We start from the raw sequence: 487,799 nt of genomic DNA, 5'->3' as shown, positions 1-487,799 counted from the left end.
AGCCCCAAAGCTTAGAGCAACTAGTTCACCCCACAGCTGTCCCTATATGAAGCGTTTGGCGCTTCGAGGACCGGATATGGCAGGATTCAAGGATTTATCCACATTTAATGAATGGATTTAATTTTTTTAAAAGAATCATTGTAATTAGAGACACACAAACCAGGCCATCTTTATCTCTAGACAATTTTGCTTTCCCCAGGTATTTCAAGTCTCTTTGTAGTGATCACAGCAGATCCACCTACCTATCTGATGACCTTTTTTTCACTTCAGTTTTATACCTAGAAAATCTGTAGATAGCTCAGCAAAGAGTGTCCTCTTGACGGGTGATGGGAATTTAGTAAGCTTTATTTTGTTGTGGAAGTTGGACAATTCTAGGGACTTCTTTTCCCAATGAGCAAAGCATTCAAATGAGGCTTTCTTGTGTGGACTTCACATTTTTTGCCTACGCAGCTCTCACTTGGACTGCTGAATTCCTGCAAATGGCCAAATGGCACATCCCAGACATTTTAATGCGGAGAAGGCAATGGCACCCCACTCCAGCACTCCTGCCTGGAAAATCCCATGGACGGAGGAGCCTGGAAGGCTGCAGTCCATGGGGTCGCTGAGGGTCGGACACGACTGAGCGACTTCACTTTCACTTTTCACTTTCATGCATTGGAGAAGGAAATGGCAACGCACTCCAGTATTCTCGCCTGGAGAATCCCAGGGACAGGGGAGCCTAGTGGGCTGCAGTCTATGGGGTCGCACAGAGTCGGACACGACTGAAGTGACTTAGCAGCAGCAGCAGACATTTTAATGAGACTGCCTCTGCACCTGTTGATTTCCTAGTCCGTGGGCTCTCAAGAAGCGGAAGTCTCTCTTTAGGTTATCACATTGACTGACCTGCCTCTTTAGGAAGCATTTAGATTGCTAGACATTTGTGAGAATGTCATACTTTTAACATAGACTCAAAAATGTCATTTGGCACCTCTGGTCAAGGTATGGTGACTTCAGTCATAAAAATTGATTCCAAATTTTTAAAAAACCAATCAGATTGGAAGTCATACATGTGTAAAATTGTATTAATCTTATATTTATATAATATCAATATTTTGAAGTGCTTCCATAGATATTCTTTTATTTAAAATCAGCGATTTTAAAACTCAACTAAGTGCTTTCATGGGCTTCCCTGGTGGCTCAGTGGTGAAGAATCCGCCTGCCAATGTAGGACACACGGGTTCAGTCCCTGGGTCAGGAAGATCCCTTGGAGTAGGAAATGGTAACCCACTCCAGTCTTCGTGCCTAGAAAATCCCACAGAGGGGGAAGCCTGGCAGGCTACAATCCATGGGGTCCCAAAAGAGTCAGACAGGACTTGTAGACTTAAAAACACCAACAAGTGCCTTCATTGTATTAGTTGTTTCATGTGGGATCTAGTTCAACAACCAGGGCTTGAACCCAGGCTTCCTGCATTGGAAGCATGGAGTCTTAGCCACTGGCCCACCAGGGAAGTCCCAGTGCAGTCATACCATTTTTTAGAGTGTCCTTATCATACTGCTCAAAGTTGTAGCTTGACGTCTCTACCCTAGACCTACAGTGTGATCTTAGCTTAGCACTTTTTAATCTATTGGTACTAAAGTGGTATTTACTTATATAATTCTTGTGTTCATTCACTGATTCATTCAAAGTGTAATTACTGAGTGTCTTCTCAACTCTAGGCACTAGGGATAACAAGTGAACAAAACATACCAAAATCTCTGTCATCACAAAGCTTAAGATGTAAAGTTAATAATTAAAAAAAAAAAAAAACTTTAAAAATTTGCTTTGACAACAAGATTGAACACCAAGAGGAAGGAAGAAAAACAGTTAAGTCCTTAGCTATTTTCTGGCTTTTTTCTTTTCTTTTTTTTTTTTTTTGATGACTTAGAGCACATTTTGTCCAGGAAATCAGGGCTTCCGTTTCCCAGCTGGTTCAATGTAAAGAATCTGCCTGCCAACGCTGGAGACACAGGTTAGATTCCTGGGTCAGGAGGATCCCCTGGAGGAGGAAATGGCAACTCACTCCAGTATTTTTGCCTGGAAAATTCCATGGACAGAAGAGACTAGGAGGCTACAGTCCATGGGGTTGCAGAGTCAGATACAACTGAGCATGCACGCACATAGTAAAAGAACATTGCAAAGAACCAAAGAAATTACAGGGAGTTTATGGCAGCTTGCTGGTCTCAGGCTGTTAACTGCTCACTTATTAAAATGTAGCTTCGTTTAAAAAAAAAAAATCAAATACCCCTGAACTAGAAATGACAGATAGAGAACCTAATTAATCCAACCAGTTCCTCAGAAAAATAGGTGAGTATTTTTAGCTTTCAACTCATTTTCATTGGTTTTAAGACCAAGGATTGTCTCAAACCACTTAAAGAAGCATTCAACAGACACCTAGATAAGATAGGGGTAAATGACTTCACAGTCTTTGTATCAGCTATCTCCCCCCTCCTCCTTCCCCACTCCCATGGAAAAATTCTACTCCAATAGAGTTCTGATGGGCCCATTGCAGCAATCAGTGGGTTTACCACTTAGTGGACAAATCTGATTGAAGCAAAACTGTGAGGATGGTAAATTTGTCTTTGACATCTCTCATCCTGATTCCTACATGTTTCCATCTTTCTGTCTTTTTCACCTTCACAGTGGTGTATTTGCCTCCCTATCCTCACGCTTTGCCCAATAAATCCTCTACTTTGTCTGCTAGGGACTTGCCTACCATTGAAAATACCATGGAGTCTTAAATACTTTATTTCTGCCCTTCCCCACCTCTCAACTATAGTGCCCATGCCTTCATAGCCCAGTTCTCTGGGAAGTAAGGCGGTAAGAGCTGCAAAACACTAGTCTTACTAACTATTCCATCACCCAGTAGTCCCAGGGGTGGTCAGGTCAGTAGACAATTCAGTTCTAATTTCAGCAAAGAGAATTCACTCAAGAGATTCAGTTCAGTTCAGTCACTCAGTCATGTCCGACTCTTTGGGACCCCATGAATCACAGCACGCTAGACCTCCCTGTCCATCACCAACTCCCGGAGTTCACTCAAACTCATGTCCATCGAGTCAGTGATGCCATCCAGCCATCTCATCCTCTGTCATCCCCTTCTCCTCCTGCCCCCAATCCCTCCCAGCATCAGAGTCTTTTCCAATGAGTCAACTCTTCGCATGCGGTGGCCAAAGTATTGGAGTTTCAGCTTTAGCATCATTCCTTCTGAAGAAATCCCAGGGCTGATCTCCTTCAGAATGGACTGGTTGGATCTCCTTGCAGTCCAAGGGACTCGCAAGAGTCTTCTCCAGCACTACAGTTCAAAAGCATCAATTCTTCAGCGCTCAGCTTTCTTCAGAGTCCAACTCTCACATCCATACATGACACTGGAAAAACCATAGCCTTGACTAGACGGACCTTTGCTGGCAAAGTAATATCTCTGCTTTTGAATATGCTATCTAGGTTGGTCATAACTTTCCTTCCAAGGAGTAAGCGTCTTTTGATTTCATGGCTGCAATCACCATTTACAGTGATTTTGGAGCCCCCCAAAATAAAGTCTGACACTGTTTCCACTGTTTCCCCATCTATTTCCCATGAAGTGATGGGACCAGATGCCATGATCTTCATTTTCTGAATGTTGAGCTTTAAGCCAACTTTTTCACTCTCCTCTTTCACTTTCATCAAGAGGCTTTTGAGTTCCTCAGTAGGTGCCCAATATGTTACTGGAGATCAGTGGAGAAATAACTCCAGAAAGAATGAAGGGATGGAGCCAAAGCAAAAACAATACCCAGCTGTGGATGTGACTGGTGATAGAAGCAAGGTCCAATGCTGTAAAGAGCAATATTGCATAGGAACCTGGAATGTCAGGTCCATGAATCAAGGCAAATTGGAAGTGGTCAAACAAGAGATGGCAAGAGTGAATGTCCACATTCTAGGAATCAGTGAACTGAAATGGACTGGAATGGGTGAATATAACTCAGATGACCATTATATCTACTACTGCGGGCAGGAATCCCTCAGAAGAAATGGAGTGGCCATCATGGTCAACAAAAGAGTCCGAAATGTGGTACTTGGATGCAATCTCAAAAACGACAGAATGATCTCTGTTCGTTTCCAAGGCAAACCATTCAATATCACAGTAATCCAAGTCTATGCCCCAACCAGTAATGCTGAAGAAGCTGAAGTTGAACGGTTCTATGAAGACCTACAAGACCTTTTAGAACTAACACCCAAAAAAGATGTCCTTTTCATTCTAGGGGACTGGAATGCAAAAGTAGGAAGTCAAGAAACACCTGAAGTAACAGGCAAATTTGGCCTTGGAATACGGAATGAAGCAGGGCAAAGACTAATAGAGTTTTGCCAAGAAAATGCACTGGTCAAAACAAACACCCTCTTCCAACAACACAAGAGAAGACTCTATACATGGACATCACCAGATGGTCAACACCGAAATCAGATTGATTATATTCTTTGCAGCCAAAGATGGAGAAGCTCTATACAGTCAGCAAAAACAAGACCAGGAGCTGACTGTGGGTCAGACCATGAACTCCTTATTGCCAAATTCAGACTTAAATTGAAGGAAGTAGGGAAAACCACTAGACCATTCAGGTATGACCTAAATAAAATCCCTTATGATTATACAGTGGAAGTGAGAAATAGATTTAAGGGCCTAGATCTGATAGATAGAGTGCCTGATGAACTATGGAATGAGGTTCGTGACATTGTACAGGAGACAGGGATCAAGACCATTCCCATAGAAAAGAAATGCAAAAAAGCAAAATGGCTGTCTGGGGAGGCCTTACAAACAGCTGTGAAAAGAAGAGAAGCGAAAAGCAAAGGAGAAAAGGAAAGATATAAGCATCTGAATGCAGAGTTCCAAAGAATAGCAAGAAGAGATAAGAAAGCCTTCTTCAGCAATCAATGCAAAGAAATAGAGGAAAACAACAGAATGGGAAAGACTAAGGATCTCTTCAAGAAAATCAGAGATACCAAAGGAACATTTCATGCAAAGATGAACTCGATAAAGGACAGAAATGGTATGGACCTAACAGAAGCAGAAGATATTAAGAAGAGATGGCAAGAATACACAGAAGAACTGTATAAAAAAGATCTTCAGGACCCAGATAATCACGATGGTGTGATCACGGACCTAGATCCAGACATCCTGGAATGTGAAGTCAAGTGGGCCTTAGAAAGCATCACTATGAACAAAGCTAGTGGAGGTGATGGAATTCCAGTTGAGCTATTCCAAATCCTGAAAGATGATGCTGTGAAAGTGCTGCACTCAATATGACAGCAAATTTGGAAAACTCAGCAGTGGCCACAGGACTGGAAAAGGTCAGTTTTCATTCCAATCCCAAAGAAAGGCAATGCCAAAGAATGCTCAAACTACTGCACAATTGCACTCATCTCACACGCTAGTAAAGTAATGCTCAAAATTCTCCAGCCCAGGCTTCAGCAGTACGTGAACCTTGAACTTCCTGATGTTCAAGCTGGTTTTAGAAAAGGCAGAAACCAGAGATCAAATTGCCAACATTCGCTGGATCACGGAAAAAGCAAGAGAGTTCCAGAAAAACATCTATTTCTGCTTTATTGACTATGCCAAAGCCTTTGACTGTGTGGATCACAATAAACTGTGGAAAATTCGGAAAGAGATGGGAGTACCAGACCACCTGACCTGCCTCTTGAGAAACCTATCTGCAGGTCAGGAAGCAACAGTTAGAACTGGACATGGAACAACAGACTGGTACAAAATAGGAAAAGGAGTTCGTCAAGGCTGTATATTGTCACCCTGCCTATTTAACTTCTATGCAGAGTACATCATGAGAAACACTGGACTGGAAGAAACACAAGCTGGAATCAAGATTGCCGGGAGAAATATCAATCACCTCAGATATGGAGATGACACCGCCCTTATGGCAGAAAGTGAAGAGGAACTAAAAAGCCTCTTGATGAAAGTGAAAGTGGAGAGTGAAAAAGTTCAAAATTCAGAAAACGAAGATCATGGCATCCTGTCCCACCACTGCATGGGAAATAGATGGGGAAACAGTGGAAACAGTGTCAGACTTTATTTTTCTGGGCTCCAAAATCACTGCAGATGGTGACTGCAGCCATGAAATTAAAAGACGCTTACTCCTTGGAAGGAAAGTTATGACCAACCTAGATAGCATATTCAAAAGCAGAGACATTACTTTGCCAACAAAGGTTCGTCTAGTCAAGGCTATGGTTTTTCCTGTGGTCATGTGTGGATGTGAGAGTTGGACTGTGAAGAAGGCTGAGCGCCGAAGAATTGATGCTTTTGAACTGTGGTGTTGGAGAAAACTCTTGAGAGTCCCTTGGACTGCAAGGAGATCCAACCAGTTCATTCTGAAGGAGATCAGCCCTGGGATTTCTTTGGAAGGAATAATGCTAAAGCTGAAACTCCAGTACTTTGGCCACCTCATGTGAAGAGTTGACTCATTGGAAAAGACTCTGATGCTGGGAGGGATTGGGGGCAGGAGGAGAAGGGGATGACAGAGGATGAGATGGCTGGATGGCATCACTGACTCGATGGACATGAGTCTGGGTGAACTCCGGGAGTTGGTGATGGACAGGGAGGCCTGGCGTGCTGCGATTCATGGGGTTGCAAAGAGTCGGACACGACTGAGTGACTGATCTGATCTGATCACTTTCTGCCATAAGGGTGGTGTCATCTGCATATCTGAGGTTATTGATATTTCTCCTGGCAATCTGGATTCCAGCCTGTGCTTCTTCCAGCCTAGTGTTTCTCATGATGTACTCTGCATAGAAGTTAAATAGGCAGGGTGACAATATACAGCCTTGACGAACTCCTTTTCCTATTTTGTACCAGTCTGTTGTTCCATGTCCAGTTCTAACTGTTGCTTCCTGACCTGCAGATAGGTTTCTCAAGAGGCAGGTCAGGTGGTCTGGTACTCCCATCTCTTTCCGAATTTTCCACAGTTTATTGTGATCCACACAGTCAAAGGCTTTGGCATAGTCAATAAAGCAGAAATAGATGTTTTTCTGGAACTCTCTTGCTTTTTCCGTGATCCAGCGAATGTTGGCAATTTGATCTCTGGTTTCTGCCTTTTCTAAAACCAGCTTGAACATCAGGAAGTTCACGGTTCACATACTGCTGAAGCCTGGGCTGGAGAATTTTGAGCATTACTTTACTAGCGTGTGAGATGAGTGCAATTGTGCAGTAGTTTGAGCATTCTTTGGCATTGCCTTTCTTTGGGATTGGAATGAAAACTGACCTTTTCCAGTCCTGTGGCCACTGCTGAGTTTTCCAAATTTGCTGTCATATTGAGTGCAGCACTTTCACAGCATCATCTTTCAGGATTTGAAATGCCCATGAGATTAATAAAATGCTAAAGAAACCAACTCCTTTCCTTGTCTTCTAGCTGACGGTAACCTGTCAACAAGGTTTTTTTTTTTTTTTTTTTTTTTAATGCCTGGACCTACTCTGTCCAACTTGGAAGGGCAGTAGTTCTAGGAGAGTATTTGTAATTTCTAGTATCCAGTGAGGTAGAAGAAGAATGGTGACCAGTTGGAATGGGGAAGAGTAATATTGTGTCAAAGATCCAAGCCTTTGCAGTAGCTTTGGTATCTGATACAGAGACCTTCACAGTGGATCTGAGTTGCTCATCCAACTGGAAAAACTAGACCAAGCAGTCACCACAACAGTCTCCTCTGCACGTAATGAAGCTAATTGATGATACCAAAGCCACAGTTTGGTTCTGTCAGCTGTAAGTGGCTGAACAGATCTGCAGCCAGGACCATCCTTCTGTATAGTGGGATTTGCAGGGAAAGATTCTTCAAACTACCTTTGATATCTAATAGTCCTACCTTGCCTCCATTCAGTGAATCACTCTGCCTTTTGAGTTCTGAGATGCTCTGGAAATCAAAACTGACTGAAATATTATCTCTCTTCATGTCAGAGAAGCTGTGGCCAGCTGACCTCTGTCAAATGCATCTGTGTTCCTGGAGTGAGAGAAGGGAAGAAGACAGCAACCTCTCCAGGGAAGAAAAATGAAGAAATGTATTAGCAGAGAGCTGATTAACTGTCATTTAAGAGGGCACGTGTTAATGGCTGGGGAAGAATGACGAGGTAAAGAGCTTAGACCACATGGAAAAGTGAATACATACTCACCCCATCTCACACTCATCTGCTGCAAGTTCCTTGAGGCCAAGACTGTGGTGAGATCATTCCTGTATCCCCGGTTTAACACTGGAATCTCTGTAAATGTCCAACTGGGAAATGCTTATAAGACTCCTGAATTTCTAAACTTCAGAAAGGTTTAGTGATTTAGAAAGGAAAGGACCTGTAAGAGACCCTGAGAGCAGTTGTCTTGACCTCATTTTATATACAAGAAAACTGAAGTTCAGAAAAGGGAAAGGACTTGACTTAAAAACTGGTCTGATTATTTAGGAGACTATTATGACCTCCAAACTTAACAGCAAATTTTCCTTTTTTCTGCACTCATTATTTGTCACATTCTTCTCAAGCATTAAAATGCTATATGTTTATAAAATGTTTTCATGGCCATTATCTATCACTGTGGCCTGGGTGTTAGGATCCACTGATTGGCTAGAACTGAGTCACATCGTTATCCTGAAGAGGTGGTGGCAGAGGGTAGGGGTCAGTGGGTGTGGGGTAGAGCCTAAAAGAATATCAGAGGGACTTCCCTGATAAAGAATCTTCCTGCCAATACAGAAGACACAGGTCTGATCCCTGATTCGGGAAGATTCCACATCCTGCAGAGCAGCTAAATCTGTGTACCACGACTACCGAAGCCCATGCTCTGCAACCAGAAAAGGCACTGCAGTGAGAAGCCCATACACCACAACTAGGGAGTAGGCCCCACGTGCCTCAACTGGAGAAAAGCCCAAGCAGCAGCAAAGACCCAACACAGCCAACATAAATAAAGAAAAATTTAAAAAAGAATATCAGAGAACTGTTATCAGACAGGTGAAGGACAGTGAGCAAGCCTACCCAAGAGCTCTACTAGAAAACCTACTTTTGACAATTTCTTTTTTCTTTTTCACAGTTTGTATTTTAATGACTATATCTTCTTGGTTGTAATTTTATATTGCATAAATATAGCATATTTGGTTTAATGCTAAGAAACCTAGTGGTCTGATCCTTTTGTTAATTAAGGTCAGAGGTCATTTAAGTTACCTTAAAAAAAAGAGAGAGAGGTTACCGTAAGGCTTAATTAGACTAAATTAGGCGTGGAGACCTTCAGAAAGTTCTGAGACCAGTTTCTGTCCTTGTTTCTGTCTCTCTCACTCTCTGAATCTCTGCTTCTTTGCATGTTATACATTTGCTCTAGTATCTTTTCTCCACCAGCCAACCTCCTTTCCTTACCCATAGTTTCTGCTCCCTCATAACTCATGAGATCCCCTCTGGATCTTTCTGTTGTTGCTTCCAAGCTATAGCTCTTATCACTAATTAAATAATTTATCTAGATATTTCATGGCCATAACTCATGAGAAAGAAAGTGATGGGCTTACCTGATCTTTTCATCCAAGGACCAGATTGTTGCCCAGCTTATGACTGGCCGCTGTTTGGTCAGATCACCAAAGCATGGCAGCCATGACTGTATGCATTTTTTGTATGACTGAAATTTCACAAATCTTTGCTTAAAGATTATTTTTATTATAAAATGAGTCATTCTGAGAGTTGACTTGGCCTTCAAATATTCTACCGGCTGGGAAATGTCTGAAGTCTCCCCTGTTTTACATAAGCCAAGCAGCCATAGAAATAAAGGCAAAAGCTCTTTAATGTGGTATATTATTGTGGACTCTAGAGATTCTAAAATAGCCTCCTTATTCCTTTTGGGAAAAAGGTTTGTTTTTCTTCCATGGTTATGCTGCTCTTTTGCCTGTGACTCATTTGTCCATTTTATCTCTCATAAAACAACACAGACACAAAAAATCCACTGTGGATAGTATTGGGTTGGCCAAAATTTTCATTTGGGTTTTTCTGTAAAATGGTAAAGAAAAACTCAGATGAGCTTTGTGGCCAATCCAGTATTTCTTCAATCACTACGAGTACTAGTACCAAACATGCAAATATGGGTAAAAAGCAGATTGGGACATTAATCTGTATTAATGATAGTGTGTTTTGTTTTGTTTTTGTTAATTTGGCTGTGCCAGGTCTTTGTTGCAGCATACAGGATCTAGTTCCCTGTAAGTAAGTAAGTAAGTCAGTAAGTTAGAGTTAGTCGCTCAGTCGTGCCCAACTCTTTTTGACCCCATGGACTGCAGCCCACCAGGCTCCTCTGTCCATGAGATTTTCCAGACAAGGATACTGGAGTGGGTCTCCATTTCCTTCTCTAAGGGATCTTCCCAACCCAGGGATCGAACCCAGGTCTCCTGTACTGCAGGCAGATTTTTTACCAACTGAGCTACATGGGAAACCTGCAAGTTGTTATATGTAAGCCTCATGGTAAACACAAAGCAAAAACCTATAGCAAATACACAAAAGATAAAGAGAAAGGAATGTAAGTATACCACTAAAGAAAATCATCAAATTACAAAGCAAGAGAGAAAGACAATAAAGTAACAGTAGAGAACTAACCAAAAGTAGCTAGAGAGCAATTCCCAAAATAGCAACAAGCACGTAACCTATCAATAATTACTTCAAATGTAAATGGATTAAATGCTCTAATAAAAAGACATAAAGTGGCCAAATGGATTAAAAGAAAACAAAAACCAAGAACCATACACTTGCTGCCTAAAAGAGATACACGTTAGACATAAGAACACACAAAGACTGAAAGACAAGATATGGAAAGAAATATTCCTTGTGAATGGAAATCAAAAGAAAGCTGGAGTAGCTATACTAATATCAGACAAAATAGACTTTAAAGAGAAAAAAGAAGGGTATTACATATTGATAAAGTGGTCAATTCAACAAGACGACATAACATTTGTAAGTAAGCACTAAATTTAGAAGTACCTAGATATGTAGTGAAGTGAAGTGAAGTCTCTCAGTCGTGTCCGACTCTTTGTGACCCCATGCACTGTAGCCTACCAGGCTTCTCTGTCCATGGGATTTTCCAGGCAAGAGTACTGGAGTGGGTTGCCATTTCCTTCTCCAGGGGATCTTCCCAACCCAGGGATTGAACCCAGGTTTCCTGCACTGTAGACAGACACTTTACCGTCTAAGCCACCAGGGAAAGTAAATATTAATAAACCTACAAGGAGAAATATACAGCAATGCAATAACAGGATTTTTAATACCCCACTTCCATCAATGAATAGAATATCCAGATAGAAAATCAATAGGGAAACTTTGGAATCAAACCACATGTTAGACCAGATGGACTTCGATATTTATGAGACATTCTATCTCACAGCAGCAGAATACACATTCTTTTCAAGTATACAAGGACCATTCCCAAGCCAGTTCAACCACAGAACAAATCTTAATTAAATCTAAGAAGATTGAAATCATATCAAGCATCTTTTCTGACTGCAATGGTAGGAAACTAGAAATTAATCACACAAAGAAAACTGGAAAATTTGCAAATATATGAAGATTAAATGGGGTTTCCCAGGTGGTACATGTGGTAAAGAATCCACCTGTCAATACAGGAGGTGTGGGTTTGATCCTAGGGTCGAGACGATCCTCTGGAATAGGAAATTGCAACCCACTCCAGTATTCTTGCTAGGAAAATTCCATGGCCAGAGGAGCCTGAAGAGCTGCAGGCTATGGGGTCACAAAGGGTCAGACACGATTGAGCGACTGAGCGTGAAAGATTAAATAATTTGTTGTTGCTGCTGCTGCTGCTAAGTCACTTGAGTTGCTTCAGTCGTGTCTGACTCTGTGCGACCCCATAGACAGCAGCCTACCAGGCTCCCCCATCCCTACTGACCAACTAATGGGTCAAAAAATAAATTAAAGAGGTAATTTTTTAAAATGCCTTAAGACAAATGAAAACTGTAATGTAGCACACCAAAATTTGTGGGATACAGCAAAAGCAATCCTAAGAAGGAAGTATAGGTAATCAATTCCCACCTCAAGAAATAAGAAAAGTCTCAAATAAAGAACCCAACTTTATACCTCAAGAGCATTGTGCTAAGTGAAATAAGTTAGAGAAATGCCATATGATCTCTCTTATATGTGGAATTCAGAAAACAAACCAAAACCCAAGCTTATGATACAGAGAACAGATTGGTAGTTCCTAAGGGTGGGAGTTAGCAGGTAGGAGAAATAGGTGAAATGTTTTTTTTTTCTTCAGTTTAAGTTAATTGAATTTTAAAAATTAAAAAAAAAAAACTTAAGGGGAGAATGGCAGTTTCCTTTTCAGAATAATACAACTCAGCTGTCTTTCTATTATAGTGACAGCATTCTCATTAGAGAAATACTATAATCTATCTTGAATTTCAAATCTTCAAACTTTTTTCTAAGTGTTTGACTAAATGATTCAAAAGAAAGAATATCTAGGCACCAATACTAACACAAAGGAACAGCTTACTATCAAAGCTGTCTAATTGATCAATTATATTTAAACCCCTTACCTTTTTCTTTCTTTCTTTCTATTTTTTGGCGGTGGAAAGGGGCACTGGGGATCTTAGCCTCGACTAGGAATGGAACCCGTGCCCTCTGCAGTGGAAACATGGTGTCTTAACCACTGCACCACCAGGAAAATCCCAACCCCCTTACCTTTTAAATTCCAGCCTCCCAGAGCTTTCAAACAGGGTTACAGATCATAAAATTTATATGATTTGAAAGTCAAAAGTCTTTGAAAAATTTTAGGTATAAAACAATAAGTGAGAAAATGAACTTATTCACCACACCAAAGGAGAAATAACAGAGTTCTGATCACTTAATTCCCAGCAAATAAGAATGAGAGTTAGTAGTCAAGCTACCTTTATCTGAATTGAGGAAAAGGCAAAAAAAGACTCTATTTGTCCCAAGGCATTCTCTTTAGGCATTTATCACTGAGGTTTCTTTTACAGAAGGTACAGCCCTTCTATGATGTCTTTTATTCCTTCTATAAAATACAGACCTTAATAGGAATTTTCATCATAAAATTGTACTGGTGAGAATTTTTTTTTTTTTTGTCACTTGCAATCCTCTTATAGGCTGTGAATTGCAATCTTCCATAAAAAGAGATGCGTTAAGTCGCACTAATTTCTATTCCAATGAAAATTACAGTTTGCTTTTAATGGGAATGACTCAGTCAATCAAACTGAAAGCTGAGACATGCTGTCCCTGAATGGAAGTTTTAAAAACATAATTTCTTCTCTCTGCCCTTACACAGAGCCACTCCTCACTCACCCAAAGAACACTGAGGTGAAAGGCACATATTGAAAACAGAAAGGAAGACCCACCAAATGCAGCTTTGTCTACAAACTGTGGCCTTGGATTCTAACACAAAATCTAAATTTAAAATCTGTCTCGGATGTGCCAATAGAAAATAACAGAATTCTAAATAAAGATATCTGGTTGGTGGTTAAATGAAACTACTATTTAGAGATTAGATTTGATCAAATCAACTCTATGTGGCTATCTTTATGGCTGTATTGGGGCTCCCTGGAGCTGGTGCCACATCATATATAGGTTTTATCAGAATACGGGGCAGGTAACTATCTGTATTACAAGATGTGTGTCGTGGGGTTTGTGTGTGGGGGAGGGGTGTCACATGAGCTATTTTACAAATATAAACATCTCCAACTAATATTCCTTCTGATGTTTAATTTTTAATCACACAAGTGAATCATACTGATTGTAGAAAAGTTGGAAAATACAGATATGCAAAAAGTTTTAAAAGTTGAAATCTACAATATGTAGTGTGATTTTCTTTCCAATCAGATGTGAATTGACACCACACATAAACACGTGTAACTTGATGCATGAATATATTGTGAGCACATCCCCAGATTATTTTAAATGAACGTCTATATCATTACTTTTATTGCCTGAATACTATTTAATTATTTAATGGATCTTCATGTATTTAACTTGTCTGCCTTAATTATTTGCATGTTTAAAATATCGTAAGGGAATGTTAATGAACTTGTTTGACTTTGCCTCTTTGCCTAATTCTCTCCTTTTTTTTTTTTCTTTTATAAAATAGGCTTTTGTCTTTGGGCAGAAAAAAACACACACTGATTTTAAGACTGGAATTTTAAGAACAGACACAACTAGTGACATTATCAGAAGAAAGAAATATCACTGCAGGCAGCTTTTCATTTGAAACAGCTTAAACTGTTGCAACTCGGTATTGCTGACTTGTCAGTTATGTAGGCAGCTTCACAGGAGGAAGCCTGACGAAAAGTGCAGGGGATTCTATTTTATGTATCTATCAGAGAGAAACAAGTTTAAAACCATGCCAAAATTAATCATTAGAAAGAATGTCAATAGGCACTGCCCTGTTGTAGATTAATAATACCTTATACTAGAGTTATCAAAAGAATCTAATAATTTTCTTAATATAGACTCATAGAAGTAGAATTTCTGGGCCATATAGAATGCATCTTTTCTTAGATGTAAAATTATACTGTATTTTATTTTTTTATTGAAGTACAGTTGATTTACAATATTGTGTTAGTTTCAAGTGTACAGAAAAATGATTCAGTTATTTATATGTGTATATATTTTTTGATTATTTTCCATTATAAGTTACAAGATACTGAATATTATTCCCTGTGTTAAACAGTAAATCCTTGTTGCTTATCTATTTTATACATAGTAGCATGTGTATGTTAATCCCATAATCCTAATTTATACCCCCTTTTCCCTTTGGTAACAAAAAGTTTGTTTTCTATATCTATTAACCTTTTTTTTTTTTTCACTTAATTGTAAGTAGATTCAGGTCTTCGCTTGTAGCTCAGTTGGTAAAAAATCTGCCTGCAGTGTAGGAGACCTGAGCTCGATCCCTGGGTTGCGAAGATCCCCTGGAGAAGGAAATGGCACCCCACTCCAGTATTCTTGCCTAGAAAATCTCATGGACAGAGGAGCCTGGTGGGCTGCAGTCCATGGGGTCGCAAAGAGTCGGGCACGACTGAGCGACTAACACTTACTTACTTACTAAGTATAGTCATTTGTATTATTTTTTAAATTTCACATATAAGTGATAGAATATTTGTCTTTCTCTGTCTGACTTATTTCACTGAGTATAATATTCATAACTGAGCTACTGAGCACGCACACATAATATTCTCCAGATCCATCCATGTTGCTGCCAGTGACAATATTTCATTCTTTTTATGGCTGAGTAATAGTCCATTATTCCCTTCACAGATCACTGCCTTGTAGTGGTGAAGGAGCTTGCATAACTCAATGAAGCTATGAGTCATGCTGGGTAGGGCCACCCAAGACAGATGTGTCATAGTGGACAGTTCTGAAAAATGTGATCCACTGGAGGAAGCAATGGAAACCACCCCAGTATACTCGCCATGAGAACCTCATGAAATGTTTAAAAAGACAAAGAGATATGACACCAAAAGATGAATCCCCCAGTTCGGAAGGTGTCCAATGTGCTACTGGGGAAGAGCAGAGGAGAACAACTAATGTTCAGTTGCTCAGTTGTGTCCCAACTTTTTGCAGTCCCATGGACTGCAGCACACCAGCTTCCCTGTCCTTCACCACCTCCCAGAGCTTGCTCAAACTCATGTCCAATGAGTCAGCCATCCAACTATCTTGTCCTCTGTCGTCCCCTTCTCCTCCTGCCTTCAATCTAAGTAGTCTTAGAACTTCTAATAGCCCCAGAAAGAAGGAAGTGGCTGGACCAAAGCAGAAATGCTACTCAGTCATGAATGTGCCTGTTGATGAAAGTAAAACCGGATGCTGTAAAGTAAAATCATATTTCAATTCCAGTGTTTTGGTCACCTGATGTGAACAGCTGACTTATTGGAAAAGTCTCGGATGTTGGGAAAGATTGAGGACAGAAGGAGAAGAGGGCATCAGAGGATGAAATGGCTGAATGGCATCCTCAACTCAATGGACATGAGTTTGAGCAAATTCTGGGAGATAGCGAAGGACAAGGGAGGCCTGGCGTCCTGCAGTGCATAGGGTCACAGAGTGGGACATGACCGGGTGACTGAACAGCAACAGCAGCAATATTCCATTATAAATACACCACATCGTCTTTATCCACTCATCTTGATGGACACATAAGTAGTTGCCATGTCTTGGCTTTTGTTAATAGCTCTGCTATGAACACTGAGAGTGTACCATTTTAATACTCTCAACATACATTGGCAAATAATAATCCCAGAAAGATTGTATGTAATCCTTTCCCCAGAAGCATGGGACAGCAGCTCACAACCTCATCTGATATTTTGTATGAATGTATCTCTGCTTTTTTGGATGGGACGTACTAATGTGACTTTGAATTTTTGTTACATTTCAGGATTTTCAACAGATATAATAATACTTTCTTTCCCCTCAAGAGTAAAATAGTTTAATGTTTCAGATTATAAAAATAACAAATGTTTATTATTTTAAAAAATGAACATGATAGAAAAGTATAAGAGAAGAAAGAAAATCTCCCCAAACACCAGAGATAATAATTGGTTCCCTGGTAGCTCAGACAATAAATAATCTGCCTGCAATTCAGGAGCCCCAGGTTGGATCCCTGGGTTGGGAAGATCCCCTGGAGAAGGAAATGGTAGTATTATTGCCTGGGAAATTCCATGGACGAGGAGTCTGGCAGGCTACAGTCCATGGGGTCACAAAAGAGTCAGAGACAACTGAGTGACTAACACTGATCATTGGTTTTTTGGTAAATATCTTTCCAAATAGCAATAGCTATCTATCAACATATATGAACAAAGAGACAACCTTTATTCCCATAGTTAAGTGCTGTTTTGAGGTAACGTGGCTTTGTGTCTGTATCCCAAAGATTTCTTTGATGCTTCTTTAGTCTGTAGAGTTAACTGAAGGTCTGGACAGCAGTTATGGCCTCCTTCTCTCCAAGTATACAAAGGCAGGTTTGTTTATAGTCCACGTTCTTATATGTGTGTAGAAATGGCCCTGAAAAGAGTTGTGTGAGTATATGAAAAGGTCACTGGTTACCCTAGCACCTGCTCAGACTTGAAGAAACAGAGGATCATGCAAACCACTCTGAACTCCCCTCTTTAAAAGAGACCCAGGGCTCCTATGTAAAATTTGTGGTAACCTCCCCTCTGCAGCTGCCAGAGCAGACACAGTGTTTCCTAAACAGTGAGGCCCAGGTTCCTGCATGCAGGAGGCCCACCTCTTAGCACAGCTGCCTCACAGTGCTTTGATGAATCTAACATGGTTTGAAAACTGAGGCCTCCTCAAACTGCCTTTCAGTTCAGTTCAGTTCAGTTGCTCAGTCACGTCCGACTCTTTGCGACGCCATGAAGCGCAGCACGCCAGGCCTCCCTGTCCATCACCAACTCCCGGAGTCCACCCAAACCCATGTCCACTGTGTCGGTGATGCCATCCAACCATCTCATCCTCTGTCGTCCCCTTCTCCTCCTGCCCTCAATCTTTCCCAGCATCAGGGTCTTTTCAAATGAGTCAGCTCTCTGCATCAGGTGGCCAAAGTATTGGAGTTTGAGCTTCAACATCAGTCCCTCCAATGAACACCCAGGACTGATCTCCTTTAGGATGGACTGGTTGGATAGCAGTTAAAAATATAAGCATTTAATGTCATTTTAAATGTCTCTTTCCTAACCTATTTGTTATGATATGTTTTTCTTGGCAAATGGGGTTTTGCTGACGTGGTGTTTTCAAGAGTATCCGTCTTTCTCCATGAGGAGGAATTCCTATGCATGGATTCAGGGTGGACATGTATCTCTTTGGCTGCTCATAAGCTGAATGTTCTTCGGCTTGTCAGGGGAGCCCCTCCAATGGCAGCCAGACTTTCTCAGCCAGGACTGGCTCAGCTCACACATGGCTCCTCCGCAGAGTTGTAGCTGGATCCACAGCCCTGGAGTCGCCACACCACACCCTTCTGGTACCACTAACCTTCCTCTCAGGCATGGTAACCCTTTCAGGCCTGCTGGCCACTGTTACTGCTTCCCGGTGATGAGTGGGGTGGACAAAGAGGAGATGGACATTTTTGGATCCTTCTCTGCCTCTCCTTGGGCTTCCCTGCTGGCTTAGACGGTAAAGAATCTGCCTGCAAGGCAGGAGACCTGGGTTCAGTCCCTGGGTCAGGAAGATGCCCCTGGAGAAGGAAATGACTACCCACTCCAGTATTCTTGTCTATAGAATTCCATGGGCAGAGGAGCCTGGCAGGCTATAGTCCATGGGGTCCCAAAGAGTTGGACACAACTGAATGACTAGCATTTTCATCTTCACTTTATGCCTCTCCACACAGACATAGCTCTTCCACCACACCTAGCCCAACTCCATCCCATTACAGCTAGCTCAGCATGGTAGGCTGTGTGTGGGTGAGGGGATTGGGGGGAACCAGGATGGGATATCTTCTCACTGAGGCACATTGGTTTGCTTGTATGAGAGGCTAACATACTCCTGTTACCTTAGACTTAAAGCAGAAACTCTGCTGTCACAATACCACCTGGGATTTAACCTGAGGAGGCTGTAGGGGCAAGACTTTGTGTGTGTGTGTGTGTGTGAATATACAGACACTCTGCATGTTGTGTGGTTTGTATTAATGAACTATATGCCCGAGTCATATATATTATTTCATTTAATCCTCATCAGATCAGATCAGTCGCTCAGTCGTGTCCAACTCTTTGCGACCCCATGAATCGCAGCACGCCAGGCCTCCCTGTCCAACACCAACTCCTGGAGTTCACTGAGACTCATGTCCATTGAGTCAGTGATGCCATCCAGTCATCTCATCCTCTGTCGTCCCCTTCTCCTCATAGCAACCCCATAAGATAGGACCTGCATGTACTATGAACTCCACGTTATAGAAGAGGAAACCAAATCACAAAAAGCTAAAGTAACTTGACCAGCATCACACAGCTAGGAAGTGGTTGAGTCCAATTTCAAAACCAGGCAGCCTCAACCTAGCCTGCACTCTTCATCATAACCTACTTCTTTCCTATAAATATTGTCTATTAGCACCCCTATTTTATATTATAGTTGTCTCAGAACTACCTCAATAAATGTTGTAAAGTGATGGAATCACTCTCACATCATCTTTGGTGTACGAGGGGCTTTTACGTGCTTTGTGTGCAGGTGGGCAAGGCTCTGCATGAGGTTGTACAGGAACTGAAAGGACAGTGAAGAAACAGTGGGAATTCCCTCTCCAAGGTGCTTTCAGCAGGGGACCGTTTTCTTGGTTTGGTTTTGTTTTTTTCATATCTTCTTTCCTTTTATTGAAAAAATTTTTTTTTCAATAATTTTATTTATTTATTTTCAGTTATGCTGGGTCTTTGTTTCTGTTTGAGCTTTTCCCTAGTTGTGGGCGAGCAGGGGCTGCTCTTCACTGCTGTGCACGGATTTCTCATTGTGGTGGCCTCCCTTGTTATGAAGCGTGGGCTGTAGGGTGCGAGGGCTTCAGTAGGTGCAGCTCCCGAGCTCTAGAGCACGGGCTCAGCAGTTGTGGCACACGGGCTTAGTTGCTCCACAGCATGGGAGATCTTCCGGGACCAGGGATCAAACCCCTGTCTCCTGCATTGGCAGGCAGATTTCTTCACCACTGAATCACCAGGGAAGCCTGAAAAACAAAATGTTAATGACAATTAATAAAGGGAACAAACAAACGAACAGGGATGTACTAGTGGAAAACATAGATAAGATGAAACTAAAAATGCCATTGGCTTCTTTAATTGATTAAGAGCACAAAATGAAACAGGCAGAAAGTCTCTTTTAAACAATTAAAAAGCTGTGTTTTTTTCCCCAATTATCTCCAAGTCAGATATATACATGCCCAAGAAAATAGTGTGTAAAGGAAAACTGTCACACACAACAAGTTGTACCCTGAATTAAGGGAAACAGCTGTTGAAATACAACACAATTAATATAATAAAGTCAGCAACAGGTTAACACTTTAAAAACTGAGGCTTCAAATGCCAACAGGGAGCTGTTGAACAGCTCAAAATCTTGTATAGGCTCTGGTCTCCATTTCTTCCCTCCATTTTTCTTCACATTTCCACCAAGAAACTCAGATTCCAATATTTTTATTGGTTTTCTTTTTTTCCCTATCATTTGAAAGAGATAAGATTTGTGTATCTCAGGGGTATCTCTTAAATTTTAGTGTGTCTAAACCCCCTGGAGGGCTTGTTAAAAGACCCCTGCCCCCAGAATTTCTGACTGAGTCCTGAGATTGTGCATTTCCAACGAGTTCCCAGGTGCTGATGATGCTGTTGCTCCAGGAGCAAAACTTGCATGAACCACTGGTATAATTCTAAGGGTGCTGCGACTGGAGGCTCTCTCTCTTAGATAAGCCTTGGGTCTATTTAAAGATACTTGCGGGATTTAGGTATTGCACCTTCTGCCTTGGAATAATTTATCCCTTGTCATCAGACTCCAATTTATGAAATGATCTAAACTCACTCTCAGTTGTATATCAGGCCCCATATTACCATGCGATCCTGTATTCATGTGTTGGATTCTATTTATAACCTAACACATTAATCCACTAATGGTTGGTGAACACATATTCAATGCCTGGTCCTGTGGAAGATGCTGGAAATGCCAACACCATTTGTACCCTCAAGAAGCTTTTACCAGGTGTGTGTGCTTAGCATGTGCTTAGTCCCTCAGTCGTGGCGATCCCATGGACTCTAGCCCCCCAGATTCTTCTGTCCATGGAATTCTCCAGGCAAGAAAACTGGAATGAGTTGACATTTCTTTCTCCAAGGGATCTTCTTGACCTGGGGATCAAACCCAGGTCTCCTGCATTGCAGGAGGATTCTTTACCATCTGAGCTACCAGGGAAGCCCACTTTATAGCAGGTAGGAAACAAATAGGAACAAATATATGTAAAATTCAACTGTGTAATTGCTAAGGAGAAGGCCAGTGCTCCATGATCTCAAAGTTACAGTTCTTAGATTCAACTCTTAATTTTGATTCTCTTTCTCTTCTGTTACTAGGTGGAAACTAAGAAGAATCTGAAAAGTTGAGTTAATACAATGCCCACAGCAGCGTGGTGAAAGTGTAAGAGTCCCACAGGTGTGTGTAGCAACAGAGAGAAGTCTGGCTTGTTCAGCAGATCAGGTGACTTTCCTGGTGACCCAGCCTTCTAGGATTATTCCCTAAGTCAAGTTCAAGAGGAGGTCAGTCATATGACATTTAAATGAATGGAGGTTGTTCAGGAAAGACCTTTGATGATGATGTCGTAGAGAGGTATAGCTAGGTAGCCAACTAAAAAAGGCCTCCTGCTGTCTCTAAACGTTAGATGAATAGCTACTTTTGACAATTTTTTTTTCTCCAATTTTTGAATTTATTTCTAAGTTAAACACAAGACACATTGACTTCATAGGAAATCCACCGAGAAATGTTTTTGTAGGCTGAACACCTGTTTTCCCTAAATCTCCCTCAGCAGAGCATGTACACGTTAATCGCTTTCATTCTATGATCATTGCTGTCCCACCGCTATACCGCAATCACCTAAACTGTGGCTGTGATATTCTGAACGTTCTTCGTTCTACCCTAATTTCATTAACTGTGAAAAATTTACTCGGATGAACTGTCACTTGAATTCTTTCACTCATATATTTATGAAATAAAATATTCCAAACTGCAAACATCTTCTGAATCAGAATCTTATTTACAAGCATATATCTCACACATATACTTGTACCTGTGCCAAAGATAAATGTACATTTATTTCATTGTGGCATCATTTGTATTGAAGCACAAAGACTGAAAAAACCTAAAAGATCTTTCAACACAAGAGAGCTTATACAGTTTGTACAATATCCTTATAGATAATAGAAATAAAAACATTAAAATATGTATATGTAGGTCCCTCTACATGTACATCTTCTATGAAATGAGTTTGTAAGTTGATAAGTTTTAAGAAAAGCAAGATTCAGTATAGTATACATGGAATGTTCTCATTCATATAAAAAGAGAAGTTATATAACCATAAAGTGAAAGTGAAGTCCCTCAGTCGTGTCGACTCTTTGCGACCCTGTTGACTATAGCCTACCAGGCTCCTCCGTCCATGGGATTTTCCAGGCAAGAGTACTGGAGTGGGTTGCCATTGCCTTCTCCAGGATATCTTCCCAACCCAGGGATCGAACCCAGGTCTCCCTCATTGTAGGCAGATGCTTTACCATCTGAGCCACCAGGGAAGTGCATAGATCTATATATATTCTAATATGTTGATAGAAACATTTTCCTCTAGAAATGGAAGATGGCAGGGGTGAGGGTCTGGGGTGAGAGGAAGAAGTTAAGCTTTCTCAAACCCCATGTGTACATATGAACATTTTACTATGCCCATGTGTGTTCCCTGTACAACTAATAAGAAATGTTTTTTTGGTTTTGTTTGTTTTAGGAAAACGGGCTTGCGTGTCCTCCTGGTCTACTCCAGCATGGGTTGGATTCTTTGAATTTCACAAAGCAGAGGTTACATTATATGTATAATAACTTGGTGTGTTAATCTGCTCAGGCTGCCATAACAACATGCCACAGACTGGGTGGCTTAAACAACATTCATTTACTTTTCTGGAGGCTAGAAGTCCAAGATCAGGCTGCTGGCGGAGCTGGTTTCTGATGAGGCTCCTCTTCTTGGCTTGCGGGCAGCTTCTCGCTGTGTCCTCACATGGCCTGTTCTCTGCACATGTGAGGAGGAGGGAGGGAAGGAGAGGAAGATAGAAATCTTCGGTGTCTATTCCTCTTCTTCTAAGGACATTGGTCTTATTAAAATAGGCCCCATCCTTATGTCTTCTTACCCTAATGACCTCATTTAAAGCCCTGTCACCAAATACAATCACTTTGGGTGTTGTTTTTCAGTCGCTAAGTCTTTTCCGACTCTTTGAGACCCCATGGACTGCAGCACACCAGACCTCCCTGTCCTTCACTATCTCCTGGAGCTTGCTCAAACTCATGTCCATTGATTCAGTGATGCCATCCCATTATCTTATCCTCTGTTGCCTCCTTCTCCTCTTGCCCTCAACCTTTCCCAGCATCAGGGTCTTTTCCAATGAGTCAGCTCTTTGGGGGCTAGGGCTTCAGTATATGAGTTGGAGGAGGGCACCATTCAGTCCATAACACCTGTTCCGTGAATTTCAGAGCACTGATGTATTTCCTAATCAGCCTGGCCTTTCAGACATCCAAGAGCCTTTGGTTTGTGTTGCTTTTAGCACCAATAGGAGCAGGTGAGGAGGTAAGAACTGGAGCTCTTGGGGAAGAAGCTGTGTTTAAGCTGGAATTGATACTGATTGTGGCTTTTATGTTCTACCACACCCTGACTCCCACCATTCTAGGGCCCAAAGCCAACAACTGAGGACACATGACCACAGACTACTCTGATTTCACCACATCCAGAATATCCAAGATCTGGGACTTCCCTGGTGGTCCAGTGATGAAGAATTTGTTGCCAATGCAAGGCAACATGGGTTTGGTCACTGCTCCAGGAAGATTCCACGTGCCACATGACAACTACGCACCGCAACCAGAGGGTAGCTCCACTTGCTGCAGCTAGAGAAAGCCTGCTTGAAGCACGCAAGACCCAGGGCAGCCAAAAGTGAATGAATGAATAAGTGAAATTTTTAAAGATTTGGGTTAGCAGATACAAACTGTTATATATAGGATGGATAAATACCAAGGTCCTACGGTATAGTACAGGAAACTCTATTCAATATGGTATGATGACCCATAATAGAAAAGAATATGAAAAAGAATATATCTGTATAACTGCATCTTTTGCTGTACAGCAGAAATTAACGCATTGTAAATCAACTATACTTCAATAAAGTTTTTAAAAAGAAAAAAGGAATATGCAAATTATCTACAACAAAGTCATTGATGAAATAAAATGGTATCCTGAATGAGTTCATTGTCTCAGTTTTGGAATGAGCTTCTTTTTTCTCCACTTTGGAGCTTAATGGGATGAAGTCAGTTGCTAAGCAAGAAGTTTGAGGCCTTCCGCATCTTCCATGTGAAGGTCCTTGGTTTTATCAGTGCATTCTAGCCTGTGAACCACAAGGCATTATACGTTGTCTTGTCCCCTGTGATAATTCACAAAGTCTCTGAGGGAGAGAACTTAATTGTCTAAGCAGGCCATGTTTTTGCTTCCAGTGATTTTCAAAGCGTGGGAGGGACAGCTGGTATATATAAGAAATATACACTTCACGGAGGTGAAGGATGAGGGTAAAGAGAGGTCCAAGGGTCAGTCAGAAGTCCCATGGCAACTCAGACGGATGCATTTGGCTCTACTCGGGATCCTGAAGTGTTTTGCCACAGCTTTCCAAATCAAGTCTCAGCCTGGTCCACAAGGGCAAGCACCGCTCTCTCAGCCTCACCCTCCACAGTCCTGCCTCAGGTGCTATGCTCTGGCAATACGAACCTGTGTTGGTTATTGACAGGTTCGTCTAGTCAAGGCTATGGTTTTTCCTGTGGTCATGTATGGATGTGAGAGTTGGACTGTGAAGAAGGCTGAGCACCGAAGAATTGATGCTTTTGAACTGTGGTGTTGGAGAAGACTCTTGAGAGTCCCTTGGACTGCAAGGAGATCCAACCAGTCCATTCTGAAGGAGATCAGCCCTGGGATTTCTTTGGAAGGAATGATGCTAAAGCTGAAACTCCAGTACTTTGGCCACCTCATGCGAAGAGTTGACTCATTGGAAAAGACTTTGATGCTGGGAGGGATTGGGGGCAGGAGGAGAAGGGGACGACAGAGGATGAGATGGCTGGATGGCATCACTGACTCGATGGACGTGAGTCTGGGTGAACTCCGGGAGTTGGTGATGGACAGGGAGGCCTGGCGTGCTTCAATTCATGAGGTCGCAAAGAGTCGGACACGACTGAGCGACTGAACTGAACTGAACTGAACCCCTTCACACTGACTCTAGATTCTTTGCCTCTGCTCAAGCTGTATCCCCAGGCTGAAATCTCCTTTCTACATGTCTCTGCTTTGATAATTAGATCTCATCTCCCAGCATTCAGCACACAAGTCATCACCTGCAGGAAGCTTCTTTTAGGTTCACAGGCTGAGTGCCTTCCTCCTGTGCTTCTTCTGCTCTGATCACTTACTGTCTCTCCTCATTCCGCCCTTCTTTTCTGTCTTTCTCATGACTTACTTTTATATTTTAACCAGCTATCATAGTGCCTGCACACAGTAGGTATTTTTATAAAGCATATTTTGAATTAAACACTTTAAATTTAATTTATCTAATGAATCTCATATATGTTCACAGCGATCAGAACTTTTTCCTAGTTAAACTGGTGATTGAAGATTAAAGTTGGGACTGGAGGTAAAATTTCTATACATAACATTATCACTAACTAGGAGTTCAAAGCACAAAAGTGCCTGCCTGCTTATCTGGAAGTAAAACTAGAGAAACAGTTCACAACATGAGCGATAAGAGAACAGCTGGAAGGTCAAAAGCTCTTTACTTTAGGGTCTGGGTAAATACTCACTCAATCATTCATTCATTACGCCCTCACCTTAAGACCGGCCTGGCACTGCCTGCCCCAAACAAGACTCAGGCCCTGCTCTCCAGAAATTCACTGTCTTGTTTGGCTGATCAATGTGTAAACAAACACAGCTGATCCTTCCTCAAGCATGTAAAGTTCACTGCTTTGATGGAAAGCATCAGACAAGCAGTGATTCATCGTTGAGCCCATGCCCAAGTATCAGAGAAAATCAGCTCTTAGTTAATAAGTAAACAACAATCCAACAACTCAGCCTATATTGGCTTTAACCTTCTTTATTAGTCTTTTCTCATAATGCAGACCACAGTAGCTCTTTTTTATATGTTGTCTTAGTTTTATTTATTTATTTAATTTAAATTCTTACTGAAGCATAGTTGCTTTACAACGCTGTGTTAGTTTTAGGTGTACAGCAAAGTTTGTATGGAAGCGTTAGTCGCTCAGTCGTGTCCCTCTCTTTGGGACCCCATGGACTGCAGCCCTCCAGGCTCCTCTGTCCATGGGATTTCCTAGGCAAGAATACTCTAAAGGGTTACCATTACCTTCTACAGGGAATCTTCCAGACCCGGGGATCGAACCCATTTCTCCTGTATTGCAAGCAGATTCTTTACAGTCTGACCCACTAGGGAAGCCAGGAAAGTGACTTATATATATATATATTCCTTTTCAGAGTCTTTTCCATTAGAGGTTATTACAAGATATTGAGTATAGCTCCCTGTGCTATACAGTAGGTCCTTGTTGGTTGCAATAGCTTTTAATATGTCCCTGAGATTAGAAAATTAAAATTCTCACTCTCCTGCATGTTGTAAGGAAAATATGCTCTATCAAAGTTTTTGAGAACTTAAGACATTTGCAAAGGAGATTTGGAGCATCTCTGTGTAATCACTGTGCACTACGAGTATGTATTTAATACCTTAGGTGATCCTAGGGATGGGGGAGAGACCGTTAGATAGGCCTGGTGAAGAAAGTAACAAATAGACAAAGATCCCATTTTCAGCATGAAAAGTATTTCTCTGTGAAGTCCAAAAAGATCAGACTCGTAAGAAGACTAAGTAACGTGAAGACTGGCTCCTAAAGTGGAGAATTTTCCCCCAGAGTGTGATTTAGGATTAACTCTATAGTCCAGGGCATATCTTCTTTCAAGGGACACATTCGTGATTCTAAAGAAAATAAATGTAATCCAACCTGATTCTTCTAGCAGCTCTGGTCCCTGGAAAGCTCATGGTGCAGCTGGAGGGAAAAAAAAAATAGGCTAGTTGGTAGCCAGGACTAAGTTTAGTGAGATAAGGGGAAAGGAAACTGGACCAAGTCTCTGGGTCCTTCCTCCGTTTAAAACAGTTCCTCATGCCAAGGGCTGACCAGTGACCTTCCATGTCTTGCCTTACTTTAAGCAAAGCATCTATGAGAATGTTATATTGAAATAAAGCCCAGATAAGAAGAACATTGCTCTGTACCCTACAAAAAATGCCACTTGACCTACTGTACCACAGGAGTATAATGAAAGTATTTTGTTTTGAATGGTTTCAACTTGGCAATCTGTGAGTGTATTGCAAGTTGAATATTGAGTGTGAGTTGTGCAAATTTGGAAAAATCTTATGTAAGTTTGTGGAAGTTAGCTTTCTTTCCCTTGGCAAATGTAATTTTATGTGTGGCAGCATGTGTAACATGTTTAGCATTTAATAACTGACATACTTGCATACTTTAAGAAAAGGAAGTACTAACTTTGGTAAATTCTGCTTTTGTTTTCTTGTTTCCTTTTATTGTTTTATTCATTAGTTATTATATATACTTTTTTTTTAAGATTTCACATATAAGTGATATCACACAGTACTTGTTTTTCTCTGTTTGACTTATTTTAATTCTTCTTTTAACAGTTAAATCAGTCATAGCTGTTTTCCCTCTAGGACATCCTGTAAACTTGAACAATACTGAATTCAGTCTAATTTGGTCTCCTGGCTTAAAAAATTATCAGTTAATTATCACTGCTTTCAACAGAATCCAAAGGTTAAACAGATCAAATGGAATGTAGCCTTGATACCATGAGTAACTCAAATGGTAAATTCGGTTTTCTTTTGAAATTTAATACTTTATAATATAAAATTTTGTTACTAAAATGAGTGGGGTCAACCTCATGCCTTTTAATGACACTTAAAAGGTACATCTTAGTAAAACCTGTATTTACCCTGAAAATATGTCAACAACATGTGAAGTGATATTTGCAGTGAATAAATTTATCTTTTTCAAACAATTTTTAAGTTGGCTTGTGGATTAGCTACTTTGACTGATAAACTCATTCTTGTTAATCTAAGAACAAATTAATTGAAATAAATATCTGGCTTAATTGATTTTTTGACTAAGTTGACTGATTGTTTAAAACATTTAGCCAAACTGACTTTTTTTTTTTTGGTATTTAGTAGTCATAACCACTATAATTAAGGTTTGATTTGCAGTCTAGATAAGCCAAGAAGCCAGGAGGGATCTCCTCATGATTTTAAAGATGACTACATCATAGGGAGAAAATCAGAAGTCAGAGCTGGAAGAATGTCTTCTATAATATCTAGAGTACAGGATTTCTTAAGGAGAAAAATCTAGACGTGTACTATTAGATTGCCAAAGGCATATCAGGTGATTGCTAACTTCCTTCAAAACTGAAACTTGAGTGTTCATACTTACGGCATGAATGAATGTCCTTTATTGCACAACAAAATATGCCTGTGCCTCACATAAGCTGGCTGTAAGCATGTGATTAATCTAAGCATCCTCTGAGGTGAGGCAGATGATGCATCATGACTAACTAGGGATCCGTTCTTTCCTGGTAGGTTTTATACAGTGGGGCAAGATGACAACAGGGAGGTAAAAGAGGAAGCCAAGTACACAACATATTTTGTAAAATTGTGCCTTCTGTTTCGTGAGCTGTACGTTTGGTCTCATATCTAAGCACGAGAAAGGAAGTATGAGGTGGAGTTTGAGTCAGCTTCTCTTTTTAATGTTGGTCATTACCTTAAATTAGACCGTTTCTGTGTCTTGGTTCATCCCCCAGCAAGAAGCGGGGAGATGGAGATGGGAGACAGAAGCGTGACTGGGATTTCCTGAATGTTTGTTTTGTGCCAGCCCTGATTCTGGGCACGTTCCCTATGACCTCACTGACTCAGAGCATCAGGACCAGTAATGTTAAGGGTGGACTCTGGCAGCAGGCTTCCTGGCTGACGTCTTGGGTTGGCCCCTGAAACCTGTGACCTTAGGCAATTCCTAGCAACTCACACTCATTGAGGTTTCCCCCTGTACTAGACACTGTGTCAAGTGTTTTTTTTGTTTGTTTGTTTATTTGAATCCTCACAACATCCTTATTGTAAGGTACTATTATTGTTATTTTTAAAGACACTGAGGTAAAGATAAGATAAGGGTGAGAGACTGGTGTCAAGATTAAAAGCATCTGGTGGTAGAGTGAATAGGAATCTGCCTGCCGATGCAGGATACATGGGTTCAATCCTTAGTTCAGGAAGATGCCACATGCTGCAGAGCAACTATAGCCTGTGGGCTCCAACTAGTGAAACCTGCACGCCCTAGAACCTGCGCTCCTGAGCAAGTGAAGTCACTGCATTGAGAAGCCTGGCACCACGACTAGAGGGTAGCCCCCATGAAGAGCAGCCCCAGCTCACTGCACACAGAGAAAACCTCATCCAGAGCAACCAAAAAGAAATACATAAATAAACAAGTAATGTAAATTATATATATACTCATATATACATATATATATACACGTATATATATATATGCTGCTGCTGCTGCTAAGTCGCTTCAGTCGTGTCCGACTCTGTGCAACCCCATAGATGGCAGCCCACCAGGCTCCCCTGTCCCTGGGATTCTCCAGGCAAGAACACTGGAGTGGGTTGCCATTTCCTTCTCCAATGCGTGAAAGTAAAAAGTCAAAGTGAAGTTGCTCAGTCGTGTCTGACTCTTAGCGACCCCATGGACTGCAGCCTACCAGGCTCCTCTGTCTATGGGATTTTCCAGGCAAGAGTACTGGAGTGGGGTGCCATTGCCTTCTCCGAGATAGATATCAGATCAGATCAGATCAGTCGCTCAGTCGTGTCCGACTCTTTGTGACCCCATGAACTGCAGCATGCCAGGCCTCCCTGTCCATCACCAACTCCCAGAGTTCACCCAGACTCACGTCCATCGAGTCAGTGATGCCATCCAGCCATCTCATCCTCTGTCATCCCCTTCTTCTTCTGCCCCCAATCCCTCCCAGCATCAGAGTCTTTTCCAATGAGTCAACTCTTCACATGAGGTGGCCAAAGTACTGGAGTTTCAGCTTTAGCATCATTCTCTCCAAAGAAATCCCAGGGCTGATCTCCTTCAGAATGGACTGGTTGCATCTCCTTGCAGTCCAAGGAACTCTCAAGAGTCTTCTCCAACACCACAGTTCAAAAGCATCAATTCTTCGGTGCTCAGCTTTCTTCACAGTCCAACTCTCACATCCATACATGACCACTGGAAAAACCATAGCCTTGACTAGACAAACTTTTGTTGGCAAAGTAATGTCTCTGCTTTTGAATATGCTATCTAGGTTGGTCATAACTTTCCTTCCAAGGAGTAAGCGTCTTTTAATTTCATGGCCGCAGTCACCATCTGTAGTGATTTTAGAGCCCAGAAAAATAAAGTCTGACACTGTTTCCACTGTTTCCCTATCTATTTCCCATGAAGTGATGGGACTGGATGTCATGATCTTCGTTTTCTGAATGTTGAGCTTTAAGCCAACTTTTTCACTCTCCACTTTCACTTTCATCAACAGATGAAATACATATATATATCTATTATATATCTATTATATTTATTACATATATATTATATATATAATATATATATTAGACATATATATCTAAAAAGAGATATATATATATAATCTGCTTCTAGAGCAATACTGCCCGGGTTCACATTCAGCTAGACCACTTATTAGCTGTGTCAGTTAGGCGAATTATTTGATCTCTCTGGAGACACATAGAACATACTTTGAGCAGTGCTGGGTGATAGGAGAACCTTAGTGTGATTTGATGAAATAGTAGGCATCCCTGTTTGCAAGTATATTTACTGCTAGTATCCAAGGGAAGGGGCAGACATCTGGTCTGTAGGACTGTGATATGGGGCCAGTCGGTGTACAGCACACATGGGTATGTGTACGTGAGTATTTAGGGCTGTGTGTAGCTCCCTGGCCTGTCCACTCCACCAGGGTCTGTGGTGCTCTTTTGGTTCCTCTTCTGAGGTGGGGTGGAGATAAGTGGGAAGGGGATGGCACCATCCCTTGTGATGTCTCTGAAGAGCCCATCAAGGCTGCAGTAAGGAACGTCATAGAGTGTTCAGTGGGTGGTACCCACATCCAAGACCACCATCATCCTGACAAGGGCTGTGCCTGTGACGTGTAACATGCCCAACAGAAAAAAACCTAATCAACTCAGAATTCTGTTTGGCTTTCTCTTTATTTGTGCTCAAAACTTTGAAGCACAATGGTGAGAACCATAAAATAAATGAAGACATCTCTATTATAGTACTTAGAGGATCCTTTAACTCTAGATTTTTGAACATGGCAAAAAGACTAGTTTAAAAAGATGGACACTTACTCTTACAATGACAAATTTATGAAACATTTATTAATCACAATAAAGTGATGAACTGAGTTAGTGTTTAAGCTCATTTTCAATACTAGTACTTTGGCTTTTAAAAATTATCTTTCATTATGAAGCCAATTAAAACTTATAAGAGAAGACAGTCAATAAAGGGCCGTTATCTTTTTTAATAGAGCATAAAGATACTCATTCATGCTTCTCCTCATGAATTGCTGCTCATCCGAAGACTCTTTCATTTTGAAGGAGCTATCAGCTATGATGGCTATGGATGCAGAGAAATCCTTCAGAACCAGAGAGGTCCCCTGCCACTTTGACAAATATGAAGCATGGCGTCCTTGGCTTGGCAGCCCCAAAGCCAACAAACTGCTAGAGACCCATGATCAAGAATACATGTCCCCATTTCTGTCTGATGTAGTACTTCATTGTTTTTCTCAGTCCACCTCTTCTCTGGGGCTGACTCCCAGCCTATTATGACATGGGTTTGGCCCGACTACATAGAAGAATCTTCAGATGGAGATGATAATCTTGGAAGGAAAATGGCAACATCATTTGAATGGTTTCCATGGATCTTCTTTGGGGATACTTGAATGAGAATCTCCTAAGCAACCTGCATGGTTCAAAAGGTAGCTTTCTGTGTTTCCTATCTGACTAGGGTTAAGTCTTCACTGAGATCACCATGGCAATTTGTTTTGAAACATGAAAAGGGCCTGTTGAAGGGCAGTTAATAAAGAGAAGGCATGTCCCCAGGTTTGGTACATAGACTGCTATCTGCTCCTTTCTAAAGACAACACTTTCTGTTTTCGAAGTGAAAACAGACACATTTTAAATGAACTGGTACGGATAATCAAATAGGGTATGTAACAGTTAGAGCATGCCTACTCCCCAGTAAGTTAAGCTATAAATAATAACTAAGATTACTTTCATTGAATTTCCTAATACAAAAACTTAGCTTAAAGAAAACTGTAAATATAAAAGTAGTAAAATAAAATTATGTAAAAATAGGGTGAGATTATTCCCTAAAGATCAGGAAAAATAGGAAGGATTAAAGTAAACTGCCTCTGGACACAGCTGGCAATGACTAGTTTCTTTCTAGTACATGGGTGCTCTGAAAGGGATGGAGCATAAAGTAGGCTCTGGAACTGGCTCTCCCCCGTCTCATCTCAATATTCTTGCATTCTGCCCTCTCTCCCCTACTCCGCCATGCAACAGACAGCATGGATTTGTGGAGCATCACTTTGGCTGGTGACCCAGGGTGGGGTGGGAGAGAGAGACCTCTTGTTTTGTATGAATAGCAGCTGCAGAGGAGGTGCCCCTGATGCCCCTTTTCCTCCCACCAGGCTGGTGGAGGCTCAAGAGATGACAGGCAGGGAGTGACCTTTCCCTTCCTGGGTTAAGGCCATTATGTGTGTGTAGCAGGGGGAAGGGAGGAGAGAGAGTGGGGAGGGGGCACCTGAGACCCTTTCCCCACACTTCTTTCTGCATCGCAGGGCCTCAACGAGCAGTTGATAAGACCTGGAAAAAGCTTACCTCTGTCTCTGCCTTGGGCATTTGCAGAAGCTCCATTAATATCTGTGGTACAGTAACAGGAGGAAAAGTGTCAGGACACAACTTTCAAAAGAATGACTTAGCCCAAGGATAGAACATAAGCCCATTAGAATCAAATGGGGCCAAGATGGCAGACAAGTCTAGATCTTGATCCTCAATCATCAAGTGAATTTGACAGTTCCAGTTCAGTTCAGTTCAGTCCCTCAGTCCTGTAAGGCACTGTCAAAAGGAGTGGAAGCAGTGGCAGACTTTGTTTTGGGGAGCTCCAAAATCACTGCAGATGGTGACTGCAGCCATGAAATTAAAAGATGCTTGCTCCTTGGAAGAAAAGTTATGACTAACCTAGACAGCACATTAAAAAGCAGAGACATTACTTTACCCACAAAGGTCCATCTAGTCAAAGCTATGGTTTTTCCAGTAGTCATGTATGGATGCAAGAGTTGGACTCTAAAGAAAGCTGAGCACCGAAGAATTGATGCTTTTTAACTGTAGTGTTGGAGAAGACTCTTGAGAGTCCATTGGACTGCAAGGAGATTGAACCAGTTAATCCTAAAGGAAATCAGGAGGAGAAGGGGATGACAGAGGATGAGATGGCTCAATAGCATCACCGACTCAATGGACATGAGTTTGAGTTAACTGCGGGAGTTGGAGATGGATAGGGAGGCCCGGCGTGCTGCAGTCCATGGGGTCACAAAGAGTCAGACGCGACTGAGTGAATGAACTGAACTGAACTGAACTGAGCATACTCCACAAACAAGGTATGGGCCATCTCAGAAAGCAAGTCCCTGAAATATGGCATGGTTAGTTTTTACAGGACTGGGTAATTTCATTTACAAAATGAAGCAAGGCAGAAGCTAACAGAGTGTTGCCAAGAGAACACACTGGTCACAGCAAACACCTTTTCCAACAACACAAGAGAAGACTCTACACATGGACATCACCAGATAGTCAATACTGAATTCAGATTGATTATATTCTTTGCAGACAAAGATGAGAAGCTCTTTACAGTCAGCAAAATTAAGACCAGGAGCTGACTGTGGCTCAGATAATGAACTCCTTATTGCAAAGTGGAGAAAACCACTAGACCATTCAGGTATGACCTAAATCAAATCCATTATGATTAAACAGTGGAAGTGACAAATAGATTCAAGGGATTAGATTCGATAGACAGAGTGCCTAAAGAACTATGGACAGAGGTTCATGACATTGTACAGGAGGCAAAGACCATCCCCAAGAAAAAGAAATGCAAAAAAGCAAAATGGTTGTCTGAGGAGGCCTTATAAATAGCTGAGAAAAGAAGAGAAGTGAAAGGCAAAGGAGATAAGGAAAGACATACCCATTTGAATGCAGAATTCCAAAGAATAGCAAAGAGAGAAAAGAAAGTCTTCCTCACTGATCAATGCAAAGAAATAAAGGAAAACAATAGAATAGGAAAGGCTAGAGATCTTTTCAAGAAAATTAGAGAAACCAAGGGAACATTTCAGGCAAAGATGGGCTCAATAAAGGACAGAAATGATATGGACCTAACAGAAGCAGAAGATATTAAGAAGAGGTGGCAAGAATACACAGAAGAGCTATACAAAAAAGATCTTCATGACCCAGATAACCATGATGATGTGATCACTCACCTAGAGCCAGACATCCTGGAGTGCAAGGTCATGTGGGCCTTAGGGATCATCACTATGAACAAAGCTAGTGGAGGTGATGGAATTCCAGTTGAGCTATTCCAAATCCTGAAAGATGATGCTGTGAAAGTGCTGCCTTCAATATGCTACCAAATTTGGAGAACTCAGCAGTGGCCACAGGACTGAAAAAGGTCAGTTTTCATTCCAATCCCAAAGAAAGGCAATGCCAAAGAATGCTCAAACTACCACACAATTGAACTCATCTCACACACTAACAAAGTAATGCTCAAAATTCTCCAAGCCAGGCTTCAACAGTACATGAATCATGAACTTCCAGATGTTTAAGTTATATTTAGAAAAGGCAGAGGAACCAGAGATCAAATTGCCAACATCCGCTGGATCAACAAAAAGCGAGAGAGTTCCAGAAAAACACCTACTTCTGCTTTATTGACTATACCAAATTCTTTGACTGAGTAGATCACAACAAACTGTGGAAAATTCTTAAAGAGATGGGAATACCAGACCACCTGACCTGCTTCCTGGAGATCTGTATGCAGGTCAAGAAGCAACAGTTAGAACCGGACATGGACAACAGACTGGTTCCAAATTGGAAAAGGAGTACATCAAGGCTGTATGTTGTCACCCTGCTTATTTAACTTATATGCAGAGTACATCATGCGAAATGCTGGGCTGGGTGAAGCACAAACTGGAATCAAGATTGTCAGGAGATAAATCAATAACCTCAGATATGCAGATGACACTACCCTTATGGCAGAAAGTGAAAAGGAACTAAAAAGCCTCTTAATGAAAATGAAAGAGGAGAGTGAAAAAGTTGGCTTAAAGCTCAACATTCAGAAAACCAAGATCATGGCATCTGGTCCCATCAGTTCATGGCAAATAGATGGGGAAATAATGGAAACAGTGACAGACTTTATTTTGCGGGGCTCCAAAATCACTGCAGATGGTGATTGCAGCCATGAAATTAAAAAACGCTTGCTCCTTGGAAGAAAATTGTGACTAACATAGACAGCTTATTAAAAAGCAGAGACATTACTTTGCCAACAAAAGTCCGTCTAGTCAAGGCTACGGTTTTCCAGTAGTCATGTATGGATATGCGAGTGGACTATAAAGAAAGCTGAGTACTGAAGAATTGATGTTTTTGAACTGTGGTGTTGGAGAAGACCGCTTGAGAGTCCTTTGGACTGTGAGGAGATCAAATCAGTTAATCCTAAAGGAAATCAGTCCTGAATATTCATTGGAAGGACTGATGCTAAAGCTGAGATGCCAATACTTTGGCCACCTGATGCGAAGAACTGATTCATTGGAAAAGACCCTGATGCTGAGAAAGATTGAAGACAGGAGGAAAAGGGGACAACAGAGGATGAGATGGTTGGATGGCATCACTAACTTGAGCAAGCTCTGGGAGTTGGTGATAGACATGGAAGCCTGATGTGCTACAGTCCATGGGGTCACAGAGTTGGACACAACTGAGCAACTGAACTGAACTAAAGTGAATGAGTGGGAGGATTATCCCAACTATTTCAGGGAAAGTGGTGGGGATTTGCAGGAACTGGGCCTGCCTACTTTTTGATCTTTGATGGTCAGCCTTGCAAGCATTTTGGTGCTGGTTGGTGCGTCAGTTAGCTTATGCTAATGTATTACAATGAGCATTTAATGAGACTCAAGGTCTATTGGAAGTCAAGTCTTCTACCATCTTGGATCTAGTTGGTTTTTACCAGCTTTTGTCATGTCATATGGTTTCCCAGGTGGCTCAGCGTGTAAAGAATTAGCCTGCAATTCAGGAAACACAGGAGACATGGGATCTTTGGGTCAGGAAAATCCTCTGGAGTAGGAAATAGCAACCCACTCCAGTATTCTTGCCTGGACAATCCCACGGACAGAGGAGCCTGGGGGACTACAGTCTACAGGACCACAAAGAGTCAGACATGCCTGAAGCTACTGAGCACGCATGTGGCCACATCATTCTTTTAAAGGCTGTGTCCTGCCTCCTTCCTTCCTGTTTCATTATTTTGGCCTCAGGCCAACTCCAATCCACTGTGGCACTCTGCCCTGGCTTCTGCTGCCTCAGGGTGGACTGTGGCAGGCTCTTTGAGATTATGGAAGGAATTTGAGATTCACTGAAGTCCCCGAGCTGTGAGAAGGAAGCAGTAACAGAAGTGTTGACTAAAAAGATGCACACCTTGAAAGTTGCAAGCTAAATTTTATTGGGTGAAAAATGAGGACTGCAGCCTGGGAAGCAGCACCTCAGATAGCTCTGAGAGACTGCTCCAAAGAGGCAGCAGGGGGGAAGGTCAATATATACAATTTTGGTGGAGTTCAGTGCAATCAAGCACTTACTTTACAACAGATTTTCTACTAGTTAGGAAGATCTGATGTTGTCATGAAGGGATTTAGTGATTTTTCTAGATATGAAGAGATGCAAGGACTGGGATCATGAAATCAGTTCCAGAAAATATCTACCTGTCTAAAGACCTGTTTCACCAGATTCCCTGGAGCACAAAGTGCCTCACTCCACCCTGAACTCCCTCAGGGGTGTCGAAGGGCAGCAGCTACAGCAGTACAAGGTTCAGGCTCCGCAGCGGCACGTGGCAAATACCCTTGTTCAGTCCCTGGCAGTGATCTTGGCAAGTGCTGATTTGTAGTTGACAGAAGGAACTAAAGCTATCTCAGAGAAACATTGCTGAACATTCAGATAGGTCAGGCGGGAGACAGATGGGTGCCAGGCTAGCCATTTACAACTGGCCTCCTGTTTGCATTTCTTGGGGCAAGAAAAAGATGGGCTTTGGGCTGCTGGGCACTTAAAACTAGCCTCCTGTTTGTATTTCCTAAAACGGATGATAGACGGGCTCCAGGTTAGATATTTACAACCAGCTTCTTGTGGAAGTAACAACTGAAATGGTAAATAGCCAAGCCTTGTCTGCTATGGACAGCTTAAGATAACAGCCATGCAAGGAACAGTTTGGTTCAGTCGCTCATTTGTGTCTGACTCTTTGTGACCCCATGGACTGCAGCATGCCAGGCCTCCCTGTCGGTCACCAACACCCAGAGTTTACTCAAACTCATGTCCATTGAGTCAGGAATGCTATCCAACCATCTCATCTTCTGTCGTCCCCTTCTCCTCCTGCCTTCAATCTTTCCCAGCATCAGGGTCTTTTCAAATGAGTCAGTTCTTCACATCAGGTGGCCAAAGTATTGGAGTTTCAGCTTCACCATCAGTCTTTCCAGTGAATATTCAGGACTGATCTCCTTTAGGATGGACTGGTTGGATCTCCTTGCAGTCCCAGGGACTCTCAAGAGTCTTCTCCAACACCACAGTTCAAAAGCATCAATTCTTCGGCACTCAGCTTTCTTTATAGTTCAACTCACACATCCATACATGACTACTGGATGGACCTTTGTTGGCAAAGTAATGTCTCTGCTTTTTAATAAGCTGTTTAGGTTGGTCATAACTTTTCTTCCAAGCAGCAAGCGTCTTTTAATTGGAGAAGGGAATGGCACACCACTTCAGGATTCTTGCCTTGAGAATCCCATGTAAGGAACAGAGAAGGACTAAACCTTGTTTGACTAAAGGATTAGGAGGTCATATATTTCCTACACTTGGGGCAAGGGAGACTTTTCACATGAGCAGAAAGTCTCCTTGGAGCCAAAATGGAGGGGGAGCAAATCATAATATGTGATGCTAATATGTGATCCCATAGGCCTCTGGGCTGAAGTCCATCTTAGAAAAATCGCACACCCATGTTGGGGAGGATCCCAAGGTAGGTCAGATATCTTGTCAGAAAAAGAAACTATATAATTGGCTAAAGGTAAACAAAGACCTGGAGGAACCACCCTATATGAATGACTTCAGGTCTCTCAATTGCACTCCTTCTCCCCTTCATTACGTGGTGGTTTAGTCATTAAGTCGTGTCTGACTCTTGGGACCCCATGGCCTGTAGCCCCCCAGGCTTCTCTGTCCATGGGATTCTCCAGGCAAGAATCCTGGAGTGGGTTGCCATTCCCTTCTCCAGGGGCTCTTTCCCGCCAGGAACTGAACCCAGGTGTTCTACATTGAAGATGGATTCTTTACCAACTGAGCTACAAGGGAATCCCCCTCATTACAGATGACACACACACCATTTCTCTCCCGGTGCCCATCTCTGCCTTGGTTCCCTCTTAACTAAACAAAACTGTTTATCTTTATGCTCTCCCACTTGTTGCTGTGCTGTGTCTCTAATAATGAACTTTGTTCCTGCCTTTATAGTTTAGCCTCTGTGAGAAATGCATTTCTTACTGGGGACAAAGATCCAGGGAAAAACAGCTTCTAGCCTGTAGCCCTTGCTGATCTGGTGGCTAGGTTTCCTGGTTTTCATCCAGGGTACCCAGGTTCAATTCCTGGGCAGGGAATTATGATCTGGCTTCATGCCAATGCTCACTGCTGCCTCTCCAAGATCAGGTCAACTGGGTCTGTGGATCACAGTCTGCGTCAACGTGAGAGCACTGGAGTCACCTTACTTTCTGAAATACCCTCTGTACCCTTGCAGAATAGAAACCATTCACCTTGGATTGGGACTTGAACTCATGTGGCTGTACCGGGGTCCAGCCCCAGCAGGATCCAGGGGTACCCTCAGGATGACGGCTTAGGCGATAAGGATAGCTAAGCGGAGAGATCAGAGGCTTGATCTTCCTTGATTAACACAGAAAGCCAATAAAGCTCCTGTGTCCCAAGGAGTCATCCTGAAAGAAGAACAGAGAGAGAAAAGGAGGGAAAAGGAAAAAAAGAATGACACGGGAAGACCAAGCTTCGGTGAGCGAGGCCCATAACTTTATTTTCAAAAGGAACTTTTATTTATTTATTTTTTTGTTGTTGTTTTAATTTTATTTTATTTTTAAACTTTACAATATTGTATTAGTTTTGCCAAATATCAAAATGAATCCGCCACAGGTATACCTGTGTTCCCCATCCTGAACCCTCCTCCCTCCTCCCTCCCCATACCCTCCCTCTGGGTCGTCCCAGTGCACCAGCCCCAAGCATCCAGTATCGTGCATTGAACCTGGACTGGCGACTCGTTTCATACATGATATTATACATGTTTCAATGCCGTTCTCCCAAATCTCCCCACCCTCTCCCTCTCCCACAGAGTCCAAAAGAGTGTTCTATACATCAGTGTCTCTTTTGCTGTCTCCTACACAGGGTTATTGTTACCATCTTTCTAAATTCCATATATATGTGTTAGTATACTGTATTGGTGTTTTTCTTTCTGGCTTACTTCACTCTGTATAATAGGTTCCGGTTTCATCCACCTCATTAGAACTGATTCAAATGTATTCTTTTTAATGGCTGAGTAATACTCCATTGTGTATATGTACCACAGCTTTCTTATCCATTCATCTGCTGATGGGCATCTAGGTTGCTTCCATGTCCTGGCTATTATAAACAGTGCTGCGATGAACATTGGGGTACACGTGTCTCTTTCCCTTCTGGTTTCCTCAGTGTGTATGCCCAGCAGTGGGATTGCTGGATCATAAGGCAGTTCTATTTCCAGTTTTTTAAGGAATCTCCACACTGTTCTCCATAGTGGCTGTACTAGTTTGCATTCCCACCAACAGTGTAAGAGGGTTCCCTTTTCTCCACACCCTCTCCAGCATTTATTACTTGTAGACTTTTGGATCGCAGCCATTCTGATTGGTGTGAAATGGTACCTCATAGTGGTTTTGATTTGCGTTTCTCTGATAATGAGTGATGTTGAGCATCTTTTCATGTGTTTGTTAGCCATCTGTATGTCTTCTTTGGAGAAATGTCTATTTAGTTCTTTGGCCCATTTTTTGATTGGGTCATTTATTTTTCTGGAGTTGAGCTGTAGGAGTTGCTTGTATATTTTTGAGATTAGTTGTTTGTCAGTTGCTTCATTTGCTATTATTTTCTCCCATTCTGAAGGCTGCCTTTTCACTTTGCTAATAGTTTCCTTTGTTGTGCAGAAGCTTTTAAGGTTAATTAGGTCCCATTTGTTTATTTTTGCTTTTATTTCCAATATTCTGGGAGGTGGGTCATAGAGGATCCTGCTGTGATTTATGTCGGAGAGTGTTTTGCCTATGTTCTCCTCTAGGAGTTTTATAGTTTCTGGTCTTACGTTGAGATCTTTAATCCATTTTGAGTTTATTTTTGTGTATGGTGTTAGAAAGTGTTCTAGTTTCATTCTTTTACAAGTGGTTGACCAGTTTTCTCAGCACCACTTGTTAAAGAGATTGTCTTTAATCCATTGTATATTCTTGCCTCCTATTTTCAAAAGGAACTTTTATACCTTGACTTGTACATAGAGGGAAATGAAAGATGCAAAGTCATATAGAGTCAGGCCAAACATTATATCTGTTTTGTCTTTATCAAAACCAGGATTTTTTCTGCATACCTTTTCCATAAACAATGTTGTGTACATTATCTTCTGGCCTTGGAGGCCTGTGGACATTTTATGACCCTTTTTTGATAAAGGCTGCTCAACCAGAAAACTTATTTTCTCTTGAAGTGTTTTTTCTCTATTTTTCCCAGCCTCAGAAAATACTAAATAAAGTTACATTCTCATGGAGCAAAGGTGCAGTGGGTCACAACAAAGAAAGAACCAATTAGCTCAAAGGTCTGATGTGGTTAATTCCAAGGCTGCTACTTGTTTTTCTTACATTCCAACTATGTTAACTAATGCACTCCCAGGTGCACAATGGATAAGGGATATGGGAACTTGGCAGCAAGCATTGGCCCAATAATGAAGCCCTTTACCAGTACTATCTAGTCTAATAACTTTTCATCCCTTAAAGGACTCTATGCTTATTAGGACTTTTAGAATGTTTTGGCTTCCCGTGCCTTTCAAGGTTGGGGAGTTGTGAACAATCATGTGTGTTAATTGCAAGAGTATGGATAAACATGTCAGGCAAGCTAGAAAGCCATCAGAGGGGTTTGAATTGAAATACTCCTATCATGCCCAAGAGACTTATTAACTAAAGCCCTAAGTTGACTTTTCCAGAGAAAGGTGGTCCGGGATAGCCCCCGTTAATGACAGAAGAGTTGGTGAAAGGCATAATATAGTAAGACAGACAGATTCTGGGTTGGGGGTAGATGCTCGAGCAGGTTCAGGGGGTCCCTCGAGGCCTGATCCGCCTTTGCCTGTCAGGTCTCTTCCGCACGACTTTTGTTATGGGTAGGATCTCCTGTCGTGGCTCCCAGCATGGCTGGACCAGAATCTGGCCCAAATTCTGCTTGGGACTGTAACCCATGTGGCTGGGACTTGAAGCAGCCAAAACATACAATCTTCCAACTAACATCACATGCCTGGTTTCAGGACCTAATGAAGCTCAGGTACTTGATGTCTCATCTCAGAAAGGATTCAAAGTGAGACAAAGTGGTAGATAAGAAACACCTACCCAGACAGAAACACACTCAGAGAGAAACACACTCCACAGACAGGCCATCAATTTGGTGTGGTTAGCTTTTATGGGCTGGGTAGTTGCACAGACTAATGAGTGGGAGGATTATTCCAACTATTTTGGGGAAGGGGTGGAGATTTCCAGGCATTGGGCCACAGCCCACTCTTTGGTCTTTGCTGATCAGCCTTGGAGTTGTAATGGTGCCTCTGGGTGTGTCATTTAGTTGCTGTGTTACAGTGAGTGTTTACTGCGGATCAAGGTCTAGCTGAAGTTGACTTGTCTGTTGTCATGGACCCATGTGATTCTAATCAGTTTGTGTTGTATCCTCGGGCCATGTCATTCTTTCAAAGGTTGTGCCCTGACCCCTTCCCTCCTGTTTCAGAACGAAAGACTGAAACTGCTGCCAGGGAGGAGGCTTCCCAGGTGGCTAGTGATAAAGAACTTGCCTGACAATGCAGGAGACATAACAGACGCATAACATTCCTGGGTCGGGAAGATGCCCTGGAGGAGGGTATGGCAAGCCTCTCCAGTATTCTGGCCTGGAGAATCTCATGGACAGAGGAGCCTGGTAGGCTACAGTCCACAGTGTTGTACAGAGTCGGACACTACTGAAGCGCTTTCGCATGCATGCTGGGGAGTCTCAGACCTGGAAAGGCTGAAGGGCGGAGTCAAAGATTCATAAGTTAGAACAGAATTCACATTCACCACAGAGCAAACCAGTTATTCAAAGGTGATTTTCCGAGTTCCTCGTAGTCCTACTTCTCATTTTCCCCTTTTGATTATGCCCTTCCTTGTGCTTAATATCCATTTAAATCTTCCTCACAAGACCCCTGAGTAAAAGTATAGGTTTAGAGTTGGACACGACTGAGTGACTTCACTTTCACTTTTCACTTTCATGCATTGGACAAGGAAATGGCAAGCCACTCTGGTGTTCTTGCCTGGAGAATCCCAAGGACGGGGGAGCCTGGTGGGCTGCCGTCTATGGGGTCACACAGAGTCGGACACGACTGAACTGACTTAGCAGCAGCAAGCAGAGAAAAATCAAAGCTTTCGGAAACCCTCTGTTGCTAGGTCACAACAAAGACACTCTTTGAGCAAATTCTAGTCAGGCTCCTCTGAGCCAGCCGGCTTCTCAATCCAGCCTCAGAAAAATGGTTGATAAAAATGCAGACCCACCCCGAGGAGGACTCCAGCACCCCGTTAAAATGCCTGCTTGAAAAAGCTCAGTGCTGCCAGGAGAATTCACTGTTTGTTCCAGCCCAAACCTGAAATAGGCAGATAGGCTGTTGAACCCTCCCACAGAGCAGATACTTTAGAAAAGTTGCAAATATAAATGTATTCTCTGCCCCTTTGAGACACGAATTTTCTACCACCCTGATCTATCTTTTCAAGGACCTGAGGGCTGTCTCTTTGAAATGCAAACATTCCAGGAGAAAAGGTCACTGTCTGTTCCCAGCTTCGTGGGCATCTTTTCTAACTGATACCACAGCCTCCTGAAGAAGTTTATTTCTTTTCTGAAAGTGAAGTTGCACAGTTGTGTCCGACTCTTTGCGACCCCGTGGGCTGTAGCCCCCCCCCCCCCCCAGACTCCTCCGTCCATGGGATTCTCCAGGCAAGAATACTGGAGTGGGTTGTCATTTCCTTCTCCAGGGGATCTTCCCGACCCAGGGATTGAACCCAGGTCTCCTACATTGCAGGCATATGCTTTAACCTCTGAGCCACCAAGGAAGCCACCTGCATGAGTACAAATGAACAGCCCTAGATGGCCTAGTTATATGGACCACCCCCCTTCCCATTCTGCAGTGCCTTTCCTGAGCACACCTCAGCTGGAAAGGTCTCCAGCCTTTTGTTTCAGCCAGGGTGAGGTCAGTTCACACTGGACTCTTCTCCCTATTGCAATGCATTAGCAATGCATGTGCAATCAGTCACCCAGACTCTTTACGACCCCATGGACTGTAGCTCACCAGGGTCCTCTGTCCATGGGATTCTCCAGGCAAAAATACTGGAGTGGGTTGCCATTTCCTGATCCAGGGGATCTCCCTGACCCAGGAATTGAACCCACATCTCTTACGTCTCCTTCATCGGCAGGTGGATCCTTTATCACTGAGCCACCTGGGAAGCCCTCTCTATTGCAATAGTTACTGTTGAATAAAGTCGACTGCAGCTATGAAATTAAAAGACACTCGCTCCTTGGAAGAAAACTATGACCAACCTAGATAGCATATTAGAAAGCAGAGACATTACTTTGCCAACAAATGTCCGTCGAGTCAAAGCTACGGTTTTTCCAGTAGTCATGTATGGATGTGTGAATCGGACTATAAAGAAAGCTGAATTGATGCTTTTGAACTGTGGTGTTGGAGAAGACTCTTGAGAGTCCTTTGGACTGCAAGGAGATCAAGCCAGTCCATCCTAAAGGAAATCAGTCCTGAATATTCTTTGGAAGGACTGATGCTGAAGCTGAAACTCCAATACTTTGGCCACCTTTTATGAAGGACTGACTCATTTAAAAAGACCCTGATGCTGGGAAAGATTGAGGGCAGGAGGAGAAGGGGACAACAGAGGATGAGATGGCTGGATGGCATCACCGACTCAATGGACATGAGTTTGAGCAAGCTCCGGGAGTTGGTGATGGACAGGGAGGCCTGGCGAGCTGCAGTCCATGGGGTCACAAAGAGTCAGACACGACTGAGCGACTGAACTGAACAAAGTCTACCTTTTCTCCTCTAGCTAGAGTCCAGCTTTGTTTATCTTTGACATCAAGGTGTTAATGCATTCAGCTTCTCCTGACCTCCATGTGCCCTTGACTTGTTCTCATTCCTCCCAGGTTTTCATCTTTCTTTTTCCCTGAATATAGGGAGAGCAATGGTCAGATTCTCCTAGCAAAGGATAAAGCCGGTTCAGACTGAAACACAACAGAGGACATGTGACAGACCTTGGCTAGATTATAATCATTAGCATATTGTCTGATTTTTTTTGAATGATTGACTCAAGTGTTGGATAAGACTTAATAAAAATCCATTTTCTCTTTGCTCATTCTTTTCTCTTTTCCACAACCTTTTTCTGTTCTTCCTGCTTATCCTTTTTGTAGAAGAGTTTAAACAAAATATTACACTGGCAGTCTTAAATTATATTTGATGTATGAAATAAAAGGCATTTTCCCAATGTAACTCTGCTACCTGAAAAACTGCGTTTATCTTTTGGTGACATAACCAGACCAAAGATTGGGAGAAGGAGGCATTTATTATCTGTAGCAAGTAAGGAGAACACCGGGATCCTTTACAAAGCAGTATCCCCCTAAATAGCAGAACTGGGGAGGTTTTAAGCTAAAGGTACATGCATATTCATAAAGGGGCTTTGCAGTTAACAGAGCCTTAGCATTAGCTGATTGGAGATCCCGAGGATCAGAAAAGATCAATGTCATCTTCTCTTAAGTTCCAGCTAATCCTGATAGTTGAGCTCTTCAGACTAATCTTTACAATTAAAACAGAACTGGGAGTCTTTATAATTGATATCTTTACTATTGTTACTTCTTTTGTCTGACAACAGTCCTTTGTTTATGGATGCTTTTGTTCCCTTAAGGTCATTCGTTCCTGAGACCTTTTCAAGGGCAATCCTTGTTCCCAGACTGAGATCACAAAGTGACTTAGGCTGAAAAAGCCATGCCTGTTTCTCTTTCTCTAGGGACCCCCTACCCTATCTGCTTACAGCTCTGCTTAACTAGGGTAAACCTTCTGAGCTCCATCCATCTGCTTTCCATGCCAGTTCAGGAGAATTGAAGGAAGGCTCAGGGTAGGAACTTCCAGGGACACTGCTTCACTTGAAAGCCAGGGTGAAGGTTGACCTTGTCAACTGAGGCCATAGGTGGCTTGGTGAGACCTAGAGTGGGGGTTGGGATGGTTTGACTGGACGTCTTGCCTGCCCTAGTATAGCCCTTTGCAGAAGGGAAACCGTAGAGTTAACACTGAGAAGCTGGTGTGGTTGGGTGAGTATCCAGTCACCCATCTGCCATTCAAATCAGCGATTGTGGGTCTTCCACATCTCTGTCCACACCAAAACACACATGCACGGCTGTGGCTGTCAAGGACAAGCTTCCAGATGGGCATTTCCACCAACCAGACCAGCAAAGCAGAGACTGAGGAGTGTAACACCAGTGGCCAAAATCCAAACTTCCATGTGGGTGAAAATTCTTCATCCAGAAGCCCTGAGTATTGATACTTCCAGGAAATACTCTAGGATGTTTTTTAAAAGTGTATAGTAAACACTTGATAATGGCTCAGATGGTAAAGCACTGCCTGCAAAATGCTGGAGACCCAGGTTTGATCGCTGGGTCAGTAAGATCCCCTGGAGAAGGAAATGGCAATCCACTCCAGTATTCTTGCCTGGAGAATCCCATGGACAGAGGAGCCTGGAGGGCTATGGTCCATGGGCTCTCAGAGAGTCGGACACGACTAACACACACAAACTATGCTGCAGGCACTGTGTTAAGTGCTTTATAAACATCTCATTTAGTCCTCTCAAGATCCTCTGTGTTGTTTAGTCCTTAAGTTTTGTTCGCCTCTTTGTGACCCCATGGACTGCAGCACACCAAGCTTCCCAGTCCTTCACTATCTCGTGGAGCTTGCTCAAACTCATGTCCATTGAGTCAATGATGCCATCCAACCATCTCATCCTCTGTCGCCCCCGTCTTCTCCTTCCCTCAATCTTTCCCAGCATGAGGGTCTTTTCCAATGAGTCAGCTCTTCGCATCAGGTGGCCAAATTATTGGAGCTTCAGCTTCAGTCTTTCCAATGAATATTCAGGGTTTATTTCCTTCATGATTGACTGCTTTGATCTCCTTGCTGTCCAAGGGACTGTCAAGAGTCTTCTCCAGCACCACAATCAAAAGCATCAATATGTGTAGTTTCTATTTCATGCGTGTGTGCTCAGTTGCTCATATCTAACTCTTTGCAACCCTGTGGACTGTAGCCCACCAGGTTCCTCTGTCCATGGAATTTTCCAAGCAAGAATACTGGAGTGGGTTGCTATTTCCTACTCCAAGGCATCTTCCCGACCCAAGGATCGAACCCATGTCTCTTGTGACTCCTGCATTGGCAGCTGGATTCTTTACCACTGTGCCACCTGGGAAGCATATTCTATTACTACTCTTTTTTATAAAGAAAACAGAGATGAGAGAAGGTAAGTAATTTGTTCAAGGGCAAACTCTTAATGGCAGAGCAAGAACTAGAACTCATGATGTGATCCCTCCCACCTCTCTGATTTTATACCCTTACCAGGAGATCTCTCTCTCTCTCTCTCTTTTTGTGTTTCAGACCCAGGTGGCCTCTTGGTCACCCCAATGAGCTTCTGGCTCTTGTTCCTCAAGACAAGCACACTCTTCTCTAAGACCTGAGCACATGCTGGTCCACTGGCCTGGACTCCTCTTTCCTCAGATACATGTGGACTTCTTGCTCCTTTCATCCAGCTCTCAGTTCAAATATCACCTTCTTGGTAAGGTCTTTTTTAAACTCTCCTATGTAGAATGGACGGAGAAGACAATGGCACCCCACTCCAGTACTCTTGCCTGGAAAATCCCATGGATGGAGGAGCCTGGAAGGCTGCAGTCCATGGGGTCGCTGAGGGTCGAACATGACTGAATGACTTCACTTTCACTTTTCACTTTCATGCATTGGAGAAGGAAATGGCAACCCACTCCAGTGTTCTTGCCTGGAGAATCCCAGGGATGGGGAAACCTGGTGGGCTGCCGTCTATGGGGTCACACAGAGTTGGACACGGCTGAAGTGACTTAGCAATAGCAATAGCAATGTAGAATGGATCCCCAACCTTCACCAATACTCATCAATACTTCATCAATACTCTGCCTTATGCTTTCTTCTAGCAATTATTTTTTCATCCAGGAGATCTGTCCCCAACTCCAGGATGTGATTGCCAACCTAACATCCCTACTTGGCTGTCAGTCAGCTTCCTCAAACTCCCGAGAGGGAGCTCAGATTCCCTTCCTGCCTTCCCCTAACCTGCTATTCCTGCAATCTTCCTCATTTCAATTGATAGCAACTCTATTCTTCCAATCTTTTGGAGCAAAACCTTAGAGTCACTTCTCATGACTTTCCTTTTCTCACACCTCCTACCCAAACTGTCAGCAAATCCTCTTCTCTACCTGCAACATATACACTAATTTCAGCTACTTCTCACTTTCTCTCCCGCTGCCTGCTGCCTGGTCACTTTTGCTTCTCATCTGAATTATTTCAAGAATCTCCTAATTGATTTCCCTGCTTCTGACCCAGGTCTCTTCAGTTTGTTCCCCACACAGCAGCCAAAGTGGTCCTCTTAAAATATTAGTCAGACCACATCATTCGTCTGCTTGAAACCCACCAATAGGCTCCTATCTCACTCGATGAGAGCCAAAGCCCGCCTAATGGGCTAGTATCTTTGCATTCTCTGTGGTTCCTTAGCTTTTGATCTTCTTTCCTAAAAACTGGAATACATAACTGCAGTATCTATTGGAATAATGATGAATTGATAGTAGGACCTCCTTGTTCATCTGTTTGTTACCTGTCTTTCTCCACCTGAATGTAAATGTCATGAAGGCAGAGACTGGTGCACAGTAGATGTGGGTTCAATCCTTGTGTTGGGAAGATCCCCTGAGAAGGAAATGGCAACCCACTTTAGTATTCTTGCCTGGAGAATCCTATGGACAGAGGAGCCTGAAGGGCTACCGTCTGTAGGGTTGCAAAGAGTCGGACGTAACTGAAGTGACTTAGCACGCACATAGTAGGTATTCAATAAATATTGATAAGATGAGTGAACATCTAGGTAGATTCAGTCTATCTGAATATGAAAACATGTGCTTACCCCACTATACACCACCCTGTAAAACAGCTGAACTTCCGGACTCTCTAGTTTGTTTTGTTATTGTTTTTTTACGTTTATTTTACATTGTAGTATAGTTGACTTTACAATGATGTGTTAGTTTCAGGTGTACAGCAAAGTGACTCAGTTATACAAATACATGTATCCTTATTCAAATTCTTTTCCCATTTAGGTTATCACAGAATAGTCACCAGCATTCCTTGTGCTATACACTAGGTCTTTGTAGGTTATCTATTTTATTTATTTATTTCTTAATTGGAGGAAAATTGCTTTACAGTGTTATTGGTTTCTGCCATGCAGCACAGCAAATCAGTCATCATTATACACATCATCTATTTTAAATGCAGCAGCCTGTATACTTCAAACCCAAACTCCTATTCAGGATTCTCTGGTTTTATGATACACTAGGAACCTTTCTCCCAACATTATCTTCACTTCTCTGCAGCAATTTGACATTATAATCTTCTGCTTTCCCCTCTTAAAAGAGATTTCATGTGTGATGCTTTCCTTCTATGCTAACGGTTACCAAACCCAGTATTCCAAGTTCCAGATCTGAATTTGAGAATAGCTGCCACGATGAAGCCCGATCCTTGAGAACAAAGTAAAAAAAGTCACGCCCAGTATCAGCACAGAGTGCACAGCCAATCAATGTTAGTATGTGTTCTCAGGATATTGAATAAGCGCGTATTAGTTCCACTTTATGCTGGGATGCAGCTGGGGGAGGTGGGGACTCAGAAGTAGGGTTGCTCTTTGGCCAGCAGAAAATCTCCATTTTATGTTATGCCTGCCCTGTAGGCTTTGCCTCACTTGCATCAACTGGCAGAACATGGAAGTGAAAATCTGTTTCTGGCCACTCTGCCCCCACTCAGGCACCCCTACTTCCTTCCTCTTTACTATAACATTAAGTGCTCTTCTTCCCTAGACAGGAGCCACAGCTTGCCATCTGTCTTGCATATTTCATCAGAAACTGACTTCCAGCCATGCTCCTAGCTACCTCCCTGATGCATGTCACATCATTTTTTTCTTTTCGGTAAGGAGTTTCTCATCTGTAGAATGGGTACACTATTTGCTCTGTCTAGTGTTGTGATGTTCAAATTAAATAACAGGATACAATGGAACTCTTTGGTTTCTTGTTTTTGTATTTTTTTCTCTTTATTGTTTTTTGATTTTATTTTTTGATTTTTATCCATTTTTTTGAGGTGGATTACAACATGTGAAAATATTTTTTATATTGAAGTTAGTTGATTTACAATATTATGTTAGTTTCAAGTGTATAGCAAAGTGATTCAGTTATACATATAAATGTATTTAATTTTTTCAAATTCTTTGGCTGCAATAGTACTTTAAAGATATTAATACTATGTGTATATAAGCTTCTTTTATATTGAAATAAACATATTATATGGGAAGACAGAAAAGTGATTGTCAGGGGTGCAGGGTGGGGGAAATAGGGAGAAGTTGGTAAAAGGGTATAAACTTTCAGTTGTTAGATGAATAAGGCCTTAGAATCTAATATAAAGCCTGGTGGCTATAGTTGATAAAACTATATCATATAATTGCAGTTTGCTGAGAGAAGAGAACTGAAATGTTCTCACCAAAGGTAAAAAAGATAAATATGTGAGGTGATGGATATGCTAGTTAATAGATTGAAGCATTCTTTCACAACATATCCATATATCAAGTCACCACAAGGTACACTTGAATTGTCTTAGATTTTTTTTTTTCCTTACCAGATTGCTGCAGGTTTAATAGTGGCCCCCAAAAGTATGTCCAAGTTGTAACCCCAAGAACTTGCAAAGATGACCTTATTTGCAAAACAATCTTTATGTATGTAATTGTGGATTTTGAGATGAGATCAACCTGGATTTAAGGTGGGCCTTTGTTTGTTTGTTTTTTTGATGTTCAATCATGTCAGATTTTTTGTGATTCTGTGGACTGCAGCCTGCCAGGCTTCTCTGTCCTTAGAATTTTTCAGGCAAGAATACTGGAGTGGATTGCCCTTTCTTACTCCATGGACTATCTTACAATTTTATATGTCAATTATACCTCAATAAAGCTGAAATTTCAGAGAAGGCAATGGCATCCCACTCCAGTACTCTTGCCTGGAAAACCCCATGGACAGAGGAGCCTGGTGGGCTGCAGTCCATGGGGTCGCGAAGAGTCGGACACGACTGAGCGACTTCACTTTCAATTTTCACTTTCCACTTTCATGCATTGGAGAAGGAAATGGCAACCCACTCCAGTGTTCTTGCCTGGAGAATCCCAGGGACGGGGGAGCCTGGTGGGCTTCCGTCTATGGGGTCACACAGAGTTGGACACGACTGAAGCGACTTAGCAGCAGCAGCAGCAAAGCTGAAATTTAAAACATAGTAAGAAAGTGTATAGTCTATTAAATTCTTCCATAGTATGTAAACTTGCCTTATCTCAAAAACACAAGGACATGCCTCTTGAGTAAGAAGCTGAATTGCGCCCTCCATCTTGAACTCTCCAAAGAGCAGTGACCATAATTTGAGATTTCCCTTTATAGAGAATGAAAAAAAGGTAGACTTTTTTCCATTTTGAGGCTTCTTCTGAATTTTCTTCTCACCCCCTCAATCTTTGCTTCCATTAATTTTTAAAAGTTTTGTGGTTGTCACTGGTAAGGTATAATAAAACACAATAAAATATTTTTAGAAGATTTAATTTAAAGAAAGAAAATGACATTATTAGTTTCCTATGGCTGCTATAACAAATGATCACAAACTGGTGGCTTAACACTTTGACACATGTATTCTCTGCTGGTTCTGGAGGCCAGAGGTTCAGAATCAGTTTTTCTGGGCTCAAGGGAAGGTGTCACAGGGCTGTGCTCCTTCTGAAGTCTCTGGGGAAGAAAAAAGTTTCCTTGCCTTTTGTAGCTTTTGGTGGCTGCTGACATTTCTTGGTCCATGGCCCTCTTCCTCGTTCTTCAAAGCCAACAATTTAACATCTTCACATCTTGTTTTTATCATCATCACATCTCCTACTTTCTCTCCTCTGTCACATCTTCCTCTGCCTGCCTCTCAGAAGGACGTTTGTGATTAATCAGCCCACCTGAATGTTCCAGGATAATCTCTCCATCGAAAAGTCTTTAATCACATCTACTAAACCCCCTTTCTCTATAATGGGCTTCGCTGGTGGCTCAGTTGGTAAAGAATCCGCCTGCAACGCGAGAGACCCAGGTTTGATCTCTGGGTTGGGAAGATCCCCTGGAGAAGGGAATGGCAATCCACTCCAGTATTCTTGCCTGGAAAATCCCATGGATGGGACAGCAAAGAGTCCAACGTGACTACACGACTAACATTTTCATTTTCACTTTTTCTCTGTACTATTCACTGGCTCCAAGGATTGGGACTTGGGTTATCTTTGGGGTCATTATTCAGACTCTACCACAGAAAGGGTACCACTGCTTATTTGTTTTTAAAGTTCAAAACTTTGACATCAACTATGAAACTTTGGTAAATCAATTATAATTCAATTGAGAAAACAGTTCAAATTTTTTTTTGCTAAATAATAATAGTAATGGTAATACTTATATAGTGCATTCCATGTGTTAGACATGTTCCGAGTGTGTGTGTGTGTGTTTAACCATTTGCTTCTCACCTTGAAGATTTTTGACTCAGTTCTATTTAGAAAGTACAAGAGATCCTTTGGCCCACCTGCATCACACACTTCAATTTTCTACTAGTAAAAGAATTTAGTTATTCCAGTAATAGCAATGAAATGTTATTATTAGAGCAACTGAGAGGGAAAGGGGAAGTGGAAGGATTGTCTATCCGTTTGTGTTTACAACAGAAGTAGAATCGTTTAAACTTGAAGTACCCTGTCTATCTTAAAGTATAATTGCAGGGAAGTTATAAGTCCAAAAAAAAAAAATGTTGATGCAGTTGTTTAACAAAACCTAAGCTAGTTAGATAACCAACAATAAACTATATGGATAGCAATGAAGCTAAATTAGTGGGAATTGATAGCTACATGAACAAAAAAGAGTCGTAATAGAAAATACAACCATCTCAGAATAACACTGATGACAAGATGAGCTTTATGAAAGCATCAGGAATGCCAATACACACCTGTGGGGTGTACGGGCAATAGTAACTTTGATACATTAACAATTGTTACCTAGCAACCAGGCTACTGAATTACAGTCCTTAGTATATTGTAGACTATGCTAGATTTCATTACAAATACTGACTTTTATTAACATTATATTCAGGGGCTTACTGTAACTAGCAAGTCTTGATAATAATGATGATGAAGACACATTTTTTTAGCCCTTTCTATGTGCAAGCACTGTGCTAAATACTATAGTGTATTAATAGGAATTAAGAGTCTGAAGCACAGAGAAGTTAAACAACTTACTTCAAGCTACACAGCTGAAAAATAGTAGAACTGGAGGAGGAATGTTGGTAGCCCTTAAGAATTAAAATGGAAGGCTATGGAATAATTTGGAGCAATCTTCAAGAATTGTTGTTTTAGACATTTAGACCATGGCTTCTTCCAGAGCTGATGTTCAAACTCCAAGCACTTTTTCTGACCTTCACTCAAGCCACTTTAGAATTGGATTGTCATTACTCATTTACTCATAGAATTCCTCCATAAAATTGTCAGCTCCTGGATATCAGAAAACTCATTTTATTAGTTTATTTTGTAAAGCCCTAGCAAAATGTCTCACACAGAGTAAAGGCTCAATACCTGTCACACTCTTACTTTAATTGTTTCACGTTGTAGAGCTGACCACCATGTTTTACTTCTTTGCTGCTCAAAAGACTTTATCTTAGTAAATATGTATGCAACATTCTAGCCATGGGTCAACCTCAGACACGGGGACAGAGTGGTGATAAACTCACAAATGATGCCTGCCCTCAGTGAGTTTGCATCTACTCGGGGAGGCAGACACTGAAGGAGCCCTTAAGACGATACATTGATAAGAAAAGTAGAGATGCCATCTCAGCACATGGTAAATGGGCTGATTCTAAAGAAAGGTCAAGAGGGACTTGCAGGCAAGTTTTTAAGGTCCAATGCTAAAAGCTGAGTGGTGGTGAAGTCAGATGAAAGAGGGAGGGAGCGGTGGAGAGGTTGAAGAGTGTGTCCTAGATGGGGGACAGTGTGTTGAAGGTGCAGAGATGAGAACCACGAAACTAATACAGATTCAAGTTCTTGAGCTACAGCACAAGAGGGAGAAAGGCCACTAAGAGGATTAGGAAAGGGCCAGCTCGTGTGTTAAGAGTATGGACTTTATCCCAGGGCACTGGGATAGGGGGTTTTTAAAAGGTTAGTGTCTTGCTAGGATTTACATTCAGAATGATTTCACTTGCTGCCTTGCAGGGAATGACTTGTAAGAAGAAAAATGGAAGGCAGGAAGACCAGTTAGAGGTTATGGAAGTGGTCTAGGTGATGGAACATGGTGGTGGCTGGATGGAGAGGAGTTTCAGAAGCAAAGGTCTAGTCAACTGAGAAGGTCAACCAAGTTCCCAATCAAAGTATTGGAACAAGACTTTTTTCAGCTGTGTGTATCATTATTCTCACCCTCTGTGAGCTTTGGGAGGGAAGAGTATGTGGCTTTTTCTTGTTCTGATTCTAACCTCCATCCTGAAGGTCATGGGAGCAGTCTCCACAGTGAAGAGGAATGGTCACCTCTGGATGGGAGGACAATTGAGGGCTGAAAATGATGATTTTCAACTAGAGCTGTGCATCCCAGTCATCTGTAGAGCCTAGGGCCCCATCTCAGGCCCACTGACTCATACTCTCTAGAGGTGTCTTTTTTTTTTTTTCTTAAAGTAGTATGGTTGATTTATAATATTATATTCATTTCAGAGGTGCTTTTGATACCTTTTGATTAAGAATTTTGTGTCTAGGGCAGGAAGTACTGAAGGCCTGAATAGAGCTTTTAAGAGAATATTGATGTGGAAATTAACAGGAAGGTATAATTTCCAGGACATGCAACCCACAGGATGTGACCCACAAAAAAGGCATGCTTCATTCATAAAGATATTTGCAGTTGTTCTCCAGGCCTATTGCAACCTGGGCAGTGCTGTTATGAGAATGAAATAGAGCCACCCCTCTGGGCAGCAGACTTCCCTTCTGCCCCCACAGAATACCCTCTTGTTCAGTCATCAATCGTGCGTGGAAGTCTTGGTTTCCCACCTACAGACTGGAGACCTAGGTGTCACAGGAGGTGAACTGGTGAGCAAAGAGGCTGAGAGGTTTGGTTTGGGTCGTGGTATGTCTGAGAGGTAGTAGAATATCCATCTACCTGCAGGTATCGCTGGTAAGCAAAGTGGCATGTGTGTATGCTAAGTCGTTCAGTTGTGTCCTATTCTTTGTGACACTGTGGACTGTAGCCCACCAGGCTCTTCTGCCCATGGAATTTTCCAGACAAGAATACTGGAGTGAGTTGCCGTGCCCTCCTCCAGGGGATCTTCCTGACCCAGGGATGGAACCCATGTCTCTTATGTCTCCTGCATTGGCAGCCAGGTTCTTTACCACTGGTGCCACCTGGGAAGCTCAGTAAATGAAGTGAGGGCTGCTGCTGCTGCTAAGTCACTTCAGTCATGTCCGACTCTGTGCGACCCCAGAGACGGCAGCCCGCCAGGCTCCCCCGTCCCTGGGATTCTCCAGGCAAGAACACTGGAGTGGGTTGCCATTTCCTTCTCCAATGCATGAAAGTGAAAAGTCAAAGTGAAGTCGCTCAGTCGTGTCCAACCCTCAGCGACCCCATGGACTGCAGCCTACCAGGCTCCTCCGTCCATGGGATTTTCCAGGCAGGAGTACTGCAGTGGGGTGCCATTGCCTTGAAGTGAGGGCTACTGTTTATTTAAAACCAAAGGTAAAGCCCAGAGCTATCAGCATAGCACAAAGGCCAGGGACTCCCTGGTGGTCCAGTGGTTAGCTCTGCACTTCCAGGGGGAGCTGGTTCGATTCCTGGTCAGAGAGCTAAGAGCCCTGTGGCATGGCCAAAAAATTTTCTTTTAAAAGGCCAAAGGTCAGACATTCATATTGCCAAAGGGAAGATACAGATAGAAAACAGGTTCCTTGTTACTCCAGCATAACTGGTGGTAGTTACATGTACTGGGAATAAACAATCACTTAGGTAGTACTCAATAACAGAACAGAATTCCCTCCCCAAAACTTAAAAGTTAACTTCCTGAAACTTGGTATAAAAAATGGTACAGAAAAAAATTTTATGTTTGCGTAACTTAAAGGCCTTAGGGGAAAACAAGCACAGAGGAACTGACCTTGTGGGAAGTTACAAATGTCACATTTTCTAAACTCAGACAATGGAGGGCACACTTAAAGAGTCCACTGCTGACATGAAACGCGGCCTGAATTAAAGGGCGCAGGACGATTAACTGTCATGTAGCACCTCTGGCTTGCTAGACATTTCTCGGGATCTCTCCATTTCATGGAGATAGTTACAAATTCACTTTATATTATTGGGTGCAAGTGTAAGTGCTTAGTTGCTCAGTCATGTCTGACTCTTTGTAACCCCATGGACTGTAGCTCACCAGGTTCTTCTACGGGAAATCCATGGAACTTCCCAGACAAAAATACTGGAATGGGTAGCTATTCCATTCTCCAGGGGATCTTCCCAATTTAGGGATCAGACCTGGGTCTCCTGCATTGCAGGTGGGTTCTTTACTGTCTGAACCACCAGTGAAGCCCTATATCATTGCAGATGCTGCTTATTTACACTTTAAGACATATTTGCTTTTTTTCTGTGTCTGGTTTCCTGCTCAAGTGTATAGGCCTTACTGATCTGGAGTTGTTTCATCTTGCTTCCTAGGATAACTCGGATGCTTGTGAAGGAACACTTGCATAACTCAAACTCCTCTACTTAGACACAAGGTTTATGAAGACTTCATCCGAAGAGAGCAGAACCTTGCAACCTGGCTTTGTCAGTTCCTCTTAGAGGTTTCAGTTCTTTTCCTCTGTAGACACCAGCTAATAACAATCGCCATTTGTTGAACATTTCTCTGTGATGAGTGTTTTACATATGTTGTGCTATTTACCCTTACAATAACATCGTGAGGCGGCTATTTGGTAAAGAACCAGCCTGCTAATTGTCGATGCAGGAGACTTAAGAGACGTCGGTTTGTCCTTGCGTTGGGAAGATCCCCTAGAAGAGGGCATGGCAATCCACTCCAATGTTCTTGCCTGGAGAATTCCATGCACAGAGGAGCCTGGTGGGCTACAGTCCATGGGGTCACACAGAGTGAGCATGACTGAAGCAGCTTAGCACACACTTAGTGGATTTATAGTGTTGTGTTAGTTCCTGCTGTACAGCTAAGTGACTCACTTATACATATATGTCTTCTTTTTCATATTCTTCTCCATTATGGTTTATCACAGACTGTTGAATATTGTTTGCTGTACTATACAGTAGGATTGAGGCAGGTGTTATTACCATCATTTTAGAGATAGGGAAACCTAACCTAAAACATTTGGTCAAAGTGATATCACTCATCAGTGCTAGATGTTAATTTGAACTTGAGGGAAGCTGACCGTAAAGCTCTAAATGTTTTTTTTTTTTTCATTATTATAGAAAAATATTCATAACACAAATTAACCATGTTAGCTATTTTTAAGTGTACAGTTCAGGGGCATTAAGTATATTTACAGTGCTGTTCAACCATCACCCCAGAGCTTTTTCACCTTTCCAAATTGATGATCTATACCCACTCAACTACAACTCCCCTTTCCCCCTCTCCCTCACTTTCTGGAAACCATCATTCTACTTTCTGTCTCTATGAATTTGACTATCCTAGTTACTTCATATGATTGGAGTCATACAGCATTTTTCCTATTTTATCTGGCTTATTTCACTTAACATAATGTTTTCACAGTTCACCCACGTTGTACCATGTGTCAGAATTCCTTTTTTTTTTTTTTATGGCTGAATAACATTCTATTGACAGTATATGTGTTGTGCGGTGCTATGCCGCTCAGTCATGTCCAACTCTTTGCAGCCCCATGAACTGTATCATATACCATGCTTTATTTATCTGTTCACTTGTTGATGGACATTTGAGTTGTTTTTACCTTTTGGCAATTGTGAATAATGTTGCCATGAACAAAATCTCTGCTTTTAATGTTAAGTCCCAACTCTGAAGTAGGGCTCCACAGAGCAGCAATTTTGCAGCTCTGACAACTGATGAGATGAGCCTGCAGTTGCTATTATATAATCCAGAACACCCCAAACATCACAGGAGAGGAAAGGAAGGCATGGAGGCACTATGCTGCCCTCTCCATCAATCTCTCAGCAGAAAAACAGATTCCACTATGGTTGACCTGATTCTTCCTGGAATCAGTTGCAGAGGTTGGAAACACAGTCACAGTTCTGTTTCTTCTCTTTCACAATTAAAAAAAAAAAAATCACCACGATAGAAAATACTTGTTTCTAAAGCTACTCTTCGGTATACTTTACATGACCATTCCATTTCAACCACACCCGTTCACCTGTCTGCTTTTCTCCCGGTCCATCCATGGGAGCTTTTGTTCATGCTGATCTTTGCACAGGTCTGTCTCACCGGAAACACAATCCTCACTCTCCTTCAATCATTTTCTGTCTTGACAGATAAGGTGGAGTTTATTTCTTGGCGATTAATCAGAAAAAGGTAAAAATAAAACTTTCTCTTCTTATTCTCCTTGGTATTTCACTTCAGTTCAGTTCAGTTGCTCAGTCGTGTCTGACTCTTTGTGACCCCATGAACCGCAGCACGCCAGGCCTCCCTGTCCATCATCAAGTCCTGGAGTCCACCCAAACCCATGTCCATCGAGTCGGTAATGCCATCCAGCCATCACATCCTCTGTCGTCCCCTTCTCCTCCTGCCCCCAATCCCTCCCAGCATCAGACTCTTTTCAGTGCCAAGCATTTTCAACATCCCTTGTCTGTCTGTCTGTCTCTCCCTTTCTCACTCCTTCCTTCAGTTTCCCCGGATGCCACTGGTTCAGAATCCCTGGAAGAAATTAGGGAAGAGTTAGCAATGTGTCAGGTTTGGAGAAACCCCAGGGTTTCAGGAGAAGGACCCACCAGCCTTTGCTGACATCCTGTCTCCTAAAGCTGCCCTCGGATACCATTTATTTTGCCTCTTCATTCTCTCCCCAGCACCCAGAGCCACATTTTTTCCCCAGTGAACCCTCCACAAGATGTGAACCTAAATTCTAAAAGTTGAAGGAAAGGTATGAGAACTAAATCTGAGCCCTAGAAGTTTCCAGCTGCCATCTGTCAGCAAGGAGGTAGCTATCCCTTCTTCAGAGCTGCAGGGGCAAGAAAACTAGTAACCAAACCCTCCAACTGACCTGGGGAAAAGTCAGGGCTTGCAGTCAGAAGGCCAGAAATAAAGAGCATGAGGCTTTTATTGTCAGGAATCAGAGAATGAAGCCAGGCTGAGGAGGAATCCTGTAGGGCAGGTCACCCGATAAAGGGAGACCGAACTGTGGGTTGAGGGTTGGGGCCAGAGCCCTTAATATGACTCCTCAAGTTTGGACAGGCAGGTGTGAGAACCTATTAGGATGCTCCTGAAGATCTTTCAGGCTCTATCTCTCTATTTCAATCTCTCTGTCTTCTAAAAATAATTTTTAGTAATTAAAAAATGCATTTCTTTATTTGGCTGCGCTGGGTTTTAGTTTCAACATGTGAACTCTTAGTCGCTACGTGTGGGATCTAGTTCCCTGAGCAGGGGTCTAACCCAGGCCCCCTGCATTGGGAGCGTGGATTCTTTAGTCACTGGACCACCAGGGAAGTTCCAAGAAGATTTCTCTTTTGGTAGTTTTCTATGGTTGCTCATTTTTAAGCCTAAATTGCTTATGAAGGAAAAGCCATCTTAGAAGGGTTGGTAATATTTTTATTCAGTCACTTTCATTCTTAAGGTTCTACTATGGTGAGACTTTATATATCTATGCACTAAGAAATCCACATTTTGGTACTAAGATCAAGTTCCCTCTGAATTTTTTAGGCAGCAGGTGGAATACCTTGTAATGGGGTTCACAGAATAAGAAATTAGAATCCATTATTAATTTTGGCCTCAAAACTAATTTTGATATTCATTTTGCAATCAAAAGTTAAAGCTCGGCTTTCCTGACACTCTGGTGCCTGGTAGTCAGCATTTGCAAAGCTCTTGCCATCCCCAATCTCTTCCCTCCCCAACCGAGGCAAGTCCTCTCCTGGCTCTTCTCACATTCAAACACAACCCCGTGTTCAAGGTCTGGGAGACTGCCTTTCCTCTCCTGTCACACCTCCATGCCTCAGTTAGGAGAGCCATTCTAAGGGAGGACATTAGCTTGGCTCAGCAGACTTTGTTTTCCAATTTTTCAATTAGGTCCCTCTATGTCAATTTTCTTTTCTTTTTTTTTATTGCTTGTGATTTTGAGTTTTCTTTCTTTTTCTTATTTTATTCTCTATTTTATTTTTAAAAATTTAATCTATTATATAGCACATAGATTATCATATTGTTGGATCTTTGTTAAGAATTTTACCCTTTGGGGAATTCCCTACCAGTCCAATGCTTCCATGCTTCCACTGTTGGGGGGGACTAAAATCCCACATGCCATATGGCACAGTCAAAAAACTGAAGACTAATTTCTTTTTAAATTTAAAAAGAAAAATATTTCTCCCTTTATCTTACAAAGCATCCCACTTTTTTTGTGTGTATGCCTATTTTAATGTTCTTTTTTTTTTTTTTTTTAATTTTTGCCCTAAGTTAGACATGAATGGTGATTTTCTAAATCTTATAACTAGAAGAAGAACATTTGGAACAGGGAAAGATGGGGGATTATTCAAGGTTTTACAGAGAGACAGAACTAACAGGATCTGTTTTTATCTATCTAAATCTATATATGAGAGAGGAGGAAACAGAGAGATGGATCTTGAGGAATTGGCTCGTACAATTGTGGAGGCTTGGAAGGACCAAAATCCTTCCAAGGGGAGGCTGGCAGGTTGGAGTCTCAGGGAAGAGTTCCAGTCCAAGTTCAAAGGCAGTCTGCTAGCAGAATTCTTCAGTCTTTGTTTTGTTGAGGCCTTCAACTGATCTGTTGAGGCCCACCCACACAAAGCAGGATTATCTGCTTTATTCAGATTCTATGAATTTAAATGTTAATCGCATTAAAAAAAAATGATAATAACAGAACTCCAAAAAACAAAACAAAAAGTAAAACAAACCCAAAAAGTCACCCTGACAGAAATATCCAGAGTTACATTTGACCAAATATCTGGGCTCCACGGCCCAGCCAAGTTGACCCATAAAATTAGCTGTCACAGTTGGGGAAAGAGAAGAGGGTAAGACATTGGATTTTAGACACAGAGCTTCACCACCTGCTGGATTGAGTGACAGAGGCCTTACGGAACAGGCTTCTTAGAAATCTTTTCTAATGAAACTAGAAAACAAATAAGCTAAGCTCCCTAAATGGGAAAAGGTCAAAAGGGAGAGATGCCATTCAGATCCAGGCTGTTGGTTTTTACAAGGAGATGGACAGATGGGAAGACTTCCTGCTAAGAGCATAAGGCACCTCTCTTTGGGAGGCTGGAGACAGCTTTTGAGGGAGCCTCAGAGCTGCAGCCTGGCTGGAGTCTCCTTCTAGACCCCAGTGACCCGAGACTCAGCTGGTGGGCTCTTCTGCAGCTGACAGCTGCCCCCAGGAGTTCCCTTGTGGGCCTCTGCCCTCTGGGCCTCCAGCCAGAGAAGCAGGTGGGGGCCAAGAGTGCCTTGCCCCCTGCGGAGCCCCAGCTGCCCCGCCCAGGCTGCTGAGAGGCCGTCCTTATCTTTCCTCCACCCAGGCAGCTCCTCCTCTGACGCATTGTGGCTAGTTGCTTTCCTAAATACTGGGACTTGGTTGTGTGCATCAGACAGCATGACTCTAACACAGTCATAGTTCAAAGTCAGGTATCCCTTAATTGTTGAAAATAATATCTTCTAACCATAATTGTCTTCAAAGTAAAGAACATTTTTCTAGTTTACTTCCATCACAGACACTTAAGAGGTGTTCCCGAGAGAATAAACCAAACTCTGATTAGTACAGAAAAACTAAGACCTATGAAACACTTTGGAAAAGAATGCTATGTAAGAATTATAAATTCCTTGGTTGAGAACAGGTAAGAATTTAAAAATTGATATTTTATATACAATTATATAAAAACAGTCCAACAATAAAATTCAGCAAGTATTCCCCTTTGCTCCTGTCACAGTGCTGGTATTTTCCTTAGGTTTACGTGCCTCTTGTATTCGTCTATATCTCTGACTGCAATTTTTCAATTCCTTCAACTCTTATTTTCCTGTCCTCTTCCACCCAAAATTTTTTCATAGTCCCTAAGAACTTAACCATTCATTTTTTTCTTTTTCTTACTCTCCTCAAGTCATTTTACTCATTCTCATAAATTTTCTATACCCATACACAAGTTTTGAGTAGAATTCCACTTAAAATTTCCAAGTACTTATTAGACATCTGCATTTGAACATCCACACAGCTGGCTCTGAAACAACATATCTAAACTTGTCCTCTGACCTGTCAGTGATCTTCTTCTACTGTATTATCAACCTCTGCCTGGAATATATAGAAAATCTGTAAGGCCTATAAGCAATAGGGAAACAGGAGTGATCACCACTGTCTGCTATTACCAGCAGACATCTCCTTGATGAGACGGATCTGCACGGGGGTATCACGGGGCGTATAACATTGATGCTCATGGTGGGGAGAGATATAGAAGACACTACATATCAGGAGGGGGTTACAAATCTGTTCTTTACCATTTCTAACCATTTAACTTTGGGCCAACTCCTCTATCTCACAGAACCTCAGTTTCGCCAATAATTAATAAAACAGGGGAACTGAGAGCATCATTTCAGCTAACAATAATAATAACACCCTTCTAGGAGAGAGGCAACCTGAAGGTTGCTGCTAAGTGGAAGACAACAGAGCACAAAATCAAACAAAACCCTTGTCCCCTACTGTATAGCACAAGAAACTCTGCTCAGTATTTTCTAACATTCTAAATGGGAGAATTTGAAAAAGGATACATGTATATGTATAACTGAATCACTTTGCTGTACACTGGAAACTAACACATTGTTAATCAACTGTACTCCAAGATAGAATAAAAAATTTTAAAAAAGCAAAACAAAATAAACCCTTGTCCCTGCCATTAAAGAGATGGTAGCATTGGAAACAGGCAGAACTGGTGCTGAGCACGCTCGTGACTGCAGGGAATGGCAATATGTCCAAGGAGAAATTGGGAACCAGGCAACTCTTCTGTGCTAATTCCTGGAGAAGGGAACGGCACCCCATTCCAGTATTCTTGCCTGGAGAATTCCATGGACAGAGGATATTGGCGGGCTACAGTCCATGCGGTCGCATAGAGTCTGACACAACAGAGCGGCTAACACTTCGTGCTAATTCATCTTCTGGGTATATCTCCCGTCTCCTTGACAGTAACCAGTTCTTCTGGAAGGTGGCAGAGTCAGCGTTTCCTTGGGTGTAGATGGCTCCCACAGAGCCTTCGTACTGCTGATAAGCAGCATGGGATGTGATGATGAGGTGCTTCGCAAACGTCCAGTGAGCGATGAACATAGCTTCTGTTGCACACTCAATATCCTTTAGACATCTGGATGTGATGGGATGGGCTGTAGGGTCCATGAGGTATTTCCTTATATGAGCGCATCTCCCTAACACTTAGCTTGTCATTTGGTTGTAATGAAATAGGTGCTCGACAGTAGAGACGCAGACATGGATAACAGACCTATGGACACTACAGGGGAAGGAGTGGGTAGGACAAATTGAGAGAGAGACGCACTGAAACGTGTACATTACCACGTGTAAAATAAAGAGCCAGTGGGAATTTGCTGTACAACACAGAGAGCTCAACCTCGCACTCTGTGGAAACGTAGAGGGGTGGGATGGGATGAGAAGGGGAAGGTGGGTTCAAGGGGGAGAGAACACACGCACGCCTAAGGCTGATTCGCGTTGATGCACGGCAGAAACCAGCACGACACTGCGTGGCAATTATCCTCCAGTTAAAATAATTTATGAAGAAGACATGTGAGCTCGAAATTGTCACGAAAGACTTTACTCACATCCTTCAGAGTGTTATTCTACCGCCAGGGGTATTTAATCAGCCTGATTTACAGAACTTAGCATTTTTGATTGGGGAAAGAGAGGAAATTGGAATCAGCTCTGGCTAAGTGCGAAGAACTATTTTCAGAACATCAGTGAACTGAGGCTCATGGGCATGGTTCATATTTCAGCACCAGGAGAAGAAAATTTAAAAGAAAATCCTACAAATGATGGAAATCGTACAGTCATGCTGCAGCTGTCCCAGTTTCGCTGGAACCCAAGCTGATGCTTCCTCTGCTGCTCACCACTGGCTCTGGTAACCCATACTCCACATCAGGCTGCTGGCTAAATGTACCAGGTATGGGATGCTCTTGATGAAAGAGTGACTAAATGTTTACAACAGCTATCACTTAATGAAAGCTTCATAGTGAAACAAAAAACTGCATTAAGGTGAGCTGATCATGGAGCAGTGATGGAAACAACTCTTTGGTGTCGTAGCGGGTCAGAAGGTGTGAGAAATCAATCAGGATAGAAGTATGGGGATGAGAATTTGGAGGGCAGTACTGGCTCTATTCTGAGAGTTTCTTTCTCCTGCTAATCTCATCACTTGTGCCAGATGGAAGGGTGTGTATGTGCTCATTCAGTCGTGTTCAACTCTTTGCGACCCTATGGGCTGTGGCCCGGCAGGCTTCTCTGTCCATGGGATTCTCCAGGCAAGAATACTGGAGTGGGTTGCCATTTCCTCCTCCAGAGGATCATCCTGATCCAGGGATTGAACTTGCGTCTCTTATGTCTCCTGCATTTGTAGATGGGATCTTTACCACTTAGCACCACCCAGGAAGCTCAGGTGGAAGGGACGATGAATGAAAATTCAAAGAATGGTTTTCACACACAGGTAGGGCATTGGGAATCCAAGGCAGGTCTCCTCGGGGGGTCGGGGTGACAGAGGGTGGCAGATGAAGGCACTTTGGTGGTGTCTCTGCAGGCTCAGTTGTAACTTGTACAGCCAGCCCTAGTGACAGAGGAAAGGCATCCCTGTTTGGGTTTGCCAGCAAAATTGTGGAAGAGAGCCAGGGCAGAAGAGAAGGAAAGCACAGATGTCTGGTGGTGGCATAAGGTATTTGTTTGGGGGTTTCCCTCTTTCCCAGAGAGACTTGAGGGGAGGGAGCAAGAGGCCCCACCCAAGTGGAAGGGAGTGAACCAAATAAATGTGTTCAATCAAATCACCGAGGAACTTCCCTGGTGGTCCAGTGGTTACGACTTCACCTTCCAATGCGGAGGGTGCAGGTTCCGTCCCTGGTCAGGGACTTAAGATCCCACATGCCTCCTGGCCAAAAGAACCAACACACACACACACAAAAACAGAAACAATATTGTAACAAGTTCAATAAAGACTTAAAAAAATGGTCCACATCAAAAAGAATCTTAAAAAAAAAGCAGATCACCAAAGTAAAGTATCCCAAATGCCTATCAGTTTACGCCCAATCTCAAGCCATGACATCTCTAAAGAGACTGTTTATTGTTCTTTCCCCAGTTTAACTTGGTGACTTAGAGATTTCACATGGCACGGTCTTGTTAGATATCAACAAAGCTTCCAGAAGCCTCTGTAAGTTTGCTCTTCTGAGAAAAGACTGTGAGGATGCATATGGTTTATCTCCTGGATGTCCTTCTAAAGATAAAGTTACTGAAAGATGAAAGCATTTCTAGGATTCTACAGTAGATACTTGGCCTAATTAGGAAAGATGTTTTCAAACCTTGAATCAGCTAAGTGTGTATTATCTATGCATCTTTTCTTGCATGAACTTCTCAGGGGTTGCTGTCCCCAATTTCTAAGCATCCTTCCCTGCTCCTACTAATAAATATACATTTTTTTTTTTGTGATGCTCTTAAGCTCACAGAGCACAGTGACCTAACTTCCTAATGGATTTCCTTCCCACAAGAAGGTATGGACCATGCTCTGTGAATGAAGGAACTAAGACTTGAGTATTGTGTTCAAGGACCAGCTGCTAATGAAACAGATGCTACCCAAACCCAGATCTCCTTCCTGCCACCAAGCCTGTATTCTCTTTTCTATGCAGAGGAATATGATACTACCATGAGTGTTGTTCATGAGTCATTCATTTCTAAAATGTCATTTTATCCAGAACTTATCAACCAAGTTGTTGAGCTAGGAAAACAGACAGACTTCCCTCTCTCTGATTTAATGGAGAAAAGCAACCCACATGCAGCCAGCAGGAAGAAAAAGTATTCTGAGAAAGCTCAGGCTGTAATGTGGGTGTTGGTATATGTTTCTCAGAGAGAAGTTTGCTAAGACACCATTGGCTGCGTGCAATGCTGCTCTTTGTTAGTGGCCTGGCGCCCACGTAGAGTGCATGCAGAGGGCTGACTCTGTCCTTCTGTGAACTAGATGTCTTCTTTGCTGTCTGACTTCCTCATCTGAAGGCTGGGCATGGTATAAGCAGTTCACCTTCCCTGTTGCTAAAACAGCAGCAGGCATTACATTGTTAAACCTACCAGCCATCACTCTTAAAACACCGCACGGCAAAGTGGGCCTGGCCCATCCCTCCTGCTAGGTGACCCCCCAAACTCTGGCTTTTCTGATTTCTTTTCCCCTTCAACACCATTTTTTGGTGTTCCCTTGAACTTTAGAAATCCACTTTTTAAAAAATTTTTTATGTTTTGGCTGTGCTAGGTCTTTGTTGCTGCTTGTGGGCTTTCTCTAGCTGCAAAGAGCAGGGGCTACTCTCTAGCTGCTGTGCGGCTCATTTTTGTAGCTTCTCTTGTTGCAGAGCAAAGGCTCTAGGTGTGCAGGCTTCAGCAGTTGCAGCATGCAGGCTCAAGGACCCTAGGGCGCACGGCTTTCAGAAGTTGTGACACGTGGGCTTAGCTGTTCCGAGGCGTGTGGGATCTTCCCAGACCAGGGATCAAAACCGTGTCCACCTCTGCATTGGCAGGCGGATTCTTCTACAATGTGCTAAAGGGGAAGTCCGTGTTCACTTGAAATTGATGACCATCCTTTGAAAACTAGAGGCAGCCCCATGATTTCATTTGCCCCAGTCAAAATCCCTTTTCTCTTGTTGAATGACAGATTTTGTATATTCCTCCAGGCATCTATTGTCTTAAAAATAACCCACTTGACTTCCATGTCATCTTAAAATATAAAAGCTCATAGGATTAACGTGAGTAAGAGTTTGAAACCATGGCGCCTGGTCATAGATGATTTGTGGACATCTGCAAGCTAGCTTCTTCCTTTGCTGTATTTGGAGCAAAGACTCACTGTCAGTTCGGTAATACAGGAGAACTTAAGCGCCAACCACAAGGCACAGGACACAGAGCAGGAGAATTTCCTACCAGTTGGGTGATTACCAAGGATAATTCAAGACACTCGCTATGCAAGGCAGGCGCCATCTTCCTGGACCTGTCATTTCAATTATCAGCTGTTTCAGTTTCTAACATACAAAAGCAGCGGTTATGTATGAAACACACACTTTTGTTTAGTCGTTAGAGCCCTTTTGTTTCTCTGACTGTGGTTGGCTCAGTTCCCCTAATTTGGTTCCATTTGTGCAGACTATGCCTCATAGCAAAGTGGAGGCCCTGCCCTCGCAGAGGTCTCCCCCGTGGCTTTGTCTTCATGGTGGAACCTGGGCTTGTCTTCACCCTGAAGCTGCTGCCCACTGGTGAAAAGTCACAGGTTCCTTCACAGGGAGCTGGTGCTATGGAGAGCCACATTTAGACGTAGGAAGTGGGGGAGGGGGTCCCAGACCATTTTTTTTGTTAGTTTGTTTTTGATATTTATTCATTTGGTTGTGCCGGGTCTTCATTGCATCATGCAGGATTTCTAGTTGGGGCATGCAGGCTCTAGGTTACAGCATGTGGGATCTAGTTACCTAACCAGGGATCAGACCTGGGCCCCCTGAATTGGGCACATGGAGTCTTAGCCACTGGACCACTAGAGAAGTCCCCACAGGACCTTTTAATTGCTTGCTTTGTATCAATAACATCTTTACATTTGTATCTGAAATAAATGTTTAAAAGCACTTCCAAGTTGTGCAAACTGTCTGATCTCCCCAAGAATCGTGTTAACAGCAAGGATGATTATCCAGAGTCCACAAATGGAGAGACGTTTGGCAAAAGCTGCAGATGCAGAGCTCAGACTGTACTTGTAGTTTACGTATTCTCTTTGTGCTAAGGCAGTTCAGTCGTGTCTGACTCTTTGTGACCCCATGGACTATAGCCCGCCAGGCTCCTCTGTCCATGGGATTCTCCAGGCAAGAATACTGGAGTGGGTTGCCCTGCCCTCCTCCAGGGGATCTTCCTGACCCAGGGATTGAAACTGTGTCTCTTGTCTCCTGCACTGGCAGGTGGGTTCTTTACCAGTAGCACCTTACTCTCTACTGTCAATCTCCCCTCTGCTTAAATTTAACTTCCACAGGGTGGGGACCTTTATTTTTTCTCTGCTCCGACCCCAAAGCCTAGAACAGCGCCTAGCCCATGGTTGGCGCTCAATAAATATTGGTTGAATGGATGAACTGAGTCTCTCCAGGTCCAGGCTTCCTTTTTAGGCGTTTTAGTTTAGGAAATTTTCACGAAGGAGTAGAGATGCAGAGAAAACCAGTGATGCTCTTGGCTGTGACTATTGGTTCCCCCAAAGGGAATGGGACGTAATCTGTTCTTCGGGCTAAGAAATGAGATGTGAGTAGTAAATGGAAAATTGGTCAACGATGGATTTGTCGCTGTCATCTTCTCCTCGTTCTTTCTTCCGTGCAGTTGGTCCCAGAGTTGCCTGGTTTTCTCTCTGTCTCCTAGAGGCTTTCCAGATTGAGCAGGCGGGGGAGTGAGAGTCTGGGGTTGCCTGGTGATTTGGAGTGAGTTTTGTCTAATTAGAACAGAATCAGCAGCCCTTACCCTTCATCCCCCAAAGGATGAGGAGATGCTGGGAAGCAACAATTGCATTCCCCAAGCAGCTCAGGAAGTTTAATGCTGCTATTTTTTCCCAAAGCCTTGTAGATAATAGGAAGTGATTAAGGGAAGTGAAGTTCCTCTGGCTGACCTCAACTATTTTGGTTTAACTTTGTTCTCACTTGTCTAATTCACTGTGCTCTTCAAGCTTAATGATTTTGAATTAAGCATAATTCTTTAGCTAGGCCCTTACCACTGTAATGGGTGGGGAGCGTGTTACAGTTTTACTTCGTTATCAAACTAGGTTAACATGCGAATATATCCAGAGGATGATGGGGAAAGAAAAAACAAAACAAAAAATCACACCAGCTTTCTGCCTCTCTCCTGGAGCAGCTTTAGTCTACAGAGTCCACTTTAGAAGGAGATAAAGCATCGTCCACTCTTGTTTCCTCATCTTTTCTCTGTCTACCCTCAAAGTCTCAATTCTGCTTCTTCCTCTCTGGCCTGGGGTGCCCTTCATTTTTATCCCCTAAAGCATCTGGTTCTCCCTTGGAAGTAGTGTCAAGTTGTTATCAAACCAGGTTCGTTTGTCCAATGCGCAGCAACTCAAAATGCCAAGATGCCAAGGTTTACAGCAAAGGAAGAGTATTCAAAAGGCAACCAAGTGGGAAGATGGAAGGGCAAGTCTCAGATGCAGGTAAGGGGCTTGAGATATTTATGGGATAAAGAAGCAGGGTGGGGGACTTCCCTGGTGGTCCAGTGGTTAAGAACCCACCTTCTGATGCTGAAGACAAAGATTCGATCCCTGGTCAGGGAAGTAAGATTCCAAATACCTCGGGGCAACTAAAGCCACGCACCACAGCTAGAGAAGCCCACACACTGCAAAGAAGACCCAGAGAGTCCAAAAAAAAAAAAAAAAGAAGAAGAGGAAGAAGAAACAGGGTGGTCTTAAGCATGGGGAAAGATAATGGGAAAAGTGAGGTAATTAGTATACTATACAGTGAAGTGAAGTGAAGTCGCTCAGTCGTGCCCGACTCTTTGGGACCCCATGGATAGTAGCCTGCACCAAGCTCCTCCGTCCATGGGATTTTCAAGGCAAGAAGTACTGGAGTGGGTTGCCATTTCCTTCTCCAGGGAATCTTCCCAACCCAGGGATCGAACCCAGGTCTCCTGCATTGTAGACAGACGCTTTACCGTCTGAGCCCCCAGGGAAGTCCAGTATACTATACAGGCATATCTGAATTACCTGCTTCTTCATGGGATGGATGCTCATAAATGGGGGTGCTGAGCAGGATTTGAGGGTGGAGTTTTTGACCCTCTGAAGTCAAAAGGTCATTCATCGGACACCTGAGCTGGTCCAGTTTTACGGTGAGTGGTCCCAACCAGTGTTGACCAGCTCCAGATCACTAGACACAGCTGACTCCAAAATCCTGGAAAACAACTTAAGCAAACATCTTATTGTTTTGGCGACATGAGCCTTGGAGGACATGCAAGTGGCAACAAAATAATTAAAGCGGGCTAGCTCCGTGAAGGCAGAGGATACGCAGAGGGGTTTTTAATAAGCTGTAAGAAAAGCTCAAGAATTTCTGTTACTCAGGAGTTTTTGTAGCTTTTATTAACCCTAATGGGCAAGGTTTCAAAGTCACAAGCAGATAATAAAGGAATGAAGGGAAGGGATCTTTTGAGATTCAGATTCTTCCTGGTAAGACTTACCATATTGTAGCTGAATTCTTAAGTGTTTTCCTTTGTCTTGTAGAGAATTCCCTTCTTTCATTTATTTATTTTTAGAATGAGGCAAGACCCCCAGATGAGGTAGACTTGTATCCTCCCACAGGGAGAGGATGAAAAAGGAGAAAATCTCCTCCATGGGTATCTGAATAAATGTAAAATCTTTAATTCTAGCAGGTAGGAGATTTCTTCAGGTAGCCAGATGTACTTGAAAAAGACAAAGTCATGTTTCAGAAGATAAACTGCCAAGTGCGAAAAATAAAATATGCTAAAAAGTGTGAGGACAACAATTACAAATTGATCATGAATAAAAAAAAACCTTTGTCATTTTGATGAGCAGAAAAATTAAATTTTGTTATTGTTTTAAACTACATTTCTTGGAGGCTGATCATTTTTCCACTCGTCTGTTGCATTTCCTCTTTTGTGGTGTGTCTGTTCATGACTTTTCTCACTTAGAGTCTATATGTATGTGGCTGTTCCACTTAACTGTGTTAGTAAGTTTTAAAGGAGACATTTGAAACTGCCTAAGGACACATATTGTCACCCTGCTTATTTAACTTATATGCAGAGTACATCATGAGAAACGCTGGGCTGGAAGAAGCACAAGCTGGAATCAAAATTGCAGGGAGAAATATCAATAACCTCAGAGATGCAGATGACACCACCCTTATGGCAGAAAGTGAAGAGGAACTAAAAAGCCTCTTGATGAAAGTGAAAGAGGAGAGTGAAAAAGTTGGCTTAAAGCTCAACATTCAGAAAACGAAGATCATGGCATCTGGTTCCCATCACTTTATGGAAAATAGATGGGGAAACAGTGGAAACAGTGTCAGACTTTATTTTTCTGGGCTCCAAAATCACTGCAGATGCTGACTGCAGCCATGAAATTAAAAGACGCTTACTCCTTGGAAGGAAAGTTATGTCCAACCTAGGTAGCATATTCAAAAGCAGAGACATTACTTTGCCCACAAAGGTCCGTCTAGTTAAGGTTATGGTTTTTCCTGTGGTCACGTATGGATGTGAGAGTTGGACTGTGAAGAAGGCTGAGCGCCGAAGAATTGATGCTTTTGAACTGTGGTGCTGGAGAAGACTCTTGAGAGTCCCTTGGACTGCAAGGAGATCCAACCAGTCCATCCTAAAGGAGATCAGTCCTGGGTGTTCATTGGAAGGACTGATGCTGAGGCTGAAACTCCAGTACTTTGGCCACCTCATGTGAAGAGTTGACTCATTGGAAAAGACTCTGATGCTGGGAGGGATTGGGGGCAGGAGGAGAAGGGGACGACAGAGGATGAGATGGCTGGACACAACCAAGTGACTAACACATACAAGGATATCTTCAGAGGAATGTTTAAATAAATCTTGGTATATAATTAACAGTGGCATTTTGTGTGACCATTACTGATTTTGTGTTTGTTTTGTTATCCTTTTAAGACTGTAGATAAACAGAATTTAGTGGCCTTTGTGCATGAGACATAAGAGACTCAGGTTTGATTCCTGGGTCAGGAAGATTCCCTAGAGGAGGGCATGGCAAACTACTCCAGTATTCGTGCCTGGAGAATCTCATGGACAGAGGAGCTTGGAGGTCTACAGTCTGCTGCTGCTGCTGCTAAGTCGCTTCAGTTATATCCGACTCTGTGAGACCCCATAGACAGCAGCCCACCAGGCTCCCCCATCCCTGGGTTTCTCCAGGTAAGAACATTGGAGTGGGTTGCCATTTCTTTCTCCAATGCATGAAAGTGAAAAGTGAAAGTGAAGCTGTTCAGTTGTGCCAACTCTTAGCGACCCCATGAGCTGCAGCCTACCAGGTTTCTCTGTCCATGGGATTTTCCAGGCAAGAGTGCTGGAGTGGGGTGCCATTGCCTTCTCCGGTCTACAGTCTATAGGGTTGTAAAGAGCAGGACATGACTGAAGTGACTTAGCACACATGCACAGTTAATTTACAATGTTGTGTTAGTTTCAAGGGTACAGCAAAGTGATCCAGTTACACACACACACACATATTCCTTTTCAGATTATTTTCCATTATAAGATATTGAGTATATTTCCCTGTGCTATGCCATAGTAGGTCCTTGTTTTTTTTATTTTATATTTAAATAAAACATTTAAATATTAATATTTAAATATTTAAACATTAATATTTAAACATTTTATATTTAATAATGTATATATGTTAATCTCAAACTCCAAATTTATCTCCCCAACTCCTCCTGGGGTAATACAGTCTGGGAAAGATTGAAGGCAGGAGGAGAAGAAGACTGCAGAGAATGAGATGGTTGGATCACATCACTGACTTGATGGACATGAGTTTGAGCAAGCTCCGGGAGTTGGTGATGGACAGGGAAGCTTGGTGTGCTACAGTCCATGGGGTTGCAAAAAGTCGGACATAACTGAGTGACTGAACTGAACTGAATAACACATCAGTGTGTGTGTGTGTATGTGTGTGTCTGTGTAATCACATCTTCTTTATTCTTCATCTGTCCATGGATATTTACATTGCTGCAGCACATTTTTTGAACCCTGCAAATCTGGCTGGGGGCAAGAAATTATAGTAATTAGCAGCATGGCAATAATTTAGTTTTGAGAAGAACATAGGCCCTTCTAATGTTAAGGAAAAAGTGGAGTCAAAACAGAGCATTGCCTTCTAAAATTAAGGGAAAATCACTGAAAAGTCATCAGTGTATAATGAATGAGAAGTTGACCAAGAGAGGCTATCTGAATTTTAAAAAGAGAGCTTGTGCTTATTGAAATCTTGAAGCCAGGCCTAACTGAGCAGTAGGTACCCTCTCCTAATCTCATTAACTGCTCTCGAGTCATGATTGGGGGTAGCTGGCATTCCCTGATGTTTGGGGAATATGACCAGTTTATTCTAATTCCGTCCTATGGGAGATTCTCTACAAACAAGTTCTGAAAAACTTCAATTTCCTCCTTCCAGTGAACAGTTTACAATCTGTGCTTTGATGTGTATATGAGACAACCCATGCTGTCAGCTGAACAGAGTTTGTGGGAAGGACAAGAGTTTGTAAAACTTGACATTGACCTGTGTTCAGAAAATAACAAATCTTCTAGGAAGAAGAGATTGCTTTCCTCTTCAGTGAAAGTCATCACGCCTGCCTCTAAGCATCTCTACCTCAGCTTGCAAAGCTGTCATAGCCTCTAAAAACACAGTTACCCGGCCTGAGACCTGGTGCAGGTCAAGAGAGATACAGAATCCAATCATAAAATAGGAACATAATTCAGAAAAAAATCAGGTGGGAAATGAGGTGAGTGGTAGAATCCATGGGGCTTCCCAGGTGGTGCTAGTGGTAAAGAACCTGCTTGCCAATGCAGGAGACGTAAGCGATGAGGGTTTGATCCCTGGATTGGGAAGATCCCCTGAGGATGGCATGGCAACCCACTCCAGTATTCTTGCCTAGACAGTCCCATAGACAGAGGAGCCTGGTGGTCTATGGTCCATAGGGGCACAAAGAGTTGGACATGACTAAAGTGATTTAGCACACGCACATAGTAGAAACCAGGTCAAGAGGTGGAAAATCCCGAGCGGTGCAAATTTCCATCTCCTCAAAGAAGGAGGCAGTAATAAGTATGGGAGGACTTGAATCCAAGGAAGTGGACTGCAGAGGATGAGTCCCTGTTGCAGCAGTGACTTTGAAAGGAGCTGGGTCATCCACTGGAGACATCGACGGGTTTGCCTCCAGCCCTAGATCTAGTGTCCTGCTTAAACTTTCTGGCCAATGAGCAACCCCGCAGTGCGTAGACATTGTTCTCTTTTCTTTCATCATGGCAGCTCCAGCAGGGTCTGCACAGAAGGGTACCAAACTCAAGTCACCATCATATCTGTCAGCTTTTTACCTGTCATAATTAATTTATTCCCACCCCAAACAGCTGCTCTGGATTCCACTTCATACTCCTGTTCCCCACCTGCTGTCTCTCTGCTTCCCAAAGGTATTCTTTTAAATAAGCATGAGACTATATTTGTTATCAGCTCCTGTGTAACAAACCACCCCCGGACACGGTTCACATGAATGACATTATTTTGCTCACAAGCCTGCAAGCTCACAGTGTTTGCCAAGAACAGGTCATCTTCGCTAAGACGCTTGATGCTTCGCTAAGATGCTTCGCTAAGCAGCTTGAAGACTGTGAGCTGGAAGTGAAAGTGAAAGGGTTAGTCGCTCAGTCGTGTCCAACTCTTTGCAACCCCATGGACTGTAGCCTGTTAGGTTCCTCTGTTCATGGAATTTTTCCAAGCTAGAAGACTGGAGTGGGTTGCCATTTCCTTCTCCAGGTGATCTTCCCGACCCAGGGATCAAACCTTGGTCTCCCATATTGCAGGCAGGTTCTTTACCATCTGATCCATCGAAATCTTTCTCAGTTAGATGTCTGGTGCCTGGGCTGGGGAGATAAGAACAGCTCATCTGAGGCTCCCCGGGCATTGCCTCCTCCATGTCTGTTCAGTCTTTCTACACTATGGCTTCAGACAGCTCCCCTTCAAACATGTCAGCTCAGGGCTTCCAAGTTGTATGTCCTCAAGGGGAGAGCCCAGCGGAGGCTGTATTGCTTTTATGACTTAGTCTTGGAAGTCACATAACATCACTTCCTATGCATCCAATCAGAGGTCCCAAAGTATCAAAGATCACATTGTAATTAGGATTGTAGATTGTTGCAGCCATCTCTGGAAAATACACTCTGCTGCAAAAAATTAAGGTAGGTTACTGGAATGGCCCAGATGTAGCTTTATGAAGGCTTGCTTCCTCACCCCGGCATGTTCAAGAAAGGCTTCACTGTGCATTGTTGAAGCTTAGTCCCTAGATCATGTCAGACTCTTTGAGACCCAATGGACTATAGCCTGCCAGGCTCCTCTCCCCGTGGGGTTTTTAATTATATGCCACCAGATCAGCTAATTAGGGGCTTGTAATCAGTGTGTGATGCTCCAGGTAATTTTGCCTTCCTTCTTCTTCCTTTTTCGCTTGTCTGGACTGTCCACACTGTCTGACAAGGAAGGCCAAGTTACCAGGTTGTGGGCAATGTTCTGCCTGGACTGGTCTATGTGGGAATACAGCCCTTTGCAGCCTAGCTGATTACAGGCTGAACCTCCTATTAGACTTCCTATTTTATGTGGTCACGGGGGCTTTCGCTTTTCTCTTCCTCTCTCCAGAAGGTCCCCAAAATGAAAATTTAATATTTTTAAGATGAATAACTGTTCTTGGATCAAAAGAAGCTTCTGTCTTTATGTGTACCCCTGGGATCCTGATTTCCCTTCATTGTAGGCTTGGTAATTCCTTACTGTCTTGTCCATTATTTGATTATTTTAAGATGTATTATCAAAATTCTCCAAGCCAGGCTTCAGCAATATGTGAACCGTGAACTTCCTGATGTTCAAGCTGGTTTTAGAAAAGGCAGAGGAACCAGAGATCAAATTGCCAACATCTGCTGGATCATCGAAAAAGCAAGACAGTTACAGAAAAACATCTATTTCTGCTTTATTGACTATGCCAAAGCCTTTGACTGTGTGGATCACAATAAACTGTGGAAAAGTCTTCAAGAGATGGGAATACCAGACCACCTGACCTGCCTCTTGAGAAATCTGTATGCAGGTCAGGAAGCAACAGTTAGGACTGGACATGGAACAACGGACTGGTTCCAAATAGGAAAATGAGTATGTCAAGGCTGTATATTGTCACCCTGCTTATTTAACTTTTATGCAGAGTACATCATGAGAAATGCTGGGCTGGAAGAAGCACAAGCTGGAATCAAGATTTCCAGGAGAAATATCAATAACCTCAGAGATGCAGATGACACCACCCTTATGGCAGAAAGTGAAGAGGAACTAAAAAGCCTCTTGATGAAAGTGAAGGTGGAGAGTGAAAAAGTTGGCTTAAAGCTCAACATTCAGAAAATGAAGATCATGGCATCCAGTCCCATCACTTCATGGGAAATAGATGGGGAAACAGTGGAAACAGTGTCAGACTTAATTTTTGGGGGCTCCAAAATCACTGCAGATGGTGACTGCAGCCATGAAATTAAAAGACGCTTACTCCTTGGAAGGAAAGTTATGTCCAACCTAGGTAGCATATTCAAAAGCAGAGACATTACTTTGCCCACAAAGGTCCGTCTAGTCAAGGCTATGGTTTTTCCTGTGGTCATGTGTGGATGTGAGAGTTGGACTGTGAAGAAGGCTGAGCACCAAAGAATTGATGCTTTTGAACTGTGGTGTTGGAGAATACTCTTGAGAGTCCCTTGGACTGCAAGGAGATCCAACCAGTCCATTCTGAAGGAGATCAGCCCTGGGATTTCTTTGGAAGGAATGATGCTAAAGCTGAAACTCCAGTACTTTGGCCACCTCATGTGAAGAGTTGACTCATTGGAAAAGACTGATGCTGGGAGGGATTGGGGGCAGGAGGAGAAGGGGACGACAGAGGATGAGATGGCTGGATGGCATCACTGACTCGATGGACGTGAGTCTGAATGAACTCCGGGAGTTGGTGATGGACAGGGAGGCCTGGCGTGCTTCGATTCATGGGGTCGCAAAGAGTCGGACACGACTGAGTGACTGAACTGAACTGAACTGAACTGAAGATGTATTATATATATATATTAGGACTTCCTAGGTGGTACTAGTGGTAAAAAAAAAAAAAACCTACCTGCCAATGCAGGAGATTTAAGAGACATGGGTTCGATCCCTGAGTCGAGAAGTTCCCCTGGAGGAGGGCATGGCAACCCACTCTAGTATTCTTGCCTGGAGAATCTCCTGGACAGAAAAGTTTGGTGGGCTACCATCCAGTTCAGTTCAGTTCAGTCACTCAGTCATGTCCAATTCTTTGCGACCCCATGGACGGCAGCATGCCAGGCTTCCCGATCCATCATCAACTCCCGGAGCTTGCTCAAACTCATGTCCATTGAGGCGATGATGCCATCCAATCATCTCATCCTCTGTTGTCCCCTTCTCCTCCTGCCTTCAATCTTTCCCAGCATCAGGGTCTTTTCAAATGAGTCAGTTCTTCGCATCAGGTGGCCAAAATATTGGAGTTTCAGCTTCAGCATCAGTCCTTCCAATGAATATTCAAGGCTGATTTCCTGATTTCCTTTAGGATTGACTGGTTGGATCTGCTTGTAGCCCAAGGGACTCTCAAGAGTCTTCTCCAACATGACAGTTCAAAAGCTTCAATTCTTCAATGCTTAGCTTTTTTTATAGTCCAACTCTCACATCCATACATGACTACTGGAAAAACCATAGACTTGACTAGACAGACCTTTGTTGGTAAAGTGATGTCTCTGCTTTTTAATATGCTGTCTAGGTTGGTCATAACTTCCAAGGAGCAAGCATCTTTTAATTTCATGATTGCAGTCACCACCTGCAGTGATTTTGGAGCCCCCCAAAATAAAGTCTGTCACTGCTTCCACTGTTTCCCCATCTATTTCCCATGAAGTGATAGGACCAGATGCCATAATCTTGGTTTTCTGAATGTTGAGTTTTAAGTCAACTTTTTCACTCTCCTCTTTCACTTTCATCAAGAGTCTTTTTAGTTCTTCGCTTTCTTCCATAAGGATGGTGTCATCTGCATATCTGAGGTTATTGATATTTCTCCCGGAAATCTTGATTCTAGCTTGTGCTTCATCCAGCCCAGCATTTCTCATGATGTACTCTGCATATAAGTTAAATAAGCAGGGTGACAATATATAGCCTTGACGTACTCCATTACCAATTTGGAACCAGTCCGTTGTTCCATGTCCAGTCCTAACTCTTGCTTCTTGAGCTGCATACAGATTTCTCAAGAGGCAGGTCAGGTGGTCTGCTATTCCCATCTTTTTCAGAATTTTCCACAGTTTTTTGTGCTCCACACAGTCAAAGGCTTTGGCATAGTCAATAAAGCAGAAGTAGATGTTTTTCTGGAACTCTCTTGCTTTTTCTATGATCCAGTGGATGCTGGCAATTTGATCTCTGGTTCCTCTGCCTCTTCTAAATCCAGCTTGAACATCAGGAAGTTCACAGTTCACATATTGCTGAAGCCTAGCTTGGAGAATTTTAAGCATTACTTTACTAGCATGTGAGATGAGTGCAATTATGCGGTAGTTTGAGCATTCTTTGGCATTGCCTTTCTTAGGGATTGGAATGAAAACTGACCTTTTCCAGTCCTGTGGCCACTTATGAGTTTTCCAAATTTGCTGGCATATTGAGTGCAGAACTTTCACAGCATCATCTGTCAGGATTTGAAATAGCTCAACTGGAATTCCATCACCTCCACTAGCTTTGTTCTCAGTAATGCTTCCTAAGGCTCACTTGACTTTGCATTCCAGGTTGTCTGGCTCTAGGTGAGTGATCACACCATTGTAGTTATCTGGGTCATGAAGATCTTTTTGGTACAGTTCTTCTGTGTATTCTTGCCACCTCTTCTTAATATCTTCTGCTTCTGTTAGGTCCATACCATTTCTGTCCTTTATCAAGCCCATCTTTGCATGAAATGTACCTTTGGTATCTCTAATTTTCTTGAAGAGATCTCTAGTCGTTCCCATTCTATTGTTTTCCTCTATTTCTTTGCATTGATCACTGAGGAAGGCTTTCTTATCTCTCCTTGCTATTCTTTGGAACTCTGCATTCAAATGGGTATATCTTTCCTTTTCTCCTTTGCCTTTTACTTCTCTTCTTTTCTCAGCTATTTGTAAGGCCTCCTCAGACAACCATTTTGCTCTTTTGCTACCATCCATGGAGTTGCAAAAGAGTCAGACAGGACTTAGCAACTGAACAACAAATATACATATTATCTATATTTGTTTCTATTTTATCCCATAAAAAAATAAGTTTTTACAAGGGTCTTTGGCCTGAGTAACTTAACTCAGCATTTCAGAAAATGGGCTAAGCTTTGTTAAGAGAGTAGATGTCATGGAACCTACACACTGTGGACAAAGAGAATCTGTTTATTATTTATCTCTCTGGCTTTACTTCCTCTGAGGTCAGCAGGAATGGATTTTAATCTCATCAGAAGTAGTAAATTCAGAAATATGAACATTGTTTTTCTGAGTCTGTGTGTGCGGTATAGGATAACTGAATAATTAATAGATATTGTCATTCTTTCATTACTTGTGTCCTTGAGATTTAGATTTCTCATTACAGGATAAAGAAGATGCATACAGATGTAACAGAGAAGTGGTTAAAAGCTTTGCAGGACTAAACTTGAAGTGAAAGTGTCACTGTGAACTCAGGAGGTATTTTTTCTCCCCCCCCCCCCTTTTTTTTTAATTGTATATATCTCTGAAGAGGCATAGAAACAATAATAACCAAGCCAGTAGCAAAGAGGATTGTTAGTGCCCATTGATATAATTTCTTAGAGCTATGAAGAATTCCATCTTTGTGGCAGGAAATGTACAAGGTAACTCTGAAACATTCATTACACCAAGACAGCGGCAATGCTCTTTAAGAGTAGCAATATCATCAGGACTTAGGGGACTTTCTTGGTGGTGCAGTGGTAAAGAATCTGCCTTGTGATGCAGGAGACACAGGTTCTATCCTTGGTCAGGGAACTAAGATCCCATATACTGCATCTAAGTCCTGATGCAGCCATAAATAAAGAAATATTAAAAAAAATTTAATGAGAAAGACTTAGGAGTCAACTCAAAGAAAAGCCCATTGGCTGAAGATAGGACAACTTGAACTTCTCATAGCAAAGCCTCAGCTAATGGAGTATCTTAATTGGTGTAGACCAGCTTAGCAGAGTCCTGCATGGAGTACGGCTTTCCCTGGCATTTTTCTAGCTTTCTTTCTCTCAGTACAGCCTCGCTTTGCTAGGGGAGGCTGATCTGAGTCTGGGACTGAGTTTCCCAGGTCCCTGGTTTGATAATAATAGCCTGCCCCACCTGAATTAATACCAATACTTCATCTGCTCCCCATCAACACTGGTATCCCAAGAGATACTTCTCTAGAAGAAATGCCCCTCTGATGACTTGTCTCAAGTATGATACAATTTTTGCTCTATGCCATCTAATCTCTTACTCTTGTCTATTCTTTTCCCACATATTTTGCAGCTAACACTGAAGTGCTCTGCTTACATTATTTTCCCTCAATTTCCCAAACAGCTTGATATACAACACTCAGATATTACTAATTCTAATTCCTGGGTAAATTTTTTTTTTTGTTTTTGTATGAAAAGAATAAAACAGGTAGTTGGGAGCTGGACTGCTGGCAGGGACTCAGTCTATCCTTGGGTTATTTATTGTACAATGACATATAGAAAACTTACTCTGAGCCAGATCCTGCTCTGGGCACTGGGATCTATGGAGAATAAAAACCTGAACCCCAATCTTAAGGAACATGTGATTTAGAGAGGAAAACGGATACCAACCTACCGATCACAGAAGTGAATTATTAACGCTGGACATTGTCTAGTGCTACCTTTAGTATATGCTGTTGATCTGTCATTAGAGCTATGAGGGCAAAGTATAAAGTGCTATGTAAGCGTTTAACAGGGCCATCTGACCTAGGGGTGAGAGAAGCTTCCTCCAAGAGGTAGTGGCTGAGGTGAGATCCAAAGGGCAGATGGACATGAGCTCGAAGAAAGGGAGTGGGTCTGGAGCCCTGGGAGTGAGTGGAGAGTGTTATGAAATAATTCTGGAGGGTGTTAAGGGCCAGATTACACAGAACTAAGGAAATCATGTTAAGGATTATGTGTTGGACTTGGACTTAATAGAAAGAGAAGGACATTGGGTCAGTATGTGTGTGTGTGTGTGTGTGTGCACGCGCATGTGTAAGGGCTGCTCTTGCAACTATGTTTAAGGTAAAGAATAAATGCATGAGCTATCTTGTGAAATGCTATATGGAGTAAGACATTTGTGGCCAATTAGTGAAGAGATGCTACTGTAAGAATATTCCTTCCACAAGACTTTTCAGGAACACGGGTCTGGCTGGGGAGAAGGCACTTTTAGTTTTGACATTTCTAACCTGCTTTTCATCATGGGACACATCGTTTCAGTAATAGTGACTTGGCCAAAAAGTTCGTTTGGGTTTTTCTGTACTTACATAGGGTTTTCTGGTTTAGTCCAATACACTTGCTTCCTTCTCCGAAACATCTGTTACTGCAACCATGTTGGTTGGTGTTGTATGGCCTCCCTTTCCTACTGTACAAGTATTCCTGGAGAAGATTTCTGAGTAATTAGTCGTTCTCAAAGTTAGCCTGCAAATTCTGTTCCAAGTGGCATCTGCTAAGTTGCTTCAGTCGTGTCGGACTCTGTGCGACCCCATAGACGGCAGCCCACCAGGCTCCTCCGTCCATGGGATTTTCCAGGCAAGAACACTGGAGTGGGGTGCCATTTCCTTCTCCAATGCAGGAAAGTGAAAAGTGAAAGTGAAGTCGCTCAGTCGTGTCCGACTCTTAGCGACCCCATGGACTGCAGCCCACCAGGCTCCTCCGCAGCCCACCAGGCTCCTCCGTCCATGGGATTTTCCAGGCAAGAGTACTGGAGTGGGGTGCCATTGCCTTCTCCGCAAGTGGCATCTAGTACCTCTATTCTCCAAAGCCAGGTCACCTTTTCCATTTGATGGTCAAGAGCGCCCCCTACTGGAAGAAACAGGTCAACGACACAAAGGCCCCACAAAGGGCAAGTGTTTCTAACATTCAGTGCTTTTGTGTGTATGTGGTTTACCATCCAACATTAAATGTAATTTCTGTGTACCAGCTAAGAAACCTACTCATTACCTTCGCAATCACTCTGACATATAATTACAAATGATTAGCTTCTAATTCGGTGCATTTTCCAACGACTCTGAATTGAAGAGTCATTGTAACAATACAAATCACAAATTTATACAATTGATTTACACAATTCATTAACAATTCTTCCAAATCACTGAGGAGCCTGGTGTGCTGCAGTCCTTGGGGGGTCACAAAGAGTCAGACATGACCTAGTGACTGAACAACAATAACAGACTTATATAGTGTTGGAAAATCTGGAATTAATGTCCAGAAATGATTTGTTCCAGTCTCCTGCTTCAAGAACATCTGAACTCTTCAGGATACTGAGTACTCTGTTCTGTTCTAAAAATTTCTGGAGAAGGACAAATCTCAATGGCATCAAATACCAATTTCTGTGTTTTTAGCAATTTACTGGGTTCATACATTTGATAAAGAACATCTCTTTTAAAATAATCTTAATTTAGAATGGTAGGCAGTTAGGTGGCTCAGTCGGTAAAGAATCCATCTGCAATGCACGAGTCCTGGGTTCAGTACCTGGGCTAAGAAGGTCCCCTGGAGAAGGAAATGGCAACCCACTCCAGTATTCTTGCCTGGAGAATTGCAAGGACAGAGGAGCCAGGCGGGTTGCAATCCACGCAGTCACAAAGAGACACAGCTGTGCGACTAAACCACCGAAACCACCACCACCACCAGACTTGGAGGAAAGTTAGATAGTATGGAGAGTGCCTGTTGCCTCTCACTTCGTTTTCCCTGTTGTTAAGATCTGACATCACCCTGGTACATTTGTCACAGTTAAAGTCAACACTGGTATATTGCTATGAACTAAACTCCAGCCTGTATTTTTTTTTTTTTTCTTTAGGAGTTTTTCCCTAATGTCTTTTTTTGCCCCAGGATCCCATCCCAGATACTACATGTCATCATCATGTCTTCTTAGGCCCCTCTGATCTCTGAGAGTTTTTGTGACTTAGTTTTTGATGATCTTGACAGCTTTTAAAATCATTTTATTTACTTAACTTTTGGCTCTGCTGGGTCTTCATTGCTTTGTGTGGGCTTTCTCTAGTTGCAATGAGTGGCGGCTCTTCTTCCTTGCAGCCTGTGGGCTTCTCGTCGTGGTGGCTTCTTTTGTGGAACACAGACTCTAGGTCCCCAGGCTTCTGCAGTTGAAGCTCATGGGCTTAGAGTGCAGGCTCAGTAGCTGTGGTACACGGGCTTAGTTGCTCTGAGGCATGTGGAATCTTTCTGGACCAGGGATCGAAGTTGTGTCCCCTGCATTGGCAGGTGGATTCTTTACCACGGAGCTACCAGGGAAGTCTGATTTTGATAGTATCGGTCATTGATTTGGAAGGAGGGTTTTGGGAGGAAGATCACAGAGGTGAAGTAACACTCACATCACATCTTACACGGGGACACACTAGCAATATGACTTATCACTGTGGAAGTCAGATTTGACACAGTGACATCTCTCCACTGAAAAACAAAGTTACCTTGTTTAAGTCTCTTCTCTTGTGTGTTGTAGAGCTAGAGAAACTTGCCAGGCTCTCCATTCAGAAGAGGGGAGGCAATGTAATGTGGTGAAGAACAGCTTTTATGAGCCAGAAAGACTTGGGTGTGTGAGCAGTTTTTCTACTTAGCACCTGAGTGATCCTGGATAGATCCAACCAGTCCATCCTAAAGGAAATCAGTCCTGAGTATTTATTGGAAGGACTGATGCTGATGCTGAAACTCCAGTACTTTGGCCACCTGATGTGAAGAGCTGACTCATTTGGAAAAGACCCTGATGCTGGGAAAGATTGAGGGAAGGAGGAGAAGGGGACGATGGAGGATGAGATGGTTGGATGGCATCACCGACTCAATTGACATGGGTTTGGGTGAACTCTAGGAGTTGGTGATGGACAGGGAGGCCTGGCGTGCTGCGGTACATAGGGTTGCAAAGAGTCGGACATGACTGAGTGACTGAACTGAACTGATCCTGGATATGTTACCTCCTAAGCTTCACTATTAGAACTTATAAAATGGGCATAATGACAGCACTTTCTTCACTCACTAGGTGTAGGACACACCATATGGTGTCTGTAGGCCCTGACACTAGCTGAATGCCTGGTGCAGGAACATGCAACCGAGTCTGACACTCAAGTCCTTACCATTGATCGTAAACATTATGTATTCCTTGAAGGTCATTGTGGGCTTAGTTTTTCGGAGTCAGAAGCAGCAATTTCTCACATGCTATGTGTTGCATTAATAATGCTGGCCTGGACTAGGGTCTTTGGGCTAAAGGGTTGTGCTCTGTGGGTACAGCACCCTCTAGTTGGGAGACGTGGTACTTCTGCTTTGGGCCTTTACTGCGAGGCCAGGACAGACCAGTCGTTAGTAACTGTGCCTTGAACTCCTCCTGGGTCCTGAGGCTACATGGTTGAGCCAGGGACATATGCAGTGTGGCTGTGGCCCTGCCAGTCAGGTGGAGATTGTCCATATTCCTTTGGAACTTGGTTTGTTAGGATTTCTTTGCAGCCTGAACTTAAGACTGTTTCTCCAGGGACAATGTGAGTTTGATTCTACCAAATACTTTAGTGCAACTATCAGTCTGGGCCAATTTATTTTATTATTTTTAAGATTTTCACTTATGTATTTTTTGGCCCCACTGGGTCTTCGTTCGCTGCCCACAGGCTTTCTCTAGCTGTGGTGAGCTCTCTTGGTCGCTCTGTACGGGTTTCTCATTGCGGTGGCTCCTCTTGCTGCAGAGCACAGGCTCCATCTAGGCATGCAGACTTCCAGAGCCGTGGCACACCAGCTCAGTAGTTTTGGCTCACTGGCTTAGTTGTTCCACGGCAGGTGGAATCTTCCTAGATCAGGGATTGAACCCTGTCCTCTGCATTCGTAGGCAGATTCTTATCCACTCCACCACTAGATAGGTCCCTTTATTTTTATTTTATTATTTTAAAATTGAAGTAGAGTTGATTTACAATATTATATAAGTTTCAGATGTATAGCACAGTGATCCAATATTTTTGCAGATTGTATTCCATTATAGGTTATTACAAGATAATGGGTATAATTCCCTGTGCTATACAGTACATTCTTGTTGCTTATCTATTTTATATGTAGCAGTTTGTATTTCTTAATCCCATAGTCCTAATTTGTCCCTTCCTGCCGAGTCGGACACGACTGAAGTGATTTACCAGCAGCAGCAGCAGCAGCAGCCTTCCCTCTCCCCTTTGGTAACCAACAGCTTATTTTCTATATTCATGAGTCTGTTTCTATTTGTATATACCTTTATTTGTATATATCCAGAAAAAGTGAGAATGCTAATTTGAAAAGATATATGCAGCCCAGTGTTCATAGCAGCACTATTTACTATAGCTTACTCAAGTGAACAATCCAAGTGTCCTTCAACGGACGAATGGATAAAGAAGATGTGGGGTGTATATACACACACACATATACACACCACATCTTCTTTATCCATTGTATATATATACATACATACATATATACATTTATAACATAAAATATATATAATGGAATATTACTCAGCTGTAAAAAATGAAATACTACCATTTGAAGCAACATGGACAGATCTAGAGAATATTATGCCTAGTGAAATAAATCAGGCAGAGAAAGAAAAATACTACATATCACTTATATGTGTAATTTTCAGTTCAGTTCAGTTCAGTTTAGTCGCTCAGTCGTGTCTGACTCTTTGCGACCCCATGAATTGCAGCACACCAGGCCTCCCTGTCCATCACCAACTCCCAGAGTTCACTCAGACTCATGTCCATCGAGTCAGTGATGCCATCCAGCCATCTCATCCTCTGTCATCCCCTTCTCCTCCTGCCCCCAATCCCTCCCAGCATCAGAGTCTTTTCCAATGAGTCAACTCTTCACACGAGGTGGCCAAAGTACTGGAGTTTCAGCCTTAGCATCATTCCTTCAGAAGAAATCCCAGGGCTGATCTCCTTCAGAATGGACTGGTGGGATCTTCTTGCAGTCCAAGGGACTCCCAAGAGTCTTCTCCAACACCACAGTTCAAAAGCATCAATTCTTTGGTGCTCAGCTTTCTTCACAGTCCAATTCTCACATCCATACATGACATAGCCTTGACTATAGACAGACCTTTTTTGGCAAAGTAATGTCTCTGCTTTTCAGTATGCTATCTAGATTGGTCATAACTTTTCTTTCAAGGAGTAAGCGTCTTTTAATTTCATGGCTGCAGTCACCATCTGCAGTGATTTTGGAGCCCCCCAAAATAAAGTCTGACACTGTTTCCACTGTTTCCCCATCTATTTCCCATGAAGTGATGGGACCAGATGCCATGATCTTCGTTTTCTGGATGTTGAGCTTTAAGCCAACTTTTTCACTCTCCACTTTCACTTTCATCAAGAGGCTCTTTAGTTCCTCTTCACTTTCTGCCATAAGGGTGGTGTCATCTGCATATCTGCTGCTGTTGCTAAGTCACTTCAGTCGTGTCCAACTCTGTGCGACCCCATAGACGGCAGCCCACCAGGCTCCCCCGTCCCTGAGATTCTCCAGGAAAGAACACTGGAGTGGGTTGCCATTTCCTTCTCCAATGCATGAAAGTGAAAAGTGAAAGTGAAGTCTCTCAGTTGTGTCCGACTCCTAGCGACTCCATGGACTGCAGCCCACCAGGCTCCTGAAGTTATTGATATTTCTCCCAGCAATCTTGATTCCAGCTTGTGTTTCTTGCAGTCCAGCTTTTCTCACGAAGTACTCTGCATATAAGTTAAATAAGCAGGATAACAATATACAGCCTTGACGTACTCCTTTTCCAATTTGAACCAGTCTGTTGTTCCATGTCCAGTTCTAACTGTTGCTTCCTGACCTGCATATAGGTTTCTCAAGAGGCAGATCAGGTGGTCTGGTATTCCTATCTCTTTCAGAATTTTCCACAGTTTATTGTGATCCACACAGTCAAAGGCTTTGGCATAGTCAATAAAGCAGAAATATATGTTTTTCTGGAACTCTTTTGTGTAATTTTAAAATAGCATAAATGAATATATATATTCATACCTGGATTCTGGTCCTGGGCTCACTAGAGGGCTTGCCTGTGGTTGGGGCATCTGAGGTGACAAGTGGGGTGGGAGGAACCACCCCACTTTATCTGGAACCAAGTCCTTCACTGGTAAACACCTGTCCCGACTCCTTCTGCAGGCATGTTTTTCCAGTTTACCCACTGAGGTTTTCCTAGTGTATCTGCCACTGCGGGTGCTGATTTGGGGACATGGTCTCTGATTCTGAACTTTGTCCCTGTTCCCTTCAGGAGAAACACAAACCCTTCCTGTGGACTGCTTTTGTGTCCTTGAGCTAAGGACAGTTTTACCTTTTAAAAGGGTTGTTAAAACAACAATGAAAGAAAGTGACAAAAATCATATGTGACTCACAAAGCCTGAAATATTGACCTGGCCCTTCACAGAAGAGAATTTGTGGATCCCTGGACCAACAGGGGTCAGCACATTGCCCAGGGGAACCTCTGGGTCTGGAGTTCCAGTTTCCTCTCTGGGTAGTATTTTCTTATAAATTCTGGCTTTCAAGAAGTTTTCTTACTTTCCCACCAATTTAGCTACTCATCAAAGAAGGGCTCCCCTTGTGGCTCAGCTGGTAAAGAATCCCCCTGCAATGCAGGAGACCTGGGTTTGATCCCTGGGTGGGGAAGATCCCCTGGAGAAGGGAACGGCTACCCACTCCAGTATCCTGGCCTGGAGAAATCCATGGACTGTATAGTCCATGGGGTCGCAAAGTGTCGGACATGACTGAGCAACTTTCACTTCACTTCAAAGAAGATTTTTAAATATTTTGTCCAATGTTTTTAAGTATTCTGTAGTTTGGAGATTTTCTTTGGCTATCTGATTCCTCATAATATATGGGAAAGACAATCCACTCCTCTGCTTCCTGTTAAGCAAGTCTCAGTGTTGTAGAACTACAAGAATGGGACGTTGCTGACTATGAGTCAGTTTTGGAAGGTACAACATCATAACAAATTTCACTTTTTAATTTTTTAAAAATAATTTTAGTTTATTTTTGCCTGCACTGGGTCTTTTTTTTATATACATTTATTTATTTTAATTGGAGGCTAATTACTTTACAATAGTGTAGTGGTTTTGCCATACTTTGACATGAATCCACCATGGGTGTACATGTGTTCCCCATCCTGAGCCCCCCTCCCACCTCCCTCCCCATCCCATCTTTGCATGAGTTTTCTCTAGTTGGGATGCTCAGGCTTCTCTTTGCCATGGCTTCAGTTGCTATGGAGCACGGGCTCTGGTCCATGGGCTGCAGTAGCTGCAGCTCATAGGCTCTAGAGCGTCTGCTCGATAGTTGGTGCGCAGGCTTAGTTGCTCCGTGGCATGTGGAATCTTCCTGGTCCAGGGATTGAACCCACGTTCTCTGCATTGGCAGGCAGATTCTTCTTATCCATTGTGCCATCAGCAAAGTCTGTAACTAATTTTATTTTGAAAGAATGAGTGTAGAGCCTAATACCTCACATTGGGATCTTAAGGCAAAGTGCTTTCTTTCACAACTAAAATTAGGCAACATTCCCTGGGACCCACCTTGTGGATGGTGTGTGTGTGTTTGCACATGTTCCTGCTTGGAGACTATGGTTGCATCCATCCTATTTCTGTCTCCGGATTAGAACTGTTCCTGTTCAGGGAGTGTTCCCTGACTAAACAGCGATCTTCCTATCAATCTAATAATATTCAACTTTCAGGGGTTTTTTGCTTTCCATTCCTGAGATTTTTGAGCAGTCTGGAGATGCCTGCCCATTTATGGAAGCAGCCCCAGGGTCTCTGGCAAAGGGGTTGGGAAACCCAACATTGTCAGCCCAAACTCTGGCCCTAAATAACATCCTCCCTTTTCTCCTCCTCCTCATTCCAAAAAAGACAGAAAAAGAAAGTAATATGAGGCAAATGGACCACTTCTGATTTTCTCGATTGTTCGGGAAAGGCTATGTGTTGTTAGGTGCACAGGGGTTTTGCTGGTGTGACACCAGGCCTGGGCCCAATCTTATTCCCGGGTCTAACTGTTGTGTTCTTGTATTCTGTAATTAACTTCTCTGAGCTCACATTTATTTATAGATATTGATGTTATTCCAAAGTCCTGAAATTTTTTTTTTTTTCCCTTAGAGATTTGAGACCCTTGGCTCCCGTTAGATCTATAATACCAATGACAGCTGTGTTGTGTGTACAGCGCTCATAGCAACCAAGGGCTGTGCCCGCCAATGAAAACTGGCTCTGGTTTCTCCCCTATTTAGTGAATGATCCTTAAGAACAAAGAAGGCAGGAACGTTGGAGCGAGGCACAGAATGAGGGCCTAGGTTGTGGGGGGAGGGGCATCATGACTACGATCTGACCTTCTGGATGTTTCCACAGGGGACAGAGTGGGAATGTCTTCCACAAAAGAAAGGTCTGAGGGCTTGGGCGAGTCTCATTGTTAACTTCTACACGTGTGTGCTTAGTCCCTCAGTTGTGCCTGACTCTTTGCAACCCTGTGGACTACAGCCCACCAGGCTCCACTGACCGTGGAATCTCCAGGCAAGAATACTGGAGTGGGCTGCCATGCCCTCCTCCAAGGGCTCTTCCCAACCCAGGGATCGAACCCAGGTCTCCTGCATAGCAGGCAGATTCTGTATCGACTGAGCCACCAGGGACCTGCCAGCAAATACCGGCTCCCCTCATACGCACGCCCCTCCCCGCCCCCCACCCACCGTTGGAGACTTTGGTGGTATTCTACCTGTGCCAGGGTATGCGACTGCAGATGGATGAAGGGACGTCTAAGCATGGTTTTTTTTTTAAGTCTTTATTGAATTTGTTGCAATACTACTTCTGCTTTGTGTTTTGTTTTTTTTGGCCCCAAGGCATGTGGGATCGAACCATCTCCTGATCTTTGATGGAGCGGAAAAGTCTCTTAATTTTTTTTGGTTGGTTGACCACCACTAAGTATGCATCTCTAGGAGATGTGTTCTGAAGTCTGAAAGTGGTCGTAGGCTTATGGGGGGGAGAGGCGCGGAGGGAAGGGAGACAGTTTAAAAGATATTTTTATTTATTTGACTGCACCACCTCATTGTTGCATCTAGTTCCCTGACCAGGAATCAACCCAGGGCCCCCTGTGTTGGGAGCGAGGAGTTTTAGCCACTGGATCACCAGGGAAGTCCCTCCCTGTTCCTTATGCTTACTGCCAAGAGCAGAGAGTCACTGTGAGACCTGAGGGTGACTCTACCAACCAGCGGGATGAAATACTGTGCAAACTAATTTCTGTTGTTGGATCCCTAAGAATGATGGAACCATGGTTCTAAAACATCTCAGAAATAACGAAACCTGTCTAGGTACTGAATTTCTTGTCAGTTGGTACCCTCACTCTATGTATAGTAATTATCACAGAGCCAAAATAACCCACTTCTTCCCCTATCAGGCCTGTTTCCCCAATCTGGTGGAACGAATCATTCAACCAAGGCGAGGAGATGAGTGGGAATGCTGACATTGGCGTAGAAAGGATTGTGAGACTTAGAAAAGAACTCAACACTTTTTCTTTCTTATTTGTTTGGCTGCACCGGGTCTTGTGTGGCATGCAAACTCAGTTGCAGCATGTGGGATCTAGTTCCCTGACCAGGGATCGAACCATAGCCCCCTGTATTGGGACCTACTGGACCACGAGGGAAGTCCCTAAACACATTTTCCTATGTTTTGAATAGCGATTTAGCAGCTAGTACTCCAAATATGGGCGCTAACAGTCTAGGAAACTGGGTGGTCAAGTTGGCCCAGCTGGCTTATTACAAAGCACTGCGGAGTTTTGCCTTCTCCATTCTTGAAACAATGAGTATACTGCATGGCTTCTTAAAAGCCCACGAAGTGGAGTGTCTAAAAGGGCAGCGCCTCTACTTCCTGAATGAATGGTAAATAAGCCATGTGGTCACCACTGTCTGCTACTTGACAGACAGGTGACTCTGAGGGCCCCTGGTGACTCTGTCACCCCGGTGACATCTCTGCTCCAGGGGACGTGGGCACCAGGCTGGCGGAGCAGGCTGTGCATGCGGCCCTTTTCCTGTTACAGCTGGAGCAGGGACAACACTCTGAAGTGGGAAACAAGGTCCAGCAGGTTTATTCTACCTCAAAGACCTACACATTCTCTGCAAGTGGTCTCATCCAGCACAGTGTTGAAAACTACAGCCCTTGACAGAGAGGAACAGTGATGACTTAGTGAAGACCTGCTTGGAAGTTGTTAATAGTTACCGTGTTTTGTACGAAGCCTTGTTCCAGCGGAGTTGCCCCTGGGACTTGGCTGCTGAAGTTCCTAACATGGTGAGAATGGGTCCCACTGAACACATTTCTCAGTCCAGGAGCCCCTGCTCTAGTGGAAGGACCATGGATGACGGAGTCAGGAGGGATGGCTTCCAGATCTTGGGTAATAGCTTCCACCCCAGATGGCAGCTTTGTTGGTGATCACAGGTGCTTGGGGAGATCAACCTTGTGATCGTGGAGGCATGAGCAAAATGGAGAGTGGCTCCCAATGTGGCACAGGCACAGTTCCCAACGATCTCCTTCAAATGTCCTCTGACCTAGGAATGAAGCATGGATTGGCCCCTGATGCTTTCCAGCCATTCACACAGCAGTGGTCACTTGGGCAGGAAGCAGCTCTGGGAGGCCAGGGCATCCAACATGGCTTGCTTGGCTTTTGCCAGCAAATAGTGTAGTGTTCACAGCCTCTGGAGGTGGGCCAGGCCAGGTGGAAGGCTTCCGTCATAAGTTGAACCACACCAGGCACGTACGACTTACCTGCCTCGAGGTGACACATTGGCATCTTGGATGGGCCGGACCCAGAGGCTCTGAGCCACACCAGGGCCTGCCTGGTGGGTGAAAACAACAAATAGGGTACCTCTCCCCTTTTTCATCTTCCTTTCCTACTTCCATAGGCTGGCATTCCCACCTTGCTAATGTGAACAAATTGCTGTTTAAAACCTGTTAGACGTGTACAAGTACGTATAAATGAGGACTTGCTGCCCCAGCCCATCTGGTGGGCTCCGCAGTGTAACCTTCTTTAGGGTGATCTGCCCACTGGTAGCTCAGATCAAGTGTTCGGTTCCTACCCAACAACATTTCAAGAGACTTCAGCAGCCATTCTTCTGCTGAGCTGCTCGAAATCTATATTGTTTTCAATTTTTAATTTTCAGCATGTGGGACCTTAGTTCTCCAACCAGGGATTGAACCCGCACCCTCTGCATTGGAAGCACAGAGTCTTAACCATTGGACCTCCAGGGAACTCCCTCAAAATCTTTTTAATTACTTCACTTAGAGGCACAGAGCTAAGAGGAGGTCTACCTGGCATTTGACTTACCCGAGAGAGATAAAGAAGTTATTAAAATCTCTTGTTCTTTGAACACAATCATGACAGCGATAAATATGGATGTTTTCTCACCCACAGTTCCACCGTGGAATCCCAGATGAGGTTACAGTTAGGTAAAGGATGACACAAACATACGCCTCAGGTTCCATTTTATTAAAAAACAAAACCAAACAAAATTTTGCAATGGAATTTCCTGGAATTCACAATCCTTTTCAAATTTTCATAACTGCATGTTTTTTGAACTTTACAGAAGAACACGATTGCACTTATTTACATGATAGTCTTCTATATAATAAAAAGAGCCATGTTGTATGATTGAATGATTCCAATTATTATCCTTAATATCTTATCATTAGCCTGTATGAGACAACAGCTTCTGCTCTCCAAGCACATAGAGAATAGAAAAAATCAAAATAAAAGTTGTGTCTCCTAATAGAAGACAATTCCTGTTAAAGATGGTTTCTTTTAAACTTCTGTGTATTTCAAGAGGGATATAAAGTGCTTTAGAAGGAGTAAGGTAGGTGCCTGAGGTGGGGAAGAAGAAAAAGAGATTTATACAGAAAAAAACAAAATGAAACTCAATAACTACACCATCTGAACTAATCATTTAAATATGCCTGTGACTTGTATAGAAGATAATGTTTGGGTAGAACAGCTACATAATTCACTACTAAAATTTTTTTTTTTAACAATTAAGAACAAACCAAAGTCCAAATAAGAAGTTACTGGTGAAAATGCCGTGGGGAGTAACTTTGGTGATTTTGAGTCATGTGGCAAATAAAACAAGGAACAGTCTCATAATCTGAGTATTGTGAGAATGAGTTAGGGACCATTATACGTGGGATCTTCAGACCTCAAGGGGCCGCTGAGTAAAATTCTAACAGTGATGTCATTCGTTTTACAATGAAAGCGCTTAATCTGTGTTGGCAGGGGGTGGGGGGTGGGTAATAAATCCACTGAATTTTTTTCTTGTTAGTAGGAAGGGACTAGACATTGACTTAAGATGTCATGTCTGAACTATTTCTGAATGGTAAATTCATTCTTTGTAGGAGATTTTTTTCCCCCCAACGGAAATAATAATATCCTACCTAAAGAGGTTAAAATAAGTTGGTTTTTCTTTCCTTTTCACATTGCTGAGCTGTCAGTTGCTGGTCTTGATCTGCAGTCCACAGAATCAGTGTCTTGTATATACTGCTTGGGAGGCTCTTCCCAGAAACTAGAACAATCATCCTTCCAGCTTGTGAACATTTAGAAGAATAACACCCATTATTTTTTCAAGAAATGAATGGAATGTAACTTTTCACAAGTACAAAATTACTTCAAGTTTTCTAAATATAAGGGACATCTCACTATAAAAATAACAACCCCTCCCTCCCCTCCCCCACCTCGACATCTCTTTCTAATTATAAAATGGTACAACCATTTCAGATTACTAATGTGAAAGCAGGAAGTAAATATATTATGTACACGTACAAACACGTCAGTATCTCACACCATTTACATTCATGTGAAAGAAATCTGTTTATTGATCTTCCTTTGCAATTTGACAAGAAAAAAGTTGAGATACTGTTACAAAACAATGAGGCCCTTGTCTTAGAACTCTGTACAAACATTCCAGCCAGAGGCATCTCCTTTGCAAACAGAGCAAACAATATTCTTTCAACATTTTGTGGAAGAAGGGGGCTGCTGACAGAGAGATGTTCCATGGGACCCTCCTCCAGTTTTCAGAGTTTGTGACGTTCCTCCCTATTTTGACAAAAGTGGACCAAATTCTCAACTACTGAGGAAACTACAATAAAAGGCAAATCACTACTAGTTGTTGAGGAAATGGTGACTCTCGTCAGATGAGCTGGCTGAAAGGATAATGGTGAGGATTCCAGCAGAGGGCACCCTGCTCCCTTGCAATAACATCCCGTTTAACACTAAGTACCGTAGACGCCAACGCAAACACAGACTGAAGAGTCCTTAAGTTAATAGTCCTGCCATTGCTTCACGATCCATTACCACAGGCAAAGTTTGGTATTTTCTTCAAAAGAGCAGGATATGCTATAATTAACTAGCTCTTATACACGAAAATTCTTTGGCTATTTAAAATCTTCACATTCTCAAAGAGAACAATATTCTGAGTTCAATAAAGCGCTCAATTTGTCTGAAACTTCTGAGGGAAAAGGAGCCTAAGCACTCGACTGTCAAGATGGTGCAGTAGTAAGGCCATGATGCTTTTTTTTTTTTTCAGATTTCTGGATTTCATAAGAGAAATCCAGCCTGCAAGAGAAAACCCCCTCAGATTTCATTCACAGTTTCATTCGACCAAGTGAACCAACTTCACTTTTATTTATGAGCACATTGGGAAAAAGTTACACTAGCCACTGGAAGAAACATGTGTCCATTGGGATGGTGGACACATGTTTGGATGGTCTTTGGTTTATACAGTACACATGGTCCCCATCTGATGTTCTCTGCTTCTCCAAGTCTTTCACTTCAGTAAGGATGACAAGACCACCGATGTCCTGCCAAGCAACGACTTTAGGTGACTCAGAATGAGCTACCTTCTCCATGGGTTTTCTCCCTCCCTCTCTTCAGACCTACAGAGCCTCTGGAGAGATACATGTTTTTGACTTATTATTATCCTCAACAAATATTTGTCCAGTGGCCAGAGACAGAATGGCTTGGTGGTAAATGCAAATGTTAACAGTAGCACAAGGATAAGAAGGTCTTTAATCACGGAGATTTCTGGAGAAGCCACTTGATCATGAAGCACTCAAGACAGGCATCATTTAGAGGACAGTAAAGAGAGATGTAAATAACCTCAGCAGCTCCTTTGCAGAATGAGAGGGGTTTGCAATTAAAGGACTTGATAATGAAGAGTCTACATCCAGGATCTGGATGCACTGCTTGAGTTTTGGGATGATTAATTTAGTGACACCCAAAGGTCAAAGAGCACAGTGTGGCTACTCATCTGTGGGTCTTTATAAATTACAAGGGGCCTGGAGTCATGAGATGGGGGGGGAGGGCAGGAAGGTAAGAGGTAAGTGATGAGAAATGCACAACTGCTTCTCAGAATTAATTTATTTTTCAGATAATCCCAACCTTCTTTGCAATCAGGAGTGTTTAACTCACAAGTGTTAAACTCCTTAAGACGAACACAAGCCCCCAAAGAGGTCAGCTCTAAAACTGGAGGATTTTAGTTTTAAATCCTCTGATTTAAAAGTGATTCAGGAAGAGCATCCATGTACTTTCCCTGCCATCTTCTTTTCTAACTCCCTGTGGGTAAAAGCATCCCTGTGCATGAGCGCTTAGTTACTCAGTCGTGTCAGACTCTTTGCGACCCTCTAAACTATAGCCCAGCAGGGTCCTCTGTCCATGGGATTTTTCAGGCAAGAATACTGGAGTGGGTTGCCATTTCCTCCTCCAGGGAATCTTCCCGACCCAGGAATCGAACTGGCATCTCCTGCATCTCCTGCATTGCAGGAGGATTCTTTACCCGCTGAGTCATCAGGAAGCCGTATCCTCACCACCTTTTAATTGCCCTCATCAAAAGTACTGTTTAGTTCTGGCCATGCAAATAACACAGAGGGAGTTCTGTGATGCAGGGCACCTCACAAGGAACTACGCGTCCCTCACTTTGGGGGAATGGTTTCTTTTTGCTTCTTTTTCAGTCTCGAGGAAGAAGTGGCCTCTCAGATCACTTACAAAGAGCAAGTTCTTGTGCCGAGATGTTAAGAAGCAGGAGTGGACATCGGATACGGTACAGCCCATGTGTTTTTCCAAGAAATCCAAACCCTGGGGGCCTGTGGTGGACTGAGAAGGTCGCACATGCTGGGGGTGGAAGATAACAGATTAGACAGCATTCTGGAATTGTTACCTTGCCATTATTTGCCTCGGAGACTTTTCTGGAAAGGAAGTCTTTTTTTTTTTTTTTTTAAGGCAAAGCTAGAGGTGGTCTGTGATAAAATTAGTGACATGAGAAGTGAAAATGAGGCAAACTCCACTACAGAGGAAGTTAATTTGCTTTTATAGTCAACTGGTTTTCCTCATCAGAAGTGCAGAGATAGATTCTGCCACACAATAAAAAGAAGAAAAACGTCAACAACAGGAGGGACGGTAATCACAATAACAACACCTCCTCAGATCCACTAAGGGTTTTCTGTCCTGAAAGATGGGAAAAGGATGCATGTGGGGGTGTGCAGACAAAGAAAGAGATAGGCAGTCAGAGAGGCAGAGAGAGACACACCCAGACAAAAAAGGAAAGAAATCTAAATGAAAGTATTATTAAAAAATGCTACCAGAAATGGCCTCAGAGGCTCTATTACCACAGAGAGTTGGAGCCTCCCTCCACAGAGGGTGTGACTCTCTCTGTGGTTTTCTGAAAGGGTTTTGCTTTGATGAGGTTTCTTTGTTTTCAGTCCAGGTGATGCCTTCAACAGACAACTAAATGCTCTGCAAGAATTTTCATCTCGACTTGATGAACGTGATGGTAGTAAGAATCCAAGACAGGCTGTCTGTCATCGTTTTTGGTTCTGAAAGGATGTCAGCTTCAGGAATGTCAGAGCACTAGCAGAAGTAGCCTGGGTACCATGGGTTGGGATGACCGAATCCAGACCCAGGAGCATGCAGGATGTTTCCAGCAGAATGAGGGAAAACAAAACAGAGAAACCTCTTTGACCTATGACTGATTCATGTTGCTGTATGGCAGAGGCTAACACAATATTGTAAAGCAATTATCCCCCAATTAAAAACAAAACAAAAAAACACCCTCTTTGCCTCCATGGTCATGATTATTACTCAGTGACGTCAGAAAAGGTAGATGCCTTTGCTACTTTTAACTTTCTACCTTCTCCAAGCTCTCCATCACTCCCTGCCAGGATGACAGAGTTGACACTTTAGGGGTGATCCAAACCTAGAGATGAAATCAAAATATCGATACTCTATTCATGATCGAAGCTCAGTTCTGCCCAAAGGGACCAGCCACACAGGATGCAGCAATTCCTAGAGGGGGCTCTAAATTACTCTGAGGGAATGGGGATGCTCGTTTTCTTGCCCACCTCCTTGGGGCTGAAGGGGGATGTTTACTTCTGAGTTGAGAGCTGGTTTCTGAGTTTCAGGGCATCATAATTCACCAACTTGAGGCTGGAAAGTCACAAGCTCCTAAGACTTCTCCTGTATTGAGAAGGCCACACAGAGTCTCGTGTTTGGAGTCAGTATGTACCTTGCCACTTTTTCCTCCCAAATCCATGCATTTTAGCCAAAGTGATGGGGCTAGGGGCCACTGGGACTAGGAAAAGACCATCTGCAGGGGGACCAGGGGTGGAAGTAAATCTGCAGTACTAGAATATGGAATTCTGTTTGGCTCCTGAATGCCACACATCCGTCCAAGGGTGGATGTGAAGGATATAATTTTGTCTCAGCACCAAACCAACATGCTTTGGGTGACTTCTTTAAAAAACAAACAAACAAAAAAACTGGTCAAGGAAGTAACAGCAAATGGTCATGGACAATTGTGGTAAGGTTAAACAGACCCAGTAAAAATTTCAGGAAGGATGTTCTGAATATTTATCCGTTATAAGACAAGTGGGTCTCTGGGCCTCTCATTAGGCGACCTGGGTGGGATCCAGTTCTCTCTAGTGGTAATTAGGTTTTAACCCCTTTTATTTGTAAGGGTCAGAGAATCTTGGGAGAACATTGGAGAAGCTCTAGCCCTGTGTTCTCCAAGATGACAATGAACCACGTGTGGCTGCTGAGGACTGGAGCATTAGCCAGTCCAAATGGACAGCTGAGTGACTGTCAAACACACGCTGCCTTTAGTAGACTTAGTATGAAAAAGAATGCCAAGTATTTCATGAATACTTTTTATACTAATTACCTGTGGAAACAGTAACGTTGGAACAAAGAAGTATATTATGGAAATTACTCTTACCTGTTTTCTTTCGCTTTTTAAAAATGTGGCCAGTAGGAAATTTGCAATTACATGTGGGACTTCTACTATATTTCTATTGGAGAGTGCTGGTCTAGACCCTACGGAAAAATGCACATCAAGTCTGCAGATGCTTCAAGAGGGTTCCCACGTCCTTTGATACTTTCTATGAGCCACGGGGGGCCCAGGTCAGGGTTTATTCTTTGGGAGGATGATCTGTGTGGGAATGGCTCTTTCCATTTTTTTTTTAACCCTTCCATGCCAGTTAATTATTATTCTTTTTTCTTAAAATTAACAAAGTCATGGGAAAATTCTTCAGAAATACGTCTTTGGTAAAGGAGAACCTTCTAGACTCACGGAGCTTGCAGCAGAACCTTCCTAGGGTCAGGTCCATGGACTCAGCTCTGCCACCTGGGCTCGTCATCACCTAGGCAGCATCTTTTTGGGGCTGCTGGGCTATGGCACACATAAGCAACCAATTCCTGATCTACCTGGTCACTAGCAGGAAGAGAGAACACCCACCAATCCTAAAGGCATTTTCTCTCTGGGCATGGGATCCAATTTATATAATTATCCTCTTCATTCCCTTTGACTTAATACCAAACTTTGTTTTGGACAAAGTGGACTGAAGGAGGGGTAGGTGGTACAGGCCTTTGCTGACCTAGAAAAAGAAATACCTTGAGATGAAGAATTCCACACTGAGAACGAGGATTTGAAGGTATCCAGAGACTGCAGACTCTGTGACTAAGTGTGGCTTTTTAAAGCAAGGCAAAACAAAGCAACTCCTCCTTGGCCTTAGAACTTCCATTATTTAGACAGTCAGTCTCAGCCACACAGGCGTGCTGAGTCTCAAAAAGCTGTTGTTATATGTTACATGTCAAGTAACTCTGCCTGCCCAAGGTAGAAAGTCTGCTGCGTGTCATCACTCACCGCTAAAAATGGGTCCCCCTGGCAAAATGCTCATTAGTGGTCCTAAGACTGGCAGGAGCCTCGGGCATCATCTTGTTAAACACCTTCTCTTTACAGATGCTGAAGCCGAGGCCCAGCAAGCACGCGGCTCATCTCCGCCTCCTGACTCCGGATTCAGCACTGCCTTTATTCTTCCCTGCCTTGGACACTCTGGATTTCACGACAGGAAGTGTTGGACTCCTACAGAGATGTGACATTTCTGAAGGTGGTGACCATTTTCTCTGCCTTTGCTGCCTACTTAGAAAGTATCAAATAGGAAATCGTTAAAGGCAGAGAAAAAAGCGCCTTCAGGGGTCTCCCTTGACATCTACACCGTGTTCCAGCAGGCAGCACAGTTTTACAGCAGAACCAAACTCTGTTTTTGCACGAGGATGAGTGTGGCAAGGCAGAAGGGCCTCATCACATACGTAAATAACTCAACGAGAGAAGCGTTCTTTCCCAGGTAACCCATGCCCAGCAGCCTGGCCTTTCACAGATGTCGAGGTGATCCATCTAATGGTCCAGAGAAACAATGTACAACTGCCTTAGTCATCCACGCATCTGGAGAGTCTCGAATGTATTACAAAATCGCCCACTGAAAAAATAGCACATCTCTGTCATAGTTACAAAAAAAGAATAAAAACATAAAGAGTTTAAAAACACCAGGTGGATTTTCAGAATTCATTTTGATACCTCGTTTCCTCTCCCTCTGACTTTGTCTCTCAGTCAGGAGAAACTTGATTTTAACAATTCCCACGCTGTACTTTTAAGATCGAGTCTTCTATTACACTCCACCTCCCACCTCCCACTTGGTATCTGGACGCACTCGGGGGAGCCCTGGGAAGCAGTTTCCTAAGGATTCACCTAAATCCTTCCTCGAGGTCTGGTGAGGTTGAACAGAAGTGTACTGGAATTAAAGTAAGACCTGGATGCTCTGTGTTGGATCCAAAGATGCTTGGATCTTTTCCAAAGCTTCCATCTCCTGCAGGACCCACTTGTGGAGGTAACAAGAGATTGTCGTAGCCTTGGGGAAACCAATGCAACAGACGGTTCACTTTCAGGAAGGGTATGTGGTATCTGGTTTGAAAATTAGGCTTGTCGTCCCAGTGACGGACAAGCCCTACAGCCACTTGGAATGGCGCTAATGCTCCAAGAGGGAAATTGTGATTTCAGCATTTCAGTCAAAGACTGCTAAGACCCAGAAGGATTGACGTGCCTCCCTAGAGCTTCCTCCTCAAGTCACGTGAGTCCTTAACAGAGCTGGGCAAGTGGAAGCCAGGGTGTGTAGTGAAAAACATGAGCAGTGGCCTCCGCAGATTCAGAGCTTGGTGTTGGGCTCTCTGGCAGCTGGGAGTTTTAAGACCCACTTAAAAGAACTTAGATTCTAAACGAAAGCTGGCCTTAGACTGTTTCAAGGTGCCAAGGCACTTCCCAAAGCCATGCACACTTCATGCTGAGAGGTCAAGGCCATTAATCTCAGAGATGGAATACAAACTGGTCAGAGCAGGAACTGATGCTTCTAAACAGAACTCCGCACGAAAGCTGGAGTGAATCAAAGGAAACACAAAGGAGTGAACATAAAGTAAACTACACATAGTCCTTAAAAAGAAACCGACGAAGAAATCAACCACATTCCCCAAACAGGAAAACAAGACCCCAGGAAAAACTGAAATGAAACCAAGAAGCCCTAAGAGTGTCCTTTCAGTCTGTTTCGGGAACTTCTGAAGTGTGTGTCTACAAGGACATGAGAGAGAAAATCAGCTTTCAGCTTCCCAGGTGCCAAGGCCAGGGCCTGCTGCAGAGACGGAGAAATTGCATCCTGATGAACGTGACTTTGGATATTGCTTTGCGGTACCATTCTTGAGTGGAGCGCCCTGGAGTTGCCAAGGTGTTCTGGAGATGTTGAGTGCCGGGTCCAATCTTGGGGCACTCCTCCCTCCCTTCCCCTCGCATCCTACCATCCCTCTTCTCTCTATTTGCCGTTTCAAGATTTCACCTCTTCGCAGTCTTGGTCAGTGGAAAGTTCTACATCAGACAGTCCAACCTCCATCGCCATGATCAGTGAGATATCAGAATCACTGCTTATAGCTGGCTCCTGCTCACCTGAGGGGGAAACAAAGTTCATGGTGAACACTGAGCTACGTCTTCAGAGGCTTAATATGGTTGCCTTTAATAAATAACATTTCATTGGTGCCAAAGTCATGGTGGTACAGTGGCTAGCATAGCTGCCTTCCATTTCACTGAAGCTCAAGAGAAGGTATCAGGAAAATCGCCTAGTTTGTAAAAAATAAATACATAAGAAAAAAGTCTAGCTATCTTATGCTAAGGGCATGTGTGGTAAGTCACATCAATTTGTGATCCCACAGACTGTAGCCCACGAGGCTCCTCTGTCCATGGGATTCTCCAGGCAAGAATACTGGTGTGGGTTGCCATGCGCTCCTCCAGGGGATCTTTCTGACCTAGGGATCAAACCTGCATCTCTTATGTCTCCTGCAGGGGCAGGTGGGTTCTTTACTGCCAGTGCCAACTGGGAAGCCCTTCTCACACTATGAAAAGATGTATCTTATAAGTATATATCTAAGGAGGAAAAAATACACTGAATATCTCTAAGTAGGGAAACAAATTCTATATGGAAAAGCAGTTGAACAATTCACAGATGAAACGACCGATAAATGTGTATAAAATTTTTCAGAATATTAAAAACATGAATAAGATCAAAGGTATATGTCACCCTGGGGAACTTCCCTGGTGGTCTAGTGGTTAAGACTTTGCACTTCCATTACAGGGGGCACTGGTTTGATCCCTAGTCAGGGAACTAAGATCCTGCATGCTGCATGGTGGTCAGAAAAAAAAAGTATTATGTCATGCTGGGAATATTTGTAAAAAATTCACTGAGGGTTGTATTCTTAACGTACAGAGAACTTTTAAATAAGAAAAACTAAGAGTCCAACAGAAAAAATGGGTAAAGCTTACTGTTACACAATTCACAAAAGAATGCAATACAATTGACCAATAAATATCAGGTAAAAAGGAGCTACTCCTTTTTGTTTTGAAATCTTCACTCTTTAAAAAAGACTGTATTACACTCGTTGCGGTAGATATTTTGATCAACTGCATTCAGAACTGTGAAATTTTCACCCTGTAATTTCATTTCCATAGTATATTACAGAGAAATAATCAGAGATGCAAAAATATCCATTTAAGCATTATTTATAGCAGCAAAACATTGCAAGTAACAAAGCCTAACAATAAAAAATATCTCAGTAAACTATGTTACTTCTAAAAGACAATCTTCTTGTTATAATTATTAAAGTGATATTTCCAAAGAGTCTGTATTTACAGAAGAAAATGCTCCCAGTAAATGAAAACAGAAGTATTCAAAGCTTTATGTGCAGTGAAGTCAACAGAGAAAGTCAACTGGAAGTAAGAAAGCCAACAATATTAATAAGAGTTGTCTCAAATTTGGGGATTTATAATTATTTTCTTTTCTTTAAAAAATTTAGCTTTACTCCTAAACATGCTTCAGTGAACATATATCATTCATTCACTCAACATATAATTGAGTCCCTATTATATGTTAAGAATTGTGCTAGCTGTAGGGATATAGGGGTGAAAATGAGGCAATTTCAGTCCTCAAGGAGCTTACTGTCCAGTAGGCAGGCAGACCATTGACTTGTCAATTACACCCCAACATGATAAGCTCTTTGTTGTAAGATGTACCTGGTGTTATAGGAGGTAAGGGCGCTACATAACCATTTGCTGAGTCTAAGAAAGCTTTCCACTGGCTGCCATGTCTAAACTGAGTCCTATAGGGTAACTTGTATTTCAGCCAGACGAATGAGAAGGATGAATCTTTTAAGCACTAGCAATAGCACGTACAGACGGTTGGAGTTGATAGACAGCTTTGTGCAGACATCAGACTGTATTTAAACATGACTGGGATGCAAAGGCAAGCTAGGGAGTATGAACAGGGGAGGCTGGGGAGCTCAGCTGCCTATAATAGAAAGTGTTAGTTGCTCACTTGCGTCTGACTCTTTGTGACCCAATGGACTATAGCCCACCAGGCTCCTCTGTTCGTGGGATTCTCCCAGGCAAGAATACTGGAGTGGGTTGCCATTCCCTCTCCAGGGGATCTTCCTGATCCAGGGATCAAACCTTGGTCTCCTGCATTGCAGGCAGATTCTTCACCATCTGAACCACCAGGGAAGCCTATCAGTTCAGTTCAGTTCAGTTGCTCAGTCGTGTCCGACTCTTTGCGACCCCATGAATCGCAGCCTATAAGGCAGCTTTAAAACCAGAAGATCTTGTATGTTCCATTACCCTACAGAAGAAACATGCAATTAAAAGACCAACAAAATATCTAAGTACTAAAGAATGCAGATGGTTATAATACTTTTGCTCTCATAATCACTGATATAATTTCTTCATGTTGAGGTACAGTTAAGAAAAAATAAATATGAGTTTCATGAAGGGTAGTGAATTTTCAAATGTTTACAAGGAGACAAACAGAGAACTGACACAGAGTTATGGTCTTAAGAATCAGTTTTAGAGAAATAAAGTATCTCACAGGGGTGTAGCCAACCTAAAGACTGAGATCTAAAATGTTTCTTAGACCCAAAAGTGCATGAGGTTCACATAACTATAGACACATCAATGGGTAGAATAAAGCTTTGGAGACAGATCTTGGGTAGAAGTATTTAGCTTTGTCAATGGTGGCATTCAACAAATTTTCAGGGGACTTCTCTGGTGGTCCACTGGTTAACAATCTGCCTTGCAATGCAGGGGACACAGGCTTGATCCTTTGTTGCGGAACTAGGATCCCACATGCCAGGGAGCAACTCAGTCTGAGCGCTGCAACTAGAGAGTCCGTGAGCTTCAATGAAAGATCCCACGTGCCACAACTAAGACCTGACTCAGCCATATAAATAAGTAAACATAAAAAAACACACTCACACAAATATTCAATAAAATTATTCATGCAGAAAAAAGATGAAATTGGATTCTTGCCTCACATATACATTCTAGGCTGGCTAAATATCTATATCTACATCTATTGATATATCTGTATCTACATCTATATCTATACCTATGCTGTGCTGTGCTTAGTCGCTCTGTTGTGTCCAACTCTTTGTGACCCTCTGGACTGCAGCCCGCCAGGTTCCTCTGTCCATGGGATTCTCCAGGCAAGAATACTGGAGTGGATTGCCATGCCCTCCTCCAGGGGATTTTCCCAACCCAGGGATCTAACCTGTGTTTCCTGCATTGCAGGTGGATTCTTTACCAGCTGACCTACCAGGGAAGCCCATCTATACCTATACCTGTACCTATGGTCCATCTTTATTTTGCATGTGTGTACTTCCTTCTCATTTATCCTCTTCTCCAGAGCTATCTGGTACCTTGCATCCCTGACCTTTGGGGAATTCTTTGATGCAAACTGGGGTGGTCCTCCTCTTCCTCACGTCTGCTTAGCACTTGTTTTCTCCGCATGGTTATGCGCTCGGCACCAGCTGGTGGAAGCTTTCACTCTGCAATGGTAGTGAGCAGCGGGCAATGGATTTGGGCAGACGCAATCTGCACAGCCAGAGACAGAGGATTGCTCTGACTTTTAGGTCCACTAAGTCACTGATGCTTTATTCATTTCTTCCCAGTTGCCCAAATTTTGCCAGGGTTTCTTCTTACATTTTCCCTGTCCATGTTGGAAAATCCCTTTGCTATAGCTTTTGTGGGGTTTTAGGAGTGCCTAGAAGTAATTTCACGTGTTCAATGCATACTTTTTACTCAGTGTTCTCCACAAACATCACTTTTACAATGAGAAAATTATATGGGTTTCCCTAGTGGTTCAGACAGTAAAGAATCTGTCTGCAATGCGGGAGACCTGCGTTCAATCCCAGGGTTAGGAAGATCCCTTGGGAAAGGGAATGGTTACCCACTCCAGCATTCTTGCCTGGAGAATTCCATGGACAGAGGAGCCTGGCAGGTTACAGTCCAAGGGTCACAAAGAGTTGGACTTGACCGAACAACTAACACTTAAAATTATATTTATGAGAGTTAGGATCCTATCTTACTTTAGGAGACTGTAGTCTCAGCTATAAGTAATTATACATGTTATTCTGTATAAGTCACTTTCTCCTCTGGGGCTAAAGCTTTAAAATCTATAAAATGAGAGTTTGTACTAGGTATATTAGATGTCTTTCCAGTTGTTACAGTTTACTTATGTATATGTTGATGCAAGTCTAGCACAGTGCCTCAGACACGGTGGGTGCTCAATAAATAATTATTTAATAAAATTACCAGTGATAAAGAGTTGTAAGTTTTTCTTTTTTGCCATAACTCTTCAGTATGTTGTTTTCCACTAAAAACTTTTCTCTTAACAAAGAAGAAAGCCTGCAATTGTATGTTTAGTACAAGTACGCACTAAATGGGTGAGTTCACTGCTCTGAGGCACAAAGAAAACGGGAATATTCTTATTCCGGGAGATAAAAAATGAGGGCTAAGGATATGGAAGCAATGTAAGTGTCCAAGATAGATGGACGGATAAAGAAGATGTGGTATGCACAGACAATGGACTTCTGCTCGGTCATAAAAAAGAACACGTTATTGCCATATGCAGCAACATAGATAGACTGGGAGCGTGTTATGCTAAGTGAAATAAGTCAGATGGAAAAAGGCAAATACTGTATAATAACACTTATATGTGGAATCTAGAAAACACAACAAACTAGTAAATACAAGAGAAAAGAAGCAAACTCACAGATACAGAGAACAAACTATGGTTACCAGTGGGATGAGGGGCAAGATAGGGCCGGGGGACTGGGAGGCACAAACTACCCTAAGACAGGCTACAAGGATGTGGTACAATACAGGGAATAGAGCCAATATTTTGTAATAACTGTGAATGGAGTGTAACCATTAAAGATTGTATAAAAATTAAAAAAAATTAAAATGAGGTCTACGTTGTAGAGATATATCCTCGCCCCTCCCACCGCTTCCCCTTTTGCATCCATCTCCTCCTCCTCCTCGTTCTTTTGGGCAATAGTCCATGAATCAACTCAGCTCATAAGAAGCCACATATTGTAGCTCACAAGTAAACTACAAGTCAACCAAAGAGCTCATCACTGAGTGATTCTATGGCTTTCAATAGAGCAGGGACAAAAACAAAGCACAGATAAGAGCTGACTGGTACACAGAGAGCTCACTGTTCCTGTAGCTTCCCACCTTCACTCCTGTCTTCTCAGCCACTGGCCTCTGCGAATTTCATGGCTTCATTCTCACTATGGTGCTTTCTAAGTTGGAATGTGTGAATTGAAAGAAAAAAGGGCCATGTGGACTGCTGTAACTATTGGCTGTTGAATTTATGATGCTATTTTGGAAACTGACTGTCCTGCACGGCTCTAGGCAAAGATAAATTCAAATCAAGACAAACAGAGATTTGCCAAAAGATGGTTCAATTTTCATGATGGGACATTTCATCAACCACAGTATCTAATCATTTTTCATTCCAAAACTGTAAAAAATGACCTGAAGACATCTGAAATTATTTTTTAGTCTGTGCTATGTTTTTAATTGAACTTGGTTTGTTCCATAATTTTTAAAAACAGAATTTTTTTCTTGAATCGAAAGAAGAAAGAAAATATTAGTCACTCAGTCATGTCTGACTCTGTGACCCCATGGACTGTATCCTGCCAGGCTCCTCTCCCATGGGATTTCCCAGGCAAGAATACTGAAGTGGGTTGCCATTTCCTTCTCCAGGGGATCTTTTCCCCCAGGGATCAAACCTGGGTCTCCTGAAATCCAGGCAGATTCCTTACTATCTGAGCCTCCAGGGAAGGCTCTCTTTAATCAAAGCAGATGTTTTAATTTGAGACTATAATAGTACAAATAAAAATGTTGACACTAAAACATTTAGAAAGTTCTCTGTAGGTGGAACTAATTGAGGAGAATAAAATAACTGTTAACAATAAAAATGTTCACTGAATTTTACCTTCTCTTTTGTGAAAGTTAATATAAAATGAATACAAAAATAGCATTGGTCTTTATTGATTTCTCACAACCCTTTGATGTGTGGGTATTATTATTTCTATTTCACAGATGAAAAAATATTTAGTCCATTTGACACAGTTGCCCCATACTACTAGACACTCTTCCTTTCTTCTCTTTGTTTCATTCATTTTAAGTACATTGAGAGAATTTAAACAGGGAGTAATATGACCTGCTTAATATTTTACAAGATCACTCTTGCAGTTAAGTGAAGAATAGATTGGTAGGTCAAGGGTGGAGGTAATCCAGCAAAAACCATTGCAGCAAAACAGATGAAACACGGGGATGGTTTGTTATAATAGGAACAGAGGTCAGATGTTATATTAAAGTAATATTTTATTTTTTTACTACTTTTAAGTTTTTATACAACTTTAAAGGTTGTATAATTTCCATTATAGTTATTACAAAATATTAGCTATATTCCCTATGTTGTACAATTCATCCTTGAGCCAGTCTTATACCCAATAGTTTGTGTCTTTTAATTTCCCACCCCTAAATTACCTCTTACCCCATCCCCACTGGTAACCCCTAGTGTGCTCTCTGAGTCTGCTTCTTTTATGTTATAGTCACTTCAGCACAGAGAAAGTATTTTGGTGGATTTAAAGATTGATCCCAAGTATCTAACACTCCATCTTGAATCTCTTTATCATAATGTTAAAAAGCATCTGCTTAGACGGTAAGCAGAAAACACTGCTGTAAACGGAGCTCTCTGACCTATTTTGTTGACTCATAACTACTACTTTCATATATTAGCACATTTAATTCTAAGTAAAATCCATCAGTAGGCTAACTGTGGTTAACCAAAACATTCTTAGTGGTGGGATTTGTTTTTATTAATTCCATTTAGTCCATAAATTATTCATATGGACTTTGGTTTCTTTCTTTCGTCTTTAATACAAAGAATGTTACCTAAAGAGTTCAGTTCAGTTCAGTCGTTCAGTCGTGTCCGACTCTTTGTGACCCCATGAACCGCAGTATGCCAAGCCTCCCTATCCATCACCAACTCCTGGAGTTTACCCAAACTCATGTCCATTGAGTCAGTGATGCCATCTAACCATCTCATCCTCTGTCGTCCCCTTCTCCTCCTGCCTTCAAACTTTCCCAACAGCAGGGTCTTTTCAAATGAGTCAGGTCTTCACATCAGGTGGCCAAAATATTGGGAGTTTCAGCTTCACCATCAGTCCTTCCAATGAACACCCAGGACTCATTTCCTTTAGAATGGACTGGTTGGATCTCCTTGCAGTCCAAGGGACTCTCAAGAGTCTTGTCCAACACCACAGTTCAAAAGCATCAATTCTTCGGTGCTCAGCTTTCTTTATAGTCCAACTCTCACAGGTTTCCTTTTGGGAAACGGACATGGCAGCTGTAGTTTTGCTGTGGGTTTGCTATAACTATCTCTATAACAGTGGGCCTGGATGACATAACGTTCCTCCCAACCTGAGATGTAGCCTGTCCTGTCTTGGGCAGGATGGGGTCTGTCTCACTGAACAGGCCCTGGCCCATCCATTGTCAACATTCCCAACTCTCCATAAATAGGAGGCACTTGGTACATGTTTGAAGCAGTGAAACTGAATTTCCTCTCTGGACATAGGGTGTCATAGGGTGATGCATAGGGTGTCAAGTTTTATGTTTTATTAACTAACAACCATAGAGTGCTTATTGACTACTTAGCATTAATATATGCCAGGGACTATCTATCTAAGTACTTTAGATTGTCCAATTGAATATTCACAATTAACCTGTGACAAAGGAAAAATTATTATTTCTATTTTCAAGTGTTAAAACTAAGGCTCAGAAAAGTAAAAAACTTCCTGGGTTTACACAACAGTAAGAGTCAGGTTCAGAATTCACACCGAGGCCTCTCTGACACCAGAGTTCATGAACGTGACTGCATCTATACTTCCGAGTTCAGAGTCTTAGTCTGAGGATGTCCCAGGCAAGAAGACTGGGTTGGGTAGCCATTTCCTTCTCTAGGGGATCTTCTTGACTCAAGAATTGAACCCATGTCTCCTGCATTGGCAGGCGGATTCTTCACCACTGAGCCACCAGTGAAGGCCTAAGCACCAGTAGCAATGGCCAGAAGATGTTGACTTTCAGGGGAGTCCACGTATCCACAGTTACATACACGCCTATATGGTTATGTGCATGTATGCATTTTTCTGGGGAAAGGGTTGCTTTTACTAGAGTCTCACAGAAATGATAAAAGTCTCAGAAGCATGCACCTAAGAGGTTTTGTGCCTAGCATAAGTTGTTCTTTTTTTTAGGCTGTGTCACGCATCATGTGTGATCTTAGTTTCCTGACCAGGGATTGAATTTGTACTCGCTGCAGTGGAAGTGCAGAGTGTTAATCTCTGGACCACCAGGGAAGTTACCAGGGTAAGTTGAAGAAAACACTGTTGTCTATAACCAAGAATGGCTTGGCTTTTTATTTTTTTTTAAATGCATTTTTTGGTTTACATTTCACTAACTGTGTGTTTCATTAACTTGACGGGACACTTTTCATCTGAAATCTCTGCTTTCCTACTTGATTGTTTCTAAATGATGGTTATTCAAAGCTCGAGCAGAAAAGGAGCCATCCTAGAATGCGTTTGATATTTACTCCACTGCCTGAGCTATGAAAGGAGGCACAGAGCAGCAGTGGCTGGAATAAATCCTCCTCTGTTGGGAATTAACAAACGTTGCCCGCATAATGTGGTCTCTGTGTTGAGAGAAAGTAAGGGGTTGACGAATATCAACCCCCAGGTATTTTGATTCTCCAGTAAGTTTGATGTTCACGTGTTCTGCACCACATAAAAGCTTATTTCCCCCCACCATGTACTTGAAAAATAAGTTTTCAAAGAAATTAGCATCCTTCTGGACATTAATTTGGATGCTGAGGCCTTCCCAGGTGGCTCTGTGGTCAAGAACCTGCCTGCCAGTGCAGGAGACATGGGTTTGATCCCTAGGTCAAGAAGATGCCCTGGAGAAGGAAATGGCAAGCCACTCAAGTATTCTTGCCTGGGAAATCCCATGGACAGAGGAGCCTGGCAGGCTACAGTTAACGGGGTCACAAAAGAGCTGGACACGACTTAACAACTAAACAACAAACACTGCTTATATATATATTCCCTGTTGTAATCTTAGTGGGAAAGTTGCTTCAATTCCAAATGCAGAGTATTTTCAGTAAGGAAATGTGTCTCTTTCACGTGTATTCCTTGCTTTTTTCTCTTTTGCTCAATAAGAATTTTTGAGAAGATAAACTTCTGATTTGATTTAAATTTTCTGTGTTATGAATAGATTCTGCTGTGGGGATGGTGAATCTTTGGGTCACTTTCTTCAGAGGCTGTGCAACAATATTAACAATAATTCCAGGCATTGCTCTAAGCAATTACATGTTACGTATGTCATCCTGACAAAGATGCTCTGGAGCAGACGAATGATTACCCCAATGACTGCTTCACATTTTACAGGTGAAGTCAACTTGTCTAAGGTCAAGAACAGAAAGAGGCAGAAATGGAATCCCAACCCAAGGGCCAGTGGTGTCGACGGCTATGCTATTGTGCAATGGCAGTGGCATGGCTGCTAGATTTCTATCTGGCTGCTGTGGTTTAGTCGCTCAGTCATATCTGACTCTTCACGACCCCATGGACTGTAGCCCACCAGGCTCCTCTGTCCATGGGATCTCCCAGGCAACAATACTGGAGTGGGTTGCCATTCCCTTCTCTAAGGGATCTTCCAGACCCAGGGATCAAACTCACGTCTCCTGCATTGGCAGGTGGATTCTTTCCCAACGAGCCACCTGGGAAGCCCTAGGTTATTCCCAAAGATTATACTTGGCCACCTTGGAGAACCAAACATTCCAGGCTTACAATATAAATTCACCCATTTTAGCCAAGTGACTCCTAAAAATTGTTCAGATAGAACAGGGGAACTTTTGCCTTTTTAAATGTTTGCTCTATAATCATAAATGTAAACATGGTGAGCTCAAATCAGGAAAATTCTTTCTCACCTGGGGACATTTACAGCATTGTTTTTTATTCTGACTTAGTATAGGAGAACTCCCTGAAGTTTGGATATCAAATTAGATCACAAGTTAGGATTTAATTCTTTGCTTTTATCTCTTTGTCATTGGTTTTCTTTCCCTGTGACCCTTCACCTAGCAGAGGAAGGTTTTCTCCAATTGCTCAAATTCCTTTTGATTTCATTAAAAATTCATTCATTGAGTAATTCCTTACTGAGTGCCAAGAGAAGGCAGAACGTGACTTTTGCACTAGTTGTACATTAGTTTTTACAGGAAAGAAAGCAAAATCTAGTGAACATTTATGCTGTTAATAGCTATTTTACAATTCCTAATTAGTACTACCTACAGGAAACCTTCAGCATTAAGCATAATATCTGGTATACGGAATGCTCTTGGTAATTGTGACTATGATTGGAATGAAAAAAGAGTAAAAGAGGGAAGGCTAGCAGATAGGTTTAGAGAGACAGGTAGATATCATGCAGATATTCACTTCTTCCATTATAAAACTATATTTTATAATAAAATCATAAATTACATTAATTTATATTGCAAGTAGAAAATTATCTACAGGCTTCATGTATTCATTCATCAATCTATCATTTATTCATCCAATAGGAATTTATTGAACACTTCTTAGGTACACAGCACTGTTGATGACCTTTGGAGGAAATAAAGATGAACTAAACACAGGCTCTGCTTTTAACTTGAAAGCAATCTAGTAAAAGAAATCAACTTATTTGTGTCTATATACATCTAATACTGGAGAAGGAAATGGCAACCCACTCCAGTATTCTTGCCTAGAGAATTCCATGGACATAGGAGCCTGGCAGGCTACAGTCCGTAGGGTCACAAAGAGTTGGACACAGCTGAAGCAACTTAGCACGCATGTATGCACATCAAATATAAGATGATATATGTTAAAAGAGAGGTATAAATAAATTCTAGAGAAACAGAAAGGTAAGGAAAACTTCATCTCCAGCTGGGTAACTAACCCTCATGAAGTAGGTTACATGTAAACCAGTGGTGAAAGCTGACTAGTGCTGGGAAGTATGGAGATGAGGAAGATGGCATTTCTTTTAAGAGATCTAAGTATCTGTTATATCTGAACAATTTTAGGAGGCACTTGTCTAAATGGATGAATTTACACTGTAAGCCTGGAATGGTTGGTTCTCTAAGGTAGCCAAGTATTGTCTACAGGAAGATGGCTTTTCTTTTAGGAGAACCTACCTGACTAATCATCATCAGAGCAAATGTCAAGGCATGCGGATGGTTTGATTCGGCTGTAGCTTAGGATATGGAGAACCATAGCAAAGCACCAGATCAAGCCCATAGACACTCTGCCCTCTTCTTGCCCTCTGTGCTTTCCTGTTCCACAGGGAGCCAGAAGACGGAACTACATTTCCCAGTTCCCTTTGGCAGTTGGCTTTCTCTTAGGTCCTGCCAAGGAGATTGGAAGGTGGGAGGAAGCCCCTGTGCTTCTAGTTCAGGCTGGTCCCTGTGGGCTCCAGAAGTGTTGGCCATGCCTTCAACAGAATCAGAGAGAGAAGGATCCTGACCGCCTACTCAGAGCTGGTGGTCTCCCCAGCAGAAGCCAGACAGTTCTGGCAACATCAGAATAGTGTGTGTTCAGGATCTTGGGATATCTTGCTCCTCCAGTCTTCCAAACTGGTTTTGTTTTTGATAAATCTACTCTAATGAAGCATGATTTTGATGAGTTTTGATGGATGTGATGGATGTAAGTACTCGATTTCTATTTCCCCCAGAGTTTTGTCTCCTCTCTTTATGGTCATTTCCTCCCTCTGTCCCTGGTCTCAGCTTATATCTGATCTGCTTTTTTTAAAATTTAAATTTATTTATTTTAATTGGAGGCTAATTACTTTACAGTATTGTATTGGTTTTGCCATACATTAACATGAATCCGCCATGGGTGTACACGTGCTCACCATCCTGAACCCCTCTTCCACCTCCTTCCCAGTACCATCCCTCTGGGTCATCCCAGTGCACCAGCCCCGAGCATCCTGTATCCTGCATTGAACCTGGACTGGCGATTAGTTTCTTATATGATATTATACATGTTTCAATGCATTTCTCCCAAATCATCCCACCCTCTCCCTCTCCCGCAGAGTCCAAAAGACTGTTCTATACATCTGTGTCTCTTTTGCTGTCTCACATACAGGGTTATCATTACCATCTTTCTAAATTCCATATATATGTGTTAGTATACTGTATTGGTGTTTTTCTTTCTGGCTTACTTCACTCTGTATAATAGGCTCCAGTTTCATCCACCTCATCAGAACTGATTCAAATGTATTCTTTTTAATGGCTGAGTAATACTCCATTGTGTATATGTACTGATATGCTTTCTTTTTTATAATTCTTTTTCAGGGTTTGTCAACACTGGCACAACTGATACTTGGGGCTGGAGAATTCTTTGTTGTCATGGGAATGTGCTGGGAATTGCAGGATATTTTATAGCATTCTTGGTCTCTACCCACTGATGCCATTAGCACCACCCCCTCCCCAGTTATGACAATCAAAAACTCTCCAGTCATTGCCAAATGCTCTCTGAGAGACAAAACCACCCCTAGTGGGTAACCATGGCTCAAGATAAATATATATTTTCTGTAATTTTACATACCTGCAATGTTATAGTATGCACTCTTGTGTCTGGTTTCTTTCACTCATTATACTCATTGTGAAATCCACTAATAATGTCACATATATCAATAGTTCACACCTTTTTATTGCTGAATAGCGATTCATTGTATGGATAGATCACATTTTGCTTATCCATTCATAAACTGATGAATCTTTGAATTATTTCCAGTTGTTTGGCTATTGTAAACAAAGCTTCTCTGAACATTTATATGCAAGTCTTTTTGAGGGCATGCATTTTCATTTCTCTTGAGTAAATACCCAGAAGCACATTGCTGGGTCCATCTGGTTGGGTCTATGTAACTACATGAGAAACTGCCAAGTTTTTGTGTGTGTGTGTGGCAAAAAATCACAATGCATTAAATTTACTCTCAAAACAACTTCCAAGTATACAGTACAATACTGTCGACCACATGCACATTGTTGTACAACAGATGTCCAGGACACCACCATCCTGCATGATTCTTGCAAGATAAGGGTCCAACTTCTTTCTTTCGCTCATGCATTTCCAGTTTTCCCAGCACCGTTTGTTGAGAAGATTATCCTTCCCCACTGTGTAGTCTTGGCATCCTCGTCACAGAGAATTTGACCATATATGTGAGGGTTTATTTTTGGGTTCTTTCTTTGCTTTCCTTGGCCCATATGTTTTTATGCCAGTTCTACACTGTTTTGATTATGGTAGCTTTGTAAGATACTTTGAAATCAGGAAGTGTGAGGCCTCTAGCTTTGTTCTCAGAGAATCATTTTGGCTACTCAGGGTCTTTTGAGATTCCATATAAATTTAAGGATTTTTTTTAACTTCTGCAAAACATGACATTGGGATTTTGATAGAGGTTGCATTGAATCCGTAGATTGCTCTGCCTAGTATGAACAGTTCAACAATATTAAGTCTCCCAATCCACAAATAGGGGATGGCTTTCTATTTATTTGCATCTTTTATATTTTTTCAGCAATGTTTTCCAGTTTTTAGTGTACAAGTCTTTCATCTCCTTAGTTAAGTTTACTCCTAAATACTTTATTCTTTTTGATGCTACTGTATGATATTGTTTCCTTAATTTTCTTTTCAGGTTTTTCATCCTTAGTGTATGGAAAAGCAACTGGTTTCTGTGTGTTTTGTCAAATGCTTTTTATGAATCAATTGAGATGACCTTGTTATTTCTATCCTTTTTTCTACTAAATTGGTGTATCACATGCAGAGATCTATAACACATTTCAAGTTAATTTTGTGTATGGTGGAAGATAAAGGCTGGCGTTCAGTTCTCCTGACACTTTTGAAATCAATTTCTTGTATTGCATTCCCCTATTTTGAAATACCTAGAGCATTTTCCACTTTCCTGACTGGTCTCACTGAATACAGCAAAGGGGTTGGAAAGATAGGCTGTGCTAAAACTGAAGAGTGATTTGAATGCCAGGCTGAAGTGTCATGACATTAACATACCTGGATTATATCATGTTTGTGCATAAAAGTACTTGCTTAAATTGGTGAAAATAAACAACCTCAGTTTCCTTATCAGTGAAATAGTGACAATAATATTTTTGTAGTCTATAACAAGATCTGGTCTCTGTGTGTGTGTGTGTGTGTGTGTGTGTGTGTGTGTAAACACACCGACATAGGGCTTCACTTCACAGTGTCTGGCACATGCTGTGCCAGATAAGAGGCAGCTATTATTGTATTTAGTACATGTACTGAGAACCTGCTTTATTCCTGTCCCATTAAGCCTCTTGGCTTCCTTCTTTGTCTATCAAAGTCCTGATGGACAAAGGGTGCCCTTTCTTTCTCTGGCCACTACCCCAGTGTTTCTGTAATGCTCTATTTCTTCAGTGTGATCAGATGTAGGTTAATGCATCAACATTTCATAAAGAGCTCATTTGCCATGTGACAGCCTTATCCCTCTTGCTGGTACAAGTGTTGCTCTGTTACAAGATAGTCCAACATAAGAGCCAGAAGAAACTAGAGAACAGGCTCTGATGGAAATACAAGATCTAGTTTAAAGGTCAAGCTGCAGAACACAGCAAAGTAGGGGATCCTTCACATCTCTCTAGAAGGGGCTGGGGAGGGGAGGACAGACTCAGGAGCACAGTTTCTGACATGTATTTTTTTTTTTTTAAAGAATGAAGCAATTTAAATAGTGAAACTGTTGAGATCAAGTCCTCAAAAAAAGCTTAAGCAAAGTATAGGCAGATAAATAGCCAAGTTTCCCTGATGGCTTAGATGGTAAAAAATCTGTCTGCAATGCAGGAGACCTGGGTTTGATCCCTGGGTCAGGAAGATCCCCTGGAGAAGACAATAGCTACCCACTCCAGGGTTCTTGCCTGAAGAATTCCATGGACAGAGGAGCCTGATGGGCTTTTTCCCAAACAGCTCAGCATTAAACTAGAGATGCAACACTGCCATGAGCACAGTGGAGTCTCCCTAACAGGCATCATTTTACATCAACCTGTTTTACTATCACAATTGATTTAAGGTTTTTTTTTTTTTTAAATAATTATTAATTTGGCTACACTGGGTCTTAGTTGTGGTATGCAGCATCTAGTTCCCTGACCATGGATTGAACTCAGGCCCCTTGCATTGGGAGTATGGAGTCTTAGTCTCTGGACCACCAGGGAAGTCCCCTTGATTTAAGGTTTTTAATATAGTTGTTGTTTCTGACCTTTCTGACCACATACTTCTCTATAAAACACATGGAGAAGCCTGTTTAGAAAATGTCAAGACTGCAAGTCATTTGTTTAGAAGAACTCAGACTGCCTCCTCCTCCGATAAATACAACATAATTCACCTTTGGCTGGTTTGAGAACAGTTTACAACCTGGTGTTTGGGGGCAGGAGGGGTGGGCTCAAACTGGTGACAATACTAAGCCCTCAAGAGCTGATAGACACAGTTAGAAAAAGGGGCCCGATGTTTTGGCCCAGAGCCTGAGTTAGTATTGCAGCAATAAATGACTGAGATTCACCTAGTTGGATGTGTTTACACACCTTCCTGGAAATCCTAATGGATTCTATCTTCAGCTTCTAATCGCAAGAGCAGTGGGCCAGTCATGCATAAAATCTGATCACAACCAAACCCATTCCTCTGGCTCACAGGATGCAATTTCTAGCTCTTTGTATCTAGAACAAAACCCAGACTTTTAAGCAATATTTGGCCATGCAGTGGGAATCCCTTGGCATGAGTTTAGGGTGAGAATAAAGGTGATACAAATGAGGAAAGCTGTTCAACAAGGACAAGTAAAAGGGCAGAGGGCATAAGGGGAACATTAAGCTGACCAGACATTCATATGGCAGGGGACAACAAAGCGGGGGAGTGTGGGTGGGTAACAGCACTGTTAGGAAATAGCTGGGAAACGGCTGAACCTGGGACTTGAACTCAGCTCTTCGGTTCCTGTTCTGAAGGTGTTCATGGTGCTCCGTGACACCCTAGGGTTCTGCAGTGAGGGAACTGGGGAGACTGAACAGCAGTGGAAGATGGCGGTGACGACCCCAAAGGTGACGACAGCAGCTAGGGCAAGGACAGCTGAGGCAGGTCCCCCCAAACCCACCACTCCCTGCTCCTCCCCTAGTATTCAGTGTAGCAATATTCAGAGGCAGACGACTAATCAGCACTGCAATGAATCTTGACTGAAATCACTTCATTAATCTGATCTTCATTGCCTTTGCTCATCTGATCTTTATTTCCTGGGAAGCCAAAACAAATCTGGTAGTTACAATTCACTTCACCAAAATGCCTCTTCTTAAGATGATCCAACGAGGGAGGGGAAAGGGCCTAAACTTCACTCGACTCTGTGCTGGGCACTTTTCACTTATTTGCTTGAAAAACCAAAGATTTTAAACTTCCATGTTTACTGCATCTGAATTGTACACCCATACTGAATTATACATATGAAAGGGTTTGGCTACTAAAAACCCAAGTAAAAAGAAGGGTGTGGCTAAGTTCAGCCTTCCCCACAATGGCATTTGCATCCTAACTTGGTCTCTCATAGGTGGAGTAGAAGCTCTGGATGACTCTGCTTCTGGTCCCCACTGATTCCTTCCCATCAGGGAGGGGTGTGGTCAGAGGTTGGAGGGCACCGTTGCCCACTGCAATCCCCCTTTCTTCTGAAGAACACCTGCAATCCCTTTTTTCTGAAGAACACCTGTAACCCACAACATGCCTGATACCTGATTAACAGCATTGTTGTATGTCACTGTTTAAATAAATATTCCACCCATGGATGATTTTCTCTTACCTAGAGCAGACTGTTTGCTCTAAGAGGGCTGGAGCTTATTTTGCATAGCCACTACCAAACCTCTATCTCCTACACTATCCAAATAAAAGAAACACAATGGTTATCAACTAAATGAACTGAAAAAATGAATGGGAAGCTCTGAAGAAATCATATTAGTTTTTTAAAGGCTAAAAACATTGGGGAGGGAGATTCCTATTCTTCTGATTTAATTGCGAAGTTGAATACATTACACCAAGGCATCAGGCGAGCCCATAGAATAGGCTAAGGAAAACTCGAGATTAACATACACATACTACTATATATAAACGAGATAACAAGGACCTACTGTATAGCACAGGGAACTCTACTCAATATTCTGTAATAACCTATATGGGAAAAAAATCTGAAAAAGAATAAATATATGTATGTGCATACTAAGTCACTTCAGTTGCATCTCTTTACAATCCTATGGACTGTAGCCTGCCAGGCTCCTTTGTCCATGGGATTTTCCAGTCAAGAATACTGGAGTGGGTTTCCATGGCTTCCTCTGGGAGATCTTCCCAACCCAGGGATGGAACCCTTGTCTCTTACATCTCTTGCATTGGCAGGTAGGTTTTTTTTACCACTAGTGCTACCTGGAAAGCCTCAATATATATAACTGAATCACTTTGCTGTACGCCTGAAACTAACACACCATTGTAAATCAACTATACTCCAATAAAATTTAAAAGAATAAAAATACAAAAAACTCCCCCAGATCTACACCTCACAGTAAGTGGCTTATTTGTATGTATGAGCCAGGAATTTTACTTTTGCTCTTTCCAAGTCCCGCACCTTAGTAGGTATCTTCTATCTTCTATTTCTGGCTTATTTCTTTAATGATTTCAGAATTATTCTCAGCACCTCCTTGAGAAAAGGTGCCCCCTGTGTGGAATTCTGTCCCTGGAATAGGTGTGGGTGTGGCCAAGCCAGGTGTGGGTGTGGCCAACCAGGTGGGGGTGTGGCCAAGCCAGGTGTGGGTGTGACCAAGTCAGTAGCTTGTTAAGCTTGAAAATGTGAATTGGAAAGGTACCACTTATAATTGGATGACCATGACTGGGGAAACATATCAACGATAAACACAGAATTGAAAATGACTATAAACCCAGCAATGTTTCAGTAGAAGGATGAAAAAAATCTGAGGCAGAAGTATTTCAGCCTAATATTCTTGAATATGTGTTCGAAGGCCAAGTGCCCTGAACAAGCCTGATGGGAGTTTCTGGAATTTAATGTGGGGGTTAAGGTCTTAGTGTTTTCTGCACCAGCCCAAGAGCGATCATTCTTCCTTCTCTTTTGTAAACTAACGAAAGCTATACAAATCCCTTATGTAGACAAAGCCTTTAGCAGATCTGGCAAATGATACCTATTTTTTAAAAAGAGCACTTGGCAAAGTAACTTCTACTTTGTACACATCTGTTTTACATCTGTTAGAATCTAAATTTTTTAGAGAAGGGGCAATTTTATCCAAGCTCAAAATAGGCATTAATAAATACTATACTAAATCACTACCATCGTTGGCAAATGGTTTCATTTAATTAATAAAGCAGACTTTGAGATTAACCTCTGGTGAGGTCTTCAAGATATTTTAAGAATATTTTACAATGTCTTTTCTCCCTAGTTATTCTTAATATTTGTGATTTTGGATAATTGAAAGTCATTCCAACATGTGGCCCATGTAGAGTCTGAATTTTTAAGAAATGAATCATGCTGCTGCTTTTTGGAATGATTATTGATGTTTATAGTATATGTCCAGTCCCTCTCTCTCTCTCTTTTTTTTACTCCATGGTTGATTTACAAATTTTGTCTGGGACAGTGCTCCTGCCTAACTTTGATTGCTCCATACTGTGTTTATCATTTTGCCAATGTTTTCCAGTAGCACATGACCAATGAACATTTTGAACTTGCATTTTCAAAGAATCTGCAGCCAGATCACAAATAGGAGGTGCTATATTGCTGGAGAGATCTTACCATGTTCATTTCAATGTCTATTTTTTTTTCCGTGCTTTTCCTCCTTGAAAATATTTTATATTTCTTTGTCATAGAAGACCAGCTGCCTGAGACTATTTGTAAAGTCTCCTGCAATGTGGGATGCTTTGTCAATAATGGTAAATATGGTGTTAAAAATTAATAAATCTTCAAATAACATGCAACATACTCATCTGATGCTAAGTCTCCATGGATACCATGGAAGCATCTTCAATTCCAGCGAGGTCCCAGGGAGAGCAGATTACCCCTGGGATCTGCAAGCCCTGGGATCTGGCAAAAGCAGTGAGGGTCCTTGAGAACTTTATCTTTGCTGGTTCTGTTTCTGAACCTACTAGGCTGCCTTCAATTTTCCTCCATTCTCTCTAAGGAAAATAAAACTCATGGAGAGGGACCAGGAGGTGCGAACAGAGTGAGAGCTGATTGGGATTTCTGAGACTCCTTGAACATTCTCCCTCAAAAAGTTGACTGTAATTCCAGTATGGGGGCAAATACATTTTTCCTTTTTACGGCTGCATTTTTAGAGACGGGGTGTCTCTAGGAGGAAGGATACATATGTAAGCACCGAGAGAACCCTGGAGGTAGAAGATGGACAGATGATAAGCACAGACATGCATCACCATAAAAGCAAGTCCCATCAAACTGTCTTGGAGGATAAAAACTCTAAGAAATGAGCTATATACATGATGAGGATTAAGCCATGATTCTATACATCCCATAACTGCCACTGTCATCAAGACAGAAAAATAAAAGCAAAGAAAGACAGTTCCTACCATTATTACCTCTTTCCAAGTGTTGTGTGTATGTGTGTGTGCATGTGCGTGCGTGTGTGTGTGTGTGTGTGTGTGTGTGTGTGCTGTCACTCAGTCGTGTCTGACTCTTGGCAACCCCATGGACTGTAGCCTGCCAGGCTCCTCGGTCCATGGGATTTTCCAGGCAAGAGTACTGGAGAAATGGGTAGCCATTTCCTCCTCCAGCGGCTCTTCTCGACCCAGGGATTCATCTCAAGTCTCTTGCGTCTCCTGCATTGGCAGGCAGATTCTTTACCACCGAGCCACTTGAGAAGCCCCCTTCCAAGTGTTGCTGCTGCTGCTGCGTCGCTTCAGTCGTGTCCAGCTCTGTACGACCCCATAGACGGCAGCCTCCCAGGCTCCCGTCCCTGGGATTCTCCAGGCAAGAACACTGGAGTGGGTTGCCATTTCTTTCTCCAGTGCATAAAAGTGAAAAGTGAAAGTGAAGTCGCTCAGTCGTGTCCGACTCTTCACGACCCCATGGACTGCAGCCTACCAGGCTCCTCCATCCATGGGATTTTCCAGGCAAGAGTACTGGAGTGGGGTGCCATTGCCTTCTCTGTCCAAGTGTTAAGTTCCTTAAATATATTTTCAACACTATATCTTTGGTAGAAATTAATGCTGTGCAACCACTACCAACTAATTAGAACAATTTTGCAGGTCTGAGCTGCCAAGAACCCAAAGGAAGTATAAGATGTAACGCTGTTACCTTATCCTTTTCTATTTAGCAGTTAATTTGATGACACTGAAGACCTCTTTTCTCAGCAAAATTACATATTTGAGAAAAATCAACTGCGATTCTTTTCCAAATTCATCTTTTGCTCTGTTGGATCAAGGGCTTGCTTTAGTGTCTCAGATTGTTACAGGCATCTTCTCTACAGAAAGCAATTCCTTTTACCCTAGGTGATTCTGGAGTTACTGGTTCTGCTCACAATGTAAGTGAATGCCTGCATCAGCACATAGGTTATACATCAGGTGCGCAGTGTTTCATGAGCAAAGGAGCAATTATAATAATAAAAAGACAGTGTCCTCTGCCCCAAAGAGCAATGTTGGCTGCCAGGATTAAGCCTCCATCAAGATCATAATCAAGGCAGGCTGAATAAAAATGTACTTGTATTTTCCATGGAGTTTCCATTGGCATTGGGATCAGTATCACAGGGACCAGTGATGGTCTTCATCACAGGCATGGATAGATGGGGAGGGGGGTGTCTATGAAGAAGGATCCACCCAAGGACCAATCACACAAAACCACACTATTGTGGCCCGTTGGAAAATTTACAAAGCTGAGTCGACAAAGAAGGAGGTAACCTTAGTTGGGTTGAAGAGAATGTTCCAACTCCAGTGCCCCTGAATGCAATTACTATGGGAGTAGATACAGACCACATTTAAATGGGCCCTAAGGATAAGATGGGCTTCCCTGATGGCTCAGCAGGTAAAGAATATGCCTGTAATGCAGGAGATGCAGAAGACCTGAGTTCGATCCTTGGGTTGGTAAGATACCCTGGAGAAGGCAACCTACCCCAGCTCTCTTGCCAGGAAAATCCCTGGACAGAGGCGTGCAGCAGGCTGCTGTTTGTGCGGTCGAAAACAGTTGGACCCAACTTAGCGACTGAGCAGCACACAAGGATAAGACTATGAATGTGAGTCATCCAGGTTCTGTCCTCCTTGGGCGCACATTCTGGGGTAGAGGCATACATTTCCAAACTCTGGTTTTAGAAAGAATCACATGGGAAGTCTGGTAAGAATGACCGTTCTCAGCTCATCCATGGAAATTGTGATTTAGCAGATCTGGAGTGGAAGCTGGGGTCTGCACTCTAATTATAGCCCAGGCAGGTATTCAGACCACACTTGAGAAGCTCCAGTGTGAGACGAGACCCTGGGGTGTGGAGAAGGACAAGAGCTCCCATGCCAGCCTTCCACCTACTCAACGTAGGACTTCTGGTGAGGTTCCCAACTGCTCTCCACTTCAGTATCTTGTATGTAAAGGAGTGGCAGCAATTGTGAAGGTTAACTAAAATACGTAAAAACATTCTCTACAAGATCCTTGGCACATAGTATATGCTTAATAATGTCTGAGTTCCTTCTACTTCTTCTCTGACTGAGAGATAATACGAACATTGTTTTTTGCTTTTTAACTTTGTATTGGCTTCCCTGGTGGCTCAAATGGTAAGAATCTGCCTGCAATGCAGGAGACAGGGGTTCGATCCCCGGGCTGGGAAGATCCCCTGGAGAAGGGAAAGGCTACCCACTTCAGTATTCTGGCCTGGAGAATCCTCATGGATAGAGGAACCTGGAGGACTACAGTCCATGGGGTTGCAAAGAGTCGGACACAACTGAGCAACTAAACACATATTGTATGGGGTATAGCCAACCAACGATGTTGTGATAGCTTCAGGTGGACAGCAAAGGGACTCAACCATACATACGCATGTATCCATTCTCCCCAAACTTTCCTCCCATCCAGGCTGCCACATAACACCAAGCAGAGTTCCATGTGCTATGCAGTAGGCTCTTGCAGAGAACACATTTTGAACACCCTTAATGCACCAAGTGCTTTTCTAACGCATTTTCATTACACTTAATCCCATGAGGTAGATGTTTTTCTTACTCTATTTTACAGGTGAGAAACAAAGATGCAGAAAAGTTAAGCAATTAACCCCCAGTTGCCCAATCAGCAGGTGACAGGGCCGGCCTTGACTTAGCTCTACTGCTGAGAACTTAAATTATCTGCAGAGGTGTCAATTAGGGATGGGAAATGTTAAAACCTCTTCATGCTGTCTCATAAAGGCCCACCCTCTGCTTCCCAGAAGCTTTGCCATCTGGCCATGTCCCCGATGCCTCACCAGCTGAAGATGACACGCTCGGTGTGGACACGAGCATATACAGTTATGATCTGGCTGTAAAGTCTATCATAGGGCACAGGTGCTGGGAATCACTGTACCTTAAGCTAGGAACTGTCTTACTTGTAGGGCTGTCTTGCCTTTGTTCAGATATTGGACAGCCTTTAGATCTATTTATGGTCTTTCCTGATGGCTCAGATGGTAAAGAATCTGCCTGCAATGCAGGTGGCCTGGGTTTGATCCCTGGGTCAGGAAGATCCCCTGGAGAAGAGAATGGCAACCCACTCCAGTATTCTTGCCTGGAGAATCCCATGGACAGAGAAGCCTGGTGGGCTACAGTCCACGGGATTGCAAAGAGTTGGGACATGACTGAGTGACTAACACACAGAGATCTATTAAAGAAACAAAATCCTAATATAAATTTGGAGAGCTGTTCCCTTTCTAACTAGCTAAACTGGAAGCACAGTTTCACTCCTAGGAGGAGCAAATTGACAGTCATGACCAGAAACCCCAATTACCCCTGCTGAGATGTAGTTAGCTACTGGGACGCAAAGTTGTTGATCTTGGGTTGTATTTATGTCCACCTGTATGCCATCTAAACACAGAGACTGCAGGTGTGTGTAAGCACTGTTTGAGGCACTCCGAAAACTACATATAATATGCAGTTATGAACGTGTGTATACACATGTGATTGTGTGTATAAATAGGTGTAGCTGTGTTCCTGCTATACACATGTGCCTACACGTGAATGTTTCTACATATAACATGTATGCGCCCACACGTGTGAGGGCTTATTTATCCTCCTGCATAGATTTTCTTCATCTCCATGACAGGGAAGACTTGCCTTTGAATCCATTGTGTTTCTGCTTGGTTTGACTTCCAGATCCAATTTTCTAATTGATGACTTATTTAAATAACAGTTGAGGTATTATGCTGGCATTATTTTTTCTGAAAAAATTCATTCTACTGTTCTCGTTGCACAGCAGGAGTTTAATGCAGCCAATACTTTCTGGTGCTGGCAGCTCTGATTAAGGCAGAAGTATTTAGATAAATAAGAATGATTGGTTTGACAAAGAAACAAAGTCAATGGCACTTGAGTACAAATCTAGTAATCGCTCCTCCCTGCTGGGAACACTAGTTAGCAGTGAGTTTTAACTGTGTACATGGTTGCTGAAGTGACATACACAGTGGCCCTGCGTGGTTTTACCAGTAGGTATTACTTTAAGAAGACCCGATAGGACAGTTCAAAACACTGACTGTCCCCAAGACGTCAGTGCATATGGAGGAAGTATTCTGACCCTGGGACAATCCCTACATTTGGGGTTCAGAGGCGTGGTGAACTGCAGAGCACACGCCCTGTCTTGGGGCTGCTGCAACTCAGATCCAGCCAGTTGCCACCATTAGGGAATGAGACCCAGGACTGCTGTTGCTTCCAACGTTTTCAGGTTGCCAATTCTGATCGGCACAGAAAGCTCTGCTGTATTTAAATGTTGGCTACTCACTGAACATAGGGCTTCTCAGGAGGCCTAAGTGGTAAAGAGCCCACCTGCCAATGCAGGAGACATAAGAGATATGCATAGATCCCTGGGTTGGGAAGATCCCCTGGAGGAGGGCATGGCTCCCACGCCCGTATTCTTGCCTTGAGAATCCCATGGATGGAGATGCCTGGTGGGTTACAGTCCATGGGGGATGCAAAGATCCCCATGAACTGATCATGTTCAGTGAATGCGACTTAGCATGCATGCACTCACTGAACGTGATCAGAAATTCTCAGGGATAAGTCCAGCCCATCTGCAGGCAGGAGGAGTCAGATGGGACTTTGCTTTGCTCCCTCTGCCTGGAACATCTGGGAACCTCTAGAGATCTATTTCCTCATGGTTTGGGATGATGAGCGAACACCTGGTGATCAGTGGTGGTGGTGGTGTGTGAAGTGCACATGCATGCACGCCTGTGTGAGCGCACGTGTATACCTGTGTGTATATGTCTGTGTGCATGGAACCTGGCTTGATTCTCACCCTGGGGCCCTGGTGTGTGTGCCACTGGAAACCTCTGGAGGAAGGAGGAAGGACAGTTTCCCACCAACCTGGCATCCTAACTTATCCACACCTAATTGATCACCAGCTGTGTCTTGGATAGAGCTGGGGAAAAGAGTTTGGCTCAATCCCTTAACCACAATGTATTTTCTTTTCTTCAGAAGTTTCCCAGCAAATTTTTTCCCCAAAGGGAGGAAGTGCAGTAAGGACCACCCCTGCTGAAGCAAATGAGTTCAAGATACTTCTATATTTTAACAGATCTCCTACTGGACTTTCTCGGTGATGGTGTGGGGCCCAAGTGCTGACAACTTGCAGGCTTATATCAATGGGTACATCCAAAATTTTTGCTCTGAGTCATTCCCTGAGATTTCACTTACAAATGCAAAAAGGGCATTGTGTATGTGTGTGCATTCAGTTGTGTCCAACTTTGGCCCCATGGACTGTAGCCCGCCAGGCTCCTATGCCCATGGAATTTTCCAGAAAGAATACTGGAGCAGGTTGCCATTTCCTTCTCCAAAGGCTCTTCCCGACCCAGAGATGGCACCTGTGTCTCTTGCGTCTCCTGCATTGGCAGGGGGATTCTTTAGCACTAGTGCCACCTGGGAAGCCCAAAAAGAACATCAAGCCTTGGCAAATCTAAAATTACTAGTTTATCTTTCATTTAAGGCATCTGAATGATTTAGATCTGTTCTATAAAATATGTGACTTAAGAAAATAAAATAAACCAGTATAATGAAAAAAAAAAAAAACTACTGGTTTATCTACACGTCATTCCTCTGTCAGTCTGTATGCTCAAAACACTCTCTAAGATTAGTGGGAGGGCTGCTGTCTGTTGAATATAACCAAACACAGAGTCATACATAGAAACACATAATTATGACTTTCTAGGAATGACACTAATGGGTTGTTGATTGATAGATGGGCTGCCTAGTGATGTTGCTGATAACCTGAGAGGTTTCTCTGTAAATGGTATTATAAGGACAGTCATTATTTTATATGAGATCATGGTAATAAAGATTGCTGTTTATAATTCAGTAGTCCTCAAGTGATCAATTAATGGAAACGATAAATAACTAAAAGAGAGCGTGCAGTTCTGGCTCGGGAAGTAAAGTAATTCTGTTAATTGAAGAAGAACAAGGTGATTTTTTTTTCCATCTTCACAGGCAAATGATTAAGGATACAACCTAGAGCTATTGGGCCTTGGAATCTATCTGAGAAAGGTGGTTTATAGATATTTGTATCAGGACATTTCTATTGTGTTAATAGGTACCTGTGATGTGTCTGTCGAACGTGTGTCCTCGTGGGGAGGTGATGTGGAGGGTGGGGGGCAGAGGTAATGTTTATGATTGGTTGAGTGCCAGGCACTGAGTCAGCAGCTGTCTATACACTGATTCATTTCATGCTCACAACATACTTGCAGGGTGGATTTTATTTGAACAATTATTTTTGGCTAAGCCATTGTAGCAAGTGGGATCTTAGTTCCCTGACCAGGGATCAAACCTGCACCCCCTGCATTGAGAGGTGAAGTCTTAACGACTGGACTGCTAGGACATTCCCTGGTCAGTTTTAAAGATGAGGACATTGAGGCCCGGGGAGGTTATTTGTTGACCATAGCTATTTAGTCAGAGGCCAGCCAGGGTTTGGGCCCAGAACTGCCCAGTGCCAAAGATAACTGATTTCTCCAAGTCTATATTACTCTGGGTAGGGTCATCTCCACTCATCGTTGTTGTTGTTGTTCAGTCGCTAAGTCATATCCAACTCTTTGTGACCCCATGGACTGCACCACGCCAGGCTCTCCTGTCCTTCACTATCTCCTGGAGTTTGCTCAAACTCATGTCCATTGATTCTATGATGCTGTCTAACCATCTCTTCCTCTGTTGCCCACTTCTCCTCCTGCCCTCAGTCTTTCCCAGCATCAGAGTCTTTCCCAAACATCAGCTCTTCACATCAGGTGGCCAAAGTACTGGAGCTTCAGTTTCAGCATCAGTCCTTCCAAAGAATATTCAGGGTTGATTTCCTTTAGGATTGACTGGTTTAATCTCCTTGCAGTCACTCATCATGGGTTAATAGGAAGTAAGAAGAGGGGTGTTGATGGTGCAAAACAAAAGATGAAGAGCATTTGAGCTGCACTGGCCCCTGGGCTCTTGGTTTGAATGACATTCTCAGGGCATTTGCAGAAAGGGAGGCACAGCCAGGCAGGAGAGTCTTTGCCATCACATTTTCTTTTGCCGCATTTTCTGCCACTTTGTCTCTCTCCACTGCTTTCAATCCCTCATTTCTGCTGTGTAGTCCCATATCAATAATGATTAATAATAAGTCATTAACCCATTTCTACAAGGCATTAATCGCCCTCCTTCCTTGTGATGGGGGACTAGTTTAGCATCTGTGCTCCTGTCACAGGGGTCTAGGGTCCCAGTGTTGTCCTAGAGGAACAGGCTATAGGCAGGCTCATTTGCTGGTGTCTTGGTCCAGTTTTGAATGTCCTTGGAAGACTATACACCTATTCTTTTCAAACACCAATATGTGTTGCAACATAGACTCTTCCAGTTCAAACTACTGCTATCGTTGCTTTCCTTTAACATTCAACACATCCATTCATTTATCTACTAATGTTATTGAGTCTGTGTGCGTGCTTAGTCCCTTCAGTCATGTCCAACTTTTTGCAACCCCACAGACTGTAGCCCACCAGGCTCCTCTGTCTATGGGACTTTCCCGGCAAGAATCCTGGAGTGGATTGCCATGCCCTCCTCCAGGGGATCTTCCTGACCCAGTGATTGAACCCACGTCTCCTGCATCTCCAGCATTGCAAGCAGATTCTTCACCACTGGGCCACCGGGGAAGGCTGTTATTGAATCTAACCGTAGACATAACTTGTGCTGGGTTTCAGAACATGATGGTGTAAAGCCAGAGTCCAAGCTCTGCAACCTGCAAGTTCAGTGGGGCAACAGATGATTCCTGAAGAAATAATAACAGAGATGATGGTTTGAAAGGAGACATTCTAGCAGGATCATTAGATTCTTCTCAGAGTCACAGAGAAGGCATCTCAGAGAATACAGCAGATTAGACGTGCCTGAAGGATATGCAAGACTTAGCACCTACAGGGAGAAGAGTTGGGGCAGCCAGTCTGGAACCACTTACGTATGCTTCCCTGTAAAGCTCACCAGCTGGGAATGGCAAAAAAAATCATGGAGAGATATGCAGAAGCCAAATGCTTAATGATTTGTTTAGATTAGCCAGCTTGAGATCTTAACCCAGAGGGGATAAACATGTCTTGAAGATTTCTATAGATGATTATTTAGGCAGTGCAGGAACGCAGACAGACTTGGAGGACGGTAAGACTAGAAACAGGGAGAGTGAAACGGCAGCCATGGAAAAAACCAAGGTTAGATATGCTAAGGTCTCTAATTATAGCCATGAGGAAGAAAACGGGACATGGAGAGAGATCTAAAAGGCACAATGAACATGGTTGGTGATTATTTGACTATGGAAGGCAGTAGAGTGAGAGAAACAGAGATGATCCAAACTTTACTGGCTTGAACACTGGAGAATAATTTCACTGTAAAAACTGAAGTCACTAATTTGCAAAATAAACCTATACACTTAAATCTTGAAAAGATAACACACATGTAGCATGCTAAAAGGAAATGCTCTTAAAAATTTGCTACCAAACATATTTTCTGAAGCCAAGGAGGCCAGCCAAGAAGCCGTGATTCTTCACTGTAGTAAAAAGACATTATCAGGGAGGAATGCTAACTCAAAACATGTGTTGAAAAAGTGGATGAATTCTTCAATGGCATGTCAACTGACCCTTTTTGTTTTTCCTTAGTTTTATACTTAATTTTTAAATCAAATTAACTTTTTTCCAATTTTTATTTCATATCAAGAACATAGTTTAACAAGACAAATGTTATTTCATCTTTCAATTATTCTGTGAGAATTTTCACTCGGATATATATGATTTAAAATTATTTTTTAATTTTCAAGATCTCCTTCTCATTCTCAAAGAAATTCCTATCATCTGCTTCTTTTCCATAAATGCAATATTATCCCATATCTCTAGGATACAAATAATAGTTTATAGAATTTTGTGATCTGAATTATCTTGGTTTCCTTTGAGTTTATTTTCATTTGTTACATCTCTCTCTCTCTTAGATTTCATGACTTTTTGCAATTCTCGAGCCATACTTGCCCTCCATTCATATTTGCAATGAGGCACTATGATTAAGTGTGATGGGTGGGACATGCCAACTAGGGAAGGGACTTCATTAAGAGTCCGAGGCAACGACCAGGCAGCTCAGAATGGGAGACACAATCTGGGAGACATAAATGCTCTTTACACAGTATTTCACCTAATTTTATTTTGAGCATCACTGCATACCACAGTCCTCCTGGGTATCTGGTGCCCTATACCCTGAGCTAGCTGCAAAACTCCTAGCTTCTCACTGGCTTCTCCCTTAGACGACACTAAGAATTCAACCTTCCCCACTTCACTAAGTGAGTTTCCACTTATTTGTCTTCCAAAATTTGTTGTAATCTTTGCTCTAGCAGGTTTATACCTTTTACAAATGCTTTGGTGGGACTCTGGGGGGTAGCAGAAATAAACCTGTGGGCTCAGTCTGCCATGTACAGCCAGAAATCTCGAGCTGATTCTAGATGATTCATTTACCAAGAAGACCAGCCCTGATGCCTTGATTTAAAACTCACTCTCTGGGACTTCCTTGCTGGCTCAGTGGTAAAGAGTCCATCTGCCAATGCAGGAGACTCGAGTTTGATCCCGGATCTGTGAAGATCCCACAAGCCATGGAGCAGCTAAGCCTGGGTACCACAGCTGCTGAGCCTGTGCTCTAGAGCCTGGGAGCTCCAACTGCTGAGCCTCTGTGCCACATCTACCGAAGCCTGCATGCCTAGAGCCATGCTCTGCAGCAAGAGAAGACGCTGCAGTGAGGAGTCTGCACATCCCAACTAGAGAGTAGTTCCCGCTAGCCACAATTCGAGAGAAAGCCTGCAAAGTAACGAAGACCCAACACAGCTACAAATAAACAAGCACAAGTTATATTAAAAATCTTAAAAAAATGAAAATCATTCTCGGGACTTCCCTGGCCATCTAGTAGTTATCACTTTACCTTCCAATGAGAGGGTGTGGGTTCTATCCTTGATCAAGGAGCAAAGATCCCACAGGTCTCTTGGCCAAAAAGCGAAACATAAAAAACGGAAACAATATTGTAAAAATTCAATAAAGATTTTAAAAAATGGTCCACATCAAAAAGCCTGCAAAAAAATAAATAAAAATCATTCTCATGTGGGCATGCTTTGATTTAGTTTCTAACTCTATACTATGAACATGGAAAAAGTGAGCTTTCTTTATAGGGAACCACTTAAACCATGTGGTGGAATATTGGAAAAATAATTAGGCTGGGGCCAGAACTCGATTTAGCCCCTCTCCTTCTGTTTTTCTTCCTGGGATAGATGTTACTGTTTGTTTCTACTGTGCAGGAATGTTAGGAAGACAGAACAAGATATTTGGGTGAAGCACACTTTGAGATGGTAGGAAGAATGATCAGTCAGTGAATTTAAGGTATTTCTTGGACTTCCCTGGTGGTCCAGGGGCTAAGGATTCCGAGCTCCCAATGCAGGGGGCCCTGGTTTGATCCCTGGTCAGGGAACTAGATCCCACATGCTGCAACTAAGACCTACTGCAGTAAAATAAATAAATGTTTTTTGAAAAAAGTTTTTTCTTTCTACCAGAAGAGAGCAAGTCTCAAATCCCTGAAAGATGATATTAAGATTTTTTATTCTTGCAGCTTTAAGGATGGATGGACATGAATTATTAACACTTTTCTGCATCATAATTTCAGAGGCACAAAGAAAGAGAGAAATTCACTTTTTAGTATTCAACTTGTTAAACAGTTCAACTAAATCCTTAATAAAGCATCTGGAGCTTAAATATTTTAGTGACATGTAAAACAGTTAAGTTATAAAATATTTAGATGGATTGGAGCTATTCTTAGATGATTGCTAGTTTCCTTTAAAATTATGGGACAGATACATGAATGGATTCACACATAGTATAGACTACCCTGGAAATGGAGTCCAGGGAGAGAGGTTTTCTTCCTTAATTTCAGCAGCAATGACTCTTTGCCACTCCATGGACTGTCCATGTAAATTGCCAGCCCAAAATACTGGAGTGGGTAGCCTTTCCCTTCTCCAGGGGATCTTCCCAATCCAGGGATCTAACCCAAGTCTCCTGCATTGCAGGTGGATTCTTTACCAGCTGAGCCACAAGGGAAGCCCAAGAATACTGGAGTGGGTAGCCTATCCCTTCTCCAGCAGATATTCCTGACCCAGGAATTGAATCAGGGTCTCCTGCATTACAGGTGGATTTTTTACCAACTGAGATATCAGGGAAGCCCCCTGAATGGGATACTTGTGCCTTAATATCCTCATTTGTGAAGTGGAAATAATATCCATTCCAAACGATGTCTTTTTTTTTTTTTAACTAATTCCCTGAGAAAAGAAAATGAGACAACATATGTGGTATTTACTGTTAAAAAAAAGCACTATAAACATGCAAAAAAAAATTCTATGTGTAGATGTGGGAGTAAATATCAAACTGTGTATTTGCATACATATGAATACATAAACAGACAAACACTGAAACCACTATCTATTGAAAAAAATAAATGATTTTTTTCTAAATATTGCTTGCCCATTGTCTAGCATTACTATTAAAACAGAAATAAGACAGTTGCTCTGTATACTCTTTTGGTTTATATGACTTGCCATTTACTTGCTGATGTCATCCTGATAGCTGTTTTTGCTAAAATCAACACTAAAGACTGTGTGTGTGTGTGTGTGTGTGTGTGTATACACGTGTGTTAATTGCTCAGTTCAGTTCAGTAGTTCAGTTGTGTCCAACTCTTTGTGACCCCATGAATCGCAGCACACCAGGCCTCCCTGTCCATCACCAACTCCCTGAGTTCACTCAGACTCATGTCCATCGAGTCAGTGATGCCATCCAGCCATCTCATCCTCTGTCGTCCCCTTCTCCTCCTGCCCCCAATCCCTCCCAGCATCAGAGTCTTTTCCAATGAGTCAACTCTTCACATGAGGTGGCCAAAGTATTGGAGTTTCAGCTTCAGCATCAGTCCTTCCAATGAACACCCAGGACCGATCTCCTTTCCAATGGACTGGTTGGATTTACTTGCAGTCCAAGGGACTCTCAAGAGTCTTCTCCAACACCGCAGTTCAAAAGCATCAATTCTTCGGTGCTCAGCTTTCTTCACAGTCCAACTCTCACATCCATACATGACCACTGGAAAAACCATAGCCTTGACTAGACGGACCTTTGTTGGCAAAGTAATGTCTCTGCTTTTGAACATGCTATCAGGTTGGTCATAACTTTTCTTCCAAGGAGTAAGTGTCTTTTAATTTCATGGCTGCAATCACCATCTGCAGTGATTTTGGAGCCCCCAAAATAAAGTCTGATACTGTCTCCACTGTTTCCCTATCTATTTCCCATGAAGTGATGGGACCAGATGCCATGATCTTCGTTTTCTGAATGTTGAGCTTTAAGCCAACTTTTTCACTCTCCTCTTTCACTTTTATCAAGAGGCTTTTTAGTTCCTCTTCACTTTCTGCCATAAGGGTGGTATCATCTGCATATCTGAGATTATTGATATTTCTCCTGGCAAATCTTGATTCCAGCTTATGCTTCTTCCAGCCCAGCATTTCTCATGATGTACTCTGCATAGAAGTTAAATAAGCAGGGTGAGAATATACAGCCTTGACGTACTCCTTTTCCTATTTGGAACCAGTCTGTTATTCCATGTCCAGTTCTAACTGTTGCTTCCTGACCTGCATACAGATTTCTCAAGAAGCAGATCAGGTGGTCTGGTATTCCTATCTCTTGAAGAATTTTCCACAGTTTATTGTGATCCACACAGTCAAAGGCTTTGGCATAGTCAATAAAGCAGAAATAGATGTTTTTCTGGATCTCTCTTCCTTTTTCCATGATCCAGTGGATGTTGGCAATTTGATCTCTGGTTCCTCTGCCTTTTCTAAAAGCAGCTCGAACATCTGGAAGTTCACGGTTCACATATTGCTGAAGCCTAGCTTGGAGAATTGCTCAGTCATGTCCAACTCTTTGAGACCCCATGAACTGTAGCCTGCCAGGCTCCTCTGTCCATGGAATTTTCGAGGCAAGAATACTGGAATGGGCACCCATTCCCTTCTGCAGGTAATTTCCTGACCCAGGGATGGAACCCGAGTCTCCTGCATTGCAGGCAGATTCTTTACTGTCTGAACCACCAGGGAAGCCCATATATATATATATATATATATATATATATATATATATATACACATACACACACATATATATATATACATACATATATATATTATATATATATATAATACTGGTTCAGAGTTACTAGATTGATTTAATGACCCACAATTTGAAAAACAATTGATCTAGGCATATGATTTTGGAATCTATAAAATGGGGATGACACTCTCATAAGATTGTTATGATGGTCAAATAAGACATTCTATGTAGAGGACACAGAGCTTGTGTTCAATGAAAGGTAACAGTTAATAACTGTCTTTAAAAACAAAGAAAATGAACACTGTCTGAGTCTGGGCATAGCCAGCATCTCAGTGGCCCAGGTAAGTGCTGCTTGAGAGTCTTTTTTGAGCAGAAGGCTGTGACGGTCTAAGTACAGGGTTTATGGCGCCAGGGGATCCTAAGAGGAATCCAGGTTAGAGTCATGTTGCTCTTCCAGTCCCTGACACTCGTCTGTCTTCTCTCCCATTCATTTTACAGGAAGATATACAGAAAATGTGATGTATAAAAGACTGGGCAGAAACTGCCATCTCATAGCGACCCTCTAAAGTTTCACAGGATGCTGCAGCGGGGAGAGCACCGAGCACACAGCTCCTTGCTAGGATGACTTGATGGGACTGGAAGGAGAGAGGGATCAGGAAGGGCTTGTTAGTGATGATGCAAGGTCTTGATTGAGCCTCTCCTGGCAAAACTTGGAGGGACATCAAGAGAGGGAGTCTAATGTTAATCATAGAATTATGGAACTGGTCTTAGGAGTCAAGGGCTGGTAAAAGTGCCTCATTCGACAACAGAGGAAACGAAAGCACAGAAAGGGTAGGTGACTCACACAAGGTCACACAGCTAACTGGAGGCCAAATCACACCTAAGGCCCCACTTTTTTGTTTCTGACTAGTGGTGTTTCCATTATAACATCTGACTTCAAGTAGCTCCAGTGATGTTCTGATAGTTACACTTTTTTTTTGGTCCTGAACCACTGAATTTCATTTCCAAAATATTTTGAGTTGTGGAACCCTGACTCTGAATTTTGAGAGCCAGTTCTTATGTCAGCTAAAGGACATTTTCAGCACTTCCCTGCCTTCTTAATCTCTGAATGGTGGAACGTCCCCCCTCTGCCACGTGCTTTAGAATTGAAAAGCAAAGAGAAACGTTATCTTATTTACACTTGATGCTGCTTCACCACTGAAAAGGGGCTTGACCTGCTAATTATGTTTCTTGCCATTGGATGCCACGTCCCTGCTGCAATCCATGCTCAGTGTCTCAATATCTGGTAGAATTCAGGTCTGCTCAACAGCCTTTTCCTAGCTCACTTTTGGAGTGTGTACCGAAAAGGAGACAGCACTGGGAGAAATTAATCAAACTGGAGATGGTGCTGCTGCTTAGTCGCTTCAGTCATGTCCAACTCTGTGTGACCCCATGGACTATAGCCCGTGAGGCTCCTCTGTCCATGGAATTCTCCAGGCAAGAGTTCTGGAGTGGGTTTGCCATGCCCTCCTCCAGGGAATCTTCCCAACCCAGGGATCGAACCTGGGTCTCCTGCAGTGCAGGCAGATTCTTTACCGTCTGCGCCACCAGGGAAGCCTGGATATGGTGCTATCAATAACTCAGAATATCTGAGACACTCTCCAAGCAATGGAAGGATTTTGCCTGCTTGCTGGGCCATTTCATTTTAAGAGGGCAGTGTCTCCCAAGTCAATGGCGTGTATCATACCTAGGCTGAATGCTCCCAGCAGCAATGTATCTGTGGTCCAAACTGATGAACTCTCTCACAGGGAGCTTGTACATCTCCAGATCCTCCACACACTCGTGGCCAAGGCACCAGACACAGGACAGAAAAGTCCTGGGAGTCTGGCCCTGAGTGGGCTTTCTTAGGTTGGCAAATGCTTTCAATCGCGGAGGAATGTTGTTATAAAAAAAATCTAGTGGTTTGTGGATTGTCTGGTTGTCATTTGGGAAACTTGATGAATGCACGTGCGTATCACAAAGATCTCTGCTCTTCAGAACAGTTGCTCCTCTCTGGAAGCCTTGATTGAGCTGGTGAGCTGGAGGGCTCAGAAACAAGGCGGGGACGAGACTCCATGGACCTGGCACAATCTGAGCTATCGAGATGAGTGGGGAGAGCAGTATCACTGTCTGCAAATGCTTCATTTTGTATAGAAGTAATTCACCATGGCTGAAATATTTCCTGAAGGGCAGAGAATCGTGAGGTCTAAAATCTTACCCGGTTGGCTGATTCTGTTGTCTGCCACAATGGAAGAGGCTCACAAATCAAAGCAGTCATCTTTCCAGGGCTAATGGGAATCTTATGGGTACCAAGGGACATCATTCTCGTTGCTCATTCCAGCCGGCATATTTATCCACAGTCAAGGGGAGCTACTTTGACAGTTCAGGCCTATCTGATGCAAGTCAAAAGAGCAGAGGTGGCTATTCAGTCTTGTCCTTTCTAATCAACCCTGGAATGCTTTCTCTAGAGGTGTTTATTTCTGGATGCATTGGCATATTTTGCAGTCACATTAAAACCTGGAGATTGCAGCTTTGCAAATGTAGCAAAATGTAGTTGCCCATTTCGAACAGAAAAGGGATGTTCATGCCAAGCCTCCCTTTTGCTCTCAGTTGCCTTGACCCAGAGGTTCAAAATGGAGTTCTTTGGAAAAGTCAGGAATACTCTCTCTTTAAATTTTTACTAAAGGATAGTTGATTAACAATGTTGTGTTAGTTTCAGTATATAGCAAAGTGACTTGGTTATACAAATATTTACTCTTTTTTAGATCCTTTTCTCATATAGGCCATTACAGAGCACTGAGTAGAGTTCTCCCTGGTGGTCTGGTGGTTAAGACTGCACTTTCACAGCAAGGGCGCATGGGTCTGATCCCTGGTTGGGGAACTAAGGTGGTACTAGAGGTAAAGAACAGCCTACCAAAGCAGGAGACATGGGTTTGATCCCTGGGTTGAGAAGATCCCCTGAAGGAGGGCATGGCAACCCACTCCAGTATTCTTGTCTGGAGAATCTAGAGGAGCCTGGCAGTCTATATTCCACAGGGTCGCAAAGAGCTGGACATGACTGAAATGACCTGGCATGCACATGGGGGACTACGATCCTCAAACTGTGGCCTAAAAATAAATAAATAAATAAAAGTCACTCTTGTGTTTGTATTGAGCTTGTGGTTGGAGCAAGTCTAGGGGCATTTACAACTTTTGAATGTAGATATTCTGATGCTTCCTCTATGGCTCCCAAAATAATAAACATAAAACTTAAAAAAAGTTAAGAACGAATGTCTTTTCTGGCCTCATTTTAAGAGAATGTGTTTTTAGGAATGAAGACTCCCTAGAGAGGTTCCTATTGAGTTCCTCAAAGAAGAGAAAGCGGACCCTTCCAGAGATTACGAAGCACAAGTCTCTGAATGAACTCTTTGGGAGTTCTTTCCATAATGAGTCTGTCATCTGTGTTCCTGCGGAGCCCTCAGCACTTACAGTGATAGCTGTTAAACACGTTTGCTGAAAATGACTTTTTGCTGGGCTGCAGTTTCAGCTTTGCTGTAACAATTGCTTTTTGTATCATGAGTATATTTTGAAGAGTGTGTGTGGTTTTTTTTTTTTTCTCTGCAAAAGAACTGCAGTTCAGTTCCTGTGTGTGTGTGTGCATATGCATGTGTGTGTTTGTTAGTCGCTCAGTCGTGTCTGACTCTTTGCAACCCCATGGACTGTAGCTCACCAGGTTCCTCTGTCCATGGGATTCTCCAGGCAAGAATACTGGAGTGGGTTGCCATGCCCTCCTCCAGGAAATCTTTCAGATTCAGAGATCAAACCCGGGTCTCCCATATCAGCTAGAAAGGTGCCCTCTGGTGAAGCCCATGGAGACATTTAGGGATTAACTCTTCTGCACCTGTGGGACTCCTCCTGCCTCAGTTCTTACTGAAGAGCTACCGGCAACAAAGAACTCTGAGACAGCCTTTCCCACCTACCCCAGCCTCTGGACCCCCCATACCACTGCTGGATGGAGTAGATGTGAAGGGCACCTGTTTGATGACTCTGGACCTCATCACCCAGTTAATGACAGTAACAAGGGGAGGGAGGGAGAGAAATGTGGGTAAATTGGAAAAGAGCTTGTCCAAGGAGCGAGCATTGACTTGCTGAATCCCACTCCTCTAGAAGGGGGGGGAGGGGCCGCTGCCCAGGACCACGCCCACTGAGGGGTTCCTGTAAGAGAAACTCCATCCCCTCTACCACAAGGAGATTCTGAACTCTGCTTCATGTAGGTGGGACTCAGGGAGAACAAACTCAGGCCTTAGAGAAGCTAAAGCTTCTCTTCTTCAGGGACTTCCCTGGTGGTCCAGTGGTTAAGACTCTGAGCTTCCAATGTAGGGGACTTGGGTTCAATCCCTGGTCAGGGAACTAAGATCCCACATGCCTTGTTGCACAGCCAAAAAGTTAAAAAATGAAACAAAACAGAGTGTGGACTCAGGTCTCCTGCCTGCCTGGAGTCTGGAGGGAGGAGGCTGATGGCCTGTGTGGGGTCAAAGGCTGGGAACAGCGCTGTACTGGAGAGGGCTGTCAGGACAGATGATGTGTGAGGTCCCAGAGGTGACCACATGGGGAGTGAGAGGACTGGGCTCAGCTTGGGCAGTCAGAGACTGAGCAGACAGAGGCCGGACGTGCAGGCGTTGCAGGAGGCCTTATGGGTAAGCAGTGGAGGCCCATCTGTCCACAGTGATGGGTCTCACAAGGGGAAAGGCCCACAGATTAAAAAAAAAAATCCTTTTGTCCATGTTTGCGACATAAAGGGACTCTTGAAACTGTCGGTTACCTACAGGTGAGCAGAAAATTCCTGCTGGAACTTTCCTCCCCGAGCAGGGTCTATTATACCAGCTCCATATAGCAGGAAGTTTCCCAGAGGAAACCCACACCACGTTTCAATTCAGCTGGTCGAGTCTGAACCTGTTAGCCTGTATAAGGATTCATGTGGACTGCTTCCTTCTGTGAAGTCTGAAGACCAGGTCTCCTGACCAAACTCACTATGTCATGTGCTCATCAGAACATACAGGGGCAAATCTGGGAGAAATGGACACTGTCTATCTCCTCCCTTTCTAGCTCCCAGCTCCCTCCACCCCTCCACCCTCCACCTGCCACCCCAGGGCTGACTGCTGATTCCTTCTAGCTTGAGTTGGAAGGAGTGGCAAGTGGGTAATGATCTGGAGGCAGCTAGAAGACGCCGGTAGTGACTCAATACAAGAAATGGATGGTGGTGTCAGCAACTTCGTTGAAAAACAAAGGGAGGGTCTCAGACCTTCTTGAGAAGTGTGGAGTGATGTGGGATGTTTTGGAGGAGTGATAGTGTCTTCTTTTCTGTGTGTCTTTCTCTAGCTTCTGTCTGGAGTCTCTAAACACACCAGGTCATTTGTTTAGCTGTGTTTTCCTTTGGTCCTAAGGAACTTTTTCCTCTGATGAAGCCAATCCAAGAAGCTACAGGCTGGGCTTGGAGAGTCAGAAGGCAGAGTACGGTGCAAACAGGAAAGCAGATAAAGACTGGTGAGTGGGGACTTTCCTGGTGGTCCAGTGGTTAAGAATCCGCCTGCTAATGCAGGGGGCACCGGTTCGATCCCTAGTTCAGGAAGATTCCACATGCCACGGAGCAACTAAGTCCGTGTGCCACATCTACTGAGCCTGTGCTCTAGAGCCAGGGAACCGCAACTACTGAAGCCTGGGTGCCCTAAAGCCCATGCTTCCGGACAAGAGAAGCCACCACAAAGAGAAGCCCGCGCATAGCAACGAAGACCCAGCACAGCCAAAAATAAATGTGAATCAATTAATTAATTAAAAAAAAGATTGGTGAGTGACATTTGTGCATGCATACAAATGACTCGCTGCACCAAAGTGGAAGAGAAACTGTGATTTGGTGCTGCCGTGTGAGGGATAAAAGCTGAAATGTCAGAAACATTAACAAGATGCATACGAGAATGTCCTTCTCTCAAATGTCAGACTGGCAACCAGTCTGGATTTCCTTTCCTTTGTAAATGTTTTTCTTCTTTTTCTTTTCCTGGGAACTGAAGGTGATCCTTTACTGCCACATTTTCCCATTTTCACTCTAAAGGCAATCTGTTCTACGCTGTCCCCCCCGAGGGCTGAAATGACTTCTATGTATATTTGATTGACTCTACACCAACACTGTTTGTCAGGAAAGGAAGAATGGAGGTAGGGATGAGAAGGCAAGTTGAAACTAAACGCATTTTTGAACTCTCAGAGATTTAGAAAAATGGAGGAAGAGAGTAAAAAAAAAAAAAAGAAGTGAGCACCGTGTTCATTTTCTCCCCTTTCTCATCCTGCGAACATAGCTAGGCATGCTTCTCAAGAGTCAGCTGGTCCTGAGAATTCCAGCTCCATCTGTCCCTAGCTTATGACCTCAGGCCAGTTACTTTAATCTCTTGGTGCTGCTATTTCTGCATCAGTAAAATGAGGTTAAAAATAATATTTACCTCATAGAGTTGTTGTAAGCTAATACACATAGATAACATGAAAGGATGCCTGGTACAGAGTTGGTGTTAGGTATTTGTTAGCAACTGTTACTTCTTCATTTTCTGTAATTTTCTAGTAAGTTTCTGGATCTTTAGCGATGTGAGGTAGGAAAGGATAGGGAGAAAAAAAAGGTCAGGTCCAACCTCCAGTGGGTTATTTGTGGTCTGTAGCAATATCACACCCCCACATCCCCTCCTTTCATCATCTGTGTTTTTTTGATAGCATTAGGGAGTTGGTTACGTGGATGAGAGCTTGAATCTTTCTGCTCATTTATTCATGTATCTGTGTTTGGTCCTTTATTGATTATGCGACTTAGGGCACTATGCAATGTGCAATCTGTACAGAGGAGAGAATTTTCCCTTAAGGAGTCTACAGCCATTTAGTTAGTGGTATAAATCATTAACATCTAATCAGGCTCACAAGGGAGGGGATATATGTATACCTATAGCTGATTCACACTGTTGTATACCAGAAACCAACCCATCATTGTAAAGCAATTGTCCTCCAATTAAAAAGTCTAATCAGAAAAACTATGTTTGGAATATTCTGTTAAATCCCAATAAATAAAACTAATCAGAAATGGTCTAAAATATCACATGACATCACCTATATGTGGGATCTAAAAAATGACACACACACAAATAAACAAACGACACAAATGAACTTATTTACAAAAGAGAAATAGACTCAAAGAGATAGAATACAAACTTATAGCTACCAAAGGGGAAAATGGGGATAAATTAGGATTAACAGATACACATTGTGTGTATCTGTGTGACTCTTTGCGACTCCATGGACTGTAGCCCATCAGGGAATTCTCCAGGCAAGAATACTGGAGAGGATTGCCATTTCCTTCTCCAGGGGACCTACCCAACCCAGAGATCAAACCCATGTCTCTTGCATTAGCAGGAAGATTCTTTACCACTGCACTGCCTAGGAAGCCCAACAGATTACACATTAGCATGTATAAAACAGATAAACAACAAGGAATTAATATATAGCATTTATATATTATGCTATATATTAATATATATATTAATATGTAATATAATTAATATATTGAATATAGGGAACTATATTCAATATCTTGTAATACTCTATAATGGAAAAGAATCTGAAAAAGAATATATATATAATAATAAAACTAAATCACTTTGCTGTATACCTAAAGTATTATAACATTATAAATCAGCTATACCTCAATTAAGAAAAGAAATGGCCTAGGAAAAGTATTTTGTGAGAACAATTCAGTTTCTGCACTAAGAGGCTGTATCTTTAGCCATATTGACATATGGCATTGGTCTTCAGGCTACAGATGTGGTCTCTTGTCTCTTCATCTTTACCAAGACCTTCCTTTGAAATTACCTGGCATTTTTCCTTATGTTGTGAACATAAGCTCCCTGTTCAAGCTTAGATCAAACATTTTTCACTTCGAGTCATTCAGTGAATAGCTACTGAATGCCTGGTATGAACCTAAACACTCTGAGTCTGTTTTAGCCAAAACCGTTGGAGATTATGAATTATCTGGATACAGACTTTAATTTCCTATTTCATTTTCGGTTGTATTTTCACTCATAAACTATGCCTTTTCATTTGTCATCTGGGCTTTACTGAGATGAAGTATGTGGCCACTTTTCCAAATCAGGAATCTAACAGACGACACACTTTCTCTTGAAAGTCGATCAATCATTTCACTGCAAGAAATAGAATCCATTTTTAATTTGATTCTTTTTATAGGCTCAAAAGGGATTCCCAGTTGGTATAGTGGTAAAGAATCTGCCTGCCAATGCAGGAGAGACAGGAGACACGGGTTTGATTCCTGGGCTGGGAAGATTCCCTGGAAGAGGAAATGGTAACCCACTCCAGTATTCCTGCCTGGAGAATTCCAAGGACAGAGGAGCCTGGAGGGCTATAGTCCATGGGGTCCCAGAGTCGGACACGACTGAGTGCAGCACAGCCTCAGCATGGGCTCAAAAAAGGTTCATGTGTTAAGTGTTTTTGAACTGCTAGCAAAATTTTATCAGGTCTTCCAATATATTATACTTCACTTAGACCACTAATGGTGATAAGCTTGATGGTAATTAAGCATGTCCAATAAATGGAAAATTATGGGGTAATGTTGTACTTTGCAAAGAGAACTTAATGTTTGATCTGAGTCAGTCACTTACTCCTCTGTTCAATTTTCCTATGGTGAAAACCAGAAGTTTATCACGGTTAAGATTAAATGACCTTTAAAGTTCTTAGATCCCTAAATTACTAGGATTCTATATCTGTGTTCTCCAATATGGTAGCCGGTGGCCACACATGGCTTCTGAGCACTTGAAATGGAGCTAGTCTAAACTGAGATGTGCTCTAAGTATAAAATACACACCAGGTTTTAAAGAGTTAGTATAAAATGAAGTATGTAAAACAGTTTGGCTACATTGGGTTAAATAAAATATTTTATTAAAATCAACCCTACCAACGTGTTTTTATTTAGTATGGTTACAAAAAATTCAAAACTGCTTTTGTACCATTTTAGACCTTCAGAACAAAGGGATCATAATCTATCTTTAGGGACTTCTTAATGTGTAATGGTTAGTGCTTCAGTATTGAGATCCTCATGCCTCTAAAAGTCAAGTCAAAACTCATATCTATCCAAAACTAATACACCCTGCATGGGCAGATATTTAGCACCTAGTAACTCTTTTTAAAAAAAAATTATTTGTGTGCATCAGGTCTTGGTTGAAACGTACAGCATACAGGATCTTTTGTTGTGGCGTGGGAACTCTTACTTGCGGCATGTGGGATCTAGTTCCCTGACCAGGGATGGAACCGGGGCCCCTGCATTAGGAGTGCAGAGTCTTAGCCACTGGACTACCAGGGGAGTCCCATCACCCAGGAACTCTTAGTTACTCTCCATGGGGTCCATGCAGTCCATGGGGTTGCAAAGAGTCAGACACGACTGAGCGACTGAACTGAACTCTCCGTTGAGGTCTTGTGAAAGTTCTGTGGTTACAATAATGAACGTTCACCCCTATGCTTATTGTCTCAACTATATCAAAAGATTATCAGGAAAGACACCAAAATGTTAACAGTGATCATTTCTGGCTAGTGGGGTATTGATTCATTTTTTGATTTTTTTTGTTATCTTTCAGGCTTTCAACAAACAATGAGGGCTGTTATGCTTCTTCATCAGAAAAATTTATCTTTAAATTTCAGTGTGAATGAGCTCTAGAAGTGTATAAACATCCTGAATATGTAAACAAGAGATCAACTTAAGAGGAAATATTTCAACATGCTTTCATCTGCTTTGTTCCATTTCCAAATTTTCTATAGTGAATAGGCTGCTTCTACTAAGGGAAAAAGTACACCTCATTTAAAAACTGCACTATCCACCTACCCTTTTAACCTTAAACCTAAGTTAATTTGAATGATGTTTTCCTTAGAACTGACACTTCTATCTCTGCTGTATTAGACTGTAGAAGAAATACTTGAGGTTTTAGCTTCAGTCATATGCCAGAATAGCTATTTAAATATTTTTATACTGTCCACCAGAACAGCATTTAGTTTGAGTCTATGCAGGAGATGGGGAGGAAGCTCCAGGGATATTTGAATATGTCATCATGTAAGTGGTTTAGGTTTTACTGCAACAACGTTCATGCAAAGGAGTGCCATTTGCATGAGTCTTGCAGCCAGAACAAGGATAACACTCCTATGTGCTGTCCAGACCAGCTCAGACTGCCACGGACATGCACACCCAGGAGGGCTCTAGCTTCGGTACACACACACACACACACACACACACACACACACGCGCGCGCGTGGTGCGTCCCATCCCAGTCCCACTACCCATCCCCTGCAGTTGCTTTTCTCCCTTGCCTTCCACTCTCAGAGGTCAGACCCACTGCCCAGCTTGCTTCCAGTACCACGGGGTGTGTGCAGGGCTGTGGCATCCGTGTGTGGGTGAGCGAGACCCATGCCAGCTCTGCTGTTTGCCCTGCTGCCTCAGGAGTGAGCTGGGCTTCTCAAGGACTGCCAGGTGTGACAGGTTAGCCTGGCAACGTTCTACTCATTTAATTTCTTTTCTTTCTTCTTGAAGACAAGTGCCTCTTTCCAGTTCTCACGAGGCGACAGCCTTTGGGAATAAGGGCACTCGGTGTGTGCATGGCAGAACTTACTGTTGGTGGTGAAGATGATCTCTCCCTCCTGAGGGGCGGGATCTGGGTCCTGGACGACCTGCAGGGCTCCCACAGTCCGGACAGCAGGGTCCAAAGTGACCGAGCTTTCGTTTACGGTCGTGTCACTTGCGCCTGTGATCTGGTTGGTGGGCGGACCTCCCAGAGATCCCTCGTAGTCGGTGGGCAAGTCGTCCAGGCAGTCGGCGTTGGGCTGACAGGAGCAGAAAAGGACCTGTTCTTAGTGGGCATCATCAAGTTAGGGATGAGATGTCTACAGCCTCAATATTTTGTCCTGCTGGAGACTAAGTCTTTTACTGTTTCTTCCTGAATCACTATATTTAAAGACATTCCACAATATAGTTTCTGTAATTAACATGAAAACATCTTCCAAAATTTTCTTTCCAAAGTCTCTGTTTAGATCTAGAGACCAGGTTTTAATTCCAGGAGTAATAATATCCATACATTAATAAAATTAGTTAAGGGGAATAATATGACATTTATTTATAATAATAGCTCTTCCTTATATATAGTGTTTACTTCTCATAATACGAAGTAGATGACAGCCTGATAATTTGCCCCAAAGACCCATATGTTGTTTGCAAATGAACTAATGGCAAGAGAGGAGAGACAGAATAAGACTCATTGTGAATTGTTCACCAGAGATATACACATACATACACACACACACACACACACAAGCATAAGCATTTGTTGTTAGCATAAGCCAAAAAACCAGCTGGAGAAAAAAGTCCTATTTGTAGAATATACAACTGATCACATATTTATCAAATTCTCTAAATTAAAATCTTAAAAAATTATAAAAAATTACAAAATTATAAAACACTGGTGGTCTCACCCAGTGTAATTACCTACTCACTACAGGACTCTTGCCTCCCCTAATCCTTCACAGCTCCACTTGAAACACATAGAAATGGGGGGCTTCCTATTTGGTAAGGCAGCCTGTGTCACCAGCCTTGTAAACTATTTTCTTACTGGACTATCTTACAGTCTCACTCTGGTTATAGTTCTGCTGGCTGAAGTGGTATTGAATATATGACTATCTCCTCCATATGGCTATGACTATATGAATATATATATATATTCAATTATATTTGAATATATGACTATGCTCCTCCATGAGCAGCTTTTTAAAAATGATTTTCAATTGTTCTGCCCCTGCCCAAACTCATAAAAATTATTTTTAAAAGTTGGGGGGGGTAGAGAGAGATGATCTTGAGAAGTAGTAGGAATAACTACTTATTAATTTTTTTGCACAGTACTTTGGCCACCTCATGCGAAGAGTTGACTCATTGGAAAAGACTCTGATGCTGGGAGGGATTGGAGGCAGGAGGAGAAGGGGACAACAGAGGATGAGATGGCTGGATGGCATCACAGACTCGATGGACCTGAGTCTGAGTGAACTCCGGGAGTTGGTGATGGACAGGGAGGCCTGGCGTGCTGCGATTCATGGGGTCACAAAGAGTCGGACACCTGAGCGACTGAACTGAACTGAACTGAACCGAACAGCAACATTGCCTTGAGTGATGACAATGACATGGCTTTGTATCCTTAAAGGTTTAAAAGGAGAACCCTGCGTTGACACTGATTGAATTAACATCACAAAGACCAGATTGGGTGCAACGTTCAAAGAGAAAATCTACAACTCATGGACTCACTGGGAGCACAAAGCAAGGAATTCAACCTACTAGACTTCTGTGCTGGATTTCCATTTTGAGTCTCCTGAGCTCCATACCTGCATTTCCAGCAGTTGGCTGGAAATCTCCATCATCCCACAAAACCCTCAAATTCAGCTCCATTCCCTCTCCCCTGTGTTCTCTTTTCTTTCTGCTTTCTCCATCTCCATTGCCAGTGAGTCAATTCATTGAAATTCGAGTGGTCAAAAGTCAACTCACAGAATTGACCTACTGAGAGGACTGGACACGAGCAGGAATGTTCTGAACACTTTTCACCCCATTACCAGTCTCCTCATCTCCCTACAGTTTCTTCCGCAGTATGCTCCATTCTCCACTTTCTCACCAGAGTACTTAAAAAAAACCATAGGTATGATTTTTTGTTTTAATCCCCTAAAGAATGAATGATAAGCTCCTTACTATAGCAAACAGGCAGTCTGGCTCCAGCCTACTTTTCTGACCTTACCTTCAGCCTTTGGAATATCTCCACTATTTCAGTGCCCTAGCATGTGCTGTTCCTCTACTCAGGATGATGTTTGTCCCAACCATCCCCTTGCCCTCGCCCAGGCCAGGGGTCAAGCTTACCCTGGTGAACTTCTACTCACCCCTCAGATCCCAGGCCAAAATGCCTCTTTACTGAGTGGTGCTCCCTCCCAAGGAGTCACCTTTGTAACTGTAACTTTTCACACTTCTCCAACTCTGCTGAACTCATTTGTTACTGGGTTTGTCTCACTCCACTAGTCTACAAGCGTTTTGTTTTTTAATTCCAATTTTATGGAGATATAATTGGCATGGAATATTGTATTAAAATTGTACAACGATGTGATACACGTACATATTGCAAAATGATCGCCACAATAAGTTTAGTTAATATCCACTGCCTCACACGGTTATAAATTTTTTATTCTTCTGATGAGAACTTTTAGGATCTACTCTCTTAGCAACTTTAAAAAATACAACACAGTGTTGTGAACTAGGGTCACCAAGCTGAACATTATATCCCCAGGTACTATTTAACAACTGGAGGTTTGTACATCCTGACCCCCTCACCCAATTTCACCTCTCCCCCCACCCACCCCCCCGCCCCACCTCTGGCAATCACCAATCTGTTTTCTGTTTTTATTCCATGTGCATTCCATATACAAGTGAGACATAAGCTTCTTAAAGTGAATCAACTACACTGATCTTGAATTCTAAGCCCTCACATAGTGCCTGACAATTATTAAGTGCTTGATAAATGTCAATTGGGAAATTTTATGTAAGTCTCAGTTTATTGCTCTGAAAACTTGGGAATATTAGTATCTTCCCAGATTTTAGATCAATGAAGGGAAGATTTGAGAAAATACTTAAAAAATTCAATTTTTGTGCAAAGCTAAAGTATACCTTTGAAGGGTAGCAGAATGTGCAACCCCAAAATATGCTACTTTGGCAAAAGGATTGTTTTTCATAGAAACAATTGAGAAGTAGGTAAAGAAAGGCTCTCCCCACCTCTTGCCTAAAAGTAGAACATAAATTTGTAAGGGTGTCTCTCTCTTCTACTAGGAGGAGGACATGCTCATCGTCAGCTGCTGGGTGATTTTGACACCAAAATGGAACGTACAACAAACCTGACTGACATGCCCTTATCTGCCATTGGTTCCCCCGTTTACTTAACTTTCCACTGTCCTAGAAACTCAAAGTCCTTTCCTTTTGTCTCCTCACTTCTCTAAAAATTTCTTGCTCTTTTTTTTTTTTGGCTGTGTGGCATGGCATGTGGGATCTTAGTTCCCTGAGCAGGGATGGAATCCATGCCCTGTGTGTTGGAAGGGTGGAGTCTTAATCACAGGACTGCAGGGAAGTCCCTGTTGCTGCTTTTTGAAAATGCTATATAAGCTGAAGTTCTAACCAGCTCTGGGAGTCACTCATCACCAAGTGCTGCTGTGCCTACTCATGGCTCATATATTCATATACTGTTTGATTTTCTCTTGCTAATCTGTCATTTATAAGTCTCATTTATAGGGACCAGTTGGCGAACCTAGAAGAAAAAAATGACTTTTCCCCCTCCCCTATTCTATGTAAAGATGCTCGTGAGCATGTCCATTTGTGTGGGGGTAGCAGGGAGGAGTTCCCGGTAAGGATACTGTGCTGGTTGGTCTTCCAGTCATAAACGTCTGAATGTGACCACAGATGCAATAACAACTGATATATTTTTCAAAATGTTGACTTTGCTTGTTGATCACGTTCCTGCTTTCTTTCTTTTTTTCTTTGTATGAAATTATTTTTATTAATTTTGATGTAGCATGTTCACTTTTACTTCGTGGACTAGGAGGAACAGTGTTATGTTTTTAAGAGAAGGGAGTAGAGGAAAAGAGAAACAGTGGATTAGCTCAGGGAAACTGTTAGCAAGAGCAGGCATGAATAATTTGGCTTAGCTATAGGATTAATATTTAACAGACCAACCTTACAGAACCTCACGGTTTATATCCACTCAAAATGGTTCATCAAAATAGAGTAATATTTTGAAAAGAAAACCACTTTATACACCACTAAGAGAAATTACAGTCATAATGTTTAGTAAGAGATGTCAAAAGCCATCTGTAAGTGAACAGCGTATAGGTATTCAAATTCAGGTTAGCAGGGAAACTCCTCAAATTAACCAACTGCTAAATAGTTAGGGACTAGTGAATACACCAACTCCATGGGATTTTCTATTCATTAACAATCATCCTATTCATACCAGGGTAATAGTGACCGGAGACCGTGCTTGCTAGGATAAAAAAGGCCTGTGATATATGGTGCCTTACAAGAGTGCTTAGTGATGTGTTCTGTCATTCTGCAAAGATACCCCTCAACCTGACTGGAGAGAAAGGAGGATGAAGCTCCTGAATGTAGATAAAGGGATGAAAATGCTCTGACAATAAAGGACTCCCCCACCCACCCCTTTCAGTTCAGTCTTTTATTTCTCTTGGCAAAATATAATGGGAAAAGATACCATTGTGATAGGAATTTCGCAATCCATGAGCCTCACTCTCGTTCTTTAGCTCGTTTTAGAGAAACCTCTTTCAAAAATGAAAATGTCCCCAGCCCTAAGCTTTCCACTTACATTTATTTGCCTTAGCGCACATGCAGACACAAGACTACTCAGTTAAAAACAACAGAAGAAAGACCAAAATCAAACACAAAACCCTATATTTGGACGATCTAGTGGATCAGGATTATAGCCAAGTCTTTGGTGAATGGACATTCCTCAAAGGAGAATCAGGGTGAATTTCATAAACACCCCTCTGTGACTGGCAGCCTTCCCACTCTGAAGGCCTACAAAGCCACAAACATTTACTGAGCTCTAAGCACGTGTAAGGGATCCAGAGATGAAGGACCAACAGGCACCAATTATCAGAGAGGCTGACAGGCTCTTTTCAATTTTCTTTGATGAGGAAGAAATGGCGCACAAGGAGTTTAAAAAAAATTATAAAACAACTTCTTTGAGCTGCATGAAAAGGGTTTCAGTTAGCTATAGGAAGTTTTTCCTAATTGAGAAGGCTGTGAGCCTGTCCATTTACACGGGGGGTTCTAAGAATGGAGTGAAAACATCTTCTCTTTGGTATAATGTAAGCATGGTGCTACCATGCTTAAAGGTTTGGAGAACAGCATCCCAAATTGGTCCCTGATCCAGACTTCAGTACCATCCTCCAGGACAAAGCACCAGGGAGGCATGGGGGCAGCCATATGCCTCTGTGCTGCATGAGAGGCAGCCTGCATGCCTGCCTTCTTCTTCATAGAGGACGTTCTGTTCTCTGGGGCCAGCTTGGGTGGTGTCATGTTCCTGTTTGACTGGCCTTTAAGAATCCTTGGCAAAATCCAAAGATGCTACTGACTTTTACTTTTTCGCAAGTGGGCTGAGTAAAATCCTATCCAGACTGGACAAGAAACAAACTGTGGCCAGGATGCCCGACTGCTAAAAGTTAAAATGTTATTCGTTTCTGGAAAGAGGCCCACAGGCCACCCAATAATTCCCTTTTAAAAACAATGATTAGCTGTATTCTTGAGGCATGTACAATTCTCAGATATTTACAAGGCCTGCAGAAGTTATACTTTCCCAGAAAAAAGTCTGGAGTGGAATGCTATTTAGTATAAACTGTAACCACTGGGGGTGGTTTGGTTTCATTGTCCTGACCAAGAAGCTCTGGGGTTGAAAACTGGGAGCTTTGGAGATATTCTTAAGCAACAAGGCCTAGGTTAAACGATGTGACTGTCTACCTTTAACTGCAAACATGTTAAAGATTTTAGAACCCAGATACACACATACACACATGTAAATACACACATACATACATTTCCCTCCTCCCTGGTAAAAACCAGTTAGAGCCAGATATGTGAAACATGCAAACAGCGAGTTAAATTTTCTAAGTCATTAGTATCTGATAGAGATGCTGGGGCTTTTGCTCATAGTTCATGTTCACTCTCATTGATTTTCACCTTGAATTTACTATGCATTGACAACACTGGTCTGAAAATTTAACACATTGCCTTTTAAAATCTAGCTCAAAGCTACAGTCACACAAGTTGATTTGTGTTTGGTGTACTGAGTGTAAGAAAAAAAAATCAGCATACAGCTGGCAGAGGCAGCTGGTACAGGGCAGAAAATTCAGCCAGTCCGTGACCTCATGATGCTTCAGGTATACTCTGTGCCAACAGTCACTCTGATCTTCCTGGGATAATTAGCCTTTTGGCATTAAATAAAGCCTTTGATATCTGAGCTGATCCTTTCTTCTTCAGTGACATCTTGGGACTTTAAAAATTCTATTTCTTCTCTGCCATGAGTAGTGAGGAGTGACAAGACGGAGGCTGCAGCAAAGCGGCGGGGGTGAGGGGGAAGAGGGTCTCTGTACCCTGCTGGTCTAGCTTCTCTTAGACGGCACCTATGCCGTTCTCACATCTCTCCACAGCCCTTAGGTCTGGTGGCCTGGCTTGCTTCCTGCCCTCGTGACAGCAGCTGGTGTCTCACAGCCACCAGCCCGTGGCCTTCACTCGATATGAGCCCGGGAAAGTCCTTCCCTGGAGCATCAAGCCAGCCTGCTGGGGGATGTTGTGTGCACGGGGTGAGAGACTGAGTTTGCTAAAACATGTAACTGAGGGAGCCAGCTTGATGGGAGTGGGGGAATGTAGGGCTTCTGGCTCTGGTTTCCTGCTCTCTCAAGCTCTTGCAGAGATGTGAGTTTAGCAGAGGCCGCCGAGCCAGATGCCCAGAGGCTGACCTCTCTGCCCCTCGTCCGGAAGAGCTTGTCTCCTCTGGAAGCTGGGCGATGGAGGGGGAAGCGTGGCGGCTGGGTCTGCCTGACGACGGTGCAGGTAAATGACAAGAGAGTGTCATCAGCGTAGCCCTGGCCTCTGCTGGGGTCCGACCCGCCGTCACCCACTGCAGCCCAGAGGAGGAGCCCGTGAGCTGCTCAGGCGACATCTCAACTCACAGACAAAACAACAAACACGGTGGGAGGGTCACAATGTTCTCAGATAGAGACAAAGGGAGAGGAGAAATGTGTCCAGATGGGAGAGTGCTCCCAGGGCCTCATCACGTGATGCCACTGCTCTGGGGTCGAGGGGACACAGACAACCCGGGGTGCTGTTTTCTCCCTGTTGAGTGGGAAATGTGGAGACAGACACGACGAGGCTGTAGGCTGAACTGTGCTTACCGGGATCCCTAGGGCTTTAAGAATGTTCATCTTGCACATAGGACAGGTGCGATGGTCTAGGAGCCAGGGGTCAACACAGGACTTGTGGAAAAGATGCCTGCAATGAGAACCATACATCTTAGCGTGGCGGTAACTGCGGAGAGCACCGCGTCCACTCCAGCCCGGACACTTGTCCAGAGTCATGCACCGCTCAGCGGCAGAGCCGAGACTCCAGGATCTCCATCTCCGAACACCCGGGCCGATAATGCTTTATGTTACATCTGTGGTCATACAGTCAGCATCTGTCTGGCTCCCGGGAGGGTCATCTACGAATTGCAGTCAAGACTTCCAAGTTTCAGAAACGACAGAGAACGTAGAAACAGAGAGATGTTTCTGGATAGAAAGACCCTTGAATGGAAAGAAGGCAAATGGGAGAAACTTGCACAGACCCTTCTGGGATAACTTGACAGTGGCCACTTTTAAATCAATCCCAAATGTCTTGTCCCACCATCAGAAGAAAACCACAAAACAGAGCCTCATTTCCATTGATATTCGGGTGACTCACAAAGGGCAGAAGAGCTCTTGGAAGCAACTCACAGCACAGGTGAGATTTTAAGCTGTTATGACTGGTGGCTGTTAGGTCAGAAACCAGGTGAGTGGTACCATAAGCTTTCCTGTTCAGCCTCACGTGCCCACCCTCAGGAGCCTTCCTCTGTGTGGCAGGATAAGGGGGTGGCATTTAGTAGGTATGGGGGTATAGGCTCCTAACTTCCTCTCAACTTGGCTCTCAGGAGCCCACTCAGAGATATCAGGGGCTGCTTGAGTCAGAAGCTTGTCTTCTTATGGAAGTCTCAAGGGACTCCAGACCACAGGCAGAAGTAGTCAGAATTTCCTGCCTGGGGCAAGAAGAGAGAGAACCATCTGTGTTAAGTATGCGGGCATCCTTAGGACACGCCACCCATGCCTGACTCCTCAACCTTGCACCATTCCTGGAATCCTTCCAGATGCTTCCCTCACTCTTGTGAGCTATTGTTCTAACGATCCTAAGAGTTTTGTGTCGGAAGGCTTTAGGCTCAAATGCTTACAAAGGACCTCTCAAATCAGAGAAGAAGCACCGCTTCTGAAAGTGACATGGAGAAGAACCCATGTACCACGGCTGGGACTGGCAGTGTACAGGAAATGATCAAACTGGGGATTAGGAAACAGAGAGGAGCCTCCTGGACGCACCCTGTGTTTCCAGGTGATTGTTTAGATGCCCTACAGATTCCCTGATTAGAAGAAAACACATCACATTCATTCATTCCTTTATCCGTGCATCCATCTGACAAGTAACATCTGCTAAGAACTGTGTCCTCGCTGGGAAATCTGCACAATAGTGATTTGGTTCCTTTTCTTTTGAGAGTGTAACAGGAGAGGCAGACACTAGTAAGATAGAAATAAGCTACTTCTTGATGAAGTAGCATATTAATCTAATATTAATATCATTAGATGAAGTAGCATATTAATCTAGAACATTAGAAGAACATGGTGTTAGCAGGGGGTGGGGGGAGCTTGTAACTGGAGATGGTGGATGCACAGAGAAAGTTTCCCTGATGACGTGCTGAAGCTCAGACCTGAAGGTTTACACAGACATGGTCCACGTGAAGGGGAGGGGGGAGGAAAGGGTCTTCTAGGCAAAACGAATGGCTTGTACAGAAGCCCCGACCTGGGCACAGGAAGACTGCCTGTCCCAGTGCAGCAGTGGGATGAAGGGGGTGATGCTGGACAAAGCATCCTGTCCCCCCGACCCCTGGGTTTGATCCCTGGGTTGGGAAGATCCTGTGGAGAAGGGCATGGCTACCCACTCCAGTATTCTGGCCTGGAGAATTCCATGGACAGAGGAGCCTGGCAGGCTACAGTCCATGGGGTTGCAAAGAGTCAGACACGACTGAGCGACTAACACACTCACACTTTGTGTACCCCTCACCCCAAAGCAACGATCAGCCTCTCTACGTGCAAGCTCTATAGTCAGAAAACAAGTTCCTAATCTAAATCACTCACTGGTGGTGTTCCTGGTAAAATGGCAAATATTCTGGTCTCTTTGACTGTCCCTGGGAGGACAGGCTCTGTGGTGTTTCCTGCACATATGCTGGAGACAGAAAGACAGCAGGGCCAGTTAGCTGTTTTAGTCTAAATAAGTCCCCAAGTCTCATCTGCCTCGTCTGTAAGATGAAAATACCTCTATTCCTCCCTGAGTCTGCCAGACACAGGAGCCAGTACTTACCATCCTAGGTGATTTCTCGCTCTGCACTGGTCATTCTTCCATCTCCTCGGGGAGGGTCAGTTTTATGTGTCAGCTTGGTTTGGCTATAGTATCAGTTATTCAGTCAAACCCTAACTGAGGGTATTCTGCAGACGGGATTCATGTCTACAATCTGACTTTATATACAGTAAGTCCCCTACATACGAGCCTTCCAGCTGCAAACTTTCAAAGATGAGGAAGTGCATTCCATCCACGTCAGGGGTGAGTGAAATTGCAGACTACCCTCCATTTGCATTAGTTGAGTACCTAGGCTAGCTTCGTTGGACTTACGAACAAATTGGACTTAACAAACGGGCTCTTGGAACAGAACTCGTTTGTATGTAGAGGACTGACTTACTGTAAAGGAGATTATTCTAAATAATCCAGGTGGGCCTGAGCAATCAGTTGAAGAGCCTTAAGACCAAACAAAACTGGTTTCCCCGAGGAGGAAAAAACTGCCTCAAGATGGCAGCATCAGCCCCTGCTCAGCGTTTCCAGCCAGTAGACCTGGCCTTCAGATTTCAGGCTTACCAGCCCTATAATCAGAAAAGCCAATTCCTTGAGAATATACAGTGGGGTATAGTGGTCATCTGGAGAACTCTGACTGGTACATCCTAAAATGAGACTGTAAGCTCTCTGAGAGCAAAAACTTTCATTTGCCGAATTCACTGTTAGATCCCCAGCAACTAGACTAGATTTTGGCACACAGATGATGCTCCCGAAATATTTCCTACATGAATGGATATTTATCAAAAGGCTGGCACTGCTCACTGCCTGCTCACAGCCATCAAGTCCATGAATGCATTCTTTCTAAACCTTTTCCACCTTCATTGCCTCTTTTCTTCTCGCTATGCTGCCCCCTCATTCATGATCTCATTAACTCTCTTTCTGGACTGTTGTAATAACATCAGAACCGCTCGCCATGCCACCAGTCTTTCCCTGTTCTTTTCATCCCACTCATCCTTGCCAGATTTATCTTCCTAAAATAAAGTGTTAGCAACGTCACCTCTTGTTCATTCTGTTCTGGGCTAGGAGCTGGGTACCGAGATGAATAAGACAAGGTCTCTTCCTTCAAGGCAGTACCACAGTGCTTCAGAGGTTCCCTGGGTGCAACAGAAAAGGTCATTGAAAGGCCACTCTCTGGCATCCACTGTTTTCTGGCTGTTTGATCTTAGGCAAGCCTTAGCTCTCCAAGACTTTAATCCTTTTCCCAATCAAATTTTATTTTATAGGTATGGAGTTTGTGAGTGATCGAGTCTGTGTGTGTGTATGAGAGAGAGAAGAAATAAATAACGCCCATGAAGCTTAAACCGTAAGTCCTGGCCCTCCTTAATTGTAAGCTACCATTCATCCTATTAATACCACTATTACATCTTGTTTTTAGATATTATGTTATCACTCTGATTTCTACTTTAAACTTTCTAATGCTAAAAGCAAATAACTGCAAATTTAAAAAAAAAATCAAAGGGAGAACTAAGGGCAACAAAAACAGTGTTGAAATGATACATAGGGTGATCATGGTGGTTATTAATGAATACTCATTAACTAACATTCATTTATTCCTGGTACCATATTTCTTGGGTTGGCCAGATAGGAAGACTATATTCTTATAATTGGGATTGCAAAACAATCTTTTTTTCCCTCTCATATGGAAAGAAAAATAGAAGTCACTAGACTAAATAAATAAAGGAATAGGGAGAAAATCTGGAGTTTAGCGAAATGCAGCAACAGTTTAATAAACATCTCTAAGGCAAAGTCTATCTCAGCTCATCCTGTCTGTAAGATTCACAGCAGGGCGCTGTCCCTTCCCATGCTTTAACAAAGACTGCATGAGAAAGTACACAGAAAGGAACAACAGGATGATAATCTGTCTCCTAACAATCCTGACAAATGAGAAGTACAACTGACAGTTGACCAAAACACCTCTCCTTCCTTATTCACCAAAGAGAAATGCACACTTTATAAGGAGGGTTTCAAAGCCCTGACGAAAGGCGATGGCAACTGCATCAGAATGCTGAGACGATCATGAATAGGACAATCATGTAAGTTCTCAATCTGGGGGCCAGTAATGACAAACCTTTGCTTAACTTGTTTCCACATCTATTGATTCTCTTTTAACTAATTTTTTTTATTAAAAATTGTTTTTATGGAGTATAGTTGATTTACAATATTGTGTTAGTTTTGGGTGTACAGCAAGGGTAATCGGTTAGACATACCCATATATCCACTCTTTTTTTAGATCCTGGGGCTTTCCTTTTGGCACCAAGGCAAGCTGTTTCGTTCCCCTTGATGAAATAGTGCTCAAAGAATGCGAGTCACTCAGGGACCACAGAATCCCATTCTTCTAGGCAATGTGTTTAAATAAGATCTATCCAGTGCTTCTGTTGTTGCTGTTCAGTCACTAAGTCATGTCCGACTCTTTTGCAACCCCATGGACTGTAACCGGCAGGGTTCCTCTGCCCATGAAATTTCACAGGCAAGAATACTGGAGCGGGTTGCCATTTCCTTCTCCAGAGGATCTTCCCCACCCATGATTCTATGGGGAGTCAAAATGTTTCTTCAGAGCTTCTGAATCTTCTTTGCAAAGTTGTTAATGAGTGAAGAGTCAGTGTTTAATTAAGAAATATGAATTTAATTAATAAACAATATCTACTGGTTACTGAAAGCTACCTAGCATATTATATATATTAATTCACAACAGCCCTATGAGGTAGAAATTCCTATTCCCATTTTATGGAGGAGGAAGCTGAATCTGCTTCAAGTAAATTCTCCAAAGAGCTAATAAACTGCAGCTGCTGTTGCTGTTGAGTCACTCAGTCGTGTCCGACTCTTTGCGACCCCGTGGACTGTAGCCCGCCAGGCTCCTCTGTCCCTGGGATTCTCCAGGCAAGAATACTGGAGTGGGCTGCCATTCCTTTCTGCAGGATAAACTGCAGCACCAGGACTCAAACCCAGTCCTACTCTCCGTATATGGACCCAAATCTACACTCTATTATCCTTCCTCGTGGCACTGAATTGTCATGAGCAAGACAGTGGAGTTGGAGGAATTCAAAGTTTTATCCTTTCTCAGTGTATGTTTTATGCTCCAGCTTCAAGAGGGCAGTAGCCCAGTTACAGACTATTAGGGACTGAGCAAAAACAGTGGAAAAGTCATCTGCCTTACGTGTATTCACTTGGCTATAGCAGAGAAACGCTGTCAAATATTGGCTTCATCAGATCTACACTCAGCTATCAGTCTGCTCGAGTGTATTCAGGAAGATGGTAAAACTGGTCTCGAAATGTTCTGTTTTCCCTCATTCTCCACTGCCCAATAAATCTGGTAAATGTTATTTGGCAGCTCTGCACAAATTTTCAGATTCTTATCATGAAGCTCCATAGAAAGAAAGATCTACTTTTCCCGAGGCTCTTCCCAATGTGGTCTGGTTTCTCTTTCCAGCCTGAGGTTTCTAAAATACAAATATATCACTCCCCACACTGGAAATGCTTCAGCTGCTCCACTGCCTACAACACAAAGTCACAGCATAGAAAGAAGGCTCACTCCGTCTGGTCCTTGTCACATCTTCTGCTCCACCCCCATGTTTATCCCACATTTTCACCGTAACTCAGGAATGTCCTTCTCAATTAAAAATTTTTATTCTGGTATGGCAAACCTTGCTCATAATTCAAGCAAGTCACAGCTCAGATGTCCCTTCTCTTCCTTGAACATCCCACCCTTTTCCTCCAAACTCTGCCAAGGAGAGTTGGTTTCTTTTCTTTTTCTGCCTACTCTGTTTTCTTACATATGCTGCAGCAGCTGAGTATATGTTCCAGTTTCAGGGACTGAAGAACCCTCCTTAGCTTTGTGATCTCTGGGAAGTAATTTAAGTTGCCTGTTATTCAGTTTCCTATGTTTTACGACAATGTCCTTTAACTGACAACACTCTGAAGTAATAGTTCGCTATAACCCAACAGAGGGTTTTTACTATGAGAGAAGGACAAAGAACACAAACAGTAAATGAAGCTCAAAAGTTAGTAGAAGGAAAGAAATAATAAAGATTAAAGCGGAAACAAATGTTAAAAAGACAACAGAGAAGATCAATGAAACTAAGAGCTGGTTCTTCAAAAAGATAAACTAAATTCACAAGTTCTTAGCTAGATTCACCAAGCAACAATGAGAGAGAATCCAAAGAAATAAAATTAAAAAATGTAGGAGGTGATGTTACCATTGATAATCACAGAAGTATAAGTGATTATAAGAAAATATCGTAAACATTATATCCCAACAAATTGAATAACCTAGAAGAAATGAATAAATTTCTAGAAATGCAGTAACAGAATGAAGGATAAAAGTCAAATAATTGTCTCAATAAATGCAGAAAAAGCATCTGACAAAATACAACATTTATGAGAAAAACTCTTAACAACGCAGTTAAGGAGGGAAAGTATCTCAACATAATGAAGGCCAGACATTACAAATGCACAGCTAACATTATACGCAACAGTGAAAGCTGAAAGAATGTCCTCTAGCCACTTTTATTCAACATAGTATTGAAAGTATTAACCAGAGCATTTAGACAAGAAAAAGAAGACATCTAAATTGGAAAGGAAGAAATGTACTATTTGCAGATGACATGATATTATATATAAAGCACCATAAAGACTCCTTCAAAAACTGTTAGAATGCATGAATTCAGTGAAGTTGCAGGATACAAACTCAATGCTCAAAAATATATTGCATTTCTATACATGAATAACAAACTGTTGGATACAGAAATTAAGAAAATGATACCATCTACAACTGCATCAAAGAGAATAAAATATTTAGGAATAAATTTAACCAAGGAGATGAAAGACTGCATATTGAGAACCATAGGACACTACTGAAAGACCTGAAGAAGACACAAATAAACAGAAAGATATTCCTTGCTTATGGACTGGAAGAGTCAGTGTTGTTCAAATGTCCGTATTACCCAGAGCAAGTTACAGATTTAGTGCAATCTCTATCAAAATTCCAATGAAATTTTTCAAAGAAATAGAACAAACAATCCTAAAATCTTTATGGAGCCACCACTCCCCCTCAATTAGCCAAAAGAAGCACCGAGAAAGAACAAAGCTGGAGGCATCACATTGCCTGATTTCAAACTATATTACAAAGATACAGTAATTAGAAAAGTATGGTGTTGGCATAAAAATAGACACATAGGTCAATATAACAGAACAGAGAGCTCAGAATAAATCCACATATATATGGCCAATTAACTTATGACAAAGGAGTCAAGAACATACAGTTGAAAAAGGACAGTTTCTTCAATAAATGCTGTTGGGAAGACTGGACAGTCACATGTAAAAGAATGAAACTCCAACTATCTTATACCAGATACAAAAATGAACTCAAAGGAATTAAACCTGAATGTAAGACCTGAAATCCTGAAACTCGTAGAAGAAAATGTAAGTGATAAGCTCCTTAACAGGTCTTAGAGATAAGTTTTTAAAACCTGACAGCAAAGCCAAAAGCAACAAAAGCCAAAATAAACAAGTGGAACTACAACAAATAAAAAAGCTTCTGTATAGCAAAGGAAACCATCAAAAAAAATAAATAAAAAGAAAACTTTCTGAATAGGGGAAAATATTTGCAAATCAGGTATCCGATAAAGAGCTAATATCCAAAGTATATAAAGAGCTCATACAACTCAATAGTAAAAAGCTCCCAAATGGTCCAACTAAAGAATGGACAGAAGATCTGAATAGACATTTTTCCAAAGAAGACATCCAGATTGCCAATAGGCATATGAAAATATATTCAGCACTTTTAATCATCAGGAAAGTGCAAATCAATACAAAAATGAGACATCATCTCATACCTATCAGAATGGCTATTATCAAAAAGACAACAAATAATAACTATCACTGAAGATGTAGAGAAAGGGAACCCTCATGCACTGCTGGTGGGAATGGAAATTAGTATAGCTGCTATGGAGAACAGTATGGAGGTTCCTCAAAAAATTAAAAATAGAACTACCATAAGATGCAGCAATTCTGCTGTGTATTTGTCCAAAGAAAATGTAGATACTAACTCTAAAAGATATATGCATCCCCATGGTCGCTGCAGCATTATTTACAATAGTCAAACATGGAGACAACCATTGATAGATAAATGGATAATGAAATTGTGGTGTATATATACACAATGAAATATTATTTGACCATAAAAAAGGATGAAATCTTGCCATTTGTGAAGAAACCTTGAAGTCATTTTGTTAAATGGATAAGTCAGATAGGGAAAGACAAATACCACATGACCTCTCTCTATGTGAAATCTAAAAACAAACAAACAAACACAAGCTCATAGATATAGGGAACAGATTGGTGGTTGCCAGAGGTGTGGGATGAGGAGTCAGAGAAATGGGCGAAGGGGGTCAAAAGGGAAAGAGAGAGACAAGTTTTGTTACTGATTAGCTAATGTCATTCCAGTGAATTGATAACTGTTGACTGCATGCTGATCTTATATCCAGAAAACCTGAAAATTATTTTGCCTGTTCCAATACATTTTTAATAGCAATTATTGTGTTGGTAAAAAATATTTCTTGCTAATTTTTTTGCCCAAACTCATTTTAAGACTTCAGATAAATGTGTTAAAACACTTGTAAAAACACTTCCTAACTAAAATCAGAAAAACGAAAATTATGCAAGATCATTCTTATTCATTCATAACTGGCATTTACTTTTAAATTCAATAATAGCTCACATTGGCAATGGTGTACACAGTCTTATATACTTCGGTGGGAATGTAAATTGATCAAACCTTTTGTGAGGGCAATATGCAGAGTGAAATCAATTCTGAAATGCATAACCTTCTTAATCTAGTTTAAAAAAAGGTTTCATTTTAGATTTATGTCTTCTAAGTGAAAATAAATATAAGTTGTTAAACAGAAAAGAGGACAAAAACACATTACCTGGCAATTAAGAAGCTGAAGTGTCATTATTTAATGAACAGTGATTGAATTCTTATTCCTTGCCAGTGAGTTATCTATAGTAGAGCTTACAAAGCACTTTCCTTAATTTTTATGGACTCTTAAAATATGAAAGAATCCTGCCTTCTTCTGGGGGCCTGATGAGGACATTATGGGGTTGGTGAGCCCATATTCTGCTCAGACTGTCAGGTCGACATCACACCAGGCCATTTCCCCCATGCAAATCTCATTTCAAGATCATCGATTTATGGATCTCGGCGCAGGCATTACCGAGGTCACTCAGTTAGAAAGACCAAATTGCACTGGTGAGGACACTTATAGAATGTCAACTGAGCCCAGACAGTGTAATAAATATTGCTTAGGAGAAATGTCCCTGATTCCTACCCAGAGGAAGAAAATTTAAAGTGCCCTCATTGATTTTCTAAAGTAGGATTTCACTCCAACCATGCTCTTAAAATCATGTCAATTCAATGAGAACTTCAGCAGAATCTTGACTGCCATGGCTTTGAAAAACTCAGGGAAATCACTGACTACTTCTATGCATTATCTTTGGCCCAAATGCCATGCCTGTGTTCCAGGGACCAGTAACCCGAGCATTCAGTGTATCATGAAATTTCTCTGTGTTTTCTACTGTGCTGTACTATGCAAACCAGTGGGTTTAATCTCCAACCTTGTTACGGAGAAAAGAGCCTTTCTGACGTGGTGGCACTTTAGCACAGTGTAGTATGGAATGTGGATTTCTTCATTACACATGAGAGAGTCTGAAAAAGAGAGCTTTTGCATATTGTTAAAGAGATTCTAAAACTGATACTAGAACTCACTACTGGGAATGCTAAGTTCTGGAAAAAAAGTAGGAAAATCAACACAGAATGACAATTCATTAATGTGTACCAGTTATGTGGTAGTACTTCCTGCAGAACATGGTGCTAGATGAATCAGGCATGCCTGATATTGGTAAGGTGTTTCATTTATTTTTTAAGCCTTTTAAAAATTTTATTTATTTATTTATGACTATGCTGGGTCTTTGTTGCTGCAGGGGCTTTTCTCTAGTTGCAGTGAGTGAGCTTCTCACTGTGCTGGCTTCTCTTGCTGAGGAGCACAGGCTCTAGGGCACGGGGGCTTCAACAGCTGTGGCATGTGGGTTTAGCAGATGCAGCTCCTGAGCTCTAGAACACAGGCTCAATAGCAGTGGTGCGCAGGTGGGCTTAGTTGCTCCGCGGCATGTGGGATCTTCCTGGATCAGGGATCAAATCCGTGTCTCTTGCATTGGCAGGTGTATTCTTTACTGCTGAGCCACCAGGGAAGCCCTGGTGAAGTATTTTAAATACAGAGTTGACAGGCTGATAGGAAGATGTACAACTGATACTGTGTAGAGCTTACAAACTCAGGCCTGGGGGCAAAGCAGATTTCATTTTTAATCTTGGTTGACTATGTTGGAATAACCCTTTAACGTCTCCTAGCCTTAGCTTCTTCATTTACAAAATGAGGGTGATAATAGTACCTCTCTGAGGCACTCACGAACACTGTTCATCCCATCTGCTGGTTCTCCATCTTTAGGGACACAAGACGAGTACAGGCTCTCACGGGCTATGGCCATGTGACTAATTCTGGTCAATAAATTATGATGAGAAATAGCAGATTTCACTTCAGGCGATGGCATTTAATTACTGAGCTGTCAATGCACATTGTTCAAGATGGAAACAGCTTTGTTTTAGCCTAGATCAGCAGACTCTCCTTTCTGACATACATAAAACATAAGAAAGATATCTTCATTGTATTAAGCCACTGAGAGTTTGGAGGTTTTGTCGTAATCATTACTGCAGCAGATCCTAGCCTGTCCTGACTAGTACCTTATGGGATTGTCCTAAGGATTCTACACTTGTTTGTGAAATGCTTAGTGTTCAATGGATAATAGTGACAGTATTTTAAATGATGTTAGTATAACATGCAAAGTGACAGATCATAAACACGTACAAGCCAAAGTGCCACAGAATTCAAGGAAGGGAGAATTCTTGAATTCTGGGAAGAACTCTGAAGATTGGAGGAAAAAAATCCAAGGAGAAAGAATTTCCATGAGGAAAGGCACAGCGGTGGTATCGTGATATGTGTGAGAAACGCAGCAGGATGGAAAGCTACACACACAGCCGATTCACTTTGTTGAAAAGCAGAAACTAACACAGCATTGCAAAATAATTATACTCCAGTAAAAAAAGAGAAGAAAAAGTAGGAACAGAAAATAAAGTTGAAAAGTAAGTAAGTAAGGTCGCTCAGTCATGCCTGACTCTTTGAGACCCCATGGACTGTAGCCCACCAGGCTCCTCTGTCCATGGGATTCTCCAGGCAAGAATACTGGAGTGGGTTGCCATTCCTTTCTCCAGGGGAACTTCCCAACCCAGGGATCGAACCCAGGTCTCCCGCATTGCAGGCAGAGACTTTAACCTCCCAGCCACCAGGTTGAGTTCAAATCAGTGCTCTGAAATCATCTAGATGGGCTGAGCAGAAGGAGGCATGAACAACGAGGAAAATAATCATGGACTTGAGCCAGACTTGCCCTTATTCCTTATGATCATGCACCTCTTGTCATCAAGTGACTTTCTTCAGTGGTGTCTCGAGAATCTTTCTATGTCTCCTATACAGAAAGTCCTTGCTGTGGTGACCATGCAGCATTACGGGGCCAGCTAAGTAGACACCAGCCTCTCCCTATGATAAATTCCACCCAACCAGCCCAGTGCCTCTCTGTGGGGGTGATTCCACTATTAGACTTGGTCTGAAATGTTTGGACCAATTTTGAGAAAATTCATTTCCCTGATTCCCCCTATTTAGGTTACATAAAAATCATTTTAAAAAGCGGGGAGGGCAGAAAAAACAAAAGGAAAGGACTTAAGACTTTTGACTCTCTGAGTTAAGGTTTTCCTTAAATTACAGCCTTAATGGTCCCTGTGTGTGTGTGTGTGTGTGTGTGCTCAGTTGTGTATGACCCTTTGCGATGCCACGGACTGTAGCCCACCAGGATCCTCCTTCCACAGAATTTTTTCAGGCAAGAATACTGGAGTGGGTTGCCATGCCCTCCTCCAGGGGATCTTCCAGACCCAGGGGTCAAAACTGCACCCGAGTCTCTTGTGTCTCCTGTGTTGGTAGGCAGATTCTTTACTACTACACCATTTGGGAAGCTCCAGTGGTCTCTACCCTAACTCTATTATAGGCTGTTGTAAGATGCAAAGTAGATAATATATGCAAAAGACCTTTGTAACCAGTAGCATGCTTTTCAAAGTCACATAGAACCAGTAGTAGCCATATTATGGCTGTTATAAACGGAATTGCTTTGTTTTGGCAAGCTCATCTGCTATGCTAGCAGTTTTACCTGGTGGAGAGGGAAAAAAAAAATAAAGTAAATTATGCAACAAAGTAAATAAAGCAATAAAGTAAATTATGGCTCACCTCACTAGCACAAACACTGCCCTTCTGTGAAAAAGCGCTGCTCTGTTTTTAGGCCCACAATAACAAGCTTGGAATCACTGTGGAGAAAGCAAATTCCTTAAAGCTGGGCTAGATTTGATCTGGATTCCTTAGGGTTCTCAGACATTTGGCTTACTCAGAGTGAGATGGGGCTTCCTGGGGCAGACTTTCAGCCAAAACCATAGCCCCAGAGAGTTGAATGCATGGGAGAGTTACCTGGGGGCAGGGCGAGGAGGGGTTAAGGTGTCTATAGCATTGCAGTGGTATCAGTACATTGGAAAGAGTACTGGCCCAGAAGTCAAAAACCTAGTTGCACTCTGGACCCTATGATCCCATGAGTAAAGATTTTCTTTTAGTCAAATAAAGCAGTGTTAACGGGCCCTGCCCTAACTCTATTATAGGCTGTTGTGAGATGTAAAATAGACATTATATGTAAAAGACCTTTGTAAACAGTAGAATGTTTTCCAAAGTATTATAATAAATGGACACTTATTTCAGCCATTTGTCCATAGTTTGGAGTTTAAACAGCGTTAAAGAAAAACCAACAAAATTTGAAGAACTAAGAAGCCACATCAGATCCTCCTGCTACTGAAGAAACCAGTCCTTTGGGAATGCAATTTCAGAGGGAATTGCAGGATTGGCCTCTTACACTGTGTCTCATTGCTTTGGGTTCTGGCAGAGGGAGGCTCTGAGCTTAAAACTTGACCCTGGTCTAATTATATTGTTTGGCTGGGGCAGCAGAGCTGGTTGGCATTCGTCCCGAGTGTCTAGTTGATGAATATAACTGGGGACCAGGACATTTGAAGTCAGAATGCCATATTTAACAAGGTTATTATGGTTCAAGACTGCTTTCTGAAGCATTTGCTCTGTTGAAAATAACAACAGAAAATAACACATCAGACACTTACCAATGTTGCTATTTCTTTCATGTTTCCCTCTTTTAATCCCCTAGATGAAGTGATGGCTAATTTTTGGCAGTTTATACACAAAAATCCAAAGTAATCAAAGAAAAATGATAAGAAAGCAACATTAGCAAACTCTGAATTTAAATTTTATGTAATTTTGGCTAATGTACAAAGTTAATTTTTTTAAGTCCACAGCCTAGTTTCTTTGGTACTGTAAAATCTCTTTTATTTTATTTTATTTCATCTTATTATGGCTGCGCTGTGTGGCTTTTTTCCTGACCAGGGACTGAACCCATGCCCTCTACAGTGGAAGTGTAGTCCTAACCACTGGACAGCCAGGGATTCCCCTTTCATTCTTTTAAATGAAGGCCTGCTGCTGCTGCTGCTGCTGCTTAGTCGCTTCAGTCGTGTCCGACTCTGTGCGACCCCACAGACGGCAGCCCACCAGGCTCCCCCGTCCCTGGGATTCTCCAGGCAAGAACAGTGGAGTGGGTTGCCCTTTCCTTCTCCAATGCATGAAAGGGAAAAGTGAAAGGGAAGTCGCTCAGTCATGTCCAACTCTGTGCGACCCCATAGACGGCAGCCCACCAGGCTCCTCCGCCCATGGGATTTTCAAGGCAAGAGTACTGGAGTGGGGTGCCATCGCCTTCTCCAAAATGAAGGCTTAATATACAGTAAAATGTGTAAATCTTAAGTACGCTGGATGATTTCTTAAGTAGGTATACATTTATGTACACACTACCCAGATGAAGATAAAGACTGTTTCTGTCACCTCAGAGTCCCCTCCTTCTCCTGACCAGACAATACCTACTCCCTGCCATGAATCTATCATTAGAATTTTTGTTACTGAAGATTAGCTTTGCCTGTGATTGAATTTCATTTAAATGGAATCATAAGTATAATAATTATTATTTTAAGTATCTATTTTTTTTGCTTGGCTTTTTTTGGTTCAACATAATGCTTTCAGATTCATCTGTGCTTTGATGTACATCCAACTGTTTGTTTCTTTTTACTGCTAAGTAATATTTCACTTTATGAATGTACCTTGATTGAACCACAGATTTTTCTGTTGTTCGACCTTGGGGTTATTTTTTGGTTATTATGATGAAATTTGCTATGACGACCACTCTTGTACAAGTCTTTCTGTGAAGGTATGCATTCATTTCTCTAGGGTATTATATCCACCAGTGAAATTGCTAGGTTAGAGAACAGTGTATATTTAACTTCAGTAGAAACGGACAAATTCCCAAAGCACTTGGACCATTTTAAACTCCCACCGCTCTATATAACTTTTAATTTGGCAGAGTATGTAAAATTATGTTCTTGAAAGAATGAGGTTTTTTTTTTTCTAGTTTTTTTCTCCAGTTTTATTGAGAAATAACTGACATACATCACTGTATAAGTTTGGGGTATACAGCATGATCTTTTGACTTATATATATTGTGAAACAGTAAGTTTAGTTAACATCCATTATCTAACTTTGATACAAGAAGAAGAAAAGAGAAAAAAATTTGTCTTGTGAAGAGAACTCCTATAATCTACTCTCTTAACAGCCTTCCTATGTATCATCCAGCAGTGTTTTTTAAATAATGTTTTTCATAAATAATGAGTATGAGTGGGATGCCTACACCAACATAAATTTCAGAGAAATCTGAAAAATGTACTTAACTGCTCAGTTGTTTTACTGTATTTTGTTTTGGTAAAGAAAGACTAAAAGAAGGGGAGATAAAATTCATAAATTTTATAACTTTTTTCTATTAATCTAAAAGCATAAGACCAAAAATATTTAAATGAGAAAAAGCACTATTTTCCAAAATATGAAAACAAAGTGTTAAAAATAGTTAATATCACATTTTATCAGTTCTGTGTCATATCATTTTCCTCTTCCACTTTAACATCTCTAAAACTAGAAACATCTTACCACCAACAACGATTTATATTTACATTAGACATGCCAACTAAAAACTGTCTCTTGCTATCTGGTTCCACAAGAATGAAGTCAGTAGCCACTTGCTAACCTTCGACACTCCCCCAAAAGAAGTTCGAGGTTAAAGATCAGGAATGAAGTACTCTGTGTTCTGGGAAAAACTGGCAAAACAAGTCATCAGATAGTCTGATATTTTCAGGAGAAGATTTTATGAGCCCAATTCCTTGCATCTTCTCATATATAGCAAAGCACTAAAATCATTAATGGAGACATCTGCTCTTCGTGGCTAGCATCAAACTTCTGCCAGAAGGTGTGCTTGTTGCATGTATCCCCTTCACCAAAATCACATGTACACTGACCCCTCCCTCCCCAAGCTCTTCAGCATAGTTCCCTAGAGCCTTCTGTCTCCTGGGCTATGGTCTTCATTAAGCCCCAAATAAAGCTGAACTCACAACTCTCACACCGTGAAAACTCTTTCAGTTGACAGATATCATACATGAAGAGCTCTGTTTATTCAAGGGTAATATCTCAGAGAAATCAAAGGCATAGGAATTAAAGCTAAGTGCTACTTTGTATTTGGTTATTAGATGAGAAAGAGGGTTAAAAATGGTACCACTTCTTGGTTCCAAAAGAACATTAATGCAAGCACATCCTGCTGGTGTGGGGTGTAAATCATAACCACTTTTCAGGAAAGCAGTTAGACAAAACTTATCAAGATCCTTTGTTAAGTACTTTTGACCCAGGAAGTTAACTTTTAGGAGTATATACTAAGGGATGAATATAGGAAAAAAAGATAAGTAAGGTCATGATTTTACAATGATGAACACTGGAGGCAGTTTAAATGGTGAACAATGTGGGGAGGGCAGTTAAATACACCCCAACAATGGACTATTATGCAACCACTAAATATTTTAAGATAATTTCTAAAGTTATAGGAAAATGCTTACTTTATAACTTTATTTACTTATTTACTTTATTTACTTACACTTTCTCAAAAGTAGAGAAAGTAGAATAAAAGCTGTATTAATGGCCTGACTTTATGTTTAATAACATACGTGGGATGTTTATATAGGCACATACATTATAAAAATTAAATATAGTCATATTAACAATGATTATTTCTGGACGGTGAGATTATTATTTTTCTTCTTTTTACTTTTCACCCTTTTCAAAATTTCTTACAATTAGCAAAGAAATGAATGTTTTCTCTGCTGTTTCATATTTAAAAAAAAACTTTCAAGGTTGTAACATGGGCATGAAAGGGTAAGTGAAATCTTATTAAAATCAGCCAGCATACATCACTTTTTTAGAAAAACGAACATGGAAAAAGAAAATCTGTTTCTAGTCAAGCATATGGAACAGGCATGGCAGGGTAAAGTCAGGACAGGCCATTTCTGCCTGGCTAGAAAGCATCCCTTTGTTTTCCACTTCACGAGTTATAAGGCTCAGAGTCGGAATCCTAATCACATTACAGTGTTTTGTAAATTGTTTTTTACCCATAAAGAGTTTGGAATCTCCTGTTCACACAGACATTCAGTTCTTTGACTCATTCTTAAAATTAGATGGGTGGCTGGGGTTAGAAATCTTAAGGGGCCAGTGTTTATTTTTAATGCTTTGGAAAAACTTGTGATTTTTGAAGTTTTCAAATATTAAAATGATATTCATGTCTCAGTTCAGTCGCTCAGTCATGTCTGACACTTTGTGACCTCATGGATTGCAGCACGCCAGGCTTCCCTGTCCATCACCAACTCCTGGAGCTTGCTCAAATTCATGTCTATTGAGTTGGTGATGCCATCAACCATCTCATCCTCTATCATCCCCTTCTTCTCCTGCCTTCAATCTTGCCCAGCATTGGTGATGCCATCCAACCATCGCACCCTCTGTCATCGCCTTTTCCTGCCTCCAATCTTGCCTGGCATCAGGGTCTTTTCCAATGAGCCAGTTCTTTGCATCAGGTGGCCAAAGTAGTGTAGCTTCAGCTTCAGCATCAGTCCTTCCAATGAATATTCAGGCCTGATTTCCTCTAGAGTTGACTGGTTTGATCTCCTTGCTGTCCCAAGGACTCTCAAGAGCTTTATTCAACACCAGAGTTCAAAAGAATCAATTCTTCAGTGTTCAGCTTTCTTTATGGTCCAACTCTCACATCCATACATGACTACTGGAAAAACCATAGCTTTGACTAGACAGACCTTTGTCGGTAAAGGAATGTCTCTGCTTTTTAATATGTTATCTAGGTTGGTCATAGTTTTTCTTCCAAGGAGTATCTTTTAATTTTATGGCTGCAGTGACCATCTGCACTGATTCTGGTGCCCAAGAAAATAAAGTCTGTCACTGTTTCCATTGTTTCCCCATCTATTTGCCATGAAGTGATGGGACAGATGCCATGATCTTCGTTTTTTGAATGTTGAGTTTTAAGCCAACTTTTTCACTCTCCTTTATCACCTTCATCAAGAGGCTCTTCAGTTCCTCTTTGCTTTCTGCCATAAGGGTGGTGTCATCTGCATATCTCAGGTTATTGATATTTCTCCCGGCAATCTTGATTCCAGCTTGTGCTTCCTCCAGCCCAGCATTTCTCACGATGTACTCTGCACAGAAGTTAAATAAACAGGGTGACAATATACAGCCTTGACGTACTCCTTTTCCTATTTGGAACCAGTCTGTTGTTCCATGTCCAGTTCTAACTGTTGCTTCCTGACCTGCATACAGATTTCTCAGGAGGCAGGTCAGGTGGTCTGGTATTCCCATCTCTTTCAGAATTTTCCACAGTTGATTGTGATCCACACAAGTCAAAGGCTTTGGCGTAGTCAATAAAGCAGAAATAGATGTTTTTCTGGAACTCTCTTGCTTTTTCTATGATCCAACAGATGTTGGCAATTTGATCTCTGGTTCCTCTGCCTTTTCTAAGCTTGAACATCTGGCAGTTCTTTGTTCATGTACTGTTGAAGCCTCACTTGGAGAATTTGAGCATTACTTTGCTAGCATGTGAGATGAGTACCTTCGTGCAATAGTTTGAGCATTCTTTGGCATTGCCTTTCTTTAGGACTGGAATGAAAACTGACCTTTTCCAGTCCTGTGGCCACTGGTGAATTTTTCAAATTTGCTGGCATATCGAGTGCAGCACTTTCACAGCATCATCTTTTAGGATTTATAATAGTTCAGCTGGAATTCCATCACTTCCACTAGCTTTGTTCATAGTAATGCTTCCTAATGCCCAATTGACTTTGCACTCCAGGATGTCTGGCTCTAGGTGAGTGATCACACCATGGTGGTTATCTGGGTCGTGAAGATCTTTTTTTCATAGTTCTTCTGTGTATTCTTGCCACCTCTTCTTAGTATCTTCTGCTTCTGTTAGCTCCATACTGTTTCTGTCTTTTATTATGCCCATCTGTGCATGAAATGTTCCCTTGGTATCTTTACTTTTCTTGAAGAGATCTCTAGTCTTTCCCATTCTATTGTTTTCCTCTGTTTCTTTGCATTGGTCACTTAGGAAGACTTTCTTATCTCTCCTTGCTATTCTTTGGTACTCTGCGTTCAGAGGGATATATCTTTCCTTTTCTCCTTTGCCTTTCACTTCTCTTCTTTTCTCAGCTATTTTCAAGGCCTCCTCTGACAACCATTTTGCCTTTTTTACATTTCTTCTTCTTGGGGATGGCTTTGATCACTGCTTCCTATACAATGTTATGAACCTCCATTCATAGTTCTTCAGGTACTCTATCAGATCTAATCCCTTGAATCTATTTGTTACTCTACTGTATAATTGTAAGGGATTTAATTTAGGTCATACCTGAATGTTCTAGTGGTTTTCCATACTTTCTTTGATTTAAGTCTGAAGTTTTCAATTAAGGAGTTCATGATCTGAGCCACAGTCAGCTCCTGGTCTTGTTTTTGCTGACTGTATAGAAATTCTCCATCTTTGGCTGCAAAGAATATAATCAATCTGATTTTGGTATTGACCATCTGGTGATGTCCATGTGTAGAGTCTTCTCTTGTTTTGTTGGAAGAGGGTGTTTGCTATGACCAGTGCGTTCTCTTGGCAAAATTCTGTTAGCCTTTGCCCTGCTTCATTTTGTACTCCAAAGTCATATTTGCCTATTTCTACAGGTATCTCTTGACTTCCTACTTTTGCATTCCAGTCCCCTCTGATGAAAAAGACATCTTTTTTTTGGGGGGGGGTTAGTTCTAGAAGGTCTTGTACGTCTTCATAGAACTGTTCAACTTTAGCTTCTTTGGCATTAGTGGTTGAGGCCTAGACTTGGATTACTGTGATATTGAATGGTTTGCCTTGGACACAAACAGAGATCATTCTGTTGTTTTTGAGATTGGACCCAAGTACTGCATTTCAAACTCTTGTTGACTATAAGGGCCACTCTATTTATTCTAAGGGATTCTTGCCCACAGTAGTAGATATTATGGTCTTCTGAATTAAATTTGTCCATTCCAGTCCATTTTAGTTCACTGATTCCTAAAATGTCAATGTTCACTCTTGCCATCTCCTGTTTGACCACTTCCAATTTACCTTGATTCATGGGCCTAACATTCCAGGCTTCTATGCAATATTGCTCTTTGCAGCATTGGACTTTACGTCCATCACCAGTCTCATCCACAACTCCGTGTTGTTTTCACTTTGGCTCCACTTCTTCTCTTTCTGGAGCTATTTCTCCATTCTTCTCTAGTAGCATATTGGGTACCTACTGACCTGGGGAGTTCATTTTTCAGTATCCTATCTTTTTGCCTTTTCATACTGTTCATGGGGTTCTCAAGGCAAGAATACTGAAGTGGTTTGCCATTCCCTTCTCCAGTGGACCACGTTTTGTCAGAACTCTCCACCATGACCCATCTGTCTTGGGTGGCCCTACATGGCATGGCTCATAGTTTCATTGAGTTAAACAAGGCTGTGTTCCAAGTGATCAGTTTGGTTAGTTTTCTGTAACTATGGTTTCCACTCATGTCTACATCAAGTTATAATTCTTCTTTATATTATGTTCTGTGTTATGACCATGTTGTGTCTGGCAGGGAGACTGAATGAGAGCCCTAAGTTCAGAGATGAATATCAGAGTCCCAGCTGTTCTGTTGCCTTAGGCTGTCATTAAAGAACCCAAGATCTGAGTCCCACATGAAAATTTCAGGGGAAGCAGGGGAGGCTATGAGCTGTCCAGGTGCGTTTGATTGGAAGAATCCAACAAGAACAAGGAAACTCTCTGGGACACAGTAAAAAAGCAGAGAGAGAGGCCCAGCAGATGCAAGCCACTGTTAGTCACACACTCGGCAGGCAGGCATGGCGCTTTCACGTACGTTAGTTCTGTAAATCTTACTAATTTGAACTTAAGGATGGTGGTCCTTTAGCCGGCAAGTCACTCTGGGAGCCTTAGGATTCACGTTTGTTCAGAAAGCTTTACAAGTGGATCCCTCTTCTGTTTGTCATGCATCTTTTTAAAAAAAATTATTTATTTATTTACTTGGCTGTGCCGGGTCTTATTGTGTGGCATGTGGGATCTAGTTCCCCTACCAGGAACTGAACCTGGGCCCTTTAGTGGTAAAGCTTGAAGTCTTAGCCACTGGACCACCAGGGGAGTCCGTGCCATATACCTTTTTACTAGATCTCTCCCAGAGCTGTTTCTCTTGTAAAGGAAAATACCACATGTCCTTAGGGACAAAAGTTAATGCATTTACTATCTGAGGAGTCAATGATTAAATCCATGTTAAAAATATACATATGTCAGTCACATTAACTGAGAAAGGAAAGCAGTTGGTTGTTTAGGTAGACGGACAAAAATGAAGTATAAGCCTCTTGCTGATTCTAGACATGTGGTATGTAACAGACCTTCCGAGAATTCACTGCGTTAGAAGACCAAATCTAGGCCTTGACTTTTTAACAGCCTTCAGAAATTCTTTTTCCAAATCTCCAGGCTTACCCCTTTCAGTATTTCTCTGACTCAGAGGCTGGAATGTCATGAGAAATTCCTTTGCACATTGTGAATCTATTGCCCTGATTTGCGCATGTAAGCTTTATTGCTCCTTCTCTATTAATTTGTTTTCTACTTTAACAATAACCATTTATTCTGTTTGCGCCTTTTAGCCTGGTATATTATTGTGTTTAAATCTCCATTTCATCTCTTTCAACACCAGCGCTGTTAGTCATGTTCTGATCTTTGTAAAACTGTAGACTTAAGTTTCAAAGAAAAAGAAAAAAAGGAAATGGTATGATATATTCTTTGTTCTGAATTACTTAAGAGATCTCTTACACAGATACAATAGAAAATTAGGCTCATTTCTAAAGCAAAGAAATGAGAAAGAGAAAGGGTAGTGCAGCATTTACACACAGAATCTAACGACTGTCTATCCAAAATGGAACTTTGCTTAAAAGGCCCAGTTATGGGATTGTTGCGGGATGAATAACTCAAAAGAAAATTTTAAAAAGATAAGCCAATGCTGGTCCTCAAGTGTTTTTTGTTTTGTTTTTGAGTGAGAAACAAAATCTGTTTAAACCTGTTTTGGTTCTTAAATGTTTCTTCTGTTACAGTATTTGAGTAGTAGTGAGCTAGCTGTTGGATTTTTTTCTATTGTTTAGAATCCAAATGGAAAGATATGAGCAGGTTTTAAATGAAAACAAATACAGATGTATCTATCAGTCACCATCTGACAGGGGCAGCTATTTTCAAGTATTCCAAATGGCTGACTCAGGCTAGGTTTATCTCCTGAATCTCCTCTGACTAGACTAGATCCTTCTCCCTACACGTCCAAATCCAACACTCCAGTCAGGCCTCCAGCACTTCTTGCTTTGACTTTGCCATAGTCTTCTAACTGGTTCCTCTGACCCCAGTCAGATCCCTTTAAGCCTCACTCCACATGCTGCCAGTGTGCTGTTTATGAAACACAAATTGGACTCCTCAGCAGGTACCTCAGAAGTTGGCTTTAACCCTGGCTCCTCAGCATTCAGGTCCCAAGTGATCTGGACTGGCCTATCTCTCCACCATTATCTTGACATGGGTGTTGTATGTGTGTATGTGTGTGTCTGTATGTGCTTAGTTGCTCAGTCATTCACGTCCAGGTCTTTGTGACGCCAAGGACTGTAGCCCACTAGGCCTCTCTGTTCATGGAATTTTGAGGCAAGAATATCGAAGTGGGTTCCATTGCCTACTCCAGGGGATATTCCCGACCCAGGGATTGAACCCGTGTCTCCTGCATTGGCAGGCGAGTTCTTTACCACTGAGCCACGTGGCAAGTCTGACATGTGCATCATATTCTGACAATTCTAGGATATTACTTGGAGTAGTCTTTTTATCTTTGACTGACTGGAACATTCCTTCAGTACCACTTTCTGGAAAGCAACCAGGCAATTTGAATTTGTAACCTTAGAAACAAAGAAATGATCTGAAATGTAACTAAGGTCCACACACACATAGCTATTTATCACAGCCTTATTTGTAACAGCAAAAGAAGTACATGGGTATGGAGGAGGAAATGACATAACTGTCCCAAAACAAATTACGGCACAGGGGATATTATATATCAATTAAAAATGACACTGAGAAAGTTTTAAACACATGGAAAATGTTTATTGTAGAAAGGACTTAAGGTGACTGGAGAGATGCAGATATCCAAAGGGATGCCGAAAAAAAAAAAAAAAAAAGGCAGAAGAAGAAAAATAAGAATAGAAACATAAAACAGAGTCAGGGATGAAGCTAAAAAATCCCTTTTGGCTATGGGCTGGACTACAGATTTGGCTGTTGGCTTTCTATCAACAAAACATTGGAAAAAATCTGGAAAACAGCACAATTTTGTATCCACAGCATAAAAACATTCTCCCATTCAGGAGAAAGGTAGGTATTATATGTGTGAACTGCTCTGGTGAGTCCTCACAATGAAATCAGAGTAGAAAATCCTAACAAGAGCTACAATGGCAAAATTCCTAAGATTGCTTCTTACAGTAATTCCTGAAAAAATCAGTGGCAATTGCCCTAGTTAACTCTCCTGTAAAAAGCGAATATGAGATAGTGTACCTTCTTAATTTTCTGTGAATTTACTTTGTTATAGAAATCCTTTTGAGAGAAACAGAAGACAGAATTATACTTCAGTGTAATTTTAAAGTCATACTTCTGATACACTTAATGAGTTTAAATTTGTACTCACTAAAAAAGTACCCAAGGTCCAGTTAATCTAGCTGGATAATCAAAAACAGACATCAGAATGAATGATTAAGGGGCAGGAGTAGAAGTAGGGAGATCAGGGAGAAGGCTATTGCAGAAAGCCAGAGAAGAATAGATGGTGGTAACGATGTCAGTAATAGTAAGAGGAACAGTAACAGTTCTAATAATAAGAGTAGCATCGTATTAGTATTGTAATAATAGTAAAAACGGGGCTTCCCAGGTGGTTCAGTGGTAAAGAACTTGCCTGCCAATGCAGGAGATACAAATTCAATCCCTGGGTTGGGAAGATCCTCTGGAGAAGGAAATAGCAACCCACCCCAGTATTCTTGCCTGGAGAATCCCATGGAGAGAGGAGCCTGGCGGGCTACATTCCATGGGGTCACAAAGAGTCAGGCACAATTGAGCAACCAAACCACAACAAATAGCACTAATAACAAAACCAGAAATATGCAGAATTACCATTCACCATCCATTTTTGAATTGAATATATAAAAACCAATTTTTAGCTAAGCAACTTAAATTAGATTCTTGAGTCAAAATCTAATTCGTCCATTGACATTGTCTTCTGTTAATAAAAATCAAGCCTAAATTAAAACACACACACACACACACACACACACACAACTCCAGACTGGGGGAATGGAGAGTTAATAATATTATTAATGTTTAACGGCTACAGACTTTCAGTTTGGAAAGATGAAGTTCTTGTGGAGATGAATGTGCTGAGGACTGTGCTGTAATCCACTGAAATATAAACTTAAAAATGGTTAAAATGGTGGGGGAGGTTCAAGAGGGAGGTGACATAGGTGTACCTATGGCTGATTCATGTTGATATGTGGCAGAAAGGAACATAACACTGTAAAACAATTATCCTCCAAATATCCTCCTTTTAATTTATATCCACAATTATCCTCCTTTTTATTTATTTAAAAATAAATAAATCTCATTAAAAAAGGGCTAAAATGATCAACTGTATGCTACATATATTTTACCACATGCACACATACACACTCCCTTCCAGAAATCTCTAACGGGTGAGCTTGTTCAGGACAAAACAATCCTATTGTGAAGGCTGAGGAGTCCAACAAGCCATGGACCTGCAGAGCCGCTCGCTGACCTCGTTCCCTGGCTCCAAAATACAAAGACCCTAGAAAAAGTGCTGGGAGTATTGACAACAGCGCCACCTACAGAAGCCTCCAGGAAGCACCATCTACAAATCGTAACTACAGAAGGCAATCGGTAAGTACATTTTGTGTACGAACTGGTTAAATGCTTGAGGCGCAGCTATCTAAGATATTAACTTGGGTTTTAGAGGATTTTATTTGTAATCCAACTGTGACAATAATAAGCCAGCAAGACACACAGCCTCCACGGGCCATTATTATCCAGACAAACTCTATTGTCTGTCTAGGCTAAACTGCTTTTCTCTCTCAGGGGCTGGGATGACGAGACATGAATAGCTCATCGATGGGTTACTAAGGAATGAGATAAAGGGAGTTAGGACACACTCAGGTTTTACCTTAGTGGACAATTCTGATGGGCCCACAAAAGTGGCCCTGATTCTTGAGGAGTAAGAGCCAACATTCAGGGTGTTTGGTTGATTTATTCAACTCAGATTTTGATCAGCTTCTGCCTAAGGAGTTGGAAGGTCAAAATGAGCCACAGATAACTTAGTACTATTTCTAGCAAATTCTTTCAATGCTAAGTGAAAACAGCAGGATATTAAAAGAGAAAGTGAAAGTGAATGTCGCTCAGTCTTGTCCGACAAAAATTTTTGCAACCCCACAGACTATACAGCCCATGGAATTCTCCAGGCCAGGATGCTGGAGTGGGTAGCCTTTCCCTTCTCCAGGGGATCTTCCCAACCCAGGGATCAAACCCAGGTCTCCCACATTGCAGGTGGATTCTTTACCAGCTGAGCCACAAGGGAAGCACTGAAAGAGCAGGATATTAATTGCTGTTGACAGCAGTATGTCAAACTTATACAAAACAGGCACAGCAAATAAAAGGAAATGATAAAAGTGTCAGCAGTGGATCCCTGTATGAGGAAGTTACACAGATGATTAAATATTTATCCTTTGACAAATTTTCTAAAATGAGGATGTAAAGGGCAAAACAATCATGGTTAGAAAATATGAGGACATCTCATTTGTTTCTGTGCTGTGTTTGCTCAGTCGTGTCTGACTCTGTGCGACCCCATGGACTATATAGCCCACCAGTCTCCTCTGTCCATGGGATTCTTCAGGCAAGAATACTGGAGTGGGTTGCCGTTTCCTCCTCTAGGGGATCTTCCTAAGCCAGGGACTGAACCCATGTCTCCTGCATTGCAGGTGGATTCTTTACTGACTGAGCCATCAGGGAAGCCCCTTTAAATCTACAGAGCCTTTCTTAACTTCCTGTGCCTGGTACTAGTTCCTCCAGATTTCTAATTTGTTTTGTTATTACTGTTGTGTATATGACCCTCTGTGCTGTGACCAGTTAGTTAAATCCCCACCTCTCTCTCACTAGCCTGACTCCCTTTCAAGCAGGGACCATGCCATCTATCTTTTCATTTCTCGTACTTCACACTATTCCTGGTAAACAGTTGCTACAAAAGAAATGTTTGTGGTTTCAAATAAAGCATTTAGGTACTAAAAAGAATATGGCAAGGGTCTGCTTATTGCCAAGGAGCTTTATAATTTTTCCTGAATTGTAGGGCAGAGTTTGCAAACAAAGGGAAAGACAGTAGATGAAACTAATATCTTCCCAAATTAGTGACAATGCTTTTAGCAGTAAAATAGCAATAGGAAAGGACTGTATAGGCAACTTAGAGAAAGCATGTGTACATTGCTTTGTTTTTATTTTTTATTTTTAATCTTTTTTTTTTTTTGCCTTGCCTTGTGTGGGATCTTAGTTCCATCACCAGGGCTTTAACCCTGCATTGGAAGGGTGGAGTCTTTACCACTGGACCACAAGGGAAATTCTGCTTTGTTTTTTAAAAAAATGGCAAACAGGGCCTTTTGCTCTGCCCAAGGAGATCATGCTCTTTCTGAAACACTGCATTTGAAATTGGGTAGTTAAATAGATTGAGATGAATAACCATTGAAGGACAGTTCAGACACCATAGGATAAAAGCCACGGAAGACTCAGAAAGCCCAGCTTATTCTCTGGACAAGAGAAGGCAACAGAACTTCAGGAAGATCTCTTTTGTGGCTAAAAATCATAACTGCAAGTTCAAACCTGAGTCACAAAAGCCAGCCTAAAAATACAGTGAATTGTATGCTTTGGCATAGGTATGCTACAGCAAAACCGGAGTTCCTTGGAAAATATCTTAGTGGTATATTAGGATCAACTCCAAACCTCAAAAGTTAGACCTGAGGTGTTCTGTGTGCGACTGTGGGTCCCTCCCTCACATTAAATGTGTGTGTCTAGGCTCACCCCACGGATAGGCTTGCCTTCAAGCGCTAGAGAAGGACCCGACTTAGAAAGAACAAAGGGGAAGAAGTAGTCCATGAAGATGTGCACAATTTAACTTGAACAATTACCATGAATACAAAGAGGAAGAATCATTTATTAATTCATCCTAATTGTGCAAGTGCCTTTAAAAGAGACACAGTCAAGAGGATGATCTTGCAAAAGTCACGGTGCAAGTGATGCGTGATTTGGAAAGACTCTGTGAATGGTAACCATAGGGAAGAGGCGCCCAGCATGTCAGGAATTAAGAGGCCACAATAAAGAGGGGGAGAGAAGAGAGACAATATACTGGAACATTTTTTAAAACAGTTTTCATTCCAAGGAGATGCAAAGAATTCTGTGGATGAGTCAGCCTGGAAATAATGGGAAAGAGAGTCTACGAGGTTCATAGGAGCAAAGGCTTAATAATGCCCCAGAGGAAATTATCTAGCAAAAAGCAAATGCCAGTGCATTTGTTTGATAACATCCATTAGTGCAAACTGTCTGGCAGAGACCAGCAACAGGCATAAAAATATCTTGATTTTAAAAGCTGCATGGAAAAATTGGAGGAGCGCTTCAAAGAGTAGGACTGGGTGGCTCCTCTAAGATCAAACACTAACTATAACCTGAGTTTTTTTTTTTTTTGTTATTTAAAGCAGGGCCCACAGGAAGGAATAAAGACAGATGGACAGTGAGGAACTTGAAGCAGAAAGAATGAAGGAATGAACGGAGAAACAAATGATGACTCAATAAAGAGGAGCCTGAGGCCAAACTGAACTGACCTGGGGCAAGAACGTGAAAGAAAGAAAGTGAAGTCGCTCAGTCCTGTGTGACTCTTTGCGACCCCGTGGACTGTAGCCCACCAAGCTCCTCCATCCATGGAATTTTCTAGGCAAGAGTACTGAGTGGGCTGCCATTTCCTTCTCCAGGGGATCTTCCCGACCGAGGGATTGAACCCTGATCTCCTGCATTGCAGGCGGATTCTTTACCCTGTGAGCCACCATGAATGTGCTGGGGCAAGAGCTAGCATAAATAAAATGAAAGTTCCTAAAGATTTGTGTGTGTGTGACAAATATTAAAGTGCTATTTTTGTCTTGGTTAATATTTCCACAAAAATACTATAAAAGGAGATCTGGAAAAATATACTACAGCCATCTAAATACTGCAAAAGCAATGTAATTTGTCATAATTAAAAACTGAAATCAGCCAAATGGTTCACAACAGGAGGATGGTAAATTACACTGTGGTACATTTATGACCTGGATATTATGTAGCCTCTAGCAATTATATGCAGTCACATGAAATATACTCATGAAAGAGCCCTCAGTGAATAAGCTGTTTTATAAAATATGAATGACGGAGCTAAAGTAAGCCTAAAGATGTCCTTAAAACAGATTTTCTTAATTACATTTGTAAAGTTCTTTTGATATTCAGGGAAAAGATGACACTGACCTTTAATTTTAGCTTTGGCTATTTTTTATTAGTAGGAGCCTCACAAGGCGCTAAGCCATCTCCAAAGGAAAGTAAAAGCAAGTACTTTCCTTGCCTATAGCTAGGAGGCTTTATAAAACTCCTAATAAAATACGGCAGAGAGGAACGATACTATCTGGAGAGGCTCTCTGCAGTTCACTTATCACCATTCTTGGCCAGCGTTTCAGAAATCACCAAGCAAATACCAAGTATAATGTCTAGGGAGAGAACTTATTTATAGTACCCTCATATGAAGGACGCTGCCAAGTATTGATGTATCCCAGTTTATGACTTGTTCTAGAGATGGTCAAGCATCTCTAAGGAAAGCGAATCCCGCTTGAAGGCTTCAGCTGGGGCCACCAGAGTGCACTTTCCACAGGCCTGTTTTCCTACCGATCAATTTGCGTGAAAGCATTTCAAGCCCATTCACTCCCCTTGGAGTGCGTGCATCTATTTGAGTATCTTGTTCCTTTTTGTCACTTCTCTGTCATTTTGGGATTATTAAACTCATTCCTCTAAGGCATGATTTCTTCTGTGTTTCTAATAAATAGTTCTTAGCATTGCATTGTTTTATGACCAAATGAATTGTTTTATATCTTGGCGGTATCTGTTTTCTACTTTAGTTACTTAAATACTCTGAGAATTTTTAAAGGCAGGATTTCTAAGAGAAGAATATTTCTCTAAGGCAGAATTTAATTTGTATTTTTAGGACACTTGCATAGATGCAAAAACACTAAAGAAGCTTTAAGCAACTTTAAGATATTTTATCGAAGTATTTAAGTTTATTTAATTTGAATTGTATAAAAAGAATCTATAGACGGACTAGAGTTCTATGAGAATCACCCAGGCAGTTTTCCAACTACATCTGTTGACATTCTTCTACTCTAGATCCTAGAAGTGTGGGGGTTACTGTCACATTCTCTTTTTGTCAACAAAAAATAAAGGAAAAGGAAATCTGCCTTTGGCTTCCTGCCCACTCCTGACTATAGTCTGGTTGCTGATCCCTTCATGATCACCCAGAAGACATTTTTAAGAGTTTATTATTTTAATAAAATAGCACTTGTAAAAGCGGGGATGATTTTGAGTATTACAGGTCTGCTGTTAAGAAAAACTTGAACTTGGAGCTACATGGTCCAACTGTGCATCATGAGGTTCTAGGTCACAGAGCCTTAGTTTGGTATGAAGAGGATGGGAAAACAGTGCTAATTTCACAGGACAGAATGTTTCCAAGGAGAAAGGTTATACGAAACGAATCAAGAGTGCTGGTTGTTTCTTCCTGAACCCCAGCCGTGTTTGGGCAGACTGACCTTGCAGGGCTAGGCCAAGCAGGTCGGAACCAGAGAGGCCAGCAGACACTCTCCACACAGGCCCCAGTCAGAAGCAGGCAGCTAGCCACTCACCGGCAGGGCAAGATCCGGACGATATCGTTGGGCTTGTACCCCTCAATACAAACGGCACAGTTGTCAAAATCCGGCTCCATTTCCTGCAACACAGAAAGCACAGATGAGCCTGCTTTGCGAGCTTCAACTTCTGTAAACACACAAGCAACAAGCCAAAGGAGAGCTTGCCTGGAGCAGAGCTTTCAATTCTCTCGAAGCTGGCTGTCTTAATCCATAATTTATTATGCACTGGTTTAGTTTCTAGTCCTTCCAACCTCCATTTTTTGTTTCCTGGTTCCACGCCAAGAGCTTTGACAAGGAAATCGTTTTTTAATGTACCATTACTAATCATGCTACTTATTATAATCAGAGGTGACATAGCAAAGTCTCAAGGATGAGAGAAATGCTATTCATGGGGACTCATCAAAATGATATTTAATCTATCATTCCTCGGAAATCTAATGTATACAACTCTAAAATAGTGGTTCCAGCTTTCTTTTCAAATACTTAAATCTCTTTCAACACCCTGTAATACGTTACTTATGTAACAGTCCTTGTTCTTTTATTATTCTGTTTGAGGAGGAAAAAAGTACTGAAAAAACATGCTTTAAATTTAGTGATGCTTTTAAAATGAATTTTATCCTATTAAGCTCAAAGGTATTTTTATATACTGAAAACCAGTAGCACCTAATTAGTGAGACAAATCAATTATTCACACTAGAGACAACACCTCAAATACAAGTAGAGCTGTGAATCTCTCACAGTGGCTCAAGGAGCCCCACATTCATGGACTGCAATCCACTGCTCTAAAGTTTCTCCTGGGGGAAAAATTCTCCTGGGGAGAACGGAGGTCTTTAGAGGTCTGCGGGCCCTGACCAGCTTGCATCGTGGTCCTTCCTTAGGCTATGCTTCTGCTTTTGGCTTTATGTCATCATCCTACAGCTAGAGAGTTCTAGAATGACTGTCCTGGAATGAGTTCTGCTGTCATAACTTTGGGGTTCTGGAAACTCGGTTTCAGGGGGACTAACTATGCTTCTTGCACTTTTTAAATTGTTGTTTAGTTAGAGTCGGACACGACTGAAGCGACTTAGCAGCAGCAGCAGCAGCAGTTGCTAAATCATGTCCGACTCTTTGTGACCCCAAGGACTGTAGCCTGCCAGGCTCCTCTGTTCATGGAATTCTCCAGGCAAGAATACTGAAGTGAGTTGCCATTTCCTTCTCCAGTGGATCTTCCTGACCCAGGGACTGAGCCCACGTCTCCTGCATTGCGTTAGATTCTTTACCACTGAGCCATCAGCATTAACTGCAGACTTAAGTGGAATACATCACTTAGCACCTAAAAATGCTTTTCGTGCAAGGATTCATGGAAAAGTTTTCTTAAGTCATAATTCCAGGAACAGGCATTTCATTTTTATCTAGTGGGACACTGGAATAAGGTACTCAGATTCGTTTGAATATTGAATATTTTCTCCTTTGCACTGGCTGCCAGAAAGCCCCAACCTAAATTTTGGACCCATGTCTGCTTTTCATTTCAGGTAATGAATCTGTGTACTATTTCATCCTGGTTTTATCTACTTTTCCTAAATTTACTTTTTAATTTCTCATATTTTTTCTCCAATGACTTTACGGTCCCATTGCATGCATTTTACAAACTGCCTTAAATTATATTTAATAACAGTGGGCATAATAACAGATGCTTATAGGAAAACTATTAGCATGTATTTCCCTCCCTCATCTTCTTATCTACATTGGTTGCTAGGAAACTCAGAAGCTTTAAATAGCTCCTCATCAAAAAGAAAAGACTTTGCCAACAAAGGTCCATATAGCCAAAGCTATGGTTTTTCCAGCAGTCATATACAGATGTGAGAGTTGGACCATAAAGAAGGCTGAGTACCAAAGAATTGATGCTTCTGAACTGTGGGGTTGGGGAACACTCTTGAGAGTCCCTTGGACTGCAAGAAGATCAAACCTATCAGTCCCAAAGGAAATCAACTCTGAATATTCATTGGAAGAACTGATGCTGAAACTGAAGCTCCAATACTTTGGCCACCTGATGCAAAGAGCCAACTCATTGGAAAAGACCCTGATGCTGGGAAAGATTGAGGGCAGGAGGTAAAGGGGGTGACAGAGGATGATTTGGTTGGACAGCATCACCATCAACTCAGTGGTCGAGTTTGAGCAAACTCCGGGAGACAGTGAAGGACAGGGAAGCCTGGCATGCTGCAGTCCACTGGGTCGCAAACAGTCAGACATGACTTTAGCAACTGAACAACAGCAACAACAAAAAGAAAAGAGGCTGTTACCTTGTCACCCTTCTTGATGGTCCTGACCTGGAGCTTGCTGATTGCTTTCTTTGCTGCATCTCCCAGTCGACGCTGAAAAACCAAAAGCTGCTTGTTAGTAATAAAGACTTCTCATTCTTAACTTCGTGTCTGATAGCATTCAGTAAACCATGGCAGCTATCTCTGAAATCATGCACAAGTGGCAGGAATGTTAACGAAGATGGCTGGAGGAGATGGGGCAGTGACCTCTGTGCAAAGTGGCTTGGCTCACTGTGGTCTATTAAAGAGTTCAGTCATAGAGAGAAGCTCTTCATGCCTGATGTTAAGCAAACGGAAGATGACATGGGAAGATTCTGTCCCACAGCGACTCCAGTGCAGGTTGTATCCATGCAGAGAAGAAGAAAAGTTCCATAATTTGCCCTACTCTAGCCATTCAGTTTGTGACATGGAGATAGCCAGTCTGGAGTAGTTGGAATAGTTTTCATCTTTTGTTCAAAATCAGGGTTTATTGCTTTCATATTCCTTTCAATTTGGAATTTTACGCAGTTTGCTTTGCTATATATATATATATATCCAACCTAGACTTATATTTGGTTTGTACTATTCTATCTAGCATCATCGACTCAACGGACACAAGTCTGAGCAAACTTCGGGAGATAGTGAAAGACAGGGAAGCCTGGCGTGCTGCAGTCCATGGGGTCACAGAGTCAGACACAACTTAGTGACTGAACAACAACAAATTCTATCCCATCACTTTCTTATATGCCAATTTCATCTCCATTGTGTGTGTGAGTATACACATAGGAAGATACATAAAGTATACATACTCAGTTAGCTAATAATTATAAAGTGAACACCTGAGTAACTACCATCACTCATGTTAAGAAACAATGTATTATGTACTCTTTTTTTTTTAATAGAGAAAGTTACTATCCTAATGACTCCTGCAGTAATGCAACAATAGAGCAATTTGGAAGAGTGGGAGAGGGAGAAGATGGGGAGAGAATTATATTTTAATCTTTCAAGGAAAAAAATCAGTTTGCTTGTGTGCTTGTGAATTTTCCACATGTTGTTATCTTCTAGTTTGTGACAGATGTGCGTTTGCAGCAGTGAAACATACTTGAAGGACTAAGATAAATGGGGCAAACATTTAAACAGAATAAGTACTTGTTTTCACTAACTTTGTTCCTTTTGAAATAACACTCAAGCTTCTCTCTCTTCTTTAAAATAGCACATACTACCCTGGTGACTCAGTGGTACAGAATCTGCCTGCCAAAGCAGGAAACATGGGTTCAATCCCTGGGTCAGGAAGATCCCCTGGAGGAGGAAATGGCTACCCACTCCAGGACTCTTGCCTGGGAAATCCTATGGACAGAGGAGCCCAGCAGGCTACAGTCTTTGGGGTTGCAAAGAGCCAGACATGACTGAGCAACTGAGCATGTGATGAACAGTTAACATATCCTAAGTACCATGCTAAAACTTTATATACAATATCAGCTTTCCCTTACAACAACCCCATGAGAAAAATATTATTTTATAGAATGAACTGGGACTTAAGTAAACTGTTTAATATCACAGAGTTAGGACAGGTAAGCAAAACTTACATATATGTCTTTTGAGGAGAAAAAGGATCATATTTCGGCAGAGATTGATGAAGGATATAAAGTCTGCACTTCCAAGGGGAAGAAGAGATGATCTAGACAGCTGGAAAATATGGAAAACCAGCTTCTGAGATATAGATGATAACTAAGGGACCTGGTAGAACTAGGTTTTGTGTTGTTTTTTTTTTTCTATAGGAGTTCTGGACTGACAAAATAAAAGGAAAAGCGCTGTAAAGTTTTAAAAAAAATGCTATGACCATTTGCAGGCAGCCAAACCTTGTCAATATAAGCATGTTTCCATTTCTTCTCAAGTGACATGAAAATCAGGAATACTGACTTCTGGATAAAACCATTGTCTCATTTTCAACAATTTTCAAACAACTAGTTTGGATTTCTAAAATGCAAACTAATCAGAGAAAGACATAAACATTCTTAATAAAATGGCCCAAATAAGGTAGTTGTTACTTCCACAGTTGATCTCTTAAATCTTTGGGTTTTTAACTGCACTGTGTATCAGTGAGTGGGAAGTCTATAGGCTGTGCTCAAAACAAGTCTTACACATAGTCTGAAGAGAGAATCTAGAGACTGGAACCCAAAGTCCATCACAAAACAGACTCTGTCCTTTGTGGTGCTCAGAAATGCAGTGATGTGATGCCAATAGACGGCGTGGGGACCACCTCAGGCAGACGCAGGGACCACCTCAGGTCTGTGTGGGCCTTTTGTTTCAAGTAAGGATTACTCTCCCTTCTCCAGGGGGCTCCTACAGATTTTCTCTAACCCAGCCAGATTCAAATCATATTACACCTTTCATTAAAAACTGTCAGGAGTTGAGACATCTTGATAATTAGACGCACTCATCATTTGATTGAAAATGGTAAAAGAAAATATTTACCAAGGTTATTAGTTCCTTGACAACAATGAAGATAAACAACTTTATGGAAAATAAACACAGAACCATTTATTAGAAAACTAAAGTCTGACATAAATACCAAGGATGGGAAATAATGACAGACTCCAATTCAACTCAAGATGTATAATTTAGCTAGCTCCTAAGTACTTAAGAAATCGAGAAAAATAAAGACATTCCTCTCTTGTCCTTCTCTGGATTATAAAGAGAAATGCAGTCAAGGTGAGAAAAAACTAGGAATAAGTATGCCAAAACACAGCATCAAGTCGCGCTTTTGTTCCTCCTAGTTCATTAGGTTGAATAAATCTATCGTGTGCTTAGCCACTCAGTCATGTCTGACTTTGCAATCCCATGGACTGTAGCCCTCCAGGATCCTCTGTCCATGGAATTCCACAAGCAAGAATACTGGAGTGGGTTGCCATTCCCTTCTCCAGGAGATCTTCCTGACCTAGGGCTCAAATCCAGGTTTCCTGCATTGCAGGCAGATTCTTTACATCTGAGCCACGAGGGAAATGCTAATTCTGTAATGTAACTGCCCCCCTTTTCTTCCCCGACAGCTATATTTTATAGTCATTGATTATTATCATCACCATCATAACCAAGCAGAAAAATAACTAGGTGTTTTCATGTTCTAGGTGAAGAGAGGGCATTATAGACGTAAACAGAATTGTCCCAGCCGTGTGAAGGCTCACGTGGCCACGGCTGACTCGGACACTTCCTCACTTGCTCTCCTACATAATAATGATCCTCCCAGGTCTGCTGGATGGGACAGAGATCATTGCACAGCCAGTCTAATCAATTTCTATGACGCAGATCATCCCTCCATCCGTCTAGAAAGATGGATAAAAGATGCAGACTATTTTGGTGGCCATGGTGACCCCACAAGGTGATGGCTTACAGTTGCTTATGCACACATGGCATGGGGTAAAATCACCATCACTTTTTAAAGTGAATTACTTAATTTTGGCTGTGCTGGGTCTTCATTGCTGCATGTGGGCTTTCTCTAGTTGTGGCCAGCGGGGGCTGCTCTTCACTGTGGTGTGTGGGCTTCTTTCTGCGGTGGCTTCTCTTCTTGCAGAGCATGGACTCTAGAGCGCGAGGGCTTCAGTAGTTGTGGTGCATGGGCTTAGATGCCCCATCGGCATGTGGAATCTTCCTGGACCAGGGATCGCACTGTGTCCCCTGCATTGGCATGAGGATTCTTAACCACTGGACGACCAGGGAAGTCCCAGGGTTCTTCTTTCTGGGAAGAGTTGTAGAGGAAATGGCAATGGTTGGGAGTTAGGAAACTCAGCTTTTGCTCCTGTTTCTGTTACTCACTGTGTGACTTAGGCCAAGTCACTTAAATAGTCTATGCCTTAGTTCCCCTTATTAGTAACCTTCGGTATGTAAACTTATGCTGTTTCCAGCTTTATCAGCTCATCACTGTCATCCATACAGAACAGAACTGGGAGGCAAAGATCCCTTGAGACCTGAATTATGGAAACAGAGCAAACCAATGGCTAATGACCTCACCAAATACTCTGCGAATTGCTCTGTGTCCCCTGAGGGCTCTGAGCTTCCTCCAGCCAACATCAATCAGAGACCGTTTTGGTTCCTGTTCTTTGGTTCCTGTTTCTTTATGAGACAGAAGCATCACCACCTACAGACCCTCCTTTGATGGCAGACAGCTCGCCCACTTCTATCCCCTCCCCTTTCTCTTTCCTTGTGAAATCCAAGTTTGTTTTAAATTCCACTACTTCTTTGGTTCCAACAAAACTTCAGCACCAATATATGCAAAAGAAACCCAAGGGGCATGGACCATGCATATGCAAATAATAGAAGAAGCCATTCTCAGGGAGAGGGAGCTCTTTCAAGAAAGTTTGGCTGAATGCCATTACCTGACCTCAGGTAAAACAATACAACACAGGTCTGGTTTCCTTGGATTGGCCTCAGTGGCAATACTGCTTATAAAAAAACAAAAAAAGAACCTGATTCACTTTATCTGATCTGCCCATATCTGAAGAAGCTGCTATCTACTAGAAGTCCCTTGGTTCTCAGAATGCAGATCCAGTTCTTGTGTCCAAGGTGGGATATCCTCAGAGACAGTGAGACAAAGTCCCGGCACATGGCCCAAGGCAGGCTCACTGGCCACAAAGATGGCAGGAATGCTACCCACTGGCTTTGCTTTACCACCAGAGGGTTTCTATAAGGGGCTTCCCAGGTGGCGCTAGCAATAAAGAACCTGCCTGCCAATGCAGAAGATGTAAGAGACGTGGGTTCCATCTCTGGGTCGGGAAGATTCCTTGGAGGAGGGTATGGCAACCCACTCCAGCATTCTTGCCTGGAGAATCGCATGGACAGAGGCAGGCTACAGTCCACGGGGTTGCAAAAGAGTCGGACACGACTGAAGCAACTTAGCACACAGCACTCAGGATTTCTATTAGCAGGGTAAGAATCAGTGGATAGCAGCCAAAGTGGCGCACCTGGGAAATGAGGTACCCAGGGCTTCTTAACATCCTGGTGGAAGGGGAGGGTGGCCCATGGTGCATATTGGTGCTCATGATCAAGAGTATCGGATCTGGCTCCCCAGCTCAAGGTTAAAATAGAGGTCCCCGGACACAGAGGTCATTAGTGGGTAGAATGAAGAAGACCCCTTAGCATCCTCTGGGAAGCTCCCTGAGGTGGAGAATCTCAAAATAGATATGACAAAGGGCCTAGCAACTAATCTTTATTTCCAAAGCCCCAAAGGGCCAATCTTCACATAGTAGCATGGTCGGGCGTTCCTCATGTTTCTGCTGTGACAGATGGAGGGGCTGGTGATCCTCCTCGTGGTTCAGGGCTCCTCAGGACCTATACTGAGAAGGGAGCTTGGTCATTGGAAGCCACCCTGCCTTGAAATAAAAAACCTGCTTGTGTGCCCTTGGGGAAAACAAAATCACTTAACATCTCTATTTCTCAAATTCATTACATCTAGTGTCCCCTTAAAATTCTAAATACTATGATTGGGAGTTTTGGATTGATATAGACACGTTGCTATATTTAAAATGGATAATCAATAAGGCCATAAGTATAGCACAGAGAACTCTGCTCAGTGTCATGTGGCAGCCTGGGTGGGAGGGGAGTCTGGGGGAGAATGGATCATGTATACATATGGCTGAGTCACTTCTCTGTTCACCTGAAACTATCACAACATTGTTGATCAGCTATCAGTTCAGTTCAGTTGCTCAGTCGTGTCCGACTCCTTGCGACCCCATGAATTGCAGCATGCCAGGCCTCCCTGTCCATCACCAACTCCCGGAGTTCACCCAAACTCATGTCCATCGAGCTGGTGATGCCATCCAGCCATCTCATCCTCTGTCGCCCCCTTCTCCTCCTGCCTCCAATCCCTCCCAGCATCAGGGTCTTTTCCAATGAGTCAGCTCTTCGCATGAGGGGGCCAAAGTATTGTAGTTTCAGCTTTAGCATCAGTCCTTCCAATGAACATCCAGGACTGATCTCCTTCAGAATGGACTGGTTGGATCTCCTTGCAGTCCAAGGGACCCTCAAGAGTCTTCTCCAACACCACAGTTCAAAAGCATCAATTCTTCAGTGCTCAGCTTTCTTCACAGTCCAACTCTCACATCCATACATGACCACAGGAAAAACCATAGCCTTGACTAGACGGACCTATGTTGGCAAAGTAATGTCTCTGCTTTTGAATATGCTATCTAGTTTGGTCATAACTTTCCTTCCAAGGAGTAAATGTCTTTTAGTTTCATGGCTGTAATCACCATCTGCAGTGATTTTGGAGCCCAGAAAAATAAAGTCTGACACTGTTTCCACTGTTTCCCCATCTATTTCCCATGAACTGATGGGACCAGATGCCATGATCTTCGTTTTCTGAATGTTGAGCTTTAAGCCAACTTTTTCACTCTCCTCTTTCACTTTCATCAAGAGGCTTTTCACTTCCTCTTCACTTTCTGCCATAAGGGTGGTCATCTGCATATCTGAGGTGATTGATATTTCTCCCAGCAATCTTGATTCCAGCTCGTGCTTCTTCCAGCCCAGCGTTTCTCATGATGTACTCTGCATATAAGTTAAATAAGCAGGGTGACAATATACAGCCTTGACGTACTCCTTTTCCTATTTGGAACCAGTCTGTTGTTCCATGTCCAGTTCTAGCTGTTGCTTCCTGACCTGCATATAGGTTTCTCAAGAGGCAGGTCACATGGTCTGGTGTTCCCATCTCTTTCAGAATTTTCCACTATACCCCAATGCAAAATAAAAAGGTTTTAAAAAATAAAATGGATAACCAACAAGGACCTACCACATAGCACCAGGTACTCTGTTCAGTATTGTATAATAACCTAAATGGGAAAGGAACTTGAAAAATAATAGATAACTGAGCCATGTTGCTGTATACCTACAACCAACACAACGTTGTTAATCAACTATATTCCAATATAAAATAAAAATAGAAACCATGATCCTGATATCAGGCAGTCAATTCTCAAATAGATGAGTAGAATGGCCAGGTATTCAATGCCTCCAGTCCTTATACGTGTGGTTTCTCACATGCAGCCCTTGTGGGAACCCGGGCTCTCAGGGCTGATCTGAGAGGTATCTGTGCAACGCCGGGTACGAGTCCACCCTGGTGACATCAGGGCACTACTTCCTTACAGTGCTGACCCAGGGCCATCATGAGGACTCGTGAGGAGATGGAGACGCATGGCCTAGCATGTAAAAGTAGCCTTGGCATGTGCTAGACAGTAAGCAGATGTTTTTCTTAATCATATAGAACCTTTCATGCTGTTCATGGGGTTCTCCATGTGTGAGAGTGGGCAGTGGGCTGCACCTCCCCTTCCCACACCATCGTGCCACCTTTACTCGAGTGTCTTTGCACACTTTATAGGTGAGAGTGTGATGGAAAAGGCTTTGTGTGCCTCTGCACCATTTCCTCACTTCCTCTCACCTCATTCCGCCCGGCAGGCTGGACCACTGTTCCTGTATCTGTGATTTAGATCCAGTTCCTGACTCCCAAGATTCCTAAGCTCTGCCTACACTGGACTGTCCTTCTGTTTCATGACCCTGCCCTGCCCAAGTCTCTGATTCTACTTTGCTCCAAAACCAGAGTTAGATAGCAAACACACTATTGATCCTTACAAGGTTCCAGCTCCTAACACATCAGCCTTGGTAGTATCCTAGATCCTCACTTAGCTGTCTGAGAGGGTCCCATGTATGTCTGGGTCTATGTTTGATTACGTAGCAGAGAGGTCTGGGCTTGGTCGGAGCCGAGACTCTGTTGGCTGGAATATGACATTATGAAAAGCAGCCCACCTAAGGGTCCCGTGTGTGCTCCGAGCCAACCTATACCCTAACACTTTCATGGGCTGCTTTCATGGGCTCTTCCGGGCCACAGGGTTTGTTCAGGAATGGAGTACAGGGGTCCAGCCACCTCTGTGAGCTCTGTGGATAGGGAGCCTGAAATAGACACTGGACTCAGGCATCCACAGGCTGGCTGACGGCAAGATCCCCAAGCAGCCTGGCCCTGGAGAAAAGAGGACAGAGCTTCATCAACGATAAAAATGAGTGAAAGCCACAGCAGAGCAGAGACCCTGAGCCAAGGAGAACTGGATTCAGAGGGAGCATGAGGCTGCGCGTGGTGTCTGCTAACCAGCACCCTTGCTTCAACTCCATAAGAGAGCCTGCAGGCCAGGGGAAGGTACAGGGCAAGGAGGAAATGGTTTCAAACAGTGACAAGAACTGGGAAGAAAATAAAGCAAATACATAAAGTAATATGATGGAGGAAGAAAGACTGGGGCACAAGTGTATACCCGGCTGTCTTCAGGCCTCTTCTCTGGATGCCCATTTCCAGGAGGCACTCACCTTGTCCTGACCATTTAAATGGCATCTCTACATAGATAACTCTTACATTGCCACCTCCACCTCTTCTCTCCTAAATTCTCAGCTTGTATATCGAATACCTACCAGGCATCTCCATCTAACAGGCTTCTTTTTTTCAATGTTTATTTAGTATCTGCTTGTTTTTAAAAATTAAAGTATAGCTGATTTACAACATTGTGTTGGCTTCTACAGTTTATTATCTCCATATCCCATTTCTGGCTTCTCTGGCCCTTCTGGACCTCTTTTTCTGCTTTTGCTGTTTCAGTTAATGTTATAGGAACTGACCTAATTGTACCCTTGATTCTTTGGTTTCCCTCACACATAAGATAACCATATGATTATTATCTAAACTGGAACACTTGTGAGAATAAAATGGGTGGGTTATTAATAATTAGGTTAGTACGTGCGTATGTGCCAAGTCACTTCAGTCCTGTCTGACTCTTTACAACCCTACGGACTGTCGCTCACCAGGCTCCTCTGTCCATGGGGTTCTCCAGGCAAGAATACTGGAGTGGTTGCCATGTCCTCCTCCAGGGGCTCTTCCCCACCCAGGGCCTAAACCTATGTCTCTTCTGTATCCTGCATTGGCAGGTGGGATTTTTATCACTAGCGCCATCTGGGAAGCACAAGGCTAGTATAGCAGGTATAAACTAGGATAACTGGTTTATATGCTACATCAAATCCATGGAATTTCAAAATATTGCCCTAATTTGATGCCCATCTGGCTTCTCCATCTCGCTCACTCTAGTCCGAACCCATCACCTGTTATCCTGATTCCTGCTGTCCTCCAAGTGGGCTCACATCTGTTTTTATGTGTATTTCCTGTGATGTCCCTATAATATATTGCCATGTGAAGGCAGAGTCCTTGTGTATGTATAATAATAAATGTGGAAAGGAACTTTTCTTATTTATAGACACAGAAACTTCTGGAAGCATAGAAATGGAAGTGCTAAGGCTTGTTTCCTCTGGGAAGAGCTAGAGGGAGGGAAGTTGACAAAGAGTCTGAAGCGGGGGTGGCAAACACTTACTTTTAAATGAACACTTTTATTTTTGCCTTTTTCTAAAAACAGTGTGCACACTGTTATTGTGAATTAAAACACACTGTTGCATGGGAAGGTATTTTCCAAGAACGCCAGGTTTTTTTCTCTGTAGTCTATTGATATGTCCTACTTTCCCCATAACTCCAGAAAAATAATTCCATTTTATTTCAAACTGTGTCACCTGGGACACCAAGCCCCTATCCAGACTTAACTATATGTGAGTTATGTAAGAACTTGCCTATTTAAATTTGGGAGGGAAATACTGTTTTCTAAGAGATGGTTTACCCATTAAAGACAACCCAGGTTGGGGTTTTTTTTGAGCATGAGCCACCCATTCTCCTTGACCAGCCCTGCAATAAACCTTTCTATATTCCAAAAAATGCAATCTTGTTAACAACTCTCTGATAACCTACATGCATTTTTTCATTGGGTCCTTGCATCAAGCCTGTGGGGATGACCTATGATCATTCCCAGCTTACACGTGAGGAAATCTAGGGACAGAAAGGTAAGGATCCAAACAAGATCACACAACTAGAAACTGCCAAAGATTGCCGTCCAGATCCATCTGACTACAAAGCTGTGTCTTTAACTATCACCACACACTAGCACCATCTTGGTACAGTTTCTTTAGGAAACATGCCACACCAGTCAAGTCTCCCTCTCCATTTCAAGTCGTGGCCCTAATCCTCCATGTCATCATCTTAAAGACGCTGCAGTGACGTTACTACCATAAAGAACATCTCGCAAATCTTACTCCATGGGAAGCTACAGTGAAATGATCTGAAAGGGCTAATGATCATGTAAGACGATGGTGACTTTCCTCTAAGTGTGACCTGCACCAAGCCAGGCAGAGACTGAGGTGTGCTGCTGGCTACTTCAAGTTCAGTCTCTCAATTACATACCGGAATGGCTAGATACTTCACCAATGTAACATTAATGCCTTTGATAGTCCATTTTAGACTGTGAGTCAACATCTAACCTGAGAGTTCCTCTTTTTGGAAAGGCCAATAATGCTTCTGTAAAAATAAATGACTTCAGTTTACCTGATGCTTACTAAAGCTATAGCTCAAACAGCTGTAACTTTCTGTTGACTGGAACGAAGCACTCCCCATCAAAAGAGAAATATTTGTCTAAGGGAAATAATAGATCCTTATTTCATTCGTAAAAGGGCTAAAGTATGATGTCTATTTTGATCAAGAAATACTGTTTTCAGCATGATCCAAATTCACTTAGTGAACCAAAGGTAGCATCCTGTAATTCAAGGAAAGTTAATAAACAGGGAGCAGAGTAAAAACTTAAACCTCATCCACTTCATGCCATCCATTCTAATTTCCTTTTCACATACGTCACAGAGTTGCACATGTCAAGACAGAAATGCAATCTATATCTACCTGCACAAAGAGAACTAGCATTGGAAACAGTTACTCAACTAATTCAAGACTAAAAGTTTCATCCTTGCCTCAATTTCCCAGAGACTGCTTGGATTATCTCTAGACTCAAAAAGATAGGGGCACCATCTCTATCACTGTTGGATCAGCTGGTAAGTATCTTTGTGATAACTGATTTATATTTGTACAGGTTCTTCAAATGTAACCTTTAGGAACCAGTGGAACTGAACTTATTTTTTGTTCCATATCTAGTTTCACTGCCTTGTGTCTAACTGGTAATGTATCCACTTAAATTCAAGAATATTCAGTAAAAGTATCAAAGTTGGAACTGTATGTAATGGTTATGGAATTTATATGATGGTAATAATGATACCATTCATTGAGAGCTCTGTAAGTGAGTAGTTATGCTCAGGGATCTTAAAATATAAGACACATTAAGCCATTTAATCCTCACTATAACTAAAAAAAGAAGCATATTCCTTTTTAGTTTAGAAAACTAAAGCATAAAATAACTTGCCCACTTTTGTTAAGAGGTAGAACCTGACTACTATGTAGCTACTAAAAATCATCTTTTAACTATTACTTAATGATGGAGGAAATGCTCACCATTTAATAAAAAAACCACACAAATGTATATGTCTAACGTGTGTCTGTATCTCATGCATCTATAACACACATATGACAACAATTTACTGAATATATGTATACATATGGAATTAAAAGTCTGGAAGGTAATGTTCTTAAGTGTTAACAAGTCAGTAGGGTGATGAGTGATTTGTTTTCTTTTAGTATTTTTCTGCTTGCCAAATTTTTAGAATAAACATGCATCATTTTGAAAGTCAAAAAAAGCAATAAAAATGTTTAAAAAATTGTTCCAGATTCTATAGAAAATTTAAACAGATGAGTTTTCATAAAATAAATAGAAAGTCAAAAGAGTTGTCCTCCTAAAACAACTTTGAATTTATTGGCTTACCAAAAAATCTAAAACACGTTAGTGAAGTGAAAGTCGCTCAGTTGTGTCCGACTCTTTGTGACCCCGTGGCCTATACAGTTAATGGAATTCTCCAGGCCAGAATACTGGAGTGAGTAGCTCTTCCCTTTTCCAGTTGGACCTTCCCAACCCAGGGATCAAACCCAGGTCTCCTGCATTGCAGGTGGATTCTTTACCAGTTGAGCCACAAGGGAAGCCCAAGAATACTGGAGTGGGTAGTCTATCTCTTCTCCAGGGGATTTCTCCATCCAGGAATCGAACTGGGGTCTCCTGCATTGCAGGCGGATTCTTTACCAACTATCATGGAAGCCCTATAATACATTAAGTGAAGTGAAGTGATGTCACTCAGTCGTGTCCGACTCTTTGCGACCTCATGGACTGTAGCCCACCAGGCTCCTCCATCCATGGGATTCTCCAGGCAAGAATACTGGAGTGGGTTGCCATTTCCTTCTCCAGGGGATCTTCCTGACCCAGGGATCAAATCCGGGTCTCCCGCATTGCAGGCAGATGCTTTTAACCTAATTCTAACACTCTTTAAAAGGTTCTAGAATTAGGCCATCCTACAGGACTTGCCATGATGATGAAAATGTCCTATCTATGCCCTGCCATCCAGAAGCAACTGGAAATGTAGCTAGTATGACTGAGGAACACAATTTTAAATTTAATTTTATTACAATTAATTTAAATAGTCACACATGATTAGTGACTGCCATGTTGGACACTACAACCCAACTAAAGAAAATGGAACAAAATCTCCAAATTCTTCTTAATAAATCAGTAGCACTATTGCCTAAACATGACAAAATGTAAATCGTGACTTCTCTGGTGGCGCAGTGGATAAGAATCCACCTGCCAATGCAGGGCACATGGGTTCGATCCCTGGTCCGGAAAGATCCCTTATGCCACGAAGCAACTAAGCCTGGACATCACAAATACTGAGCCAGCGCTCTAGAGCCCATGAGTTGCAGCTATTGAGCTTGCCTGCTGAAGCTGGTGCTCCTAGAGCTGTGCTCCACGACAAGAGAAGCCACCACAATGAGAAGCCTGTAATGAGAGTAATGCAACAAAGAAAGAGGAGTGCCCAACTAACTGCAACTAGACGAAGTCCACACAGAGCAACGAAGACCCGACAGTCTCAAAAATACATACATAAATACAAATTTAAAAGGTAAGCTACAGGCAAATCTCACATGCAAATATCAAGGTAAAAAGTAAATAATGCACTAAATAAGGTATGAACAAAACAATTCAGCACACATTAGAAGATTAGTTATGTACTGAAAATTCAAGACAGCTCAATATTAGGAAATCCGTTAATTTAAACTACTATTAATAGATCAAAAGAGAAAAGTCAGAACTATCGCTGTTGAAAGGCATTTGTTAAAATTAAAAATACATTCCTGATTAAAACTCTGAATAAAATAGGACTATGTCTACATTTGCATAACATGGTAAATATATATCTCGACCTAGAAGACTGCATGGGGAAATAATAAAATTGAGAAATGATAAAAACAATCCATTAAACTCAGAATGCTCCCATAAATACTGAATGAAGAGTAGTATGCTCACTATTACCACTATTACTTTAGTTGGTTCTAGAGACACAAGTCAGTGAAGTTAGGCAACAGAAGAAAAAAGGAGGTTGAAAATTTGAAAGAAGTAATATATTACCATTGACTGCATATTATTAGTGTAGTCCTGGTAGACTAATTCAAACCATTACAAACACTATAATGCACTGGTTAAGAGCATATGCTCTGAAGCTGTGATATTGGTTCAACTGCTGTCTCTATTAAATTATAACTAGCTGTGTGACCTTGGGCTAGTTATTTAAACTTTCTGTTTCCTTCTCTGTAAAATGGGGACAATAAAATTATCTACTATAAGGTTATTAAGAAGATTATATATATAAATATATCGAGAGCTCATATAACATGCCTGTATTTAATATATACTACATAATATCACTTTTAAGACAATAAAATTTTAAATAATAAATTACTGAATAAATAAATTACTAAATTATAGTAATATGCAAAATAAACAAAAATCGAAAGCCTTCCCATATTAAAAAGATTTCATTTATAATTGCAACACACTGAACTAGGAATAAACATTTCTTATGTACAAGATTAAATGAGGATATTTAAAATGCTATTAGGGAATAAAAAGAATAGTTAGATAAAGGGAAAACATATCATTCTTAGATAGGAAGATTCAACATCATTACATTATAGATTCCTAAATTATTCTATAAATTAAAAAAACTAGCTTAAAGTGATTCTAAATTCATACAAAGATACACATGAAAAAAGCGAAGACAGAGCAATAAAAGAAGATGAGCATGAACAGATACGAGGCATAGTTTGGTGCTAAAATATTCAAAAGAGTATGGTATCAGAATGTGAAAAGACAGATTAAAGCTACATTTTATAGAGCGTAGAAACAGAACCACATATGGAGCTTTAATATATGCTAAATGGGGGAGGTTCTGCATATGAGAAGGAAAAGATTAATTATTCAATAAACACCAGTTACAAAAACCAGTAGGCAATCTGAAAAAAAAATAACATTGGCTCTGTACTTGATTCTTTAAGTCAAAATAAGTTCTCTGTAGATTAGAGTTTTAATCGTGAAAGTGAAAAAAAAGCAGTGGATGAAATACTGTTTTTCTATAATCTTGGACTATGGAAGATCTTATGATATTAAACTTGGGAGCTATAAAAAATTGGTAGATTCAGTTATGTAATACCCCCAAATTTCTGCATGGCCCCAAACCCCAAATATACATCGGAGACAATGATAAGTTTAGAGGAAAAACATGGAATCTGTAGCAGTTCCACAAAGAATTAACTACTCTGACCAGTAAAGAGCTTATACACATCAGTCAATGTGACCAATAACTCAACTGAAAAGTGGTCTAATAATATAAGCAGATACTTCATAGAAAAAAAAATAACTTTTTCTATTTAATGGAACTTGTGATCAGCAACATGTGATGCCATTTTTATCTTATTAAATCATAAACAACGAAAAAAGCCATAACATTTATATGGTGAGGATACTGGAAACAGTGCTTGTTATTAGTATATTGTTGTATAATTTGGTATTTGTTGTTTACTCACTAAGTAGTGTTCAACTCTTTGTGACCCCACGCACTATAGCTTGCCAGGCTCCTTGTCCATGGGATTTTTCAGGCAAGAATATTGAAATGGCTTGTCATTTCCTCTCCAGGGGGTCTTCCTGACCCTAGGATCAAACCCGCGTCTCCTTCATTGGCAGGCGGATTCTTCATCTCTAGCCACCAGGGAAGCCCCAGATGTTAGTATAAGCAGTATTAATATCCTACTGCACGAATGTTGTTTATATTAGTATCAGTATTACTATATTGCTGGTTCATGTATAAATTGGTTCAACCTTTCTGGCAGACAATTTGGCAGTATCCATTATAGTTTAAAGGCTTTCCTGGTGGCTCAGATGGTAAAGAATCCTTCTACAATGTGGGAGACCTGAATTTGATCCCTGGGTTGGGAAGATCCCCTGGAGAAGGGAATGGCAACCCAGCCCAGTATTCTTGCCTGGAGAATCCCATGGACAGAGGAGCCCTATGGGCTACAGTCCATGGAGTTACAAAGAGTTGGACATGACTGAGCGACTAAGCACAGCACATTATAATGTAAAATACACATACCATTGCCCTAGCTATAAAACTTTCAGAATTTACCATACAGATACACTCACAAATGCACTGTGTCACATGTACATTTGTGTGTGTGTGTGCTCGGTTTTGCTTTTTGGTAAGGGAAAACACATTCATTGATAGGAGCTGGCTAAGTAAATGTAATTGGAGAAGGAAATGGCAACCCACTCCAGTGTGTTTGCCTGGAGAATCCCATGGATGGGGGAGCTTGGTGGGCTGTAGTCCATGCGGTCGCTAAGACTCAGGCACGACTGAGCGACTTCACTTTCACTTTTCACTTTCATGCATTGGAGAAGGAAATGGCAACCCACTCCAGTGTTCTTGCCTGGAGAATCCCAGGGACGGGGGAGCCTGGTGGGCTGCCGTCCATGGGGTCGCACAGAGTTGGCCACGACTGAAGCGACTTAGCAGCAGCAGCAGCAACAAATAAATGTAGTATATGCAGAAAATAAAACATTATACAGGCATACGTCATTTTACTGTGCTTCACAGATGTTGTATATTTTATAAATTGAGGGCTTGTGGCAATCCTGCATTGAGCAAGTCCATCGGTGCCATTTTTCTGACAGCATTTGCTCTTCGTATCTCTGTGTCATATTTTGGAAATTCTCACAATACTGCAAATGTTTATTATTACTATTTTGTCATGGTGATATGTGGTCAGTGATCTTTGATGTTATTATTGCAAAAAAATTATGATGCTGAAGATTCAGATAACGGTTAGCATTTTAGGTAGTATTTTAAATTAAGGTATGTACACTTTTTTGGATATAATGACATGACTACTGTATAAACATAATTTTATGTGCATTGGGAAACCAAAAAATTCCTGTCGACTTGCTTTACTGAGATATTTGCTTCATCGCAGCAGTCAGGGATCAAACCCACTGGATCTCCAAAGTCTGCCTATACAGTCATTAGAAATGAGAAGACAGCTTGGATTGAGTGTTGATAGGAATTCATCTCTAGGATGACGTGACAAATATTGGTACAGATTTATATGTGCTCTTATTGGCTTAAACACACACACACACACAGGTGTTTGTAAGCACATAAAAAAAATTCCTTGGGTGAGAAGATATTCCAGAGAGAAAAACTGCATAACTGAGGGGCAGCCATGGGAATATAACTACTTTTCATTGTATACCATGTTGGGCTTCCCAGGTAGCTCAAATGTCAAAGAATCTATCTGCCAGTGATGTGGGGGACCTGGGTTATACCTTTTGCATTTTATCCTAAGAGTATGCTTTACCTGTTCCAAAATTTATTGCTTTAAAAGTATCTTTTACTTATTTATTTTTGTTTCTTTCTGTTCTCAAGGAGGAAATTCTGGCTCTTACCACATTATACTGATACAATTAGCATAATCTTAGCTCTTGTCCTCTTCTCCCCTTTATTTGTGTCTGGTGGTTTAATCGCTAAATCATGTCTGATTCTTGCAACCCCATAGACTACAGCGAGCTGGGCTCCTCTGTGCATGGGATTTCCCAGGCAAGAATACTGGAGTGGGTTGCCATTTCCTTCTCCAGGGGTCTTCCCGACTGAGGGACTGAACCCGGGTCTTCTGCATCATAGGCTGATTCTTCATCAACTGAGCCACTGTCTAAATAGTAAACTGTCCTACAAATGAGCAATAGGAATGTGGGACAAAGTATCTCCGTGTTACAGAACAATGTTAGCAAGACATTAAAATACGTATACCTGGAAAAGACCTGAAAACCTCTGCAGCAAATGTTAACAGTGTTGATCTTGAGTAGGGGCATTGTAGGGTAAGTTTGGTTTTGGTCATGGCATTTTCTGTGATCTCCAAAGTTTACACAATCATGTCTTACTTTGGTAATAATTTTTAAGTTTTTTTTTTTTTTTTCTTGTGTAACTTTCTGCTACTCACCTGGTTCCTGTCCCTGGCATTTGCATATCGAAACCTCTGGATATAGTAGAAGACCAGCCAGGCAAGGGAAATGATCATGAGCACGATGAAGGAGATGGACACAAACACGACCGAGGTGCGGCTCACATATTTCTGCAAGTTCCGGGTCCCGATGGTGATGTACATGGTCACAGTGATGTTTCTCTCCAGCAGGCTTACTATCTCCTTCCCCTTGGGCTCAGGGATCATGATTGCCACGATGTCCTCGACACCTGTTGTGAGAGGACAAGTGTAAGGGGATGAAAGAGAAGATCACCGGAAAGTGTCTGAACAGAATAACATGCATCAAATAATGGTACTTCTTTCAATGAGTCTGTGCCGGACCAGATAGCCAGGTCTAATTCCCAGCCAGAAATGGAGGTGAATTTTCCTTTCTTCAGCTACTGTGGGATGCTGCTGTCTTACAGATGAGAAAAGAACCTAAAACAAATGCTGTTTTTGGTACCAGCAAGGTCATGATCCTGCTCCTTTCTAGCTCCCCAACGTGGTGTTGGCCCTGGTCCAGGAAAGATGGACCCTCCCAACCAGCCCAGTTTACAGTTCTACGTTGCATTTCACAGTCACTCCACAGAGGGGAAAAGGTACTTTGTGCCCCATGGCAAAGGATAAAATACCCAGTTTTAAACCATCTGTCTGTGAGTTCTCTCCTTCCCCTTCACAGACACTAGGAGCACTCAGTCATAGACTTCTATTAATCATTTCCAAGACAGGCTTCTCCTACAATATCCAAAGCAATCACAAAGCAGATTTTTCTTTTTATTAAAGTATAGTTGATTTATAATATTGTTAATTTTAGGTACATAGCATCGTGAGTCAGAATTTTTGTAGCTTACATTCCATTGTGAGTTATTAAGATAACGGCTATAATTCCCTGTGTTACACTATATGTCTTTGCTGTTTATCTGCTTTATACATAATAATTAGTTAATACCATACCCCTAATTTGTCCCTGCCCACTTCTGTCTCCCCTTTGATAACCACAAGTGTGTTTTCTATATCTGTGAATCTGTTTCTGCTAAACAAGTTTTCTTAACAAGCTCTAATATGACCTGCCAACATAAAATAACAGTCTCAGGATTATCTTCTGCTTATTTTACCTAATTCAATGTAAACAGTTTGTGTATCCTCATGCCAAGCAAAGACAGGAGAGAAACTGTACAGATCATTCCAGGGTGGTTTCATCTCCACTCTCAAATACTCTTACTGCGGAGCCCCGGTTTATTGGACAGTTTGAAGCAAAAGTGGTACCCTTCTTCAGTCTGAGATATCTGGGTCATTTTCCCTTCTCCTCATGACACTCTGAGGCACAGCCTCTTGGTGAGGAGTTCAGAGGCTTCTGTAAGGGGTCTTTGGTAAAGATAATGATATCAACTCCAAATGAGCCAACTCAACATGTCACTAGTGGCTGACGCTCAGATGAGAATAACAATCCCTAGGTTAGTTTTCAGGGAGTACCTCAACTCCAATCCATCCTACAATGTTCTTCATGGGCCCCGTTTCCACACGGAAATGCCCTATTACTTGAGGTCACTACAAATTAAACTGCAAACTTGCAATTAGGATGTAGGTTCTGGAGAGAATTAAACACCCCTTCAGCTGCTTAAAGCTGGCCTTATCCATGCACTGAGGTCAGTCAGTGAGACAGAATTACCAGATTATATTTGTTCAGGGTGTTGCAAGTTTCTTAGAAGCTATTTAGGGCTTTCTCTTGACCTTGATCTCTAGGCGGTTTTTCCATCCTAAATTCCTTGATGGTATTTCACTTAGGCCAAATGAATATTTTTAAAAGCTAGCTAGATACAAAGGTGTCTATGTATGAGACATCAGTTATATGATTTTTTAAATTCCTGAAACCTTTGCACTGGCTCAACTGTAAAAATCACAGAATTACACAGTGTTTAGATTTGGCCGTTCTTTCTGGGAATTACTGAAACCGATGGCTTAGATTTCAACTTTGCAGAATTTACTGACAATCCTGATGCTCGTTCTCTCGTCATGTTTACTTTGGCTAATGGCTGTATGTGGTCTGAGGTTCTGTGAGGAATCAGAGCTTCTGGCAGGTTTTGGCTCTATAGAAATATGATCTTCTCTGCATACTGGACTAATCTGGCCTGGTGAAGTTCACCCCAGTACTGGAGCCACACTGTAGATATTTACTCAGTGATAGATCATAAGTTTTCACTTGATTTTTTTTTTTTTTTACTTTATATATTTTTCAAGTGAGTCTATTCAAGGTTCCAGAATGAGACTGTTCTTCTTTTTGGAGATGAGGTCTTGGGGTTATTTATGTAAGACTTTGTATGCTCAGACTTTGGAGAATCCCATGGACAGAGGAGCCTGGCAGGCTACAGTCCATCGGGTCACACAGAATCGGACATGACTGAAGCAACTTAGCACTCACGCACGGTCATATTTAGACCAATTTCACTCTTTTTAGTAGTCAAATTTCATCAATATATTCCTTTATGACTTCTACTTTTGATTCTCTGTGAAGGAAGCTCTTCTTCACCAAAGATGATAGAAATATTCATCTAAAATTTCTTTCAGCTATACATTAAATGTAGTTCTACTTTTTACATTTAAATCTTGAGCAATCTGAGTGTGGCTCAATAACACCACCGCATTTAATGTGATGGGCAGAGAGGAGACAGACAGGATGCAATTTGTTTTTTTCCTAAATTCTCAGACATACTGGGGTCTATTTTTGGATTTTTTTTTTTTTATTGTAAGGTGGATCTATCTTTTGGCTCTTTTAGCTGTGGTGCTTTTAACATATTTACTATTTGGTAGCCTCTTAGTAATTTCCCTCCTTACAATATTCCTATTATCTATTTATATTAAGAGATCATTTATAAAAAAGAGAGATCACAGAGCCTGATAGTGAAGGATTGGGCTTTGAAACTGGACAGGTTTTTTCCAAACTTCAGTTCAGCATGTTAAAAATAGGTAACCAAATTTTGGATATCTGAAAAGTTTTAAATTACCCATCACCCACTTTCAGGACACAAGGAAACATCTTTTTTTCCTGTAAGGTATAATTTGCTATTTTAAGGCACTTATTTTAAACTTAAGTGCTCAGTTGCACTACCTGTGTTGTTTATCCACTGCCGCACTTTCATGATATATGATATCTGCTCGAAAAGACTGAAAATGGAAACAGAGCAGTTCTTTTCATGTGGACCTCAACCTTATTCATTTTCAATGTTCATAATGAATTTCTAGGGCTAATGTTGATAGAAAATAGATGGGATTCTGAGATATTTCTCCCTGTACTTTAGGCTACTTATTGTGCATGGTAAAAAGAGACACTGAAAAGCAGAGACATTACTTTGCCAACAAAGGTCTGTCTAGTCATGGCTATGGTTTTTCCTGTGGTCATGTATGGATGTGAGAGTTGGACTGTGAAGGAGGCTGAGTGCCAAAGAATTGATGCTTATGAACTGTAGTGTTGGAGAAGACTCTTGAGAGTCCCTTGGACTGCAAGGAGATCCAACCAGTCCATTCTGAAGGAGATCAGCCCTGGGATTTCTTTGGAAGGAATGATGCTAAAGCTGAAACTCCAGTACTTCGGCCACCTCATGCGAAGCATTGATTCATTGGAAAAGATTCTGATGCTGGGAGGGATTGGGAGCAGGAGGAGAAGGGGACAACAGAGGATGAGATGGCTGGATGGCATCACTGACTCGATGGACATGAGTCTGGATGAACTCTGGGAGTTGGTGATGGACAGGGAGGCCTGGCATGCTGTGATTCATGGGGTCACAAAGAGTCGGACACGACTGAGTGACTGAACTGAACTGAAGTGAAAAAGAGACAGTGAAGGTATCCATTTATACCAACAGAAATAGTCTTTAAGAATTTTGGCATTTAGGGTGTCTAAAAATGGTACAAAGCAGACTTTTGAATTATTTGAGCAGTCTGATCGATGCACAAAATCCTCTATAGGACCTAATCTGTTCAAATGAGATGTGTGCACCAATATGGGTTTCCAGAAAATTCCCAGATCTTTGCTTCATTTTGGAAGATGCAGCCAGTGTTTCAGAGAAGCTGGAAGATTCTCTCCAGGTAGCTTGGAGTGTAATTGCTTCTGAGGGTATGTATGTATGTGTGTGTGTGTGGAGGGGGTGGGTGCGGGGAGAAAGGGAGAAGCAGGGGTGATGGGGGAGACCGTGCTGAAAGCCCAGCTGAGTTCTCCTCAGAGGTAAGTGCTGCCCTAAGTATCAAATCTATGACACCCAGGAGGCTCTGAGTCTCAGGAGAGAGAAGTTAACAAAGCATATTTTATATGGGTAAAATCTACAAAGAGACCCTGCTACTGGGGCAATTTTATGTTTACTCTGGGGCTTTCCAGGTGGCTCAGTGGTAAAGAATCCAACTGCCAAGCAGGAGATGGGAGTTCATCCCCTGGAGGAGGGCATGGCAATCCACTCCACTATTCTTGCCAGGAGAATCCCATGGAGAGAGGAGCCTGGAAGGGTACAGTCCGTGGGGTCTCAAAGAGTCAGACACAACTGCAGCGACTAAATAACAACAACAAATGTATACTCTGATGCCCAGTCATTGTCATATAGAACTCCTCTTTTTGCAAATGATGTCAGCCTACCATCTATTTCCCTCCCAAAGGCACTCTACTTTTGAGCGATCACTGCTGTGTAATTATCGTGTATCCTGGAGAAGCTCTTCAGCCCTGTCCCGTGACCAGGACACAGATGACCAAGCTGCCAGACAAACAGCAGAAGCGGCCCAGGGTTTTAGTGCTTCCTTTTCCTGGGCGTGGGCTCAACTGTCATCATCTAATTTGGAGAAGGAAATAGCGACGCATTCCAGTATTTTTGCCTGGAGAATCCGATGGACAGAGGAGCCTGGCAGGCTGCAGTCCATAGGGTTGCACAGAGTTGGACACAACCGAAGCAACTTAGCACAATTTGGTACATGCAGATGAGTAAGGAATCCAAAGTTCAAAAAGTCAAAGAATGTTGAATGCCAGGGAAATTCTTTACTTATGGATTCAAAACCAGGTTGTTTAAACTCTCTCAACAGAATGCTTAGAAAACCAGCAGAGGGCTAGATAGTTTACAGAGCTGGCAGTCCCATTCTTCCTCGTACATCTTGGAGAGTGATAAAATCCCTCCTAAGTCATGCAAGCAAAAATCCTTTTTCAATTCTCTGTATCCTCTCTCCTCTAATTCTCATTTTAGTTTCATGGATTGTCCTTTAGAATTTAGTCAATACTAAAAGAAACCTGAGGTTTCCATTTATAGATATTTTCTAACACTTCAGTTCAGTTCAGTCGCTCAGTCGTGTCTGACTCTTTGCGACCCCATGAATCGCAGCACACCAGGCCTCCCTGTCTATCACCAACTCCCAGAGTTTACTAAAACTCACATCCATGGAGTCGGTGATGCCATCCAGCCATCTCATCCTCTGTTGTCCTCTTCTCCTCCTGCCCCCAATCCCTCCCAGCATCAGAGTCTTTTCCAATGAGTCAACTCTTCACATCAGGTGGCCAAAGTATTGGAGTTTCAGCTTCAGCATCAGTCCTTCCAAAGAACACCCAGGACTGATCTCCTTTAGGATGGTCTGGTTGGATCTTCTTGCAGTCCAAGCGACTCTTAAGAGTCTTCTCCAACACCACAGTTCAAAAGCATCAATTCCTCGGTGCTCAGCTTTCTTCACAGTCCAACTCTCACATCCATACATGACCACTGGAAAAACCATAGCCTTGACTAGACGAACCTTTGTTGGCAAAGTAATATCTCTGCTTTTGAATATGCTATCTAGGTTGGTCATAACTTTCCTTCCAAGGAGTAAGTGTCTTTTAATTTCATGGCTGCAGTCACCATCTGCAGTGATTTTGGAGCCCCAAAAATAAAGTCTGACAGTTTCCACTGTTTCCCCATCTATTTCTCATGAAGTGATGGGACCAGATGCCATGATCTTCATTTTCTGAATGATGAGCTTTAAGCCAACTTTTTCACTCTCCTCTTTTACTTTCATCAAGAGGCTTTTGAGTTCCTCTTCACTTTCTGCCATAAGGGTGGTGTCATCTGCATATCTGAGGTGATTGATATTTCTCCCGGCAATCTTGATTCCAGCTTGTGCTTCCTCCAGCCCAGCATTTCTCATGATGTACTCTGCATAGAAGTTAAATAAGCAGGGTGACAATATACAGCCTTGGCGTACTCCTTTTCCTATTTGGAACCAGTCTGTTGTTCCATGTCCAGTTCTAACTGTTGCTTCCTGACCTGCATACAAATTTCTCAAGAGGCAGATCAGGTGGTCTGGTATTCCCATCTCTTTCAGAATTTTCCACAGTTTATTGTGATCCACACAGTTAAAGGCTTTGGCATAGTCAATAAAGCAGAAATAGATGTTTTTCTGGAACTCTCTTGCTTTTTCCATGATCCAGCGGATGTAGGCAATTGATCTCTGGTTCCTCTGCCTTTTCTAAAACCAGCTTGAACATCAGGAAGTTCACAGTTCACATATTGCTGAAGCCTGGCTTGGAGAATTTTGAGCATTACTAGGAGAGGGCAATGGCATCCCACTCCAGTACTCTTGCCTGGCAAATCCCATGGACAGAGGAGCCTGGAAGGCTGCAGTCCATGGGGTCGCTGAGGGGTGGACACGACTGAGGGACTTCACTTTCACTTTTCACTTTCCTGCATTGGAGAAGGAAATGGCAACCCACTCCAGTGTTCTTGCCTGGAGAATCCCAGGGACGGCTGAGCCTGGTGGGCTGCCGTCTATGGGGTCGCACAGAGTCGGATACGACTGAACTGACTTAGCAGCAGTGTGTGAGATGAGTGCAATTATGCGGTAGTTTGAGCATTCTTTGGCATTGCCTTTCTTTGGGACTGGAATGAAAACTGACCTTTTCCAGTCCTGTGGCCACTGCTGAGTTTTCCAAATTTGCTGGCATATTGAGTGCAGCACTTTCACAGCATCATCTTCCAGGATTTGAAATAGCTCAACTGGAATTCCATCAACTCCACTAGCTTTGTTTGTAGTGATGCTTTTTAAGGCCCACTTGACTTCACATTCCAGGATGTCTGGCTCTTGGTCAATGATCACACCATCATGATTATCTTGGTCATGAAGATCTTTTTTGTACAGTTCTTCTGTGTATTCTTGCCACCTCTTCTTAATGTCTTCTGCTTCTGTTAGGTCCATACCATTTCTGTCCTTTATCGAGCCCATCTTTGCATGAAATGTTCCGTTGGTATCTCTAATTTTCTTGAAGAGATCTCTAGTCTTTCCCATTCTGTTGTTTTCCTCTATTTCTTTGCATTGATCACTGAGGAAGGCTTTCATATCTCTCCTTGCTATTCTTTGGAACCCTGCATTCAGATGCTTATATCTTCCTTTTCTCCTTTGCTTTTTGCTTCTCTTCTTTTCACAGCTATTTGTAAAGCCTCCTCAGACAGCCATTTTGCTTTTTTGCATTTCTTTTCCATGGGGATGGTCTTGATCCCTGTCTCCTGTACAATGTCACGAACCTCCATCCATAGTTCATCAGGCACTCTGTCTATCAGATCTAGTCCCTTAAATCTATTTCTCACTTCCACTGTATAATCATAAGGGGTTTGATTTAGGTCATTCTACTTCATAATTATTTTTAAAAGAGTCAGCTCCGATTATCATGTATTCTCAACTGAGATAATATATGTGAAAGGACTTACAAAAACTGCAGTGAACCACAGAAATGTGAAGCATTACTACCTTCTGCACTGACGTTTGTTATCTGTTTGGCTGCATTGGGTCTTAGGGCAGTGTTCATTGTGTCAGGTAGGATCTTTTGTTGCATGGATTCTCTGGTTGCCGCTTAGCTGCTTCGCAGCATGTGGCATCTTAGTTTTCAGACCAGGGATTAAACCTGCGTCACTTGCATTGTAAAGGCAGACTCTTAACCACTGGACCACTTTGCATTAATTTAAATATTATTTTTAACAAATACAGATGCAAAAAAAAAAGCATTCACAAATGGATTCCAATCATATAGTAAAAAAATATTCATGCTCCAAGAGGTTTATCCTAGGAAGGTGAGGGTGATGTAATACTGGAGAATGTGTTAATGCATTTCAGTACATTAACAAATCAAAGAAAAGCAGCACATGGTTATGTGGTGTAGCTATCTGTCCTCCAGCATCTGCTGTCTTGCACTTCTAACGGTGTTAAGAGTCTCAGATGGGCACAGGCTGTTGAGTGAAAAGCATTAATCATCAGCAGCCTTCCTTGAGGCTAGCTAGTAGATGTGGCCACGTGATGAATATTTGGCCTTTGAGATGTTGAGTAGAGATGGTGTTGGCTGCTCCAAGGTCATATCCATAAATGGCTGAGTATGTGCATTCCAGATCTTATCTCCCCTTTTCTCTGACTTCACATGGAGAGATGTCAAGCAGCCACCTTCTTACAGAAGGAAGCCATATGTCGAGAATGGCACCCATTTCTCATTCTTATTAAGAGAAATACAAGGAAATTTACTTAATGTGATACAAAGCATTTCCTTGAAATAGTGCATTAAATGGAAGAAACAACATTAGAAGTTTTCAATTCAAATCATGAATAAGACAAGGCTGAGCCAATGTTTAGGGCTTCCCAGGTGGCGCTGGTGGTAAAGAACCACCTGCCAGTGCAGGAGACTTGAGACATGGTTTCCATTCCTAGGTTGGGAAGATCCCCTGGAGGAGGGCATGACAAGCCACTCCAGTATTCTGGCCTGGAGAATCCCATGGACAGAGGAGCCTGGTGGGCTACAGTCCATAAGGGCACAAAGAGTCAGACTCAACTGAAGCAACTTAATACACACACATGCACAAGCCAATGTTTAAAGTAGGTGTTTGGCACAAGGAAACAGGAATTAGAGTGGTAAGTTTAGGAAAGGAAGAGTACAGTTCAGCTCAGTTCGGTCACTCAGTTGTGTCTGACTCTTTGCGACCCCATGAATTGCAGCACGCCAGGCCTCCCTGTCCATCACCAACTCCCGGAGTTCACTCAAACTCACATCTATCAAGTGGGTGATGCCATCCAGCCATCTCATCCTCTGTTGTCCCCTTTTCCTCCTGCCCCCAATCCCTCCCAGCATCAGGGTCTTTTCCAATGATTCAATTCTTTGCATGAGGTGGCCAAAGTACTGGAGTTTCAGCTTTAGCGTCACTCTTTCCAAAAAACACCCAGGGCTGATCTTTAGAATGGACTGGTTGGATCTCCTTGCAGTCCAAGGGACTCTCAAGAGTCTTCTCCAACACCACGGTTCAAAAGCATCAATTCTTTGGCACAAGGAAGAGTACAAATTGTCATTATTTGGGGGAATCACAAGAGCACCTAAAATGTCAAGATAATTTAGCTTTTAAAATTAGAAGAATGTTCAGTAAAAGACAAGATTTGAGATCCACATACAAAAATTAGGAGGTTCCTATACACCAGTAATACCTAACCAGAATATGTAATGGAAAATGTGATCTAGACATATAACAAGAGAAATTCATAAAATATCGAAGGATAAGCCTAATAAACACTAGCCTTATATGAAGAAAACTATACAATAAAGTTTATTTGTATGACTTTGAAATCTGAAGAAGCAGATTTCATGCCAATGGAAAAGGTTATTTAGTACTATGCATTTAGTTTCCAAACATATGTGACCTTTAAAGTTACCCATTTGTAATCATTATTATTGTTATTGTTGCATTATGGTCAAGGAACATGGTCTCCTCTTTTTTTAACTTTTTATTTTGTACTGGGTTATAGCCAATTATCTCTCTTTGAGATTAAAGCTGATTTCAAAGATGCCACTTTCTTACTACCCATCAACTTCCTCCTGGCTTCCCTTCTGTTCTCACTACCTAGATCACATGGCCTATAATTATAAAAACTCCTCTAAAAATACTCTTAACCCCCTTGCTCTTCCATTTCTCCAAAGAAAGTGCCCTACAAAATTTGCTTTTTTCTATGTCCCCACTTCATCATGGGAACACAGCTAAGAGAAAAACCTCACCAGTCATCTGTTTTCACTTTAAATTTACGATCCCTTTTTTCAAATGAACCCCTCCCCTTCGCCTTCCCCTTCCCAAACCCCTGATGTCCACTTATCTGTTCTCCATCTCTGTAATTTTGTCATTTCTAGAATGTTATATAAATGGAATCATGCAGTATGTAACCATTTTGAGATTGGCTTTTGGCTTAGTTTTTTCACTCAGCATAATGCAGACCATCCATTCTACTCTATTCTGGATCTGCTTTCCCTTTGTCTAAGTGATGACCTCATGTCTTCATGTTTACATGCTCATATCTTTATGAGCTCAGATCTTTATATGCTTCAGTCGTGTCCGACTCTTTGAGATCCTGTGGACTGTAGCCAGCCAGGCTCCTCTGCCCTAGGGATTCTTCAGGCAAGAATACTGGAGTGGGTTGCCATGCCCTCCTCTCATATCTTTAATATCTCTCCTCATGCCTCCTATATGCTCTTTTCCACCCTCATTCTCTATTAGCAATCTTACTGTAGGATCACTGAGAAACAATACACAGGGAAATATCCTGTCTGATTATTAAAGGAGGTAATTTGTAGTGAAGACTGTTAGCACAGGGGCTGCCATATAAAACCACAATACAGACGGCAGGTTTTATCAGTGTCATTATTGTCTTTCTCATTGGAAAAGACCCTGATGCTGGGAAAGATTGAAGGCGGGAGGAGAAGGGGATGACAGAGGATGAGATGGTTGGATGGCATTACCAACTCGATGGACATGAGTTTGAGCAAGTTCAGGGAGGTGGTGATGGACAGGGAAGCCTGGCATGCTGCAGTCCATGGGTTGCAAAGAGTCGGACATGACTGAGCGACTGAACTGAACTGATTGTCTTACCACTGCCAAATATATCCTCAAACCCATGTATCCTTCCTGAAACCTGTGTATTTCTACACTTGCTGCGAATGGGAAAGATGTTGTCTGGACCACAGTCTTAATCTGGACAATAAAAATTAGTTTTCAGGGGATAAAAACAAATTCACAGTAGGACAACTTTAGGAGTATAGAAATTGATTATTCAGGAACCAGAGTGATAACCTATAGTGCAAACTAGCTGATATGATTTCTCCAGAAGCCCTCTCAGTTAAAAATAGTAAAGGTTCATCCAAGTAGTTGAGTAGAAACTGGTCATTTGTGGTTCCTAATGCTTTGCTAACAACTTGAAATATGTCAAATGCTGGGAGTTACTAAAATGCACTTTATTTTTTTAAATGAAGCCAAAATCATAATTTATGAATTAACATAGGCCAGTCATATGGACTAGGTAATCTTTCTTTTTTGAATGATTCTTTAATTTTATACACCTTAATAATTTTTGGAAGTTTCACACACATGATTTCATATAATCACATAGTAACACTCTCCGCACCAACTCCCCCATCCCCGTACTTGCCCCTCCTTCCTTGCCTCTCCCCATGGGTAATCACTAATTTGTTCTCTTTGTGAGTCTGCTTTTTTTTTTTTCATTTAATTCTAAACTGCACTTTAATTATGCACCAGATACCCTAAGTGGAGATTTGTCATTACACTTAGAGGGACTCCATAACAACTAATTTTATGAAGTAAAAAAGAAATCTTTAAAGGAGATGCTAACGACAGCCAACTTCATTTTCTCTGGAAAAGCTCTAGTAATGAACTCACTGATGTTAGTTCCTCAGCTACAGCTGAGATGATCAATGACTCTCATTTTTAAAATATTCATATTTTCCCCTAATTTAAAAGTGTGCAGAATTTTCTGTGAATTTGTAATAATTGTTGGGGGAGTGATGAATATAAAATAAGGTATTTTATTTATAGCCCACGTGTAAGTATTTTCGTAGGACAGTCAGCACATCAGACTCAAAAATAACTTACTTCTAGTTTTTGTGAGAATTTTAAACAGTTAAAAATACCAGAGTCCACGCTGACATAAAATAAATTGTAGAATACCAAATTGACTTATACAATAATTCAATTTTTATTGGAACCAGTAATAATGCTGAGAGAACCTGCTGTTTACATATAAAATGCTTTAAGTTCTAATTTTAGTTTGGACAAAAACCAATATACATATAAGTCTCATTAAGGAGCAGAATAATGGAATTGCAGGAGAGGAGATTACAAGAGGAGAAAACTCCCTAGCATTATCTCTTCCTAGCAATCTAATCAATGAAATTAACTGGCAGAATCATTTACTGTAACTCCTAGCTTGAAGATTTACTAAATCTTCAAGCTTCAGGTTTTCTCCAAGACTCTAGTAGTAAATGTACCGAATCCAAATGGCTGAGTGAGAATTAAATGAGATAATGCATATAAAGAACCCAGAGTATAGTGTTTAATAAATATTAATAGCTATTATTATCATGAATACCATCTATCAAATAATTATTTTAAACATTTCAGATAGTTGCACTCAGACCAGAGGCGCTAAGTAGGCATTAGCGCCAACCTTGGTTCGAGGTCCAGAAACAAAGGATGAGCTTTTGGACAACCTGGAGCACCTGAATGCTACAGGGACCCCTCGACACAGCTGAGGGCCATGAGGCCCATGCTGAGCAAAGTCCCATTTATGCAGCATGAAAGGATGAACTTTCCACCTCACATTGGTCAATGAAAGGAAACTACAGCATTTAAATAAAAAAATTAATCTTTGAAGGAAAAAATGAACATACCTGGGTTAACAATTAGCAATTAATGGCCCAACTCATGTTGCTCTCTTAAAGTAGTGAAAAATAAAAATTGGATAATTTTTAGTTTGAAACTGTCATATAATCAACACAAACATGGATTTGTGTTTTGTTCTGGTGTGAACTACTGGGAAAAGTCACATCAATTATACCTCACTAGATATGTACTCTTGCCTGGAAAATTCCATGGACAGAGGAGCCTGGTAGGCTGCAGTCCATGAGGTCGCTAAGAGTCGGACATGACTGAACGACTTCACTTTCACTTTTCACTTTCATGCATTGGAGAAAGAAATGGCAACCCACTCCAGTGTTCTTGCCTGGAGAATCCCAGGGACGGGGGAGCCTGCTGGGCTACCGTCTATGGGGTCGCACAGTCGGACACGGCTGAAGTGACTTAGCAGCAGCAGATAGCATATTAAAAAGCATAGACATTACTTTGCCAACAAAGGTCCGTAGTCAAGGCTATGGTTTTTCCTGTGGTCATGTATGGATGTGAGAGTTGGACTGTGAAGAAGGCTGAGCACCGAAGAATTGATGCTTTTGAACTGTGGTGTTGGAGAAGACTCTTGAGGGTCCCTTGGACTGCAAGGAGATCCAATCAGTCCATTCTGAAGGAGATCAGCCCTGGGTGTTCTTTGGAAGGACTGATGCTAAAGCTGAAACTCCAGTACTTTGGCCACCTCATGCGAAGAGTTGACTCATTGGAAAAGACTCTGATGATGGGAGGGATTGGGGGCAGGAGGAGAAGGGGACGACAGAGGATGAGATGGCTGGATGGCATCACTGACTCAATGGCCGTGAGTCTGAGTGAACTCCAGGAGTTGGTGATGGACAGGGAGGCCTGGCGTGCTGTGACTGATGGGGTCGCAAAGAGTTGGACATGACTGAGCGACTGAACTGAACTGAACTGAGACTATTTTTAAAAATGCACGGCCAGAACTTACAGTTGAAAAAGTATCATATTATCTTGGATCTATTGAACTTCTAGATATTTATTTTCTGAACTGTAACACAGAATAGAGAAATATACATGAATCATATCTTTTCATAATTTTTCATGTTTGGTAGAAATGACCTGGAATTCTCAATTCATTGCATAATTATTAAATCCCTCATTACTTTACTCAATTCATCTCTAGTTCCTTTTTAGTATCCTCCAAAGTTGTTTTCAGTAGTTTCTGAAAATTAGAAATGAAAGTTTCCTTTATTAAAAGTTCATATTGGAAAATCCCTTGTGTAAGGGCAATTAAAGTTTATTAGTTTTGGTTTCTAGAAGCTGGGAGTCCCCACAGAGCTTTCCCTATGGTAAGATGACATGGACTATGAATTCAACAAATAATATTAATGCCAGTTAAAAGACCAATTATTAATATATTGAGAAAACATAAAAAATGACAGAACTTGATGATATACCTTGGTGGATAGTAAACAGCTTCTCATAGCCCAAGCTCCAAAATGGAAAACCCTGCATATCCTTTGGCTGGACCCATAAATTCGAGCAACTTGCTATGACAGACACTGGTATGAAATGATTCTAGACTAAAAGGAAAGTCAATCAAGTTTATAAGGCTCCTTGGTCTTCATGGCTCTATCAGTAGATCTCAGGACAGGGGGAACTGGGTACATTTAACATGATCTCAGGTCTAGGAAGGGGAAAGAGTTGGGAAATTCAGTATGAATTTTGAGACAGCTCCACAGATCTGAAATACATTCTACATTATAAGTCAGAATGTCTACAGCAGATGTTATCCATTACCCACCTGTATCCCCAGCCCGTATCATTTTAGTATACACTGTCCTGATTTTCAACTGCCAGATTCAGGATTTCTTTGCATAAATGGCTTTCCTTGACCATTAGAGTCACTTGGACTGTGTGGGTAAGGAGAAGTACTATCTGTGGAGGGCAGTCTTGAACTAGTCACGGAGGATGCCGGTGCATAAATACCTCAGCTCCCTCCTTCCTATACTGGTAGAAGTCTGTGGCATATTTCCAAGCCATTTCCCAGAGCTCCTCAGTGCGATCAGATTTCAGTGACTCAGGGTGGTAACTTGCTTAATAGCATACTATACTGGCTTCTTTCCCTTCCTCTCGCATTTCTCCATTCCCCAACTGGTATTTCCTGGAATCACCTCTCAAATAAATGGCTTGTACTTGAATACTTGTGTTAGGTCTGCTTCTGGGGAAACACAAACTAAGACTGTCCCCAAATTATTTCTCTTCTTCTTTTCTTTATAGTTCTCTGATATCCTAAATACTGTCTCTACTGGCTTGTACTTTAGTGACATATACTGCTTCATAAATACCCCTCTTCAGTAGGTTTACAGATAGAAAAACAATCCAAAGCAAAAACCTGAACTCCTCCCCACTTATTGTTTATTAAAAAAGTCATTTAGCAGAAGCAGCTCTTTCATGCCTTCTCATGCCTACTTGCCCTCTTATAGTTGTAGTCAATGAATAGCTACTGAAGACTACCACTCAAACTACATATCTGAAGGGAGAATCAAGCATTCTTCTTTCCTATCTCTACCCTTAGGGAAAAAGAATATTCTTTGGATACTGAGTATCCGCTGAAATCATTTGAACACATACCAATCATTCTATAAGGCTCGTTGTCCAACATGGGAGCCACTAGCCACATGCTGCCATTGAGCACTTGTAATGTACCTAGTATGGTTGAATTTCTAATGTTCATTAGTTTAAATTTTAATTTAAAACCATTACTCAGCTCAATTCCTGGAAAACTAAGTATGTCTGAGATAACTTGTGTAGGACAATCTATTTTTTCAAGTGTTAAGTTTTATAAAAATCTAAATACAGATCAAGTATGTCTGGTGAAGATGTAGCATCCAAATTGAAATGTGCTTAAGTGTAGAATACACACTGGAATTTGAAGAACTGGCATTAAAAATATCATTAGAAGTTATTAATATTTGATATTAATAATGGGATACTTTATGGTGGAAACAGTGTCAGACTTTATTTTTTTGGGCTCCAAAATCACTACAGATGGTGACTGCAGCCATGAAATTAAAAGATGCTTACTCCTTGGAAGAAAAGTTATGACCAACCTAGATAGCATATTCAAAAGCAGAGACATTACTTTGCCAACAAAGGTCAAGGCTATGGTTTTTCTTATGGTCATGTATGGGTGTGAGAGTTGGACTGTGAAGAAGGCTGAGCGCCGAAGAATTGATGCTTTTGAACTGTGGTGTTGGAGAAGACTCTTGAGAGTCCCTTGACTGCAGGGAGATCCAACCAGTCCATTCTGAAGGAGATCAGCCCTGGGATTTCTTGGGAAGGAATGATGCTAAAGCTGAAACTCCAGTACTTCGGCCACCTCATGCGAAGAGTTGACTCATTGGAAAAGACTCTGATGCTGGGAGGGATTGGGGGCAGGAGGAGAAGGGGACGACAGAGGATGAGATGGCTGGATGGCATCACTGACTCGATGGACGTGAGTCTGAGTGAACTCCGGGAGTTGGTGATGGACAGGGAGGCCTGGCATGCTGCGATTCATGGGGTCGCAAAGAGTCGGACACGACTGAGTGACTGAATTGAACTGGACTTATGGTGATTAGATATTGAAAACATAGTTTAGACATATTGTTACATAAAATATATTAAATTTAATTTCTTCTGTTTTTCTTTTCTGATTTTCAAAATGTGGCTACTAGAAAGTTAAATTACATATGTGGTTCGCATTATTTCTCTATTGGACAGCACTTCTTGGTCACCTTTACCCACAACTTACATTTGCTAGCCTAGTGGGTAAAATCACTGCTAAATAAAAAGATTAAGGCAAAAGAATAACATTCCCTTTTCTTAAGAGGTTGATATTTCAAAAGCAATGTCACAAGTTTGCTAATAATATTGAGGCCAAACTTAACAGCAAAATAAAAAATAAAGATATATAAAACTTTCTCATTGACAGTAGCTGCTTTCAGACATGAATAGATTACTGATATTAAACTACAGAAAGCGATTTAAGGAACAATGTTATCCTCGTTAAAAGCCTGCAAAGCTTACTCTGCCTGAACAACGAAGTAAAGGCTTTGCCAATGTCAGCTTTTTACACTTGAATTGGATAAAATAATCAGGCAACAGGTCTGAGAAGGAAACTCATTGTCCACCCTGACATCATCATCTCCTTCATTTTACAAATAAGGGAAATATGATCTAACCAAGGTTAGGTGACTTTTTTAAAAGTTAGAAATGATTTTGCTCTTTCTCAAAGGAAAAGAAAGACATTCATTCTCAGATATAATTTAAGTTCCTATAAGTAAAACACTTTCCATCACTGCAAAGTTTACACATTGAAACCAGTGGTTCTCAGATGGGCCAACTCTTCTTGACACTTCTGCTCATACTTCCTTCCATATTTCTAAATATGTTGATACTAGTATTTCTTGGGTGATCAATTTTGGACATTTTCTGTTGACATTCTGCCCAGGTAGATGACTTAACTCACACTCACTCTGCCATCTTTGTGTCTCCACTCAAGCCCTTGCGTGTGTGTGCATGTGTGTGTGTGCATGTGAATGCATACGCTTCAGTTGTGTCTGACTCTTTGCGACCCAAAGGACTAGAGCCCGCCAGGCTCCTCTGTCCACGGGATTCTCCAGGCAAGAATACTGGAGTGGCTTGCCATGCCCTCCTCCAGGGGATCTTGCCAACCCAGGGATGGAACCTGCGTCTCTTACATCTCCTGCACTAGTAGGTGGGTTCTGTATCACTAGTGCCACCTGGGAAGCCCCAGGTCCCCAGAGAGTGAATCACTATTACTCAATGTAAATACTGTTCATTGTGCAGCCAGGTAGTATATCAAAACTATTTTCGTCATTTCTCCTGAAGTTAATGATTACATCGTTCTTCCATTTGCCTGGTTTCCATATTTTTATTGCTCCTCCTACCCCCAACACTACTATCTCTGTCACATTTTCTAAAATCCTCAAACACATTAGTTCTACTTGTCTTTTAAAGACTTTTTTTGATATGGATAAGTTTAAAATCATTTTTGAATTAGTTACAATATTGCTTTTGTTCTGGTTTGGTTTTTTGGCTGTGGTTCATGTGGGATGTTAACTCCCCCACCAGGGATCAAATCCACTGGAAGGTGAACCCATTGGAACACCTGCATTGGAAGCTGAACCACTGGACCACCAGGAAGTCCCACTACTTTCTTTTAGACTGGGGCAATTCCCTTATGGAACTCTCTGTTCTCCTGCTCCAATATGGCCTGAATGCTTTGAAGCTTGATCTGCAGCAATTACCTTATCTTATCTTACCCGACAATCTAACGATGGGAAAATTTTACTTGATTTTTCACTTTTCAAGTCAACTGTAAAACTGTCTCTTATTTGTATTTTGTAGACATACATTAAATAAGAGCAAAACCGTACTACCACCACCACAGACAGCCCAACACTGCACACATTCAAAACAGTGACTGCGAGTTCTCATGAATATGTACAATGCAAAAGAGTGCCCTTATTTTAAGCACTTTGGTTTTTTGCTCCTCTAGCAAATGCTATCGCAAGCCATAGAAGTTTAGCCTCACTGCCGCCCGGAGCTGGATGTTTCCAAAGTGGCACTAAGGTCTGGAGTACACAGGTGCTGGTATCAGCGAGGTTTCCAGGCTGACTATCTATCACATCACTTTTGCAAAACAGCACCAAGAGGCTTTTACGCTAAGGTAACGTGGATTCAGCTGGAATTTCAAGACAGGGCTTTATTATTGCGGTGGTGGTGGCATCTGGTTCCTGCTTATTTAATTTCATCCAAAGAAAGTGCCGATTTTAAGCTAGCCACCAAGGAGATGCTGATGTGGGCAGAGCTATGGAAAAGTGTTGTAGAACCACAGAGCTCTACTTCAGGGAGCCATCCAGAGACCACCTACAAGTTCAATCTCCGTATTTTGCAGGACAGAAAACGGAGGGCTAGGAGGCTTACCCAGACAAAAATGAGGCTGATGGCAGCTTCTAAGTAGGCTTTAAAAAAATTCAGAAAGATGAAAGTAACTGACTGGTAACAGGTTAATTATGATCTTGCAGATGGAGCTTGTCATTTTGCATAAGCTAAGCTTTTTCAAAGAAGCAAAATCATATAAATATTCATATCAATACTTCTAACTCTTGAACATTAACTTGCAATATTAACAAATTAAAATGTTAAACTGAAGCACAAATTAAAAATGTGTAAACTGAAGCAACGACTCACAATCTTTCTATCTTGTTGTTTTTTTCTAAACCACATGAAACACAAATCTTAAAGATATTATTTATCACCTGACTTTGGAGAAGACAATAGTTGAAGCAAGTTATAGATAAATCCTGACAGTTGGGCTGATTCTAGAAAGACCCAGATAGATAGTCATAGGTTACCAAACAGAGAAATTAAGAGTCTTTCACTTCTTGTTCAGAGAGAGCTTTGCCAAAATCCTTAGACATGGGAGTGAATTCATTAACTTACTTGCATTAAGAGACAGTGGCCAGTAGCCATAAAAGAAAAAATGTTAAGAACTATGAACAAAATGAAAAAATAACTATTTTTGTTTTCTTCTGGATCTGTTTTTTATTTGAATTTTCCAAATTATAGCTAGATTATTCTAGACCAACCTATGAATGCACAGCAATTCTGGCATTTATAGTCACTTAAATTCACGGCTTACACATGCCCACAGACTGTATTCTAAACATCAAGGAAGTGGGACTTCCCTGGTGGTCCAGTGGTTAAGACTTTGCCTTCCAATGCAGGGGGTGCAGGTTTGATCCCTGGTCAGGGACTTAAGATCCTACACGTCTCACAGCCAAAAAACCAAAACATAAAACAGAAACAATATAATAACAAATTCAATAAAGACTCTAAACATGGTCTACATAAAAAAGATTCTTAACAAAATAAACATCAAGGAACCAAAGGCCTCTTTGGATACACATCACAAGCCTTCCATATGCTGCCTCCATGGTCAATACAGAGTGTTCATAATCTGGAGCTAATCGTTTCCTTTTGCTTATTCTAGAAATTACTACTTGTTTCTCTCTTGCAAACAACTCTGAAGTGAACAAAATGATAGCTTTCTTCACCGTATGAACAACTTTCATTTGGAAAATCATTTGCAAATATTAGTTTCTGGAGCCTGAGAATCACTCTAACATTATAACTGTAAAACTTCATTTCCTCACTAGAAACATACCATTCTGAATGTCAAGACTTCAACCTTAAGTAAGATTCTAACTAAGGCAAAAGATAATTACATATTTGAGTTGCTGAGCAACCGATAAAGCATCTTTCCAAATCTGAAGCAAATAAATATATTTTAGGTGAAATTTAAGAACAATACATTACATGGGAATCATACTAACTAAAGGATAAATTTAGAGGGCAAAGATAAACATGGCTGACTGCCATGAATTTAGGGGACTCAGATTCTCTTTTCCCCTAACTGTAACCCTCTTCAATCTGAACTGGTCTTGGTGGCTCACTTGCAACAATCCTATTGAAGCAGAATGGCTGCTGCTTCTCTTCTGGGGCTGGTTCCGAAGAAGAGTCACAGCCTCAGTCTTGGTCTCTTTGAGAATCTTCTCTTGAAATCCAGCTCCTATTCAGAGGGAACCCCAAGCCATATGAAAATTTCAGGCACTTTCGTAGACAGTTGCATAAGAGTACCCACCCCTTTGAGTGATCCAAGAGTAAGTGCCAGTCTTTAAAACATTTTTTATTTTATTTTTGACTGTGTTAGGTCTTTGCTGCTGTGCAGGCTTTTCCCTAGTTGCAGCGAGTAGGGGCCACTCTCCAGTTGTGGTGCGTGGGCTTCTCATTGTGGTGGCTTCTCTTGTTGTGAAACACAGACTCTACAGCACGGGGGCTTCAGTAGTTGTGGCTCCCAGGCTCTAGGGCACAGGTTCAATCACTGTGCCCGGGTTTAGTTGCTCTGTGGCATGTGGGATCTTCCCGGACCAGGGATCAGACCCGAGTCTCCTGCACTGGCAGGTGGATTCTTGACCACTGAGCCTTCAGGAAAGCCCACGGATGCCAGTCTTGAGAGCACAGACACCTTCCAACTTTTCTAGCCCCAGACATTTGAGTCTCCCTGAGATATTGGATACTGTGGTTTATCTGAATTCTTAAACCATATTTCTTGAAAGCATAAAAATGAAATTCATTTTATGCTATCAAGTTTAGAGTGGGTTTATTTCAAAGTAATAAATGACCAAACCCTTCATAGTGCTCTGAAGGCAGGCGCTATTACCAATGGGCTTTAGGTAAATTGAGGCTCTTAAAGCTTGGTGAAAATAATAATGACCAGAAATATTTATTGAGCCCTTCGATGTGTCAGGAACTTTGTGCAGATCTCATTTAACCCAAATAAAGCTCCATATAATCCACATAAATCACTTACAAAGTAAGTAATTTTTTTAAACCCAGCAAAATGAGAGAAAAATTGTATCAACTGTAGAAAGACTGGAATCATGCTAATACTCTCATCTTCAGAGAGGTAAAATCTTCAGAGAGGGATCACCCTGAGAACTAAAATTCTTAAAATAATGCACAATGTTTTCTGTGGAGAGAAGGAAGAAGGAGAAGAGCATGGGATTAAACTGCTAGGTATAAAATAAGTAAACAACAGGATATATTGTATAACACAGGGAAATATAACTATTATTTTGTAATAACTTTAAATGGAGTACAATCTATAAGAGTATAGAATCACTGTGCTGTACACCTAAAACTCATATTGTAAGTCAACTACAGTTGAATAAAAAAAGAATTAAGGAAAAAGATGACAAAGATATTCACTGGAGAAAAACTTATAAAGACCAAAAACTGGAAACAACTGAAATGCTTAACAACAAAAGAATGGGTAAATCATTTGTGGAATATACTTATCATGAAATACTAATAGAAATAAAATATATGAACTACAGATTTTTCAACAAAAGATGAATTCACAAACAAAATATGGATGGTGATATTGCCTTTTTTTCCGGCTGGTTTGGCTGTCACTTTTCCTGGCTTTATTGGAGTATAACTAACAAATAAAAATTACATATATTTTTAAACACACACACACACAAAATGAAAAAACATAATGTTTTCTGAAAGTATACTTAGTATAGTATACCTGGTTTGCTCCCAAGAGGAAGGGATTTTATTCATATGAAAAAATTTTCAAGGTCTTAGATTCCTTGGCCCAAAGGAATGCACATAAAATAAATAAGCAATAAGGATATACTGTACAACACAGGGAACTACAGCTGTTATTTTGTAATAACTTTCAACGGCACATAATCTATAAAGATACTGAATCACTGTGTTGTCCACTTGAAACTAAGCAGAGCGACAGGTGACCAGGCACTGTGGCATCCACTGTCCTCCCCAGAATCCATCAAAGGCAGAGAGGCTTCAGAGATGACGCCCCGGGGAGTGATCATCTTCCCTGCGGGTGTCAGAATCTCTCTTGGGGGTGTATTCATTTCCTATCACTGCTGTGGCACATTACCACAGACGAAGCAGCTTAAAAAGAGTAAGTCATTAACTTAACGGTTTTAGGCATCAGAAGTCTGGGATGGGTGCCACTGGGCTAATGTCAAGCTGTCTGCAGGGCTGTGCTTCCTTGGAGGCTCTTGGGGGAAGCCTATTTCCTTGGCTTTTCTGGCTTCTAGAGGTGGCTTGCATTCCTTGGCTTGTGGCCACATCACCCCAACCTTTGTTTCCCTTGTTACATCTCTCCCTCTCTCTGACCCTCATGCCTCCCTTTTATAAGATCCTTGTAGTTACAGTGGATAAGCCAGGATTATTTCCCTATCTCAAGTTCCTTAGTCACATCTTCATGGTCCCTTCTGCCATGTAAGACAATGTATTCACAGGTTCTGGAGACTAGAACATGGACCTCTTTGTTGGGGGAGCCAATAATTCCTGTCCGCCACAGGGAGAGGCAGTAAAACGTAGTTTTGGAATAGGTTTCCCAGGGCATGCAGGTCTTCCCTATTCATAGTGGGAGCTCCTGATTTTTTCAGGGGTTTATGTGGCCTGGAGAAATTGTTTATAATTTCTCTAAGATCTTTATATTGCTTGAATAGATTGAATTCAGCCTGGTGCTGACTTCAATAAACATTGAAGTCATTATCTCTGAGTTGAGAAAGATAGTTATTCCCTCTCTGCTTTCTTTCCCCTCCCTCCCTACTAGCTCCTACACTGCCCCCCACTTCAATGCCCCACTTCTCAAGTCCAAATTCCAGCCCCCCGGCAGGCATGTAGTCATGACCAAGAACTTGGGGGACAGAATTCGAAGTAAGGCAGTGACAGTCACTTATCATAAAACACTGGCCCAGGAGGGATGACAGGCCTGGTCCATCCTGGCATGAATAAAAGTTGCCTGTGTGAGTGTTGCTGGCATAACAGTAGTGACTTGCCTCTTAGGGTCTAAATATAGCTGCCACCAGCATCTGAGAATGGAAGAGCTTTCTAAATCATTACCCACTCCATCTCAGTTCCTCCAGACCTTTGGAAACCACATGGAGACATGCATGCCTCTAGTTCCTCCAGGAGAACAGCTCGTGGAAAGGATCAAAACAAAAGCCGGCAGATTAACCATGTTTAGAGTGGAAATCCAAGGTCATGCAAGCTCCAAAATAGCCCTGCCAAATCCGGAAAGATTTTTAAGAGGGTAAAGTGTTGAAAGCTGCAGCCAGATTAATGTCCCCCCTCCCTCAGTCCCCACAATTAGTTACCAAGTTGTCTTGAAGACAAAGACCCAAAGGATCCCATAGAGGCTACTCTAGAACCTAGTCGACCTGCGTGCGTATCAGACCAATGGTGCAAGCCAGAGGTCAGACTAAGACTCATTGGGAAGTTTATTTATCCTAAATACCAGTATTGGTTGTGGAGTTGGTGCTCACACACTTAATCCACTGCCTGTGCAACCAGCCTTCACAAACTCAGGCCAGAGGCTAATACTGAACAGTGAGTGACCTCATTGTGGTGCCGGGCACCACCACAACAAAAACCACATTGAAAAAGCATCAAGACCAAAGCAAGGCCTGGGAGTGAGGAAATCCAGGCTATGCAAAAATGAAAAAAAGGTGTTCTCTGAAGACTGGTTGCCTTGAAGAGCAAAATGATCCATTCGCTAGGTTCCCTGGAGTAAGAGAGCAGGGTGTATTTCCTCTCAAGTCTGTCACTCACTTGGTGTTCACTGGGATCATCTGGAGGGAAGTTTATGTTCAGTCAATCTATAGCTTACAAGAGATAACAAGGGGTCATCTTTGAAGGGAAGCATCCTAATGGAGGGGCTTCCTTGCTCTGTAGTAAAGAATCCGCTTGCCAATGCAGGAGCCTCGGGTTTGTTCAATCCATGGGTCTGGAATTTCCCCTGGAGAAGGGAATAGCATTCTTGATTGGGAAATCCCATGGGGAGAGGAGCCTGGAGGGCTACAGTCCATGGGGTCAAAGAAGACTTGCACACGACTTAGCAACTAAACAACCATCTATAGCTCTTTATTATTATGTGCTCAGCACTATTAAATGTTAAAAGAAAACATGAGTCAGTGGAAAGAAAATGTGATTTAGAATAGTTAACACTGGATTAAAGTTCTGCCTTTACCATTTCATAGCTAGGTGACTTGGGCACTTAATCTCACTATATCTCAAATTCTTCACCTCTATGATGAAATAATAATAATTATATATTAACTATATATCATACTAATACATTATTAAAATTTATGTAAATATGAACATCTTTTATCATTATTATTGCTATGGCTACTTCAAAACATAGAGGAAAGAATAAAATACAAAAGCAAAAATTCTTTTCTATCCTATTAAGTGTTATAAAAATTATATACTACTATTATAAAAGCAAAGTAAATGTTGGTATTTTGCTAGGGAATCTAGTTAGGGAAATAGTAAACATACAAGAAATATTTGAAGAGAAAAATTATATTTAGCAAAGTATTAGAGAGTCCTGTCTGTAGGTAGAGTTCATGATTCCATGTACAGAGGATCACTGCGTGGAATGAACCAAGAAAAAAAGTAAGAAAATGGTCATCAGGGAAAACTTCATGAAACAGAAGAGTCTGAGGTGGGGATAATGAAACAAAAAGAACCTGGGAGAACATTTCAGAGTACGAGATTTGTGAGTTAAATACACACAGATAACACAAAGCAAATCTGTGTAGTTTCTCTGCTTCCAGGAAACTGTCACATTTGAGATCCACTTACTTTGGCCACCTGATGCAAAGAAACTGACGCATTAGTAAAGACCCTGATACTGGGCAAGACTGAAGTCAAGAGAAGGGGAAGACAGAGGATGAGATGGTTGGATGGCATCACTGATTCAATGGACATGGGTTTGAGCAAGCTCCAGGAGTTGGACAGGGAAGCCTGGAGTGCTGCAATCCATGGGGTCACAAAGAGTCGGACACGACTGGGTGACTGAACTGACTGACTGACATACACTACCATTAATTAAAAGAGCAAGTGGCTGCTGTATAGCACAGGGAGCTCAATTCGGTGCTCTGTGATGACCCAGAGGGGTAGGGTAGCAGTGGGTTGGAGGGAGGGGATATATGAATATATATAGCTGATTCATGTTGTTGTACAGCAGAAACTAACACAACATTGTAAAACAAATACACTATAATTAAAAAGAAAAAAACAGGATAGGGAGCAATATGGTCATCTCCACCAAACCATAGATGTACATACCTTTAACAAAGCAATTCCACTTTTAGGAACTTACCTAAGGAGGTATGTACGTGAGTATATATATGTGAATAATATTTATAATCACTGCAGCCTCGTTTGTATATTTGATAGAGTTACAATTTAAAATCGAGAAATATAATCAAAGAGGTTGACAATAGAAGGAGATTGGTTAGGAAATTATGATATATCTACAATGAAGTATTTCACAGATTTTATGTGCTTCCTAGGCACTAACCCATCTGCCAATGCAGGAGACATAAGAGATGTGGGTTCGTTCCCTGGGTCGGGAAGATCCCCTGGAGGAGGGCATGGCAATCCATTCCAGTTATTCTTGCCTGGAGAATCCCATGGACAGAGGAGCCTGGCGGGCTACAGTCCTTAGGACTGCAAAGAGTTGGACACGACTGAAGTGACTCAGCATGCACACATGCACATATTTTATATTAATAGAAGGCAAACTATATAAATGTATTATTTGCACATGCACTATGTTAAATAATTGTCATGATCTATTGTTTAGTGAAAAAAGTCAAGTCTAAAACTGTGAGTTCAATGTGCTAACATTTGTGTAAAAAAAAGTGACTACGTACAGATTGCCTGTCAGTGCACAGACCACCTTATAAAAGTAAAGAAGTCACTATTAACAGATTAGGGTAGAGGAGTGAGAGAGACATACTTTTCACCACGTACCTTTTTGAATTCCATACTACCGGATGTATCACTTGTTCAAATACTACTTTCAGAGTATATGGTGCAGTGGTCCACTGCTGTCAGAGACTCCAGATAAATCTGTACTCTGACTTCAGTTTAGGAAGCCCAGATAATAAATGTTCCCTAAAGAGCCTCTAATAGAGAAATTGCTTCCAGGTAGATAACAAGGTGAAATAAAGTTATCCAACCAAGAGTCTAGTCCAGTTCCCTGTGGATTTTATTTAATGGCTGAGTACTGTTATGGACTCAGTTGTACCCCCCAATTCATCGTTAGGGCCCTCACCCCCAAAGTGACTGTATTTGGAGATGGAGCTCTTAAGGAGGTAATTCGGGTTCACTGAGTTCATAAGCGTGGGGCCCTGATCCTCTAAGACAGTTGTCCTTACAGGAAGAGACATCAGACCTCTCTCTCTCTCTCCACCATGTCAGGACACTGCAAGAAGACAGCCATCTACAAGCCAGGGAGAGAGTTCTCACCAGAAACCAGCCCTACTGGCATCTTGATCTTGGATTCCCAGCCCCCAGAACTGTAAGAAAATAAAATTCTGTTGTTTAAGCTACTTGTGCTCAGTTGCTCAGCCATGTCTGACTCTTTGCGACCCCATGGACTGTAGCCCGCCAGGCTCCTCTGTCCATGGCAGTTCCCAGGCAAGGATACTGGAGTGGGTTACCATTTCCTTCTCCAGGGGATTTTTCTGACCGAGGGATCAAACATGAGTCTCCTGTATCTCCTGCATCGGCAGGCAGATTCTTTACCACTGAGCCACCTGGGAAGCCCACTTGGGCTGTGGTATTTTGATATGGCGGCCCCAGCTGGCTAAGACAGGTAGCATCATGGACTCTTGGGGTGAGATCAGTGCTCAGGCCTTTAAGCCAGTGCTTATCCTCCAGCCAGAGAGAGCCAAGCTCAAGCGCTCACTGCAATGCCTGGCCTGCAGAGGAGCACCTCAGAAACACATCAGGGTGGTACTAGGTCAAACTGAGTGAAGGTGTGTAACAGCCCAGAGTCCTGGTTTCTGGAGGGCCCTCCTGTCTGTGACCTTGAACTATTAGCCTCTACAAGATTTGTCTCAAGAATCTCTTAAGTTCCTTCCAACCTGCGGGTTCCAAGATCTGTGACACACAGCAAAAATATGCTGCTGCCAAGAGTCAAGTTCGCTTCTAAAAATAGTGCAGTTTCATATTTGTGAGAGATAAATAGCAGCCCGTAAGCTCGGAGTTCCCCATCAGTTAAGACAGATCTACTGGAGATGGCAAAGCCTTATGAAGCTGTAGCAGCTGCAGACACAGAATCTACCTACCCCCTTCCAGTGCCCCCCACACCCACCCTGAGTATTATGGGCCTCCTTAAAGGTACGGAAGGTGGTGCAGATTCTACTCTGGGAATTAACTAGTCTGAAAATCCACCTTTTCTGAAACCCTGACACTTCGCGGGACTTTCCTGGTGATCCAGTGGTTAAGACTCCCTGCTCCCAACACAGGGGGCATGGGTTCGATCCCTGGTAGGGGAACTAAGGTACCACATGCCGTGTGGTGTGGGCAAAAATAAATTAAATTTAAAAATAAACTAAACAAGTCTAGAAAGCCTCAGATATCTAAAAATGTAGGAAATTTGAGCTTTTTTAAAAAATTGAAAAAAGAAGAACTCTGACTTTTCAAAAAAAGGGCAGTAAAGAGGGCATTCTATTGCAAAAGCAGGCAAAAACTCTGACGATTCTTATTGTTATTAAAGTGATAAAGGTGGTATTGACTGAAACTCACATGGCTCAGCTATCAATAAGGAATTGACTCTGTTGATGTGTTGATTCAAATTCTGGAAAGAGAAAGATCCAGAAATACTCCTGTGGTTGAAACATACATCACAGTGAAACAGTAATATTGGAAAGTCTAACTGAAATGCTGATACTTTTTTTTTCAGTTTAAGGTTTAAATTCTTATTATCAAGGGTATACATGATGTAGCAACACCTAGGAATGGATATCCTCCTAGTGAGGACATAGATAACTTTTTTGCTGACAGTAAAGTTAGGGGAATAGCGTTGTTTGTGACAAACACTGAAGCGTGTGGTTTCAAGAGAAAATGCAACTCAGAATTGTGGGTAACAATTTCAAGACTATTGAACTCATACTTAACTCTGAACAGAACACATGTCCACTGTATTCATCCCAAGCAAAGCTGAAGGAAGAGCTCTATCAGAAGAGGACCTGAAATGGACTCGAAAATCAGTCCTGGAAGGCAAGTAAGCCTCTTAAAGGAAATCAATATAGAGAAATTCTGCCTCCAAATCTCTTCTAGTAGATAGTCCTGAATGTATGCCAAATTTTACTCACTTAAGTAGTTCAAAAGTAAGAATGATAAGCTATTTAAACACATTCTTGATTTCTCAAGTCAGTATACGTAAGGAAGAATCCTGGTTATAGTTCTTAATTTCTTAATCCTGGAAAATCTTTACAGCTCTAGATGAGATATGTTTACCTCTTGAATCCTTATTACAAACTGTAAGTATGCAAGATATTAATATATTGGTTTATCAACAAATATATTCAATTTTGAGAAACATCAAATTGCCAGGCAGCTATTAGACTAATAACTGTCAAAGTATTAAAAGTAAATGAAATTAAATTTTTATGCACAAATCAAAGGATGTTCAAATGATATCAACTTCAAGACAGATACAACCGCCTATGTGGATTTAAAATTTTTGACTTTGTTCTCACCACACACGTAGGTCAAGACAAAGGTAATAGGATTTGTTAAAAATTGGCTGCCCCACAGCCCTAATGAGATGTTGTCTAAAATTTTATATTTTAATTTAATTTTGTTTGGGAGGCTTCATAAATGTTAAATTCTCAAGATAGTCATCCTTATTCAAAAGTCATTTTAACTAGCAACAATTACAAATGGCACTGAATATAAATAACTATAACAATATGGAAACTTCTCAGTTGAGTTTTTCAAGTCTTATGTCATAATAACTACCAGAGTGACTCATTCAGTACTAATTTATCTGTGGCCTTTTGAAAATTGCAACACAAAAAAGGAATTAGAAAAATTAGTCTGACTTTGCTTATAATTGAATAACTATGTTGGAAAATGTTGGAAATGCACAGACCTAAGATATAGAGCTAGAAAATTTCCTCTATCTACATTTGATCAGGTTTATGGAGAATTTTCAAGAGCTCATATTTCCACATTGCCTCTAGTCATAAAACGTAACCTACCTTTAAAAGTTAATTGAAAATCCTTCAAAATGAATTAAATTCTGTGTTATTTCACAAAAGCATAACTCTGGGAGTATATTCTGCCTCTTCTCTATAGATACTGCTTTATTGACTCTTCTCTTTTTCACCAGCTTCTCTCTTTTTCCCATTTCTCCAATTCTTGCTCATTCTTGTAATACTTCCTCTTTATTTGTCTTCTCTACTCCCTTCTCTCCTGTTTTTTCAGTTTCAATGATTATTTAATAAAGATTTGTGCTTCCTACTCTTAACTGTAAAAGATGGAAGTAGGTTTAAAAGTACGTTTTGCCCAGTTGTGATGTTTAAGCTCTTCAAAGACTGTGCTCTCAGTTCCATGGGGGATGGAAGTAAAGCGGCAGGTCGACCACTGCAGGAGGACAGGAAGCAGCCCCACAAGGCCTTCTGCGCCATCATGCAGCCTCCACAGCTAAGGACACTTGCCCCACTTGTGCCCAGCACTCTAAGGAGGATTAAAAGTAAAACCAAATTTAATTTTTTTTTTTTACTTTTCTTTTTATAATTTTCCATCAGTTTGTCTTCTGTTCTTTATAGAACTTCTTTTCCTACTTTTGGTTTAAAACAATATCCAAACTAACTCAATACATTTTTGTATTAAATATATGCAAAAGAGTAAATATATTTAATGAAGGAGGGTTACAGGAATTAAGAGTATTCTTTTTTTTTATTGGAAAAGACTTTCTTGAAAAACCAGGGTTTTCTTTTTTACAGGCATGGTCCAAAATTCTAAAGATAGTATCAGTAATTGAAATCTATTTAAATTTTGTTCAATGATTTACACATATTTGTTATCGGAAAAAAAATTTTAAGCCATTTACAATACAACACACTTCATTTTCATTTTTATTTAAACTCACTCACTTGAGCTTTTGCTTTCATACAGATGAATAACATTTGTGAAATGATGGGTTTGATGTGGTTAATATATAAGTGTGGGTATGTTTCTATGCTATTGATGCCCATATCACCTGAGATCATTTCATGGTATAAGTTCCTACTTCAGTTAGAGGATCATCTCAGGTCTACTTAGAGAGAGTAAATGATTTTATTACAGATTATTACACAAAGCAAAGATTATTAATCAAAGCTGCAGTAATTGAAGAGTTACAGTTCTAAGAATTAGTAATGCTTCTCATCAGAGGGTTTCTTGAACTTTTGTACTGTAAAAGCTGCCTGCACAACACAGCCTTTATTGTGTTTCATTAAGCTCATACCAGGACAGGTTATCTGACTCCTATCTTAGTTCTATCAACAGCCTCTCATTCTAAGAACAGATCTATGATGTCAGCCCTTAATCCACCTCCTTCGCCGAGCTCCTTCCTCTCCTCACTATCTTCAACTATGCCACACTGAATGATAAAGAGCTTGGGTCAAGATGCTGTGCTTACATAAACACCCACTATTTTTGTCTTAGGGAAATGCTTCCCCTGCGAGTTACTCAATATGTTTCTCAGCTCAGAGAATGCCTCTCCTCCCTCGACTTGCGTTGAAAATAATATGGCTTAGCTTAATCCCACTGACAAATTGCTAAACCTTTGAAGGAGGACTAATGCATGCACCAAGTGACATAACTAAGATCTGAACAGGGCTAGCAGCTCAGAACCAAGCCAGAGGTAGCGCAGAGTGAAAAGCTGCAGAGGTAGGGCAGACAGACCTGAGTTCTTGGTCTAATTTCAGCTCTGCCACCTTGGGCCATTCTCCTTCCCCATCCAGCCAGCGTTTCCTCAATGAGGAAGTCAGCTTTCATCATTTCCAAGGTTTTGCCCAGTTGTGATGTTTAAGCTCTTCAAAGACTGTGCTCTCAATTCCACGGGGGATGGAAGTAAAGGGGCAGGTTGACCACTGCAGGAGGACAGGAAGCAGCCCCACAAGGCCTTCTGCGCCATCATGCAGCCTCCACAGCTAAGGACACTTGCCCGACTTGTGCCCAGCACTCTATTTCCATTTAGTTCCCCTTGCAGGTCTTTTCTCATTCTCACCTTTCTTCCTTTCCAGCCCAGGTCTGAGTGGGCCTTTGATTTGTATACATTTTAAGTCGCTGCTAAGTTGTGCCCAGCTCTTTTGCGATCTCATGAACTACAGCCCATCGGGCTCCTCTGTCCATGATCTCCAGGTAAGAATACTGGAGTGGATAGTCATTTCCTTCTCCAGGGGATCTTCCCAACCCAGGGATTGAACCCGTGTCTCCTGCAGTGGCAGGCGGATTCTTAACCACTGAGCCACCTGGGAAGCTCCTGAGCTCTTGATTTATGCCATTAGAACACCACTCACTGGTTAAATCCCAGAATAGTTTGCAGATAGGGAAAGCCCATCAAGATCAGGGGTAAAAGGGCAGGTCTTTGAGTAAGGGGAAGGAATGGGGTTGTGTCCCAGAAACGAATTAGAATTCTGAATTCAGTTTCTCAAATACATGTTCTAGCTACAGTGGTTTGGTAGTTTCAGCCCATCCCTTCCATAGCATTCCACGAACATCTCTGAGCATTTACAAGATGTCACACTGAGATCAGGTAGTGCTACTGGTCAAGTACTTGCTTGCCAATACAGAAGACACAAGAGATGTGAGTTCGACCCCTGGGCCGGGAAGATCACTGGAGAAGGGAATGGCAACCCACTTTAGTATTCTAGCCTGAAGAGTCCCATGGACAGAGGAGCCTGGTGGTCTGGATCCATGGGTCCTACAGTCCATGGGGTCAAAAAGAGTCGGACGTGACTGAGCACACACAAACAACAAAACAAAACAAAACACTGAGATCTGGGGCTGTCGTGATGGGGAACACAAAAAAACATGTGTTCTGTATTTTCATGAGTTTAAAGTTTAGTTGAAGAGACAGATAAGAATTCGTAAAAATCTCCAACCATACATGTTCAGTTACAAACTGAGATGACCTTCAAGAAGAAAGGGAATGAGATTCTCTGGGAATGTTCTACAAAGGAGCCTGCCATAAGGGTAGGTAGGAGTCAGGACATGCTTTCTGGAGGCCTGACATTAAAGCTGAACTCTGGATAATGAGTTGGAAATTTTTCAGAACAGGTGGGAGAAGAAAAATGAGGAGGCATGAAATTATAACCTCCTTGGACTTTAAAGTCAAGACTATAATTTTCTACATGATTTTGTACCGATATGGCTAATAGCATCATGTCTGAAAATTTTCTAAAAGACAGTTGTTCGTGAGAATACTCATGAGGTAAGAGGTTACAGACCCAAGGAATTACGGAGACAGGGTTCTTATTAATGACTCTTGTGTCATCAATTCTATGTCTTTTAATCACCCTTTTTTTTGTATTTTGTAACTACACAGTTGTCCTTGTTGGATTGTTTTTTTTTACGAAGCTGTCTTGAGACTTATGGACTTCAAAAGCGCTTGCCTTTGTAATAGAACCATTAATCCTGGTTGTCATAAGAAATTGCCGTCTACCTTGTATTTTACAGAAGAGCTTCAAAATTCTACCCTCTATGCTTCTTTCCTCCAGGCCTGAATGAGTCCACAGATAAGCAACTACTGCAGATGACTTCCTTCTTTAAAAAAATAAATGCTCAAGTGAGGGGACTCTGTTCTAACAGTACAAGCAAAGACCCTGTGGAAACAAAGAACACAGAATGTTCAAAGAGTAATGGAGAGAAATGGATAAATTAGGAGGCAAAACCCGGCACATCATGTAGGGACATGAATGTTGAGGGAGGGGTTAGTGCTAAGAATGACCCTGAGATTTCTGATCTCCACACCTGGACAGATGGGACAGATGGGAGAAGGCAATGGCACCCCACTCCAATACTCTTGCCTGGAAAATCCCATGGACGGAGGAGCCTGGTAGGCTGCAGTCCATGGGGTCGCTAAGAGTCGGACACGGCTGAGCAACTTCACTTTCACTTTTCACTTTCATGCATTGGAAAAGGAGATGGCAACCCACTCCAGTGTTCTTGCCTGGAGAATCCCAGGGACAGAGGAGCCTGGTGGGCTTCCATCTACGGGGTCGCACAGAGTCGGACACAACTGACACGTCTTAGCAGTAGCAGCAGCAACACCTGGACAGATGGGAGAGCTAGCCATTCTTTGAGCTGGGGAGACATGGAAGAAACCCAAATCTGAGAGAGAAGGCATGTTTTTGGATGTGTTTAATCTGAGGTGACTTTGAGAATTCCAAATGGAGAAACTGTGGCTAGATCTTGGAGAAGTTCAGGAGGGAAGATAAAAATTCAGAAGCTGTCAAAATGGACATGGTACCTGAAGCATGGCTGTGGATGAGGCTGAACTGGCAGATAGTATAAAGAGAAAACAGCAGGCAGCCTAAGGTCAAGCATTGAGAATTCCACATTTAGTGCCGAGGAAAGGAGAAGAAGCTTGCAAAAGAGTCAGGAAAGAAGCACCCAGAGACAGAGGAGAGAACCAGGTATGACCAACACTGCAACCACGCCTGCTAAGAGAGGAAGTATTAATATTTTTTCAGAATCTGGAATTCTAGGATCAGTAGGCTTCTTTAACATGGTATGAGAGGGACTTCCCTGGTGGGCCAGTGGTTGAAACTCCAAACTTTCATTGCAGGGGCGTGGGGTCCAATCCCTGGAACTAAATTTCCACATGCTGAGTGGTGTGGCCGAAAGATAAAAAAGTTTTAAAATAATAAGTAAAATGGTATGTGAGCCTAAGCACTGTGCAAAATATTTTTACTGGAAACTTTACCCTGTATTGCAGGTGAGTGTATGAGAAAAGTAGCTACACCAAAATGAGTGTTAACCAAATAATATTATACATTAATTGTGGGATCACAACCCATTTGCAACTTGAGTACATCATACACTATGATAGAAGGACTCATTTTATTTTAGTTACATCTTAACTATTTTGAGTGAATAGAATTCTTTCTTTTTAAGATTTTTTAATTGAAGGATAATCGCTTTACAATATTGGTTTGATTTCTGCCTTACACCAACATGAATTAGCCATAGATGTACATATGTCCCCTCCCTCTTGAACCTTCTTCCCACTTCCCATCCTTTCCCATTCCATTTAGATTGTTTCAGAACCTCAGTTTGAGTTCCTTGAGTCATACAGCAAATTTCCATTAGCTATCTATTTTACATATGGTAGTATATAAGCTTTCATGCCACTCTCCATTCATCTCACTAGAATTCTTAAAAATAGCACTTTAACCTTGGAATTTGCTATAATTTAAACTTCTAATTTTAAGAACTAGAAAGAAGAATAAAGAGAAAGGAGACATACATACATTTCTCCCTTCTTTGTACATTTTGCTTTAGTCTCTGTATGCCAGTTTAGCCACCAGTTCTATAGTTTCCTATAAACGAAACCCCGCCTTCTGCGTGGTAGCAGGAAGAACTGACCAAGAAGATCCTTGGTAAAGTGATGTCTGACAACCAGGAACTACAGAAGGGAACACAGCTAAAACCAGAGACAAGTGTCAAGTTTCTTTATATTTAATCCTCTCAATAAAACTTGATTGAACTGGACACGGTTGATGACGCATAGGTGCTTGTTTGTTTCGGTCGACACGTGGAAATTTGAGGCTTTGGCTCTACTGAAATCTTTATCAGCTTTCCAGGGACAGGAAGGTACACTGATAAAGAGCAAGCTCTGGATTCCCAGCTGTGATGTGCATTCACACCCAGTAGTCTTTTCTAAATATCAATAAATACTTTTGAGGTTAACAAATCTTTTTTTTTTTTTCAGTTCTTATATCTGTATGTGTAAGTTTCAGAATGACTCTTCAAAGTGTAAAGCCTGGAGGAACCAACAGGATTTAGTTATTTCTTCCTAAAGCAAGTGCATATATACTTGAGTTTATACTGCACTGAGAATACATCTAGTCTAAAATATAGACATGTGTAAGAAAACTGCAGATGTCCGAGAAAGTTAGTTCTCAATGGAAACCAAGAGTTCTGTGCACAAGGCTAGTTCTTAATAGGCATCCCAAGGTTTCCAATTTTGTTTGTCAATCAGTATATTACTTTTTGACTCTCAATATAATACACATTTTCATTTCCAAAGGCTGGAAAGGAATTGAGGCACTAATCCACCCCACTTCCTCTTTTATAGTCTGTCTCCCAAATAGCCCACCGATTAATAACCATAGACCCAAAATACAGAAGAGCTGAAAGGCAGCTGGGGCCCATCCTTGGTTCAACGTAACAGAGATGTTCTGAACATTAAGCTGACCTACACGTGGGAGTGCGGTAGCGGCAATGACAGGCTCTCCGAAAACCCTCCTTCTGGAAAGTGAAAGGCCACCAGCAGAGATCCGGGGGACTTTAGGTTCAAGTCTTGCCTCTGCCCTTGTTAAACACATGATTTTGGCCTAGGAGTAGATGTCTCTAAAACACATCTTCTTCCTCTCTAACATACAGTGAGTGGCCAGCACATGTTAACTTTTAAGACTTCTGCAAGATCTACAATCATACTTTTCTTATGTTTCGGTTGATCTGGGGTACCCTGAGTGCTCCTAATCTTCTTGGGTACTTGAAAGGCAGTTTGATTTGTTCTTTGTGTATTTACATTTTCCTCTTGTTAAAAGTGAAATTGGATGTTGAATTAGAATTCCCCAATATTTCACCAACATAAAGATTGAAAGATTTTCTTTAACCAAAAGTAGATTCAAAAGTTGATCGAGTTACTTGGTGTAACAGGATGAATAGAAGTGGACTTTGTTTATAAACCTCTATTTCCTTTTGGGACTTAGAAAGAATAATGTGAGCTGAAACTCAGGTGAGGGTGTGAGGACGACCTTTTCATTTAGCTGCCAGAAGGCTGGCTTCATAGGTTTTAGTAGGTTTGGTACAAAATTAGGTTTGGCTAATTCCAAACCCCATCTTCCTTCTAATATATCACTTTGCCTCCAAGAAAGCCAGTTAAAGACTGGAAATTCCTTCAGTTATTAAAGGGAAAACAGCAGTCTATTACCTATTTATCCCCATTTCTTAACACAAAGCCGTGCTTTGTGTTGATGTTAGGTATACGATGATTAATTTGGGAAGAGTTGGGGGTAACAAATTCCCATCATCAAAGTCCTAGCTTTATGTCATTTAACTTGTGGACCGGGGTACTAGATCAATTATAGCTCTTCTTTTATGAATAGACATCTTTGTAGATGTGGACCAAAATGACTACATCTTCATCTTGGGAATTGGAATGCTTGATGTTCTGATTCTGTATATTTCCGTTGCACAGCCTTCAGGATTTTTGTGGTGTGCGTGTGCGTGCGTGCACGCCCACATGCTTGAGCACATCTGACTAATTCCAGCGAGATATACAATCACCATTTCCACTCCCACCTCCAAACAGTAAGCATCTTCACAAGAGGGCTTCTTCAAGTTTTGAGAGCACAAGTATATTTTCACTTGCCCAAGGGAAGTGAATGAAGGTCCTCTGTGAAGTAAAAACCCAAGAGCAAGGAAGCAGGTGAATAAGAATAGAGAGACGTGTAGCTCCAGTCCTTAACACAAATTCCAGCAGTACTCAGCGATCATGGCCAGATTCCAGATGCACTCAGAGGTTGCTACCTACTAAGCAAGTACTCCTATTAAAGATAAACATACTCTCTCTGTAGCTATGTGCCTTGGTGATTTAGATCCTTTGATTTTAGTACATAATTAAAGAACTGAATTTCAATGTTTGCTTGAAAACTCTTATTAGCATCATTTCAATTTTTTTTTGATATTTGTTATCCTCCTTCGTAAAGTGTTTAAACCATTTCCCAATTTTTAATTAGGTTGGCTGTCTTTTCCTTACTGATTGGTATGAGTTGTTTTTTTTTTTTACCTCTAACTATAAGTCTTTTTTATTATATACATGTAATGCAAATATCTTCTACTGTGTGGTTGTCTTTTTATTCCCTTCAGTTCAGTTCAGTTCAGTCGCTCAGTCGTGTCCGACTCTTTGAGACCCCATGAATTGCAGCACGCCAGGCCTCCCTGTCCATCACCAACTCCCAGAGTCCATCGAGTCGGTGATGCCATCCAGCCATCTCATCCTCTGTCGTCCCCTTCTCCTCTTGCCTCCCAATCCCTCCCAGCATCAGGGTCTTTTCCAGTGAGTCAACACTTCGCATGAAGTAGGCCAAGTATTGGAGTTTCAGCTTCAACATCAGACCTTGCAATGAACACCCAGGACTGATCTCCTTTAGGATGGACTGGTTGGACCTCCTTGCAGTCCAAGAGACTCTCAAGAGTCTTCTCCGACATCACAGTTCAAAAGCATTAATTCTTCAGTGCTCAGCTTTCTTCTCAGTCCAACTCTCACATCCAAACATGACCACTGGAAAAACCATAGCCTTGACTAGACGGACCTTTGTTGGCAAAGTAATGTCTCTGCTTTTTAATATGCTATCTAGGTTGGTCATAACTTTCCTTCCAAGGAGTAAGCATCTTTTAATTTCATGGCTGCAATCACCATCTGCAGTGATTTTGGAGCCCCCCAAAATAAAGTCTGACACTGTTTCCACTGTTTCCCCATATATTTCCCATGAAGTGATGGGACCAGATGCCATGATCTTAGTTTTCTGAGTTGAGCTTTAGGCCAACCTTTTCACTCTCCTCTTTCACTTTCATCAAGAAGCTCTTTAGCTCCTCTTCACTTTCTGCCATAAGGGTGGTGTCATCTGCATATCTGAGGTGATTGATATTTTCCCGGCAATCTTGATTCCAGCTTGTGCTTCTTCTAGCCCAGTGTTTCTCATGATGGGCTTTGCATATAAGTTAAATAAGCAGGGTGAAAATACACAGCTTTGGTGTACTCCTTTTCCTATTTGGAACCAGTCTGTTGTTCCATGTCCAGTTCTAACTGTTGCTTCCTGACCTGCATATAGGTTTCTCAAGAGGCAGGTCAGGTGGTCTGGTATTCCCATCTATTTCAGAATTTTCCACAGTTTATTGTGATCCACACAGTCAAAGGCATTGGCATAGTCAATAAAGCAGAAATAGATGTTTTTCTGGAACTCTCTTGCTTTTTCCATGATCCAGTGGATGTTGGCAATTTGATCTCTGGCTCCTCTGCCTTTTCTAAAACCAGCTTGAACATCTGGAAGTTCATGGTTCATGTACTGCTGAAGCCTGGCTTGGAGAATTTTGAGCATTATTTTACTAGCATGTGAGATGAGTGCAATTGTGCAGTAGTTTGAGCATTCTTTGGCATTGATGAATATATATGCTTAATAATGTCCAATTTATCCATCTTTTTATGGTTGGTGCTTTTTATTTCCTATCTAAGAAATCTTTGTTTAACCCAAAATTATAAAGATATTCACCCATGTTTCTTTTAAAAAGAGGAAATTGTTTTATAGACTTGTGATCTATCTTAATTTTTTATGTCATGAAGTAGGGTTCAAAGAACTTTTTCTTCTACACAGTTTTAACTGACTCGGAATCGTTTATTTAAAAGACCATCCTCTTTCCTCTATGTTGCAATGGAAACTGCTCAGATTAAGTGATCCTAAATACTCTGGTCTGATTCTGCACTTGCCTTTGCTAGGCTGTTGTCCAACCTGTCTATCCTGGAACCAATATCACACTGTCTTGTTTACTGCACTTTATTATAAGTTTTTACATCTACTAGTATAAGTTTCCCTACTTTGCTCTTCTTCAATACTGCTTTGGGTATGTCTAATCCCTTTGGATTTTTATATAAATTTAACATCAGTTTGTCAATTTATAGACACACACACACATACGTATATGTATGCATGATCTGCTTCAGATCTTAATTGTTTTACACTATCTACACACCCATTTGAGAGAATTATAGTTAATTAGAGAGACATTAAAATCACAATAGGATACCACTCCATATCCAACAAAATGGCCAAAATTTACAAAAGGGAAAAAAATGTGATAATGCCAAATGTTTTCAAAGATGTGGAACAACCAGAACTCTTTTACATGGCTGGTGTCATACAAATTGATCCAATCACTTTGGAAAAATGTTTAACAACCCCTTTCAAAACTAAACATATTCTTACATTTTATGCAGTGATTTCACGCCAACCTTTCAGGCTGTTCCATGTCTGGCACACCTTCCTTCTATTATGTGTGGGATACCTTTCTCTCTACAGTATGTGGTTTACCACACAAGTTCTACAGGCAGACTGATTGCATCATATTCTCCACCTTACTGGCTGTGTGATTCTGGGTGAGTTATTTCATGTATCTCCTGTGAACAAACTGGTTAGAGTGTTTATACATTGTTCATTATTTTAATCTTCAACTCAGGGAGGGAGTGAATACACTTACCTACCCCATAGGGCTGTTTGTGCTGGGAGGACTAAATGATACATATAATCCACATAGGAACAGTGCCTGGCAACTAGTAAGGGCTCAGTAAATGCTACCTATTATTATTATTTTCTCCCAATTATAAACCTATTTATTTTTCAATGCTTCTCTAGTTCAAACTGCACGTCCTCCATGAAATTATTTTTAGACAAAGAGAAAGGAAATACTAATTCTGACAGACATTTAGTCTCTCCCTACACTTTGATTCTTCTTTTTTCATTCTCAGATCTGGCTTTGATTATGAATTGTTTCATTGGTGCTTGCCCTTCCAGACTGCGAGCATTTTCAAGGGTGAAATCTCTGCTCACCTGAATGTCTCTCTAGATCTCTGCCTGTTGCTCTACTCTTAAATGTGCAACAGACGCTCGTTACATTGAATCGAACGAAACCAAGGAAGGGAGCCTGCTAGGTTCTTTTGAGTAATAATGATACTGGATGTGTTTGTTTGCTTCCCAAGAAGCTTGTCATTTGGAATTGTCCTTAAACAAATGGTTGAACTCAATGGACAGACAGTTTTTTAGTGATCTAAGAGCATGATAATGAGCCATCATGCTAATGTCCAAGAAAGTGTCTTGAATCCTGGCATGAAAATGTTTAGGCTGTCTAGAACAAATAATTGAGGTAAAATCTGTCTCTATTATGAAAATGTAAAGATGGTGGCAATTTCTCCTAATATAATCTCAAAAGTAATAATTGCCTAAGAGGATATTAAGATACCTGAGTTTTAAAAAGAGAACTGGATTTTTCATGAACTGGGCTGAGTCTTGAGTTTGTATCTGGAGAACCTTGGGTTTTCAGTCCTGGAGTTTTTATTTACTCAGGTTGATTCTTAAGGTCAGTCTGTGCCAAAGGCTTTGATTTATTTTGCATTGAGTTTTATTTACAAAAATCTCTGAAGCACTTCAGTGAAAGAAGTGGTAATTCTCAGGCTGCTCACTGTTGCGGGAAGAAGTACATATTTACACCTCACACCACATGTGTAAATATGTACAAGGTATACATTAAGGTTGTTACTGTTGAGTTGCTAAGTTGTGTCCAACTCTTTGCAACCCCATGGACTGTAGCCTGCCAGGCTCTTCGGTCCATAGGATTTCCCAGACAAGAATACTAAAGTGGGTTGCCATTTTCTTTTCCAGGGAATCTTCCTAATCCAGTGATCAAACCCACGTCTCCTGCATTGGTAGGCAGGTTCTTTACCACTGAGCCACCAGGGAAGCATACATTAAGGTAATGAATTGCTAACAAAATATATTCTACCCTCCCACCTTTATAATGACCTAAAAGCCACCCTCCAGAAGACGGAATTAGGGGAGAGTTGCTGGGTCCTGGTAGAGGGAGTTCTGGGATCCAGGAACTCTTGTCTGACACTGAGGGGAAAGAAAACTCTGTGTTTTCTCTGTGTTGTCCTCCCTTGTATGGTAGGGAGGGTATGGTTTAAAGAAGACCCATATTAAACAAGGGTTTCCAATATCAGCCCCATAGCTGGGGTCTAGTCTGTCTAGTCAAGGCTATGGTTTTTCCTGTGGTCATGTATGGATGTAAGAGTTGGACTGTGAAGAAAGCTGAGCAGGATTGATGCTTTTGAACTGTGGTGTTGGAGAAGACTCTTGAGAGTCCCTTGGACTGCAAGGAGATCCAACCAGTCCATTCTAAAGGAGATCAGCCCTGGGTGTTCTTTGGAAGGAATGATGTTAAAGCTGAAACTCCAATACTTTGGCCACCTCATGCGAAGAGTTGACTCATTGGAAAAGACTCTGATGCTGGGAGGGATTGGGGGCAGGAGGAAAAGGGGACAACAGAGGATGAGATGGCTGGATGGCATCACCAACTCAATGGACATGGGTTTGGGTGAACTCCGGGAGTTGGTGATGGACAGGGAGGCCTGGCGTGCTGTGATTCATGGGGTCGCAAAGAGTCAGACACGACTGAGCAACTGAACTGAACTGAAGAGCAGCACTGAAGCTACTTAAATAATACGCATCAGGATAACATATCTCAGAGCATTATTAAATGTTTACGTAGAGGCCCTCCTGCCATTCCTAATCACCAGTACTAGAGTGCTAAACAAAAATCTGTGTTACTCTTCTTTCCCCAACACTGAAAAGCCTTCAGCTTAAAAAAAAAATGCATAGAAATGCTGAAACATAAGTAGTTACGAGAGAGCAAGCAAGCAATTTTACTTGGGCTTTGTTACCATCGTAATTTTGAAAGCCATGGACTTGGTGCCATTTTGATAATACATCGTTCAGACTAACTAAAAAAAAAAGAAAAGAATGTGAGATTTTCCTATAAAACCATGCCATCATGGGCCATCTGGCCAACTGGAGGATGTTATTGGTGAAGGCTCATCAGAAACTCTCTTCTCTGGCAATTTGAATTGAGTGGTCTAACCTCACTCTACTTGGGCTTCCCTGGAGGCTCAGACGGTAAAGAATCTGTCTGTAATGCAGGAGACCTGGGTTCGATCCCTGGGTTGGGAAGATCCCCTGGAGAAGGAAATGGCAACATACTCTAGTATTCTTGTTTGGAGAATCCCATGGACAGAGGAGCCTGGTGGGATGCAGTCCATGGGGTCTCAAAGAGTCAGACACAACTTGAGTGACTAACACAAACACACACACACACAACCCACTCAAGTTTCTGCATCTATGGGGGTCTACTCTTCTCTTGGAAACACAGACATTTGAACTTCAGATTTATTTGCTTACTCATTCTGAGAAAAAAAAAAATGCTGTCATATAGTATTCGAGATGCCTTCCTGTCCAGGCAACATGTCTGAATAACTAAAAAAAAAAGCTTCCAGGCAACACAGATTTGATTTCCCTTTTAGCTCTGCTATTTTATCACTGCATGGCATGAGTGTGGGTAACACTACAAAGTTCACAAGCTATGAGGATTAGATGGAATCATTTATATAAAAGGACTTGGCCCAGTGCTATGACATTCAATGAATGTTCACTATCTTCTCCTTTTTTCTCTATTTCTCTCCACTGTATTCAACTCAAATTTTTAAATCACCACAAAAGTAGATCCTTAATGACAAATTAGAACAAGTCTTGTTCTAATTTCATGTGTTCACTCTATGATTATAAATTCTGTATTAGAACGTATAAAATCAAAAGTCAGATTCACATGTGCAAAAGTCTTCTTAGAGTGGAAGGAATTTTGAAAGCTTATCAAGCAAGGCACCTGGTGGTTCGGAAGAACAAAGAACATGCTTGATATTAAATTGAGCTCCAAGACTTCATATTCTGAGGTTGTAGCTGCACTCACATTAACCTCACTCTTTTATTGAAAGAGCTTACAGCTACCTTTTAAGAAATTTCTTTGTCACTAATCACTGCCAATCATATGGGAGCTATTGCAAAATAAAGGATCTTTTCTTTCAAAAAGCCACAATTCAAATCATAACATGCAGCCCTACAAAGAGTTAGGAAAGTTCCCGAGATGGCTGCTTCTCCTGGAGATGTGCCCAGAAGCTACCTGCAAACAAGCTCAGAGTCTCACCTGTCCTGGGCTGCCCGGAGGGGTGGGGTGGGGCTGCTGATGCTGACTGAATTCCTATGAAGCCATAGGATTTCAATTTCCCTGACCTGAAATGTAATTGTTGGTTGTGCTTAAGTCACTTCAGTCCTGCCCAACTCTTTGCAGCTCTATGGACTGTAGCCTGCCAGGCCCCTTTGTCCATGGGATTCTCCAGGCAAGAATACTGGAGTGGGTTGCCATGCCCTCCTCCAGGGGATCTTCCAGACCCAGGGATCAAACCCATGTGTCTTTTGTCTCCTGCAATGGCAGATGGTTCTCTACCACTAGCATCACTAATTGTTGGCATCGCATAGGTAAATATGGGCTTCCCTGGTAGCTCAGATGGTAAAGAATCTGCCTGCAATGTAGGAGACCCAGATCTTCCAGGTCTGGAAGATCCCCTGGAGAAGGGCATGGCAATCCACTCCAGTAATCTTGCCTGAAGAATCCCATGGACAGAGGAGCCTGGAAGGCTACAGTCCATGGGGTCACAAAGAATTGGACACGACTGAGCAACTAACTGTTTCACCTTCACTTTCATAGATAAATAAATAGGCTTTACTTCCCTCTCACCTTTTACTTTGCAATACTGCAGTATTTTGAGTCTGTGCATGTGTGTGTGCCATCCTGGAAAAATGCAAGTATTCACACGAAAAATGGAAAATATGTACCCATATATGTGTCTGTTGTAACATTCTTTTTATATGTAAAATATGCTCTAACTTCTCTACTTAAAAAAAAAATCAGATCAAAGCTGCTTGTGACAGACAGACAGATGTTATATTTAAAGGGAATTGTGTGGGGACATATATTAATAAATTTCTGGTGTTTCTGTCTGCAAACAATTCAGGGCAACGTCTAACTGAGGCACTACTCCCCAAGCAGCCCTGGAATGGAAGCTTCCATTGGGAAAAAAAAATCATCTTTTAAGAGAAAAAGTAGTTCTTGCTGTTAGAAATATGCTGCTGCTGCTGCTGCTAAGTCACTTCAGTCGTGTCCGACTCTGTGCGACCCCATAGACGGCAGCCCAGCAGGCTCTGCCGTCCCTGGGATTCTCCAGGCAAGAACACTGGGGTGGGTTGCCATTTCTTTCTCCAATGCAGGAAAGTGAAAAGTGAAAGGGAAGTCGCTCAGTCATGTCCGACTCTTAGCGACCCCATGGACTGCAGCCTACCAGGCTCCTCCATCCATAGGATTCACCAGGCAAGAGTACTGCAGTGGGGTGCCATTGCCCTCTCCAGAAATATGCTAAAACAGTTTAAAACAGTTCTAAGAATGTATGAACTATATCACAACGTCATCAGGGTTTCTAGGTTCTTTTTCTTTCACTGTAAAGAGTCTGAGCTACCAGTGAATGGAGGCAGCTGCTGGCAACCCACCAAGCTGTCAGTCACACATGTATAGAAGCAAACAACCAGGATAAGAGAGACCCTGATGGGCCTTCCAATCAGGAGCAAAGTTTATTTTTCCCCCCAAAATTTAAGGATATTAAAAAGTGAGACCTTCTGATAGTGTAAATGTTCTGGTGAACTAAAGAAAGAAACAAAAAACATTAAAAAAAAAAAAAAAAAAAAAAAGAAGGTGGATACCACACCTTCTTATCTTCCCATTATAAAACCACCTTCTGATGAGGCTCTCATCCCTTCAGTCCATTGCCTTCTGTTTGTGTTATTCCCTGACACCTGCTGTTTGCCCGGCTTTTGACAATGTTTGCTGACCCCACCACTCAAAATGATGAGCTTCTCAAAGGTAAAAGCAACCTAATTTCCAAACCAAATTTCTCAGTTTCCACCCGGCTTCTTTACCATCTCTGCAGCTGGCTGACCATCTACTGCTGCATGAAACTTTTTGCCATGCCCCTGTGCTGTTCTCCTCCATGTCCCAGCGGGCTTCTCCTCACCAGGTCTGATGGCTCCCCTGAATGTCTATCCTGCACCCAGTATATCCTGCTTCAGATTCTGTTTGGAGCCCAGATCTGTTCCCTTTGATAAGCTCCTCCACTGTCAAGGCCTCACATCACCTTGAGGTGACACTCGCCATCTCTATCTCACACCCAGTCTTTTCCTGAAGGTCACAAAATCTCACAGGTGAAAGAAATCTTTAGAAATCATCTCCCTGATCTCTTTATCCCATGCGTGGGAAACAAAATAAGACAAGTCAACACACGTAGACACACTTTGCAGTTGTAAGTGCCATAAGAATGTCAAGTATAATAGGACCTAGTCTTGCTTTCCAGTGACTTACTGAATGTCTCCACATGATTGCTATTCAAGTCCCCTGGACTTCAAATGTCTCGAGAATTTATCACCTTTCTCAGAAATCAGCTTATTTTCCTAATAGTTTTACTCCTGTGAGGAGCATTTTTATTGCTATTATTTTAGTTATAGGCTTAAGATTTGGGGATCATCTTAGACCTTTTTTCCCAATCAAATAGAATTTATTTTTCAGAACGGTTTTAAGTTCAAAGCAAACTGAGCAGCAAGTACAGTGTTCCCACAAGTGTCTCCCAACCCTTCCAGTCTCCACCACCAGCACCCCCTCACCACCGTGGCAACTTGGTACAACTAATCAATGAACTTACACTGAAACATCAAATATCACTCAAAGCCCTTCGTCTATATCAGGATTCATCTTCGTGTTACATATTCTCTGGGTTTTGACACTTGGATATTGACATGCATTGACCATTATAGTATCATACAGATACTAATAATCCTCTGTGCTCGCCTCTTCACCCCTCTCTCTCCATAAACCCATGGCAACATCTGATCTTTCTACTGTCTCCACTGTTGTGCCTTTTCCAGAATGTCATATAGTTGGAATCATACAGTCTGTAGCCCTTTGGGATTGACATCTCTCACTTAGTAACATGCATTTATGGTTCCTCCATGCCTTTTCCTGGCTTGGTGGTTCGTTTCTTGTTAGCACTGAACAACGTTCCATTGTCTGAAAGCACCACAGTTGACGTACCCACTCACTGACTGAATGGTTGCTTTCAAGTTTTATTATGAGTAAAGCTGCTATAAACATATGCATGCAGATTTTTAACTCTTTGTTTTACTCCTCTATAAACCTCCAATAATAAATCCAATATAATAATAAATATATAATAGCCAGGACTAGGAAGCAACCTAAGTGTCCCTCGACAGAGGTGTGGTATATATACACAATGGAATATTACTCAGCTATAAAAAGAATGAAATAATGCCATCTGCAGCAACATGGATGGGCCTACAGATCATCATACTAAGTGAAGCATGTCAGACAGGAAGTCAAATATTACATGATATCACTTACAGGTGGAATCTTAAAAACAGTACAAACGAGCTTATTTACAAAAGTGAAATGGACTCACAGACAGAAAACTTACAGTTACCAAAGAGGAAAGAGGGAGAGGGGTAAACTAGAAGTTTGGGATTAACATATATCCACCACTATACATAAAATAAACTGCAAGGTCCTACTGAATAGTACAGGGAACTATAGTCAATATCTTGTAATAACCTACAATGGAAAAGAATCTGAAAAAGAATTTATATATACATATAACTGAATAACATACATCTGAAACTAACACAGCATTATAAATCAACTATACTTCACTTAAAAAATAATAAATAATCTTTCATAACACACTGCCAATAATAAAACACTGTATACGTCTTAGAGAATGTAAACACATAAAACATACCATTTTGTGGGTTGCAGATACTATAATTTCCTAAAATATTCTGTTTTGTTGGATGCAGATATTATAATTTCCTAACTACCAACACAGGATGGGGGGTGAGCAGAGCAGATGAGAAGCATGCACTGAAGGTCACACCGCATGAAGGCGGACGCGTGTAAACTTGAGCACAGCCTTTTCTCCTTAAGTGTCAGTCTTGTCCTTCTAACTTGCCATGCCGTAATATTCTGCATCTTGAACCCTCCCTTTCCTTTTCACGTCAGCTCTCACCAGAGGGGTTCAGAAAGGGCCTCTTTGGCCTTTGCAAAGCCTCTCTCAGCGTTCTCCTATCCAGTTACACTCCTCTAGGTCCACCAGAGCCCTTCTCCACTTCACCGCCATGACCACATCATCCAGCATCTTAATACCCTGTACCATCTCCTCCCTGCTTGTGAGACCTCAGGGTCTCATCACTGTCGGCTGAATAAAGTTCAGAGGTCTCACTGTGGTACTCGGAGCCCTCCAGCCTGGGAGCCTGTGCCTCCCTCTGAACGTTAACATTCTATACATGAACAGGCATGGCAACACCCCTGGCCTTATCTAACTTCATCTAAGCCTTTGCCACTGAAATAAGCCTTCTGCCATGCAAACCCTCCCTACCTGGTTTTGGCACATGGCTTCCAGAGACAGCCAGCATGAGAAGAGCGGCCAGAAAGGGTTCAGAGCTGCCAACTGCCTGCCAGGCGATCACAACAAGGATGGTAGAGAAGATGCCACAAGTCACTTTCCCAGCATCCTACAGTTGTATCCATACATGATTTTTTTTTTTTAAGGGAAAATAAGGACTTCCTGTTTGGAGAGCTCAGATTCACACGCCTTGGGGCCAAAAAAAACCCCAAAACATAAAACAGAAGCATTAGAGTAACAAATTCAATAAAGACTTAAAAAAAAAAAAGGGAAAATAAAATTGCCCCCAGAACTACTGATCTATTTTTTTTGACCCCATATTTTTTGACCCAAAGAAATAAAGATGGAAAAGGCAGTAGCTTCACTGAATGTGGCACAGGACTTTTTCCTACGGGTTGTCCCAATTATACGACACTGCCAGGCTTTTTTCCTATTTAGCTGTAGAGTTATCAAAAAACATCCAATGAAAGCAACTTGACAGCAAAGAAATATAAATATAAATATATATATAAGGAACTTTACCCAAGAAATGTTAATAGAGCAAATAAAATGAGTTCAGGATTTCCCGAAACATAATTTTTGATTTTGTATAGACCACATCAACATTTTAATCTTATTTAACCAAAAGAGGCAAACACTTGGATTCAGAATGTAAATAAAAATCAACGGTCTAGAATGAAAAGATTCATGTCAAATGTAAAATACCTTATAATCATCAAGAAAATAATTTCAGGTATTTGTGGCTGGTGCCTCTTTAGTTCTATGTAATTGATCTACAGCTCTATTCTCTACGTATGAAAAGAGATTTTTTGAAATATCACTGTCATGCTTGGTAGGAGTCTTAGAAAGACTATATTTAGTTCTTATTAGATGAAGAAAATCGACAATCAGATTGCTTTCATTCTAATGGGAATTTTACTGTAAAAATGTCTCAGAATGAGGCACAGGGTTTTAAAGTGATTCCTCAAGTAAGCTGTACTCAGGATTAGAAATATGCACTAAATTTTAAATTTTCATAATTATTATCATCACCTCTCCCAGGGTCCATGCCACACCCCCTCCCACTGCCCCCTCCCCACCACCCTGTCAAATTTCTCAACATATGTTTATGAACTCAAGTAAGATTTAAATACCTTCCATCTGGAAATGCATATGAAAACCTTAACATATCTCCAAGTCTGTTTAAGAGCAAATGTCTCTTTCACGTGCATTTAATATTAACCAATTCAAATGGGTTTCTGAACAGCAGGTATTTAAAGTATAGAAGGTTCCCAACAGCAAGGTTATTTCCTTGGTCCTTTGATAGACCCTCTCAAGATAACACAGAAGAAAGCTTTCAATACACTAACTGACTAGGAGTTTATGGTTAGGCTCTAAATACAGCTTGTTAAGTCAAAATTAGCCTGGCAAACTCCTTGAATCACCCATGAAGTACAATATAAATGCTAATATGTATACACTGTACCACCTGGTTGTATCCCCTCCTTTAACCTTCTGAAAATCACTGCTTCTCTAGATGTCCCAGCATTCAGCTGACTCATCCACAAAGCAGTCTCTTCTCAGCTCCTTGGCCACTGGAGACTTTTGTTGGCATGTTGGCTTGTTTTCCTTTTATTTTGTTTCATTGGCCGATGGCAAGAACAATCCTTAAACTCTCTCACACAGATATTTTGTAGGTTTCTCTAGCTGTGTTGACTGGTCCACGGCCTCTGGTACTTTGGCTGACTCTTGTTTAGTGGGAATTCTGAGAGTGATTTTTTCATCTCCGTCTCTCCTCAACTCTCCGGTAGGCAAGAGTTTTATGGGTAATTTATATGCACAAGGGTTACAATTCTGTGCTGTAAGGTAAAGCCACTACAAAAGGCAGTACATGTTGGGCAACGGCTTTAGGCTGAGGAGCAAATGGGCTGGGATTCAGCCTAGCCTCTGTGGCCCAAGCCCTGTGCCTATGGAGTGGGGGCCTGCTCATGGAGATTTTCAGGTTTTCCCAGAGGCAATTTCTCAAGAGCTCTGGCTCTAAAAAAATACCCTTCGTCTGTCCTGTCTGCAATCCCTCTTTCTACTGCCCAGAGGACCAGAAGTTTGTGGGCATCTTTACGTCATTCTTTCAAAACAGGAGAACAAGACAAACTCTATAAACCGTGGCCAACCATCCAATTCCAAACTACTCAGCTCAGCTGACCAATTAGTCATTTGATGTATCATTTCATGCTGTGCCTTTTTTTTTCTCTTTTTCAGAAGCTCTTCATGATCCGAGACGTTTCATTTGATTAGATTACTGAGTAAGATCCATGGAGGGTTGAGGAGGAGGTTCTGGCTAGACTGGACCCTTCATACTGCCCATGAAAATAAAAAAACACTGTGGTTAATCTGCATTGAGCAAATAAAACATTTTCTCATCCTCTTTTTCTGTTGTTGGTGGGGCGGGGGGCAGTTGCTGCACACTGAGAAGCATCCCTGAGTAGCATCAGAAATCTTAGGGGTCAGGAGGTAACAGAAGAGGTGCATAATCATGAAATCTGGCTCTCCACGACTTTGGGGACTATTTTTTTCCCTTCAGCTAACAATGGAGGTAACTGGGCAATTCCACGCCTGCAAACTGGAATGCTAAACACATGGGTAACATGGGGAAGACATCTGATAAAAGTTACAAATAATTTCACTTCAAAGACAACTGAGTTTTCCACTTCCAAATGCTTTAATCATTTGGTCCATATGCCTGTTTCCCCAACATAGACCCTTGGGGTAACAGATGTGTCTCACCGTTACAGGTAAAATCCCAACACGTGGGAATCAGGTTTATCAGTAACACGCCCAAAGGGCATTGGTCTCTGGCGCCCTATACCCATACTCCACGCACGGAGAAACTGTGAATGAGATAGACTTCTGCGGCAGTGGGAGTCAAACAGGAAAGCATGAGACCTAGCTGAGTCACACAGCTTGTGAACTGCTCCTGTAACTCATAAACAGAGGAGAGTTTGCCCTGGAACTCATGCTGCATTCCTGATCTGAGCAGAATCCTGGGGCAGTGACTTACAGCAACTGGAGGCCCAGCAAACGTCCTAAAACATCGGTGTCCATTTCAGAGAATAAGGGTGGCAAGAAAGAAGGGCAAAAATGGTCTCTGGGGACAGTCCTCTGGTACACAACAGGCTCAGGATCCCTTGGCACTGGGGTTTATTCTGCAGGCTGGTGGAACAACAGCTCTCTGGAAGCCTCAGATATTTTAGACAAATATTTTATTTTACAATCCTCTTTCACAACTTTACTACTCTATCCTGCCCCTTAGAAAGAAAACATATGGACTTAGTTACAGCGGTAATGTGGGAGACCTGCATTCAATTCCTGGATTGGGAAGATCCCCTGGAGAAGGGAAAGGCTACCCACTCCAGTAATCTGGCCTGGAGAATTCCATGGACTGTATAGTCCATGGGGTCACAAAGAGTCAGACACAACTGAGTGACTACCGCTTTCAATGTTTTCACTAATACAAGGCTTAATGGCTATATATAGATGGAAGTGAGGTGGTGCCTTTGTACACTTTTTGTCTGACTGTCTGACTTGCCAGTTACAATTCATTTCTCAAGGTAAAGGCAAAATGCTATACAGTAATCAAGCAAGCTTCAAAATTCTGGAATGTAATAAATAATTTTTTCTACATCCCAGCAGAAGGCTAATTCAAGGAAGAGATTGGCTAAAATTTCAGAGAAGAAAATAATATCAAGTTGAGAAAGTTCTGATTGCATTCTTGAGATTCCTTAAGTCTTTTTCATGATATATTATGCCAAAACATTTCTACATCACCAAAACAAAGTGTGATGAAAATGTGGAAAACTATAGGTGTGTGTTATTCTCCTCAGGCGATTGTCAAAAGCATTTATCTAAATTCATTTCCCTCAGCTACTTTTCATCTAAATGTTCCACCTGGAGGGAACTGAATTCTATCCTCACCTCTTGCACTTCCTTCGACGGGTGAATCTGATCCACAGTAAATCCAATATGGGAAGTGGTTTGCTGATATTGTGGGACTCATCTTTACAGCTCCATTTACAGCTCCAAAATCACTGTGGATGGTGGCTGAAGCCATGACATTAAAAGACACTTGCTCCTTGGAAGAAAAGCTATGACAAACTTAGACAGTGGATTAAAAAGTGGGGCCATCACTTGGCCCACAAAAGTCCGTATAGTCAAAGCTATGGTTCTTCCAGTAGTCATGTACGGATATGAGAGCTGGACCATAAAGAAGACTGAGTGTCAAAGAATTGGTGCTTTCGAACTATGGTGCTGGAGAAGACTCTTGAGAGTCCCTTGGACAACAAGATCAGACCCAGTCAATCCCAAAGGAAATCAACCCTGAATATCCATTGGAAGGGTTGATACTGAAGCTGAAGCTCCAATACTTTGGCAACCTGATGCAAAGAGCTAACTCATTGGAAAAGACTCTGATGCTGGGAAAAATTGAGGGCAGGTTGAGAAGAGGACAACACAGGATGAGGTGGTTGGATGGCATCACTGACTCAATAGACATGAGTTGGAGCAAGCTCCCGGAGATAGTGAAGGACAGGGAAGCCTGGTGTGCTGCAGTCCCTGGTCATAGAGTCAGACATGACTTAGTGACTGAACAACAAGTGTCTTTTTTTGTTCAATTCATATTTATTGTGTATCTATAATGTACTCTAGTGTTGGTCAAGAGAAACAGGGGAGGCATAAATAAAATTTGAATGTGAAGGGGAAAGTGAAAGTTTCTCAGTCGTGTCCGCTTCTTTGCAACCCCATTGAATTCTCCAGGCCAGAATACTGGAGTGGGTAGCCTTTCCCTTCTCCAGGGGATCTTCCCAACTGAGGAATCGAACCCAAAAGTAGCCACATTAACAGAGGTGATATTTAATATGTTTTACTCAATATATCCCAAGTATTACTTTAATAGATTATTAATATAAAATTTTATTAGCATATTTTACTTCCTTTTTAAATATTAAGTCCTCAAAATCTAGTTTGTATTTTACAACTTCAGCATGTGTCCATCACTATCCACATTTCAAGTGCTCCAAGCCACAGACAGCTGTTGCTGCTGCTACTGCTAAGTCGCTTCAGCCACACAGAGCTAGCAACTAACAAAGTGGACAGCATTTCTCTAGACAAACTAAAAGATAACAAACCGCCTTTGTGCTTTCCTGTCTCCCTTACTTGTTTGCTCCATTTCTTTGTGCCAGAAAGTTTTTCTACTTTATCCATACATCCATTTACTCATTTTCCATGCAATAACCCTCAGTTTATGCCAGTGTATAGTTAACTGGTAAATGTATTTCTTATGAAACCCTAAGAAATGCTTGCTAAAACATAACAGATATTCTTTGAAAAGCATTGCTAGGATTTAAAGCCCAATGGGAAAATTTGCAGAACCAAAAATTAGATAGGGTGGAGGTGGCAGTACCTGAATGGCCAATGGATTGGTCACAGGCAACTGAAAAGTTAGACTTCTATTGTAACAAAAAACAAGATGTGCCAGATGCTCAAGACGTGAGTGGGAGTTGAGATCCATCTCTAGCAATGGAACTACAGAATGGAATTTGAAAACAATATAAAAAAAATAGACCTAAAGAAACAAGAATAGGGGCGGGAGATGACTGGAGTTAAAATGTTCTAAGTTTCTTCTGAGAACAGGATACTTATTAGCTTTACAAATCATATATGCATTAAAAATTTTAAGAGCAAAATAAAAAAACTTAAGTGTCTGTTTATCTTTAAAATATGTACAGAAAGAGGGGACAAAGGAAACCTGATCATAACATTATGTGTCAGGCACTTTACTAGACTCTGCAACTCCTTAGCATGAACGTACCAATCATCAAGGAAAGAAAACACACAGCTGATGACTAAGAAACATGGACAAATATTTATGACACATGGAGTAAAGCCACAAAGTGAGAGTATCCTGGAAGAAATTATTTGCTCTGCATAGAATGTTCATGGAAGAATTAACAAGGAATCCCACAGCTGCATAGAAATGTTGCTGGGAGCCGGCGAGAGACATTCCACTCGTGACAAAGGTCATGAGGAAGGAGGCTCGGCATACGCAAAGGCGGGATCGAGCCTCGGGAGTGCCCCCGGATATTCTCGAGCATCTACCCCCCAAAAACCAGAGTCTGCCTACTTTATTGCTTTGTGCTCTCACCTCTGACTTTACTGGGGGCTGTCCCCCACCACCATCTCACTCTCTCTGTCAAAGAGTTAACTTATAGCTCCAATTAATAAAGTTCCTGGGCAATTAGGAGTGTTTAAATCCAAACCCCTCAGATGGCTCTCTAACTCGCCTGACAAGTTTACCCGGACACCTACAGCTATGCATACGATTGTTTACAGTCTCCCAGCCTCCAGAGGCACGGGAAGCTTAAGATATTCAAATAGCTTAGAGCCTCTCAGAGAATTAGAAACTGTCAGAATAAAGCTAGTAAAAGATTTCATTGATGAGCCAATGTTTGTTGCCAAGTTTTCACATCCCTTGAATTGTATCCTTGAATGTGCATTAATTAATATAGTTGGTATGTAGAAAAAATAAGTAGTGGCCTTGGTGTTAGTAACTTTAGACCCTTAAGGTAGTAAATTCTTTCCTTTGTAAACCCATTACACATCCACCCTATAGGAACGTAATCTTATCTTCGGAGGATGGCGCCAAACCTTAAAATAATTACTCTTAGAGAAAATAAGTCTTTGTTGATAAGTCCTTGTCAAGAGTCATAAAATGTTAATAGGCCTCTGGCCAGAAGATGATGTAAATCACCTAAACCATTTGTATACGATAAATCTGCAGGAAAGAAACCCTGGTTTTTGATAAGCATCAAAGACTGCTGACTTTGCATCCCCTATTGTCCTCTATGTGTAACTTAGGGTATAAAAGCCCCTGTTGAAAATAAAGCTATGGGCCTTGCTCACCAACGCTTGGTCTCCCCATGTCATTCTTCCCTTTAACTTCTAGCTGAGTGTCCATCTGGAGCGTGGATGTCCTCTGCGACCATTTATTTGCCTGGGCTTCTAAGACCCACTCGAGAAGGTGTCTAAGGTGGGGCACCTTCCGCTATTCGAGAGGGCGCCTGCGGCCTCCGTGGTCAGAGCTAACCTGGTGTCACGGGTTATATTGATTTTCCGCGTAAACCAAGCCACTCAGCTTCTTTTCTCCACTGAATTTTCCTACTGAGCTATCCTCATTCTATTCCTCTTTATTATATCTAATTAACATTTGAATAGGCCGCCTAGCCGTCTCTCCTTCGAAGACCCTGGATCAGCCGGGGCTGGACCCCGGCAGGTGGCGCCCGAAACAGGTTTTTCGAAGGTAAGCTCCCCAAAGCAATTAGGGTCATCAGCCCTTTTGCTCCCCCGTTCTCGGAACAACTGGGTCATCAGCTCTCTTGTTCCCCCACGGAGCAGTTTGGGTCATCAGCTCTACTGCTCCCCCCTCGGAACAGTTTGGGTCACCAGCCTTCTGTTCCCCCCCCCCGGGACAATCTGGGTCATCAGCCCTGTTGTCCTTCCAGTGTTCGGGACGGCTAGGACCCCACTCAAGGGTGCCGCGGACCCCCCTGTAGGACAGACAGGGCGAGAGGAGTGGGAAGTGTTGAAAGTGTTAAAGTGTTAGACTTAGAGAGAGAAAACAGTTTCTGAAGTTAAAAGGCCAAAGAAAAGCCTGATCTTTTGATAGCTAAAAGCAAAATCTTTTACTATACTTAATTTTCTGACATGGGTAACACTGAATCAAATGAAAGACAGCTCTTTATAGGAGTAATCTTACAGTTATTAAATAAAAGAGGAATCAAAGTTAAAAAATCTGCCATTCAATCATTTTTTTCATTTGTACAAGAGCACTGTCCCTGGTTCCCAGACGAAGGCTCTGTTAACTTAGATGTCTGGGAAAAAGTAGGAAAACAGCTAAAAACTTACCATGCCGAACATGGCTCAGAAAATGTTCCTAATGACGCTTTTTCCTTATGGAACATCATTAGAGATGTCTTAGACCCTGCCCCCGATTCAGAAAAAGTACATCTTAAAGGGGATAGTGAAGAAAATGCTGTGGCTAAACCTGCCCCTGAATCTAAAAAAGTAACCTTTAAAGAGGAAAATGAGGTCGAAACTGTAGTTAAACCTCAGGAAAATGAGAAAAATGAAGACCCACCTGACTATAGGCAACTAAGAAAAATGTTAGCAGCCATGACTACTCAGGAACAACTTAAAGTTAGGGATGAGAAACAAGATCAGCCTTCCCCAAAAGAAAAAGAGAATTTAGGCGAGATAATAGCTAAATATCACTCTGATGGAGATCGGCATCTCTTAAACAATGATGCCCCAAAAGGCCTAAGAGAAACTTCCCCTGTCAGACCATCCGCTCCTAGGAGCTTGAGGGAAACATCCCTTATCAGACAGTCTGTAAGATTTAGTCACCAAACAGTTAAAAGATCTCCAGAACAGGAGAAGAGAAATACGGGACGCTCCCATCCCCCCATGCCTCCTCCTCCATGTGGGGGTAAAGGGCCTCCGCTAGGAGTTTCCCGGAAAGGGGTTTTCTCTAGTTCCGAGGATAAATTTGATCCTCACCTTGAGGCTTCTTTTCTAGTCCCCTCTGCAGTTTAGATAGGGTAAAGAGGGTACAAAATAAATAAAAATATTCTCAAAAAAAAAAAAAAAAATGGGTTTCTCTGCATCTAAGAATAGACAAATGTTTATTGGCTCTGTGTATTATGATTAGACATGTCCTGGACCTCCGTCATGAGGCTGTTAAATAGCCTATGGGAGAGGCTATAGCGGTAGATGGTGGTGAGTCTCCACTTTCTGCACAGATCATAATTTCTGCTATTGGAAAAAAAAAAAAAAAAAAGAGGGAGAAAGTGCTTTACCTCCCGAGGAGAGGGCTTACAGGACGCTGCGGCTGAGCGCCCTGGCGAGCTCCCTCCCTCTCTGCGCAAACCTTTAAAAAACTTATCCACCACTTTCTGATTTAAGGCGATTGCCACCGCCTCCGTTTGTGCCTCCCAGGACCCAGGAGTTCCCCACTTTGCCCCCAAAGCCTCTCAAAGAGTTGCCTAAGCCTGAGGAAGATAAAAAGTTTTTTAAACAAAGGAGCTTTTAGTACACAATATGCAGAGCGTGCTCCTTGGAGAAAACCCCCTCAGGGGGGGTCTCACCCAGGCTAGGAGAAAAGGCAAGCGGATTGAGCAACAATATTAACCCCTGACGTGCCACTTACTCCAATTCCAACGGGAGTGGCTGGCCCCCTACCCGAGGACTTTGGAAGATTTGTCCTGGGGCGTAGCTCGCTTTCTTTTCAAATAAAAAAAAAAAAAAAGAAATTTCGGTGGTGCGTGGTGTAGTAGATTCTGATTATATTGAGAAATTAAAGTCTTGATCTCACTGCCTACCAAAACTGTATAAATTAATAAAGGTCAAAGAGTAACATAGCTTTTGCTTTTACCTTATTATCAGAAAAGAAAAAACTTGACTTCTCAAGCTAAGAGCCGCAAAACATTTGAATCTAGTGATCTAGCCTTTTGGGTGCAGGAAATTACAGCTCCAAGGCCTTTAAAAGATCTTTTAATTCAAGGGAATAAAATGTCAAGACTGAGTTACAAGCAATTATTTAGGCCTTTCAACATTTAGGAGACCACACCTTTAATCTTTTGACTGACTCCTGATATATTGTAGGGTTGTTTCCTCATATTGAAACTGCTAATATTCCAAAAAATAAAACTACTATCTTCTCCTTGTTATCTGAGTTACAGAAAGATTAAACACAGAGATAAAAAATATTTTGTGGGACTTAGAGCCCATTCCAGCTTGCCCGGCCCTTTACATGAAGGAAATGCTTTGGCAGATGCATTGACTAAAGTAATTGTTTTAAACTTAAATAAAAAGATTGATAAAGCCAAAAATTCTCACAAAATTCACCATCAAAATGCAGCTGGTTCAAGGTATAAATTTCATATCTAGAAAAACAGCTAGACAAATAGTTATGTCCAAATTGTAATTAATCACTTAAACGTAAACACACAGGGGCAGACTACAATGATGAGACACTAGATGCCTGAATTACAGGCTACGACTCGGCCCTTGGTCAAGTAAAAAGACCTCCATACTGGAGAGTGAAAAAGGCCAGATGTGTTGCTAACTTGTGGGAGAGGGTATGCTTGTATATTTCTACAGAATGCAGATTCTTCGATTTGGATCTCAGACAAATTCGTCATGTCACGTTCCCCAAAGACCAGGTTCGCGGCGCGCACTCGCTCGCTCCCCCTCCCCCAGCCAGCTCTCGCCTCCGCGCCGCCAGCAGCGCCCGCTACCCTTCTCGCTGCACCCCGCGACCTAGAGCAAAGAAGTCTGTGCGGTGAGTGAGGGCCAGAGAGGAAAGCGCGCCCGCGGAATGCAGTCCAGACCAGCGCGCTCCCGCCGGCGAGAGGGGAACGCTGGGAGCCCAAGCCGCGGCGGCTAGCCCAAGGCTGCGAACCCCGCCCCTCCGCCCGCCGTAAGCGCCGAGGCCCACAGCCTGCCGCTGGCATTCTGCCTCCTGATGCTGGGGACACTGCTCCCCCGGGCCGACGCCTGCAGCTGCTTCCTGGCTCATCGTGTTTAAACCCTCAATATAATGTTTGCTCCTTTGTGGTAGTGGTGTTGTGAACAATGTATGCTTTCATCTTGTTTGACCCCCCAATATAATGTTTGTTCTTTTGTTGTGTTGAAACGCCCACCCTATCTCATGATACCTGTATCTGTGCATTCTTATTGGTATGATAATTACGGTTTGGCTGTATTACAACAACTGCAGGATTTAATGCGAACCCGACGGTTTGTGGGCTTACTTATCTTGGGAATAGCAGCTTTGATAAGTGCAATCACTTCTGTTACTGTGACAGCAATATCATTGACTCAACAAGTACATACTGCTCAGTATGTTGATTCTATGTCCAAAAATGTTTCTTTAGCATTGGCAACACAGGAAGCTATAGACAGGAAGTTAGAAATGAGGGTAGACGCCCTAGAGGAAGCAGTAATACATATTGGGACTGAATTGCAGGCTTTAAAGGTGAAAATGGCATTGTCCTGTCATGCTGACTATCGGTGGATATGTGTAACACCCCTGAAAGTAAATGAGACAGATTTTGAATGGGAAAAGATTAAAAACCATATTTCAGGTATCTGGAACAGCTCTGACATTGGTCTAGACTTAGGGAAACTTCGCAATCAAATAGCAACTATGGAACACTCCCGATTAGATTTTACTGCCGCTGGAACAGCAAATGATTTCTTCCATACTTTCTCTAACTACATTTCAGGAAAAAATATGCTGTCTACCTTCCTTAGCTATGTTACTGTGGCTGTTTTAATTCTGCTTCTCATATTCATTCTTCCTTGTATTGTCAGGATTCTTCGGCAGAGCATTCAGAGGCTCGCGACTGAGCTACATCTGGCTGTTTTAAGAAATAAAAAAGGGGGAGATGCTGGGAGCCGGCGAGAGACATTCCACTCGTGACAAAGGTCATGAGGAAGGGGGCTCGGCATACGCAAAGGCGGGATCGAGCCTCGGGAGTGCCCCCGGATATTCTCGAGCATCTACCCCCCAAAAACCAGAGTCTGCCTACTTTATTGCTTTGTGCTCTCACCTCTGACTTTACTGGGGGCTGTCCCCCACCACCATCTCACTCTCTCTGTCAAAGAGTTAACTTATAGCTCCAATTAATAAAGTTCCTGGGCAATTAGGAGTGTTTAAATCCAAACCCCTCAGATGGCTCTCTAACTCGCCTGACAAGTTTACCCGGACACCTACAGCTATGCATACGATTGTTTACAGTCTCCCAGCCTCCAGAGGCACGGGAAGCTTAAGATATTCAAATAGCTTAGAGCCTCTCAGAGAATTAGAAACTGTCAGAATAAAGCTAGTAAAAGATTTCATTGATGAGCCAATGTTTGTTGCCAAGTTTTCACATCCCTTGAATTGTATCCTTGAATGTGCATTAATTAATATAGTTGGTATGTAGAAAAAATAAGTAGTGGCCTTGGTGTTAGTAACTTTAGACCCTTAAGGTAGTAAATTCTTTCCTTTGTAAACCCATTACACATCCACCCTATAGGAACGTAATCTTATCTTCGGAGGATGGCGCCAAACCTTAAAATAATTACTCTTAGAGAAAATAAGTCTTTGTTGATAAGTCCTTGTCAAGAGTCATAAAATGTTAATAGGCCTCTGGCCAGAAGATGATGTAAATCACCTAAACCATTTGTATACGATAAATCTGCAGGAAAGAAACCCTGGTTTTTGATAAGCATCAAAGACTGCTGACTTTGCATCCCCTATTGTCCTCTATGTGTAACTTAGGGTATAAAAGCCCCTGTTGAAAATAAAGCTATGGGCCTTGCTCACCAACGCTTGGTCTCCCCATGTCATTCTTCCCTTTAACTTCTAGCTGAGTGTCCATCTGGAGCGTGGATGTCCTCTGCGACCATTTATTTGCCTGGGCTTCTAAGACCCACTCGAGAAGGTGTCTAAGGTGGGGCACCTTCCGCTATTCGAGAGGGCGCCTGCGGCCTCCGTGGTCAGAGCTAACCTGGTGTCACGGGTTATATTGATTTTCCGCGTAAACCAAGCCACTCAGCTTCTTTTCTCCACTGAATTTTCCTACTGAGCTATCCTCATTCTATTCCTCTTTATTATATCTAATTAACATTTGAATAGGCCGCCTAGCCGTCTCTCCTTCGAAGACCCTGGATCAGCCGGGGCTGGACCCCGGCAAAATGTAATATGAGACACGTGTCAAATGCATAGTAGTCCCGTGTGATCCGTGGTGACCACATTGGACCACACAAGTCAAAAGCAGCAGCTTCCAACTTGACGTTCTGTGTATCAGTGCCCAGGGACATTTAGGTGGGGTATGTGATACATTTTATGTGTTCCTAGGAGGAACACAATTAAACAAGAGTCTAAGCTGCAGAGCTTCTCAGAATCTTCAGAACATATATTCTCCCAAGAGGCGATATAGGATGCAGCATATAATCTTTCCCAAATGTATTTGCTCATGTACTACTTTTTTGTCTGCCTCACAGCTGATAATGCCTTCCAGAAAAATCTGCCATGGAATATCAGTGTGAGAAACTCTGGTTTCAGTCATAGGGAAAACTCAAAGGACTTGGCAAGATGGAAAGTTGGAAATACACAGGCAAACAGATCAGAACCTCATGCATTAGGCGAAGAAGTCAAGGTCTCACAATGATAAAGAGTATGGGACTTCCCTGGCAGTCTAGTGGTTCAGACTCTGAGCTCCCAATGCAGCGGGCATAGGTTTGATCCTTCGTTGGGGAAGATCCTGTATGCCATGTGGCACAACCACAAACAAACAATAAACAAAAAGTACGCAATCCTCAAGAAAAGAAAAAAGAATCATAAGGAGTGTGAAGACCCGTAGGCATTTGAGCAGGGGAGTGCGATGGAACACCTCTGGGTCTCAAATGTGACCTGTAGAGCTATGATGCGCTGTGGCTGCCATTCTCCAGACCAGATTTGAGGTATGGGGGAGTCCTTACAGTGACTTTTAGGGGCATGATTAGATGCGTTCCCCTAGTTCAACACAGACAAGGCTAACTCCTCTCTTATCACCTAATCACACAATCATTCCTTATTGGTGGGCCATCCAACTGAGACAAGGGAAGGAAAAAAAGTCCCCAAATTGAGGAATCCAGGTCATGGAGAGGTTTCCCCTGATTCTGGAACCAGTCTGGTTCAAAAGGAATTAGAGCCTGTGTATAAGCCATGATAAATGACAAAAACCATCTGGAATACATGGTGTATAATTGAGGATAAGGGCCCTAAATGTTATATAGACAATGACTTTACTTCTTCTGGAAAGTGTCTTTTATTTTTGGAATAGGTTACATATTTACATTGTTCAAATGACACACAGAGACATACTCGGTTATATATTAAAGATGCCTCAGTTCTGCTCTTCTTCTTCTACCTGGCTTCCATCACTTCTACAACAGAGGCTGGGTAGCTAGCATCTAAACTTGCTTCTTCTGCACCTTGGCACACAAACTCCAATTCCCAGTCTCCCTCACAATTAGATACAGCCATGGGATTAAGTCCTGGTCAGGGGCATATGAATCACCTCCCTGCCTGGATCACAACCACCTTCCACTTCCTTCTCTTTTCCCAAATGCTGGCTGAGCGTGGACACCCAGAGAAACCTTGGAAGCCATAGAAGGTGAGCTTCCATCAGCCTTGGTCCCCGAGTGACGGAATGGGGCAGAGCACACCTCCTGGCCCCACTGTTTAGATTGTATGGACATATTCCAATTGTTTTAACAAGTATTGTTCAAGGACATTGGCTTAGACATGCCTTTTTTTTTCTTATTTTAAAAAAATTATTTATTTTAATTGGAGGAGAGTTACTCTATGAAATTGTAATGGTTTCTGCCACATGTCAATATGAATTGGCCATAGGTATACAGGTGTGGCCTCCATCCTGAAGCCCCTCCACTATTCCTGCAGGTTGTCACAGAGCAGCTTTGGGTCCCTACATCATACATCAAACTCGCACTGGCCATCCACTTTACATATGGTGATGCATATGTTTCAATGCTATTCTCTCAAATCATCCCACCCTCTCCTTCTCCCAATGAGTCCAGAAGTCTCTTCTTTACGTCTGTGTCTCCCTTGCTGCCCTGTATGTAGCATCGTTGGTACCATCCTTCTAAATTCCATATATATGTGTTAATACATGGTATTTTTAGACATTGCTTTTTAATATTTCCTGCACTGGCATTCTTCTCTCTTTTTTTTTTAATGGTAGTCTCTGTTTATTGATGTCTTCCTACCAAGTCATAAGCAAGCTTGAGTCTGAAGAGGTAATTGCTGTTCCCACAGAGTGAGTTGAAATTAGTATGATAGCTCTTCTTTCAAAAGAAAACCAGTACTCTTTTAAGCATTTACTAATTATTTCATTTTAGTTCTTCATCCTTGCCCTAGTAATAGGAGCTTAATTTAGAATTTTTTCTTCTTTTTATAAAAACTCCCAATCTACAATACTTTTTAACTTTTCTATATACCTGGACAAGAACCAGAACCATGACAAGTTCTTATCCAATAGAATGCAAGTCACCAGTTCTTTAAGAGTGCATTCTTAAAGATCATCAGCTAGTTCATGAGCTTAGCGTATTTTTTGGTCCACTCTTGCCTAATCAAGATGCATATCTAGTGCAGAGTCACTCTGACAGGAACTGAAAGCTAGAGTAGAACAGATGATGGTGGCAGGGCTGAGCATGCTCTGCTACTGATGGACACCCTGTGGAAATCTCACTCTGCATACTGCATGCACAGTGTTGGGACCAGCTGGAACCCCAAAGCCCCTCGGTGGAATTAATCATATGACTGTGTGGGGCACTAGACAACTGCTGCATTCAAACGTCAGTGATGTCATGTGAAAAAAAAAAGCCTGATGGGTTCACATGTGGCTTTCATTAAGAGGTAGTGGCTAGAACTACTCAGAGTCCTTGATGATTAATCTGTGATATGCATGGCTACAAATGGTGCTCGGTCACTCAGCCAGATGTTCCTCGTGGATTCTTCCGAAGGACTGGGGCATGTCTCTGAGATCATATGCTTAGTCATTTAACTAGAGTGCTTGCTTCTGCCAGCAGCTTGACAGTTTCAGAAAGAGTAAAAGCCTGTTCCCCACTGGAAATTTCTGGAATTTTGCCATAATCATTACATACGGTGCTCTTAGGAAATTCCAGCTTTACGGCTCTTTAGATAAATGGAGTGTGAATTTTACTGTCAGGAGAGAACCCTAAAAAACAAAGTAATAAAGCAACAATGCAGCACCATGCTCTTTAATCTCCTTCTTTAAAATTAAATATCGATTACAATCTTGCGATTTATTTTCAAGGAAGAATTGTTGAGTACTTGAGCCTCTGGACTTCAGGGCTGGTGTCGGGATTACGGTGAAAATGAATGTTTCTTAATTTTAAAACACTTCAAAATTCCCAAAAGTAATCTTGACACTTCACTTTATTTCATGTTTTTTTAATAGTGAAAGTATCATTTCAAATTAAAAAATCCTTGCCAGTAGAGCTCATGTGCTAAAAGGCAACCAATTATTTATTGAAATTTATTTGATACAATGACATCAATTTAGAGAAGATTCAGAAATAGTGATCAAAAATAACATTAAGGTTTATCAAAACTGATATCATTTATTAAAATAGGCCATAATCACGAACAATAACTTGCTTTCTCCACAGGTGCTCAGGAAGCATTTGATCCTAAGAATGGGTGGCCTAGATATTTTCATAGTTTTTCTTGCAGTCACCCAAGAGTTAGCTGCATTTTAATGGAGAAGCCGGCTATATATAACTTGTGAACACATTGATATTCCCTTAGATGAAATGTTCTACAGAAACCACAGAATGCACATATTTCCTTAAAAAAACAGGCAAACATTTTCCCTGAATTCTATCCTGGTTACTTAGTATGTCATCTCCTTGATGATTTGTAGAAAGAAGCTCTATTCTCTTGCAATTCCAAGTAACTTGCAGATCATCTCTACTGATACAGCTTATATTTTCTCAAATACCATAGGAGAGGCCATACAGTACAAACCACACATCTCTCTTCACAAACTCAAGATCAGGCATATAAGACAGATGGCAAAACAAACTCTCTGTGCCAACTCTTCAGCTCCTGTTCAATTTGTGAAGAGCTTTAAATCAGAGCACCCTGTAACACTTTTCACATGAGAAGAGTTACAAGAAGGATGTGAAGTGAAGTGAAAGTCACTTAGTCATGTCCGACTCTTTGCCACCCCAAGGACTATACAGTCCATGGAAATTCTCCAGGCCAGAATACTGGAGTGGGTAGCCTTTCTCTTCTCCAGGGGATCGAACCAGGGATCGAACCCAGGTCTCCCGTATTGCAGGTGGATTCTTTATCAGCTGAGTCACAAGGGAAGCCCACAAGAAAGATGGTAAGGTTTTTTGTGTTTTTTTTCACATATAGTAGTTTTTATCTGTTAATCCCATACTCCTAATTTATCCTTGCCCCTTCCATATCCCCTTTGATAACCTTAAGTTTGTTTTCTATGTCTGTGAGTCTATTTCTGTTTTGTATATAGATTCCTTTGTCTTATTTTTTAGATTCCACATGTTAAGTGCTATCATATAATATCTGTCTTTGTCTGACTTCACTTAGCATAATAACCTCTACGTCCATCCATGTTGCTGCAAATAGTAATATTTCATTCTTGATAAGTTTTTATTAAAGCTTTGGTGTAAAGAAAAGTTCAAAAACATTGCCCTTATTATTGCTATTGGTTTTATGGAAGCTAGATAACTTTAACAAAACATGGAACTGAATTCCCTAGTCAGTACTTATTTGGGCAGGAGAAATTACTGGTCATACATCAGCAAACCTGATAGATAATTCCTTCACAAATAATATTAAAGCTAGTCCTATAAATCAATGGAGTGAAAAGGCAAACTACAGAATGGTAGAAAATATTTGCAAATCAAATATCAGATGAGTTAATACCCAGAATAAATAAGGAACTATAGTAACAAAAAAACAAATGATTCAATTGAAAAATGGACAAAGAACTTCAATAGACATTCCTCCAAAAAGGATACAGAAATGGCCAACAAGCATACGAAAAGATGCTAAACTTTCCTAATCACTAGAGAAATGCAAATCAAAATCACATTTTCACCCTCATATCCACTAGGATGGCTACAATCAATAAAACAAAATAGAAAATAGCAACTGTTAGTGAGTATGTGGAGAAACTAATTCTTGTGCACCAATGATGGGATTGCAAAATGGTGTAGTCACTTTGGAAAATAGTATGGCAGATTCTCAAAAATTAAAAACAGAATTATCATGTGATCCATTAATACCAATTGTGGGTATATATCTAAAAGAATTGGAAGCAGGATCTTGATGAGATATTTGCACATCCATGTCCATAGCAGTATTATTCACAATAGCCAAGAGGTAGAAGAAACCCAAGTATCCACTGACAGATAAATGAATATATACAACATGTATGTATGTGTATATGTGTGTGCATGTGTGTATGTGCACACACGTGTGCTAAGTCACTTCAGTTGTATCCAATTCTGTGCGACCCTATGGACTGTAGCCTGCCAGGCTCCTCTGTCCATGGGATTTCCCAGGTAAGAATACTTGAGTGGGTTGTCATTTCCTCCTCCAGGGGATCTTCCTGACCCAGGGATCGAACCCTGTCTTAACTGACTCATTTGAAAAGATCCTGATGCTGGGAGAGATTGAAGGCGGGAGGAGAAGGGGATGACAGAGGATGAGATGGTTGGATGGCATCACTGACTCAATGGACATGGGTTTGAGTAAACTCTGGGAGCTGGTGATGGATAGTGAGGCCTGGCGTGCTGCAGTCCATGGGGTCACAAAAGGCCGGACACGACTGAGCAACTGAACTGAACTGAACGTTGGCAGGTGGGTTCTTTACCACTAGTGCCGCCTATATACATATAATACACACATATAATGGAGTACTGTACTAGTCAATCTTTTTTTAATATAAATGTATTTATTTTAATTGGAGGCTAGTTACTTTACAATACTGTATTGGTTTTGCCATACATCAACATGAATCCACCACGGGTGTACACGTGTTCCCCATCCTGAACCCCGCCTCCCACCTCCCTCCCCGTACCATCCCTCTGGGTCATCCCAGTACTATTTAACCTTAAGAAGGAAGGAAATCCTGTGAAGCTTGAGGACATTTTGCTAAGCCAAATAAGCCGGTCACAAAAAGTCAAATACTGTATGATTCCACTTGAATGATGTATCTAAAGTAATCAAATTCATAGGAACAGAAAGCAGAATGGTGACTTCTAGGAGCTGGGGCGAGGGGAAATGAGTTATTGTTTAATGAGTACAGAATAACAGTTTTGCAAGAAGAAAAAGTTCTAGAGATCACTTGCACAACAATGTAGATATACTTAATGTTGTTCAATTGTACACCTAAAAACTGTTCAGTTGGTAATTTTTTTAATAATTAAAAACTTAAAAAAATTATAAACAAAACAAAACACAGTTCTTTTGGCTGGTCTAGGAAACTAGTTATGAAAACTCCATTAGGGGATTTGCCTGGAGGTCCAGTGGTTAAGACTTTGCTTTCCAGTGCAAGGGGTGTGTATTCAATCCCTGGTCCAGGAGCTAAAATCCCACATGCCTTGTGGCCAAAAACCAGAACATAAACAACAGAAGGTATATTGTAACAAATTCAATAAAGACTTTAAAAATGGTCCATGTCAAAAAAAAATATTCCATTAGAACCCTATGGCTCTCAAAGGCAGGACTAGTTGCTCTTGATCTGATCAAAGCAACCTTAAGGTAATGAAAGTTATCCTTTACTTTCAACAACACTCCACAATTTAACACCAAAAGCCACAGTTTCAATATGTTTTTAGTAACTCTCAGGTTGGCAGGCACTTTTCCTTCCAAAACTGAGTGGACAATAAAGAGACAAAACTGAAATCTGATGAGAGTGGAACTTAAATGTCCTCACCAAGAAACAAGTAATAAGGTGATGGATGTTTAATACCTAGATGGTGGGAATCTTTTCACAATGTATACCAAATCACCAAGATGTATACTTTAAACATCTTACAATTTTATATGTCAATTACACCTCAGTGAAGCTGAAAATTTACAAAAAGGGACATAACTGAAAATGTTTCCTCTGAATTAGGTGTCCACTCTGGGGAATGGAGAAGCTGGCATTTGCCCACCTTACGTGTCCTCTCGATGTGAGCCAGAATGCAAAAGGCTCCAAATCAGAGGTCCTTTCTGCTGCTGCTAACTGTTCACCTTCACAGCTGTCAAGGTCACAAACACCTGAGTCCTCATTACAGTTTAAGAAGAATGCCATTCAACGCTTAGTAGATGAATGGATATAAGGACACACACAAAGTTAATTATGCACTTAATATCAGTGGGGAAAGTGCATGTATCCCTAATCCCCGAGTGGTGAGACAAGTCTAAATCCCATAAAATGGCACTGTTGCTTCAGGAGACGATCCTTGTTATCAGAACACAGCATAACAAGCAGTGGCCCTCGTTAATGACTCCACTCAAGGCTATATACCCGCAATGATTCATGGGAGTCTAAGTCTGAGCACAGAAGATACTCATAACGAAGTATCAAATGGATGGCATTTGGTAGTATACAAATGAACATTTAAAGTAGAAAGGAAAGGCAAGAGATAAATAAATACTCAATAGAAATAAACACTAAATATAAATGAATACAAATTTACATATAAGTATATATTTAAAATGAAAGTGTGGCGATTCCTTAAAAAACTGAAAATAGAACTGCCATACAACCCAGCAATCCCACTTTTGGGAAATACACACCGAGGAAACCAGAACTGAAAGAGACACATGTACCCCAATGTTCATCATAGTACTGTTTACAATAGCCAGGACATGGAAGCAACCTGGATGTCCATCAGTAGATGAATGGATAAGAAAGCTGTGGTACATATACACAATGGAGTATTACTCAGCCATTAAAAAGAATACATTTGAATCAGTTCTAATGAAGTAGATGAAACTGGAGCCTATTATACAGAGTGAAGTAAGTCAGAAAGAAAAACACCAACACAGTATATTAACGCATATATATGGAATTTAGAAAGATGGTAACGATGACCCTATATGTGAGACAGCAAGACAGACACAGATGTAAAGAACAGACTTTTTGGACTCGGTGGGAGAAGGCGAGGGTGGCATGATTTGAGAGAATAGCATTGAAACATGTTTATTATCTTATGTGAAACAGATCACCAGTCCAGGTTTGATGCATGATACAGGGTGCTCAGGGCTGGTGCACTGGAATCACCCTGAGGGATGGGATGGGAGGGAGGTGGGAGGGAGGGTCAGGATGGGGAACACATGTACACCCATGGTGGATTCATGTCAATGTATGGCAAAACCAGTACAATATTGTAAAGTAATTAGCCTCCAATTAAAATAAATAAATTAATTAAAAAAAGAAATGCAACTTAGATATATAAATATTAAAACAATGAAAGTAATGTATTTGGTGTGTACTAAGAAAATAATTTTCAAGATGTTTTAATAATGCCACTTCATTTCACAAGTCCTCTTTTGTGTCTGTTATATGCAAAACACTGCAATAAGCCCTCAATCAGGCCTGGGGAACCAGGAAAGCTACGTAAGGTAACACAATAGGGCTGTCAAAGGAAGAGCTTTATCACTGGGTTATGTGTAATGAAGTCTTAAAAGATAAAAGGTCTAGAAAAATGAGACTTGAGAGGGAGGTGGAAAGCTGGGAGGGCTTTAGGACTAACAGAGTATCATAAACAAAGCTATAAAAGTACATAGATGTGAAGTGTGCATGGAGAATACTAAAGATCTATGGCAAAGTATTAGGAATCAAAACAAACATATAGTACCCCTTTCCACTCTGGCAATATTTTATTTTAAATTTTGCAAGTGGGGCTGTGCTTGTCTTGTTCATTGCTGTTCTTTATAAGTTTCTGGCATATAATGGGTGCTTGTAAAGATTTGTTGAATGGGTAAAGAAAGATGAAGCTAGAAAGATAGTGGAGGGGCTACATCATGACTGCCCTTGACTGCTAGGTTTAGTATGAGGATGTATTCTGTGTGTGGTGAAAAATGGGTAATATAACATTTACTATCTTCACCATTTTTAAGTGTACTACTTAGTACATTCACACTGCTGTGTAACATCTCCAGAACTTTTCTGAGAAATTTGGAAGAAGACAAAAAATATGACCAATCTAATGAGACTACTGAAAGTGAAAGTGAAGTAGCTCAGTTGTATCCTCTTTGCGACCCCATGGACCACAGCCCACCAGGCTCCTCCACCCATGGGACTTTCCAGGCAAGAGTACTGGAGTGGGGTGCCATTTCCTTCTCCAGGGGATCTTCCCAACCCAGAGATCGAATCCAGGTCTCCTGCATTGTAGGCAGATGCTTTTACCATCTGAGCCACCAGGGAAGTCCCAATGAGACTATTAGACCTGCAGTTTTCTCTAAAGGAAATGAACAGTTCAAAGTTTGGAATTTTCAAATTACTTTGAGGAATGGAAACTCTGTACCACTGAACAACACGAGAACATGGATTCTGTTCTGTGAGCAATAATAAGTCTCTGCAAGTTTCTGAGAAAGACTCCTGCATTTGGGAACATAACCTGTAAGTAATGCTAACGGTGTGTTAGACCCGCAGTCCCCAACCTTTTTGGCACCAGGGACAGTTTTTGTGGAAGACAATTTTTCCACGAATCCAGAGTAGGGGGCTGGTTTGGGGATGATTCAAGGGCATTACACGTATTGTGCACTTTATTTCTGTTATTATGACATCAGCTCTACCTCAGATCATCAGGTATTAGATCCCAGAGATCATTGGTTTCATGAAGGGAAAACCATGAGGTGGTTAGTGAATTTCTATAGTGAACTGGCCACATTTTATATTCCTATTTTGTTATGGAAAATCCTAAGTGCAACATTTTTGTTAGAATTGTTGATGTACAAATTTATCTGAAAAATATTGATAATGCTTACTCATGTCACATTTAATTTTTTTTTAAAAGAAATTATTCAAAACAATATCCTAATACCAAACAGCACAGCACAAGATAAACGTATTCTTCATTATATCTTACTTACAAGGCCCTCAGTGCAAAAGTACTACAGGTCATGGACAGCTGGTCTGAATGTATTTCTAATGATCACTCCATCAGCCTGAGTCCCAGCCTTTCGCCCTCCCCCATGGTCTTGGCCCTGATCCATTATTTAGCACAGATGCATCAACATTTCATTTATTTCCTGCATGCAATTCTTTAATACGATATAAGAAGAAATGCATATAGCGGTGGTTGTAGATGAAAATTATAGACTGGTTGATTGTCCTTATTTACTCTAATGGAAACAGTATTCTATATTTTTCTAAAGTGACACTCCATTAAAGGTTTTTTGTTTCCTTTTTTCTTTTTGTTTTTTAGTAAGCAAGATCACTTCTATCATTATCCTCCTACTAAATCACCATTTAGCTTTTTAGAAAGCATAAAAGCTAGTGACCATAAATGTACTGCATATCCCTCAAACAGCCAATGTAAATTAAACTGCCCTACTTTAAGTCAATACTTAATCACTTATAAAGACTAAGAGACCAATGAAGAATGTTTACAGGGAAAACTTTAATGTGAGGATAAGCTAATAATAACAAGAGAAATCAATTTCTTTAGGAGAAATTTGGAAGAGGACAAAAAAAAAAACAACACAAAAAACCAGAAACAATTTGATGAGACTATTAGACCTGCATTTTTCTCTGAAGGAAATGAAACAGTTCAAGGTTTGGAATTTCCAAATTACTTTGAGAGCATTTGGTCCCAGTTTCCCCCCAAAATAATATAATTTATTTTCTTTTCTCATCATATAAGCAGAAGCCTGAACCATTTTTGCAATAAACTGTTAGATCAAAAATGCATTTTTCCCAAGATAGAAAGTTAAGGAGCTCAATGACAAGGACTAAATTGCTTCCAGCTGTAGAAGTTGATTTCATTTTTCCTGGGAAAGATGGTATTAGCTGAAGCCAATCTCATTTGTATAACGTTTAAGAAAGGACACATTAATGGAAGATTAACAATGTGAATGCTAGTGGGCCCCATGAACACAGTCTTAAAAAAAAATTTAAGTTCCCACCTTAGATATACCTATTTAGAGGAACTGATCTTTCAAAACAGCCAACATGAAAACAAGCATATATACTAACAATCTGAAATATATATTTTGCTAAGTGAAAGTACTTATAGTTTATAGAATTTAAATTATATTTGTAGCACAAGCAGAGAAAGGGCACTCAACTTTGGAGCCCCATCCTTAGAAATCTGGGACGTCAGGCTAGTCCTTATGGAGATTCAGGTAAAGAGAATGCTTGACTGCTTCTCAGGTCCCAGAATAAAGCCCCCAAAGAGGTGGAGGTGAAGACCTCTCTCCATTCTGGGAGACACGCTGGAGACAGCTGGCGGGGCGTGCTGAACTTCGGGATATTCCTTAGAACAAGACCTTTGGTGGTACCACTTCAGTATCTTCCAACCTGTTCAGAGGACTCAGTCCAAGAAATCAAAAAAGAAGGCTGGAAAGTCCACAGAGCTGGCAGCTTCTTTTGTGCTCAGGTCTGAATATTTGTGTTTCCCCCAAAACTCACACCTTGGAATACTAATGCCCAGTGTGACAGTTAGGAGGCGGGGCCTTTGGGAGGGGTAGAATACAACCTTCACTTGTATTCGACTAGAGACCCACGGAGCTCCCCAGCCCCTTCTACCAACTGAGGATACAAGACATCAGTGCCCTCTTCCCGCCACGCTGGCACCCTGATCTAGGACGTCCAGCCTGTGAGAACTGAATTTCTATTGTTTATCATTTACCCAGCCTGCAGTATTTTGTTATAGCAGCCCCAGTGCCTTGACATTTGGGGACGTAACAATAGCTTTAAAAGGAAAATCTTCCCATTTGATGACTGCAGGAGCAGAAAAATGACTTAAAACAGCAGGAGATGGTAAGAGGCGTCTAGAGAAGCAGAGACAACGGCCCACGAAAGCAGAAAGAATAAGCGGGAGTGGAGATCACCTTTACTCACTATAGGCCGAGGGTCTCAGATGAGACACCCCCAAAACAGAGAAACGCATAGCCAAAAGCAAGGCTCTGGGGGAGAAGGGAGGAGGCTCTGGGAGGTGATTTGAAGCTCCATGTGGATGACAGATTGAGGGTTCATGATGTTGAGGCCCCATAATTGAGGCCCCACCCAAGATGCTGTCTACCTTTGGGAAGGATGCAAAAGCCCAAGGGGCATCTGTACGGTACCAGGAGTCAGGGGACAAAATGTGGGAGTAATGTTTACAGAAAACAACTCAGAAGCACCTGGGAAAACTCACTGTACTTGTCCAGCTTATGGTCTGGGAATCGGTATAGATGGAAGACATCCCTTGAGAGTTTGTTTAGTGAAAAGTAGGTGAAATCCAAACAGGGAGCACCACAGTCTAGACAATGGTATGGAGCAAGAGAGGGAGAGGATAAGGTGGCTCAGCGGTAAAGAATCTGGCCGCCAATGCAAGAGACACGGCTTTGATCCCTGGGTCGGGAAGATCACCTGGGGAAGGAAATGGCAACCCATTCCAATATTCTTGCCTGTGAAATCCCATGGACAGAGGAGCTTGGCGGGCTACAGTCCACAGGGTCATGGAAAGTCAGACATGACTTAGCGTGCATGCATGCACTCATATGGAGCAAGAGATAACCTGAGACCAGTTTAACTGGTTAAAGTTAGTGAGTAATTTGCTCAGCAGGGGAGAAAGGGAGAGTAAGTGCAAATCAAGAACAGAGGAATAGCACAGAAGAACTGCACGCAAAAATAATCAAACCCATGATACAAAAAATTATTGTTGTTTAGTCACTAAGTCATGTCCGACTCTTTCTGACCCTATGGTCTGAGGCCCACCAGGCTCCTCTGTCCATGGGATTTCCCAGGCAAGAATACTGGAGCTGGTTGCCATTTCCCTTCTCCAGGGGATCATCCCATCCCACGGATCAAGCCCGTGTCTCTTGTGTCTCCTACATTGCAGGTGGATTCTTTACCACTAAGCCATCAGGGAAACCCCACAAAAAAATCATACTTCTCACATAAATATAGAGCTGCACGTGGGCTATAGTCCCCCAGATACCAAGATTCTGTAAAATACAATTTGAAGCCTCTGACTAGAATAATTTTTCAAATTTATTTCTTTTGTGGGCTGTTTTAACATAAAGAAAGTTCCATGGATTACTTTTGCTTGCCACTGGGAAGAAAAATGAAGAAAAAGAAAACCACCATAGAATGAATGGAAGATGCCAATAAGATGATATTTGCTTTATATCAACTATACTGCAAGAAAACAGAAAAGAACTGAACAAAGTTTTCAGGTGTACATTATGTAGAGGAATACTGTAAGTAATATTTAACATTAAGTCTTGGACCATCTGCAAACTCCACCATGAACTATGTCTCAAGAAGCAACTCTGATAAGTGCATTTCATTCTTAGGAATGACAGGCCCCCACAGATAAGACCTAATTTATTTTCAAAGAATGTTTCATGAAGGTATATCTTGATAACTAAAAAATTATGTACATAATTACAGGTCTCAATGGGGCTCATACTAGAAAGAATCTACTTTCTGAAAAGTTAGTGATTCAAGAATATGAAATCATCAGTAAAAATTAAACAGGTATTTATTGGTCATGTTCTGGCAGCTGACATTTGCAGCTTACCTACCTATAATAAAATGAGGAGAAAAATCAATAAAACCCAACAACTTGTAGTGAATCAGAGAAATTCAATTTACTTAATAGCATCCTGAAGGAATCATTGTGCATCGGGAGACTATTAGTCTTATTGCATAAAATGTGAGCCTCATTCTACCTAAAGAATTAAATTGCTCAAGACAAACAAAATTTTAAATCAATCAGATTAAATAAAGGTCAGTTCAACACTTCCAGGTCTCTCAACTTTGACATCAAATACCCACGACATTATTATGAAAGAACAAACTATTTCAAAGTTCTGAGGAATTTCAAAAACTGGATACTTTCTCAAAGTTCAACTAGTTTCATTTGAGTTGGTTTTCTTTCCTTGAGGCTCTTTCTATGCAAGAATGAGATGAGTCTGAAAAAATGCAATTTGGCTCCATGACTACATTCTTGATTTTTCACTATGTGAGTGAGTGAGTGATAGTCGCTCAGTTGTGTCCAACTCTTTGTGATCCCATGGACTGTAGCCTGCTGGGCTCCTCTGTCCATGGAATCCTCCAGGCAAGAATACTGGAGTGAGTTGCCATTTCCTTTACTATGTACTAAAGCAAACAGATCCTAAAAGCTCTAGGATGACAAAAGATACCAGCAATTGCTACCAGTATGAAACAGAAAATTGAATACCAGAATATATAAACTGAAAAATAAAAATCAGAGGTAATTAGCAATTTCTATTGAAGGTGAAAGTGAAGTCACTCAGTCGTGTCCAACTCTTTGTGACCCCATGGACTGTAGCCTATGAGGCTCCTCCGTCCATGGGATTTTCCAGGCAAGAATGCTGGAGTGAATCACCATTTCCTTCTCCAGGGGATCTTCCCGAATCAGGAATCGAACCTGGGTCTCCCGCATTGCGGGCAGTGATCCCTATTTCCTGTATAGATGTTCAACTTCCATTTTTGGCATTCATATATTCATTCTCTTCCCCTCCATCCCAACTCCTTCCCTCTATGTGTGCTGTGGGTGATGGGGCTGGTAGTGTCTGTCCTTTCTTCCTTATATTCTCAACAAAAAGCACATGCAGAGAGAATCAGGGAAGGTTCTGAAGTCCTTGAAGTCTGTCCTCAGCATCCTCTTCCAGGTAAACTGAGAGGAGCAGTAAATATTCCAGGAAAGACTTTGGTAGAATTGTATGACGATCTTTTCTCAGACTGAAAATGTGCTTGCTCTGACTTTTTATTGGAAAATATAGTCTGAGTATTGGTATGTAAAAAAAAACAAAAAAATTCAAATCTAGTTTCTCTGTGGGCAGTGAGCCTGCAAATAAATAACAGAGACTCATTTGGGAAGGAAAACTAGAAATCTTCCTAAGAGCTAGGGAGGTTATTAGCAAAGAAGAGAGTGGAGTTTTAAGACACACAAAACCTGGTGTGTCTGTGAAAAATAGGGGTAAGCCACCCGTAGAATTGACTTCTGAACCTCTCTCATAAATGCTAGATGCCAGTCTATACCTAAATGACAGCAAAGAAGAGTTTCTAGAAGTTTACTGCTGTTAATAGTATGACAATGGGTCACTTTTTTAATGCAAAAATTCATCAAGTGTTCATTTCTGCTACAAACAGCTGAACAAAAACATTTGTTCCAAAATGCTCAGTAATACTAGAAGGAGGAAGCCTGATTCTAGGCATTCCTGGTCAAACTCACATGATACTTGAGGTTTAACATTTGTCTACAGAAGTTCTATGTAAGGAGACTAAACATATGTAAATGCTTTCTTCCTACCAATACATTCTTGGCATCTGAGTCCAGGTTTGGACATCTGATCTTGTACTGTTAACCAGATTAGCCATGGGTGAACATGCAGAATTAACTTATTTTAGGAGGGTAGAAAATTGGAGGTTAGCATAAAGGGAAGGGAAGCCATTTTGATAGTTATAGGGTGCAAGGTCAGTGTTTGGGTGGCTCAATTAACAGCCAGTTTCTGACTCCAAGGAACACAATGGTTTAATTGTAATCATTCCTTTCTGTACTATGGAAGAAAGTCAAAGAGGTCATCCTGCAAGTGGAAGTATATGCAGAAGTAAAAATACTACTCAGGATTCATGGACCACAGCCTTGATTTCAGGCCCTTAAAATACTCTCCCCACCCTCAACACACATACAACAGCATTAAGGTTACCTGGAAGGATCAGCGTGCATGCTCAGTCGTTTCAGTCATGTTCGACTCTTTGCGATTCCATGGACTGTAGCCTGCTAGGCTCCTCTCTCGATGGGATTTCCCAGGCAAGAATAATGGAATGGGTAGCCTATCCCCCCTCCACGGGATCTTCCCGCCCCAAAGATCAAACTCACATTTCCTGCATTGGCAGATGGCTTCTTTACCACTGAGCTACCTGGGAATCCCTCTGGAAGGATCAGGGAGACTCCAAAACAACCAACATTTAAGAAGCACCAAGGTTATTTACATTATCTTATTGAAATCTCAGAATATCCTTGTGGGGTATGTAGTGGGTTTGAAGTCAATATATTCTATTGATATCTATCAACATTTCCTTCTCTTCTTTATGCAAATTAAACATACATATGCAAAGTAACACTGCTGCTGCTAAGTTGCTTCAGTCGTGTCTGACTCTGTGCGACTCTATAGACGGCGGCTCACCAGGCTCCGCCATCCCTGGGATTCTCCAGGCAAGAACACTATATTTTTAAAAGATGCATGCATGATTAAGGTGACAGATCAAACACATCATAGAAGATGGTTTTTGGAAGGGGGAAGGAGTGCTTATAACATATGTTAGCAAAATGCTTTATTAATGATTATAAAGTTCACCCCCATAGAATCCCCATTTTATAGAAAAGAGAACTGGCAGCTTTGAGAGGTTGAGAAACTTGTACAAAAGCATTTGGTTAAAAAGTGTTGATTCCAGTAATGCAAGCCATGTTCTGACTCACTATGCTTTACTGAAACTCCCAACACTGATGTACTGAACTAGAATACGCTTTTAAATCAAAACAGGAGATTTCACAGAAGCATCTTGTTAAACGGAAAGTCACAACAGCCCTTTCACTCTCCAATGTGTGTGTGCCAGAGAAATTGGATAAGCACTGCCAAAATAATTGTATTCAATACAACAAACCCTAAATTAAGCTCAGTGAACCCTTATTAGGGCCTGACTCCATTCAAAATATTCTTCTTTGTATCTTGGGCTCTAAACATTTATGTCAATGATGTGCCTGATTTTAAGCAATTATGCTGATACAGTGACCTATGAAGTGTACGGACCTATTTTTATTTACACACATATCCTGATCAATTATTATTATAATCATTTTTAGATAAATAGTACCACTAAAGGGTTCTCTTAGTCCTCAAGTATAAATATTTATACAATACATTTTATTGGAGAAGGCGATGGCACCCCACTCCAGTACTCTTGCCTGGAAAATCCCATGGACGGAGGAGCCTGGTAGGCTGCAGTCCATGAGGTCGCTAAGAGTCAGACACGACTGAGCGACTTCACTTTGACTTTTCACTTTCATGCACTGGAGAAGGCAATGGCAACCCACTCCCATGTTCTTGCCTGGAGAATCCCAGGGACAGTGGAGCCTGGTGGGCTGCCATCTATGGGGTCACACAGAGTCATTCAGATACACCATATTTCTTGGTCAAGGTCTCTACATGGAAGGTTGAGTTGAAATAAATTACAAAGGGAAAGGGAAAACGGTTTAACAGGAAAGCCAAAGAGAAGGGTTAGGAGATACAGGAGATGGGATAGAAATGGGAATATCTTAAAATTACAGAAATGCTGGAATTAATCAAGATCCTAAGATGGGATTCAGTACAACAGGCAAAAGGTTGTCAAGTATCAACTCAACTTGGTCTGATTGATAGTTGATAACGTTTTCTCTCTCTCATAACTTTGGATGGGCTGGAGGAGCTATTTTTCTACAAAGCTTTCAAACGTTGTTTCCTACCTGAACAGATACCAACGCTCCTCTTTAAATAGAATGCATTCTTTTCTGTTACTCACATTCATGACTGGACTAGAGTCTATTCTTTGGCTGCCAAAGCTTGGGCCATTTATATAAACTTGTTATTGAAGCATTCTAGGAAATACACAACCACAAGTCTGGGAGGAAGCTGCAGAGTAGACTTTGCTTTCACAAAACTGTAATTTACTGACACCCACCAGGGCCAAAATTGAAGTTCACACTTGATGAGTCACTGGTTCCATATCTCTGGAAGCATGGTGTATGAAGAATTCTTTTTAAACTGTGTCCTCGGCTTCTGAACATCTGTGTTGCTCTGTTCCCATGACCATTTTTATTTTTATTTTTTTTTTGCCAGCTGAAGATTAATTCAAATCAAAAGGCAATTCATCATGCTCAGTTTTCTCCACGCTTCGTCCATTGGTAAGGGAATTACTGCCAGACAGTACAGTCTTGTGGCCTCATAATTTGTGGGTCGTAAGAGGAAGTATGTTTGTTATTCCTTATAAACAGATATAAGGATGTAAGGAGATATCATTTTTGTTTCACCTGTTTTGCAGTACATTTTTGGATCTTATCATTTTGTTTGCCTTTTAAATCCTAACTTTTCCTAGTCACCAATTTTTAAAAATCACCCCTCTCCCCTGCAGAATTAAAAGAAAACACACACAAAAAAACACTTAAACACAGTCCAGTCCAGATCTTTCCAGGCTCATGGGAGCACAGTGTGTGTGTGTTTTCCTGCTTTAATATTTCACAGCTTGCCTAAATCTGAAAAAAGTTTAAGAAACATGCGTGGGGGGTTGGTTTTTTAAAGTTGCTAGTTTGACCTATGTTAAAACATACACGACAGTACTCTGAACACGTCAAATGCCTTCAACCTTCCCTGCAGAAGGAATTTTGACCTCTTTCTGTACCCCCACAGTTCTCCACTGTCAACTGGGGTTTTATTTGTAGCAGAGAAAGGCAGAGGTTGGTCCCGATCCAGGATTTGGGCTTGGAAACTCTGAGCACACTCCCAGAACGGATCAAAGACAGATGCACACAAAGAGGGTGACTCATGGGATACATTTTTCATTGTAAATAAATAATCTCAAGTAATATATCAATGGATCTTGGTTATAAATCATTTTACCTTGGAAAAAAACAGAAAATGGTGCCGAATAAAGATTTTATTTGTCCAACTGCTCCCCTAAACACATAGGAAATTCTGTCAAAGGAAGCTAAAGTGGACACCAGAAACTTCTTTATACTTTTGACTTTGTTCTTGGATTCCATGCGGAAGAGTACCTTCCGGGGATCACAGTTAGAGACACCTAAGGCTATAGACTGACTGACTCTGAAAAGGGCCTCATCAATTTTTGTTTGGTATGGGTATTCTGACTCTTTCCATCCCTCCTTCTGTTAAAACTGTATCTTGTTTTTCATCAATAAATTTAATGTGTCATATATTTCTACAGGATGTCACTTTTGCTCTTTTCACTTAAAGACGGTCAAAGCTGTCACCTGTAATGCAGAATCACCCAGGAAGCCTCCTGCCAGTGAGAGAGCAATAAACCAGGAGGGAAACAAATAGAACAATGAGAGGACGATGCCTGAGAAACACAAGGTATCACAGAGAAGACCAGGGAAAGCTCAAACCCAGAAGCGTTGTGACCCACTTTCTGTAGGCTCTTCAAAGACCAAGACCGACTCTGCTCCTTACATTCACTTTCATGAGCACATTCATCCATGTCATGTAAAGCCACATCTTACACTCCCTGGAAAACCAAGTCTTGAATGGAACCAGTGAAATACAGCTTGCTATAATATACCATCACTTGGCTGAGAATGTGTGGAGAAGTGACAGGGTAATTCAGAGCAGTTGCTACATAGTGAGCTAAAAGAAGCTTCTGGAAATACAGTGAAGTGCAAGGTCTCCATTCAGCTATGTTTTGATGGAATGTTACAGATATTTCATATTCATAGGCCACTGGTGAACAGAGCCCATAAGACCCATCTTGGCATGCAGCCATCTAGGACGGGTCAGTATGGTGTGTAAGTGACAAAGAGCTGGCCGCTGTAATTTTGTGAGAATGAAGAAGAAAGCATGTGTACTACATATGGCTTTTGTGGAAGCTGCCTAGCTATAGCAAGATGACGGGGATCAACATAATCCTTTCATTTCTCACTTTCTCTACTGCTAAAGGGTAGAAGTAACAGCCTTTCAAAATAAAAGCGGCAGGAAGGCATGCTATTCAGCCACAGTCAGGGCCCGGCCAGTGGCTCATGGTTGGCACCTATTTTGAGAGACAGGTATTACAGAATACTGTCAATATCAGTTGGTGCCTCAAGTAAGGGATGACAAAACCTTAGAAGTATGAAGCAAAGGGGAGAATAAGGAGATGCTAGGTGCTTCAAGGGTTTATACTTTGCTAACAGTCAAAGAGAAATTATAGTCTATTATTAAGTACTAGAGATAGCAATTGAAAAGTATAGCCAACATGATCAAGGATAAGGACATCAGTCTAAAAAAAATCTTAAGAAACAGATCTAGAGGACATAACAAGTGGCACACTCAAGGGGAAAATGGTAAAAATAAGAGCTTTTAGGACAACAGAATTAAGGGGAAAATGCAATGAAAGAGGGGGAAAAGGTTACAACAAACTATAAGAAGTAAAGGGTTAATTTCTAGTAAAATTTAAAAATGTTTAATGTTTTTATAAATATTAAGAAATTAAAAAATATTTTCAAATAAGACCACCAGTAAAACCCCAATGAATAAGTGGGTAAGCAATTCAAAAATTTAATGAAAGACAAAATACAGAAAGTAGGGAAAAAACCCCACAAAGTCATTGCTAATGATTAAAGAAATATAAAGGGAAGTACACCAGCAAATAGTCCAGCAAAACATTTTTTAATTAAAAAAAAATACTCTTCAGGGTTAGAGTGGAGAAAATAAACTCATTCATTGCTAATGACATTACAAATACAACCTATCTGGAGAAATATTTGCCAATGAGAAGACAATAAATATGTTCAGTGACTCCCCTGTTGTAAATTAATCTATGGTTATAATTTTTTAAAAGTGTATGACAATAAAAACTAACAGAAACAACTTCAGTGCCCATTAATGGGGAGAAGCATGTATCTTAGAGTGCAATTGATACAACTGAATATGATGCTATCACTAGAAGGATATATATGATTTTTAAACATGTGGAAATTTACTAAATCGTTAGAAGTGGAAATATATATGCAACATACACATATAGTTATCCATACATATACTGAAGTTGTATAGAAATTACTTAAACTTTCTTTCCCTTTCTGTTTTTGTGAGATATAATTAACATACAGCCCTGTATAAGTTTCAGGTGTACAGCATTATGATTTGACTTACATACATCATGAAATAAATTTAGTGAACATCAATCATCTCATATAGATACAAAATAAAAGTAAAATAAAAAAAATTGTCATGATAAGAACTCCTAGGATTTACTCTCTTAACAACTTTTATACACAACATACAGCAACGCAAATTATGTTTATCACATTGTACATTATAACACTGATTTAACTTTCAACTGGAAGTTTGTACCGTGTGACTGCCTTCATCCAATCCTTCCTCCTACCACCTCCCACCTCAGGTAACCACAAATATGATCTCTTTTTATATGAATTTGTTTATTTTTGAACTACAATTGGCCTACAACACTGTCTTAGCTCCTGGGGCACAATATAGTGATTTGGTATTTCTATACATTACAAACGGAGAAGGCAACGCCACCCCACTCCAGTACTCTTGCCTGGAAAATCCCATGGACAGAGGAGCCTGGTGGGCTGCAGTCCATGGGGTCGCTAAGAGTAGGACATGACTGAGCGACTTCACTTTCACTTTTCATTTTCATGCATTGCAGAAGGAAATGGCAACCCACTCCAGTGTTCTTGCCTGGAGAATCCCAGGGACAGGGGAGCCTGGTGGGCTGCCGTCTATGGGGTCGCACAGAGTTGGACACGACTGAAGCAACTCAACAGCAGCAGCAGCAGCAGCAACCTGGCCAGCAAATGATCACCACAATAAGTCTAGTTACCACTGGTCATCATACAAAGATGTTACATTATTACTGACTGTACTCCTTACACTGTACATTTCATACCCATGACTATTCTATAACTGGAAGCTTGTACCTCTTAATCGCCTTCATCTATTTTCTCATACCCTGTTCCTCTCTTCCCTTGAGCAACTACTTATTATTCTCTGTATCTGTGACTGTTTCAGTATGTTTGTTCATTTGTTTTTTTTTTAAATTACACATATAAGTGAATTCATATAGTATTTGTCTTTCTTTGTTTGACTTATTTCACTTTAGCATAATACCTTCTGGGTTCCTCCATGTTGTTGCAGATAGCAAGAGTTCATTATTTTTTAATGGCTGAGTAATATTTCATTGTGTGTATATGTGTGTGTGTGTGTATACACATGTGTGCATGTTTAGTTGTTCAGTCATGTCCACCTCTTTGTGACCCCACATGCTGTGCAGCCAGGTTCCTCTGTCCATGGGGATTCTCTAGGCAAGAATACTGGAGTGGGTTGCCATGCCTTCCTCCAGGGCATCTTCCCAACCCATGTCTCCCACATTGCAACCCAGGGATCGAACCCATGTCTCCCTCATTGCAGGCAAATTCTTAACTGTCTGAACCACCAGGGAAGCCACACATGCAAAAATATATTTACACATATGTATTATACATATCTATATAAACACACACACACACACATGATCTTGTTTATCCTATCATCTACTGATGGCCACTAAGGTTGTTTCCATATCTTGGCTATCATAAATAATGCTGCAATGAAGATAAAGGGGATTATCCTTTTGAATTAGTGTTTTCCTTTTATTCAGATAAATACCCAGTAGTAGCATTTCCTGGCGTGCTGCAGTCCATGGGGTCCCAAAGAGTTGGACATGACTGAGTGACTGAACTCAACTGAACTGAGAACTGCTGGATCCTATGGTAGTTCTAGTTTCAATTTTGTGAGGAACTTCCATAGCATTTTTTCATAATGGTTACACCAATTTATACTTCCATCAACCGTGCATGAAGGTTCCCTTTTCTTCACAACCTCGCCAACAGTTTTTTTTTTTTTTTTGTCTTTTTGTTAACAGCCATTCTGATGAGAGGTGATATTTCACTGTGGTTCTGATGGGCATCTTCCTCATAATTAGTGATGTTGAGCAGCTTTTTATGTGCCTGTTGATCATCTGTATGCATCCTTTGGAGCAATGTCTACTGAGGACTTCTGTTCATTTTTTGAGTTGTTTTTTTATGTCATTAAACCCTCATAGGACATATCGTTTGCAAGTATTTTCTCCCATTCAGTAGGCAAACTTTTCATTTTGTTGATAGTTTCCTTTGCTGTGCAAGAGCTTTTTAGTTTGATCTAGTCCCTTTTGCTCATTTTTGGTTTTGTTAACCCTGCCTAAGGAGACAGATCTGATTAAATATTGCCAAGACTGATGTCAGCGTACTGTCTGTGTTTTCTTCTGGACATTTCATGGTTTTAGGTCTTACCTTGAAGCCTTTAAACCATTTTGAGTTTATTTTTGTACAAAGTGTGAGAAAGTTACAAAAATTATTTTAAATTTATAAATACTGAATATTATGTTGCCATTAAAAAGATATATATATACACACATAAGTGTATATAAAGAAATATGGAGAAGTGTTTATAAAAATATTAAAAGTCAAAAGATATATATGTACACACATATATTTTAATATAATATATCACAATTATATACAAATTTGAAATAAAAATCAGAAAGTAGCACACAGAAATGAAACTGTGGCAGTTGGAATATTTAATTATGGATAAATATTTTTCTAGATACAATTTGATTTTTCCCATTTTTTATTATATAGGTAGATTCAAGAGAAAAAGTTCTTAAAACCCAGAGAAAAGCACTTTCCAATCAACCATACTCTAGATTATAAGAAACCGCCAAATAAGTTTTGAGTTTATAGGCCTAGATATCTCAGGAAGGAGTTTGGTAAGTTTATAACTTTATGACATACCATTGATATTTCACTATATAAAAAATCCATGTCAGTGAGAAAATATTCAAGACAACACTCAGCTCTTAAAGTTTTCCTTTCTCTCTAGAAATACATGACTAAGATTGATGAGTATAATATTTGATAGTGGTATATTTAATGTATGTGCAGAAAGTCGTTTCTTCTCACTGGCAATGAGCAAACTTACATGTGTAATAATTACAAATGTACACACACACATGTATACACATATGCACTGTACATTCACACACACATACACTCAGTGAATGACAGCCTTTTAAGGTAATTAAGCATTGTTAGGAGACGCAAGAGATGTGGGTTCAATCCCTGGGTTGAGAAGATCCCCTGGAGAAGGAAAGGGCAACCCACTCCAGTATTCTTGCCTGGAAAAACGCCATGGACAGACCAGTCCATGGGGCTGCTAAGGGCTGGACACGACTGAGCAATAGCATGAGCACAAGCAAGCATTGTTAGATAATAGAGCAAATGTTTGGGAGAGATCTTCTGAAAGCAGGAGAGCTCCACGTCATGTCTCCCCCCGCTCTAGCCACTCGATTAGGACTGGCTTCTGGTACGCTTGAACATGCCCTGTTTCTGGGCTTTCACTGTGCTGTTCTTCCTATCTAGAATGCCATTTTCCCCATATAGTCACAAGGCTCAGCCAGGGGTAATATGAAAAATATTCAACAGCTGGCATACTTCTGGGAAATAACCAATTAGTCCAAACATCTGGCCAATCAGAAGGACGCTGGGTGTAGAATCCATACGGCTATGCAGGTTCCTCATACCAACCTTTGTGCCCTCACTCCCTTCAGGTCTTGGCTCAAATAACACCTCTTGGAGACGTATTCCCTGACAGCCCTATATACAGGAGCATCCCAGTCATTATATCTCATGACCCTATCTTCTTTTTTTTTTTCTATAGCACTCATCATTACCTGTCAATATATATTATGTATTTATCTGTCAAACTTTGTATTGTCTGTATTTCTCCTATTATGTAAGTTCCAAGAGCAGGGACCTTGCCTGATCTCAAGGTTGCCTGTGACCTCCACTTGCTAACTCCAATAATCAATTCTTACTTCTCATTTTTGAGTTCTCATTAGCAATTGACCACTTTTTCTTTTTTGAACCCTCCTAAGCTCCAGGACATCAAGAGTGTTTAATTGTGTTTTATTTTTCTCTCTGCTCCTTCTCAATCACCCTTCATCTCCCTGACCTCTAAGACTGGTTGGAACACTCCTGGCCTCAGACCTTCGTGTTCTCAGCAAGAACCATAGCTTTAAATAACACTGTATGCTGATGACTGATTTCTACCTTCAGTCTGAACTTCAGACTCATCTATCCAGTTGCTTGCTTGTCATGTCCCCTGGATGTTAAACAGGCATCACAGACTTGTCTCAAATGGAACTCCATGCATTACCATCCCCCAACCATGTTCCTCTTAAATCCTCCCTAGCTCAGTTAATATTAACTTTTCTGATTAGTCTGAAAACCTTCATCTCATCTTTGATGCTACTTTTTCCGTCATACCCCGCCTCTGGCCTGTTAACAAAATGTGCTGATTTATCTTTCAAACGATACCCAGAATCTTATCTGTTCTCATCACCTCCATTTCCACTATGCTGGTCTGAGTTGACATGATATCTTACCATGCGTTGTTGCAAAAGCCTCTTAACAGATTTCCCTGCTTCTTGCCTTGTTCTTTTCAATTTATAACAGTACCAGATCCAGGATGCTCTGTTTAAACGTGTGAGTGAGATCATGTCATTCCCTTACTGAAAACCAGCCCAGGGCTTCCAAGTCATGTAGATGTCATTAGACCTAAAGGTTCATTTTGTCCTGGTTCCTTGTTGTCTCTCAGATCGCCTCGGTCACTGCTATACCAGCCACATTGGGCTCCCCTCTGCCAAGCAGACATGCACTCAGAGACTTTGCACATCTTTCCTCTACCTGGAATGCTCGTCCCAAGATACTCACCTGGGTGTCTCCTTCATATTACTTAAAGTCTCTTCCTTAGTGAAGTCTTACCCAGCCTGTCTACCTAAATTGAAACTTTCCCCAACTATTTCACTCATGTAACACTTCATTTGATTATATTTCCAATGCTCCTAGTTTCAAGCATTTTAATGGAAGATGAAGCTTGAGAAGAATGCACAGGTCATATCACAAGAGCCCTGTGAGCCATGCAAAGCCTTGACCTTTTCCACAAGGCAGTGAGGCTGCAGCAAAGGCTATTTAGTCAGAGACATGATACCATCACAACTGTGTTTTAAAATCATTATTTTGGTAGTGCTGATTTTTTTTTAATGAAGCATAGAGAATATCAAGCTCTGGTATCACAAGGAAACCAACAGAATTTTATTGAAGATTTCACACAAAGCTAAAGTCTTTCTTAGTCAAATACTTTCCATTTCTATTCATTGCTCTATGACAGCTTTATTCTTCAGTGATTATGTTCACTGAGTCCATTTCCTAGGGACTGATTAACTTCAAATTCTTGAGCCACTTGGGACTTCACATGAATGATTCCCCATAATACTCAAAGTTACAAAGATTAAACAGAAATCCCTAAATAAAGCAAGATTGTATATCAACAGGAAAAACTTTAAATATTAAGCAGAGGAAAAAAAGAAAAAAGTGAAACAATATCTTAACTGGTGAAAAAGAAAAGTATGATAAAATTCTAAGTGACATGAGCCCAACTGTGGCATGGTGGGAGGCAGCCTATTTCCCCTCTAAAGGAACAGATTCTACTCAACTCCAGCAAATTGTTGTCAAACCCTTCTATTTTTCAAAGAAAAGCCAAAATTCAGATGTTTATGTGAAAGCTCCCAAGGTTTGAAATATTGAAATGAAGTCAAACCTTCCCACAGTCACCTTCAACTCCAGCTGTGGCAATCTTTGCCATCTGATGGGTGATTTTTGGAGTCTGCAATACGCTAGGTCACTATGTACTTGCTTAGCAGTTCTGTGCCTCAGTTTCCTTACCTGTGAAACCTGGATAACTCCACAAATAAGACTGCAGTTAGGAACAAATTATATCCTAAGTAGAAAGTGTTTCCACTGGCGCATGTTCTATCGTAAGTGCTCAAAAAAGTCACTATTCTCATGATCAGTTTGCCATTGGAAATAAACACTTGGCATCTGCCCACCTAGAAGTGACAACATTTCTGGATCAACTGAGCACATTTTCTGATACACACTTGGTGGAGATCCCTCTTCTGAGGCCTGTGCAAATAGGCAAGGAAAATCAGAGTAAGTGAGCATTAAGTCAACTTGAGGACAGGCACCAATATTCATGAAATGGATATGAGGAAAAGTGAGTTGCTCAGTCGTGTCTGACTCTTTGCGACTCTATGGACTGTAGCCCACCAGGCTCCTCTGTCCATGGAATTCCCCAGGTAAGAATACTGGAGTGGATTGCCATGCCTTCTTCCAGGGGATCTTCCTGATCCAGGGATCAAATCCATGTCTCTTACATTTCCTGCATTGGCAGGCCGGTTCTTTACCACTAGCGCCACCTGGGATGCCCAAAGTCCATACAGATGAGTCCATATAGGGTCCTTAGAAAAATGAATGTTTAGGCAGGTTTCAAACCAGGACCAGAGATGATGCTGAAACTGGTGGATACAATGGGAAAGAAAAGTAATGAGAAAGTGAAGGAAGATTTCATGAGTGTCATCCGAGTGTGTCAGCCTGTGTATGAGAAAGGCTGCCCCGACTAGAGAAGCTCTGGAAAGGGAAGAAGGGCCTCTGGCATTTGGCCATGAGGGCGGGCATGAGAAAAGAGTACATCTGTCAACAGTGATAAAAATGAAAAAGAGAATGAGATAAATGACCCAGCCTCCTTTCCTCTGCTAAAGCCGCCTCTTCAAAACGTCTCTCCCTCCAAAGGGAGCAGTGTGGAAAATGTGGTCCCTGAAACTTCACACTGCAAGCCCTCTCTCCCCAGGCAGTAGGAAAACTCTGCAAGCACCTGGTCTGTGAGACAATTGAGATGTCCTATATTTATCTACACTTTCTTTTTTTTCTTCACTGCTTTTAAAAAATCGCACGTTTGCTGTAAAAACCACATGATGCCATTTAAGAGAAATATCTCAAATGAATAAAATTACCTTTATTTCCCGAAGCTAACACAAATCTCTGTTTTACATTTTTCTGTCTAATTTTTGTCTGTAAGTCTACTGATCTGTCAAGTTATAATCATTGTGTATATTTAATTCAATCGTCTATTTTGTGCATTTACCACATATCTAAGTGTCCCTTGAATTTCTACAGTCAGCATTATGACTTAAATGTCTGCATAATAGTTCATCAAGTCAATGCCCCCTAATTTGCTAAAATATCAGGCATTTAAATACTGTCTATTCTTTTCTGTTAAAGAAAATGCTATAATACCCATCATTTTGTATAGCTTTGTGCTTTTTAAAAATGCTGTTGGACAAATCCTCAGGATAAATTCAAAGGAGTGGGATGATTGGGCCAAATGGTATGAACATTTTTTTTTCTTATTATTAGTTTTAAACTTTTTATTTTGTGTTGGGATATAGCTGATTAACAATGTTGTTAATGGTTTCAGGTGAATAGTGAAGAGACTTAGCCATATACATACATGTATCCATTCTTCCCCAAACTCCCTTCCCATCCAGGCTGCCACATAACACTGAGCAGAGTTCCATGTGCTATTCAGTAGGTCCTTGTTGGTTATCCATTTTAAATAGAGCCGTGTATACACTACCATCTCCAACTTCCTAACTATCCTTTTCTCCCAACCTTCTCCCCAGGCAACCATAAGTGGTGTGAACATTTTATAATTTCCCCATGAGTATGGACGGATTGTAACTGGTAACTCTGACTGCATAACCAAAGACACATAGCCTGCAGTGTGATTTATGCCAACTCACACTTCAGTCCTCAAAATGCTCCACAACTTCATAAGGGGCTGAACACACTAGATATGGGCCATTACAGAGCACAATTGAATGTCAAGTCATGCCTTTTTTTCCTCCCTAACTTCCCCAACAAAGTTAATGTGCTGGTAGTAAAGATGTAAGTAACCACCTTCTCTCTTTGAATAAAATGCTCAGGAGAGATATAATAGTGAGTCTTCAAGCCTTGAAACCTAATAAACAAGAATTATCCGTTACTGAGAAATCTGAGTGAGGCCAAGCTCTGACTGTATTAGGCACTAATATAATAAAAGGATGAGGTGAGCGCACACATCAAATTGAAACTACAAATCACACAGAGTACTAGAGAAACTGTGATAATGAAGAACAAAATAGAGGTTAGAAAACCGGCGACATTTTATAAAACATCATTACTTTAAAATACACACGAAAAAGAAATGTTGAGGTTATTATTATTGAAGAGCACAATGAGACTGAAACCACTTTGCCCATAGTTTTTAGTTAAGCAGTTAGTAATAAAAAAAGTGCTTTGGAAGGAGTAGTGATCGATTTTAATAAAGATGGAAGGCCGTGGGAAAAAAAGACTAAATCCAGAGGTTAAAGCATCTGCCTGCAATGCGGGAGACCTGGGTTCAATCCCTGGGTTGGGAAGATCCCCTGGAGAAGGAAATGGCAACCCACTCCAGTATTCTTGCCTGGAAAATCCCATGGACAGAGGAGCCTGGTGGGCTACAGTCCACGGGGTAGCAAAGAGTAGGACATGACTGAGCGACTTCACTTTCACTTTCAAGCTTCCACGAGGCAAGGTGAGATGAAGATTGGTTAGTCTTTTTGGCTAATATCATTAGGAGGAAAGAACCAATTCTGGAAGTTCTGTAATTTCGCTTGACCATCTGGGGTAATAAAACACTACTGCCAGGTGCCCAATGCCATTGGTGGGTGCTGGGCACACTGAGATCACGCCTCTAAGAGTGGCGATGTGCAAATCACAGAATCAGAGCATGGTCAGCTCTGCTTCCCTTGGCTACCCACCCCATGGACTGATTAGAAAGCAGTCTCTTCAGTTATGCAGCAACCCCCAGGGAACGGTCAACTCAGCGGTGCCCTGCGTTGGCCAGCTCAGAGGAAGGGTGGCAGCCTGTCTCCATCTCAGGCAACACCACCAGCTCTGGCTCAGGGCACTGGGTTCTTGGTTTGATCTCAAACTACTTTCAAGGGACATTACATGTCAAGGGCAACATGATGCTACATAATTCCACTTCCAGGAGAGTGGTAGTTTAGATGTTCCGAGGGGCCTTCTCAAATCTCAGTCAGCACAGAAAAGTTGTATTCCCTCTCTGAACTCATATGATGTAAGAGAGACATCTGAGCTGAATATTAAAAAAAACCCAGGGCTTGGAAAAGTGGTGATTTCCTGAGAGCAAATGCTATTGTCACGGCTATGGTGGGAGACTAGCATGTGAGGCAGTACCAAGGTGGCAGAGAAGAGCCAGAGGGCCCCTGATTAAGCCTGAGATGCTGGGCAGGGTCTAAAGTGGCCCTACATCAGCAGGTCCTGATGACAAACACAGAGAGTCTCTGGAGGAAAGGAACCTCAACTTAGACTTTCTAGTTTTTCACAGTTAACATCAATCAAATCTGAACTTCATCGTGAATAAGAAGCAGAAATAACAAACAACAGAGTTAGACAACAAACACTTCATATGTTGGAATAAAAAATAGGTAAGGAATGGTTGAAAAATAAAAAAGCGATTTCCCCAAATAAGCAAGCAATCGGAGATAAAAAATGATCAGGGGATTGAAAAATGCAACTGTTGGAAAGAAGATGAACTACTGAAATAAAAGTACTCTGCCGGGTCATGAAGATCCCCTGGAGGAGGAAATGGCAACCCACTCCAATAGTCCTGCCTGCAGAATCCCATGGACAGAATTACTGCCTGGCGGGCTACAGTCCATAGGGTCTCAAAGAGTTGGACACGGCTCAGTGGCTGAGGACGCACACACCAACAAAGACAGAATAAGTAAACAGAACAATGGATCAGAAGAAATTACTAAGAATGCAGCACAGAAACCTGGAGATAGAAAATACGCAAAAGAAGTTATGAGACGTGGAAGACAAAGAATAAGACGGTCTAACGTATATCTAATGAGCCTCAAAATGAACCACTGGACACAAGAGAGGCTGTATTTAAAGGTACAATGTCTGAGGATTTTCCCAGAGTGCTTAAAAAATCCAGAGATACAGGAAGTACACTTTAAAAAGAAGGACTCAAGAGTTCATACTTCAAAAAAATGTCTTAGCCCCTGCATAGTGGCACATTTTAAAGAAAAGGTGGTGCACCTTAGGTCAGCATTTACTAAACGCCCTGGGTCAGGAAGTGGTCTCAGCACTAATTTGCCAGAGAAGTTCATTATAATTAAGGTGTTCCTCTCTTATACCATGTAATTGTTGGCCCTAAATTTTGCATAATTTTTTTCTTGAATCATATCTGAAAGGCAAGGTAGTATACTGCTATTTTAAAATATCCTATTATTCATATAAGGCTTTTGATAAAGAGGGGTATCTTTTTACAAAACCAAATATTAAGAAACTGTGATTCTTCCTTCACACACTACATTTTCTAGAAACAGGATGTAAATACATATTGTGAAAATGGCTATTTTTACATTGCTGTTAACATAAACTTCAAAATAAAACCTAAACACCTGCTCAGGCCCTTAAAATTAGAAGGATGTGGGCTGGTGAGAGAAACGGCTGAATAGTCAGTACTGATGATCTCCCAAGCACTTTTTAAACTTGACAGAGTCTTAGGCTGCTCCTCAGCTCCTTTCTCCTCTGCCCGAGGCCCTTTGTAAACAAATTTTAAAGACAAGCAACAGGAGGAGGAACAAATAATCTTTGCATTCCTCTCTTCCTCTGCACCTAATCTTCACCTCTTTCTTTAGTAGTCAAAGAAATGAGGGAGGGAAAAAAAAAACCTCTCCTTCTCCTCAGCTCCCGCCCCTGCCATCAAAGCTCCCAGGTCTCAGAAGATAGAGGACCAGGGCCTATGAAGGCTCCCCTGGTGGTCGGGTGGTTAAGAAGTAGTCTTCTAATGCAGGGGTTGCGGGTTTGATCCCTGGTCAAGGAACTAAGATTCCACATGCTGAGGGCAACTAAACCCACATGCCACAACTAGAGGAGCCTGCCTAACAAAGTGAAGACCCAGCACAGCCAGAACAAAAAGAAAGGACTTCTTGGCTTTCTTTCCTTTCCCTATTCTTCATATATCTTTGCATACCTTTGAATATCGCAGAACACAGGCCCCAGGGCCCAGAATTTAAGAAGAAAATCTACCTATATAAAAGGCATAAATGTATTTTTAAAAAAAAAAACACATGATTCACAACAGTAAGCATGCGTGCATGCTTAGTCGCTTCAGTCGTGTCTGACTCTTTGCGACCCCATGGACTGCAGCCCGCCAGGCTGTTCTGTTCATGCGATTCTCCAGGCAAGAATACTGGAGTGGGTTTTCAAGATAGGCATTCAATAAATGTTAATTCATACTTTTAAACATTATATTTATATAATTATAAGTTTTATCTCAATTATGTTTTACACAATTAAAATTAAAGAGTCAGACATGACTGAGTGACTTTCACTTTCACTTTTGTATTATACATAAATATAACTTTACAATAATTTAGATAAAGTCTTCACTTTCACTTTTCACTTTCATGCATTGGAGAAGGAAATGGCAACCCACTCCAGTATTCTTGCCTGGAGAATCCCAGGGACAGAGGAGCCTAGTGGGCTGCCGTCTATGGGGTTGCACAGAGTCGGACACGACTGAAGCAACTTAGCAGCAGCAGCAGCAGCAGGATATAACCAAAAAGGTTCACAGTGGTTACTTCTGAGTAGGAAGGTTAGAGATTGATTCCTTTTTCCTCATTTTACTTATCTGAATTGATTCCATTTGTCTGCAATTAATATGTATTACCAATATGATTATAAAAAAAAACTCATTAGAAACCACTTGTTGAATAATTGAAACAACTATCATTTTAGTATGGTTATCCCAAATATAAAGACATTGAAAAATATTATGCTTCCTTATGTGACTAAGCTATCTTAGCTTTTATAAACATGCCCAGTATTCTGAAATATTCTTTGCAAAATTACTTTTTTGAAAAACATTATTCTTACAAAAAGACAGTGAAATTTCTTTGGCCAACTTGTGTTTGCTCATTTCAAAACCTTACTGGCTCTAGAGAAAAAGTAACTGAGTGGGTGTTCCTTAAGTTTCAATACATTTGATGGTGTTGCTGTTAGGCTCTTTATCAGAGCATCAGCAAAAATCATTTTGTTTGCCAACATGAAATTTATAGTTTAAATAAATTTCTTTTCCATGCAAGAAAGAAACCCAGCATATCACAACCACTGATGTAGGTGTCAAAATAAAGCAGAGATGAAGGGAATACATTGTCCAGTTGAAGGCTCTCAGAGCCAGAATGGGTTATTTAATTTGACAATAATATGGGATTAGGTATCTCAACCATTCAGATTCCCCAGTTGGGTCTTTCTAGCTATACAGCCATGACAATGGTGACAGAAGCAAGTAATTATAGTTGGTAATTAAGAATAACAAGGGGACAGATGATTGAAAATAGATCACTGAAAAATCATTCTATTTGGTTTTAGAATGAAGTTGTGATCCATTTGGCAAATTTATTCTTATTCCAGGAGTAAGCAGTTCAGTCACGTGCAGAGAAATCAAAGACACTGATCAGTATTCAATTTCTCTCTTTAATACCATAAAGTAAATAATTCACATTAAGGTAATTAGGAGCACAATGCTTTATTTGCTTTTATATGGATGAGCTTTGACACTGGAGAAGAGCCCAGAGAAACAGTCTGCCTGATGAATACATCTCTGGTTCTTTAAAACAGAACGTGCGCACATGCTCAGTTGTGTCAGATTCTTTTGTGATCGCACGGACTATAGCCCAACAGGTTTCTCTGTCCATGGGATATCCCAGGCAAGAGTACTGGAGTGGGTTGCCATTTCCTACTCTATGGGATCTTCCTGACCCAGGGATCAAACTCGTGTCTCCTGCATCTCCTTCATTGGTAGGTGGATTCTTTACCACTAGCACCACCTGGGAAGCCCCCACAAAAGCCCTGCTGGACAGTCAATGAACCGCTACAGCCCTCCACCCTGACTCTTCACATGTACCCTTTTCTGTTGACCTGCCCCACTGCCTCCCAGGGGACTTCCCTGTGTCCTGGTAACTACTCACCCCTAACACATGCATTGACACGCCCTCAACAGAACCCAAGTGTTCTGGTATATGCCCTCTTCTGCTTCACAAACAAATCTGGCAAGAGTCCAACACCCCACTCTGGGCATCCTGCCTGCCAACAAGACTAAAAATCCCTTTGCTCTGAAAGCAGTGAGCATGAAGACTCAACTTCACTGTGTAGGCCATAATAACTCCAAATAATTCCAAGTGATTCCTCCTAATTAAACCCAACATCACCTACCCTTTGATACAACTGAAATAATTAACTTTAAGCAACAACAGGAAGCCATGGCAGTGATTCCATTAACCACCAGATGAAACAACTCTGTGCACGAAATCAACGGTACATCTCATCAATAAACTGTGTACATGATTGGTATTCTGATCTTGATATCCCAAATGAATGTATTCCTATTAAGATGAATGAACATCTATTTTTCTACCTATGGAAGATGTGATCCTACTGGAAACTTTAATAACAGGCTTCTTATCATAAAATTACTACATATTCACTGTAAATGTTTGAGAAATATACAAAAGAGGAAGAAAGGGGAAAAAAGAAGTAGAGGGAAGAGGAGGAGGAGGAAAACTCTCAACCTAACCATCCACAGACAATACTGTGAATAGTTTGGTGGCTTTTAAGAATTGAGAATATAATATACTTTCTGATTTTTAGTCTGCCTTTTCCCACAAGATATGCTACTAACATATTCTGGTTAGTACATAATCCTTCCAAAGCTCCGGGAGCAACAGGAGACAACATTCTGCCCTTACCCTGGATCTAGTGGATCGTTCTGCTCTCTCCACTTTAAACCCAGAATCTTCCTGTGGCTACAGTGTCTGTTCCACAGGTTCCATTCCTTCTGAATTACCCTCTTTGTCACCAGAGCTTTCTTGGCCACCAACAAACCAGCCAGAGCACCATACATTTAGCCAAATAACTTATTCCTCAGCCTCCTCACCTGTATTCTATGATCCTTTGATCCCTTCTGGACATAAACTTCAATGATTTGGGTTTTGCTTCCGTTCCACAAAGTCTCAATATACAAGGTTAAAAAAGCTGACCAATCAATCATCAAATGGAGAGTTCTACTGCTGATCTGTGTTAACCATATAGTCATACATTTAAAACAACAAAATGTGCTTTCATCAGAAGATTAACGGTTTTATCCCAAGGCCCAATTTCCTGCATTTCTTTTTTGAATTCATCCTACTTGCAGTTTGATATTCTCTGCAGTAATTTTTTCCTAAGGTAGGTTTCCATTGAGTATCATCAACTATTCATTAAGAATTTCAGTGAAATTTTAGATCTGTTTGTATCAGCAAAGTAATTTGAAAAGTTAAGGTAATTTACCTGGAAATCTGAGATTTAAAGAATCTGTCTATTTTGGGAGAGTTTACAAGTTAAAAAACTTTATCTTTTATCTATGTATTCACATCTTAGAATGAAATACACAACTTTAACATCTTTAGTGTTCACATTTTTGGTTTCTAGTATTCTCTGCCAATTCTTTTAGGTTTCAAAGAAGAAAAGTATTTGATGAAAATTAAAATTTATAACAAAACTTATTTAATATAACAAAATTCTGAATATATGCTTTCTATGTGAAGAAGTAGCTCCATCTTAAGTGAGTTAATTGACTGTAAGAGGACAAAAGAAATAATCTAGACATAAAATCTTATTGAAGCTTCCACTGTATCATACATTATCTCAAAATGTATAATATCATACATTTTTTGAGTGTTGATATTTATTGATATCAATGGAAAATAAGCTAAGTTGCTATTTAACAGGAACAAATATTGGTGCAGGTTCCTTCCTGGAGAGGGTAGGCACTCAGCTCATGGGACCTAAGGTCAAACAAAGACTGGATTGTCAAGCATCAACTAAGGGTTAGACTGTACGAATATAAAAATTGCTAACGGCAAAAGTAGATGTTTTTTAAAAAATTGTTTTACACTAATGTCACGTAAGCAAACAAAGAACTAAAGTGAAAGTGAAAGTCGCTCAGTTGTGTCCGACTCTTTACGACCCCATGGACTGCACAATCCATGGAATTCTCTAGGCCAGAATACTGGAGTGGGTAGTGGTTCCTAAACTAGTTCTAAAACTTTAGGACATAAGCTATCAACATTACATGACTATTTAAATTTCTGGATAAGTGAAAATGTGTTATATCCTTCACTGTACTTGTATTACAATTACATGCTTCTTGCTTCTAAACTACACAAAGTCAACAGTTATCACCAACAATGACTATAACTGGATCCGAACGCGACTTCACAGCAACTCTTCTCCACTGAAATTTAAGAAAATTCAATCCAGGATTATTAACAAAACCTTTTGATTTGAAAGCCAGTTCTCGTATCTTCTTCCCGTGTCATACCTAAATAAGTCCTCTTGTGACATTTCTTGCCTGAAACTACAATGCATGTCCTCTCCTCCTCAGCTTTGTCTGACACTTTAAAGTTCATTTGTAGAAACTGTATAAAAAATGAAAATCGTACTTCCAATCTGAACCTGCTATCGGCTTCCTGCTTTGACGCAAAACATACTCCTCGGCAGTGTACCCCACCAGCCCAGCGACCCCCTTCCTCTCTCTCTATTCCTTTGCCCCGAAGGCACTTGTGGATTGCTTAATTCGTGCTCTTCGGCTGGACAGTCAGGACACCTAAGGCCATGTGGACTATCACTCGTCGCTTCCTTCTTTTCTATGGCTAACACCACTTTCCTGCTTTTTCCTATGGCTGACTCTCCAGACTTGGTGCAGTCATCAGGGGGTCAGAGTCGATTTTGGCTTCGAGCTCCTGGCTGGTAAAGCTGCATCGCCGGGCACTCCCTGTTTCTTATGTGAGCTCTCTTAACCACTTCTCTCTTTTCAGTCTTTTTCTGAGCTGCCTACTGGCTCCGTACTTTCAGGCTTCTTTTCTTTATCCGGAAGTGCTTCTTTCTCCTTCTTCCTTTCTCTTCGCGCTCCTTCTGCCTGCGGCGCTCTTCTTCCTGCCGCTTCAGCCTCTCTCTCTCCTGCAGGATGCGCTCTTGGTCTCGTTTGTAATCCCGCTCTTTCTCCCTGTATTCTCTACCACCTCATCTTCAGGTCTCTCAGGCTTTCCATCTTTAAATTCACCCTCAGAACGCTTGCGCAATGTACAACTCTGCCCACTGGCTCTTTCATCACTCATATTCTCTTTGTCCGATTTCTTGAGCTTTTCTCTTTTGTCCAGTTGTTTTTCATTTCCTTTTTCTGGCTTCTTGAGCAGCTTAATCTTTGATTCATCCTTTAATCTGTCCCTTTCCGGAACTCTATCTTCTTTGGCTTTTCTATATCTTTCTGTTTTTATTTCTCTTTCCACTTCCTCCTCTCTTCTTCTCTTTGCCTTTTTCTTTCCATTTCTCACCGTCTCCTTTCTTCTCCCTTTTCTTCTCTCATCTTCTTGCTTGTTTTTCAGGAAGCTCAAAAGTGGAGTTGTCTTTTTGGCTATTAGTTCTCTATTGTTTGCTTCTATTTCCTCTAGTAGATGGAGTAGATGTCATTTTCTCATTATCTGCAGCATAGCTCTCCAAAAATTTTCTTTATTCTGGATCATCATTGGTAGTCCCAACTTTAGTATCTTTTTTCTTAGTCTTATTTTTTGCAGCTTTTTAAAAGGTGCAAATTCTACGATGCCAGGATATTCCTGACCTTTATTGTCAAGGAATACATAACCATCAAAACGATCCCTGAACAAAATAATGTCCTCTTGGTTTTTAAAGTTGATGTATGCTCTTGCATACACATGAGAATACAGACCAGTATCATTAGAAAAAAACTCAAAATAGTCATGCTCAGGCATAGGCTGACGATGTTCCTGAAGCTGCTCTTGGTCAAAGTGGGCGGTAATCTCTGAATTACCACCTGGGGGAGTCAAGAGGGTTACTCGCTTCTCCTTAGGTTTATGTTCCTTGTCTCTTTCATGGCTACAGCTTCACTCCTCACCGCGGTAGCTCGGCCTAAACCAATATCATACATCATTTTGAAAAATTCTATAATTAAGTTATAGAATCCAATAATTCTATGTTTTATTGAAAACACATTTATCTTCATGACAGAGAAAGCTGGCAATAAATCGCTATTATATAAAATTTATTTTAGCTTAGGAGCTTCTATGGATTACGATAGAACACTGTTCATAATTACTACAGTTACTATGGATAACTGTCAAATATGTAATAGATGAACCTAGAAAAGAATACAGACGTGAAGAGTAAAATATTAGCAGGAGGAGTGTGTGGCTTTGGGGCTTAAACTTGTCTTATGTACTAACGTAAATTATATCAAGATAAAAGAAATCCAAAGGGAAAACAATAGTGCTTCATATCACCTCCCCCACGCTGCTGCAGCATAGATGGACACTTACATAAGACCCCACAGAGATTTGCTGGACTAAATGTTCATCTTTTACGACTTCATAGAGGTTTCATTCAGAGAAGGCGATGGCACCCCACTCTAGTACTCTTGCCTGGAAAATCCCATGGACTGAGGAGCCTGGTAGGCTGCAGTCCACGGGGTCGCGAAGAGTCGGACACAACTGAGCGACTTCACTTTCACTTTTCACTTTCATGCATTGGAGAAGGAAATGGCAACCCACTCCAGTGTTCTTGCCTGGAGAATCCCAGGGACGGGGGAGCCTGGTGGGCTGCCGTCTATGGGGTCACACAGAGTCGGACACGACTGAAGTGACTTAGCAGCAGCAGCAGCAGAGGTTTCATTATTCTTTCCATACCATTTCAGAAAATATATTTTGAGCTAGTGAGCCATCGGCTCACACTGTGGGGATAAATAAAATACACTCCTAAAGGATGCTTAGAAAAAAGAACTCACTAACACTATTTCCTCATTTTATATGGTAGCAAATGAAGTAAGTCTTTAAAATAATCAGACCAGTGGTATGCACTATTTTAAATTTAGCCCAGTATGATTCACAATAAACAAAATGCAATATGACTCTTCCAGAAGATGGGAGAAGCAAACACAACACACATTAGTGAGAAAATGCCACTGTAAAGGAAATCTGACTTGTCTCAGAAAATTAAGTAGAGCATAAAAAATTTGATACAGTGACTCAAAGAAAAATGTCAATACATTCTTACTATAGCTTCAAAGGGACACTGGCAAATGTAGGCTTACTTGGCCTAGACAGCACAGTGGCCACTACATGTGAAAAAATTCAAGAAATAAAAAAGTCATAAAAATATAACACAAAGTATTTTATCATATTTTAAATGAATCATTAGCTACTCTGCTTATTCTAGCATATTCCACCTACATACAAAAGGATCTGAATTAAGCAGGTTCTACTTCAATTGATAAATAAATCACATTTCAAAAGTAAAGAAAACGTCTTCTCAAAGTATGTAGAGATTTTAAAATTTATCGAAGCATTTAAGAAAAGAGGCTCAATCAGATAACTATGAGCTGCAGAACTGTTATAAGCACATGAAATACTTTCATGAAATCACCTGTAACTGAGTTATCTTTTGATGTCCTAAGTTTGGAAGGTTTGAGAGACTTATTTTTATACTAGAGTAGAAAAACAAGCTTTTTTTTTAAAGTGAACAAAGAAAATGGAATTTATTATACCCAAAGTAAAGTAAGATATAAAAAGGAAGTAAGAAAAACTGTAGTAAAATACTGGTTTTGAATGCATGGGATGATGAGTTTTCTTTTTGGGTTTTTGATGTGAAATTGATATTGTTTTAAGTTTCTTTGTATTATAAAAGAAATACACACACATATACACATGGTAAACATGTATATCAAACACCTGGGGTGCAAAATCACCCATAATATTATACTTAGAAGCAGCACCTTTCAACAATATGGCATCCAGCCAGCTAACCTCAATCCTACACATTTCTTTAGATAGCTGAGATTCTATTGTGTAGGCAATTTTGTATTTTTTTTTACAGATAATATTATATTTGTGTTTTAAAAATATTTGTAAAGAATATGAATAACATTCATTCACAAATTTATACATAGAGGCATTGTATTAAATGAGTCATGAGCAAATTAGCTTATTTATAGTGTATTTTACTTACAAAAGCATCTGAATTTTGTAGATGCTATCTCAATTGATATAAACCAGTTTTAAAACTGAATGAACCGTCTCCCAAAAGGACATAGATTTGAAGTTCTACTCATGCACACAAAGTTTATTTAATCATTTCCCTTTCTGTCCTTACAGTTATGTGTGTATATGTTCAGTCACGTCTGACTCTTTGTGACCTCATGGACTGCAGCCAGCCAGGCTCCTCTGTCCATGGAATTTTCCAGGCAAGAATACTGAACGGGTTGCCATTTCCTTCTCCAGGGGATCTTCCTGATCCAGGGATCGAATCTGCGTCTTCTGCATTGCAGGTGGATTCTTTACTGCTGAGCCACCTGAGAAGCCCAAATGAAGGCAAACAGGTCTGTACATAATGCAAAGTTATTTTTTTATGATAGAGTCTCAAAAGTTAAATTTGTAAGGTAGATAATATACATTATTTTTAAAGTTCTCAATGAAAATAAGCAAACTGCTTTCCTGAAAGATTGTGCCACCTTCTATATTTCCAGAAGTCACAGGTCAAAGTGATGGTTTAGAGCTAACATTGTTTTTAGTTCTTCAAGAAGGACCTGCCAAACAAAACTGGGCTTATGCATAAAAACAAACTGATTATTTAAAACGTGCCATTTCCTTCTCCAGAGGATCTTCCCGACCCAGGGATCCAACCCAGGTCTCCCGCATTGCAGGCAGATGCTTGACCGTGTGAGCCACCAGGGGAGCCCTAAAACATGCTATGGACAAGTTATCATGCTAGACTCCAAGAACACAAAAATAAATACAGTATTCTTTCCTTCACAGATCTTCCAGACCCTCACAATTTAGAATGTGTATGCATTCCTGTGTGTGTGCATGTGTATCTGTTTGTGATGGCTGGGGTGGTTGGGCTAAGGACAAAAACTGAGTAACCAAGAGTCACATGCTTTATTTTACTTGACGGCTTTGGCTTTAGCTCCTCTTGCTTACTGAACTATAAAAACCATTCTATAATGAATCCATGACAGAAAGTCCAAAGCAACTGATTGGTGACTCCATAAACGGATTTCATCAAAGTTAAAAAGCAGATGGCCTCAATGAAACCAAACAACTTCAACATTTATTTTTATTTTTTCTTTTTACTTTGTAAGCTCTACTTAATAATCATAAAATACATATTGAACATATGCTGTGTGTCAGATACTATTCTAAGCACTTAGCATACTTTGACTAATTTAGAGCTGGCAATACCCCAATGAGTTAAGAACCTATCAATTCCCTCATTTTATATCTGAGAAAACCAAGGCCATATTGCTAGTAAGTGGCAGAGGTAGGATTTGAATCTCTGTGCACCAAATAAGGAAATGCACAGTAGGTGTGCTTACTATAAGGTGGAGACTTGGAAAACATGAACCAGTCCTGGCTATGTATGTTTCTGTTTTGGCCTACAGGTTGTGAATACTGGGAGGTCAAGGGTTATGACTAGAATGTCTTTATGTGGCTTTCCTCCAATTAGTTACAGTTAATAATTAGTTACAGTTCTATTATATTCACATAAAAATACAAAGACACAAAAGACAAAAACAAAAAGTAGTAACGTGGGGAGTAGACAGTCTCTCTCCAGGATTATTTGCCAAATTAACGGCAAAGCAGAGGGACTTCCCTGGTGGTCCAGTGGTTAAGACTTTGCACTTTCAATGCAGGGGGTACCAGGTTGATCCCTAGTCAGGGAACTAATATACCACATGCCTCATGGTGTGGCCCAAAAAATTGTTTTTAATTTAAAAAAATGTGTTCAGTTGCTCAGTCGTGTCTGACTCTTTGCAACCCCTCTTTGCAACTGTAGCTCACCAGCCTCTTCTATCCATGGGATTTTCCAGGCAAGAAAACTGGAATGGACTGCCATTTCCTTCTTTGGGGTGGGGGGAGAAATATATATATACATACATATATACACACACATACATATATATATATTTAAATCAATATAGATAAATGCTTATAAGATTTTTTTTGAAAAAGGTTTAACAAACATAAACGAAGTCAGGGCAGAAGCTCTGACACTGTGGTGTGGCTTTATAAGCTATAGATTTAATAGCCTGACAGTTTTAAATAAGTTCTCTGTATATCACAGGGCTCAATGTCTCCAAATCTACCTGCTTCTCTAGTTTCAGCATTGAATGAATGCACTTGGGTTACTTTGACCTAAGGTGCTGGGGAAGCCACAGGCTTGACACTAATGTGAGAGGCAGAGATAAGGGGGAAAAAAATGCCAGAGAGAAATATATGACATAAAGGAATTCCTTGAGACTATCCATATCTGAATGCTCTGATGCCTCTCAAAATAGGAAAACACTATTTTAAAATATTGAAACACAAATAGTTCCTAGAATTGAGTATAGGGGGAAAAAAAGCTCCCTGTTTGTAATATATTTCAAGTTTGCTATGCCAGTGGCTATTAGGTAACCATTAAGAGATGCCTCCTAAAGAAAAGGGAACCCTCTTGCACTGCTGGTGGGAATGTAAATTGGTGCAGCCTCTATGGAGAACAATATGGATATTCCTTAAAAAACTAGGAATAAAACTATCATATGACCAAACAATTCCACTACTGGGCGTATAACCTAAGGAAACCATAATTGAAAAAGACACATGTGCCCCAATGTTCTTTCCAGCACTGTTTACAATAGCTAGCACATGGAAGCAACCTAGATGTCCACTGACAGATGAATGGACAAAGGAGTTGTGGTGCATATACACAATGGAATATTACTCAGCCATAAAAAGGAACACATTTGAAATGGTTCTAATGAGGTGGATGAACCTAGAGCCTATTATACAAAGTGAAGTAAGTCAGAAAGAGAAAAACAAATATCATATATTAACACATAGATATGGAGTCTAGAAAGATTGTACGATGAGCCTATTTGCAGGGCAGCAACGGAGATGAAGGGCAATGGAGACTAGTGGACACTGCAGGGAAGCAGAGAGTAGGACGAACTGAGAGAGTAGCCCTGAAACATATACATTACCATCTGTAAAACAGACAGCCAGTGGAGATTTGCTGTATGACTCCACGACACAGGGAGCTCAAACCCGGAGCTCTGTGACAACCTAAAGGGGTGAGACGGGGTGGGAGGTGGGAGGTGGGAGGGATGCTCAAGACGGAGGGGACACATGTATTAATATACCTATGGCTGACTCATGTTGACATATGGCAGAAATCAATACAACATTGTAAGGCAATTATCCTCTAATAAAAAATAAATTAATTAATAATAAAAAATAAAGAAACAGAAGAAAGGTAAAAAGAAAAAGATGCATCCTAGGAACTTAAGACTCTGAGCTCCCAATGCAAAGGGGCCTGGGTTCAATCCCCAGTTGAACTGGATCCCACATGCCGCAACTAAAGGGTTCACATCCCACAACTAAAGATTCCGCATGCTACAACAAGGATCAAAGAGCCCACGTGCCACAACTAAGACCCAGAACAGCCAAATAAATAAATGTTTTTATTTAAAAGAGATGCCTCCTCATGAAAGGCAAACTTTCAAGGGTAAGGGTGTATATGCTCTAAGAAGAAATTCATTATAATTCACACTTAAGAAAGACTAGACTCAGCAATTTCATAATATCTCTCAAGAGGTCAAACACTGGAAAAACTGACCTTGATATCCTTAAGTCCACTGGGGCATAAGAGCAATATTCACTCCAACTGTCTATCAAACTCCAATTCTTTCAACACATATGCCCTCCATCTAACTTACATGCAACTTACATAGATCTCCCCAATAGAGATGGTGTATAACTAGCATATCCATCTCTATCTGAATGTTGACATTGGCTGCAATCCAGTATCTTCACACAGTAACTTCAGAAAAGGCTTGCTTTCCTGAAGCTGTTCGTGATGAAATAACACATTGCAGGCATTCTCTCTGCATGGGTAGTCTGATCTTCCCCATCTCTTCCTTGTGATTAACTTCTAAGCCTTCTCACTGCTATTTGATTCATCGGATCCAAGGGTGTTCAATTTGGAAAGGAATGAATCAGCATGAACTTCCTCCTCCTACTGTTAAATTATTTCTCCTTATGACCCTTCTCCTCTAGATGATGGAAGATTAGAGCAAGGTGCAACTATTAAAGGCTATCATTTGTTCAGTGCGTGTGTAAAAATATCAATCCATTCCCCAGTAATTTGAGTACTCTACAAATTACACTACACATTTCAGAAATAGGTGTCTTCAAATCTGCTAGTCAGTTGATTCTTTGCAGCAATATCAATGCTTCCCTTCCAAGGAGAAGGCATCAAAAGAGACCCTCAAATTGTGAACAAATGAGTCAAGGGCAATTCAGACACTGAAGCTTAATCTAAAAAAGATACCTATGCCAACTTTATGGAACACTCTAGTTAATTTGCACTTCTAAAATGCTTTAGACACAAATACATCTTGATACTAAAACACTTATCCACATCAAGAACTCACATTAAATTTTTTTTTATTTTAAATGAAGCATGCTGTTCCAAAGCTTTCTAAGCAGAGGGTTAGAGCACTTTAAGTTAGCATTGTGCTATGACAGTCTGTGCAACTAAAAGGTGTCCATAGATTTTTACTTCCTGACAGGCAGGGTTGACGGCCCAACTCAGCCCTGAAGCAGCTATAGAAGGCAGACTGTCACCTTTCAGCTTCCCATAAAATTATGGAAGCAAAATCTCTAAAGCAGGGGAAAAGACAGCAAGGCGGCAGGGCATAACCTTTAAAAGAATGACACAGCCCAAGGATACGACATAAAGTGATTAGAACCAACAAGATCCAAGATGGTAGATGAGTCTTCTTCCACTAGACCCAGAGTATCAGTATACACTCGTTGTATACTGTACACATTGCAATGTTGTACACATCTGCAAGCTAAATGACATACCACCAGTACCACGACCGTAAAGGTCACAAAGTAGGCAGTGGACCAATTCCTAGAAATCTCCACCCCTTCCTCAAAATATTAATAACTGGAATATTCCCCTACTCATTAGTCAATGAAATCACCCACCCCTATAAAAAACTGACAACCTCAAGAAGGCAATGCCTCTCTTGCCTTCCAAGATGGCCCACACTGTCTATGGAGTGTGTTTCCTCCCTAAATAAACTCTGTTTAAGTTTAATAAATAAAAAAACAAAAAGTCTCTGAAATATGAATTCAATCTGAGTATTTTTACAAATTTTTGCAAAGCAGATCCTTCCCCCAAACATCAAAGACATACGAAGCCACAACACATAAATAATGTAGACTACTTGGTTGGCTACTAATGTAAATTAGCATAATAGTGAATTATTAATACTGAATAACCATTATGTACATGTTTTTAAATAACTTCAGATTAATTACTTGCAAATAGATCACTTGCCTAATTTAGTTTTCACATGTAATTAAAACAGATAAAATAATCTGTTGTTAGAATACAAATTGCTTATTATTTGTAAAAGAACACATAATAGAGTGATTGAAGTTGTAAATCTTTTTGTAGAAGTTTGAAGTCATCCTTAAGCTATTAGCTTTCTAAGTCAATTTTTTTTTCCCAGAGAGAAAACAGGTCAGTCTTATCAGAAGTACCACAAATAGATCAGCTTTATTCCAGCTCTTGCAGCGAGTTGACAGGTTATTTTCTGTTGTCGTTCAGTTGCTAAGTCGTTTCCAACTCTGTGACCCTATGAACTGCAGCACACAGGCTTCCCTGTCCTTCATTGTCTCCCTGTGTTTGCTCAAATTCATGTCCACTGAGTCAGTGATGCTGTCTCTAATCATCTCATCCTTTGCTGCCCCCTTCTCCTCTTGCCCTTAGTCTTTCCCAGCATCAGGGTCTTTTCCAATAAGTTGGCTCTTCACATCAGGTGGCCAAAGTACTGGAGCTTCAACTTTAGTGTAAGTCCTTCCAAGAATATTCAGGGTTGATTTCCTTTGGGATTGACTAGTTTGATCTCCTTGCAGTCCGAGGGACTCTCAAGTCTTCTCCAGCACCACAATTAGAAAGCATCAATTCTTCAGTACTCAGCCTTCTTTACGGTCCAATTCTCACATCTATACATGACTACGGGAAAAACCACAGCTTTGATTACGTGGCCCTTGGGCGGCAAAGTGATGTCTCTGCTTTGTAACATGCTGTCTAGGTTTGTAATAGCTTTTCTTTCAGGGGGCAAGCATCTTTTAATTTCATGGCTGCAGTCACCATCTGCAGTGATTTGGGATCCCAAGAAAATAAAATCTGTCCTTGTTTCCACTTATTCCTGATCCATTTGCCATGAAGTGATGGGACCAAATGCCATGATCTTTTTGAATATTGAGTTTTAAGCCAGCTTTTTCACTCTCTTTCACCTTCATCAAGAGGCTTGCTGCCATTAGAGAGGTATCATCTGCATATCTGAGGTTGTTGATATTTCTCCTGGCAATCTTGATTCCAGTGCATAATTGCATTTTTTTTAAACACTCACAACATAGTGGCATATATTATATTGCCAATCCAGCCTGCATTTCTCATAACGTACTCGGCATATTTACTGGATTCACCCAAAGTCTGTGGCTCAGTATATTTTTATGGTAGAAACGATCTGACCAAGATTGTTTTCCTATGCAAGAATCAGAAAGTTCTAGACTAAGCATTTAGTGCCTCTTTTGACATGGTCAAAACCAGAGAGAGGGTTTGATTAAATTCAGGGCATATTACCTCCCTGCTGTTGAGGGAAAAAAAATTCCTTAATCCTAATGATCTAGATTGGTTTTCAGGATCAATCAATATCATCACATAGTTATTTGTTAAATGACTTGACTATAAATTACAAGAAGGTGATCTGTTAAAGCTTTCACTTTTGATTCCCATTTTCAAGTTCAGAGAGGATAATCTCTCATAAAGGCTTTTTATGCTAAGATAGAAAATGTCTCTAAAAGCTCAGAGAAAAAGTCAAATAAAAGAATGTTATACTAATCTAGGGATGTAGGTAAAAATTAAGGAACTCTTTGGAAATATTCACATATAAGATACTTTCTTACTACAGGGAGAGTTGAGACACAGTCTTCTAAATGAGCTAAATTTGCTTTTAATCACTCAGATTTTTATATGACAAGTTTTAGCACTGAGATCAAAACAAACCAAAAAGTATTAGTATTTCCAAGGCTCTAATTGGTGAACTTTGTCTTTTAAAAAATGGAATAAGAAAAGTGGGTGGTGGAGTACAGTCAATAATATTGTAATAAATTTGTATGGGGCAGATGGTTACAAGACTCGCTGGCCATTTCATAACATATGCAAATGTCAAGTCACAATGTAGTATACACCCAAAACTAACATTATGTTGTATGTCAACTATATTTCAATTAAAAAAAAGAAAATTGTGTAGCATTTCCAGTTTGTCTTAGGAGCTGAAGACCTCAAATACTTCTGCAGTATCAACAAGAAGAAACGAAAACGGAAGGAAGAAAATAAAGGAAGACAGTGAGAGAGGAAGTAAGTGGGGAGAGAAGGAAATTTCTTACTGGAAAAAGCAGAAAATATCTGACCTAAAAGTTTAATTAATTTAAAATATGGTTGCAATCTAAATACGAGGGGTTTCTGAGTGTGATAACATTCTTCCATGAAAATACAGCAGGCTATGTCTCTTGAAAGGACATTTAATGGGAGGCCAAGGAAAAGTTTTATGGGAAACAGAGTCACCTATACACTTTTAGGAAATACAGACATTTTAAAGGAAAAAGATAAGGATGGGAGCCTTGTTCTTTTGGAATAAAGGCCATTCACCAGTAGTGAAATCTTGACAGCAACTGCATCTGTACAGTTCCAAAGCTATAGTCAGAGCTGACACTGCGAATCTGGGTAACACTTACTTGTTCTTCTTTATGGGAGATGAAAATCAAATACAAATGGGAGATTCTGCCATGCTTTCAAGCAATTTCAAGGGGAATGAAAGTGAAAGTGTTAGTCACTCAGTTGTGTTTGACTCTTGGAGACCTCATGGCCTGTATAGCCCATCAGGCTCCTCTGTCTATGGAATTCTTTAGGGAAAAGAATTCTGGAGTGGGTAGCCATTTGCTTCTGCAGGGAATCTTCCTGACCTAGGGATCGAACCCAGGTCTCCTGCATTACGGGCAGATTCTTTACCATCAGAGCCACCATACTTTCAAGCAACTTCTAGAGGAGGGCTATTTCAGTCTCAATGGGCCTCTGAACCACCTAGGGGTCTTGTTAAACGGCAGGTTCGGATTCAGTAGGTGCAGGGCAGCGTCTGCAGCATGAACTCACTGGAGCAGAGTCTAGGGCCTCAGCACGGAGGACCCTTATCGCCCACAACCACCAACACTGTCACCAGAACTTTGCAACAGGTAGAGTGTTTTATATGTTGAGAGGAACAGATAAATGTACTTTATATTATGAAGGGATGAAATTCTTTCCTACCCACTGACCACTTTCGGAAAACAGAAACTGCCTTATCAGAAACCTCAGTAGTGGCTGAGGGTCTCTGCAGAGACGTGACATATTGCCGTATGTTAACAGAGATAGTACAGACTGATGGAGATGCTAACGCTTGCTTCTCTAGCATTCTGTAGTTCAGGCATGCATGTTTTCAGTGGGACAAAAAGGAAAGAAGATTTAAGATTTATGTGTATTAAGTTGCTTTTATGGAACAGTCTAACTGTATAACATCAAAGAATATAACATCTGTCTCCTACCAAGTAGCATATTAAAAGGGCAATCACAAACATAACTGCATATAAAGTCACTTTGTACAAACATTTGAAGACTGTAAATTATAAAAGACATATTAAAAGTACACATTTACCATCCTTGCCCCAAGCTAGCATCAATTCTCAATCAGATTTTTATTCGATTTTTATTCAGCGCATCACCATGACCCATGAGCAGGGCAGTATCATATTCAGTCTGGCTCCTTTTTGCTGAATCATCTCTAAGAGTCACAGCCCCAAAGCAGAGAGTTTCAATACCTAAAAGCAATGAATTTACATTGTTTTGAATCGCTCCACAGTCTACACTGGAAATTTCTCCCTTAGGCTTAATATTTGTCAATGTCCTCCACAATGCTTGAGAGGTAAGTCATCACAGAGGACTGTCCACTCTAGTTCCATTATTCTCGATTCCTCAGGAATCAGGGTTTGGTATTGGTCACGCTGCCTGCTCAGCGGGGATGTTAGTCACAGCCGCTGTGGCAGAGCTAGGGACATGGGATGCAGTAGAAGAGGAAGAAGAAGCAACTGAAGTGGAAACAACCTTGGAAACGTAAGGCAACGACCCCTCCAAGGCTGCAGCCAGTCTCTTTCAGCTTCTGGGGAATAGCCATGGAAGGCGGAAGTGACCATCCCAGAGACACGAACACAAGGGGGCGCTCTTGAAACCCGATGGGGCAACACCGCCTGTGCTCTCCTCACCTCTGCTCCGATGCAAAACAAACATCTCAGGCATGCCTCATCTTCAACGTAAAATGTCAAGAGGACCAGCCCTTACCTGCACTCTGAGGTCCTTGTGCCTCAGCTTCTTACTTTTTATTTTTTAATTTAATTTTTTTATTGGAGTATAATTGCTTTACAATGTTGTGTTACTTTCTGGCTGTACTACAAAGTGAATCAGCTCTTTGTATACATATAACCCCTCTTTCTTGAAGCCTCCCTCTCCCCCAGCTCCATTCCACTCCTCTAAGCCATCACAGAGCACCGAGCTGAGCCTCTTGTGCTATACAGCAGATTCCCACTAGCTTCTCAATCTTCATAACATAGCAGTAATCGCCACTCCCCACACCACCACTCCCAGATCGTGGAGGATGCAGAATAAGATAACACGAATAAAAAGACTGAGGAAAGAGAAAGGACTATACGATTCAACGTTATTATTATCACTCAGTACTTCTGTTTTTTAAATACATCACCTGCATATCCAAGGAGCCAATTGACATGTGGTACTCAGTGAAAAAGCCTGGGGAAAAATTGTAGAAAGGTCTAATTTTTAAATTTGAATTCCATGTAATTCTTGTTGTTTTGTCTGACAAGCCAGGTCTCCAAGGAAGGAGGCCTTCCTTCCATGGAAGGCCTTGTAGCTCAGATACAATCTGAGCTCCATAGAAGACCGGAGATGCAGGTACAATGGAAGCTTTAGCAAAGACACGATGGATGAATAGGGTTGTCCAGGCTAAGAGAGGGTGGCGGGGGGGTGGGGGGGTGGTTCTGGGAAAGAACTAGAGGCTGGGTGAGGCATGACAGACTGTTCAATTCAGACCCGGGAGCAGGGCTGGTGAGGATCCGGAAGTGGACAATTATTTCTGGATCATCCCCATCCTGGAATTCTGGAGCAAGAAGAAGAATCTGGTAGCTTGAAGGCAGTGAAAGGAGGCATAGCCAACACAGGGGGACCATGTGATTACTGATCTTGAACTCTGAGAATATACTGCTTTAAAAATAATACCCAATGAATACAATCTGCTAGGAAATGGCTGATATTAAGCAACACCTTTCAAGCAGAGCGCTGGCTTCTGGCACACGCATATCACGGCCACAGTGACTGGCACACAAGTCTGGCCTAACTGGTTGTGTGGCATGACTGCAGGCTGTTAACAAGCGAGGGCAGGTGCACCCAGCAACCAGAAAAAGGGGAATCCTGACCATCAGAATGTGAACGGGTGACTCCAGGATTATTCTTGACGGCAGGCTAGACACCACTATGGGTCAGGGTCATGTTTGAAAAACAGAAACCACTCTGAGTATGTCAAACAAAGGAAACTGGTTCACCAGGGAAAGCTGAAAAGCAAACAGGGGAGTTTGAGGCAACCTAGAGATTAGCCTTCACAGGAAATTCGACCCCTCTTGGGACTGGAGGAGCAAAAAGAACAAGTGTGTTACTAAGGCCCAGAGGCTGGGGCTGGCCTGCGGGACCCAGAACCAGAGTAAGGCTGCCCAGTGGAGCAGAACCAAGAAATGGGCTAAGCACTCCAGAGCTGTCATCCAAAATGAATGAGAGAGAGAAATATCTCCTTCCCCTACTTATATGAGTGCTTACCGTTGCCAAATCTTCCAACCAACCCGCTGGCAGGGGAACCTGGAATGCTCTCTGGGATACAGGGAAGGGCAAGGAATGCTAGCCAGCAGATGATGGAGACTAAGACTTTAGCTCCCCTGGAGAAGGAAATGGCAACCCACTCCAGCATTTTTGCCTGGGAAATCCCACGGACAGAAGAGCTTGGGTGAGCTACACTCCATGGGATTGCAAGAGTGGGACAGGACTTAGTGACTAAACCACCACCACTACCAAGACTTTAGCTCAAAGAGTTATCCTATTAGTTAACCCCTTGCACTGCTCTTACACCAAACAACCTTCCAAACAGCATTTGTTCAGTGAAGTGAAGTGAAAGTCGCTCAGTTGTGTCCGACTCTTTGTGACCCCATGGACTGTATAGTCCCTGGAATTCTCCAGGCCAGAATACTGGAGTGGGTAGCCTTTCCCTTCTCCAGGGGATCTTCCCAACCCAAGGATAGAAGCCAGGTCTCCTGCATTGCAGATGGATTCTTTACCAGCTGAGCCACAAGGGAAGCCTGACAATACTGGAGTGGGTAGCCCATCCCTTCTCCGGCGGATCTTTCTGACCCAGGAATCAACCCACGGTCTTCTGCATTGCAGGCGGATTCTTTACCAACTGAGCTACGAGGGAAGTGCACAGAGACTATTCACCAATCAGCAAATTAAGTATTTTGTTTCTCTTGGCAGCAAAATTTCTGACTGTAAATTAACAAACAGGAACTTCTGCTGGCCATGAGTTTTATTACTGCAATTCAACCTCTCTGAATGAAAATCAAGACCTAGGTCCTAAAAATGGAATCTGGACAAAGGCTGCTCAAGTACGGGTAGCCTTGGTTCCAGGGCTTACTCCAGAGTAAGGGGGTGGGGGGCAGACTCTTTTGGAGAGTCAGAAGGTAAGTATTTTAGGCTTCATGGGCTGTACAATCTGTTGCATAGACTACCCACGACGTCACTCTGCAAATAAGGAGAAAGCAGCTCTCAACAGTGCTTACACAAATGAGTGTGACTGTGTTCCAACAGAACTTTAGATACAAAGAAGAGCTGTGGGCTGGATTTGGCTGTCAAACTGGGCCACAGTCTGCTGACTCCTGGCCCACACCAATGTCAACCAAGTACAGGAAAGCCCATCTTGAAGTAATTCTCAAAATGAAGCAATAATAAGTAGCTAAAAACTTGAGGGTACAGCTTATATCCACTGCTATTTACTAACTGGAATTATACCCTTTAATCTCAATTTAATAAAAGGTTCAAGATTTATTATATTTTCCCTGAATTTCTCCTTTATATTACAGATCACTCAGAAAATCTCTTCATTTTGCCTCAGAGCAATTTTTATATTTGTGATGACTTTTAACTTACTGCTTTTCTATATAATTTGAGTTGTGTGTAATTACAACAGGACTTTAAAGAATTTTCCGTTGAGATTTTCAAAATATTTTCATTCCTAGTACTTAAAAACTCTGCCATCATTCCTTTTTTTCTCCTTATGTAACATTTGGTGGGAAAATCTTTAGCATAAGAACATTTTCTTTCAAAAAAACATTTTTCTAGATCTGACTGAAAAATGATGATAACTATCCACTCAGTTGTTTTCAGAAAAATGTGTAAGAATATAATATCTATTAAAAGATTACATGCCTTTTTATAAAATTGCAAACAGGAACAACTTTTTAAAGATTTTTTTTGAAGTTTTCTAAAATTGCACAGGGCTTCCCTGGTGGCTCAGTGGTAAAGAAACCAACTGCCTGCCAATACAGGAGACAATGCCTGGGTCTGGAAGATCCCCTGGAGAAGGAAATGGCAACCCATTCTAGTATTCTTACCTGGAAGATTCCATGGACAGAGGAGACTGGCAGGCTACAGTCCATGAGTCGAAAAAAAGTCAGACAGGACTTAGCGACTAAACAACAAGAAGAACAAAATTGCACAACATAAGCTGACATGCATAGGTTAAATCATTTCCAGTCTTTCTAGATTTTGCAAACTTAGCTCTAATGCCTTCTGCTGTTTGCCATTTGCTCCAAATTCATTTCTTCTCTCTAGCAGTCTTTTGGAGAAGGCACCGGCGACCCCCTCCAGTACTCTTGCCTGGAAAATCCCATGGACGGAGGAGCCTGGTAGGCTGCAGTCCATGGGGTCGTTAAGAGTTGGACATGACTGAGCGACTTCACTTTCCCTTTTCTCTTTCATGCACTGGAGAAGGAAATGGCAACCCACTCCAGTGTTCTTGCTTGGAGAATCCCAGGGACGGGGGAGCCTGGTGGGCTGCCGTCTATGGGGTCGCACAGAGTCGGACACGACTGACGCGACTTAGCAGCAGCAGCAGCAGCAGTCTTTAGTTAGGTCTACTTCCCATGTCTATATTAAAACTGCTTTAAAAAAAAAAACTCCGTTTTTCTTTGCATTTTTCTCTTAAGATAAATGCTCTCTTTTCCTTGATCTAGAGCACAAGATGAGGCCACAGATTCTAAAACACAAGCTAATCTGATTCAACTTAACTGGTCACTCGGGGTTTGGCTCCTTATCTTCACAGCATGTGTTTTTTTTTGTCAAGGTTTCAAACTGGTCTTTCCATTCTTCACATATTCGTCTTCTTGTGAAATTTATTAGCATCTTCATGTGGGTGGACCCTGACTCTCTGTTCCTGACTTCACTTACACATCAACTTTTCATCAAATTGGCATTGGCCGGCCCTCTTGAGGGGCTTCCCGTTGCAGTGGTAAAGGACCTGCCTGAGTGGAGGAGTCACAGGAGACACAGGTTCAGTCCCTGGGTCAGGAAGAGCCCCTGGAGGCGGCCATGGCAACCCACTCCAGTATTCTTGCCTGGAGAATCCCATGAACAGAGAAGCCTGATGGGCTACAGTCCATGGGGTCACAAAGAGTAGGACACGACTAAAGTGACTTGCACCCACACATGCACGCATGGCCCCCTTGAGATCTTTACTTCCAAGTCTCTGATTAAAAGGAAAAACACTGCCCGTAAGACACAAATATCATTCCCTCCAAAATTCCAGATGATAAACACTACACGAAGTTCTTGACAATTTCAATTTTGCTTATGTTTAAATATTTAATACAGTCACATGGTAGTAAGTGTCACTGTCTTCCCTTGGTCAAAATGACTCCATTTGGAGGAGGAAAGCTAATTCTATCACCACTCCAGTCATGTGATATCAATGGAATTGCTACTTTTGCCTTCTGAAGCCTCAGATGTAGGTCTAAGGAATATAGCATGAGAGACAGCAAGCAGCCTCGGGCGTTGGAAAAGCTGCCTGGTCGAGCGCTGTGTGCTCTTTAGCTGCGCCTGTTATCCTTCCTTCTGACTACACTGGGAGACAGGAGGGAAGAAAGGGATGGAAACCAGTGAGTTATGCCAGTTCAAAACAAGAGAGCCTCAAGAGAAAACATAGGCCCACACAACAGCCTGTATGTGAAGGTTTATACAGCCTTGTTTATAATCACCCCAATTCAGAGATCCTCAGTGGTGAATCAACACACACACCATGGCACATCAGCAGAGAAGATGCTACCCAGGAGCCAACTGCTGATACACACGAAGTGAAAGGGAAAGTCGCTCAGTCCTGTCTGACTCTTTGTGATCCTGTGGACTATACAGTCCACAGAATTCTCCAGGCCAGAATACTGGAGTGGGTAGCCTTTCCCTTCTCCTGGGGATCTTACCAATCCAGGGGTCGAACCCAGGTCTCCCACATTTACCAGCTGAGCCACCAAGAAAGCCCAAGAACACTGGAGTGGGTAGCCTATCCCTTCTCCAGCGGATCTTCCTGACCCAGGAATAGAACCAGGGTCTCCTGCACTGTAGGTCGATTCTTTACCAGCTGAGCTACCAGGGAAGCCCACTGATACACACAATGACAGGGATAAATCTCAAATGCTATCTTTTCGGTAGAAGAAGTTAGATGTAAAAGGCCAAAGACCGTATGATCCCATTCATAAAGCGTCCTGTAAAAAGGCAAAACTATGGCGATGGGCCTGGCTGCCAGGGGATGCTGGCGGGGGGAGGATCTGACTACGGAGTGGCAGCACCAGAGTATCTCAGGAGGTGGTGGAACTCTTCCGTATCTTGATTTCAGTGGTGGTACATGACTCTTGTCAAAACTCCTTTGCTGTTGTTTGGTCTCTAAGTAGTGTCCGGCTCTTTGTGACCCCATGGACTGTAGTCTGCCAGGCTCCTCCGTCCATGGAATTTTCCAGACAAGAATATTGGAGTGGGTTGCCATTTCCTTCTCCAGGGATCTTCCCAACCCAGGGATCAAACCCATGTCTCCTGCATTTCAGGCAGATTCTTTACCACTGAGCCACCAGGGGTCAAAACTAATAGGATTGTAAAAAAAAAAAAATAATAATAATAAGTGAATTTTATTTACTATATGCAATTTTAAAATAAATGTTAAAAATGAAACCAAGATGCGACTTCCCAGGTGGTGGTTAAGACTCTGTGTTTCCACTTCAGAGGGCACAGGTTGGACCCCTGGTTGGGGTCCTACATGCCATGTGGCTTGGCCAAAAAAAATAAAAGGAAAGAAGTATTTAAAAAAAAACAAAAGTAAAATCAAGAGAGGGGAGAGCCTCCTGGCTGTGGAAGCAAGAACAGAGACCAAAGATTAAATCCCCACACTGTTTAATTAACAACCTGGGAAAGAGTCTCGTCTTCTTTTCCTTAAGTTTCCCCTCCCTGGTGCAGTGTGAGTGGCCAGGCTAGTGCTCTCCCTGTGTGTGAGGAGGATCTGTGTTTGCAGACACTCTGCTCACCCTGGCCCTGCCTGATTCTCTGACCACTGAGGCTAAGTCGTTTCTTCTCATCTAAATGATGGAGACTGATTTTTCTTGCAGCAGCTTGAAAACAAAACAGACAAAACCCCAGCAGCTGTTGCCTGCATCTATCTCTGAGATTTTCATCAGGGCCAAAAGAAGCTCTTTTTTCCTTCTTGAAACCTCAGTGTCCCCGGGGAAGCACAACAGTCTGCTCTCAATTTTTTATAAAGTGTAATCACGCTCTGAAACTGAGAAGGCCACACAAATGGCATAAATCGGTTCTCTGGGAATTTATGCTGCTCCAAAATGAAACTCAACGCTAGTGTCAGATCCTGTGCTTGACCATTCCCTGAGGCCTGACAGGGTTGTCCTCGGCCAACATGGACTTCGATGAATAAAGGGAACAGGTATCCATTTTCTCCCCTCTGAAATCTCAGAAGGTCTTCTGGGGTTTGAAAAGGTATATTTGGAGGGAAGGGCCTCCATTTTATAAACTTCACTGCTTTGCAAGGGGAATGATTTCGCTGTCTCCCATATTTCACTATTACCAGGCCTGCTTTCAAAAGCAGAGGAGATTATGTCTATAGTTTTACAAGGAGTTTAAGATGAGAGATAAGTTTCTAAGAAACTCTCTTCCATTTCAAATGCAAAATATCTCTGCACAACTCTCGGAGATGGCACAGGGTTAGACTGGTCTGTTTAATGAAGAGTTATCTTGTTTCATCATTTTTATCAGTTGTCAGGTTCTAATAGAGACGATTTATTAACAGATGTGCCTAATTCGTTGTAAAACATGATAAAGGGTATTTAGTTGCCGTGAGGCATTCTTAGTGTGGAGACTGTTTGGAAAGGTCAACTCTTGGCTAAAAATATTGGCTGTCTGCTCTGTTGTATTCAACAGATCCTATCCTGTTTTCAATGATCTTAAAATGAAGCCTTGCTTTATTCTGGAAAAAAAAAACACTAGGCCAACAAACCCCTAAGAAAGTCAAAAGGCTGCTTTGATATCTTTTCCCTTTCTTACTTCCATTTTTCATTTTCATTCTTTGAGGAGCATATAAGTGATCAATTGCTAGAGTGAGACCCCTCCCACCCCTGCCCCACCCCACCCCCTACCCCCCGGGGCCCAAATTCCAGTTCCACCACTTAATAGTCCTATGAACTTGGGCAAGTTACCTAACCTCACTGGGCTTCAGTTTCCTCATTTGAAAAATAGGGATGGTCAATAAGAGTACTTATCAGGAAGGATCATTGCTCCCCCCGACCAAAAGAAGAGTTATAATATATAAAGTATTTAGAACAGTGCTTGGCACAGAGTAAGTTCTACAGAAATATAAGCAGCTATTGCTGTTATCAGGGCAACATCTGGTGAACACCACATATAGTAATGCAGTGAGAAGGATTTGGCAGGTCAGGCAGATATGACCTTAAATTATACCCATGTATAGGAATCTAGGAAGACATAGTGATGAACCCATGTGCAGGGCAACAGTGGAGACACAGACAAAGAGAACAGACTTATGAACGTGGTGTGGGGGAGGACAGAGAGGGTGGGATCCAGGGAGAGAGTAACATAGAAACATATACATTACCATATGGAAAACAGATAGCCCATGGGAATTTGCGGTATGACTCAGGGAACTCAAATTGGGGCTCTGTAACTACCTAGAAAAAAACAACCTACAAAAAAGATCTTCATGACCAAGATAATCATGATGGTGTGATCACTCACCTACAGCCAGACATCCCGGAATGTGAAGTCAAGTGGGCCTTAGAAAGCATCACAACGAACAAAGCTAGTGGAAGTGATGGAATTCCAGTTGAGCTCTTTCAAATCCTGAAAGATGGTGCTGTGAAAGTGCTGCACTCAATATGCCAGCAAATTTGGAAAACTCAGCAGTGGCCACAGGACTGGAAAAAGTCAGTTTTCATTCCAATCCCAAAGAAAGGCAATGCCAAAGAATGCTCAAACTACCTCACAGTTGCATTCATCTCACACGCTAGTAAAGTAATGCTCAAAATTATTTATCCAATCCAGGCTTCCACAATACATGAACCGTGAAATTCCAGCTGTTCAAGCTGGATTTAGAAAAGGCGGAGGAACCAGAGATCAAATTGCCAACATCCGCTGGGTTGTGGAAAAAGCAAGAGAGTTCCGGAAAAACATCTATTTCTGCTTTATTGACTATGCCAAAGCCTTTGACTGTGTGGATCACAATAAACTGTGGAAAAGTCTTCAAGAGATGGGAATACCAGACCACCTGATCTGCCTCTTGAGAAACCTCTATGCAGGTCAGGAAGCAACAGTTAGAACTGGACATGGAACAACAGACTGGTTCCAAATAGGAAAAGGAGTATGTCAAGGCTGTATATTGTCACCCTGCTTATTTAACTTCTACGCAGAGTACATCATGAGAAACGCTGGGCTGGAAGAAGCACAAGCTGGAATCAAGATTTCCAGGAGAAATATAAAAAACCTCAGATATGCAGATGACACCACCCTTATGGCAGAAAGTGAAGAGGAACTAAAAAGCCTCTTGATGAAAGTGAAAGAGGAAAGAGTGAAAAAGTTGGCTTAAAGCTCAACATTCAGAAAACGAAGATAATGCATCTGGTCCCATCACTTCATGGGAAATAGATGGGGAAACAGTGGAAACAGTGTCAGACTTAATTTTTTGGGGCTCCAAAATCACTGCAGATGGTGACTGCAGCCATGAAATTAAAAGATGCTTACTCCTTGGAAGGAAAGTTATGACCAACCTAGATAGCATATTCAAAAGCAGAGACATTACTTTGCCAACAAAGGTCCATCTAGTCAAGCCTGTGGTTTTCCCAGTGGTCATATATGGATGTGAGAGTTGGACTGTGAAGAAAGCTGAGCACGGAAGAATTGATGCTTTTGAACTGTGGTGTTGGAGAAGACTCTTGAGAGTCCCTTGGACTGCGAGGAGATCCAACCAGTCCATCCTAAAGGAGATCAGTCCTGAGTGTTCATTGGAAGGACTGATGCTGAAGCTGAAACTCCAATACTTTGGCCACCTGATGTGAAGAGTTGACTCATTGGAAAAGACTCTGATGCTGGGAAGGATTGGGGGCAGGAGGAAAAGGGGACAGCAGAGGATGAGATGGCTGGATGGCATCACCAACTTGATGGACATGAGTTTGGGTGAACTCCGGGAGTTGGTGATGGACAGGGAGGCCTGGCGTGCTATGATTCATGGGGTCGCAAAGAGTCGGACACGACTGAACTGACTGAACTGAACAACTTAGAGGGGTGGGATGGGGTGGGAGGCAGGTTCAAGAGGGATGGGACATAGGTATACCTATGGCTGTTTCATATTGATGCTTGGCAGAAACCAACACAATATAGTAGAGTAATTATCCTTCAATTAAAATAAAATAAATTTAACTCTACCATGTACTATGTTCACGTCCTCTGAGCCTCAGTTTCCTCATCTGTAAATGAGGCTGCTAAGCTGCTAAGTTGCTTCAGTCGTGTCTGACTCTGTGTGACCCCATAGATGGCAGCCCTCCAGGCTCCCCCGTCCCTGGGATTCTCCAGGCAAGAACACTGGAGTGGGTTGCCATTTCCTTCTCCAATGCATGAAAGTGAAAAGTGAAAGTGAAGTCGCTCAGTCGTGTCCGACTCTTAGCGACCCCATGGACTGCAGCCTACCAGGCTCCTCCATCCATGGGATTTTCCAGGCAAGAATACTGGAGTGGGTTGCCATTGCCTTCTCCAGTAAATGAGGCTAATGCCTCCTAATAGGACTGCTGTAAACAGATTTAATGCCTAGCATTTAGCTAGCATCCTGCTGCTGTATGGTAGCATTCAGAACTGTAGGCTCTGGACCCTTAAGTCTGTGAGACTTTGGGCAAATTACTAACCTCCTGGATATTCAGTTTCCTCTTAAGTAAATGGCAATAAATGTAGTACTGAGTTCATAGCACTGATGTGATGACTATATGAAATAAGGCCCATGAAGCACGTTGTTGTTGTCAGTTGCTAAGTTATGTCTGACTCTCTTGCAACCCCATGAACTGGAGCTTTCCAGGTTCCATCCATGGAATTCTCCAAGCAAGAACACTGGAGTGAGTAGCCATTCCTGTCTCCATGGGATCTTCCCAGCCCAGGGATTAAACCCGTGTCTCCTGCACTGGCAGGCAGGTTCTTTACTACTGAGCCATTGGGAAGCCCCAAAGTAAAAACAAAGAATCGCCCAACTAGCAGGGCCTCTTTTGTTGATTTTACCCATATAAAATATGCTTTGTTAACTTCTCTGTCCAGAGTCTCAGGCTTCCTGGGTGTCACAGACTCGATACTTAGGGCAGCGCTTACCTCTGTGGAGAGCTCTCAGCTGGGCTTTCAGCGCTCTCTCCCTTGCCACCCCTGCATCTCCCTTTCTCTCCCCAGCCTCACACTTACCCTCAGAAGCAATTACACTCCAGCCTACCTGGAGAGAATCTTCTGGCTTCTCTGAGATATTGGCCACATCTTCCAAAATGAAGCAAAGATCTGGGAATTGTCTGAAACCCGACACTGGTGCATGCATCTCATTTGGACAGATTAGGTCCTATGGCAGCTTTTGACTCTAGATTTTGTGCACTGACCATTTATCAGACTGCTCAGATAATTCACCAAGTCTGCTCCTAACCATTTTTAGACACCCTAAATGCCAAAATTCTTAATGACTATTTCTATTGGGATAAATGGATATTATCTTTTTTTTTTTTTTTTACCATGCACAATACGTAGCCTCAAGTCAGGGAGAAACATCCCAGAATCCCATCTATCTTTTACTATCATAAAGCGTGGTCAGGTCTCATGATTGTTTAAAATTATAAGACAGTCACTCCTTTCAGAGAGCCAGCATACTGGAAAAAATATTCCTAATTTTAAAAGACATGGTGGTAAATTACTTCAGTCATGACCAACTCTATGCAACTCCATGGACTGTAGCCCACCAGGCTACTCTGTCCAATGATATTATCCAGGCAAGAATACTGGAGGGGGTTGCCATGCTCTCTTCCAGGGGACCTCAGCACAAAAAAAGGAAGGAAGGGAGGCAGGAAGGAAGAAAAAGTACTTCTCCTTTGGAAAACACCCCTTCCCAGTGAAGCCAGATCAGTTGGCTACAACAGGGAGATTAACCTAGAGCAGCACATTAAATCTCTCCATACTCTGTCATGAAGTCTTCCTGCCTCTTCTTTCAGTAGTCTCTGAAATCTCTCCTTTCCCCTCTTCCTCTACTGCTAACATTCTCCACCCATGTTATTACTATTAAGCTTCTGCTGCAAAAGACAAATATAAAGCAAAACCTCGAATTCACCATCAAATCTGAAATCACCTATCTGGATTCAGACTACTTTCCTATCTCCACCCTAGCCAGGACTAGCTGCTACTATCCATTTAAGTTTTCCTTTCTCATTGTCAAAATGTGTCAGTGTGACCACTTAAAACATGCTTCCTAATTTCTTAATTAGCTTCACTTGATATTCTTGACTCATTTCAAGTATTGTCTCCTTTTCACAAGTCTCCCAAGAAATGTTATATTCTATGAAATAGCAACTACTTATCTGAAATTGTGGGTGTGTCTTTTTTCCCCAGGTTTCTTCCTCTAAATGGATTATATTTGTGAGGGAAAGGGCAAGGGGACAACGCATCAGCTGTTACAATCTAGGCTTAGCTCTGTGGAGGGCTTTAGATGTAGGCATCCAGACAGGCTGACCCTGATTGTGATGGGAGAGAGGGATACAGAAGCCATGTGTGCCCAGAAGGGGGAAGTGGACTCAGGGAGAAGGTGCAGGGAGGCTGGCACAGGAGGTCTTCAGGAACCTCTCAGAGGGCAGGGGGTGCCGCCATGGGTGGAACAGTCCCCAGGCTACCTATAAGCGGTGTGATTACCAACTGAGATCTGTTCATCTGACTGTGGGACCTCCATGGTCACAACCACAACGACAACCACACTGAACCACTGAGCAACAGCTGTGTGCTTAGTCGCTCAGTCATGTCCGACTCTTTGTGACCCCATGGACTGCAGCCTGCCAGGCTCCTCTGTCCACGGGGGATTCTCCAGGCAAGAATACTGGAGTGGGTTGCCATGCCCTCCTTCAGGCGATCTTCCCCACCCAGGGATCGAATCCAGGTCTCCCGCATTGCTGGCAGATTCTTCACTGTCTGAACCAGCAGGGAAGCCCACAGGATTTCTAAAATATTACCCTTGGGTAAGTGGCCATCCCGAGTCACAGTGCTGCCAACCTAGCCCTAAGTCTCAACTATCTGGATCACTTGCTGCTCTGTCTACGGCCTTCATGACTATCAGCCCCGAGGACACACACATTGTCAAGTGCAAGGAGCCATTCCTGCTGGAACAGCTGTAACACTCAACGACTAGAAAAGCAGGTCTAGGCTAAGGGCATGTCAGCATCTGGGGAATTCTATTTTACAAACAGCTCTATCAGTCATTAAAGCACATGCTGTGTAGATGTTAGCTGAGCTGTTATTTTGAGCAGGGTAAATTTTCTCTGTTTCTTTCTGTCTCTTCTCTGAGCTCCCTTCTTAACTTCATCTGCCAAGCAACTCACTCTAGACAAAAGGCATCGCAGAGAAGGGAACAGTTCTTTTGTCTATTGACAGACATCTGGGAACACTGTGAGACAAGAGGAAGAAACCTGCGTGTGTGTGCTTAGCCGCTCGGTCGTGTCCAACTCTTTGTGACCCCATGGACTGTAGCCCATCAGGCTCCTGTGTCCATGGGATTCTCTGGGCAAGAATACTGGAGTAGGTTACCATTCCCTTCTCCAGGGGATCTTCCCAACCCAGGAGTTGAACCCGGGTCTCCTGCATTGCAGGCAGATTCTTTACCATCTGAATCACCAGAAAAGACCAAAAAGAAACCTATGCTGCCCCAGTGGAAGCACCTGAAAAGCTTTTGCTTCGACTGGACAGAGATAAGAAAAGAGCCTTGTCAACCAGATCTTAGCACTAGAGGGATTTTTTGTGTTTCATATTTAGAAACTTTAGATTCATGAGACTTCCCTGCTAAAAGAGTTGATTTTTTATCTTTCAAATTTTACTGGAAAAACCAACTAAAAGCATAATGTAGAAAAATGAGCAAAAAAAGAAGTCTGTGAGGTTCAAAACGTTTTAGAACAAAGTAAGAATTGAATTATTCTCTTTCTCTCTGTATGAGACAAAGAGGGTGAGGGGGAGGAGGGAGAGAGAGAGGGAATATGTACCTAAATTTAGAGAATAGATTGTGTTTTCTAAAACTGATTGTTCCTTTAGAGACAGGCAATCTTTATGTGAGTATAAAGAACCACTTAAATTGATTTCTCCACTAATATTTGCATTTGGTCCCACTCAATATCAATGGAATTGAAAAGCTTTTGGTTTTCTTTTAGATTTCTACCCCCTTTGGAGAATTCTGCTTAATTTCAAAACTGTCAGCTGTTCCACTTGTGCCCCAGGGTTCTTCAAACTTCACGGTCATTCTGCATTCACTAGTCTTTCACCGTCAACGTGTAATTCTGTGTTTATACCAAAGAAAGTGAGTGCCGTTTGCTTCCCAAAAGCAGGCTTCAGCTTGGCAGCTTCTGATACTGACTTCCCACCCTCCTTCTCCCTGCCTTTCTAACTCAGTGCAGAAGGGAAAAAATGAACCTAACCAAGGCGGGGGGGCTGGTGTCTGCAAAGTCAAGACACAAGGTAACATTTTAAAGTAGTATATTAGGTTTTCATTGCTGTTTAGTTGCTCAGTTGTGTCTGACTCTTGGTGATCCCATGGACTGTAGCCTGCCAGGCTCCTCCACCCACGGGATTTTCCAGGCAAGAGTACTGGAGTGGGGTGCCATTGCCTTCTCCAGAGGATCTTCCCTACCCATGGTTCAAACCCGTGTCTCCTGTACTGTAGGTTCTTTACCACTGAGCCGCTTGCAAATAGCACATTAAGTATGGTTTTTTTCAAAATCAGGAGAAGGATCTCTACATTAAAGCAATGGGTACAACAGTGAATCTGAAATATATATATATATATATATATATATATATAGAGCAACATTTTCTTGTGTTTACAATCTTTTAGACTCTCTCCCGATACTCACACTTATGTGCTCTGAAAATAAGCTTACTTTATGTTTTCTGACTTTCAGGACACAGTAAAAGGCATACTCCTAATGAACTATCAGAATGGTTCACGAAAGATGATGAATCCAGTAAGGGTGCTTAACACAATTCCTCTTTATGCTATAATGCGATTTTTCAACAACCTCAAAAGCAGAGAGAAATAACCAATTCTTTTTTGAATTTTTATAACTAGGAAATGAGATCCTTAGATACTGACTTTTTACCATAAACAGGAAAAATCAATAACCATAACCCAAAACCAATCTAATAACTTGTTGAAAATGCCTTATGTTTAAGGCCACAGTCTGGATCCTAAATTAAATCTTTTTCTTGCCTTCCTCCTCTTCTTTTTCTACTCCAGAACTATCAGTGGATTTGATTGACATGTTGATGGTGTTGTTTTCAGTGATCAGTTTTGGCTCTGCCTTGTCTGGAAGTTACAAAGCTGAAGTTACAAGAGGTGCTGAACCAAAAAAGACACAGCATCATAAAAGACACATGAGCAGCGCCTTCCCTCGTGGTCCAGTGGCTGAGACTCCCAGCTCCCAGTGCAGGGGGCCTGGGTTCAACCCCTGGCTGGGGAACTAGATCCCTCATGTTCCAATTAAGAGTTCATAAGCTGCAACTAAAGATCCTACATGCTGCAACTTAAGAGCTGGCATGGCTAAATAAATAAAGTTTTTTAAAGACAAGACCTGTGAGTGTATGAAGGGGAGTGAGGACAGTGATCACTAGGAAAGCTATGCCATGAGCAGAGCTTTGTTATACATTTCCATTTGTCCCTTCTTTTTTGCCCAAAGGCAGAGAGACCCTGAGAATGGACACACAGCTGGTTGTGGACACACAGCAGTTCTGCCGGTGTGACTGAATGTGCACACACAATTCACATGTATATGCACCAAGCAGTACAGTACAAATCCCTCACGTGACTGATATCTTCCTAGGCATATATGAAAGCTACAAAGGCAATTGACTAAAGCTTTACTAAAACATGTGTAAATGAAGACTGAGCAAAGATGAAAAATATGCTCTTTGAAAGTATAGTGAGGAACCAACTCAACAGATTTTATAAGTGCTACATGTCCACCTCTGCACACAATACCTAATTTCTATCTCTTAGTACGTAGTATCATGTGGTACAGGTCAGACTACCCCAAATGTGAATGATGTTTAAATTCATATAGAATGCAGAGTCAAATCAAATGCACCCAATTCATTCTTAGGCATGAATCAGAAATACATGACCAACAATGACATACAGCTCAGGACTCCTTAATGTTGACCATTTTAATGATTTCAGCTTAGCAGATGATTGTTTCTCTGGTCTAAAGTTCTATCACTTTCTCCTAAAGAGTTGAAAAGAATACTTGGAGTAATCCTGTATATGCTGAAATATCTGTTCAATCTATGCATCTGAAAGACAAAGAACATCCAGAGATAACTCTTTTTCCAGGAAACAAAATCAAATATAGTTTTATCCTTTAAAAGAGGGAACTTGCAGAGCAAACACAAAGCTAAATACAAGTGGTATGGCATTTTGAAAACAATTGCAGTGTCTATAATTATACTTCTCTTAAATTTGTCAACTACAGGAACAAAATGGACCTTAAAAAACAGAAACACTTTCACTTTTCCCATCAAGTCGACTTGTAGCAGCTGAGGGCTGAGTTGATACTAAAGGATGCTTAGGTTTCTGACTAATAGAGAAGATGGTCATGGACAATTCTAGTAAAGATTTTGCATGAACTAGGGTAGACTCATGAATCAGCCCAAAGAACACAAAAGTGAAAAGACTGGCTGAAATGAAGATGAATTTTGGCAGAATATGGCTGGACAAGGTGGTAGACCATATTTTACAAATACACCATCACGATATCTCCCATATCATAGATTCTTCTCACAGTGTGACCCTGTACACTTCCCACAAAGAGGTGGGGTCTGCGGCTCTTCCCTTGAACCTGGGCAGACGTTTGTGACCCTGTCCACCAGCAGAGTGTCATATTATAGAAGCTCTGCAACTTTCAAGTCTAGATCTAAAAAATGCCTCACTCCCTGTGATATTTGCTCTTGAGGCCTGCCTGCCACCACACTGTGTAGGAGTCCAAACCAGTCTGGTTTAGACTCCATGCAGAAGCCTTATGGAGGTGCTCCGCTTGACACCCCAGTGAGTTCTCCACAGCAAACCAACACCAACCACCAAACACACGAGTAAAGATGATGTCAGTCTCTCTCAGCCATCAGGTCACCCCAGTTTTTAAGTCTTCTCAGCTGAGAGCCCAGCAATGAAAGTGTCGAGACCTAATCACTGGACCACCAGGGACTTCCCAAGTGAGTTTTGATGCTAACGGAGTTTGAAAGATAAGGGAGTGAGGGGAGTGTCACGATTTTCCCAGGGGCCATTTGCAAGCAGGACAAACAGAAAGGAAAGCCAGTTACCAACAGATAGGAGAAGACAGCTAGCTTGTGTTTTAGACTCAGCACAAAATCAGCAAAATAATGAAAACTAGGACAGCTATAATTCCAAAATTTTTAAAAAATCTGAACAAGTAATCTGAATCTTTACTGAATTCTCTCTGATAGGTTTCAAGCAGGTAATCATACTATGAAACTGCATAAATGTTTTTTAAAATCCTCTTTTGATTCTCTAGTGGGTTGAATGGTGGCTTCTAAGAAAATATGTCCAAGTCCTATCCCCTGGAATCTGTGAATGTGACTTTATTTAGGAAAAAAGGTCATTGCAGATATAATCAAAGATGATCTTGAGATGACAAATGTTCCTATGATGGAAAGGCAGAGAGATGACTGGGACTCAAATATACAGGTGAGGAGGCTATGTGAAGATGGAGGCAAAGGCCGGGGCCAGGCCACAGAATGCCTGGAACTACCAGAAGCTGGAAGGGCAAGGAAGGAGTCTCCCCTAGAACCTTCCAAGGGAACACAGCATTCCTGATACCCTGATTATAGACTTCTGGCCTCCAGAACTCAAGAGATAATACACTTCTGTTGTTTTAAGCCACCCAGTAGGGTATTTTGTTATGACAGTCCTAGGAAACTACAATTTCTCTCCAAAGGCCCATTACTCATTACAACCCTTTGCTACAAGTCTCTTCTTTTTTTCTTCCTCAAACTCTAGCCAACCAGGGTCTCATCACTTCTCCCCAGCTCCATTCCACTCTTCCAAATATGCTTTCTCCAGTATGTCTGTGCTCTCTACAAACTTAGCAAATATGTCCAATTTTTTATATCTTTCTACTTAATTTTGCTTGATCTACTTATTTTTCATGAAGGAATGTTGAAATCTTCTGAAGCCTTTATAGTGAGGCCACTAAGTTTTCATTACTTAGAATCTTTAGTGTAAGTCAGCACACAGTCATGACTAGAATCTCTTCTTAGTGAATTGCTCCTGTTAGTAATAAAGAGCATCAGTCCTTAGCCCTGTCGGTGCTTTTGCCTTAATTCCTAAATATTGCTATCATTGTTAAGGCCAGCTTGCTTTCAGTTCATAGAGGGGTGTGTGGGTGTGTGTGTGTGTGTGTGTACACAAAAGGAGTACATCAACATCAAACTAATTAGTACTATAGATGAATTCTACATAAATATGCTTATCAGCTTAGTAATGCATACTTTCCTGTTTAGCAAGTAAAGGAATATACTTAACAGAACTGCTAAAGTCCAAATGTGTACAGCATATGCTGCTGCTGCTAAGTTGCTTCAGTCGTGTCCGACTCTGTGCGACCCCATAGATGGAAGCCCACCAGGCTCCCCCATCCCTGGGATTCTCCAGGCAAGAACACTGGAGTGGGTTGCCATTTCCTTCTCCAATGCATGAAAGTGAAGTCGCTCAGTCATGTCCGACTCTTAGCAACCTCATGGACTGCAGCCTACCAGGCTCCTCCGTCCATGGGATTTTCCAGGCAAGAGTACTGGAGTGGGGTGCCATTGCCTTCTCCGTGTACAGCGTATAGTACTTCGCTAATGTCAACGCACTCCTTTTGATGTCACACTGAAACACAGAATGACTCTTGCAAGTATTAAAGAGAGGTAACTGTAGCAGGTGATCACAGCTGCCACTGCTCTCTGTCCTGAAGTGCAGAAATAAACCACCACTGTGTAGCTGAAATGAAACAGCCATCTCCTTCTTACAATAGTACTAAGTCAACAACCCCTTTGAACAGGGCCTGACTACAGAGTTTGTGCTTTGGAAAATGTTACTCTTTTTTTATTGCATATTTCCTTCTAGTGCCTCTTCTTTTCTACCTCTACCTTCCCTCTCCCTATTTTTCTACTCTTTCTTTTATATTATTCTAAGAGGATAATAATCTGTTTCTACCCTAAAAATTAATTTCTTATTTCCATGTTCCTTTCTTTTCCCCCAATGCTTGTAACTTTCAACACTACAAAAACACATCTGCTTTGAAATTTTGAAATACTGGTTGTACAGTAGCTAATAAATGACTTTTAAAAATAGCCTCTGCCCTTAACTTCAAAATCAGCCAAGTTTTTATACATTTCTTTTTAAAAAAGCCCATTACACTATTTTTTCTTCCATGTATCACCGAATTTCTTATCGTGGGTCAGTGACCCTCCCTAGAGAAAAAGTTCCTCATTTCAGCACTTACCAGTTGGACTGTAAGAATGTTTTTGTAATAATGGCATTTATACCTTTTATGACGGCTGCTTTGCAGACATTATTTTAATCAACAGGAAAATGTAGATGCCTACGGGATGAATTCTGAATTCCTCAGGTTGGTATCCAAAGCTTCCCCCAATGAATCTCAGCAGTGGTGGGCAGCACCCCTCCCTGGGGGAGCAAGGTGGTTTAAGAGAACGAGGATGAGCTCTGAGGCCCATCGGAGGAGGTTTGTGCATCAGCTTTGCCATTTTACTAGCTGGGTAACTGTGGGCAGATTATTTAAACTTTTGGGGCCTCCACATACTCATACATAAACGGGGACATCAAAATCCACTTTTCAGGGAATTTTAAAGATCAGCATATTAACGTCTGTAAAGCATCTGACACACAGTAGGTGTTTACTGCATATTAGCTGTTCCTGCCATCTGTGCCCTGGAACTCACCTGAGTAATAACCCCAATTTCTACTTCTCATTCCATGGGAGGGAAAGGGAGGAAAACACCAAACTATCACGTGATCAGAATGATCACACTTTAGGGACGCTTAATGCCATCCTGAAGAAGAAACTGGCTGGAAAGAACCTGAACTGTGTGTCTAGTTGATATTAGAATGTAGCCTCACAAATTAAAAGAATGTTCTCTCTTGCTTTAGAATTACTGATTAAAACCTTAGGAGAAATTTGCTTGGAAGGTGCTGCATTAAAAAAAGTAAAATAAAAGAAAGCAATTAAACAGTAAGTTCAACTACATCTTTTTTATGTTAGCTGGGCACATGGCCACTGTGAAGAGAATCAGCATATTTCAGCCTCTTTTGAAGCCCAATGCTGGCCCAAGTCAATCGACAGTGATAATAGTTGACTTCTGAGTGGTCCCAGAGGGTAGTCTGAGCGGCCCCAGAATATGTGTTAAAGATGGTGACTCTATAATATTATGAGAAGCCTGGGTCCCTAAAAATCATGAAGCTGCTGGAATCACCCTGGATAGTACAATTCTATACTTCATTGCCATGACAAGGAAGCTTCTACTGGATTAAGCCCTGCTATTTTGGATTTTCTGTTATTTGCAGCTGTACCTAATTTTAAAAGACTAACAGTTAATAAGATGGATAAGTGAATCAGGATATAAAAAGGCATCAGAAATTTTTTAAAGGTAATATTACAAAGCTATAATAATCACAACAAGTATGGTATTGGCAGAAAAACAGATTTATAGATGAATGGAAGAGAACTGAAAGCCCAGAAATAAACCCACACACATATGGACAATTTATGACAAAGGAGCAAAAAACATACAATAAAGATAGGATAATCTCTTCAATAAATACTGCTAGGAAAACTGGACAGAGACATGCCAAAAAAAAAAAAAAAAAGAAACTAGACCACTGTCTCACATGATATACAAAAATCAACTCAAAATGGAATAAAGACTTGCACTGGTAAGACCTGAAATTGTAACTCTCCTAGAAGAAAACAGAGGCAGTGTGTTCTTTGACTTAGCCTCAGCAAGAGCTTTCCGAGTATGTCTCCTCAGGCAAGGGAAACAAAAGGCAAGATAAACAAATGGCATTACATCAAACTAAAAACCTTTTGCTCAGCAAAGAAACAGCCAGATTCTCCAGTTTTTGGATCCTCCACCTTCGTTTTGCTTTAAGCTGTCATTTAATGACTTGTACTTCTTCTCGAATCACATTAAAGTCTATAGGAATGCCTTTCTTACTTACAGCATCCCACATTCACATAAAAACTGCATTTTCAATATGAGATTAAAAGGTACTTAGCAAAAAGTGTGAATTTTTCACATCTCCCGGCACAGCTTCAGTGACAGCTTCACAGATTTCCTTTACTTTCTTCTTCCTTTTCTTTTTTTAAACAATGATCCTTACGCTGGATTCATTTCTCTTCAGATGGCAGGCAACCATAGCTGCAGGCCTCAATCTATAGTACATATCAGACGATTCAACTTTTTCTTGTAATGTCATGACTTTTCTCTGTTTCTTGGGAGCATTTCCAGCATCACCAGTGGCACTTCATATGGCTCAGTAGCATGCTTTTTTTTTCTAGCACATAGTTTTTTAGCTTTCTACTTATAGGTGGCCTCTAGTTCCATACTATTGTGATCAGAAACCATGCTTGATATTATTTCAATCTTCTTAAATTTATTAAGACTTGTTTTATGTCCCAACATATGGTCAATCTTTGAGAATATTCCATGTGTACTTGAGAAGAATGTGCATTCTGAATTTGGATGGAATGTTCTGTATAAATCTATCAGGTCCATCTGGTCTAATGTTTCACTTAAGGTTGCTGTTTCCATGTTGACTTTGTCTAGATGATCTATTCATTGATGTAAATGGGGTGTTAAATTAAAGTTCCTCGTTATTATTGTATTGCTGTCAATTTCTCCCTTGCTGCTGCTGCTGCTAAGTCGCTTCAGTTGTGTCTGACTCTGTGCGACCCCATAGACGGCAGCCCACCCTGGGATTCTCCAGGCAAGAACACTGGAGTGGGTTGCCATTTCCTTCTCCAATGCATGAAAGTGAAAGGTGAAAGTGAAGACGCTCAGTTGTATCCGCCTCTTAGCGACCCCATGGACTGCAGCCTACCAGGCTCCTCTGTCCATGGGATTTTCCAGGCAAGAGTACTGGAGTGGGGTGCCATTGCCTTCTCCCTTAAGGCTTGTTAAAAATTGCTTTACATATTTTGGCACTCCTATGTTAGGTATATATATATTTTTAACATATCTTCTTGATGAACTGTCACCTTTATCATTATGCAATGTCCATATTTGTCTCTTCTTACCTTTTTTTGGTTTGAAGCCTATTTTGTCTCATATGAGCATGGTTACACCTGCTTTTTTGGGGGAGGGGCTGCCATTTGCTTGGAGTATCATCTTCCATCTTTCACTTTGAGCTTATTTGTTTGTCTGTAGAGCTGAGGTGAATCTCCTGGAAACAGTATATAGTTGGGTCTTGTGCTTGAATCCATCTAGCCACTGTGTTTTGATTGGTGAATACAGTTCATTGACATTTAGGGTGATTATTGATAAATGAAGAATTACTATTGCCATTTTATCTTTTGCTTTCCAGTTTCTCTACATCTCCATTGTCTCTTTTTCCTTATGCTTCTGCCTGTCATTCTAGTTTGGTGGTTTTCTGTTATGCTTCTCTCATTTCCTCTTTTTTTATGTTTAGTGTCTCTGCCCTAGATTTATGTTTTGTGGTTACCATGAAATTTGTAGAAAATGTCTCAGATAAAAGTCCTTTTTCTGCAGGTAGCATCTTATCTTCACTTATCTATTCAGGTCCCATCCTTTTCCTCTTTCCTTTTTATGGTTTTGTTGTATCAAATTGTTCTTTTTCATGTTGCAAGTTTGTTACCAAATTGAAGTAGGTATACTTTTTTTTATTACTTTTTTCCCCTTTGAACCTTATGTTAAAGTATTTAAAAACCTATTCTGATATTAACAATAGGTCTGCTGCTGCTGCTGCTGCTAAGTTGCTTCAGTTGTGTCCGACTCTGTGCGACCCCACGGACTGCAGCCCATCAGGCCTCTCCGTCCATGGGATTCTCCAGGCAAGAACACTGGAGTGGGTTGCCATTTCCTTCTCCAGTGCATGAAAGTGGAAAGTGAAAGTCTAGTGAAAGTGAAATTTTCTGATTCTACCTATTCATTACCCACTCAAAATTTTGTGTACTTTTGCCTTTTTATTTTTGGTAGAAGAGCTTCTTTCAAACATTTTTTTTTTAATTTAATTTTATTTTTAAACCTGAAACACTGTATTAGTTTTGCCAAACATCAAAACAAATCCGCCACAGGTATACATACGCTCCCCATCCTGAACCCTCCTTCCTCCTCCCTCCCCGCACCATCCCTCTGGGTCGTCCCAGTGCACCAGCCCCAAGCATCCAGTATCGTGCATCGAACCTGGACTGGCAACTCGTTTCATACATGATTATTATACATGTTTCAATGCCATTCTCCCAAATCTTCTTTTTTTTAAGGCAGGTCTAGTGTTGATGAAATCTCAGTCACTGTCTGGGAAAGAAAGGGCATCAAATTTTATTTTTTTTAAAAAAGCTGACCTAACCAAATAAAATTTAATGGGATATATGAGAAAAAATTACCTCTACATTTACTGACACACAAAACTAATCACATACTAGGACAGGGGAGCATGTCTTAATGGCATGCTGAGAAAGCAATTTTAGACCCCGTGTACAAGACAACATTAGTGTAGGAGCTCAAATAGCCAATATATCCTTCAGTTACATACATAAAAACATAATACCTAGATGCTAGATTCATACCTTTAGATGGCTACAGGGTCTGTAGGTGAAGGATGCCAGTCAGAAAGAGACAGTGAACTGGGAAAGCACACCCTGTGCCGACAGCCACTGCTCTGCTCCCAGCAATGGCTGCTTTTCAGCAATGAGGGCCCAGGGTTACAAGATTTCCTGATTTTTCCAGAGAAGCTAAAAACGTGCATTTCTATATGATGTCTCCATTACTTCTAAACATTGGTTATTAAAAAAAATTTTAAATAAAACCATGAGCATGCATGCATGCTCAGTCACTTCAGTCGTTCTGACTCTTTGCTACCCTGTGGACTGTAGTCTGTCAGGCCCCTCTGTCCATGGGATTCTCCAGGCAAGAATACTAGAGTGGGTTGTCATGCCCTCCCTCCAGATGATCTTCCCTACTCAGGGATCAAACCCACATCTCCTGTGGCTCCTGAACTGCAGGTGGATTTTTCACTGCTGAGCCACCAGGGAAGCATGTAAAAAACAAACAAAAAAACCACGTATGCTCCAAAAGAGCCATATCTTCATGGGAGTCAGGCAACCTTTTCAGATGACAGGAGAGGATGGTCCCACTCTATCCAATTCAGGTGAGCCCACACCCAGAACAGTGTGTTTTCCTGGGCATTAACCTTAAGAAGAAACAGTGAGAAGGAAGAGTGGTAAATCAGTGAGGGAAATAGGGTCTGGCTTCCAGAGCTAGTGAGACCATGGTTAGAATCCCAGCTCCACTTCTTACCAGAAATGTGGCCTCAAGCAACTTCCTTGGCCTCTGTAGGTCCAGTTCTCATCTGTAAAATGGGGGATCATCATAATATCTACCCCAACTAGACAGATACAAGGATTAAATGAATTAAAGTCTTTAAAGAGTATCACACATTTTAAGCTAAACATGAGATGAGGAAACGAACATTTGTTTTATAAGGAACTGTAGGAACTTGCGATTTTCTCTCAGATTAGAAAAAGATCAAATGGCAACACAGAACTTGTTGTCAACTGTTGACGATGTGGGGGTGGTTTAGCCAGCCTTATTATATGAGGTCCAAGAGCAGAACTGGAAGGATACAAAGGGGGGAAGTTAAAGGGAGACACATTTGGATCTGGTCAAAGAAACAATCAGAAGTTAAGACTCTGTGGTCTCCAAAGACAACAGGATAGGTTCCTTTCACAGAAGGAAATTAAACCTAAATTAGACAGTTGTTGGGCAGATACGGCAGGATGAAGTTTAAATACGGAACTACAGCATGTGTAGGAATTAGGTAAACTAGATGACCTTCAGGCCCCTTCCAACTCCGAGACTTCTGTGATGCATTTACACAGCAGCAAATACATTCAATTTCTCAGACATTCTTTATGACAAACCCACTGATTCATACCGAAGAAGCTACCAACACAAACAAAGGAACTACAAGTCAGTACTTCATTTGTGCCTAAAAGGAACGGCCAATGATGGTGCCAAGAAACACACATACACATTCAGTATCCAAGACCAACATTCCTGACCGCAATCTCAAGCAGGTGTACTCACTTAAGGCTATTGTGATGATAAAAGCTCCCAGACCCAATATTTTATTTTGGTTGGCATCAAGGAAAAGGGAGACAAATGTGACATCGTAAGGAAACTTGTATTCATTATTTTTTTCCTTAAAACCCTTAATATCAAGAACATGAAATGTTTATTCTTAGCACCAGTAAAAATAATGTCATATGTTTATGGGTACTCAATTTACTACATTCAAAGTTACACAGTCTTACTGTTTTTCTTATAACATATCAAGAGGCAGGTCAAACAGAAATTTTCAGTTTATAGACCAGAAACCTGGGCCCTGGAGGGGATAAAGTGAATATGTGGCAATATAGAGTCTTCTAAGTTCAAATTCTATATCCTTCCCATTATGCCTTGCTGCTGCTAAGTCACTTCAGTCGTGTCCGACTCTGTGCGACCCCATGGACTGCCACCTACCAGGCTCCTCCGTCCATGGGATTTTCCAGGCAAGAGTACTGGAGTGGGGTGCCATTGCCTTCTCCGCCATTATGCCTTACTGTATTCTTAAAGACTCAAATAACTTTTCTTTTGAGAGGTGTGTAAGCATACATATTATGCATAGGTAAACAGAAAGGTATGGTTTATCCATTCCTGTCCTACATGGGTAAAAGAAAGTAATTCTAGGACAAAACATCTGAATATATTGGGTAAATATTAAAAGCATCCTTTGTAAAACGAGTTGGAGAAAAAGTCAGCCTAGATACATTAAGAAGACACATCTCCACACAGGAAAACCAGCCATGAAGGGCTATTGCCCTGAGGGCATCTCCCACTCCTGGTCTTGAACCAGGGTTTATGAACTACATCTGTGGGGGAAAGAAGACAAAACCTGGGGGCCAGAAGAGTTGGAGGACAAAAAGGAAGACTCCTGTGTGAAGCTGGAAGCCCTGAAGGGCAGCCCTGAAGTGAATGAACCAGAGAAAGAAAAAACAAAAAGCAAAACTAAAACAACAGTCTTTTGGGCTCTGTGGGAGAGGGAGAGGGTGGGATGATTTGGGAGAATGGCATTGAAATATGTATAACATCATATATGAAACAAGTCGCCAGTCCAGGTTCGATGCACGATACTGGATGCTTGGGGCTGGTGCACTGGGACGACCCAGAGGGATGGTATGGGGAGAGAGGAGGGAGGAGGGTTCAGGATGGGGAACACATGTATACCTGTGGCAGATTCATTTTGATATATGGCAAAACCAATACAGTATTGTAAAGTTAAGTAAAATAAAATAAAAAAACCAAACAAAAATAAATAAATAAAAATGAAAACAAACAAACAAATAAACAAACAAAAACAAAACCTGCTTGGTAGGAGAGCCTTGGTCCAAGAGTGAACACATGTATACCTGTGGCGGATTCATTTTGATATTTGGCAAAACTACTACAATTATGTAAAGTTTAAAAATAAAATAAAATTAAAAAAATAAAATAAAGAGGAAAAAAATAATAAATATAAAAAAATTTAAAAATCTCCAAAAAAAAAAAAAAAGAAAAAAATCTCCCTTGGGTTATTTCTCATCCCAAACACACATCTACACAGGTAAGACCTGAATTCACCCTTCGGGGTTGCCCATAATCCCTTACTTTCCAAATTTTTTAAAGTGGCCTTAGCATGGAGCTTTCAGTAGAAGGAAACCCACAGTCTTCCAGAAGAACTCTATAAACACATGCTTCAAGGAAAAAAAAAAAAAAAAAAAAAAAACTCTCATGGAAAAAGCTCTAAGGAACATAAACTCAATCAAATTCACTAAACACATGAAAAAATAAGCCTCCAGGATTTAGACTTGGGAAAAACAAAGTGCAGAAGCAGACGTGCAAAGTCTGCAGATAGTAACAGCATATAAAAATAATGGGTTTATTATCTTTAAGTGAGTGAAAGAAGAGACTGAAAAGATGATGAAAGATCAAGAGACTATCCAAATGGACTAAACAGATTTGAACAAAAACAGAAAGAGAATGTGCAGAAACAAAAAATATAACTGGAGATCTATGCAGAGGATTACATATGCAGCTGAAGAGATGGTTAGTGAGGGGGGAGGCTGAGCTGAAACATCACAAAGAATGCAGGGAAGAGAAGATATAAGCAGAGGTTCAGAGACGTGCAAAATAAAATATAAGCACTTGATATCCACTCACTTGGAAGGTCAGAAGCACATAAAGAGATATGTGGAGAGGCAATATTCTAAGATAGTAAGTAAGGATTTCCTAGATGATGAGCTCCATGCCCATACACCTCACAGTGAAACTGAACAATACCTGATACACAGGGAAGATGCTCACAGTAGCCAGTGAGAACAGACATCATGCCACAAAACAGTGACTCAGAACTGTATGCTGATTTCTTAGCATCAACAAGGGAAACTAAAGGACAATAGAATATTATCTTTGAAATGCTAGAAGAAAGTAACTGTCAATAGACACTATGGCCAGAGGTTGGCAACCTTTCTGTAAATTGCCAAGGTGTAAACACTTTAGGACTGCAGGCCCATGTGTCACACTTTCTTTATTGATATTGTTTTGTTCTTTACCACCAGTTGAAAAATGTAAAAACTACACCTACCACCGCTAAGCTAAGTCGCTTCAGTCGTGTCCGACTGTGTGACCCCATAGACGGCAGCCCACCAGGCTCCCCCGTCCCTGGGATTCTCCAGGCAAGAACACTGGAGTGGGTTGCCATTTCCTTCTCCAATGCATGAAAGTGAGAAGTGAAAGTGAAGTCGCTCAGTCGTGTCCGACTGTTCGCAACCCCATGGACTGCAGCCTACCAGGCTCCTCTGTCCATGGGATTTTCCAGGCAAGAGTACTGGAGTGGGGTGCCATTGCCTTCTTAAGGGCTGCACAAAAACAGACTTCATCTCAAACTGGGGCTGAGTGGCCCCAATTTACCAGTCCCAAGAAGTGACAAGAAAGCTTTCTGTTAGGAAAGAAGCAAAGACATTTTAATAAATGTATATATTAATTTTAACAACGACATGTCCACCGACTCTCATTAAGAAAACTTTGACAATATACCTTAGGAAGACAAAAACTGACACCCAAAAGTTGGAGATAGAAGAAGGAACAGTCTGCTAAGTATCAGTAAAATTCTGAAAATCCAAACAAGCATTATGAAATTTAAATGTATAGAATTAAATACTAGAAAATGGGTTTCTGCAGCTTCTAGCTTGACGATGACAATAAAAACCAGAAAAAGCAAGAGAATTGCAACTTTTCTCGACCCTATCAGAGGGCTGAGGGCAAGGGAACTCCAGGACAGTGAATTCCAAGGTGGGAAGGGAAGCGTGGTCTGCCTCACCTGGCGGGGCACCGCAGTAGGGGTAAGATGACATTAGCTACCATTTTAAGAAATTGCTGAAAGTCACGTGGGACCCAGGATGCCGTGTTTCTTATTATATAGATAACGGGTCAGGTGGGAGCCCCAAACACACAGGGGTTTGCAACCAGTTGCAGTAAATTCCACTGAGTTCTCCCAGGGAAAGACCAGGGACAGGGAAGGGGGCCAAGAGGGTCCCCCCTTACCACAGGCATGAAGGGAAGTACAGGCCACTTTGCCCAGGAAGGCACAAACCCATTCCTCACCCAGACCCTTCTGTCATATGGAGCAAACTGAACTGGAAAGAAAGAAGAGACCTACATGTCTATCAAAAGAAGAACTGATAACAATGGATATGTAAATCACAGAATATTCATACAACGGAATATCCTACATGCTTTAAGATGGACGCCTCCTCAAGACTACACAATGTTGGAAAGACAGTCTCTTCAGCAAATGTTGCTGGGAAAACTGGACAAGCACATGTGAAAAAATGAAATTAGAGTGCTCCTTAACTTCGTACACAAAAATAAGCTCATAGTGCATTAAAGATCTAAATGTGAGACTGGACACTATAAAACTCCTAGAGAAAAACATAAGCAGAACACTCTCTAACATAACTCACAGCAACATTTTTTCAATCCGTCTCCCAGAATAATGGAAATAAAAGCAAAATGAACAAATGGGACCTATTTAAACTCAAAAGCTTTCTCACAGAAAAGGAAACAATTTACAAAACAAAAAGACAATCCACGGATTTGGAGAAAATATTTGCAAATGATGTGATAGATAAAGGATTCAGTTCAGTTCAGTCCCTCAGTCATGTCCGACTCTTTGTGACCCCATGGACTGCAGCATGCCAGACTTCCCTGTCCATCACCAACTCCGGGCGCTTACCCAAACTCATGTCCATCGAGTTGGTGATGCCATCCAACCATCTCATCCTCTGTCGTCCCCTTCTCTCACCTTCAATCTTTCCTAGCATCAGGGTCTCTTCCAATGAGTTAGTTCTTCGCATCAGGTGGCCAAAGTATTGGAGTTTCAGCATCAGTATCAGTCCTTCCAATGAATATTCAGGACTGATTTTCTTTACGATTGACTGATTGTATCTCCTTGCAGTCCAAGGGACTCTCGAGATAATTCTCCAGCACCACAGTTCAAAAGCATCAATTCTTCGGTGCTCAGCTTTGTTTATAGTCCAACTCTCACATCCATACATAACTACTGGAAAAACCATAGCTTTGACTAGACGGACCTTTGTTGGGAAAGTAATGTCTCTGCTTTTTAATATGTTGTCTAGGTTGGTCATAGCTTTTCTTCCAAGGAACAAGCATCTTTTAATTTCATGACTGCAGTGATTTTAATTTCCATCTGCAGTGATTTTGGAGCCCCCCAAAATAAAGTTTCTCACTGTTTCCCCATATATTTGCCATGAAGTGATGGAACTGGATCACCAGTGTGTTCTCTTGGCAAAACTCTGTTAGCCTTTGCCCTGCTTCATTTTGTACTCCAAGGCCAAATTGTCCTGTTACTCCAGGTATCTCTTGACTTCCTACTTTGAAAAGGACATCTTTTTTGGGTGTTAGTTCTAGAAGGTCTTGTAGGTCTTCATAGAACTGTTCAACTTCAGCTTCTTCAGCATTATTGGTTGGGGTATAGATGTGGATTACTGTGACATTGAATGGTTGGCCTTGGACATGAACAGAGATCATTCTATCCTTTTTGAGATTGCATCCAAGTACTGCATTTCAGACTCTTTTGTTGACTATGATGGCTACTCCACTTCTTCTAAGGGATTCTTGCCCACAGTAGTAGATATAATGGTCATCTAAATCAAATGCACCCATTCCAGTCCATTTTAGTTCATGGATTCCTAGAATGTCAATGTTCACTTTTGCAATCTCCTGTTTGACCACTTCTTATTTGCCTTGATTCATGGACCTAACATTCCAGGTTTCTATGCAATATTGTTTTTTACAGCATCAGACTTTACTTCCATCACTAGTCACATCCACAACTGGGTGTTATTTTTGCTTTGGCTCCTTCTCTCCATTCTTTCTGGACTTATTTCTCCACTGATCTCCAGTAGCATATTGGGCACCTATCAACCTGGGGAGTTCATCTTTCAGTGTCCTATCTATTTCCCTTTTCATACTGTTCATAGAGTTAGTCTCCAAAGGGATTAGTCTCCAAAATTTACAAACAGCTTATGATGCTTAATAGCATAAAAAAACCCACTCAAAAACCATCAAACAACCCACTCCAAAAAATGGGCAGAAGACCTGAATACACATTTCTCTAGAGGGCACATAAAGATGGCCAATAGGAACATAAAAAGATGTTCAACAACACTAGTTATTAGAGAAATGCAAATCTAAAACTACAATGAGGTATCACCTCACACCTGTTAGAATGGTTATCATCAAAAAATCCACAAACAAATGCTGGAGAGGGTGTGGAGAGAAGGGAACCATCCTACACTGTTGGTGGGAATGTAAACTGGTACAGCCACTATGGAGAACAGGAAAGACGTTCCTTAGAAAACTAAAAATAGACCTACCATAGGGGCTTCCCAGACAGTGCAGTAGTAAAGAATCCACCTACCAGTGCAGGAGACGTGGGAGGCACGGGTTCGATCCCGAATCAGGAAGATTCCGTGGAGGAAGAAATGGCAGCCCACTCTAGTACTTTTGCCTGGAGAATCCCCATAGACAGAGGAGCCTTGTGGCTACAGTCCAAAGAGTCACAAAGAGTCAGACACAACTGAGCAACTAAGCAAGCAAGCACAGAGCTACCGTATGACCCTGCAATCCCACTCCTGGGCATGTATCTGGAGAAACACATTATCTGAAAGGACACACACACCCTAATGTTCACGGCATCACTGTTTACAACAGTCAAGACATGGGAGCACATAAATGTCCACCGACAGAGGACTGGTAAAGAAGACGTAATTCAGATACACAATGGACTATTACTCAGCCATTAAAAAGAATGAAATAACGCCATTTGCAGAAACACGGATGGACTAAGGGAGTGTCATACTCAGTGAAGTAAGTCAGAGAAGGAGAAATATCACACGACATCCCTTATATGTGGAATCTGAAAAAGAAATTATACAAATGGACTTGCTTACAAAACAGAAAGAGATTCACAGACTTAGAAAACAAACTTATGGTTGCTGGGGGAAGGGATAGTTAGGGAGTTTGGGATGGTCATGTGCGTACTGCTATATTTAAAATGAATAACCAACAAGGAGCTATTATATAACACACGAAACTCTGCTCAATGTTAAGTGCCAGCTTGGATGTGTGGGGGTTTGGGGAGAGCGGATACATGTACAGGTATATCTGAGTCCCTCTGCTGTTCACCTGAAACTACCACAACACTGTTAACTGGCTATAGTCCAATACAAAATAAAAAAAAGTTTAAAGTTTGGAAAAAAAGATGGATGCCTCCTTAAAGTGAGGGGAAAAAAATGGATGAATCCCCAAAGCATAATTCTAAGGGAAAAACCAGATACAAAATGATTCTCTGTATGTAAAATTAACCTCTTTTATAAAGTTGTGCAAAATTTACAGAGAGTTTATCGATAGTCAGGTGATAGATGTATACACATTTTTATATAGTGCGCAAAATGAGAAAAAGAAAAATACATGTGTACATGCAAGGTGATGATTTAAGAACCTCAGAAAGTGGCTGCGTCTGGGCCAGGATTCTGAATTCACCACAGAGGGGCACCCGGGGACTTCTAACGTGCTATTTATGAATAATCCAGTTATTATACTGACTGCTGGGAATATGTGTTATTTGCAACTACCATTAGTCTTTAACTTTACATATATGTTATATGCACCCTTATGAATGGGATTTTCCAGGCAAGAATACTTGAGTAGGCTGCCATTTCCTTCTCCAGGGGATCTTCCTAACCCAGGGATTGAACCTGTGTCACCTGCATTGTAGACAGACACTTTATCGTCTGAGCCATCAGGGAAACCCAGCCTTATGAATGCATGACAGTTTTTGTAATTAAAATGGAAGTTCTGTGCAGATCAGATGTGCATGTAAGTGTTAACAGCAGAGCCTCCGTGATAGGGAGGGTGGAAAGGAGTATTAACAGCCATGTTTACTTCTTGCTTAATGCGCTTCTGTTTCTGGGTTTGTTTGAACTTTTTTTTTTTTTTTTTAGCAACACAAGGAGGAGTGTGCATTTACACATTTTAAAAAAACACTAAAGATAACTTTTAGCTACTAAAACTATGAATTATGTTCATTTTAGGAAGAGTCCTTTCTGCTACATAGTAAGATTACCTTGAAAGGATAAACATGAGATTTATACAACTTTCATTTTTCTAAGATACTAAAAGACACACAATTATTGAAAAATATACCATATTTAACTATAAAATCTTCTTTGCCATATTTGCTTCTTTTAGAAACGACGTTTACCATGGCCAAATAATATTTTTATTTTCATTGTGGACAAGCTAACATGGTGATCATAAGACTGCATATTCCTTTACACAGACAAGAGATCCTGAGGTTTTGACAAGCCAAGTGGAGAAAGTAATTAGAATGCTTGGCTGAAATTCCATGAAACCCCAAGAATCAGTGCTGTGTTTCTTTTATCCCTAGGTAACTTCCAAATTCCTTTGTGTGGTTAACAATGGCCAATAACCAGAGTGGGAAGACATGGGAATTAATGCTCTCTCAGGCTCTTTCCAGGTCTAAAAATCTTTGGGGTTCTTTTCAATGCAGCCATATCCGCAGCCACTAGACAATGTGATGCAATTAGACTCTCTCTCCTGTGGTTTTATCAGAGACTAACAGCCTGAATAGAAAAGCGTGATTTACCAAAGCAGACCACAGTCTGCAGAACTGTGCTGTTTGGGAATATTACTTCTCCCCAAATAGAACGTGAGTCCCATAGAACAGGGGACCCTGGTTGGTATCTTAGCATTGCTGGAGTCTAGCTCAGGGTCAGGAGTGCCCAGCGTATTGACAAACTGTTTGCTGAGTGCATCCGTTTGCTCAGCAGTTCAGAAAACTAACTTCTTTTAGCCAGCCATCCATATATGTCTTCACAAATCTTTACTTAGCACCAATTCTGAGCCAATTACAATGGCAGATCCTGAGACCACAAATATGATTAATACACTTTTCTGCCTTTAGAAGGTTAGATCTACACCAAAGTATAGTCTGGAATTATATCTGTCACTAACTACATAGATAAAACTCACATGTTGAGTGAAAAATGCTAGACACAAAAAGAGTCCATTCTGTATAATTCTGTATCAAACCAAAATAGGCAAAACTAAGCTATGGAATTTGAAGTTGAGAGAGTGATTCCCTGAAGGAGATTAGTGACTGGAAGGGGACCTGAGGGGGGCCAATGAGATTAGTTAGTGAGTGGTCTTTTTCCTTAATCTTCACATGATCAATTTTTGAAATACACCAAGCAGTAAAATTCATGATGTGGGTACTTTTATATATGTATGTTATATATTTTAAAGTATTTATTTAGTTATTTGTTGGCTGCACCAGATCTTAGCTGTGGCATGCAGTACCTATCTTTCAGTTGCAGCATGTGGAACCTAGTTCCCTGACTAGGGATCGAACCCAGAACCCCTGCATTGGGAGTGCAGAGTCTTAGTCACTGGAACACCAGGGAAGTCCCTATGCAAGTTATGAGTTCATTTGCAAAAGAATAACACTTAAAAAAAACTGTATGACTTGTCTCAGTGGATTTCTCCACGGTTCATACAGTTCAATATGCTCCACACTTTGCCAATCTTGTTCTAACTCAAATGCCACCTCCTGCAGGAAGTCCTCATGGGACCCCAAACTTGAATGAACTTTTCCTTCCTCTGAAATGCCACAGAATCTTACTAATGCAGCTTCCTTACTTTCCTTTAACTCTGAGCAGTGTGTCAAAATATGAAACAATCCTCAACTCAAACACCTATCACAGTGCTTTGGAGGTATCAGGTTCTAGAAAATTCTTTAGCATATATAAACACATAACACTTTATTCCTTGAAGTGCTGCATGTGACTTCTTCCTGTGCTTCAGGGTGATATTTAACCTGTCTTTAATTCAGTACAACATATATCTATGGGAACCATCCAAATGTGATGTTAATAAGCCTGAAACTCTTTCTACCGATGGCTCAGACATGCTAAAAGGAAAATAGCACTGTCTATCCATTCTCATAATAAATATAATAAAAAAATTCAAAACAAAAATGTTTACTGGTAATTTATTATATACATCGTCTCACAACTTGATTTTTACTCTTCAAATGCCACACACATCTTCTCATGTCTGCACACGCCATTCTCACTGAGGTTCACTGCATTTTGGAACAATGCTTTGGCAGAATGGCCACAGGCAGAAAGAATGGATCTGACCTTGCTTAACCAATTCCCCATCTATGGACATCTGGGCCATTTCAAAATGTTTACTTTTAAAATGATGAACATCTTTATTTAAAATTGTCTGTTCATGCTAACCATGTAAGGGTAAACGCCTAAGAGGTTTACTTTCTGGGTTAAAATTATATGGGGCTTCTCTGGTGGCTCAGATGGTAAAGAATCTGCCTGCAATCCAGGAGATCTGGATTCAGTCCCTGGGTCAGGAAGATCCCCTGGAGAAGGGAATGGCTACTCACTACAGTATTCAAAAGTATACTGTTACAAAGGATTTTCTAGAGTATACCTGTTAGATACAAAGACTGCAAGGATGTCTGCTTCTACTGTAGCAAATCCCACATTTCACGGATGCACTGTTTTCACTTTTCAACACCTCTGAAGTCACATCTCTTAAGATCAACGGCATCTTCCAGTCACTGTCAGGCAGCTGGCTGTTGGGATTGGGTTAACTGCCTGCACCAGGATGTAACCCCTCAGCCAGAAAAGGACCTGGAGACCATTCCAGGAATGGATGTAAGTGCTGACTATTGTCTGAAATCATTGTGATACCTTCTTTATGCTTCAGAAAGTGCCAGAATTGAATCTCGCAGAAATTTAGCAGCTTAGGAAAAAATTCCAGAGGAATAAGCATAAATACTTCTTTTATGAAATGCTTCATTCTTAGGGCTCTCAAAGGCACAGCTGATAACAGTGTGAAAAACATAGGTGTGGATGCCCTAAGTTGAAAAAGGTTCAGGAGTGTTGAACATTTATATGAATGGAGGGCAGTTTGATGTGCGTTTTCCTCCTTCCCATTTCACTAGGACTGGGTCTGACTTGAAAGTCAAGGTTAGAAACCTCAAAAAGCTTTATTGCACTTCTGACCCACTCACCTCAGCCAACAGAGACTGGCCCTGGAAGCACATCAAATTATTTTTCCAGTTGTTTCCTTTTAACAATTCAAGGACAGAGTTCTTTTAGCATTACCTTAATAACATCTATTCTGTGATGGCCTAATAGAAGTTTCTTTTCCTGAAATGTATCCTTTTGGGGATTCCTCAATGGCAACCCCACTCCAGTACTCTAGCCTAGAAAATCCCATGGGCGGAGGAGCCTGGTGGGCTGCAGTCCATGGGGTCGCTAAGAGAGCGACTTTACTTTCACTTTTCACTTTCATGCATTGGAGAAGAAATGGCAATCCACTCCAGTGCTCTTGCCTGGAGAATCCCAGGGACGGGGGAGCCTGGTGGGCTGCCGTCTATGGGGTCACACAGAGTCAGACACGACTGAAGTGACTTAGCAGCAACAGCTGCTTCCTCATGTCTGCATCCCAGTAGGTTTGCCCCTGTTTACACAGCTAAACTGAAAATTAATCCTAAGATTTACTATTTATAGTTTTAATACAATTTTGCATTTAAAAAAAAAAAAAGGCTCCAGGTAAGAGCAAAACCATCCTGCAACAAGCTAGGAGATATATGCACTGTTCTGGAGGAGCAGCTGTAGAAGAAAGGAGGGCAGTGGAGAGGAGCCAGGAGAAAAATGAAGACAAACTCTCAGTGAGTGATGGTCAAATGTGTACTCAGCCACCACCGGAACCATGCGATTGTGTCTTACACCAAAGATAAGGGGGTGGGGCTCCTGAGATGTTTGCTGAGAAACCACATGAGACAATGGAGGGCTAGTATGGACTATTTTGACTTCTGAGGCAGTATCTATTTCAGCGAAGCAGGTGGATAAGTAAGGGACCAAAGATGCAGGTGTGAACACAGGGTGATACCCAAGAGTGGCTGACATGATGGCAAAGAGAAAGGCATGTCACTCACCCACACTGCCCAAGTTAAAAAATAAAAGAAGGAAACCTTTCAAGAATGAAAATATCTAACTAAAATGCAATGCTGAATCAAACAGTACGTGATGTGAGCCCACAGATTTTCAGAAAAATCCTGTACACTAAGAGTATGACTGTGTGCCTGTGAGTGTGTGTGGTGAGGGGCAGGTGAGGGGTATGTTTTGGTAGGGTCTTCATCTTGGGGAGGAGCTGGGAGGAGAGAGGGGAAGGAAGAGAGAGAGGCAGAAACCTGATTAGGTTTGGATCACCCTGGTGTATATCAGTGACATCATCAAAGGTCTTATGACAACCTTGAAAATATAAGCTCCCTGGAAAGCTCAAAAAATTCCAGAGAAGGATTGAATGGTTTATAGGATGAGAATGATGATTCAAATCTTCACCATGTAGACTTCAAGGGACTGGGAGTCCCCAGCTGCTATCTCAATTTTACTTCTCTCTGAAAATACTGTTTACATTACTCCATAGTGTGCTAATTATGTTCTAGTCTTTGTATTTATCAACACTTGCTTTTCTTTAGGAAGAAAAAGGTGAGGGATTTTCATCTCAAACTGGAGATGAAGTTCTGGAATGGATTCCAGAATCTTTTCACTGACGGAAAGGAGTAATATTTTTCTCTTCTACAATGTCCAAAGTGACAATCAACAACACTGTGTATCTACTATCAAGTAATAGCATCATATTAGACAGCATATTAAAAAGCAGAGACATTACTTTGCAAACAAAGGTCCATCTAGTCAAGGCTAAGGTTTTCCCAGTAGTCATGTATGGATGTGAGAGTTGGACTATAAAGAAAGCTGAGCATCAAATAATTGATGCTTTTGAACTGTGGTGTTGGAGAAGACTCTTGAGAGTCCCTTGGACTGCAAGGAGTCAAACCAGTCAATCCTAAAGGAAATCAACCCTGAATATTCGTTGGAAGGACTGATGCTGAAGCTCCAATACTTTGGCCAACTGATGTGAAGAGCTGACTCATTGGAAAAGACCCTGATGCTGTGAAAGACTGAGGGCAGAGGGGAAGGGGATGACAGAGGATGAGGCAGTTGGACAGCATCACCGACTCAATGGACATGAGTTTGAGCAAATTCCAGGAGCATCACTAAGTTAATGGACATGAGTTTGGGCAAACTCCAGGAGATGGCTAAGGACAGGGAAGCCTGGCATGCTGCAACTCTGCAGAGTCACAAAGAGCTGGACACGACTGAGCAACTGAACAAAAACAACAATAAAAATTTCAGCTTTCAGCACAGATACCCAGCCATATAGTCACCCCTACCTTCCCCAACAGCGCCAGGGAACACTTGGAGGCTTGCCATCTTCCTAGTCAGGGTGAAATGGATGATGTCACATTGACCCTGTCACTGGGAAATTCCTTCCTAAGTGACAGTGTTTACAGACATGATCCAGAAACCTCTGTGCAGCGGGCCAGCTTCTCTGGCTCAGCAGGACATCAACCCAGGGAGGCAACAACAGGTAAACCTGCTGATAATCCATGTGGAAAACCCTTTCAACTTTTGCATTTACAAAGCCATGGCTGAGAAACTGATCGCAGACCATGCAGTGAACTGCAGACTGTTTACTAAGGAGTCATCTTCAGCAAACAGAATAACAAAGGTAGAAATAAAACTGTGGATAATTACGAGTGTGGTTCCAGTGTTACAACAGTGCTTCTTTACAAGGTATTACTAAAAACACAGCCTGGAGAGACCTGGTCCTGGTTTCCAGTCGACAAGCTCTTCCTTCTTGTCCCCTGGTTCTCTGTCATAGGCTCATTCATTTCCATTTTCCCAGATGCTTTCAGGATGAAGACACCAATGACATAACCTTCACCTCACTGTTCCTCTGGTTTGGAGATGAAAGCATAGAGCCTTTCTCCTGGACTCCAGGTTCCACCAATGGTACTCACAGGGCTCCAGAGATTCTGGATTCCATTTCCTTTAAAAAAACATTTATTTTTATTTATTTGGCTACACTAGGTCTTAGTTATGGCATGTGATATCTTTTTTTACTTCCGGCACGTGGGATCTAGTTGCTGACCAGGGATGGAACCCGGGCCCCTTGCATTGGCAACTCAGAGTCTCAGCCACTGGACCATCACGGGAGTCTCCCCATTTGCTCCTTCATAGGAGATAAAATTGATGGAGATGCTTCTCCAGTGTGAACACACAGCCTTCTGCCGCCAATAAAAACTACACACCTCTGCTCAGTAGAGGACAGTGCTAGAGAGCTTCCTGGCTTCAGTTCAGGAAAGACTAGCCTCTGAGTTGGGAAGACTTTCCTTTACCTAGAAGCCTTTCTGTGCGAGCTTCTATTACCAAACCTCTTGGCGGCGGCAGGTATCAGCCTGCTCTGTGGACATTGCTGCTGCTGCTGGTAAGTCGCTTCAGTCGTGTCCAACTCTGTGTGACCCCATAGATGGCAGCCCACCAGGCTCCCCCGTCCATGGGATTCTCCAGGCAAGAACACTGGAGTGGGTTGCCATTTCCTTCTCCAATGCATGAAAGTGAAAAGTTAAGTGAAGCCGCTCAGTCATGTCTGTGGACATTACACAGGGTCATAAGGCTGAACGTGGCAGGCATTTTTATAGAGGAAAACCATGATGAGTCACTGGGCTATTATCTAAGACCTTGGCTTTTAAATCCACTGTGACCTTTCATACACACAGGTGGATTTGTAATAAAACACAAGTTTTGCAAAATAATAGCTATCCATATTATGTGCAGTGAATTGTAATAGTTTCTCCTTCTGTTTCACTTTTAGAAGTGCCATGTAACCTCCTAAATTTTTTTTAAGTGCAATTAGAAAAACAACATAAAACGTTAATGAGACAGGTGAAAATATAACTAAATTGATCTATTTATAGGAAATCTCAGGAACACAAGTGTAAAAGTTTTAGATATGAGGTTCTATTATTTCAGGTACTAGAATGATTCCCATTCTATCAAATTCCAAACACAAAGGTCTAATTAATTTTTATGAAAGGATACGGCAGGGGCTTCCCAGGTGGCTCAATAGTAAAGAACCTGCCTGCCAATGAAGCAGATGTGACTTTGATCCCCAGGTCAGTAAGATCCCCTAGAGGAGGAAATGGCAACCCATTCCAGTATTCTTGCCTGGAGAATCCCATGGACAGAGGAGCCTCGTGGGCTACAGTCCATGGGGTTGCAGAGTCAGACAGGACTTTGCAACTGAGCACGCGCACATGCAAAGGATAAGGCAGTAAGATTGCAGGTGGAAAACATTCTGAACAAACCTGTAATAAAGTAACAAGGTTACACAGCAAAGGAGACATGCTTGATGGAGATGGGTGTTTGTTCTGATCAGGAATTATAAAGGGAAACAAGAGGTGATGAGGCTGGGGGGCATCGGAGGAAAGGAGTGAAGGTCAAGTTTTCTTGGTTTGTACACATCACCTAATTGGCTCACTTCTGAATCCAGTGGAGAATGTTGGCAACTGCTACTTGAAGCACAAAGGGAAGAGACTCGGGAGATTCAGGTCAGAGGTCACCAGGAAAGATACCAAAAAAAAAAAAAAAAGAGCTGCTCATCCTTCCAAAGAGCCATTTTCCCACCTATTAACACCAACATCATCCAGCCCGCAAACTTCTGAGTGCAGAAACCTCTGTCTTCTGTTTTGAATCATCTCCAACAAAGCTAATGGCAATCAAAACTGAGGGGAAACTGGGCAGCAGAAGAGCTAGGAAATGTTTCTATTCTTTAAGGAGAGGGGTTGTTATTGAGCCGCTCAGTCATGTCCGACTCTTTTGCGACCCCATGGCCCGCAGGCCACCAGGCTTCTGTGTCCATGGGATTTTCCAGGCAAGAAGACTGGAGTGGGTTGCCATTTCCTTCTCCAAAAGGAGAGGAGAGAGTTAATTAAAAGCCTGCAAAGTTCCAATGACTAGATATTTGCCTCTACATCTCTTTATCCATTAAGAACAGTGTGTTCCAGCTTGAGCAAAGCATGGCTTCCCCCCGTCTGAAGCGGTCAACAAATGATACTCTGCACAATGCGAGTCATGTGAAGACTCCACTCAGTGTCCCAAAGGCAGACTGGCTGCAGATGCAAGAGGACCCCACATTGTCAATCTCTTTTTGCAAAAAAAAAAAAAAGGAACAGTTGCAGAAATGCCAGTATTTGTGACAGCCTTAACAATGATCATTCAAATGATGAAGATTCTACAGTATGAGTTTATATCTTTGTGAGTTTGGAAAGGATGTCTAAGTTGAAATCATTCTAGTAAGACCTAAATAGAAACCTAGGCACTGCCGGCACCATCATAGTGATCTAGTTTCTCTCTCTTTCTTCTCTTCCCTCCTCTCTCTCTCTCTCTCTCACTCACACACACACACACACACACACACTTATACATCTCCAGACTTATTTATCCCCATCATGATTTGGCATCCACATACTAATATGATGACTGTTCACCGCCCTTATTTTAATAATCCCAACCCCATATGCCTACTGTTTAGAAGTTAAATTTAGAGTCTTCTGAATTCCATATACTCTATATAATCAACCATTAACACCTCTCTTTCTGGAGATTTAAATGCCAGGATTAGAAACGGTAGTACCAAATTCATACCCATATACGGGAAAAGGCTTCTAGTAATGGTTTTGCAAATTAAAGGGTTTCTCCAGATTGGCCAATTTACCTAAAATTATACTTTGCCCTTGAGAGAATCTAGGCAAAACTCCCAATTTTAGGCCCAGAATCTTAAATGGATGGAACTTTGACATCTTCTGGTCCAAGTGCATCATCACACATCAAATACAACTGCCCCAGCCTCTTGACAACGTCTGGCACTATGTGCCTCTTTACTGAAACTCTCTCATTCATAGCTTTCCATAGTTTTAGTTAATTTGGCTTTATTCTAATCAGGAAGTTCCTTTCCACTACCAACCCCTCCAAATGCTGCCCCACCTGCCCTCTGTTCTGTCCTCCCCTTACACCTCCTCCATTGCTGGTCCCATCCAACCATACAGTTTCAACCTTCAGCACTACACCAGCGGCAACATCCATGTGCCCAGCCTCCACGATCTCAAATACAACATGCCCAACACTAAATTCACGCTTTCCTTCCAAACTTCTTTTTCTTGTGTTCCTTTTTACAATATCATTCATCAATCACCATTTTTTTAGTCCATCCTCATTCAGACATCAGTTTCTCAAAATTATTTCTGAAATTTCTAGACTATTGTTATCAGCTTCATAGTTAACACTGTCTAAAACCAGTGTCTCCTACATACACTTCTCATCGCAGGTAGAAGGAAGATTTTCTCAAACAGAGCTTTGAAAATGTTTGTTTAAAACCTTTCATGGCTTCCTGTCACCGACAGAAGAATGTCCAACTTCCTAGTGTCCCTCCCTAAGTCTCAACCTCTTTTTTGATCTCATCTCACCAAACAAGCCACCTGCTTGTCACTCAGGCCCACTCACCTTCTTTCAACAATCAAATAAATGGTTTCCTCTGCTTAAAGTGCTCACATGGGCTCCTTTCCTTACAACTCTGATTACTTTAAAATGTCACCTGCTCTAACAAGCCTTCTTCAAATCTCCAGGCCCACTTAATCATTCCTGGGTGTTCCTGCAGCACTCTGTTCATTCTAATAATATCACGCATAGATGACGCCTTCTTGTTTGCCAGATGGCAACATGCTTTAGGAAAAAAGTGGCACCTTGCTCTCTGTATTTAACACACATGCACATAGTAGGTGCTTAACCTTAACAACTGCTAAGTAAATATATAAACACAGGAAAAACACTCTTGAATTAAGATGTGATTTTCAGTCCTCCCTTGGGTAGGACTCAAACTTCAAGCTCTATCTATAGACTGATAAATAGTATTGTTCCTGTCTACGCAGTACAATTACAAGAATAAATGAAATCAAGCAAAGTACTAGATCTGCTGCTGCTGCTGCTAAGTCGCTTCAGTCGTGTCCGACTCTGTGCGACCCCATAGACGGCAGCCCACCAGGCTCCCCCGTCGCTGGGATTCTCCAGGCAAGAACACTGGACTGAGTTGCCATTTCCTTCTCCAATGCATGAAAGTGAAAAGTGAAAGTGAAGTCGCTCAGCTGTGCCCAACTCTTAGCGACCCCATGGACTGCAGCCTACCAGGCTCCTCCGTCCATGGGATTTCCCAAGCAAGAGTACTGGAGTGGGGTGCCATTGCCTTCTCCAAAGTACTACATCAAATACAGACAAATGTATTAAGTATAATCCAAGAATATAATCTCTTAATGTTAATTATTTCACCTAGATATATTAAAGATTAAGAGAGTCTATAGCCAATGTCTAAATTGTGGATGAATATAAGTGTAATGAAAAATAGGTATTTTACATATCTTAGCAGTCATTGTTCTAGAAATTAAGGGTGACCTCAATTTAATATAATTATGCTGTACAGATCACACTAAGTATTAGTTAGCATCAGAAGCACTCGCTATGTTATAGAGATAAAAACCATAGACTTGATTAAAATAGGTATGAATTTTAGCACCATATTATTACTTTGCTTTCTTACTAGCATGATCAAATTATACAATGCTAATTATAAAATGTCTTTATAGCATTTACCATATGTATAAATACTTTACATATATTATCCCATTATCCTCATAAGAGTCTCATGAAACAGGTCCAATTATTCCCATTTTACATCAGAGGAAACTGAAGCAGCGTGTTTGGTTAACTTGTCCTGGGTAGCAAAGCTATTACGAGGCAGAGCAGAGATCTGAGTCTGCCCAGTCTGGTTCTAATCACTAACCCACTGCAGCCAATCTATAAATGACATGACAGATGAATACAATGCACGACCCACAGGAAATTCTTGACAGACGTTATATTCCTTTTGTACTAATGCTACTCAGGTGATGATGATATATGCAAGTGGTCCTGAAGTCTGCTCCATCATCGCCTGACCACGCCCCCAAACCATATGGACTCTGTGAAATGGAGATCTTATCTGTATGGTGTACTACCCTCTTGCCTGTATAAGCAGAGTTTCCAAGAAAACTAGAAAAAAAAAAAAAAACCATTTTAGGAAGCTATTAATTCATCCATTCAAATGGGAGCTAGATAGATCTATTTTTTATTTTGCCGAATCATTAAAATGTCATTATTCGGGGCTGAGGCAAAGGCAGAGAGTTTGCCAGTTCTTTCAGACCCTCTGGTTGTCTTTCAACAAATCCCAGCATGTCAATGTCACTGTCTATTACAATCAGCGCGGTTCACACTGTGTTCACGTGCTCCAGCTCTCCTCCCCTTCTGAGAATCTCAGAAGCTCTCCTCTCACAGGGATGTTGCTGCAGTTCCTCCTTTAGCCTATCATTCAGGGAAGAATGCTATGAAACACTCTCTCCAAATATAGCTCCCATTTCTGTAATGCTTTTGGCTGGCGCCTGCTTCAGATGTGAAAAATATATTTGCTTACAACTATTGGGGTAGACAGACTTCTTCATGGTTCCTTCAGCTGGGTTAATTCTTATACATACACCTTTGTGGGTACTGACACTTTTTCATTGTTTTCTTACAAAATATTTTTCTAGTTTAATACTTTTCCTATTTCAATAAATACCATGTGTCTCCACTGTCAGCTACACAGGGGTTCTTGAATTATGTACTGCACAATGTCAATAGTTAAGAGTCATAAATTTTTTAAAATATTGCTTACTTTTTACTTCTTTATTTGTGTGTGTTTTTCTAATTATTTATCTGGTCACTCGGCATGTGGCATCTTAGTTTCCGACCAGGGATTGAAACCTTGACTTTTATATCCCTGCATTGGAAGCACAAGAGTCTTAACCACTGGACCAGCAGGGAAGTTCCAACATTTTACTAATGATTCCTGTACCACTTACCATGTACCAGGTTCTACACTAAATGCTTCACATGCATTCTCAACAAACTCTCAGCAACAGGACAACAAAGAATTACTGGGCCAGAAACGCCAAGAGTGCCACGATTGAGAATTCTGATCGTGAGGAAGTGATCCTTCTATCTTTTAGAGATAACACCCCAACTATACTTACTACCTGCTCTGTGGTTTCTATAAGGCCATGAACTCTTGGGGCTGTGTGTTTTTCACTGATAAACAAATTAACTTATACTTTTCAATCAATAAAATAAAATAATTAAACTTGATGATCTCTAAAATCTTTCAGAAAATGTCTGTTTTCATTTTGTGGTTAATAAAAAAAATAATATCAAGGTAATTCTGATCATCCAGAGAGGAAAAAAATTAAAAATTCATTGGCCTACAGGCAGACATAAGCTCACACTGTAAGGGCCTTTTGGGTCAGCTTGCCTGGGGAGATTTGGGTAAAACACTGTATGTTGTTAAGAAAAAAAATTGAAGGAATATTTACTTATAAGAATCATACAAGTGAAAACACTAGGACTTAACATTAAAATAAGCAAGCAAAGGAAATACTAAAAATAGATGAATGAAATACTGCGCATGAGAAATCAGGAACACAATTAAAGAAAATCTTATTTAAAATCAAGGGAGTAGCAGTTTAATGAACAAGCAAAACTGCTCTGGGACTATGAGAATCAGGCATCTTCTGAGACCAATTAAAATCCTCCACTATGTATTATATGTGCATCACACACACACATTTTTAAAATTCCCTCAGTGACAGTAACAGGCTTATTCTTTTATTTTGATCTTAAAATATCTTTCAGGTAAATGGGATTTGTATTACTTGGCAAATATTCACAATAATTACAAATTTAGGAAAATCACAGTAAGATAAATGTAAAGGAAATGACTTATTTATAAAACTCAAAGTAACATTTAGTGGTAGAAATCTGCATAGACCCTTTTACTTCAATAGACTTAGTAGACAGGAGCCTGACTCAATTCTTTAAGAACAATCAGCATTTTAAACTAATGGGAGTAAGTCACTCTGAGAACTGAAACTATTCTTTAAGCCAAAATATTCAGACAATGACTACCAAAGGCATTACCATATTCACAGAGCACAAGCTTTGGCTTATGGATTAAATCCACAGTAGTTTGTACTTTGCCTGTGTGTGGTTAGTCACTTCAGTCGTGTCTGACTCTTTGCGACACCATGGACTGTAGCCCGCCAGGCTCCTCTGTCCATGGGATTCTACAGACAAGAATACCAGAGCGGGTTGCCATGTCCTTCTCCAGGGGATCTTCCTGACCCAGGGCTTGAACCCATGTCTTTTATACCTCCTGCCTTGGCAGGTGGGTTCTTTATTGCTAATACCACCTGGGAAGCCAGTTTGTACCTTATATGTCTATAATAAATATTTCTTATATAATGAAAGAACTGCATTGCTGCAAATATACAATTTAATACTAATGGCAAATTATTAAGTTATCTAATGTTTATGGGAAACTGTTTGCAGACAGATTATCTTAAAGAAGTTTCTTTTCATTCCCCCCCTTATAAAAAAAAAAGCACACAAATATAAAAATTAGTGAAAAGTAAAAGAAATCCTACACATTTCTCAAGATAGTTGAAAGTGATATAGACCCAAATTAAAATATCAGCTTTGCTTCTATCCATCTGTGACTCTGGGCAAGTTTCCAACTCACGGGGTGTATGAAAGGAGTGAAGTACGAAAGACACCTAATTCAGTGCATAGAGCCTTGTGTGTTCAGAACTAGTGTTGATTCTCTTCTTTATAGTATTTATTCAATCCAGCAAAGATCTGCTGAGCTCCTCAAAAAGGCCAAACGTGGCTCAGATGGAAAAGAACCTGCCTGCAATGCAGGAGAGCTGGGTTTGATCCCTGGGTTGAGAAGATCCCTGGAGAAGGAAGTGGCAACCCACTCCAGTATTCTTGCCTGGAGAATTCCATGGACAGAGGAGCCTGGCGGGTTACAGTCCATGGGGTTGCAAAGAGTCAGACACAACTGTGCAACTAACACTTTCTAATGAAGAAGGTGATGAATTTATCATATATGCCTGGAACCACAAGAGGTGACTTACAGAAAGGGTATCTTGGTTTATGCAAAAAGGGAGAGATTCTCCTCAGCGGTCTCCCACGGTAGGAGAAGAGATGGCATGGGGGAGACAGAGCTCAGAGCTCAGGGCATGAGCTCAGCCACATGCCCCTCACACAGAGGCTGCTGGACGCTCCCCACCTACTATCCAGTCATCTCTAAGGGCTTCCGTCAGAGCTCCATAGGCCTTGCTCCCTGAGAACTGATGTCAGGGCTTCTATCTGGCCCTAAGCTCATGACCCGAGGCATGGTTTGATGCTGTCCATCAATGAGTTGCTAGACTCCAAGGCCCCAGCAGGCGCAGAGGGTCAGGTCATATCCACTTGCACTTGAACCCGGCTGCCCTGTGACCCTGGCAACTTAAGTTTTGGGTGATCTCGGGTTTTTCTCATATCCCGAGTTTTTCTCAGCCTGACGCGTATTAAAAAATGGCCAGCACTGGACACTTACGGATGGCTTGCTGTTGCCAAAATATTGGCTCTCTGTACACAGGTGCCAAATAGAAATACAGAGACAGAGTTTTGGAGGAAAGAGAAGCTTTATCTCCTTGCCAGGCAAAGCACGAGAACAGGCTCATGCCTTGAAAAATTGTATCCCCACTTGGAGAAGACAGTGAGAAGTTTTATAGCAATGGTTCAAAGAGGATGTGACCAGCTCCGGGACATTCTTCTGATGGGTCGGTGGTGAGGTAAGCAGGAGTCAGCATCATCAACCTTCAGGTCCAACTGGTCTGGGGTCTACATGCTTGCAGGCAGGACACCATTGTTAATCCTTCATTTCTCCCACCTGGAGGGGGCTTCAGTATCCACAGAATATCTCAAAGATATTATGCATATCCTTTTCTGGAGTACCAGGACCTTGCCCCAAGGCTGTACGATTGTTTCTCTTGACTATTTGTTTCTCTCTTCTTCTATCCTTTCCCTTCCCTAATTAGCGACAGCTTGAATCTGCACATTGGAACTCAGAGAAGGTCATGGAGGATAAATGAAGGCTATTTCCTATAATTAAAGAAATGGGGAACATGGAAAGGCATTGTGCCCAGAAGCCCCCGAGGGCCCTGTTTGGTATCATTACTACTTGGTGTTGAGATAATCTTATTTAAACTGCCTGCTAGCTCCAGAAGCGCAGTGTCTGCTTCACCAGAAATGCCCATTCCTCTGAAAAAAGAAATGGAATCTGGGCTGAGACTCATCGAGAGGCACAGGACAGTGGGATGAGTGCTCTGTGACACTGGACCCCTGCCCCTCGCCCCAGTCAGTCAACCTGTGTGACAAGACATCTTTTTTAGCAACACGGTGGTCACCAAAAAGGTAGTGGCCTATTTGGGGGCTATTATTCCTTTTAAAAAATATGCCCCATCTCAGTTACCAAAAATCAATCAAGGGCCAAAGTTTGAGCTGTTTTTCTGTTTTCTTATTTAAATTGCTCCCGTGGTAAACATGACAACCGCAAACAGGAAACGAAGCAGAATATATTTGCATGAGTCAATGAACCACAATTATTTTAATGCATTGGTGACAGCCTGTGCTCTTCCAATATCTTAACCTCCTCAGAAATTTCACTTTAATGCCAAAATAGCACTTATTCTGGATTGCACAAACTGGTAGTAATTAGGTGCCACCTTTTCAAAGGCTAAATATAAAAATAGTGAGCAGGCTCATGGTTATGCTCTGGTTCAAAATGAATTCTAATTAGCTTCACTAAAGAAAATGGCTTGTTCTCTTCTTCCCTACAATGTAATGCCTTTTTCACACTCTAAGTTAATGAAACACAAAAGTCTTTTTATGAGTAAGACGCTCAGATATACTTAATATGGTACCTCAATAGAAAAAAATGCTGATGCGTTTCAGACAGCAGTAAGCCAAATTACGAGTCATTTAGGTTTACCAAAGAGAGTAGGACTTTCTAATTTGAAAGGATCGAGTTTTAATTAGGTGAGTGGTTTTTCAAGACAGAGAGGTCAAGAACATAGAAGAGACTAATGAGTTTTTCACCTGCAAGACTTTGGACTGTAATAAAGCATCACTTCATGTCTTTTCTGAGCACAGCCCTGTGAGAAGGAAATTGACTTCTCATGCATAGGTCTAGTGTTTGCTGCAAGGTGAGCCTTAGAGATGCTGATTATTTCCTTTAAACATTTGGTCGAAACCCCAGGTACCTCCCACCAAGTGGCATCCATGATTAAGCAGAACAATTAGCTAATATTACTGCAGATGAGGAATCATTCAAGACACTGGAGCTAGTTCCCAGAGGAAGGGGCTGGGTGCACACGGCACCTTCCCCCAGAAAGCTCACCGTCTAGCAGGAAAGACAGCCAGGTAACAGAATTAATCTCAGTGAGGTGGACATAATCACTGCATTTAGGAAAGGAAGAAAGAATAAAGTAAGGATATGCATTTTTTTGTATAAATAAAGTCAAACTGATAAAGATAGTATCATTTCATTGTTTCAGAGCTAAAAAGTAAAGTATGCAAATACACAAGAGATCAAATTCATTCTACAGCAACTGTCAACTGCTTCAATAAACAATTGCTTTAACTGATGCTTGTTATCCTGATTTCAGAGAAAACGTGAACTTTCTCTCCTGGTTCTCTCATTACGCAAAAGGCCACAACTTCTCATATCTCACTGGTTATTTCCTATTTATAGAGATAGACTATACAGACTATACTATTATACAGACTATACTATTACAGAGATAGTCTATTCATCATAAACTATACAGGTAAGGTTTACAATCAACCTCTAAGATTCCCTTCCAAGTAATACTCAGGTCCCCTTGAAGTATCATGACTACTAGATGTTCATCTTCCAGTAAAAACATCAGGTGGCTCTGTGTCCAGGTACTTCTCTCAGATTTTTGTGTTTGACTAACAGCTGACTCTCAAGCTGACATTTCTAATCCATTATCTTTAAAAATCTCACCTTGCAGAACCTCCAAAGCAAAGTTCCTCAGAACAGAGATGCATTTGCTTACAGGAATAGGGGGAGAAGGCATCCAGGTCTTAGATAAACTGGCAGGGTAACAGGAAGAGATCTCAGGACATAATGACTGTCAAGGATCAAGTTCAGGTTAGACAGCAGATGAATTTCTCAGCACAGGTCTGGCAGGACAAGAATCACTTTGCTGTTACAAGAGAAGAAATGAAGTGTGTAATCCCTCAAATTAAATCTTGCCTTCAACATAAGACAAATAAGGAGTGTGGAACATAAAGTCATCACTTCGTCTCCTAAGTGAGTGACGCACCTGAGAACCGTGGATGGGTTCATGTTGTACATTCACTTATCCATTCATATTTTCAATAGATATTTACTAGATGCCTTTTATGGGCCAGGCTCTAGGAACACAGCTGTTGATAAGACAAGAACCTTGCCACTGTGGAGCTTATATTTTCATAGGTGTGACAGTCATCAAGTAAATTATTGAAAGAAATAATATAATAATTTCAAGTAATGATAGAGAGCTAAGAAGAAAAATAAGGGAGGATAAGGCAAGAGAGTGAGGAGCAGATTAAGTTTTTTTAATATGGCCAAGGAAAACCGATGAAGGGGAAACTGAGCAGAGTCAGGACTGCTATGGAGGGGTGAGTCACGTAAATATCTGGGAGAAAAATGCAAAAGTTGAGAGTGGCAACTGGTAACTTTCCCTGCCCATGTGAGTAATAAAACTCCATGATTTTATAATTGTACTCTGTAGGAAGATATTTTCCTTGGAGTACAGGTGACAAAAGAGCAAACTGAATTTTTAAAAAGGAGTTGGCTAAACAAGGCAGAAACAGGTAAATGTCCACCAGACATTCCTCTTTGGGAGTCATTCTCACATAGTACAAATGCATAAAGAGATGCTTGCTGTGTGAATAATAATTCTATCCAAAAGTTGGTGGGGGAAAGAGGGTCCCAAAGGCCCTGAGGTTGGGGCAAGCTTGCCGGAGTAGGAATGGGAGCTAGACAGTGGCTGGAGGTGACACAGCAGTTGAAGCAGAGATGATGATGGCCAGGACTCGGTGGGTGATAATAAAGGTGGTAAGATGTAGTCTGATTCTGAATATGTTTCTTTTGAAACATAAGTAGACTAAACATGTATCTGATGCTCAGAGCTGTCCCTCATGCACTGTAAGCGTTCACAACAGCTCTGACGGGGACACGTGAGGCGCACTTCATACGGTGAGGCTTAGGTTAATCACGTGGCTCCTGTGTTTCTGGGCTCTCTCTGCCCAACACGACCACAAAGTCTTGGCGGCTCCTTTATCACTGTGCTCATTTTAGAATGGTGCAATCTCACTCTTACCAACTCAATGACATCAAACCTCTATCTTGAGCCGTATGTTGCTTTCTGTCTCGCAGGCAATTGGTTCAGGTCAATTGGGTACCAGAATCACCTTTTTCACCATCACCCTATACTATCCCCCAAACTTTGATGAGCAAACTGGGGTCCTTCCTATTTGGGGAAAATATCATGGTATTGTTAACTCTTTGGCCAGAGGCCTACCTCCAAGATAATGAACATTTAGCATATCAACAAAATATCACCCAACTCAATTAAAATGTCTAATAATTTCGGATTCATTATTGTATACACTTTGACTGTGTTAAAGAAGTTTGTGTACTTGCCAAGTTTGCCATTTGTTTCTCTTTGTGCTGCTCTCCAAAGTCTGGTGATTTTTAGTGAGTCACTAAATCATGTCTTGAGGTAATATGTAACTGTACATACTATCAGCTATCTAAAAAAATTATTTTATATTGGAGTATAGTTGATTTACAATGTTGTGTTTGTGTCAGATATTCAGCAAAATGATTCAGTTATACACATACATATATTTATTCTTTTCTAGATTCTTTTCCCATACAGGTTATTACAGAATATAGAGTTCCCTGTGCTATACAGTAGGTCCTTGTTGTTATCTTTTACATATAGAGCAGTTGTGTACTCAGCTTTTCAGCTGTGTCCGACTCTTTGCAATTCCATGGACTGCAGCCCACCAGGCTCCTCTGTCCATGGGATTTTTCAGGCAAGAATACTGGAGCGGGTTGCCATTTCTCCTCCATGAGATTTTACTGACCTAGGGATCGAACCCATGTCTCCTGGGTCTCCTGCACGGACAGGCAGATTCTTTACCACTGAGCCACCGGTGTTCCTATGTAAATCCAATATCCTAACTAATCACCCCTCCCCACCTTTCCCCTTTGGTAACCATAAATTTGTTTTTTATGTCTGTGAGCCTGTTTCTGTTACATAAATAAGCCCATTTGTATTATTTTTTTAGACTCCACATATAAGTGATATCATATTTGTGTTTCTCTGTCTTACTTCACAACTTAGTATGCTCTAAGTCTATCCATATTGTTGCAAATGGCATTATTTCATTCTTTTCTTATGGCTGAGTAATATTCCATTGTATATATATATATACCACGTTGTCTTTGTCCATTCATTTGTTGATGGACACTCAGGTTGCTTGCATGTTTTGGCTACTGTGAACAGTGCTGCAATGAACACTGGGGTGAATTGTAACTTTTCAAATTGTGGTTTTCTCTGGATACATGCTCGGTGTGGGATTGCTGTATCATATGGCAGCTCTATTTTTAGTTTTTTAAGGAACTTCCAAAGTGGCAATCAGTAAATTTTAAAAGTCCTTCTTTCATGTAAGGATTTTATATGGTCAAAGGAAAAAGCACTGTTTCTTTAAATACATGCAGAACCATGGGATAGGAGAACCTGAGGAAGACTCAAGATTCACCCACGGCGGTGGCTGTCAACCCTGGCGGCCCATCAGAATCATCTGGAGTGTCCCCTCCTGCCACCAGACAAATTACATCAGAATCTCTGCAGGTGGGACCTAGGAGTCATTTTTAAACTCCCCAGAAGATTCTAACGTGTGGCCAGGATGGAGAAGCACTGATCCAAACCAAGTTCCCCTCTGGGACCCTCCTGTTTATCACTTTCAAATGAAAGAAAACGAGATCCAGAGGGGGGAAGTGACTTGCCAACGGTAAAGCCAATTTGAGGCAGAACCACAACTGAAACGCGAGTTTCCTAATACCCCGTTCACTTTGCACTTAGCCCAGAGATGGAAGAACGGAAGGAACAGAGAGGGCGTCACCAACCGCAATCCTGATGATTCTATCACCGAGGCTTTACTTCTCTTTTAATTCTCCACCTTCTGTGTTCTGCCCTGACTGTCAAGCTAGTCCAGCTTGGAGCAGAGTGATGCAGAAAGCTGTGCCAGGGTCTTGCAACAGCACCAATGTTCATTCTGACAGATTCAGCTGACAGATACTCTTTCATCTTCAAAGGAGAGCCATTCTAGGGAGCGAGCATGTAACTGAAGACATCACTGCTGCTGCTGCTGCTGCTGCTAAGTCGCTTCAGTCGTGTCCGACTCTGTGCGACCCCATAGACAGCAGCCCACCAGGCTCCCCCGTCTCTGGGATTCTCCAGTCAAGAACACTGGAGTGGGTGGCCATTTCCTTCTCTAATGCATGAAAGTGAAAACTGAAAGTGAAGTCGCTCAGTCATGCCCGACTCTTAGCGACGCCATGGACTGCAGCCTACCAGGCTCCTCCGCCCATGGGATTTTCCAGGCAAGAGTACTGGAGTGGGGTGCCATTGCCTTCTCTGGAAGACATCACTAGACAGGCTTAAAAAAAAAAAGCTCTATGTCTGCACATGAATAGCCTTTGACTTACTAGTGCCATATTCTGGCACTTGACCTAAGAGAATCATGAATATACACCCATTTTTAGGCACATAAAGATTCTACAGCAGCACTGTTTAGGTAGGGGCAAAGTGCAAACATCAAGGAAGTTTCAACATGTGCCTTTAAATTTTAAAAAACTATAAAAACACATGTAATATATTCCCAGTTTGGTAAAAGGAAATATGTAACCACAAAGTGAAAAAACACTAGAGCTGAGTGAGTAGTTGAGTTATTGATGGTTATCTTCCTTTCTTTTTAAATGTCCTATATTTCCAAAATTTTCTACAAGGCATATGTCTTTCATTTTAAAATATATACATGTACACATGGATATTAAAGCTACAGGACAATAAACATATGCACAGAATTGTATTTGATTACAACATTTTTGTATGCCCTGATCCTTTTGCTTGTTACTAGTATGTCTTTTTTCTCCTGAGATGAGGGCATGAACCCGGCACTCATTTCATGTCATATTCTACAAGATGACTCCATCATTTTAACAGGAGACTCAAATTAGAATCTCCCTGACCTCATTTATACAAGTTAAAAGCTAAGAAAAAAAATGTTAGTGTCATAGAATATTTTTTTCATGACATGAGAGCAGCATGTTAAGAGAGTCCATCTTTCCAGTCTTATTTAACAGATCTTAAGGTTTACTGAGCACTTTCCATGCACCAGGGATCATTCTAGGCTTTGGAACTTTACCATGAGCAAAAAGCCTCTAAAAGCCCTCCTTCTTGTGGCCCTTACATTCTGGTGGGAGAAGACATGCTAAGGATAAGTAAAATGAAGCAGGGAGAAGAGCAGCGTGTGCTGGGGGAGGGGGGGGAGGGATGCTGCCATTCCAAACTGAGCAGCTAGGGAGTGCCTTAGTGATGAGGTCATGGAGAAGGGGCCTTAGAGAGGCAGCCAGTCCTGCTTATCTGGGAGGAAGAACATTTCATGCACCTTGGTAAATAAAGGAGGAAACACTTGACTAAAGAGAGGGGAAAACATCTTTTCTTTTCCACCATTCTTTGGGTCACTTGGAATTACATGTAGGTATAATCAGTTCATGGCTACAGAATGGTCAGATGAATAGCTTCTGAAGAAAATGAGGATCAGGGAAAATACTTATGGGAGAAAAAAGGCATTTGTACACTGACAAGACCTCTGAAAAATCTCAAATCCTCCTTTTCAATAGTGCTTACTGGCAGATTGTGTGTGTTAAAAAAAAAGTTATGATGGAGAGATACCAGACTGAATTGGTTAAGAAAGACAGTATTTCCTGGATCTCACCTAATATATATGCTCATTATATAGTTTTGCCTGGACATGAACTAGCCACACATTTAATGCAAAAACACTTCTTTTTCAAATCTCTATCATGAAATATGGGACTTCCCTGATGGCTCAGAAGGTAAAGAATCCACCAGCAACGTAGGAGACACAGGAGATGTGGGAAAAGATGTTCCTACATCAAATACAGAAAAGCCTAACAATCCAACATATAAGCTTTAATTTTATGGCAAATGATTCTTATTTCTACTGAAAATGATTTTCTAAATACTGCTATATCATGGAATAGATAAGATTTTTAAAAAATGATACCAGTAGAAATAAACTTATAAACAATGCTTTTGAGGCAGTAAAAGAAATTTAATTTTCCTCTCATATAGAAAAATAAAAGAACTAGATCAAATCATAATCATTAATATTTTTATTTCAATCTATAAAGCACACTTATCCTATCATGAGTTAAACTGCCAAGTGATTAACCTCTCACAGCTTAAAATAAAAGATTATAGTACACCTATGGACAAGGTTTCCATTTAATACAACCACTGTTATTGCAGCTTAGTGGAAGAACAATCACACAGCACAGGCAGTTTTATTTCTCTGGTTTTATATTACCAACAAAACCCTCCAGAGCTGACATAAAATGAAAGTCAAATTCTATTCAGATTAATTCAAATTTAGCAACTCAATTTACATGATAAAATACACAGAATTTCAGCATATCATTTCAGTCACTCGGTAGTAAGTGAAGGTCCTCCTTTGAGTATATACAAAGGATAAACTGAAGACTTTCAGGGGCTATCAAAATATTAAGTTCTTTATGCACCAAGTTTCATGTCCAAAAAATCCAACAATTATGGTCAAGGGCTTCTTTTTCAAAAGCTGAGACTGGTTTTTAAACACATTTGCATTGCATCAGAAGCATAATCATTCCTTTCTAAGAAACTAGAAGAATGAGTTATAAAGCGCAAGGCTCTTTATGAACCTTTCCAAATTTCACAGTCATAAAATTCCTTCCATTTTGAGAAGCCAGGGGATTTTTAAGAATAGACGCATTGGGAGAGATGAAGACAGGATTCTTACTAAAGATTAAAAGGTAAAGACAGGATTTTATGATCTGAAGTGAGTAAACAAACCATACAGTTTCTTGAAATGCCCAGACCATATTAAGTTACATTACCAATAATGTTATTTAACACTGACACTAAATTATGGCTTTTAATAACAGAGTCTGGAATTTCTGGCTATTGGGTATCCACCTGCCAGCAGAGAGACAGGTGAAGAAGTACAGTTGAGCACCAAATAAAGACAAAAATACTAAGTAGGGTGGATGGGATTCTTTTGGCCTGGGAGATTAAGACCAGGCATAAATGGTAACTTTTCCATATGTAGCTTAAGAGGGAAATGAAATGGAAACTGAGGCTGTTAAGAAGTTTAAATATAGAAATGATAGAGCATCAGGGGCTCTCAGGCTTGGGAAAACCCTTCGGTCACCCCCATCGGAACTCTGGGCATAAATCCTGTGTTCAGCTCCCACCTGAAGGCAAGAGAAGATTTCACCTCCCAAGAAAACCTCTTCCATCTCTCAACAGCTCTAACTTTATAAACTGCTTTTTCTCCTTTGCGTAACCAAGTCTGCGTTCTATAACTTCTCCTCACTAGTCTTGGTCTGTCTCCATAAAGCTGAGGCTCCAAATACATAAGCCTCAGAGCTGAGGCATGCGGCACACAGGAGCAGGACAGGCCCAGAGCCAGGACATCCACAGTGATGGGGCCTTGGGCCAGATAACGGGCACACTGTTCACCTAATCGGCCAGTCACTTCTCTGCCCAGACACCGTGCCCTGTCATCAGATCTCATGAGGAGTCAGAAATGTGATTTTTCGTAAAAGTATCCTGGTTTTTTTAATGTATAAGGAATAAACTGCGGTGTTCAAATAGCTCTTGACACGCAATGAATCCAAACTTCTCTATTTATAAGTGAGAAACCTGAGGCCCTGGATTGAAAGTGATGGATCAAAGCCAAATGGTTAATCAGAGGTTGCTCTGGAGGAGGGCAGCCCCAACACAAAATCCCATCTCTCCGTCACAAAAATGCAGTCTGCAAGGCCATGTGTATTGGGCTGATAGATGTACTGGAGTATTCAGAAATGAGAATCAGCTTTAGATCACTTCCTGTCTCCACTAGGAAGTCACCACTGTCCACAGCTAGTTTGTAGGGTTTGAGCAGCGGCTACAAGCACAGACTCAGGAGACAGACTGCTCAGATGTGTAAGCCTGGCTCCATCACTTACTACCTGCATGATCAAGTCACTTCCTCTGTCTAAACCTCAGTTTCCTGATCGATGAAAGACAGTTAAGAACAGTACCTATAGCTCAGCGTGATTGTGGGAATTAAATGAACTGATACACAAAGTGCTTACAACATGCCTGACACAGAGTAAGCAGCACACAGGCAGTATTATTACTACCCAGAGAGAGGGCTACCATATGCTGAAGAGGGGTAAACGTATTAAAGGAAAATGTAAAACAAAACGACACAAAGATATCCTAAAAATAAGAGCTCTGCAATAAATTCAAGCAGCTAATTACTTTACAGAGGCTGTAAAGGAAGGCTTCCACACTTACAGTAAATGTAGCATGGACCCACACATTAAAATCTTAGCACCCACCTACACAGGAAAGAGCCTCAATAAATCTCCTACATTTTTTCCTCCAACCTTGGAGAAGGCCCTAGAATACATGAGATATACCCCCACTCTGGGCTCCTCCTCGCCAACGGCTAAGCTTGTTTTTCAGATGGTTACTGCAACCATCTCCTCCCTCCCTCCCTCCCTCTCTAGGTTATTACTAGGAATCCAGTCTCTCAACAGTTCTTCCTAGATGACTGGATGCTTAGTTTTCTCCTTTCCCTTTAACTGTGTACTAGCAAAAGACAAAAACATAGCAAACACACTCTTCAAAAAAGTTAAAAAGAAAATGCATGATTTCTCCAACATTGTAACTCGGACACTCACCGCCTCCATACACTTACAGATGTACCAGTGTTCACCATATAAATATATACAAACCATACATAGGTACATCTCGTATTTCTCTGATGAGGCTTCAATTTAAGTCACAAGAAAGCACAATTACAGGAGGAAAATTCTCAAATGTTCACCCACCATCAACAGGAGCTGGGACACCCGGTCTCAAATCATAGAAACCACAGAGAGAAACTGGCATGGCAGCTTTGACATCTAAAGAGAAGAGGGTGAATGAAGAGCTCTTTACTAAGGCTGCCAGGGCCACTGTGAGCCTCTGGGGGTCTGGGAACCCATGGAGAGGTTCCTGTCACCATTCACAATGCCTATAAGGGTACACGTATTGACAGCTCCTGCCAGCTACAGACACAAGCACTGTACACCTATGAATTCATTTAATTTCCATAGCCACCACCTGAGGCTCCCCCATTTCACAAATGAGGAAACTGAGTTCTTGAGAGGCTTATTTGCTCAAAGATCCACAGTGAGAAAATAGCAGAGCCAGGACACAAACTCAAGAGGCTGGTGAGTGGCCACATTCCTAACTTCAGTTCAGTTCAGTTCAGTCACTCAGTCGTGTCCAACTCTTTGTGACCCCATGAATCGCAGCACGCCAGGCCTCCCTGTCCATCACCAACTTTTAGAGTTCACTCAGACTCATGTCCATCGAGTCAGTGATGCCATCCAGCCATCTCATCCTCTGTCGTCCCCTTCTCCTCCTGCCCCCAATCCCTCCCAGCATCAGAATCTTTTCCAATGAGTCAACTCTTCGCATGAGGTGGCATTCCTAACTTACCACTTCCCAAAACAGCCTCTGGGCTTCCCTGCTAGCTCAGATGGTAAAGAATCTGCCTATAGTGTAAGAGACCTGGGTTTGATCCCCAGGTTGGGAAGATCCCTTGGAGAAGGAAATGGAAAACTACTCCAGTGTTCTTGCCTGGAGAATCCCATGGACAGAGGAGCCTGGCGGGCTAACAGTTCATGGGGTCGCAAAGAGTCGGACACGACTGAGTGACTCTCACTCAATACAGCCTCTCGAAATTGCTGATACCACTTCCCTTAGAGTGTACTTCAAGTTTCACAGGCATCTGAGCAGCTCCGAGGAGGTCATTTGGGCCTGGCTGCCTTTTCCTGTACCTGGCAGAGTAGTTCTGGAGCTCTCTGATGGAGGCTGCATTCCTACACAGCTTTTCACGCAAGCCCTCCTACTGCTCTTTCACAAAGGAAACATGGGGAGGAGCTCTACAGCACTAAAGATGCAGTTCCTCATATTCTTTGAGAGGGGGCATAAAGAGTCTCTGGTCCATGGGCTTTTTTTCCCTTCCCAACTGAAAGAGGTAGATCTCTTACTATTTACTAACCTCCTTTCTTCTTTAAGACAAAACATGGATGAGCTGAAGAAAACAAATAATGGTGAGCAAGGGGGGAAGGAGCAAAATGAAAAGTAGACAAAGAATTGCTTAGTTTCTAAGTCGTGTCCCACTCTTTGCAACCCATGGACTGTTGCCAGGCTCTCCTCTGTCCATTAGATTTTCCAGCCAAGAATACTGGAGTGGGTTGCCATTTCCTCCTCCAGGAGATCTTTCCAACCCAGGGATTAAACTCACATCTCCTGCTACAATATTGTAGGCAGATTCTTTACCGCTGAGCTACCAGAGAAAGAATTAAGATGATGTTAAAAAGTAACTCTGGGGCTTCCCAGGTGGTTCAGCAGTAAAGAATCCACCTGCCAATGCAGGAACTGCAGGAGCCGTAGGTTCAATCTTTGGTCAGGAAGATCTTCTGGAGGAGGAATGGCAAGCCACTCCAGTATTCTTGCCTGGAAAATCTCATGGACAGAGGGGTCTGATGGGTTACAGTCCATGGGATCACAAAGAGTCAGACATGACTGAGTGACTGAACAAACATGCAAAAAAGTAACTGCTAGTCATCAGGGATAGCATACTAGATATACTAGATAGCACATTAAAAAGGTCTGCCAACAAAGGTCTGTCTAGTCAAGGCAATGGTTTTTCTAGTGGTCATGTATGGAGGTGAGAGTTGGACTGTGAAGAAAGCCGAGCGCCGAAGAATTGATGCTTTTGAACTGTGGTGTTGGAGAAGACTCTTTGGACTACAAGGAGATCCAACCAGTCCATTCTGAAGGAGATCAGCCCTGGGATTTCTTTGGAAGGAATGATGCTAAAGCTGAAACTCCAGTACTTTGGCCACCTCATGTGAAGAGTTGACTCATTGAAAAAGACTCTGATGCTGGGAGGGATTGGGGGCAGGAGGAGAAGGGGACGACAGAGGATGAGATGGCTGGATGGCATCACTGACTCAATGGCCGTAAGTCTGAGTGATCTCCGGGAGTTGGTGATAGACAGGGAGGCCTGGCGTGCTGCAGTTCATGGGGTCACAAAGAGTCGGACACAACTGAGCGACTGAACTGAGTCATCAGGGACATGCAAAGGAAAATGGCAATGAAGACACTACTTCACAACCACCAGGATGGGCAAAATCAAAGAGAATGACAAGCGCTGATGAGGATGGACAGAAACTGGAACACTCCTACACTGCTGGTGGAAATGTGAGATGGTGTTTCTTTGGAAAACAATCTTACAGCTCCTCCAAAGGTTAAACCAGACAGTTGCCATATGACCCAGAGGTTTCACTCCTGGATATGTACCCAAAAGAAACGTCCACACACAAACTTCTACATGAATGTTCACAGCAGCATTATGTACAATAACCAAAAAGTAGAAAGAAACTAAGCATCCACTGTTTGATGAATTTTTAAAATGTGGTTCAGTTCAGTTCAGTTCAGTTCAGTCGCTCAGTCGTGTCTGACTCTTTGCAACCCCATGAACTGCAGCACACCAGGCCTCCCTGTCCATCACCAACTCCGGAGTTCACTTAAACTCATGTCCATTAAAATGTGGTATATCCATACAAAGAAATGTTATTTGGCAACAAAAAGCAGTGTAGTACTAATACATGCCACAGCACTGACAGATTTTGAAAACATTAAGATAAGTGAAAGAAGTCAGTTACAGAAAAAGCATATTACTTGATTCCACTCATATGAAATGTCCAGACTAGGCACATGGAGACAGATAGGAAATTAGTAGTTAAATAGGACTGGGGGACTAGAGAGTAATGAGGAGTAAAAGCCAATGGACATGGGGTTTCCTTTTGGAATCAGTTGTGAGGGTTCTACAGCTCTGTCCATAGAGTAAAAGCCATTAAGTCGGCCACAGGGGTGAGGAGGAAGAATGAATTGGGAGAGTCGGATGGACATATGCACACTAGCCTGTGCAAAATAGATAGCTAGGAAGAAGCTGCGGTGCAGCACAGGGAGCTCAGCTCAGTGCTCTGTGATGACCTAGAGGGGTGGGATGGGAGGGTAGAGGGAGGCTCAAGAGGGAGTGGATCTATGTATACTTATGGGTGATTCGCTTTGTTGTATAGCAGAAACTCATACAACATTGTAAAGCAACTATACCCCAATTTTTAATATATATACACATATATAGAGAGAGTGAATTCTGTGATACATAAACTCTCTCTCAAGAAAGCAGTAATATTTTAAAGAGATTTTTAAAACTGATTACAAACTAAAGCTACTAATCTATCCCAGGAGAATTTGGGTCTTTGTGAATGAGAAAACCATAACTGCAGAAGTGTTAGAAACCCAAAATCATAAGCCAGTAAAGAAAAAGCAGAAAGGTAGGCTCTATGGAAAGGGAAAGGGAAAATGACTTCCATTTAACTGAATTTCAAGACAGTGGGCGTATTGGTGTCACATCACCCCAAACTCACAGATATTACATGATGGGTTGCATAACACTAAATTCAGACTTTCTCCTCACCTGAAAGTGATCAGTGCCAAAAATAAAGGATCTGGAGAAGAGGTGAGAATTTTTTTAAAATGTAAAGCTGATGTTCACTTTTTAGAGACTGAACCAAAAAGTTCACGAACGTAAGGAACATCTGGTATACTGCATCCCATGTTCACAAAATAAGAATATTTGATCTAAAACATACACCTAAGATACGTTTCCTAAGATACGACTGAGTCAGAATTCTGAATTCAACTAGAAAAAGTAAAGCCTTCAGGTTCTCGAGCTAAGTGTAACACACTGACAGCCAGAGCAGCACTGGCACAGGTTCAGGTTCAGGTTCAGGCAGAAGAAGTTCAAAGTGAAAGGTCTGCCAAGCTACCAGGTCACAGATCTCATAATGAGACTTTAGCAGCCATCAATGCAATCGCTGACTAAAGTGAATCCAGTCCCTAATGTGGCGATACATCAAATGATACTATGGAATTCTCATGGCTCTTAGCAGTGACAATGTAAATGCATTTTTGGAAACAGAACAGCTAATAGAGAATTTCCTTGACCTTTTTTAGTCTAAATTTCAAACTATTACCAAGGCCTTTATTTATTCCCACTACATCTTAGTCAAGCATCATTTTGTGTGGGAAATCTGTTCACTGCTTCCTATAAAAACAGATGAGCCATTAATTGATCCAGTGTGTTGGCAGTTTTTTTTAGACAGAAACAAATGATGCCTCTTAACTTTGTGTTTGAAGCTGAAGAATCTGATTTCACGCACATGCAAAAAAAGAGACATGTTTAAAGGATCCTGCAAAGGCGACTAACAATCTTCTTGAGGTAAAGAACAAAAACAAAAACCCTTCCTTCATGCTCTCCCCATTGAGGTTTAGATATTAAATGTGTTTCCCAAGATCTTTTACATGATTTAAAATGCTCTTCCACAGTCCTCCAAATCCTCGACTATCATAAAGTTTATACAGGGCTCTTATGATTCAACCTCAAAGTACCATCTTTTTCACCTACAAAACTGTTGAGCTCAATAAAGTATATCAAATGGTCCTCAATGCTCTATATTAACTTTTTAAAGAAGTTAACTGCCCCTTCCTCCCCTTCATTCATTGCATTATTTTTTACCCTGAGTTAGAAGTACTGTGCCCAACTCTGTGCGAACCCATAGACGGCAGCCCACCAGGCTCCCCTGTCCCTGGGATTCTCCAGGCAAGAACACTGGAGTGGGTTGCCATTTCCTTCTCCAATGCATGAAAGTGAAAAGTGAAAGTGAAGTCGCTCAGTCGTGTCAGACCCTCAGCGACCCCATGGACTGCAGCCTTCCAGGCTCCTCCATCCATGGGATTTCCCAGGCAAGAGTACTGGAGTGGGGTGCCACTGCCTTCTCCGGAACCTTCCCCACCCCACCTGTTTGCAGCAGGGTTAAGTTCCTTGTCTGTAACAGCTGATGTTGACCACCAGGGGCAAACCCACTGTATATTTCCCTAATAAGTGACAGGAGCTCTGTGAATGAAAACTTGTCCCCAAAGAATGCATCCCTCCCCCAATGTGGCCAAAGCCTGCTACTCCATTTCAGAAGCGTAACTGTTTAATTTCTTTAAAAGCCAGATTTTAATAATGTCTTTGATCTGGTGACTCCAGTAAGAAAATGCATCTGCCACTTTCACTCCCTCTTACTCCCTCCCTGATGCCACAGCCTCAAACCCAGCTTCTGGCAAAGAGGGGGCAAGGTTCTGGGGGCGCACAGAAACAAGAAGTAACCCTGAACTCAAGGAGGCAAAGCTGCTAAAATGAGCTGCTTTTGCTAACAAACCTGGAGAGGACTTTGCTGTTTCTACCAAGGAAGCACTGTTATGTCAGGCACACGGAGAAATAGTGCGTCTTAGAGCAGTCATGGATTTCCAGTCTGGGCACCCGGCGATCTTTAGGAAAACATTATTTCTACCGTGAAATCTCCTTTTTGCCCTAAAGGAAATCTTCAGTATACTTAACCTCCCAGGCGGGGGACAAGGATTGCAATACTAGAAAAGTAGGCATAACTTTATGGCCACTATGCTCTTGTTGGCTTGTGAAGGATTGTTGATCATTTACCATCGTGCCTGACTGTCAGGCTGTCCGGATGACAGCTTGGCAGAGCACCGGATTTTCAGTATTATTTATGACGTGCGTCAACCCAGCGGGTGGCGCGGGGTGGGGGGTGGACTCTTAATCTCCCACGAAGAGCTGAAACCCTGAAACCCGACTTGAGCAAGTTGGCGGTGGCCAGCGCCAGCATCAGTAATCCTACCTTCCTCCTGATACAGAAACCCCGGCATGAGGAGTATACCTGATGCATACATACAAGATCAGATCTCCGGGTCCCAAACAGATGCGAGGCCAGTCACTAGCCCACAGCAACATCCGAGCCCTGCCCGCCCCCTCCTCCCCCTCACACCCCACCTTCCAGATCCTCCTCGGAAAACTTGGGCCCCCTCGGCCAACCCCTGTCCGAGTGGCTCCGTGTTAAGTGGAACGCACTCCCTGGTCCCCACAATGCAGTGAGTCCTCTCTTCTTTGCAAATCCCACGAAGTGACGCAGAGCGAAACTTAGTAGGTCTAGGCAGCAGAGACGCGTCTTTAGCAAAGCACAGACTTCCCAGAAAGGAGCGAGGAGGCAGGCGCTGGATCCTTCTCGGCGCCTCCACCCGCCCTGGGCTCCCCGCCCCCGCCCCGAGCCCGCCCGGAGCCCGCTTACCTGCGTGGGGCATGGTGATGGTCTCGTTGGTGTTGGAGCCCACGTTGAAGATGACCACGGCGGAGGCGTTCTGCAGGAACGCATTCCGGATCTTATCCCTGTAGGTGCAGTTGCCCTTGGGAATGAGGGCTATCCAGTTCTTGCCATGGGCCGGGGCGGCGAACTTGGTGTTGGGGTCGCAGGCCAGACGGTCGTGGGCCGAGCTGGCCATGACCACCTCCCCGCGGGCGTCCTGCTTAGGCGAGTGCTCCCCGTAGCGCCCGCACTCGGTCCTCTCGGTGTGCAGCTCGGCGGCGGTGGTGCCGCCGCCCGCCGCCCCGGCCCCGGAGTCCGGCGCGGGCTCGGCGTAGGTGATGTTCACGAAGGCTGTGTACCATTCCTCCTTCTCGGCCACGGTGAAGTCCAGGCAGACCAGATGCACGAAACAAAAGGAAAGCAGCCATGTTGAGAGAGCCAGGCTGCGGCACGCTTGGATGAGAGACATTGCCATCTTTATCCGCCGGGGCCCCCTCCCCGCCCCCCGCGCGCTCCCCCCCGCGCCGTCCCTCCTCCCCAGCCCCGGCCAACCCCGGGCCGGCCGCTCGTCGTTGTCCTCCTCCTCCTTCTCCTTCTCCTGCTCACTCCTGGGCCCGGGGGGCCGCGGCCGGGACGCGCAGCCGCCGCGGAGACAGGATTCGGAGCGAGCGGATGGCGCCGGCCCCTTCCCCTTTCAGCCGGAGCGTGGCGGTTGCATCTCGCTTCGCGGGCGCCGGAGGGGCGCGGGCGGAGGGGGCGCTCAGGGTTTGCGGCGGAGTCCGGCTGCCGAGCGTCCTGCTCCTTCGCCCGGCTTCTCCTTCTGGCATAAGGGTGGCAGGGGACCCGGGAGCGTGCGGGGTGGCGGCCCGGCGCCCTGCAGCCCGGGCGGGGACGGGCGCGGCTGCTCGGAGACCCGGGTGCCGGCGAGGTGTCCCAGTCGCCGTCGCCGAGCGCTGGGGCGAACGGGTCCGGCTGCGGGCGCGGCGGCCGCCACTGCTGCGCGTCGGGTCCCTCGGGCTGCCGGCACTCGGCTCCTAGCTGGCGGCGCCCAGCACACACTTGCCGCGGGAAGGGCTGGCTCGGGGGTACCGGGAGCAAGCCGGCAGAGAGAAGACTACGCGGTCCGTGTGTGTGTGCGTGCGTGTGTCTGTATATGTTTGTGTGTGTCTACTGTGTGCGTGCAAGGAGGAGCTTAGTGTGATGTCAAAGATTCTAGGCTTCTCTTGCCACGCTTCCCCGGTTCTCTCTTTATGGGCAGCAGCGACCCCTGCCGGGTCTCAAATTCCACCTACTCTGCGACTTGGTCCAGGTGGAGGCGAAAGGAGGAAGCGATCCCTAGACCTAGGAGGACAGGAACAACTTCCTGCATCTTAAATGTAGAAACGTGTGTGTGTGTGTGTGTGTGTGTGTGTGTGTGTGTGTGTGTGTGTGTGCGTGTCTGTGATAAACTTTTCCGTTTGCAGAAGGAACTGCAGCGAACTCCTGCATCTTAAATGTAGAGAAGTGTGTGTGTGTGTGATAAACTTTTCCGTTTGCAGAAGGAACTGCAGCGAACTCCCTAATGACCCATCCTAGGGCCAATGGGTAACTTTAGTTGGTAGCCAGGTACTTCCAGCACCATGCCTCGAGTGTCTAGGGCGGCGATAATCAAATTTGAACGTACATCCGTGTCACAAGAAGGCGGAGGCGGAGTAGGTGGTATTTAAAACTCAGACTGATGGGCCCTGCTGCAGTTTCTCATTCGGTACATCTGGAGTGAGTTCCATATTATTTTTTTTTAACAAGTTACCCAGTCATGTTGATGCTGCTGGTCTAGGGACCACCCCATCAGCATGCATCTACACGTGGGCTTCTTTCTTACTGTCTGGCAGCAAACGTGATATATGTTTTCCTATAGAAAGAGTGTTCTCTAACTCCTTAAGAAAATAAATTGGGTGAGCTATTTCTTTACTGGTTTTTTTTTTTTTTTTGTTCCTGGTTGTCATGACAGGTAACAGAATACTTACAGCTCAGTAGGCAAGGTATGTTGGTTTAGGGGTTGTTTCTAGAGTATTGCCCAGCTGTGCATAGAGATCACAACTAATTATCAGAGAGTAAGCCACTCTGGAGCTGTGTTCTTAAAACTTCGATACAGCACAATTCCTTACCAAGTAAATGAGTGGTTAACTGTTCACACCCACAGTTTCCCTGGCTTGAGATACCCGTCAAGTCTCAAAAATAATTTGTGTGATGGTTCTTAATCACCCACGTTGAACTTCCCAGCTGGCACTCTTTCCGAGAACTCAGGATCCAATTCATGATGAAAACAAAAGTCCACCTTTCACCCCCTTCCACCCCAGACATTAGCATGTTTGCAGAGATCTGTTAATGGCTACCCATCAGCACGGGCTGTTCTTTTTCCAGCAGGGGTAGGAACAGTTGGTGGCTGTTAGGGGAGACCAAAGAATCCCAGTTATACCCAAATTAGAAGCAGGCCCAGGAAGAACTACTTAGAAAAATGTGTCTCTGTGGTATTGGATGTGCTGGGTTTGTGTGTTTCCCTAACTTATTCATCTCAGAAAATAGGCTTCTAGGCAATTGGGACAGTGCTTTTTATAGCACCTAATGCCAAAATGGCAAAAGAGAAGACTGCCTGGCAGCTGGTTCCTGAACCACCAGAGATCTGAGTCCATTGCCCAAAAATCCCAGCGAGGTTTTTGTATAGAGGCCTCACAAACCAGAGTGGTTCCCCATATTTCTCTGACTCTTAGCATTTTTTCTCCAACCACAAAACTTGGTGAATCTGTATCATTAAGAGTGTGTGACTTACCAGTTCTTCTTGCCCTTAGAGGATAAGTCAGAGGCTGAGGAGATGGCAGGATGAAGGAGGTAGCTTCCTGGCTGGAAGACTGATTAATTATAGGGCTATTGGGCAAATATGTAAAATATTAAATATAATGGGAGCCAGGTTTCTTAGTACTGAAGAAAGAATTTATGAATATGGAATGAAAGAAAGCTATAAATGTTACCCATCTCGGGTTTGACTGCTTACCCTTGGAAAGCCAATAGCTGAGAGACAAGTTGGTTGAAAAGGAAAGGTTGGTTTATTCAAGAGGCCAACAACCTGGGAAGAAGGTGGCTGCTGCTGCTGCTAAGTCACTTCAGTCGTGTCCGACTCCGTGTGACCCCATAGACGGCTGCCCACCAGGCTCCCCCGTCCCTGGGATTCTCCAGGCAAGAACACTGGAGTGGGTTGCCATTTCCTTCTCCAATACAGGAAAGTAAAAAGTGAAAGCGAAGTCGCACAGTTGCGTCTGACTCTTAGCGACACCATGGACTGCAGCTTACCAGGCTCCTCTGTCCATGGGATTTTCCAGACAAGAGTAATGGAGTGGGTTGCCATTGCCTTCTCTGGGGAATAAGGTGAACTCGTGTCCAAACACCGACTTCACAGATTCTTCTGGATCCTGAATGGTTTTAAAGGGAGAATCACTGGGGGAAGGGGTCAGAGTCTTCATTTATCTTCCCCTGTGTGCAATCTTCCTTCTGATTGGTTCGTGGTGAAGTAACACAGTGGAGTGCCAGGAATATTGCGCTTAGCCTGAAGCTGCAGTCATTCCCCTGGGTAGGGGCCTTAGTTCCTGCAGAAGAACTCAAAGATATTGTTATATATATTCCTTAACGAAGAGCCAGGACCCTGCCCCATTGCTCCACTATTGTTTCTTGACAGCTACTTCTTTGTTTCTGCATGTCCTCCCTTCCCTGATAAGCAACTGTTTGCATCTGCCCTTTGAGACTCAGGGAAGATCATGGAGGCTGAATGAAACCTATTTATTAAATAAGAAATGGGGTCACAGAAAGGGTTTGTACCCAGGTGGGCCTCACAGGATCCTGCTCAGCTTTATAAAGAACCCTAAGGTGTTGGATTGAATTCAAAATGACTGGGAAATCATCACACACACACACATAGACACCGTAGCTATTTTCATTCAGAGGCTAGAAGTAATGGACACATCAGATGCCCAGAAGGTCTTGGCTTCTGAGTTCCATCCTCCCTTAAGTGAAACCAGGGCTGATTCCTGTGCATGGGCTGGGAAAGTACAAAGTGAGCTAGGAGCCCATTACAGGAAGTGCTCAAAGCACGATGGAAACATGCTGAAAGGACATGCATAAGCTTCCGCTGGCCAAACCTGGGGCAATCTGGGTATCAAAATAAATAATGATGGTAACTGACTGCAACCTATTGGGTCAAATAGAAATCCATGAATCTATGCTAATATAAATGAATGAATAAATAATGATATAATAAGTGGAATAAATAAATAAGGGGGAAATAAAGGACAGCTCTTCCTTATGAAGAATTTCAACTAAATAAGGTTGATAGGGGACTTCCCTGATGGCCCAGTGGTTAAAACTCTGTGCTTCCAATGAAAGGGACATGGGTTTGATTCCTGATTGGGAAGTAAGATCCCACATGCTGTATGTCCTAAAACAAACAAAAACCACTGGTAGACATAGTAAGTCATCACTTGCCTGTGTTGGTTGATTGTGGCCAGAGTCCTCAGTTTATGCTGAGGCTGGTGACTGGGTGTTGCATGTGAAGCAGCATGTCAGCCTGATCTTAACATATCTTCTGAAATGTATCTATTGATTACATGGAAGGAAATGGTAAATTCATTGAAGAGAGCCCTGGAAGACACCAAAATTGGCCAGGTGATCAAACGAGCATCACCAGGAAGGGAACCAGTCACATCATGTTCCTCCTGATGTGTTGTGCTGAGCAGAGCACCGCATCTTTTCTGTTACATCCTGAAGGAGATCTAAGAGGCATGACCAGTAAATGCAATGAAGAGTTCTGGATTGGCCCCTGAACTGGATAGGAAAAACAAACAGTTGGCAAAAATGGAATGAGGTCTGTGGATTGGTTGGTAGTGTCTTATAAATGCTGACTACCTGATTTGAATGTTTATCTTGTAGTTATGTAGAAGAAGTTCCTTATGTGGGGTTTATGTACACTGAAGTATTTAGTAGTGATGAGGCATTCTGTCTGCACCTTGCTCTTACATGATTCAAAAAATAATAATGATAATCTCTAAGATCTTGATTTCTACTGGCCACAATCTCAGAGAAGCAGAAATGCAATTCACGATAAAATAAAAAGTCCATTTCGAGGGCATGGTCTTAAGTTGTTTCCAGCCTTGTGCTGATGATTGCTGTTCTTTAGCACAGTGCTCCTTTTTACCCCAGTAACACTACTTGAACCACTAGGCTGGGTATCCGATAGGAAATCAAATAGACGAAGGTCACAGAAGTTACACTTTGAGGTGGGAGAAACAGAAAAATTTTGAGTCGTAGATAGTGCCAGGCAATAAAAAGTGCTATGAAGAGAAAGGCAACGGAGTGACGGAGGGTAAGCTCACTTACATTAGGCACTATTTTACGCTAGGATCAGCTGCTCTGATGCCGTGAATTTTGAACAGAATCCTAAAAGAAGTGAGGGATCTACGTGCACTTTGGGCACACTGGTTATCCTAGAAAGAGAGCATCATAAACGCAATAATCCTGAAGGGCGATTGTATTATATTTGATGTGCTTGGACCATGGCAAAGAAACCATTGAGAATGGAGAGGAGTGAAGGAAAGAAAGAGAGAAAGAGAAGAGATCAGAGAGATGAGAGGTGGGTCAACACTTTGGATTTTATTTTGAGTGACAGGAAAAAAAAAACTTTTGGAGCGTTTGAAGCCAGGAAGTGACATAAAGCTGACAGGCAGACTGTGCGTGTCTAGCAGTTTGTTCTGACTGTATTGGAGCCAGTATGGAAACAAGGAAAGCAAACAGGAGCTATAGCCATAATTCAGAAACAGAAGATGATCTCTTATGCCAAGAAGGTGGTGCTGAACATGCTGAGTAGCAATTGGATTCTTGATACATTTTGAAGATGGAGCAGACAGTATTCTCTGGTGTGTTTGAAATGGAATATGAAGGAAAGAGAATTGCAGAAGCCCTCTACAGTTGGGAGCCTGAGCAACGGCAGAAAGGAGTGGTCATTTTTTGAGATGAGGGAGATGCAGGAGGAACTGATTGGGATAAGAATCCAGAGTTTAGAAACAGGAGCTCTGGATCAACCTAGAGGGGTGAGATGAGGAGGGAGATGAGGAGTTTCAAAAGGGAGGGGATATATGTGTACCTATGGCTGATTCATGTTGAGGTTTGACAGAAAACAGCAAAATTCTGTAAAGCAATTATCCTTCAATAAAAAATAAAAGCATCGAGAGTTTAGAATAGGTTAGGTTCAAAGTGCCTAGAGATATTAAAATAGCAATTTCATGTAATTTTCCTCAGCTTAAAATTTCAGAAGGAAGATTATTGGTCAAAGCACATGAACAGTTTTCAAATTATCGACACATACTTTGGATGGCCAAATTGCTTTTCCAGAGGTTGGTCTCACTTCATATACCATACCCCAGAGTAAGGGGAGTTCCCTAAAGTATTTGCTTTTGAAATATCACCAGAAGACAGTCTAGTGGTGAGTCCATACCTGAGGGGGACTTTCTCCACCAGCCAAACAGCCCAGGCCAGATAGAATGAGTGGTTCTCCCCAGGGCTCTTTGGTGTAAGGAGGTTTTCTTATTTTCATTAATGGTAGAGGCAGATTTAACCTAAATGCATGCAACGTGTATGTGTCCAAGTCAAAAGTAAAGAGCAGCCTGTCAGCTACAAATTGGTACTTGCCATCCCTGGTGGCTCAGATGGTAAAGACTCGGCCTGCAGTGCAGTTCAATCCCTGAGTCAGGAAGATCTCCTGGAGGAGGGCATGGCAACCCACTCCAGTATTCTTACCTGGAAAATCCCCATGGACAGAGGAGCCTGGTGGGCTGCAGTCCATGTGGTCGCAAAGAATGGAACATGAATGAGCAGCAAAGAATGCACACACCTCTGCTAAGCTGCTAAGTCACTTCAGTCGTGTCCAACTCTGTGCGGCCCCATAGATGGCAGCCCACCAGGCTCCCATCCCTGGGACTCTCCAGGCAAGAACACTGGAGTGGGTTGCCATTTCCTTCTCCAATGCATGAAAGTGAAAAGTGAAAGTGAAGGCTCTCAGTCGTGCCCAACTCTTCGCAACCCCATGGACTGCAGCCTACCAGGCTTCTCTGTCCATGGGATTTTCCAGGCAAGAGTACTGGAGTGGAGTGCCATTGCCTTCTCCAATAAGGAGAAGATAAGTACGCACACACCTCTACAAGGATTAAATCATGTGCTGTTGCTGACCTTCAGCACTCCGTGAAAGGAGTTCCTAGTGGGGATCAAAAGTGAGGCAATCCGTGCTGGGACAGGGATTGGTGGCAGGCGGTGAACTGGCCAAACAGGTCTTCAGACAGTTAGATATTTTAAAGAGCTGATTTTATGAGCTCAATTCTTGTATTTCCTCATATGTAGAAAAGCACTAAAATCCTTCATTGGGACGTCTGCTCCTTGTGACAAGTAGAAACCTTGTGAAAAAAAAAAAATGTCTTCAATTGCACTTACTCTCCCTTCACCAAGCTCACATATATACTGACCTTCCCCTACCTTTTAGGAGCAGTCTCTCAGAGCTATCTGAGATGCTGTCTCCCAGGCTACAGACTTCATTTTGCCCCAATAAAACTTAACTCTCAACTCTCACATTGTGCATTTTTTAAGTCGACAAGCCCCAGTAGAAAATGGGAGGATGTCATTTCTCCAAATGCCAGCAAATGAGACTTTATGAAGCCCTCAGCCTTGACACTGCTTTGCTTTAGCATCTTGCCACTCATATGTGCCACATATTCAAAGGACACTCTACAGTAGACTTCGAGAAAACAAAGCATTTGAAAGTGCAGTTACTCTACATATGCATGTTTTAATGGCTTAATAAAAGCTTAATGGGGAAAAGTTTCAATGCACAAGGTTTGATCCATATTGTATTTTTTTAATTTGATTTGATTGATTGGTTGATTGCAATTTAAAAGAAACTGATGCCTGTTCAGTTCTTCAGGGTAGGTCTTTTCTTCACAATAAGCTCCTGAATAACTATCCGCATGACTGAAAAGGGGGGAACTCTTTAAAAATATTTTCCACATAAGGGGGGAAGAATTCTCAAAATATAATAGGGGATTCACATTACTTTACATGTGCTGCTAAGCTGCTAAGTTGCTTCAGTCGTGTCCGACTCTGTGCGGGCTGGCATTGTTGTTTTAAAAATTCATTTCCTGGGAGTTCCTGGCAGTCCGGTGGTTAGGACTTGGTACTTTCATTGCTATGGCCCAGGTTCAATTCCTGATCAGGAAACTAAGATCTCACAAGCCACAGCACAGCCAGAGTGGGGGAAAAAAATCCATTTTCTAAGGAGTAACATCCTATGATAGTTGGTATCCTATGGCCTGTCTCAATGATTTTCTTTTTTCTTTTTTTTTTCATCTTACATTTGCTTGGAGAGGAGATACAATGTGCTGGGCAGAGGCAGAGCTTTGGTAGCAGATGAACCAGACTAGGATCTCAGTCCTGCCACATGGGCAGTTTTCAGTGCTGAGTCACAATTTTCACTTTGAAACTGGAGTGATTTCACCTCCTCCCAGGACTGTTGGAAGATCCTAAAGGGCTCATGGAGGATGAGACCCTAAGGGAGGTCAGGACAAGAGGAGTAGAAGGGAACAAGGTCTAGAAACTTTAACATCCAAAAAACGTTTCAAGAAAGACTGTTTATTGTTTTTTTTTTTTTTTAATGTATAATTGCCTTGTTTGTGTTAAGCTCTGTCCTGAGGAACAGACAGGAGTCCTCCTCTCAAGGAGTTTAGAGTCTAGTTTTAGAGAGGGACAGATACATCCAGGGAATTTTGAAGGTAGCGTGTGGTAGTTTTAAAAAAACACACATAAGAAGAATTCAATGAGAGCAAGAAATACTACATAGAAAATAAAAAATAGGGACGATTAAGCCAAGTGTGCACAGATAACCTACAGGGGCCTAGGCTTGCAGAGCTCCTCCTCTAGGACATCCTGTGCTGTGCCTAGTCACTCAGTCGTGTCCAACTCTTTGCCACCCCATGGACTGTAGGCCTCCAGGTTCCTCTGTCCATGGGGATTCTCCAGGCAAGAATACTGGAGTGGGTTGCCATGCCCTCCTCCAGAGAATCTTCCCAACCCAGGGATCGAACCAGAGTCTCCTGCATTGCAGGCAGATTCTTTGCCAGCTGAGCTACCAGGGAAGCCCCTAGGACTTACCCAGTTCAGTTCAGTTCAGTTCAGTCGCTCAGTCATGTCCAACTCTTTGCAACCCCATTAGTCACAGCACGCCAGGCCTCCCTGTCCATCACCAACTCCCGGAGTTCACTCAGACTCACGTCCATCCAGTCAGTGAGGCAATCCAGCCATCTCATCCTCTGTCATCCCCTTCTCCTCCTGCCCTCAATCCCTCCCAGCATCAGAGTCTTTTCCAATGAGTCAACTCTTCGCATGAGGTGGCCAAAGTACTGGAGTTTCAGCTTTAGCATCATTCCTTCCAAAGAAATCCCAGGGCTGATCTCCTTCAGAATGGACTGGTTGTATCTCCTTGCAGTCCAAAGGACTCTCAAGAGTCTTCTCCAACACCACAGTTCAAAAGCATCAATTCTTCGGTGCTCAGCCTTCTTCACAGTCCAACTCTCACATCCATACATGACCACAGGAAAAACCATAGCCTTGACTAGACAGACCTTTGTTGGCAAAGTAATGTCTCTGCTTTTGAATATGCTATCTAGGTTGGTCATAACTTTCCTTCCAAGGAGTAAGCGTCTTTTAATTTCATGGCTGCAGTCACCATCTGCAGTGATTTTGGAGCCCCAAAAAATTAAGTCTGACACTGTTTCCACTGTTTCCCCATCTATTTCCCATGAAGTGATGGGACCAGATACCATGATCTTCGTTTTCTGAATGTTGAGCTTTAAACCTACTTTTTCACTCTCCACTTTCACTTTCATCAAGAGGCTTTTGAGTTCCTCTTCACTGTCTGCCATAAGGGTGGTGTCATCTGCATATCTGAGGTTATTGATATTTCTCCTGGCAATCTTGATTCCAGCTTGTGCTTCTTCCAGTCCAGCGTTTCTAATGATGTACTCTGCATATAAGTTAAATAAGCAGAGTGACAATATACCGCCTTGACGTACTCCTTTTCCTATTTGGAACCAGTCTGTTAGGCCTTCCATGTTCCAAGCATCTGCTGCAAGTCTGATTCACGGGGGCATCTGTCAGTGAGATGAATAATAAGCAGTAACAAAAGATGCAATTTTTGAATACTTAATATATATGTAAACACTATGAGTTCTAAGTTCTTTATGTAGACTGATTTACTGAATTCTCAGAATGAGCTTAGTCCCATTACAAAAGTGCCTGAGGTAATATGTGTAGCAAGGGCAGAAGGGGACCTTTTGTTACTGGAAGTCTGATCAGTACTGGAAAACCAATTACTGTCTTAAGGGCTATGCTGTTGCTTTGGTATTCTCTCTGTCTTAGATATCCACCATATTATTCATGAACTTGACTCTGATTTGTAACTTTACTTCTCATGCCTCTGCCGATTCCTTTGTTCATTTCTGCTCCTATGAAATCACTTTTACCTCCTTCGAGCCAGTTTACCCTGCTGCATGGGTGGGCTGTATTGCCTCTCTGAGACCACATACTAACTCTCCAGACAAAGTAGAAAAACTTTTGGAGTCCAGCAGTCCCTTTTGCTGCAAGTACAGCAAATGGAAATGGAAGATTATGGGTATGTGTATTTATTTTGGAGAACGTGCATGAAACTAACACCACTCATTTCTCTATTCTTTATTCCTTTACTAACTCTCCAAATTTCAGAAGACAATACTTTGCTAATAACTTTTTTCTCTTTTTTGCTCCTTTGTATCATCAAGTGAGTTCTACTTATTTCAGTCTTTGACAAGATTTTGACATTTAGTTTGGCCTTTTTTGCTTTTCTTATTAACCACATCCCCATCCAAACAACTTTATGTCATGAATTTTTTTGGAAAGTCAGCCTAGAAAAACTCACTTGGGACTTGAGCCAAAACCAACAGAAAACTTTTCACTACATCTCTTTTTCTTAATTGTTTTTTATGTGGTTCAATTTTTGTTCTAAACTATTACTTTTCATTGGGTACATTTAAAAATCTGGCATCTTTTCTTTCTCTGTCCTTTTAAAAATCATCTTGTCCTCTTTTACCAGAAGACTGAAATGGGGGAGGATGTATCTACACATGAAGACATTCAGAGAATTTCATGCTGACAGACCATAACAACTGTGGTCATAAACAGCTGTAAACTGTACTTTGTCAAAATTACCAGAGCGGAGAGGAGGGGAGAATATCCAGGACAAGGGAGCCTGGCGTGCTGCAGTCCATGGGGTCGCCAAGAGTCTTAGCGACTGAACAACAACAACAACAATTTGAAACGATGTTTTTATGAATAATTTCCCTTTTACAATAAAGCCCATTCCCACAGGGCTGGTAAACAGCAAGCGCCAAAATTGAGGGAGACAGCCTTAGGACTGAAAGGAGCAGGTGTCAGGGTTTTAATCTCAGCCCAGTGTCTAGTTTGATTTTAGGTCAAGACTGTGGGATGATTCATTACTCATTCTGGCATACAATCCTCCCTCCAAATCCATGGGGGATTGGTTCCAGGAGCAGGGGCCAAATACCAAAATAGGCAGATGCTGAAGTCCCTAATATGAAGTAGAATAGTACAGTGAATGCAGTTGGTCCCCCAGACCAGCGAGTTTTGAATCTCTGGATTCAAACAGCCTGAAGATAGAGAAGGCAGGATCTTCACTGCTACGGGAGGGCTTTCTCTAGTTTCCATGAGTGGGAGCTTCCTCTCTAGTTGTAGTGCGCGGGCTTTGCACTGTGATGGCTTGTCTTGCTGTGGAGCACATGGGCTCAGTACTTGCGGCACACTGGACTTAGTTGCCCCAAAGCACATGAAATCTTCCTGGACTGGGGTTCAAACTCCTGTCCTCTGCATGGGCGGTGGAATCTTAACAACTGGACCACCAGGGAAGTCCCCCACTGAAAACATTTCTGTCCTTTATGTAGCCTCTCAGCAGCACTGGACACAATCTACCATGCCTTCTGCTTGAGATGCTCTCGCCTTTCTTAATTTCCTCCGAACTACGCTCAGTTTGATGAGTAACTCTTGGGTTCCCTAGGGCTCTGCCCCTGAGGGTTCTTAAACACCCTCCCGGGTTGCTGTGGCCTGTTTTTCATCATTTTGTACTTTATTTAAGTGATCTGTTTTCAGTTTTAGTATCTTGCCTTTCATGCCTAGTGATAGCTGATGATTCCTAAATCTATTTTTTCAAAGCCCCAGACTCATCTCATTGCCTAATTTCCATGTCCCTGTTGATGATTAATGGACATCACACAATTCATATGTCAAACTCTGAGCTCCTGATTCTTTCCCTTCCACAAATGGCACCATCACCCACTCATGTACTCAAGCCAGGAGTTGTTCTTCATTCCTTTCTTTTCCTCACAACTGCCCCTCAGCCAATTGTATATCTAACCCATCATCCAGTTCCATTGTTTCAATCTTCAAAAAAAAAAAATCATAAACCTACTCTCTCCTCTCCATCTCCGCATTACCACCTTAGTCCAGGTTACCAACCATCTCAGCAAGACTGGGAACTGGGCTAAGGCTTCCCTCCTCCATGGGATTCAACACAGTAATTCAAGTGAATTCTAAGTGTAAATCTGGTTGGGCCACCCCCCCACCTCACTGAAGGATTCCATGACTTTGTGAGCTGCCCCTGTCCTCAGGCTGGTATCCTCCTCTTATCGCCTCAGCCACACTGGGTTTCTTTTTTTTTGGCCATGCCATGTGGCTTTCAGAACCTTAGTTCTTCAACCAGGGATCAAACCTAGGCCCTTGGCAGTGAGATTGTGGAGTCCTAACCACTGGACCACCAGGGAATTCCCCTGGTTTTTGTTTAGATCCTCAAATGAGGCAAAAAAAAAAAAAAAAAAAAAAAAAAAGTCCCAGGGCTTCTGTACAAAAGTCCCTGTGTCTAGAATGCTCTTTTCCTTAGCATTCACAGAGCCACTGCTTCTTCTTTTACTTTTTTTAAAAAAATTAAAATATAGTTGATTTACAATGGTGTGCCAATCTCTGCTGAAAGGCAAAGTAACTCAGTTATATACTTTTTTCATATAGACATTTTTTCATATTCCTTTCCATTATGGTTTGTCTCATTATGGTTATTAAATATAATGCTCTGTATTATACAGTAGGACCTTGCTGTTAACCCATCCTATATGTCTCCAAAGCAGAAACAGACTCACAGACATAGACAACAGACTTGTGCTTGCCAAGGGGGAGGTGTTGGGGGAGGGAAGGACTGGGAATGTAGAATTAACAAATGTAAATTCTTCTTCCTTTACTTTTTTTTTTTAAGATTGATTGATTTATTTTATTTTTGGCTGTGCTGGGTCTTTGTTGATGCACATGGGCCTTCTTTGGCTGTGGAGAATGGGGCCTCCTCTCTAGTTGTGGTGCACGGGGTTCTTATTAGTGGTTCCTCTTGTTGCAGAGCATGGGCTCTAGGCATGCGGGCTTCTGTAATTTTGGCCCGCAGGCTCTAGAGTGCTGGCTTAGTACTTGTGGCATGGGCTTAGTTGCTGCATGGCATGTGGGCTCTTCCCGGACCAGGGATCGAACCTGTATCTCCTGCATTGGCAGGTGGATTTGTTACCACTGAGCACCAGGGAAGCCCTTCCTTTAGGTTTTTTTTTTTTCTTTTTTTTAATTCATTTATTTTTTAATTGAAGGATAATTGCTTTACAGAATTTTGTTGTTTTCTGTCAAATTTCAACATGAATCAGCCATAGGTATACATACATCCCCTCCCTTTTGAACCTCCCTCCCATCTCCCTCCCCATCCCACCCCCTAGGTTGATACAGAGCCCCCGTTTGAGTTTCCTGAGATACACAGCACATTACCATTGGCCATCTATTTCACACATGGTGATGTAAGTTTCCATGTTACTCTCTCCATACATCTCCCCCTCTCCTCCCCTCTCCCCATGTCCATAAGTCTATTCTCTTTAATTCTCCATTGCTGCCCTTCAAATAAATTCTTCAGTACCATTTTTCTAGATTCCATATATATGTGTTAGAATATGATATTTCTCTTTCTCTTTCTGACTTATTTCACTCTGTATAATAGGTTCTAAGTTCATCCACCTCATCAGAACTGACTCAACTATGTTCCTTTTTATAGCCGAGTAATATTCCATTGTGTATATGTACCAGGATTTCTTTATCCGTTCATCTGTCAATGGACCTCTAGGTTGCTTCCATGTCCTAGCTATTGTAAATAGTGATTCAATGAACAATGGGATACATATCTGTTTTTCAATTTTGGTTTCCTCAGGGTGTATACCTAGGAGTGGGATTGTTAGGTCACATGGTGGTTTTATTCCTGGTTTTTCAAGGAATCTCCATACCATCTTCCATAATGGCTGTACCAATTTACATTCCCACCAACAATGCAAGAGTGTTGCCTCTTCTCTGCACCCTCTCCAGCATTTATTGTTTGTAGACTTTTTGATGATGGTCATTCTGACCAGTGTGAGTGATATCTCATTGTAGTTTTGATTTGCATTTCTCTAATAATGAGTGATGCTGAGCAAATGAGTGATGCTGAGCAAATGAGTGTTTGTTATCCATCTGTATGTCTTCTTTGGAGAAATGTCTGTTTAGGTCTTTTCCTCACTTTTTGATTGGGTTGTTTGTTGTTCTGGTATTGAATTGTATGACCTGCTTGTATATTTTGGAAATGAATCCAAATGTCACTTCTTTCATTTACTATTATTTTCTCCCATTCTGAAGGTTGTCTTTTCACCTTGCTTATAGTTTCCTTTGCTGTGCAAAAGCTTTTAAGTTTAATCAGGTCCCACTTGTTTACTTTTGTTTTTATTTCCATTACTTTAGGAGGTGGGTCATAGAGGATTCTGCTTTGATTTATGTCATTGAGTGTTCTGGCTATGTTTTTCTCTAAGAGTTTTATAGTTTCTGGTCTTACATTTAGGTCTTTAATCCATGTTGACTTTATCTTTGTGTATGGTGTTAGGAAGTGTTCTAATTCCATTCTTTTGCATGTAGCTGTCCAGTTTTCCCAGCACTATTTTATTGAAGAGGCAGTCTTTGCCCCACTGCATCCTTTGTCAAAAATAAGGTACCCATAATGCATGGGTTTATTTCTGGGCTTTCTATATTGTTCCATTGATCTATATTTCTGTTTTTGTGCCAGTACCACACTGTCTTGGAGAAGGAAATGGCAACCCACTCCAGAGTTCTTTCCTGGAGAATCCCATGGATGCAGGGGCCTGGTGGGCTGCTGTCTATGGGGTTGCAAAGAGTCAGATGTGACTAAGCAACTAACACACACACATACACCATACTGTCTTGATGACTGTAGCTTTGTAGTATAATCTGAAGTCAGGAAGGTTGATTCCTCCAGCTCCATTCTTGTTTCTCAAAACTGCTTTGGTTATTTGGGATTTTCTGTGTTTCCATATGAATTGTTAAATTTTTGTTCTAGTTCTGTGAAAAATGCCATTGGTAATTTGATAGGGATAACATTAAATCTGTAGATTGCATTTGGTAATATAGTCGTTTTCACAATATTGATTCTTCCTATCCAGGAACATGGAATATCCCTCCATCTGTTTATGTCATCTTTGATTTCTTTCACAAGTGTCTTATAATTTTCTGTGTACAGTTCTTTTGTCTCCTTGCTGCTGCTGCTGCTGCTAGGTCACTTCAGTTGTGTTCAACTCTGTGCGACCCCATAGACGGCAGCCCACCAGGCTCCGCCATCTCTGGGATTCTCCAGGCAAGAACACTGGAGTGGGTTGCCATTTCCTTCTCCATTTAGTCTCCTTGCTGCTGCTGCTGCTAAGTCACTTCAGTCGTGTCCGACTCTGTGCGACCCCAGAGACAGCAGCCCACCAGGCTCCCCCGTCCCTGGGATTCTCCAGGCAAGAACACTGGAGTGGGTTGCCATTTCCTTCTCCAATGCATGAAAGTGAAAAGTGGAAGTGAAGTCGCCCAGTCGTGTCCGACTCCTAGCGACCCCATGGACTGCAGCCTACCAGGCTCCTCCGTCCGTGGGATTTTCCAGGCAAGAGTACTGGAGTGGGGTGCCATTGCCTTCTCCTTAGGTAAGTTTATTCCTAAATATTTTATTCTTTTTGTTGCAATGGTGAATGGGATTGATTCCTTAATTTCTCTTTCTGATTTTTCATTGTTAATATATAGAAATACAAGTGATTTCTATGTATTGATTTTGTATCCTGCAACTTTGCTAAATTCACTGATGTGCTCTAGTAATTTTCTGATACTATCTTTAGGGTATTCTATGTACAGTATCATGTCATCTGCAAACAGTAAGAGCTTTACTTTTTTTCCGATCTGGACTCCTTTTATTTCTTTTTCTTCTCTGATAGCTGTAGTTAGGATTTCCAGAGCTATGTTGAATAATAGTGGTGAAAGTGGACACTCTTGTCTTGTTCCTGATCTTAGGGGGAATACTTTCAGTTTTTCACCATTGAGAATAATGTTTGCTGTAGGCTTATCATATATGGTCTTTAGTATGTTGAGGTAGGTTCCTTCTATGACCATTTTTTGAAGAGTTATGATCATAAATGGGTGATAAATTTTGCCCAAGGCTTTTTCTGCATCTATTGAGATTATCATATGGTGTTTATCTTTTGATTTATTAATATGGTATATCACATTGATTGACTTGCATATATTGAAGAATCCTTGCATCCTTGGAATAAACCCAAGTTGATCATGGTGTATGAGCTTTTTGATGTGTTGCTGAATTCTGTTCGCTAAAATTTTGTTGAGGATTTTTGTGTCTATGTTCATCAGTGATATTGGCCTGTAGTTTGTGTGTGTGTGTGTGTGTGTGTGTGTTGTCTCTGTCAGGTTTTGGTATCAGGGTGATGGTGACCTCATAGAATGAGTTTGGAAGTGTTCCTTCCTCTGCAGTTTTTTGAAAGAGTTTTAGAAGGATAGGCATTATCTCTTCTCTAAATGTTTGATAGAATTCTCCTGTGAAGCCATCTGATCCTGGATTTTTGTTTTTGGGAAGATTTTTGATCACAGCTTCAATTTCAGTGCTTCTAATTGTGTTGTTCATAATTTCTATTTCTTCCTGGTTCAGTCTTGGAAGATTGAACTTTTCTAATAATCTGTCCATTTCTTCCAGGTTATCCATTTTATTGCCATATAGTTGTTCATAATAGTCTCTTAGGATCCTTTGTATTTCTGCATTGTCTGTTGTAACCTCTCCTTTTTCATTTCTAATTTTGTTGATTTGATTCTTTTCTTTTTTCTTTATGAGTCTGGCTAAAGGTTTGTTAATTTTGTTTATCTTCTCAAGGAACCAGATTTAAGTTTTATTAATCTTTACTATTGTTTCTTTCATTTCTTTTTCATTTCTTTCTGATTATATCTTTATGATTTCATTCCTTCTGCTAACTTTGGGGTTTTTTAGTTCTTCTTTTTCCAGTTGTTTTAGGTGTAAAGTTAGGTTGTCTATTAGATGTTTTTCTTATTTGTTGAGGTAGGATTGTATTGCTATAAACATCCCTTTTAGAACTGCTTTTGCTGCATCCCATAGGTTTTGAGTTTTCATTGTCATTTGTTTCTAAAATTTTTTTTAATTTCCCTTTTGATTTCTTCAGTAACCTTTTGGTTATTTAGAAATATATTGTTTAACCTCCATGTGCTTGTGTTTTTTACAGTTTTTTCCCTTGTAATTGATATCTAGTCTCATAGTGTTGTGGTCGGAAAAGATGCTGAGGTTTGATTTGTGACCCAAGATGTGGTCTATCCTGGAGAATATTCCATGTGCACTTGAGAAGAATGTGTATTCTTCTGCATTTGGATGGAATGTCCTGAAGATGTCAATGAGATCCATCTCTTCTAATGTATCATTTAAGACTTGTGCTTCCTTATTAATTTTCTGTTTTGATGATCTGTCCATTGGTGTGAGTGGGGTGTTTAAGTCTCCTACTATTATTGTGTTACTGTCAATTTCTCCTTTTATGTCTGTGTTTGTGTTATGTATTGAGGTGCTCCTATGTTGGGTACATAGATATTTACAAATTGTTATGTCTTCCCTTGGATTGATCCCTTGATCATTATTTAGTGTCCTTCTTTATCTCTTATAATCTTCTTTATTTTAAGGTCTATTTTGTCTGATATGAGGATTGCTACTCCAGCTTTCTTTTGCTTCCCATTTGCATGGAATATATTTTTCCATCCGCTCACTTTCAGTCTATGTGTCTTTAGGTCTGAAGTGAGTGTCTTGTAGACAGCATACATATGGGTCTTGTTTTTGTATCCATTCAGCCAGTCTGTGTCTTTTGGTTGGAGCATTTAATCCATTTGCATTTAAAGTAATTATTGATATATATGTTCCTATTGCCATTTTCTTAATTGTTTGGGGTTGCTTTTGTAGATCTTTTTCTTCTCTTGTATTTCTTAACTATATAAGTCCCTTTAACATTTGTTGTAAAGCTGGTTTGGTGGTATTGACTTCTCTTAACTTTTGCCTGTCTGAAAAGCTTTTTATTTCTCCATCAATTTTGAATGAGATCCTTGTCAGGTACAGTAATCTTAGTTGTAGATTTTTCCCTTTCAGTACTTTAAATATATCCTGCCATTCTCTTCTGGCCTGCAGAGTTTCTGCTGAAAGATCAGCTGTTAAATGGATGGGGCTTCCCTTGTATGTTACTTGTCGCTTCTCCCTTGCTGCTTTTAATATTCTTTCTTTGTGTTTAGTCTTTGTTAGTTTGGTTAGTATGTGTCTTGGCGTGTTTCTCCTTGGGTTTATCCTGTATGGGACTCTTTGTGCCTCTTGGGCTTGATTGACTATTTCCTTTTCCATGTTGGGGAAATTTTCAACCATAATCTCTTAAAAAATTTTCTCACACCCTTTCTTTTTCTCTTCTTCTGGGACCCCTATAATTCAAATGTTGGTGCATTTGATATTGTCCCAGAGGTCTCTGAGACTTTCCTCAATTCTTTTCATTCTTTTAACTTAATTCTTCTCTTCAGAAGTTATTTCCACCATTTTATCTTTCAGCTCACTGATTTGTCCTTCTGCTTCAGATATTCTGCTATTGATTCCTTTTAGAGTATTTTTAATTTCAGTAATTGTGTTGCTTGTCTCTGTATGTTTATTCTTTAATCCTTCTAGGTCTTTGTTAACTGATTTGCATTTTCTTCGTTCTGTTTTCAAGGTTTTTGGTCCTCTTTACTATCATTATTCTGAATTCTTTTTCAGGTAGTTTGCCTATTTCCTCTTCATTTATTTGGACTTCTGTGTTTCTAGTTTGTTCCTTCCTTTGTGTAGGTTTTTTCTGCCTTTTCATTATTTTTTTTTAAACTTTTTGTCTTTGAGGTCTCCTTTTCCCATGCTTCAAGGTTGCATTCTTTCTTCCTTTTGGTTTCTGCCCTCCTAGGGTTGGTCCAGTGGTTTGTGTAAGCTTCCTATAGGGTGAGGTTTGTGCTGAGTCTTTTTTGTTTTTTTTACTCTGATGGGCAAGGCTGAGTGATATGGTAATCCTGTCTGGTGGGAGTTTGTATTTTTTGTCTTGTTTGTTGTTTAGATGAGGCATCCTGAACAGGGTGCTACTGGTGCTTGGGTGATGCTGGATTTTGTCTTCAGGTGGTTTCCTTTGTGTGAGTTCTCACTATTTGATACTTCCTAGGGTTAGTCCTCTGGTCGTCTAGGGTCTTGGAATCAGTGCTCCCACCCCAAAGGTTTAGGGCTTGATCTCTGGTCAGGAAGGAAGATTCCACAAGTGGTTTGTTATGGCGTTAATTGAGATTAAAACAATACCTAAAAATGAGAAAGCAAAGATGAACCCAGACAAATGGCAGTTACAAAATCAGGCAAATAATAATTAAAATAATAGAATATACACATACACATATACACACATATGCAAAATTAAAGCAGTCCAACAAAAATAAAGTACAGTAGATTGACCTGGTGAACAAAGGAAACCAAAAATTATATCTACCAGTTAAGAACAAAACTAACTAAAAGCACAAACTGGGAAATAAAACTAAAGCAAGGTGCCAAGTGGGGAATAAAGCAATGAAAACAAAACTAACAAATATGTTGAGAGGAAAGGAAAAAAAGAAAAGAAAGAATAGATATGCAAAGTTAAATAGAGGTAGATAAGAAGATTTATATACATTAAAGATTAACTGCAAGGGGAAAAGAATAGTAGGAAAAGCAAACAAAGGAAAAAATGTAGAAAAAATAATAATAGGCTTAAAAAATTAAAATTAAAAAAAAGAAAAGAAAAAAAAGGAAAACCCCACAGAACTGCAAAAGCCCAACATAAAGGCAGAGGTTTATAACAACAATAAAAAGTGTGACTGAAAAAAAAAAAAAAACTCAAAAGCTTAATTAGATTTCATAATGCCAATGAAATTAACAACTACAACAAAGGGTGAAAAAAGAAAAAGAAAAAAAATCCAAAAGAATCTACAGAACAAGTCAAAACATAATAATAAGAAATGTTTTTCTTGAATCACTGCTGTGAGAGTCCTTCCCCTTGCTGGGAGTCACAGTCCACCTCACCTCCCTAGGATGCCCTCCAACACTGTGCTGGTCTCTGGACCTGCTGTGGGGGCAGCTCAGACTCTAATCTGGTCCTACTCCTGTGTGTTCTTGTCTCTGATGTCCACAGCTATTAGAGCTAGTGTATATTCTTTTGTGGGCGCTCTCAATGTCCTTTTATGTTATTCCATAGACAGAGTCTGCCTAGTTGATCATGTGGATTTAACCTGCAGCTTGTACAGCTGGTGGGAAGGTTTTGGGTCTTCTTCTTTAGCCACATTGCCCCTGGGTTTCAATTGTGGCTTTATTTCCACCTCTACATGTGGATTGTCTACTGGGGTTTGCTCCTGAGGCTGCCCTGGAGGACTTGGGTCTGCCCCTGTGAGGGCCAGCTGTGGAGGTGTTGCAGCTGCTTGGGTTGCAGGGACCCTAGCAGCACCAAGTGTGCAGAGACAGGGACTGCCTCCACCACAGGAGTTATGGCCCTATCAGAGTCTTTTTTTGAGCCTCTTGTAGCTGGCAATCAGAAGGCCTCTTTGGCCAGTCTTTCTCCATAGCTCCACCCATTCAGGCACTTAGAGGGCTCCCTTGCCTGGGGTCCTTCTCTGATGTTCAGGGCATCAGGCACATAGAGGGCCCCCCCTGCTGGGGTCCTACTCTGTAGAGCAGCATGTCAGGCACTTAAAGGGGCACCCTGGATGGGGTTCTACTCAGTAGTACCATGTGTCAGGCGCTTGACGGGCCAGCCTCTCTATTGTTCAACTGCTGATGGGGCCTGTGGGGAGTGAGAGGCTATGGTGATGGCCCCACCCCCTATGCGTGACTCAGCAGTATCGCCTTGCTTCCATGGCTGCCTGGCTTTCCTCCACAGGCACTTCCCACCATAATCTCCTCCCTCACATCCCCTTGATCTGTCTCTCTGCAGTCAACAGAAGCCCTCGCCCTGGGATTGCTCCACAATCCCTAAACTCCAGCTCCCAGTCACTGCACCTTCTAGGGGACTTGCGTCCCTATGTGGGGTATGTATGGCATGGCTGAGGCAAGGACTGTCTGATTCTCATCCCATTTAGCCTGCCACAGATCAGCTGTTTCACTCTCAGCCTTAAATGTTTCTCTTCTGACTCGGACAATTGCCCCTGTATGGGGATGGGACCCCTGCTTCAGTTCCCCCACCTGCCGAGGGCAGGTCCAGTGCTACTAACACTCCTGTTTTTCTGCTTAGTTCCTCCATCCTACCGAGTTTTGCATGGGTCTATATATTCTTTTCCTCTGGTCAGGTACTCCTGTCCACTCTCCACTGGTGTTCTGCATGCACTTCTGTGTCTGAAGGTGTATTCTTGATGTATCCGTGGAGAGAGATGTACTCCACGTCCACCTACTCCTCCGCCATCTTGTTCTCTCCTTCCTTTAGTTTTAAACACCATTTTCTCAGAGATATTTCCCCTTCCTAGAAAAAAAAATTCCCCTTCAGTTATTATCTTCCTCAAAACTTGGGGGAAAAATAAAGTGTGTAGAAAGGAAAACAAGTATCCTTACCATATTGTATGTATGTGGGGCTTATCCTCTTGTGAAGAGCTATAACCGCTGTTTGACTAAGTAAGACTTTGTGTTCTGTAATGTGACATGCATTGGCTCAAAAGCCACTATTCTAAACACATAATTCTGATTCTCACATTGCATAGCTGATCAGCCTTTTCAGTTCCTATGCCAGTAACTATGCCCCACTGATGAAGACTGAGTTGTGTTGAAGTATTCTACAGTTGGCAATTGTCATGGTGAACACTATTGCTTTGGAGGCTAGTTCTCAGAGATCCTTTGCTTTGGAGGAGCCCAGTCCAGTTGATTAGAAATGAGTACGAATTCTGTGCAGAAGATTGTCTCCGTATCAGACTTTGTGGCTAAATAACTCAGTTTCATAGTTGATGCTCCTTAATGCTTTTAGAAGCATAAATATGCTTAGACACCAGAAAATTTAGGACAGGGATGATTCCTTCTTTCACTGGCAGAAGATAAGAAAGGAATAATTATACATTTTTTCCATCAGAGGAAATGTAGGAAAATAATATTTACTTTGAACAATATTTTCTACAGGGCTATGATTCTTTCCTAAATACTAGAATCCAGTTCAGTTCAGTTCAGTTCAGTCACTCAGTCGTGTCCGACTCTATGTGACCCCATGAATCGCAGCACACCAGGCCTCCCTGTCCATCACCAGCTCCCGGAGTTCACTCAAACTCATGTCCATCGAGTCGGTGATGCAATCCAGCCATCTTATCCTCTGTCATCCCCTTCTCCTCCTTCCCCCAATCCCTCCCAGCATCAGTCTTTTCCAATGAGTCAACTCTGCCCATGAGGTTGCCAAAGTACTGGAGCTTCAGCTTTAGCATCATTCCCTCCAAAGAACACCCAGGGCTTATCTCCTTCAGAATGGACTGGTTGGATCTCCTTGCAGTCCAAGGGACTCTCAGGAGTCTTCTCCAACACCACAGTTCAAAAGCATCAATTCTTTGGCGCTCAGCTTTCTTCACAGTCCAACTCTCACTAGAATTAACTGTTATGAAAGCAGATATCCTATCTGTATTCCTAAAGTATAAAAGAGCTGGTATATACTGGAGTATATTTTCTCCAGTATATATTCTCAATAAATATATATTCTCAATAAATATATATGGAAGGGAAGAAAGAAGGAAGGAGGAACAGGCAAGGTGATTAATCAAGGCAACTCCAGTAACAAGAAATACTGCTTCAGCCAAGCATTAAAATTTGATAATAGAATATTTATATCTATAGGACAGAACCACACATCCTCTGGTCTTTTCTCTAAGGTTTCAATTGAAATGCAGTCCTGGTCATTTAAGATATTTATTTCCCATTTGTATTGTGCCTGTTCCAGAAAAACAATTGTTGGCAATTGATAAAATCAAATATAATAGAAACTAGACCAATTAAAAATAAAAAAGTAAATTAAATTAAGAGGAGTAGGAAGAAAAATGCGACCAGCACAAGAATATATTAATTACTGTTCTTCTGTGCTGAATTTAGTCAAAATTTCCTAGTAGGAAAGATGCTAGATTACATAGATTTTGTTTATTTGGTGAAAAAATAAAGATGATTTGTCTTTAGAGATATATTTTTCTTTATTACTCATTTTAATATATTCATTTTCATTGTGATTATTATTGTAGCATGGTAATCAATGTCTCTGACTACATTTTTGCAAAAAAACAAAATCAAGGTCAAATGGGCATTTCTACCCCTGTGAAATCCAAGGGAAAGCATTGAAACAGTGCAACTGAGGCATACCTGTGGAGCATATAAAATGGAGATAATAATGGTACATACAAAACAGACTAAAATTCACTTGTATCAAATGCATAGAATAATAATTTCCTCATAGTAACACTGAGTAAATATTAACTCTTACTGTTACAATGTGTTACTGCTTCTGCTATCACAACGGATCATCAGGCATTAAATAAGGACCCTATATCATGATGTATAGTAGGAATTATTCCTGTGGCTTCCCAGGTGGTTCTAGTGGTAAAGAACCCACCTACCAATGCAGGAGACATAAGAGACTTGGGTTTGGTCCCTAGACCAGGAAGATCCCCTGGAAGAGGGCATGGGAACCCACTCCAGTATTCTTGCCTGGAGAATCCCATGGACAGAGGAGCCTGGCAGGTTACAGTCCATAGGGTTGCAAAGAGTCGGACACGACTGAGCAACTAAGCACAGCACAGCACAATCCTGTGCTATTAAAGCAAATAGTTGGCAAGGATCCACTACAAGAAAGAAAACAGAAATACATATGTATGTATTTGCTTGTATATCTAGCTCTCCCATTAGCTATAGAAGTAATTTTGGAGATCTTTAAAATTTCAACCCAGATATATTAATACATATTTGATCATATTTAGTGAGAATGTAAAATCTGGGTGTAGTTTTCAGATTTCAAGTCACTTTTATCCTTAATTCTTAATTCTCAACTCTCAACTAACAACCACATATTTATTGGTGATGACAGATATGTAAGAGAGGACAGTCAAATTACTTCATTTAGGTCCATGTTGCAACCTTTGGAATAAGTCAGTATTCTCAACCCTGGCTTCTTATTTAGAATTGCCTAGACATTTTTTGCTTTGTTTTTATTTTTGCAGAATATAAATATCTGAGATTTCAGAATCCAAATATCTGAGATTTGGATTCAGTTGACATGAGGTGGGACTCTAACAATGGTAATTTTAAAAGCAACCCAAGAGCTTCTAATGTGTGGCCAGATTGAGAACCATAAATAATTTGAATAAATTTGGAAAAGAGGTGAGAATTTTAAAAAATTAATAAATAGTAACAATTGAAAATACCTCAATTCCCACACTATGCAGTGTTTGTAACTAGGTAAATAATTTTCTGAACTTTACCTAATTGGGAGTGTTATGTAAGTTTTTTAATGGCAAAACTGTATAGAATCTGAATCATTTACAAAATAATATTAGAGTGATCAAAAAAACCCCACTGGCCTATGAAGAAATAAATACAAATGGAATTGTGAATGTTTTCATTTGACATTAAAAAGATTAATAAAAATGTGCAAAATGGAGACTATTATGAAGCTTACCTTAATATGAGTCAAGCAACAAAGAAATATAAAGTTATTATGAAGATAATTTTAAAATTGGCTATATAGCTAAATATGCATAGATAATTTCTAATGAATAAGAATGAGTGTGTATGCCTGTATATGTGTGTTTGCGTGAGAACACCTGTGTTCTTGTGATTAGTATAACTGACTTTTTTTCCTTTTTGAAAATTTTTTTTTTATTGGAGGATAATTGTTTTACAACATTGCCTTGGTTCCTGCCATACATCAACATGAATCATCCATATGGTTGAATTTTTATCACAGAGTAACTTCTGTGGGTTAGCCAACAACCTACACCCTACTTCAACTCTTGCTGTATTTTGGCATGGCTGCACTAAATTGAATAATAAATTTAATAAAATAATCTTTAAAACCAGGTCTGACAAAAAGAAAAAGAAATTCTCATTTTCTCATGTCTTGACAAAAAGTAACAGACAGAAATTTTATCAACTGCACAACCGTCTCTCCATCCAAGATAGAGATCTCTCCTGGGTCAGGGCCTCTGGGGCGACTCTATCTTATGGAAGATCCAGTGCTCAGGTTCTGCCATGGTTCAGATTCCCTACTTTCATATCTTATGACAATTTTGAGGAGTCAAGCTGGGTCTCGGGTTATCACTGTGTCAGGACGATGTAACATCAACTGCAGCTGCCTCAGTGGGTGTCTAGGCTGTGGAGATTTTCATCGTCCCGCTGCCTTCTACCTACTGCTCACTGGGACATAACCATCTTCTCATCGTCCCTTTTCCTAGTACATAAGAAGGGAGAGCTTAACTTTGCTGGTTAAATCTTTCTAGGATTCAGGGAAAGGAGATGTAATGTAACCAGCAATGGGATTGACTACTTTGTTATTACATATATGTGCACATTTAATAAATCAGAAACAGCCTTTGTCCTGTTGAGTAAGTCAAAATAAATTTTAGATTTGTGTCACATTATGGATCCAAATGATAGAGACTTTGACCTTATTTGCTTTGGGAGGAACACTATAGGTGAAACTTTCCTTCTTCAATATTTTTTTATCACAAGCTGCAATATTATATGATAACAAAACATAATTGCTTGATGTAAGAAATGTTCACAACAGCATTCATAGAATTTTAACTTCATTATTTAGGAAAAGAATGGACCACGCCAACATGTGGGTGTAGTCATGTAATATGAATCAGCTATCCTAAATGTGTGGGTTAGGCCACTTTCTCATTTATGAAACTCGGCTGCCCTCTGGAACTATAGGCAACAATTTCTGGAATTATCAGCAATATGGTGCATAGAAAAATTTGTTGAGGGTATAATGCAAGAATTAAAAAAAAAACTAACATTTTGGATGAGACCATACACTGCTCCCTACTCAAATTTGCCATTGAACATTGACCAAAATGTGGAACACTCTTAGACGTGAAACCCAGCAAATGACTGGCTCCCATCTTCTAGGTCCTACATTCCAGGCAAGTCAACCATATCATATACACCAAGAGAACTATACAATCTGCTGGAGGTTTAAGAAATTGATAGATAATACTTGCTTCCTCCTCCCAAGATTAGAACAAATTGAGGTACAGACCAGGATTCAGACAGACAGAAGCAATATTTGTTTTATTACTGATAAAAGCTCTTTGGAGAATTTGACTTGTATTTGTTATGGTTAAGAAATGCTGTTTTGCTAACAAACCAGCTCTAAAGTCTCAGTGGCTTAATAAAACAAAAGTTTATTTCTTACTCATTCAAAGCCCAACAAGGATGTCCTGCTTGGCAGGCAACTTTCACTGACCTTTCGTAATATGACTCTATTATTCTCAAGGGCTTTAGAGTGTTTTTTGAAGTCTCTGTGTTTGGCCAGTAGACTGGGAAGAGTGAGTGTGAAAGATTACACAGGAGGTTTTTATGTGTCTGTACTGGACAGAAGTTCAATTCATGTTCCATCACCTGGAACTCAGTTACATGGCTTCACTTGACACTAAGGAAGATTGGGAAAGCAGGAAAATTTAGTTCTGCGTCCACAAGGTAGAGAAAATAAATTTTGGTGAAGATCTAGCCCTCTTGGCCAAAGTACCTCTTAGTCCAGCTAATGTTTCCTTCCTGAATGAAGCAGTGTGTATGTGTGTGTGTGTTTCTGTGTGCGCGCATAAGCGCTCAATCACTCAGTCATGTCTGACTCTTTGTAACCCCATGGACTGTAGCCCACCAGGCTCCTCTGTCTGTGGGATTTCCCAGGCAAGAATACTGGAGTGGTGTGCCATTCCCTGAAATGAAGCAGACTCACCCCTAAAAACAACAGAAGCTCTGTGCAAGGTATAACCTGCCTCTCTAAGCTTTTGTACAGCTGAGAGAGGCTCAGAGTGTACCCTCTCTGGAGGGCAGATTCTAGACAGAGAGGAGAAAATTGTTGATTAAACCTTCCTGATTCTCCCAATCTCATCAATGAGAGGAAGGGGGATGTGAGAATCCAGGAGTGTGTCTCTAGGAAAATGATCCACGTGGAAACCCTTTATTCAGCCTAGTTTCACTTCCACAGCTGCCTGAGCAATCCTGTTAAACACAAGTCAGGTGGAGTCAATCCTCTGCTCAAAAGCCCCTAGTGGCATATCATTTCATTTAGGGCAAAAAGCAAAGTTTTGAGAATGGCCTATCCACATGGCTCACCCCCTCACCTCCTCCCAGCCTTGTTCAAATCTTTGCTTCCTTGATCACTCTGCTAAAAACAGACACTCCTCTTATCCACTTCCTGTCCTACTCTTTTTTCCCCAACCAATTTCCTTTTAACGTAGTATGTAGTTGACTTTGTTGCCCTTCTTGCTCTCTCTTTCCCCTATTAGAATAAATCATGGAAAGGCGAGGATTTTCATCTATACTCTTTACTGCTGTAAGTCTAGCTCCTGGATTAGTTCCTTGAGTGTAGAACACACCTAATAAACAATTCTGGAATGAATGAATTGATCAGTTATTTTAAGTTAATTTTTTGTATTACTTGACTTAGTAAGTTTGTTTTTAATAGTTGTATAAGAATTGTAAGAATAAAACTAGTTTTATGCTTGAATCTATTTAAGTAATTTAAGTCAACATCGGGAGCTAAAGAAATGTTTTTCCTTAAAAGAGGTTTACATTATAATTATACTTTACTGTTTGAAATACAGGCTTCCCAGATGACTCAGTGGTAAAGAATCTGCCTGCCAATGCAGAAGACACAAGAGACATACGTTCGATCCCTGGACAGGAAGATCCCCAGAGTAGGAGAAGGCAACCTGTTCCATTTTTCTTGCCTGGAAAATCCCATGAGCAGAGGAGCCTGACAGGCTACAGTCCATGGGGCTGTAAAGAGCTGGATATGATTGAGCAACTGCATGCACATACTCTTTGAAAAACACTATTCTAGCCAGGTTTATAGTGGTCTGGAAGAATCAGAAAATTGCAAAAATATTAAAATTAGGAGGTAACTTAAATATTATTGATTCTAACACTTGATCTTAAAATAGAATAGAACAATTCTGGCATTATGGGAGATTAAAAAAAATTCTATGATTCCTTGTTTGCCAAGTTTTCTGGATTTTATGGGCAAGGAAATGATGTTCTTAATTCTTACAACATTTGTATTTACAAACAATTTGAAATTCCTCAAGGAAGGAAATGTGTTCCTATGATAAACTAAAGTTCTTCATGGAAAATATCTTCAGTATACCAGCTTTAACTTTCATTTAGAAATGAAAAGCCATTCTAATGGATTTAACAGGTAGATATTAATGGAAAATACTGAATTCTTGGGGAAAATGCATGATGTAAGCCTACCTTGTGTTTTTTTACAAATCATTCATTTATGTCCAAAGAAAATATTTACTTTAGTCACAGTGATAAAATTGTCATTTTCACTTACAATGGCTTTTAAGCAATCTATTAATCCCTCTTAAGCAATTTGGGACATGTTGCTATGAATCATCAGAAATACATGAAGGTGTGAGCTGTGAATTTTTATTAGGGAATTATATAAACATTATACCACAGGGATTCTTCAGTGGGTAAGACAATGCCAGAATGCAATTCATTAAAGAATTCAGTTATATTACCTGGAGAGTGGATTAAACATCGACACTGTGGAATTTTTTCCAGTCATATTTTTAAAAATGAGAGTTTCTTTTTAAAGGCATTAAGTTTTGAGATGAATACAGCTAAATATTAGTGCTGGAAAGGAATAGTCTACCCTCTTGAAAAATGAACATGGAATATCTGAATATTATTTCAAATTGTGACATGACATTGTCACTTTAACACACTGCAAATTACAAGCTGCCATCCACTTTTTTATTATAACATATGTTATATATTATCTACAGATTACATATTTGATTAATTGTATTATGTTATACATTGGCCTATATTTTATATTTATATATGTTTATTATTATTTGCAATAATAGCTGTAATAACTATTGTAAAATTATAATTTTATTATTTCTTTGTATTAAAAAGGTGAAATTCACTGCCCCTGATTCACTAAAGTGGATAATGGGTCTAACCATGAATTATTTAGGAAGACTTCCCACCCTTTTGTTTACTTTATCTGCTTAGGACCAACTCTTAATTTTTTCCTGCCCCAAAAGATGTTTAGGATATACTAACCACTTCTGGGAGATATGAAAGGAAGTTTGACCTTGTTATTAGGATAAACTTCACTTCATGGTACACATATATGTAATATCTTGTGATGAGGAGAAGGTTAAATTAGCCTGTGAAAACAATTCCAGGCAGTGTTTTTGAATAACCAAAGGCTTGCCCCTAGGAATCATTCACAACATCATAATTATACACTTTGCTTGCAATACACATAATTATGTTCTTCTTTCCCTGCCTCAAGCGGAGAAAGGTTTTTAATTCTTCTGAGTGCTGGAAGTTCACAGTTGTTAAAGATGTCAAAGTACTTTCTGGAGAAGTTGTTAGGGAGGAGGAGTTAATACATTGAAATGGGTTGAATCATGTCCCCCTCAAGTTCACATATTGGAGTCCTAACTCAGGTACCTAAGAATGTGACTGTATTTGGAGGAAGGGCCTTTACAGAGGTGATTAGGTTAAAATGAGGTCTTTAGAATGAGCCCTAACCCAGTTCTACTCATGTCCTTCTAAGAAGAGCACTTTTGGACATAGATACGTATTGAGAGAAGACAACTGAAGATACATGGCGACAATGGCCATCTACAATGCTAAAGAGAAAGAGTCCTCAGAAGAAACTAAGCTGGCTGACACTCGAAACCTGAACTTCTAGCTCCCAGAACTGCAAGAAAATAAACTTCTGTTGTTTAAAGCGACCTAGTCTCTGTGACGGAGAAGGCACTGGCATCCCACTCCAGTACTCTTGCCTGGAAAATCCCATGGAAGGAGGAGTCCGGTAGGCTGCAGTCCATGGGGTCGCAAACAGTCGGACACGACTGAGCGACTTCACTTTCTCTTTTCACTTTCATGCATTGGAGAAGGAAATGGCAACCCACTCCAGTGTTCTTGCCTGGAGAATCCCATGGACAGAGGAGCCTGGCTGGCTATAGTCCATATGGTCGCAAAGAGTCAGACATGACCGAAGCAACTTAGCAGGCATGAAGTCTCTGTTATGGCAATCCTAGCAAACTCATACACACAGCAAGGCAATAGTGGCAAAAAAATGTTCGGTTGAGCCTTGTCCTATGAAATAGAAGATAGTGGACGGGTGGATGATGTAGCAGGTTAAAAACAGTTCCGAGGGATGTAGGGTCTCCATTACCTGTTTCTCTATATGTTTCACAACTTTATTGTGGTGTTCCTTAAAGCAGGAATGATGTCTAAGGTGTCTTCAGCCCCCTGGCTCCTTGTACACAGGAGGAGCGCATGCATGCCTAGTGAACATGTCAATGGCTAAGTGGAGGAGTGGCGGCCATGTGCACACACATGGTGTAATGCATGGGTGACAGAGCACGCTCATGAGGGTGGTCGCCCGGGGTTGAATCCCACATCTGCCACTTATTGGTCATCTGCAGGCTTCTCCATCTCTCTGTGCCTCTGTTTCCCCACGTGGAAAACAGAGACCATCATTATACCCACCTCCTCAGTTTGCTGTGATTGTTAAGTGCAAAAACCATGATTAAATTATTCAACGTAAAAGCACTTAGAACGGTGCCAGGCATATAAAAGGCACTTATTAAATCTTTGCTATTAAATTAGTCATTTCAAGAATGTCCAGCAAGTATGTGACAGGGGAAGCTCTGCTTTCATTGTTGACATAGCGCTGGCCTCTGGGACCCAGTGATAGTACCATCAGTTCTCTGGCCAAATTCCAACTTTCGTTCTTGCCTTAGAAGCAATACAGTCCTCCCCACTCCAGGAGAGGAAGTAGCTTTTAAAAAGCTAAAAAGGAAAAAAAAAAATAAAATAAAAAGCTAAAAAGGAACTTCACAGCCTGCATATTAAAAAGCGAGGTCATTTTGCCCTTTCTCAACTTGTCTGTGGAGCTCAGCACTGTTATGTCAGGAGGATTGCTAAAACAGGCAGTTCTCATCAATTATTGGGTAACGGCTATGGTTAGGTCAGAAAGATAAATACGGGGGGACTGGGAAAGGGTTGAGAAGAGCCAGAGAATGCACATACTCACAAATAAGGAAGGCCAACATCTTTGCCTTCCTGACCTCCTTGCAATCCTGGTGAGTATCTAGAGACAAGAATATGCCCAGATGCAGCAGAAAACTTAACAGTTGTAGATAAAACTCAGACCACAGTCTTGACTGCAAAGAGGACCTAAATTAACAGATAAGTTTAATTTGGGAAGAGCTTGTGTGAGAATGTGAGCTGTGCAGGAGGTTTGATGGGTAGGGATGAGGAATAGAAGGAAACCATGACTTAGTGAGAACCTAAATTTCAGATTCAGTTTCTCATTTAATCCTCTCAATGAACCTGAAGGTGGAAACTACCATTATTCCTGGTACATAGTGACAGGAGATAGGAACTGTGTGCTTTTTCACAAAAACAAATACTGGGCGGTATCATATTCATCAAATATATATATATATATATACACACACACACATATATATGTATCAAATATATATATGTATATATGCATATATATATATATATATATATGTGCGTGTGTGCTAAGCAGCTTCAATCATGTCCTACCCTATGGACTGTAGCCCAACAGGCTCTTTGTTCGTGGGCTTCTCCAGGCAAGAATCCTAGAGTGGGTTGCCAGGCCCTCCTCCAGGGGATCTTCCCAACTCAGAGATCGAACCTGCATCTCTTATGTCTCCTGCATTGGCAGGCAGGTTCTTTACCACTGGAGCCACCTGGGAAGCCCATATACGTACATTTATATATTAATAAATTGAAGTATAGTTGATTTACAACATGGTGTTAGTTTCAGGTGTACAGTAAAGTGATTCAGTTATATCTCTATATATTCTTTTTCAAATTGTTTTCCATTCAACAAGGTATTGAATATGGTTCCCTGTCCTATTTGGAGGTTCTTGTTCATCTGTTTTATATATAATAGTATGTATCTGTTAAACCTAAACTCCTAATTTATCCTCCTCCTTTTCCCCTTTGGTAACCATTAGTTTGTTTTCTGTATGTGTGAGTCTATTCCTGTTTTGTAAATAAATTCATTTGTATCACACTTTAGGTTCCACATATAAGTGATATATGTCTTTCTCCATCTGGCTTATTTCATTTAGTATGATGATCTCTAGGTCCATCCATATTGCTGCAAATGACATTATTTCATTCTTTTTTATGGCTGAGTAATATTCCATTGTATATACAAAGAACATCTTCTTTATCCAATGGATACTTAGATTTCTTCCGTGTCTTGGTTATTGTAAATAATGCTGCTATGAACATTGGGGTACATGTATCTTTTCAAATTAGATTTTTCATCTTTCCTGGCTATATGCCCAAGAGTGGGCTTGCTGGATCATATGGTAACTCTATTTTTAGTTTTTTAAAGGAGCCTCTATACTGTTCCCTAGAGTAACTGTATCAATTTGTATTTACTCCAAAAGACTAGGAGGGTTCACTTTTCTCCACACCCTCTCCAGTACTTGCGTGTGTGCTAAGTCACTTCAGTCATGTCCAACTCTTTGTGACCCTTATGGAGTACAGCCCACTGCACTCCTTGTTCCATGGGATTCCCCAGGCAAGAATACTGGAATGGGTTGTCATGCCCTCCTACAGGGGATCTTCCCAACCCAGGGATGGAACCTGTGTCTCTTACATCTTCTGCTTTGGCAGGCTGGTTCTTTACCACTACTGCCACCTAGGAAGCCCTCTCCAGTACTTATTTGTAGACTTTTTGATAATGGCCATTCTGACTGGTATGAGGTAATAACCTCGTTGTAGTTTTGATTTGCTTTTCTCTGAGAACTAGCGATGCTGAGCATCTTTTCATGTGCCCATTGGCCATCTGTATGTCTTCTTTGGAGGAATCTCTATGAAGGTCTTCTGCCCATTTTTAGTAGAGTTATTTGTTTTTCTGATACTAGGCTGTATGAGCTGTTGCTTATTTTGTAAATTGATCCTTTAAGTAATTAAATCCAATGATACAATGTCAGTTGCATCATCAGATACCAATATCTTCTCCTTTGTAAAGATTTCTCTTTAGTCTGAAACCCAGTTGTTTCACTAATATGAAAATTATGGTATATATTATATTTAATTATAACTCTATGAACATAAGCTGTTGTTGTTCAGTTGCCCGGTCATGTCCAGCTCTTTGCGACCCCATGGCCTGCAGCACTCCAGACCTCCCTGTCCCTCACCATCTCCCAGAGTTTGCCCAAGTTCATGTTCATTGCATTGGTGATGCCATCCAGCCATCTCATCCTCTGATGCCCTCTTCTCCTTCTTCCCTCAATCTTTCCCAGCATCAGGGACTTTTCCAATGAGTCAGCTGTTCGCATCAGATGACCAAAATACTGGAGCTTCAGCTTCAGCCTCAGTCCTTCCAGTGAATATTCAGAGTTGATCTCCCATAAGATTGACTGGTTTGATGTCCTTGCTGTCCAAGGGACTTTCAGGAGTCTTCATATGCTGTAGATGATTTTTAAAAAGGAATTCATCAAGGCCCAGACATTTCCAAGCTTAGAGGCCTTGAGAGTGACAACACCTCATGGAATGTGTAAGGCTACCTTCCACTACAAGTAACAAAATTTCCAACTAAATATGTCCTTAAAGGCAATGGGCTTCATCTCTCACATTACAAATACACAGGTGGGCAATTCTAAGACTGGCAAAACCCACAGTGCAACACTGTTTTTAAGGATTCAGGTAATTTCTGCATCTCTGCTCTGCTGCCTGCAGGGCACCACCAGTATCTCCTCCCACAGCCACAGACAGCTGCCGAAACGCCAGGTATCCCGTGCAGACATGATCATACCCCCTCAAAACAGCGGCTGGAGGGAGGTTACCGTCTGTAAATATTTTTTCCATAGCAAGAATAACAGCATGGCTGTGCATGCTACTGCCCCCAGGAAGAATTCGGATTCCATCAAGCTGGCTGGGTCATATAACTGTGGCCAAATCCGGTCACTGGGAAAGAGAATAAAAGTATGATCGACTTAGCTCCTAGTGATTTATAAAACATGGGAGGGTAAACCCCAAAATGAAACTAAGGCTCTTCTGGTAAGAGAGAACAGGGAAGGAAGCGGCAACCAATGGTGTCCACCTCATGAAATCACCATACACTTGGAGGACTTCACATTTCTTTCTTCTGGTCTCTTTGAAGTTGATTTCATGTTTTAGCTTCCAGAGGGCAATTTATTTCTTCTGTTCTTGGGTCTGAATGGAAGGTTGCCCATTCCTATATCAACCTCATATGGCTTGACCTTCTTGATATGTTTCAAAAACTCTAAAGAAGGAAACATACATGACATAGTACCATTTCTCTGCAAGGAGCACTACAGTATAAAGAGTGTTTCTACGTATGCTTTCACTGTTACTCAGAACAGCGCTGGGAGAAGGCCAAGGCTCAGGGAAGTCCAAAGGGACCTTGTCCAGAGTCAGACAGCTTTGAGGTCATCGCATGTGCCCAAGGCTCTGTCTTCGGACTCTGAGCCCATGCTTTTCTCTCCTGATGCTCAGAACAGTGCTGACAACCAGACACAGTCAACCTAAACGTGTGAAATGAAAAGATAAATGTTTAAAATCTGGAAAAGATTTTATCTTTTTGTATCATTTCTGTAATTTTTTTTAAGCAGCGTTTGAGAAAATGTAAAGTGCTATAATAAGACAGCCACTGGAGGTCACTATTATTTCACAAAAGGAGAATTTTTTATTCTTTCAGCAAGAACAGACTGATCCTGTTTTTAAATCCCTAGTGAAATGATGATGGTGGTTGTTATGTAACATTTACTGACTTCCAGAGGCTTTAGGAATTACAGTTACACATAGCTCATGCTTAGTGTTTTTAGCGTTAACATTTACCAAACATTCTGCTGAGCCAACATAGCCATTTTTTTCTGTGACATTTCCCCATATTAGAATTACCATTTTTTTAAAATAATACAAAGATGGTGTTATTATTTTGTCAACAAAAAAGGTTCTTTCCTCAAAGTTGATTTTTCCCCCATAGTTATATTCCCAAGGAAGAGTCGTCCATACTTCCCACTGATGTAATCTGAAAGACATTTAGAACTCAAATTTCTTTTACACTGGCAGATGTTTGCAATGCATTCACAGATAACTGAAATTTCATCATTAGCTCTTCATTCCTTTTTTATTTTATTTTTACTTTTTGCCTTTTAAAACTTTTTATTTTGTATTGGGGTGTAGCCTATGGCTCAGATGGTAAAGAATCTGCCTGTAATGCAGGAGACTTGGGTTAGATCCCTGGGTCAGGAAGCTCCCCTGGAGAAGGGAATGGCTACCCACTCCAGTATTCTGGCCTGGAGAATCCCATGGACAGAGGAGCCCCATGGACTCCCACAGCCCATGGGAGTGTGAAGAGTAGGAGCTGACTGAGGGACTAATCAGATCAGATCAGATCAGTCGCTCAGTCATGTCCGACTCTTTGCAACCCCATGAATCGCAGCACACCAGGCCTCCCTGTCCATCACCAACTCCCGGAGTTCACTCAGACTCACGTCCATCGAGTCGGTGATGCCATCCAGCCATCTCATCCTCTGTCGTCCCTTTTTCCTCTTGCCCCCAATCCCTCCCAGCATCAGAGTCTTTTCCAATGAGTCAACTCTTCACATGAGATGGCCGAGGGACTAATACTTTCATTTATTTCATAAGCAATTAACAAACAATGATGTGATAGTTTCAGGTGAATGGTGAAGGGACTCAGCTACACATATACATGGATCCATTCTCTCCAATTTATTTCTTTTTCTTAATTTGCATCCACACACTGAAGGCCTGTGCTCAAGAACAGCATTTCCCAAACCGGTGTTTTTTAAAATGTGTACAGTATGAGGCGTTCCACAGAAAGGAGGGTTCCTCAGTCAAATCAGTGTGGTAAATGCTTCAAGCAACAGCACCCAGCTGGAGCTTGGACAGCACAGTGACGTGGAGGGGAGTTCAAGAGCAAAGTATTTGAAAAAGAACAGATACATGTGAATGTATAACTGAATCCACTTGTTGTAAACCTGAAGTTAACACAACATTGTGAATCAGCTATACCTCAGTATAAAATAAAAAGTTTTTTAAAAGTTGGTATTTTGTTTAACAAGCTGTTTCTGCATCTTTGACTGAAAGTCAGCATAAAGGGAAAAGGGCCAGATAAGGAAAAGTAAGGCTTGATGGGTCATCCTGGGTCTCTGTTGAAACTTCTCAACTCTGTCTTTGTGGTGAAAAAGAAGCTCTGGACAAAACATGAATGAATGACTGGGACTGTGCTCCAATAATGGCTTGTTTATGAATACTGAAATGTGAATTTCTTATTTTCACACATCATGAAAAACCTCTCACATATTGATTTTTTTTTCTTCCAACCATTTTAAAAATTGAAAACCTCACAGCTATACACATTTTCGATGCAACTTCTAATATGCACCCAAACAGGCAGTAGACCAGATTTGGTTCATGGACCACAGTTTGCCATTCCCTGCTTTAGATCGCAAGCCTTCTCTCCTTACTTTTTTCACTTTTCATGTGGATTCTATCAAGATTTAGGGGGCTGTGGAGCCTTCAGACTGAAGCCACCTTGATGGATATTTTGCTTGTTTTCAATTTTTAGTATTGTAAGCAATGCTGTAATTCATTGGTTATATTCCTAGATCTTTTTTTAGACACATCATTTTCTCAGATGTGTAACCTGGGACATACATGGGGACAATTGTTGTTGTTCAGTCTCTAGGTCATGTCCAACTCTTAGGGACCCTATGGGCAGCAATGCTAAGTTGCTTTAGTCATACCCAACTCTTTGCAAGCCTATGGACTAGCTCACTAGGATCCTCTGTCCATGGGATTCTCCATGCAAGAATACTGGAATGCATGTTGTTGCCATTTCCTTCTCCAATGTGCAGCAGTGAAGTGAAGTCGCTCAGTCATGTCTGACTCTTTATGGCCCCATGAACTGTAGCCTACCAGGATCCTCCATCCATGGGATTTTCCAGGCAAGAGTACTGGAGTGGGTTGCCATTTCCTTCTCCAGGGGATCTTCTAGACCCAGGAAGCGAACCCGGGTCTCTCACATTGTAGGCAGACACTTTACCATCTGAGCCACCAGGGAAGTCCAATGGGCAGCAGAGGCACCTATAATTCAAGAAAAACTATGATTTTGCCTTTATTTCTGGACAGATGACATTTTACCTTCTGTTTGCTAATAAGAGTCATTAACTATCTGGGCATTGGCCCAAAGAGTAGAGGAGAGAAATTTATGAAGACTCCACACTTTTGGCTTTGAATAGGGATAGAAAAATGTGTTGGAGAAAGCAATGGCACCTCACTCTAGCACTCTTGCCTGGAAAATCCCATGGACGGAGGAGCCTGGTGGGCTGCAGTCCATGGGGTCGTTAAGAGTCGGACAAGACTCAGCGACTTCACTTTCACTTTTCACTTTCATGCATTGGAGAAGGAAATGGCAGCCCACTCCAGTGTTCTTGCCTGGGGAATCTCAGGGACAGGGGAGCCTCGTGGGCTGCCATCTATGGGGTCGCACAGAGTCGGACATGACTTAAGTGACTTAGCAGAAGAATGTGAGGGAGAAAGATTTACATGGATTTTTGTTTCTTTTTCTTTTTTTGATGTGGACCATTTTTAAAGTCTTTATTGAATTTGTTACAATATTACTTCTATTTTATGTTTTGGTTTTTTGGTCCCAAAACATGAGGGATTTAGCTCCCCAACCAGGGATCAAACCCGAACCCCCTACATTGGAAAGCAAAGTCTTAATTAACCACTGGATCACCAGGGAAGTCCTAACTCATAAAGATTTGACAACAAATCATTCTAGTAAAGCTGTGCACACTGGGGAAAGCAACATTAATTATGGGAATAGAGTTTTAATATTTTTGAGCTATACCTGGGAAATTTAAAAAAAAGAAAAGAACCAACACATCTAGGAAAAGAACTTGACCTTCTAGCATGGCACTCTAGAAATGTCAAGTCAAAATAAGTCAAATAAAAATAAGTCTGAAAAGTGAGTAGAAAAAAGTAGATATCCTATATTTGGGGGTGTCAAGGTGGCAGACACCCTGGTTGAGGGGAGCTTTGATGGCAGCTTCAGAAATTCCAAGACCTCTTAATGTTTTTGAGTCTTCAGTCTTTGAATTTTATTCCAATTCTATCTTACTTATTTCTGATTGGTTTACTTGACATTTCAGACACAGTCAAACACCAGTAGTTGGTTTTTAACTCCCAAGCTTTCTTTCATCTGTTACAATCTGCACTAATTGGGAGAACTTCACAGCAATCCTGGGTGGTGTATTTGCCTTGTTTCTTAATGTTTTACAGCTTTGATTCTGGATGCTGGATTCCAGATCAGTAGCAGCACCGCCACCTGGCCCCTTGTTACAGGCCCGCCCCAGACCTACGGAGCTGGTCCAGGAATCTGTGTTTTCATTATGATGGTTGCTAAAATTTGAAAAACCACTGTTTTATACTCACTAGCCAGGACACATCATAAGACAAGAAAGAGGAAATCTGAAACCTGTCATGGATTATTTGGCTAAGGCATATCAACTGCCACAACAACGGGTATAGAAGAAAGGAAGCGTGATGGAAGGAAAGGACTGGATGAATCAGAAATCTGCACTAGGGGAAAAATGCTGGTGGGTATCCTACCGAATCTTATCCAAGTGTCATTTAATTGTATGAGATGCCTTTGCAAAGAAGAATAAGAATAATTGTAAAGCTTTACAAATAATCTAAATACGTATCTCCCCATGGGAAAACAGAATTAAATAAATTTCTCAGTAAATATTTCTTAGGTAATTTTTAGATGGCTATAACTTGGTAAAGATTCAGAGTAATTCATTTAGGAAGGAGAAATAAAACACTCGTTGAGCAGCAGGAAAACATCCAAGAATCACAGTAAAAAGGTTAATGTTAAATTTTAAAGGAGGATGTCTGGCCTGGGATTCATGAGAGAACCAGAGTGAGCAAGACACATTTTGAAGTACATTTGCTCCTGTATGACAATATTCTCATCTTCCTGTGAGAGATCTATTCAGGTTTGGATCTACTTTACCTAAGTTATAAATTCAAGTCTCTGATAATTATTCTATCCATTTTCATCTTTTAGGTCTAACCTCCGTTTTGTTGTAATACTTGCCATTCTTTCCTTTTTGACAATTATAAAGGTAATTATTGTTCTGGTGCCTATACAAGAACTATTTAGCTTATCATTGTCTTGACTCATTCAACACATGTTTCTAATCTCTGTTACCACCAAAGTCCTCAATTGAATTTCTATGATTCTACAACTTTGCATATGTGCTGTAGTCTAGAAATCCAAAGAAGAAAAATATAGGAGATGTGTGAATTTCTTCAGAAAAACATTTAGAAATAAGAATCTCAACATTAATATTTATTTTTCACTAAACTAAACATGAATCTAGATTTAGGGATGGTTCACAGCTCATATAATTAAACTAATGTTACAGAACTACAGAATCTTGAATCTGCAAATGAGAAGGAATGGAGTTACCGAATCAAATTTAGAGTTAATGAGCCTTTTCAGGCTTCATTGTGTTAAACAGTATATTCCATTATTATAAATATTTGTAACAGTTATAAGTCAGATGATATGCACTACATTGATGACTGCACTTTGGACCAAGTAGCCTGTAAATTCTCAGTTATTTTGAGGAACTTTATCATATATAAGACATTTACTTCATGTCTTAGGACACCGGTAGAGGATTTTTTATTGTGACATAAATCACCATATAATGCTTGATGGGCTGAAGGTTGCCTCTAGATTATCAGAGCTGTCAGAATCCATTTTTACACATCAGTTTGAAAAAAAAAGGAACTCCCTTAATTCAAACTTGTTATTTCTATTATTGTGATACAGTGCCTCTTCTTCACTTAGGAAAGTGAAACCTATAAAGATTATTTTTTCTGCCTTTGCAAAGGAGAGTCTATGATTAAAGCAGTAAAAAATAACTCATTTTTTCCTAAGATAAGTAATAACTTTTATTTTGATTTCTAAAATTGTATCTCCATTATGGTGGGAATATTGAGTATCTTCCATACAGGCTTGTGGCTCAGCTGATAAAGAATCTGTCTGCAATGTGGGAGACCTGGGTTCTATTCCTGGGTTGGGAAGATCCTCTGGAGAAGGGAAAGGCTACCCACTCCAGTATTCTGGCCTGGAGAATTCCATGGACTGTATAGTCCATGGGGTCATAAAGAGTCGACATGACTGAGTGACTTTCACTTTCCATACAGGCATATTGGAACAGTCAGTACATAATCTCATTTTGGAAATGGCCACAGGAAACAAATGACAAATTGCCTCGTATGTCAACTGGCTTCAGAGTGTTCCAGAGAATAATCGAACATTCATTCTTGCTAAAACTTGATTGTTAGGTGGCACTGTCAAAATGATAGCAATGTCTCCACTCTGACTCTCTCCACCCAGTTGGATAAGTTTATGCCCAAGATATGAAGCATCAAGACTTTTTTTTTTGCCTGAAACACTTAATGGATGTTACATACCAACCATTGTGTTAGAAGCTGAGAATACGAAGAAAACGTGACAAGTAGTGAAAATGTCAATCACTCAGTCGTGTCCAGCTCTTTGTGACCCCATGGACTGGAGCTCAACAGGCTCCTCTGTCCATGGGATTTTCCAGGTAAGAATAGTGGAGTGGGTAGCCATTCCCTTCTCCAGGGGATCTTTCTGACTCAGGGACTGAACCCAGGTTTCCTGCATTGCAGGTGGATTCTTTACCATCCGAGCCACCAGGGAAGCCTGAGAATACAAAGAATAAGATATAATCCTTCTTCAAGAAAGCAAGGGTCTTCTGAAAGAAACAAATGGGCAAAAATGCAATTTTAATATAGTTGTGTAAGTATCATGACAAGTACACACAGTCTATGTAGGAAGCAAGGAGAAAGCACTTTCAATACATGCCTGGGAAGACTGGTTTGTGGGAGGGAGGCTTACAGGAGAACACCATCGCCTTCCCTCCAGGACACCTAGGGTAGTCCTGGGAGAAGGGGGTCCTGCTCAGTGTTAGCACCAGGACTCAACCACAGATCCTATGCTTCCAGTGCTCTTTCCACTAGCAAAGATGTTTCCTGGGAGAGATTTCCTTCTTCATGGTGGTCTACGTGAAAACTGACCCTTACAGTGGAATCTCCTTATCAGTGAACTCAGTAAAATGTGTCTGGAGAAAGAAAAGTGTGGGGTGGGGTGGAAGGAGTAGGAATTCTCACTGCTTGCCCATGAGTGAGGTTATGGGAGAACCAAGTCTGCGCTTCCCTCAATTAATCTGTTTTCCTGTGCCTCTTAGGACTGCTTTAAGACCTTCTCTGAGCACATGGAGAGACAGTGACTTTTGAGACTCTATTCCACCTTAAATCAAACTTCTTAAAATGTATCCACATCCCCTATTAAATACAACTGACATGTAACTAAAAAAAAAAGAAACAAAACCCCCCCAAAACCAAAGTGCTATTGACTAGTTGGCAGCAAGTTTTATTTTGTAGATAGTCAATTAAATACTGTTAACCTTTCCCCCCATACTTTAGAGCCAGTCATTTTCTTCAGGTTTCAGACAGATCTCAATGCCCTTTGTAAAGCTTGTCACTGGTGGGTATGGTTCCTGTCCTGCCTAGGTGCCTCTTTTACTGTGATCATCTAGCCCTGATTAGAGTGAGTTAAAATACTTAAATTATATTTTCATTTTATTCTCTTAGTGCATGTGTGCTCAGTCGCTTCAGTCATGTCCGACTCTCTGCGACCCTGTAGACTGTAGCCCACCAGGCTCCTCTGTCCATGGGATTCTCCAGGCAAGAATACTGGAGTGGGTTGCCATTTCCTTCTCCAGGGGATCTTCCTGACCCAGGGATCGAAACTGCATCTCTTGTATCTTCTGCATCCCAGTTGGATTCTTTACCACTGAGCCACAGGGGAAGCCCATACGCTCTTATACACTGCATAATACTGCATTCACTATTTTATACCTATTTAGATGGCTGGATGGCATCACTGACTCGATGGACGTGAGTCCGAGTGAACTCCGGGAGTTGGTGATGGACAGGGAGGCCTGGAGTGCTGCAATTCATGGGGTCGCAAAGAGTCAGACACGACTGAGCGACTGAAATGAACTGAACTGAACTGAATAAGATCAACGTTTTAATTAGCTATTGCCACAATGATTTCTAGCAAAGAACCGTAAAATCTCGGTGGCATATAATAATAGGCTTTTTTTCCTCCTCTCATGGGTTTGCTGATCAGCTCTGTAAGATACTTCTTACTTTCTCCTGGGACCCTGAGCTAGCATGGGCTTCTCATGGTGATGGCAGAGGTGTGAGAGAGCAAGTAGAAACTCGTGAGATCTCTTAAGACCTAGAATTGGAACAGGTACGGTCACTTCTGTCTCTATTTCATAGGCAAAGCAAGTTACAAAAGTGAAGAGGCAGAGAAACATCCTCTCCACACTGAGATTGCACAAGTGTGGATGAGGATAGAGGTGAAAATTCTGGGGCCAATACTTGAATCTATTACATCACCTTCAATCACATGCAGTGATTCCTATGCTCTGTGAGTGGTTAAAAGGGTGTTACAGGGTTATAAAGACTTCCCTGGTGGTTCAATGGTTAGGACTCTGATTTCCACTGAAGGGGCATGGGTTCAATCCCTGGTCAGGAAACTAAGATCCCACAAGCCACGCAACAAAACCAAAGAAAAAAAGAAAAAGAGACGATATTATGGACTCACCGGTTGACCTTAAAACCTATCCCCTGGATGTGATGTGATCCAACTCCACCCCCTCCAGCTGGTGAGCTCTGTGCCTGGGATGCCAAGCCACCCAGGTGAACTTCCAGGATTGGAGCTGCCTTCCTTCAAGTCTAAGATAACCATACTCATTTGGGCATTAGTTAAACCGGGATCAAAAGCTGGATTTATGAAAACCAGGATATTTATTTTACTTTGAAGCAAAATGTTGCTGAGCTCATGGTTTCCAAGAGAAAAGCCACCTCAATCAGCTCATTGCCTTGTGACAATCAATGACTATTTGCTTTGTTCGAGATGTTGGCTGTTTGTCTACAATGGCCCAATTTCTCTTACAAGGCTTTCCCTTACTCTCCACTAACTCTTGATGCCTTGATCAGTTACTGCTTGTCACTTGCAGTGATTGCTTACATACCTGTTTTATATTGGATGACTTTTATAAATGTTTGGTTACACATTTATTTATTTTCATTATATAATGCTGTATATTTACTATAAATTTTTGAATACATAGATAAGCAAAAAGAGTTAAGCACTGAGTGCTTTACAAACATCATTTCAAATATTCCCTGCAGTAACCCAGCAAAATGCATGTTGTTTGGTCCATTTTACCGAAGAGAAAACCGAGGAAGAGTGAGTTCATGGAAATTGACTAAGTTGACACAGCTGGTAGATGGCTGTCAGAATCTTCTGGTGCCTAAGCATTATACTATGGCATACTGTGCTTACACACAATATATAATTCTTTAATTACACACAAAGTACAATTCCTCTCTTTGAGTTTTGTGGTATCTTTATTTCTCTAAGATTCTAGTTAACACAAAGAATAAATGTAGTCTCAATATAAAAACTTCAACAGTTTAGTAATATTTAGAGTAAAAAGTGAAAGTTGGCTTTCAAAATCCCCAAATCTCATCCCATTTCTCTCCCCAGAGGCAACCACCCTTTTCCCTTTGGTGTTAATTTTCCCAGATCTTTTCCTGTGATTTTCCGAGTACACAGCTGAGGCTTTGTGGATGTGTCCCTGCGAGTGTATGTGTAGATGTGTGTGCTATGCTGAAAAGGAATCATATATGATACGATTTCTTCTACAACTTGCTTCTTCGCTAGTCTTCAACAGATTTTTTTTCTTACCTAGCATTCCATTTTGGACATGTTTCTGTGGCAGCATGCTAGCTGACTCCGGTCTTGTTACTCTTCAGTAATAAACAGATTGTGATCTGGGCACATGCAGCCCAGAATACAATGGCATTTTTTTTTATCCTTCCTGGAAGCTAGGTGTGGACATCTGAGTAAATTCTGGGCACAAGGATTTACACGGAAGCGTCTGAGACCAGTCCTCATTCCCTTCTATACTGAACAGCTACCTGTATTGTTTGGGTCTCTCTTCTGTGTCCTTCCTCCATCTCCCTGTCTATAAAGTAGACAATACCATCCAGAACCAAAGGAGTGGGACCAAGGGCAACAGAGAAATAAGATACGGAGGTCCAAGTGTCAACACCGTGGAGTGTCGTAAAAGCTCTGATCCTCCTCTTTTCTTAAGAGAGAAATACATTTTGTTTAAGCCACTGTTTTTTGAGTTTTTTCTGTTACTTGCAACTGTCCTAATCCTAGAATCATAAGTGGATTGTAGGAGGTAGAAGAATCAGAGCATTTGATTCTAAGGACAGCTTTTTCATTCTGGAATCTGCAATCTAAGTTGTCTCAATGGCTCCCTGGTAACCAATAAGAGAAAAAAAAAAAACCTTGAACCTCCAAATCAAGCAGTTATAAGCAATGTCTCTGAAATACAGCTTTTAGCAGGGGGTAGCCCAATAGCCCCAAGTCCTTTTCAATCACCTGCTAAGAGTTTTCTTGAATGACATTAGTCTTCATGCAATAGAGTTTAGTCTGGAGTCAGATTGCTGGAATTTTACATACTAGCTGTGCAAACTTAGTAAATGGGTTAATCTCTCCACGAAGCAGAAACTGATTGAACTTTAATTATTTTGCCAGGCGCTGCTCTTGGGAAAACATGGAGGGGGAAAATGAACAAAAACGGTCCCCACTCTCATGGATCTTGAGTTCTAGTGAGAGGAAAGAGAAAATTATCAAGCAAAGATATGATCAAGAATCAGTTAACAGGATAATTTCAGATAATGGAAAGTGGGAGGAAACTAAAGCAGGGTGTCGAGAGAGTGTTGCCAGCAGTCACAGTATCCAAGGCTAAGTTCAGATTCTAGGCTATTTCTAAAATTCTTTGGTAGTAATCACTGCTGGGTTTAAGAGAACCCAATATATTGCAACTCTGCTTCCCACTTGAACTTGGTACCAGCTGAGAGATAAAGCAAAAGAGTTGAGGCTGACTCCACTCAGTCTGTCGTTCTTGTAACCAGGAAAAGCTAAATTCAAGTCCATGGCTTGGTCTGTTGCAAAAATGAACTTTGAAATATTGAACCTCAGAATTAGACTATCTTTTCCATCCAGTCATTGGCAGTACTGCTTTGCTTACTTTTACTCGAAAGCAAGCTACAATTTAAAGGCTCAATTTAACAGGAAAGCACAAAGCAAAAATCTGATTATTAATAAAAAGAATCTTCACCACCACACAAGACTATGGTTATATTTTTAGTATCTTCAATGAATCTATTTTATAACTCTTTCATCATCTTTTATTCTGATAACAAGGAAAATAGCTCACTTGCTGTTCTTGAGTCACTGAGTCATGTCCGACTCTTTTGTGACCCCATGGACTGTAGCCCACCAGGCTCCTCTGTCCATGGGATTTCCCAGGCAAGAATACTGGAGTGGGATTGTTGTTTCTTTCCCCAAGGGATCTTCCTAACCCAGGGATCGAACCTGCATCTCCCGCATCGGCAGGTGATTCTTTACCACTGAGCCACCAATGAAGACCAGCTCACTCAATGCCTTGTGTTCTTAAGATGTTATGTCACTAGCTCAGAGCTTCTTATTTTTTTTTCAAGCATCTCTACTGAACATGCTCATGTCTGCTGGTTTTATTTGAAGTCAAAGATTATTTAAAAAATTCAACATAGAAAAAGTTTAATTCTACAATATCTTTAGTAATAATCTATAGTTACACCTGAAACTAATAATGCCACAAAAGAGGAGTATCCTGAACTTATGAAGTGCACAATCCTATAAAAATGAGGATTACAATGTTCTCTTTAAAATGTATTTCTAATTCTCTAATTCTCTCCAGTGAACCCACTGTCGAGAAATCTTTGCTGCTTGGATCTTTGCTGCTCCATTCTGATATGTCCTAAACCCAAGTCCATGTTTCTACTGAGGATTGTAGGGTCAGGCAGCAAGGCAGATTTACAGAGTAGGAACATTGGTGTGGGCATGTAACCTTGATCTCCACCACCCCTACCCCACTCATGATATAGCTTCAAATGTAAATTAATATCAGGGCAGATATTGTGGCATAGGGCATTGCATTGTCCTGGCATGCCAAACTCTCCTAAGAAATGAATTTTTCTTTGAGAGAATTTCCACAATCTAGATGCATGCCCTGGCATTCTCTTTCCTGGGTATATTATTCCTCACACCCAGTTCTTGTTCTATTTTCTCTGACATTGTGGAATAAAATTAATGGAACAGAATAAATTAAGAGACTTGGTGCTTTATCATCTTAACTGCTCAGCAAATTGAACTGATACCTTGGGGAGATCAAAGGTGTTTGCTGATAACTGCTTCAGAGAAAAGAGTTTTTTGTTTGTTTTTATTTACTTTTATGTTCTTTTTGTCATAAAGATATCATAAAGATCACACTGTTATGGTGCTGAATAAACAATAAATATAAAGCAAATGTGATAAGTAAAGTTTTAGGAGGAAATGAGAACTTTATGCTTTCAAATTACACTGCAATATTTTGTCCCCAAATATCTATAGAACTGACAAACCTGGTCATCTGATTAAAAGGAAATAAGCAAAACATCTTTCAGTTCGGTTCAGTTCAGTTGCTCAGCCCTGTCCAACTCTGCGACCCCATGAATCGCAGCACTCCAGGCCTCCCTGTCCATCACCAACTCCCAGAATTTACTCAAACTCATGTCCATCGAGTTGGTGATGCCATCCAGTCATCTCATCCTCTGTCGTCCCCTTCTCCTCCTGCCCCCAACACCTTAAGTTTTAATAAAAATTCTAGAGTATTTGTAACATTAAGAATATTGTAGAAATTCTCTTTGTGGAGGGTCTGGAATGAGATTTCTTTATTTGGGGAGAATTAGGGCTGAAACCTAGAATATTTTCTCAGTGTCTGTTGAAACTGCTGTGTGTCTCTTTGTGTGTATGTGTGTGTTTGTGTGTGTGTGTGTGTAAGAGAGAGAGAGAGCAAGAGAGAGAGAGAGAGAGAGAGAGAGAGAGAAGATAATACATAAGAGTGCTCATGCACATAGGATTTTCTACAGAGCTGAATTAACCATGCTAGCATATTGGAGGTTCTTTACCTAATTTGAGGTCTGTAGCTAAATCCAGGTTTAAAATGAGAATTTCCTAAATGAGGAGTAAAAGAGCGATCTTTGTACTTCAGATTCAAAGAAGGTAATTTTCTCTTACATTTTCTTTATTTTTTTTCCATGTGAGAAATGTGTCAGAAAGGACAATTTATACAGGAATTTCAGGCCAAGCAAGCAGGGCTGCTTCTCAATAGCTCCAAATTATGAGCAGAGAGGCCCACCTGTTATTCACTGGCCATCTTTAGCTTGAAGAAGATGAGTTCCTGGGGTTGAGAGGGCGTGGGGGAGAGTGCAGATGGCAAGAGAATGATGGAGAGACAAAGCTTTGAACCTGTACTGACAAAAGCCAGGGCAGATGGGATTCACATGGATGCAAATTTAGGTTCTCCAACTGCTTCTTAATGTCAAGTTTTAATTTTTTTAGGTTCAATTATGTATTATTGTCATTATGTGTTATGTGTCCCACAAAGCTGAATAATTCTACCTAGACTAACACCTACTAATTTTTCAGATGTAAGCTCAATATCACTTTCTCCAGGAAAACTTATTTGATCTTGAAGTTAGAATTTAAAAAAAAACAAAAACAGTTTTCTCTTTTGACACCATACTCCTTTTCTTTAGAGAAACATATGTGTAGAAACCCATGTATATGTGAAGGAATATGATGTATAATTACACATTAAGATATCCTGTTTCAAGTTTTTCCTCCCATATGGGGCCATATCCTGTAGCAAAGCAGGTGCCACATCCGGACAGAGTGGCACCAGATGGTAGACAGCCAGTCCATATTTCATCAGAGAATAAATCAGTTAATATTGCCTCATTTTCTCATATTGGAATTCGTGAGTTTCTTCGTCTTCAGTTCTAATTAAACTTTGATCAGCATTATCTCTCACCAGTTTAGATGAACAATTTCGTAGTTCTTTCTTCATTGCCAAGGGGATTTAATATTTAAAGGAGTTCAATAGTGATATGTTTTGCAAAGAGAAGAGTCATTTGAATGTGTAAACATTCCATATTCTCTTTCAAGGTGAAATTTATTTTTACAAATAACCCCGTGTTTATGGGGTGTTCCCTGCTAGGGCAGTGTTCTTTCACAACTGTTGAAACACACATGTATTTTATTAAGGGATGTGGTCACTTTTCACCACCCTACAGTACAATTTTATGGCATCTGGGGAGACTGGTTTTCTTTTTGTTTGCAGGTGGCTACAGGTGGTAAGTCTGTCCTTATAATCTCTAAATGCACGTTAGCTGTCAGGCCAGAGCCTTCTAGCTGCTGTTACGATCTTATGTCTCATGGAGCCCAGGGGGAAAGAAGAGATGGATGAATTAGTACCAACTACTCTCGAGCCAGAAGATCTCCTGTTAGTATGACAAAATACAACAAAATCCACTACCCAGTTTGCTCAACTGATCAGGAATTTCAGGTTATGCAATTCGGATGCATACATGGATACTCTTTCCTGGGAAGCAACACAGCTGAGTCAACAAAGCCAGAAACCTGGCCTTGGCTGTACTGTCCCCTCTGGTGACTATCCAGTTTGTCTTTTTTCTTTTAGTCACAGATATCTCAAACAATGGCATATCTATTTAAAATACACTGGGCTCTAAATACCAGGTGATCTAACAGTTGTTTAAACAGGAGGAGATGATTCTTCTCATGTTACAAGAAATCAGGATGGTGGTTGTTGCTGATGTCCCCTTGGTGGCTCACCAAGTCAGGACTTTGGCATTGGGGGTCTCTGTGATTGTCATGGCCCTACCCACCTGGCTGTCAGGGGACTGATGTAATTCCCAGAAGCCTCTGTTCCCACCCCCAGGATCAGGGGCAAGTAGCAGGGAATTACAGCCCACTCCCATTCTCTTAGGAGGGAGAAGCCTTGCTCATCAACTTCCTGCATCTATGCCTCCCCTTACATTTCACTGGCCAGAACTGGGTTACATGATTAATGACTACTCATGCTGGGGGGAAAAAATGATTATTAGGTTATCCAATCATTTTAGTAAGTAACAGACAATGGAGAATGGGGTTGGAAATGTTTCCTAATGCTTTTTTTATTGTTGTAAAAGTCACTTAATACAAAACATACTATTTTAACCATATTTAACTGGGAAAGCTTGAAGGCAGGAGGAGAAGGGGATGACAGAGGATGAGATGGTTGATAGCATCACAGATTCAATGGACATGAGTTTGAGCAGACTCCGGGAGATGGTGAAGGACAAGGAAGCCTGGCGTGCTGCAGCCCATGTGTTTGCAGAGTCAGACACGACTGACTGAGCGACTGAACAACAAGTGTGCAGTTCAGTGGCACTAAGTGATGGAGGTGGTGCTTTAGTCACCAAGTTGTGTCCGACTCTTGCGACCTCATAGACTGTAGCCTGCCAGGCTCCTCTGTCCATGGGATTCTCCAGGCAAGAATCCTGGAGTGGGTGGCCATTTCCTTGTCCAATGCCACTAAACACATTCACATTATTGTGCAACTCTTGCCATCATACATCTCCTGAATTTTTCATCTGCCTGAACTGAAGTTCTGGTCTTCCCTGGTGGCTCAGATGGTAAAGTATCTGCCTGCAATGCAGGAGACCTGGGTTTGATCCCTGGGTCAGGAAGATCCCCTGGAGAAGGAAATGGCAACCCACTCCAGTACCCTTGCCTGGAAAATCCCATGGACAGAGAAGCCTGGTAGACTACAATCCATGGGATCGCAAAGAGTCGGACACGACTGAGCAACTTCGCTTTAAACTGAAATTCTATCCCCATTAAACACTAACTCTTTCTTTCCCCTTCCCCACTCCATCCAACTCTTTGGCCCCTGGCATCCACTAATGTACTTCTGACTCTATGAATTTGACTATTCTAGGTACCTCGTATAAGGGGAATCAAACAGTAATTTGTCTTTATCTTTATAATGCATATTGGTGGAGAAGGAAATGGCAACCCACTCCAGTATGCTTGCCTGGAGAATTCCATGGACAGAGGAGCCTGGTGGGCTACAGTCCATGGGGTCACAGAGAGTCAGACATGACTGAGCAACTAACACACACACACACACGCACAATGTATATTGGAATTAATTTTTAAGGTTGAATTAATATATGCCCTACAAACAGATTGTACCTTAAAAAAAAGATAGAAATGGTTTTTGAATAGGTACAAGAGAGTCCACAATGGATTCTAACTTGAGATTCTGCTTAATCCTTTATAATTTGCTTTATTCCCTGGTGGCTCACATGGTTAAGAATCTTCCTGCAATGCAGGAGACCCAAGTTTGATCCCTGGATTGTTAAGATCCCCTGGAGAAAGGAATGACAACCCACTCGAGTATTCTTGCCTAGAGAATTCCATGGACACAGGAGCCTGGCAGGCTATCATCCATGAGGTCACAAAGAGTCAAAACGACTGATCAACTGACACGCATAGGTCTGAAGCTGCATTCTTGGTGGTGACCTTCTCTCAAACATTAGAATGCACCTCCTTCTCTGTTCAGTTCAGTGCAGTCGCTCAGTTGTGTCCAACTCTCTGCGACCCCATGGACTGCAGCACGCCAGGCTTCCCTGTCCATCACCAACTCCCAGAGCTTGCTCAAACTCATGTCCATCCAGTCGGTGATGCCATCCAACTACCTCATCTTCTGTCATCCCCTTCTTCTCCTGCCTTCAATTTTTCCCAGCATCAGGGTCTTTTCCAATGAGTCAGTTCTTCATATCAGGTGGCCAAAGTATTGGAGTTTCAGCTTCAGCATCAGTCCTTCCAATGAATATTTAGGACTGATCTCCTTTAGGATGGACTGGTTGGATCTCCTTGCAGACCAAGGGACTCTCAAGAGTCTTCTCCAACACCACAGTTCAAAAGCATCAATTCTTTGGCACTCAGCTTTCTTTATGGTTCAATTCTCACATCCAAACATGACTACTGGAAAAATCACAGCTTTGACTAGACAGACATTTGTCAGCAAAGTAATGTCTCTGCTTTTTAATATGCTATCTAGGTTGGTCGTAGCTTTTCTTCCAAGGGGCAAGCATCTTTTAATTTCTTGACTGCAGTCACCATCTGCAGTGATTTTGGAGCCCCCCAAAATAAAGTCTCTCACTGTTTCCATTGTTTCCCCATCTATTTTCCATGAAGTAATGGGACCAGATACCATGATCTTTGTTTTTTGAATGTTGAGCTTTAAGCCAGCTTTTTCTTCTCCTCTTTCACTTTCACCAGGAGGCTCTTTAGTTCCTCTTCACTTTCTGCATAAGGGTAGTGTCATCTGCATATCTGAGGTTATTGATATTTCTCCTGGCAGTCTTTATTACAGTTTGTGCTTCTTCCAGCCCAGCATTTCGCGTGATGTACTCTGCATATAAGTTAAATAAGCAGGGTGACAATATACAGCCTTGAAGTACTCCTTTCCAGATTTGAAATCATGTCTAGTTCCAACTTTCTCAGGTACTGCACTTCCTAGAGTACTAAATGTAGAAGTTTATAGCCGATTGCAGTCAATTTGTTATCTATATAAAGGAAGTAAGATCTGTAATTTCATGATTTGGGACATTTGAGAGGACACTAGGGTGAACTTCTCTATAATTTATTATTTTTTGAAAAGGTAATATGATATTAAAATGCCCCTCACCCCTCCAGCCTTTCTAAAGTACACAGTTTAATCAAAATCTCTTCATGCTTGAAATGTTATCATATACTAGTAATTTACCACTCAATCACTGCCTCTTGGGTTTATTCATCATCCCCCAGCACATGACCTGTCACTGAATTTCTACCTGTGGTATCTTTTAAGTCATCTGTGCTCTTGAAGGGCAAGTGGATTCTCATTTCATTTAGCCAGGAATAAAAATAAAAATGGGCACATCTTTTTTGTAATTATTGGTAGTTCAGTACGTGATGCTGGAAAGTCACCTAATGTACTAAACTTTTACATGAAAGAAAGAAAACAGAATCTGCATAATCTCCCTGTAATTGTGATGTGGGGCTGAAATTGATTGACCTGAACTATTTAAATTTTTTCATCTGTATATAATTAATAAAAAATGAGTTCTGCAAACCAAAAGATATTTTTGAAATTCATGTGTTTGGGAGTCTTGATTTGACCTCTTTGAAAATAGCCTGCAGCTCTGTTTTGTTTGTTTCCTTGATTGGACCCCAGCAATTGCTCATGCACAGAATCTCTTACTGACTCAATGATGCTTTCTCTTTTGCATACAAATGTTCTTTTTTTTTTTTTTGCTCTCATCAAATGTCCATGTGATACAATCTACAAATGTGAAGACTATGCTCATCCAGAGAGAGTTTAGTGTTTAAATAAAATATACAGCAAAGTTAATCTGGCATACATTTAATGATGTGTATAATTGTTATTGTGCTGCATGGTAATTGGGCATAAGTTGTAAGTTACTCATATCATAGCAATGGAGGCTCTATTTATAGAGAGACTGGCATTTTACAGTCAGCAGTGAGAAGGAGTTGAGACTGGGAAGAGTGAGAATGGGAGGGAGATTGTGAAAAGCCTCTTCCTGATCATAGGAAGACTGAACGTTTACCTGTTTTCTCCTGGCTCTCTTAGACCTGATCTTAAGGAAAGATGCGTAGCATCTCAGGGATTTCCTGTACTGATTTCCCCAGGATTTAGGTGGACCAACATGTCAGTCTACACCGGGGCTTCTTAAGCACTTACATGTGGGTCTCATTTTGAAAACAGAAGACATTGATCAAAGGAGTAAAATGTCCAACTGTCAACTGAACAAGCAGGAAAAAAATACAACAAACATTTTCTACATACAATTATCTTGATCAGAGTGTGTGCTCAGTCACTTCAGTCGTGTCCAACTCTTTGTGACCCCAATGGACTGTAGCCCACCAGGCTCCTCTGTCCATGGGATTCTCCAGGCAAGAATACTGGGGTGGGTTGCCATTCCCTCCTCCAGAGGATCTTCCCAACCTAGGGATCAAACCTGGGTCTCCCACATTGCAAGCAGATACTTTACCATCTGAGCCACTAGGGAAGTCTAATTACCTAAATATACAGAATGTTCCTTGTGGCTCAACTGGTAAAGAATCCACCTGCAGTGCAGGGGACCTGGGTTTGATCCCTGGTTTGGGACAGATGCCCTGGAGAAGGGAAAGGCTCCAGTATTCTGGCCTGGAGAAGTCCATGGACTGTGTAGTCCATGGGTTTTCGTAGAGTCAGGCATGACTAAGTGGCTTTCAGTTTCACTTTGCACAGAGTGTTCAATCGTGAATCAACTGAAGCAATTTCTGCTTCACAGAGGTTATAGCCTGGTGAGAGAAACAGATGGTATACAAATACGCATGTAATGCTGCTGCTGCTAAGTCGCGTCAGTCGTGTCCGACTCTGTGTGACCCCATAGACGGCAGCCCACCAGGCTCCCCCGTCCCTGTGATTCTCCAGGCAAGAACACTGGAGTGGGTTGCCATTTCCTTCTCCAATGCATGAAAGGAAAAGTGAAAGTGAAGTCATTCAGTCTCCCTCTGAAATAGCCCCCTATCTTTTCTTCAAACATGCCAGGCAAGCTTCTACCTCAGGGCCTTTGCACTTGCCATTCTCTGGCTGAAGGCTCTAATGCCAGGTAGCTGCAGGGATCGTCTCATTTCTTCTGGATTTACTCACAAATCACTCTGTAACACCTGCAGGGGCCTCCTTATCTAAAACTGCAGTTCCTCCTACACTTTATGTTAATCTTCCCTGCTTTTAGAGTTCTTCTTAACACTTATCACCTAATGAACTATATATTAATATATATAACTATAATTATGTTATATGTATAACCATATACAATTATGTTATATGTATAACCATATACAACTACATATATATGTATATGTCATTCATTATATGATATATATACACATTTGGCTGGGCTGCATGGCTTGTGGGATCTTAGTTCCTTGACCAGGAATGGAACCTGGGCCCTTGGCAGTGAAGACACAGAGTCCTAACCACTGGACCACCAGGGAATTCCCTAACAAACTGTGTATTTTATTCATATATCTTACTTATTTATCGTCTGACCCCCATGTACTGTAATCTGTGAGGGCAGGGATTTGTGTCAGCTTTTTTCACTACAGTATCTTAGCCGTTAGAATAGAACCTGGCGCGTAGGAAGCATTCAGTCCACCTTTGCATATTGAATGGATGAGTGGTTGACACTGCTTTTTTGGTGCGCTTGGTTTGTTTTCTTCCCTGCCTCATGGTATTTGCTCTGATTCATTCCCTCTCTTCTCTCTTACAGCCGTACCCCGCTTTGTATCATCTCAGGCTCTTTGCTTCTGCTTCTCCAGCAATCTGACACATCTCCTGGGTTTTTAGATAGTGAGTCAAATTCTGTTCCTTCCTTCTTGCCTTTAATGATTATTTGTAGGGCACCAGATACCAAGCAGGACCCTATGGGGCTCCTAGGCACAAAAACCTCCCTCTGTTCCCCATTTCTTGATTACAGGAAATAGGCTTCATTCAGCTTCCGTGAACTCCCCTGAGTTCCAGCAGGCAGGTTCAAACAGAGGCTAATTAGGGAAGGGAGGAGCTTGAGACAGAAGGGAGAACAGTCAAGAAACAATACGGGTAGAGTCCTGATAGTGAAGGAAATGAGTACGTGCTCAGTCATGTCAGACTTTTAGTGACCCATGGACTCTAGCCTAGTAGGCTCTTCTGTCCATGGAATTTCCCAGGAGAGGATACTGGAGTGGGTTGCCATTTCCTCCTCCAGGGGATCTTCCTGACCCAGGGATTGAACCTGCATCTCCTGAATTGCAGGTGGATTCTTCACCACTTGAGCCACCTGGGAAGCCCATAGAGTCCTGCTTCCCCTTCAAAGGCTCTATATAACAATATCTTTGAGCTGTTTTACAGTTAATCCCAACAAGTGGAAGAAGTTAACAGTGGCTGCCCAGCAGTATGTAGATCCCAGACTAGTTGTAACCAGAAGGTTGATGATGCTGACTCCCTCTTACCTCGCCACCAACCAATCAGAAGAACGTCCATGAGCTGATCACATTTCGTTTGAGCCATTATGATAAAACTCCTCACTACTCCCTCCAGGTTAGGACACACAGTTTTGAGGGTATTAGCCCGCTGTGGCCCTACTTTGCCCAGAAAAGCAATAAAGCTATTCTTTTTACTTCACCCCAAACTGTGTCTCTGAGAATTAATTTGGTGTCAGGATATAGACTTCCCTGGCTTCCCTGGTGGCTCAGACTGTAAAGTATCTGCCTGCAATGTGGGAGACCCAGGTTCGATCCCTGGGTCGGGAAGATCCCTTGGAGGCAGATGACAACCCACTTCAGTATTCTTGCCTGGAGAATCCCATGGACAGAGGAGTCTGGTGGACTACAGTCCATGGAGTCACAAAGAGTCAGACACGACTGAGAGACTAACACTTTCACATTTTCAGGATATAGAGGCTGGACTCAGCTTCACACCTACTTTGTACCAGGCACCGTTCTGGTCATGGGGGATTTGATGACAAGGAAGACAATATTCTTGTCTTTACAAATTTAGACTTTAATCAAGAGGTTCCCCCCTCGCCCCAAGAGATTCTGTTTTGTGACAAACACCTCTGCCCTGACTCTCTGCTGCCTTTACCTGTCATAGGGCAGCTCTAACAGCAGTGGCCAGCCTGGCGGAGCATCTGCTGTTAAAGTAAATAAATGTGGCACAAACAAAAAACAGCATAGGATGTAGGAGCCAGGAAGGAGAGAGGAGCCTGTCTGGTGCAAACACTGCAGAGGCAGGCAGAGGTGCCTGGGCAATGCCCCCCAAAAGGATTTACTCAATTGGAAGAGGGTGGTAAGGTGAAGACTCTGTGCCGTGCTTAGTCGCTCAGTCGTGTCCGACTCTTCGCGACCCCATGGACAATAGCCTGCCAGGTTCCGCTGTCCATGGGTTCTCCAGGCAAGAATACTGGAGTGGGTTGCCATGCCCTCCTCGAGGGGATCTTCCCAACCCTGGGATTGAACCCAGGTCTCCCACATTGCAGGCGGATTCTTTACCATCTGAGCCATGAGGGAAGCCCATGAATCAACTGGAGTGGGTAGCCTATCCCTTCTCCAGGGGATCTTTGTAGATAAATGCAAGCTGGTCATCCAATTACCCAGTAGTGTTTTACTTCCTCTTTACGTGATCAGGAGGATTATCTCATTCTGAATTTGTTCTTAGATAAATTAGAATGGCCGCTGAGGAAGAATGGCTACATCTGTGTAGACCGTAAAAAGCAATGAAGCATTGCCATCCCAATTCCCATAAGCACATGGCTTTACAAAACTTGATTGCTCACAGGACGTACCATTTGAAATGCACATATTGCACACTCTAAATGACATACTTCCAATGTGGCAGATGCTGACAGAAAGTTAACTGAAAAATCTAACAGCTTACGAAAAACCTGAATGAAATTTTTGGCCAACCCAACATTCTGTAAGATAAGCACACATACTCAAAAAGGAGATATAAAATATAGGAGCAATAAGCACTTTTCTATCCCTTCTCCCTACACACCCCTTTTCCCGACACATGCATGCCCGGGCGCACACGCACACACACACACACATCTTCACACACACATAAACCCCTCATGAAAATGAAAAGAGAAGAGCTTCCTTCACAGGCTACCAGGAAAAAGCCTTAATTCACTCCTGGGCCTTCTGATGTAGTGTCTGCCCTTTTAAATGAACCCAGTTTGCCCTTATGAGCCTGAGCTGGGATTACTTAAAGGCTGTGCAAGGCCTCTGAGCTCCATCCTTGGAATGCTGCCAGGTCATTTTCTATCTGCCAGAAGTGCTAATCCTTGATCTTGGTGTGATTAGATCATCATCTTTTCAGATAATAATTTTTGTGGCTTTCTCCCCACATCTTTTCTTTAACAATGTCCCTATCTTTCTCTCTCCCTCCCTCCACTGCCTCCATCCAAGCTTAACCTAGACTCAGCTCTGCTTTTTTCAGTGGCTGTTGGAGGTGGGGGCAGGGTTGGGAGTCTGGTTAGAATGGAAAGCACTAGTAACCTGCACATGTCTTGACTTTCTTTACTCAAAATCTAAGCCCGCAGGATAATTAGAGGGCTTGTAAAGTTGCTAGAAAGGCGAAGTGAATGTGTGTGGGTGAAATGATTTGGAAGAAACACAAGGGGAGAAAGATTTCCTGCAGTTTTTGCAAAGGTTCTGTTGGATTGCAACAGTGTTTGCAGTCTGAAGGTTTTATCAAGAGACGAGACCTGAACGTTCCTCCTGACAAAAATGCCAGCATTAACCGTGACTCCAGGAGGACTGGCTGCACAGAACGTTGGGAAGTTGAAATCCCAGGCACCTCATTAACGATTTCCATATGCAAAACCCACGTTGGAAGTGACAAAGAGCTGGCAGAAATCAGACATGTAGACAAAAATTACGGGATTCTCCAAGTGATCTATGAAGACAGCAGACCAGAATCTGGGCTTTGGTGATGTAGAAAAATGGAAATAGCAGCAAAATGCTTGTGCATGGAGAAACTCCAAGAAATAACTGTTTTCTACTGATATGGTGGAATGAAGCTCAAAATAGAAATTAATTTGATATATACAAAATAAAGAGGTCTGATGGCTCTGGCTGGGGTTTTTACCTTGCAGTGTTCTCATCCTTTCTTCCACTACAAACACCCTGGCCCACTTTAGAGAAATTATATCTTTTCCACTTGAGGAGACATGATGAAATTGTTGATCAAGTCTTTCTACAGAAAATTGGAGAAGGCACAAGGTTCAGATTAGACCAGTTAGATTCCTCCTCTTAGGAGTTTGAGGAAAGTGATGCAAGTGCAAAGAACTGTTGGATCTGATTGATCTGTTTTAGAAGTCATCAGTTCCTGCCACCGAGATCCTCAGGGCTGTTCTGGGTTCTGCCCTTCACAAGTTCTGTTCTTCGGGTTTGTGTTGGATGCCGAGAATCTTCCTCTTCAACTTAGAAAGGCTGTTAGTAGAAATACAAAGTTAAAGAGAATTGGCATTTTGGTTCCAACTCCTAAAATGAACAATTCTTCGAAGTGTTACACCATCCTACTGCACATGGCTTCGGATTAAGGAACTGTTGATGAATTGCAGCTGTAGTTGGCCTTGACTCTATGCCAAGGTATGCATTTTGGCATCTGTTTTGGTTTCTCATGCTGATTCTTCTTTTCCCTGAATCAGCCCAAGTGATTGATTCTTTCTACTCCCCTTCTCCCAGAATCTGCTTCACAGGAGGAGGACCACAGAGTTAGTCACTGACCCCAAAGCTCCTGATCAATGAGAAGATGCTGTATCATCTTCAGTACGTTTCAAGATGTAGTTTATTTCATTGATATCTAGTTTTAAAACCATTAGCATGAACCCTCTTGATCAGTGGCTGATATAAAGAACAAGATTAAGTTTTGTCCCAAAACCAGAGTGATTTTTCTTTCACCCTTTGGTTTCATTTCCTTCTATCTGAATTGTAGCTTTTGTTTGCTAGACAAATGCCATGCTAAATTTTTTATTTTCTGAAAATTATTCATCTTAAAATATTAGTGAATTCACAATTGCAACCCAATATTGAATATCTTCATTTATTTTGCCAAAAGTTTACTTCAAATATTTATCAATGTTGTTTTGAATCATTCTATAACAAATTTAATTTTATACTTTTCAGTTCAGTTCAGTTTAGTCGCTCAGTCACGTCTGACTCTTTGCGACCCCATGAATCACAGCACGCCAGGCCTCCCTGTCCATCACCAACTCCCGGAGTCCACCCAAACCCATGTCCATTGTGTCCACGATACCATCCAACCATCTCATCCTCTGCCGTCCCCTTCTCCTCCTGCCCTCAATCTTTCCCAGCATTAGGGTCTTTTCAAATGAGTCAGCTCTTCGCATCAGGTGGTCAAAGGATTAGAGTTTCAGCTTCAACATCAGACCTTTCAATGAACACCCAGGACTGATATCCTTTAGGATGGACTGGATGGATCTTCTTTTAGATACATATTTTCTTGATTTTGAGTGTTTCCTCCTTTTTTGCAGTTTAATCATCAATATTTTAGTATGATTGTGGTGGTAAATATAAACTACGTTTTTGTCAAACATAGAACTTTAGGCCATAAAGTATGAATTTTACTGTATATAAATTTTTTTTAAATGAAAAAAGCAGTTTTTTTTTTTCCTTTTCAGTTTCTTACAAAAAACTGTAAATAAGGAGATAAAAATAAATGCAATTTTTTGTTATCACACTTGGATATCCTCTGGCCTGGATTATATCTGAGGTCTGTAAATAACTCATGAGGTTACATTACTTACACATAGCTTACATGAGATTTTCTGGGGAGCCATAAATCTGTATATTCCAGTTTTGATAGGTGATACTACATAGATCATAATCCTTCTAAAGACGTTACGTAGATGAAGATTCACCTCCTAGTAAACATTATTTACATGTTTTCCTGAAGGTCAGTCTTCAAGTGTTTACAAGTACATTTGACTAGATCACCTTCCTCATTTCTTCTCTGGAGATGCCACTTCCCCATTTCCCACGTGAAAAAGTGGATGTAGTCCTGCCGTTACTTCCTTTTTGGAACTTTTTAAGTCAGAAAATCTCACCAAGCCTCTCTCCCTCTTTCTGTCTCTCCCAAATAGATTTTTCCCCCCTTGTACTTTGGAAGATGGTCACCAACAGCTTTATCTTAGAAACTCCAGTAGAAAGAATTATCATCATCATTTTTTGTTTCTTCATTTCACTCTCAGAATCCTAGGGAATTTAGGGATGGTTCCTTTTGAGGTCATGTGCCGTCTCACTGTTGGAGGATTTAAGCCCCTGGATCAAATTGAATCAGGCAGTAAGTTCTGTTATTTAAGAAGAGAGACAGGAAAACTTCCTGGGCAGCAAATCTAATAGCCCAGAGTCCAATAAAACGTCAATCATTTTTGTCTTAAACACAATCAGAATTTGGTCAGAATCCTCGTATTTTGTTCATAAATATGCTTCCTAGGTAGCTCAAATGGTAAAGAATCTGCCTGTAATGCAGGAGACCAGGGTTTGATCCCTGGGTCGGGAAGATCCTCTGGAGAAGAAAATGGGAACCCACTCCAGTATTCTTGCCTGGAGAATTCCACGGACAGAGGAGCCTGGCGAGATATAGTCTATGGTGTAGCAAAGAGTCGGACATGACTGAGCGACCAACACTTTCATATTCTTAAAGATATTTTTAACCATGGTATTTTTTATCCATGGTTATTAGATGTAAGTTTAAAGTAAGACTTTTGCTTAAAAATATCTCACTAATATAGTTATTATTTTTCAAGTTAGTTTTTTGAAGGAAATTATACTCTTCATTAAAGTATTCTGCAAATATTGAAAAGATTTCTGAAATTTTCTATAGAAAAGCTTTCAAAATCAATTTGTGAATTACACAAGAAAATTATTCTTGTTACTTCATAACAACATATTAAATTTTAATGTCTGCAGTCAAATGTTTTATCATTAGCATTTGTCTTAAGAGAAGACTCTGAAAGTTATTAAATATAGAGTGACAAAAAATAATTTTGGAAGTCTTTAGGGATCACATCACTGCCAAATTAACAAACAGAGTAGTATTTTACTCTGCCACTGCAGGCTAATCCATACAATGGAATGCTGGATGTGGAGAAAACAGTGGCAATAAATCCTAAAACAAAGTATGCTTATTTAAGAAATTTTTAAAATAAAATTCATGGTCTCTTTGGAAATGCCAAAAGATTTATTTCCAATTTTGTTTCCTAATATGCATTTTGATGATATGACCACACAGTTGGATCTATCTTCAACAGTAAATATATATATATATATATATATATAACCTCAGATATACAGGTGACACCACCCTTATGGCAGAAAGCAAAGAAGAATTAAAGAGCCTCTTGATGAAAGTGAAAGAGAGTGAAAAAGTTGGCTTAAAACTCAACATTCAGGAAACTAAGATTATGGCATCTGGTCCCATCACTTCATGGCAAATAGATGGCAAAACAGCGGAAACAGTGGCCAACTTTGTTTTTTGAGGCTCCAAGATCACTGCAGATGGTGATTGCAACCATGAAATTAAAAGACGCTTGCTCCTTGAAAGAAAAGTTATGACCAACCTAGACAGCATATTAAAAAGCAGAGACATTACTTTGCCAACAAAGGTCCATCTAGTCAAAGCTATGGTTTTTCCAGTAGTCATGTATGGATGAGAGAGTTGGACCATAAAGAAAGTTGAGTGCTGAAGCATTGATGCTTTTGAACTGTGGTGTTGGAGAAGACTCCTGAGAGTCCCTTGGACTGCAAGGAGATCCAACCAGTCCATCTTAAAGGAAACCAGTCCTGAATATTCACTGGAAGGACTGATGCTGAAGCTAAAACTCCAGTACTTTGGCCACCTGATGCAAAGAACTGATTCATTTGAAAAGACCTTGATGCTGGGAAAGATTGAAGGTGGGAGGAGAAGGGGATGACAGAGGATGAGACGATTGGATGGCATCACCGACTCAATGGACATGAGTTTGAGTTAACTCTGGGAGTTGGCGATGGACAGGAGACTTGGTCCATGGGGTCACAAAGAGCTGGACACGACTGAGCAACTGAACTGAACTGATATATATATATATATCTACTGTAGATGTTTGCATGCTCAGTTGCTCAGTTATGTTTGACTCTTTACAACCCTTTGGACTGAACCCTGCCAGGTCTCTCTATCCATGGGATTTTCCTGACAGGAATACTGGAGTGGCCATTTTCTCCTCCAGATGATCCCACTGACCCAGAGATCAAACCAGTATCTCTAGTGTCTCCTGCACTAAAGGTGGATTCTTTACAACTGAGCCACTGATGAAGCTCCCTATAGATAGACACGGATATAGATAAAGATATATGGGATCATAGTACAAAAATATGTGATTATAATGAAAAGTGTGATCTCTGATCATTCTGGGTAACTGACTGAGAACTAATTATGTCTTCGTCACCATTTCCTTCCCACTCCAGTCTTTGCATAGACAAGGATCACCCTATCCGATTTACTAAAGAACTGAAGGCACTTCTCCTCCCTCCTGACACTTTCAGGGTCTTATTTTTGCATTTTTGCAAATCAGCTTGGGAGCACCTTCAAGGAGGATCTTGTTTGGTTTGGCTTCTCCTTTTGCCAAGAGTGCTGCTACTTTCTGAGGTGGAGAGAGAAAAGGCTCATCAAAAAGGACAGGTGTGGGTCCACCACCACCAAAACTCCCAGTGACCCCAGCAGCACAACCAGTACCAGCAGCGCCAGCACCATCACAAATCAGCTCAGGTTTGCTTAGCCTCTAATTATGAGTTGAGAGTAACAGAAATATACTCTCCCAAGAACAGAGAAGAAGAAAAAAAAAAAAAGAAAAACAGTTCTTCTCTAGACCTTCTCAGAGGAATAACATTTCTGTTAAGAATTTTGGAAGGATGAATAGGGCTCAGCAGGAGGGCAGGGGAGAGTGGGGGGAGATAAGATCTCCAGACCAAGGAGGCACAGTATTAAGTGTGAAGGTTCAGGAACTTCTAGCAGTTCACTGTGGACCAAGACCAGTGGCTTCAGGCCATGAAGTATCCTGGTTTGTCAAAGAATTTGGACTCTACGAAATCTGAGAACTACTTCAAATGGAGAAGCAATATGAGCAGACTGCAATTTGGAAATACCAGTGTTGCTGCAGCTAGAGGAGGGATGCAGGCAGATGGGGTTAGAAACAGGTTCCCAGTATCTTTCATGTGAGAATAGGTGAAAAATGCAAGCTTGTTCAGGGGCAGGGAGAATGGAAAAGGGAGGAGACATGTAGGAGCTATTACTGATAACTGACGATCTACTGGATGTGAGGATTGAAAGGGAGGCATTCTTCCTGCCGCACTCAGAAAACTGCAAAAACTAATTACAATGATCCACTCACCTTGTTTAAATTGCTTTCATTGACTTTCTGAGGTTTTCAGACAAAGATGAAATTCATCTACTCACCTTTGCATCTCTAGTACCGCATGTCTAGTACCGAATGTACTCAATAAGGACAAGTATTCTTCATCTCATCTCCTTCTCCCTGGTCTATGAACATGCATGTGTGCTAAGTCGCTTCAGTTGTGTCAGACTCTTAGTGACCCCATGGACTGTAGCCCTCCAGGCTCCTCCGTCCATGGGATTCTCCAGGCAAGAATACTGGAGTGGGTTGCCATGCCCTCCTCCTGGAGATCTTCCCAACCCAGGGATCGAACCTGTGTCTCTCATGTCTCCGGAATTGGCAGGTGGGTTCTTTACCACTAGTGCCACCTGGGAAGCCCACACGTGCTATTTAAGTTGATCTTTCCCTGAGGGTGAAGAAAGATTTTAAAGGAGATAAACTGAGGTTTCTGTCAGTGGCAGAACTGGCAAGAGCTCTTGGGACTCACAGTGACAACCTGACACACATTTTGCCCAAATAAGATAGTTAGGGTAAATTTCTCAATAACCTATAAATTGTAATATAAAGATTATGATCATGCTCTATTGCACATTTTACATTTGCTGAGTTGGTCCTTGGTCTTTGGTAGAATAGTAATAAGTGTTCTTAGGGTGAGAGATAGGAATGTTCTAATCTCAGCATGACCATAAGCTCAGACTATTTATTATTTTAAATGACCTTTTTTCATATAAGTGAAACTCAGGGGTATTTTAAAGTGTAGAATGTTGGCAAGGCCATCTGATATATTCCTATAAATGCATGCCCTGAGGCCTTTCCTGAACATAGTTAACCCATTTGGGATAAACATTCTTAAAATTATCCTACATCAAATAAATATTGACATGTTTTTAAGGTCATTTGCTACAAGACTAGAATTTTAACAGAAAGCTAGATTTGATGTAATTTTTTAAACCACTAAGTGGAATTGAAATTCATGGCATTTATTTGAGAGTATAAATCTTAAGCATTAAGAAATCATTTTGAATTTCTGTAGTTCCTGTCATACCCTAAGCTGCTGGTATATAGGCTATTCACATACAATGCCTGTAAAATATTCTTTATATCCCATTTTTTTTTAAAATGCCCAGAAACCTAAGGACTTGAGATGATAAAACAGAAGATTCTTTTTCATTGTATTATACATTTATTCATTATATATATAAGGGATAAATTCCAAGCTATTATTTATCTCTGTGCTTTTCACTTTTTCCTTTCTGAACTATGCTTCATAGATAATAAAGGAAACAAAAAGACCGAGAATTGGGTCTGGGAGGACAAAATTAGAGAGGAAAAATAGTTTCTATTATTGAGATAGACGATGGATTTAGAGAGGCAGGGCAAAAGGTTGTCATTCGTCTAATGAATATTTTTGTTCCACATCGAAGCACCAATATGTTTCAGGATTTGTGTGTGAGGGGGTATCCATAATGAGAAGAAACATTTCTTCTTCGGAGCCAAATAGCAAGGAACATATCTCATCTCACAATAAAACTAGACACATGTTTTGTTTATTTGACAAGAGAATTGATGATGTCTTTACATCCCACAGAGTAACCTCTTAATTTCTGGGTTCCCAGGATCAATCCTAAATTCCCCATCCACCTTAGATCAGGCTTTTGGCAAAAACTGATTCTAAGAAATTGCTATGCTTCCCAGTTTTGGTTGCTTGTGTGTGAGGGGGTGTGGGCGGGGGACAGGAAGTTGTTCAATTAAAAATAATTACTATGCACAATTGCTGAAGAAGGAAAGAAATGGGTTTTACATCTTGATTTTTAAAAACAAAATCACTGAGGCAATACCTTTATAAGATGATGCACTCTGTTTCCAGGTCCATGCATGACCACTCCTGGAACATCTGCCCTTTCTCCCAAGTCACCTTGAGTTGGCTTTGTTATCATTGCTTTCTGAAAATCAAGCACTGGCAATGCCTTTCTGTCTCTCCCACTCTTACTCCTACTTAAAGCAAAGTCCAAAAACCAAATTTTGGGGTTTAAAGATGATTCCCACAGTCAAGGCAGATCATAAGCATTCAAGTGAGGCTGTCAGATGAAGACATAACATTTAAATGCTTAGGTGGTAGACAAAATCCTTCCCTCCCCTTACAGCGGAGACTATGCTCTAATCCTCGGAACCTGTGAATATATTATATGACCTGGCATAAGAGACTTTGCAGGTATACTTAAAGATAAATTATCTCAGATTTGCTGGGTAGGCAGGCTTCCCTGGTGGCCTAGTAGTAAAGAGTCTGCCTGCCAGTGCAGGAGACACAGGGGTTCAATCCCTGGGTCAGGAAGATCCCCTGGAGAAGAAAATGGCAACCCACTCCAGTATTCTTGCCTGGGACATCCCGTGAACAGAAGAGCCCAGTGGGCTATATAGTCCATGGGGTTGCAAAAGAGTTAGAAACAACTTAGTGACTAAATAACAGCAACAATCTGAATAGGCACAGCAGAGAACCTGCTCTGGCTGGAGTCAAAGAGAGGCAGCAGAAGAAGTTAGTGACAACCCTGCATGCAAGTCAGCTATTGGAGGAGGCCACATGGAAAATGTGAGCACAAATGTGGGCAGCCTCTAACAGTAGACCAGCGCAGGGGTATGGCCATCAAATGCACAAGGATCTCGGTCCTCCAACCATATGAACCTGAACTGAACTGACAAGCTGAGTTAGCTGTGAGTCACACTCTAGACCAATGAATGCAGCCCTTATGACACACTCATTTTGGCCTTGAGAAACCCTACACAAATACCCATTTAAGCCTACCCAGAGTTTTGACCTACAGAAGTTGTAAGATTGAAAAACAACAGGGACTTCCTTGGTGGTCCAGTGGTAAGAATCTGCCTGTCAATGCAAGGGACACAAGTTCGATTCCTGGTCTGCGAACTAAGATGCCACATGCTATGGGGCAAATAAGCCCCCACACCACAACTACTGAAGCCTTGCTCACCTTAGAGCTGTGCTCCAAAACAAGAGAAGCCACTGCAATGAGAAACCTGCACACTGCAAAAAGAGAAAGTCCATGCACCAGAACAAAGACCCAGTGCAGCCAAAAATGGATAGATAAATAAAATAAATGTTAACTATAATGGCTCAGGCCAATCCCATCACTTCATGGCAAATAGATGGGGAAATAATGGAAACAGTGACAGACTTTATTTTCTTGGGCTCCTGCAGATGGTGACTGCAGTCAAGAAATTAAAAGACGCTTGCTCCTTGGAAGAAAAGCTATGACCAACCTAGACAGCATATTAAAAAGCAGAGACACTCCTTTGCCGACAAATGTTTGTCTAGTCAAAGTTATGATTTTTCCAGTAGTCATGTATGGATGTGAGAGTTGGACTATAAAGAAAGCTGAGCACTGAAGAATTGATGCTTTTGAACTGTGATGTTGGAGAAAACCCTTGAGAGTCTCTTGGACTGCAAGGAGATTAAACTAGTCAATCCTAAAGGAAATCAGTCCTGTATCTTCACTACTGAAGCTGAAACTCCAATACTTTGGCCACCTGATGCAAAGAACTGACTCATTGAAAAAGACCTTGATGGTGGGAAAGATTGAAGGCAGAAGGAGAAGGGGACGAAAGAGGATGAGATGGTTGTATGGCATCACCGACTCGATGGACGTGAGTTTGAGCAAGCTCCAGGAGTTGGTGATGGACAGGGAAGCCTGGCATGCTGCAGTCTTTGAGGTTACAAAGAGTTGGACATGATTGAGCAACTGAACTGAACTAAATTGATAATGGCTCAGGCAGTAAAGAATCTGTCAGCAATGCAGGAGACCTGGGTTTAGTCCCTGGGTCAGGAAGATCCCCTGGAGAAGGGAATGGCAACCCCCTCCAGTATTCTTGCTTGGAGAATTCCTGAGGTTACAGTCCATGGTGTCGCAAATATTTGAACAAAACTAAGTGACTAACATTTTAATAAAAATAACAACAACAAAAACAACCTCCCCCCGCAATGTTACATTAAGTCACTAAGTTTGTGGAAATGTTACAGAAGCAATAGAAAACTTAGAGATGTAGCTACAAATTCTAATAGAATCTTGACTTCTACTTTTACTGTTAAAGTTTTGATAATGATGAGGGAGAAAGGAAAATCAATTTAGAGTAGCTTTTCCTCAAAATTTACCAATTTTTTTGTCCGACAAGTTTCAGTCAGTAAAAAAGAAACCATTGCAGGTATTTTGAGTAGGAAGGATTTAACATAAGACATTAAGCACTTAAAAAAATGATAACAAAAACAAGGGTTGAAGAAACAAAAGTGAGCAAAACCACCTCTCATGAAACATGGAAATTGAAAGAACTACAAGAAACCACTTCTGCTGATCTCAGTTATCTGTGGTCCAAATTAAGTTGTTCTCAGAATGACTGGGAGCAGTTGGCAAAGCTTCATGTCTACTGCTTGCTAAAGTGGATGCTTGCCTTGCTCTGCAGGAGGAATAATAATGGCTTCTGCCTCTGTCCCGCTCTCTGAACCTCACGTAACTGGTGGAATCTAACCCAGAAACTAGGCTTCCAGCTCGTGCAATATAGAGACAAGAACAGAAGGAAAACAGCCCTGAGTGGCTGGCACATGGCTGCACATCATTGTTGCTATTGCATCAATACCCACGTTTAGAAAGATGAAGAAAAATGAAGCAGGATGAGGAAAAAAATCACCATCCACCAAAGCATTCAGTGACAAAGATTCAGACACAAAATGAAACGGAAAAAGCTCCATTGTATCCAGATGAGTACCTCCACTCTACATCTCTAGATGTCTTTTTCTGCACTCACACAATATGACATCATGGAATACTAAAAACTAGTTCCATTTTTTCCTTTTACATAAAAGAAATGGAAAAAGTCTATAGAGATTGTGTGATAGCCCAAAACAAGTTGGCTGGTTAGGCGGTAAACAGGGTCAAGGGCTTATGGAGTCTTTCTAGTCTTCCAACTTTCTGTCAAGGTCTAGGAAATGTCTAGGTTTTTACCTAACTTAGAGGCTAACACAGAGAAGGTGATGGCACCCCACTCCAGTATTCTTGCCTGGCAAATCCCATGGGTGGAGGAGCCTGGTAGGTGGCAGTCCATGGGGACGCTAAGAGTTGGACACGACTGAGTGACTTCACTTTCACTTTTCACTTTCATGCATTGGAGAAGGAAATGGCAACCCACTCCAGTGTTCTTGCCTGGAAAATCCCAGGGACGGGGGAGCCTGATGGGCTGCCGTCTATGGGGTCGCACAGAGTCGGACACGACTGAAGCGACTTAGCAGCAGCAGCAGCAGAGGCTAACAAGTTAGTCTATTACCATGTATGGACGTTGGCAGAAGACAGGAGACTCTTGGATCAGGGACAACGGACTTTAGTTCTCATGTCACAGCAGTGGCCAGGCTGTCAGATGGTTATATTGGTCCTCCCGATTGTCAAACTTCATAGAAGTGATGCTGAGGGGCCAGGAGGCTGCTATGCACACAGTAGGTTGGTGTCATAGCCAAAGAACACTGAGCTTCAGGAATATTCTGCCTTTTTTTTTTTTTTTTTTTAGCAAATGGAAGCAAGCCTACTCTTTGTCCTATAAAACATGTTACCTCAATCTTCAAGGTAATTCACTACAAATATAACCCTGAGAAACGACATTGATAAAGGGTTTTGCGTTCTCGGCAGACTTGCAAGAATGTGCACCAGAGGGTCCGTGGCAACTCACCCCTTCTAACACCACTCATGGGCTTCCCTGGTGACTCAGCCGGTAAAGAATCCGCCTGCAATGCAGGAGACCTGAGTTCGACCCCTGGGTTAGGAAGAGGAGGAGGGCATGGCAACCCACTCCAGTATTCTTGCCTGGAGAATCCCTGTGGACAGAGGAGCCTGGTGGGCTACAGTCCATGGGGTCACAGAGTCAGACACAACTGAGAGACTAAGCACTACACTACTACTAATACCGCTTATAATTTAAAATACTTAATACTATGTGCAAAACAATATATGTAATGTATGTAAATATTCCATCTCTGAAATTTAACCAATTCTGCATATGGTTTTAGTCCATTCATTTTCACTACCGTATAATATTGCAGTGGGTGAATAGGTAACAATTTATTAATCCATTCTCCTGCTGACGAACATCAGGGCTGGTTTGCAGTATTTTGCTTTTATGCTACTATGAATCTTCTTGTGTACATTTCCTAGTATCTTTGTGCAAAAGTTTGTCTAGCGGATGTGATGATATGTGGAATTATCTGATTATTAATGAAGTTAAAAATACCTTCTTATAGTTTAGTCACAATTTGTGTTTCATGTCTATGAATTGCCTGTTTATATTTTTAGCTCATTTTTCTGCTAGGTTGCTTTTCTTTAAAAATTTAATTTTTAAGAGTTCATAGTTTCATCACTGATTCATGGTTAAAACCAAATCTCTTAGTAATAGGAACATTCTTAATCTACACACACACACACACCCCTCCCCGCCCCCCAACCACTGCCAAAAAAAAAAAAGGTATCTATTAAAACTTGTAATTGCAAACATCTTTTAAATGACAATCTGATAAAAGCATTCTTTTTAAAATCAGAAACCAGACAGAGATGCTATCTTGGCTTCTATTCAACATTATACTTGAAGTCTTACCTAGCTCATTAAGGGAAGAATAGAAAATAAAAGATATAAGAGGAAAGGTAAGAAGAAAAAAATCATCAATCACAGGTGAAATCATTGTCTACTTAGAAAAGCCAAAATGATTCAAGGAAACATGATTAGAAATGATAAGAGAATTTATATGTTGTATGGGCAGGTTTAGAATCACAAATGAGTGATAATGTTTTTCTGCAGCTAGTGAGACAACAATATTCTTTTTCTCTTTAAGTTGTTAATGTGATGAATCACTCTTGTCAGTTCAGTCACTCAGTCGTGTCCGACTCTCTGCAACCCCATGAACCACAGCACACCAGGCCTCACTGTCCATCACCAACTCCCGGAGTTTACCCAAACTCATGTCCATTGAGTCGGTGATGCCATCCAACCATCTCATCCTCTGTCGTCCCCTTTTCCTCCTGCCCTCAATGTTTCCCAACATCAGGGTCTTTTCAAATGAGTCAGCTCTTTGCATCAGGTGGCCAAAGTATTGGAGTTTCAGCTTCAACATCAGTCCTTCCAATGAATACCCAGGACTAATCTCCTTTAGAATGGACTGGTTGGATCTCCTTGCAGTCCAAGGGATTCTCAAGAGTCTTCTCCAACACCACAGTTCAAAAGCATCAATTCTTCTGCACTCAACTTTCTTTATAGTCCAACTCTCACATCCATACATGACTACAGGAAAAACCATAGCCTTGACTAGATGGACCTTTGTTGACAAAGTAATGTCTTTGCTTTTTAATATGCTGTCTAGGTTGGTAATAACTTTCCTTCCAAGGAGTAAGTGTCTTTTAATTTCATGGCTGCAATCACCATCTGCAGTGATTTTGGAGCCCCAAAAAATAAAGTCAGCCACTGTTTCCACTGTTTCCCCATCTATTTGCCATGAAGTGATGGGACTGGATGCCATGATCTTAGTTTTCTGAATGTTGAATTTTAAGCCAACTTTTTCACTCTCCTCTTTCACTTTCATCAAGAGGCTCTTTAGTTCCTCTTCACTTTCTGCCATAAGGGTGGTGTCATCTGAATATCTGAGGTTATTGATATTTCTCCCGGCAATCTTGATTCCAGCCTGTGCTTCATCCAGCCCAGCGTTTCTCATGATGTACTCTGCATATAAGTTAAATAAGCTCTTGTAGAATTTTTCTTTTTTTTAGTATTTAGACCACCTCTGTGGGTATTTGTTCATCTTCTATTGCTATCTCATGCTTAGTTGATTTTAATCCATGCTTTGGACAACCTGGAGACCTATGTTGGCAATTCTTTCCTCCAGCAAGTACTTACATTTGCTTCTTGTTGAAGTCCAGGAAACCACCGACCTAGGGCCACATTTGCTGTCTTCAAGGACCCAGGTTATAACCTGAGCTTCTGATTGAGCTCCTTGAGTTGATTGCTGGCAAGAGGCTTAGTCTCAGGTGTGACCTGCTGATGTTGGTTCTGGCCTTCAGACAAACATCCCTTTCATTTTAGCTGACTTTTTAACATGCTGATTGCAATTCCAGGGAAGGAAGGTGATGGTGTTAGAGAGTTTCCTTATTTCCTGTGAACTCAGCAATGCACTAAAAATTAAGTTGCATGCAGGATCTAGTTGTTTTATACTGGAAGAGATTTTTAAAGAACACTGTTTCCCATTTTGACCCACATTGTCTTTTCAATCTACCCTAATGCTTTCAAATTTCCTGTCTTGTGGAATATAAAAAATCAAGATGTGGCTGAAACTGCTGGTTTCCTACTTATTATCCATTATCCATTTCTCCTTTAATAATGGACCTCAATTTTATTCAGGGTTTCAATGTGTCCAGCTGAAAAACTGTATTTGCCAATCTTAATGGCAACCAGGCTTGCTCATGTCATTCAATTCTGGTCAATTATCAGAATCCAGAGTCACTGATTGTGTTTCAGGAAAGCCACTGACAGAAGTTAACTCAACCTTGTAGGTCCTTTTGCTTTTCTCCCTTCCTCAATTTTCCTATCTAAAAGGTTCTTTGAGAGCTTGGCCAGAAGAACTCCAAAGACTTTGGCAGTAAATTTTTGTACCCATTCTGGACTGCCTGTAACATAGAGAGAAACAAACTATCTTGTTTTATTCACTATTATTTGGATCTTCAGTTACATATACTGAAAGCAGTTCCCTACTGATATATTTCATATCTGATTTTGATGTAACTTTTAATTGTTGTCTTAACATATTTAAGTAGCAGTCTTTAGGAAAAATCACAGTCACAAATCCCATTTATTTTATGTTTGGTAATTTAAAGTGTTTTGCTTTATCATGGTTAATTATGGAAACAGCTGGAGATGAAATACATCTAGGCTTGTTATTTCAAGAAATTTTTATTGAAGGTATAATTTGATCCTATTCAAAAAGAAATGAATCTATAATTTGAGTCAATAGCTATTATCTGATATTAGATATGTATCTTGATGTCCACATTTTACACTCCTAGTTAGAAAATTATCTGATTCCATTTATAATCATGCCTGGTTATTTCCTCCAAGTGCAACCATTAATGTACTTCAACTTTTATTATACTGAGTCTGTTTTAAAGGCATTGAAAGTTATCTATGCATTGTTTTCCCAGTAGTCCCCAAGTAGAAAAGTAATAGAATCAACTATCCCTTTAGCTATTTTCATTTATTTTAATATACCTTAATTTTTTTGGACATCTGGTAACTATTGCCATGCAGATGGATACATATTGGATAAAGATCACATTCTATGTTCAAAATTAACAGTAATTAACTTTTCAGTTTTGATAGATAGGGCCGTTTGACTTGGCTATATGATCTCTACTGTCAATATTTTAATTAATTTTTTAAAAACTCATTTCATTGGAAGCTCCACACTCAGGCAGAGTGGTGATGATGATTATTTCTAAAGCAAAGGGGAGAACTTAATCAGAGAGGAAACTTGAAAAAAGAGCATGCTTAGTTGATTTATAGACATGAGTTAGTGTAAGCTCCGGGAGTTGGTGATGGACAGGGAAGCCTGGCGTGCTGCAGTCCATGGGGTCACAAAGAGTTGGACATGACTGACCGACTGAACCGAACCGAACTGACTAGTTGATTTTGAGCTGAGCCTACACGTGATAACCTGTAACCATCCAATATGATTTAAATATCTCCAGTCAGTGCTCCCAGAGTCCTCAGTGCGACAAAGACAGTACCTCACTGAAAACCCTGAAGGATCCACTGAAGACCCTGGAGGCCTGAGGTCTCAAGGAGCAGGGGATGGGACTAATGGATAAGAAGGTGCTGAACCATAGCAAGGAAGCCAAGGAAGAAAGAACTCTGCACTAATTTTCTCCTTTGTGCAGGCAATTGTGCTAAGTATCCATACAGAGCACATACCTAATTGTCCCAGTGAACCTTGTGGGGAAGGGGTTTAGTAACCTCTGACCAGGGATGTTGAACTTTAGAAATGTTATGAAGTGCAAATGCTTGCTCCTATTTGCTACTCTTATTTCACTGGAAAAACAGTGAAGGAAGCCTTAAAATCAAACTAATTATTACTTGGAGGTGGGCTTCTGTTTAGGAATTCTCTTGTGGTGCTTTTAATTTTTATTTCTTCCCACTCTACTAAGAGACAAAGGTGACACAGGGAATTAGCCCTCCCGTCTTCCTCTAGGTGGCAAGATTTTTTTTTTTAATTATGAAAGTATGATAACACACTTAACAGGAGTCGGGAAAACTATAGAACAAAGTTACATATTGTTCCATTATATATTGTAATTCTTTTTTAAGTAGATAAATTAAGATTTTACTTGGAGTTTCAATATCAAACTCTCAAAAATTAATAGAATGAATATAAAGAAAAGTTGAAGGGTACAGTAGACCTGAAAAGCACCATGAAGCAATTCAGCATGATTAAGATTTATACAATTTTCACACAACAGAATACAAATTCTAGTCCAGTTCCCATAGACTATAAACTAGGAGACACTGGAACATATCTGGGGCCATAAAACAAGGTGCAAACATTTCATGGTTTAAAAGTATTGAAATCCTACAGAATCTGTTCTCTTATCACTGTGGAATTATGTTAGAAATCAACATCGAAAGATATTTGAAAATAACTCACATATTTTCAAGTGCAATTGTTTTTTTAGTAGGGTCTTGTCCCAGCTTTATGCAACAATGTTACCCAATATCCCACTCTTTTTGGCCACAGGGCTCTTGTCTCCAGGGCGCATGTTATTCACTAGAATCTAAGTTCTGAGTTCTAGGTCACTCAGGTTTTCAGATGGGCCCAGCCTAATGTCAGCGCTGGGGCTTGCTTTCTGTCTGGATTCCCACCCTCTCATTCCTCCCAGGCTCCTTGAACTTCTGTTACTTTCAGTTTAATCGTGCCCTGGAGACAGTTTTCTTTTAATGTGTTTTCTTTTGTTTTATCCAGAATCCAGAGTGTTCTGTATTAGAGTGTCTTCAGACATCCTTCCAGAAATAGATGATCTGGATTTACTGAGAGAATGATCCTGACAGATAACTTGGAAGTCATATTACAAAGGTTTAATGATTATTGATGGATAGGAGAGCATCTGGGTTCACTCACAAATTTCTGGCTTAAGCAGATCAGTGCCCTGAGTTCACTGAGTTAAGACACCAATAACAAGGCATCAGTTTGGAAAGAAAGATGCTGAATTCAATTTCAAATAGGTATCATTTGTCATGACTGATACAATTTCAGCATTCTTATTTGTAAAATGGGGATAACATCTACTTTACAATAAATTGTTTCTATGTGTATTAAATATCATAATGAATGTGAAAATCTTAGCAAACAATAAAAGACTATACAGGCATTAGATACTTCAAAACCCTACTTCTCTTCTCAAACCTAACAGGTCAGTGTACTTGGAGATTCCCTTATAATAAATTGGATCAGTGGATAATAGGGTGTGATAAAATGAAAAAAGAAGAAATAATTTGCTAGATGGTTATGGATGCTCTAAGACTTTTCCAAAAGACACAAGCCATTTGTTAAGGATCATTTATTGGAAAATTCCATGGACAGAGAAGCCTGGTGAGCCACAGTCCATGGGGTCACGGAGTCGGACTTGACTGAGCACACACACACCCGTTAGCCTAACTAAAAAATATGATGCTTTAAAGAAGTGAGGGGGCATCAGTCCTTCAGTTATTTTATGAAATCCAATCACTTCCCTCCTGACTCTTGAGGATAGATGGATACACAAAAGATGAGCACACAGGTGTCTGACATTGGAAGGTGATTTTCTCAGCTAAAAAGCAAATACTGGTTTTCATAATTAAAATGAAAGGAAGCCAAACTGAAAGCCCTTAAATGTGCAGGTTAAAGAATCCCATAGTTCAGAAGTCCCCAGACTATCCACTCCAGCACATTTCTGTGCTACAAATAAGTTGCAAGTGGGCCTCTATCTGGGCCCTTGAGTTGGAACACAAATGGAAAATCCTCTTGCTTCTAGAAAAAATAAATTTGAGAGGTGCCTGTTACGAAAATGCAAAGAATAATTCTCTCAGGAAGATAAATGAGTAGGTATTTTTACCTTCTCACCTGAAAAGAAGAAAATGAAAAGGGGGGAAAAGTCACAAAGAAAGTTACCTTTGGCAACAAAGAGATCTACCCTGTTTACCCCAGTGTGTGTACGTTCAGTTGCTTCAGTTGTGTCTGACTCTTTGTGACCCCATGGACTACAGCCCGCCAGATTCCTCTGTCCATGGACTTTTCCAGGCAAGAAGACTGGAGTGGGTTGCCTTTTCCTACTCCAGGGATCTTTCCAACCCAGGATCAAACCTGTGTCTCTTGCATCTCCTGAATTGGCAGGTAGGTTTTTTACCACTAGCGCCACCAGGGAAGTGTATCCTATAAATATTATTTTTTATTGATGCGAGGAAGTGTTTGGGAAGAACCACTGTAGTATGGCCACTTTGAAAACTTTCATTGATGTTTTCTGCTTCTATTTTTAACTGATATTTCTTTACAAAACTTGTAACAAACTATTACATGTATGCTGCTGCTGCTGCTGCTAAGTCATTTCAGTCGTGTCCGACTCTGTGTGACCCCATAGATGGCAGCCCACCAGGCTCCCCCTCCCTGGGATTCTCCAGGCAAGAACACTGGAGTGGGTTGCCATTTCCTTCTCCAATGCATGAAAGTGAAACGCGAAAGTGAAGTCGCTCAGCCCTGTCCAACTCTTCGCGACCCCATGGACTGCAGCCCACCAGGCTCCTCCGTCCATGGGATTTTCCAGGCAAGAGTGCTGGAGTGGGGTGCCATTGCGCATGTATAAATGACATCAGTCACAAATTACAGACTGAGGAATGTTCGGACTTTAAACACTATCATAGGCAGAAGACTGCCAGCACTCCAGAAGCCCTACTTGGGAACTCTTCCAGTTGCTACCTTCTCCCAAAAGGAACCACTGTCCTGATTTCTAACCTCATGAGTTTTGATTATTTTTCTTTATATAAAGGGAATTATAATGTGCTGTTTTTTCATTCCTGACTTCTTGTTCATTGCTGGTTTCTTGTTTAGCATTATTTTTGTGAGATTATTCTATACTGTTACATGAGGTTGTAGTTTGTTTATTCTTGTTGGTATATAATACTTTGTTATATGAATATGTCACAACTCATTTAGCCCTTCTTCTGTTGAGAGAGAAGTCTGTTTTTAGTCTTAGCCTATTTTTAGTTTGGGGGCTACTGCAAATGAGTGCTGCTATGAACATTTTTTACATATACTTTAGTAAATGCAAATATGTATTTAGTACATAATGCTAAATGATTTTCAAAAATAGTCCCAGTTCACACTCCCCAAACTGAATGATAGTTCCAGTTGCTCCACATTTTATCAACACTTGGTACTGTCAGTCTTTTAAATTTTGACATTTCCTTCTGGCAAATGTCATGTTGTTATATATGTTTTTAAGTTAGTATTACTCTGACAACTAAAAGTACAATTCATCATTCATCTGTTTCCTTTCCCTCACTGGAAATAATAAAAACCTGAAGTTAATATCATTTCTATAGATGTTTTGGTTCTTTTACTACATATGTATGTATCCATAAATTATGTATATAATTGGTCTTTTGTGTTACAATTTTACATAAGCAGTTACTTCAATTTGCTTTTTTCTTTGACATAATGTTTTGGGATTACCCATGTTGATGCTTATAGATTACGTTCATAAAGTTTAATTGCTATATAGATTGCATATAATTTATTCCTTTTCTAATTAAGATAGGTTGTTTAAAATTTTTTGCTATTAAGAAGAGTGCTACAGGTTTACCAATTTATGCTCCTACCAGAATTGCTTAAAATTTGTTTCTCTAGCTTTCCTCAGTTTTTTTGCATTGCCAGGTTTTTTAATTTTGCCTAATCAGATGAGTGCAAAATAACACTCCACTGTATTATCAAATTGGATATTTTTAACGCTATTTGGATTTCTTCTTCTATAAAATTTTCTGTTTATAGATTTTACCTGTAATTCTTTTGGGTTGTTTGTGGTTTTCTCACTGAATAGTTGCAGAAGGAAATGGCATCCCACTCCAGTATTCTTGCCTGGAGAATCCCATGGACAGAGGAGCCTTAGCAGGCTGAAGTCCATGAGATCGCAAAGAGTTAGACACGACTGAGCAACTAATACACACTGAATAGTGGTTCTTAATGGATTCGTTGAGTCTGTATATAAATTTTCTTTTAGTTATATAGGTATCAAATTCAACCTCCCAATATTTGGTTTGCCTTATCACTTTACTTGTGGTATCTTGCTGAAGTTTTAAATTACATGCATTATGTATTTTCCTTAATTTTTGCTTTTTCGTGACCTATTTAAGAAATCACTTGTACCTTCATATTGTAATGGTATTCTCCTATATTTTCTTACAATAGCCTTATAATTTTTCTTTGTATATTTAGATCTTTGATCCATCTGGAATTTGTTTTTATGCATGCTGTTAAATAGGGATCTAATTTTATTTTCCTTCATGTGGATAGCCATATATCTCTTATCAGTGATGGTTAATGCAGCCTGTACCATTTAGCAAGTCACCAAATGTATATGAGTCCTTAACCAGGTTTTCTATTCAGTCACATCAGTCTATTTGCTGATATCTGTTTTAGTTACTGGAACTTTATAATAAATAAAGGTATTCTCTTCTGCTGGTGTTTAAAATGATGTGAGCTGTTCCTGTCTCTTCACTTATCCATGAGAACTTTAGGATTAATTAATAAGATTCCACTTAAAAATCCCTCTCAGGATTTGATTTCAATTGCATCAAATTTAGAGAATATTTAAGCCCCTCATAGTTTTCAGATCCAATTTGTTTATTATAGTTGTTTTGTACAGATTCTGTTTTTTGATTTGCCGGTGGTAAAGAACCTGCCTGCCAGTGCAGGAAATGCAAGAGACTCGGGTTTGATCCCTGGATCAGGAAGATCCTCTGGAATAGGGAATGGCATCCCACCCCAGGATCCCTTCCTGGAAAATACCATGGACAGAGGAGCCTCACGGGCTACAGTCCATGGGGTCCCAAAGAGTCAGATACGACCAAACAACTGAGCACGTGTGCATACATCGCACATGCCCTATGTCAAAGGAACTGATTTCAGTCTATGACTTTTTGCATCCTCTCCTTCCATCTGAATTGTTTGCATCTTCCTGAAGCACCCTCTTTGGAATTCTTTCAGTGAGGGTCTGTGAATGATAAGCTTTCTTTGTCTTTTTCTGAACATTTCTTGATTCTGTCATCACTCTTTGTAATGAATACTGGAAGCTACCACCCAGATTCCTCTTTAGAAGCGAAGGACTGAGCTGCTGGTAGTACAGCAAGCTGACAAAGCCCAGCTGTCAGCCCTTCTAAGGAGTAGTCTAGTCCGAGGTTTACACCTGCTTCCCTTGTCAGCCCACATCCAGTGACTGACGTCTCAGGTGTATAAAGGCTGAGTCCACTCGCCTTGACTCTGAAGGGACATGCCAGGTTCAAAATCAAGCCCTTCCCTGAGACCATAATGTAGGCCAACTCTTCACTTCATCCACTGTGGCTACCACCCCTTCCTCATGTGATGTTCCCAAAGCATTCCCTAACAAACTCCTTGCACTCATCTTGGACTCAGGGAAGACATCCCAAGTTGATTGATGTCACGGTTGAACCAAAAAAATAGGAGCCAATATGGAATTTTAAACTTGAGTCCTTAGTTCCCTGACTGTCAGTGTAGACCTCTTCACTGATGACAGATGAACAACAGATGGACTTTGGCACAAGATAACAAAGAGTGCAATAATTAAAACTTTTATCAGTAGGTAACTGGGATGTATTCTAATGTAAGGTAACATACTAGAAGTGGGTGTAACATATCAGGTGTTTAAGAAATACAAGTGAAATGGCAACCCACTCCAGTGTTCTTGCCTGGAGAATCCCAGGGACTGCGGCGCCTGGTGGGCTGCCGTCTATGGGGTCGCACAGAGTTGGACATGACTCAAGTGACTTAGCAGCAGCAGCAGCAGCAGCAATCATCTTAAGAACAAGGACATTGGCTTAAGCAAAACTGATTCTTTGGAAAAAGTAAAAAAGCTGAGAATGTTTAAAGGCTATTCAGAATCTAAGAGTAAAAAAGTAAAGAAAAAAAATTAGTAGCAAAGAAAGAGGCTTTTATCTCCTGAAGTAGGAGGGCAGAAAGAGCTGAGGAATAGGCCCAATGCTTAATCCTAAGGGTGGCAGAGCTCCAGAGAAGATTAACAACCACACAACCCAGGCAGGTTGGCCATGCCACGTCAGAGTGCTGGCTTGGAAAAAAGAAATCCTGATGCAATGGGCTAGGTTGTGACACCTGGAAGTCTTGAATCCCTGGATTCTCCTGAACCTCCCAAGTCTGAACACAGAGTCCAACTTTCCCGATCAGTGACTAGTGCTCACCTTGGCTTAAAACCATGCAGAGGCCTCCGCATGAAGTGCAACAAGTGATGCCTTCAGGATCTGCCTGGCCTCTCCCTGCTCCCAGCCCCTGCCACTGGGTCGATAACTTGACTCAAGTTACAATGTAACCTGGCACATATTGCAATGAGTGACAAGAAGAGAGTGGCAGTGAGGGAGAGGGGTCTGATCCTCAGAGGATTGTTGTTGTTTAGTTGCTAAGTCCTGTCTGACTCTTTTGCTACCCCGTGGACTGAGGCCCACCGGGTCCCTCAGTCCATGGGGTTTCCCAAGCAAAAATACTGGAGTGGGTTGTCATCTCCTTCCCCAGGGGATCTTCCTGACCCAGGGATCTAATTCACATCTTTTGCACTGGCAGGTGGATTCTTTGTATCACTGCGACACCTGGGAAGCCCATAATAGGCTATACTTTAACGTAAAATAAAAAGATTAGGGAGAGGGATGACAGAATGTGGTCTCTCTGGGAGTAATAAAGATGGACAGCAAACAGGGAGACTGCTCAGTCTGTACATTCAAAAGAAATCAAGGGAGTGTCCAACCAGGAGCCAGAGAAAAATGCTCTAATAATGAGTCACAATTTCTTGCTTAGCTTTAAAGTCTGAGCCAGTTTTTGGATCTGGAAACCATCAAAAGAGAAACGATCAGATCCACAGGAAGAAGGCCTTGAAATATCATAAAAGATTTACATTGTAATAATTTCCCCAGCCTTCCCCTAGAGTGTTTTTTGAAATTTCCTTAGCTAACTATAATAGGAATAATGGAAACATCAAAACATTTCTCAATGGAATGGCAGATACAGGAATTTATCTGCCTTCTTTTAAGCTTTGGGCTTCTCCAGTAGCTCAGACAGTAAAGCATCTGCCTGTGATGCAGGAGACCAGGGTTCAATCCCTGGGTCAGAAAGATCCACTGGAAAAGAGAATGGCTACCCCATTTCAGTATTCTTGCCTGAAGAATCTCATGGACAGAGGAGCCTGGTGGGCTACAGTCCATGGGGTTGCAAAGAGTTGGACGTGACACTTTCACTATTAAGGTTTACAAGAAAGACATTTGCAAACTTGTAAACAGTACCACTCTCCTCTGTTTTATATTTGGGGAAATATGGTTATTTTCATAGAAATATGCTATTCATGCTAATATGTGATAGACTTATCAGGATAATTTCCAATAAATGAACAGCTAAAAATTTATGTTTTATTTTTCATATATGTGTGTGTTTGACTCTTTGAGACTCTTTGGACTGTAGCCTGTCAGGCTCCTCTGTCCATGGGGATTCTCCAGGCAAGAATACTGAAGTGGATTGCCATGCCCTCCTCCAGGGGATCTTCCTGAGGAATTGAACCCTGGGTCTCTTATGTCTCCTGCATTGGCAGGCAGGTTCTTTACCACCAGCGCCACCTGGGAAACCCGAGTTTTTTATATGGTAAATATCAATTGACTATAACCCACATAAGCAAAAGTTTGTTAAAATTCTCAAGTTTTAATTAAGAGTTTTTAAGGGGTCTTGAGACCAAATTTAAGAAAAATTTAAAACTACAATAGACAACATTACAAGCTAAACCATCTGTATGATGACTGAAGCAAGTTGTACAGTCTCTCTGACCTAGTTACATCATGTGTAAAATTAGGAGTTAATGATACACATGTAAACGAATTAGAATGCCAAGAGCATGAAACATTATTGTTTAGTTGTTACCAATACTATTCTATTTTCTCTGTGAGAAAGGAAGCAATAATATTTGCTAAAATTGATGAAGTGGCAGAAGTTTGATGAAAGGGGAGATTCGAAAGTCCTCATGGAAAATGAGAAGGACAGTCTTGATTAGGAAAACATAGAAGGCTAGCAGGGCAATTTTGGGAGACCTGAAGAGGTCAGTGACTTTGGATTTAAAGTAGAATGATGATTATATACTTTTTTCCCCTCTATAATAACACTCAGAAGTTCAGTGTAGGAAAGAAAAGGCAAGTTGTTGAATTAATAGAATTGGGCGCATTCCAGCTCAGGGAAAAAAAAAAAAAGGAAAATTGTGAGTGAAATGATGAACTGTGTTTTAAAAGCTGGGGAAGAAAAGAGTATATTGATACCGAGAAAAGAGAAGGATGGAGCGATTCCAAGTCTTCATTAGGGACAATTGAGAGAGTTGACAATATAGGAGGTTGGATGGTTAAACGTTTGAATTTTGGATTTCAGTGGTTCCACCTGATGACAAGTCCTCCTGAACAGTCATGACAGTGGGTGTCCGTCTTGGAGCAGAGATGATGGCTACTGGAGATGAAAGCCAGAACCCAAGAGGACAGGTCTTCCATTTAGATGTTCATGCAACTTCAGGTGATGGCCAAAGTTGGAACCAAAGATTTTCATCAGTAAGGACAGAGTAACACAAAGCACAAGGAAGGATGAAAAATGGCATGGCTACATAAAAAGGAGGAGGGATTATCCGAGTAGGTCACTGGGGAGCAAGGGGACAGACCCTAAGCTCCTAACCAAGACAAAAAGGAAGTGTGGAAAAATAAGCCATCCTCACTTTAAAGTTTAAAGCAAGCAGCCTCTGGGAGGGAGAGGATGTTACGTCTCAGCTAAAGACAGGAAGAACACACTGGAGATCTAGAATGTGGAAGAATTTATTCACAAAAGACTGGAATTCCAGAGGCCAGTGGAAACAGACAAAAGAGGGTAGTACAGAACTTCATGGGCAACTAAAGGTCCAGCTTGTGCAGCAAACATGAAAAGTGGTTGTGGGAGAACAAAAAAGTTTCCAGAAAAACTAAGTAAGCTGATCCAGTACCAGGTTGTGAGTCTCTTTTTCCTTTTACATTTTTCTCTTCCTTTAGCGTTCTCCTTTTCTGAAAACATAAAATTGATGGCTCCCTTCCCAACCACTTTCCTCCTCCTGTTCCCTCCTTTTTCCTCATCTCCCAGATTCTCTGCACGGCATTGGGAGCCCCGCCGCCCTCGGGAGGGGCAGGGACGGGGCGGAGCGAACAGAAGTGGGCGGGCCCTCCTCTATCGACGTGTAGCCGTAAGGACGCTGCTGACGTCAGAGGACGTCCGGTCCGGCTCCTAGTATCTGTAAGCGCTTCTGTCCGCGTTTCTCCGGGCTTAGTAGCATTTTCTCCTAGGGTTGTGGTTCGCGCGTTGGAGCTGCTGCCGCCGCGGCCGGCTTCACGCCATTCCCTGCCCCTCGGCCCCGGAGTGAGTCCGGCCTCCCCGCGAGGGTGAGCGAGGTCCGCCCGGAGCGCGCGCGAGGGAGGGTGCCCCGCGGGCGGGGACGGCCGTCGGTTTCCCCAGCCGCGTGGCACGGCCTCCTAGTCTTGCCTGGACGCCCCCAGCACCTCTGGCCCTCCTGCTGCAGGCTTTGCCTCCCAAGCCGCAGTGACCACCCCCCTCCCCCCTCCCCCGTGTCTGTTTCTTCATTTCACAACACGGGCCACGTCCTGAAGAAGTGGGAGCCTTCCTGGAGAAGGGCTTACTACCATATAAAACCGAGAACAGAATTCAGTTTTTAAGTTTACAAAACAAACTGGAGGGGTAAAAATGAGGCTCAACTTTCCCAGCGGATTCACTCCTGGGGACGCAGAAAATTTCACCCGAGGAACACCTTGTGATTATTTCCGGAGCTCATTTGGCGAGGGCAGTACACGTTTTTCACTCTGTGTATCTTGTCACTTTAAATATTGGAAGGGTGACCTAGTGGACTTGGATGTTACTCCACATCACCACCCACTAAACCTCTTGGCCTGGTTTGTCTATACTTTCAAGGCTTAACTAACCATCACACGGTTTATTGATTGGGCATTCCAGCGTTAGAGTTGAAACCCATAAAGTAGAAAAACTTTGAGTGACTTGAGTCCTGTTCCAGGCACAAGCTGGTGTGTGATTTTTGCGGTGCTGTAATGAGAAATATCGGAGAAGGCAATGGCACCCCACTCCAGTACTCTTGCCTAGAAAATCCCATGGACGGAGGAGCTTGGAAGGCTGCAGTCCATGGGGTCGCTGAGGGTCGGACACGACTGAGCGACTTCACTTTCACTTTTCACTTTCATGCATTGGAGAAGGAAATGGCAACCCACTCCAGTGTTCTTGCCTGGAGAATCCCAGGGACGGGGGAGCCCGGTGAGCTGCCGTCTATGGGGTCGCACAGAGTCGGACACGACTGAAGTGACTTAGCAATAGCAATAGCAATGAGAAATATAAATGTCGATTTGTCAGTCCGCCGTGAAACTTGAAACCATGCTTGAAAGTTTCGGATTTGTAGATCTTGGATAGAGCCTAGAAGGCTCAGTCTGTACTTTTACAGATTTCCAGATAATTTTTGAGAACCACTCTTAGAAAAGACGGTTTTTTAAAAAGTATATGTAGTTTGAAGAATACTAGGAACTTTTTCTATTTCAAAGCAAGCATGTGGACTTGTTGGTGTATCTCTCCAGTTATTAAGTGCTTAATTTATGCCCAAAGGGCTGGGAGGCAAAGCTTGTCAAAAAAGATACAACTGGAATTTTAAGGGAACTTGTGGTCTTCAGATGGGATGAAAAGCCAAATAAAAATGTGCTATTTAGTCAAAATCTTGTTTTTTCTAAGTGTGGTGGTTCTTTCAACTACCTGATAAAAGCCAGTTTTAAAGTCCTTATTTTGATGTGTGGTAAGCACATACTCTTAATTTTGAAGTTAAAATTACATGCTCACTGCAGGTAAAAGTGAAAGGAAAGGCAGCTTTCAAGGAGTCAAATTGATTCTGATGCCTTTAATCTTTTTTCAGAAAGGATAGTTTGGCTTTTAGTTGATGTCATTTGACATGACTATTGGATGTTTTATCTAGGTATTATGTGGGAGAAATTAGACCTGAAGTCTTGGCAGCATCAGGTTATCTGAATATATAGTTTAAAAAGTGAAATAAAGTGGGTAAATAATACATTCCTAATAATTTTTTTCACTTGGTACAAAGTAATTTTTAAAGGATATTGTGTAACATCAAAGAAACTTCTCTGTGGGAAAGAAAGCCATTTTGGCTGTTAGGATAAATCTTTTGATGTTTACATTTTTTAGAACTGTTTGATAATACAAATAAGTGCTTTGTTTTTTTTTAAAGCCATCTATTTTATTTGGAATGATGTATGCTTAATGTTTCATAAAGGCTTAAAATGTGCTTAACCATCAAAATGGCAGAGTTGAGTTTAAAATTTAATGAGAATTAGAGCATTTCATTCTTCTGCTCGTTAGTTTCTTTAAAACAGCAAACACAAGTCAGTTATATCTTCTCTGCTTGCTTGTGTAGAAAGAAGGGAAAATGCCTAAAAAAAAGACTGGTGCAAGGAAGAAGGCAGAGAACCGCCGGGAACGGGAAAAACAGCTAAGAGCATCAAGAAGCACCATAGATTTAGCTAAACATCCATGCAATGCATCAATGGTAATGGGTTTTTTGGTTCTCAGTTGAAAAACTATGTAAATCTGTGTTAAAGGCATGTCTGTTGTTTTCATTAACACCGAATAGCAGCTGAGTTCTGTTTGATTGTGTTGTTTATAAAACCTGTCATATTATCTTGGCTACTATTGTATTGATCAAGAATACATACTAGGAACTGTGTGACATTTTCCAGCCTCTCTAATCTAGTACACTTTTCCTCAATTTGTCCTATTAATTGAAGCCTTTTTCCCACATGTCATCATTACCTCATCCCTTCCTCGGACCACGTTTTCTCTGCGTTGTCCCAAAACTCGGGTTTGCACGCCTCTCTACTTTTTCTCTTCCCATTCCTTTTTATGTGTACTTTTGTTTCATCAAACATTTATGAAATGCGTAATATGACTTAATTCCTCAGATGTTTATTGTGTACCTGCTCTGCTATTTTAGGCACTATGGAGGATACATAGATGAATGACACAATCTCTATTTCCACAAGCTGAGGGCTCAGTTGTTTTCTGTATTACCTAATGTTTATAAATGACAGAATCCAAGTTAAGTAACTTCAGGGAGAAGTAGAGTTGATTGAATGAATAATGGACTAACTTGTGTGCTTGGAAGGACAAGGATGTAGCTGGGATGCAGGAACAGCTGGAACCTGGAACAACTTCTAGTTCTGTCCCTTTCTTTTATTTAGTTCCATTTCTCAGGTTGTTTTATTTCGTTTGGGTTCATAACCACTGGGTTTATAGCTTGCATGTTACATTACACATTGTCCTGAGAGAGGGAAAGCGCTCTGATAGGTTGGGCGTGGGTGGGTGTCCATCCCGGGGTTAACTGACATTTATGACTGGGTTGGGGGGTGAGCGGGAGCAAGGTTACATTGTATAATTAGGACAGTGGGGACTCCCTTCTCTGTGCCAGGGTCATTTCTAGAGAAGAGAAGGAAGACAAAGGAAGACATGACTCATCCATAAATATATGCAGTGAGGGCTAGACTTTGGTAAGTGCTGCAGAAAAGGTACAATTGGGACTAAGGTATATTAGGAGTTAAAGTTGGTAAAAGATGAATGTGGGGCTGGGGTTCAGTTCATAGAGGAGGTGGGATCATCACCAGAGCTTGCAGCAAGTAAAGGAGTGAGGAGGGACTTTTCAGGGAGACATATTAGAGTAAGTAAGGCAGGGAAAAGAAAGAATCCAAGATATATTTTGAGAACAACCGGCAAATAGTGGTTTGAATCTAAAGAGAACAGGCCAACGAAGTTTGAAAAGCGGCTTGAGGCCAGATTGTGGAGTTCTTAGTACCATTTTCAGAATTCTGGATTTTCTGTGAGCTTCAACATATTGTGTTCTCTACTGTTTCTTGTACCATTCTGTATTATTTTTCTGATTCCTTAAAAAAAAAAAAAAAATTCAAAACACAGACCACTACAGTTTTTAGCCTCTTTTGTGAAAATGCCGCTTCTTTCTCTAGTGTGGTATGCCCAATAGCATACCTTTAGTATTAAAGTATGTGTAGATGCTGGTATACATGGGCTTTTGAGCAAGCGTCACTTACATTTTAACATGAAAAATAGGATATTCTTTATAACATAAGTAACTTCGCAATTTTCATTTGGTAGAAAGATTAATGTTATGTTTTTATATTTTTCAGGAATGTGACAAGTGTCAGAGGTAAATTTTATTTGTTTTTCTATCTTTTTTCTATCTATATGTAATAACATAGACGGACCTTTTACCTGATATTGACTGTATTTAAAAATTTTCTTTTACATGACAAGACGGCAGAAGAATAGAGCATTTTGCTACTTTTGTAATTCTGTACAGAAGTTACCAATTTGTGCACAGTGTGGTAAGTATTTGGTAAAAATGCATGCCTTTTCTTTTACTAAAAATTTATTTGGTATTTATTTAGTTTGAACCTGTGGGTTCATCATTATCATTTACAGTAATGTTATGCTTAGTGTTAATAAGATAACATAAAATGTTATTTGGCCTACCAGAAAACTATCATGTCTTGGTTTTATCTCTTTGATGTCACGCTGGAAAAATAATTAAGATACAGTGTAGGTACCATGTATGTGGTTTTAAACATGAAAAGATTAAATTTCAGACTAATAAGATTTGGTGATCCTGAACTTTTCTTTATGCAGTCTTAGTCTTGTCGGTATCTTTTGTTTACTTTTCTAGCTTGATTCTTGGAGAAGGCAATGGCAACCCACTCCAGTACTCTTGCCTGGAAAATCCCATGGACGGAGGGGTCTGGTAGGCTGCAGTCCATGGGGTCGCTAGGAGTTGGACACGACTGAGCGACTTCACTTTCACTTTTCACTTTCATGCATTGGAGAAGGAAATGGCAACCCACTCCAGTGTTCTTGCCTGGAGAATCCCAGGGACGGAGAACCTGGTGGGCTGCCATCTATGGGGTCACACAGAGTCGGATACGACTGAAGCGACTTAGCAGCAGCAGAAGCAGCAGCTTGATTCTTGCTGATACTGCCTGCAGTATGTTGGTTAGACCACTGAACATGATTTTATTGAACATTTACCTGGTGCTGGTTTTTGTGATCACTTGTTTTCTTATTTGGTTCTCAGTGTATGATTCTTGAGTTTCCTCACATGTTTTCCTTAGTAAGTGGAATAGAGATCCTAAGCCATGTACTTAATGAATTTTTATTCAGAGTGAATGATTATTCAGAGTAAAACTATATAGTAGTTCACAGAACAGCAAGGTTGATGTTTCCCAAATAGTCTTCCACAGAGCACTTGGTATATTAATAGGTATTTTTCAAGCAATGCATGCATTTGAGACGTACTGCGTGTTTCCTTCACTGCCATTGGGGAGAATTCTGTTACATATGTGTATGTTTAAGATTCTGAAGACCTCCAGTAAGGAAGCCTGATTAATTGTATTCACTCCAGAAGCACCCCCCAAACTTTTGTTTAAACACAGGTTCCCCTTTGGTTGTGGGATGGTAGTTTCAGGTGAAACAGAGTTTGAGATATGTTCATCTAAATGTGTTTATGCATGGTAACATTGCAGAAAGTTAGGAAGGCTTAGGGCCACACCCCTGAATATTTCCAGTGTGTTCCAACTTCCAAAGATGTCTTTGAAGTCTGTAATTAATGGAAAAGAGAACACTAGCCTAGATAAACCCATCATCTGCTGGTTTTTATATCTTTATTCACAAAAGACAAATGCATGTAGAATGCGAAAATAGATTGTGGAGAAGATGGAGACACAGTCTCGCAAGGCCCTTCGCCTGTTTGCAGCGTCTGTAGTGCTATGCATGGATGCATCTCCTGCTCACCAGTTCTTGCCCTTAGTGTTGGACATGGAACAGTTGGGGTGCTGCTGCCTCTCATTTCCAGTTTCTCTTTCTTCCTGTTACCTCTTGTCTAGCTTGGTTTCCTAGGTAATCAGGGTAATGGAAAATCGAGAGTCTTCTGTTTCTTCCGTGCTCCGCTTTGTGGTGTCTGAGATGTGTGACTAGTATGTCACTGTTAATCCTCTCATGGCATGTGATGAATGAATTTCCTGATGGTATTTCAGATTGCTAATTCACTGCTACATCAGAGCTCTTGTGGCTATATTGTGATTTTTTGCTTTATCACTGTGTTCTTGAGTTTTTGTGCTCACTTGGGCACTATTTGACAATTCTTTTGGAAGAATGCTTACCTGGGAGCTATGTTTATAAATTTTTAACTATGGATAAACATAAAAAATGAACTAGGTAATTTGAATAGTTATTTTATATTTGGTTTGAGATGTTCTATGGAAAGAAGTAGTCCCTTCAAATCAGACTGCCTTTATTGTGAATTATAAAATGTGTGTATCAGTTTGAAATCTCTTAATTCATCTGAAAATTCAAAAAATTCATAAGGTTTTAAACTGTTCTAGTGATGATTAGATAAGAAAGCATAACCTTTAATTTCTGATTTTACTACAAACATGAAGTAGTATACAAATTCCTAATCTGAAAAGATCAGACTCTGTTAAAGTCTCAGTTATATCCATTTTCTTTTTTCAGTTATGTAAGCAGTCAACAGTGCTAGTCTCTATTTTCAAATTATTTCCATAGGAACTTGGGCTAGCTAAAAAGAGGGATTAATGAATATTTACATGGACCACTTTGTAAGACTAATAGTGAAAATTCATTTCTTTGCTAGGGAAAACAAAGTGCATGATGAAGTCTTCAGACTGTGTCATAAAGCATGCTGGGGTCTACAGTACTGGCCTTGCCATGGTGGTAAGCTTCTTGTCCTATCTTTTAGACCAGTAGAATTCCAAGGAGATGGAAAAGGCATTCGTACCAATACGCAGTTATTTTTTCCCAAATGGTATTGCTTTGTCCCTTGGTTCAGTTAGTCTGGAGTTATCTGGATTATCTGGCATGTTTTTGTATGATTTTCACTTATTCTCCACTTGTTTTTGACTACTTCCTTCTTTTCTTACTGGGAAATGTACAGACAGCTTCCTTCTTTCTTACTGGGAAATGTACAAGGAATGGAAACTCATCTAATATGGACCCAAACAACAATTCATTTGTCAGTGGGGCCTTTTTAATGTGTCTTAATTAGACCTCAGCAATATATTATTCCCACATTGCAGGCAGATTCTTTACTGTGAGCCCCCAAGGAAGCCCTTTTCTAATTAAAAGTTCTGCTAAATTAAGACTCGAGCTTTTGGTTGAATAAGCAACCTAAGTTCCAAAACAACCTACGATTAATTGTATTTTTAAAGCTTTACATTTCAAAAAAGAGTACGTAGTTAACAGAGTTTTGCTCTTCACTACATAGAGACATAATGTACTTCATTGCATATAGTTTTCCTTCATGACATGTAGAATTTTCAAAGGAAGTTCATTGTTTTAAATAATAAAAACAGTTGTGTCCTGTGATGCATTTTGCTCTTTTTTCCACTAAAAGATGTTATCCTTTTGACCCTTTTTACCATATTCTATTGTATTAATTTATGCTCAGTTCCAAATGTCAGTCCATGAGGACTATAATATTTAAAGTAGAATATAAGTAATAATTTTCCAGGAACACATAATTTTTCATCATAAAGTAGACCTTTACATTTTTCACGTGTGCATGTCTTGCAGAAGTAAGAGCCAGAATTATAATCATCTTGTGAAAATTCGTCTTTAAGTATAGGATTATCAGTGTTGCCTTTATTCAGAAGCTGTTATAATCTTCCTTGGTATGTCTAGATTTATCAAATTACTACTTTTTTAATTCACTGAATTGTGTGAGTGTGAATGATCTCTTATATAAAGAATACATTTAAGTAGAATCATGCATTGTTAGCTCTGAGTCCTAGAACAGTGATTTTCTGGCCATTTTCTATTTGCCACTTAAGATTCCCTCTCCCTTCACTCTTCTCCACCCTGATTTGTCATGGGAGCCTGACCTGTGTGTGTGAACTGGATCGGTGACTTTCTTATGGCTTTTTTTTTTGGCTTCGGCCCATGGAGGGGCTGATGAGGGGAGGAAATTATGACCTGCGTGTTTATTCTTCCAGCTTTCTCCCTACCATGTTGTCCTGGTCTCCTTTATTTGAGTAGGTAGTCCTCTCCATACGGCTCTGTCTTGTGGTTCTAGAACCTCCTTCTTCCCCTTGCCCATATCCCTTCAGGTCTAGGGGTATGTGTGTATCATCCCTTGATGGCTTTTTATACCCTTCCCTGTTATTTGTAAATTATCGCTTGTGTTATCTTTCTTATAAGTTAACATTTGAGGATTTGTTATCCACACTGGTAACCTACTTTTACAAGTCCAAAACATTCTTCCTATTTGCTCTTTAACACTTTTGTTATGGAGCCTTGAATTGTATTGAATGCAACACTGAACACTGAGGTTCAGAAGACCTGGATTTAAATCACAGCTCCTCTCTAATGTGGCTCTGGAACTTGCATCATGCCCCTGTCCCTCCTCACCCGTAAAGGAAACGCCATTCAGTCCCATTTTCTGAAGAGTCTTTTAGCTCTTAGTATCCTGTAGATGTCATTGTGTCATTGAAAGGCAGTCTTATCTTGATAGAGGATTGGAGTCTCATTACCTTGTCATTTAGTAACGTATTTTACTTTAGTTTTTTTCTACAAAGAAATATATTAATGATTTACAGTATGTGCTGTGTATGTGTGTTCAGTCACTCAGTCATGTCTGATACTTTGCGACCTCATGGACTGTAGTTTGCCAGGTTCCTCTGTCCTTGGGATGTTTCAGGCAAGAATACTGGAGTGGGTTGCCGTTTCCTACTCCAGGGGGTCTTCCCAATGCAGGGATCAAACCTGCATCTCCTGTGTCTCCTGCATTAGTAGGCAAAGTCTTTATCCACTGAGCCATTGGGGATTTAAAACATAAGCTGCTTTAAAAGAAAAAAGATGCTGGCAGAAATTTAACATTTTCTCTCTTTTATTCTAGAAAAGTTATATGATTATTTTATAAATTACACAGATAAGGATCTTTCTTAAGTCAGAAATGTCAATATTTGAAAAAGTTCAGTTAACAGAATTGCTATAGGACAGGGATGTTTGAATTGTGGGCTCTAGACTTCATTTAATTTAAAATCAGTTTGATGACTGTCTACTGTTTGACTTATTTTAATGATTAATGTTAGAGTATGTGTATAGTTTCCCTCTTGCTTCCTTTTCTTTGGATTTGTAGCTTAGATTTGTGTATTGTAAACAGCTATTGGTGAAGAAGTTGGATCTTCAGGGAACCTTGTTTAATTTTGGGTTAGAGAAAGCAGTCCATTTTTAAATGCAGCCACTCTATCACTGATGAGTGCTTGAATGCATATAATTTTGGTGATAACCTTTGCTTAAATAATAGTTGTAGCCAGTCAGGTGGCAAAGATTAATTTTTTGTGCTCTTTTGTTGCAGGGTGCAATATGTGACTTCTGCGAAGCTTGGGTCTGTCATGGTAGGAAGTGTCTCAGCACACACGCCTGTGCCTGCCCGCTTACCGATGCTGAGTGTGTGGAATGTGAACGGGGTGTGTGGGACCACGGTGAGTGGTTACATACAAGTGATGAGCTTTGCTGGAAGTGAAGGATGACCTTGAAACATTCCAGATGCTCTAGTTTGATTTTTCTTTTTACAGGATACTCTCAGTCCTAAGTATTGGCGCTGTTTCCATTATCAGTTTAGTTCAGGGGTCCCCAACCTCGGAGCCACAGACTGGTACCTCCTGTCAGATCAGGAGCTTTAGATTAGAAATAAAACACACAATAAATGGAATGCGCTTGAATCATCCTGAAACCATCCCCCCACGTCCCCAAACCTGTCCCTGGTGCCAGAAAGGTTGGGGACCAGGTAAACTTTAGTTGGAAAAAGGATTTATACATACCAACATTAAGAGGCAGTGCTAGGATTGTCTAGAGGCAGGTAGGGAGGGGAGTTACGTACCGGAGAGGAAGTATCTCTTAGCATTGCGCGTTATGTTGGGAGCTAGGATATAGTGGGAGTTCACTCTTTTGGTTCAGTTGGTTAGTTTTCTTTGTAGCTTTTACCAGAAAAAAATTGCTGTGCTATTTTGGTATACATCTGAGATAACTTGCCATCTTTTCTGAGCAGTTTTATAGATGAGAATTTTTTAAATTAAACTTATATTATATTTACATGTGTGGGTTTTGTTTTTTAATCCAATAGGAGGCAGAATTTTCAGTTGTTCTTTTTGCCATAACTTTCTCTGTGAAGATGATCAGTTTGAACATCAAGCCAGCTGCCAGGTTTTAGAAGCGGAAACATTTAAATGTAAGTTTTTAATATATTACATGTTCTTTATACCTATGATTCTTAATAGTGTAAGTGTTAAACTTACTGGAAAAGGAATCTGGTTTTTCATATGGCCTCTTATGGACTGTAATTTAATTCAGTATCTGTTTTCTGTTTCTAGAAAAAATTCAGAACACATATAGTCCATTGTTTTTCAATAGTGGTTCCAGTGGCATTTTGGTTGGGTCAGTTCTTCATTTTGTGGGATTGATCAGGCATTGCAGGGCTCGTAGCAGTCCTGATCCTGAGTACAAAATGGCGTTTTCACTTCCAGGTTATTATGATAACTAGCCCCTATCCCCCACCCTATTTTCAGATGTCCCCAAATAAGTGGTTCAACCCCTAGTTTGTTCCTGCTTTTGGTTCCAGTGACTCTTAGACAGGAGTCTGCATTGGAAACACCTGTGGAGGTTTTTAGAAAATGGAGGTACCCAATCCTCATCGTTGGAGATTTTAAGTCTGTGGTGGAGGCCAGGCATCTGTATTTAGCCTGTACCCATAATTCTCATGTGTATTCCAGTTTGAGAACCAGTGTTACTGATGGGTTCATGGTATCATTTTTACAGATAAGATTGTACTGTATTCTTACTCTGTTAATTTCTCAAAAGCTCGTTTTAGATTCAAACATTAATTGATTTTTTTAAATTTAAATTTATTTTAATTGGAGGCTAATTACTTTACAATATTGTATTGGTTCTGCCACACATCAACATGAATCTGCCACGGGTGTACACGTGTTCCCCATCCTGAACCCCCCTCCCACATCCCTCCCTGTACCATCCCTCCAGGTCATCCCAGTGCACCAGCCGCAAGGATCCTGTATCGAACCTGGACTGACGATTTGTTTCTTATATGATATTATACATGTTTCCATGACATTCCCCCAAATCATCCCACCCTCTCCCTCTCCCACAGAGTCCAAAAGACTGTTCTATACTTCTGTATCTCTTTTGCTATCTCGCATACAGGGTTATCATACTTGATTTCTTATGGGCCATATGTTTTGGGGCAAATTATCAAATCTTTCTAAACCTGAGTTTTGTTATGTTTTAAAAGGAAGATGCTAATTTTTTCCAAGAGTTAACTGAGAAGAGAATCCATATGAAGCATCAGGATGGTACCCTTTCTAAGGGTACTTAGAAAGCCCTTAGTAAATAGTAGACACCATTGTAGGAAAGGCTGAAATTCCAGGTTCACTCTCATGAATTTGGTTCTTGTTCTGCTATAAAATGTTAATCCTTACACTTATCTATAACATCTATAAATACAAAGTTGGTAAGTCATCAGTCCAAACACATATGTAATTCTCACAGTATTTATAAAGAAAATGTCAAAAGATTAAAGGAACATGTCAAAGTAGTTAGCATTTTTGAGCTGTTCCTAGACTTGTGCAGAATGTGTAATATAAAAATTGAAATATTCTATTTGAAACTTGGGAGCTTTATGTATTTTATAGTATTTAAACCCAAAGACAGGCAACTTTGAGTGATAAAGTTTTAGTGATTTGGTAAAAGACAAAGGAAAAATAAAGATACTGAATAGTGGAAGGGATTTTAATATAAATCTGTTACCATGTCTTTGATATCTCATATTGAAGTCATTCTCATTTCAGATTCACAGGTTTCTTGGGCTTAGTGTAATTTGTCCTCTTTCTTTACTTTTTTTCATTGCTTTATTTGTTCTTTGTCATTCTTCCTTTGCCAGTCGCCATTCACTGCTTGAAATATTTGCTCTGAAACACTGCCCTAATCATACACATAAGCCCCAAAGATAGATTGTTTCTACTCCCTTACTGGTCGTATCTCATCATTTTTGGATTTGAACTTATAACTATGAATGGGAAATTATGGGAATTCTTTAAAATACTTATTTTTACTTGCATAACCAGTGGGAAGAATGTCTTGAGGGAAAAAAAATCCCTGCACATGTGTGTACTCTGCCTTTATTTTTTCAAATAATGAAAATGGCCTGGGGGCCTCCAATTTAAGTGGCTTATTATCAGTAGTCTTTGATGTGTCCAAACCTGCTTTCTTTAAAATACTCTGAAGACATAGAAATAGATTTAAAAAGAAAACCATTCCCCAGTCTAAAACTAGGAAAGTCACAATATTTTTTAGAATCTGGAAGAAATGCATTTTTAAATATAAACTCAAGATTTTAATTCTTAGGGAGAAAACAGGACAGAGAACTGGAGTGCCTGTGTGTGGGGCTGAGGTAATTAGCAGAAGACTGGCAGGGCCACATCCCACCAGAATGGTTTGGGTTCCCAAGAGGTGGAGGTGAGGGTGCGGTAGACAACAATGAATTTCTTAGAATTGTGTCTTTGTGGCATGTCAAAAGCTCAGCTGGTGGCGATGGGAAAAGGGTGTATTGAGAAATGCTTGGTGCACAGGGAAGTTGGGTTAGGCATTTTGTACTTTCAGTGTGTGTCTGGTTCTATATTTGAAAGGGATTTACAGCGTGTGGGCTTCCCTGGTGGCTCAATGGTAAAGAATCTGCCTGCCAAACAGGAGACAGAGGTTCCATCCCTGGGTTGGGAAGATCCCCTAGAGAAGGAAATGGCAACCCACTCCAGTATTCTTGCCTGGGAAATCCCATGGACAGGGAAGCCTGGTGGGCAGCAGTCCATGGGGTCTCAAGAGAGTCGGACGCTACTGAGCGACTAAACAATAATCCTTATTTTGACTGAATGAAGACTGAACCTAAGAATTCTGGACATATCTTTAAGTAGAGATGATTGAGATTTCAAGCTTTTTTCTCCACAGACTGAAACAGTTTAGTTATTATAGGAGTAGTTTGGTATGCTTATATGTATCTAACATTTGGTGAGTACTCAGTTGATTTTTTGGAGAAGGCAATGGCAACCCACTCCAGTACTCTTGCCTGGAAAATCCCATGGATGGAGGAGCCTGGTAGGTTGCAGTCCATGGGGTCGCTAAGAGTCGGACAGGACTGAGCGACTTCACTTTCACTTTTCACTTTCATGCATTGGAGAAGGAAATGGTAACCCACTCCAGTGTTCTTGCCTGGAGAATCCCAGGGACGGGGGAGCCTGGTGGGCTGCCGTCTATGGGGTCGCACAGAGTCGGACACGACTGAAGCGACTTAGCAGCAGCAGTTGATTTTTACTTTTACTGTTAGCATTTAGGACAAATAACACAAATCCATCTGAATTGGTGGTGTTACTGTGGAAGGAAGACGGGGGTTGGACAGAAACAATAATAATACACATAATTGAGAAATCATCCTTGAGTTTTTTAAAAAATAACTCCCTGGTCCAGATTGAAAAAGCTTCCCATGACCCAGGCAAACTTAAGTAAAAGAATCCCCAAGTTAGAAATATCTGGTCAAATATTTGAATTATAAGGATAAAATTCCTTTTGTTTAATTTTCTTTTTTCAAGACCTCTGAGTAAATTGAAAGTTAATAGTTTATACTGTATCAGGGTAAGGCTTAGTTTATTTTCTTTTTCCTATATGTCTCTTAATTATTTTTGTCGTCCATATTTTGATGTACTCAATATATGCCAGACATTTTGGCTGTTCCAAAATATTTGCGCTTCAGTGTAGATTTTTTTGCATTAATTGTAGATAATGACCAAAATTAATGTGGCTTACTGACTAAAATAGAAAGTATTTTGGGATTTTTCCATCTGTTTTCCTGCCCCCTTGAACATTATTTTCTCTTCACAGTCATGCTTTTCCACCTGAAGTATCTATTCTCATAGCAGAAGTTTGCAAAAAATGGCAATAGCCTATACCACCAGGAGATAATGTATATTAATGGAGATGTTATTCTTTTAAAAATAGAAATATTATATCATTAAGGGAAGAGTCTAGCCAGTGTCATGGGGAAAAAAGATGTTTTACCATTTCAGGTTTTAAAATATCACTGATGACATTTGCCATCTCCTAGTTTGGAGGAATGGAAGGAGATGAGAGGATAATTAGAGTTGTAATAGTGAAAGAATGCTGGGGATGTGAAGTTGCTGGCTTCCTTCCCTCTGGCTGGCAATTCCATGTCATTTTTTTTTTCCTCAAAGTTATGAGACAAAAAAAATGTTGATAGTTAATCTAAGATAAGACAGCACAAGTATAAATCTGTGGAAAATAATGTTTTCATTCCAAATTTGAATCTTGAATATTATGTACTTTCCCCACAGGTGTTTCATGCAATCGGCTTGGTCAGCATTCCTGTCTCCGTTGTAAGGTATACTTTTATATTTTTTAGTTTTAGATTTGTTTCTAATCCCCATATATTCTCACCAGCCCTTAGAATATTTTTAGTTGTAATAAATCTATAAGGGTCCTTAAACATTATGTGTGGGTTTGCCCGGTGGCTCAATAGTAAAAGAATCCTCCTGAAATGCAGGAGATGCAGGTTCAGTCCCTAGGTTGGGAAGATCCTCTGGAGGAGGGCATGACAACCCACTCCAGTATTCTTGCCTGGAGAATCCCATGGACAGAGGAGCCTGGTGGGCTATAGTCTGTAGGGTCACAAAGAGCCAGACGCAAATGAAGCAATTTAGCATACATGCCTGCAAACATTATGGAGTTTAATTCTTTTATTGTAGAGACTGTGAATGAAGTTGAGACAGCTTAGAGAAGTTTCAGAACTCATCGAGCTGGCGTGTGTTGACTTGACACTAGTGTGCGGGTCTCCTGAATCTTAGCTCAGTGTTTTCATACCTTATATTTATGGAGAACATTCTGACCAAAATGATGGGAGTATATTTTAATTTATGTCAAAATGGACTTGCTTGGTAGAGTTTGAGGAAAGTGAAGATTTCCATAATGTTCTGCTTCCTTACACCTTGTCTTCAACATTTCCATTTGTCAAGGATCACTGAACAGATGCACCCTGATTCACTTCGTCTCAGAGTAATTTCTCTGGTTCTTATTAATACTCCTAGTCGTATCTCTTCTCTCCCAACTCGTCTCCAAGTTGGTCTATGCTGTTTCCTCTGCCTTAGACAACTCTTCCACTTTTGCTTACCCTGCTGCACCCCCATTCTCCATATCTTAGATCTCAGCTAAGAGAGCACGTCTCCTGGAAGTCTTTCCTGAATTCCTGATCTGGCTTGGCGCTCCCTCTCTGCTCTTGCCTTTCAGTGCATAGTGTCGTGTAACTGCATCTCCAGTTGTATGTGTCCCCATTTAGACGGTATGCTCTGTGTGGATAGATGAGCTGTTCACCATTATGTCATCAGAGTCTTTGTGAATATTCATATTTATGAAGAAATGTGTCTGCATGTCACACCCTGTGTATACTTTATGCCATGTGTTTAGGTCATAGTTCAGAAGAGTTCTGGCAGAGACCTTTTCCCTTAAGGAATTGAAATCAAGAATGTTACCAGTCCCAACAAAACTCATCTTCGCCTGAACAAAGTATATCTTTAAATTTCCTTGATATGTTGAGTGATGGACCAGAAAGAAGGCTGAGCACTGAAGAATTGATGCTTTCTAATTGTTCCAGAAAAAGAGAGTTCCAGACTTTATATTTTTTGGCTCCATGCGTGGTAACTCCATGCATGGTGACTGCAGCCATGAATACCAGAAAAAGAGAGTTCAGAAAAACATCTACTTCTGCTTTATTGACTATGCCAAAGCCTTTGACTGTGTGGATCACAACAAACTGTGGAAAATTCTTAAAGAGATGGAAATACCAGACCACCTTACCTGCCTCCTGAGAAATCTGTATGCAGGTCAAGAAGCAACAGTTGGAACAGAACATGGAGCAACAGACTGGTTCCAAATCAGGAAAGGAGTACATCAAGGCTGTATATTGTCACCCTGCTTGTTTAACTTATATGCAGAGTACCTCATGAGAAGTGCTGGCCCGGATGAAGCACAAGCTGGAATTAGGATTGCCGGGAGAAATATCAGTAACCTCAGATATGCAGATGACACCACCCTTATGGCAGAAAGCGAAGAATTAAAGAGCCTCTTGATGAAAGTGAAAGAGGAGAGTGAAAAAGTTGGCTTAAAACTCAATGTTCAGAAAACAATGTTCAGAAGATCATGGCATCTGGTCCCATCACTTCATGGCAAATAGATGGGGAAATAATGGAAAGAGTGAGAGACTTTATTTTTTTGTGCTCCAAAATCACTGCAGGTGGTGACTGTAGCCATGAAATTAAAAGACACTTGCTCCTTGGAAGAAAAGTTATGACCAACCTAGACATCATATTAAAATGCAGAGACATTACTTTGCTAACTAAGGTCCGTCTAGTCAAGGCTGTGGTTTTTCCAGTAGTCATGTATGGATGAGAGAGTTGGACTATAAAGAAAGATGAGCACTGAAGAATGGATGCTTTTGAACTGTGATGTTGGAGAAGACTCTTGAGAGTCCCTTGGACTACAAGGAGATCAAACCCAAGTGAATCCTAAAGGATATCAGTCCTGAATATTCACTGGAAGGACTGGTGCTGAAGCTGAAACTCCAATATTTTGGCCACCTGATGTGAAGAACTGACTCACTGGTAAAGACCCTGATGCTGGGAAAGATTGAAGGTGGGAGGAGAAGGGGATGACAGAGGATGAGATGGTTGGACATCATCACTGACTTGATGGACATGAGTATGAGCAAGCTCTGGGAGTTGGTGATGGACAGGAAAGCTTGGTGTCCTGCAGTCCATAGGGTTATAAAGAATTGGACATGACTGAGTGACTGAACTGAATTGTGATTCCCAAGAAGACTCTTAAGAATCTCTTGGACAGCAAGGAAATCAAACCAATCAATCCTAAAGGAAATCAACCCTGACTATTCATTGGAAGGACTGATGCTGAAGCTGAAGCTCTAGAACTTTGGTCACCTTATGCAAAGGGCCGAGTCCATTGGAAAAGACCCGCATGCTGGCAAAGATTGAGGGCAAGAGGAGAAGAGGGTGACAGAGGATGAGATGGTTGGATGGCATCTCCAACTTAGTGGACCTGAGTTTGAGCAAACTCCAGGGGATAGTGAAGGACAGGACAGCTTGGCCTGGCGGCAGTCATAAGGTTCCAACTACTCAGACATGACTTAGCGACTGAACAACAAAACATTGAGTGATGTCTTCATGTATTTTTGAATTACTTATTTAACTTCCTAATTTTTATTTCTCCTATATAGGCTTGTTTCTGTGATGATCATACAAGGAGCAAGGTGTTTAAGCAAGAAAAAGGAAAACAGCCTCCTTGCCCTAAATGTGGACATGAAACTCAGGAAACTAAGGATCTTAGCATGTCAAGTAAGGCCTTTCTTAAAATAACATTGGAGTGATTTTGCTTTAATGCATAGACAAGATTTGTTTCTTTTTTTCTTCTTTCTATTTTTATTTTTGCCTTTTCTTCATATTTGAGAAGATGAACATGTTCTCCTAAGCAAATGGAATTTTATAGCCTAGGAAAATTGTGGGTAAAAATTTTCAATTTAACATAAGAAATTTACCATCGTTCACTTCAATATTTGGCATTTGCTTCAGTTAATGACATAGTGAATACTGAAATTTAAGACCAAAAAGAGTGATTTGTCTGTTTTTGCTTGGGCTTCCTTGTTAAATAATTGTGTAGTAATAAATCCTTAATATTCAAGTTCTGGTAATCTTCAGTACTTGGAAGTTGGAATTCATTTTGAAGCTATTCTTAGGTGTCTGATATTTGAGCAGCAGTACTCCTGCTTGGAAAATCCCATTGGATGGAGGAGCCTGGTAGGCTGTAGCCCATGGGGTCGCTAAGAGTCAGACACGACTGAGCGACTTCACTTTCGCTTTTCACTTTCCTGCATTGGAGAAGGAAATGGCAACCCACTCCAGTGTTCTTGCCTGGAGAATCCCAGGGACGGCGGAGCCTGGTGGGCTGCCGTCCATGGGGTCACACAGAGTCGGACACGACTGAAGTGACTTAGCAGCAGCAGCAGCAGCTTATTATGTTATACATTGCTACTGTAGGAAATTGTTTTATGGTTTAATGTAATTTTCCATGAAGGAATGCAACTACTATAACGTGGTTACAATAATGCAGCTCACAATTTTATTAAAGAGAATTTGACTCTCTACCAAACATCAGAATAGAACCATAATTCTAAATGACTCTGACCGTACTTTGTTTAATCAAAGATACAGTTACACAGTGAAGCGAGACATAATTTTTTGCACTAAACTTCGTTTTGCTAGTAAGGCAGAAGAAATGACAGGCTTTATTTTCTAGGATATCTGAATTACAAAATAGTTCTTTTGCGAAGAACATAATGACATGAAATCAAGTGTTCTATAATTTGAAAATACACTTTTAATTAATCAAACAAAGGCCTTTTAGAGCTTAATGTTCCTTATTTAATGTATGTATCTAGAATGCTGTTCTTATTTTGTTTTCCACCTTTGTCTAGATTGAATGAAACGACACAGTCACGTTTATCATTTGTTTTATATGATGTGTATGTAGACTGTGAGTAGGATATATCCGATTGTTTTTTCTGAGGTCTCCTTTTTTTCTTTTTAAAGTTTTATTTATTTGTTGCTGCGCAGGTTCTTCTCCACTTGCAGCAAGAGGGCACTGCTCTCTAGTGCGGTACGCAGGCTTCTCATTGCAGTGGCTTATCATTGCGAAGTATGGGTTTCAGTAGTGGTGGCACATGGGCTCAGTATTTGTGGAGCATGGACTTAGTTGCTCCGTGGCATGTGGGATTTTCCCAGGTCAGGGATCGAACCCGTGTCTCCTGTATTGGCAGGTGGATGCTTTACCACTGAGCCTCCAGGGAAGCCCTGAGGTCTTCTTTCTTTCCAGTTAAATTTTAAGTGAGTAAATAAGGCAAATGTGACTGACTTTTGCATTTGAGAGTAAGAAGCAGATAGTCAGGTTCACAGAATTGTATGTGCTGTAGAGGATTTGGAGGATTTAATCAAACACCACATACATATCTGTGTTTTGTAGCACGTTCCCTGAAATTTGGCAGGCAAACTGGAGGTGAAGAGGGAGATGGAGCTTCTGGGTATGATGCCTATTGGAAGAACCTTGCATCTGATAAGTATGCTGGTGCTAGCTACCATGATGAGGAAGAAGATGAGTACGAAGCAGAGGATGACGAAGAGGAAGAAGATGAAGGTGGAAAAGATTCAGATGCTGAGTCATCAGATTTGTTTACTAACTTGAATTTAGGAAGGACCTATGCCAGTGGCTATGCTCACTATGAGGAACAAGAGAAATAGGAGAGCTTCTTGCCCTTTGATGACCTTGTCTTAGGAGCTGGGATCTGTGTGCTTGATGAATCATGTATGAATGTTCAAAAGTATTATACACATTGTTACTTAGCCTTGTGCAGAGACTAGTCACATTTATTGGGACCTCCTTGTCCCAATAGGGCATAGCATTTTAATAGGAACTGATAATCAGGCTTCTAACATAAGAACAATGAATTTCAAATGTAATATGATTGATCTAAGCAATTGAAACATCATGGATTGGATTTTTACTGATTTCTGTAATCTAGTAGATTTGCCAATTAAATACGTATATAGGATAAAGGAATAGGATGATAATATATTTGTTTGAAATGAAATTGCTGTTTTTATTAAAAAACTGCTTATAAAATCATTTTGTCTGATTTTGTAAAATGTAATGGGTAAAATGAATTATTGTATTTTTTCTTATTTGTCCATAGGATAAAAGTCAGATGTTATATGCTAAATTTTCATTAAATAGTCATGTTATCTTAAGTCATTATATGTATGTTTCAGCCATTGACTCATTCAGTTCTTTCTTTACCGTGTGTGTCCTGAACAATACCTGTTATTTATGCTTAAATGTATGGACAAAGGTGACCATATAGCCATTTTTCAGAGACACAGAATCATTATTATCACACAGATGTTTTACCTAGGAAATTTGATTTCTCTTTGAATAAATCTAGTATCTCACTTATATACTTTTGACATTTAATTTCTTATTCACACTGTTTTAAATCTATTTTGGAAAGCATTCCAGAATTTTTGTATAAGCTATGTCATTTTTTATCCAATATGTGAGATAGGTATTAGAAATGAATAGTGTGTGGTGGACACAAAGTGATTCAGCTGGACCCTGTCACTCGTGGTGGGTGGGGAATGGTTGCAGTTTCCACTGATGATGCATGGGGACGGTATGATAGAAAGGAATGCAGTGTTGGACTGGCTGGGATTTGAGAATCTGGAGAAAATCGTAGCCTTAAGGCAATAACAGGCACCAGAAAACGAGGCGTGGCAAGCCAGAGATCCTCTAGATGCATGCAGAAAAGCTTCCATCTCTTGTAGCAGGAGAACTGAGAACACTGAGGACCAAACCAGGACCTAGGAGTCTGAATGGATAAACTTCAAAAGACAGCTGTCAATCAAGGCAGGTCTATTTTGCAACGGTCAAAGGACTGGGAAAGTTGAGGACTCCGACAAGTGGGATGGCGACGTCTGAGTGAACGCTGCTGAATGTTTGCCCTCACTAGGTTCCTGAGTTTTGTGAGTCTGCAGTCACAGCCCACATCTCTGTTAAGGGCAGGCAGCCCTAACCCACTCCCAAGCTGGGTGGTAATGCACAGGTCTCTTTCCCCAGGCCACCTGTCCCCGCTGCAGGACTTGCTCTGTGTCCATGCCACGAGACCTAGAGCGAGGGATGAGCAGCTGTAATTAGGGTTAAGCAAAACTTAGCCAGTGAGAGGCTGGGCCTGATGTGACAGGAGACAGACTGTACCCCAATGGAGCTGCAAGAATTGGCCTGTATGTATTGGGTGAAACAGGAGGAGAATGCTTGGGACTGGAAGCTGAAGGTATTGACTAGGAGGGGGAGAACTTGATAATAGCACCCACACTGGGTCTTTGGGTTGAAAAATAAGCTATCTTAATAGGATTTGACATCCTGGTTAGGATCCCAGGAGATGTGAACTCACTATTAGGGTGGCTTCTAGAAACATGGAAAAAGCAGTGGCCAATTCTGAACAAAGTTGAGTGACCACTGGTGGAGGAAAGCATGAAGACAGGAAACGATATGCCAGAATGGATAGGTTTCTCTTTGGATGATTATGTTCCATAGAAAGGCCATAAAGACATGGCTGATAGGGGCACAAGGGCCCCTAAAAAGTTTGGTGGTAACTCTGGAGGCTACAGCTAACAGTAGAAACAAACTATGGTAGAGGAAATCAATCCTGAATATTTATTGGAAGGACTCCTGCTGAAGCTGAAGCTCTAGTACTTTGGCCACCTGATGCAAAGAGCCGACTGATTAGAAAAGACCTTGATGCTGGGAAAGATTGAGGGCAGGAAGAGAAGGGGGTGACAGAGAATGAGATTGTTGGATGGCAACACTGGCTCAATGGACACGAGTTTGAGCAAACTCTGGGAGATGGTGAAGAACAGGGAAGACTGGCATGCTGCAGTCTATGGGGTCGCAAAGAGGCAGACACGACTTAGTGACTGAACAACAACAACTGGAAAACTTAGCTTGCTGATGGCAGTGGGTGATAAGACCCAGAAACAGTGGCTTGTGGCAGTACCTATTTGCCGAAAGTCAGTGGGGTCACAGTTACGGTAACGAGGACCAAGGTGGGAGAGGGCATACACAGACACACCAGGAAGAAGGCCATGTGAAGATGGAGGCAGAGATTGAGCTACAAGCTAAGGAATGCTGAGAATTGCTGGCAAACACCGGAAGCTCAGAGAGAAACTTGGAGCAGGTTCCCTCGAGGGCCTCCAGGAGGAACACTGCCAACACCTTGATTTCTGGCTTCTGGCTGCCTAGTCTGTGAGAGAATGCATCTCTGTTGTTTTAAGCTACCGAGTTTGTGGTCATTTGTTACAGCGGCCCTGGACAAACACCATGGGAATCAAATGCAGAAGCAGGAATTGTCATCTTTCCCAGATTCACTGGGAACATCTTGCTTCCTGTCTCAGTGACTCTGGGGATCTGATGACCCCAATCCATGGGTTCTCAAAGAGTCGGACACAACTTAGCGGCTAAACAACAAAGGTCACCACAGCATTGAGTAGAGTTCCCTGTGGTATACAGTTTGTTCTCATTAGTTACCTATTTTATGCATAGTATCAATAGTGTATATATGTCAGTCCCAATCTCCCAGTGTGATGGGGACAGAAGAATCTGGGTGCAATCTAGGGGATTTGCTTGAATTTTCAAGGTGTTCCTTGGCCCACTTGGGATTGTAAATAGATGTGGCAAAGCACCCCAGCCCAGGAAGGGTATGGTGACTAGATCCCTGGGGGATAATGGTCTGGGTCATTCCACCAGCTAAGCCACTGAGACCAGCAGAGGTAGTAGCAGTCAATCTACTTCCGGGTCGGACTCTGCTGCAGAGCTGCCTGGGCGGGATCCAGTCCTTCCTGGGGCACAGCATGAATCTGGTGACTGAGTGACTTGACTGGCTATTTTGACTCAGTATGACTCAACCATGACAAATAGGTATTAAATTAATACCCATATAAAAACTAGCAGCTGACAACGTGGGGGTGAATACGTTTTCCTCCTCTGAATTTTGGTCATGTGTTGCAAACTCTTTGCTGGAATATTGTATCGATGTGTGTGAGGGTGACCTTTGTAAGTCACCTACAAGCTTCTGCTCATGCAGAATGTATTAGTCCAATTCAGGAAGTGAATAGACCATACCGCAGGCACACCTGTGCTTTACAGGATGACCCCAGCTACTTAGTTTGGCTAATGGGAACAATTCAAAGGATGCAATTTAATATATTCTTCATCATACTTTGTAGAATCAGACATAGATAGTATAGTGATAAATTAGACGTATTAAAGTATTCTTAGTAAAGAATCAGAACACAACATATGTAGAGGCCAGAGGAGTCTGATAGAGTCTGTGTATGAAGGCAGAAGAATGTGCGAAGTGCAATTTGCTTATTTTCCCAAGCTACACTGAGAGGCTTAGTGTAAAGCTGCAAGCCTTTCCAGATTCTCAGTTCTTTCTCCTCCTCTCAGAGTATCTGCTGGGCTCCACCACAGTCCCTCCCCTTCGCTGAGCAGCGGGCAGTAAATTGGCATTTGCTGGCAGTAAGCTAGGGCAAATGTAAGGTTCATCTTGTTAGTTTCTCATCTTGTAGGGATCACCATCCCCTTCATTACCTAATATCCTGTGTCTTGAAAACTGTTATTTCATGTATTTTGTCCCTGTTTTTTTTCCAAGGTGGGGGAGTATCCTGGTCCCTGCTTCTGCATTCTGCCTGTGGTGTTGTCATAATCTATATACTTAACTCCATAGAAACTTGTTCTCCAGAGCTGACCGTTCTTTGAAATATTTTCCATCCACATTTATAGGGATTCTGTTACTATTTTTAATCCATCAAAGAACAAAGGGAGGAAAAAAATCTCCTCATAGTACTGTGCATATCTATTCCTAACTCTATTAACTTGGTTGTATTAATAATACACCTTTAAAAAATTCTTGACAGGTTTCCATTAGTAAAACAATAATAATTCTTACTACCAACTTTACATTTAGGCAATGTGTTTCAAAATTATATTGATTTCAGGTTTAATATAAATATGTTTTTACTTGTCAGGAGAAATCATGACAACCAGTGACTGTTGTTTTTATTTAAAAAAAAAAATGTTGGCTATGCCACTTGGCATGTGGAATCTCAGATCCCTGACTAGGGATGGAATTCACACCCCCTGCATTGGAAAAGCAGAATCTTAACCTTGGACTGCCAGGGAAGTCCTCATTATTATTTTTTTTTAATTAATTTATTTTATTTTTAAACTTTACATAATTGTATTAGTTTTGCCAAATATCAAAATGAATCTGCCACTCATTATTTTTATCTTTTAAAAAATGTTTGGCAGTTACATTTTCATATTCATAGAAGAAAAGTCCTAAGGCTAATGTGGTGAGAATCCTGTTTTGATTCTCTTGGGGGAGCATTTTGTTATTAATTTCTATACCCTGAAAAGTTAAGCATCTGTGTCTTCATGGTGGTGGAGAGAATAGGATAAATAGAAAAGCAGTGCTCTACAGATCTATAGCAGGTTTACAAGTTAGAAAGAACCCTAAGTGTCATCAAGCTTAGTTTCCCACTCTGTTCAGGAGTCTTCTGTAGATTGTTAATGTTAATCTCAAACTATGATCCAAATAGGGAAAGGAGTACGTCAAGGCTGTTTATTGTCAGCCTGCTTATTTAACTTATATGCGGAGTACATCATGAGAAACGCTGGGCTGGAAGAAGCACAAGCTGGAATCAAGATTGCTGGGAGAAATATCAATAACCTCAGATAGGCAGATGATGCCACCCTTATGGCAGAAAGTGAAGAAGAACTAAAAAGCCTCTTGATGAAAGTGAAAGAGGAGAGTGAAAAAGTTGGCTTAAAGCTCAACACTCAGAAAACTAAGATCATGGCATCTGGTCCCATCACTTCATGGCAAATAGATGGGGAAACAGTGGAAACAGTGTCAGACTATTTTTTTTGGGTTCCAAAATCACTGCAGATGGTGATTGCAGCCATGAAATTAAAAGACGCTTACTCCTTGGAAGGAAAGTTATGACCAACCTAGACTGCATATTAAAAAGCAGAGACATTACTTTGTCAACAAAGGTCCATCTAGTCAAGGCTGTGGTTTTTCCAATGGTCATGTATGGATGTGAGAGATGGACTATAAAGAAAGCTGAGCACAGAAGAATGATGCTTTGAACTGTGGTGTTGGAGAAGACTCTTGAGAGTCCCTTGGACTGCAAGGAGATCCAACCAGTCCATCCTAAAGGAGATCAGTCCTAGGTGTTCATTGGAAGGACTGATGTTGAAGCTGAAACTCCAATACTTTGGCCACCTGATGTGAAGAGCTGACTCATTTGAAAAGACCTTGATGCTGGGAAGGATTGAGGGCAGGAGGAGAAGGGGATGACAGAGGATGAGATGGTTGGATGGCATCACTGACTCAATGGACATGGGTTTGGGTGGACTCTGGGAGTTGGTGATGGACAGGGAGGCCTGGCGTGCTGTAGTTCATGGGGTCACAAAGAGTCGGACATGATTAAGGGACTGAACTGAACTGATTGCAAAACTGCTTTTTTTTTTGAACTGCATATAGTTATGTCTATAGCTTAATAGGAAATGAATATTATCATACAGAATAAAGTTAATCATCTGTACCTGAGACTTAAATAGATAGGATCATGGGATCCTGACTCATGCATAGAGTTTTAGATTTTTGGCATCATTAAAAGTCTGTCTTAGTGCCATAGGCAGAATAATGGCTTCCTGAAAAAGTCCACATGGTAATCCCAGGAAACTGAATATGTTATGTTACATTGCAAAGAGGAATTAAAGGAGCAAATGGAATTAAGTTTGCTAACCAGCTGATCTTAAAATATGGAGATTATTTTGTGTTGCTTGGATGGGCCTAATGTAATCACCAAGATTCTTAAACTTGAGGAGGGGGCAGAAGAAAAGGTTTCAGTGATGGGAAAAAAAAATCAGGTCTCCCTTGATGTCTTTGATACTGAGGAAGGAGACTACAAGCCAAGGAGTACGGGAAGCCTGTAGAATTGGAAAAGGGAGGGAACTGAATTCTCCCCGGGAACCTTCAGAAAGGAGCACAGCCTCACCAACACCTTCAGTTTAGCCCAATGAATGTCAGATAACTCACCTACAGAACTGCCAGGAACAAGTTTCCACTGTTCTAAGCCACTAAACTTGCTATAGTTTTGTTACAGCAGCAATAGGAAAGAAAGAGTCATTCCCAAAACTTTAAATGAAAGTGTTAATTTAACACTTTGGCCTGTTTCTATAAATTAGAATAAAAAATGTTTTCGCATAGAATAGTTTGTATTTCCAAACAAAACTGAAATGCTCCCAGAGTTTACTGGAAGTAATTATTAGATTAAGCCACAGGTTAGACGCAGAAATTCTAGTGATGCCACCCCTCAAAAAAGAGAAAATAGAGGGTGGCAAACATCTTCCACAATATCAGCACATTGTCTGAGAGCGTTTACATTCATGAAGAAATTGAAAGCTGACTCCTGAATCTATACTTTTTGAGATACTCTTGCCAGGCTGCAATGAAAACCAAAGATGCTCAATTACTGAGACTGGCAGTCATCATGGCTGTCAAATTTGGTCTCTGGAGTTCTTTATTCAATATTGCCTATGAGGTTTTTGTAGACCAATGAGGGCTAAGTCATTAATGAAATTTCAAAATGAGCTCATTCTAAACATTAGGGAAGTAAGATTTTTATTACAGTACAACTTTCTTGGGCTAGATTTATGTTGAAAATCCCACACTTGAGTTCTTATAAGAAAATGTACAGAAAAAAGAGAAATGATCTGTGGCTGTTTTTCATATTCGAGACCTTGCACAGCCCTGAGAGTGCAACTGTGGACTCTGATGAGTCCATGGGATGGACTAGTTATAAGGGCATAGCTATTTTTATGTAAAATCTATGTGCTTAACACAGGTGTAAAATACAGAGTAAAAATAGCTGTAGACTCAACATAGCTCATGCAACTGTGAAGCAAAAACATTTTTTACATAGTTAATTCCAGGAAATGATTACCATATACAAGAACCGCAACTCAAAATATGCAGGACTCATGTACACATACACATTGCTATTTTAAAGTCTGAGATTTACATGTTACCTGTGTAACATCTCTGTAAATTTATATATTTCTCACATTTTGTAAGTTTGGCCTCAGATACCAAATTTTTCTTAGCTTCCTAAAGAAAAAAAATGGTGTTTAAAAAAAAAAACACAGTGAAAGAAAGGTTCCCATAGTCTATATAGTTTTGGTCTTTAAATAATATCTGGTGCCAACTACTGTCTGAGTCCATGAGTTTATAATATACCCGATGAACTCATCAAATTAACTTCCTTTGCTGATAACATCTCTGTTTTTAAAAAGAGATATACTTAATGCTACCAGACAATCATGGGAAAAAAAGAAGTAGTGTCATTGAAGTTTTATTTGGCTGGAAACTCTTTGTTGGATAAAAAGAAAGTTTAAAGAAAATATTTTTTCTCTGAATTTCAGTCTGGAATGCCACCCAGGCCTCTCCACCCAGCTTTGAACTGGAGTCTAAAAAAGATGTTTGATCTTCTTTGTCTTTCAACGTGACAAAATGTCCTTCTTTGAAATCTCCTTTTTGCTTTATGTGTGCTTGTTAATGTGTTTTAGGAATGTAAAACTCTTGGGGTAATGTACAAGTATTTTTTGCTTAACCTTTGAACACTCTCCTAAGTGTCTACTCCACCAAGTTTGCATTCCCTAAATATTTCTCATTAAAATCTTATTCATCTTGTAGTTTGGAAATAATGATTTCTTGTTTTTAGCTTCTTCACTTGGAGCCTTTAAAAAATAAAAATTCTCCAAAGTAACATTTCCTTGCATTCAACAAATATTTCTTAAGCCCTTCTGCATGGCAGTAGTTAATGTTTGGTGAAAGATTAGTTGACATAGCCCACGTGATCAAATTCTGTGGTTGATATAAAAAAAAAAACTTAAAAGTGATTCATGGATTTTTAAAAAAAGTATACTTTTATTGCGGAGAAGGCAATGGCACCCCACTCCAGTACTCTTGCCTGGTCTTCTCTGACTCAGTGGTTAGCTTTCAGTAGGAGGCCTCTGTTGTTGCCTTAATTTTTGTTGAAATAAAATGGATATAAGAATATTCTGATTTTAGATCAAACATCCATCAGATTCTGCTTTAGCAGAAAGCCTACTGCCATTAGGAAGAACAGATAAGCTGCTAAGAGAGCCACTAATAAGTAAGAATATGTAGTTCAAATAAATGCACTTGCATAACACTTTACACTATATCTCAAATAATAAGGCATTCAGTGATAAAATTAGATATTTGTCCCCCCTGGCATTTTTCATTTACTCACTTTTCATTTTAAAAAGGCACTTCTTTTGGATTGCCTTCAGAGGATTCCTGACTCAGCAGATGTCTACTAATACCAGAGTACAAGACTGCCAAGACCTTCATTTTTATTTCAACCATGAGCTGAATCTAGAAATAGACATGATAGTATCAACCGAGTATACTGCTATATTACAAACTATGTCACGGAGACACTGTTTTTAAGGATACCTAGAGAGTACTCTTGCCTGGAAAAATCCCATGGACGGAGGAGCCTGGTGGGCTGCAGTCCATGGGGTCGCTAAGAGTCAGACACGACTGAGCGACTTCTCTTTCACTTTTCATTTTCATCCATTGGAGAAGGAAATGGCAACCCACTCCGGTGTTCTTGCCTGGAGAATCCCAGGGAAGGGGGAGCCTCGTGGGCTTCCGTCTCTGGGGTCGCACAGAGTCGGACACGACTGAAGCGACTTAGCAGCAGCAGCAGCAAAGAGAGTGTTATTCTTGGAATTTCCCTGGTGGTTCCGTGGGTAAGGCTCTGTGGTCACAATGCAGGGAACCTAGTTTCGATCCCTGGTCACAGAACTAGATCCTGCCTGCCGCAACTAAAGATCTCCCACGTGGCAGTAAAGATCCTGTACACCACAACTAAGACCCAGTGCGGCCAAGAAAATAGATGAATAGAGAGAGTATTATTCTTAACAGACTTGGGAAAATAAGGAAAATCAAGGTGACTGTGGCAGAGAGTGAGAAGGCCCTGCC

The 487,799-nt window shown here is 41.4% G+C and overlaps 2 protein-coding genes, 1 long non-coding RNA gene and 1 pseudogene across 8 annotated transcripts; 2 read left to right on the top strand and 2 right to left on the bottom strand.

The window, feature by feature from the left end:
• The first annotated feature begins 8,155 nt into the window (after positions 1-8,155).
• LOC129630180 (uncharacterized) lies at positions 8,156-17,956 on the top strand. The gene is made up of 3 exons (XR_008703587.1): positions 8,156-8,208; positions 12,977-13,050; positions 17,821-17,956. It is a non-coding gene; the product is annotated as an uncharacterized LOC129630180 (long non-coding RNA).
• A 72,416-nt stretch (positions 17,957-90,372) lies between these two features.
• Positions 90,373-375,995, bottom strand: RNF150 (ring finger protein 150). 2 transcript variants are annotated; one of them, XM_055549671.1, is made up of 7 exons: positions 375,477-375,995; positions 201,693-201,943; positions 184,328-184,399; positions 182,046-182,128; positions 152,099-152,195; positions 144,739-144,949; positions 90,373-101,253 (listed from the first exon to the last, which is right to left on the bottom strand). In XM_055549671.1, exons 1-7 carry the CDS (start codon positions 375,964-375,966, stop codon positions 101,135-101,137), a joined length of 1,323 nt encoding a protein of 440 aa, XP_055405646.1. In that variant the 5' UTR covers positions 375,967-375,995; the 3' UTR covers positions 90,373-101,134. The 2 variants fall into 2 exon arrangements, with proteins under 2 accessions (XP_055405646.1, XP_055405647.1); XM_055549672.1 differs by lacking the exon at positions 90,373-101,253 and adding an exon at positions 103,136-103,471.
• LOC129630267 (regulator of nonsense transcripts 3B-like) lies at positions 285,436-299,862 on the bottom strand (annotated as a pseudogene).
• An 82,984-nt stretch (positions 375,996-458,979) lies between the features above and the next one.
• Positions 458,980-479,111, top strand: ZNF330 (zinc finger protein 330). 5 transcript variants are annotated; one of them, XM_055550122.1, is made up of 10 exons: positions 458,980-459,103; positions 461,307-461,438; positions 463,087-463,106; positions 463,214-463,284; positions 465,603-465,682; positions 468,324-468,450; positions 469,092-469,196; positions 473,380-473,426; positions 476,328-476,445; positions 478,127-479,111. In XM_055550122.1, the coding sequence occupies exons 2-10, from the start codon at positions 461,319-461,321 to the stop codon at positions 478,399-478,401; spliced, it is 963 nt and encodes a 320-aa protein (XP_055406097.1). In that variant the 5' UTR covers positions 458,980-459,103; positions 461,307-461,318; the 3' UTR covers positions 478,402-479,111. The 5 variants fall into 5 exon arrangements, with proteins under 5 accessions (XP_055406097.1, XP_055406100.1, XP_055406096.1 ...); XM_055550121.1 differs by lacking the exon at positions 458,980-459,103 and adding an exon at positions 459,110-459,249; XM_055550123.1 differs by lacking the exon at positions 458,980-459,103 and adding an exon at positions 459,112-459,258.
• The last annotated feature ends 8,688 nt before the right edge of the window (positions 479,112-487,799 follow it).

The sequence above is a fragment of the Bubalus kerabau genome, chromosome 16, assembly GCF_029407905.1.
Source record: "Bubalus kerabau isolate K-KA32 ecotype Philippines breed swamp buffalo chromosome 16, PCC_UOA_SB_1v2, whole genome shotgun sequence".
Taxonomy (NCBI): Eukaryota; Metazoa; Chordata; class Mammalia; order Artiodactyla; family Bovidae; genus Bubalus; species Bubalus kerabau.
The sequence above is the reverse complement of the archived record's forward strand: the minus strand, read 5'-3'. Positions and strand labels throughout refer to the sequence as shown.

Excerpts from the sequence above, each read along its gene's own strand:
- RNF150 (XM_055549671.1), bottom strand. The coding sequence starts at position 375,966 with ATGGCAATGTCTCTCATCCAAGCGTGCCGCAGCCTGGCTCTCTCAACA. Across the intron at positions 144,950-152,098 it reads TTAAAGCCCTAGGGATCCCG|CCCAACGCCGACTGCCTGGA; the intron begins GTAAGCACAGTT and ends TGCTCCTGTCAG. Across the intron at positions 101,254-144,738 it reads GATCATCTTCACCACCAACA|GTGAGCAGGAGCCAGCTATA; the intron begins GTAAGTTCTGCC and ends TTTCCCCCTCAG.
- ZNF330 (XM_055550122.1), top strand. The coding sequence starts at position 461,319 with ATGCCTAAAAAAAAGACTGGTGCAAGGAAGAAGGCAGAGAACCGCCGG. Across the intron at positions 465,683-468,323 it reads GTACTGGCCTTGCCATGGTG|GGTGCAATATGTGACTTCTG; the intron begins GTAAGCTTCTTG and ends CTTTTGTTGCAG. Across the intron at positions 468,451-469,091 it reads ACGGGGTGTGTGGGACCACG|GAGGCAGAATTTTCAGTTGT; the intron begins GTGAGTGGTTAC and ends TTAATCCAATAG.